General features: G+C 38.3%; 2 protein-coding genes, 4 long non-coding RNA genes, 1 other non-coding gene and 3 pseudogenes across 11 annotated transcripts, besides 13 other annotated features; 3 read left to right on the plus strand and 7 right to left on the minus strand.

Annotated features, from left to right (window-relative positions):
* TMC1 (transmembrane channel like 1) lies at positions 3,767-320,456 on the plus strand. 2 transcript variants are annotated; one of them, NM_138691.3, is made up of 24 exons: positions 3,767-4,072; positions 60,061-60,182; positions 98,527-98,636; positions 110,080-110,222; positions 130,756-130,823; positions 170,868-170,915; positions 176,702-176,873; positions 182,677-182,802; positions 222,278-222,368; positions 224,603-224,684; positions 234,009-234,115; positions 236,945-237,043; positions 254,572-254,714; positions 270,498-270,642; positions 271,282-271,476; positions 274,045-274,224; positions 274,350-274,511; positions 287,541-287,669; positions 298,302-298,369; positions 303,001-303,240; positions 309,028-309,153; positions 312,610-312,688; positions 312,790-312,841; positions 318,110-320,456. In NM_138691.3, exons 5-24 carry the CDS (start codon positions 130,808-130,810, stop codon positions 318,130-318,132), a joined length of 2,283 nt encoding a protein of 760 aa, NP_619636.2. In that variant the 5' UTR covers positions 3,767-4,072; positions 60,061-60,182; positions 98,527-98,636; positions 110,080-110,222; positions 130,756-130,807; the 3' UTR covers positions 318,133-320,456. The 2 variants fall into 2 exon arrangements, with proteins under 2 accessions (NP_619636.2, XP_016869745.1); XM_017014256.2 differs by lacking the exons at positions 3,767-4,072; positions 60,061-60,182; positions 110,080-110,222; positions 130,756-130,823 and adding an exon at positions 89,916-90,084.
* Positions 5,577-9,824, minus strand: LOC101927234 (uncharacterized). The gene is made up of 3 exons (XR_001746721.3): positions 9,726-9,824; positions 7,422-7,528; positions 5,577-5,976 (listed from the first exon to the last, which is right to left on the minus strand). It is a non-coding gene; the product is annotated as an uncharacterized LOC101927234 (long non-coding RNA).
* Positions 6,910-7,471: an enhancer, noted in NCBI's record as "H3K27ac hESC enhancer chr9:75139667-75140228 (GRCh37/hg19 assembly coordinates)". NCBI's record gives its function as "activates a minimal SCP1, AML or CMV promoter by ChIP-STARR-seq in naive H9 embryonic stem cells {active_cell/tissue: H9 hESC(naive)}" and the evidence as "EXISTENCE:reporter gene assay evidence [ECO:0000049][PMID:30033119]".
* Positions 7,472-8,033: an enhancer, noted in NCBI's record as "H3K27ac hESC enhancer chr9:75140229-75140790 (GRCh37/hg19 assembly coordinates)". NCBI's record gives its function as "activates a minimal SCP1, AML or CMV promoter by ChIP-STARR-seq in naive H9 embryonic stem cells {active_cell/tissue: H9 hESC(naive)}" and the evidence as "EXISTENCE:reporter gene assay evidence [ECO:0000049][PMID:30033119]".
* Positions 9,024-9,073: an enhancer, noted in NCBI's record as "active region_28460". NCBI's record gives its function as "activates an Ori minimal core promoter by ATAC-STARR-seq in GM12878 lymphoblastoid cells {active_cell/tissue: GM12878}" and the evidence as "EXISTENCE:reporter gene assay evidence [ECO:0000049][PMID:35858748]".
* LOC124902347 (small nucleolar RNA U13) lies at positions 9,395-9,498 on the plus strand. The gene has a single exon (XR_007061923.1). It is a non-coding gene; the product is annotated as a small nucleolar RNA U13 (small nucleolar RNA).
* Positions 9,414-9,583: an enhancer, noted in NCBI's record as "active region_28461". NCBI's record gives its function as "activates an Ori minimal core promoter by ATAC-STARR-seq in GM12878 lymphoblastoid cells {active_cell/tissue: GM12878}" and the evidence as "EXISTENCE:reporter gene assay evidence [ECO:0000049][PMID:35858748]".
* Positions 33,829-34,329: an enhancer, noted in NCBI's record as "H3K27ac hESC enhancer chr9:75166586-75167086 (GRCh37/hg19 assembly coordinates)". NCBI's record gives its function as "activates a minimal SCP1, AML or CMV promoter by ChIP-STARR-seq in primed H9 embryonic stem cells {active_cell/tissue: H9 hESC(primed)}" and the evidence as "EXISTENCE:reporter gene assay evidence [ECO:0000049][PMID:30033119]".
* Positions 39,481-40,680: an enhancer, noted in NCBI's record as "P300/CBP strongly-dependent group 1 enhancer chr9:75172238-75173437 (GRCh37/hg19 assembly coordinates)". NCBI's record gives its function as "activates an origin of replication core promoter dependent on BRD2, BRD4, P300/CBP, MED14 and CDK7 cofactors, with strong dependence on P300/CBP, by STARR-seq in HCT116 cells {active_cell/tissue: HCT116}" and the evidence as "EXISTENCE:reporter gene assay evidence [ECO:0000049][PMID:35650434]".
* LOC101927191 (uncharacterized) lies at positions 39,781-59,688 on the minus strand. Of its 2 annotated transcripts, XR_242619.5 has the most exons (5): positions 59,577-59,688; positions 59,265-59,400; positions 50,768-50,981; positions 49,433-49,530; positions 39,781-39,984 (listed from the first exon to the last, which is right to left on the minus strand). It is a non-coding gene; the product is annotated as an uncharacterized LOC101927191 (long non-coding RNA). The 2 variants fall into 2 exon arrangements; XR_007061577.1 differs by lacking the exons at positions 39,781-39,984; positions 59,577-59,688 and having other exon boundaries at positions 46,627-49,530; positions 59,265-59,416.
* Positions 74,821-74,880: an enhancer, noted in NCBI's record as "active region_28462". NCBI's record gives its function as "activates an Ori minimal core promoter by ATAC-STARR-seq in GM12878 lymphoblastoid cells {active_cell/tissue: GM12878}" and the evidence as "EXISTENCE:reporter gene assay evidence [ECO:0000049][PMID:35858748]".
* RPS20P24 (ribosomal protein S20 pseudogene 24) lies at positions 137,959-138,469 on the minus strand (annotated as a pseudogene).
* Positions 162,654-163,429: an enhancer, noted in NCBI's record as "OCT4-NANOG-H3K27ac hESC enhancer chr9:75295411-75296186 (GRCh37/hg19 assembly coordinates)". NCBI's record gives its function as "activates a minimal SCP1, AML or CMV promoter by ChIP-STARR-seq in naive and primed H9 embryonic stem cells {active_cell/tissue: H9 hESC(naive and primed)}" and the evidence as "EXISTENCE:reporter gene assay evidence [ECO:0000049][PMID:30033119]".
* Positions 167,178-167,391: a silencer, noted in NCBI's record as "fragment chr9:75299935-75300148 (GRCh37/hg19 assembly coordinates)". NCBI's record gives its function as "represses an EF-1alpha promoter that drives an FKBP-Casp9 reporter gene in an ReSE screen in K562 erythroleukemia cells {active_cell/tissue: K562}" and the evidence as "EXISTENCE:reporter gene assay evidence [ECO:0000049][PMID:32094911]".
* Positions 185,934-186,053: an enhancer, noted in NCBI's record as "active region_28463". NCBI's record gives its function as "activates an Ori minimal core promoter by ATAC-STARR-seq in GM12878 lymphoblastoid cells {active_cell/tissue: GM12878}" and the evidence as "EXISTENCE:reporter gene assay evidence [ECO:0000049][PMID:35858748]".
* Positions 223,279-223,814, minus strand: RPS27AP15 (RPS27A pseudogene 15; annotated as a pseudogene).
* Positions 339,611-347,009, minus strand: LOC124902181 (uncharacterized). Its single transcript, XR_007061578.1, has 2 exons — positions 345,384-347,009; positions 339,611-344,795 (listed from the first exon to the last, which is right to left on the minus strand). It is a non-coding gene; the product is annotated as an uncharacterized LOC124902181 (long non-coding RNA).
* Positions 340,195-341,394: an enhancer, noted in NCBI's record as "MED14-independent group 3 enhancer chr9:75472952-75474151 (GRCh37/hg19 assembly coordinates)". NCBI's record gives its function as "activates an origin of replication core promoter dependent on BRD2, BRD4, P300/CBP and CDK7 cofactors, and independent of MED14, by STARR-seq in HCT116 cells {active_cell/tissue: HCT116}" and the evidence as "EXISTENCE:reporter gene assay evidence [ECO:0000049][PMID:35650434]".
* Positions 344,447-345,646: an enhancer, noted in NCBI's record as "BRD4-independent group 4 enhancer chr9:75477204-75478403 (GRCh37/hg19 assembly coordinates)". NCBI's record gives its function as "activates an origin of replication core promoter dependent on BRD2, P300/CBP, MED14 and CDK7 cofactors, and independent of BRD4, by STARR-seq in HCT116 cells {active_cell/tissue: HCT116}" and the evidence as "EXISTENCE:reporter gene assay evidence [ECO:0000049][PMID:35650434]".
* A 6,877-nt stretch (positions 347,010-353,886) lies between the features above and the next one.
* On the minus strand, positions 353,887-356,268 carry LINC01474 (long intergenic non-protein coding RNA 1474). Of its 3 annotated transcripts, none has more exons than NR_121181.1 (4): positions 356,227-356,268; positions 355,186-355,314; positions 354,268-354,390; positions 353,887-354,175 (listed from the first exon to the last, which is right to left on the minus strand). It is a non-coding gene; the product is annotated as a long intergenic non-protein coding RNA 1474 (long non-coding RNA). The 3 variants fall into 3 exon arrangements; NR_121180.1 differs by having other exon boundaries at positions 356,175-356,268; NR_121120.1 differs by having other exon boundaries at positions 353,887-354,179; positions 356,175-356,268.
* ALDH1A1 (aldehyde dehydrogenase 1 family member A1) lies at positions 382,830-435,212 on the minus strand. Its single transcript, NM_000689.5, has 13 exons — positions 435,094-435,212; positions 422,307-422,411; positions 413,038-413,178; positions 411,051-411,180; positions 409,275-409,336; positions 407,643-407,771; positions 406,178-406,291; positions 400,879-400,981; positions 399,079-399,263; positions 394,117-394,281; positions 391,761-391,918; positions 388,117-388,191; positions 382,830-383,439 (listed from the first exon to the last, which is right to left on the minus strand). The coding sequence occupies exons 1-13, from the start codon at positions 435,157-435,159 to the stop codon at positions 383,367-383,369; spliced, it is 1,506 nt and encodes a 501-aa protein (NP_000680.2). The 5' UTR covers positions 435,160-435,212; the 3' UTR covers positions 382,830-383,366.
* CYP1D1P (cytochrome P450 family 1 subfamily D member 1, pseudogene) lies at positions 524,796-538,756 on the plus strand (annotated as a pseudogene).
* Positions 548,341-549,540: an enhancer, noted in NCBI's record as "MED14-independent group 3 enhancer chr9:75681098-75682297 (GRCh37/hg19 assembly coordinates)". NCBI's record gives its function as "activates an origin of replication core promoter dependent on BRD2, BRD4, P300/CBP and CDK7 cofactors, and independent of MED14, by STARR-seq in HCT116 cells {active_cell/tissue: HCT116}" and the evidence as "EXISTENCE:reporter gene assay evidence [ECO:0000049][PMID:35650434]".

A 570,641-nucleotide genomic window follows, 5' to 3' on the forward strand; every position in this document is an offset into this window, starting at 1 on the left:
TTCTTAACAAACTTTTCACAAATGCTGTTCATGTCCATAATTAGACCCCCTTAGTGCTTCTAGATCTTATTTGATCTCACATTTAGTTCCACAGACATTTACCTAGAACCTATGGCACTGGTTTTATTGTTCTGATGTGTGGGTTTCAGTTGCTTAACATGTGTGTCCAGTTTTCCATTATTTCAGGGCAGAGCTCATGTTTTTCTTATCCTCCTCCTTCCTTTTATCCTTTTGTCTCTGTACCATCTTTTGACAGATTATAGGATATGGAATTCCAATTCCATATCAGCAAATTGCAGGTCACTTTTATTGAGAACACTTGGAAAAAAAGAAGTAAGGAGAATGGTGGCCCAGCTTGGTGCCTAAGGGCTCTGGCTCGGGTGTCAAAAGTGGGTTCCAATCCTCCCCTGATCACTCATTAATTGTGCAACCTTGGGCAAGGTACTAAACTTCTACAAACCTCCATTTCCTCATACATAAAATGAGGATGGCACTAATAACTAGCTCATAAGGTAGTTTTAACATAGGCCAGGTGCAGTGGCTCACGCCTGTAATCCCAGCATTTTGGGAGGCCGAGGCGCGCGGATCACAAGGTCAGGTGTTTGAGACCACCCTGACCAACATGGTGAAACCCCGTCTCTACAAAAAATACAAAAATTAGCCAGGTGTGGTGGTGTGCCCCTGTAATCCCAGCTACTCAGGAGGCAGAGGCAGGAGAATCGCTTGAACCCTGGAGGTGGAGGTTGCAGTGAGCTGAGATCACGCCACTGCACTCCAAGCTAGGTGGCAGAGCGAGACTCCATCTCAAAATAAATAAATAAATAAATAAATAAATGGAATAATGCTTACAAAACCTAGCACATGGTTATCACCAGATAGATGTCATGATTGGTATATAAATATAAATAAATGAGGAGGTTTTTCCAGTAAAACATTGGAGGAGGTAAAGACAGCTGAGAAAGCAACTACTGCCTTGGTACTACATTCTTTTCTTTATTAGAATGAGAACTCAGATGTGCTTCCGATGTCCTTTAGCCAGAATAACTTCTGGAAAGAGCCCAAGATATATTAACATGTATACTACAGAAAAGATTTGAACAATAGCCCCTCAGTTGTGCAAAGTAGGCCAGCATTCCAGAGAGCCTTCCGGACATTCGCTTTTAAATTTCTGTGTCCCTAAAACTATGGTGTAAACTGAAATGACAGGACTTACAGCTCTAAGTTATAAAAATCAGAAAGGACCAGACACATTTAAACAATGCCTCAGCATGCAAGCCATTTGTGATAAAGCAAATTAATTTCTAATTTTCTTATTGTAACTTAGGGGAAGTGGTCTTTTGAAAAATTCATATTAAGCAGGGGATGAAAACAGGAAATGGATTTTGCAGTCTTCAGTCTTAATTTAAGATGCCAAATGGCACTGACAATTGCATGTGCTGCCTTTGTTTTAGTGACGGTAAAAAGAAAAAACAGGTTGGGCGCGGTGGCTCACGCCTGTAATCCCAGCACTTTGGGAGGCTGAGGTGGGTGGCTCACTTGAGGTCAGGAGTTCAAGACCAGTCTGGCTAACATGGTGAAACCCCATCTCTAATAAAAATACAAAAATTAGCTGGGCGGTAGTGGTGTGTACTTGTAATCCCAGCTACTCGTGAGACTGAGGCAGGAGAATCGCTTGAACCCAGGAGGCGGAGGTTGCGGTGAGCTGAGATCACACCACTGCACTCCAATCTGAGTGACAGAGTGAGACCCTGTCCCCCAAAAAATAAAAAATGAAATTAAAATTAAAAAATAAAAAAACAGCTGGGAGTCTGAGGCAGGCAGATCACGTGAGGTCAGGAGTTGAAGACCAGCCTGGTCAACATGGTGAAACCCCGTCTCTACAAAAATACAAAAATTAGCTGGGCATGATGGCAGGTGCCTGTAATCCCAGCTACTCAGGAGGCTGGGGCAGGAGAATCACTTGAACCTGGGAGGCAAAGACTGCAGTGACCCACGACAGTGCTACTGCATTCTGGCCTGGGTGACAGAGCGAGACTCTGCCTCAAAAAATAAAAATAAAATAAAAAATAAAAATAAAAAACAAATGAAAACCAACCAAACAACAACAACAAAAGCCAAAAATAAAAATGCCTGTGAGAGATTTCTTAGAGTCACTCATTATTAGTTCATGCTCCCAGTAGAGATATTTCTTCAATCAAGTCCCAGTTTCCTCCTCTTTTATTGCATTCTTTCGTGAAGAAAGCTTAAAGAAATGAATTCTTGTCCTTGGAAATGAGGGAGGACTATACTATGCTTTCTCTAGAAGGCACTACTGTGTGTTTGAGCATGTTTTTCAAATAATTAGTAGGTGTGAGTGGTTCTGCCAATAGACATACTACATTTATTTTCAGTGATCACTTGAAAAACACACCTATAAGCTTATAATTGCTGACATTAACAAACAACAGGTATGAAGATGCTGTTCACAAAAAGTGCATGTAGTTCCATGTGTTTTATTTAGTCTGTTTGAAATGAAGTTTAGCATATCTATAGCACACAGCATGAAACATGTCAGTCATTTTGAATTTAACATTGTGCATAATGTATTCATAAGAATTATATTTATTTATTAGCATTTATCTTCAAATCAAAGGTTAAAAGTTTCAAGATGCACAAAAATGGTTAACTTTCTGTGAGAAGTCTGAGAAATCACTGAAGACATGAAAATGACAGGCTGGAGGAAGAAGTAAAGAACCTAGAAGGCCAAAATGGAATTCTAAGATAACATGAATATAGAACATAGAAAAGAGAAAGGATTGATTGAAAAAAGGAAAGGGGAAAAAAAAGGAATTATTAAATGGAAACATTAGATTCAAGTAAACCCAAAACAATCATCAAAGTAGATGTTAACAGCATTTTGAGTACATGTTGTGAGTATGAGAAGTGCAATTCTAAATGTTAGGCCCTTATGTTTTAACATATCAGCAAATACAATATTTTGTTTCTAATTTAACAAATTTTTAAGACTTATGTTAGTTGTGACATATTTCCAATAAATAATTATGTTTCCCAAGGACACTGGGTACAATAAAGTGGGTCTGACAATTAACTTACCTTTGAAACCTGAGCCCTTCATTAGTTACAGGAATAGACTGGAACATGATTTTTCCTCTCCTGCTTGGAGAACCCACAAGTTGTGTTTTCTTTATGAATATTGGAAATTCTTTCTTTTAGCCAAATGAAGGGTGTGCATTTCTTCGGCCAGGAGTTACCAGGCTGATAATCCTGATGCAGCGGTTCTCAAAGTCTCCTCAGAAGGCCCGCAGTAGCACCAGCAGCACCAAAGGACTTGTTGGAAACACCAGTTTTCTAGGCCGGGCACAGTGGCTCATGCCTGTAATCCCAGCACTTTCGGAGGCCGAACTCCTGAGGTCAGGAGTTTTGAGACCAGCCTGGCCAACATGGCAAAACCCCGCCTCTACTAAAAATACAAAAATTAGCCGGGTGTAGTGGCGGGCACCTGAAATCACAGTTACTTGGGAGGCTGAGGCAGGAGAATCACTTGAACCTGGGAGGCAGAAGTTGCAGTGAGACAAGATCACACCATTGCACTCCAGCCTGGGCGACAAGAGCAAAACCTCTGATTAGAAAAAAAAAAACAAACAGGCGCCGTGGCTCACGCCTATAACCCCAGCACTTCAGGAGGTTGAGGTGGGCGGATCACCTGAGGTCAGGAGTTCAAGATCAGCCTGGCCAATAGAGTGAAACCCCGCCTCTACAAAAACATGATGGCGCGCGACTGTTTCCCATCTACTCAGAGGCTGAGGCGGGAGAATCGCTTGAACCCGGAAGGCGGAGGTTGCAGTGAGCTGAAATCACGCCATTGCGCTCCAGCCTGGGTGACAGAGCAAGACTCCGTCACAAAAAAAAAAAGAAAAAAGAAACACCAGTTTTCTGATTTCACCGAAGACCTACTGCCTCAGAAACTATGAGGGCAGAACCCAGCAATCTGTGCTTTCTTTCACAAGCCCTCCAGGAGTTGCTGAAATTTAGGAATCATTGCCCCAAAAAGTGGCCCTCATAATGATGCCAGGTAAGGAAAGACAACATTATTACCTATGTGTGGTGTGTTAACATTCTTTATGAAACATGTGTGAAGACCTAAATCGAAGACTTTCTCCATGAGATATTCCCTAATCACATTAGTGAAATAAAACTATATTTCCTCTACTTTTCTACTGCTACAGAAATCTCCCCCAGTTAGGATAGTCCCAGTTTCCTATTTATCTTTGTTTTTCTTGCAGTGCACAGCATGTCACCCAGTAATTGATAAGTTTTTTTTTTTTTGAGACGGAGTCTTGCTCTGTCTCCCAGGCTGGAGTGCAGTGGCGCGATCTCGGCTCCCCAAGTAGCTGGGACTACAGGCGCCCGCCATCACGCCCGGCTAATTTTTTGTATTTTTAGTAGAGACGGGGTTTCGCCGTGTTAGCCAGGATGGTCTCGATTTCCTGACCTCGTGATCCGCCCGCCTCAGCCTCCCAAAGTGCTGGGATTACAGGCGTGAGCCACCGCACCTGGCCTAATTGATATGTTTAAATGTTAAAATTAAATGCAATGATTTCCTAAAATAAACAAATGTGGGACAATTTATTGCACTCTGTTCAAATTCCCATTTTGAAGTGGAATTCAAACAAACATGACAGTAAAGGGGGACAGTGAGCACAGGGACAAGAGAAAAGGAGAAAGGGAAGAAATACAGAGAACTAGATAGGAGGAAGTGTCAAAGACTGATGGGTGTAAGCCACCTTTACCTCTGGATATTGGTTTTCCTTTGAATTGTGGTATGTGGTCATATTGCTTATTAGTTATAACATACAGCTGTCAGAAGAGTTTTTCAATTAAAATTTCAAATGTAATATTAAAACTGTTTGGATTCCTTCCTACTGGGCACTGGACACTGTCTGTGGAGCTGCTGGAACAGCGCTGAATAGGGTCATATTTTAAAGGAACTCAGCCTAGTGCAGTTTCTCAACCTTAGCACTATTGGCCTTTGGGGCCTGATAATCCTTTTTTGTGAGGGGCTGTCCTGTGCACTGTAGGATGTTTAGCAGCATCCTTGGCTTCTACTCAGTAGATGACAGTATCAACCCCCTTCCCCAGAAGTGACAATTAAAAATGTCTCCAGACTTTTCCAAATGTCCCCTGAGGAGCAAAATTGTCTCCAGTTGAAAACCACTGGGTTAGTGGGAGAAACAGATAAGACAGAAGTTCTCCATACACCATGATAATGCCATGATGCCATAGGGCTGGCAGGAGTGAAGGGAAGAGCATCTCACAAAGACTCGGGGGGATGCAGGGAGGAGGAAAAATTAGGAAATGAAGTGGGCTGAGTTGCAGTTAGCCTGTGGGGAAAATGAAGGAGAAGGGATAAGGAAGAAGAGGAGGAAGGAGGGAGGAAGAGTGAGGAGTAATAGGGAATTATAGTTGACCTTGAACAACTTGGGGTTTAGGGATGCCGACCCTTGCGTAGTCAAAAATCTGAGCTTAACTTTTGACTACCCTCACACTTTCCTAACAGCCTACTGTTGACCAGATGCTTTACCAATAACATAAACAGTTTATTAACACATATTTTGTATGTTTTATGTATTATACACTGTATTCTTACAATAAGGTAAGCTAGAGAAAAGAAAATGCTATTAAGAAAATTGTAAGGAAGAAAAAATATATTTACTGTTCATTAAGGGGAAGTAGATCATCATAAAGCTCTTCATCCTTGTCATCTTCAAGTTGAATAGGCTGAAGGAGGAGGGGGAGAGAGAAGAGACTGGCCTTGCTGTCTTAGGGGTGGCAGGGATGGTAGAGGTGCAGGAGGTGGAAGGGGAGGCAGGAAAGGCAGGCACACTCGGGGTAGCTTTCGTTGAAAGAAATCTTCATATGAGTGGACCCATGCAGTTCAAACCTGACTTGTTCAGAGTCAACTGTACTTGTTCCAGGCTAAGAACAGAGAATAAAAAAAAAATGTATAGAGGCCTGAAACAGCATATTATATTAAAAGAACTCAAAGCCGGTAAATGCTTTGCTACTGAAGCATAAAGTGAGAAAGGGGCATCATGGGCTCTGAAATTGCAGCCACAAGTCTACAGAACACATTTTTCATAGCCCAAGGTCAGTCTTCTATTACCCTTTGCAGTGAGGTTATCATCATCCATTTTCACTCGTCAGTGCTGGGGAGCCCATTAAATACTTGCCACTATACTTGGTCCCAACAGTTAATAGACTGTAGCATCTTTTATTTCTTCACCTAGCCTGAAATCAGTTGAGCTTTTGCAGAATCTTAGATATGTCGTTTTTTTCTTCAGGTTTAGAATGGGGCACTTAAAAAGATGCATAGTACTTGAAAATAGAGAAAGAAAATAGCATGTAGAAATTTGTGCCTTTATTCTGCCCAAACGTCTCAAAAAGGAAAAAAATAATTTTAAGGGTAAATATTGTCATCAATTTATCTGAGCTCTTTTGACTTCCTTTGAGCCTGAAAAACAGGATCAGTGTCTTTTTAGTATTTACCATAGTGCCTGATATGTAGAAGGTGTTTGACCAATGTTTATTAGATAAATGTTCACTTTTATTACTAGTAATATTAACCACATTTTAATAGAGACTAATAATACATGATAAACTTCTCAAGGATGCGATCTCATTTGATCACTATAACAACCCAATGAGGTAAGCGAGGAATAGTTGTTAACTCTAATACATGTTATATCTTATCCTTGACCCAGTATTACCCCAGTCATGCCTTCCTTTCCCTGCAATGAAAGAAAACCGATAAACACAAAATGTTGTATCCCATATAAGCATTCATTCTTATGGTAGATAAGTAAATGGAAAAGATAGGTATGCATTCTCAATTTTTTTAAGTCCTAGAATTATAAAACAGTAAAGAAGTGAGAAGAGAGAGAAATCTTAAGGGACCAACCTCTTGATTTTACAGGTGAGAAAACTGAGGCCACATAGCCATTTAGTGCAGAGCCAGGATTATAAACCAGATGTTTGGAATCCTATGTGGTGGTGGACACGAGGATATACTAATTAGCGTCGTTACCGGAAAATTCCACATATCTCTAAGGAGCAGATCACCACACACCTGCACAGCCCAAGCCTGGATTGTGGAGGTTTTTCTTGTAGAGTTTGTCTTTGATAGAAAGATACGGTCCAGAAGGCCGGCTTCAAGGACATAAGAAAGGGCATATTCAAAACAAATACATGTATGCCTATTCTTTTAAACCGGTACTTAACAATAGTATCCAGGTGTCCAAATATAATAGCTTATCTGTTTTATTTTTTCCAGAAAAGGAAACAAGGTCTTAGAGAGGTTACATTTTGCATAGGATTTTGTTAGCCAAGTCAGCATCTGTTTGCATCTTAAAAATGAGTCATACCTATTCCTTGTAAGTAGGACAGGAGGGCAGCTGGAATTTCCCAGCTCACTCCTTGTCACTGCTTCCTGCCTCTGCTGCTCTTTGTCCTCCACAGCACGCTTCATTGGCTAAAAAGTGAACCAGATACTACATTACCTCAGGGCAGTTGTAAGTACTGAGTCAGATGCCTTAGGCTTGTGTGATGGGAAGTTTAGGGCGAGACCAATGTCTTGCTTTAACAACAGTGTGAATAAGTTAATTTCTTTTGAGATTTTATTACTCAATATTCCACCCAGAAAGAAACACAGATGACACTCAGCCAATCAAAGGCCATCTGGGACTGACAAACGCAGAGCTTGTTGTAGATGACAAGGCTCAGTGGATGGATCATCACTGAAAGAAAGGGAAACAGTTTGAACTGTTGTATCTCTCTCCTTGCTCACATGAAAAACAAAAAAATCCTTGGCCAGTTGCGGTGGCTCACGCCTGTAATCCCAGCACTTTGGGAGGCCCAGGCGGGCAGATCACTTGAGGTCAGAAGTTCTGGACCAGCCTGGCCAACATGGCAAAACCCCGTCTCTACTAAAAATACAAAAATTAGCCGGGCGTGGTGGCACACACCTGTATTCCCAGCTACTTGGGAGGCTGAGGCATGAGAATTGCTTGAACCTGGGAGGTGGAGGTTGCAGTGAGCCAAGGTCGTGCCACTGCACTCCAGCCTGGATGACAGAGTGAGACTCCGTCTCAAAAAAAAAAAAAAATTCCTTAACCACAGACTAAGTAAGCATTATTGCACAGAGTGTCATTCGCTAATCTTGCTTGTGCCTGAACTTTGAAAGCACCAGCCCCTTGCTTTGGGGGCTGGGGGCGTGGGGTGTAAGTGTGTGTGTCCTCTAGAAGAAGACAACACTGAGAACAGAAGGAGAGGATCTTGGAGATTTGTTAATTTCCTATTGCAGTTAGCCTTGTCTGGGGCTCTCACTTTAGCACTTAAAATAACATACTCCTTTGCACAGATGTTATTTTTTTCTCTTCATGTGTACAACTTGAATTATCCAATGGCCTTGCTTTGAGGATATTCATCCTATCTTATTGATCCTGTCACTGTGTAGGACAATGGAGAACACAGTAAAAAACCCTCAATGGATACTACTTACACTAAATTAACTCTATGAATTCAAAATTTGAAGATGCTACTTAATCATGTAAGCCTGGTTCTCCAAAACTTCATCTGCCATGGGAAAAATCAAAGCTTGTAAAATGATTAAACTTGTAAAGGAATTAAACTCTAGGATTCACTCATTTTATAATTGGTATTTTCACCCTAAGAGCTTTCTTTTTCCTCTCTGGTGTTTAAAAACAAAGTAAAACCAGACAAAACAAGATTAACTAAATTAAAACCCCTGTGACTTTAAAAAATGTAGCCAAGAATAATGTGCAAGTGTCTAGTTAGGCCAATAGATATCCTTAACATACGTGAGCTGGGAACACAAATGAGCATGAAGGGCAAGGAAGAGCACCACCCCCTGCTTCTTTTCCTGCTCCTGTTCTTGCAGAGGGTCAGGCTTGGAGACCACATATGGTCAGCTCAACACTCAAGTCCACCAAGCAGCCCATGAGGAACTCTTCCTTCCAGAGTTGTGCACACCATGCAGTGTGGTCCACCTGCAGAAGCACACAACAGGCGCTGCCTGGGCCAGAGGTCCATTCAGGCCATGGAATTGGTCTCAATGCCATTTAGGCATGAATCCAGGGTCCTGGGTACCAGACGCATGGTCTAGGTAGGGGGTGTCATGTACTAGGTGAGCATGGGGTTCCGCTGGGCATGTTCCCTTGTCTTGTAGGATGTTAGCTCTGAGGGGCGTGGCTGGAAGAAGGCTAGCCTTGAGCCCTCTAAAAGGCAGGGCTCAGGGCAAAGCTCCCAGTTGCTCAGGCCTGTGGGTAATACTGCTTAAAAATCCCCTTGAGAACTTCTTTAAAATGCAAATATCTCGATTCTTTTGTAGTTCAAAAGCATGATGATTGGGTGTTCACAGGCATGTGTAAGACGTGACACCCTCTGAACCTCCTTATGACCCGGTACATTACCTGTCTGACCTGAAAAAAAAATGCAAATTTCTGGATTCTACCCGCCTCCCCGCACTCCGACATTACGATGTAGCAGCTCTGTGGTAGGATCCAGGAATCTGCCTGTGTAATCACAGGTTGATATTCTGGTGTTTCCTGGTTTTGCTCTGCTGATTTGGGGGATGTTTACCAGCAGGAGAGCAGCCTCTTTCCTCTGCCCTCCTCCCTTGCTGCCCTCCCCAGACCCCAGTGACTCACGCTCCTCCTGCTCCTCCTGTTGCTGGCCTCTCTGTTGTGGTTGCCAGCGCTACTTTGCAGACGCTGCCTGCTCCCTGCACGCCAACACAGATTCTGTTTCCCTGCGACCGCTGCTGCTGTTGTTTGTTCCGTCCCTGGTTTATTGTAGGAGAGCTGATTGTTCTGTTGCCACTGCTACCAAGCTGCAAACACCAGGCTCACGGTGCAAGGGGAAGGGGCTTCTCCTCTGGGTGTTCTGCCTCTATCGCCTAGGCTCTCAGGCTTTGTTGCCAATGGCACTGCGAGACCCTAAACTATGGCCTTGTGATTCCCACATCTCCATTTAGTTCTTTCTTTTGTTCTCTAAGATCTGAGAAGGAGCCCATGTCTTTCAGTGTTCCTGTTTTCTTGCGATACTTCCCCCCTCCCCGACTCCAGAATTTAGGGCAACCTTCTGCTGTGGTCTGAATGTTTATTTCTCTCCACCCCGCCAAACTTATATGTTGAAATCTTAACCCCTAAGGTGGTGGTATTAGAAACTGAAGCCTCTGGGAGGTAATTAAGTTATAAGGACAAAGCCCTCATGAATGGGATTACTGTTCTTATAAAAAAAAGGCCCCAGAGAGCTAGCTAGCTCCTTCCACCATGTGAGGACACAACGTGAAGGTGCTGTCTATGAGGAAGGGTCCCTCACCAGACACCAATCATCTGGCACATTGATCTTGAACTTCCTATCCTCCAGAACTGTAAACAAATAAATTTCTCTTGCTTATAAACCATAAGTTCATGATTTTTTTTTTTTTTTTGAGACGGAGTTTCGCTCTTGTTGCCCAGGCTGGAGTGCAATGGTGTGATCTCGGCTCACAACAAACTCCGCCTCCCGGGTTCAAGCGATTCTCCTGCCTCAGCTTCCCAAGTAGCTGGGATTATAGGCATGCGCCACCATGCCTGGCGAATTTTGTATTTTTGGTAGAGACAGGGTTTCTCCATGTTGGTCAGGCTGGTCTCGAACTCCTGACCTCAGGTGATCCACCCGCCTCGGCCTCCCAAAGTGCTAGGGTTACAGATGTGAGCCACTGCACCTGGCCAAGTTCATGATTTTTGTAATTAGCATCCAAAATGGACTAAAACCCCCATCCTCCTGAAGGTTCTGAATCTGAGGACCCAAGACTTGGCTCTCAGCCTTAATGTCCTGCTCCCACTATTTTCAGGGGGCCCAATATAAATTTCCTGAGTTTTTGAGGTGGTTGGGCTTGCAGACTGACCTTTAGTATGCCCTTTGTTACATTTACAAAATAGATTGCTTACAGGGTTAGACAAATACAGTTGACCCTCTGTATCCCTGCCTTCCATATCCATGGGTCAAAATTATTTGGAAAAAAAAATGTGTCTGTATTGAACATGTATAGATTTTTTTTTTGTATATTTCCTAAACTATATCGTATAATAACTACTTACAGAGCATTCATATTGTATTAGGCATTATAAGTAGTGTAGTTATGATTTAAAGTATGTGAGAGAATGTGCACAGGTTATACAGAAATACTACACCATTTTTTTTTTTTTAATCAGGGACTGAAGCATCTTTTCAGCTATGACTTTGGTATCCGGTGGCGGGTGGGGCGGTGGGTGGGTCCTGGAACCATTCCTCCATGAATACCAAGGGATAACTCTAATTGCTAAATCGTTTCCTATTTTTGTGAACTGGTAAAGGACTGCATGAGAAAGGCCAAAAATTAAAGAATAATATGCTTATTCAAGCCCGGTGTGGTGGCGGGCACTTGTAGTCCTAGCTACTTGGAAGGCCGAGATGGGCCCAGGAGTTTGAGGCTATAGAGGGCTATGGTTGCACCTGTGAATAGTCACTGCACACTAGCTCGGGCAACATAGCTAGACCCTGTCTCTAAAAAAGAAAAATTCTGCTGTAATAAACCTGCACGCATAAAATGATGTCTATGTGTCTATATAGTGTGTATATACATATGTGTTTAGGAAATGTGTATATATGTGTGTGTGTTTGTGTGTGTGGATACTGTATTAGTTAAGACAAAAAAATCTGGCTTCATATGTTATAAAATAATGTCTGGAGCTATCCACTCAAGTGTGCTTTCTTGTTTCTCTGTTTTTTTTTTTTTCCTATTTCATTCAGTGGTTTTCACTGCCTTTGGGAAAAAGTGACACAGCAAAACACTTAGAAGAATCAAATGTTTATCCTTTGAGAATGTGGTCTGTACATAAGAGAAAACATTTAGAATCAAATTATGAGACTAAACCAGTTTCCCTCACCTGCAGCTAGATAAAAATTTCTAAGAGGAAGGAGAGAATCAGGAAAGATTGAAGACTTGACTCCCTGATAAGGGTTCTGCCCGAGTTCTGAGAATGGAGAATAAAAGACACCCTCCCCCTCTCTAATAGATTTTGTCAGTGAAGGTCAGAGAGGCCCACGAAATCAGGTCTGGGGAGCAAGGTAAAACCCAGAATTTCTACATGATCATGTTAAAGAGGGAATAAAGGAATATCATTATAGTGTATCTGGGCAGGTGGGCATGAGACAGCCTGATTGAGTTCCTGAAATCCCAGGTCGGTGTGGGAGCAGCAGAATATTTTAGGTGGCTGAGAGCTCCATAGTTTCTTTCTTTCTTTCTTTCTTTGAGATGGAGTCTCACTCTGTTGCCCAGGCTGGAGTGTAGTGACGCGATCTCTACTCACTGCAACCTGTCTCCCTGGTTCAAGTAATTATGTCTCAGCTTCCTGAGTAGCTGGGATTACAGATGTGTGCCACCACACCTGGCTAATTTTTTTTTATTTTTAGTAGAGATGGGATTTTATCATGTTGCCCAGGCTGGTCTCAAACTCCTGACCTCAAGTGATCCACCTGCCTCAGCCTCACAAAGTGCTGGGATTACAGGTGTGAGCCACCAGCAGTCCCAGCTACTCAGGAGGCTGAGGCAGAAGAATCGCTTGAACCCGGGAGGTGGAGGTTGCAGTGGACCGAGATTGTGCCACTGCACTCCAGCCTGGTGACAGAGCAAGACTCCATCTTAAAAAAAAAAAAACCTTCTCAAGGTATTTTCTGTGCTTCTTGTTTTCTCTTTTGTATTTTTCATCTTTATATCTTTGTGTTTCATTCTGGATAACTTTTAGTGACCTGTCTCCTAGTTCACTAATTCTCTTTTTAGCTATGTCTAGTATTATAATTTGTTTATTGAATTATTAAGTTTAGGTATCAAATTTTCAGCTTTAGGATATCTAATTTGCCACTTGTTTTCTGCCATGATTTTTTTTTTTTTTTTGAGGTGGAGTCTTACTCTGTCACCCAGGCTGGAGTGCACTGGTGTGATCTTGACTCACTGCAAGATCTGCATCCCGAGTTCACATCATTCTCCTGCCTCAGCCTCTCAAGTAGCTGGGACTACAGGCGCCTGCCACCACGCCCAGCTAATTATTATTATTATTATTATTATTTGTATTTTTAGTAGAGACAGGGTTTCACCATGTTAGCCAGGATGGTCTCCATCTCCTGACCCCATGATCCACCCACCTTGGCCTTCCAAAGTGCTGGGATTACTGGCATGAGCCACTGCACCTGGCTTCTGCCATAATTTTTAACCTTGAGTTTTACCTACTTAAACATAGCAAACACAGTTGTTTATATATTTATCTAATAATTCCAGTATCAGGAGCCTCTGGAGTCTACTTTTGTCTACTTTCATTGTTTTTTGTTTTTTAAATTTACATTAACAGTGTCTAGTCTGTATTTATGCCTGGTTACTTTTGATTGTGTGCTAGACATTGTTTTTGGCAAATAATTTTTTAAACACAATATGTACAAATCATATGAAGCCTAGACTGGTGTTTTGTTCACCAAAAAAGATTTTAAATTACTTCAGTTACGTTCCTAGGGACACTATTAACTCAGGATGATGTTAATTGAAGTTTCAGATTTGATATTTTCCAGGTCAACTGGACCAACTGTCCCTGCTATATGATTTATTTCCTAAAGCAATATCAAGTTCAGCTCTGCACCTCTCTTATATACTATGGAGCTCTCAGTCACATAAAATATTCTGCTGCTCTCACACTGCCCTGTAGTTCATAAGAGGAACAGTTTACTGTTAATCCGTATTACTCTTACATCTAGGGTGTAGCTCTTTGAGCTACCAGTCCAAAGTGAAGAATAATTTACTGAATTCCTACTTTGTCTGGCTCTAGGCACTGATTTTTTTTACCCTCTTGGCCACCTATCTTCAATTGGAAAATGCCCTCAATTCAAAAATGCTCCAAGTGCCAAGCTTTCCTATCTGAATTCCCATTTTTTCCTGTATCTGGCTGGCAATTCATTAGAATCCTGCTAGCCCTCTGATGCTTCTAAGATTTTCATCTTTTATTTTTATTTATTTATTCGAGATGGAGTCTTGCTCTGCTGCCCAGGCTGGAGTGCAGTGGTGTGATCTTGGCTCACTGCAACCTCCATCTCCTAGGGTTAAGTGATTCTCCTGCCTCAGCCTCCCAAGCAGCTGGGACTACAGGCATCCACCAGCATGCCCGGCTAATTTTGTATTTTTAGTAGAGATGGAGTTTCACCATGTTGGCCAGGCTGATCTTGAACTCCTAACCTCAGGTTATCTGCCTGCCTTGGCCTTCCAAAGTGTTGGGTTTATAGGCATTAGCCACCATACCCAGCCTGAAGTTTTGATTAAAAATGCTTTACTGGGCTGGGCATGGCAGCTCACGCCTGTAATCCCAGCACTTTGGGAGGTTGAGGCGGGCAGATCACTTGAGGTCAGGAGTTCGAGACCAGCCTGACCAACATGGTGAAACCCCATCTCTACTAAAAATACAAAAATTAGCCAGGTATGGTGGTGCATGCCTGCAATCCCAGCTACTCAGGAGGCTGAGGCAGGAGAATCGCTTGAATCTGGGAGGCAGAGGTTGCAGTGAGCCGAGATCGTGCCACTGTACTCCAGCCTGGACAACAAGAGCGAGACTCCGTCTCAAAAAAAAAAAAAAAAAAAAAAAAAAAAAAAAAAAAAAAAAAAAAACTTTACCGGAATTAAAGCCCAGTCATCTTGAAGCCATGATCATGACGCTGTGGAAGAACCGGTGAGGTAGGATGAGACATATTCTCAGATGCTATGCTGATTTGGGGCTGTGATGATTTTGGACCATAGACTATGATGAGGCTTCAAAAAGAGTGCAATAGTGTATTTTAATTTCTTTGGTTAGATTCAAATTAATCTTCAGAAAGACAAAATGCAGATGTAGTCTTGTTAGAGCTTGCTGATGAGACTAAATTTTCCAAGTGTTTGAGGAATGCCTAACAGGGGAAAGGCAAAGCAAACTATTTTTAATGACCTTATGGCTCTGAATTGCTAAAAGGGAGTCAGTCCACCAGGCTCAGGCTACTTGGAGTAGAGGATCCTGTTTCAGTGACAAACTGGCTCATCCCTTAATCTGCCATAAAATGATGGCTTAGCATACATGTAGGAGCTGGGGCTAAGGGAGAAGGAGGTGCTGTGTTTTGCAGAAGAAGCTACATTCTGTAGTAAGGCCTGACTCTTCCCTGGCCTTGGAGGGGAAATACTTGTGAGACAGTGGCCAGGATCAGCTGAAGTGCCCTCTCTTCTTGCTTTGCCTATGGGACACTGAGCCCCTTTTTGTGGAATATATTCATCCAGAGAACCCTCACACCTTATAATGCATAAAGTGATAAAGGCTTGGAGATCTGGAGAAACCCAAGGTGCGATCCCTGGCTCTAGAAGAAACTCTGGGCAGCCAGCATGATTTACTTTTCTCTGCTCCAAAGACTGGAGGATAAATTAAAGGAAAAGAGGGTATGACCCAGCAATCCACTGGTGCGAGTTGTTGCTTTAAGCAAAGACTACTGCTTCTCTTCCTGATTTTCCCCTGACCATACTCTCCCAGAGGTGTCTCCCAGCAACCACCAGAGTTGTGGTTAAGTACACCTAGCCAATCCAATAAATCTAAAGGAGATGCAGTCCACACAACCTTGCATGACTTGTCATGTGAGTTACTGTTCTGGAGAGACAAACTCAGGCTGGAAACTTATTTGAGATAGCTTATGAAAACAAAGATAATTTATGATAAGGATACAGGCACTCTCATACAATCTAAGGTAGAAAAACAGCTAAGCATCAGAACAAACTGGACCAAAGACTTAAACACTTCTGCTCCTTTGTGTAATTGGTTTCATGCGTTTCTCTCTCTCCCTTCCTCTCTCTCTTTTCTCTCTGTGGACTAGGTTTTTCTACTTTTCATATACAAATTTTAAAAATACAATTTCTGGCCAGGTGCAGTGACTCACGCTTGTAATCCCAGCACTTTGGGAGGCCGAGGGAGGTGGATCACTTGAGGCCAGGACTTTAAGACCAGCCTGGCCATCATGGTGAAACTCCATCTCTATTGCAAATACAAAAATTAGCCGGGTGTGATGGTGCACGCCTGTAATCTCAGCTACTTGGGAGGCTGAGGCAGGAGAATCGCTTAAACCTGGGAGGCAGAGGTTGCAGTGAGCTGAGATTGTGTCACTGCACTCCAGCCTGGGTAACAGAGTGAGAATCTGTCTCGAAATAAATGAATAAATAAGTAAAATAAACAATAAAAATAAATAAAGACAATTTTAAAAATTTCCCAACATTAAGTGTCAGCAATTTGGAGAGGGACAGCTGTCTCTTGTTCTCTCTCTTCTCCAATTCTCAATTCCTAGGTCTGATGCTTTCCCTGGCTCAACTGACTATGGTTGTGGGGTAGGGCCATGAAACAGAAATATCACATTAGGATCCAACCTTTAATTATGTAGATGGACAGCAGTTTACAGAAAAAGTGGTGGGGAGGTGGAGGGAGGTGCTGAACAGACATTCTAAAAGGGCTCCACCAAAGAAAGCTATTTGTTATATTTATGAACATTCTGGAAAATTCTTTCAATTGTGTTCATGAATAAATTATGATTGGTTAAAAGCTAACACACATGTAGATTATATAACTTCTAAAATTTGTATTTGGTATCTGAATCTATATATTATTTTGGCATGTATAGAAAAATCCCAGATATTTCAAAGGCTATCATTAGAAAAACGTTAATGAAAAGGTTAATGGAATTCTATATATTTAGTTCCTGTGAGAATGTCCAGTTTAACTTTCTTAATCAACTGATGAAGAAACAGAACTGAAATCACAAGATTATAAAGATATTTTAACGATGCATTTAGGTTTTCATTCTAAATGCTGAAAAAAGGTATCCCTGCAAATACTGGTTAAGAAATTAAGAAGTCCAAAACCCAATAATGTAGTTGGCAGCCTGTTATAAAGATTTAGAGTATTCAAAGATAAAGGCAAATAAAAAGACTACTTTTTATACCAGAGTAGAAACAGTTTATTTTCATGATCACTACTCTTACTTCAAATATATCTATTATCTAAGTTGATGCTTGCAAAAAGTCCTGATTCTTACACAAAGGCAGTCGATTCATGGATCTCTTAGAGAGAGAGAAAAAAAAAAAGCTAGTTGGGTGTGTTACAGTTATATGAATCATGTAGGATGCTGCTTAACGCTATATTTATCATGGATGAAGGCATGTTTTCAGGGGAAACTATGAGTCTACCTAAAGTTACCCAGTTCACCTCTGTTCCAAGGGACTCATCTTTTCAGCATTTTGTTTAGCATGTTACAAAGTACCCCGATGTCTTCTAAACTATTAGGATTGCAGGAGGAAACTCTCCCAGAGCTGCTAGAAGTCATCCTTGAAAGTTTGGATTTCTCCCGAAAACTTGTATTTCTATCATTGTTTTAACTATCTTCTTGAATCCTCTTGATCCTGACCTACATGTCCTCTTCCCTTGATTGCATTTAAATTTAGCTGCATATAACCTTGCTCTTTTCCTTCTAATCCAACCTATAAACCATATCAGGGGAGGATATGTGATTTGTCAATTTTGTTGCCTCACTTCCTCCTCAAGAACTTTCAGTGGCTCCATTTTACCTCTGAGATTAAATTGCAGCCACTCATCCTGAGTTTTGGTGTTCCACAATCTGACATATCTAGTCAGCTTTGTGTTCTAGTGTGTTTGTGTTGCTATAAAGGAAGACTGAGACTAGATAGTTTAATAAGAAAAGAGGTTGATTTGGCTCACAATTCTGCTTGCTGGAAGATTGGGCATTTGGTAAAAGCCTTAGGCTGCTTCTATTCATGGCAGAAGAGTAAGCGGAGCCTTCATGTGTGGAAATCATAGGGCAAGGGAGGCAGCAAGGGAGGTGTGGAGAGGTGCCAGGCTCTTTTTAACAACCACTTCTCATGGGAACTAATACAGTGAGAACTCACTGACTCTTTCTACAGGGAGGGCATTAATTTATTCGTGAATGATTCTCCCCCATGACCAAAATACCTCTCATTAGGCCCCACCTCCAACATTGGGATAAAATTTCAACATGAGGTTTGAAGGGGGGACAAACATCCAAACTATAGCATTCTGCTTTGGCCCCCTAAAACTTATGTCCTTCTCACATTCAAATACAATCATTTCTTCCTAATAGTCCCTAAAAGTCTTAACTTGTTCCAGCATAAACTCAAAAGTCCAAAGTCCAAAGTATCACCTGCGACTCAAGGCAACTTCTTTACAGCTGTGAGCTTGCAAAAATAAAAAATGAATTATATTCTTCCATGATACAATGGTTGTACAGGCATTGAGTAAACATTCCCATTTCCCTAAGGGAGAAACTGGCCAAAAGAAAGTGGTAACAGGTCCCATCCAAGTCTGAAACCCAGTGCGGCAGACATTCTTTTTTTTGAGGCAGAGTCTCGCTCCGTCACCCAGGCTGGAGTGCAGTGGTGCGATCTCGGCTCACTGCAAGCTCTGCCTCCTGGGATCACGCCATTCTCCTGCCTCAGCCTCCTGAGTAGCTGGGACTACAGGCAGCTGCCACCATGCCTGGCTAATTTTTTGTATTTTTAGTAGAGACGGGGTTTCACTGTGTTAGCCAGGATGGTCTTGATCTCCTGACCTCGTGATCCGCCTGCCTCAGCCTCCCAAAGTGCTGGGATTACAGACGTGAGCCACCGCGCCTGGCCAGACATTAATTCTTAAAACTCCAAAATAATTTCCTTTGATTCCATATACCACATCCTGGGCATAGTAGTGTGAGGGGTGGGTCCTAAGGCCTTAGGCAGCCCCACTCTTTGGCTTTGCTGGGTGCAGCCCACGTGACTGCTCTCACAGATTGAAGCCCAATGCCTGTGCCTTTTTCAGGCTGCAGTTGTATGTTGCTGGTGGCTCTATAATTCTGGGGTCTGGAGGGTGGTAGCCCTGCTCCCACACCTCCAATAGATAATGCCCAAGTAGAGGCTGTGTGTGGTTGATCTGACCCTATGGCAGACTTCTGCCTGCCTTCCCAGGTGTTCCAATAAATCCTCTGAAATCTAGGTGGAAGCTGCCAAGCCTCCAACATTCTTGCATTATGGGCACCTGCAGATTTCACACCATGAAGCCACCAAGGCTTACCACTTACACCCACCTAAGCAGTGGCTCAAACAGTACCTGGGGCCATTGGAGCCATGGATGGAGCCAGAGTGGCCAGGATGCAGACAGCAGCATCCTGAGGCAGCACAGGGCAGTGGTACCCCAGGCTTGTCCTGCAAAATTATTTTGTCCTCCTAGGCCTCTAGGCTTGTGATGGGAGGAGCAGCCTCAAAGGTTTCTGAAATGCCTTTGGGGCCTTTTTTTTCCAAAGTCTTGGCTATTAGAACCTAGCTCCCACTTAGTCATGCTAATATCTCTCTAGCAAGTGTTTGGCTGCATCCTTGAATTCCTCTCCTGAAAACACTCTTTCTTCATCTACCACAGGGCCAGGCTGTAAATCTTCCAAATTTTTATGCTTTACTTGGTTTTTAGTTACAATTTACAACTTTAGGTCACTCATTTGCTGCCATATCTAGTTTACAATCATATTTACAATTAAAAGCAGTGTAAACCAAAAAGTATCTGAGACAGGTCTCAATCAATGTAAGGGTTTATTTTGCGATGGTTAAGGACCATGGCCCATGACACAGCCTCAGGAAGTCCTGAGAACATGTGCCCAAGGTAGTTTTGTGTAGCTTGGTTTTATACATTTTAGGGAGACAGAAGTTACAGACAAAAACATAAATCAATACATGCAAGGTATACATTGGTTTGGCCCAGAAAGGCAAGACATCTACAAGTGGGGGCTTCCAGGTCATAGGTATATTCAAAAATTTCCTGATTGGCAATGGTTGAATGAGTTAAGCTCTGCCTGAACAGTTGAAGTCAGCTTGAGTTAAGATAAAGAGGTTGGCTGGGCACTGTGGCTCATGCCTGTAATCCTAGCACTTTTAGGAGGCTGAGGTGGTCAGATTGCCACCTGGGCAATCTGTTTGAGATCAGCCTGGGCAACATGATGAGACCCTGTCTTTCCAAAAAATAAAAAAATTAGATGGGCATGGTGGAGCACACCTGTAGTCCTTGCTACTCGAGAGACTGGGGCAGGAGGATTACTTGAGCCCAGGAGGCAGAGGTTGCAGTGAGCTGAGATTGCACCATTGCATTCCAGCCTGGGTGACAGAGCCAGACCCTGTCTGAAAAAAAAAAAAAAAAAAGTGAAAGTCAAGGTTCTTGTCATGTGGATGAAGCCTCCAGGTAGCAGGCTTCAGAGTGAATAGATGATGAATGTCTCTTATTAGAACTTAAAAGGTGTCAGACTCTCTGGAAAAAACTTGGTAAGGGAGAGATTCTCTACAGAACACTAACTTCCTCCACAAGAGACAACATTGCAGGGCCTTTTCAAAATGTCAAATAAATATATTTTGGGATAAAATACTTGTATTGTATTGTATTGTATTGTATTGTATTGTATTGTATTGTATTGTATCGTATTTTTGAGACAGAGCCTTGCTCTGTCATCCAGGCTGGAGTGCAGTGGCACGATCTCGGCTCACTGTAACCTCCGTCTCCCCAGCTCAAGCGATTCTCCTGCATCAGCCTCCTATGTAGCTGGGATTACAGGTGTCCACCACCATGCCTGGCTAATTTTTTTGTATTTTTAGTAGAGATGGGGTTTCACCATGTTGGCCAGGCTGGTCTTGAACTCTTGACCTCAAGTGATCTGCCTGCCTTGGCCTCCCAAAGTGCTGGGATTACTGGGATTACAGGCATGAGCCACCACACCTGGACAATAAAATACTTTTATTTCCTTTAGGTCTTGCTATGTCATGTGATGCTATATCAGAGTCGGGTTCAAATTTGGTATCTTATTGCTACAAAGAGTCTGTCTTGTCAGTCATATGATCTCTGTTTTAATGTTAATGCTGGTCATTTGTGTCTAAACTCCAAAGGGGGAGGGTGTAATAAGGCATGTTGGGTACCCTCTCATCTTGCTATGGCATGAGCTAGTTTTTCAGGTTTCTTTGGGATCTCCTTGACCAAGGGGTCCATTCAGTTGATTGGGGGAGTTTGAATTTTAATTTTGATTTCCAGCAGCCACGCCACTTCTTGAATGCTGTGTTGCTTAGAAATTTCTTCTGCTGCTGGGCATGGTGACTCATGCCTGTGAGAGGCAGGCACTTTGGAAGGCTGAGGTGGGCAGATCAATTGGGCTCAGGAGTTTGAGACCAGCCTGGGCAACATGGCAAAACCCCATCTCTACAAAAAATACAAAAAAAAAACAACAACAAAAAAACAAATCAGCCAGGTGTGGTGGCATGTGCTTGTAGTCCCAGTTACTCGGGAGGCTGAGGTGGGAGAATGACCTCAGCCTAGGAGATGGAGGTTTCAATGATCCTAGATCGTGCCACTGCATTCCAGCCTGAGTGACAGAGCAAGATCCTGTCTCAAAAACAAAACAAAACAAAACAAAATTTCCGCCAGATATCCTAGGTCATCACTCTTAACTGCAGCCTTCCACAAATCCATAGGGCATGGACACAACACAGCCAAGTTTTTTTTTCTAAAGCATAACATGGAACCCTTTGCTCTAGTTCCCAGTAAGTTTCTCATTTCCTTCTGAGACCTGCTCAGCCTTGCCTTTACTATCTATATTTCTATCAGCATTTTGGTCAAAACCACTTAACTAATCTCTAAGAAGTTCCAAACTTTCCCTCATCTGCCTGTCTTCTTCTGAGCCCTCCAGGTTCTTCCAACCTCTGTCCAATGCCCTGTTCCAAAGTTGCTTCCACATTTTCAGTTGTCTTTACAGCAACATTTCACTACTTGGTACCAGTATTCTGACTTTGTCCATTTTGCATTGCTTTAAACGAATACCGGAGGATGGGTCATTTACAAAGAAAGGGGTTTATTTGGCTCACAGTTCTGCAAGCCTGTACAAGAAGCATGGTGCCAGGATTTGCTTTTGGTGAAGGCAAGGAAGCTTCCATTCATGGCAGAAAGTGAAGGGGAGCCTCCATGTGCAGAGATCACATGGCGAGAGAGGAAGAGCGTGAGAGGAGGGGAAGGTACCATGGTCTTTTTAACAGAGGTACAGGCTTTTGAGGGAACTAACAGATTGAGAACTCGCTCACTCCCACCCCTGCCAGGGAGGTCATTAATCTATTCATGAGGGATCCACCCACATAACACACACATCTCACTAGGCCCCACCTCCAACATTGGGATCAAATTTCAACATGAAGTTTGGGAGGGCGAACATCCAAAGTACAGCACCTTGTTTCTTGTTGTTTTCTAATATTTGTTCTTTATCCCAGGAAATGGGGGGTAGGAAGGTGAGTTCTTGGTGTACTCTAAGCAGTCATGCTCAGCCTGTACTATCAAATTTTATTCCATTTATTCTTCTGTTGAGGCTTGCATGACTTCCCTAAGGTACAATGGCAGAGATAGCCACATGGGTAGTAAAATCAGGGGCAGACAGACCAGCTTTCTGCCAGGAATTTACCTCAGGGAAATTCCTCATCTTTGACTTTCCTCGTTCTGACTTTTTTTTCTTTTAATTCCACCTCCTCTCCAAACCTGGCACTATTCCTTTCCGATCTTTATCCTTGTCCTTACTGTTTTGAAGTTGGCTCTTATGCCTGTTTGTCTTTGCAATCTGTCTCTGCGTCGCGTGTTGGTAGTCATTTATTTTTGTCCCTAGTCATGATTCCCAGAACCTTGCTGTGGTCATTTTGATGCCCCACCCTTTGACTATTACAAACCAGGAGAGCTCATGCAAGTGGCCACATGCTGTAGTGGTTAAGAGCACAGGCCCCGTAGCTGAACTTGAAACTCAGCATGACAACATGCTGGCTGTGTGACTAAGGCAAATTAAATGACCACTCTGTGTCCTTATTTTCTTATACATAAAATGGAGCTACAATAGTACCTCCTCATAGGGATGTTGTGAAGCTTCAGTGAGTTAATACAGATATAATGATTAGTTATCTGCCTCCATTAAATCCAATCATCAATACTACCCAGCTTTATTAAAACTTCTGACTTTTGTTTTGGATGTGGCCAGGTCCTGAACTGAATTGTTTTTTCCAGGTCAAATTTAAATCTACCCTCCTTTCCTTTTTCTCAATGCCAAATTGTTCTTCAGTTTCCATCTCTAGCCCCATAATCTTTGATTTCTCTTGCCCACATGGATGGTTACCTTTTCTGAAATGTCATAGCTCTTACAGTGCTAGCCACCTATTTTGATGCCAAATCTTTACACCAACCAGTGTTATCACTTAATCAATTCTTACATCTATGTCTTAACTTCTCCAACCAAACTTAAGACTTGTTGGTGCCAAGAATCAAATCTCATACTTTTGAGTTATTCAAACCATACAGAACAGTAGATACTGAATAAGTATTTGTCTGAATGAATTGTTTGAATAACTTAAAGAGCCTAGAAGCGGCTGGGTGCGATGGCTCATGCCTATAATCCGAGCACTTTGGGAGGCTGAGGCGGGCCGATCACCTGAGGTCAGGAGTTCGAGACCAGCCTGACAAATATGATGAAACCCCGTCTGTACTAAAAATACAAAAATTAGCCGGGCATGGTGGCATGCACCTGTAATCCCAGCTACTCAGGAGGCTGAGACAGGAGAATCTCTTGAACCCAGGAGGTGGAGGTTGCAGTGAGCCAAGATCACACCATTGCACTCCAGCCTGGGCAATAAAAGCAAAACTCCATCTCAAAAAAAAAAAAAGAGCCTAGAAGCTTTCCAGGGTGGTCTTGGGGGTATTGGCTTTAGAAGAGGAAGCTTGATAGATGAAAATTTCCAGATCAACGGCATTTTATGTACTTCTCAGAAACAAGGTATGACTAGACTGAAAGATCTGAAGTCAGGAAGAAACTTCTTGGTATCAGTCTGTGCCCTTAGGAAGAAGTGAGGTCATAAGCTCTATTAGCACACATAGCTGAAAAACTGAAAGAGGATGTAAGAGAAAGGATTGTTAAAAAACAAAAACAAAAAAACACAAAAAACCAAAAATAAAAAATCTGGGTGAGGTATTTGCAATACTAGAGCCAAAGAATTTGACCTAAGAGGCCGGGCGTGGTGGTTCACATCTGTAATCCCAGTACTTTGGGAGGCCGAGGTGGGTGGATCACTTGAGGCCAGAAGTTTGAAACTAACCTGGCCAACTTGTTGAAACCCCATGTCTACTAAATACACACAAAAAAGGGCCCGGCGCGGTGGCTCGTGCCTGTAATTCCAGTACTTTGGGAGGCTGAGGTGGGAGGATCACCTGAGGTCAGGAGATGGAGACCATCCTGGCTAACATGGTGAAACCCCGTCTCTGCTAAAAATACACAAATTAGCCGGGTGTGGTGGCATGTGCCTGAAGTCCCAGCTACTTGGAGGGTGAGGCAGGAGAATCACTTCAACCTAGGAGGTGGAGGTTGCAGTGAGCTGAGGTAGCGCCACTGCACTCCAGCCTGGGCGACAGAGCAAGACTCTGTCTCAAAATAAACAATTAACTGGGTGTGGTGGCACACACCTGTAATCTCAGCTGCTCCTGAGCCTGAGGTGGGAGAATCACTTGAACCCGGGAGGCAGAGGTTGCAGTGAGCTGACATTGTGCCACTGCGCTCCAGCCTAGGGGGGAGAAAAAGAAAAAAAAGAATTCTGATCCAGGCACTGACTCATTGAGCAAGTCATCTTTACTGTTCAGGCCTCAGCTTTCTTCCTTTGTTTTTTTTTGAGACAGAGTCTCATTCTATTGCCCAGGCTGGAGTGCAATGGCATGATTTCAGCTCACTGCAACCTCTGCCGCCCGGGTTCAAGCAATTCTTCTGCCTCAGCCTCCCGAGTAGGTGGGATTACAGGTGCCTGCCACCGCGCCCAGCTAATTTTTGTACTTTTAGTAGAGATGGGGGTTTCACTATCTTGGCCAGGCTGGTCTCGAACTCCTGACCTCATGATCCACCCACCTTGGCCTCCCAAAGTGCTGGGATTACAGATATGAGCCACCGCACCCAGCTAGGCCTCAGTTTTCTAATGTGTAAAATGAAAATATGCACTAGACCTTCACTTGTTTTTTTCTATGTGATAATTTTTTTTAAAAAAAGAAGGTGTCATGTTACATTTTATCTTTATGTTTACATTTCATCTTGTAAGGTTGCCTTTGAGCCTTGACACAGTGATTTTTCTCATTCAACTAGTTTCTCTCCCATCTCAACTAGTGACCTCACCATCCACTAATTGTTTAAGCCAGAAATTGGGAACTTTTCCTTGGTTCCTCTTCCTTGTTTACTTCTTCCATCTACCCCATGAGCAAATCCTATCTGTTCTTCCTTAAATTTAGTTCCCAGATCTATCTCCTGCATCTCAGGTCTATGTACTTCTTCCCATCTCCCCTGCTACTAGTCTGTCCAGAGCTACAACCACTTCCCTTATAGATTATTGGAATAACCTTCTTATTGGTCTTCATATTTTCACTCTGACTCCCCTCTGATCAATTTTCTGCAATGCAGCCAGAATTATCTTTTAAAAATGTAAGTTTGAGCCAGGCACAGTGGCTCACGCCTGTAATCCCAGCACTTTGGGAGGCCAAGGTGGGAGGATCACCTGAGGTCAGGAGTTTGAGATCAGCCTGGCCAACATGGTGAAACTCTGTCTCTACTAAAAATACAAAAATTAGCTGGGCATGGTGGTGGGTGCCTGTAATCCCAGCTACTTGGGAGGCTGAGGCAGAACTGCTTGAACCTGGGAGGCCATATATATATAAAGTTTGATCACACCACTGTCCTGCTTAATCTTTTTTTATTTTTTAACTTTTAAATTTTTTAAGAGAAGGGTCTCTCTGTGTTGCCCAGACTGGTCTCTAATTCGTGGGCTCAAGAGATCCTCTCATCTTAGCCTCCCAAGTAGCTGGGAATACAGGCATGTGCCACCACACCCAGTGACTTTCCTTCCTAAAATGCTTCAATAGTTTCTTTTTCTTTTTCTTTCTTTCTTTTTTTTTTTTTTTTTGAGATGGAGTCTCGTTCTTTCACCCAGGCTGGAGTGCAGTGGCGTGATCTTGGCTCACTGCAACCTCTGCCTCCCGGGTTAAAGTGATTCTTCTGCCTCAGTCTTCCAAGTAGCTGGGACTACAGCATGTGCCACCACACCTCAATAATTTTTTGTATTTTTAGTAGAAATGGGTTTCACCATGTTGGTCAGGCTGGTCTCGAACAGCTGAGCTTGTGATCCACCCGCCTCGGCCTCCCAAAGTGCTGGGATTACAGGTGTGAGCCACTGCACCCAGCCACTTCAATAGTTTCTTTTTGTGCTTAACATAAAGTTTAAATTCATGTCCAGAGCCTATAAGGTGTCATATGACCAGGCCCCTCAAGGTATATCCACTTCACTCAAGCCATGTTTGTCTCATCTTAATTCTTCAAACACCCCACATTCTTTCCTAACTCAAGGTCTTTGAGCTTGCTGCTTCTTCCAGGTGGACTGATCTTAGCCCTTCCCTTTGTTGTTGATTTTTTAACTTTTTTTTTTTTTTTTTTGTGAGAAAGTCTTGCTCTTGTTTTCCAGGCTGGAGTGCAGTGGTGCAATCTCGGCTCACTGCAACCTCCACCTCCTGGGTTCAAGTGAGTCTCCTGACTCAGCGTCCTGAGTAACTGGGATTACAGGCACCTGCCACCACACCCGGCTAATTTTTGTATTTTTAGTAGAAATGGGGTTTTGCCGTGTTGGCCAGGCTGATCTTGAACTCCTGACCTCAGGTGATCCTCCCACCTCGGCCTCCCAAAGTGCTGGGATTACAGGCATGAGCCAGCGCTCCCAGCCTTTTTACCTTTTTTTTTTTTAATTTCAATAGGTTTTTGGGGAACAGGTAGTTTTTGGTTACGTGAAAAGTTCTTTAGTTGTGATTTCTGAGATTTTAGCACACCCATCACCTGAGCAGCGTACACTCTACCCAATGTGTAGCTTTTTATCCTTCACCCCCCCAAGTCTTTCCCTGAGTTCCCAAAGTTCATTGTATCATTCTTATGCCTTTGCATTCTCGTAGCTTAGCTCCCACTTACGAGTGAGAACATACAATATTTGGTTTTCCATTCCTGAGTCTCCAATTCCACCCAGGTTGCTGTGAATGCCATTAATATGTTCCTTTTTATGGCTGAGTAGTATTTCATGATATATATATACACACACACACACACACACACACATATATACACACACACATTTATATGTGTATATATACACATATATATATATGTCACATTTCTTTATCCACTCATTGATTGATGGGCATTTGTAGCCCTGCCCTTTGAATGGCTGACTTCTTCTTATGCTTCAGAATTAATACTTTGTAATTACATTAATATGTTTTTTTTAAAAAAAAACCTTTTACATATATATTGGTCTGTCACAATAATGTATAACAATATTATAGTTTCTGTTTTAATGACTTAACTTTGGCAAACTGGTCAATGATTTCATTAAAACTGATCTTTTTAAAAATAATCAGCTTCAATAGACAGTTTAACCAGATTTGTCAACTTTTTGTTTTTGGCACAGTCTCACTCTGTTGCCCAGGATGGAGTGCAGTGGTGCCATCTTGGCTCACTGCAACCTCTGCCTCCTGGGTTCAAGTGATTCTCATGCCTCAGCCTCCCGAGTAGCTGGGATTAGAGGCACCTGCCACCATGCCCAGCTAAGTTTTGAATTTTTAGTAGAGATAGGGTTTCACCATGTTCGCCAGGCTGGTCTCGAATGCCTGACCTCAAGTGATCTGGCTCCCTCGAACTCCCAGAGTGCTGGGATTACAGGCGTGAGCCACCACACCCGGTCTCCATAAAAAAATCTTAAACAAAAGGATATGGTTGGTGAAATACAAATCCTATTGCGCAGTAATTTTCACAAATTTTAAAATTGACAATACCTTCGCTTCTTTCAGATCAATTATAGTGGCTTTCAAATGTCATCGCTCAAAAAAGTTCAAATGTCATCGCTCAAAAAAAAAACAAACCTTCACTAGAAAATTAATCATAAATTGATGGTACAGACTGGGTGCAGTGGCTCACAACTGTAATCCCACCACTTTGGGAGGCCGAGGTGGATGGATCACCTGAGGTCAGGAGTTCAAGACCAGCATGGCCAACATGGTGACACCCCAGCTCTACTAAAAAAAAAAAAAAATGAAAAAATTAGCCCGGCGTGGTGGTGCATGTCTGTAATCCCAGCTACTTGAGAGGCTGAGACAGGAGAATCGCTTGAATGCAGAAGGCGGAGGTTGCAGTGAGTCGAGATCATAACACTGTAATCCAGCCTGGGCAACAGAGGGAGACTCCTCAAAAAATATAAAAATAAATAAATTGATGTTACATTTGGAAAAACTGCTGAAATTTTCTTCTTCTGCAAAAAGTTAGAAAAAACCACTGAATGATTGAAAACATTGACATTATTTAATTCTTTGCTTTAGAGCAAGTACTCAGTTCTTGATTGAAGTGATTGAGGGATTCAAACATTGTCCTTTTGTTTTCTTCCGGTAACGTCAGACCAGCATATTTTGTTATTGCTGCTGGCTGTTTTCTTCAAAATTTGCTTTGAAAAAGATGTAAATGGCCATTTCCTTATACTTGTGATTAAATATTTGTTGGCCTTTCCACCAGTTCTCTGCACTGATCTTCAAGAAAAAATTTTAAAACCTGCACACAAAATTTTAAAGACTGAACACAGAATTTTAAAGCATGCACATTTTTCAAAGCTGTTTCTATCTCTTTGGAAGTTTGTGTCTGATTAAGTTCATCTAAGACTTCACTCCAGGAAAAAAGTTAACCCAGAAAAGATAAATAGCCTCAGCAGAGAGAAAAATCTACTGATTTTCTTGTGTCTACATTTTGTTTTAGATAGCATAATACTTCAAAAGTTGGTACTCATTTCTTAAACTTTACTGTGTGCATAGCTTCAAAATGAATACTTTGTTGTGTGTGGGAAAGCCTTTTCATTGTTATACTTACAATCTTCAGCATGGTCCATCCGTGAATCTTTTTTAAAATTGATAAAAAGGCCAGGCGCGATGGCTCATGCCCGTAATCCCAGCACCTTGGGAGGCCAAGGCAAGTGGATCACCTGAGGTCAGGAGTTTGAGACCAGCCTGGCCAACATGGTGAAACCTCGTCTCTACTGAAAATACAAAAATCAGCTGGGTGCGTTGGCGTGCGCCTGTAATCCCAGCTACTCAGGAGGATGAGGCAGGAGAGTGGTTTAAACCTGGGAGGCGGAGGTTGCAGTGAGCCGAGATTGTGTCACTGCACTCCAGCCTGGGCAACAGAGCGAGACTCCTTCTCAAAAAAAAAAAAAAAAATGGTTAAAAAGATGAAATAAAAATTTTCCAAGTTCCCCTCAACCCCCCTAAAAAAAAATCATACATGAAGAAACATTTCCAAAACAGTGGAGTTTGGAGATTGATTTGCACAAGCACAAATGAGGATTTAGGATAAATTTCTTTGACTTTTACCTGAACACTACAGTCAGTCTTGGCCATAGTTTCAGCATTGCCATGTCCTTGGTCATGATAGAGGTTCATGTCCAGCATATCACAATTCAGTCATATGGTGACTATTATGTGAGTTCAGGAGTGTTTATCCTAGAAATAGAAAGACACCCAGGAATGACTCCTTTCTTTCAAATTTGCTGTTCTCAAAATGAACATACTTAAGGACTTTACATTTGATCAGGGTATAAACCACTGGGAAGACTAAGTGCTCAGAAAAAGAACCAAAGACTTGGAGATAGGAACAGAGCCTGAAATGAACAGAAACTATTCTATACCCCCCATGAACCTAGAAACAAATGTGTATAGCTAAGCGTATTAGTCCACTCGGGATGCTTTAACAGAATATCAATAAACTGGAATGCTTCACAGTAAACATTTATTTCTCACAGTTCTGGAGGCTGGGAAGTCCAAGATCTGGTATCTGCTGAGGTTCCTCTTACTGGTTTGCAGATGGCCGTCTTCTTGTTCTATCCTCACATGGCAGAGAGCAGAGAACAGACCATCTCTTGTGTCTGTTCTTAGAAGAACATTAATCCTATTTATGAGCACTCTACCTTCGCAACCAAAAGGCTTCATCTCCAAATACCATCACTTGGAGATTTAGCCTTCAACACAGGAATTTTGGGGGTACACAAACATTCAATCCATAGCACTGAGTCTGTATGTGTTGGGAACTGATTGATAAATTGGAATTCTTCAAATTAACTTACATGTAGAATACAGTATTTATTAAAGGATAAGTAAAAAGAAATGTGTTAATTTATAGTGTATTTATTATTATTAAAAGTCTATAGGGCTGGGCACAGTGGCTCATGCCTGTAATCCCAGCACTTTGGGAGGCCAAGGTGGGGTGGATCACGAGGCCAGGAGTTTCAAGATCAGCCTGGCCAAGATGGTAAAATTCCATCTCTACTAAAAATACAAAAATTAATTGGGCATGGTCAGGCGCACGCCTGTAATCCCAGCTACTTGGGAGGCTGAGGCAGGAGAACTGCTTCAATGAACCCGGGAGGTTCATTCAAGATCACGCCACTGCACTTCAGCCTGGGTGACAGAGTGAGACTCTGTCTTAAAAAAAAAAAAAAAAAAGTCTACAGTAACTGCAATTGTTTAGAATTTAAGCCAACAAGATATGTTTTCTTTTCCGGGAGTTGTATTTTTTATCACTGATTGTCTACAATTGACAGTGCATGTCAAAAAGCAGACTTGTCGTGCTGCAGTGGCTCACGCCTGTAATCCCAGAACTTTGAGAGGGCGAGGCAGGAGGATTGCTTGAGCCCAGGAGTTGGAGACCAACCTGGGCAACATAGTGAGATCCCATCTCTAAAAAAATAAAAATAAAACCACTCATTTTTGTCAATTTTATTACTGCTTTTAATTTTTCTAAAGACGATGTGCTGCTCCAGCTCTGGGTACACACATGCCCACGAGAGCAAGCTCATGAGAGAAGAAACTACATCCCCTCTATCCACCTATATTTCTAACGCCTTGCACAGTAGCTGGCACATAGTGGACATGAAATAAATATTTGTGGAATAAATAAGTGAAGAAGAATTTTAGAATACTTTATAAGAAACAATAAATCTTCAGAGATCAACATTTCAAATTAGTAACTTTATTTACAAACCTCTCTTCTGGGTTTTATTATTTACTACAAGTGCTTGCAAGACCTGTTATTGTACACTCATGTATTCCTATCAAAGGTAATCATCAGACATTATATTTCATTAAATAATTTAATGGTGCTTTCTGTTCTTTATTCATTAATTTTTTTGTGTGTGTGTGAGAATGGAGTTTCACTATGTTGCCCAGGCTGGCCTTGAACTCCAGGGTTCAAGTGGATCCTCCTGCCTTGGCCTCCCAAAGTGCTGGGATTACAGGCATGAACCACCATGTCCAACAATGTTTTCTGCTCTTTAGTAAGTCTAGCCATATTAAATTTTATGTGTTTTTTTTTTCTTTTTTGAGACTGAGTCTCACTCTGTCACCCAGGCTGGAGTGCATTGGCGCGATCTCCACTCAGTGCAACCTCCGCCTCCCAGTTTCAAGCAATTCTCTTACTTCAGCCTCCTGAGTAGCTAGGATTACAGGCACGTACCACCACATCTGGCTATTTTTTTTTTTTTTTTTTTTGAGACGAAGTCTCACTCTGTTGCCCGAGCTGGATTGCAGTGGCATGATCTTGGCTCACTGCAACCTCCACCTCCTGGGTTCAAGTGATTCTCCTGCCTCAGCCTCCTGAGTAGCTGGGACTACAGGCATGTGCCACCATGCCCGGCTGATTTTTGTATATTTTTTAACAGAGATGGGGTTTCATTATGTTGGCCAGGTTGGTCTCGAACTCCTGACCTCGTGATCCACCCACCTTGGCCTCCCGAAGTGCTGGGATTACAGATGTGAGCCACCGAGCCCGGCCTAATTTTTGTGTTTTTGGTGGAGATGGGGTTTTACCATGTTGGCCAGGCTGGTCTCGAGCTCCGGACCTCAGGCCATCCACCTACCTCGGCTTCCCAAAGTGCTAGGATTACAGGCGTGAGCCACTGTGCCCAGCTCATATTACATTTTAAATGGAGGTAGAATATCAACCTGAATTCACTAAGAGAATGCAGGACAAATTGCCCTGATATCCTGACACAAAGGTGAAGCAGGACTTTTTTGTAATTTGAGGATTTAAAAGCATGGTTGCTCCAGGCCAGGCGTGGTGGCTCCTGCCTGTAATCCCAGCACTTTGGGAAGCCGAGGCAGGCGGATCATTTGAGGTCAGGAGTTGGAGACCAGCCTGGCCAAAATGGTGAAACCCTGTCTCTACTAAAAATACAAAAATTAGCTGGGCGTGGTCAGGCGCCTGTAATCCCAGCTACTTGGGAGGCTGAGGCAGGAGAATTGCTTCAAGGAACCCAGGAAGCAGAGGTTGCAGAGCCCATATCGTGCCACTGCACTCTAGCCTAGGTGACAGAGCGAGACCAGCCTGGCCAACATGGTAAAACCCCGTTTCTACTAAAAATACAAAAAATTAGCAGGGCAAGCTGGCGGGCGCCTGTAATCCCAGCTACACGGGAGGCTGAGGCAGGAGAATGGCGTGAACCCAGGAGGCGGAGCTTGCAGTGAGCTGAGATGGCGCCACTGCACTCCAGCCTGGGCGACAGAGGGAGACTCCATCTCAAAAAAAAAAAAAAAAAAAAAAGTATGGTTGTTCCAGTCCTGGGAAATTGAAATAGGGGGTAAAAAGGCTGGTGGGTGTGGTAGGCAGAATAATTACTTCTTCCCTCTCCCAAGATGTTCAGGTCCTATTCCCCATCCTATTCCCTGGAACCTATAGCTAGATTGCCTTATGGGGCAAAAGGAATTTTTCAAGTGTGACTAAATTTAGAATCATGAGTTAGAGAGATTATCCTGGATTATCTGTGTGGGTTTAATGTAATCACAGGGGTCCCTAGAAAGAAAAGAGGGAAGCAGAAAAGCCAAAGGAGATGGAATGATGGGAGTTGAGATCAGTCAGATTTACAGATGCAATATTGTTTCCTATAAATTCTGTGGTGAAAGAAATGCTATATTGTTGCTGGCTTTGAAGATGGAGGAAGGGGCTGAGAGTGAAGGAATGCAAGTGACCTTAAATTGGAAAAGACAAGAAAATAATTGGCCCTGTAGAGGTTATAAAAGAAGGGTGGTCCTTCTGACACACTGATTTTAGTCCGATGAGATTGATTTTGAACTTCTGACTTCCAAAAACTGTAAGACAATACATTAGTGTTATTGTAAACCACTACATTTTTGGTAATTTGTTACAGCAATAGGAAACTTATATAGTGGGCCCTGGGATCCATCTGCCCTAGCCGTTTATCTAAAACAAAAGATCTTATAGGGAAAGCAAACAAACAAACAAAAAATACAGAAACAAAGCAAAACAAAGCACCCCTATGCTCTGAGCTTGGGCCTGGTAAGGGCACTATGAGCCCATGATTTAGCATGTTGCTGGGAAATCTCCTTCCCCCTGTTGAGTTGCCAGAATCGTGGAAGCAGATGGTGTGGGGGATTCAGGCTCCTCCACTGCTTTTCTCAGCCAGACCTTTGAGGAGAGCTTGGCTGAAGTCTTCCAAGCTTTATCCCCTTGTAGCCATTGTTTTGAGCCATCTCAAACATTAAGTAGCTCTTGAGGGTTGAATTGAGTCCTTCCTAAAGACAGACTAAAGTCCTAGTCTCCAGGACCTGTAAATGTTCCCTTATTTGTAATTAGGATGTTTACAGATGTAATCAAATTAAAATGAGGTCATACCGGACTAGGGTGGGCTCTGATCCAATATGGCCGGCATCCTCATAAGAAGAGGAGAAGAGACATAGACACATAGGGAAAAGACCGTGTGATGATGGCAGAGATTAGAGTGATGTGTTTACAAGCCAAGGAATGTCAAATATTGCCGGCAATATCAGAAACTAAGAAAAAGGCATGGCACAGATTGTCTCTGAGAGCCTCTCAGAGAGTATGGCCCTGCTGACACCTTAGTTTCAGAGGTCTAGCATCCAGAACTCTGAGAGAACAGATTTGTGTTGTTTTAAGACACCCACCATGTGGTAATTTATTACAGTAGCCCTTAAACTAACACAGTGACCTTGTGTCTTCTGCCAGAGGGATTTGATCACACTGGTGAGGAAGGGTCCTGGTCCATAATAACCCAAATTTCTGCCAGGGAAGAGGAGATTGAAAGGTCCCAGTGATCTTGGCCTATTTACTTGGGAGCTCTTCCACAGAACAAATGAACTCCTGAAGATGAGCTGCTACAAGGATTCTGTGCTTTGGACAGAATTGCACTTGTCTCTTCCCCCTGCTGTCACTCCCTGACTAGGAAAGGTCCAAGCTGTGAAGGAATCCCCCCCAGAAGAGACTTGTAAGCATTAAAGACCTGTGGAAAACTAAGAGGGAGGGTGGATAGAGGAGTCTGGAGACCGACTAACCTTCTGAGCTGCTTATTGCCTGAAGTGGGGGTGGAGTGGGCTGCAAACACTGTTGTATTTGGGGGACACATCACAGATGCTTATTTGCACCTTGGACTTTGTCAGGACACTCTGGTTACAGCACAACTTTGTGAACATGGATCACAAGATACTTGGAAAAGCAGTGTTTGCATTAATCAGATTAGGATTAGCTAAAATTTTAATTAAAGAACCAGAGAGTACTTCAGAGGCAAGGAGATGATAGTTACCTGGGATTACTTGCTATTTGTGAAACCAACCAGCTGACCACTTGTGTTGTTTGTCCCAAGGTATAATAATAACTAGATGTTTGCATATTGTGATTGTTTCTGTTCGGATTTAATGGCTGATCTATTTATCATATTAAAAGAGGGATCAAGTTCAAAGATTTCAATGCTCTTTATCTTCTTTCTATATATGATATTTATTTTTAAATGTCCATATTAAATATACATATATACACACGATTCTCAGAATTACGAAGAATGTGCTGTGTAGCATTCAATTATATATATAATTTTTTTTTTGAGATGGAGTTTCCCTCTTGTTGCCCAGGCTGGAGTGCAACGGCATGATCTCGGGTCACAGCAACCTCTGCCTCCCAGGTTCAAGTGATTCTCCTACCTCAGCCTCCTGAGTAGCTGGGATTACAGGCATGTGCCACCATGCTGGGCTAATTTTGTATTTTTAGTAGAGACGGGGTTTCTCCATGTTGGTCAGGCTGGTCTCGAACTCCCAACCTCAGGTGATCCACCGGCCTCTGCTTCACAAAGTGCTGGGATTATAGGCGTGAGTCACCAAGCCTGGCTCCAATTCTGTATATTTTTAAATGTAAGTATAAAGATCAAAGATACAAAGTATATTCACATATCAGTTTCCATGTTGTTATTATTATTATTATTTGCCATTTTAACCATCTCCAGATGAAGAAAACTGAATGTAAAGTTAAATATCTCCTTAACTTTTACTCTATTTAAAAAGAGACTGAATTATTTGTGAGGTAACCCAGTTGTAGCTGTTCTACTCTTCTCTACTGCTAGATTTTGGAAGAACCAAAAAGGAATAAAGCAAAGCATGACACAGAAGAGAAAGCAGAATTATACTGTAGTAGTATGCTCATATTTTATCAGAGTTTGCCTGTACTTTTGCTGATTTTTTTTTCTCCTAGCTTGGACATTTTAAAGGCTTATTTTAAATTTATCTCTTCTGTATTAACAGGTGAGAAGTGGACAAATCAATGTATAAAAACTACTATGGCTATCATCATTTAGAATTTTGTCTTAAAAGTAATTGGATTTCTGGGGTCCTAGACACATAATGATTAGAGATCATGCCACCAGTTCTATATGGAGCCATCTCAATTCATCCTTTCTCAATTTATCCTTTCCAGGCATTTTTCTTGAAACTGCCTAAGTACTGGCGTCTCCCTACGACTATTATATCTGAAAACACATTCAGTTTTCAAACCAGCTGAATTTTATGCCTGACTATTCCTTTTAACTTATACCAATGAAAATCCTTTAATAAATTCACTCACAATTGCTCCACTTTCTCAAACAGAGCACAAAGCATCTAACAATATTTCTTCATGATTGATAGCATACACACTCTTGACTTCATATTCTTCAAAATCTTGGTATTTTTATAAGCATTAGTGCCTTTTTTTTCCCCAGTCAGAAGCACTGACGGATTTATTCTATTGGGTGTTGTCTTCTGTTTGGTCTTTAGCTTTTCTTAGCTGTGATCGTTTATTGCTGAATAATTAAGGGCAATTCTTTCCCACTGAAATACTTTTCAAGTTAAACATTTTTTCCTTAAATTTTTGCCCCAGGCTACTTCTAGATCCAGCGTTGTTCCAGCTTACTGAGCATTCCAGAGGGCTAAGGTCCAAGTTAGCCAAGGTTTTAAAATGTTGACCATGTGGACCTGAATTCTTTCCAGTTACATATTTGCATACTTTTAACAGGAGTGGTTATTTCTCGTCAAAAGACAGAACGCTGGAAATACCAGGGCAAAACTATGTGTTTTTTTCTTGGTGATATCTTGATCTTAGCATTTTACTCTCTCTTCCTGGTTTCTAGCTTGACCTTTGTATTTTAGAGGAGAGTAATAGAGTAACAGTGCACTGAGAAGCAATGGGACATGACAGAATAGTTTCAGCAGTGAAAGTCAGGGAAGCTGGTTTCAACCATTCATTCACAAGCTTAAAGGACTTTGGTATCTGACTTTGTGGATGCCACTTTCTCATCTGTAAAATAAGGGGGTTGGATCGTGTGATTTATAAGGGGCTTTCTTACTTTCTAACATTCCATATTCTATAAAGACAGTTAAAGTCTCCAGAGAGTAAAGAATGTAGAAAATTCCTGAAATTTACTCAGCTCCTTTATTCCTAAATATTTTTGAATTCTGAAATTATTATTATTATTATTTTTTGAGATGGAGTCTCACTCTGCTGCCCAGGCCAAAGTGCGATGGCACAATCTCAGCTCACTGCAATCTCTGCTGCCCAGGTTCAAGTGATTCTCCTGCCTCAGTCTTCTGAGTAGCTGGGATTACAGGCATGTGCCACCATGCCTGGCTAACTTTTGTATTTTCAGTAGAGAAGGGGTTTCACCATGTTGGACAGGGTAGTATCAAATTTCTGACCTCAAGTGATCCACCCGCCTCGGCCTCCCAAAGTGCTGGAGTTACAGCCAAAGCACCTGACCTGAATTCTGAGTTTTGATTCTGTTTTTTTTTTTTTTTTTTTGAGACAGAGTTTTGCTCTTGTCACCCAGGCTGGAGTGCAATTGCACGTTCTCCGCTCACAGCAACCTCCATCTCCCGGGTTCAAGTGATTCTCCTGCCTCAGCCTCCCAAGTAGATGGGACTACCACCGTGCCTAGCTAATAATTTTGTGTATTTTAGTAGAGATGGGATTTCACTGTGTTAGCCAGGATGGTCTTGATCTCTTGACCTCGTGACCCTCCCTCCTTGGCCTCCCAAAGTGCTGGGATTACAGGCGTGAGATACTGCGCCCGGCCCATACTCACAGATTTCTTTGTGATATTATCTCATTTGTTTTCACCACACCCAGATGATGTGGATGGTAGGAGAAATCCCATGCGAATAAGTGGAATATGTTAGTAACTGCTTCCTTGGGTCCTTTTGCCTCTGGACTTAACTCTTTTTTTTTGAGACGGAGTCTTGCTCTGTCACCCATGCTGGAGTGCAGTGGCGCAATCTTGGCTCACTGCAACCTCTGCCTCCCAGATTCAAGCAATTCTCCTGCCTCAGCCTCCCGAGTAGCTGGGATTACAGGCATGTGCTGCCACGCCTGGCTAATTTTTTTGTATTTTTAGTAGAGATGGGGTTTCACCATATTCCCCAGGCTGGTCTCAAACTCCTGACCTTGTGATCCACCCACCTTGACCACCCAAAGTGCTGGGATTAGAGGCATGAGCCACTGCACCTGGCCTGGACTTAACTCTTAAATGATGTTACCCAGGAAAACCAATCTATGACTAAGGCAAAAAAAAAAAAAAAAAAAAAAAAAAAAAAAGTTGCACAGAGAAGAGTGGAAATATCAGTAAATCAGAAGCTAGGCAGGCCTAATCCCTAATCCACTTGGTGACCTTCTGCAAAACACCTTTCTGTTAGCCTTTTCACCCGTGAATTTTTTTTTTTTTTTGAGACGGAGTTTCGCTTTGGTTAGCCAGACTGGAGTACAATGGTGCGATCTCAGCTCACTGCAACCTTCGCCTTCTGGGTTCAAGGGATTCTCCTGCCTCAGCCTCCTGAGTAGCTGGGATTACAGGAACCTGCCATCACACCCAGATAATTTTTGTATTTTTAGTAGAGATGGGGTTTCACCGTGTTGGCCAGGCTGGTCTTGAACTCCTGACCTCAGGTGATCCACCTTCCTCGGCTGCCCAAAGTGCTGGGATTACAGGCGTGAGTCACTGTGCCTGGCTTACTTGTGAAATTAAAGCTTCAACTTTTACTCCTTAGGAACGTCTCACAAATTTCCACACATAAATCTAAAGTAGACACTCCTGCTTGCCAAAAGCATACTCTCTAAAACATTGGTTCTCAGACGGACATAGTGGCTCATGCCTGTAATCCCAGCACTTTGGGAGGCCGAGACGGGTGGATCACTTGAGATCAGGAGTTTGAAACCAGCATGGCCAACATCGTGAAACCCCATTTCTACTGAAAATACAAAAAAAATTAGCCAGGTATGGTGGTGCGTGCCTGTAATCCCAGCTACTCGGGAGGCCGAAGCAGGAGAATCACTTGAACCTGGGAGGCGGAGGTTGCAGTGAGCCAGATCCCGCCACTGCACTCTAGCCTGGGAGATAGAGCGAGACTCTGTCTTGGAAACAAACAAACAAACAAACAAACAAAAAAATTGGTTCTTGAGCAGGGCAATTTCACCTCCAAGGGGACATTTGACAATGGCTGGGGACATTTTTGGTTGTCACATCTGGGGTTGGGGAGTGAAGTGCTATTGGCATCTAATACGTAGAGGCCAGGGATGCTGCTGAACATCCTGCAGTGCACAGGACAGCCCCTGACAGCATTAAACAGTCCAAAATGTCAATTGTTTTTTGAGGTTGAGAAACGCTGGTCTAAAAGAAATGACAGGACAGGTGGCTTGGCTCATGCCTATCATCCCAGCACTTTGGGAGGCTGAGGCGAGTGGATCACCTGAGGCCAGTAGCTTGAGACCAGCCTGGCCAACATGGTGAAACCTCTTCTCTACTAAAAATACAAACAATAGCCGGGCGTGGTGGCCCACACCTGTAATCCCAGCTATTCAGAAGGCCAAGGCAGGAGAATCGCTTGAACCCGGGGGGCAAAGATTGCAGTGAGCTAAGATCATGCCACTGCACTCCAGCCTGGGTGACAGAGTGAGACTCTCAAAAAAACAAACAAACAAAAAAACAGAAATGACTCAAATGTTTACAGTGATTACTTCTGGATGGGATTATGATAATTGTTTCTCTACTGTTCTAAAAAACTTTCTGTTCTTTCCAAATGTTTAATATTGAGCACTTATTTTACAATCATTAAACAAAGAAATGACAACAACTGTTAAAAAAAAATTCTTAAGAACTGAAAGGCAAACACCACCACCACTAAAGCCATGTCCCCCAGATCTAGGTTGTGAGTCACATGATACCGACTTCAGAGGCAGCATGTCTCAAGGCCTCTCCAATGTGTGTCAGGGACAGCAGTGGGAGTAGGGCCCTCTGAGTCAGCCTCTTTGACCTGGGATGCTGCAGGAGATCTTAGCAAACATTCAAGATTTTCACTGAGTCATTTGCCTGTGGCATTGATCTGCTCACTCAAGTCTTCCGGTGTTTTGGTGTGAGGGAGGCTAAAGAGGAAAAACAGCTGTTTAGTTTCTCATTGATTTGTATTGTCATTGAGCAATACCTGGAGCCCAAGTGGATGTCTTTTATTCTGTGGCCTCCACAGCTGGGTCAGTGTGGAAGGCTTCAGACCATGAGAAATTGTTCCTGGGAGTCAATTATTTTAATAAGTGAGATATCAGAGTATATTCACAGAAAGAGGCTTCCCTGGCACTGTAAGGGCAGCCAGGAATAAAATAAAAATGCTTCTTCAGTGAAGATAATTGTCCAAATTGAAGACATAGGAAATATTTCTAATTTGCCTGTGTATTTGGTGAACATTTCTCTCTCTCTCTCTCTTTCTCTCTTTCTCTCTCTCTCTCTCTTTCTGTCTCCATAAATGAAGACATGGGAAAATCTATTAAAAATTAAATTAAAATGCAACACTTTTACATAAACAAAATTCCCAATCACTCTCCTTACTTTACCTCAGCCCAACCAAATGTGAGTTAAATCTCTTCCCTTTCCCATGGGACACTAGCATCTTGGTGGCCCAGCTCAGTAGCTAAGCATAGAGTAATGAGTTTGTTAAATAATTTCAATTACATTGTTTTTGAGATTCCAGGGTCACAGGGAAATTCTGACCTGAATTATCTGGATGAACTCTCACAATTGTGCACTGCCTTGTTCAAATTTGGGAAGTGCTGAGAAGCACTCATCCAAGGGGTAGATCTGGACTTCAGCTCATGCAGCATAATAGAATTTCAGGCTCAGTGATTTCTAATCTGTTACCACTTGCCATTTTCTACTTGAAGAGGGCAGACACCTTCACTGATCTCTGTTTCTATTTCATCTTTTGAAAAATCGGGATGATAATGGTTATCTGGTTTACATGCTTTTACATGCTTGTCAGGAGTTATTTTAAAGCACTTTACAAATATAAAAATGTACAATAAAATTGCAGAGTCGGATGCAGCAACCCCTGTATCCTTTGAGGAATCTATCACAATTCATACCCCTCCCAAGCCAACTTTTCTGGTACTACTCTGGAAAATTGTGCTTATACAGTTAAAATTTTTATTTTCAAAAAGTTGTGTAATTCCCTTTTTCAACCATTTTTTTTTGTTATAAGAAATGCAATTAAAAACATACTTTTCTTTCCAAATAGAAGAGCCTATTCTGCCTTATAAGAATTGTTTGAAAGATTGAAGGACAAATGAAGTCATACAACTTCTCTGATACCATATTGAACTCAAATGAACACATTTTGAGGTAAGAAATGAGCCTGGAAGATTTTTCTTTTTTTTTTTTTTGAGATGGAGTCTTGCTTCGTCGCCCAGGCTGGAGTGCAATGGCGCAATCTTGGCTCACTGCAACCTCCGCCTCCTGGGTTCAAGTGATTCTCCTGCCTCAGCCTCCTGAGTAGCTGGGATTACAGGAGTGCTCCACCAGGCCTCACTAATTTTTTGTATTTTTAGTACAGATGGGTTTTCACCATGTTGGCCAGGTTGGTCTCAGACTCCTGACCTCATGATCCACCCGCCTTGGCTTCCCAAAGTGCTGGGATTACAGGCGTGAGCCACTGTGCCTGGCAAGAGATAGAATTTTTCACAAAAATAACTCATACCAGAAACTTTGTAGGCCCCCACCGATGCCCATAATCTTTAGGAAACAAACTCTAGTGTCACCTATTTCCTGATACCTTCTGTAACGACCAGGTCATATTCTGAGTTCCTACAGCACTCAGTGTTTCTCATCGGAGCTGTAGCAATGGAGTAATAAATGGCACTGCTCAGGAAGAGAGAATTCAGAAAGAAAAGAGCAGGGCCTAGAAAAGGAACAAACTTATCGGATGTGTAGAGAAAGAATCTGCAAAGCAAGTAATAAAATCCAGAAAAACGTGGTATCATGGTGGTCACAAAAAAAAGAGTGGTTAAATTTTCGAAAATGGAGACAAACCACTCACCATGATCGTGCCATCTGAATAGAAACACAGAAATGATGACAAAAAAATGGCTAAAGAAAGAAGGTCAACAACCATGTCCAATGCTTTGGATATTAAGAAGTGTTCAGATGGATTTAGCAAGTAGAAAGTCACTGACACTTGGTGCACAACCAGACCTCAATGTATTTAGGAGGAAACTGTTATTTTGGAACAATTGAAAGCTTTCATTTGGCTGAGAAATATCAACTCATTCTTAAATAGGTATGTTAGAAGGAGCCTCTGGGCCTGATATCTCCTTGATTACAAGGAAAATGAATAATAGTTGCGTCTGATAACCATGACATATCACCCCTATGTTTGCTTGTAGCTTTCAGCAGCTCAGAACATTGTTGAAAACACTCATTATCCCAATATCCCCAACAGGGAAGTGTTAAAACCTGCCTTGTGCAACTGTCAATCTCTGATGATTAGATAAAAACAATTATGTCATGAGTTGTAGCTATTGTTATTTACTTCCCAAGAGCCAGATTACACAGGTATCTGATTGCTGAAGCAATGTCTGGATGTACCACGAAATTCCACATGCATGTACAGTATAAACACCTCTGGCTATCACCTTATCTAATTTTGATCAGATACAGGTTAATCCCCTCCTGTATCTTTATATGTCCTGAATTTGCCTCATCCACCTGAACTTTGCCATAATTTACTCTCAATTTGTATGTGTCTGTGATGGAGTTGTTGTCATTTTCCTTTTCTTTTTCTTTTTTTTGAGGCCAAGTCTCTTTCTGTCACCCAGACTGGAGTGCAATGACGCGATCTCAGCTCACTGCAACCTCTGCCTCCCGGGTTCAAGTAATTCCCCTGCCTCAGCCTCCTAAATAGCTGGGACTACAGGTGCATGCCACCATGCCTGGCTAACTTTTTGTATTTTTAGTAGAGACGGGGTTTTACCGTGTTAGCCAGGATGGTCTCTTGATCCGCCCGCCTCCGCCTCCCAAAGTGCTGGGATTACAGGCATGAGCCACCGCGCCCGGCCTCATTTTCTCTATCTGTCTGCTTAATCAGGTTTTGCAAGTTTCACATTTCCTCAACTAAACTTCATTTTACCACCCAAGCAAACTTCATTATAATTATTTTATTTTTCTGATGACATCAGATTTCTGTAGGGGTACCTATTAGCTAGAGATACTTAGATTTTATTTTCCCAGCATGTGACTATTTCCCATTCTATACAACACAATGGCAAGAGCAGGAGTATGTTTTTGGACAATTAAAGAGAGAAAAGGCCGGGCGCGGTGGCCCATGCCTGTAATCCCAGCACTTTGGGAGGCTGAGGTGGGCAGATCATGAGGTCAGGAGATCAGGAGATTGAGACCATCCTGGCTAACACGGTGAAACCCCATCTCTACTAAAAATGCAAAAAATTAGCCGGGCGTGGTGGTGGGCACCTGTAGTCCCAGCTACTCTGGAGGGTGAGGCAGAATGGCGTGAACCCGGGAGGCACAGCTTGCAGTGAGCCGAGATCGTGCCACTGCACTCCAGCCTGGGCGGCAGAGCGAGACTCCGTCTCAAAAAAAAAAAAAAAAAAAAAAAGAGAGAGAGAAAATAACTCAGCTTCATTTAGATTTCTATTATTCTTCTCTGATCCATATAGTGGATGTTCACAGAAGTGTAGGAACCAAAACTATGCAAGTTAAACTGTTAATTTTAGAAGTTTATAGCAGTGATGTGGAAGGCTGACCAAAGTTGGCGCTTTGGTCTCACTATAAGCCATAGTAATAAATACATTAACAATGTCCACAAACAACAGTAGACACCATTTAGTAAGGGCTTGCTCCAAGCCAGGCACTGTTTTCAGCTTAAGTCTCACAGCCTTGTGAAGTAGATTCTGTCCCATCTTAGAGCAAGTTGGTCTGAGGATCCTCAAGGGTAAGGTCTCTTGCCAAAGGTCAGCAGAGGTAGTGAGTTCAGAACTGGGATTTAAATCCAGGCTGTTCTATTTCTATTCCACAATTCTGCCTCAACTGCTTCTCTACATTTTAGGCACACGTTTGAATACTGAAAATTTGGGTCACAGAGTTGGAGATGTTTCTTCTTCTAGGCCCCAAACCGGAGCGGGGTGCAGTGGCTCAAGCCTGTAATCCGCACTACTTGGGAAGCTGAGGCGGGAGGATCGCTTGAGCTCAGGAGTTTGAAGATACAGTCAGCTATGATCCTGCCACTGCACTCTAGCCTGGGCAACAGAACAAGATCCTATCTCTAAAAAAAAAAAAAAATTAAAATTTTAACACAAGGGCCCAAACAAGTCAACAGTAATTACAACATGATCTTTACTACTGTCTAATAACATCTCACAGTGCTTTAAACATACGTAGTTACCATTCTGTCCACTTGGTTGCCTGTAATATTAACTCAGTAAGTAGGAATACTTCCTGCCCTGACTAATATACTCATAAATATATGCTCTAAGTCAAGGGTCTTGCAGGTTCTGATTTAAAAAACACAATTTTTTTGAGGGTCACTGGCTTTACATTATCTCATTCTTTTCAAGTTCCTTTGTACGTAAAACATCCTATGCTCAGTTATATGATCTGTTCAACCTCCTGCTTGACAGATATGAAAACAGTGCTCTCATGTAATTTATGTAATTTACATTTTTACATATTTAGCAGTACACCTTTGTGCTATGTTATATTGTTTGAGAACTAATCTGTTTTTCTGATGGCTGGAAGTCTAAGTGAAAAGATTATACATGAAAATAATTCATGTTTATTATCACTAGGAGAAAGTAAGACAATTTAGTTTGATTCACAAGCATTTGAATCCCTATTGTGTCAGACATTGTATTGGAAACTGGGGATACAAGGAAGATATAACCTCATCTCTCAGAGTTCCCTAGTTATCCCATACATATATACAATTATTATTTGTCAATTAAATTTTTTTTAAAAATTTAGAAAGGAGTTTCCAAGTAAGAAAAATCATAGCGAAATGGTATAATTGGTATAATAACAGTTAATTAGCTATAGTATGAAAATACAGAGGAAGATCTAACTAAGTTGGGGATTATTAAAGAAAATTTAAATTAGCTGGGTGTGGCGGCAGACGCCTGTAACCCCAGCTACTTGGGAGGCTGAGGCAGGAGAATTGCTTGAACTCAGGTGGTGGAGGTTGCAGTGAGATGAGATCACTGGGTAACAGAACAAGACTCCGTCTCAAATAAAATAAAATAAAAAATAAAGAAAATTGGACAGAGATGTGGCATTTGAACTGTCTTTCAGATTAAGAAGAAAGTTACTAGTTAGCCAATTCAAATATAAGATTTACAAACATAGAGTACAGCATGAGCAAAGGTGTGGAGGTACAAAAAGAATAATGTTTTTGAGGGGAGAATAGCAAGTACTCTGGGGGTGGCCAAAGTTTGAGTTGTGTGGTTTTGGTGGTGGATGGAGATGCAGGAAGATTAGGAAGTAGATTGAGATCAGATTGAGAAAGGTCTTCCAGACCAGATGAAAAATTTTGCCATATTTAGGCAATAGGGAGCCCCAGAAATTGTTCAACCATCATCAGCTTTACATTTCACTATGGTAATTTGGCTTCATAAGAAGCATGGGTTGGAGATTGATAAGAGCAGACTCCAAGGGGCCAATTCATTAAACTCAACTGCCAATAATGCAAGAGACAATGAAAGCCAGAATGAACACAGTGACCATGGATGCCAGAGGCATTTCTAGGATTTTTGTAGAGGACTTAAGAGACCATTTGGGAGGGGAGGAAGGCAGAAGATAAGGGGAAAGAAGGAGTTGATATCTTTGATGACTGATGGCACTTTTGCTAAGATGAAGAATAAATGGTAGCAAGAATAAATTGACTGGGCGCAGTGGCTCATGCCTGTAATCCAACCATTTTGGGAGGCTGAGATGGGTGGATCACCTGAGGCCAGGAGCTCGAGACCAGCCTGGCCAACATGGTGAAACCCCATCTCTACTAAAAATAAAAAAAATTAGCTGGGCATGGTGGCGGGTGCCTGTAATCCCAGCTATTCGGGAGGCTGAGGCAGGAGAATCGCTTGAACCTCGAAGGTGGAGGCTGCAGTGAACGAGATCAAGTTATTGCATTCCAGCCTGGACAACAGGAGCAAAACTCTGGCTCAAAAAAAAAAAAAAAAAAAAAAAAGTATAAATTGGGGGAGGGGAGGAGATATAGGATTCCTATTGGAATGTATTGAGTTTGAGATTCCAGCCTGGACATATGGCACTCTTGAATTGTTTCCTAGGCGATCATATCACTGTCTTGATGATATCTTTAATCACACATATCACTTGTGGGGAAAGAAGAAACTTCAAGAGTTTTACACACCAATCCTTTACTTTGCCATCTAGACAAATTATATTTTTACCAATGCCATTTTTTGTTGTTATTTTGTGGGTTCTGCTTAAAACTTCCCCTATATTTTTCTAATTATGGTAACCTAGGGAAAACATCAAATTATGTTGATAAAATTGGCTACAATCTGGCTCTAATGATAATAGCTTAGAATCATGAAGCAGCAATATTTTATCCTGAGAGCAAACAAACTTTATCCTGAACACATGTGTTCTTTTGCCTTATTCATCTAATATTACTTGAAACTTTTATTTTTCCACTTTGAATAGTAGATTCTGCCAAGTGTTTTAAAAGCTTTTCTCTTTTTAGGGGAGGAGGGGAACAGCTTTTCTCCCTTTTGTCTGATAACTGAGGAGTGAAGATTTAATTGGTGAGAAAAATATACACACTATAAACCTCAGAATGTTCCCACTGCTTTTAATGTTTGATGTGCCTGACAGATTACCCTTTCAAAACAGATAATAGGATAGGTGGTGCTGGAAAAAAACTTTTCCATCCAAGACAAAACCACATGGACATTGAAAAGAACTGGCATTTGCCTAGACATTTAGTGGGGGACATGTCCTTAGGGCACAGATTCCATAGTGAAAGGCTCTTCTCCCCCTTCCACACACTCCAGCTCTCTCTAGAAGGTATAATGGAAAGAACTCTGAGCAAGAATCAGGAAGTTGGCCTTTGTTCCTGACTGTGCCACTTTGTGGAACTGGGCAGAACTTACCTCATTCTGTGCTTTAGCAGCTTCATTTGCAAAAATTAATGATTACCTCAAATGATTTCTGATTTTAGCCAAAATTAAATACAGTAGTTTTAAAACAACTGCTACATATTAACTACTTACGTATGTAATTTTGCACTCAAAATAAATTATATTATGGAAAAGAAACTCAACCTATGTTAACCATCCCTGTACTGATGAGGAAACTAAGACTTAGGAAAAAGAAGTGATTTACTCAGTATTGGGCAGTTAGTGAGCATTTTTGAGCCAAGGTCTTACTTTAACCAGAGACCTTTGCATAATATTGTACTGTTACTAAACACTTTCTATTATTTGACTAGAGGAACACAACATATTGATGCATTTGAAACAATAAAATAATAAATATTTTTCCTTACCCTCGGCAGAAACAGGATGATGAGAAACATTGACTAAAAATTTAATCAAGCCTTAAGGACAAATAGTATCACAGTTTTGAATAGGAGATTGGGTACCTTGGAAGTAATTATGAAGAGGTGTTTTAACTCAGCAGTAGGCTCTTTCTTATTCCTGCTAGGAATGAAGAAGCACAAATTGAAAGTGAAGAAGGAGGAAATAAAACACTGACTCTATGTGTAAGAAAGGTGACTTGCAAATTATGAGGCAGTTAGGAAAATGTTTATTTTTTCTTATTTTATAGGCTGTATATATTTGAGAATTAATAATTGTCCTTTGGAGGGTGTGTGTGTATGTGTATGTTGGAGCTTTGTGTGTGTTTTAGTCCATTTTCCTACTGCTATGTGAAGAAATGCCCGAGACGGTAATTTATAAAGAAAAAGAGGTTTAACGGACTCACCGTTCCACATGGCTGTGGAGGCCTCACAATCATGGTGGAAGGTGAAGGAGGAGCAAAGGCACATCTTACATGGTGGCAGGCAAGAGCGTGTGTGCAGGGGAATTGCCCTTTATAAAACCATCGGATCTCACGAGACTTATTCACTATCACAAGGACAGCATGGGAAAAACTTATCCCCATGATTCAATTACCTCCCACCAGCTCCCCTCAAGACACATGGGGATTATGGGAGCTACAATTCAAGATGAGATTTGGGTGGGGACACAGCCAAACTGTATCAGTATGCCTGTGTGTATGCATGTGCACGTATATAAATTTTTTCACTAGTGACTGATGGACCATCTATAAAATAAACAAAAGAGAAGAGACAGGGTCTCACTTTGCCTCCTAGGCTGGAATACAATGGCATGACCATAGCTCATTGCAGCCTCTAATTCCTGGGCTCAAGTGATCCTCCCTTCTGAGTAGCTGGGATTACAGGCACGTGCCATTATGCCCAACTAATGTTTTGTTTGTTTGTTGTGGAGATGGGAGATGGGAGTACTGCTATGTTACTCAGGCTGGTCTTGAACTCACTCCTGGCCTTAAGTGATCCTCTGGCTTTAGCATCCTAAACCACTACAATCTTAAAAAGGACCAGTTTCCTGGATTACCTCTCTCCCTCCATCATCCACTATCTGCCGTCAACTCTATAGAGTCAAGGGCTATCCCTGCCTTTTCAATAGAAGCCCTCAAGAAGTCACTCCATAGGGACTATCTTGGGCTTTGGGAAGTGTACAGGGTTGGGGTGGGTGGGAAGGTGAGGAGGAAAGGCCACTGTTTCAGGTGGGGTTGGAGGGAGATGGAAAATGGACCACAGAGGTTCAGAGAACAGGCCCTTTGTGGAAAGGGGGAGACCAAATAATGCTGCGTTGTGAAAGGTGAAACAGGCTGCAAACAGAAGGAGCCCACAGGAAGCCCTGCTCTGAGCAGCTGAACATTCTGGGGTCCTCAGACTCCGATAAAAAAGCACATTTAGCCTACAGCTTTATGCCCTTCCTCCTACCCTTGTGGACTCTGCCACAGACATGCCCTCCAGATTGATTCTATCCACTTGTCTCTAGTCTACTGCTACTATTTTAGTCTAAGGCCTTCTCCCCGCTTTCCTGGGTTATGGTCACAGACTCCTATCTGAGTTCCCAGCACCAGGTGCCCAGTTGTTTTCATCTCTTAACACATTCCACATATTATAGCAAGAGAGATCTTTCTCAAATGCAAATCAGACCTTGTTGCATCCCAATCTCAACCCCTTTAGTTGCTCTTCTCTTTGCCCTCATGGTCAAGTTCAAGCTCTCTAGTGTGGGGGCAGATGTTCCTTTATAATTTTTCTGCTTATGTCTCCTGCCTCAGGCCTCACAATTCTCCACCTCACAGATGATGTCTCAGCCATGATGAGTTCCTCTCAAATCCTTTAGGTTTCAGAGATGTCATTTCCCCTGGGAACATTTTCCTGACTCCTCGTTCCAAGCATATGTCTGTCTTTATGTTCCCATAGCACCTGATCATTGGATCATGGTAGGGTTTATCACGGTCTCGTATTTGTCTGCTTACTTGTCTGTATTCTTCACTTCTCAAATATGTCTTCTTTGTTCATCACTGTAACTCCTTTCCCCAGAATGTTCTCAGATATTTACACCCATCTTCCCCCTCTGTGAAGGGAATAAATGGATATATAACACTGTATTAGTCCATTCTCATGCCACTATGAAGAAATATCCAAGACTGGGTAATTTATAAAGAAAAGAGGTTTAAATGATTACAGTTCTGCATGGTTGGGGAGAACTCAGGAAACTTACAATTATGGCAGAGGCACCTCTTCACGGGGTGGCGGGAGAGAGAATAAGTGCAAGTAGGAGAAATGCCAGATGCTTCTAAAACTATCAGATCTCATGAGACTCACTCACTATCACAAGAACAGCACGGGGGAAACCGCCCCCCATGATCCGATTGCCTCTACCTGGTTCCACCCTAGACATGGTGATTATGGGAATTAAAATCCAAGGTGAAATTTTGGTGGGGATACAGAGCCAAACCATATTAAGCACCATCCTCAAAATAGCCTTCCAGCTGAAGACAGCTAAGGCACTCATGTAGTCTTATTTTGTCTCAGACAAATAATTTTACCTTTGAATCATTGTTCATTAATCTAGATTTTAACCTGAGGCCCTAAAAATTGTTTATCATCTTCTGGGAGATCTTACTCCTAGATGGTGTTTTATTCCACAGGTTAAATTTAAACTTGGGCCAAATCTCCATCCTTGTGGCCTGTGAGTACTGAATTTGGGACTGAAAGCCTGGGACTAACTGGAAGTGTGGAAAAGGAGGAGGGTGTGGCGCTGCCCTCAATGATTTTTTTTTTTTTTTAGGATTTCTGGTGGAAAAGGAGAGACACTCAGGAATCCCCAGATAAACATGGTTTAGCTTTTGTAGTCAGATCCTTTCCCCAAATTTACTGCTTCTTTCTCCACCACTTCTCAACCCCCCAAACTGAACTTGCCTCTTCAACACACTCCCTTGTGCCCTATAGACAGTCACAAGCTTGACCTATAGAGAGCATGTATTTCTTGAGGCAACGAAGGTAGGAAACCCTATTCTAAAATGTTTCTTACACTTTTGGCTCTGTCTAAATTCTCCATTTTTCAATTAAAATGGAAACGAGATTAGAATTCTATTCTAGTTATGAATATAATCAGAACACAATAAAGCAGAAAGATTGCTTCAGGCTCTTCTGTTAACGTTACATTTATTCAACAACTCTTTATGGGGACTTGCTATGAGTGAGGCACCAGGCTAGGCACCGCAGCTACAAAGGTGAAGAGAACATAGGCTCTTCTTCAAAGAAACTTACACTGTAAGCTTTATAGTTATGAAATCATGATTGCTTACCTTAAATGTTCTTGACCTACATTCTTAGATATTTTGAGTCTTGAGAAATTTGTTTATTTTTTTCATTATTATACAATGTCAATTAGCTCAGTGGAATCCAAGATGTTCGGCTAGCCTTCTGATCCAAGATAGTGGACCAAACATTTGTATTTACTCATTGTGCCCCTCCATACTTCTCTGAAATAAAAGTGTAGATCTTCAAAATTAAACATATCTATAAAGCAAAGGGAACAGAAGGGGACATTATCAGCAGATTAGACATTCCAAAAATTTTTTAGAAAATAAAAGCTAAATTGAATAGTAAGACACGGAATTATTAGATGTGTTTGGAAAACCAACAGCATGAACAAGATAATCCAAGAAAAACAAGTTGTCCCTTGGTGAAAATGGAAGGAATTTGAGAAATATAGAAGTGAACTAAACAATAAATACAGTCATCCCTTGGTATCTGTTGGGGACTGATTCCAGGACCTCCCTCAGATACCAAAATTTGGATGCCCAAGTCTCTGATATAAAATGGTACAGTATTTGCATACAGCCTATGCACATCCTACTGTATACTTTAAATCATCTTTAGATTACTTATAATACCTAATACAATGTAAATGCTTTGTAAATACTTGTTATATTGTATTGTTTAGGGAATAATGAGAGGAAAAAAAGTCTGTTCATGTTCAGTACAGATGCAACTTTTTTTTTTTCCAGAATCTTTTTAACCTATGGTTGGTTGGAATCCACAAATGTAGAACCCGGCTACAGAGAGCTGACTGTAATTAAAACCAACAGCTTCTATTTGGTATACTGAAAGAGAATTGGGAAATCATTAAATCCATAAAATAAGAACAGGATGGAGTGAAAAAAGCTGGACTCTGTGACGAAATGGACATATGTATGGATAAGAATCAGGAAAGTTTTCATAAAGGAAGTGCCAAACTGAGCTAGTTGGCCAAATGAACTATTCTCCAGGTGGATGGGGCAGGGCATTTAGGCAGAGGAAGCAACAAAGCACAGAGTGAAGCCCAGGAAACTACAGGTAGCTGCAGGGAGATGACGGGGCTACAGTGTGCATGGAGAGAGGCCAACATGGTGAGGTAGGCAGGAGGAGCTCCTGAAGGGCTCCAACCTGGGAAGCCAGGCTAAAGAGATGGCATTCTATCTTGTCAGTAATAAGAAGCATTGACATTTTGTAGAGATGATGAATTGAGGAAGGGATTTATGTGGTCATTTGTGGTTCTGGCTGATCCCCCTGAGTGCTGTCTGCTAGAAGGATTCCAAGGGTTAAGTCCTGAGGCGTGAAGAAGAACCGATCTGTAAGATAGCTTAACTAAGGTGGTAGCATTGGGATAAGGGTGTGGGGTGTGTGTGTGAGGGGGATACAAAGTTATTAAGGTGGTAGAATTGATGGCAACATTCATCTTGACAGAGAATACAGGATGAGGAGCAGATTTCAGAGGAATATAATGAGCCCTTTTTTAGATCTTTGTGAATGTTCAGAAATGGCAGCTGGTGTTGCATAATTGCAAAATTAGGGCTTAGTTAGTTATTGGCTTCTGAGAACGTAACTGCAGTTTTTTTCTTTCCCTCTGCCCCACTCTTTGAAAGGGGGTGGGGCTCAAAGAGTAGTGTGTGTGTGTGTGTGTGTGTGTGTGTGTGTGTGGTAAATACTTATATACAAATTTCTTTAGATTTTTCTTTATCTCCTTCACTCCTTTTCAACATTTTGGCTGGTTGTTCTGATATTACCAAGGTAATCCACAATTATGGCAAATATTCAAACAAAACAAATTATAGAAAGTCCAGAAAAAAAAACTCTGAAATACCTTTTCCAGAGACCACCATCATGAACAGTTTGGTCTACAGAATTACAAATCTTTTGAAGTATATAGTATATTCTTTTATGTGGCCATTCATTATATTTTATGGGATCTTAGTATTATTGCTTTTAAATTCATTTCTTATATTTTAAATTTGAAATACTTCAAAATATGCAGAAAAGTAGAGAAAATAACATTAACACCATATACTTACCATGTAGATTTAAGAGAAATCTACACTTTGCCAAATTTCCTTTTTTTTTTTTTTTTTTTTTTTTTTTTTTGAGACAGAGTCTTGCTCTGTCACCCAGGCTGGAGTGCAGTGGTGCGATCTCGGCTTACTGCAACCTCTGCCTCTTGGGTTCAAGCAATTCTCCTGCCTCAGCCTCCTGAGTAGCTGGGATTACAGGTACTCACCACCATGCTTGGCTAATTTTTGTATTTTTAGTAGAGATGGGGTTTTGCCATGTTGGCCAGGCTGGTCTCGAACTCCTGACCTCAAATGATCCACCTGCCTCGGCCTCCCAAAGTGCTGGGATTACAGGCATGAGCCACCGCACCCGACCAAATCTCCATTTTTGTAAATAATTTTTCAGATATAGAAAACTACCCAATTATGGCTGGGCATGGTGGCTCATGGCTATAATCCCAGCACATTGGGAGGCCAAGGCAGGCGGATCATTTGAGGTCAGGAGTTCGAGACCAGCCTGGCCAACATGGTGAAATCCCGCCTCTACAAAAAATATAAAAATTAGCCGGGCATGGTGGCAGGTGCCTGTAGTCCCAGCTACTTGGGAGGCTGAGGGAGGAAAATCACTTGAACCTGGGAGGCGGAGGTTGCAGTGAGCTGAGATAGCACCATTGCACTCCAGACTGGGTGACAGAACAAGACTCTGTCTCAAAAAAAAGAAAAGAAAAGTAAGAAAACTACCTGATTACTATTACTTCTCTCTTTCTCTCTCTCTCTCTGTGTTCTAGAGGTTTGCAGTATCCTGAAGCTGGTGTGAATCAACCTCACGCTTTTTTTTTTTTTCTTTTTTTTTGAGGTGGAGTCTCGCTCTGTCGCCCAGGCTGGAGTGCAATGGTGCAATCTTGGCTCACTGCACCTCCACCTCCTGGGTTCAAGTGATTCTCCTGCCTCAGCCTCCCGAGTGGCTGTGATTACAGGCATACACCGCCATGCCCAGCTAATTTTTTGTATTTTTAGTAAAGATGGGGTTTCACCATGTTGGCCAGGCTGGTCTACAAATGTATCTATCCATAAGCAATACCGTATATAGTAATATTTTTATTATTCTATTATTTCTATTGAATGTTTATATTCATAGTATCACACTGTACACATCCTTTTGCAATTTGCTTTCTTTAGAAGCAACAATATATTTTTGAGATTTATCATGTTGCTTTGTGTAGATTGCTTACTTTTTTTTTTTGATGGAGTTTCCCTCTTGTTGCTTAGGCTGGAGTGCAATGGCGTAATCTCGGCTCACCGCAACCTCTGCCTCCTGGATTCAAGAGATCCTCCTGCCTCAGCCTCTTGAGTAGCTGGGATTACAGGCATGTACTACCACACTCGGCTAATTTTGTATTTTTAGTAGAGATGGGCTTTCTCCATGTTGGTCAAGCTGGTCTCGAACTCCCAACCTCAGGTGATCTGCCCGCCTGGGCCTCCCAAAGTGCTGGGATTACAGGTGTGAGCCACTGTGCTTGGCCAATTATTTACTTTTTAATTTATTTTATGATACACAATTTGTCTCTTTATCTCACTTTATTTTTTGATTTTTTTTTTTTTAAACCAGGATCTCACTTGGTCACCCAGGCTGGAGTGCAGTGGCGTGATCTCGGCTCACTGCATCCCCTGCCTCCCAGGTGCAAGCAATTCTCCTGCCTTGGCCTCCTGAGTAGCTAGGACTATAGGGTGTACCACCACATCTGGTTAATTTTTGTATTTTAGTAGAGATGGTATTTTGTCATATTGGCCAGGCTGGTCTTGAACTGCTGGCTTCGAGCAATTTGCCCGCCTTGGCCTCCAAACTCTCTTTATTTTTTAGATATTGTTAACGGTACTATGGGCAGTATCCTTGAACATCTCTCTTTGTATAAATGTGAAAGACATTCATAGACATGGGACTAAAGGAGGTGCCCATAGTCAACCATGCTAGGCATTGACAAATGGCTTCCTAAAGGGGTAATACCTGTGTACATTGCCACTAGCAATTTGTACACTTTCTTGATTCCTTTCACTCTTGTCAAAACTTACTCTTTTTTAAATTTAAAATTATTGGCCAGGCCATGGTGGTTCATGACTGTAATCTCCCAGCACTTTGGGAGGCTGAGGCAGGTGGATCACCTGAAATCAGGAGTTTGAGACCAGCCTGGCCAAACATGGTGAAACCCTGTCTCTACTAAAAGTAGAAAAATTAACTGGGCATGGTGGTGGGTGCTTGTAATACCAGATACTCGGGAGGCTGAGGCAGGAGAATCGTTTGAACCTGGGAGGTGGAGGCTGTGGTAAGCCAAGATCACACCATTGCACTCCAACACAGGGGACAGAGTGAGACTCTGTCTCAAAAATAAAATAAAATAAAATAATTGTCAATATTGTTGGTTATGAAATGCTATCTCATTATTGTTTAAAGAGGCATTTCCCTTGATAACTAGTGAGGTTGAATTTTGTTTTCCAGATGTGCATGAGCCATTGGTTTTTTTCTGTTATGCATTTTCTATTCATATACTTTGACCACATGATATGTGCCTGGTCATAACCCATCAAACTCTTCTTTCTCTCAGATACTTCACTTTATGGAAATCTTTTTCACGTTTATCCCTCAAACCCAGAATTTTGAGTGTCATACCTGTTCTAACATAAATTTGAGGAAAATGAAGGCTAATTCAGAATAAAGAACTATATAAGCAGATGGACAGTGTGTTCTCCTCTAAATAGGGGTGCTAGGATAAGAGGCGGTAGGATAAATGCACAGCCTCAAAATCCACCACCCACTAAAGACCTCACAGTACATGATGACATTAGCATGCTGTGCCAGCATTTCTACCTACCACGATGACCTGGAATGAAGGACAAAAGGGGCAATTGTTAAGTCCTGTGCGTAAACTTTGGAAGAGAACATACCTTGCTTTAAACCATTAAGGGGGCAGGCAATAGATTCCTGTACAGGGTGGCTTAGCCAAAAGTGGCTGGTCTTGTTCTCATTTATATGGTTTATAATGATTCTAAATCATTCTCGGAGAAAAACAGACTCATTTCATCTCCCTTTAATTAGGATTTCTGTTACTGCAATATTTTAGTGGCATTTATGTCAAATGTTTTCTTTTGAGAACTTCTCCCTTTTACTGTCTTTTTTCTTTTATTTTAAACTTTTATTTTAGGTTAGGGGGTACATGTGAAAATTGGTTACATAGGTAAACTCATGTCAAGAGGGTTTGTTGTACGGATGATTCATCACCCAGGGATTAAGCTCAGTACTCAATAGTTATCTTTTCTGCTCCTCTCCCTCCTCCTACTTTCCACCCTCAAGTAGACCCCAGAGTCTGTTGTTTTCTTCTTTGTGTTCATAAGTTCTCATAATTTAGCTCCCACTTATATGTGAGAACACGCAGTATATGATTTTCTGTTCCTGCGTTAGTTTGCTGATGATAATAGCCTCCAGCTCCATCCATGTTCCTGCAAAAGCCATGATCTTGTTCCTTTTAATTTACTTTTTGCTATTCTGATTAGAGAGTGGCCATGCTCCATGCTCCATATGGATATTCTTTGGAAACAAAGCATTTTTGAAATGGTAGGATTGGGGCTAGTAAAAGAGAACAGAAAGAATTGTGAACAGGGTCTCCTCCAGTACAGATGGTTAAAGAACACAAATAGGGAAGTGTGATGAGTGACCTCCATTTAATTGGGCGCCCAAGCTCTTGGCTGCTCCAGCATGGGTTGCCATCCTGACTGATCCCTTGGCTCAGAAACAGATATGGTGCTATCAGGAAAGCAAGGCCAATATCTGAATATTGCAGCAGAGACTGCTCCCATTTCAGAAAGCAACCCAGATTAAAGTTGATGATTCAGTTTCAATAAATGCTTCCTTTTTTATAAAAGGCATTTAACATCACTCTTTCCCCTGGTAATATGGAATTAGCTTTTGGGATCAACTGGAAAATGTCAGAGGGCGATTGTAAAAGGCCACCTGCTAACCACAGGAAGCTGGGCTGATACAGAATGCCAGGTTAACTTAAGGTCGATAATGGTTACTTCCTTGTCACTTTTTACATGCATCCTTGCTCTGCAGTGGGGGTCATAAGAAGTAAGATGCATGCAAGGTGAATTTCTAGAAGTCAGCTTCTCTGAGAAGTATTCTCTGACCATACATTCCTACTAGTCCCCACATACGCTGCTGATCTCCCCATCTTCACCCCCATTGTTGAAATTGCTCCCTCATTGTAACTGTTCACTCATCTGTCTCCACCATAAAGCTTAGGCTCCTAGAAAGTCAGGACCAGAGCTAGTACAGTGCCCCATGTTCTTATGGAATGATTTTAGTGCCTTGAGTTTGGTGTGGTGACCAGAGCTGGTGGCCAACTGTCGTGAGGCCCCAGTCCTTCTTTTTGTCATGCTTTCCCTCCCAGCCCCTCCTTGACCACTCTTTCACCTCCATCTTTCTACTTATATAGAGACAAATAATAAGATGCTTGTACAAAGGGTGTACTTGTATTATCCCATTTGTGTTGATATTCCACAACAGCAAATTAGGTTTTTTTGTTTGTTTGTTTTTTGATGGAGTCTTGCTCTGTTGCCCAGGCTGGAGTGCAATGCGTGATCTCGGCTCACTGCAACCTCTGCCTCCCGGGTTCAAGTGATTCTCCTGCCTCAGCCTCCCGAGTAGCTAGGACTACAGGCACCCACCACCAAGCCCGGCTAATTTTTGTATTTTTAGTACTGACGGGGTTTCACCATATTGGCCAGGCTGGTCTTGAACTCCTGACCTCAGGTGATCTGCCCGCCTCGGCCTCCCAAAGTGCTGGGATTACACGTGTGAGCCACTGTGCCTGGCCTGATAAGGTTTAAAGATTAAATACCATGTCGTTAAATTTGCAAATCTCTCGAATAGGAAAATCAGGAACAATGACAACATTCGGAGCTTCCCAGAAGGTAACAACTATGGGGAGTTTTGTGGGCATCTGAGAGAAGCACACACACAGATGGTTTGCCTTTCATTGGTCCATTCTTGCCCAGAAGGCGACACTAACTGAAACAAAGAAGCCTCATATGAGAAGGACATGGGGTCACAGCAGCTTTTGGGGTGGCCCTGGGTCCTTGATCTGGTCTTTCTCTGGCTCATTTTGTATTGCTCACTTTGTTACTTCACAATCCAGGGCTTGTGACATTTTTCTTCTCTGGAGTGGAAATGACAGAGCTGCAGAACACAAGTTTCTGATTGGTTCCTATGAGTCAGGAAAGAGGGCCAGTTGAAACTGGGCTCACACACACACACACACACAAACTAGGCTCACATGTGTTTTCCCATCAGCTAAACAAGTTTTCAGAAGTACAGAAATAACTCGTTGGGGAAGGGGACCCAGGACAATGACAATGTTTTTGATGGTAATGTCTGCAGAAGTAAGGCAGGTTTCCTCTGTGCCTGAAAAGATGGCACCATTTGAGGAGATGGCATACTCGTGGTGGAATCTTCATTAAGATGTCAAACTAAGCTGTAGGAAATCAACTCTAGAAAACAGCTCTAATGTGAGAAAACATATATCCAGTTTTATAGAGCAAGAGCTGTGATCATGGTGACATTTAACAACTGTATTAGTTGGCCAAGAGGGTAAAAATATACTTGACCTCTTAGAGCACCATAAATACTCTCAGCTTGTGGGCCAACTGTGTCATGGTCTTTTTTCTAGCCCCTCCTCTTTCTCCCTTCCTTCTTGTCTCTCTCCTCCTCTCTCTTCCCTCCCCTTTCTCCTTTCTGACCCTCTTTTCTCTTCTCTATCTTCTCGAACCTTCCCTTCCTCCTCTCCTTTAGGTGCTCAGCACCTCTTTGATTCAATAAACATTTACGGAGCTCCTTCTTGTGCCAACGACTGTACACAGAGCTGGGATGTCAAGATGAATCAGTTACATTTCCTGCCCAATGCCAAGGGATGGCTTGATGGGTTTTGACCAGCCCCTCCCTGGACTCCCAATTTCTTTTTTTTTTTTTTCTTTTTTTTTTTTAGACGGAGTCTTGCTCTGTTGCCAGGCTGGAGTGCAGTGGCACGATCTCGGCTCACTGCAGTCTCTGTCTCCCTCCCAACTTCAAGCGATTCTCCTGCTCAGCCTCTCGAGTATCTGGGATTGCAGGCATGCGCCACCACACCCAGCTAATTTTTTTGTATTTTTAGTAGAGACAGGGTTTCACCATGTTGGCCAGGGTGGTCTGGATCTCCTGACCTCGTGATCCACCCGCCTTGGCTTCCCAAAGTGCTGGGAATACAGTCATGAGCCACCGCGCCCGGTGCCCTGGACTCCCAATTTCTACCTCCTGGAACGTGCTTTACTCACCAGCCTTGGTGTTATTCTGCAATATGGCCAACTGGGATTTTTTTCAATCTTACAGAAATTATTCTCGGAAATGTTTGCTATTTTTTTTTAATGAAGCTACAGCATACAATTTAAGGATAAATAATGTACTTACTCTGCAGCTATTGTTTCAAGTCAAATCCGCTGATTACTCCTCCAAAATTCTTTTCTTAATAAAATCTCTGACCCTTTCCTCTTCCTGTTAGAACTTCTGGAGCTACCATTGTTCCTCCTCTTGGGCTGCTCATAACCTAGGGGAGTCACAGTGAAATTACTTGCTTTAAAATTCTTTAATCACTCTGCGAGTTGTTAGGAAAAGCTGACACATCTGATTTGGAAACTCCCACTCCAGTGGACTGTTGTGCCTCAGCACACAGGGACGGGTGGAGCAAAGGAACAAGAAGCCAAAAACTCTCAGGGCACTTACTATGATTGTGTAAAAGAGAGACTCATCAATTAACACAGGTACTGGCAAGTGCACTTCATAATGCCTCCATTTCTAGACAGATCAAAAACAGTGTGCCCTGTCAATAAATGCTGAGTTTCTGTAGCAGCCTGATTGAGATCAGCTAACCTTTAGGCCAAAAGCGGGATTCTTCCTTGCTGAAGCTTTTGGCAAAGCATATTGAGCTTCATGCCAGGGATTAGATTAACTCTTGCAAAACTGGTTCACCAGGAACAATGACTCAGTGTTTTTTTTTTAGTATCCGGCATATTGTGTGGAGCAGCTATAAATATATTTACAAGCTGGAGTTTCAAGGGAGGGGAGTAATAGCTTGCTGAAAAACATGCCAACTGAGTTATGGGTCTTCACGCAGCCAGCATGCTGTGTTTTGGGCTCTGCCTCTTGTAATTTTTAGAAATTAATTAGTTTATTCTTTATTTATATTTATTTATTTATTTATTTTCAGATGGGATCTTACTCTGTTGCCCAGGCTGGAGTGCAGTGGTGCGATCTCGGCTCTCTGCAACCTCCGCCTCCCAGGTTCAAGTGATTCTCCTGCCTCGGCCTCCTGAGTAGCTGGGATTTCAGGTATGCCTCACCATGCCTGGCTGATTTTTGTATTTTTAGTAGAGGCAGGGTTTCACCATGTTGGTCAGGCTGGACTTGAACTCCTGACCTCAAGTGATCCACCTAAGGGTACTGGGATTACAGGCATGAACCACTGCACCCGGCCTGTTGGTTGTAATTTTATTTTCCTCCTCAAGGACTTTGAGCACATTATCTTCTCTTTAATAACTTGTTTCCACCCTCCTTTGTGCACGCGCGCACGCGTGTGTGTGTGTGTGTGTGTGTGTGTGTGTGTGTGTGTGTATTTTCTGATCTCCCTACGGGGGCAGAGAGTCTCAAGCAGGTATGTCCATGTTATTAACATACTGTCTGCTTATTAACTAACTGCACCAATGATGAAAGCCAACTGACAAACAAGTGATGCTCTTATCCCTCCTTCGCAAGCAATGAATCTGAAAGCCAAGAGAAGTTTTCCTTTCAACAGGAAGTGTTTTGGAGTCCGAACAACTCTGCATTTAGACAGTGCAGCTTTTAGTTACAGATCTTGGCAATGGGGCAGGCAGAGGGAGCGGCAACTACAGACTTTGCCGTAGGACTGTTTTCTATGGAGTGTGTGTGCTCTGACGAGCTAGTGACAGGAGGGAGGTTACAAAAGCATTTACTGAAATAAGGATTTCTAATAGAGGAGCTTTTTAAAAGTATTAAATATGCTAATGTGCCTAGGGCATAGTCAACAAAGAGTTATAATACATGTCATTTTTCATATTTATCAAGGAAACCATGTCACCCGCAGCCTTTCTCAATTTCTGGCATTCTGAGAAACACACTGTAGTGGTGCCTGAGGGTCTGGGGAAAGAAGAATAGAATGAATGGGGCATCTCAGAATCGTAAACTCCCCCAGTTGTAGTTCCTTTCGATGTTGGTCGTTGGATGAATTTCCAGTTTCTACTATTGTGGTTGGATTGGGGAGAGTAGCTCAAATTGGGAATTGCTTTTTGAGGATCTAGGGCTTCTGGAATTCTCCCAGTTTCTTTTTACCTCTTTATGCTATCTTGTCTACTTTGAAAAATCAGTAGCATCCATTTGATTGCAGAGCTGAATCTTTCTATACAGTGAGGAGTTGTAATCACATTACTTATAACCTGCTTATTTAACTTTTTAAAGGTGCAAGTCATTGTAACCTAAGTATTTACTCACACTGATCCTTAATATACTCCCCTTTCTTATCTGCAAGCTTCTTTCTCTGGTTTCTCCTAACTCTGTTACTGCTCATGAGTTTAAAACTTTGTCTTCTCAGTTCCTGGCTTCACCTGTTTGGTCTCTGCTCTCCAGGACTCTGCCTTGGAAATCTGACTCACACTTCTATATGTCCCTGGGGCTCAACTTCGGGCCTGGCGCCAGAATCACCCAGGCTCCAAGCAAGCCTTGTAGACTCCACTCAGTCCTTTGACTCAAGGAAATCTCCACTTCTAAATGGCTCTCCGGTTGATTCTGATGCCAGTCCAGGGTTGAGAACCACCGCTTTAGCTTCTAGACACACAGCCCCCTCCCCTTTTTCCTGGAGCCCCTCTTGGGTCATGATTCTATTTTCCCTATTTCTGTACTCAGAAGGGATAAAAATGGAAGTGTATGTGAAGTTGCTACTACGTCCCAGGTGCTTTAAATATGTTATTTTATTCAATCTTCACAACAGTCTTATGCAGTCTCTATTTTTATTTTAAGAATGAGGAAAACAATACTTGGGTGCAGTGGCTTATGTTTGTAATCCCAGCACTTTGGGAGGCCAAGGTGGGTAGATCACTTGAGCCCAGGAGTTCAAGACCAGCCTGGGCAACATGGCATAACCCTGTCTCTACCAACAATACGAAAATTAGCCAGTCTCATAACCTGGTCTATAAATAAATAAATAGATAAAAATTTAAAAATAAAATAATTTAAAAAGAAAAGAATGAGGAAAACAAGATTCAGAGAGCCTTGGTCATCTTCCCAAAGGTGCACAATTAAGAAATGGCTAAGCAGGGGTTCTGACTCAGATCTGTCAGCATCTACAGCTTTGCTATTTAAAAGAGCGTGGTCCGTGGACTAGCAGAATCAGTGTCACCTGGGATCTTGGTAGAAACACAAATACTTGAGTGCCATCTCAGACGTACTGAATCAGTTTCTTCAGGGGTAGGGTCCAGGAATATGCATTTTATGAAGGCCTCTAAATGTTTCTCAAAGTTTAAGAAGCATGGGGAACTATATCTTTTCCTACTATATAGTCTTATCTCTTTCCTTGTTTCTTTACTCCAAAGTATTGCCTTATTTCTTTCCCAGAAACCTCACTATCAGCTCACTGTGCAGCCTTACTCATATCTTCCTCAACCAGCAGTTTTATTACACACACCCTTCTCATTTCCTCACATTGCTCATGGTATCTGACTGAGTACAGGGATCCAACCTGGCTTTGGGTTTTGCACTGTCTTGCCTCAGTCTCTTAATTTCTTCCTATGTACATTTTAAGATATTGAAGACACTAACTTCCAAACCTCTTCTCTAAATCTGACAGTGAAGCAGTGTGTGTGTGTGTGTGTGTGTGTGCATGCCAGTGCATACACCACACATACAAGCACATACACAGAGTTAAGTTTGGTCACATTTACTTCATTAATTGATATATACCACAACTGAGAAAAACTTACTGGCATTCTGCTCCAAGCTTGAATTCCCAGACGAAAAACAAACAAGCAAACAAACAACTCCTCCTTACACAAAAATATCTAGTGGCCTTGGAAAATTCCATTTAACATTAAATTGTGTCTCTTCAAAGTGAAGCAGGGTGGGCAGATTTTTGAACATGAATCTACTGATAACACAACACCTCTTCAAAACTAGAATCTCATTCAGGGTTAAATGATGTCCAAGTCAAACCTGAGATGCTAGCATGATGCCCCATCCTCAGTCAGAGGTTTCAGGGTGGCAAACAACTTTTGCTCACTCTCCTCTGCCTCTCTCTATATTTGCAGAAAGTCCAGCTTTCACTGCAAAAGTTCGATAACTCTGTAAAACAGTTTGATCCTAACTTCAAAAGAATTTTTATGCTATTTGGAATACATAAAAAATGAATTTATTCCAATACTTTAGCCCCATAAATAATGCATAATGATTGGTGAAAGATTAGCATTTTGGAGTTCAAGTACTTAAAGCTTTCTTGGATGGATAATGCATCACCCTTAACTAGCATAAGGGGAAATAGAAGGTTGACAAGGAAAACTTAATTTAGGGTTCTTTATTTATTTTTCTCTAGTTATGTTTACCTTCCCAGGTTGTTTTATTAATGCCACTTTTCACAAGGATATTTCATGAATAAATATCAGGTTGTATCTCTGGCCATCTGTGATGATCACGTTTTTATTTTTAATGAGTTGCTCATGGATTATATCCTAACTGGAATTGCAGTCAGTATATTGAGATGCATTGACTCCATTTCTGTCTTTCATTCTTCTTTCTCAATGTATTCTCACTGGATTAGCACTCTTAGCCCTGAGGACTCTTGGGCCAGTTTTATTACTAAAAGAAGAATTACAGTTTTGCTACACAGTGACCTTGCAAGAAGTATCAGCACAGCTCAATTTCAAATTCTCCTCAAATATCAAATATGTTCTTGGTATATTTTGCTTAGCAGTTTATTGCCTTCTCATCTCCACTGTTTTTCCTGAGTAACAGCTCAGAAATCTATAAATAAAACTTAATAATGGGGAGTGACTCAAAAGTCTGGTTATTTTTATTAGTAAACTATTTTAGGGGTGAACACTTCACATTTTACATTCTCATGCTCCACAGTGCTGAAAATAGTCTGAATTTTTTTTGTGTGTTAGGTTGATGAGAATATTTTTGAGATGACTAGCAGAAAACAGAATCATTAAAACAGTGCTATCAGTTTTCATGTTGAATAACTTTACAGGAAATGATAGCATCTTTTTTTCTTTTTTTGAGACGGAGTTTCGCTCTTGTTGCTCAGGATGAAGTGCAATGGCGCGATCTCGGCTCACCGCAACCTCCGCCTCCTGGGTTCAAGCGATTCTTCTGCTTCAGCCTCCCGAGTAGCTGGGATTACAGGCATGCGCCACCATGCCTGGCTAATTTTGTACTTTTAGTGGAGATGGGGTTTCTCCATCTTGGTCAGGCTGGTCTCTAATTCCCGACCTCAGGTGATCCACCCGCCTCAGTCTCCCAAAGTGCTGGGATTACAGGCGTGAGCCACTGTGCTCAGCCGATAGCATCTTAACAATAAACATGCAAAGATTTGTAAATGTTGGCAAACAGCAAGAAAAACATATTTAGAAAATTGTGCTATGCTTTAATGTCCTGTCTGTACGATAATTTACTTAGCTCCCTACCTTCCCCCCAGCCCACCAGAATGTTTAAACTGAAATTTAAAGCACAGTTGATCTTGGCTTGGATAGGCAGCCTGCATATTAACTGAGGATTTAGTTAGTATCCAGGAGCAGATCTACTTCTCAAAGTGAGATTCACATAGCCCCCTTGGAAGCTTTCAAATAGATTGACTAGCCTTTTAAAATTCCTCTTCTCCCCTTTCTTATTGCCCCCGCCTTGTCTAGCTGTATGCTAACTTGCTGCATAGAATCCTGAATTTCTGGATTTCTACATTTCTAGCTCAATGAATGGGGTAAATCAAAACTTAATAACACTCTTGATTTTGAAAAGCTTCAGTGCTTCATGTAAGACTTTTTGAGAAAAGATCATTTTCATTTATTTCTGTTTTATTTCTAGCTTAATGATTAAATGTAAGCTGTTCAATACCTTTTTCAATATCCCACTTGTTAAACCCACACTAAACCTCAGAAATATTGAGTCAGTGATCTAAATTTCCATTCAAAATTTCCACAAAGCAGAAGCATAAATGTTTTCATTGTCATTACAAATAAACAGACAGGGCTGGGCGCAGTGGTTCATGCCTGTAATCCCAGCAGTTTGGGAAGCTGAGGTAGGCGGATCACTTGAGGTCAGGAGTTTGAGACCAGCCTGGCCAACATGGTGAAACACTGTCTCTACTAAAAATACAAAAAAATTAGCTGGATTGGTGGTGTGTGCCTGTGATCCCAGCTACTCAGGAGGCTGAGGTAGGAGAATCACTTGAACCTGGGAGGCGGAGGTTGCAATGAGCTGAGATTGTGCCACTGCACTCCAGCCTGGGTGACAGAGTGAGACTTCATCTCAAAAAACAAAAACAAAAACAAAAACAACCCCTTCCCCTCCACGAAAGAAAACCCCAAATAAACAGACAAATGAAAGCAATGAAAACAGGAAAATAATTTTGACACCTACTTCTGGGATGTTATGTTATGCTTTGCATTGGTTCTATTTATTAGACATGTTCCCATCTTTATTATTTAAGAGCAGATAAAATAACCTCACTACATTAATCTCTTTTGCTCTGCCTCTTTCCATATGATTCTTCACTAGCAGTTCCCAAAACAAAAAAATTGTGCACCAAAATCCCAACTGAGACTCAATTGTTTGCTGACTCAACAACTCTAATGAGAAATCTTATACAAGAGCTTTTGTTTCAAAAGGAAGTGCCAGGAAAATTTTGCTTCCCTCAAGCAATGGCATGTTTTCTTTTTCTGGACAGTGAGAACCATGTAATTAAACATATTTTCCTTTGTGCTTTGGCTGTCAGGAAACTCAGAGCCAAACTTGTAGCCCAAGTTTTATGGCTATGTAAGACATTATGGCCCATATATCTGGACTCTTCCTTTCTCCTTGGTATTGATCTTCAGTCTTGGCTTTAGTTTACAAAATATGCCATTATAAAAAATAACAGTATCTGTAGGCTGTCTGAAATTATTATGGAAAAAGTAGTGTACAAATAAATGAATAAGTCAATTGTTTGAAAAACAATGCATTTGTATCAGAAATAACTTTGTGAGTGGTCTTCAGGTTCCTAGTCTATTTCATTTTGATATATATTTCTTGTGGGTTTACCACGTGCCAGACAAAGATGTTCCTGGCAGGGGGGTTAATAATGTTAACAGTACTCAGTCTTTCTAGTGCCTTACAGGCTATAGAAGGAGAAAGAAATACAAAACAAACTAAAATAGGTATTCAATTGCAACAAAAGCAACTTGATGTAGGGGTACAGGGGAAGGAATAATTCATTCTACAGGCCTTTAAAAGATAAAGAGGTATTTCAAAGGCAAACAATGGAGAGAAGATCATTCTAAGCTAAGGAGGTTGCATGAAGAAAGCATAATGTCACTACTTTTTTTTTTTTTTTTGAGACAGGGTCTGGCTCTGTTACCCAGGCTGTAGTGCAGTGATGAGATCACAGGTCACTGCAACCTCCACCTTCAGGGCTCAAACCATCCTTCCACATCAACCTCCCAAGTAGCTGGGACTACAGCTGCATGCCACCATACCCAGATAATTTCTTTTATTTTTTGTGGAAACAGGGTTTTGCCATGTTGCTCAGGCTGGTCTTGAACTCCTGAGCTCAAGTGATCTGCCCACCTTGGCCTCCCAAGGTGTTGAGATTACAGGCATGAGCCACCGCACCCAGCATAATGTCATCAAATTGAAGTGAGAAATGGGAATGTCACTACCAACCATAAGTAATAAACAATAGATTATCATTAACTTTGCTCCTAGAGAAAGACAAGTTTATTTAGAGGTGAGGCGAGTAGAATTTTTTTAAGGGAACTTCTGGGTAATTTAACACCATGATCCTTCTCGAATGCCTTACAACGTAAAAATGTAGTTCTCCTTTTTCTTTTCTTTTCTTTTTTTTTTTTTTTTTTGAGACAGGGTCTCGCTTCGTTGCCCAGGCTGGAGTGCAGTGACACAATCTTGGCTCACTGCATCCTCCGCCGCCTGGGTTCAAGTGATTCTCCTACGTCAGCCTCCTGAGTAGCTGGGATTACAGGCGTGCACTACCACGCCTGGCTAATTTTTGAATTTTTAGTAGAGATGAGGTTTTGCCATGTTGGCCAGGCTGGTCTTAAACTCCTGACCTCAAGTGATCTGCACACCTCGACCTCCCAAAGTGCTGGGATTACAGGTGTAAGCCACCATGCCTGGCCATTTTTCTTGATAAAGGGGTGTCATTGGGGCTTCTCTTACTCCTGTCACTCATCATGGGTGCCATGTCTTTTTTTTTTTTTTTTGAGATGGAGTCTTGCTCTGTCGCCCAGGCTGGAGTGCAGTGGCGCGATCTTGGCTCACTGCAAGCTCCACCTCCTGGGTTCACGCCATTCTCCGGCCGCAGCCTCCTGAGTAGCTGGGACCACAGGTGCCTGCCACCACGCCCTGCTAATTTTTTGTACTTTTAGTAGAGACGGGGTTTCAGCGTGTTAGCCAGGATGGTCTCAATCTCCTGACCTCGTGATCTGCCCGCCTCAGCCTCCCAAAGTGCTGGGATTACAGGCGGGAGCCACTGCGCCTGGCCTGGGTGCCATGTCTTAATTGACAACCACAATGAAGAGAGGAAGGAAAGAGGAAAGAATAAGACAATACAAGAAGAAAAGGGAAGGAAAAGCCAATGACAGACATTAACTGGATTTTCCCACAAAGAGAGGTCATGAGGATCAAGAGCATACAGAAGTTTGCAAAATAAAGAGTTTCTCTGGCTTGGAGTTGACCAAAATAAGAGAAAGGTGAAGCGAGTATAATGTACGGAGACTTCTCCTGGGAGAAGTTGTCAGTGGAGAAGTTATTGGGTCATATAGTGATGGTGTGCAGATAGGACCTGGTGGTGAGTTGACGAGGAGCCATTGCCATTCAGCCATCAAGAATCATGATGTGTGTTGTGTAGGAATGGAGAGGTGAGTGTGGAGTGGATGGGGCGTAGATGGAGAAGCAGGAGGATTCGTCATGCACCCTGAGGCTTGCCAGTATTGATGTCAGACTTCCTCCGACCGTGTTGCCACCCTGGACTGTTTGACTTTGGTAGCTATTTTAAAACAGCAAGAAGAGCTGCTTGAGAAGAACCTGGGGGAGATTTCACAACCAGCAGCTGCATCGAATCTCCCTGGATGTGTGCTTTTGGAAACAATTTACACAAGGGCTGATTTCAACATGCACTAATATATACAGTTTAGCTGGCATTTTATATGGAAACTTTAATAAAATGGTTCTAATTAGTGCTTAATTTACATAGATTAGAGAGTTCTACAGGCCCACACAGTAGGGCTTGGGGATTTTATGTCATTTGATGGAGATGCCAGTTTGATTCAGATAAAGAACCAATTTTAGGGAATACTGCTGAAGTTTGCCCGACACAAATGAAGGAGTTGTAGCTTGCATTTCTTTTACCCACTCTTGTTCAGTGGCTTGAACTAGCTTTCTGTCTCTTCCACAAGATTTAGGACAAGATGGATTTCTGTGTCAGCATGTAGTAGGAGAGCTTTGATTTTCTAGTTCTGTCCTGTGTGGATCTGTATGTAGCTCAGATTCCCCCACAATCTAGGTCAGAGAAGCTGCTAGCCTTGGTGCAAAGTTTTCAAAAAGGCTTCTATTCAGAGAGATGAATAAGGAAAAACTCACACCCTACGTGCGAAGGTTGCTTAATGAGAGGTGTGAGATGGAGCTCAGTTGCCACTTATCTCTGTAGTTGGGTACCGTTGTGCAGTCTGTGCACTGCCCAGCCATTTGCAGTGACCCCAAAGAGGATCATCTGGTCATCTTGCGGGGAGAGACTGTGAGTTCCTGCCATGTCACTTGGTATAACATGAGAAAACTCAAAACTCTAGGCAGATCTTTGCACCTGCCCTACTTTTCTACCTGCTCTCACAATCTTCTTGAGGGTGACCAGAGTCCAAGTAACTAAGTGTAATTCAATGTGGTGAATGATATGATTGCTACACAGGAGTATCTATTAAGGCTTTCAAAATGTAAAGAGGAAGTGACTCATTCTTCCTGGTGGTGGTGGTTGCATCAATTGGTGTAGTCTATTGCCTCTCTCCCATCAACAAGGGACATTTGGCAAAGTCTGGAGTGTGTCAACTGTGGGGTGGTGGTACTACCGGCATCTAGTGGATAGAGGTCAGGGATGCTGCTGAACATTTTACAATGCCCAGGACAGCCCTCCCACAATAAATTATCTGGCCCAAAATATCAGTAGTGCTGCCATTGAGAAATCTGGTTATGTAACAGATAACTTTTTTTTTTTTTTTGACATGGAGTTTCACTCTTGTTGCCCAGGCTGGAGTGCAATGGCTTGATCTCGACTCACTGCAACCTCTGCCTCCTGGGTTCAAGTGATTCTCCTGCCTCAGCCTCCTGAGTAGCTGGGATTACAGGCATGCGCCACCACGCCCAGCTAATTTTGTATTTTTAATAGAGACGAGGTTTTACCATGTTGGCCGGGCTGGTCTTGAACTCCTGACCTCAGATGATCCACCCACCTCGGTCTCCCAAAGTGCTGGGATTACAGGCATGAGCCACTGTGCCCAGCCAACAGATAACTTTTTAAATTCTCAGCTGTTTAACCCAACAAATAATTATTTTCTTCCTCAAGCTGTATGTCCAGCATGGGTTGGCAACATAGCCCTGTTTTTCCTAGTCCCTTCAAGAAGTCTATTGATGGAAGATGCATTTTTATGTGGGCTTCTACCACCACTATGAGAGGGGGAAGGAAATTTGTTGGATTGTACCCTGAATTTTAAAAAGCTTCTGCCCAGAATTGACATATATTCTTTCCAATTGCATTTTATTGGCCACAATCCATCATATGACCATGCCTGAATTCAGAGGGAGTAGGTGGAGAATACATTTTTAATTTTTAATTTTTTTTTTTTTTTTGAGACAGAGCCTCACTGTCTTGCCCAGGCTGGAGTGCAGTGGCGCCATCTCGGCTCACTGCAACCTTTGCTTCCCAGGTTTAAGTGATTCTCCTGCCTCAGCCTCACAAATAGCCGGAATTACAGGCATGCACCCCCATGCCTGGCTAAGGTTTTTCATATTTTTAGTAGAAATGGGGTGTCACCATGTTGGCCAGGCTGGTCTCAAACTCCTGGCCTCAAGTGACCCATCCTCCTCAGCCTTCCAAAGTGCTGGGATTACAGGTGTGAGCCATTGTGCCCAGAGAGAGTGCATTTTTGTCTTGTACCCAGAAAGAGGAGAGAGTGAGAATAATCATGAACTACCCTAATGACTATCATGCTGATGGTAATGGTGGTTGTAGGATGGTGTGAGAATTTAAAGACGGCTTCACTCCTGTCACTTTGCTTACTTACTGCTGTATAACAAACTGCCCCAAACTTCAGGGATGAAGCTAACAAAAAAATCATTTAATTTGCTCATGAAGTTGCAATTTGGATAGGGCTGTGTAGAACAGCTCCTCTCTATACCATGGGGCATCAGTTAGGACAGCTCAAAACCTGGGAGTAACTCAAAGGCTGGGGGCTATAATCATCTGAATGCTTGCTCACTCCTGTGCTCTCATGTCAGGCAGTGGATGCTGGCTGTAGACAGAGACCTCAGCTGTGGCTGTCAGCTTGACCACCTACTCCCAGCCTCTACATGTGGCTGTTTGGCTCCCTTACAGTATGGTGGCTGGGTTCCAAGGCAGAAAGTAAATGCTGCCAGTTTCTTAAAGTCTGTCTGCAAATTGGCACAGCATTCTTTCTACCATATTCTATTCATCAAGGAGTTGTAGAGGCCAATTTTAAGGGGAAGAAAAATAGACCCTATGTTTCAATAGCAGGAAGGTCAAAGAATGTGGAGGCCCCAGAAAACTGCTTCCCAGGTAAGTGACAGGATAGAAAAACAAGATTTTTTTTTTTTTTTTTGAGACAGGGTTTTGCTCTTGTTGCCCAGGCTGGAGTGCAATGGCGTGATCTCGGCTCACCACGACCTCTGCCTCCTGGGTTCAAGTGATTCTCCTGCCTCAGCCTCCCGAGTAGCTGGGATTACAGGCATGCGCCACCCAGTTAATTTTGTACTTTTAGTAGAGACAGGGTTTCTCCATGTTGGTCAGGCTGGTCTTGAACTCCCAACCTCAGGTGATCCGCCTGCCTTGGCTTCCCAAAGTGCTGGGATTACAGGTGTGAGCCACCATGCCAGGCCAGAAAAACAAGACTTCTTTAGGTGGAGTTTGGGGAATGAGCTTTCTGGACAAGTAAACGGCATGCATCAAGGCACAGAAACATCAGAGCTGCATTTGAATAAATTCTCCTAGCTGGTCTTACCTCCTAGCTACTTACTTCTACTGTTGACATCAACCTTATAAACTTGCTAGAGGCTCAGTGTGGGGAAACAAACAAACAAAGCCTCATGAAACGTTTTGATCCAATTAGAAAATGTCTATTAAATACATTGTGTTTCACAAATGTGAACTATTAATACAATCTGGGTTTGTTCCGATTTAATTGTCTAAAATTATACATAATTCATCTTGCCAACAAATGAAATTATTGAAAAATTAAAAATATCACCACCAATTTTTTCTATTAAATGTATATTTTTGTAATGATAGCTTAAGTTTCATCTCAGTTTGAGATTTAGTACACTGTGGCATTCACTCTGGTTGGGGTTCATTTGGCTCTGAGCTTCAAGGTTCAATTTAGACTTCAAAGCATGTCGGACTTGACCTGAGGCACGTTTTTAACAATCAGGTGCAGTTTGTAAGGTTATGGGTTGAGGAATAGCATAAATGGGCCATCCTTTTTCTGATTTTGAGAAGAGAATGACTACTAATACCCAGGTGTGTTCTTGTCTTTCTTGAGTCAATTCTAACAGCATTGGCTGTGGGTTATAAAACCATAAAATTTTACAGCCAAAAACAACTTTAAAGGTCGTTTAGATGGAACTTCTTCATTTTGCAGATGAGGAAACTGAGAATCAGAGACAAAGTGACCTCAGGGCATTACAACTTACTATTACTATATTGAAAGAGGAAGGGAAGCTGGTGCAAGTTGAGGGACCCACTGATGAACTGCAGGGTATCCAATGTTGCCCCTGTGTTTGGGCTGAGGGAGAAGCAGCTTCTTAGCTTCTGCTATGCTGACTTATCTTGTGATCTCTGTCCCAGCCCTTGGCTGCCTCTCCTCCTTGTCCCCAGGCCTGCACCATTCCATCTGCCTCCTGATTATTCACTGACAGCTGCCTTTTCCCTCACCCTTTGTTCTCAGTTTTTAAAAATCCAATGGGGAGAAGCTTGGATTCAAATGATAGCATTTTCAGCTCATGAAAAATTCTATAACAAGTGTATTTGACCGTTTGATCTCTGGCTTCTCCCACACACTTGCCCTTTATACTCTGACAGCCATAAGCTTCATTTCCTTGAAGCAGATTGCAATTTCAATGGAAAGGAAATAATTGTGTAGCTTTCAAGCTGAGTTCAGTTCTAAAAAGGACTGAGCAAAGCTCAATCCTGGGCTATTGTAGAATCTTAGTCACTGAATCAGGCAGTGAAAGAGCTCTCTCCAAGCTTCATGGTTATGATCTTGAAAAACACCAGAGCTAGGTTCAAATTCCAGCCATACCATTTCCTAACTGTGTGATTTTGGCAAATCACACAAATACTTAAAATTCTTTCGACTCGGTTTCCTCTTCTGTAAAATGGGAACACTAATTAATGCTCACCTCAAAAGGTTGTTCATTCATTCAACACATATTCGTTGGGTGCCTCCTGTGTGTCAAACTGTTTCAGTCCAGTGAGGAAGATGGACATGAATCCAAGAGTCACCAAAAAAATGTAAAGTGGCACCTGTGATGAGTCACAAAGGGGAGGTATATGAGAAAGTGTGTGACAGTATCTAACAGGTGAGGGCATTATATAATTTATTGTTGCAAACAGGACATTTTTGAGCATGTAAGAGGGTGTGTTAATTGTCCTGGAACAACAGGCATAAATCAGGACTTTCTGGGCAAACTCAGGCCCTACCCCACTCTTACCTACCCTTAGTATAAGAGGGAAGGTTGGGAAAGGCTTTCCTGGGGAAGGGAAGAAGAAACTGAGATCCGCGGAATAAGTGAGGATTCCTAGGCAAAAAGAGGAAGACAGAGTGGTTTAGGCCAAGAGAGCAAACAGTGGTGCAAGACTCTAAGGCAGGACAAAGCATGGAGCCTGCAGAGAACAGACAGAAGGTCAGTGTGATGAAGATGGGAGGGGTGCGTGGCTTTAAACACAGGCCCCTTGCTTGTTGGTTTGCCCTGTAGGTGTTAAGAAATGAGGCTATATCAAGGTGAATTTTAAGTAGAGGTGGCACCTCTACTTAAGACCAGACTTGCAGCTTTAAACATCAGTCTGGCTGCAAGGCAGAATGGATTAGCATTGAGTAGTAGTTCTGGCCTTGGCTTTCCAGAGGAAACTTCTAAACAATATCAAAGCCTTGGTGTCACCCACAGAGATCCTGATTTAATTAGTTTAGGTTGGCTCCCAGTAGGTTATAAAGTGTGTCAGGATTGAGATTCACTGTAGAAGGAAGTGTGAATATGGAGAAGAATAATTACAAGGCTATTGCAGTAGCCCGGGTAAGAAGTGATGGAATAGGTTCATGGCAGTGGGTTTCTGAAGCAGTGGTTCTCAAACTGTAGTGGATTTGAGTATCACCTGGAAGTCTTATTTATTTATTAGAGATGGTCTCACACTGTTGCGTAGGCTAGAGTGCAGTGGTATAATCATAGCTCACTGCAACCTTGATCAGCCTTCATCTCCTAGGCTCAAGCAATCCTGCCACTTCAGCTTCCTGAGTAGCTGGGACTACAGGCATGGACCACCATGGCTATTTGTTTGTTTGTTTTTAATAGAGACAGGGTCTCACTCTGTTGCCCAGGCTGGTCTCAAATTCCTGGGCTAAAGCAAGCCTCTCTCCTTGGCCTCCCAAAGTGCTGGGATTATAGCCACTGCACCTTGGCACGGAAACCTTGTTAAAATGCAGATATCTGGGTATCATTGATTTAGTAGGTCGTGGATGGGGCCTGAGAATTTGCATTTCTGACAAATTACCTGGAGGCGCTAGTTGCTAGTTTAGAGATCACACTTAGCATCTAGTGGGTAGTGGTCAGGGATGCTGGTGAATATCATACAATACACAGAACAGCCCTTTTGCTGATCACTGATCGAGCAAAAAAACCATCTGATGTGGTAGATAACATCAACAGGATTTGATCAGCAGGGTAAAGGACAACTCCAGGACTCTTACAGTTTTCTGAATTTCACAACTAAATGACGAGTTTCACTATTCATTGACATTCAGGAGACAGCCCTACAGACCTGAGAAGATGGTGAAGTCAAAGCTACACATATATTTGAGGGTTACCTTTGAAACAGCTAAGAGGATACATCAAGCAGGAACATATATGTGGAACCTGGAAGGGAAGATCATTACAGATATAAACTTGGGGATCATTAAAGCCAGGAACTTATCAATGGCATCAGTCAGTTCTCTTTTCTTTTACTCTTATCATTGGTGTCAAAGCTCTGGCCTCTTTTTGTTGGTTCCACTCAGGTGCCGTGATCCTCCAGCCTCAGCACCTTGCTGTGAGCTCTCCTTGGGAGGCTGCCTCTCCCTCCTCCTTCAGAATTTACCCCCTACTTCTCCTTTGGGTCCCACCTCTCAGGCTTGGTCATGTGTGGCATTAGCAAGCAGGTGTGCGTGTTTCCTTCTGAAGCACAAATCAAAGCCATGGTTATGTATCTGTGGGATTATTTGCTAAATGGCCACCTCTCCTGCTAGATTCTAAGTTGCCTGCAGTGACTGGAGAACATCCCTAGGTATCAGATGCTCAATGTCTTACACTTATGGAACCGTCAAAGACAGCTGTTAAATGTCCAATGGGTCAGTTAGGGAGATGGTGGTTGTTAAAACTGTGATGAGTTCTCAGGAAGAGGGAGAAGCAGTTACCTTTGTGAAGCAGTTGTTGGTATTTACTTAGTAATGAGATTAAATTTCCTAGGACAGTGGGTGTGTGAACCAGCAATAGCGCCATCTGCTGGAAGTAAGTGATACAACAACTATTATCTTGACTAGGCTCAGGGCTGTTAAAACAGTATTGCTCTGGGAGAAAAGAATCATTTTTTTTAAGGTTAAAAATGTGAGTAAAATTCTTTAGAGTGAAGATAGAATTTCTTTTGAAATGGTTGGAAAAATTGGATAATTATTGAAAATAGTGTTCAGTTTTCAAAGAGGAGAGAAACCTTCAAGTCACTGTAATTAAGAGAAGTTTTATTGAAAGAACACATGGAATAAGGAAGTTAGATATCTCCACCCAAAACCAGCATTTCAGAAAACAGAAACAGGCAAAAATCTGGCGGAGTGTGGTGGCTCATGCCTGCAATCCCAGCCCTTTGGGAGGCCATGGTGGAAGGATCGCTTGAAGCCAGGAGTTTAAGAATAGCCTGGGCAACATAGTAAGATCCCCATTTTCTTTTTTCTTTTCTTTTCTTTTCTTTTTTTCTTTTCTTTTCTGAGACAGAGTGTTGCTCCTTTTGCCCAGGCTGGAGCGCAATGGCATGATCTCAGCTCACCACAACCTCCCGGGTTCAAGAAATTCTCCTGCCTTGGCCTCCTGAGTAGCTGGGATTACAGGCATGCACCACCACACCTGGCTAATTTCGTATTTTTAGTAGAGACGTGGTTTCTCCATGTTGGTCAGGCTGGTCTTGAACGCCCGATCTCAGGTGATCTGCCCACCTCGGCCTCCCAAAGTGCTGGGATTACAGGCATGAGCCCCCGTGCCCAGCCCCAAGACCCCCATTTCTATTTTAAAAAAAAAAAAGAAGAAGAAGAAGGAAAAGAAAAGAAAAATGGAAACAGGCGAAAACCTAGGCTTCTCAAAGACTGAAGGGTATTTTGGAACTGACTGGATATTGCTCATCTCTGGCTGGTTGTGTTGCAGCCTCGTTGGTGGCAAGTGCAGACCCTCAGTCAGTGACCTCCTTTGTTGCTCTTCCATCAAAGGGCCCCCTTCTCCTGCCCAGGCATGGTGTTACTAATATGGCGATGGTAGGGGCAGGGGCTGCATCTATGACGGGGAGAGGTATGAGAGTATACTCATCATTCTGCTGTTGTCTTTGTTAGTTTGTTTCTAATTTCTATTGTTGGGGAGAAAGATAAATTCTTCCCTAACCTCTTGGGATCTTCACCTGGGTCTAAGAATTAAATCACTGTAAGACAGGTTAACAGGAGAAAAATATATGAGTTTTATTGATTTTTACATGTACGCGGAGACCCTCATGAGACAGCAGAAGACCTGAAGAAATGGACAAAGCAGAAAGCTCTAATACCTTTTAGACAGAGAAACCATAAATTCATGAAGAGCTGACAAGACAAAGGGGTTTGGGCCAGTGGCAGTAAATTGTGGGAATTCACTAGGGAGGTGTAAAGATAGAGGAAGATAAGGGATAGTTTAGAAAGTTTATTTGTACAGCTCCATTGCAGCATCAACTCCCAGTCAATGGTGATAAGAGTTATTTTCTTATTCTGGTACAGGGAGGGCAACTTTCTTAAATAAATCTTTTTGGCTTACGACAGGTAGAAGAGGGCAGATCACATAGCCCTTTCCGGCATCTGCTGTTTCTCAGGTGACTTTAGCTCAAAATAATCAACATGCCACATCAGCAAATTTTGGGGTGACATGGCCTGTTTCGCTATGATAATGGGAAAGAAATCAGACTTTTTAACTTTGAATTAGAAAACACAAACTTTGACTATGTCCCACAATTTATGTGACTGATTTCATATTCTATCACATCTATTTTATATTCTCTCATATTCTCCTCATGAATTTTCCCCTAGAATGTTGGGGGAATTTTGAAATGACTTGGGGGGCATGCTACAATTCGAAAAGGAGAGAGACATACTCTCCAATTCTCTCCCTGCCTGCCTCACAATGTGCAGCTCTCCTCTGCTTCTTCTTCTTCTTTTTTTTTTTTTTGAGACAGCGTCTCACTCTGTCACCCAGGCTTGAGTGCAGTGGCGCAATCTTGGCTCACTGCAAGCTCCGCCTCCCAGGTTCAAGTGATTCTTCTGCCTCAGCCTTCCGAGTAGGTGGTACTAGAGGTGTGTGCCACCACGCCCAGCTAATTTTTGTATTTTTAGTAGAGACGGGGTTTCTTTATGTTGACCAGGCTAGTCTCGAACTCCTGACCTCAGGTGATCTGCCCACCTCAGCCTCCCAAAATGCTGGAATTACAGGTGTGAGCCAACATGCCTGGCCTCCTCTGCTTCTGATTCAACTGCTGCTACCGATAGACTTACTGAAGGATTTGAAGCCAAATGGTATTAATTTTGGTCAGTTACTTCCCTGTATCTGGTGTCCTCACTAGACAGAACTTCTGTGTATGGCTACTTCATAGACCCCGACCAGCCTACATATTGTTTGCTCTAAGGTCTAGTGCCCTCTCTTATTTCACTAAGATACAGCCACTGTTGGTGGGGGAGTCACATAACATGGAACATAATCACTGTATCAGTTCAGGTGCTCTTGATTCAAGTGGATTTAATTATGAGGGAATTTATTCCTTACATAATTACTAAGTCTAGCATTAGAGTGGCCTGCAGATGAGGGTTGATCCAGTGGCTCAGTGATGGCCAGAACGCTGTTTACTTTTTCCATTCTGCTATCTATGGGGTTGGCTTCATCCTGAGGTTGTTTTCCTTTCTGTCACAGGTTTTACATCAATGGGGTAAACTAGTTTACATTGTGGTAACAAGCAACTCTCAACTTTTTTTTTTTTTTTTTTTTTTAGACTGAATCTTGCTCTGTTGCCCAGGCTGGAGTGCAGTGGTACAGTCTTGGCTCACTGCAACTTCCGCCTCCTGGGCTCAAGTGATTCTCCTGCTTGAGCTTCCTGAGTAGCTGGGATTACAGGCATGCACCACCACGCTGGCTAATTTTCGTATTTTTAGTAGAGATGGGGTTTCTTTTTTTTTTTTTTTTCTTTTTGAGACAGAATCTTGCTCTGTCGCCCAGGCTGGAGTGCAGTGGCGTGATCTCGGCTCACTGCAACCTCTGCCTCCTGGGTTCAAGCGATTCTTCCGCCTCAGCCTCCCAAGTAGCTGGGACTACAGGCGCATGCCACCACGCCCGGCTAATTTTTGTATTTTTAGTAAAGACAGGGTTTCACCATATTGACCAGGCTGGTCTTGAACTCCTGACCTCGTGATTTGCCCGCCTCAGCCTCCCAAAGTGCTGGGATTACAGGCGTGAGCCACCGCGCCCAGCCAACTCTCAACTCTAGTAGCTTAAGACAACAAAGATTTATTTCTTGCTCTTACTGTCTGCCCATCTGTATCACCTTCTCTGCAGGACCCAGTTTAATGGAGCACACACAGAAAAAGGTGCTGGTCACTAGGGCCAAGGGAACAATGGCTCTGGAAGGTTTTTCTTGAACAATTCAGTGTTCCAGTCTTGGAGCAATACATCTTATTTCTACTGTTAAATCCATGGCCAGAACTAATCATGTTGTCCCACTCACCACAAAGCCATATGCAGCCCCACCATGTGCTCAGGAAAGAGGAATGGGAAGCATTTGATGAACAGAAATAATGACTTCAACAATTGGGACTATCAGTTCACAGTTTCAATTGTAAAAAAAAAAAAAAAAAAAAAAGACAGAAATAGAAAAAGAACAATTGAAAGTACTTGCTTTCTCATCCACGAAAAAAGTTGGTCAAAGCCTCTTAGTGTAAGTCTATAGCAGATGATGCCTGATAAGGAATTGTACATACCGTTCTTCGTGAAAACCAAGAGTACCATGTATGTAACATAGTTGCTTTGGGCTTCTTATAGCAGTTAAGAGTGTATCAGCAGGCCTCCATGGTATTTGAATGTTAAAAGCTTTCATTCCCCCTGGAAGAAAACACATAGCTAACTAAAGAAAGAAAAAAGAAGGGAAAAAGAACAAAGAAAAAGAACCACTAGAGTCTCTGAAAAGAGCTTATGAGATACCTGACTGTCTGCGCCTTCTAAGTATGTACCATGAAACCTTAGATTCCTACCTCATTTTGTGATGGTGTAGAAGGCACATTGGCCACCAGCAACCCTTGTAAATATTTGCGGATTTGAATTTCACAAATTGAAACCCAGACTGCTGAGGGCTTTGCTGCTAACGTCAAAGAGCTGGGGCAACTACCACAAAACCACATGTGGGAGACTTTTTAGATGAGGAGATAGGAAATTCCTAATAAGAAAAGTTTTTTTGTAAAATACTTTCTAATGCTGGCTCTTTAGAGAAGCACATTTTACATGTGCAATGGTGCAAAGTCCTAGCACTAAGATTTCTTCACTCACAGAAAGAAAGAATGATGCAGGTGCTGTTCACATGCGGCCGGAACCATGCCCTTGCCAAGCAGGTCAGCGGGGCACAGGGACTGCGCTCCTCATGATAGTGCAGATTGGCTCGGAAGTACTCAATTCTGTGGAGTCACAGCGCCCTCTGACAGATTTCAGTTTCTGGAAAAGGAAGGGCCCCCTTCAGGGTACCTGCTGTTCACCTTCCATTAGATTAAGGTTGAAGAGCGAGTGGCCATTTGTAGGTACTGGTATGAGATGTTCCTAGCTACCCGCATGTCAGCCCCGGGAAACGGCAACATTTCCCACCCTTCTTACCCTGGGTCCTGAGTAGGAATAAAAGTTAGTGATTCTTAGGGGCATATTGAGAGCTGGCAATGATACCTCTCACAAATCCATCCCCCAGAGATAAGGGGTCCCCCATGCCTTTGATGTATTTGGGAGCTGTGCTGTATGTGTTCTCTTTGGCTCCCCAGTGGAGAATAATAACAATAACAACCGCGTACTAATACAACCCAGATGTCAGCACAGACCCTCTGTTCTCTGTCTTCCCTGAGATATCTGTATCTTCTCAGGGATTACTGTCGGTTCAGGCCTGGCTCCTGCTTTCAGCTTGTGGGAAAACTCACTCCATCTTCATTCCATAACCTCACATCTCCTATGCCAGTTCCCTTCTCTGTGCTCCATGCTGAACCAAATGCCACACTCATCCCCTTTGCTTTGAATTATATGAAAAAAAGAAAAAACCCTCATGGGGACTTTATGTGTAACAGTCTTCACTGCACATTTGATAACACAGATGGGGGTTTATATCCTAGCAGAGCAGATATTGTCAATGGAAAATGGAAACAAAACAAAACACAAAAGACAATCTTCAGCCATCACTATGTAGCTTGGCTATCATCTTTTGCTTTCTCCTTTACTTCTGGAGTCCCCCCACATACCCTCAGAAATGGAGATAGACTCTACATCAATCTCTGCTCTGGGAAATCTACTCACATATCCAAAGGCAAACTAACAAGCTCTTGCTCCGACAACCCATCGACTTGGGGTCTCATCCCTCCCTGCCTACCAGTCTCTGTGACTGAAAGGGGCCCATACAGAGACTTATTTTCCCAGGAACGTGAATGATATCCTTCTCCTGTTCCTTGACCTTGGGAGGCAGATTTGATTATGGTCAGCTTTGATTCAAAGTAAGTTTTTTTTTTTTTCTCCCTTAGGAGAATGTTGTGAGGTGCTGATTGTTCTCTGCTTCATAATCGTATCACTTATTACTGATAATCTTTTTCTGCCCCCAGAGGTTGCTGAAGAATGTAGCATATACAGTGGACACAGAGCCCTGATAATACAATTACTAAATTCTCCAAGGTTGAGGGCCTGGTCTTAGGTCATGAGATTACTGATCCTTGCCTTCTGCCTGCTAGGAAGGCCCAACTAATTTCACAGTCTTTATCAGTGAACCATAGTAAAGGGGGACCAGAAGAGAAAAAGGTTATGTCTTTTGGGAAAATGCCAAAATCATATTGTGAAAATCCTTCCTACTGTTCTTCTCATGGGAGGGGGAGGACTTTGGACTTGTTTCTCTCCTTTTCCTGTACATTTGGGGATGTCAGAACCGTCTGTTTCCTCATCTACACGTGGTTAGATGCCGACAACAATCTCTTCTCTTAAAATTGCTTACTATTAGACCAGCAGAGTGTTTGGTATTAATTGAGCAAGGAGGAATTTGTAGGAAAGGCTTGGCTTAACTAGGAGAGGGAATGCCAGGGAGAAATCTGTATTTCCCACTATTTTTTTTTCTTTTTTTGAGGCACAGTTTCACTCTGTCGCCCAGGCTGGAGTACAGTGGTGCAATCTCAGCTCACTGCAACCTCCGCCTCCTGGGTTCAAGCGATTCTCATGCCTCAGTCTCCCGAGTAGCTGGGATTACAGGCGTGTGCCAGCACACCCAGCTAATTTTTGTATTATTAGTATAGATGGGGTTTTATCATGTTGGCCAGGCCGGTCTCAAACTCCTGGCCTCAGGTGATCTGCCCACCTTGGCTTCCCAAAGTGCTGGGATTACAGGCATGAACCACCACACCTGGCCATTTCCCACTATTTTGTTGATAAAGACATTTGGATTTCCCTGCATTAGGCAGATGTGGAAGAAGATGGAAGCGATGAAAACCTTCTTGCCAAAATCTCCCAAAAGACCTGGCCAGTGGGTGAGCAGATCTCAGTTACAAAAAGCCTATAGGTTGAATTTTCTAAGAAAAGGCCTGGGGAGGAGGTACCAGGAGTCCAAATTGAAGTTCGATTTTCATTATCACAGATTTTCATATCTCTCTATCTCCCTTTTTTTGTTTTTGGTGAGACAGAGTTCAAGACCAGCCTGGTCAACATGGTGAAACCCCGTCTTTACTAAAAATACAAAAAATTAGCCAGCCGTAGAGGCGGGTGCCTGTCATCCCAGCTACTCGGGAGGCTGAGGCAGGAAAGTCACTTGAACCCAGGAGATGGAGGTTGCAGTGAGCCGAGATCATGCCATTGCACTCCAGCCTGGGCGACAAGAGCCAAACTCCATTTCAAAAAAAAAAAGAAAGAAAAAGAAAAAAGAAAAAAAGAAAATGCACTTTTTGCTGTCAGTAAAAGTTAAGCAAAAGTCTTGCTGAGAGACTGATATTTAAATAACTATTATAATGCAATGTAAAATTACTGCAAGAGATATGAACACAGTGCTCAGGAAGCTTAGAGGAAGGAGAAACCAAGTCCTTAGTGATGGAAGGTGGGCTGTCAAGGAAGGCTTTGTGGAGGTTGTGTAATTGTAGGATGAGGGCCATGTAGTAGGTCGACGGGGCCCTCGTGTGCCAGGTGGAAGGAAGCCATTTAAGTCTTTTAAGCTGAGTGGTGGCATGATTACAAGTGCACTTTAGAAAAATCTCTATGGCAGCAATGTGGAGGATGAAGTAACAAAAATATACACTTTGGTTCATTTTGTTCTAAATGGCAACTTTACCTTTAACTGTGTACAGAGCTTACTGACTATACTCAAGCAACAAAATGCACACTTGGAAATCCTGTGTCACGTGCCTATACTAGCTTTGTCGCTGATTCAGCATATACACATCCTCCAGTGTGACAGGATTGTGTATGGAAACAGGTAAGACTGGTGAATACTAGGCTGTGTTCAAGTGTAGAGTCTCATGATTATCACCAATACTGTGGGCTCTCCCTCTTTTAGATGAGTTTTTCTACCATATCTTTGGCTTTACAAAATATATTAACACAGTTTCATAATAGATCTCTTGGAATATGGTCGTTTGGTGTTAAGCATTCTATCTGGCAAAATGAAAAATAAGATGGTAAGAGTTATCCTACAAAAATCCTAATGTTCTCAAGCTACTGCTGAAATTCTTTTTCTAGTAATTTACAAAAAAGTCCCCATTTTCTTGTAGAAATAAGCCAATTAAAAAAAGAAAAAAATTAAAATAAAAAATTAAAGTTCTTAATGATAAATTATATTAAAATTTATTTCCTGTTTTACCCTATATCCTATGAGCGTGGTTCTCAAACTTCGTTCAGTGCATACCAGAATCATCATGTGCGCTTGTTAAACAGAGGTCTGGGTTCCACCCCCAGAGCTTCTGATTCACTTCATGGAATCTGAGAACTGGCATTTCTGACAAGTTCCCAGGGGATGCTGAGGCTGCTGGTCCAGGGACCACACACTGAGAAATATTGTTCTGAAATAATAACAGCTAATTTTTGTTAGGCAGTTTCTGTGTTCCAAATACAGGTTGAATATCCCTTATCCAAAATGCTTGGGGCAAGCTGGGTGCAGAGGCTTATTCCTGTAATGTCAGCACTCTGGGAGGCTGAGGCAGGAGGATTGCTTGAGACCAGGAGATTAGGACCAACCTAGGCAACATAGCAAGACACTGTTTCTACACACACACACACACACACACACAGACACACACACACACACACACACACAAATTGCCAGGCATGGTGGCATATCCCTATAGTCCCAGCTACTTGGGAGGCTGAGGGAGGAGGATCACTTGAAACAAGGAGTTTGAGACTATCCTGGGCCACATAGTGAGACCCTGTCTCTACAAAAAATATTTGAAAAATTGGCCAGGTGCGGTGGCTCATGCCTATAGTCCCAGCACTTTGGGAGGCTGAGGCAGGTGGATCATTTGAAGTCAGGAGTTCAAGACCAGCCTGGCCAACATGGTGAAACCCCGTCTCTACTAAAAACACAAAAATTAGCTGGGCAGTAGTGGTGGGCGCTTGTAATCCCAGCTACTCAGGAGGCTGAGGCCAGAGAATCGCTTGAACCCAAGAGGTGGAGGTTGTAGTGAGCTGAGATCGTGCTCCTGCACTCCAGTCTGGGTGACAGAGTGAGACCCTGTCTCGAACAAAACAAAACAAAACAAAACCAAAAAAACCAAAACAAAAAACATATTAGCTTGGCATGGTGGTGCATTCCTGTAGTTTCATATACTTGGGAGGCTGAGGCAGAAGAATTGCTCACGCCTGGGCCTTCAAGGTTAGAATGAGCTGTGATCTCACTACTGCACTCCAATGTGGGTCACAGAGCAGGACTCAAATGAAAACAAAACCAAAACCAAAATTCTTGGGACCAGAAGTATTTCAGATTTCAGATTATTTTGGATTTTGAAATATTGGCATGTATCTAATGAGACATCTCAGGGATGGGACCCAAGCCTAAACACAAAATTCATTTATTTTTCATATACACCTTGTATACATAGCCTGAAGGTAATTTTATATAATATTTTAAATAATTTTGTGCACCTGTCACGTGAGGTCAGGTGTGGAATTTTCTACTGTGGTGTCAAGTCAATGCTCAAAAAATTGCAGATTTTGGAGAATTTCAGATTTCAGATGTTTGGATTAAATGTGCTTAGCCTGGACCTTACTTGTTGTAGCTCGTTTAATCCTCATGGCAATGCTAGGACACAGGTGGTTTTAGTATAATATTATTACAAATGAAGAGCCTGAGACTTGAGAAAGTAAGACAACACACTCCAGGTCACTCAGCCAATTAGTGGTGAGCAAGAATTGAACCCAGATTTGATATGCGAATGACTTGCTGTGATTCTCCTATTGGTGATTTTTTTTTTTTTTTTTTTTTTTTTTGAGACAGGGTCTTGCTCTGTCACCCAGGCTGGAGTGCAGTGGCATGATCTCAGCTCACTGCAGCCTCTGCCTCCCAGGTTCAAGCGATTCTCCTGCCTCAGCCTCCTGAGCAACTGGGACTACAGGCATGTGCTACCATGCTTGGCTAATTTTTGTATTTTTAGTAGAGATGGGGTTTCACCATGTTGGCCATGTGGATCTCGAGCTCCTGACCTCAAGTGATCCATCCGCCTCGGCCTCCCAAAATGTTGGGATTATAGGCGTGAGCCACTGCACCCGGCCCCTTATTGGTGTATTTTTATTTCCCAAGTATGACACCTGTTCAGAGACTTTGGAACCCTGAGAACATTTTGTTGGTGTGTTTTGTGACTAATATTGCCTTTTTCTGAGATGAATGCTGTTCTTTGAAAAAACATTTGTATTTTTAGATAGAAATGTACTTCATCCCCAGTGAATATTTCTGACTTTAGAGAAATTGCCAAACCTGCTGACTCATAACAAAAATAAAGAGCATCTACTATTCAGTTTATGGCTTTTAGTTTTGGGAGGTGGTAGGAGGAAGGATAGATTACCACCCACTATAGATCATTTTATTTTCATTTTATTTTAATGCCATTTACCAGTATTGTGTATATGGAGGTGGTCTTGAGAGCTTTGTGGAGATTATTTTTTCAATAGTACAGATGGCTCTGATAAATATTTAAGGCATCTTGGGAAACAAGAATACCATCCTGACTCAGGAGAAATTGGTCACGTAAATCACTTTGTTTCAAGTGCTTTGGCCTCTGAGCATCTCAAATGGACACATACTTCATTGGCTTATTAACTCATTGCCGGAGTCACTGAAGGCCCAAACTACAACTTCATGCCTGACCACACACCAAGGCTTTTTTATTGCTTAGTTTTCTGGCTCTTTGCCTATTCTGCTCTCCCTACCCATAACCATGTGAGTATCATGTCCAGCAAACTAACTTACTCCTTCTCTCTCCCCACTACACACACACACACACACACACACACACACACACACCACACTCCACACGCACACATACACAGAGCATTTTTCATGGGTATGTTGTCAGACAGATTTCTCTGTTCTGAAGGCTCATCTCCTTAGAGAACCTTACCGTGTCAATGTTGCATTTAGTTTAGTTTAGTGTTGTTGTTGTTGTTGTTGTTGTTGCTGTTTTTAAATCTTGCTCTGTTGCCCACAGTGGCGCGATTTCAGCTCACTGCAACCTCTGCCTTTTGGGTTCAAGCAATTCTCCTGCCGCAGCCTGCTGAGTAGCTGGGATTACAGGCCCCCGCCACCATGTCCAGCTAGTTTTTGTATTTTTAGTAGAGACGGGGTTTCACCATGTTGGCTGGTCAAGTCTTGACTTCCTGACCTCGTGATCCACCTGGCTTGGCTTCCCAAAGTGTTGGGATTACAGGTGTGAGCCACTGCGACCGGCTGTTTTTTTTTTTTTTTTTTTTTTTTTTTTCTTTTTTGAGACGGAATTTCGCTCTTGTTGCCCAGGCTGGAGTGCAATGGTACAATCTTGGCTCATTGCAACTTCTGCCTCCTGGGTTCAAGCAATTCTCCTGCTTCAGCCTCCCAGGTAGCTGAGATTGCAGGTGCCCACCACCATGCCTGGCTAATTTTTGTATTTTAGTAGAGATGGGATTTCACCATGTTGGTGTTGTATTTAGTTTTAACACTGTTATCTTCTCAGATTGTAATGAGAGAACAGGCTATCATCACTTGGTGATAAAATTTCCTGTAATTATAATCTCATTCTCAAAGATAAAACATTGATACCTAATGTGCTTTTAACTTTAATGCCAATTTATCACAATGGAAGACATTTCAAATAAATACTGTTTTTTTGTTCATAAGGTCTTAAAAATCTTGAATATAACTGCAAAAAAGCATTACATGTTAAAAGAAATCACAAAATTAGTTAAGAAAGGAGCCAAACTGAAAGAAGATTATATTTCTATGCCCTTGAATCTTTACAAAATTTAGTAAAAACTATTAATATAGAATTATTTACAAGAGACTTCTCTATTTACCAGCCCAATATCTTCACATTTCTACAATCTAAGGGGAGGTGATTGTGGCCAGAAAAGTTTCTGGGCTCTGGTATTGCAGTTTTCCTGCACTTACCACCATCCGGCATGTTATATATTTTACTTATTTTTCTTGCTTATTGCTGTCTCTTTCCACAAGTTCCATGAGCAGAGACAGTTTATCTGTGTTTTTTACGGCTATTCTCAATGTCTGTAACAGTGTCTAACGTACTATAGTCATTAAAGAAATGCTGGTTGGGTGAATTCAGAAATAAATTAGTAAATAGGTGAAGCATGTTGGTTTAATATTCATCATCAGAACTTAAAAACAGTTTAAAGAACCTCAACTGAGTTTTGTACAATAAGTAGTGACAAGGTGGGACAGAGGTAATTTCTTTGTATCTCTGAGGCTTTCCATTTCATGAGGAACATAGAATAATATGTGTTTCCAAATGCAGTGTTCAATATCTGAAGAGTATATATCATCAGTATAGAAAATAGACAACACATGTTAAAGGGAATGTAAAAATTCTAGATGATTTTTAAGGTATGTATGGTTTAATCAATTGTTTATATGCTATTCTCTTCTCTTAAAATGAAATAATGCGAATGAAAAAATAAACCTTACAGGTAGTTTCTGGGAAATTCAGACAACAAAATTGTCTAACATACGCCAAAAACAATATAGCATTTAATGATGACATGGATTCCGAAAGACAAATCACTGCTCATCATATTACAAGGAATCCAAACAACTGAGGGGTTATCATTTATCTATAGTTGCATAACAAATTACCCTAAAATTTAGCAGCTTAAAACAACAATTTATTATTTCATAAATTTCTGGGGATGAGGAATCCAGAAGCAGATTCACTGGGTGGTTCTGGCTCAAAGTATCTTATTTGTTTGCTAGGGCTGCTGTCACAGAACACAACAGCACAGGTGCCTTAAATAACAGAAACATGCATTCTGGAGGCCAGAAGTCCAAGACCAAGGTTTCCTCTGAGGTCTCCGTCCTTGGATTGCAGATGCTTGTCCTCTTGCTCCCTCTTCACATGGTTGTCCCTCTGTGCACATGCACTTCTGTGTCTCTTTTTGAGTGAAAATTTATAAGCATTCCAGTCAGATTAATTTTTTTTTTTTTTTTTTGAGATGGAGTCTCACTCTGACACCCAGGCTGGAGTGCAGTGGTGCAATCTTGGCTCACTGCAGCCTCCACCTCCCTGGCTCAAGTTCTTCTCCTGCCTCAGCCTCCCAAGTAGCTGGGATTACAGGCATACACCACCACGCCTGGCTAATTTTTGTATTTTTAGTAGAGACGTGGTTTTGTCATGTTGCCCAGGCTGGTCTCGAACTCCTGGCCTCAAGTTATCCACCTGCCTTGTCCTCCCAAAATGTTGGGATTACAGGTGTAAGCCATTGCACCCTGCCCCAGTCAGATAAAATTTTAATCTCACTTTAACTTAATCACTTCTTTGAAGGCCCTGTCTCCAAATATAGTCACATGAATTAGGGCCAAGCTGTATGGCTTCATTTAACCTTAATTACTTCTTTAGAGGCTCTATCTGCAAATGCCTCCACATTCTGAGGTGGTGGGGGGGTTAGGATGTCAACATATGAATTTGAGGGGGCACAATTTAGCCCATAGACACCTGTCATGAGGTTGTAGTCAGCTGTCAGTTGGGGCTGCAATCTCATCTGATGGATTAACTGGGGAAAGATGGGCTTCCCAGCTCACTGGTGTAGTTGTTGGCAGGCCTCAGTTTCTTCTCGCTGGAGACTTCAGTTCTTGCCATCGGCTTCTCCACAGGTTGTCCAGATTACCTAATGACATAGCAGCTGGCTTCCCCAAAAGCATGGAATGGGGGTTGGGGATGGGATAAGAGAGAGAGAATCCAAGACAGAATGCACAGTCTTCTTATAACTTAGGTTTAGAAATAATATATCAGTACCTCTGCCACATTCTGTTGGTCACACACACTAACCCTGGTAAAACATGGGAGTGAACCATACAGGGGGAACTGGGGTCATTGGTGGTCATCTTTGAGGCTGGCTATGGTAATTAGGTAAAAATAAAAATTCAGTCTGCAGAAACGTATGTACTTATGTTACTTAAAATATTTTAACCAATTAGTGAAAAATGACTTTGAAGTATTTTTAGCTGCTATAATAATTGAGTAGGAATTATTTTTTCTTGGATTGAGTTATATTTACTATAAAAATACTTACTTTTTTTGTCAAACACATTTATAAGTGCTGCAAATATTAGTGACCAATGGTCTATTGCTCTAAATAAAAAGCACCAGGAGTTAGTATAGTAGTTGACTCCAGCCTCTGGTGCTAGACTGCCTGGGTTTGAATATTTACTTTTGCACTTACAACTTGTAACAACTTGAACAATTTATTCAATCTCTCTGTTCCCTAGTTTTCTCATATGTCAAATGGGAGAAACAAATAACATCTGCTTCATATGGCTGTTATGAAGGCTAAGTAGGTTTATATATATGTATGTATGTATGTATGTATGTGTGTGTGTGCATATATATATATATATATATAGAGAGAGAGAGAGAGAGAGAGAGAAAGAGAACTTAGAATAGGGCCTGGCACAGAGAATATGATAAAAGAATATTATTTGTTTCCTCTTTTTATCATCCAGAACATGGTGTAATGCCCAATACATTGTAGATACTCAATAAATGTTTTTGTATGATCCCTAAACATTGTCTGTAAGGAATTTACAATGGAGTTTACAGTAAAAGGTGGTACATGGTAGGTACCATGGAAGCATTACAAACAGATGACCATGTGAATCTGAAAGAAGCACAGATTGATTTCTTCGTCATAAAACATGGTTGTATTTGAGCTAAAGCTTAGAACTAATGAAGATTATTGCCAGGCGTGGTGGCTCACGCCTGTAATCCCAGCACTTTGGGAGGCCGAGGTGGGAGGATCACAAGGTCAGAAGATCGAGACCATCCTGGCTAACATGGTGAAACCCCGTCTCTACTAAAAATACAAAAAATTAGCTGGGTGTGGTGGCGGGCGCCTGTAGTCCCAGCTACTCAGGAGGCTGAGGCAGAATGGTGTGAACCCAGGAGGTGGAGCTTGCAGTGAGCCGAGATCGCGCCACTGCACTTCAGCCTGGGCGAGAATGCAAGAGTCTGCCTCAAAAAAAAAAAAAAAAAAAGAGTATCAATGTATCAAAATCATTATTTTAGGCTGGGCATGGTGGCTCACATGTGTAATCCCAGCACTTTGGGAGGCTGAGGTGAGAGATCACTTGAGCCCAGGAGTTCAAGGCCAGCCTGGGCAAAATGGTGAGACCCTGTCTCTACAAAGAAAAAAAAAAGATTATTATTCCCCAAATAGGAAATAACATAAGCAAACGTCCCCTATTTCCCCCACGATGGAGCTGGAGCATGGTGTATGAGAAGGAGAGTCAGAGGGAGCAAGAATGAAGGGGTCAGGTTGGTACCAGGTAATGAAATCATTTTAACATAAGACTACATGATTTGGACTTCATTGTGTGGTCACTTCGGAGCATTTTAGCAACAAAATAATGTCTTAGGAAGATTAATCTGGTCCAATTGTAAAGTAAATTGAGATTCAGGCTTCAGGCTTGGCTTGATCCAGGATTCAAATAAAATCACCAAGAATCTGTATTTCAGATCTGCTTTTTTTGTGTGGCTCTGCCTGTGGCTCCATAAGAAGCACAGAAAAAAGAGAAATGGTCTGTTAAACAGAAAAAGTGAAAAAGCTTCACTCCCAGAAAATATCTTCTTGCATCTCATCGGCCTGAGTTCACTCATGTTCGTATTCTTCAACAAATTATCATGTCCAGGATATGAAACGGCTGCTTGGATCCAGGCACACTGATAACGCTGATACCACACCTAGAAAAAGAAATGAATTTCATTCAAATTCCATTCTACTATTTTAAGGTTTCATGTCTAGATGGCTGGAGATTAAGTGTTGCAGTCCAGGCGTGGTGGCCCACGCCTGTAATCCCAGCACTTTGGGAGGCCGAGGTGGACAGCTCACTTGAGGACAGGAGTTTGAGACCAGCCTGGCCAACATGATGAAACCCCATCTCTACTAAAAATACAAAAAATAGCCAGGCTTGGTGGTGCGTGCCTGTAATTCCAGCTACTCGGGAGGCTGAGGCAGGAGAATCACTTGAATCCAGGAAGTGGAGGTTGCGGTGAGCCAAGATGGCACTACTGCAGTCCAGTCTGGGTGACAGAGACTTCATCTCAAAAAAAAAAAAAAAAAGTAAGTTTTGCAATTAGGAGACATGCCTATAATGTTTATTTAGTGGTGATACGTATGGTTTAGTCCTTTAATTATAGTGTGGTTTAAATGCAAATTTAAAGTAACTCAAATACAGCTATTTTTTCTCACATCATAGGGAGACTATAAAGTCCCTCAGTAATCATTCTTCAAATAGATATTTTTCTTCTTTCATCTACTGCCTTCACGACTGCAGTCACTTTCTCCAACAGTCTTTTCTCCAAATAAAAACAAAAACACCACTACCACCACTACCAAAAATCTCAAGTACCTGCTATCTCTGATCTTTCTCATCTGCTAATATTCTCTTCCTCCCTTACTCCCCTCCTCTTTTCTTCCTTTCCTCCTTCCCCATCTCTCCATCTCACACCTCCCTCTCTTCCTACCTCCCTTTCTTTCAACCTTTTCCCCTTCTATTCTTCCTTCCCTCGCTTCCTCCTTCCCTTCCTTCCTTCCTTCCTTCCTTCCTTCCTTCCTTCCTTCCTTCCTTCCTTTTTGCTATTAAAAATTCCTCAAACTGGCTGGGTGTGGTGGCTCATGCCTGTAATCCTAGCACTTTGGGATGCCGAGGTGGGTGGATCACTTGAGGTCAGGAGTTTGATACCAGCCTGGCCAACATGGTGAAAACCCGTCTCTACTAAAAATACAAAAATTAGTAGTGTATGGTGGCACCGCACCTGTAGTCCCAGCTACTCAGAAGGGTGAGGTGGGCGAATCACTTGAACCCAGGAGGCAGAGGTTGTAGTGAGCCGAGATCGTTCCACTGCATTCCGGCCTGGGTGACAGAGTGAGTGAGACTGTCTCAAAATAACAACAACAACAAAAACAAACTGGCAATGCAGGACTTCCTTGAAAGACAGAGGAAAGGAAAAGATTAAGAGAAGTTATACCAAAACTCTTTTTAATAGGTAGGCAGGGAAAAAATTGGGAACCTTTATACATCAATAATTTTATTCTCATAATACTTGGAAATCATGACTAGCTGTTGCTCTTCTTCAACATCTAACTATTATCATTTCCACATCTGATTCAAGCACTTCCTTTTTACATGTCTTTTTTTTTTCTTTGCCTGAAATATTATTTCCTTCCATCAAATTAACCTTTCTGCCCACCTGGCAACCCTCTCTTCTTCAAGCCTTACTCATCAAGAAGCCTTCCCTAGCAACAGGGAAGGCTCTGCTACCAATCCCACCTTTATGCTCTCTGGACTACCACTTTGTCTTGTACATTTCTATTAAATTGTAACTTTTCATTTTTGTTACACATCTATTGACTCTACTGCTCAGTGAACTATTTGAGACCAGGACACCATTTTGCATACCTAGCACAATACCTACCACATAGTAGACATTTCATAAATCCTTATTGATTGAATAAATCAATGATGAATAACATTTTTATAAATTTCATTTTGTATTTGAGTTGAAGCTCCAAGTATTACACCCTGTTAGAGATTTTAAACTTGATTTTTAAAATATTGGACTAGAGCTTAAAAGAAGATTATATTAGTCAGGGGTCTCAAGAGAAACAGAATCAATAAAGTATACATTTATTATATAATTCATTATAAGAAATTGGCTCACATGATTGTGGAGGCTGACAAGTCTCAATACCTACAGTCGGCAAGCTAGAGACCCAGGAGAACCTATGGTGTAGTCCAGGCTCATTCCAAAGGCCTAAGAACCAAGCGAGCCAATGATGTAGTTCTAGTGTGAAAACCTGCAGGCTCTAGACACAGGAAGAAGCCAATGTTTCAGTTAAAGTCCAAGGGCAGGAAACACCAAGGTCCCAGCTCAAACATAGTGAGACAGAAGGAATTCTCTCTTACTCAGCCTTTTGTTCTATTCAGGCTTTCAACAGATTGGATGAGGCCCACCCACAATCTGCTTTACCCAGTCTACTGATTTAGATGTTAATCTCATCCAGAAACACCCTCACAGACACACCTAGAATAATGTTTGACCAAATGTCTGGGCACCCTGTTACCCAGTCAAGTGGATGCATAAAATTAAACACCATAAAGACTAAAGCCTGTAGATGAATATCTGGTAACACCTCACAGAGGAGAGACCTAAAGCTGTGATAACGTCTCTGAAGCCAAGAGAGAAAGGCTAGAAAAAGCAAGATCTGGGATATTTCCTTAGAATCCTTGCCTGAAGGCCAAGAAGATGAGGAAGTTAATTTTCTCATCCAGAGTGGTGGTATCGAGCTAGAAAATTGTGAAGATCTTTCTAGTTCTAAAACATCTGTTACCTCCTTACCTTGGGGTTTCAAGACTGGGTAAATGGAAATACTAAGATAATTGGATGATGTAAGAAGATTTTGGATGGGAACAATATCTTGTTATGCACCAGTTGTATGGAAACTACTTATTTATAAGATTTAAAATTCTACGTATATTCCTTCAGGAAATGTTGTCGGCTTTCTACAAGATGCAGCTTTAATTGTATTATTGGGAACCATCATTGATTATTAGGTTCTTTGGAGAAATTTCTTTCCTTCAATTAGAAGCACCCATGAAGGATATGAAGAAGAGTTGGTCAAAGAACTATAAGAAGATCATAGAATGTACTGCACTATAGAAGCCAAAGGAAGAGGTAAATCAAGAGGCAAGAAATGATGGAAAGGTATTTTGCTATAGAGAGGTAAAGGTTGATAAGACTTGGGAAAAAGGCCATCGGATTTTACGATTAGGATATTAAGGACAAGTTTCAGCCAAGTCATGAGAAACTGAGCATCAGTTAGGTCCCTGTTGTTTGATATTATGACAATGTGGTGGATTTAGTAATTAGAGTCTTTCAAAATTGTCTGTTAGTGCTTTGCAGCTTGGGGGCATGAGCAGAGAAGGTAGGGGGCAGGAGGAATGGGGAGCATGTCTGTGGCTGAGAGTTGAAGGCTTGAATGGTAAGAGTAGGCTTGAGGATTGTGGCTTGTTAGAAAAGACAGCATTAAAATATCTGAACATGGGACTTTGTTTTTAGAAAGGATACAAATGAAGTTAAAAGCCAGAAGAAGGTCTTGGGTGGGATTTTCAAGCTGCATTCCTTGGAGTCTTGAATCGTGGATTAGAGAAAAGACCACCCTGTGTTGATCTCAGTAGCTTCTCCTGTTAAACATCACAGCACATGTGCTTTGACCAGTTTTGTATATTAAGGCTCTATGTGGCTATCTTCTGTCCCGCTCTGTCCCCCACGGCCATTCTCTTTCCTTCACCATGCTGCTCTATGACCCGGGAGGCTGACCTATATGGACCATATCAGTGGGCTGCTTTGCCCTCCTGCTTCTGTTTGGATTTTGCCCTTGGGGAGCACTTGCATGAGCTTGCAGGGAGGGAGAATGAGAGGCAAGGTATAATCTGCTGTGACCTACAGGGTCATCAGGATCCTTTCCCCTTCAGGCCTAGAGTTGGTAATAATGCCCAGCTTTCTTAGGCCCTTGAAATTTCTCTATACCCTGCTATATCTGTTCAATTGCCTACATAACTTAACCAGTGTATGCTTACTACTCACTGCAGCCTTGATCTCCCTGGCTTAGGTGATCCTTCCACCTCAGCCTCTTGAGTAGCTGGGACTACAGGTGTGCACCACCATGCCTGGTTAATTTTTTGTATTTTTTTTGTAGAGACAGGGTCTCACCATTTTGCCCAGGCTGGTCTTGAACTCCTGGGCTCAAGCAATCCTCCCACCTTGGCCCCCCAAAATGCTGAGATTACAGACAAGAGCCACCACTCCCGGCCCAAACATTTTTTTTTTTTGTAAAAAGCCAGGCAGTAAATATTTTTGATCTGTGAGTTATACAATCTGTGTTACCACCACTTAACTCTGCTATCTCAGTGAGAAAACAGCCATAGATGTTAAGTAAGTGAATGAATGTAGCTGTGTTTCAATAAAACTTTATTTACAAAAACAGGCAGTGAGCTTTGCTTTTGGCCCATAGGCTATAATTGAAAGACCCATGATCTAGGACAAGAAGTTTTCCATCTACTCTATGAGAGTGGTTCTCAATCTGGGATAATTTAGCTCCCTAAGGGACATTTGTTAATTTAAGACATTTTTGGTTGTCACAACTGGAGGAGTAGTGCTACTGGCATCTAGTGGATAAAATCCAGGGATACTGCTAAACATACTGCAATGCACAAGACAGCCCCCACAACAAAAATTACCCTGCCCAAAATATCAATAGTGCTGAGGTTGAGAAATGCTGGTCTTGAAGATGTTAAAAAGATTGTCAGTTTGTTCATCATATCGCTGTGGCTTGGCGAAAAGAATCACAGAGTTAATTTTATAACTATGAAGGATTGTTAGGAGCTGAGTTTTTTTCTAGTTCTTATTTTTTAATTATTTTATGATACTTTTCATAAAAAGTGGTGTAAGTTGTGTTTATTCAGAAATGTGATTTTTTTTTTTTTTTTTTGATGGAGTTTCGCTCTTGTTTCCGAGGCTGGAGTGCAATGGCGGGATCTTGGCTCACTGCAACCTCCGCCTCCCGGGTTCAAGCGATTCTCCTGCCTCAGCCTCCTGAGTAGCTGGGACTACTGGCCACCATGCCTGGCTAATTTCTGTATTTTTAGTAGAGATGGGGTTTCACCATGTTGGCCAGGCTGGTCTTCAACTCCCGAACTCAGATGATCCACCTGCCTCGGCCTTCCAAAGTGCTGGGATTACAGGTGTGAGTCACTGCTCCCAGCCCAGAAATTGATGGTTTCTTTAGCAATTTTGTCACCCATCAAGTCGTTAGTCATATTAATCCTCCATAACTTAGTCTTTTTGCCCCCTGATTATCTTTTGGGTGGGCAGTGAAAGTATTCATACCTCTTTTAGCAAAACCTATCTCTTCTTGGATTTCCTTTGCTTGCTGATTAAGAGGAAGGACTATCTGTGAAAGACTCAGATGTGGCTCAATGGAATGAATGTGAGAATGGTATGAGTGTGGGTGGTGGGTGCTGTGGGGGTCGGAGATGAGTGGCTGAACCATCCAAAAATAAGAATACTGACAAGCGTGTTTTCTTGTGTGTGTGTGCGTGTTGTGGGAGGAGTGTAACTGATGTGGCTAGACAGGATTAACGAAAGTCTCAGGAGTTGAGAGAGACTGGGGACATTTTACCAATGGCGAGAAGGAGGAAGGATGACAGCTGGGAAAATTAGTGATTGGAAAAGGTAGGCTGGGCAGTGTGGCCATGAGCTAGTCCTTTTCATTATATTCTTCTGGGGCTCTATGTTTAAAACTAGATACTTTAACATTTCAGAATGAGAAAGAGAGGAAAGGATGGTAACTGATATGGGCTATTATACTGTGAATTTTAAAGGAGCCTATATATTATCCTAAAACTATTGAACCTGAGCAGAACTGCAACGTTGGTATTCTTGAACTGAACTGATATTTCCTTTGACTAATGTCCTTGTTCAATGACCAGAGACCATGACACTCCCCACCTTCACCCCCACACATTGTTTGTTTGTGTCCAGTTTGAAGAACAATGACACATGGAGGTCAGTGTTTGGATGATGTCATAATTTTGATCAGCTGGAAAGCCTGGAGTGGCCTTGAAGAGATGCTTAACTTTTGGAAATCACTTCTTTATTGCAACCAAAGCTATTAAGTTTAAAGGTCCATAAAGATGAGATAAACAGTCATAAAGGCCTTTTGAAATTCATACTTAGTGTGTTAAATGGATTTAATTGCTGTTAGTTAAATGTGGTGATGTTAAAGCAATGTCTATACACTGGCAAAAATCAGATCATCAACTGCTTAATGAGGGACACGTCTTGAGAAAAACAGTGGAAGAAATGCTGCTTATATGTAATTTGTGATTAATTTTTGCAAGGTTTTCAAGGGAATAACTTGGCCTTAAAATATTACAGTGAAAAACAGCTTTATACTTGGGTCCAATCTTCTTAAAATTAGAGTTCATTTTTGCTATTAGACACCTTTTATTACAGGATAACTTTTTCTTCCCCCTTGGAGACAGAGTCTTGCTCTGTTGCCCAGGCCAGAATGCAGTGGCGTGATCTCGGTTCACTGTAACCACCGCCTCCCAGGTTCAAGTGATTCTTGTGTCTCAGCCTCCTGAGTAGCTGGGATTACAGTGCCTGCCACCATACCTGGCTAATTTTTTGTATTTTAGTAGAGACAGGGTTTCATCATGTTGCTCAGGCTGGTCTGAAACTCCTGAGCTCAGGCAATCCACCCGCCTTGGCTTCCCAATGTGCTAGGATTACAGATGTGAGCCACTGAGCCCAGCCAGTTATAGGATAGCTTCTAAACTTACAATCCTTGAAATATCATTTTAGGATAATTCTGATCCTGCATACCAGTGAAATAAGTATAATTGAAATATTAAACCAAATTTGGCTTCAACATTAAACCAAAATTAAACCAAATTAAGCCAGTATGTTAAATACATAGTTTAATCTTAATTCTAGTTAATATTTTTCATTTCCTATGTGTCAGGCAATATACTAAACAACTTACATGTATTACTATTTTAATTCTCCTGGTAAACTGGAGGGGTGTGCAATTATTGTCATCTCCATTTTATAGATGAAGAAAACTGAGTCATAAAGAGGTTATGTACTTGGCTGAAAGTCACACAGTCAGTGATACTGTTGGAATTTGCACCCAGACAATTTAATTTTAGAGCCTATTTTCAACCACTCTCTGAGACTGCTTTCCTTTTCTGTACTTTTGATGATAAATGTGAAAAGATAATTTTGAGGGCATTATGGTGTATTGGATCTTAAAAACCCAGGTAATAAGTCCCATCTATAGTACAAATAAGCTGCGTGATCTTAGGGAAATCACATAACTGCTTCTGTAAAATGAGAGATTACATTAAGTTATTTCCAAAATGTCTTTTCGACTTCAATGTGGTGATTCCATAGTAATGTATAGGTTTTTAAAAAACCATATCCTTCAATCAAATGGTCATCCTTTAGCATTAAGTTGTTTGGAATAGATACTCCCCAAATTCACAGAATAATTTTCCAGCCTCTCTTTTTGCTTTGACACCTTTCTTATTTTTTTTTTTTTTCTTCGAGATAGGGTCTCACTCAGTCGCTCGGGCTGGAGTTCAATGGCACGATCTTGGCTCACTGCAACCTCTGCCTCCCGGGTTTAAGCAATTCTTGTGCCTTAGCCTCCTGAGTAGCTGGGCTACAGGCGTCCGTCACCACACTCAGCTAATTTTTTTTAATAGAGATGGGGTTTCACCATGTTGGTCAGGCTGGTCTCGAACTCTTGACCTCAGGTGATTCCTCGGCCCTAGCCTCCCAAAATGCTGGGATTACAGGCGTGAGCCACCGTGCCCGCTATTGACCCCATTTGTTGATGCTTAGGGATGAAAGTGGAAACTCCACTGCTAAAACAGAGAATATTACTTGAGTCATTCCTCTGTCATATATGGGATGTTTGCCAGCATGGAACATTCACAGAAATTATAACTGTAAAGGCCCTAGCAATGATTTAATGCCGTCTCTTCACATTATAGTTGGGGAAGCTCAAACTGTGACAGGGTCAGGGACAGGTAAAATTCACAAAGTTGGTTTACAGCAGAACTGTGCTACAGTTATCTGGATTCAGATCCAAGTCCCCTCCAAATGAATCACAACCACTTCTACCTTTATAATTCCAGGCCATGAAAGATCACTGTTTTAGTCTGCGTGGTGCAGTGGAACAGATAGACCTCGGTTTGAATCTCAGCTCTACTGTTTACTAGACATGAAATGGGGAAATCTAAAATGAGTAAGTATACACAGAAACACACATTACATACATATATGTAATGTTCAGGATCATTACACTGAACTTTAGGGCTTAGTACTAATGTACAATCAAGGTTGTGTTAGTACTGAGCAGTATATCTTTTATTGTTGAAGTCCAATAAGAACAGAGCAGATATCAACCTAATTTGTAAGTGATGCATTTTCCTAAACTAAATGCCCAATAATGGAATGGGCTAGAATATTGCAGGACAGGGCTGTGAATGGAGGAAAGCAGTTGGAAAATCAATCCTTTTAAAGGCACAAAAGGATGAATGAACCACATTCCCAAGAACCTGCTCCCACCCACTGCTGTTCCCACCCCCGCTGTAGTTGGTAGCATGTTCACAAGGAAGGAGCTGGCTAGCTTTCATGGGAGCCACATCATCCATCAAATCACATTAGTGTTGTTGATTTGAATGTTGTTTCCTTTGTAGGTCTGCTTGCTTTGACTTTGTAAAATTGTTTAGTCTTGCCATTATTATATAAGGACTATAATCATAAGGCATTTATATTTCATTTTGTATTATGTATTTAAGCAAAATTAAGTTAAAAATTAGACAGAGATATATAGGATGATTTTTCCTTCAAGAGTTATTCATTTATTTCCTTTTGGATATGAAAAACGCTTATGCAGTCCTGTATGTGGTCTCTCTCTCTTTTTATTTTTATTTATTTATTTTTTGAGATGGAGTCTTGCTCTGTTGCGCAGGCTGGAGTGCAGGGGTGCTATCTCGGCTCACTGAAACCTCTGCCTCCTGGGTTTAAATGATTCTCCTGCTTCAGCCTCCTGAGTAGCTTGGATTACAGGTGCCAGCCACCATGTCCGGCTAATTTTTTTGTATTTTTAGTAGAGACGGGGTTTCACCATGTTGGCCAGGCTGGTCTTGATCCTGACCTCAAGTGATCCGCTTGCCTCAGCCTCCCAAAATGCTGGGATTACAGGCATGAGCCATTGTGCCTGGCCTGTGGTCTCTTTTTAAATGTTTGAGATTTTCTCTGACCATCACATGATGGCAGCCGCAAGTTGTAAATATATTAAATGAGATAATACCAAATGGCATAAGACCACTGTGAATTCAGTGATGTTCCAAAATAACTTGTATTTTATTCATCACACAGGCATTTATATAAATTAAAAAATAATAGCACCTGAAAACATGAAAATAATTGTATTCAAGGTTATTTACTGCAGCATGATTTTTAAGAGAAAAGACTGGAAACAACCCAAATGTCCACTAATCGAGACTGTGTGAACCCAAGATGTTATAGCTGCATCACACAGCTGAGAGAAGGAATAAGATCTATTTCTACTCACTGCCAGTGGTAATCTCCAGGAAGCGCTGTTAAGTGAAAGAGCAAACTAGAGAAAATGTGAATAGTGGTTACCATTTACCCAAGAAGTCTATGTGTGGTGTGTGTGTGTGTGTGTGTGTGTGTGTGTGTGTGTGTGTGTATGTGTGATTTCTAGAGGGACAGAGGAAAAAGGTGAAGACAAGGATAGGAGCGAGACTTCTCTGGGTACATCTTTTTTTTTTTTTTTTTTTTTTTTGAGACAAAGTCTCATTTTGTTACCCAGGCTGGAGTGCAGTCGCTTGATCTCAGCTTACTGCAACCTCTGCCTCCGGGGTTCAAGTGACTCTCTTGCCTCAGCCTCTCGAGTTGCTGGGATTACAGGTGCCCACCACCACGCCCGGCTAATTTTTGTATTTTTAGTGGAGACTGGGTTTCACCATGTTGGCCAGGCTGGTCTCCTGACCTTAAGTGATCCACCTACCATGGCCTCCCAAAGTGCTGGGATTATAGGTGTGAACTACCATGCCTGCCTGTCTGGATCTCTTTTTAGTACATTTGACTTTGAAGCCAAGTTAGTATTTTCCATAATTAAGAAAAAAATAGAATAAAAAAGGAACAATTTCTAAAAAGGAAGTCAAAAGAAACACATTAAACTAACTGTAAGTTGAGTTGGTAGCATAACCACACAGACAGAAATTATTTCAAGTGACTTTAACACATACTGATGTGACTGTGCATCCCTATCGAGATAGAAATAAAGGTAAATATAAATAAAGGTAAAAATAAGCAAGATATAAATAAAGTTAAAATGAACTGCAACAATCCTGAATAGTTTTCAATAATTATATCATAAATAGTAATTTTGGTATTGTTATTTTAAAACAGTTATATTTATAATACATATGTTAATGTAATCATGTTTATGCTTATCATAACATATGGATGCACAGCTATTAGGATAATGTATAAACATGATTATGTTAATGCCATTAGGGACCAAGATTTCAGAGAAAAACAAAGAAAAATATAAAATTAAAGAAGCCAGTAAAAATGTTATCTTAAATTTAAACTGGAAACCTCAGTATAAACTCATAATGTGTTTTCTTTTAAAAAATTATTTTCAAATTCAGTCTCCTGAATAGAACTCGCAACAATTACCAAGCCAGTAGCAACGACAATAAACAGCCCTAGTGCCCAGATGGTGCTCTCCAAATGCCATTTTCCACTAAAAGGAATGAGGGCTCCTTGGAGAATTGGATGTTTTCAGATACAGAGCAGAACACATACAAAAAGTTCCTGGAACATTTGTCATACTGAAAAGCAGATACACTATGAAAGACTATAGTAATTGTATCAAAAGAACTCAGGAGCCACCATGAAGAGGCCCCCAGTGTCCAGAAATGGAATAATGTGAACATTAAGAATAATAAATCTTAATTTGTCAAGATACAAATTTAATCATATCGTAGATACTCATAGCAGCATTATTTAAAATAATGAAATATTAGACACAACTTAAATATTCAAAACTAGCAGTGTGCCCTTATATATAGAAATGTCATTTAAACCTTGTAGAAGAGAAGTTTATGATTTAGGAAGATGTTTACAATATGCTGTAAAACACACACAACAAGTCATAAAATATTATGCATGCAGTATATTCCAGTTTATTTTAAATGATCTAGGTATAAATATCCATAAAAAGAAAACTGAATGAATAAATGGTGAAATGTGAATAGTTGCTATATCTGTGTGGCAGGATTACAGGTGGTTGTATTCTAGTTTCTCTTTATGTTCCAATCTTCTACAGTTAGCATGTATAATTTTATATTTTTTTAATACAAAATATGTTATTTAACTAGTATTTACTAAACAAAAAATTAAAAATTAATATATTTTATAAAAACAAAAGCATATGAATAGAAAAGTACATTATTTTTTAGGTTATAGACAATGCTTGTACCTGTGTTTAGGGATTTGATCCTCCAGGTAGGAAACTACAGATCTAATTTAACTTATTTAATTAATTAATTAATTAATTAATTTATTTATTTATTTACTTTGAGACAGAGTCTCGCTCTGTCACCAGGCTGGAGTGCAGTGGTGTGATCTCGGCTCACTGCAACCTCCACCTCCTGGGTTCAAGTGATTCTCCTGCCTCAGCCTCCTGAGCAGCTGGGACTACAGGCATGTGCCACCATGCCCAGCTAATGTTTGTATTTTTAGTAGAGACGGGGTTTCACCACGTTGGCCAGGATAGTCTCAATCTCTTGACCTTGGAATCCACCCACCTCACCCTCCCAAAGTGCTAGGATTACAGGCGGGAGCCACTGTGCCTGGCCTAATTTAAAAAATTTTTAAGTCACCAAAAAGCAAAGTGACATGCTCAAGTCCATTATTGCCAAGCAAAGAAAAAAATGTCAAAAGTACAAAATGTGGTTATGTTTTAAAAATTAGATTATTATTATTAAGATAGGATCTGGCTCTGTTGCCCAGACGGGAGTGCAGTGGTGTACTCATGGCTCACTGAAGCCTTGACTTCTTGGGCTCAAATGATCCTTTCACCTCAGCCTCCTGAGTAGCCGGGACTATAAGGCAGGCACCACCATGCCTGGCTAATTAAAAAAAGAATTTTTTTTTTGTAGCAATGAGGTCTCACTATGTTGTCCAGGCTGATCTTGAATGCCTGGACTCAAGTGATCCTCCTACCTCAGCCTCTCAAAGTGCTGGCATTACAGTCCTGAACCACCATACCTAGCCAGATTTCTATTACTTTGACATGGTCCTGGATACTTCATCTATGTGTGCAAAATTTCGTACTTATCTCTTAAATCTGGAGAAAAATGGCCAAATTTGGTATAGTTGAATTTATCATGGGGTGATTAATAAGTGACTAAAGATTGACCTTCAAGGATCTGAAGATCTGACCAGTGTAGATTTATAGTAATTATAGTAATTACATGGTACCTCCAGGTATTTTCTATACATTGCCGTAGTTAGCTATGAAAGGATGTAAAGAATAAAGGCAATTGACTATTTTAAAGAAATTAACCTCAGAAGGAGATTCTTCACCTAAATGTCCCTGCAAATATTATTGCTTTATGCTCTGAGTTAGCTGAAAATGAGTTTACTATGCCTGGTGTAAACACTTGCACCACCCACCTGTGTCAAAGAACTTTTCACTAACTGCATCATGACTGATTGACGTCAGTCTACTTGGCAACCAAGTGAGCCACTTAGAAGAAGGCTCCCCTTATGAGGTTAATTTCTTTAAAATGGTGAATTGCCCTTATTCCTTATGTCTTTTCATAACTGATTACACAAATGTATAGAAAATACCTCTTGAGATACAATACAATCTGTAACTAGTCATCAGAGAATAACACGTTATTGTAACACAGATTTAGCTTGGCCATAAAGGGCATATTTACATACACATTGAAAACAACTTTAATAAAATGAAAAACATATATCCTTGGATTCTTAGCAATTTAACAGCAATGCTCTCAGGGGATCAAGCTACTATTTATTGACTCCCCCTGTGTGCCTTACACGTAATTACTGACCCTCACAACATCCCTGGGAGTTAGTGTCTTACAGGAGACCTTTGACATTTGTGAGAGGACATCGTGAATATTTTCCAAGTCCTCAATCCAAAAGTGTGGACATAGCTGTTGGTTTTCCTGAATTGTATTTCTTTCAAGAATCAAATGTTGCTTGTGAATATTCTCATGTAAGATTAAAAAAAATCTTTTCCTGACTCTTAGAACTTTAGTTTTATCTCTGCTTTGAGAGCCACTTTAATAAGCAAACTAAAATCACTCTACAGAAAGGCTGTACAGCAAATGAGTAGAGAACAAAAGCTGGCTAAACTGGGCAGTCAGCTAAGATCACTCAGTGTCTGAGAATTTGTTCTAGAAAATCACCCTCCGAGAATCATGCAGATTGTGCTTAGGCTTCCTTCATATATTCATACTCTCCTCGGGTGAACATAAATTGGCACATTTATAAGGAAATTTTATTATTATATACTCAAATATTTTTAAACATATAAATAGTTTGTCTTGTTAATTCTACCTCTTGGAATCTATCCTAAGGAAAATAATCATAAGATATCTGCAAAGAATTATTTGAATGTTGATAATAATTTTATCTATAACAATAAAAATTTGCAAGGTGGCAGATATCAGTTTATGTCTCTGAGCTCCAAATCCACCCTTGTTTATCTTGCTTTGTGTGAATGGAGCTGGACCCTGTGGATCTTTCTCTTTTGCAAATTTGGGGGATATTCAACTTTGTCAATTGAGGGCACTGGAGAGACCCTGCAATGGAATAGAGGCTCCAGGTGCACCTACAGGCCATCTTTCCCTACCAGCAGCGATTTCAGAGTAACTTCAGCCTGTCCATACCCTCCAGCAATGGTGGGTCACTTCTATAGATGAACTCTGGCCCACCCGCAGCACCAAGCAAAGGAAGGTCACTCCTGTACACCAGCTTCCAACCACTCTCATCCACCAGTGATGATAGATTGCTTTTATGGATCAATGCCAGCCTTTGCACTCAGTCGTTTCTTTGTTCCTGCAGGCTGCCTGTGGTAGTTACTATCTCTCTGAAGAGGTCTGAATCTCAGCCTTGGGGCAAGGAGGGCTTGTCCTCATCCTTAGTGCCTTTACTGTTCTTCTTCCTCAGCCTAGAAATAATAGCTCCTTTTAAAATTCTTGATGCCTGGGCCTCTTAGAGTCCTCCTTTATATATCTTTTAGTAGGTAATTTTTGGAACATTAAATTTTCCCTGTTCAAATAATTATCATAGTTTTTGTCTTCCACTTGGACCTTGAATGATACAAAAGTTAAAGGCTCAACAATACCAGACTTGTTAAATAAGTAGGGAGCTATCCACACACTGGCATAAAATTGTTTTGATTATCTATTATTCCCTTGGTGAGGTGACCCAGACCCTTGTTTGAAAGCGTTTTATTGGCTGGGTGTGGTGGTTCATGCCTGTAATCCCAGCACTTTGGGAGGCTGAGGTGGGCAGATCACCTGAGGTCAGGAGTTTAAGACCAGCCTGGCCAATGTGGTGAAACCCCATCTCTACTCAAAAGTACAAAAATTAGCTGGGTGTGGTGGCGGGTGCCTGTAATCCCAGCTACTCGGGAGGCTGAGGCAGGAGAATCACTTGAACCCGGGTGTCGGAGGTTGCAGGGAGCCGAGATTGTGCCACTGCACTCCAGCCTGGGTGACAGAGCGAGACTCCATCTCAAAAAAAAAAACAAACAAAAGAAAAACAACAACAACAACAAAAGAAAAAACAAAAATGAAAGAAAGGGTTTTATTTGTCTTCTCTCTCTCTCCCTGTTTTTTTTTTTTTTCTTTTTTTTTTTTTTGTCTCATCTTTGCTGTAATTGCTCATTTGCTAGGGTCATTGGACACAGAGATACCAAGATGTCTTCAGAAATCATGAATATTCCCCAAGTCCTCTATCAAAAAGTGTGGACAGAGCTGTCGGTTTTCCTGGGGTTTAGACATGTTCTTTCTTGCTTCTGTTGTGTAGTAACCCTAGCTCCTCAAGGAAATCGTGGTCTATGGGCTCTGCCAAACAGTAATTCCTTTCTTTGCTTGCTGGCTCACTGGCTTGAGGAACTCAAAGTAATCCTTTGGTAATTTCAGCTTCCAGGTCAGTGGGGACATTAATGTGTTTCTTGGTAGAAATGTCACTCTACTCCAAGAAATAAGATCTTTAATCCAGAAAACCTGAGTTTTCAGGGACAGAATGCACAAACTTTTATGGTCATTCACTGGGAGTTCTAATGAGCAGGTTCGATCATATTTCTATTCTTTAGTTCCTCGACCCATGCATTTTAGCTACTGGGCGGCGAACCATGTATCAGCTGTTAGTGCTGTGTGTATTCCATATCATGAAGGTAATTTCCCAGGCCCACAACGTTTTCTTCCCAAGCTGGTGCCGTAACTGAGCCTTTACCAGGCTATTCCATCATTTTAGGTGTTTCTAGGGTATAGAGTAAATGATAAGACCAGTGACTCCCATGATAAATGTGCACCATGGTGAACTTCCTTTGCTGTAAAATGTCATCTTGGTCCTAGTCTATATCGTAAGGGGCACCATACTGATAGACCAGGTACTGGTGAGCCCTTGGATGGTGGTACTGGTAGAGGAACTGCAGGAAGAAAAGGTAAATCCATACTCAGAATATGTGTTGATTCTGGTAAGGACACGTTGCTTTTCCCTCCAAGACAGATGGTTCCGATAGATGGTTGTGTAGCTACCCTCCCTGAGGAACGGTACTATGTCAAGGTCTTGGCATCAGATTCCGTGGCTGACAGGTTGGAAATTTAGCATTGACAGTAGCTGAATTATCTTTTGTAAGTGGGAGCTCAAATATGACCATGCATAGCACCATAGTGATTGCAGCACTAGAGACACTATTTATGGGCTTTCCTGCACAAGAACTGGGGTGGCTAAAGACGGCCCGGCTAAAAGGCAGGATGGATCATCCTGAGCACATGGTTGTTGAGAGTCTTCTTTGCAGTCGGGCGGTAGTGTGAGATCTGCTTTGTGTTTATTTCCGTAGGGTTGTCCACATACATTTTTTTCCCCACACCTTTTCTCTGAGCTTCAAATCTTTTTTTCTTGTCCTGTCGAAATGGCCAAGCCATTCACTACTGCTTAGAAGCCAGTGCATACTTAAGGATCTGGTCTTTTCTTCCATATGAAATGAATAACTAAGTGTGTTGCTCATAGTTTTCCCCACTGGGAGGATTTCCCTTTACCTCTCTTCTTTGGGGCCACCTCAAGTGAGGATGAAATGCAACAGCAGACTATCTCTGGCTAGAGGCAATAAATCACACTAGCCCAATTATGCACCAGGCCTGAGCTGTTTCCTCCACTACTGATTGTTTGTAGGTAGCAGTTGTGGGAGCTTCTGTGGAACAGATTCAGGTGGTACAGCTGCTCAAACTCATAACTCACCTGCAATGTGTTCTGAAAATGTGTGGCTTAACTGCATCTACCCTAAAAGAACAAGTTGGTGAGTGATGAGATGAGTGGGAAGTAGTGAGGATGACCTGGATTTTCCATTGAGGAAGTGGCCAAGTCCTGCGGACAAATTGTACCTAGGAAAAGGTACAAAAACAGGAGAATGGATCATGCGTTCAGTATTGGAACTGATGACTATTAAGTTGCTGTGGGCATCTGAATATAGATGTTGTGATGGTTTTAAAACATGTCTGAAAATTCTTTGACACTGTTTCCATCAAGAGGTGATGTCTTTGTCTCCTCCCCTTGAATCTAAATGGGCCTTTGTGACAGATCTGATGAATAGAATGCAGGAATGTGATGTCCAAGGCTAGTTTAGAAAAGACCATGTTTGTTTCTCTGGAGACACTTGCTCTGGGAGCTATTAGTGTCCTTCCACCAAAGCCCCCCAGGAACACCCCTGCAGCTAAACAAATTGGATTTATTGCTTATTGTAGCAAGACAGAACATTCACCAGGGGGAACCATAGGTTATCTCAGTAAGAGGGTTTTAGAAAGAACCTATTATAAGATTTGGGCTTTGGTTGGGTGATTTGGGGGAAGGTTTAAGGAATCAGGGGTGGCCAGGCACGGTGGCTCACGCCTGTAATCCCAGCACTTTGGGAGGCCGAGGCAGGTGGATCACGAGATCAGGAGATCTAGACCATCCTGACTAACACGGTGAAACCCCGTCTCTACTAAAAATTCAAAAAATTAGCCGGGCGTGGTGGCGGGTGCCTATAGTCCCAGCTACTCAGGAGGCTGAGGCAGGAGAATGGCGTGAACCCAGGAGGCGGAGCTTGCAGTGAGCTGAGATCGCGCCACTGTGCTCCAGCCTGGGTGACAGAGCGAGACTCTGTCTCAAAAAAAAAAAAAAGAAAAAAAAAAAGGAATCAGGGGTTTGGTCTAGATTGAATGCTCTCAGAAAATGGGAGTAATTCTAGGGTTGTATATTTTATAGGTGGCATAGTGACCTTGTTTTGTCTGTCCTTACACAAATGATGAAGTAGGCTGATTTTGTTTCATTTTATCTTGGTCGCAGAGTAACTTTGTCTGAGGTTGGTGTTCTATAAGATTGTATATGTCCAACAAGAGAATGACATGGCTTAGCTGTGAATGTCAGATCAGTTCTGGATATGAGAGGCTGATATTTTCTTTTTGAGCTTTCAGTTGTCATGTAAGGAGTGTGGCTACCATGAGGCCACTGCATAGAGTGATTGTATACCTATATATAAGAGAGATGGTTTGGAGTTCAAGCCCCCAGCTAGTCAAGTCTTCCCAGCCCAGGAGACAGATGTTCGAATGAAGGAGACTTAGGTAATTTCAGCCCCAGTCACTGTCTGACCACAACTGCATGAGAGACCCTGAGGGAGAACTGCTTTGCTGAACCCAGTCAACCTCCAGATTTGTAAGTAAAATAAATGGTTATCATTGATTGAAGTCACTGTTCTAGGGTGGTTTTTCCTACAGTAATGTCATTGATACAGGTGTCTGGCAGGCAGTTGGCTCTAGAGGTCTGGAGCTAAGGAGAAAGATCTGGCTTGGAGATGTGGATCAGGAAGTCCTTTTACAAGGAGAAAAGTGCTTGAAGTCATTTGAGTGGATGACATCACCTGAAAGATAATATACATTGAGAAAGAAAAAAATAAAAAGCCAACAATAGCACCTTTAGTAACAACACTGAAGAGAGCAGGAAGAAATAAAGAAACATTTGCAAGGAGACAGAGAAGGAGTGAATAAGGTGATCAAATGGCATCCATCCAAGAGATGATGTCCAGGAAGCCAAGAATGAGAGTATTTCAGAAAGAAGAGTGTTGTCCACAGAGTTAAATGCTATGGAGAGAGATGGAGTAAGACAAGATTGATTAGCACCAATGAGCTTTCATTGTTGACAAATGCAGTTTGAGGGAAACTGGGGGCTAGGGAGTGATGGGGCAGAGACCAGAATGCAGTGGGGTAAGGAGGGGTAAGAAGATGAGAAGAATGCCAAATCTGTGCTGTTTGCCACATCATGGGCCCTCTCTCCATACTATTTATGTGTGTATAATTTTTTTCTACAATTTAATAATGCATTAAACCATCACATCACATCACATCACAAACCCAACAATTCCACAATAGCATGGGTAGATCATACCCTGGTGTATTTTTAATGTTATACTTTAACCGGTAGTTTTGAGTCATAAATGTACTACTATGTTGTTGGTTTTTTTTTTTTTTTTGGGTCTGTCATTATAGTAATAACTTTAAATCTCTTATTGTTTATTTCTCTTGCAATTAAAATAGTTCATCATTTAAAATAGTACCCAGTGTTCAGTGTCCATTGGTGCCTTGTAATTACTTCAGAAAAACAGTCTCAGTTTAAAAGTTATAAACTCTTAATGCCTCTCTGCAGGAGGAATAGCTTCCTTCTGCCAGAGCGGTCTGGGGAGCATTATTCTAGTCATACCCTGCTAATTCATTGGCTTGATTGTCAGGGGTCCTGATCTAGTTCACCCTCCTGGGAGGCTGGTGTGGGACCCTGCTTATCCCAGTGGGGGTCAAGGCCTCCTTGACAACAGTGAATGGGTTGCTAGGAGGCTGCGGAAAGAAATTTCTCTAGTTCCATCCACAAGTAGATCCCACTGCAGTGGCCTCATTTGGCTCCTCTAATCCTCTCTTTCCCACCTTCTTTCAGGGCAAGTCTCACCCTATTTTCTTCATTACTTGCTTGTGGTTTCCTTGCCGGAGATGCTTGGAGGCAAGCATTATGACAAGGATGGGCGCGGGTGGGAGTAAGGCCTTTAAACGAAGAGCTACATTTCAAAGAACTTCAAATGTGTATTTCAAATGTCACTTCCAAATGAGGTTGTACACACAGACAGAAACGCAATTAACAGATTTGGAAGAGGCCACGTAGCATGCATTTGAAACTCCTGTTGCATTCCTTGGCTATTCTTGTCTGTGGCATCTTTTTAACAAATCCTGTAGTTACCTTGTAAATACCATCATAGAATATATTGTATTTAAAAAACATTCTTTACTCAGATATGAAAGTTGAAAAGGTACTATTATTTTTAAAAATCTGTATTGGATTTTTTTTTTTTCATATTTTAGGATGCCAGAAGCCTCAAAAATGGAAAACCCCCTGTGCTTCACATCTGAAAATCTCTGCTGGGGGCAGCAACTTTGAGCCTGTGGGGAAGGAACTGTCCACGTGGAGTGGTCTGGTGAATGCTTAAGGAGCTGCAGAAGGGAAGGTAGTGAGGAGACAGTTAAATATTGAGCACGTTTTGGTGCCTAGCATTGTACTGGCCTTTCACATGCTATGTTTAATCACGCAGGATTGTATGGAATGGGATTGTACAGAATGAGGCCTGGGTTTGCTAAATCCTGGGGGAGATTGTCTAAGCTGTCACTTGAAGGGAAAACTGTAGCATGTGGGACTTAAAAACAGCTTGGGATGGAGTTTGAGGTAGGGCGAGAGGGAAAAAGATCTTGGCAGATACATTCTGAACAAATACTTGTGTCATCCTCAACTGTATAGTTTTTATGACTTTTCCTGTGTTCATCTGGTTGGCAGATGAATGCAAAATGCCTTTTAGCTTCATGGAAGGCACACATGAATCATGGCTATGTGATAAACAGAAGAAGCCACGTTTCGGAGGGTTTCTGGTGTGTGTACGTGTGCACTTGCATGTGTGTGGGCACACCCTTGTGCCAAATGGACCACCAGTTTAAATCGATTTTCAACAGGGCAGATTTCATATGCTTCTTTAGTGTGGCCCAAGTCAATCTATTTTTAGAAGGGGAAAGTAGAGCATGTTCTGAAAGTTCTTTTCTTCTGCCATCAGGGATTGTAGTACTTTTTATTTATAGTAATTTCAGGTCTCTAAATACTTCAAGCAAAATTAATGAGGCAAACAAAAAAAATTAGGTACCAGATAATTGGATCATGTGTTATTTTATAGAGAGCTTTATTTATCTTGCCTTTGGAAAGTATAATTTGTATTTTTCAAAATTATGATTAGATCTAATTCTTTTTCAAGATTTACTTAAAATAAATATTTCTGCCTAGGCACAAGACTGTGTATAGCACAACTGGCCTTGTATTATTGACTTGATGATGCAAAGAAAAATATATAAGAATCAGTTTTTTTTAAATGTGTTAATATTTATCATAATGGAAATAGTCTTACTAATTAGCAATAACTAGAAAAATGTCTACTATTTATTGAGCCACTACTATATGCCATATTCTTTACCTATGTTCATTTTCTCTTCTATATTCAAAATAATCCTATAAGGTGTGCTTTATGATCACCATTTGTTCCAATAGGGTCTCAAGGACGTTAGGTAATTATTCCTATGACATTGAGCCTATGAATGGCAGAGCTGGGAGTTTGAACCTAAGTCTGATGACTCTGAAGCTTATAGTCTTTCTATAAGCTTCTTCAGTCTGAAGCTGCCCCTCAAAGTCATGGCAATAACTGAGAATAGCATTCAGTTTTACAGCTAGGAAGGTAGTTGTAGTTGTGTTTATTATTCAATACTGTCCATATTCAAAGAACCATTCATTGAGCTTCTATTTTACTCCAGTCACGGTGATAAATAATGCAGAATCTAGAGATCAAAGATAAAATGGCCTTGCCCTCAAGGAACCCATGAGCTAGTTGGGAAAACTAATAGGAATATTAATGATTATAATGCAGAATGTTAGGTGCAATGAGAGAGGTAACAAGGTACTACTGGGGCCTGACAAAGGCCACCGTTTCTGTGTGTGTGTGTGTTTATGTGTGTTTGGGAAAAGGCAAAAGACACTTGAGATAAAGGGAACAACATAGACAAAATCAAAGGCTTGAGAGCATATAACTTATATGAGACATAGCAAATTGTTTGCTTTAACTAGAAAATAGTGGTTATGTGTGGCAGACTATGAGAAATGAGAATGTAAGTCCTTGAGAATGATAACTTTAGAAATTCTACATTTGGGATGATCATAACCTTTTAAAATTGTCTCAATATGATAGATATTTTCCTTCTGTTTTGGGGTATCTGTCTTTTTATTTTTTATTTTTTTGAGGTGGAGTCTCACTCTGTCACCTAGGCTGGAGTGCAATGGCGTGATCTTGGCTCACTGCAACCTTCACCTCCTGGGTTCAAGCAATTCTCCTGCCTCAGCCTCCTGAGTAGCTGGGATTACAGGCGCCTGCCACCATGCCTGGCTATTTTTTGTATTTTTAATAGAGATGGGGTTTCTCCATCTTGGCCAGGCTGGTCTCGAACTCCTGACCTCAGATGATCCACCTGCCTCAGCCTCCCAAAGTGCTGAGATTACAGGCATGAGCTACCACGCCTGGCCTGGGGTGTCCATCTTTTAAAGACACACTGTAAGAATCATAATATTTTCCCAAAGAAGAAATGTAATTAGTACACAATTACATGTTAAAACTAGGTGTTATTGGTAATTAAAATTTAAAAAAATTAACCCAACCAAATAATAAAACTAATGAAAATATTTAATATTGGTAAGAACAAGATGCGATAAGCATATTTGTGTTTTGCTGATTGGTCTATAAAGTGGTTCAAAACTTTTGTAAACTATATATAAGCTATTTTAAATGTTTATGCCCTTTGATTCAATAGCACTAGGTTTGGTACTTTATAATAGGAAAGTTATTAGAAATATTTACTGCAGGGTTTCTTCAATGATGAGTTGTAAGAATCAGCCTAAGTAGCTATGGTACATCACTTTGATGCAACTTAATGTGTCATTAAAAATCATGTTTATGAATAACATTCCAGATGCATTTAATACAATTCTAGCTGAAAAAAAGATACTGAAACATTTTGTGTTTATATATGTCTGCATATGTATCTATATATATCCCTCTCCCTGTCAATCTATAAATTAAAAACTATACATTAAAAACTGCAAATTAAAACTATATACTAAAGAAAGAAACTGGAAAGAAATCCACAGAATGTTAATAATCATGGTCATTGTGTTGAGTGGTAGGACTATGGGTAATTTTTTCTTTCTATTTTTATACATTTTTCACTTTTTTTTTTTTTTTCAATTTGAGGCAGAGTCTCACTCTGTCACCCAGGCTGGAGTGCAGTGGAACGATCTTGGCTTACTGCAGCCTCTGCCTCCGGGTTCAATCAATTATTCTACCTCAGCCTCCAGAGTAGCTGGAATTACAGGTGCACACCATCACGCCCGGCTAATTTTTGTATTTTTGGTAGAGACAGGGTTTCACTATGTTGGTCAGGCTAGTCTCAAAGTCCTCCCAAAGTGCTGGGCCTCCAAAAGTGCTGGGATTTGGCCTCCCAAAATGCTGGGATTACAGGTGTGAGCACCACACCCGGCCCATTTTTCACATTTTTAATGATGTTTTTAACTTTAAAAGTAAAAATTTGTAATTTAAAATTTGTTTAACTTTTACAAATAAAAATTACAAATGCAAATTAAAATTGCTATATATTTTTGTTACTGGACAAGAAAAGATGCATTATAGAGTCTCGTTTTATTTTGTTTTCTGATAAATCTATTGCTGGGGAGCATGTGCGTAATTCGTTTTAAAAATTCTCAGTGTTAACTAGATTTCTTTTGGGATAGCTCTGCTGAACTGGAATGAGATCTTCTTCCCCAGAGCCACTTGCTAGTTTGATTTTCTAGAAAGAGAGAAATTATAGAAAGCTACAATCTACAAATTGCTATGTACTACAGTCTACTAAATAGTATAATACTTTATTTTGCAAACTATATCTCTCAGAGTACAAGGCTCCACAGCTAGTCTTGCACCAAATATATGAGGTTCTTGAATAGTCATTTTCTCAAAGTTCTCATCTCTTTACAAAGCAAGTTGAGGGGGGAAGCAGAGAGAGCACTCTGGTGCTTCCAAAAGCATCAGCCATCCACACTCTGCCTATTGAAAACACCAAATCTGAGCATGTGTGTCATTGTCCAGGAATAAACAATCACAAAAAGGCATCAATGAGGCCTATAAAAACAAGAGCGCATGCAAGAAGATGGGATTGTTATGAAACAGGAGCACAAGGCTACTAAAAGAGGGCAAGCCTAAAGGAAAAGTCACCAGGGTGAGATGGAAATAGATATAGGAAGAATAGTGAACGGTGGCAAGGAAGTAAAGGAATACAAAAGTAATAAAATATCCATTGCATTAGTCCGTCCTTGCATTGCTGTAAAGAAATACCTGAGACTGGATAATTTATAAAGAAAAGGGTTTATTTGGTTTATGGTTCTGCAGGCTGTATGAGAAGCATGGTGCCAGCATCTGCTCCTGGTGAGGCCTCAGGAAGCTTCTATTCATGGAGGAAGGTGAAGGGGGAGCTAGCATATCACATGGTGAGAGATGGAGTGAGAGAGAGAGAGAAAGAGAGAGAGGAGATGCCAGTCTTTTAAATAACCAGATCTTATGTGAACTCAGAGTAAGAACTCACTTATCATGAGGACAGCATCAAGACATTCATGAGGAATCTGACCCCATGACCCAAACACCTCCCACTAGGCCCACCTCCAACATGGGCAGTCACATTTCAACATAAGACTTGGAGAGGACAGAACATCCAAACCATATCACCCACATTGAGGGAGCAAGGAGCAGACTCCATACTGCAGAACACACATGGGAAACAAACTTGAGAAGTTTCCCCAGGGCATAGGGTAAGAGGACGAGGGGCTGGAAAAAGAAAGGTAATGGATATAGAGGACAGAGAATGGAGTTCGAAGATACATCTAAGAACTTTACATATTCCTAAGGAACCCACAAAGATAAAACAAACAGAGCAAGTATGAAAGATGTAATAGAAGCAAATGACCCTGCATTGAAAATGATCAAAGTATGCAGATTGGAAAGGCTCACAAATTCCAATAAAAAGAATTGAAAACAAAAAAAAATGCTGCAATAACATTCTTTAAACTATATTAATTGTAAGGTTTTTACAAAAATAAGTACTCAGGCAGTAGTAAAAAGTTTGCGAATAAAGAAACCAAAATTAAACTCTAACTTTTCTTATGTAATACCAAATTCCAGAACTTGGAAACATATCTGCATGCTTTACCAGGGACCAGATTATGAGGCAGTTATTTAAGATTAGAAAAGTTCTCTTTCATTGGTAAAGGCAACAGAAAGATATATTTTAGAGGTAGAAGCTCTCTAACATAGACACTATTCTGCCAAAAAAAAAAAATAAGATAAATGTAACAAAATAAAATGAGCTTCAAGGTGTATTTTGGTCACTGAGAGATGATTCAAAAGAAGACTTTGAACAATGAGAATGTTAACATTTAAAAGAATAGGTGGAATTTTTCCTTACTCAGTTTGTTCAATAAAATCATGGGTCCACTGTAACCTGATATATCTTGTTGCTTAAAGGGAAAGCTTGGCCCTACCTTTTCTGCTTTCTTCTGTGTTCATGGTGTAGAAAATGTATTTTTGTTAACCAATTATTTACTTCACACTTGAGGTAGACTTTGTTGCCATGTTGGATGGCTATTTTGTTAGGTCAAACAGTTTTCTGCCACATGCCTATGTGATTTTAAATAATGTAGCCCTCACCCTGAGCTTCTGCTATAGGGACCACATGCTTTGTGGTAACCAGGTGCTGCCAAAATTGGATGATAGCAGGCTCCTGACCCATGCCTGTCAAGTCATAGGTGGTTAAGGTCATGGGAGTTGGAGTCAGACTGTCTGGTTCCAAATCCAAGGTCTACCAGTTGATTTTGACCTTAATTTTCTTATTCTGTAAAATGAGTTTATTGATTGTTCCCACTCAGTTCGTTTGAGGTGAGGATTAAATGAGTTAATACCTGTAACTTTTTGACTGGCACAAGACACAATCCTATTACATGTTCTGAAAAAAAATTCTCTACATGAACCAAAGGAATGAATTCTATTTCCTCCACTGCTACTACAACTCAACACTTCTAATCACCAAATGTGTGGAGGTTTTTCTACATCAGTTTGTCAGACACCTACTATGTGTCCTATAATTCAGTTCAGTTCTGACACCATCTACATGGAAACAACATCCGATCCCATGGACTAAAAGCTCAGTCTCATAAGACTGTCTATAATGGCTCAAGTGGGTTCTTCTTGCCTGCTGCACAGAAAAACCAATACATCAAGGCAGTGGTGTTGCAGTAGAGAAAGCATTTGATAATCACAAGGCCAGCCAAGTGGAAGCATGGGAGATAATTCTTAAATCTGCCTCCCCAAGAGCTCAGGGGCTAGGGTTTTTAAGGATAATTTGGCAGACAGGGGACTAGGGAACGAGTGCTGCTGATGAGTTGTGGATGAAATCATAGGAGTATCCAAACTGTCTTCGCATGCTGAGTCAGTTTCTGGGTGGAAGTTTCTGCGTGGGAGTCAATTTCTTGGCATGAGTCACAGGTCCGGGTGGAGTCAGTTAGTTGCCAGAATGCGAAAGTTTAAAAATATCTCAGAGACCAATCTTAGATTTTGACAATAGTGATTTTATCTATAGGAGCAAGAGGGGAAGTTAAAAATCTTGTGACCTCTGGCTACATGATTCTTGAGCAGTAACTATTATAGAAAGGTAAGCTAGGGAACAATGTCTGGTTATCATTTAATTACACCTACATCTTAGCAGAATTTAAGTTCTTCTCATAAGCCCAACCTTGTGGACTTTCATTAGTCTTACAAAGGCAGTTTCAGTCCCCCACCAAGGAGGGCATTAGTTTCAGGTAGGGACTGTTATCATCTTTGTTTTAAAGTTAAAAAAGGCAGTTAGCTTGTGATGTTAGAAGAAAGATGTCAGATTTCTCTCACTGTCATAATTTTTGCAAAGGTGGTTTCATGGCCCCACTTGAAATGAGAATGGGAAGTCCAGGTTTTCACCTGTGCTTTAGACTGGGTGGAGATAAATTAAAGGTTCACAGGACCTCCTCCTCAGATTTGACCATTTGCTAGAATGGTTCACGGAACTCAGAAAAACAGTTTACTTATTTGATTACCAGTTTACTTTAAAAGGAAATTACAACTCAGGAAGAGCCAGATGGAAGAGAGGCATAGGGCAAGGTATGTGGGAAGGAGCATGAAGCTTCCGTGCATTCTTGGGCTCATCACCCTCTCAGCACCTCCATGTGTTCAGCAACCTGGAAGCTCTTCGAAAAATGTTCTTAAGCCAGGTGTGGTGGCTCACACCTGTAATCCCCGCACATTGGGAGGCTGAGGTGGGTGGATCATCTGAGGTCAGCAGTTTAAGACCAGCCTGGCCAATGTGGCGAAACCCCGTCTTTACTAAAAAGAGATTAGCCAGGTGTGGTGGCACATGCCTGTAATCCTAGCTACTTGGGAGACTGAGGCAGGAGAATTGCTTGAACTCAGGAGGCAGAGGTTGCAGTAAGCCAAGATTGTGTCACTGTACTCTGGCCTAGGTGACAGAGCAGGACTCCGTCTCCAAAAAAAAAAAAAGAAAGAAAAGAAAAAGAAAAATGTTCCTTCAGATTTTTATGAGGGCTTCATTGCATATACATGCCCCTCCCTGGAGGTTGGTCTGGAGGTTGGGCTGAAAGTTCCAACTCTAACCACATGGTTGATTTCCATGGCAACAGCCCTGCTTATCATTAGGGACTTCCCAAAAGTCACCTCATTAACACAAACTCTGGTGTGACTGAATAACAAAAGATGCTCCTGTTACCTTTATTGCTCTTAGAAAATTCCAAGGGCTTTAGGGGCTTTGTGCCAAAAACAAACACTATATATATCTTATTATAAATCACACTATCTCACATTATTATTATTTAAAATGATAAGTCAGTCAAGCTCTCTTTTCTTGAGAATTTGATTTGGGAAACTTCGAGAATGAGGCAAGGAGCAGTGGGAATAGGAGTTTAAAGTAAGCATAGAAAGCATAGAAAGAAGCTAGGGAATAGATTAAGGTTGCAAGGAGGGATAACAAATGGAGATTAGGAAATAGTGGAGACTGTGATTAAGCAGAGCCTGTCATTAGGCATTTCTGATATAAACCCAGATGCTGTCATATCACCTCACTGAATGCTTGCCCTGAAACACTTGTTTTAGTGCAGATAAATTCATCACCTAAGGATGGCTTATCCTTTCTATGGCCATTGAACTTAAGAGCTCCACTAAATAGGATAACTCCCTTTATGCTGGGAAATCTACCAAAATTACCTGTGTCAGAAGGGTAAGAAAAGAGAATCCAGGATCCAGAATGGGATTGAAGTGATCTCCCATTCTTTTTGTGATATTTAGACTGCCTTCTGCCTCTCCAATCGACAGAATAAAGACCAAACTTCTACCCGGGTGGGTAGGGCTTATCCTGAGGATGGAGACTTTCTAAGTATAGATGGTCAAGAAACTGGTGCACATTTAAGTTAGACGCATCTCTAAATTGTCTGGGCTTAGACTATTCTAAGAATGAATAATTATGAAAATTGAGGCAGCTCAGAGACTCATTTTCTAAGATTTCAATATATGATTAGCAAAGTGCTATAGAAAAAAATAAAATGGCACAGTTTGGCAGTTGGCATCTTGTATCTTTCTGTCCCAGGTCTTTCTTGTGCTTGTAATTCTTTCATTGATAAAGAACTCAGCTATCTATCCAGGCGTGATGGCTCATGCCTGTTATCTCAGCACTTTGGGAGGCTGAGGCGGGAGGATCACTTGAGGTCAGGAGTTCGAGACCAGCCTGGCCACCATGGTGAAACCCACATGGTGAAACATCTGTACTAAAAATACAAAAGTTAGCTGGGTGTGGTGGTGGGAGCCTGCAGTCTGAGCTACTCAGGAGGCTGAGGCAGGAGAATTCCTCGAACCTGGGACTTGGAGGTTGCAGAGAGCCAAGATTGCGCCACTGCACTCCAGCCTGGGTGACAGAGCAAGACTCCATCTCAAAAAAAAAAAAAAAAAGGATTCAGCAATGTGTGGTTCTTTTGAATCTATGGTATGTATTAGCACATCACAGCAGAGCAGAGGTTCTCAACAATTGATTTTATTCCCCAGGGGACATTTGGCAATGTCTGGAGACAATTTTGGAACTTAGAGGCTGATGCTATTTTGGAACTTAGAGGCTTAGATGCTATTGGTGTTGTGGGCAGATGACAAGAGAGATTGCAAACGTTCTCCAATTCAGAAGGCAGCCTCCACAAAAAGAATTATTCAGTCCAAAGTGTTAATAGTGCTGTTATTGAGAAACCATGCCCTAGAGAAGCAGCCTAGAACTTTGAGTTTTTCCTTTTTTTTTTTTCAATCAACTAATGAGAATAAATGTGGAGGAGACGGGCAAAAATGTCAGCAGCCCCGTATGGTTTTCAAAATCATTTCAGATATTTGCTATTCACCAGTGTCAGCCAATGTGTTTATTTTTGAAAGGTCAGAAATTTCATAGGGCCAGATTACTAAAATGGTTATTATTATTTTTTTGTTTTCAAGAGCTTATGTTAGTTATCTAGTATAGAGAAGTCTACCATAGAGATCCCTTTGTTCTGAGTACTGGACTTTTTCACTTACCAAAACTCTCCTACTCTATACGTTCTTCACCGTGATAATCCAAGAAGTCTGAATCCTCCCCATGGCTCTCCCCTGTTTCCATCCCCAGTCGGTGGGTTTCCCACAGGTCTCCAGTGTGCTTTGGAAGTAGGAACTCCTAACAGATTCACAGTTTGAACATGGTAGTCCTCTGAGCTGTTCAGTATTTTAAATCTCTCTGCAGTTAGTTATAATCATTCAACTCTTTTAGTCATTCTTCTAATGTCAGTATAGATAACTAAAAGATTGTAATATTAGAAGACCTATTTCCCAGAGACCACAAAGACAATCTCATGGAAGTCCCACTGTAGTAAATAGAGTCTATTTTCTACCCAGCATCTGGTAGAGTAATTCAGACATGTGTTTTGACAGTTTGCCTGAAAGTAACTTGACAAATAATTTTACTAAAGAATCCTAGAAAGTCAATGGCAACATTTTGTTCATTCTAAGTTGTTCAAGCCACGTCCTTAGATGTGGTTGATTCAAATTTCTTCAGAACTGGAAAAGCACAAGAGAATTAGTATTCCAGTAATAAGGAATCATGGATTGTGGCAGTCTTTTTAAAACATAAACTAGTTTAGCACATAAGTGGTGGCCTAGTACATTTTAAAGTGGAGTCCAAGGGAAGTTTCTTGAATTGCTGTAGTTCTTATGGTGTTCTGCTGAAGCCGTGTAGATCTTATGGTGTTCTGCTGAAGCCGTGTAGATATTGATCATGCTGCCTCCCACCACCACCCCCTTCATTCCAGATCTGCTCAAAGACAACTTAGAAGGTCCTATCCTGGTCTCCTGTCTGAAACATATACTTTCTCTCCTCCCGCCCCCAGCCTGCCCATACTATTCCAATCCTTCTCTACCTATTATTCCTTTGTTTTGTTTTCAATATAAAAATCTTATCTATTTCTTTATACGTTAATCATCTATCACTCCCCACACACTACAATGTGTGCATTCATTCCCTGAGTAACTGAAACCTAGAGGCCCGGGAGTCATTTTTGAAACTTCCTTTCCTTGGCTTTCTCCTCTAACTGCTCTTCCAATTCATCGGCTGGATTTGACTATTCTAATTCCAAATCTGTCTGGAACTCGTGTACCTCTCGCAGTGTCCACTGCTGTTGTTCTGGTCTGGGGCACAATCGACACTCATGCTCACCGAACTGCAGCAGCCCCCTTCCTGCTGCTTATTTTGACCACACCTCTTTTTGAACCTATTCTGTACAAAGGAGCTGGAAAGAGTCAGTAAAAATACAGAGCATAGTGTTCATTGCCTTGCTTGGACAGGACCTGCCATATGTGTCTTCTCTATAGTATTGGCTGAATGCATAAACAGCGAGAAATAAATGTGTAGAGAGTAAATTGATAGAAAGCTGCCCTCAGTCATCTCCCATGGAGAGGGCTAGTGATGACTGGCGAAGGTCACAGAGCTACTATGTGTTAGATTTTGGACTAAAATCCAGTTTTTCTGAGAACGGTCAAGAGTTTATTTATAGAAAACATGCTGCTTTATCTCTTAATTCCTTCTCACTCCCTGCAAATTAGTGGCATTTTAGTTTACTTAAATGCACAATTATTTTTAATTTTGATTGAAAAATTAATACTCATTTACTTCTGAAAACTATTTCTTTACCGAAGAGCATAGAGAAATAAGGGAGTAATTTATCAACCTACCATAGGTGGAATTTTTACTTTCATCTTTATACTTTCTTCTTCATTATTGTTTTTTTTAAAAAACGTAAGTATGCATTTATTTTTATAATCAGGAAATATGTGAAGTTATATAAATGTGTAATGAATTTCATTACTGGGAACTAACTGCTGGTGATATTTTACACTTGATTTTAGCCAAAAGGCCGAGAAGCGATGCTGGTGATATTCTAATGTACTATAACTTATTCTAATATTTCATGGGATTTATTTGCAATTAGTGTGATATAAATTTCCATAATGTATGGAAAGATATATTAGAAGATGCTAACCATGGGCTTAAGAAAGTAGATTTCATAATTTGAAACACGGCCCACACAATTAATAAATATAAGACATTTGGCACTCTACTTCTAATCTCTTGATTTTTTTTATAGCAACTGTCTTTAAGAACCCCAGCATATTCATGGATTTTTTAGAAACCTAATTATTTCCTAGAAAAATCCTTTGAAAAAGGAAAATTATATTTGACAGTTTTCTAAAGATTTTCTGTGCAGAAGTTGTATCTGGATATACATATAAAGCCCTGAAGTAATCTATACATTTTATCGCTGGTCTTCAGATATGTTGGCAGAGTCGCTCGTGAAATATATGCTTGAAATTAATGTAATTACTCTGACATTTGTTATTTTAATAAGCATTCTTAGCTAATACATAGAGGAATACATTAAAGGAACTCTAACACCAAAATTATCCTTTCTTAATTAAATAAGAAGGACTGCAATTATTTAAAAAGTGTATGTCAAATCTAAGTTGCCTTCAAATGTAATTTAATTTTCTGTTACTTACATTTTAAAATGGCCATAGCTTTTTTCGTTGTTCATCTTTCTTAATTCTTTAGGCACTACTTACCCCCCAACTCCAGCAACCAAAATTAATCCTAATTTGCATCACAATAATTTAAAATAGATCAAAGAACCAATTTCATAGCCTAATTCAAAAGCATCATGCGACCAATATGTAGTATTAATAAAACATATTTCTGGTTTTGCCAATCCAATTTTTTTTTTAATTAAGTGCTTAACACAGTGCCCAGCACAGAAAAAGCACTTGATACATGTTTGGTAATGTCTTTGTGACTGTCATTTTTACTAATGTTGTATATTGGTACTACTAAAGTCTAATGGGATGCTTGTATTATGGTGTGATAATATAGTTAGGATGACCACTTGTCATGGCTGGCCTGTGAGAATCCTGTTTAATATCTATTGTTCCAGTTTTCTCCAACTTAACATTTTAGCACTCAAAAGTATGTGATGTGGAGGATAAATTTTATGGTCGCCAATCCTTTATTGTAAAGAATCGTGATGCAAAGGCTCCAGTGTAGTCATCACTCATCTCTTGATTTAGGCATCTAAGCTATCCAGGCATCATCATGGGGGTGAGCAGCCTGAATGACAGTAAGCTTTCCAAGTATGGGGACATGCACTTAAGATAGGTATAGTTATTCCAGTGCCAATCTCCTCTTACCTGCTGTATGTCAAGAATCAGGCAACATTTAGGAAATGAAACCACAAGTCTTTGTCTCTTTTTTTACCCTTTATCTCAAAATGGTTTTTACTTGGGATTTGTTTTTTTGTTTTTTGTTTTTTGTTTTTTTTTTTGAGACGGAGTGCCGCTCTGTCGCCCAGGCTGGAGTGCAGTGGCGCGACCTCGGCTCACTGCAAGCTCTGCCTCCCAGGTTCACACCATTCTCCTGCCTCACCTCCCGGGTAGCTGGGACTACAGGCGCCCGCCACTACGCCTGGCTAATTTTTTGTATTTTTAGTAGAGACAGGGTTTCACTGTGTTAGCCAGGATGATCTCAATCTCCTGACCTCATGATCCACCCGCCTCGGCCTCCCAAAGTGCTGGGATTACAGGTGTGAGCCACGGTGCCTGGCCTTTAGTTGAGATTTGATTATGAATGAAAATGTAAAGAAATTTGCTAGATGTGTCCATCTTTTCATGTGGCAGACAATATGGACTAGATATATGGTGGTCAAAATTATGTTTGTGGGTATAGCCTAATAGCCTAAACCAATGACACTTATGTGGCAGTTTTATTTATTTATTTTTTCTTTTTAAGACAGGGCCTCACTCTGTTGCCCAGTCTGGAATGCAGTGGTGCAATCTCAGCTCACTGAAACCTCCGCCTCCTGGGTTCAAATGATCCTCCTGCCTAAACCTCCTGAGTAGCTGAGATTACAGGCATGAGCCACCATGCCCAACTAATTTTTGTATTTTTAGTAGAGATGGTGCTTTACCATGTTGGCTAGGCTTGTTTTAACTCCTGACCTCAAGTGATCCACCTGCCTTGGCCTCCCAAAATGCTGGGATAGCAGGCGTGAGCCACTACGCCCAGCCTCACCCTGGACTTTATGACAATGCCAAATATATGCACTGTGTCAAAAACAGTCCTCTTCACTGTCCTCCAGTAGAAAAAGCTCAATAATGGGTCTACAAACTCCTGGATTTAGTCCAGGCTATGTAATTTGTGGAACTTAGTGCCAAAAGTAGGGTCCTTTGTTCAAAAATTATTAAGAATTTCCAGATGGCAACAGTGGAACAGTCAATGAAGCACAGGATCCTTCTGTCCCCAAGGTCCTGAACAACTGCAGAAACCTTGTGCCCGTGCATTCATCCCTCCTTCTTGGATCCTTTACCTGTTGATCTCCTTCGTTTTCTTTCCAGACAACAATTATGGACAACTTATTATTAATATATGTGAGCCACTGTGTTCACTATCGGAAATAAAAATATGCTTATAAGGTAGTCCCAAATCTTTTTTTTTTTTTTTTTTTTTTTTTGAGAGACAGTCTCGCTCTATTGCCCAGGCTGGAGTGCAGTGGTGCGATCTCGGCTCACTGCACTCTCCACCTCCCGGGTTCAAGTGATTCTCCTCCCGCAGCCTCCTGAGTAGCTAGGATTACAGGCGTGAGCCACCACTCCCGGCTAATTTTTTGTATTTTTAGTAGAGACAGGGTTTCATGATAGTGGCCAGGCTGGTTTCGAACTCCTGACCTCATGATCCGCCTGCCTTGGCCTCCCAAGGTGCTGGGATTACAGGAGTGAGCCACTGTGCCTGGCCCCAGATCTTAGATTTTGGTGATTAAGGACTTCACGAAGTAGATGAAATAACACCCAGAATTTGGCTGGTTTATTTTCTCCTTAAGATGCTCAGCTGTGATTTTCTGTATATTAGTCTCAAGCTGCAAATTCTCTATTCCAGGATCTTATGATCTGTGTCCTAACTACATATTATAGGGCCCCAGTGGTCCCTATGCCTCTGGTTCTATTGTCATCACACACTTCCTGTTTCATTCCTATAGACAGATTTATTCATGACTAGGGAACAGATTATGCTAGTAAAGGTGTTGGTTAACATGAGTTTAAGGCAAGAACTTAAACGTAAATATCTCTAGGGATTGGACAGGCAATATGCCTTAAATAGTAAAGCTATCAGGTAGGGATTGACTGCATGCCTGCAGAGGAAACTGCTGCCTATTTAGCCACAGAAGATTATTGCCATGTAAAAATGTGAGTATGGTTTGTCACATATTTTTAAAGAAAAGTCAGAAATCCAAAAATTTGTATGAAATTTTTAAACATTTTATATTGTCAATTCAATTTTTAAAAAGACTCAATATAGGCAGAGAAAAATAACTACAGCCCAAGGTTAAGCCAAGAAGTATTGTTTTTCTACTTTTTCTTCGTAGTCAGATTTGTTCAGATATAATTCAGATGTAATAAATAAACCCTTTAAGTTCTATGAGTTTTAACAAACACCTACATTAGTGTGACAATCACTGTAGACAAGATATAGAATAATTCTCTCGTCTCCCCTCCAAAATTCTCTCAAGCCTCTTTGTGGTTAATTCTCCTAGCTCCTGACAATCGCTAATAAATTTCCTGTCTATAGTTTTGCCTTTTCAAGAGTGTCAAATAAATGGAACACTACTGTATGTAGCCTTTTGAGACAGGCTTCTTTCACTGAGCACAAATAATTTGACTTATTCACGTTGTTATATGTATTTAGATTGTTTCTATCTAATTTTCAAAGGTTTTTTCCTTCCTTTCTTCTCCTTTCCTCCCTCCTTCCTTCCTTTCTTTTTTTCTTCTTCCTCCTTTTATTCTGCCTTTTTTCTCTCCTTCCAACTTTCCCGCTTTTTTAGATATCACATGTACAGAAGTAGATTAATCTTGATGTTTATTTCATAACATACTCTCATTTGGGCCCATGCATGGCTTGTATTTCAATAGCTCTATTGAGATAAAACTCATATACATTCACATGGAGAAACAGCCCTGTGGAGGGAAAGAAATTGATATGCAGTAAACTACACATACTCATTTACAACTTGAAAAGTTTGCCATATGTATACACAATGAAACCATCAACACTTTCAAGGTAATAACATATCTCAGTTTCCTTGTGTCTTTATGTTATTCTTCCCTCCTTCCATCTGATCTGCTTTGTGTCACTGCATTTTCTAGAATTTTATGTAAATTAAATCATATAGCATGTGCTCTTTTTTTTGTCTGGCTTCTTTCATGCAGCACAATTATTTTGCCATTCATATCAGTTTTTGTGTGTATCAATAGTTCATTCTGTATTATTACAAATTAGCATTCAATTACATGAATACATTGCAATTTATTCATTTGTGAATGGACATTGCATTATTTCCAGTTTTGGCTGTGACAAAGATTCATGTGGAAGTCTGTATAGGGACATATGCTTTCATTTCTCTTGGGTAAATGTCTTAGAGTAGAATGCCTAAGTCATATGGTAGATGTATGTTTAACTTTTAAAGAAATTGCCAAATTGTTGTCCAAAGTGTGTACCATTTTACATTCCTGGCAGCAGTGTATGAGAGTTCTAGTTCTTCACCATCCCCCTTCCAACACTTGCTATAGTCAGTCTTGCAATTTTAGCCATTTTAATAAATGTGTAGTGATATCTCACTGTTGTTTTAATTTGCATTTCCCTAGTGTCTAGTTATGTTGTGTCTTTACTTTTGTTTATTTGCTATCATTATCTTCCTTGGTCAAATATCTGTTTAATAATTGATACATTTTTTATTGGACTGTTTGTTTTCTTATTAGTAACTTTGGAGAGTGCTATATATATTCTGGATACAAATCCTTTAACAAATGTATGATTTGCAAATATTTTCTCCCAGTCTGTGATTGTCTTTTCATTCTCCTAGCAGTCTTTTGAAGAGCAGATGCTCTTAATTTTATAAAGTTCACTTTATGTTTTTTTTTATTTTGTGGATTGGACATTTGGTGTTATATCTAAAAAAAAATCTGCCTAACCCATAGCCTTATGTGTTTTCTTCTAGAAGTTTTATAGTTTTAGGTTTTACATTTGGGTCTATGGTCCATTTTGAGTTAATTTTTGTATATGGTATAAGATGCAGATTGAAGATTTTTTTTTAATATGTGGAAAACTGATTGTTCCAGCACTATTTATTGAAAAGACTAATTTCTCCATTAAATTGTCTTTGTACCTTTGTTGTGAATCATTTGCCTATATATGTGTGAGTCTATTTCTGAATTCTCTTTTCTGTTTCAGTGATTCATCTATGTTGATGCCAATGCTACACTGTCCTGATAACTGTAGTTAATAAAGTCTTAAAGTTAGGTAGTAAAAGTCTGCTATTTTCTTCCTTTTCAAGGTTGCATTTTCCTATTCCAAGTAATTTGCATTAATCAAAAAGTACATGGAAAATGTGTATTATAACAAAAGGTATGGAATTTTAAAATTTTCAAAATTCTTTTGCATCAAAGTAAATGTGTACTAACTTGTTATAATATGTGTGAACAGGAGCTAGTTTGAGGCACTAAAAAGGATAAATCATCAATTTAAAAACAGCCCCTATCAGAGCAACATGAATTCTGATAAAATTGAAGCAAGAACAAATATCAAATTTATCGTGAAGCGTGGGTGAAAAAAGGGTGAAATCATTGATGCTTTATGAAAAATTTATGGGGAAAATGTCACATTATCAAACAGATAACTCATTTTAAGAACAGATGATATGATGTTGAAGTCGAAGCCCACAGCAGCAGACCATCCACATTAATTGATAGGAAAAAAATTCATCTTGTTTGTGTCTTAATTGAAGAGCACTGATGATTAACAGCACAAGTAATAGCCACAACCATATACACCTCAACTGGCTCAGCTTACACAATTCTGACTGAAAAATTAAAATTGGCCAAAGTTTCCACTCTATGGGTGCCAAAACCATTGTGCCCAGATCAGCTGCAGGCAAGAGTAGAGCTTTTGACGGAAATTTTAAACAAGTGGGATCAAGGTCCAGAAAGATTTCTTAAAAGAACATTAATAGGAGATGAAACATGGATTATCAGTATGACCCTGAAGCCAAAGCACAATCAAAACAATGGCTACCAAGAGGTGGAAGTGGCCCAGTCAAAATAAGAGCAGACCAGTCAAGAGCAAAGATCATGGCAACAGTTTTTTGGATGTTCAAGGCACTTTTCTTGACTTTCTGGAGGGTCAAAGAACAATAATATCTCTCATTATGGGAGTGTTTTGAGAAAGTCAAAGCGTTAGCAGAAAAACGTCTGGCAAAGCCTCACCACAGAGTCCTTCTCCACCATGACAATGTTCCTGTTCATTGTCACGAAACAAGCTCTCACGAAATAAAGCTCTAATTTTGCAAGAATTTCAATGGGAAATCATTAGGCAGCCACCTTACAGTCTTGATTTGGTTTCTTCTGACTTTTTGTTTTCTAATCTTAAAATAATCTTTAAGGGGCACCCATTTTTCCTTAGTTAATAATGTAAAAAAGACTGCATTGACATAATTCAATTCCCAGGGTCTTCATTTCTTAAGGAATGGACTATTTGGCCGGTATCATTGCTTACAAAAGTGTCTTAAACTTGATGGAGCTTATATTGAGAAATAAAGTTTATATTTTTCATTTTAATCTTTTAATTATATTTTTCCACAAAATTTTTGAAGTCCTCTCACATATATAAATTTTTGGAATCAGCTTATCAAGTCATGTACATTTACTGCTATATCACACTCTGTTTTGTGAATATTCCAAAATTATAGTCTATGATTTATATTGTTGTGACTATTGCATAATTTACATATCAATGTACTGATGATCATATTTTGCAATATTTTTGTTATTGTTATTCTATTATGAACAGTGCTACTAATATAAATAGTATTTGCCACCTCATACACAGGTGCAAGTTTATTGTAATAGTCTTAGTATTAAATTTTCTGAGTCATAGTTTAGCAAAAGCTCAACTTTTCACAGGATATTGCTGGATTGTTCTCCAAAGTAGCTAAGTTATACTCCTATTAGCCGTATATGAGAGATTCTAATCATCTTCATTCTTCAACATTTACTATTTTCAGACTTACTAATTTTGCCAGAAAAAATACATGACAATTCATACCCGTACCTGTAGTGGTCTTGATTTCCATTTACTCAGAAGACATTGGACTTTTCTTCTTATGTTTATGGGCTATATTTTCCCTTCTTTTATGATATTACTGTTCATGTTTTTGCTCATCTTATTGGGTTATGGGCCATTTTATTTTATTTTTATTTTTTATTTATTTATTTTTTTTTGAGATGGAGTCTCGCCCCGTCCTGCAGACTGGAGTGCAGTGGCACTATCTCGACTCACTGCAACCTCCAATGGGCCATTTTATATCCTAACATATGAAGTATCTGTTCAAATCTTTTACCATTTTTTTCCTGTAGGTGTGCTTGTCCTTTTCTTGTTATAATAAAACAGTTCTTTATTTTTGATACTAATCTTTTAGAAAGTGTTCTGTTGGGCTGGGCATGGTGGTTCATGCCTGTAATCCCACTCTGGGAGGCTGAGGTGGGTGGATTACCTGAGGTCAGGAGTTCGAGACCAACCTGGCCAACATGGTGAAACTCCATCTCTACTGAAAATACAAAAATTAGCCCGGTGTGGTGGCGGGTGCCTGTAATCCCAGCTACTCGGGAGGCTGAGGCAGGAAAATTGCTTGAACCCAGGAGGTGGAGGTTGCAGTGAGCTGAGAGCATGCCACTGCACTCTAGCCTGGGTGACAGAGTGAGACTCCATCTCAAAAAAAAAAAAAAAAAAGAGAGAGAAAAGAAAATGCTCTGTCAGTGGCAAATATCTCTTACTTTTTTTTTAGTTTTCTTTGAAACCTCTTTTAATGAATAGAAATTTTTTTATTTTAATGTAGTTTAATTCATCTATTTTTCTTTTTTAATTGTCTTCAGTTTCTTTAGTCTTGTTTTCATAATCTTCTGGATATGAGTCTTGCAAAACATCTTTTGTTAATTTTCTCATGGTTTTTGTTATAATAGTATTTAGAGTTATTTTATATATTTATGGTTAATATAAATCAAATTGCATGTTGTTCTTGCTCTAAATTACAGATTCAATAATTTGCAACAAAACCTTATCTCTTTGTAAGTCCTTAAGTTAATTAAGTACTCTGGATATCTTCACATATAAATACTTGTATCAGCTGTCTTCTCTCTTACTACTCCAATTAAAATCCAGTATCTAGAATAGGGAAAAACCAGGTGAACATCACCCTTACAGAGATTTATTTTAAGACATAATTTAGGGTGTGCTCCATACTGCCTTGGCTATGTACTAGTCTATATATTCTAGAAGGGTCATATATGTGCACAAATTGATTTGTGTAGCCAAAAGCTGCTCCAGTATAAATGTGCCACCAGGATCCATTTCAAAACATTGCTTCCTCTTGCCAAGGTTAGTGCAGCTATGCTTGCTATCACTCAAGTAACCAGAGAATGCCAGCGTCCGTACTCTCAAAAAGACAGCCTTTTCTGCACCATTACAATTGGTGTCTTTTGTCCCTTTCTTTTCACTGATGGAAATCTTTTTTATCATTCCAATCAAAGATCACTACCTTCCTAGGAGAAGTTTCAATAGAAAGAAAAAAATGTTATACTTCCTCAGAAAAATAGCACTTTCTTCATATAGCAAGTTTTACTTTCAGAAAAGTTGAGAAAATAAATACTATGCCCCCAGGTTTCCCGTTATTGGAGATTGATTGCTATGTTGAATGTGCTATAGCTTTGCTGCTTAAACCCAAACGCCAAGTGCAGGAGTATCTTCTTTACTAACGCATTTAATTTACCAAGCACACTTAGTGGCTGGTATTTCTTACCTTTCTAAGGGTGCACTCACTTACACTGCCCTCAATATATGTAATTAGGATAAAACCATAGAATGGAAGGCATTAAAAATGAGGCAGGAAAGCACAGGCAGAGTGGGATGAAGCCAGCTTTGCTCTGAATAGGACTTATATGATCAGTTTAGTTTTATTCCAAACATGAACCCCAAATTCAACCCCTTTGACCTGAGTACTCCGTCCCTTAAATGGCAAACTAAACATTCGTGAAAATTTAATGGTGAGGAAATGAGTACCTTCTTAAGTTTCAGATGGTGAAATGGCACCAGGGGAGCACTTTCAGTGGCAGGCAGAAGTGTGTGGATGTGCTAGATCAAACCTGAAATATTTGTTCCTTCATCCTGCAGTCCCTCTCCAAACTAGCCAGCCACTGAGACCTTCTGACAGGACACCCCCAGGATGTCACCCAAAAAAGGTATTTACAAAATCAAGACTGTCTGTAGGACACTATGTCTTTCTGAGAGGTATAAAGGTATTTGAAAACTTTGGAAAGTTTGTTTTACAATTTTTGTTCCCTCTTTTGGGGCTTTCCCTTTTTCATTTTTTTCTGTGGGTAGTTTCCCTTTGTTTCCTGAGAAATTGAGAAGGGTTTAATATCTCTCCACCTTCTTCTCTTTTATGGATGAATGATTTCACCAACTGGTAAGTGCTAAAACTGACCTCGCTTTCACTCAGAAAGACAATGGAGGAAAGGAAAATGCACTGAGATTTCAGCATAGCAACTCAAATGCGGGCTTTATTCCACAGCAGTGACCTATTGTCAGATTGGTGTGTGAGACAGTTTTTGAAAGGGGATGTGTTCTGCTTCCGTTTATGAGTTAAGCAAAGTTCTAAATTAAGTTGAGAAGAGGAAGCAGGTAAAGTCAGGGATAGCAGAGAAAGGAGACATCAAACCCTATTGTTGTAGGATATTTATGTGAAGGAATGAGCAACGTGATAAAACACATTTTTGCTTGCTGTGACTTGCCATAGGGTGCATTTTCAGTACTGTGTGGATAATGTGTGGCATGTTCATTCATCAGTCATTCTGTGACATTTATGTAGCTTACACTTGGATCTATTTTCAACAACATTTCAGTTCCCTAAAGACAAACTGGCAGAATTTTCAAATAGGAAAAACCTGGACACACACATTTGCTTTTCTGTATAGACTGTCTAGTCCAGATAATCTTGCTATCAGTCATTTTGTTAGCTTACTCATTTAATCTTAGAATGGAAAGTGGAAACAGAGACCTCATTTAGAGATAATCTAGTAAAGCCATCCAGCTTCAGGCTCATATCTTGGGAATCTGAGCAGTACCCTATTTAATATGCTCATTTTATTAACTTTAAACACCTGGAGAACATCATTATTGAGAAGGTCATTGCTTTTGAAAAAACAAAAACAAAACAACCACTTCTTATGAGGCTCTACACATCTTTCCAAAGAAGCTATTGGAAATGGCCCAAACTTTCATATTAACTCTTAACAGGGTGGCGTGGTTTTTCATTAGTAAGAACAGGATTCAAATCTTATGGAAGATGGTAGATTTCAACACCTTAGCATTTTTCTCAACCCTGGGATCTTCAAGTTCCTCAGGCTATTTAGGTAGTTATAGTGCTGGCAAACTTTTTAAGTGCCCAGTAGTTTTTACAAAAACTTGTAATAAATCTGCTCAGGCTATCTTAATTGCCAACCATCTCATTAAGCAAGTCAAATTAGAATGGATTATTCCTGCTGTTTATTAGTGCTGCATATTATTTATCATTTATTAACCTTATTGTGCTCACATAGCAGGTATTTTAAAGTTTAACAGCTTTATTTTAATTATGAATGTAATATATGCTGTTGCAGAAAATATGTAAACTTTAGAGAAAATGTACTAAATGATGCACTGATGAAAATACAGAATCCCACCACAAAAATATTATTATCAACATTTGGGTATTCTCTTCCAAACTTTTTATATGAGAGTTATGTTTGGTTTATACATAATAAAATGGGTAAAAATCAATAAATAGAAAGCAAATGTTTTTAAGGCAGTACTTGGGCTTCATAAGAATGGAAAAAAATGATAGACTTGCCTGGTGTGGTTTGCATAATGTCACAGAATCATAACAATAGCTCCATTATTGAGTGTCTATTATGTGCCAGGTTCTGTACAATGTTCAGTGATGCGTCACTGTGATGACTAGAGGTAAAGGAAAGATAAGTGATGCCTTACTATGATGACTTCCAACAAGCTATGAAGGGACAGAACAAGCCTTTTTTTTTAACTTTTATTTTAGGCTTGGGAGTACGTATGAAAGTTTGTTACATAGGTAAACATGTGTCACAGGGGTTTGTTGTGCATATTATTTCACACCCAGGTACCTATGTCCAGAACCCAATAGTTTAGTTTTCTTTTCTCCTCCCCTCCCTCATTCTATCCTCCCCCCTCACATAGACCCCAGGGTCTGTTGTTTCCTTCTTTGTTTTCATAAGTTCTTATCATTATCATACTTATAAATGAGAACGTGGTATTTGGTTGTCTGTTTCTGCATTAGTTGGCTAAGGATAATGTCTTCCAGCTCCATCCACGTTCCCACATAAGATATAATCTCGTTCTTTTTTTATGGCTGCATGGTATTTCATGGTGTATTTTATATATATAGATATATAGATATATATATAAATATATATAGATATATATATAAATATATATAGGTATATATATGTCACATATATATATCACATATACAAGGATATGTCCTCTAGCTCCATCCATGTTCCCACATAAGACATAATCTCGTTCTTGTTTTATGGCTGCGTGGTATTTCATGGTGTATTTTATATATATATATCTATATAAAAATATATAGATATATATATCACATATATATAGCACATGTATCTATATCACATATATATATATATCACATTTTCTTTATCCAGTTGGGACAGAACAAGTCAACTGGCAAGTCCATTGCTCAGCTTGTTGAAATACTCTGCACAGAATGCAAGGAAAAACTGTTTTCATGAGGTAGCCCATGAAGCGATGAAGCAAGGCAAATTTATCTGCCTGGATAACCTCCTGTATGCTGTTTTCACTCCATGGAGAGTCAACACAACAGACTTCTGAGTTGTATTATCGAGCTCCTTCAACAGGGCATTGCTGTAAGATCCTAGATCCCACACTCCATGGTGTGATGTTTTAGCCAAGTCTGGAAGTAGCACAGGCCCTAAAATCTCATGATTGCAGGTTGTCAACTCTGCTGTAGGCTTGCCACTTCAAGGGCAAGTGGTTGGTTGGGGCTGGGATTTGGGCAGAGCCATAGAAAGAAAGGGAACATTCAAGGGAATTTGATGATGTGCATGATGTCTCTGTCTGATACAAAAAGAAAAAAAAACTCTAAAAACATTTGATACATAGAAATACTAGTATTTGGTGAGATTGAATGTGGGAAGATGAGGGATAAGAAGGTATTAAGAATGACTCCCAAGTTTCTGACTTGGTCAGTTGAGTAGAAGGGAAATTTTTATTTTTATTTTTATTTTTAAAATTTCAGTAAGTTTTTAGGGAACAGGTGGTGTTTGGTTACATGAATAAGTTCTTTAGTGGTGATTTCTGAGATTTTGGTGCACCTATCACCTAAGCAGGGTACACTATGCCCAATGTGTAGTCTCTTATCCCTCACCCCCCATCCTTTCCCTTGACTCCCCAAAGTCCATTGTAACATTCTTATGCCTTTGTGTCCTCATAATTTAGCTCCCAATTGTGAGTGAGAACATATGATGTTTGGTTTTCCACTCCCGAGTTGCTTCACTTACAATAATAGTCTCCAATTCATGCCAACATCTATTATTTTTTGATTTTTTGATCATGACCATTGTTGTAGGAGGGAGGTGGTATCCCATTATGGTTTTGATTTGTATTTCCCTGATAATTAGTGATGCTGAACATCTTTCCATATACTTGTTGGCCATTTGTATATCTGAGTAGAAGGTAATTCTAATAAATAAAACAGGAAGGCAGCAGAAAGAGGTTTGTTTGGGATATGGCTTGATTATTTGCAAGATATTTGCTGTAGCTTAGGAGAAAGGTGGATGTTGGTGATACTGATTTTGTCATTATCTGTGAGTTAAAGTTTCTAAAATCACGTGGCTTCCTAGGGAAAGCATATAGAATGACAAGGGAAGATGGCTAGATGGCTAGTAATGGCACCCTGAACAACTTCAGCATTTAGAGGTGGGTGGAGGAGGATAAGCCCATGGAAGAAACAGAAAGGATGGGCCAGCGAGATGAGAGGAGAAGCTAAGGGAGTAGACAGTTACCAGAGGGAAGGTGGGATCAGTTAAGAACCTTAGTATGTTGCAAAGAAATAACCTGCAATGCGGACCAACCCGGGGAACGTCTGTAAAAATGATGACAATTCTTAATTGTAATTTAAAATGTAATTGTATTGAGAGCTCTCTCTGTCTTTGTCTCATCATAATTTGAAGCAGATTAACTACATATTAGCTAGAAAAAGCCCTTTGAAATTTTCCTTCAATGTATCAATAGATTCTATGACTTTTTGTAAGTAGAAACTGCCTATTGGTAAAATAGCACTTAATTGAGATAATGCTTGTGAAAGCCATTTCTAAACTTTGAATTGACATACAAAATAAAGGTGGCAATCATCACCATGTTGCTATACTGTCTTTGGCCATATAAAATTTTTTTCAACAATACAAAGATAAGCCTTGTACAAATTCTTCAAAATTCTAAATTTGTGGTACTTGAATAATGTTTTACTATATATAAAGATGAATAGATAGCATTTCCTACAATAAATAAATAATTTATATATCAATGTGTTGGGATTATAAATTCTCATAGAAATTCACTTTATTAATTCATTCATTCATCTGATCACAGTTCATTCAGCAAATAATTTGTTTTGTTCTTTTTAAGTGCTCTGGGAAGAAGGTATTGTGACAGAGTCCCTTCTCTCAAAGCGTTTATAGATTCATGTGTTTGGGGAAAGTACAGAACAATTATTGAAATAAAACCAGAGTCAGGCACATTGCTATGCCAGCTATAAAGAGCCTATGAAAATTAGGAACATTGACACATTTGTTCCTAACCTGGTTTGTGCTTTCAGGATTCCTCTGAAGTGGCAGCACTCCTTGGGTTTGAAATGTTCGTCAGTAATGACTGATGGACATCAACAGGTGAATAGACACACAAAAAACCTATGAAACTTACATACCATAGGTTACTATTCAACAATAAAAAGAAAAACTGTTGATACATCTAACAATGTAGATGAATCTCAAAAGCATTATGCTATTCCTTTGGCTGATAAAATGGTGACACTCCTTTATTTCTCTTTCTTTCATCCCACTTTTAAAATCAGCCTTAGTATACTTTAGGCACAATATACTATATACATTTAAAATGACAATTTGACAAGTTTTGACAAATGTATATACATTATAAAAATCATGATAAAGATTTCCGCCGCCTCAAAATGTTTCCTCATGCCTTCTTGGAATAAATCCACACATTCCTTCCTTCTCTACACCCCACCACCCATATACTCTACCTCTAGACCCAAGCAATTGCTAGTCTGCTTTTTGTCAGCGTAAATTAGTTTGCATTTTCTAGAATTTCATATTAATGGAAATGTACAGTAAGTACTCTTTTGTGCCTGACTTCTTACATTTAGTATAGTGCTTTTAAGATTTATCCAAATTGTTGGGTGTATCAATAATTTGTTTCTTTTTATTGCTGAGTAGTATTCTATTGTATACGTGGTTCACAGTTTATCCATTCACCAGTTAATGGACATTCCAGTTGTTTTATATTTGGGGCTGTTATGAATAAAGCTGATGTGAACATTTGAATAGAAGTCTGTTGTGAATGTTTGGATTGGAATTGCTGGGTTGTACAGTAAGTGTTTGATTAACTTCATAAGAAACTGCCAAATGATTTTCCAAAGTGGCTACATATAATTTTGCATTTTCACCAGCAGTGTATGAGATTTCCAGTTGATCCTCATCCTCATTCAAAACCTGGAATTAAGAGTGAATCTTTTAAATTTTAGCCTTTTGAGAAAATGTGTAGTGGTACTTCATTGTAGTTTTAGTTCGCACTTCTCTAATGACTAATGATGTTTAACATGCTTTTATATCTTCTTTTGTCTCCATCTATTCTTTGTTCTTCATTCTCTTTTCTTCCTTTAGAGTAAGTATTTTTTATTTTATTCCATTTTCACTATTGGTATATTATCTATAAATTCTTTGTTGTTGTTCCATTTTAGTGGGTTTACAATATAAATCTTTAACTTATCACAGTCTGTCATCAAATAATGGTATACCCCTTACATATGTTTTAGGAACCTTACAGTGGTAAAAATATCAGTTCCCCATCCTGTACTTGTTGCTATTGTTTTCATGCATTTTATTCTGTATATATTATAAACTCTACAATCTATCATTATTACTTTTTGTTTAAATATTAAATTCTTTAAAAGAGATTTTTAAAAATAAGAAAATAGTCTTTCATATTTTCTCATGTATTTGCCATTTTTATTGTTTTTTTTTTCTTCCATATTTGAGATCCAAATTTCTATCTGGTATACTTTTCCTTCTGCCTGAATAACTACCTTTAGTATTTTTTTGTAGTACAGATCTGTTGGCAATGATTATCTGAACTTCTGTATGTCTGAAAAAGCCTTTAGCTAATTTTTGAAAGTTTTTTGATGGACATATGATATGGTTTGGCCCTGTGTCTCCATCTAAATCTTATCTTGAATTGTAATCCCCATGATCCCCATGTGTCAAGGGTGGGACCAGGTGGAGGTAATTGGATCATGAGGGCCGTTCGCCCCATGCTGTTCTCCTAATAATGAGTGAGTCTCATGAGATCCGATGGTTTTATAAGTGTCTGACATTTCCCCTGCTTGCACTTCTCCTTTCTGCCACCTTGTGAAGCAGGTGCCTGTTTCCCCTTCACCTTCTGCCATGATTGTAAGTTTCATGAGGTCTCCCCAGCCTTGCTGAACTGTTAGTCAATTAAACCTCTTTCCTTTATAAATTACCCAGTCTCAGGTATTTCTTCATAGCAGCATGAGAATGGACTAACACGGTACATACAATTACAGGTTGCTAGTCCCTTTTTTCCCTTCAGTGCTTTAAGGATTTCACTCTTCCATAGTTTCTGATGAGTAGTCTGACCATTCCTAACTTTGTGCCATTATTTTCTCATTTTTTTCTGACTCTCCCTTCTGGGACTCCAATTACAAATATCCCAGACTTCCTAACTTTGGCAGGTCAAGAGATCGAGACCATCCTGGTCAACATGGTGAAACCCAGTCTCTACTAAATATACAAAAAATTAGCCAGGCATGGTGGTGGGCGCCTGTAGTCCCAGCTACTTGTAAGGCTGAGGCAGGAGAATGGCTTGAACCCGGGAGGGGGAGCCTGCAGTGAGCTGAGATCGCGCCACTGCACTCCAGCCCGGGCGACAGACCGAGAATCCGTATCAAAAAAAAAAAATCATTCAAAAGATTACTGATGCTTGTTTCATTTTTTTTTAATTTTTCAACTGGTAATTAATTTATTAAAATAGTTGACTTATACGTCTACAATGGTGACTTCCATCTCAACTCCTGGCTCAATACTGATGGAAGTAATCTGCTTAACAATCTCAGAAGGACTGAGCAAGTCAATGAGTCGCTTGTGGATTCTCATCTGGAAATGATCCCATGGCTTAGAACCTTCACCACATGGAGTTTTTTCTTGTAGTGATTCTCAAAGTCTTAGTAGGCATTTGAACTGGTCTTTTCACTTTGAGATTCTTTTCCTTTGCTCCTCTGATCAAGTCAGCACACACCTTCGCCAGGGATTTTACATTGCAGCTTGTTAGAGTGATTCGAATTCGGTGAATTGCCATCTTCGGCTCCGTGGGTGTTTTTCCGGTATCCTTAAAAGCCATCACTGCTGCGCGGCTTCCTGACCTACTTGTTCCGGCAAGAGTGAACAGTGGTGAGTCAGGAGCAGGTGCGGGCGGATCAGAGCTCCACAACACCTACGACCACCTCTTCTTCAAAGAGGTGTTTCATGTTTTAAAATCTTAATTTCCTTCTGTTTCATTTTGGATAAAATCTGTCTTCAAGTTTGGTGCCTTTTTTTTTGGGCCAATATCTAATCTAAAGTTCATCCTATCCAGTATGTTTCTCATTTCAAATATTGTATTTTCTATCTGCAGAGTTTGATTTGTATTTGAAAACGTTTTTTAATCTTTCTCATTGTCTTAAACATTTGGAGTATACTTATAATAATTGTTTTACTGTTGTTATCTGTTACTTCTATCATCTATGAAATTACTATATCTGTTTCTATTGATTGATTTGATTACTATTCTGGTTGGGAGGCAATATTTTCCCTACTTCTTTGCTTACTTGGTAATTTTTTTATCAATGAAAATTTATAAAAGTGAACTTCATTTACAATTGGATATAATGAATTTTACATTTTTGTGTCCTGGATTTTTCTGTATTCCTTTAAATATTGTTGGATTTCTTTTTTTTCCCCCCTCCGGGATGCAGATAAGTTTCTTGGAATTAGCTGGATGCTTTTGAGATTTGCTTTTAAGATTTGTTAGGGTGAATTCAGAGCAGGGCTACTTTGATCTAGGAAATAGCCCTCTGAAGGGTCTCATGTTCTGTGAGATAGGAGGTCTTTCTCCTCTGACTGGTTGGTAGCCTAAGCTATTCCTGATTCTTGTAAGGTCTGGACACTGTTCTGCATACTCTTTTCTGATAGTTCTTTCCCTGGCCTTAGTAGTTACCACACATCTATGCACATAGCGGTATTCAGCCAAAGTTTGAAAGGATTCAAAGATCTCCAGAGCTCTCTCTGTATCACTGTTTCTGTTATTCTATCCCACAAATTCTAAGTGTGTGAAACTCCCTGAAATCAGAACTATGTCTCCTCAACTCAGTGAGACCACAAGCCACTGTTTGGGTTTCCCCTGCCCATGTTGCAGCCTAGAAACTCTCCTCAGGCAAAAAGATCAGGCAACATCGGGGTCATCTCATTTCCTTCCCTTTCAGAGATCACTGTAATTGCCTATTGAACAATGCCTGAAGAAAGATGTTTCATATATTTTGTCTGGCTTTCTAGTTGCTTAAGGTAAGAAGGTAAATGCATTCCTAGTTACTGCATTGTGGCTGGGAGCAGAATTCCAATACTGTTTTTTTTATAATATGCTTTTACTTAATTATTTGAGGATTCCCTTTAGTTATCATAATTTTACATGATGTAAACAGGTAAATGAGAATATCTTCAAAATATATTTTTCAGTTTTGGGGTGGTTCTCTCAGTTCTGGTTTTTGCCAAATATAATAGATTTTTAGTATCTGAGTTCCATATGACAAAATTTATAAATCTTGGGTGTATCCATATGGTATGTTATAATCGGAAAAGATAGATGAAATTCCGCTTTTGTCTAATGTCTTTATAGGTCTTGGAGAAACTTGAAGAAGGGTTGTAAAGTCCATAACTTTACAATGAGACAAAATTAAAAGAATCCAAGCCAAAATTGTCCTAGACAATGAAAAGTATCGCTATGCAGAAGCCAAATCTCTTAAGCTCCTCCACCATATCAGTCATGACACAGTCTATAGTTTAACAATTGTTTCAATTTGGAAATTAATTTTTAGTACTAATTTAAATATTTCATATTAGTATATGAGAATTCTTCCTTCTGTTCAGGCTGTGGTATGGGGAAAAGTCAGTTCCCATCAATGCAGATTCATATCTACCAGCACAGTGATTAAATTATCCTCATATCCTCTTGTGTTTGAACAAGCTGTGTACTTTTAATTTTAATGGATTTAACTCAATATTCAATATATGTTGATTACTGAATACAACAAAAAGTGTAATAGACACTCCTTGAGAAGCTCATAATCTATTTGGGCAGATGGAACAAATACTTAGAAAAATTGAAAGGTAGTTTAGGACCACAGTAAAAAAAAATTGGGGGTGCAGGATATAAAGTATCAATTGAATTGTAGAAGCAATATATACTGTGTATTTTTTCACCTGGGTGAGAGGGTGAGACTCCGTCTAAAAAAAAAAAAAAAACTATGGTTGTTCACCATAACTAAACATTTAATCTCTTTCAGTCTATCTTACTCATCTACAAAATGGAGATAATACCTGTTTTGCAGTGCAGGCCCTGACATACGGGTAGAGTTCCATAAATCCTAGCTTCTATTCCTTAACTCTTTTAACTCTTTTCTTCCTTCCTTCTTTCTAGCTAATTTTTAACTCTCTATCCTAGACAACTTTTGCTAAACGTGTATAACATGTAGTACCTACGCATAGGAATATGTTTTATAGAACAGAATTATTGAAAACAGCTTCTTACATTTCTGTTATTTTTTCAAAAGCAAGAATTCATGTATTCCTTCTGAGCCAAGTACATGCAATAAAAAGTAAGAGAGATTCAGAAATTCTGATGATTATTCTCCCAAGAAGAGTGCTTGCTAGAGTGAGGGTCTTGCAGACACAGAAGGAGCTGATGGGGTGAACTGCTGGGGTGTTACAAAAGGCCTTCGGGAAAATACGTAATCTAAGTCAATAAATCATAGAGTGAAGATTCCCTCAGGGAAAAAGGGAGTGGTTCTGAAGAACTTACAAATTTTTCCAGGCAATAGCCACAGATGCTAGCACAAGGGCATTATGGCCACATAGTGTGAGCAAAAGTGCTTAACTTTTTGCCCTTCTTCTAATATTTACTCTATTAGCCCAGACAACATGAGATCCAGAAGCCTCATGATGAGTGGAGAGGAAATATAAATCAGAAGAAATGGTCAAAAAGATGCCTATATTCACTTCCGCACTTAGGTCTCCAAGCCTCAGTTCCTGGCATGAGTAGGTAGAGGAGAGGAGCTTGGAATAGGATGTGAGATTACAGTTTTAATATAGACTGGACTGGATATTTGAATACCTGAAAATGAATCTGAATTCTCAAAATGAGGTGGTTCCTGCAACTGAAAATAACAAGAAAGCTACAGGATCTTCTGCCATGTTATCCAGGGGTGGAAAAGTGAAATTCAGTGGAGCCAGGTTAAAGATGGAGTTTGGGCCGGGAGTGGTGGTTCATGCCTATAATCCCAGAACTTTGAGAGGCCAAGGTGGGCAGATTACTTGAGGCCAGGATATCAAGACCAGCCTGGCCAACATGGTGAAACCCCATCTCTACTAAAAATAAAAAATTAGCCAGGTGTGGTGGCATGTGCCTGTAGTCCCAGCTACTGGGGTGGGTGAGGCATGAGAATCACTTGAACCTGGAAGGGGGAGCCTGTGGTGAGTCAAGATTGCACCACTGCACTCCCGCCTGGGCAACAGAGCAAGACCCTGTGTGACCTTGTGTCCAAAAACAGACAAACAAACAAATACCATGTGGAGTTTGTTTACTCTTTAAACAAATATCCTTCATGTGTTGAACTGAACTATAATTATAGTTAGTAGGGCACATAGCAGGTTTTAATAAGATATCTAGTTCTTCCTCTTAAGGTAACTCGTTAGAACTTTTATGAGAAAGAACTAAAGAATTTCTAATGGGGCAGCTAATCCACTCTTTTGTGCACTCTGTTCTGCTGATGATCTGATGTTAGTCGGGGTTTCTGTTTGAGATTCCTGAGCCTTAACTGCTGATGACAGAGTTCAAAATCATTGCTTTCTAACTTTGAGAATGACTGCCTAATATGACATCATTTTCTACCCCTGAGTGCTAATAGTCTACCTTATTCCTCCTGCCTGTCCTTCTCCTTGAGGAGGAGGATCATCAATGCACTGTGTGGATTGAAGTGGCTTCATACCCTTTTGATGTTAATGTTCTCCTTTGCTTAAAGTGTGAACTGAATATGGATCCCTCATTTATGAAGCACCATGACACTTCCTGGGTAATGAACAATTAAACAGACTTCTCAGCAATAGTGACTATTTTTCTGATTTTTCACTTCATGGACAATATTGTATGCAAGTTAAATTTGCAACTAGCTTGAGGCTTCACACATGGTGAGTTTGAGAAATTGAATTCTCTACCTCAAATGTATTTCCTTTTCCTTGAACTCTACATTCAGGTCAGCTGTCCAGTTCTTAAACAACAGGTTTTGGAGAGGCAATGAGTAATAAAATAGCATTTTCTCCTTCAATTCTATCTGCATTTGAAAAAAATAACCTTTTATTTTTGATTCAAAGAAGAGAGGAGTTTTCTTGTCTTTCTACATCTGTTCCAACTCCTCCAAATGCACAAAAATTTTTTCAGAGCATTCCAGAGTTTCTCAGACTGCACATAGAAGATTTTGCATATAGATACATCTTGGCCATAATAACCTTCTACTGAATTAGTAGAAAATAGATGTATTCTAGGTTTTCATATCTTTATGGCAATATGAATAGACAAGGCTCTTCTTGCAAAAATATCTCCTGAACTGTGCGGGAGATGCTTGGAAGACCCAGTCAAAATTACGAAGTATCCCAAGTTTGTATCCTCCTGTGGCTTCCCCGTATTACAATAATGTCATTCTGATCCAGGTTCCAGTACTCTCAAGCCCTTGTCCTTCCCTTTTCATTTTAGCTTGCATTCATCCAAGTATTTGGATGGAAATTATCAATACCTTATACGAGAACGTATGGGAGGCTGAGGCGGGCGGATCACGAGGTCAGGAGATCGAGACCATCCTGGCTAACACAGTTAAACCCTGTCTCTACCAGAAAAATACAAAAAATTAGCCATGCATGGTGGCACGCGCCTGTAGTCCCAGCTACTTGGGAGGCTGAGGCAGGAGAATCGCTTGAACCTGGGAGGCAGAGGTTGCAGTGAGCCAAGATCACGCCACCGCACTCCAGCCTGGGTGACAGAGCGAGACTCATCTCAAAAACAAACAAACAAAAAGAATGTAAATGATTGGGAGTTAAAATTATGCTTTTCAGTTTTCAGCCATGGATCATGTTTTCTTGCCTTGCCTGATTCCTAGAGTCTCACTCCATGATGTTTCCTCTTTATTATAAAGATTAGATGGCTTTGCATTGCTGCCATGTGGCATTTATACTTCTCAAGCAGCTGTGTCATCTTATTCTACCGTTTAAACTTAGTTTTACTTTAAGTCCACATCTAAACTGTTTGCCTGCATGCCCAGCACTTTTTCCACCCTCTACATTTTATTTGACTGGAGCAATCACCTTAGCCTCTCTAGGTCTTTGCTTATCATCACTCTGCTCATTCTTCAAGCCTCACTTGATTACTGCCTCCTCTGTGTTGCTTTCCTGGATTTCCTCAGTAAGACATAGTTTCTCCCTTTCATACTTCTGTGGTATTAAGTATGCACCAGTTACATGTGACTCATCTCCAAGTGCTTTGGCATGGAGATATTATTTATGTTCCTTATATGACTACTGACCACTTTTTTCTAGACTAAATATTGAAACACTTGGCCAGATAATTTTGCTTAATTTTGAGTTTCCTTTTATACTTTTTAAAACAAATTTTTGAAATTAAATTACATTTTGTTAGGTTGCAAATCTGAAAAAGTCCAAGGATGAGGTGAGTTTGTTGTGGTCAGTTGGGTAGTTGCTAAACTCATAGCTGGTTTGTGTCTGCTGACCAGCACATTGTTAGCCTAGAGAAAGTCTACATGGGGAACCAGATTATGATGCAAGCGTTGCTTGGAGAGCCCTTGATCAAGAGCAAAACAGGTTGGTAGACTCGAGGGATAGTTCAGCTAGGTCTGATGGAACATTCCAGTTTTGCCAACAGAAGGAAAAACATTGGAAGGGCTTATCTTCCCCAGGATCTGGATCTGTTCCACTGGGTAACATTTAATAAGCACTAACATGGTCTCTTCTTTCACTTGCCATTTCCTGTGCTTCTTTTTCCAACTACTACATCTCCTTTGACACATTTTCTTTTTCTTTTTCTTTTTTTTTTTTTGAGATAGAGTCTTGCTCTGTCACCCAGGCTGGAGTACAGTGGTACGATCTTAGCTCACCGCAACCTCCACCTCCCCGGTCCAAGCGATTCTCCTGCCTCAGCCTCCTGAATTGCTGGGATCACAGATGTGCGCCACCACACTCAGCAATTTTTTTTTTTTTTTTGTATTTTTAGTAGAGGCAGGGTTTCACCATGTTGGCCAGGCTGGTCTCGAACTCCTGACCTCAGGTAATCCACTGGCCTCGGCGTCCTAGAGTGCTGGCATTACAGGTGTGAGCCACTGTGCCTGGCCTCTTTTTAAGTGTATCAATACCATCATTTTGGCTGCTTATTCTGCCCTGGGAGCCATTCTGTCTCTTTAGGAAGTTTTTGCGTGTATCAGATCTCATCTTTTATATTTTGATGTTTAATAGCATTTAAAGGATTTTGTTTTGTGTTTTTTAAATGATTTGAAAACAAGTGTGCTCACTAATTAATAAACAGCAGATTCAAACTTTTGTTGCTTTTTCAAGAAAAAAATGAAAAATTCTGTAACAATATATCTTAGCCATAAAACACTTGTAATCAGCACTCCTCCAGAAATTTCAGGATGTAAGTTATCTTAATGATTATACTAGAAAATCTTGGAAAGCAGGGATATGGCTAACTTTTTATAACATGTATCCCTACTGTCACAACAAGAGTTAAGACTTAATAAATACAGTCATGTGTTGCTTAACAACTGGGATATATTCTTGTAACCACCCAAGGGGTTCATTTTGCCTGCTACCTGGATACAGCCAATTTATCAAGAACCAGGAATTGCAGTAGAGAAAGGGTTTAATTCATACAGAGCCAGCTGAATGGGACACTAGAGTTCTATTACTGAAGTCAGTCTCCCTGAAAATTCAGAGGGTAGGGTTTTTCAAGGATAGTTTGAAGGGCCAGGGAATGGTGCTGCTGATTGGTTGGAGATACAATCATAGGGATGTGGAAAATGGTCCTCATGCATTTCTCAAGTCCACTCCTTTTCTTAGTTCCTGCTTAGCGGAGGTGTTAGAATTTGCTTCTTGGTGGGGCCACAGGACTGGTTGGTGGGTCCAGGTGGGGCCACCAGTTGTCAGAAATGCAAAAACCTGAAAAGACATCTCAAAAGACCAATCTTAGGTTCTGTAATAGTGATGTTATTTGCAGGAGTAATTGGGGAAGTTGCAAATCTTGTGGCTAATTTGTTAGTCCTACAAAGGCAGCCTAGTCCCCAGGAAAGAAGGGGGTTTATTTAAGGAAAGGGCTGTTATCATCTTTGTTTCAAAGTTAAACTATAAACTAAGTTCCTCCCAAAGTTAGTTGGACCTGTCCCCAGGAATGGACAAGGGCAGCTTGGAGGTTAGAAACAAGATGGAATCTGTTAGTTTAGATCTCTTTCACTGTCATAATTTTGTCACTGTTAACGTTTGCAAAGGTGGTTTCACTGTAGACTTTATAAACACCATATACTTAGACTATACTAAGTTTATTAAAAATATTTTTCTTTCTTTAGTAACAAATTAACCTTAGCTTACTATAAGTTTTTTACTTTTTGAAGTTTTTAATTTTTTTGAACTTTTGACTCTTGTAATAACAGCATAAAACACACTTTGTACAACTGTACAAACATATTTTCTTTATATACTTATTCTATAAGTGCTTTCTATTTTCATTTTTTCCCTTTAAACTTTTTAATTTAAATGAAGACAGAAACACAATACCCTAGGTCTACACAGGTTCTGGATCATCAATATCATTATCCACCACCTCCACATCTTGTCCCACTGGAAGATCTTCATGGACAATAACACGAAGCTCTCGTCTCCTGTGTTAACAATGCCTTCTTCTGGAATACCTCCTGAAAGACCTGCCTGAGGCTGTTTTATAGTTAATTTCCTTTTTTACAAGTAGAAGGAGTACACTCTAAAATAACGATTAAGAGTATTGTACAGTAAATAAATACAGCAGTAACAGAGTCGGTTATTATCATTATCAAGTATTATGTACTATACCTAATTGTGCTACATTTTTGTATGCCTGGCAGTGCAGTAGGTGTGTTTCACCAGGATCACCACAAACATATGAGTAATGTGTTGATCTATGACATTACCAGAGCTACCATGTTGATATAAACAGGAGACAGGGAAATACTGGGTAGAAGAGGGCAGTTCCCTGGCAAAAGCCTTACTCCCAAGCCTGGAAACCTGCAGTCCTAAATGGGAATAGGCATTCCTGTTTGTGCATCCAAATGTTGCCTTTTGGCCTGCCATGCCCCTCTGTCCTGTATCCATATAAACCCCAAATCCCAGGCTTGATGAGCAGATGAGCAGACAAACAGAAGAGCAGAGGAGCAGAAGAGTGGTGCTGCAGAGAAAGAGAGAAGAGAAGGAGCATCTGAATGTCAAGAGGAGTTTGGATGGGGATGGTCAGAGAGGAGATCAGCTGCAGGACAGCCAAACTCCAGGGGAAGATCATCTCTCACTCCATCCCCTTTCCAGCTCCCCACCCATCCTGCTGAGAGCCACCTCCATCACCCAGTAAAATCCTCACATTCACCATCCTTCAAGTTCATGTGTGACTTGATTCTTCCTGGACACTGGACAAGAACCTGGGTACCAAGAGGGCACTGAGCTGGTTAACACTTAAGCCATCTGCGGATGGCGGAGCTAAAAGAGCACTGTAGCACACCCACTGGGGCTTTGAGAGTCACAGGCACACACCCCTAGATGCCACCGTGGGATGGGAACCCAAAAGTGCTCGCCCTGGCTCCTGCACCTATCTGTCTACATGCTCCCTCTCCTATAACAGGCTTGCACAGCAGTGACTGCGCAACAGATGAGCCACACCCCTTCCACATGTCTGCAAGGGGTATCAGGGAACTCTCCCCTTTCAATGTCAGTAGGTAATAGGAATTTTTTAGCTCCTTTATAATCTTATGATACCACCTTTGTGTATGTGGTCTGTCATTGACTGAAGTGTCGTTATGTGGTACGTGACTGTATTTATTGAGTGGATGGTCAATTGTATGAGGTACTTGAATAATGAGTGGTGTGAACCTTGGTTTTATGACATCTTCTGAGAGCTGCTTTCAGGTGGGTATAAGAAGAGATATTTCTAGTCTAGGTCCCCACTCCTTTTCTTAGTTCCTGCTTAGTGGAGGTGTTAGAAAAAAAGGTTGGACTCTGGCACTATTTTCCTCCATTGGTTATATGGACTCAAAGCCATAACTTAAGGAAGAATGTCTATTTTTAGATTTGGTGACTGATTTAGATAGGTTGCTACAGAAAGTGGTACAAAGATATTTCACACATAGAATATCAAATCCAGGGTGCTTTAGCACTGCATTCCAATGGCCTGGGATGGATGGGTGGAAGCCCTGGCAAGCTGAAATAAACCAGGGCAAGCTCCTCTTTGGAATTCACAAGTCTGACAACTGGTGACTCAGGCTCTAGTCAGGAGACCTGAATGTTACGTCTGGCATCACGATACCTTAGTTTACAGAGATTAATCTAACAGGCCTTCAGTTAGTTTGCTTTATTTTAAAATTCTGCTTAGCTTTTTGTTGCCTACTAAATTTCTCCTGATGTATATTTAGATGTAGGTGAAGGCTGTAGATGTATGCACTACCAACACCAGCTTCTGGGAGGGAACATTTTCCCACTCACAAGCAAGTGAACTTTGCTTTCTCCATGAAGAAGAATGACCTGCATGATGGCTTTCAGAAGTGGAGAACATGGCTCACAGTTCCCTCCACAGTTCCTCCATGGCCTTTGGTTGCATCTTCTCTGAATGGAGGAGCTTGGGTTATGTGAAAAGCAGAGCTACCAGACTACATAAATGTTTTAGTGAGAAGGCAGCAAATTAAAATATCAGAAATTTTGAAAGGAAAGGTTTATAATAGTTAGATTTAAAACATACTTTGAGGCCAGGCAGCGTGGCTTACGCCAGTAATCCCAGCACTTTGGGAGGCCAAGGCGGGAGGATTGCTTGAGGGCAGGTGTTCGAGACTAGCCTGCACTACATAACAAGACCTTGTCCTGTCTCTATTAAAAAAAAAAAAAGGAAGGAAAGGGAAGAAAAAGTGCTTTAATATTCAGAGGCATGAGAGATGCAATGAGTAATATAGGACCTTCTCTAAGGACACTGGGGGAGCACTCTACAGAGGTGGTTCTAATCTAGCCTGGCAAATCTCTGTTCCCTTCATGCCTTGTACTTCCTTCTTCTTTGTGACTTTGCTAATGTTATTCCTTCCTCTTGGACAAATTTCCTATACTAACCAAAAGGCCCCAAGACACAGGGGGAAATGTGGTAAATCTGAGACTGGAAGGAAATTACCATCTAATGTCACTCTTGTACAGTATAACTATTGTTAATATTATTGCTGGGGTCACTCATTTATTCATATCACAAACACTGACTGAGTGCCTATTATTTGCCAAGCATGGGCAATAAAGAGTTGAAGACCAACAAAGCCCCTGCCTTCCCAGAAGCTTATTTGCTTGTGGGGAAAATAAACAGTGGATCAATTAACAAATAAGTAGATAACATAATGTCACGGCCAGGCGTGGTGGCCTCATGCTGGTAATCCCAGCACTTTGGAAGACTGAGGTGGGAGGATCACTTAGGCCCAGGAGTTTGAGACCAGCCTGGGCAGCATAGGGAAATCCCATCTCTACCAAAACAAAACAAAACAAAACAAAACAAAACAAAACAAACAATAAACGAAACACATGGTGGCGTGTGCCTGTAGTCCCAGCTACTCAGGAGGCTGAGGTGGGAGGATCACTTGAGCCCAGGACACAGAGGTTGCAGTGAGCCAACATCTCCCCACTGCACTCCAGCCCGGGTGACAGGGTGAGACCCTGTCTCAAAACAAACAAACAAACAAAACAACCAAAAACCAAAAAAAGTAATGTCAGATGGTGACTGTTTTGAGGAAAATAAAGCAGGGTAGGGGAACTAGTGATAACTGGTAGATTTGGGTTTCTCCATCTCTGGCTGCTTTTGCATCCTCAGTAAGGTGAGAGTGGCAAAGGAAATTCCAGGTTGACTTTCGGGTTCAGTGAATTTTCTACCCCGTGTCTCTTCACTGCCCTTTCCCTCCCCAGAACCTCTAAAATCTGATCCTTAGATTCTGCAATGTAAGTCAGCTTCCTTCTTCCTGGTTGCCAGCTCACTACATTCTTATTCCTGGATAAACCAAAAATCTCTTCCTTGTTTTCATATTTTCAAAAAGATGTAGAAATCTCTCACCTGCTCATGTTCCTTCCTTTTTGTCTTGTTGGTATATATACCTTTTACAATTCTTTCACTACCAAATGTAGTTGGATATTGGGATGTAGTCACAACAAACACATAAATACAATTCACCATTTTTAAATGGACTTATTCATTTAGTCTGCTTAAAATTGAGATAATAACACACGCACCAGTTGGGTTTCTCTGAGAACTCTGGGCATTTTTAATCCTGGCAATTTTTAAATTGCTTAGCAGTAAAACAGTCAGACAACAGCACCTATTGTTATAAATCCCTGCCTCTTCTTACCTCAATGAGGCTATCCTTTCTCTCTATCAATTCTGTCAGCAGAATTAAGAAGAGCCATTGATTTCCAGTTTGTTCAGCGTTTTTCTTCTTAGGATGGGAGTGATGACTTCTAACCTCTTTACATCTAGAGACTCAATTTAAGTCTACTTCTTTCATTCAGCCTTCTCTCTTCATTTTCAGCTGCCTGGAATGTCTTCTTTCTCTCAGTTCCTATCTTTGACATTAAAAATCACAGTACTTAGTTATATTCTACCTCACACCAATCATTTTACTTGTTAATATCTTTTTTCCTAGTTAGATTGTGACATTTTGGAATAAAAGAAAAATATCCTTTTTTACTTTATAGCTCTCCAGATTTCATTAGATTAGTATAGATTCGAGTGCCTTTTATATATCAGGCAATGCCTAGTGTATAATATTTTTACTTATGGGTTTTAGCATTTAACTTATTTAATGATCACAACATTCCTATGATGTTATTTGTTTTCATAATTTGTTGAAATGAAAGCTGATGGTCAGAAAGGTTAAAAAGTTGTCTGGTCATAATTTTTGAGGAGGCAGAGCTAGGTTTTGAACGCAGGTCTGTCTGATTCTGAGAATAATCCTGTGCTCCTTCAGCTGAACCACACAGCCCCTCTTAGTGCTTTGTCTCCATAGACACTAAGTGTATTCTTGTTGATTGAGTGAATTAACGAGTGAATTATCTGGAGCTCTTTCTGCTTCTGTTTTCTTCTCTGTACAATGAGGATCATCACATGAACCTGATCTAAGAATAGAATAGTCCAACTGAGTTCCCTTAATTTGGTAACCAAGAGAGAGTAGAGTTAATTAACTAGAACCCTTTGCCATCACTTCTCTCTAAACTTTTCATCATTTTCCTCTAAAAGTCCGGTCCTGAGCTCTATTACAAGATAGAACATTTTAGCCTCTATCGAAGAGAGCACTATTAATATTTTATGGCATTGGCTCCTTTTTTCCTAATACTGTGGGATTAAAATAATGTTTACTAAATTCTGGATGTTCGATTCCTGTTTTTTCATGATATTTTATAATCCAGGCCTTCTTCATAGAGACACAGGGCTATGTTTTATAACTGCCAGGGTCAAGCAAAGAACAGCTTGTGTGAGATACTTAAAGAAATAGCTAAGCAGTAACTTCAGACCTTCTGTATATTTTCCTCAAAATTTTCTCTCAGTTTTTGTCTCCCTACAACTCATTTTTAGAAAACAAAAACATAACACAATTTTGCCCTTTTAAAAGATAATACAGCTGGGTGCAGTGGCTCACGCTTGTAATCCCAGCACTTTGGGAGGCTGAGGTGGGGCAGATCACCTGAGGTCAGGAGTTCAAGACCAGCCTGGCCAATATGGTGAAACCCTGTCTCTACTAAAAATACAAAAATTAGCTGGGTGAGGTGGCGGCAGGCGCCTGTAATCCCAGATACCCGGGAAGCTGAGGCAGGAGGATCGCTTGAACCTGGGAGGCGGAGGTAGCAGTGAGCTGGAATTGCACCACTGCACTCCAGCCTGGGCGAAAGAGTAAGACTCTATCTAAAGAAAAAAAAATGTACTATAATAATTTACAAAGTACAGAAAATATCTAAAGGAAAAGAAATAACATCTCACAACCTCATCATCTAGATATGACTGCAAAAATTTTGGCATATTTCATTTCAGCTTTTAATTAATTTATTTTTGCAGAAGACATTTATTTCAGATATTCTAACTTTATAATCTGTAGAATTTTAATGATATTTTTGTATGACATCTATCATAAACATTTCTGCATGTCATTGAAATATTTATAAATGTTATTTTTATTTAAACAATGCATAATTGATATAACCCTTCTCTTAAAATTGGTGATTTCACATACCTGGGGATGAGCCGATGTGAAACAAAAGAGAAAGGGTAAGAGATAGCTAGTCTCTTGACTCATTTTTTTTTTTCCATATGACTTGAAAAAAAGAACTTATCTTAGAGACCTCTAGAATAGTTAGCACAAATAGATTTCTCAATGTGGTTAAGATGAAATACAGATACTGAATTTACTCTTTTATGTGAAATAAATAAAAACTGGATAAGATATATATAGCAACAGTTTTCAAGACATTATACCTCAGACAACAAAGGATAATGACCTCTGAGAGAGGGAAAACAAATTAGGTGAGCCTGTGATTGCCCCAGTTTACTGCCTGGAGAGAGATTCCAGGCCAGGGTGCAGAGAGAAGGGTTGCGAATGGAAACTATTGCTCTTTCTGAGTTAAGGAGAGAGACCTGAAAGTCTGCAGGTACAAAGATAGCTGCAATTCATGAGAAAGAGTTCCAGAGAAAAGAAAACTGAACAGAGAGTGAGCTCTGGATTTCTGTAGTGTTCCTGCTGACTCTTCTGCTGAATCATGATCAGTGCATGTGTGTGGCTGGAGAAAGAACCTCTGAAAAGGTTTAGAGGGACAAATCCTTAGAATCACATAGGCCTGGGAATAGCTCCTCTTTCCACCAGAAAGAGTATAAAAACCATGAAATTCATGGGACATTAGGTAGAGTACTTAGAAGGGTTTTGCTTCAGCAGTGAGAAAAAATTAGTCCTAGACCAAATGTTGCTCTGATCCTAACAAAACTTAAAAAATGAGACCCTAAAGGATAAAACTGTTTCCAGGTAACTTAAATATATACCAGAACAAAGCCGAAGACTATAGGAATATGAAAATATCTAGCAGTCAGTAAGGTAAAATTCATAATGTCTAATATGCAACCAAATATTACCATGAATATAAAGAAGCATGAAAATAAATACCCATAATTCCAAGAAAAATCAATTATACATAATTGCCCCATCAATGACACAGATGATGTAATTAGTAAACAAAGAGCTAATTATAACTGCCAACTCTAGCCATTACACATGTTCAAGTGGCTAGAGGAAAGATCAAATCACGACACAGAAGAAATAAAAAGACAATAAAATATGTACAGATGAAAATTACAATATCTGAGATGAAGCATAAGCGAGATGGGATTCGCAGCAGATTAGATATAGAAGAAGGATTAATGAACATCAAAACATGTATGACAACAGTAGTATAAAGTCTGTAAGAAAAGAAATGGAAACATACTGGTATAAGGTTTTACACTATGTATGAAATGGTGTAGTATCACTTGAAGAGAGACTGTGACTAAAGACCACTGTAACCTCTTAGGGAAAGAAAAATATCTTTTTCTACCCATCCTGGGTTCACAGCTGAGGCCACTATAACAAAAAACAGATTAATAACACAGAAGCATACACATTTACTTAATATAAGTGTTATGTGACACAGTAGCCATCATAAGGAAAGAAGACTCAAAGAAACAGATCTGAGTATTTTTATAGTAGGTTTGATGAAGAATGGATAGTCATGGAGAAATATAATGGGGCATATAATACAATGGGGTTATGATCTAATGGTAGTAAACTGGGGGAAATTTAGCTGGGTTTGCTTGTTCAGATTTTTCTCCTTGACCTTTTGTCGTGAGAGACAAGGATGTTTCTTTTCTCTGGGTATAGGGAGGGCACCTCTCACATGAGGGACTTATGATCTGCTTCAGAGAAGTGCCAGGGAAGAACAGAGTGACCGTCCTGCTTCTGCAGTTTTCTCAAATTCATACAGCTTAAAATATTTAACATGCTAAGGTGTTACATTTTGGGGTAGTATATCTTGATACCCATCACCTGAAACCAACCACTTTATAATAGTAACACAAAGAGTTGTACATAATATACCATAAAGGTGGTAAAATGGAATCATTGGAAAAGTCAATTCATCCAAAAGAAGGCTGAAAGAGGAAAGCAAAAACAAAGAAGAGATGGGAGAAATAAAAATTAAATGGTAGGGACATGAGCATCCATTAATTTTGGTATACAGGAGGGGCTTGAGGGGTGTCCTGGAATCAATCCCCCTCAGATACCAAAGGATGACTGTATATTTTTTAAATTAAGAGACTTTCATTCTTTAAATATTCTTGACTTACAGTTTTTTAAAAAGAAAAAAAATCAAAGCATAGTATAGTTGTTAAATCATTTTAATAGTATATTCAGTGGCTGAAATGACAGGGAGTATCAATCATTATTTATTCAATATAAAGTTATCCTTACTGAAAAAATAAGATATAACTGGGAAATATGCTTGGATCCCTCACACATCCACTTAATTTCTTAAAGGAAGAAAGATGAAACACATGTAAGAACAGAAACAAATAAACCATTTACTGTAACATTCCAGGAATTGTGGGATCCTTTTCTTCCCAAGTTTATTTATTTGCTTATCTTTATCTCCTAGTGGTAGTTTGTTTCCTTTGGTAGAATATATGGCAGTCCCACATTGGTGACACCTGGTGCTCCCTTCATCCAACTGGATCACTTTGAGATTCAGTTTTACACCTTTTTAGCATTTTCTTTGTGTTCATATATCAGTTATGATGAGCCACTGATAATATTTTGTTCTAAAACGAAACATATTACTTAGTACTTTTTTTATTGTCTCGCTGACTTTTAAAATTTGAGTGATGTACAGACTTTGTTTTTTTAATGAAATATAAATATTTTCTCATGGTTTCTAAATTCCTTATAAAATTAAATTAATTCAATCTGCAAAAATATTAAATGGTAAGAGAATAAACTCATCACTTAGATGTTCATATTAAATGTAAATGGCCTAAATACCCCAATTAAAAGTTAAAAATGGTCTAATTGAATAAAATACCCATATCCAACTATATCTTGCCTATAAGAAAATATTGCCACTTGCAGTATAAAAATACAAATAGGTAAAAGATAAAAGGATGGAAAAAGACATACTATTTTAAACTAATAAAATATTAATTAATTAATTAGTCAGATTTCAGGACCTTTTTCTGAATAATTGATAGAATAAACAGACAAAAATATCAGTAAGGATACAGAAAACCTCCAAAATATTATCAATCACCTTGAATTAATTAATATTTATGGGGCCAGGCTTGGGGCTCATGCCTGTAATTCCAGCACTTTGGCAGGCCTTGAGCTCAGGAATTCGAGACAAGCCTGGGCAACACACACACACACACACACACACACACACACACACACACGTGTATATATATATGCACACACACACATCAGCTAAAAGCAGCAGAATACACATTTTCTTCAAGAGAACACAGAATATTTAGCATGATATGCTATATTCTAGGCCATAAATAAATCTCAACAGACTTAAAATAATTCAGCTAATACAAAGTATATTCTGTAACTACAGTGGAATTAAGTTTGAAATTAATAGCAAAAGATATCTGGCAAATCCCCAAATATTTGGTAACTAATATCATACTTCTAAATGACCCAGGGTCAAATAAGAAATCAAAATAGAAATTTGAAAGTGTTTGAACTAAATTAAACACACATTTCAAAACTTTTGAGATGCAACAACAGCAGTATTTAGAGGAAAATTTATAATAGTATAGACCTATATTAGAAAAGAAGATCTCAAGCCAGTGATCTCAGTTTCTACCTGAAGAAACTAGAAAAACAAAACAAATAAATCCAAAATAAGCAGAAGAAAGTAAGTATTAAAGACCAGAGCTGAAATCAATAAAGTAGAAAACAGAAAAACAAAACAAAACAAAATTTAATAACACCCAAAACTTGTTATTATACAGATCAGTAAGATTGATAAACCACTGGTCAAGACTGATTAGGAATTTATCAAGAAGAAACGATTTCCTTTTTTTCATACTGTATATGTAGCACCCAAAAATAAATAACTTTAGTATAACATTTATTCATCTAATACAGAAGACAGAAATGAGAAAAGTGGCATCATTACAAATTCTACAGATAGTAAAAGAACAATAAGATAATATGATAAAAAACTCAGGCCAATAAATTTGACAACTTAGATAAATTGCACAAATTACTTATATGACACAATCTACCAAAGTTCATTCAGGAAGAAATTGATAATCTTAGTAGCTGTATATCTATTAAAGAAATTAAGTTGATAGTTAAAAATTATCCTACAAAACGTATTCCAAGCTCTGACTGTTTCCCTAGAGAATTGTACCCAATATTTAAGGAGAAAGTAATTCTAATTCTGCGTAAACTTTTCTAGGAAATTGAAGAGGAGGAAATATTTCCCAACTCTCCCTGAGGCCAGTGCTACTCTATCCAAAACCAGAAAAAGACATTCCAAGAAAACAAAACTACAGACCACTGTATGCAAGAAGCAATCGGAAATTAAAAATTGTAAAATATCATTTAAAATATCAGAAAAAGTAATTATGAAGTACTTAGGAACAAACCTGACAAAAGTGGCTCAAGATTTGAACACTGAAAACTATAAAACATTGCTGTAAGAAATTAAAGAGGGCAGAAATAAATGGAAACCTCATTTGTGAATTAGATAAATTTAACACTGTGAAGATATTAATTTTCCTTAAATTGGTCTATAATTCAACAGAATCTCAATCAATACCTCAATAGGCTTTTAAAAATGCTTGCAAAATTTGACAAGCTAATCCTAAAATTTATATGAAAATGCAAAGGACCTACAAGAGGCAAACTATCTTTGAAAAAGAAGAGTAAGTTTGGAAGACATATACTTGCCCTCAGAGCTCATTATAAAGCTACAGTAATCAAGACAGTGTGAGACTGAAATAAAGATAGACAAAGAAAGACAATTTCTAGGTCATGAGAGTTATGTTTCCTAAAGGAAGGCAGCAGATGCTTATTAACTTTCCCCGTGCCCTCAGGATGCCTTAAACAGTGGTTGCCAACCACTAGCAGCTTTAGCACCACTTGGAAGCTTTTTAGAAAAGCTAATTACTGGGCCCATCCCAGACCTACTGAACCAGAATCTCTGTGGGCAAAGCCCAGGAATCTGTGTTTTCACAAGCTCTCCAGGTGATAATGATGTCCATTAAAGTTTGAGATCCATTGCCTTGGCCTTTCCCTGCTAGAAATCCTCCAGGATTTGGGAGACAGGGGAAGAGGTCTGGAGAGAGTGGCAGAATTCAACACCACAGAATGAAGAGGAAAATTGATGGTCTTTGTCCATGGAATCCATTAAAATATACTCTCATTGCTGCCAGGCTGAGCTGATGAATAAAAAATAAGCTAATCTCAAATCAAGCCATCAGGCTATTGATGATAATTGTGTTTTAGGGTGAGCAAACAGCTTTACCAAGCTCACACAGTTGAGACAATTTGTTGTTTGGAACTATCTTACTGTAAGATCCTTAAGAAGAATGCAGAAGTATGAAAATAAATCCAGGACTCAGAAATCTTTCAACTAAATCTTTAAAATTCTCTCTCTCATGCACACACACACATATGCACACATACACATATAGTAAGATTTCATGACACATGAGACAGGATGTGAAGCTGAACAGTTCGATGAATGCCTGAGTGGTAAGATCACCTTGAAGAACCAGAAGTGAGGGTCTATTCTAGCTGGGTATGAGCTACAAACTCATTTCTTGGGGAACACATGAACACATCGGGGAGGCTAAGTAGCTTCTGAGGCTACTAATAGAATTTCAGTCATTTCTCCTGTCATCTGAAAAATATATGATATTGAATTTCTAAAAATGGGTTTAGTGTAGTCTAGTCTTACTGTCTAAAACTAAGATGTGGCTTATTCCAATAACCAAAGTGATTCCATCCCATGTGAGGGAAAAAAAGGATAATGGTGAATTAAAAGCACCTGCGTGTATTTGTTGCTCCTTTAGAGGAGTCTCTCTTCATCAACGTTAACTTTCTTTCCTACTTTTGATCTGGCTGCTAAAAGTCTAGGTTTAGATCTCAAACCATTGTCCTTCTCTGCATGATGTAATAGTTACAATTACAGTCTCAACCCTCTGGCATTTAATGAAGATGAAATTGATTTCTTTAGACTGAAAACAAAAAAATCACTTACAATCAGGATACTGAATATGGTAGCAAGTACAAGGTCCCAGCTTCTAGTAGACTTGGCAGACTGTCAAGCTCTTACTAAGTGACCCCACCCCATGCCTTTTTGTCTTTTCTGTTGCCACACAATTACAATAATTTGTTCTCTGAATGCCAGAGTACTGACAAGGAAAGGAATTCTGAAGCTGGCTGAGAGAAGTCGTGTAAATCTCCCAATCTAGGCTCCATTGACTCTTGTCTCTTTCTTTGTATGGAACTGATTTTATAATTTCTGTGGCAATGAAAGACTAGTACCCAAAATGACTGCTGGTCCTTTGTTTATTGATCAATCTGAGCATGGACTAGAATTCATCCTCCAATTGGTAACAAGAAAAAATTGGATGGGGAAGCATACCATTGGCTAAGGCAGCACAGCAAGTTTGAATTTGGCTGCCTCTTCTTTCAATATTGGTTGACATCATCAAGAGCAGACATTGGCGTTGGAGTTAAGAGTATCAAGAGAGTTAATAAATACCAATTTAGGGTAATATTTTATGCCTAGTCTTTATCTTTTGGTGAAGTGGTTTCTAATATCATCTCAGACTAAATCTTATGGGATATTTCTACTTGTAGATGCTAAGGTATTAAGAAAAAGCTCAAAGTAGTTGTGTTTTCCTTATCTTCCTAAAAGTTTAGATTAAAGATGCCAAAAATTTGTGTGTTGGTATGTGTCAAAGCATTTGAATGCCCTTGTAGACTATTAAAACCTTTGTTCTGTACCAGGCACTGTATTGAGTATATTGCATGTATTTATTATTATATTTAGTTCTCACAGCAACCGTACACAATAATTACAATTCCTTCCTTTCACTAAGGCATAGGGAGTTTAAATAAATTAGCCACAGTACAGGATGGCATAAAACTGTAGCAGAGCCAAAACTCAAACATGTCTCTGTCTGACTCAAAAACATAGGCTCATTCTCCTAGAGCCAGGCAACAACCTGAAAGCTCTTGAGTTGACTTTTCTAGTTCTGTGGATGAATGCAATCATCTCAGGACCCAGATAAACAGAAGTCCTTCTTTCTTATTCGTATTTCTCAGTACTAGGCCAGTCAGGACAAACTCTGTTCTCCATGGCCGTGATCTTGAAGAAATTGAGATTTCATCCAAAGGAAATCAGGTATTGAAACGTGTGTTTATGTGTATTGATTAATCTTCTGCCTGTTTCTGGAAACATTTGAAGAAATATAACAAAAAGCAAATATCCTGAAACTGCCTAATGAACCTGATCTCTCTCTCTGTCTTTCCCTTTCTCTCTCATAGGTCTTTTGCCTGTATTTCTCTGGTGGAATTTACTAAATAATTATATCAGGTGTCTTCTTATTGTACTTGACTGCTTTCATCAAGGTAATCTTGAGGACAGAGACTTCCTTTGTTAGCCAGGGCACTCTAGGGGAACAGAAATTACACACACACACACACACACACACACACACACACAGGAACTGGTTCATGGAGGCTAAAAAGTCTCAAAATCTGCAGGCCAAAGGCTTGAGAACCCGGAGTCCTCATTGTGTAAGTTCCACTCAGAGTCTGAAGAGGGGAGAAGACAGATGTCCCAGCTCAGAGACCTTTAGGCAGAGAGAGAAAATTCTGTCTTGCTCAGCCTTTGGTTCTTTTCAGGCCTCCAGTGGATTAGATGAGGCTCACCCACATAGGGGAAGGAGTCTGATTTCCTCAGTCTACCAATGCAAAGGTTAATCTCATTCAGCAACATCCTCACAGACACACCCAGAATAATCTTTCACCAAATATCTAGGCACTTTGGCCCAGCCAAATAGACACATAAAATTCACTTCCACACTTTCTTACTAATCCGTGCATTCTCTCCAATACAGGGCACCCGGCCTGGCAAGGAGTAAGTGCTCCATATATATTTACTAAATGACAAGAGATGAGATTATCCTTAGACTATGACTCAGATATAGACAATCAATTATTAATACCCTATCATTTTTCCCCACTCTGACAACCCAAACTGAAAAATGTTGGGATTGCCTTTTTTGACAATATGATTTTCTCTGAATGCAGACTCATGTTTTGACCTTCCCTGTCTGTTCCTGTTTAGTATTCATGCTGGCTTAACTCATTGATTGATCAAGTAACCATTGAGCATCTGCCGTGTTAACACTCTGAACAAGATCCTGTAATATGAATGGTGTTTAGCCTGATGAATAAAGTGTGGTGTCTGTGCATTCATTTTTATATATTTATTGTTTTTAACCAAACTTTACCCATGTAAAGAATAACATTGATGGCAGGAACTTGAATTTGGATCTACGTACATGTTCCATTTCAGACTCACCATGAAATGAGGTGCTTGCATTTTTCATTGCTGATTTTACAATACACTTTCACACCTTTTGGGTAAAATTTTGCAATCAATGTAACTGAGGCAGCATGGTATGAAAGCAACCCTGGAGGTGGAAATAGAAGACTAGAATTTAAATCTTGGTTATGCCACTTATTGGTTGTATGATTTTTGTCAAGTCATTTGACCCGTGTCTATTCAGAGTTTCTTTGCTAGAATGAAGGAGTTAACTAGAATTTATTGATCTCAGTAGTCAGTCTCCTCAGGCACAGATAAATCTTGGATATGTATCCTGAGATAGCTTTCCCATTTCCACATTGAAGACAACATTCTATTTTAGAGCAAAAATGAATTATATTATTTAAGAATATGAGTTTCAGAATTCAGACTCATGCTTACGGGTTTGAATTCTAGTTCTGCCACTTTCTTACTATGCAGACTTTAGCAAGTCAGTTAATGTTTGTGAGCCTCAGGTTTCTCACCAGTAAAGCAGTGTGAGTAATAACTATCATATTATATTATTACAAGCATAAAATGAAATAAGAGTACTTGGCACAAAGAAGGATCTTAATTTTTAGCTTTTTAAAAAAGCTGTATTTGTTTATATGCAGTATGTATATATATATTCTCAATTCTATTATTATAGACTATATTTATTATGTTTTTCATAAAGTCATTAGTTTCACTCAGGAATTAGTTGACCCTTGTGAGATACATGGTTTGACCACTTTTCACTTTGATGTTCTTCAGAAAATAAGACAATTAGAAATCTCTGATTGTAATCTTCATGTAAAATATTTTACAGTCATGGCTAAAATGATCCCAGGAGTGGAATCATACACATAAATTCTTTTCTTTATTCTAATAATGTTACCTTTAGTGTCTATGCCAAGCAAGTATGTTATGTGTTGAGATAAAAATTCTTAGTATGTTTGTATGTGACATTCCCAACTCCCATCCCACTGAAGTCTATATTTACCTAGTTTCTTTCTTTTGTTTTCCTCTAACATTCATGCTATTTTAATCAATGTTCTTTCATTTTGAAGCCCCCAATAAGTTTGACCCCAAAGACTTTCAGTTTGCCCCTGCTATTCATAAGCATACTTATGACAATGCATGTCTCCCATTCTTTTCTCATATTTACACCGATCTTTTTATTGGGACAAATGGGTTTGTTTTTTCATGCTTGTGTTTAATATCTCACTGAGTTCAGCATAAGTTATTAAACATAATTTTCTGTTTTCTCTTTCTCCCTCAAGACTTTCTTTTTCTCTAGACCTTTATTTCCTAACTCCAGAGTATTTGCCCAGGTCTATAGGCCCCTCTCTCTTTTGCTTTCTTACCAACCCATCCACCTTCTTCTGTTTCCTATTGCCCAACTGGCTTCACTTAAACAAGAGCATTTGTTATTTGTACAGAGTGCAACATATAATTGTCCTACTCTGTTTGGTTGCTATAACAAAATATCATAGACTAGGCAGCTTATAAACAACAGATATTTATTTCTCATAGTTCTGGAGGCTGGAAAATCCAATATCCAGGCACTACTGGCAGATTTGGTGTCTGGTGAGAGCCTACACTCTGGTTCATAGACAGCCATCCATTTGCTGTGTCTCCATATGGTAGAAAGAATGAATAAAGTTTCTGGAGTCTTCTTTACAATGGCACTAATCCATTCATGAAGGTTTCATCCCATGACCTAACAATACCATTGTATTGGGGGTTATCTTGCAACATATGAATTTTGGGGAACATAAGCTTTCAATCTATAGTAATGAAGTAGGAAATTTTCCCTGATCCTTTCATGGGCAGGAACTGGAGTATGCCTATTTCACAGAGGTCTTATCAGATAAAAAAATTCTCCATTAAATGGCAAAACAAGTAACCATTTGGGATTCCTGGGTGTACAGTGCCTACTATTCCAAAATGAGATTATTGAGGCTAACATGACCCTTTGTATACAAAGACGGGGGCAGAAATAATATTTCTAGCAAATCCACACATCTCAATCACATTTAATTTCACAAAATTTACTTCTAATAAGCATTGTTCCAACTAACAAACCATCTGGTGCTAGTCTAAGATAGAGATGGCTGAAGTGCTCCTGATTCCAGTATTTTAGGTGTTAAATCTCCATTCTAACATTGTCAATCCTTAACTGGAGTACTCAAATATTAACTAACTTCCTCTAGGATATAAATTAATATGTATACCACATTCTATGTGAATTATTTTAATTATATTACATGCCATATACAAATTATATATAGGTTTAGTCTTCCTGAATATTGCAAGTTGAGTCTGTGAGAGAAAAAATTAGGATGAATTGAGAATAACTAGAATTCAGAATTCTTTTTCATTAAGTGTTGACTGTGTTAACTCATATTCCCGGTTAGGTAGCAAGTCCTATGAAGTGTGATTTTCTCCTAACAGCTAAAAAGCAGAAAAAAAATGGATTTATTCTAGTTAATGACTTGCTTTTTCTATTTTTATAGAAAAAATGAAGTAAATTATTTCACTTTTCTTGATGCTATTACTATTTTGTCAGGAAGATAGATCTTCTAAATTTTAGGAAACTATGAATCTAAGTTCTATATTGCTCTCATTTCCTTTTTCTCTTTGTCTCTCTTCTGTTGTAGCCCCTCCCTCACCGCTAAGCCTTCACCCTGACTCTACCCTGCCCCCACTGCCTTTTGTTCTTTGGAAGACACTCATTAACATTTGCTAATGTATGCTAATGAGCAATAATTAGCATCTCTAATGTGAACAAAAGCAGTGCTACAAAGGAAGGGTAAAGATGTGTACAGAGTTCAGCCAGCCTTTTATGCTTCTTTATGCCTTAGGAACAATCCTCTTCTTTCAGTTCTTTCACAATTCTTTAGTGTTTTTTGTTTGTTTCATTTTGTTTGCTTATCCATGAACCCTGAAAACCATTCTTCTTCTTGAGTTAGAATATTGCAAAAATGCTACGGAGGACAGAAAGATTCCTTTTTGTCCTAAATAACCCAAGGATATAAGCACAGCTGCTAAGAGGTTATAATGCACATTTGTATTTTCATCTGGTTGTTATTTTGGTATCCTATTACTAGAAAAGGTTTTAACCAGAAAACCTCACACAAGATAATGTATTTCATTTTACCACACTTATTTACAGTGGTTGCCCTTTATGGTGGTAATTGCAATGTGAAAGCATACACTCTGAATATATATTATGACAGCATGGTTAAATAAGAAATGTTCCCTCCCTCAAACAATCTAAATGCAAAGAAAATGCAAGACTCACCACTTACTTTTTCATAACCACAGAGGGCTCTAAATGTCTTTGTAAATAGCTATTTATTTATTGAATATGTATAGTTTTTTTTTTGAAAAAGCCAGCCCTCCAAACCACATAGAGTAAGAGCTGTTTTTGTTCTTTCTGTAGACTGATGGTGTCGTGAAATACCTAATTGCAGTTTCTCACAAATACTCCAGCATGTAATTTGCCATTTGCAGAACCAGGCTTCACATTTCATATTTGCTCTTCCAGCTCAGGGGTGGTAGAATTTGGAAACATACCAGCAACCCACTTCACTCAGCCTGTGTTTAATTATAATTTCACGTACAATAAAAGCAGAAGGAAAACGTGCAAAAAAATTGGTGTGCATCCCTTTCCCCTCCTTCTTACGTATATAAAAAAGATTTATTTCCATTGTAAAAGGATAGAATGGGGATCTTTATTTTGAGTAGATTTTCTATTTTTGTTCTTTCTGTTTGCCTCAGAGTTAGTGTCCTCTCTCTGTGACCTCAGAGTAAAATGTGTTTCTCCATAGGCTTCATCCTGTTCTATTTATCAACTATATTATATTTATCAATTATTTTATATTGTGTTTTTAATAAAGCAGACATCAGCAGCTATTTATTTTCTACTTCTGAGGGCCTAAAGAGTCTCAGAAAATGAGTGTAATCTAGAAGGGAAAACATTGAAGAGTGACAGCTATTATAACAGTTGTGATTTTTGCCTGCCTCCCTCTTTTGGATTGGTGAGTCCTACCAAAAACCAAAACTATTATTCTCCTTGTAATTTTGAAACCACAGAGATTGAAAATAACTATTTAGTATCTCCAAGATATTATAATGTTTGAAAATATGACCAGTTTTGGGGGCATTTATTACAAAAGTTTCCAGTAGGGTGTTTTTGAATGTCTGTGCCCTCTGGTTTTCACAAAACTGGTCTTAAGGAAGATAAGATACTGGTACACACAGAAGAAATATCAGCCTACGTCTGTCTCATTAAATCTTATCCCCAGATACTTTGATGATATTTAAGTGTAATGATCTCATTCTGTGTTTCTCACTCCTGATAATTTTTTAAATGTCTTATAGCTTACAGGTTTATTAAGGTATTTGATTTATTTAAGAACTACATAATTATTCTCTTCATTCAATGGCTTCTGAAATATTATGTTTAATTCTATCATTTGAAGGACTTGGGATTGTTATAAACAAATGGCACGAGCTTCTTTTTGTCCTGACCTAGAAGTAGCAAAGATAAAGGGAGCTGCTTAGTTAACCTGAGTGAGATTTAATAATCTTGGGTATATTTTATTCTAGAGTAAGAAGAATTGCACCCTATTACTTTTATTCAGTTTTGTATGCAGTAGCTTCTGTTGTCTACTTCACAACCACCAATAGTGTTATCATAAATTCAGAGTGTTGGGCTGTATTAGCCCATTCTTGCACTGCTATAAAGAACTACCTGAGACAGGGTAACCTGTAAAGAAAATAGGTTTAATTGGCTCATGGTTCTGCAGGCTGTACAGAAAGCATGGCTGCTTTCTGCTCTCCAGCCTCCTCATGGAGGCCTCAGGAAACTTACAATCATGGCAGAAGGCAAAGTTGAGGAAGGAGGTACCTCCTACATGGCCGGAGCAGGAGGAAGAGAGAGAAGGGGAAGGTGCTACACACTTTTAAACAAGATCTTGTGAGAACTCACTATTCCAGGAACAGCAAAGGGAAAGTCTGCGCCCATGATCCAGTCACCTCCCACCAGGCACCTCTTCCAACACTGGGGATTACAATTAGACATGAGATTTTGGCACAAATTTGAACCATATCCTGGGCCATTCTCTATATGGAGATGATGCCTGAATATGATTTGGTGACTCAGTCTAGCATCCAAGTGGCTCATTGTTGGGCAATTCTTCTTTAGTCTTCTTTAGGGCTAATTTTACTCATTCCTTTTGAAAATTGGATTGATTTACTTTTTGTTTGGTTTTAAGAAAGCAAAATATCTAAATGCTGTTCTTGGCATAGCTTATATACATATACATGCATACACATGTGTAATTTTCTTCAGATCAAAATATGCATCCCCATCATTCGTATTGCTATAATCAGAAATTAGTAATTTGAGGGGCAACTGAATGACCTTATACCTAGAGTTTTCAGAGTATAATATTACACAGTGTGTATTCATAAGAATGCTGCCTTTTAAAGAGGTTTTTTTTTAAAAAAATCATAGCTTATTTTTTATAGTTTCACTGGTCTGTCCTCCCTTTTCTCTCTTTTTTTCCCCCTTGAGAAGAGAGATTTCACATTTTTGTTAAGGGGCTCATAATTTCCTTATGAAATATGACAAATTTCACTTTATCTTAAAAGCAAAATATTAATAGTACAGACAGCTGAAGGTGGTCTGAGTTAACCTGAGTTACACATTTTATATATATATATATATATATATATATATATATATATATATGTTAAAAATATTTATTTGTCATATGTAGCAAGACTAAAATGCAAAATTTTGCTTTATGCTTATTCTTTTCCAGTATCATTTACTGTAATTCTCACCCCATATTTATTTTTTTACTTCTCTTTCTGTTTCTCTCCTTTCTCCTCTCATTCTTTTTCTTTCTTTTCTTCTCCCTACCCCATCTTTTAGTTCCATACTTTTGAATTGCTATAGTGGACTCAAATCTAAGCAAGAGGTATATTAGTAAGTTGTTCAGTCTTTTAACAAAGTATCAGTCAGAGAAGCACAGCCCAGGGATAAACCAAAAGCAGAAATAAAACTGAGGAATTAATAATCTAATTCGTGTTGTTTTCTTTACATTATAGGTGGTTCATTTCATAGCCTACATCTTCAATTTCTCAATTCTCATTAGATCTTTCTTAACAGCATATAAGACCATTCTAAATAGCAAAAATAGCTGTATCCTTTTACTCACTGCCCATCAGTTCATAAAGCCACTTGAATTCAGCTTTTTGCCCACACAACTGCACTAAACATATGCCTGCCAAGATCATCAATATCTCTACATTGTCAAATCCAGTGGTCAATTTTCAGTCCACATTGTACTTAGCAACTTATGATACGTCTCTGATGCACATCTTCTGCCATCCACAATCTCTGACTTTCCTTCTACTTAAGAGCTGATTGTTCATTTTTGATTTCTTCAGTTTGTTCTTCTCCTGTTCCTCACCATTTTGAGTCTCCTTTTTCTGTTTTGTTTACCCTCATTTTCTTTGTTATCTCATCTGGTCTTATGGCTTTAAATACAATGTTTTTGCTGATAATTCCCTAATTCATATTTCCAGTCCAGACCTTTCTTCTGAACTCCAGGCTCAAATATTCAACTGCCTACTTAATGTCATGCTTGGATGTCTAGACAGCACCTGAAATCCAACGGATCTGATTAAAGTCCTGATCTTTAACAGCTCCTACCTAAGCTATTCTCCCTACAGTCTTCCATCTTCTTTTCCTGTAATTCCATTCTTCAGGTGCTCAAGCAAAGAACCTGTTGCTATCCTTGATTTCTCTATTTCTCTCACATCCTACAGGGATGACATGGGTTCATTTATGCCTGTCATGCCACTGATTAACATCCCTATCAAGAAAGTTTAGTCTGAGGTAAAAACATCCAATTTGTATGAGAAGGGCCAACATTGACATTCTTCGTACACAAAAAAGAATCCTGAGAAGAAACACAAAAGAGCTAAATAATACATTGCTGTTGCAGCTTAGGTAGGCTGGAGAAGAAACCCATACATAATCTCAAACCTTACTGTTATAAAGTCATTCTTTTTTTTTTTTTTTTTTTTTTTTGAGACGGAGTCTTGCTCTTTCGCCCAGGCCAGAGTGCAGTGGCGCTATCTCAGCTCACTGCAAGCTCCGCCTCCCGGGTTCATACCATTCTCCTGTTTCAGCCTCCCGAGTAGCTGGGACTACAGGCGCCCACCACCACACCCGGATAATTTTTTATATTTTTAGTAGAGACGGGGTTTCACTGTGTTAGCCAGGATGGTCTCGATCTCCTGACCTCATGATCCACCCGCCTTGGCCATTTTTTTTTTTTTTTTTTTAAGAGGGAGTCTTATTCTGTGGCCCAGGCTGGAGAGCAGTGGCACAATCTCGGCTCACTGCAACCTCTGCCTCCCGGGTTCAGGTGATTCTCCTGACTCAGCCTCCTGAGTAGCTGGGATTACAGGCGCCTGCCACCAAGCCCAGCTAATTTTTGTGTTTGTAGTAGAGGCGGGGTTTCACCTTGCTGTCCAGGCTGGTCTTAAACTCCTGACCTCAAGTGATTCATCCACCTCAGCCTCCCAAAGTGCTGGGATTACAGGCGTGAGCCACTGCGCCTGGCCTATAAAGTCATTCTTTTGCATCAAATAGTAAGACTCATTAAAGGCAGTGGTATTTTCTTTTACTGTCTACAAACCCTTATCCAAGAGCATTTTCTCTATATTCCTTTGTGAGCACACAATAAATGGTAATTCAATAAGTGAATTTTCAGTTTCCAAAATAATAACCTGGAGCTATAAACATTGCTTCAAGAAGTAAATGTGGGTCAGAGAAAAAGGCAATACCATTCAACTCTTCTGGCCACTTGGTCACTGTGTTATCCTGAAGAAGCATAAACTACTTTCAGCATTATAGATTTAAAAAGAAGCCCCAGAACAACATCCACTTTTCTGAACGACTCCTATGCCTCTGAAATGTGACATTTTGCTGTTGTTTCTTTTTACTGTTTTTAATTACTGAGTCTATCTGCATGAAATGAGGATCTGGGTTGCCTAGGAGTTCATCTGCTCCTATTGCATATTCCTCTTTTAACTACACATACTTCAATGCAGTTTTGCTTGCTGCCTCCAACATTTTGACAGACTTCCCCTCCTCTTCCTTCACTATCCTCCCATCACTCTCCAGGAGACAAGGTTATTTTTAAAGTGCATGATCAATGGGCATTGGGGAGCAGCTGAGGCATGAAGAGATCATACGATTGGGAATAAGGTACTAGGGACTGCTGAGAGAAGGAATGGCAACATGCCATCTCAGACATTGTCTGAGAAAGGAAAGGGTTTGTAGCTCCCATTCAAGTATTCTGAGCTATCTCTTCACACAGGTTTTTGTCTTGGAGGGAGTTCTTAACATAGTTCTTTAGCATTGCTTTAAGTTGAAGGAGATATAGGCCAGTGCTGATAGTTACTTTTCAGGCCAAATAATGTTCCATTAAAATCGAGCTTGCTCTGAGGATCTTGGTAGTGTCTTAAATCTCCTGGTCATAGTGCTGCTATTTGGTTCTTGATGCTTATGACACCTTTGCTGAGGGTTTGAATCAAGAACAAAACAAGTATTATCACAATGACTATAAAACATGACTGTTCCACGATCAGACAAAGGAATGCTGTTAAGCAAAGAAGGCACCTAAGGAGAATGTGGAGATGACCATGCACAGACCAGAATCACTATTGGAAAACCAACTCAAGAGGAGGGACTGGGTCATTTCTGCAGCAGTCTTCATTGCATCACTGAGAAATTGCAGCTCTGTTTTAGTTCTCTACTTGCCACCACAGGGAATATCTTCCCTTATGGACTTTTAGGTTTTATTTAATGGTTATTTATAAACTATTCCTTCTGTGCCGGAGAAGATGATTCATGACTCTAGCCCTGCTTTTTCTCTCCCGTGGTTATTAGAGGAAACTGAGTTGTTGCTTATCTCTTTAGCTTGGGATACCTTATTCTGCTCTTTTTATTTAATATATAATCTTTCCTAAAGATTTCCTTATATTTTTGTTCATTTAGTAGGTTTTTCTGTTTTATTTAATTAACTTTATATTATCACATTCTAGTGAAATAATCATCACAAATCATCCTAATACATCGTGCAAATGTTTTAAAAATGTGCTTTGGTTGTGCATATCGCAAAGTAGGCTGTGGGTCAGCATTTGCTATTTGTCCTCAGCTGTTTCTTCTTTATATATAACTGATAACACCCTGCTCCAATGTTAATCTTATATCATTAAAATTCTTTCCTAGAGAATCCTTCTTTGACTGAAGAAGCTTAGTGGTGACATTAATTGCAAATAAAAGACCATGACCTATTGTAGAATGTGGAATATCTCCTTAGAAGTGTCTGCCTTCATTATTGCAAACTTTCAGTAGTGACATAAAGATCTTTGTCCTGTGTAGTTTCAGTTGCAGCCAGCAACAGAAGGCATATGTTCACTTTGAACAAAAGAACATTTATTTTCACATTCTGTGGCTGATGTTGAGTGATAACATTTTTGCATATCCTAAAATTTTTTACCCAGATGCTGTTTAAAGGCAAAAAGTGCTTTTACAATAATATTCTTTGTGAATGGAATTTACACTCTTGGCATGTGTTGCCTTTTCAATATGCCCATCAAGTTCTGAATAATAACCTTTGACAGTGAGTGAACAGAAACAAAACCAGAGGTTGTTTCATCTGTTCACAGCAACACTGTTTGTCATCTTTGCTTTTTTGGAAAAATGTCATTCCACCTTAAATAAAAATATGATAAAATTCATGTTTTATAAGCAAGTTAATAGACTTCGATTATTAAGAAATATTTTAATTTTTCCAAGGCAAGAAACCTGTGATGAATGAACATTAAGTTGACAAAAGAAAAAAATATGCCAATAAATATATTTTTTCATATTACTGTAGTGTCAAAAATTTTATAAAACTTTTATATGCCTTTATAAAAATGAAGCAAAGCTAAGAAGAAGATGCTGTATGTGTTATGGGGTGAGGAATAAACAGAAAAAGTGTCCTTTGTCTTGGAAAGAACTGTAAAATCACCTATCTCCATGTTGCCAAAGGGAATCACATATTGGGAAATTTAGGCTATATTAATATAATACGTATAAAAATAATTGAAATAGAAAAGATCTGGCTTTAAGCATTTTTCTAAAGACTTTTTCATGCTTGGTAAAAGTGTTTGGAATAAATTATTCTCTATTTTTAAGTAGTTAATTTGGTTATTAACCTAATTGGTATGGGCATGTGGATATAGCTTTATTAACAATTCAATTTCTCATGAAATAAAATAACCCGACAAACCCCAAGTCTACTTATTGCAATACAGAATTTATTTTGGTTGAAGTTATTTTGAATTGAGCTGATAGCTTATAACTTTGAATTGGGCTTATAACTGTTATGTTTTGCAAATCCCTGAAGATTATGAAATAGAAAAATCTTTGCATGGCATTGTATAAGATGCTGTAGCTGTATATCTTTAATAAATCGTGCTCATTTTGGCAAGTTTATGGAAAAATTGTATTAACTGCACAAAAACATTATGATAAAAACAATAAAAGTAAAAACCACTTACTAACAATTGTACAGGCATTTAAATAATTGCTGTACTGTTTTCTTTCCTCAACAGTACAAATCAAAGTGGAGGAAAAAGAAGACGAGACTGAGGAAAGCTCAAGTAAGTGGTGATGGGCCACTTGGGATACATTTCCTATGGAATACCAGTAAACTCAAAGAATTTATCCTCTTGTGGACTTGAGCTACCATATGTAAGCAGAAGTGTGTGTGGATAACTTTTCATGGTCTCACAGGAGGAATCAAGTTCAGCAAACAGAATCCCCACTCTAGAGTCTATCCAGTTGGCACTATAAGGGCCAAGACTGTGTTCCCTTGATTGCTTGCTGAAAAATCAACAAGCAAAAGACATGTTAATAGGAGAAAAGGCATATAATTTCATAGAACTTGTATTCATTAAAGCCTTAGGATGAAGACCCAAAGATAGAGAAAATTGTCCATTTTTATGCTTAGGTTCAACAAAGTGTGGATAGCAGTGTAGAAATATGATTGGACGAAAAGGGTATAATCTAATGTTTACATAGAGTGGGGAAACACAACAAGGCCTGTCTGCCTAGATTCTTCTTGGCCTCTCTAAGCATGCATTTCTTTCTTCTGGGTATGGGGCAGGGACCCTCTTTGGAATGAGGGTCTTATGATCTACACTCAAACAAGGTAGGTCGGATGATTTCTTGATGACCAGTTTTTACACAGACAGGGCAGAGGGAATGTTAGAGTAGTATTTTTAGGTTTCATGCATTTGAGAAGAATGTTTATTCTGTTGTTATTGGGTAGAATGTTCTGTATATGTCTGCTAGGTCTGTTTGATCTATAATGTTGTTCATGACTGCTGTTTCCTTATTGATTTTCTGTCTAGATGTTCTATCCATTATGGAATGTAATGTAGGGTATTGAAGTTTCCTACTATAATTATATTGCTGTATATTTTCTCTCTTGAGTTTGGTTAATGTTTATATTTAGGTGCTCTGATGTTGGATGCATATATACTTATAATTGTGATATCTTCCTGGTAAATTGACCCTTTTATTACTATTTAATGCCCTTATTTGTTGCTTATGACAGTTTTATACTAAAAGCATATTTTGTCCGATGTAAGTATAGCCACCCCTGTTCTTTTTTAGCTACCATTTGCATGGCCTATCATTTTCCGTTCCTTCACTTTCACCCTATGTGTGTCCTTAAATCTAAAGTGAATCTTTTATAGTTAGCATACAGTTGTTTCTTTTCTTTGGTTTCTTTTTTAATTCATTCAGCCACTTTATGTCTTTTGATTGAGAAGTTCAATCCACTTAAATTTAAAGTTATTATTGATAGAGCAAGACTAACTTTTGCCATTTTGTTCATTGTTTTCTGTCTTAAAGCTCTTTTGTCCCTTTTTTATCTCATGTTATTCTCCTTCATATTTTATTGATTTTTATTATAGTGATATACTTTGATTCCTTTCTCTTTTCTTTTGTGTGTCTTCTATAGAAATTTTATTGTGGTTACCATGGGACTCATGTTCAACATCTTATAATTATAAAAGTCCTATTTTAAGTAGAAAACAATTTAACCTCAATTGCATACTAAAACTCTACACTTCTACTTTCCTTGACACTTAATATTATTGACATCTTGAGTTACATATTTTTATATTATGCATCCATTAACGTATTTTTATAGTTACTGTTAATACTTTTTTACTTTTATAATACAATTAAAAGTTACCAATATACTGTCATTAAAGTATTATAGTATCCTGTATTTGTCTACATATTTACCTTTACCAGACAGTTTTATATTTTCATGTGATTTTGTGTTGCTCTTTAGTGTCCTCTCTTTTCAACTTGAAGAACTTCCTTTAGCATTACTTGTAAGAAAAGTCTAGGGGTGATTAACTTAGGTTTTGTTTGTCTGAGAGTCTTTATTTCTCTGTCATTTATAAAGGACAAACTTGCTGAGCATAGCTTTCTTGGTTGGCAGGTTTCTTCTTTCCAACACTTTTAAAATATCATCCTACTTTCTTCTGGCCTGCATAATTTCTGCTAAGAAATGATAGTCTTATGAAGGTTTCCTTGTACATGACAAGTTGCTTTTCTGTTTCTTTCAAAATTCTGTCTTTGTCTTTGACTTCTGGCAATTTAAGTATAATATGTATTGGTGTGGATTTATTTGGGTTCACATAATTTAGGGTCTGTGGGCTTCCTGAATCTGAGGGTCCATTTTCTTTCCCAGATTTGGGAAGATTTTGGTTATTATTTTCTTTGAATAGTCTTTCTGGCCTTTTCTTTCTTTTATTCTCCTTCAGAACTCCCATAGTGTATATATTGGTCTGCTTGTTGATCCCTCATAAAACTTTCTTGACTTTTTCTTATTCTTTTTATGGTTTTGCTCTTCTAACTATAATTTCAAACATCCTATTTTTCAATTTGGTAATTCTTTCTTTTGCTTGATCGAGTCTGCTGTTAGACCTCTGTAGTGAATTTCTGTTACTCTATTCTTCAGTTATTGTGTTCAGTTATTGTCTTGTACTCTTCAATATTTATCTCTGGTTATTTTTATATTTTTATTTCTGTTGAAACTCATACTTTGTTCATGCATTTTTCTTCTGAATTTGTTGAGCATCTTTATGAGTTATTTTTAATAGTCTGTTAAGTAATTCATATATCTCCATTATATTAGGGCTGGTTTCTGGAGCTTTATCTTCTGTTGTTTGGGGTATGTTTTCCTGTTTCTTTATTTTTCTTGATTTTGTTTGTTTGTTTTGGTATCCATATATTAGAAAAAACAGATTCCTTTCCCAGCCTTCAGGAGAAGGATTAGCCTTGTACAGGAGAAGAGTTTCACCAATGAGGCAGGCCAGAGATTCTTGGGCCTCTCAAACATTTCCTGTGTATGCATCGTCTCTGGACTTGTGTGTGTAAATTCTCAATAAGAGGGATTTTTCAGTTGACTTTTTCTTTTTAAGAATTCATAATCTCTTGTTCCCTCCAGTGTCCTTCTGTCATAACATGTGTCTTCTGAGGAAGCAGCATGTCCTGAGTTCTTTTTTTTGTTTCCAGTAGTCCCCAGGCATCAACAGTATGCTGGGTCCTGTCCATGCCCTGAGACTGGTCATTCCCTTAGGCAGCCTCCTGAGAAGTCTGAACACAGGGTATATATTTCAGTCTTTTATTTCCCATTTCAGGGGCAAGTCAAGGGCTGGAATTCTTGCCAACTGTGTCATGCTGAACTGGGGGAAGGGGCTCTGGTGAATGAGTACAAACTAATTCAAAACTTCACCTTTGTTCTCCATGGCCCTGGGCCATTTAGAATATGCTGGGTCCTATTAGTGCTCTAGGAGACAAGTGGGACAGAAGCCAGTCCAGTCATTTTTTAGAAAAGTTGGAGTGTTAGATGCACTATCCAACTGTTTTTCTCCCCAGAGAGGTGCAGATTTGGTGTTTATCATCTGGTTATTCTGTGCTAAATTGGGGGAGTGGCTATTTGAGTGAGGCATACTATTCAAACGGCTATCTTTGCTCTCATTGGTTCCTAACCAGAGGTCTTTTCCTGTCAGTGCTCAGATTCTGGCAAGACAGAAACCAGTCCTTTGGGAACCTCCAGAAAAATCAGAATGTTGAACACATGGTTCAGTTGTTTTCTCCCCTCCCCAGGGAGAGACTGGGAGATGATGGTTTTCTCCCAGTTGTATGGTATTGTGTTAGCAGAGAGGGATTATGGTGTGAGGGTGTGTCAGATTTTTCTACCAGCTACCTAGCTGATTTTGTGTTCATCTAGGGTTCAGGCACCTTTCAACTAGTTTCCGAATTTCTCACGAAGGGAGCTTATCTCCACATTGTAGTTGAACTTTTATGTCCATGGAGGGAAGGCGGGTCCAGGGCTTCCTATTTTGTCATCTTGTTGATGTCATCCCAGTAGTTTAGTTTTAATACAAAAAATACTAAAATTCAGAGTACCAAGTAGCTGCTTGGGTTTGTGAGTTATTAGTGGGTAAATTGTTTCTTGCCTCCTGTCAAGTTTTTGTCCTTTCTTTAATTAGTGACTAATGTGGCTAATAAAAGCAGGGTAAATATTCAGAATGCCATGATGGGGTTCAAATAACATACATTTGCCACAATATTAAACAAACAGAAACTCGTTCTTGATTTGGATGACAGAATATATATACAGTTTTCCAAGCCCAGTTAGAAAAGTTATTATGGGCCGGGTGCGATACCTCACACCTGTAATCCCAGCACTTTGGGAGGCCAAGGCAGGTGAATCACTTGAGGCCAGGAGTTCACGACCAGCCTGGCCAACATGGTGAAACCCCATCTCTACTAAAAATACAAAAAATTAGCTGGGTATGATGGCGCACACCTGTATTCTCAACTACTCAGGAGGCTGAGACAAGAGAATCGTTTGAACTCTGGAGCTGGAGGTTGCAGTGAGCCGAGACTGTGCTATTGTACTCCAGCTTGGGTGATAGAACAAAATTGTGTCTCAAAAAAAAAAAAAAAGTGAAGTTATTCTGTTTTTTACTCTCTGCTACCTGACATTTAGTAATATATGTAATATTTAGATCTTATACCTGAAATATCAATAAAAAAGTTTTAACAAGTGGTAATTAAAGATAATTTTGAAAAAATAAAATGATGACTCACACGTATGTGAAAAGAACATATTTAACTAATAAAACAACTTGTGAGATGCTATAATCAGTTCAAAGGAACGTCCAAAGAATAGATACATTTATAGATAATAAATATTGAAATGATTGTACAAATGAAGGCAAAGTTGTTTTTGAAAGGGGGCTTGTCTCTCCTTTGGAAAGAGTTCATTTGGATGTCTACAGATAAAAAGTGTTTTGTATTGCTATATATGGTTATGTATAATTTTCAAAGTTGTCATATAGTTCTCATAAAATCAGAATCAGATAACACAGAAAGGTATGCTGCAGATAATTCATAGTTTTCCATTGAAATATAATTTTTTCTCTGGGGTAGCCTCTATTTAAGAGAGTAATGATAACTGTAATATTTAATTTTTTACAGTAGTTTATGCTAAATGTTAGAAGTTAGGAGCAATAGAAATGAAACTGGAATAGTAATGTTATGTTATAAACTTTGTGAAGGAAATTTTATCTTAATTATCTTAATTTATCTTAATTATCTCTCTATTCTTTACCTGGAAGCATCCTAAAAAGTTATGAACACATGAGGCATTCATTGTTGTTGATGATGAAACAAAATAATGCTGTCATTATTCTCAATTTTACATTAAATTTATGTTACCTATTTCTATTCATAAGAAATAAATGATCAAGCAAATGTGTATACTACTTTTTTTTTTAAAGAAAAGAACAAAAATATTGAGGAAAAAGGAGAAAAATATTTAGAATCAAGAATGAAGAAAATTTAAATTGAGAGGAACCTCAAGGGTTGAATGAATTTCTCCAAAATTATTCTAGTTTGTAGCACCTCTTTAACGTTCCTCTTCTTTGTTCTAAGATAGAAGTAGTAATAAATATGAAGTGGTTAATCACTCAACAATTATGTAATGGAATGGTAATCTCTAAACTTGGACTTATTTGAATGGTCTTAGAGGTCATGGTATGATATTAACCACCAAGCTATTTAGTTACTCAAGTAAATGAAGACCAGAACTTCTTCAAAAACTTATTAAAATTTGGGAATCCACATTCACCTATTTGAGTCGGTGAACCACAATGGAAATGGAAATCTAGATACATTTATTTAAATGATGGGCTATGAAATATGTATTCCATGATGCATCCCATCACGATGTGGAGAATTGCTAGACTGTGCTGTCAGATGTGTAATAATAGTTATTAAAAACTAAGAATAAGCTTGGTAGTGGGAGGAAGCACTTTCTGACATTACTCATTGAATCAAGTGCTATGTTTAGGTGAAGAGGAAGAGGAGGTGGAAGATAAGCTACCTCGAAGAGAGAGCTTGAGACCAAAGAGGAAACGGACCAGAGATGTTATCAATGAGGATGACCCAGAACCTGAACCAGAGGATGAAGAAACAAGGAAGGCAAGAGAAAAAGAGAGGAGGAGGAGGCTAAAGAGAGGAGCGTAAGTTAGTTCTGATATTCTTTCAAAAGTTCCAATGCTGAAGAAGATCACTCCTTTCAGATACTCTTTGACCTTAAAATTGGTAATTAAAGCTACTTTTAGAAAGAGAGCCTTAATCTGATGATGCTATTTTATTCTACTTAATTAAATGTATTTTAATGGTTAAAATAGAATTTTAAAATGAATATATATTAAAAATGGACCATGAGAAATTCTCTTATGAAGGATCTGAATTATCATAGGTCGTTGACATATTACAGTTAATTTAAAGATTTTAAAATTTCCCCACTAATTGTATGCATTGTTATCTAGGTTAAGTAGAAACTCCTAAATAGTGAGCAAACATCACTTTATCTTACAGAGCAGGGGTTGGAAAATTATGGCTAAATCCAGCCCAAGAGGTAAGAATGGTTTTTACAGCTTCAAAGGGTCATTAATAAAAAGCAACAAATATGGGACAGAGTTGTACATCTCACTCAAAGCTTAAAATATTAACTATTTGGCCCTTTATAGAAAGAAAGTGTGCTAGCCCTTGTTACAGAGGATTTGGGTTGTCATTTTCTTTTTAATACAACTCAATATCTTTTAGTTCCACCAGGAAAACATTTTAGTAAACGCTGACTTTGTGTAGAATAATGCATTAAATGCTGTTTAGGAAAAATCCAAGAAAATACTTTTCTTCTTTTTGCTTTTTGGAAATTTGCAGATAGCAGGCAGGTAGGAAAAATGTACGTGTAAAACACCTCTAATTAAAGAGAAAACCTAGACCCCTTGGAAAGAATGCAAGAGAACAGCCAACCTGTTCCACAACTCACAGGTAATAGGGCCATGCGAGTCGCCATCAGGTGGTGGAATCTCCTCCAAACACTCCTAGGACTTTGAAGCATGAGGAACTTTCTAAGATGTCCTCCCAAGATGACACACTTCTATACTCAATAGCTCTAACTATTGTGTTATTCCTTATAAATGATTGTCATTAAAAACAACTGAATGAAAAATTTGTCAAGTAGAGAAGCTTAGCATTAACAAAAAATGGTTTCTTTTAGAATAAGAATAACACCATCTACTTCATGTCTAAGTTTTCCTCCTCCTCTTCCCCAGCTTTTCCTTTCTCCCTTTTGAATACCAAGACAAAACTTGCTTTTAAATTTTGACTCTAGTATTTTTTATTTATATCTGCTTTTAAAGTTTCTTTATGCTTTATTCCTTTCAAAAATAAAATGCAACACATTTTATGTCCCATGTATTACTATGATTGTTAGTTCCATTATTATGTAGTAATAGTTCCTATTTAGCAAAGCTTATGCTTTCCAACAGTGGTATTTCATTGAGAAAACATCTCCAATTGATGTATGCATGATATAGGTTGTGTTCCAAAATTTGCTTTTCCTCTCTATTTATGCCGCAAAAAAATCCTTTTAAAAAGATGAGTTGGACAGGAATTCCTCTGCTCTCTTCGTCTGCTGATGGCCCTCATGGCAACTGCTCAACTTCTAGGAAATGGGGCCATGTGAAGCAACTGGATCCTGTGGCTATGACAGTGTCTCTTCCTAGCTGGCCTCACTTTCATTTTGATCTTGAGAATCAAGATCCCTTACCTCCCACTCTTCCACATAACCCAACTCTCTCCATAGGTTTTGCAAATTGTATTTTTGCTGCGACAATTTGTGCATCTATTATAAATAGTATCAGAAATTAGTTGTGATTATTGATAGTTCTGTTCTCTATTTTAGAGTCTATTTTCTATTGTTCATTTTGAAGATAAACATCTTTTTTTTAAAAGAAAATCTTAGATAATATTTTTGAGAAAGATTAGTAGCCAAATCAGGGCACATTTATGTAGGTTAATTAATTCAGGGTATTTTTTATTTAACTATTCAAGTAATGCCTCAGGGAATTTCCCTTGCATTGACACAACATTTGAAACCAACTAAAACCAAGGTTGTAATGCTAACTATCTTTGGAGGCAGTTAAAAAAACACTGCCTTGTTAGACATTTTGGAGTATTTCCAGTAATATTACAGGCTTTTCCTGACCCAGTTTTAAGTGGATAAGTAATATATTCATAGCAGTGAGAAATTCAGCATATTATGCCTTCTTCTTCCTAACAACTGTTGTTTAAATATATCAAACTTAAGATAGAAAACCATTCTTGCACAGATTAGCCTGAAAATTTAGATGAGGCATGCCTATGCCTTTTAATATGATTAGCCCTTTCTTTGAGTGATTCTAGAAAAGCAGGTTTCCTGTAATGCTGATTAGAAAAGTATTTTAATTACCTTCATATTTGAGGGTAACTTATGTGTCAACAACTGTACCCTGTAACACAGCCTGATCCTCCTGGTGAAATAAACAATTAACAACAGAGACTTAAAAGATATACCAATCTGGGGTCATTTAGTACAGGAATAAACGTCTTTCCATACCATAATAATCTCAGAGGTAGTTGTTATATTTTAGTGTACTTTGAGCACTGGGTTTATGATGATAACCCTGAGCAATCCAGAAAAGTTTTGTATACATATGTTCATTCAATAAGTTATTTACCCAGCTCTACTTTTGTGCAACCTAATTTGCTTATATCTTTGGGATACTTGGATATGAACATGTAATTGCCCACAATCTTGCAATCTTCAAAAGTCCATAATATAGTAAGGGATAGGCCACTTAGATACAAATTATTATGACATAAGAAAGTATATGTGTCCCAGAGAAATACAAACAAAGTAGCTTGGAGTCTCAGAGAAGTGAAAACTGTTCTCACAGGGATAGTTAGAAAAGGGATTCTTAAAGACATTTCATATGATTTTTAAAGGACTTGAAATTTGGACAAGCTGAACTTATAAACTATTTAATTAGTATTAGAATTGTTTCTATTAAAGGGTCTCTGAAAGTTGGCCTGTAGGTTTAGTTACCTGGCAAATCCACACATCAAATAGATAATTCTTTCATTCTTTGGTGATGTTGGATTAGAGATGCTGTTTTACATGTGATTCTTAATGGAAGTTCAGTAGTGTAAAGCTTTAAGGTAATTATATGTAAATATCATGAATTATTTTGAAATGGTTGGCAAGTTAAAGGCTTAACATATCAAGCAATTAAATTATTAATCATAAAGATTTTTTCTAATTGACTTTATTACTGATAATTTCTTGCCATCTGTTTTATTTTATTTTTGCTAGTTTCTGAAAATATTTCAATAAAACTGCTATCTATGTAATTTAAAGTTATTCCTATGTTTGCATGGAAACAATTGTGATCATTTTAATTAAAACACATCTTTACCTCCTAAGACAAACTAACCCACATATCATTCTAATTGGCAAATTAAAAAAAAAAATTGTGGATATAGATAGAGTAAAAAAAATCCTGAAATATTTTATGCCATGGCTACACAGCATCATAGGCTTTTATATGATAAACACCAAATAATGAAAATAGAAACAACCCAATGGCTATCAGAGATGTATCTTAGAAGAGTGTACTTCCCTGGTTCTCTTGAACCAAAATGATTATTCTAAGCAAAATGTTTGAATTGTCCAAAAAACAAACTGTCAATAGGAAGTGTTATTTTAAAGGGTTAATATGAATTTTTGTTTCAGTAATCATAGCATGATTAAAAACTATAAATTGGTGGCAAATAAAGGAGATTGAAAGTCATTTTGTAAGGTGAACTATAAAACTGTGGATATGTCCTTTTCCTCAACTAGAACTTTAAAAAGCAGCTTTTGCCTTATTTCTACTGTATCTAGTCATAAATTATTTTTCTGAGTAATACTGAATTGGATTACAATTTTTGTTATTGGTCAATATCTAGTGAGGGGAGAAACTTCAACAGTTAATTGAACAGAGAGAATTTAATAAGTGAATTGTTAGGAGGTATAAATGTTAATTAGACTGCAGAAAAGGTAAAAAGAGAACACTAAAGTATCATAGTGACGGTAACTACTGGAAGCAGCTACCATCCCAAGGGCTGGAGGAACAATGGAAAGGGTTGAAACGAAAACACTGTAGCGTAGAGGAAAGACCCTAGGAGCTAAAACTCAGGCCTCTGCAGAGGGGCTGATGCTCTGTGGTGCTGGTTTCTGTGGGAGAGGTGATGAAGCTGGTTCTGCTAGTGTTGGTAATATTGGTGATAAGGATTCACTTGCAGTATGGCAAGGACGCTCAGCTCCAGGAGTGAAGAAGAGATGCTAAGGAGGAAGTGTCACCCCACAAAGCAAATATGAAGCAGAGAGGAAGCCACAGGAAAGACGGAGACCCTCTTCAGTATCCCCTATTGTCAGAGTATATATTGACCCAGCTAACAAAGCAGAAATATGACTCACAAAATACCAGCCCCAGCACCACAATATTAAAGTGTAGGAGGGTGTGTTTGAAGTTGGGACAATAGCTTAAAAACTGAAATAATCTATTACCAAAAAGCTGATCTCTACAATGTGGTATTGCATGCCTCGATTTAAAATTATGTTGCTCTTGTTTAGATTTTGTTTCCTTTGAGTTCTGGACCGCATAGTGTTTTCGTAATACTAGGAACACAGAAAAGAAAAGCTACATCTCATGCTCAGTAGGAACTAAATTCCTTTGAAGATCTCTTCAAAGGATTCACTTCCACCAAATATATTTCAAGGTGAATTTTACCAAATGAAGTTATAAGTTTAATTAACAGATAACATTAAGTTACCTTTGAGAAATAGATTTTTATTTTTCCCGATTTCAATTTTTCTTTCTTTCTTTCTCTTGAGACAGGGCTAACAAAATTTTTAAGGGCAAAGACATCTTCACCCCTAATTTATTATCCTTATTGAGAAATAAAATATTTAAACGAAATGTAGAATTGAGGGAAGGTATTCAAGGGAACAAAGAAGAGAGGGAAATATCTTGATATATCTGTAATTATTCTTTCCACAGATTTTCTGGTTCAGAGAGTTTGAGGCTCTAGACATAAAAGAATTGCTTAGGGCGGGTGCGGTGGCTCACACCTGTAATCCCAGCACATTGGGAGGCCGGGGAGGGTGGATCACCTGAGGTCAGAAGTTCAAGACCAGCCTGGCCAACGTGGTGAAACTCTGTCTCTAATAAAAATACAAAAATTAGCCGGGCAAGATGGCAGATGCCTGTAATCCCAGCTACTGGGGAGCCTGAGGCAGGAGAATTGCTTGAACCTGAGAGGTGGAGGTTGCAGTGAGCCGAGATTGTCCCACTGCACTCCAGCCTGGGCAACAGAACGAGACTCTGTCTCAAAAAAAAAAAAAAAAAAAAAAAAGCCCGGCTTATGCCTGTAATCCCAGCACTTTGGGAGGCCGAGGTGGGCAGATCACCTGAGGTCAGGAGTTCGAGACCAGCCTGGCCAAGATGGTGAAACCCCCATCTCTATTAAAAATATAAAAATTAGCTGGGCTAGGTGGTGGGCGCCTGTAATCCCAGCTACTCGGGAGGCTGAGGTAGATTGCTTGAACCTGGGAGGCAGAGGTTGCAGTGAGCCAAGATCGCACCATTGCACTACAGCCTGGGTGACAAGAGCAAAACTCCATCTCAAAAAAAAAAAAAGAAAAGAAAAGAAAAAAACAGAATGGCTTAGATTCAGATTCAGGAAGGCAAACACTACTGCTTAAAGTTATAATAGTTCCAGTAATCCTGCATCAGTGTTCAGATTTGAGTTCTCATGCTTATGGGTCCTAATGTTGACTGCATATGGTTACATTTAAAAAAAATGAGCTAAATATCTGATACCTGCCTTCCTTAAGTTCCAAAGTCAAGCAAAGCTTAACTTTATTAAGGTGTTTCTTTTTTACTTTTAAAGAGAAGAAGAAGAAATTGATGAAGAGGAATTGGAAAGATTGAAGGCAGAGTTAGATGAGAAAAGACAAATAATTGCTACTGTCAAATGCAAACCATGGAAGATGGAGAAGAAAATTGAAGTTCTCAAGTATGGTGCCACTTTTTATAAGTAGAAACACTTTCCCTGATATTGATTTTCTAAATCCTCTGAATATTCCATATATATATATATATATATATATATATATACACACACACACACACATACACACACACACACACACATACACTGTATATATAGTATATGTAATACTATATATATCATTTATATATGACTCATTATATATAATGGTCACAGTCATAAACATGTATATCATATTTCTGCATATATACCCAAATATATGTATATTTACATATATCTGTTTCTTATCACTAGAGAGACTGGGCTAATGATTATAAATTGGAAGCAACTCTGAGAAATTATTTAGAGTCTTTTAAATTCTTTGGTCATCTTTAATCATTTGTTCCTTAAACTGGAGTTTCCTTAGCTTAATACATTTGTTACCATCTCTTTGAAAGAGATAATATATTTGAATTTTACAAGTTTGTGTGGATTGTGCACTCTTGTTTCTCTTCAGGGCCCTGGTCTCAAATGAACTTTTCATGTGACAGCTTACATTAAAGCACAGAGAAGATGCTAGGCCAACAGAATAGTAAATAGGATTCCAATTAAAGGTTATGCTAATAGCTATTCCCCGAACATGTCAGTGACCCAATTTCAGTCTTATGTTGATGCTAATGTGGACGCGAACGCAGTCAGAGCACACAGATTTATAAACTCTTCATATGAAAAGTCAAATGATTATCCTATTCTGGGGGATGGGAAGATTCACCCCTGAGGATCACACTATATTTCCCTGCCCTGGTGGTTGGGAGAGGAGGAAAGGGCAGGGAAAAGGGAAACTGTTTGTGATAACAGCCATGTTTGCATCTCCTAGTTTTGCCAAAGATTGCATTCTTCCATAAATCATTTTTATAAATAGTAGTAAGTTTTAAAAACTATCCCTTCACAAGCCTATTTAACTAGTAATGCTGTAAAAATGATAGTATAGTATTATTGTCTCTGATGATGAAAACAAGAACTGAAATAGCTATCAGGATAATTCACTTCTAGTCTTGGTTCTGCAAGAGCTTGTGTGCTATTTAAAGGTATCGCTTAATCTCCTGAAGCCTTAGTTACCTCATATCCAAAATAAAGAAAGATATTCTATATCTTCTCTGTGCGCTTGAAGCGTAGCCATCATTTATAGTATTTTTGTTTTGTTTTGTAGAGTAAGGTTTTCCAAGTTCTAAACAATGGTTTTCCCAGAAAACTTTTGCAACACCACAAAATTGCAGTCTGGGAACTCCCTTTGCATGCTCATGTACACATCCATCATAAATGAAGGCAAAGGCAAGCAGCATCCTACGTTCCACAGAGCTACAAATTTTGTGTATGCATGCTCATGTGTCTGTACATTAAAATAATTTTCATTTAGCGAAGTGATAATGATGCTAAATTATAGGTTTTAAAAATATTCTTACCTGGCAAAATAGAAGTTTGGCAACCCTATGTGGGCCTCTCAAATATATTTGAAATATTAATGACCCATAAAGTCCCCAAACTTGGGAACTTCAGATAACTATATATAGAAAGTTTAAAATTGGAGCAATATTGTGAACTTCCAAAATATATGATTGAATAAAAATTCCAAGGACTACCTTTCCTTTCCAACTGCATGGAGGTGTAGAAATACCCCCCTGGTCTTTGCCCGTATCTCTCGTGCAGGATCGTGGAGGAGACAGCAGCTTCAGATTTGAGTTAGGATCTCAGATCTTCCATTTAATAGCTGTGCACATTTGATCGAGTTGTGTAGTCTCTCTACACAACTCAGGTTCCTTATGAAATTGTACCTTATTGACAGAGTTTTTGGAATTATAAAATGAGATAATTTATGTAAAACATGTTGCCAGAACTTGGCACATAGCTGGGAAACCTAAGTTGTAGTTATTACTTCATCTCAGAACAGACTTGATGCCCAATTCCTGAAGGGTGACAAGAGAGATGGAGAGAATTTGGGACCTGGCAAGTCTAGGTGGGAGCAGACCTAGTCACAATCAGACCCCAGAAGCCTTGTGGGATGGTGACACATTGGTACCAGTTTGGATAAACAATAAGATTTTGAGGATGCAACAGAAGGAAGTAAGGCATTTGACAATTTAGCAAAATCCAGGACCAGACCGTTCTCAGATCTTCTAAAACATAGCCATAGTTCTGTGGCAGATTTCAAGGTCTCAGGCCTTGGTCTGGAGTCCAAGAGTTAAGCAAATTTTAGCAATGGGGAGAGATAGGCATTAGCATTGGAAAGAAGGACAATACGAGCCCTTAGTACGAAAGCAGACACTGACAATAAGGAGACCGCACCTGACTCTAATCTAGACATAGGTTTTTTTATTTGGCCCACATGTGTTTTGTTTCTTTTTCTTTTATTTTTTTTAACCGTGGCAATATATACAATACAAAATTCACCATTTTAACCATGAAATCGATTTTCTTTATCATAATTTTTTTCAATATTTTTAAAAATTTAAATTACTTTTTTTTTCTCGAGACAGGGTCTTAACTCTGTTGCCCATGCTGGAGTGCAGTGGTGCTATCTTAGCTCACTGCAGCCTCAATCTCCTGGGAGCAAGGGATCCTTCTGCCTCAGTCTACCACGTACCTGGGACTATATGTGCACACTACCATGTTTGGCTAATTTTTTCTTTTTGTGTAGGGATGGGGTCTTACTATGTCGCCCAGGCTGATCTCGAACTCCTGGCCTCAAGCCATCTTCCTACCTCAGCCTCCCAAAGTGCTGAGATTATAGGCATGAGCCACTGCACCCAGCCTCAATCTTTTAAAAGTGGGAGTAAAATATTCAGATGTTCAGCTTTTCATGAACAAGTGGAAGATTTGGTCCTACATTCTTCCATCACAGTAACAGCTAGGACTAAGCACCTGGCCTCTATTAATGGGGCATTCCTTTTTCAATTTGCACCATTCTCAAACAATCCATATTACTTGTTTATGCTGCTTGGCTGGACCCTGTAGACATTCAGATTTGCTGCCTCCTACCAGTGCAGCTGGGGAACAAGCTAGGCATGTTACCAAGACGGTGATTCAGATCTTCAAAGCCAAAGTCAGCTCACAGAATGGAAGCACAAATTTAGTCCCAGAAAAGAAACAACTGTGGCTTCTCACATGTCAGCAAGGCTCACAGTCTGGTGATGATTTTCCATGGCCAGAAGTGGTTTCTGCCTTGTGGCCGCACCTATGGGTTCCAGCTGGTGCCATGGCCGGGGCCAGCCTAATTCTTTTGGTTTCAGTCTCCGTGATGAAGTTGTTGGTACTTAAGTGCCTGACTTATCTCTCTTTGAATGCTCTATTGAGCTTTTTTTGAATGTTCTATTGAGCTTCTCCCCACCAGATTCCAACTACATTATTAGAACAAGTGGTCAGTACTTCACAGAACGTGCAGGTAAATGTTTCTCTACCCCAATGCCACCAATGCTTGGGAGTGAGGCAGCTTTCCCTCTACCCTTTATTTCTTTCAGAGACATCTAACTTTGAGAGCGTGTTTCTAAGGATTATGTTATTAATATTCCCCAAATTAGCCTGCATCATCGCTCCTGGCTAAGTCTGTGAAACCCAAGATACTAAGCTCAGTGTAACTGAAAGAGATGTTTTGATCACAGCTTTGAATCTGTGCCTGGGTTCGAAGCCTTCTTGTTCTGGACTTGGAGAAAGTTTTGAAACTTCTAAAAGATATTTTAGACAGTGTCAGGGTTTTAAGATATATTTTAGAGTAAGCCTCAGGAATGGCAACTTATGGTTCTGAGGGTGTTATGGGAGACTCAGAGATAGTTCCCACATTTTTAAAGAGCATCTACCATTAGGAACCCGAGCACACTCAGGGCTTAGGATCAAAAGATGGTTAATATAAGTGGTTGCTACATAGGCAGGCAGCTCTAGGAATTGGTTGTGAATCCATATTAATCCTCAAACATGGCTCAGGAGCTAGAGTTCAGCATTTTCAAGATAGCAGAATTGGCTCTATACAGCTGAAAGGAAGCCATCTCCTTTTCATCATCACTGTGGAAATTGTGATTTTCATTCTATGTTTTATTGTATATCAATACAATTTCACACATTCCTGTAGCCTTAAACCTACTGAATGATAATCTCTTGGTGGAAAGGCAGGTGTGTCTGGCCCAGACCAGAAATGTATATTTTTATTTTTTGATCTAAAAATTACTGATATATAGTCAGAATGAAAGCTGCTGTTTTCAATTCTGAGAGACAGAAAGCTCCACTAAACAGAATACTCAGCTCTACAGATGATTTATACAATGAGGAAGAGTGTGTGTAGGGAGTTGGAGGGGGGTAAGGGAAACAGTGTCATATTTTCCAATTATTTGAAAGTCAATTTCTATATTTTATTAATCACATCATTTAAAAATATCCATTAATGAGAATACTAAGTATAATCTGTTTTTAAGCTGTTCATGGGTTTAATTCAGAGGCTGTATGACTAGATCTTTCCTACCTATAAGAGGTCGCAGCACTTACCTGATAGCAGCCACCACAAGTGAAATAAAATACCCAGGTAGAAAGTAACAGGTCTACTTATTACTTGTCTTGAAACCTAAGACTTTTAACTGTATCAGAACATTATATGTGGTAGATTGAAAGTGCTCATGACTAAACCTAAATAAGCAACCACCTTATTTTGTTACAGTAGAATAGGTTTTAGACTGAAAATTGAGACTTGGACTTTGAGCTAAGTGCTTCCTATAACTTCTCTTTGAACCTCCATTTATTCATTTATAAAACAGATAAATTGGATTGTGGACCATGGTCTTCAAACTGCTATCCTCCAAAGTCAAGCAGTTTGGTGAAATCAAATCAGGGCAAAGGAGGCAGAGGTCGCAGGGAGAGCTACTGGGCCACAATGCCGGCTTCAAAAACAGACCTATGGTTTCTCTCTTCTACACAGTGTACTTCCATATAAAGCATTGATTGGAAGAAAGAATGCTTCTGTGGCTATTAAAATAAAAAACAGTTTTAAAAACCCACTTAGCTGGATATTTAAAGAAACTTATTTTGGAGAAGGGACAGTTCTAACATTTCATGAGTCTACAAATTAGGATACAGAAACACTCCAAGTATACTTTTGCAGGGAATTGGCTTTTGGATAGACACCATTTTAAAATGATTTATTTTGATAACAAAAATGTTTATTTAGCTATTATACTGACTACTTTAATTTCTGAGCTTTGTAGTACCCTGACCTATTGTTTCTGGGAGTTGTCCATTGGCTGGCTAGGCCTGGTGATTTATTAATGAGACACCCAGTAAAGCCAGGAAAGTTATCCTCAGATTTCATTCACACTTAAACAGGTGCTTCAAACTGTCAGCTGGCCATTAAGGTAACATTCCTCCTTACTCAATCTCCCTTGATCTTTTCACACTTCTTTTCATTTGTTTGTTTGTTTTTTATTTTGTTTTATTTTTTAGTTGGGAGAATGAATACATTTTTAGGAAAGTGAAAACAGACCATGGTTGATTTCCTCTAATGGAGCTGTTGGGAAAACTTTGGGAAAACTATTTATTTGGCTTCCATTCTCACCCTTTCTCTCCTGTTTTCTTGTAGCTTAAGATTTTCACAGGCAAGAATCATGGTTTATACTTTAGTTTTTCTCTCATCTGTCATTGTGAAGGAATAAAAGATGCTATACAAGAGGACATTTAAGCGTGTGAACACACCCACCAACATACCCTCAAACCATTCTGGATTATTTTCTTTTTTAAATTTTATATTTCCATAAGTTTTTGGGGAACAGGTGGTATTTGGTTAAATGAGTAAGTTCTTGGGGAACAGGTGGTATTTGGTTACATGAGTAAGTTCTTCTGTGATGATTTATTAGATTTTGGTGCACCCATCACCTGAGCAGTATACACTGAACCCAATTTGTAGTCTTTTATCCCTCATCCCAATCCCACCCTTTCCCCAGAGTCCCCAAAGACCACTGTATCATTCTTATGCATTTCCGTCCTCATAGCTTAGCTTCCACTTACGAATGAGAACATATGATATTTGGTTTTCCATTCCTGAATTACTTCACTTAGAATAATAGTCTCCAGTTGTATCCAGGTTGCTGTGAATGCCAATATTTCTTTCTTTTTCTTTTTCTTTCTTTCTTTTTTTTTTTTTTGAGATGGGATCTTGCTCTGTCACCCAGGCTGTAGTGCAGTGGCGTGATCTCGGCTCACTGCAACCTTTACCTGCCAGGTTCAAGCGATTTTCCTGCCTCAGCCTCCTGAGTAGCTGGGATTACAGGCATGTGCCACAACACCCAGCTAATTTTTGTATTTTTAGTAGAGATGGGGTTTTGCCATGTTGGCCAGGCTGGTCTTGAACTCCTGACTTCGGGTGATCTGCCCACCTTGGCCTCCCAAAGTGCTGGGATTACAGGCGTAAGCCACCATGCCAGGCCCAAATGCCAATATTTCACTCCTTTTTATGGCTGAGTAGTATTCCATCATGTATATATACCACAATTTCTTTATCCATTCATTGACTGATGGACATTTGGTCTGGATTCATATTTCTGCAATTGTGAATTCTGCTGCTATAAACATGCATGTGTAAGTATCCTTTTTGTTTAATGACTTCTTTTCCTCTGGGTAGATACCCTGTAGTGGGATTGCTGGGTCAAATGGTAGTTCTACTTTTAGTTCTTTAAGGAATCTCCACCCTGTTTTCCATATTGGTTGTACTAGTTTACATTCCCACCAGCAGTGTAGAAGTGTTCCCTTTTCACCACATCCATGCCAACATCTATTATTTTTTGATGTTTTGATTATGGCCATTCTTGCAGGTGTAAGGTGGTATTACATTGTGGTTTTGATTTCCATTTTCCTGATCATTAGTGATGTTGAGCATTTTTTCATAAGTTTTTTGGTCGTTTGTATATCTTCTTTTGAAAATTGTCTATTCATGACCTTAGCCCACTTTTTGATAGGACTGTTTGTATTTTTCTTGCTAATTTGTTTGAGTTCTTTGTAGATTCTGGATATTAGTCTTTGTCAGATGTAGAGATTGTGAAGACCTTCTCCCTCTCTGTGGGTTGTCTGTTTACTCTGCTGACTGTTCCCTTTGCTGTGCAGAAGCTCTTTAGTTTAATTAAGTCCCACTTATTTATCTTTGTTTTTGTTGCATTTGCTTTGGGGTTCTTGGTCATGAAGTCTTTGCCTAAGCCAATGTCTAGAAGGTTTTTTCTGATGTTATCTTCCAGAATTTTTATAGTTTCAAGTCTTAGATTTAAGTCCTTGATCCATTTTGAGTTGATTTTTGTATAAGGTGAGAGATGAAGATCCAGTTTTATTCTCCTGCATGTGGCTAGCCAATTATCCCAGCAACATTTGTTGAATGAATAGGGTGTCTTTTCCCCACATTATGTTTTTGTTTGCTTTGTCAAAGATCAGTTGGCTGTAAGTATTTGGATTTATTTCTGGGTTCTCTATTCTATTCCATTGGTCTATGTGCCTATTTTTATACCAGTAGCCTGCTGTTTTGGTGACCATAGCCTTATAGTATAGTTTGAAGGAAGGTAATTGGATGCTTCCAGATTTGTTCTTTTTGCTTAGTCTTGATTTGGCTATGTGGCCTCTTTTTTGGCTCCATATGAATTTTAGAATTTTTTTTCTAGTTCTATGAAGAATGATGGTGGTATTTTGATGAGAATTGCATTGAATTTGTAGATTACTTTAGGTAGTATGGTCATTTTCACAATAGTGATTCTACCCAACCACATTAGCATGGATGTATTTCCATTTGTTTGTGTCATCTGTGATTTATTTCAGCCATGTTTTGTAGTTTTCCTTGTAGAAGTATTTCACCTCCTTGGTTAGGTATAATCCCAAGTACTTTTTTTTTTTTCCTGTGGCTATTGTAAAAGGGGTTGAATAGTTGATTTGATTCTCAGCTTGGTCACTGTTGGTAAACAGCAGAGCTACTGATTTGTGTACATTAATTTTGTATCCTGAAACTTTGCTGAATTCATTTATTAGTTCCAGGAGCTTTTTGGAGGAGTCTTCAGGGTTTTCTGGGTATATGATCACATCATCAGCAAACAGTGACAGTTTCACCTCTTTACCAATCTGGATGCCCTTTATTTCTTTCTCGTGTCTGATTGGTCTGGCTAGTACTATGTTGAATAGTAGTGAGAGTGGGCATCCTCGTCTTGTTCCAGTTCTCAGAGGGAATGCTTTCAACTATTCCCTGTTCAGTATTATGTTGGCTGTATGTTTGTCATAGATGGCTTTTATTACATTGAGGTACGTCCCTTGTATGCCGATTTTGCTGAGGGTTTTAATCAAAATGGGATGCTGGTTTTTGTCAAATGCTTTTTCTGTGTCTATTTTTTTTTCGGGGGGGTGGGTGTTTAAGAGCAGAAAGTTTAATAGGCAAAAGAAAGAAGAGAAAACCACCCCCATGCAGAGGGAGGGGGATCCTCTCTTGCTGCATCTATTGAGATGATCATGTCATTTCTGTTTTAATTCTGTTTATGTGTTGTGTCACATTTATTTACAAGTGTATGTCAAACTATCCCTGCATCCATGGTATGAAATTCACTTGATCATAGTGGATTATCTTTTTGATATGGTGTTGGATTTGGTTAGCTAGTATTTTGTTAAGGATTTTTGCATCTATGTTCATCAGGGATATTGGTCTGTGGTTTTCTTTTTTTGTTTTGTTCTTTCCTGGTTTTGGTATTAGGGTGATACTGGTTTCATAGAATGATTTAGGGAGTACTCCCTCTTTCTCTTTCTTGTGGAATAGTGTCAATAGGATTGAATGTCTGATAGAATTCAGCTGTGAATCTGTCTGGTCCTGGACTTTTTTTTGTTGGTAATTTTTAAATTACTATTTCAATTTCATTGCTTGTTATTGGTCTGTTCAGGGTTTCTAATTCTGATTCTAGCTAAATCCTCCTGATTTAAGCTAGGAGGATTGTATCTTTGCAGGAATTTATTCATCTCTTCTAGGTTTTCTAGTTTATGTGCATAAAGGTGTTCATAGTAGCCTTGAGTGATCTTTTGTATTTCTGTGGTGTTGGCTGTAATATCTCCTATTTCATGTCTAATAGAGCTTATTTGGATCTTCTCTCTTCTTTGCTTCATTAATCTTGCTAATCGTCTATCAATTTTATTTATCTTTTCGAAGAACCAGCTTTTTGTTCAATTTATCTTTTGTATTTTTGTTGTTGTTTCAATTTCATTTAGTTCTGCTCTGATCTTTGTTATTTCTTTTCTTCTACTATTTGGGTTTGGTTTGTTTTTCTAGTTCCTTGAGGTGTTACCTTAGGTTGTCTATTTGTGCTCTTTCAGACTTTTTGGTGTAGGCATTTAATGCTATGAACTTTTAGCACCACCTTTGATGTATCCCAGCAGTTTTGATAGGTTGTGTCACTATTATTGTTCAGTTCAAAGAATTTTTTCATTTCCATCTTGATTTCATTGTTGACCCAACAATCATTCAGGAGCATGTACTTTAATTTCCATGTATTTGCATGGATTGGAGGATTTCTTTTGATTTCCAATTTTATTCCACTGTGGTCTAAGAGAGTACTTGATACAATTTCAGTTTTCTTAAATTTATTGAAACTTGTTTTCTGGCCTGTCATATGGTTTATCTTGGAGAAAGTTCCATGCACTGATGAATGGAATGTATACTCTGTGGTTGTTGGGTAGAATATTCTGTAAATATCTGTTGGGTCCATTTGTTCTAGGTATAGTTTTAATCCATTGTTTCTTTGTTGACTTTCTGTCTTGATGACCTGTCTAGTGCTGTCAGTGGAGTATTGAAGTCCCCCACTATTATTGTGTTGCTGTCTATCTCATTTCTGAGGTCTAGTAGTAATTGTTTTATAAATTTGGGAGCTCCAGTGTTAGGTGCATATTTATTTAGGATTATGTTTTCCTGTTGAACAAAGCCTTTTATCATGATTTAGTGTCCCTCTTTGTATTTTTTAACTGCTGTTGCTTTAAAGTTTGTTTTGTCTGATATAAGAATAGCTACTCCTGGTCACTTTTGGTGTCCATTTGCATGGAATGTAATTTTCCACCCTTTTACCTCAACTTTATGTGAGTCCTTATGTGTTAGTTGAGTCTCTTGAAGACAGCAGATACTTAGTTGGTGAATACTTTTTTTTTAAATTATACTTTACATTCTGGGGTACATGTGTGGAATGTGCAGGTTTGTTACATAGGTATACACATGCCATGGTGGTTTGCTGCACCTGTCAACCCGTCATCCACATTGGGTATTTCTCCTAATGCTGTCCCTCCCTTAGCTCCGCATCCCCAAACAGGCCACAGTGTGTGTACATGTGTTCTCATTGTTCAACTCCCACTTATGAGTGAGAACATGTGGTGTTTAGTTTTCTGTTCTTGTGTTAGTTTGCTGAGAATGATGGTTTTCAGCTTCATCCGTGTCCCTGCAAAAGACATTAACTCATCCTTTTTTATGGCTGCATAGTATTCCATGGTGTATATGTGCCACATTTTCTTTATCTAGTCTATCATTGATGGGCATTTGGGTTGGTTCCAAGTCTTTGCTATTATGAATAGTGCTGCAGTAAACATACGTGTGCATGTGTCTTTACAGTAAAATGATTTATAATCCTTTGGGTATATACCCAGTAATGGGATGGCTGGGTCAAATGGTATTTCTAGTTTCAGATCCTTGAGGAATTGCCACACTGTCTTCCACAATGGTTGAACTGCTTTAGACTCCCACCAACAGTGTAAAAGCATTCCTATTTCTCCACATCCTCTCCAGCACCTGTTGTTTCCTGACTTTTTAATGATCACCATTCTAACTGGCGTGAGATGGTATCTCATTGTGGTTTTGATTTGCATTTCTCTAATAACCAGTGATGATGAGCCTTTTTTTCATATGTTGGTTGGCTGAATAAATGTCTTCTTTTGAGAAATGTCTGTTCATGTCCTTTGCCCACTTTTTGATGGGGTTGTTTGATATTTCTTGTAAATTTGTTTAAGTTCTTTGTAGATTCTGGATATTAGCCCTTTGTCAGATGGATAGATTGCAAATATTTTCTCCCATTCTGTAGATTGCCTGTCCAATCTGATAATAGTTTCTTTTCCTGTGCAGAAGCTCTTCAGTGTAATTAGATCCCATTTGTAAATTTTGGCTTTTGTTGCCATTGCTTTTGGTGTTTTAGTCATGAAGTCTTTGCCCATGCCTATGTCCTGAATGGTATTGCCTAGGTTTTCTTCTAGGGTTTTTACGGTTTTAGGTTTTAGGTTTAAGTCTTTAATACATCTTGAGTTAATTTTTGTATAAGGTGTAAGGAAGGAATCCAGTTTCAGCTTTCTGCATATGGCTAGCCAGTTTTCCCAACACCATTTATTGAATAGGGAATCCTTTCCCCATTGTTTGTTTTTGTCAGGTTTGTCAAAGATCAGATGGTTGTAGATGTATGGCGTTATTTCTGAGGCCTCTGTTCTGTTCCATTGGCCTATATATCTGTTTTGGTACCAGTACCATGCTGTTTTTGCTACTGTAGCCTTGTAGTATAAGTTTGAATCAGGTAGTGTGATGCCTCCAGCTTTGTTCTTTATGCTTAGGATTGTCTTGGCTATGCAGGATATTTTTTGGTTCCATATGAAATGTAAAGTAGTTTTTTTCAAGTCTGTGAAGAAAGTCAATGGTAGTTTGATGGGGATAGCATTGAACCTACAAATTACTTTGGGCAGTATAGCCATTTTCACGATATTGATTCTTCCTATCCATGAACATGGAATGTTTTTCCATGTTTGTGTCCTCTCTTATTTCCTTGAGCAGTGGTTTGTAGTTCTCCTTGAAGAGGTCCTTCACATCCCTTGTAAGTTAGATTCCTAGGTATTTTATTCACTTTGTAGCAATTGTGAATGGGAGTTCACTCATGATTTGGCTCTCTGTTTATCTGTTTTTGATGTATAGGAATACTTGTGATTTTTGTACATTGATTTTGTATCCTGAGACTTTGTTGAAGTTGCTAATCAGCTTAAGGAGATTTTGGGCTGAGACAATGGGGTTTTCTAAATATATAATCATGTCATCTGCAAACAGAGACAATGTGACTTCCTCTTTTCCTAACTGAATACCCTTTATTCCTTTCTCTTGCCTGATTGCCCTGGCCAGAACTTCCAATACTATGTTGAATAGGAGTGGTGAGAGAAGACATCCTTGTCTTATGCTGGTTTTCAAAGGGAATGCTTATGCTTCCAGTTTTTGCCCATTCAGTATGATATTGGCTGTGGATTTGTCATAAATAGCTCTTATTATTTTGAGATACATTCCTTCAATACCTAGTTTATTGAGAGTTTTTAGCATGAAGGGCTGTTGAATTTTGTTGAAGGCCTTTTCTGCATCTATTGAGATAATCATGTGGTTTTTGTGATTGGTTCTGTTTATGTGATGGATTACATTTATTGATTCGCATATGTTGAACCAGCCTTGCATCCCCAGGATGAAGCCAGCTTGATCATGTTGGATAAGCTTTTTGATATGCTACTGGATTCAGTTTGCCAGTATTTTATTGAAGATCTTTGCATTGATGTTCATCAGGGATATTGGCCTGAAATTTTCTTTTTTTGTTGTGTCTCTGCCAGGTTTTGCTATTAGGATGATGCTGGCCTCATAAAATAAGTTAAGGAGGATTCCCTCTTTTTATATTGTTTGGAATAGTTTCAGAAGGAATGATACCAGATCCTTTTAGTACTTCTGGTGGAATTCATCTGTGAATTTGTCTGGTCCTGGACTTTTTGGTTGGTAGGCTATTAATTGCTGCCTCAATTTCAGAACTTGTTATTGGTCTAGTCAGGGATTCAACTTCTTCCTGGTTCAGTTTTAGGAGGGTGTATGTGGCTAGAAACTTATCCATTTCTTCTAGATTTTCTAGTTTATTTGCATAGAGGTATTTATAGTATTCTCTGATGGTAGTTTGTATTTCTGTGGGATCGGCGGTGATATACCCTTTATCATTTTTTATTGCATCTACTTGATTTTTCTCTCTTTTCTTCTTTATTAGTCTGGCTAGTTGTTGATCTTTCAAAAAAGCCAGCTCCTGGATTCATTGATTTTTTTTTTTTTTGAAGGGCTTTTTGTATCTCTGTCTCCTTCAGTTCTGCTCTGCTCTTAGTTACTTCTTGCCTTCTGTTAGCTTTTAAATTTTTTTGCTCTTGCTTCTCTAGTTCTTTTAATTGTGATTTTAGGGTGTCGATTTTAGATCTTTCTTTCTTTCTCTTGTGGGCTTTTAGTGCTATAAATTTCCCTCAACATACTGCTTTCAATGTGTCCCAGAGATTCTGGTACATTGTTTCTTTGTTCTCATTGGCTTCAAAGAACATCTTTATTTGTGCCTTAATTTCATTATTTACCCAGTAGTCATTTAGGAACAGGTTGTTCAGTTTCGATGTAGTTGTGAAGTTTTGAGTGAGTTTCTTAATCCTGAGTTCTAATTTGATTGCACTGTGGTCTGAGAGACTGTTATGATTTCCATTCTTTTGCATTTGCTGAGGAGTGTTTTACTTCCAATTACGTGGTCAATTTTAGAATAAGTGCGATGTGGTGCTGAGAAGAGTGTATATTCTGTTTATTTCGGGTGGAGAGTTCTTTAGATATCCATTAGGTCTGCTTGGCCCAGAGCTAAGTTTAAGTCCTGGATATCCTTGTTAATTTTCTGTCTCGTTGATCTGTCTAATATTGACAGTGGGGTGTTAAAGTCTCATGCTATTATTGTGTGAGGGTCTAAGCCTCTTTGTAGGTCTCTAAGGACTTGCTTTATGAATCTGGGTGCTCCTGTATTGGGTGCATATATATTTAGGATAGTTAGCTCTTCTTGTTGCATTGATCCCTTTACCATTATGTAATGCTCTTCTTTGTCTTTTTTTGATGTTTGTTGGTTTAAAGTCTGTTTTGTCGGAGACTAGGATTGGAACCTCTGCTTTTTTTTGCTGTCCATTTGCTTGGTAAATATTCCTCCATCCCTTTATTTTGAGCCTATGTGTGTCTTTGCACGTCAGATGGGTCTCCTGAATACAGCACACCAATGGGTCTTGACTCTTAATCCAATTTGCCAGTCTGTGTCTTTTAATTGGGGCATTTGGCCCATTTACATTTAAGGTTAATATTGTTATGTGTGATTTGATCCTGCCATTATGATGCTGGATGGTTATTTTGCTCATTAGTTGATGCGATTTCTTCATAGCGTTGATGGTCTTTACAATTTAGTATGTTTTTGCAGCGGCTGGTACTAGTTGTTCCTTTCCATGTTTAGTGCTTCCTTCATGAGCTCTTGTAAGGCAGGCCTGGTGGTGACAAAATCTCTCAGCATTTCCTTGTCTGTAAAGGATTTTATTTCTCCTTCACTTATGAAGCTTAGTTTGGCTGGATATGAAATTCTGGGTTGAAAATTATTTTCTTTAAGAATGTTGAATATTGGCACTGTCTTCTGGCTTGTAGGGTTTCTGCAGAGAGATCTACTGTTAGTCTGATGGGCTTCCCTTTGTGGGTAACCCAACCTTTCTCTCTGGCTGCCCTTAATATTTTTTCTTTCATTTCAACCTTGGTAAATCTGATGATTACATGTATTGGGGTTGCTCTTCTTGAGCAGTATCTTTGTGGTGTTCTCTGTATTTCCTGAATTTGAATGTTGGCTTGCCTTGCTAGCTTGGGGAAGTTCTCCTGGATAATATCCTGAAGAATGTTTTCCAACTTGGTTCCATTCTCCCCATCACTTTCAGGTACACCAATCAAACATAGATTTGGTCTTTTCACATGATCCCATATTTCCTGGAGGTTTTGTTCATTTCTTTTCACTGTTTTTTATCTAATCTTGTCTTCTTGCTTTATATCATTGAATTGATCTCCAATCTCTGATAGCCTTTCTTCTGCTTGATCGATTCGGCTATTCATACTCGTGTATGTTTCATGAAGTTCTCGTGCTGTGTTTTTCAGCTCCATCAGGTCATTTATGTCCTCTAAACTGGTTATTTCAGTTAGCAATTTGTCTAACCTTTTTTCAAGGTTCTTAGCTTCTTTTCATTGGGTTAGAACATGGTCCTTTAGCTCGGAGGAGTTTGTTATTACCCACCTTCTAAAGCCTACTTCTGTCAATTCGTCAAACTCATTCTCCATCCAGTTTTGTTCGCTTGCTGGCAAGGAGTTGTGATCCTTTGGAGGAGAAGAGGCATTCTGGTTTTTGGAATGTTCAGCCTTTTCGCACTGGTTTCTCCCCATCTTCGTGGATTTATCTACCTTTGGTCTTTGAAGTTGGTGACCTTCGGCTGGGGTCTCTGAGTGGTCCTTTTTGTTGATGTTGATACTATTCCTTTCTGTTTGTTAGTTTTCCTTCTAACCATCAGGCCCCTCTGCTGCAGGTCTGCTGGAGTTTGCTGGAGGTCCACTCCAGACCCTGTTCACTTGGGTATCACCGGCAGAGGCTGCAGAACAGCAAAGATTGCTACCTGTTCCTTCCTCTGAAAGCTTTGTCCCAGAGGGACATCCACCAGATACCAGCCAGAGCTCTCCTGTATGAGGTGTCTGTCAGCCCCTACTGGGAGGTGTTTCCCAGTCAGTATACCTGGGGGTGAGGGACTCACTTGAGGAGTCACTGTGTCCCTTATCAGAGCTGGAACCCAGTGTTGGGAAATCTGCTGCTCTCTTCAGAGCTGCCACACAGGGCTGTTTAAGTCTGCTGAGGTTGCACCCACAAACTCCCCTTCCCCCAGGTGCTCTGTCCCAGGAAGGTGGGGGTTTTACCTATGAGTCCCTGACTGGGGCTGCTGGCTTTTTTTCAGAGATGCCCTGGCCACAGAGGAGGGAATCTAGAGAGGCAGTTTGGGTGCAGTGTCCTTACTGAGCTGTGGTGAGCTTCGTCCAGTTTGAACTTCCTGGCAACTTTGTGTACACTGTGAGGGTAAAACCCCCTACTCAAGCCTCAGCAATGGCAGACGTCCCTCCCCCCACCAAGCTCGAGCATGCCAGATCGAGCTCAGATTGCTGTGCTGGCAGCGAGAATTTCAAGCCAGTGGATCTTAGCTTGCTGGGCTCCGTGGGAGTGGGACCCACTGAGCCAGACCACTTGGCTCCCTGGCTTCAGCCCCCTTTCCAGGGGCGTGAATGGTTCTGTCTCACTGACATTCCAGGCACCACTGGGGTATGAAAAAACAACTCCTGCGGCTAGCTCTGTGTCTGCCCAAACGGCAGCCCAGTTTTGTGTTGGAAACCCAGCACCAGGGCCCTGGTGGCGTGGGAACTGGAGGGAATCTCCTGGTCTGCAGGTTGTGAAGACCATGGGAAAAGTGCAGTATCTGGGCCGGTGTATGTGGTACAGTCCATAGTGGCTTCCCTTGGCTAGGAGAGGGAGTTCCCTGATCCCTTGCACTTCCTGGGTGAGGCAACGCCCCACCCTACTTTGGCTTGCCCTCCTTGGGCTGCATCCACTGTCCAACCAGTCCCAATGAAATGAACTGGGTACCTCAGTTGGAAATGCAGAAATCACCCACCTTCTGCATCGATCTTGCTGAGAGCTGCAGACTGGAGCTGTTCTTGTTTTGCCATCTTGCCAGCAAATCGGTGAATTGTTATGTATTCTGCAATTCTATATCTTTTAAGTGGAGCATTTAGGCCATCTGCATTCAATGTTAGTATTGAGATGTGAGGTACTATTCTATTCATCATACTATCTGTTGCCTGAATACCTTGGTTTTTTATTTATTTACTTATTTATTGTATTTTTGTTTTAATGGGTCTTGTGAGACTCATGATTTAGAGATTCTGTTTTGATGTGTTTCCATGGTTCGTTTCAATATTTAGAGCTCCTTTCAGCAGTTCTTATAGTGCTGGCTTGGTAGTGGCAAATTCTCTTGGCCTTTGTCTGAAAAAGACTGTATCTTTCCTTCATTTATGAAGCTTAGGATACAAAACTGTTGGCTGATAATTGTTTTGTTTAAGGAGGATAAAAATAGGACCCCAGTCCCCTCTAGCCTGTAGGGTTTCTGCTGAGAAATCTGCTGTTACTCTGATAGATTTTCCTTTATAGGCTACCTGGTGCTTTTGCCTCACAGCTCTTAAGATTTTTCCCTCTGTCTTGACTTTAGATAACCTGATAACTATAGGTTTAGGCAATGATCTTTTTGCAATGAATTTCCCAGGTGTTCGTTGAACTTCTTGTATTTGGATGTCTACATCTCCAGCAAGGCTGAGGAAGTTTTCCTCTATTATTCCCCCAAATATGTTTTCCAAACTTAGATTTCTCTTCTTCCTTAGGGACTCCACTTATTCTTAGGTTTGGTCATTTAACATAATCCCAAACTTCTTGGAGGCTTTATTCATTTTTTAAAATTCTTTTACTTTCCAGTACATTTTGCATTTCTCTGTGTTCTTTACTTCCTGAAGTAGTGATTGTTTTATATTTATGCTATCTATTTCACTGAAGATTTCTCCCCTCATATCTTGTATCATATTTTTTTATTTCCTTAAGTTGGACTTCACCTTTTTCTGGTGCCTCCTTGATTAGCTTACTACTCGACCTTCTGAATTTTTTTTTCTGGCAATTCAGGGATTTCATATTGGTTTGGATCCATTGCTGGTGAGCTATTGTGATTTTTTGATGATGTTAAAGAACATTATTTTGTCATATTACCAGAACTGTGTTTCTGGCTCCTTCTTATTTGGGTAGGCTATTTCAGAGGAAAGATCTGAAGCTCAAGGCTGCTGTTCAGATTCTTTTGTCCCATGGGGTGTTCCCTTGATGTAGTACTCTCCCCCTTTTCTTAGGAATGTGGCTTCCTGAGAGCCAAACTGTAGTGATTGTTATTTGTCTTTTGGATCTAGCCACCCAGTGGAGCTACTGGTCTCTGGGCTGGCACTGGGGGATGTCTGCACAGAGTCCTGTGATGTGAACCATCTTTAGGTCTCTCAGCTGTGGATACCAGCATCTGGTCCAGTGGAGGTGGCAGAGGAGTAAAACAGACTCTGTGAGGTGCCTTAGTTGTAGTTGTTTAATGCACTAGTTTTGTGCTAGTTGGCCTCCTGCCAGGAGGTGGCGCTTTCAAGAGTACGTCAGCTGTGGTAGTATAGGGGAGGATCAGGTGGTGGGTGGGGGCCCTAGAACTCCCAAGAAAATATGAACTTTGTCTTTAGCTACCAGGGTGGGTAGGGAAGGACCATCAGGTGGGAGCAGGGTTAGGTACGAATGACCTCAGACTCTCCTTGTGTGGGGCTTGCTGTGGCTGCTGTGGGGATAGGGGTGTGGTTCTCAGGTCAATGGAGTTATGTTCCCAGGAGGATTATGGCTGCCTCTGCTGTGTCATGCAGGTTGTCAGGAAAGTGGAGAAAGCTGATAGCCTCACCCAGCTCCCATGCAACCCAAAAGGCTGGTCTCATTCCCACTGTGCCCCCTCCAACAGCACTGAGATTGTTTTCAGGCAGTGGGCAAGTAGGGCTGAGAACTTGCCCCAGGTTACCAGCCTCCTGGTTGAGAAAGCAAGCGGGGCTTTTGTGCCACCTCCCTGCCTGTCACCGGATTCACATCCTCCCCCAAGTTCTGGCCAGGAAACTTCACATTTGGTTGGAATCGTTACAGAGTTCAGCTGGAGGTTTCCTTCTCCCTGTGGTCTTTTCCCAGTTCCTCTGGCAGCCCTCCTCAAGGACTCCTGTGAGACAAGTCAGAAATTGCTTCTCTGGGGACCCGGAGAACCCACATGGCTTTTCCTGTGGCTTCTTCTACCCTTGTGTTTCACTCAGCTCTCTAAATTGTCTCAGCTCCAGGTAAGGTCAAATCTTTCTCTTGTGATCTGGACCTTTAGGTTCCCCAGTGAGTGTGTATATTCGGGGCAGGGGATGATCTCCCTTTCCCACTTTTGCAGTTTGGGCACTCACAGTATTTGGGCTGTCTCCCAAGTCCTGCAGGAGCAACCTGTTTCCTTCAAATGGTCTGTGGATTCTCTTGACTTTCCCAGTATATTTCTGCAGCAGTTCTTGGAACAAAAGTTCACAATGCAAGTCTCCACATTCTATTCTATCCATCCAAGTGGGGGCTGCAATTTAGTCCTGACTCCTATCTGCCATTTTTTCCTAGCAGTTCATTCTGGATTATTTTTAACCAATAACTCAACCAAAGCACAGGCCTTCAGTTCTTGTACTTTACAGGTATCTTGAGTATAGCAATTTTTCATCTGCAGAATGGAGAGTATATAGGCAATTAATGCATCTAGATTTTGTCCATCAAAAGGTAACATTGACATCCCATTTTTCTGCTATTTTATAAGTTCATACCAGGTGTCAAGCATTATGCTGTGGGCAAGTTTCTTAGTCTCTACATCCTTGAGTCTCCTTACTATGAATGGAGATAAAAGTACTACTGCATAAAGTTATTGAGATAATTAAATAAGCTCATAGATACAAGCATGTAACATGGTACCTAGCATAATAATTTTCTTTATCCCTCTTAACCCTCCTTCAAGGTAGGTTTTACTATTTTGACTTTACATATAAGGAAACTGAAACTCTGAGAGGATAAATAATTGTCAGACAATTAATAAGTGATAGATCCACAATTTAAGCTTGTTGTGTGGAAACTTACCTTGGTATGATGGAGGTCTCTAAGTACACTACCAAGCAAGCTCTCCCAGAAGTCACAAACCTGAAGTTCACATACCAAATTAAAATGCTCAAATCACATGGCTTAGTAAGCTTATTTAAAGCACAGTGAGAAGTAAGGGGAAAGAGATGGGTTATGGTAAGACATGGGATAAAGTAGCAATATCGTGAGATCATGGGCAACAGGACCACACTTCTGTATCCTGTGTTCTGCAGTGTTCGTGTGCCCTGTCTCTCTCATCCTGCTGATAGTGTGGCTAAGGGGACTGAGGTCCCAATGGGGGCCACATAATAAAGATTACTTGGGCCAATGATAGGTACAAGCTCCATTGGAATGAATGACACAGGACAAGTACGCCTGATCATAGCAGTAGCTTGTGATTAGCCTGCTGAAATTGCAGGAGTTGTGTCTGCATTTCTTGGACAGAGCAGATGCAAGAGGAACAAACTGGATGACACCAATGGCTGGTCAAGTTAGCAGTGACAGGTATCTCAGTCCCAAAGTGTCAGGATAATGATTTGGTCTTTTCATCTCTTTCTAACTGTAATGTTCTTGTTTGTTCATCATATATATTTTTAAAAATTTATTTTCTGTCTTTCTTTGGCAGATATTACAGGTTACTAATTTACCTGCTATCTGTAGTGAACACATCAAACATGCCTATGCATCATATGTACATGTTTACTTATTAGCTATATTTAACATATCCTATGTGCAGGACCAGCTACATAATTTGCATGATGTAATGTAAAATGCAAATGGGGGGCCCCTTGTTAAAAAATACTTAAGAATTTCTATTATTAAGAATTTTAAGATGATGAAAGAAACCAGAATATGCCAGCTCTAAATATGCCTCATTGACGTAAATATTTTTGAGCTGAAGGGAATTAAGAAGCACATGCAGAAAAGCTCTCTGCCTCTTCTATTTGCCTAAAAGCAGGACAGAGAATTACAAAAACAAAAGGTCTTTTATGTTCCTCCTCCCCTTTCCTGCCTAAAGACAAGATGTAAATTCTCCTTTACAACCTTTACCAGCTGAGAGCCTGCTTCAGAAAAATCTGGGAACAGACTTGACTCTTTCCCACAGTTCTCTGGCCTTTGGAAGCTTAGGGCTGTTTTCCTCTTTGTCCTGTCACTTCTCTACAATGTATTGATCTTGTTGAATACTTTGTATTAGCTGGGATTCTAAGCCACACTGCCTTGAGTTACTTTTCACCTGCGTGATGTTCATGTATTAATAGACTTGTTTGTTTTTCTCTTGTTAATCTGTCATTTGTTACAGGAGACTGTCTCAATTAAAAACTTACGAGGGTTCAGAAAAATTATAATTTCTTCCCAACAATGACAATAGCAGAGCATAAAACTAAGCACAGGGCCCATGTGAGTATGGGGTCCTGTAACAGTGCAGGTCACAGGCCTATGAAATTGCCCCTGCCTATGAATTTCACCTGACTATTCCAAGCCAAGAGCTACTTATTATCTATGCTGAACATTTCTAATGATTTCCATCTTTTCCAATAGCAGAATTCAGTGGTCTCAAATAATTCAGCCAACTCACATTATAGAACTCAAGTCTATGTAACTCCAAGTCACTGTTCATGCACTATAGTCATGGAGTTCTTTTTAAATACCTGTCATCCCCATGTTCAAACCCTTCAATGTCTCCCTAGTAATTAACAAAATTTAGTCAATTTTGCCTAAAAAATATCGGTGAGCTCCACAACCTGAATTCCAACTTACTTTCCAAAGCAAACTCTCATTAATTACTGATGATGACCATGAGGTTTTGGAGAGGGACAAAACCATCTCCAAATGTTTTTGAGTGTCTCCTGTGTATCGTGTCCTGTACTAGATGTTTTACACATCAACTCATTTAATCCTTATGAGAACATTGAAAACAAAGTTATCCCCATTTTACAGATGAGAAAATTGAGATTGATAGAGGTAAGGTCACCTTACACAGTTATTAACTGTGAGGGTGGATTAAAATCCAGATTTCTCTGTCTCTAAAACCTCAGGCTTTTTCTACTGTGCCATACTACTTCTAATTTGAACTGTATTTTCCAGTGAAATGAGATTAATCTTCCCTATAGACATGCCAGGTACCTGTTATCACTTTATTCTGGTATCCGCTCCATTTTTTGGCATCCTATGCTTCTTCCATGCCTGACTTTATCTCCCGTTTGAGCCTCTTTCTCTGCCAACGCCCATAGAAATAAAATTCAAATGAATTCTCTTGATTATTCATTTGGCTCTTCTGTTAGGCAGCATTGTGTTGCATTTTTAAAAATTATATGTAAATCTCCATTTCAGAAGAGATTTTGAGCTCCTCAGGGCACGAAACGTATCACATAGCTCTTTATTGTCTCAAGTACTAGCATAGTGCTTTGTATGCAATATTTAATTAATATTTTCTGTGTGGGTGAAAATGTTAATGTCTTTTTTGTTGGACATTCATTTCCAAAGCAGAACAATTAACATGACTGGATGTTTAAAGGGTCTGGATGAATAGGTGAGTGAAGGACAGAAATGTGCTGGTAAAAAGCCCTGATCTATAGTGCTTGCCAATTTCCGTGGTGTAAATACTTCCACTATAGCCAATTTTAAGCTACCAACAGTTAGAGCCAACTCACAAAATTCTTGAAAATTTCATAATCAGTGGTTTTGTGTGAGCCAGCATAAGTCAGCTTCGGTATCTCTTTGAGGGATTTAATAATGAACTCAACTAAGGTAAAACTGATCTGGAACAACTGAAAGCAGAGGTTAAAGTAAAATAACTCTGTTATTTAATCTATAATCAACTATGAAATGCTTGAATTAGAGCTGCCTGTGAGAAGGAAAAACAATGATTCCATAATGTGAAGGCTCCAGACAAAGGCCAAAAGTGCATCAATGACTTCTTATCCCAGTTTTTTAAACTAAAAAAACTGCTAGCTAAATGATTTTTGTTTTATATGACTTTTGTTTTATATGACTTTTGTTTATATGACTTTCCTCCCAAATCTGTTAGCATGCATAGAGTTTCAGTTTTTCTTTCATCTTCTCCTCTTCTGCTCATTTCTCTCTTTTTAAATTTTATCATAAAGTGGAACACTTTTTATTCAAGAGAAATCAATTCTTGATTGAGATCAGAAATCTCTTGCCATTCACATTAGAGTTGATCTACCACAATTGCCTGCTTCATCATTTTCATTCTATTGGAATAAGTATTTACAGCTATAAACTATCCTGCATCTTACATATTTCTATTAAACAAGAACAATGTCCGTGACAGTTTTCTGTCTCAGGATTTATCTTATTAATATTTATTGTATTGTTATGAGTGCTTAGCAAATTATTGTGGTTAACTTTACCAATGCCTTTCAAATAATATTTTGAAATTTTCCCTGAAAGGATATTGAGAAAAGCCAAATGTAAAAATTATTGTTTTTTTTCCTTGGGATTTGCATGTTTTGAAAACGTTCTCAATTGTTAGGGAAGTCAGCTGTAAAACACAGGCTAAATATACTTTTGTCTACCAAGAATTCCCTTTACTTGTCTGTTTCGTGATTTGTTTAATCTTTCTTAGTTATGCATGTACCATTTTACCATAGTTACCTGGAGATATTCTTGTCTCTGCCTTAGTTTGGCAGGCTTTTCAAGTGGCTCACTGAGCTACTGTTTCTATTTCTTTTAGAAAGTTGTGGAGGCATTTATTACTCTCATAACTGCCTCAAAATCTCAAGCACATGGCCTAGTTAAATCATCTTGAGGTTCTGCCCATATGGTTGCAGAAGGATATTAGTCATTGGAAAAAATGGGTCTAAAATGATAATATTCAAAGATGTTTTCCAATATTCTTGGCAATCTTATTCACTAATTTCCACGGACATTTAATTAGCAAGAATTTAAAGAACCTTGTTTTAGTTTCCTGCTGCTGTAATAGAATATCACAGACTGGATAATATATAAAGAAAGGAAATTTATTGGGCTTATGGTTCTGGAGGCTGGGAAGTCCAAGAGGCATGACACTGGCACCTGGCAAGGGTCATCCAATGGTGGAAGGCATCACATGGTGAGCAAGGACGAGAGACAGGGAGAAATGGGGCTGTATTTATCTTTTTATCAGGAGCCTACTCTGTGATACTAGCCCACTCTCATGGTAACCACATTAATACATTCATGAGGATAGAGCCCTCATGGCCGAATTATCTCTTAAAGGTCCCATCTCTTACTACTGTTACAATGGCAATTAAGTTTCCAATACATAAACTTTAGGAGACATAGTCAAACCATAGAAATCTTAAACTTCAAATAAACAGGGATTTTTTTTAGTAGCACAGTATAAAATGATAATAATAAATATCAGATATAAAAAATTTCTGAAGTTCTTTTTAGATAGATAAATCATGGTTACTATTATCTTCTTAGTTACATTTCATTGCACCCTATTTTCTGTGGTATTATCAGTCAACATATTATATATAGTAAGACACATTAAATTTTCTGAGCTTGCCAGGGCATCCTGTCCCCTAACAGTTTTTGATAATGATTTATCAAATGTGTACTCTTTAGAATTTTAGCTGTCAGTAACAGTTGATTTTCACAACTTTTATTAGACTATCCATGATGTTTTTTGGAAAGGTAGTTAAAAGGATAAATACATTAATTATCATAAAATTATCTAGGAATGCTTTTAAATACATTTGACATAATACATTAACACTAAAAGGAAAGCAAATATGCACCTAATAAGCACAAAATAAGATTAATCAGAGAAATGTGTCCTTGCTGTTTTGGGGAAGAGTTATCCAGATCTCAGGTAAGGTACTTTTTGTGGAGATAACCTTCTGTTTTATGAAGCTTGTAACAAGATAACAATCAAGGCATTTTTGTGGCCATGTTTATGTATATGAGCAAGCAATGGCAAGTGAGATACTAGTTTGGGGGCTTAAATAAGATAAAAGTAGTTAAACTTTATTAAAATGCACATATTAAAATAAATTTTGAAATACATTGTATTCAAATATTGTATTAGGGTTCTCTTAGACAACTCATAGGATACCCCCACACACACATTTTATGTGTGTATGTATATATATATATATATATATATATATATATATATATATATATGTATATACACACACACATGCGTACATATATATACAGGAGTTTATTAAGTATTAACTTACATGATCACAAGGTTCCACAACGGCTGTCTGCAAGCTGAGGAGCAAGGAGAGCCAGTCCCAAAATCAAAACTGAAGAACTTGGAGTCCGATATTCGAGGGCATGAAGCATCCAGCACAGGAGAAAGATGTTGTCGGGGAGGCTAGGCCAGTCTCTCATTTTCAGATTTTTCTGCTTGGTTTATAGTCACTGGCAGCTGATTAGATTGTGCCCACCAGATTAAGGGTGCATCTGCCTTCCCCAGCCCACTGACTCAAATGTTAATCTCTCTCTCTTTTTTTTTGAGACGGAGTCTGGCTCTGTCGCCCAGGCTGGAGTGCAGTGGCACGATCTCGGCTAACTGCAAGCTCTGCCTCCCGGGTTCAAGCCATTCTCCTGCCTCAGCCTCCCGAGTACCTGGGACTACAGGTGGCCGCCACCATGCCCGGCTAATTTTTTGTATTTTTAGTAGAGACAGGGTTTCACTGTGTTAGCCAGGATGGTCTCGATCTCCTGACCTCGTGATCCACCCGCCTCAGCCTCCCAAAGTGCTGGGATTACAGGCGTGAGCCACCACGCCCGGCCTCAAATGTTAATCTCTTTTGGCAGTACCCACACAGACATGCCTAGGATTAATTCTTTGTACCCCTCAATCCAATCAAGTTGACACTCAGTATTAACCATCACAAATATCATAACAAATCGTGTGAAAGGAGGAAAGGGGAATAGTTTTACATTTCAAATATAAGGGGTCCAAGATTCCCTTTTATAGTTATAAAAATTAGAAATTTTTAAATGGTATGAATCACTTATTTCAAATAGTTGTATTTATGATGCTTTTGTAATATATATGCATAAGTTTACCTATATATTTATATATGTGTGCATGTACATATAATGTATAAATACACAAAGGCACTCATATCTACATAATGATACATGATTCTTTGGATGAATTAACTTTTACATTTTATGCATACACTCTTATTGTGTTTCTTGACCAGTGCTTGGTCACAGGGATCAGGACAAGTTAGAAGGGAGGCTATGGGAGGACACTGTAAAATATTAACACAACTTAATTCTGCAGAAAGGCCAGTTCACATAGGAAGATGGTGTCCTCTGAGGGTGCACTTACCCAAGCTGTGTTCCCCAATTGCTTAGGACAGTCTTCCATGTCTAAGTTTGTCATGTGGCAAACAATCAAATTTACCTGGTAGTCCTAGTGATTTGCAGAGCTCACTGAAATGCCATCGTTTAAAAGCATCATTTTAAATTTATTGTCCACTGATAGATCAAAAGATAGAATACCCTATTCCAAGAGAAAAACTAAAGACTTCTATTAGAAAAATTTAGGTTTAGCACTTCTAAATATCACTATACAACATTTTGAAAAATGTTTTGAAAAAACAGTTATAATGCTTAGAAACATTTAGAAGAATATAAGCACACAGGTATTGTGTTGAAACACATTACCTACACTTTCAATGCAGGATGCTTCTTCTCACTATGGGGCAGCACTTTGTGAATTTTTCTGTTTCACAGTATTCAGAATTCATTAGAACATGTTTGATTAGAATGCACATGAGGCAAGCAAAATTAGCACAGTCTGTCTATCAAGCCACGTAGATGGCCTTGCAAAGAGCTGAATGCTAGTATATCTAAGAATATGAGATTATATGTATGATTCATGGTGGAAATGTCTCCTTTGTTAGATAAATTCCTGCAAACCAATGCCTGGAATGCCCTCTCTGCCTACTCGAATTCTATTAGCTCTTTAACATCCATTTGAATTCTTATCTCATCTACAATATCTTCAGCAACTCTGAAGCCTCCATTGTCCTCTCCCTTTTCACTTCAAGGCTGTCTTGCATTGTTATGTAACTATTTCATGGGCCTAGATCTCATTTTTCTTAATAAAGTTTAAGCTGTAGAAAGGAATTCATATATTTCCTTGATTTCTTTTAAACACTTAACACATTAAGAACATAAAACATACCCAGTAATTACTTAAAGAAAAAAAAGACTAAGTAAAAGGGACAATGAAAGAATAATAGAAATAAAATGAATTTGTTTATCAGCCAGAATTTTGGGTGGGTCCTCCTCATAGCTATGTATAGCAATCTATAATTTCAGTGCTATTTCTACCTACTTCTAATAAAAATATTCCCACAGTAAAGGGGCAAGGGGAAATTCCACCATTTTGCAACATTTTGGTGATTAGAATTGTTGAGATATGGTTTTAGACAGAGTTTCCTTCTTATTCTTGGGCTGGTGATTTTAAGATTCATTTGTGTGTTTTAGGTCACATTCTCCCCAAATCTCATTTTTGCTCAACACAAGAACAGTAAGAGTAAGCTGGGATGCCTTAGTGATATGGCCTGGAACTCTGCAGCCTACATAATACTATCCCTACCTTCAGGTATTAGTGTTGCTAATAACATGCTCAACTGATTCATTAAAACAAAGGACAAAAAAATAAACAAACATAAAATCATTTTCATAGAGCTTAAAGAGACTATCCAGAGAGACATTTATAAAGTTACCATTATAAAATGCTTCACACTAAAAAAGAATTCTTTACAATAATTTGGTTGTAAATTGTGTAAAATTCTTTTTCCCTCCATCAATTTTAGATTTATTGGTTGGAGCCTTGTAAGTCAGACTGACAAAAGACAGATTAACAAGAGAAAAACAAGCAGAAGTTTATTACCATGTATATCCCTCTTATTCATGGGAGATGAGTAACTGAAAGAGGAGGTTAGAACTTGAGCTCACATAGCATCTTAACAAAAGAACAGTACATTTTTAAAGAAGTGACAAGACAAAGGAAAAGGACTTTGAGTTTCTAGGATGGCAAATGATGGGAAAGCAAATATATGGGGGAACTAATGGAAAATAAGGACTATTTAGTAAAGCTTGTCATGCAGATTCCTCTGGTGCCCTCTCTTGACTGATAAGTCTGGAATAGTCTTCAGTGATTAACTTCTGTCCTTCCAGGTAAGAGGGGAATGAAAATAATACCTTTATATATTTATCTCCTGCTTTTAGGCAAAGGGGGAGAGCAGAGAGCTTTTCTTGTATCTGCTGCTTCTTGATTGCTTTCATCTTGAAATAATCTTTATACCATATTTTTGGCACATTTTGGCATAATATGGCACATAATCCTGACATGGCATATTTTGGGGTGCCATATTCTGCTACCCTCCAAATTGTCTCTACCCTTCTATTATCTTAGCAGATAATAGTACAACCTCCCAAATTTTGGTTTCCTTCTGTGAGGAAAACACAGTTTGTGCTGTGACCAGTATTGTAGCTCCTGGGGAAACCTGTGTGGTCTCCTCTCTCTTCTCCCTGCTACTGTAATACTAACAAAAAGAATGTTTAAACCATAAATTGAATCTTAAAGCAATCAAGTACAAATCAGAGTTAGGAAAAGTTTTAATCAGCAGGTAGAAAAAGGATCTAGTGTGCTTTTATTTTTAAATTTTTCATTAATCCACTAAAGCCCAGCTTGTTATTTTTACCTTGTTTCATCTAAAATTACCCTAAGATGCTGGCATGACCTCTAGGGTGTGACTAAAATGTGTTTGAGTCTTTATTTGACATTTAAGCCAGCCATGAAAATTAGCATTGGTTTAGAGCTCCAGGGAGCAAAGAAGTCATCCTGAGTCTGAAGAATTTCTGTGGCTGTAACTTGGAATTTCATACAAATTTGACCTGTCCAAGACTTGCTTTAATTATTCACTAACACCAGCATCTGGCTTTAACACATCTTCATGAGTATCATCAGAACTAGAGAAAAAAAATTCCCTTAAGAAATTTTTGTACATAGGTCACTCTCATGTTTGTTGCTAATAAAAATTTTAGAGGTCTTAGTAATCTAAAAAATATATATTTTACCTGTAAAGTGGTACTATCCAAAAGGAACTATACCAAAATACGTCAGACATAAAAGTTAAGAGGTTATGAAAATGTACATGCAATTCTCTTTTTGCTTGTTCTTAGTTTATTTACTGCTTGTTTTCAGATAGTCAGGTAGTTACTCTTTAGAGATGTAAAATAAAGTATGGACATGAAAAGTAGTTATTTACCAAAGGCAATTATCAAGTATCAAAACATGCAGAGTACTTACTGCCAGTTCAGGGAGACAACAAAACAATTATATATAATATAGTAGCTTTTTAGCCCAATCTTCCAATAATTGCTAGGCCAACATGCTAAATTTAAGAGTTCTTTACCTCTTAAATTTAGTAGTCTCAGTAAATAAAATTTGTTTAGTTCTGCAGGGGCAGAAAGATGTGATACTTTGTCCCTATCATAAGGTCAAGGACAACACTTCTCTAATGAAAGAGGGTTCACAAGAGAAAAACATAACACATTTCTTTAACCAAAGTTTTATATGACATGGAAGCCTTCAGAATGAAGATTTGAAGACCCAAGGAAAAACTGTCCATTTTTATGCTTAGATTCAATAAAGTGTGAACAGCCATGTAGAAGTGTTATTAGACAAACAGGGAATTATCTAATAGTAATGAACTGAGTGGGGAAACCCAGCAATACCTGTCCAGATTCTTCTTGGCCTCACTGTTGTAACATCTCTTCACCCTCCTGGCTTATTTGGTATAGTTCCTTTTAGACAGTACTACTTCATAGATAAAATATATATATTTTGATTACAAAGACTACAATTTTTGTCAGCAACAAACATGAGAGTGTTTCTTCCTCCCTTGACCTACTGTTGACCAAGACTAGGTCATAGAATTTCTTTATGGCCACCTTCTAGACAGAAAGGTAGAGAAGGTTAGAGTAATAATTCTTGTTTTTATGGCCGGCTTTGGGGAAAAGGGGGTTTTAGTTTCTACGGCCTGCCCTGGGGAAGGGGAATTCTGAATTCTATGGCTGGTTTTGGGGAAGAACAAGGGGTGAGAGGTAGGAGAGCAGGAGAAGGTCAGAGAGACCTTGGCTCTGATGCTGCTACTGAGGCCTTCCAGTGTCCTTTAGTTCAAGGTGCTCGGCATGCCAAAGCAGCACATTCAGGATATCATTTTCTGAGCCCAACAGTTCCATATTCTGCCCCCAACTTGTTGCACATTGGAATTGTTCATGGACTTACAAAAATATTGATGCCATATCCCAGCCCTAGAGATTGTGACTTAATTTAGCTGTCCCCAACCTTTCTGATACCAGGGACCAGTGTCATGGATGACAATTTTTCCATATACTGGGGCTGGGTGAGGAGATGGTTTCAGGATGATTCAAGTGCATTACATTTATTCTGCACATTGTAATATATAATGAAATAATTATACAACTCACCATAATGTGGAATCAGTGGGAGCCCTGAGCTTGTTTTCCTGCAACTATACGATCCCATCTGGGGGTGATGGGACACAGTGACAGATCATCAGGAATTAGATTCTCATAAGGAGTTCACAACCTAGATCTCTCGCATGTGCAGTTCACAATAGGGTTTGCACCCCTATGAAAATCTAATGTGACTGCTGATCTGACAGCAGGAGGAGCTCAGGTGGTAATATGAGTTAGCAATGGGTAGTGGCTGTAAATACAGATGAAGCTTCACTCACTCGCCCACCACTTGCCTGCTGTGTGGCCTGGTTCCTGACAATCATCTGGTCTTCTCACTGGTATTCATTTGTTCAATTAGCATTTGTTGAAATTCACATCTATGCCAGGTGCTAAACCCATATCTGTGCCAGTGGCCACGACCTGACAGTCATCTGGTCTTCTCACTGATGTCCATTCATTCAATTAGCATATGTTGAAATTCACATCTATGCCAGGTGCTATATTAAGTACTGGGAAATTAGTACAAAAAATATAGACCTTGGAGATTCCAGTGCAATGGTAAAAATGGACTAGAAAGCAACACACTGGGATAACTACTGCAGAAAGGTCAGAGGTTAAGTCACACTACCTAGGGGGTGGAGGAGATTGTTGGAAAGAAAGAAAGGATCAGGAAAGGTTTTGTGGAGAAGCTGTAGTGTTGGCCTAACTCTAGAACTGAAGATAAAGAAAAGGAAGAAAATAGGTGTAGGAGAAGAGAAAGGGTATCTTAGAGAAATGAAACAGCATATGTAAAAGCCTGGATGCATTAGAAATCAACTTGCAGCCAGCCTCTCATCTTATGTTTTCTCTAACTTATCTTGTATATCATTGTTGAAACATTTTTCTCACAGCACTGTATTACACCCATCAATTTCCTGCTCAAAAATACTCTGGATCCTTACTAATAACAGAATGAATTCTGCACTGCAGACGTGACATTAGGGCATGCCAGATCCTCCTCTAAAGCATTTAAACTGTCCTCTTCATTGTCTATCTGAAGACCCCAGGTATGTTTTCATCTCTTCATTTTTGCTTATATCATTCCCCTGCACCAGAATGTCCCTCCTACTCCTTTGACCATGTAACTGAATCCTCCCTTTGTTCAGGGTTCCTTGATACCACTCCATCTCTCATCTCAATCTTTTAGCATTTATGTTTACTTTTACTATTCTTGTTTGTTGGTAATTAGATGGTGCCCTAAATATTTATCTATATCTTTACTTTTTAATGAAATTGTAAATTCCTTACAGAAAAGCATAGGACCACATTCCTTTATCTCTCTTTCTGCATATGGTACAATGCCTTAAAATAAACAAAATTTATTTTTATTACTGATAACAAAACTGAATGACAATAATATAATGAGTTTGGAAAATGGAGAAACCAAGCATTTGCATAATTGCCTAGTCTTTGATCATTGATGCACACTACTTTTACATAATTATAATGAGAGTATACAAATTGTTCTGTATTCTGAAATTTTACTTGACATTGTATCATCAACATTTGCTATGAAAAATAATAAATATCAGCTGGGCAAGGTGGCTGACACCTATAATCCCAGCACTTTGAGAGGCCAAGGTGGGCGGATCACTTGAGGTCAGGAGTTCGAAAACAGCCTGGCCAAAAGGGTGAAACCCTGTTTCTACTAAAAATACACAAAAACTAGCTGGGTGTAGTGGCACAAGCCTGTAGTCTTAGCTACTTGGGAGGCTGAGACATGAGAATCTCTTGAACCCAGGAGGCAGAGGTTGATTTGAGCCAAGATTGCACCACTGCACTCCAGCCTGGGCAGACAGAGTGAGTCTCTGTCTCAAAAAAAAAAAAAAAAAGATAAATATCTTTGGATAATAACTAAAAGCATCATTTACCTGGTGTGCCAGGTACTGCTTTGCTTACACTGTTTCAACTTTTGTATGTATGTCCTTATTCCAATTCCATGAGGTAACACTGGTGTTATCCTGGGGAAACTGGGAGCACTGAGCTCAAAAAGAGTAGAGCTGTGCTACTTACTAGGTGACCTTGGATACTTATTTTACTTAGCGAATCCTCAGTTTCCTTATCTCTGAGATGGGGATAATAATGGTTCCCACCTTTCAAGATTTTGAGGGGATGAAGTGAGATGATGGACACGAATAGTGCCTGGCAGATGGCCAACACTCAGTGTGCTTTAGCTCTTGCTGCCGTCACTGTTGCTGGTCCCATTTTACAAGTCAGGAAACTGGATCAAAGGCATTTAATAACTCTCCCCAAATCACACACCTGGTGTGTGACAGAGCCAGGATTCAAACCCCTGTCCCAATTATGACATGAGATAGGGATCACAGAATTTAATACGATGTTGTCCAAGTGTAACATTTTACAATTTAGTGCTACAGAGAACATGTGCAGAGTTTTGAGAGAAAACACAGTTGGATATCTACAGATTATCTTCTGCTTGGAGAGAAAGAGAAATTGAGAGAGATAGAGAGAGAGAGATTCCCAGGGGCCCGAGCTCTCTACAGCAGCACAGCATGGCTGGGTCAGGGCTCAGGATAGAATTCCTGACTGCCTCCTCCCAGGCGGTGTCATAACTGGGGCTTCTGAAGCCCAACACCTGGGCCCTCTCCTTGGGTCTCAAATGGAGGGTTGAATCCTCTCATGCTCACTTACTAACAAGAACAATTCCCACTTTCAATGGGGTAACAGTCTGAGGGGAAATGGGCTAGGGTTTTGCCTGGAAGTACCTAGTTATTTCTTAACTTTGTAGTTTGGAGATTCAGCATAAAAACTGAAGTCAGCCCTGTTAGTAGTATTGCTGCTTATACAGCCGTCCACCCTTATCAGAGGGGAATACCTTCCAAGGCTCCCCGTGGATTCCTAAAACCAAGGATACTACTGAACCTGATTGCTGTCAATCAGAACATATTCCTGTTTATGTCTTCCACCACACATTTAATGCCTTTTCTATCTTAACTAACCACTTATCACACACTGTGGCCATAACTTTTGCAGTTTGAAGTACAACAGAAAAACTAGCAAGAATTTCTTTTCCCTTCTTCACAATTTCAGGAAGAGAAGACGTCTTACCATAGATCTTAGCAACCTCAGCATACTTTTTTTTTTCTGCCCTCATTAGGTTGAGAACTTTCCCTTATTCACTTAAAGGAGGCACTTTGTGGCTTCTCTTTGGCATATCCAAATTGCCAGCATCACTAAACTTATGCTTTGGGGGCATTATTAAGTAGAATAAGGGTTACTGGAACATAAGCATTGTGATACTGTGACAGTCAATCTGAGAACCCAGAGGGCTACTAACAGGAGGAGAGTGCAGACTGTGTGGATTTGCTGAACAAAGGGAAGATTCACTTCCCAGGCTGGACAGCACAGGATGGCATGAGATTTCATCATGCTACTCAGGACAGCACACAATTTAAAACTTATGAATTGTTTATTTCTGGAATTTTCCATTAAATATTTTTGGACTGCAGTTGACTACTTGTAACAAACTGTGGAAGGCAAAACTGCAGATAAGGGGGAACTACTGTAATAGTTACTGCTTATACTGCTCTTGCTATTTGCCATGGACTAAGCTAAACACATTACATACATTATTTTCTATAATGGATGTGACAATCCTACAGAGTAGCTACTATTATCTCCATTTTACAGATGAAGCAACTGGGCATCTTAACCATTCCAGCTACTGCCATCAGCATTTGCCTTAGGAAAAAAATGTGTTTTGAATAATCACTTCCAGTATTTGGGATGATTTTCAATAATTCTACCAGCCTAACTATGAAGTTATATTATCTAGGAGGCCTCTAGTTCTTATTTTTAATCTTTGTACCTTCGAGTAGCTTCTTACCTCTGTAACTCACTCCCACAGTAATATTTCATGAGAAGCCAGATTCTCTGGACTATTGGTTAAATTCTTTTAGATGGCAGTGTTTGTTATGAAAAGACTTTTCATTCTTCTGGTCCCTTCACTGGAAACAGCTAGAAAGTACAAGTTTTGATTACAGTTGCCTAAACACCAGTTTTGAAATGTCTTTCATTTGCTTGAGCAATAAATTTGTTGCTCAATCATACTATCAAATTGAAAACAAGAGGAAAGGAAAGTCAACCTAACCTAACCCAAAAGGGGAACATGTTTCCTGGGATGAGAATGTGTCAAAGGCAGCATAGCATGACCTAACACTTCTGTGTAATCGTGGTTGTATCATGTGTTATGGGTAAATTATCTATTCTGTAAGTTAGTCCAGTGTGTGCTTCTTCAACTAACTGTGAAAGCATTCTTGAAAGACCATGAAACCTTATTATTCTAATTACCAACACAACGGATTGATAAATGAATGATGAGGCCAGGTATTATTGTCATTAAATAGACCTCGCTCAATTATTTATCAATGAGTCTGGGGTTACAGCTCAGAGAGCTGTGCATATTGTAGCACGGTTTGCTTCAGCTCTGAGACCTGAAGACCAGATTACAGTCTTGGCAGGTGGCTTTTGTTGAATGCAATTCAAGGGGGTGGTACACATTTGTTTCAGTCAGACATTTGGATGGTTTGAGGCCAACAGATATTCAAAGTTTATCCACAAAAGCCTATTTCATTTTAACCATGTAGAAAAATCTCTTTAATTTATTCAGATAAATACAAATGAGTAGGAGAATGGATTAGCTGTAGAAAATCATACATGTAAAGATGTTTTCTTGCATCTTAGTGTTCTAAAGACTGTTCTTTATTTTCTTAGATTCTGCTATCTGTCATGGACACTTCACTGTTCTGTATTGATCAATGTTTATCTTCATATGAGATTTGTTTTTGTATCTTCTTTCTAATTGTACAATGAAATATGTTTTCTGGTTAAGAAATACGTTATCAAGGAGGATAGAATTGGGTGATACTAGTTTTTTTCCATCCTGAAATCATGCCAGCTCATTGCAAAGGTCAGCCCTCAAAATAGTATTAAGGCATGCCCTCTCCTTGAGTCTCTGATACCTTGCAGCCCAATGTCCCTTCTTGAAGGCCTGTCACCTGCAAGAGTACTTTCTTACATCCTATGAGCATCAGATATGGGGGAATGAAGAATCTCTTCTTGCTAAACAAATATTCTTGGTCCACCTTCTGCCCCCTGGCTTTATTTTAAACCCATCCCCAACATATCTGATGAGTTGAGTCTAGTAATTCTGTCTTCAGTGGGCTATGGGGAGCAGGGATTAGCTAAAATGGCTGTTCAGGGACCTCTTTGGTATAAAACTTGGTGGGGGTGCTGGCAGGGATCTCTCAGAGAATGAAGGAGGGGATAGAGCATTAGAGAAGAAAAGAAATTCATACCTGAGATTATGTAATAGATAATAGAGTCTGGACTTTGTTTAAAAACCAGAATCTAAGATATATATGTTGAGGCTAGGGCGGGGTAGTAATTGAAAGAGAAATATGAAACTATACCTAGCGTCAAGGAAAACTAACAGTAATTGAAGAGACAAAAATAAAACTTGTTTATATTGTTCAAAGGAAAATGATATTTATAACATCTGACAAAAACTTTATTAATGCCATGTAGACAGGGTTTTATATTATTAACTGAGTTTATAATTAATTTTGTACTGATTTTAATTTGACTGTTACCTTGGCTTCCTTCTCTGTTTCTTAAGTTTTGCTAGTTTAATGTTCACGAGCTCACAAAATTAAAAATCTTGGTAGAAATATGGAGTAGCTATTTCTTTACATCCTTTTTAGAACAAAGTTGTGCTTTCGAATTGACCACTTATCTAGAAAGTGATATAAATCTAATAAGCAAAACTGGATGTCTTTTAAATTATCTGTTAAATAACTAGAGCAGTGGAGATGTCCTGAAAGTGAGCACTTTATTACATATGAAAAACAAATTTTAATTTTACTACTAAGAAGAATTTCCATTTCTCTATTTATATGTGTTCATTATTCTAGAGATTAATATGATAACTCCTATGTATACTTAGTTTTGTGAATTTCAAAATTCTTGATGCCAAATAACTGAAGTATAGTAAATTCTGCCGTAACATGATGTATGGGTTCCTAAAAATCCCGACACTATGCAAAATTGGGCAATAAAAACACATTTTACTAAAAAAATGGGGATAGGCACACAATACCTAGAAATATCACTAGTGGCACATTACAAAAAATATGGGAATTTAGTAACAATGACAGCAATATTTTACACATGTTAATGGTTAAGAAATTTACAATAAATATGGCAGTTTACTTTGAAAAAGACCTAACGTTCCCTGTGGAAGTTGGCCTTCAAAAGGGTGCAGCTTGTGAGTTTTTGAGAAGTGTTGGGAGGAGAGTCGTTGTTGTCCCAGTTGTGAGCAGGTGGGGCTTTTCTACCTGTGTGGGGAAGTGTGGTAGCTGATGGATATGGTATGTGGATTTTGTGTATTCCTACGCTGCTTGGTTTAGCTGGGTGCAGTTTTCTGCATTTACCTGGCGTTTCTTGTGGATAGAATCACATATAAGCAAATCCCAGACTTGTGTTGTGATCAAATTGTTCCGTAATATATCAATCATGTTAGAACAAGGTCACGGTTTCAAAACCGGCATTGCCGTAGAATTGACTGTGTAATAATCCCTTCAACACGTTCACATCTATGATCCCACCTTGTTCTTGCCACCATCTTAGCAAGCAGGGGTGCGATTGCCTGACCATTTGTTTGTTTTCTGGGAAATCTTGACCTATTAAAAGCCACACAGTTACTGAGGAAACCTGTGTCAGACCTTGCCTAGGTCTGTGTGAGTCTGAGTCAGGTTTGCTTTCCTCTGAAAAATCAGACACTCATGTATGTGGGACAAAGAGCATCAGAAACATGGGCAAGGTCATAGAGACAGATCCCAGAGACTGGATTAGAACCCAACTTGCTTGATTTTCTGCTTAGAGGCTTCAGTTCACCATTTTAGAAAGTGCCTGCTGGCTGCCACCCTCCCTCCTGTCTTATCACCTCTAAAAGACATTGTTAATGCTTAGACAGGATGTGTTTTCTTCATTGCATGGATCTAAAAACCCAGCCATGAGAACTTAGTTTTTAATTTTTGCCATTGCTTTATTGGATATTTTAGAATGTGCAAAAGGTTTTAGAAATTGTTTTTCAACTAATTTTACCAGCACAGAGGTCATGTCAAATGTCAGGGTGTTTGACAACAAGGCCAATCTAGTCTATCAATTGAGTTTCAGAGAAGATTAATGATAAAGGGTGCAATCCCAAAGTCTGGGAATGACTTTGCTTTCAAGCATTAATTATTGTGGAAAATAAAATTATTAGATACTCCCTTGTCTACATCTACCCCAAACTATGTCAATCAGCTCTATTTCTAGAAGGTTTACATTTATTAAACACTCCCTGTGGTCAATGCAATGGTCAATGCTATGGAAGTTACAACAAGACAAGATATTGTGTCCGCTATCAGGAAACTGATTTGGGAGTTCTGTTTGATGACCGAAGAGAGTCTTTACCACTGTGCCTATATTTTTATGCCAGAATATGGGTGGGTGCACATGTACAGGTGAGTAATGAGGCCCCACTCCCTAGTATTAGTTAAGTTAGCAGGTGTGTGCTGTTTTTTTGGTCACTGTGTATTGCAAAATTCTGAGTTTGGCACTGATACTAAGGAACATCTTACAGAAAAAATTCCCCACTGACCCTTCTTTTTTTTTTCTTTTTGAAACAGAATCTCACTCTGTTGCCCCAGGCTAGAATGCAGTGGCACAATCACAGCTCACTGCAACCTCCGCCTCCCAGGTTCAAGTGATCCTCCTGCCTCAGCTTCCCCAGTAGCTGGGACTACAGGTACACACCACCACGCCTGGTCGATTTTTGTATTTTTAGTAGAGGCAGGGTTTCACCATGTTGGCCAGGGTGGTCTCGAACTCCTGACCTCAAGTGATCCACCCACCTTGGCTTCCCAAAGTGCTGGGATTACAGGTATGAGCCACTGTGCCTAGCCAGACCCTTCATTTTTAAAAGTTGACTTTATATGTTAATAGGAGTTTAATTATAGTCATATGTTGAAGGGTCTTTTCTGTAAAACCACATATTCCAGGAGCCATCCAACTGAGGACAGCATTGCACTTGTGGAACCACAATCCAGGCTTGGGTTATCTGTTTCTATCATGACAGAGGCTACTCCATCACTTAAACTATATGTTCTGCAGCCCCCGAGAGCTGAAGACAAGCCTGGATTGCCTCTATTTGTAATTTTCTTTTTTGTAAATTTTTTTTTGGTAAATTGTTTTTCAAACAAACAACAAAAATGACTGTCCCAGTCAGTTCAAGCTGATAGAACAAATGGCCATAGACCGGGTGGCTTAAACAACAGCCATTTATTTCTCACAGTGCTAGAGGCTGAAAGTCTAAAATCGAAGTGCCAGCATGGTCGGGCTCTGGCAAGGGCCTTCTCCCAGGTTGCAGATGGCTGGCTCCTTGTGTCTTCATGTAGTGGAAGCAGGGCTAGCTAGCTCTCTGGCCACTACTTACAAGGGCACTAATTCCATTCATGAGGGTTCTACCCCCATGGCCAATTACCTCCTAAATACCCCACCTCCAAATACCATCATGTTGGAGATTAGATTTCAACATACAGATTTTGATAGGGACAAAAACATTCAGTCTATAACAATGATCAAATAAGGTTACAAAAATTATAGTGTATGTAGCATGCTTGCATTATGTTTTGATGAATTAATGTTTTTTATTATGCATACCAAAGAAACTAATGCAACTGCTGTAAATGTATAAATATTTGGGAGTAATGTTAAAGTTTACATTTAAAGCCCTTTCTAAATGTGAGGCCGAAAGTATTCCTTTTCTCTCTCTTTCTCTTCTCAACCCCATTTACTTTACAGAATGATTTTTCTGTTTTAAGTCATAATTGCTTTTTTTTTACAGGATTAAGTACCAGGTCATTAAGTGTGTTCTATGTCAGTTTGACCTAACCTCTCTGCCCTTTTCTTTTTTCTAAAGGAATTCTTTAAAAAGAAGAAGAGGAAGTATTTTAAAATAAACATTTGACTGCCAGAATGTGATGTAAACTTCAGGTTCAATTCTACACTTGATAGAAATGAAAAGAACTAGTGTTCTCTATTTTGACATTTAGCATCAATTCCCTTTCAGTGATTCCAGCTGATTAGTAAGTGAGACTAAAATATCTTACTCTTCCTGGTCAGCATTTAAAAATTTAAACATGGATTGAAAATTTCTAGGTTATGAAATACAGTCTAGGTTCACCTGTGAAGGATCTAGAAGAAATAAGACTGCAGACCTGGTAAATTCAAATGTCCACTACTTCTGTATTCTAGTCATTGCAACTCACCTCCTTTTATCCCTTATGTTATTTTTATTTTCTCAGGGAGGCAAAAAAATTTGTGAGTGAAAATGAAGGGGCTCTTGGGAAAGGAAAAGGAAAACGGTGGTTTGCATTTAAGATGATGATGGCCAAGGTAGGTATTTTTATAGTTGTCTGGTTTATGGCATATTGCCTCTAAGAAGAACACTGGTTCTTTTCTAAAGGGGTGAAAAAAATCTTACATTTTGTATATATAAAACACAAATACTCATACAGTATATACACAGTATATCTGTGGTATTGAAATTTACAGGGGAGATTTAAAAAATTGTTCTTAGAAGAGTTAAAATGAAAAATAAGTCAAGAAATACAGATTTATGGCAAAAGACTTACTTGTGTGACTTTAGCACTTCCAAATATAAAAGATTGCATCCTTTTTCATTTTCATTCTCTGGAAGTGAAGGGGTTCTGGTCAAGTTGTTTTTCTCAAAGTATCTGTATAGTTTTTTTCTACCAGGAACATCAACTATACATTGGACAGAAAATAAGAAAACAATAAATGATATACTGATACAAATATAGATTTTGGGGAAAGACAGAAAAGCAACTAACATTTATTTAACACTTACTATGTGCCAAGCACTGAATTGAATTCTTTTATAAAGTTATATTTAATTCTTACAGTAAAGTAGGAACATAGATATTATTATCTCCTCTTTACAAATGTTATACCAACTGTAAGCTAAATGTATTCCCATAAAGTTTTGTGAATAAAGTTCATATATCCTAACTTTCATATATATATATACTCACATACAATAGATTAATTTTGTCTGTTTCTACAGTTTAAATAAATTGAATCATATAGTATCTATGCATTTGTTTCTGGCTTCTTTGATGCAATGTTATGTTCACAAGATATATCCACGTTGTTGTGGGAGTTATACTTCATTTTTATTCATGTGTTGTAGTCTATTGTATAAAGATGCTGTGACAATGTATTTACCCATTCTATTGTAGATGGACATTTGGGCTGTTTCTAGTTATGAGTAATCTTTTTTTTTTTTGTTCATTTTTAAAATTAACTCATACACAATTACTTGTCTTCTGGTTTGTTGAAACAATAATGCAGACATTTGCTACAACAATGACTGTTAAAATGGCTGGCCACAAAATCTCCAGCAATACATTAATCTGAAGGGCATTCTTGATGAAGTTGACTAATTTTGCCATTTTCATCCACCTTATAGTATTTCAGGACAGCCAGCTTAACCTTCCTTTTCTTATGCTTATTCTTCTTTGGAGTGGTGTAAGACTTCTTCCTTTTCTTAGCACCACCATGAAGTCTCAACACAAGATGAAGAGTAGACTCCTTTTGAATGTTGTACCCAGACAAAGCACATCCATCTTCCAGTTTCTTGCCAACAAAGATCAGTCTTTGCTGATCAGTAGAAATTCCTGTCTTATCCTAGATCTTGGACTTCGCATTTTCTATTGTATCCAAGGGTTCAAACTCCAGAGTGATGGTCTTTCCCATAAGGGTTTTTAAAGAAAATCTGTGTTTTGGTGGTGGTTCCACTGCAGAAGGCAGATGGGAAAAAAAGCGTGGGTGATCTTTTGAACTTCAGACTTGTCTCATGCTATTATTTAGACAATAGTGCCTGTCCAGCTCCCACTTCATCCCAGCATTTGCATACATGCAAAATTCTCTGCCACATTCTCATTCTTCCTGGTGGTCCTCTTGACTATGGATGACCCAACATTGGAGTTAAATAGAAAGAAGGCCTTTTGCAAAATGATTTTATGACTTGTTGTCTTCTCTTTCAATTAAGCTGACCAATCTGCCTCTACCAGAATGCAGTGTCTCATGTCATACAACTTACCATCTTGTATTGAACTCACCTATTTGTACACAGACTATCCTGGTAGATCAGAAGGCTTTCAAGACAGGACCTGGAAATAAAAGACAGAAAATAAAATTTATTTTGTTTATTATTTTTATTATTTATTTTATTTAATTATTCATATTGAGTCCTTCATACAATGAAAACTAATTAAACACATACTCTGTTCCAATCACCCTATTATGTGCTAATCCCCTGCTTTCTTATTGTGTTATATAATAAATAGCTGTTTCTGAGAGGCCAGCATATTTTCCATAAAACAGGGGATCGATAAACATTTTTTTGTTGAATTAAATTGGTCTGGGGTTAGTGGAGAACAGGGAAACAAGTGAAACCTACTGTTTCCCCCTTTGACTAGAAAGTAGTATTTGCTGCCAGAGAGACATTTCCAAGCTTACTGCATTGTAATGTTTTGAGGTGGGGGATAAACATCTTGACAAATCAAGAGGTTGGACTTTACTTTTGTATTTGACTTTCTTTTCAGAAATGGGCAAAATTCCTCCGTGATTTTGAGAACTTCAAAGCTGCGTGTGTCCCATGGGAAAATAAAATCAAGGCTATTGAAAGTAAGTCCTTATCAGATCTCAGGTGGAGAAGGTTGTCTTAGAGAAGTATCTCATAAGCTTATCAGATGCCTTTGTCAGTTTCTGGACTTTTGGGAAGACTAGAAACAAACAAACAAACAAACAAAAACCAAATCAACAAAAACTTTGTTTATGCCTGCTTTCGTCACTGTGAAGATTTGCTAGCACTTACCAAGGACAATACTGGGGACCCCACTCTCGTGTTCTACCTTAGTCCAAAACATTACCATTCTAACCTGGTTTTCTCTCCTATACAGGGAAGTCACTATTGTGCACAATGACATTGAATCATCTTACTTGGAAGGCAGAGATTTTATTTTGGCAATGAACATGACATTGAGAATATATACTCTCATGAATGTTAGACAGTAATCAAAATGAACAATGTTTTAACAAGTGAAGAAGTCTTAGTCTGGGCGCAGTGGTTCACGCCTGTAATCCCAGCACTTTGGGAGGTTGAGGTGTGCAGATCACTTGAGGTCAGGAGTTCGAGACCAGCCTGGCCAGCGTGGTGAATCCCCGTCTCTACTAAAAGTACAAAAGGCCGGGCGCGGTGGCTCACGCCTGTAATCCCAGCACTTTGGGAGGCCGAGGCGGGCGGATCACGAGGTCAGGAGATCGAGACCATCCCGGCTAAAACGGTGAAACCCCGTCTCTACTAAAAATACAAAAAATTAGCCGGGCGTAGTGGCGGGCGCCTGTAGTCCCAGCTACTTGGGAGGCTGAGGCAGGAGAATGGCGTGAACCCAGGAGGCGGAGCTTGCAGTGAGCCGAGATCCCGCCACTGCACTCCAGCCTGGGCGACAGAGCGAGACTCCGTCTCACAAAAAAAAAAAAATAAAAAAAATAAAAAATAAAAATAAAAGTACAAAAAATTAGCCAGGCCTGGTGCAAAAGCCTGTAGTCCCAGCTACTCAGGAAGCTGAAGCAAGAGAATCACTTGAACCCGAGAGGCGGAGGTTGCAGTGAGCCGAGATCACACTACTGCACTCCAACCTGGGTGACACAGCCAGACTCTGTTTCAAAAAAAAAAAAAAAGAAAGAAAGAAAGAAAAAAAACGAAGTCTTAAAACCTCATTTTCAAATCTCTGAAGTAGAATAAGCAATAGTCATCCAGGAGCTTGCTATCTGAATATTCACATTGTGCCTTTATTTTGTAGAATATTCATAGGAAGGAAGGAAGGAAGGAAGGAAGGAGAATATAGCCAATCAAAAACCTATTTAGTTTAGTGCTTTAGGCTTAGAATAAGGCAAGTAAACATTTTAAAATATTGTAAATAAAAATAGTAAATTGTTTTTTAAAATAATAATCTAAAAAAAGGGATAACATTTGAAACAATTTTGAGCACAATCTTTCCATATTCTGGTTTCTAACGGTTTCAACTAGGATCTGATTTCCATCCATTCCTCTCTAGATTGGAGGCAGGTTTTCCTGCTGGTTAAGTGTGGCGTTGTATAATTAAAATGGAGGCTCCATAGGGAGATAACACAGCTGATGGATAGCTTGCTGACATGATTGGGCATGTTTTAGGAGTGGCTAACCCTCGGTTCCCTGTCTCTCAATATCAGATGGGAATTATTAAGTGGCAATGAATTAAAATACATCAGCTCATTAATTGTATCCCCTTCCACACATTCCCAGTGCCATTTCTCTCTTGCTTTAATTTCCTCCTTAACACTTACCGCTATCTAAAATGCTATATCTTTAATTTAATTTTTTGATGTAATCTTAATTCATTTTATGTTCATTTCTCCCAATAGATGGGAAATTTAGTTTTGTTCACTCCTGCATTCCACTTGGCACTTAATAAATATGTATTGAATAAAATTACAGACAAACTCGCTAAATGTCTACCAATCTAGGAAAAAAAGAAAGGAATTTAGATACATCAAAAAAGAGAAGACATCATGGATTTCTTAGGTTTCAACTGTACAGCTCAAATGTGGTAGGTTGAGAGGCACTGAAAAACAAAAGGCCATTTGGAGCATTACGGTCCTGATACAATATATATAGTAAGAACTCTGAATTTGGTCTTTGCTTTGCTGCAGATTAGCTGTTTGACTTCTAGCCAGTCATTTAACTCCTCTGGACCTCAGTCTACTAATTTATAAAATTGTAGGGCTGAGTCTTGATCAGTTGTTAGATAAATCCCAAGAAATTTGTAATTAATGATAGGTAAATATATACATTTGAAAATTATTTTTAAAGCACACTAGAGCAGGTTCCAGCCTATCCTAATAGTAATATCATGCTCATTTGTGTTCCAATAGGCTATAGCCAGTGAAACAAAAACAGACAGAATTATTTTTATTGCCAGAAATTGCATGCAGCAAGAGTTACACATATGACCACCATCCATCATGAGTGTCACAGTAGAAAAGACAGATTGAGAGCTATCCAATAATAACCTTCAGTTATCTCCTCTCTTCTTCTCTTCTTCTAGTAAATTTGGAAAGCCACGCTGGAAAATTGAGGCAAATGTAGATTATTTTTCTTTCCATATATAATTTATGATTTGATTAGTTTGTCATGACTTCTTCACTGTTAATGGTGCTTTGTCTCAACTGTGAAGAACTGAGCTTTATTTTTTATTTTATCAATATTCACCACACCACCATTTATTGAGTACCACCATGAGTCAGATGCTCTACAAACATTGTTTCATTTAATCTTCAGTGTTCCTGCAATGTGCACATTAACCTTCCTATTTTATAGTTGTGATTAAATAACTGTCCCAGAATTAGTAGCAGAGCTGAAATATAAGGCAAAATCTGTCTGGGTTCAAAACGTATGCTTTTCCATGTGTTAGGCTGCTTTCTCCTTTAGGGAAGGTTTTACATACTTTTTCTTTTTAAATATGTTTTGCACCAGTTCATAAAAAGTATTCTACGAGGCCGATGGCAGGATGAGTAGTTATAGATTTTCTTGATCGTTATCAAGGAATTATTTTTCATTTTCTCATGTATTTACTTTTTAGTGAGTGATTTATTTAATTATATGTTTTGTATTCTATAGGATGCTTAATGTACTGATTTTAATGATAACCATGAGGCTTTGGGCTATAGTATTAGTTGAAAAAATATGAAACCTATGTAAGAATATATTATTAGAGCACTGGATTGGACTATCTTATAAAAAGTACCCTACTAAATATAGGTAAAGCATGTATCTGTGATCACCTTTGAAACTGAACTTAATGCAAAATGGGAAGAAATAGGACATGCAATGGATTTTCTGAGTTGAGGACTTTTTGACCCCTACCACCTCTGTAGTTTGGACAATCTGTTGAAATCTCTGGTTCTGTTTCCACATTTGGGGCTACTACAATATCTACAACATCTTGGGTTTAACTAGTCACTATACAAGATCATTTCCAGCTCAACATTCTATGATGTGTAAGTTACAGTCAGTTTTACATGTATATGTAGGCATGTGAAATTCATTAATCATACTTTTGATTGATAAATCCTCAAAAATTTGAATGCAAAACAGATTTATACTAAGAGGGGACTATATAATTGCCTTCTCAAATTCTTTTTGAAATAAAGTTGGTTAAGTGTGTACCCTACTTATAGAATACATATTTAATTATAAAACGGATATAAATGCTTTTCTCTTAAATAAATGGCCATTTAATCTTACAAAAGGTTCAGAAGTATCATTGTATTCCATTTCGACATCAGAATCATCTAATATATATCTTATTTAATCCTCAGAATAAGCCTGACATTATTGATTAACTGAGCAAATAGTGGATGCCTAACATGTTTCTAGGCACTATTGCTACTGCCAAAGACAGCAGAGACTCTACCCTCATTGATCTTACATCCAAATGTGTTAATGTATGTATGCTTGGATGGGGAAGACAGAATATAATATAAGCAAATAAATAATGACGGTAATTGTGGATTGTAGTAAGTGGCATGGTCAAAAGAGGAGCTGTTGCCTTCCATTCCCAACAGCCTTTCTAATCCACTTTTCCCCACTCTCTGCTCAGTATCTAGATAATACCAAATAAGTATTTTTAAAATGTGGCTAAAGGAGTCCAAAATTAACAGCCTTTACTGAGTTTTCCCAAAGCTCTGTCCAATAATTTGCAGAATCAAGAGCGGGACCCAAATTAGAGTCTAAAATTCATACTGTTTCCATCTTGATTCCAGTAAGACCTAGATCTCTTTATTAGTGTGAAGCGGATTCTCACCTGATGACTCCCAACTCTGTTTCACTTAAAAAATAGATTTGATAATTCCTGCCACAGAGGATACTGTGACGTTATGCATCACTTGGGAATACTGTGGGGTTTTACTGTCACGTCAGCCTTAAGGGGATCATGCCTAAAACTCGATGGTTGCTCCTGTGGACACATCTTATTCATCTCATTGAACTGTGTATTTTTCTGAAGCAACTGCATGTTTGTACCCCCAGGAAATATAATCTATACCCATTGTGATGCCAACATTATTATTAAGACCATAAATTAAATAATTGAATGTATTTCTAGCTGGGGATTACAAATTTTTCTCAGGATCAAAATCTACTTTTTCCTAATAGTAGATTGCATCATCAAAATTATAGTTTCAGAAACCTATTTTTTTTCAGACAGGAAATAGCTTTGGATAGGCAAGCCAAAGCACAGGGCTTAAACCTTATGTTTCCTTGCTGCCCTAAGGATTCTAGAAAATACAAATCAAATTTGTCACATTTAATTCCCTACCCCTAAATAGTTCGAAAAAATTGTGCTTCACATTCTAGCCTAACATGATGGTATTTATATTGTAGTCACACAGCAGGTCATTTAATTGGTCTTTTCCCATTTAGAAATACTCATATTTATCTGCTTGTCTTATTACCCATCTATTCAAGAGGAAATGATGTGTTATGACAGACTACAAATTACTTTGCCTTAATAATAAACAACCAGAAAGAGAGTTGAAATTTTAACTTTAATTTGAAAGAAACAAGAATATTCAGGAACAAGAATATGCTTAAGCATAAAGCCTCAGTTTAATACGTATCAGAGACTCTGTTTTTTGGTTGTTGTTGTTGTTTGTTTGTTTGTTTGTTTTTTGAGACAGAGTCTTGCTCTGTTGCCCAGGCTGGAGTGCAGTGGCGCAATCTCGGCTCACTGCAAACCTCTGCCTCCTGGGTTCAAGTGATTCTCCTGACTCAGCCTCCTGAGTAGGTGGGATTACAGGCTCCTGCCACTATGCCCAGCTAATTTTTGTATTTTTAGTAGAGACGGGGTTTCAACATGTTGACCAGGCAGGTCTTGAACTCCTGACCTCGTGATCCACCTGGCTCAGCCTCCCAAAGTGCTGGGATTACAGGAGTGAGCCACCGTGCCTGGCTGAGACTCTGTTTTTATACATTAATAATTTACTATGGAAGCAGCATTTATCAGTCTGATTAAAGAAATAAGAATTGGTCATTATGGGCATCAAATTTGTGAATCTGACTGGCTTTAGCTGATTGATGGATATTATCTATACCTATTGTTTCAGAAACACATATTCATTGCATGTTTATTGTATATATCATAGTCTTAAGAAAATTAATTGAACTATGTTTTACTTAAAGGGCCATATAGCAGTGTGGTTAAGAGAGATCTAGATTTGGAGTCAAACACCTGTAGCTCAAGACTGCCTGGTTTAGAAGCCTGGCTTCCTTGTTTACTAGCTATGTAGCCTATAGATCTAAGTCTCTGTAAAATGGGAAAACAATAGTTCCCATTTCGTAGGGATTTGATGATCATTAAATAAGTTAATACATATAGATCAAATTGGTGTTTGAAACAGTGATTCACTAAATGTTACCTATTATTAATCAACTTTTGATTCAGTCAACAACTGTGTTAAAGTTTTTGTTTCCTGATTCATAGTGGGACTAATAATACTTAACCTCATTAAGTTCTAGTGGCAGCATAATGAGTTGATGCTGATAAAGTTCTTGGAACACATAACTGACCATCAAGATATACTAGCTATTATTATTATTATTACTCATTTTGCTTCCTTACACTGAGAGATTAAGTATGTTAAAATTGCTATTCTTTTCATTTATGCTCTTTTAGTCACACTAATCAGGCATTTCTTTTTAGTGAACATCAGTTTTAGTTAACAACATCCGGTAGGATAGAACCACTAGATAAAAGGGATAAAGAGGGAAGATTTCTTCTTTTTTGTTTTTGTGTTGAGACAGGAAAAACTGGAGTTTTATGACAACTTGTTGTTTCATTTTCTCTACTTTAAGATCTTCATTTGTTTTGTTACTGTGTTTTCTCCTCTGCTATTGATAGGTCTAGTGTGGAAGAAACTTTGTCTTCTGGATTTCTTAGTCTCTTCCACCTGTGTCTGGGTCTTTCCTATAATCGTTCTAGTTTTAATGAAATCTATTGGCCTGCAATTCATTTTCTTTACACTTAAGATTCTGTAAAGACTCAACCTCCAAATAAAATAGTTGTGAAGCCACTCTCAAATCTGAGAACTGGAGTTTGGAAGTTTTGGACTCTAAAGTATATTTCATTATGATGCTTAAGCATGTTGGAGGAGGGGATACTTTCTGAAACATCTTAATTCACTTCTGTCTTTTGCATTTAAGTATATTTGTACCCTACACGCAAGAAATTCATTTGTCAGGGATTGTGTGTAGGTGCTGAGAGGATGGGCCGTGGCAATAATTAGAAAAACAAAAGCATAAAAAGTGAGGAAGGAAGAAAGGAATGGTGGGTTAGTATCCTATATGCGGGATTTCATACTGGAAGATCTTACATGCGATTCCAGGGAAAAACTTACATTGATACCTAGTGACCAAGGCTTTCCTCCAGTAAATGAGTAACTGTAATGAGTAACAAACTGTAAGTCCACTGCCTTCAATAAAACATGATGAGTGAACCTGGCTGAGCAGCCCTCAGGTAGTCGTTACCAGAGAATGTAGATAACGGCCATGAAATGGTATGAAGTCACTGGGAGCCAAGTGGGTGATCAGATGTCCTAGGAGAAGCAGACCAGTGCACCTGGTGACAGTGCTGGGCTGGGCTGAGGTAGGGTGGGGTGGGGTTGTGTATCAAAACCACACACCCTTAGAAACCTTATAGAACTCTGCACCCCTCGGCAATGTGAAATCAATCCAAATTCTCTTGTGAGCATAAAGAAAAATATTGACTTCAAAATCATTGATTTTTTCCAAAATATCCATTTAAAGATTGACTTCTTAAGTTTCTAAAAAAAAACCTGCCACTGTTTTACAGGAATAAGAAAGATGGTAGGTAAAGAATAGACAAAGGGGCCAGGTGCAGTGGCTCACTCCTGTAATCCCAGCACTTTGGGAGGCTGAGGCGGGTGGATCACGAGGTCAGGAGTTGAAGACTAGCCTGGCCAACATGGTGAAACCCTGTTTCCACTAAAATTACAAAAATTAGCCAGGTGTGGTGGTGGGTGCCTGTAATCCCAGCTACTCAGGAGGCTGAGGCAGGAGAATTGCTTGAAACTGTAAAGCAGAGGTTACAGTGAGCCAAGATTGCGCCACTGCACTCCAACCTGGGTGACAAGGGCAAAACTCCATCTCAAAACAAAACAAAAAAAGAATAGACAAAGGTCCAGAAATAGAGGTGTTACTGTCCTGTGAGGCCGGCCTCATCTAAGTAAGTAGAGGCTGGAATTTGCTACCCATGAACCTTCCTTTTCCATTGATAATGCTTCCCCACTGATAATGTTTCAAAGCCAGAAGGCTCCAGAAAATCATTGGTCAATAGAGATGTTTAGCTGAATGTTAGCTGAATGGGACAGAACACATGGGCTGATGCAGCCAGGGACTGAAGGTGTTTGTTGTTTTTTCTTGGGCAACTGACAATGATAATTTGGAAGATTGGGAAAGCTAGCAACTTGGTGCTGAATCTTAAATGACCGTCAAAGAAACTTTTGCTTTTGTAAATCTATGAAATCTGAACCTAAGACTTAACCTCTTCATTTTTCTTCTTCCACTCTCTGCTTTAAGAGGGTGCTTTTTTTTTCTCTCTCTCCCAATGAGAATTAACCAATCACTTTACTTTTCACTTCTGGGGGCAGGGGTGAGTTGACTGAACATTCTTGCCTATTGCCTATTCATTCCCCAAAGCTGAAGTGGTTTTTTAAAAGTCATGCTCATCACCCCTTCCTCTGGCCCTAATGCTTAACACCTGTCAATGACTTCTCCTTACATTTTAAATAAAATTCTCACTCTTTACCATGGGTTGAGAGGCCCCACACACTGTGGTTTGGCCTCTCCATCCTTATCTGTCACCACTTTCCCTCATTCATGTACTCCAACTGCACAGGCCTGAGTTTTATTCCTCAGTAGTCCCAAGCCCTTGCCCCTTAGGATCTTTGTTCTGGCTTTTTCCTCTGCTTGAGCTGCTCTTCCCCAGCTCAGCATGTTGCTGTCTTTTCTTCAAACTTCAGATCTCTGCTTAGATGACATCTCTGATGTTCTTTCCTTGACAAAACTTTCTAAAGCTACCCCTTTCAATACTTTCCCTTCCCTCCTGTAGGACCTGCTATTATCTCTATCTCTATCTCCTGTCATCTACATCTATAGCTAATGTCTATGTCTGTATCTCTATCTCTGTATCTTTCTATGTATCTTACATATTTGTTGTATCCATACCTCACTAAAATGTAAGTTCTATTATAGCAGCACCCGTATCTATGACATTGTGCTTCACATCTAAGATAATTTCTGGCATAAGATGTGTGGAGTGAATGAATGAATTTCAGCTTTTATACCATCCCTGTAAAATTCCAGTAATGGGGGAAACAGCACAGAACTGCTTGTAAGATAACTATCCGTAAAGGATGTGGTAAACTCTTTTTGAGAAGAACATTGTTTGCCTGAGAAAAGGAAGAGAAAATAGCAGTAATTATAATTATAGTGATAGCTAATTACTAGCTAGGCACTGTAGTTACCTTTACATATATTTGCTCAGTTATCAGTATTAACTCAAGAAATAAAATGCACTCTGCAGGTGGCAATCATGGCTGCTCAGCAAAAGGCAGCTTTCCCTTGGATGGACTATGATGGGGTAGGTCACATGCAGTCTGCATAACTGCATTCTACGTACCTTCTACATTCCACATGACAGGGAATGCTTCCATCATGATTAACATTTTCTCTTCCTGAATAGAGAGAAAAGAATGCTATAGCCTATAAATATAAAAAGGACCAATGCCTCACAATTAATGGATTCATTTTGAAGGCAACCAAGACAAAGCTCTTTTTGTTTGTTTGTTTGCTTTGATCTCTCTTCAAACTTTTTATTTTCTTTGTAATAGGTCAGTTTGGCTCCTCAGTGGCCTCATACTTCCTCTTCTTGAGATGGATGTATGGAGTCAATATGGTTCTCTTTATCCTGACATTTAGCCTCATCATGTTGCCAGAGGTGAGATCTGACTTCCAGTTTACAAAACATGCTGAAAAATGTTTCTCCTAGAAAAGTATTTATCTCTTCTTTAAAGTAGAATAATTAACTGGCTATTTTCACGTCTTAGAGTCATAGGATTTGTAATGAGATTAACCTTCAAAATGGTGCCCATGGGCCAAAGCTCCCAATCCTTGCACTAAAGGGGGTGTAAGCCTCTTGAAATTATATAACTTATGTATAATTTCACATGTATGTTTAAATGTGTATTTTTATGTGGAAAGTTTCATGGCTTCTTTCAGTTTCCCAAGGGGGTCCCTGTTCCTAAATGTTAAAAACTATTGTTCAAGAGGAAGACTTTGACACCTTGTGAGTTGTATTTCTTTATTTTGCCAAGTTAGCTTTGAAAGAAATGCTTCCTTAATGCAACTCAAAGCCTCCAGATTTTCTATACTGAAGAAACACAAAATGAACATTTTCCCCCTAAGATACAAAGTAAGATAATGCCCACAACACACACACACACACACACACACACAAATAGTGGGATGGGATGAGAGTGGGATGGGATGATGAGGTCCAAAGTCAGAAACTAAAACACATAGAGGGTCCAAATCAAAGAAGACAAAGCCCTGAGCTAATGTGGGGAAAGGGTCAGCTGAGGCCAAAAAGCTAGACTGAGGTCAGAGCCTTCACTCATATGAAGTTAAATGATTCTGACACCTTTGAATGCTTACCTTACAGAAGTTGGATTAGGTTTTAGTTAACCTACAAAGGACCTTTTAGGACCAGTATTTCAAAGCAAATTTGGTCCATACAGCATTGACAGTGGCCAAAATTTGGTGGTTTTGGGTGACTTTTTATCCCGATAGCTTCAAATCAGTGCCAGTTTCTATACTAAGACTCCTATTAACATAATAATAATAATAATGCTTTACATTCATAAAGAGATTTGAGCTTTTAATAGTACAAAGCACTTTCACTTCTTTTACTTACTGTGCGTCACAACAAATTTATGATGTAGACTGTAGAAGACATTTTCTTCACCCATTTAAAACATGTAAATGGAGTCACATAATGCTGATGTGACTTAGCTAACATCTTGGAATATATTTTTTTATTAAGCTGATCTAGGACTAGAACCCATGATTCAATCCCTTTCTCTAAGATTTTGCACTTTAATCCACTAGTTTTATAATCCTTGAGATAATTCCAGAGCTTCTAAAGTTGTCTGGCTCGTAGAAGACAGTGACCAAAGATCAGAGGTCCTGTGTAGTTTATTTCCCAAGTGCACACTTTCAGGTAATGAAGCTGAATGTGTGTATTTTATCTATTTCAAATTAACCCCAGCTTTTTTTTTTTTTTTTTTTTTTGCTTACCTTTCTAAGGAAATCTGAAACTCCTCCATTCCATCACTGGCTACTATGACGTTACTTAGTGTCAGATGCAGGTATAAATGGAGTTTTATCAGCAGCATTTATTCTTTCCCCCACACCATGCTGCCTCCATGTGGAGAAAATGAAAGGCTGTTGCTGATTTATTTGAATAATACGAAATTACAGAATGTCTGCTATGTAGTGGATGGAGTGCCTACGTGTTAGGTTGGATGTATTCCAAGAGCTAGGAAGCATTCTGTCTTTGGATACCCTTTTATAGGTTGTATTAGGTGCTGAGGGGCATCCTGTTTTCTGGGCAATGATTACCAACTCCAGCAAAAGAACAAGAGAATGGACACCCTGCATGCTGACTTTGCAGAACCACCAGAGGCCAGGGCAGTCATCTCCTGGCAGCAACGCTGTATTTTTCAGCTGCCTCTACCCGACGGGCTCACTCAGTATTCCTCCAAGGCAAATGCCCTTTTGCCCCAAGGTCCTGTGTCCCTGGGCAAGCCTGAGACCTTGATCTCCTTTGTCCTCTGTGCCCCCGAACTTTGGGGCGAGACAGTGTGTCTGGAACCCACCTTCTATTCTGTTCGGACCAGGAAGCCAGATGGGCCAAAGGCCTACTTTGGGAGGTTGTGCAGCTTGTGCACAGGGAGTGAGCAGAGATTGATGTCCAGCCCTTGTTCAGTCAAGCTCTGCACCCAGGCTTCAAGCCATATTCATCTTCTGTTCCCAGCTTTAGGAGGGAAGTTTCCATCTCACAGAAGAAGCAACATCTGCTTGGTAAGCTATGGGGGCTAGAAAGGTGCTCTTTCCAGTTCTCACCAAGGCACCTTCCTATGACCCTATTCTTGCCCTCTCACTGGCCCACTCTTCCCAGTACTATTCTCCCTACCGTTTTTCTCTTCCAATCTGGTAGCATGAATTTGAGGCAGCAGTCCTGAATTAGTGATGAAGCAGACACCATAATCAGGGTGCAAGTGTTCTCACGTTGCAGACACCCACAAATTACATGATTGGATTTCCTTGAGTTCTCTCTCTTGACATGAAGGACAGAATCTCCCTCCACCCTCACTCCTAAGGGGTATTCTCTTATGAAAGTGTGGGTAAGATTGTTTTGTTGAGTCCTATGTGACTCAAAAGGCTACCTCTCTCCTTTCCAGACTTCCAAGTCAGAACAGTTTGGTGGTGGTGGTGGCAATGGGGTCCTCAGAAAGCCCTCTGGGGAATGTGGTTGACCTGACTGCTGGTGGTCCCCTGAACTTGGAATGCAGGGTCCTTTGCACTCCCTTTGTTCTTACCTCTGGATTTAGTAGTCGATTCCCAGAAAATGGGACCCCACATGGAGACCCAAAGAGTCCCCATAAAAATGTTTCAGAAGGGCTTTTAAACAAAACCATTTGTGATCACATGTGTGGCTCAGACTTTGTTTCTAATTGTTCACTGCTTTCTTTGCTTCTTCATACAGTACCTCTGGGGTTTGCCATATGGCAGTTTACCTAGGAAAACCGTTCCCAGAGCCGAAGAGGCATCGGCAGCAAACTTTGGTGTGTTGTACGACTTCAATGTAAGTGTCTCCACACAAGTGTATTGGTGGGAGGATGGATTTTTATTTAGTTTATTTTATTCTGAAACCCACGGCCTCCTCTCCTGGGTCAGGCTGAATGTCTTAAGAAAGACGTCCCTGCTCCCTTTAAGAAAGAAAGGAAAGAAAGAAAGAAAGAGAGAGAGAGAGAGGGAGGGAGGGAGGGAGGGAGAGAGAGAGAGAGAGAGAGAGAGAAAGAAAGAAAGAAAGAGAAAGAAAGAAAGAAAGAAAGAAACATGTCCCTTTATATAAATGTGACTATGATTTAGGACAATGGTAATATGATTATATGGGAATATAGACTACTGGATAAAGGTGAGCTCAGAGTTCAAAGACTTGAAGCAAATATTCTTATCACTGACTTTGGAAAAGAATAAAGGAAGAGTTTGCAAATGTGCTTTTTGGAAAATCTTGTTGGATTCCTAGGGAATTAAAACTTTTACACTTCCTATTAACCTCTTTACTTCCTAAACAAGCCTCCTATTTAGTATTACTCAATAGTTAGTACTAAATAAAGCTAAATATTGAAAACTAAGAAATACTAAATTCTAACTTTTAAATAATACTAAAATTAGTATTATTCCATTGTAGTATTCAAATGAGCATTACTCCTTGAGCTCCCTTAGGTAGAGATTATTACTATGGAAAGGAGTTATTTCTGTCCATTGAAAAACCATTTTGGACTATATGATTCAAGTCTTCGACAACAATGTAATTCCACATATTCTTTTTTTAAGTAGTGACTAGACTAGAAATGTCTGGAAGCATATGCGTGGGAAAGTAGCCAGGTTGAAATTGAGGAATTGATAATTCAAGTAATTTTTGGAGGCTAGACAATGAGAATAAAATTTTATACAGATTGCAGAATGAAGGAGGGAAAAGCAGACTGCCTGTTTATAGTGTTAATATGTATATCTCACAAACATTTTGATTTCTACTTTTAACCTCCTTAAATTGTGAGTTTCCCAAAGAAGAGATCAGGTCTGCTACATCTTTTCAGCCCGTAATCTAGTCCTCATCCACTACAGGCTAAATGAATCTCATTGACTGAAAATCCTGAGTGAGGGGGATGATTCATAGAGCCTTGAAGTAAGAACCACAGGACCAGTTTATGTGAGGAGTACCAGAACATGCAAACCTTAAGAAAAGTTTCCCATCTCCGAATGAACAAAGCAAGCTATTGAGTTAGCATGAGGCACAATGATAGCAACAAATATGTGGCATTTGTAATCTTCAATCACCCCTGTCAGTTGGACTTTCCATTTCAATTCAGCATTTTTTAAACTGAATTATAAACTTGCATAGGTTTTACAAAGATGAATGTGACATGATTCTTGACTTCAGGGTACTCGTGATATTAGAAGGAAGACACGTAAGCAACCAGTATACAAGATGCTGTGCACAAAGTTAGCAAAATTTAAAAAAAGGAAAAAAGATCCTGGGGAACTGAGCAAGTGGTTCTTATTTCTTCTTAGGCGGGTCTGGGTTTTACAGAAGAGATGGCCTCTGAGTTGGATTTTACCTCTCTTTTCTATCACTTCTAGATTTTATTTCTCTTTTCTACCACTTCTAACTTCTTCCACCTCTTCCTCCTCCCCTCCCTTTATCCCTCCCTTTATTTATCTCTCTCACTTTCAAATTTCAAATAATGCATTACTATGTCCCTTTACCACTGTTTTAATTTCTCATTCTCTTCCTCTGATTAGCAAAATGACAAACTTCCAGTCTGCTTAATAAGAACAAGGACGAAGATCACTGACTTTTTCTGTTTTTTAAGGCATAGCAGAGAAAGGAAGGACTAAAAATATGAACAAAAGGTCTTTTGATTTTTATATATAGATTTCTGAAGTTTAAATACTTCTGAATTTCCCAATGCACTGAAATGGAAAATTTTGGGCAAAAATGTCCATTTGAGATTTGAAAGTTAGTGACTCAGTTGAGGAAGACAAACAGAAAAGTTGCTGTAAGAGAGTTACTAATGAGTGGACAAGAGGGTCTGAGAGGCAAATTCAGGGGAAAGTAGAGGGAAAGGGTTTGGATGATGAGTGTGCTTCCCAAGATTGTATCACTGCCCTTGACAGCTCTCTCACATCCAGTTTGGTGAAATATGATTTGTCGGTCAGCAGGGGATACAGAAACCAGAGTGTTCTATGATAGTTATTTCAAGGCCTGCCTGAAAACAATACTAAGGCAATGAGAGAAATTTTAAAGGTCAAGAAAATATAAGAAAGCCATTACACTGATTTTATTCACTTACAGGCTTGCTGCATGCTGGTATCAGTCATTAATTTGGTATGCATCATTGCTGGGGTTAGTAGTGATTTTAATAGCTGTATTTCTCCAATGTCTGCATCATGCAGTGAACTGTGATTGGTAAGTAAGGTCCCTCACTTCACAACCCACTTCATGGTGGGTATTTATATCTGAGACTAAGCTCGAGTGTTCTTATATGTGAAATGGAGAAAATAATAGTATCTACCTCAAAAAGCATCAAGTGAGATAATGCATGAAATAGCAGATAGCTCAGAGTATGTAGCACACAGTACAGGCTGAGTATTCCTTATCCAAAATGCTTGAGACCAGAAGTGTTTCATATTTCAAATTTTTTCAGATTTTGGCATATTTCCGTATACATAATGAGATATCTTGAAGATGACATTGAAGTCTAAACACAACATTCATTTAGTTTCATATACACCTGTACATATAGCCTGAAAGTGATTTTATCCAATATTTTAAGTAGCCTTGTTCATGAAACAAAGATTTGATGGTGTTTTGACTGTGACCTGTCACGTGAGGTGAGGTGTGGAATTTTTCACTTGTGGCATCATATCGGTGCTCGAAACATTTCATATCTTGGAGCATTTAAGAGTTTAGATTTTTTTTTATTAGGAATGCTCAATTTCTAAATATTCCTTATTACAAGAACCATAACTTGACCAAAGGCAAACAGCTATTAGGAAACCGAATTGGGATGCAGGGCTGGTGGTATTACACACGGTAATGTATGTGGATAGTGGCAAGCTAGTAAAAGGACTTTTATTATAACAAAGAAGTAAATACATAAGTAAATAAAAGTATTCTGACCTTAATGAGGAGTTCTTGAAAGATTCAAGGAAAGGAAGCAATAGGATTATATAGTCATTATCAAATTGTTCATTGAATAACATTATTATTTAAAAGAAAATAATACTGCTTTAAGGAATTTTATATGATATACAAGTTTTCATGACTTTTGAAGTTTGAAAGATTTGTCTTTTGTTTTGGCAATGATTATATTCTAAATTCAGCAGGAAAGATAGGTTGATTCATATTAAGGGACACTTTGCTTTTACATTTTTGTAAGAAAAAGGAATTCAGCCCATCCTACAATAAGCTAATAATTGAGCACATTCTCTATACTAGGGTCAAAATAATTTCACAAGTACATCAATAAGAGAGAGGGAAGGACCTTTAATTATTAAACTGAAGATAACAACAAGAAAAAAATGTACAAAGCTTAATTTAAAATATAGGAGATTTGGTTTCACAGTAAAAATCCAAAAGAATAAAGCCAAGTAGTCACTGGTAATAAGACATTATAGATTCAAATGAGATGCTGTCTTGGTCAGGACGTGGTGTCCTCCACGGCAGAAGGGAAGAGGCTGCCTGAGCACAGATTGTCTTGAGTATCGTGCATAGATGGTAGAGATCAGACGCCACAGACAGCCGTGGGCTGTCCCTTTAAGAACTCCCATAGAATGGGCAGAGATGTCCTAGAATTGGACAATAAGGAAAGAGTACAAGGAAGGAAAAATAAAATCTAGCCAAGCTCAAGGACCTGTATGTGTTACCTCAGGTTAACCAGACGTTTCTCAGAAGACAGAATCTAAATTTCTACTTACATTGCTTTTGTTTTTATTATCATTTTTGTGAATAATACCAAAATTAATGTAGACTAAGTACTTATATGGGCAGGCACTGTGCTTAGTGCTATGATATTTCTATTTATTTATGAATATTATACTCATATATTTATAGTGATTTATACTACTTGTTTCAGTATGCATCAAGAAATGGAAGGCACAGATATCTTGACAGAGATAATTTAATATAAGAAATTAAACAGGTATTGGGTGACTAAAAAGGCAAAAGGGGACATTGAGGTAACATAGAAATGGTAACAGGTAACACAGACCAGTTTTTACCCCTACTGTTGGGAGAACAAAAGAGGAAGTGGGGTTATTAGAATCTAGGGGCTTGGAGGAAGGGCGCTGCATGGCCCCAAGAGGTGTGATGAGATTGGTTTTGAGTGTGCTCGAACAGACTGGAAATGGAACCAAATACCGTTACCAGAGTGAAGAGGCATTGCTGGAGCCATGCATTCAGGAGAGAGCAAATCCCTTCTCCTGACTTTTTGTCTAAGTGCCTCCTATAGGAAAAATCTGCAAGGAATCCGATCTCAAAGGAAAAAAGTAGCTCCCCAAGTCCCGTCTCCAGCATCACAAAGCAGCATATACAAGGATGGGTCTGAAGCTGAAACAGCTTACTAACTGGCACATTATTCTATTTATATTATGACCTATTCCTCTTCCTAGTCCAGTAAGGTAGATATGACTATTCCTAATTTACAGATGGAGAGACTGAGTTTTAGTAGGATTTGGTATTTTCCTCCAAGTTCCGTGGATGGCAAGTGGAGAGGCTGGGATGCTCATCTGGTCTGCCTGACATCTCTGTCTGACTCTGAAGCCTAGGACAAGCTGCCTCTACATAGGCTACTAGGAGCCACTGAGATGGCTACAGGTTTATACTGGAAATTCACAAAAATAAGAGAATTTTAGAAATAGAGGTGCTCTTCGATATCTTCCATCCTATATCTTACCTTATAAAGTTACAGAAATTTTGAGTTACTGAAGCATGTTCAGGGTCTTATAGTTGTTAAGAGGCTCCTAATCTAGTGTTCTCTTCATGTCCTGTATTCCGCCCGTAATTTTCCTGTTGTAATTTCCAGCAACATTCTCACTGACTGCTCCTGGAACATTTACTGACTCTGTTTCATGATATATCTATTTCACAAGGGGAAATGGAGTTGAAGCATTTGGGCCCCATTTTAATCTTTCATAATAATCTTGTAATTCCCAAATCAGCTTCTCAAATAGAATGAGAGCTTTCATGTTTTTTTTTCCTAAATTCTTTTTGTATCATTTAAATATTATGCTTTATTAAAATATTCATAATGGAAAATCATACTTTGAAAATTGTTATTATTAATTTTGCTTTGGTTGGTTAGCAAAGTTCTATCTTTAGTTTTTAAAATTAATTTATTTTTGAAATAGACAATAAAAATCGTATATTTGCATGAGTTCTTTGCTTGATCCTCTGAACAATGACTTCATAGAGGTGCTCACTCTGTATTGTCAGATGATCTAAGTATACAACCCAGTATACAACCCAGTATTCCATCTATCATGGCACCATGGAGGAAATCATTGACAAAATGTTTTTAAACTCCTTAAAAATTCATAATCCTGACTTTTGCAAAGCCCAGGGGTGCCAAAGCAGGCATCCCTGGGCTTTTGAAAAATGCCATTATTTAAGCTAGAGCCGTTATCTAGGCTATCATTATCTAGGTAGAGTTTGGGGTGTGTGTGACCTCAATATGAAAACATTTGGATCCACTCTCTTGGATCCAAAGAGATGGCATCTGGAGGCTGTCTCTCAAAGGAGATCTGAGCAGCACACCCAGCAACAGGATCAGCTGACCTTGGACAGACTATATAGAGGTAAGTTATTCCACATAGAGGCAGGTGAACAGAAGCAGAATAGATTTAAGATCTGCACTTACAGAATAATGTAAGATAAACACAAGCATGATCTCTTATGGTACAGGAGCCTATTGGATGGGAAGGATCAGAAAATCTTTGGGGTAAGGTAGGGGAGGTTGTGAGGAACTACCAATCTGTAGAGCTTCATCTGGGAACCTTGGAACCTCCTCTCCATACCCATGAAAGCGCAGTGCTCTGTGACTTAGATGTATATATCACAACTCATCCAAATTCTCTTCAGTTAATAGTAGACAAACACCATACACAACATGCATGATCAGCTAGTCTCAGGGCTTTTCAAAGTCAGAATTTACCATTTATGAAACACTGTATTTTTAAAATATTCTTATTGAGTGCATAATGATACATCTTACTGATGGTGCTGGAAATCTGTTTTATTAAAATAGTAAGAAACAGAGAGATTATTATGTATGCAATGAATCAAATAAGCAGAAATTGTATCATGTAAATTAATAGAAGCAGAAGAATGAGTTTAAGTCAGTAGGAAGAGGATGTCTTTGTTGGCAAGATACCTGGAGAGACAAGGGTGATATAGAAATGATAAAGAAGAAAAGGCTACACAGTTTTAATATTCTTGTGAGGAGAAAGAAGGAGGAACTAAAGTGGAATTTGGAAGGAGCTTCAGCTGATATCAGACAGTGAGATCATATGGGTAAAGGTTTAAGTTGTGAGTAAAGGGAAATGCATTCTGCTTTTCACCTTGAGAGCATCTTGTACATTGCTGATGGATAAATGGTATGTCTACTTTGCCTCCCCTTTTCTGCTGATTATCATAGATGTGGGAGATAGAAGATATCCTACAATGGGCAGGAGAGGAGACTTAACACCTATTATGTGTTAAGTAGGTACATACATTAAATTTTATCCTCATAACAACTGTTTAAGATGGAATATATCATCCCAGATTATTCCTTCTGCCCTGCCTGCCTCACATCCCATCTTGGAGGTTTGTCCTTAAAGGAGACAGGTTAGACACATATAGAATGTTAATAAAAAGGAGATAAGTTCTTTAATCAACATCAACAACTCTTTTCAGTAATAATGTTCCAAAGTAAAGGTGTCTTCTCTCAAACATATCTCAGTTCTCTTAAGTTCCTTCATCTCTTATTGCACTGGACACAGGTAGAGGAGATATTTTGTGATTCACACGTGGAATAACACATCTTTTGTTTTAGAACTATTTCAGTGGTTCGAATGCATCTTTATTTGAAAAGGTGAATCATTTTAGGTTTCCTGAGGTGTAGACATCAAAATTATGTTACATGCAGGAGATATTGGGGGAGGGAGGCGTGTGAAGGATAAAGGAGAGAGTGAACAAGAGTAGACAGGAAGAGCTTTTAGATGGTAATGCAGGCCCTATACCTGTGAAAGGAGAGAGAAAAGGAAGGATTTAGGAAGAGTCTCAGATTGTACTACAGTTTTGAAAGAGTCTTGGCCAGGCTAACGGTGAGTCTCTAAACAAAGTATGTCCATTAGATAAATTCCATATTGGTTAGCAATAACCCAGCTCCAGTATTTCCCATCATGCTCAGTCATTATCTAGGTAGTGGTTGGGGTTTGTGTGACCTCAATGTGAAAACAGTTTGGTCCACTCTGGTGGGTCCAAGGAGGTGGCATCTGGAGGCTCTCTCTCAAAGGAGAGCTGAGCAGCACGCCCAGCTGCTACCTTGAAAATGTGACTGGGCTCCTCCACTTTAGATCATAGCTGTTCATATTGCTGTTGTTGCTGTTATTTAGTTTCAACAGGTTTCAAATGCAGCCAGAATGACCTGTTTCCCACATCCATCGTCTGGGCCTACCTCCGTGCTGGGTCAGCAGAGGCTGAACTTCTAGATCATGAATAATTCTTCGGTGGCATGACCCCAAGCGAGACTGCTAAGCCTCTTGTGGACAAATTTAGAGTTATAAATTTTCAAATCCACCTAGAGATACGTCTCTTTCCCTAGTAGCAGAGATCATAACTTTGGAGGGGGTGAGGACCCTCTCATCTGTGGATGTAGTGAGATTCCTCCAATGGCTTTGCTGAGCAGGGTGGGCTGCTGCTCAGGCATGTAACGCTGGGACTGGCAGTATCAAAGGGCTCTGTCCCTTATTTACTTCACTTCCTCAATGTCCAGTGTGGGTCTCTTTGGTTCAACAGGCTTATTAAGTTTGATTAAAAGAAGATGCATTTCATGTTCTATTCTAGGTCCTAGATCACTTCTTTTGCTTTGTAAGCTTCTTAATTTGCTACTCCTGAGTGACTTTATGACACAGCTCTAGCTTGTGACGAGAGAGATTCCTGGGTCTGCTTTTAGCTTCCTTGGTATTTTAAACTTGGGGAACTGATTTCTTAAGGTCTGAAGTCCTAGCGATGCCTTTTTTTTTTTTTTTTTTTTTTGCTTTAGTAACACATTTTAGTTTTCATCACCTCCCTCAGGCTACACTTGGCCAAACCAAAAGTGAGCTTTTCTTTTGCAAATATTAGGGATGCATATGATCCTAATGCTATACTTACAATATGAAAACAGCATTCCTTCTTTGGAAGTGACCATAGAAATGAGTCTTCTTTTCATTAACATAGTAAACATTTGTTGGGCATTTGCCAGGTGCCAGGCATTAAGCAAAGATGAGAAAACCCAAGGTCTCTGTCCTCAGGAACATAAAGTCCGAGGGAGTAGTCAAATAATCACAAAAATAAATCCAACTGTAATTGTGCCAAGTGCTATGAAGGAAAGCTATATAGTGTTAAGAGAACTTATAGAAGACAACCTGATGTGGTTTAGGAGCTAAAGGAAGGAGACAGATAAAAGAAAATATTTTTCTCTGAGAAAGTAATGTTCAAATTGGGCTCTAAGGAGTCAGGACAACCTCTGAATTTGAAAGAAGGGAGAGATATTCTCAGCAGTAAGAACATCAATTACAGAGAACGTGTGATGATAAGAGGTGGCCTTATTCAGGGGACTGAGTAAAACGAGAGAGCTCAGAATGTGAAGGGACATCAGAACACAAGGCATTGGAGAGACAGAAGGGAACCAAAGCACGTGGGATCCTCTAAAATCTAGACTGCACTAATTATTTTTTTTTTTTCTCAGAGCAATTAAAAGTAACTTAAGTGGGGGGTAGGTGGGTAGTAACATATCAGACTTGGATTTTGAGGTAATCAACAGACTGTAGACGGGCAAGATGGCTGTGAGGAGATCAAGGAAGAATCTTTCGATATGACTAGGTTAGAGACTAAGGTTGGAAGAGCTAAATTTACCTGGCAGGAATTTTCTATATCTAAATATTGGCTGCCAAACTAATAGATTAAAGGATGAGCCATTGAGTTAGGTTAGAACTTCACAATGCATTAAATTATAGTCAATAATTTAAACACATAGCACCAAATCATAAATCTAATACATCTGTGGTGACAAGTAGATTATGTAAATCTACATTCATTTTTTTCCAAGTAGCTGCAATATATTCTTTACATTTTAAATTATTTTATTTGTTCAAAAACTCCTTTTTAAATACATAATACCAAGGCATCTCCCAGTATAGGCTGTGTCCAGATGACCACACACGTCTCGTTTCATGTATGAATTCACAAAGCTTCACTCTGAATATTTTAAAGAACCAGCAGCAAATTTATAACTCCAGAAGTCAACCAGCCAACAAAACCCTCTAATATGCTTTTAATCTCCTCCTTGCGAAATGAAAGAAGACAACTTTTTTTTCTTTGTGGAAAGAAATTATACATAAAAGCTCATTTTATAGCACTGAGACTGTCTCATTTTGTTAAGAGTTTTATGCAATTAGACAGTAGGAAAAATTAAAGAGTTTTTCCAGTTTCAGTGTCTCTCAGACACTTCTTTGGTGTTTTGATTCATTAAATCCCAACATAAGATTATTATTGCCACGTTACTGTCTTGGATGATTTACTCTATTTTATTAAAATGGGTAGCAGAGAGCAGAAGAATAAAAAAAGTTGGTGTACATGACAATTTAAAGGAGCTTATTCTAACTGAGGATTGCTAATGATTACCAGAAGCAATTTTTTTTTGTTCATTCAATCACTCCACAAATATAAATTGAAGTCAGATGTTGGGAATACAAAGACAACTAACATATATTCCCTGCCCACAGGGACATTATGATCTAATTGGATATGCAAACAAACAATTGCCATGCAAAATGACAATCTGAGGCTGATGTACATATGTCTTAGGCACTTGGGAACATAATGGAATAAGGGTTCAGTGTCCGGGTTAACTGGCATTCAGATACTGGACTCTTGAGAGAGCCCAGTAAAGAGAACCTCTATTTCCCATGTGAGTTCTGAATAATTTGTTTAAAAAGAAGAGGCAGATGGGCAAAAAATTTTTCCACATTCATTATTAATGGAAATCGAATTGGAGGAACAATCCGGAATTCTTAGCCAAATGGTCTTGCTGATTTAGAACCCCAAATTAGCCATTTTACCTCTAGGGCAACTTATTTCCTAGAAGAAGAAAGATATGTTTGGGCTGGGCCAGCCCAGTTAATTCTTTCCCAGTTTACCAACAGAAATCACTATGCCTTTCCTGGTGTGCAGTGAGTATAGGGACAGAGAAAAGCTGAGGCATATTGCATCAAGTGAAGCTCCGTGCCTCTGAAGGAAATGCTGAGAGAAAGGAAGGGGCATTCATTACCCCTATCACAACTGGCTGTGGTTGAGAGGTCAACAAAGGCTTTACAAGTATCTTGAACCAGCTTTAAAGAAAGAGTAGGAATAGAGCAGGCTCTAGAATGGGGCAGGCAATTGGGAAGCGAATTCCAAGCAGAGAGATCGGCATGCACAAAGGCATGGAGGCATGAGATAGTGCTATGCTCTCAACACCCAAGAGTGATTCAGCAAAGTTCATATTTAGGGAGAAAGGAGGGCAGCAAGAGGTGAGCCTGTCATACTAAAAAAAAAAAAAAAAATTCAAAAAAGAGCCTGATCAGGGAGAGAATTTCATTATGCTCAAGTCAGACTTTATCCTATAGGCAGCGGAGCGCACCTGAGATAGGAGGAAGGAGCAGGTTTGGGGAATTTTCTTGAATGTGCTATGTTCATGCTTCCTATGAGACATGCAAGTGGAGTGAGATGTGTAATGGCATTGGGCATAGGGTCTAGAATTCCCACTGTTAGTGTCAGTCGTGGGCCATGGCACAAAAGGCAAATGGAAGTACTTTCTATAGAAGCCAGAAGAGTTAAAAATGCAGTGTAGCATAATGACAAAAACTAGGCATGAGATTCCAACAAACCTGGGTTTGAATCCTGCCACATACGACCTATGAGATATTAGACAATCATCCTGAACCTTGTAGTTGCCATGTATAAAACAGCAGTATTAATACCTAGCTACCAGGCTTGTATAAAAAATACATGAGATTATGTGTGTAAAGTATTAGCACATCTCGGCTGGGCGTGGTGGCTCACACCTGTAATCCCAGCACTTTGGGAGGCCGAGGTGGGTGGATCACAAGGTCAGGAGATCGAGACCATCCTGGCTAACATGGTGAAACCCCGTCTCTACTAAAAATACAAAAAATTAGCTGGGCGTGGTGGCGGGTGCCTGTAGTCCCAGCTACTCGGGAGGCTGAGTCAGAAGAATGGCATGAACCCAGGAGGCGGAGCTTGCAGTGAGCCGAAATTGCGCCACTGCACTCCAGCCTGGGTGACACGGTGAGACTCTGTCTCAAAAAAAAAAAAAAAAAAGTATTAGCATGGCTCTGGCACATAGTAGATTCTTCTTTAAATGCCTCTTCAGGATACTTAGCTCATGAAAATTCCCATTTGTTGGAGGGACAAGGAAACAGAAGGAAGGAACTTGTAGCCAGAGCAAGAAAGTGGAAGTGGGGCAGCAGCCATGTCCCCTGTGTAGGCAGGAGGCAGGGGGACAAGAGTACCAATGCAAGGATGGAGGGATGGATACCCAAAGGAACTGCCTCATTCACAGCTGCTTGAGGGGCAGAGATCACTGTCTACAGTCCTTAACACAACTTGATTCCCTCTGCTGAAAATTAGATCTGCCTAGGCTCAGCTCAGCTTCCTCTTTGTACTCCACACTGTCTCTGTTAAGAACCATAGAGCACCTGTTTCATGTCTATGAATCTGGGTTGGAGCAAAAGGAAAATAAAATAAAAAAAACTCAGAGATGAGCAAAGTATTAGGCAGAAGCCTAATGGGTCTGGCTGGAGAGGAGGAGTGTGGCCATGCGCTGCTGTCAGCATGCAGCTCACAAGGCCCGGGCTGGCTGCTGTTCTTGTGACGTTAGTTGAGGTTTATTCTGGGCATAATTAGCCTTTTCACTCCTTGTTTCTTTCCTGTGTTGCGTCCTACTCCATGAAATGTTGAGTGCCAGTCCTTGTCTTTCATCCACACTTGAAACCTTCGTTCATGCTAAGGTGTAAATAACCAGCAACAACTCAGAGAAAAGTAGAAATACACCCAGACTTGAATCTTGCAGTGTCACCTCCCCTCACATACCCTCAGCAGATATGCTTAAAAAATTATATCTTCCTTTCCTACCAGTTTTACTTTATACATTCTTTCAAAATAATGGTCTGGCAGCTATTACAAATTAAAAAGAGTTACTAAGAATGAAGAAATTCAATGATCATCCTGGGGATAGAGTGTTATCTTTCATGGTGAACATTTCTTGGTAATCATGAGAAACACCAAAGGGATGCAGTTTTAATATAATTTCAGGCAACAAATAATTATGAAGGAGATGTTTTGCATGCAGAGCCTTTTGGGGACCTCTGAAATCCTGTCTCCTAATCCATCTATGTATATTGGGCAAATAGTAAGTTCTCAATAAGTGTTAGTTAGAAAAGTAAATGCATGAATTGAGTCCTGGTAACCATAATAAAAACAGTCTTTCTTGTGGAAATGTGTTGGTGATTATGGACTGGACCAGCTGCAGCAATCAAACAGAAATTAGAGTCTTAATAGACAACACACGAGCATGGCACCCCAGAGTTGGACAGAAATTTTCTGTGCTCACTGGGAACTTGGCTCTGACTCTGGTTTCTCTGTCACAGATTTTGGGGTGGGAGAGTGCTCCCATGGGGAAAGCAGCACGTGCTGATATCGAAATTGAATAGAACCTTGGCTGGGCTAGGAGTCATTGCTATTTTAGTCACTTCCAGATGTCTGCTGCTGTAGTTTTAAGGGACAGGGAAAGATGAGTGGAGTGTGGCATGCCACTGGGTAAAAGATGAGGAGCGTTCTCCTTCTAAGCCCTTCAAGTTGTATTTAAAGCCATCCCTCAATATGCTACAAAGATGGATTGGATAAAGCCTTTAAAAACTGTGTTCTTCTATTCACAATAGCAAAGACTTGGAACCAACCCAAATGCCCATCAATGATAGACTGGATAAAGAAAATGTGGCACATATACACCATGGCATACTATGTAGCCATAAAAAAGGATGGGTTCATGTCCTTTGCAGGGACATGGATGAAGCTGGAAACCATCATTCTCAGCAAACTAACACAGGAACAGAAAACCAAACACCACATGTTCTCACTCATAAGTGGGAGTTGAACAATGAGAACGCATGGACACAAGGAAGGGAACATCACACACTGGGGCCTGTTGGGGGGTTGGGGGCTAGGGGAGGGATAGCATTAGAAGGAATACCTAATGTAGTGACAGGTTGATGGGTGCAGCAAACCACCATGGCATATGTATACCTATGTAACAAACCTGCACATTCTGCACATGTACCCCAGAACTTAAAGTATAATAAAAAGTTAATTAATTAAAAATAAATAAACAAAAACTGTGCTTTTTAACATTCATTTATAGATTTGACTTCATATATATCAAATAGGCAAACTGCAGAAACCTTTGTGAACTAATCATGACTCTGCCTGCCCCAACTAGAAAAACAAAACAACACAAAACAAAACAAAACCAGAACCATTCTTGGGCTTTGGTTATGATCTAGTATTTATGAAGTGCCAGCCATTAAACATATGTTGAATGGTACCTATGCCAGATGAGCTGGCTGCCCCCAGTAGCTATTGTGCTAACCTAACAAGCTCACCAGATGCTTGTTCTATATCTGCTTTCTCCTTTTATGATATTTTCGGTGTGTCTTTTAATCCCAAAATTGTCATTATGAATTAGATAAAAGATATCAGGTGGGGGGTGACCCCCTCTGAAATATTCTCAAAAGGGATGCCTGGGGTTCTTTCCAAGAGGCCCTGTCACCACCAGGGACCAGTCTAGGGTATAGATCAAAGTCTGTGATGGGTTCATAGAGTTTCTTGTTTCTTTCCTTTCTTTCACTGAGAAGGTATGGCACTAGCATGATATAACTCTTGCTGGATAAAGAAAGCACAGGAGAAGCAGTATAGTGCAGTGGTTAAGCATATAGGATTTGGATTAGACTCAGGTCAAGTTCAGACACTGTCACTCATTAGTCATGTGAACTTGGACAAATTACTTAACCTCTCTAAGGCTCAGTTTCTTCATCTGTAAAATAGGTATAGTGATAGCAGCTATTGAATTTTTGTGTGTGCAGGAGAGGGGAAAATTATGGTAAATAATAATTCCTCCCTTGTCCAACAAGATTGTGAGCTCACCGGAAATATAACAAAGGGTAAGACCAGTGAAGGTCAACATGCCGCCTTTATTATTGTTAAAGCTGACATAAAAGAATGTAGTGTCTTTATGGACAAGTGAACTTCACAGCCAGACCTCTCTGCCAGGACAGGCCTCTCCTTGCAGGAGCAGAGCACAGCATGTTCCCTCTCAAGAGAAGGAAGAGATGTCCGCATGTCTCCATCCATGCTCTACTGTCAAATCAGTCACTTTTCCCCGAGGCTAGAGTGAGGCAGTGGAGGGTGGCTGGGAGTGTTATGTTAATGGGTCTTCACTTGGAAGGGAACGTCAAGAGTTGGAGATACGATTACCCTAGTAGCAGCAACTTCATAGTGTTCTCCTGAGGATTCTGTGAGATAAAATAAGGTGTTTGGCAAGTGCTAAATGTTCACGAAATGTATACGGTGATGTTACTTGTCACAGCAACCATTATCACTGAGTGTCACATCTGTGGCAAGGAAATAGGGCAATGAAAAACAGAGACATTTGGAAGTTGTGGTGTTGTCCCATGAGGGTTAAATAAAGAGTTCAGGATATAATCTTTAAACCAAACAAGAGATTAAGTGTCTATACTTAGCATGTTCTGTTATTGTCACCCTGGGACAGAGGAACAAGCATGAAGGTTTAAGACATGATAGAAGGAGATTGGATTTAACACAAGTGGGAAGAAGCAGAGATCTTAACTAGATAAATGTGAAACAAGAAGATGTCATGCACCTGGGAGCTGGGAGATCCTCCCAAGCATATTCTCCTGGGATGAAGATTTCTGGGTCTTGGGGAGTTGGTCAATCCATGTCTTATCTTAGACATGAGATTAGCTCACCCACTCCCTCTGCTTGAGGTTTCTACTAGCTGTTTATCCCCAAATGTTCTGTTGGATGGCATCCTAGTCAGGGTTCTCCAGAGAAATATAACCAGTAGAAGATATGTATACACACATACACACATATACATATATATATATATAAAATTTATTATATCAATCTAGTATTTATATAATAAATTTATTTTGATTTATCATTATTATTACTTAAATTTATTATATAAATCTTTATATATATATATATGCATATAAAATTTGTTGGGTTTTTTTTTTTTTTTTTGAGACGGGGTCTCACTTTGTCACCTAGGCTGCAGTGCAATGGTGTGATCTTGGGACACTGCAACCTCCACCTCCTGGGTTCTAGCAATTCTCCTGCCTCAGCCTCCCAAAGTGCTAGAATTACAGGTGTGAGTCACCATGTCTGGCTGATATATATAATTTATAAGTTAATATAAATAATAGATTTACTACAGATATAAAAGGAGATTCATTTTGAGGAATAGGCTCACACAACCATGGAGGCTGAGAAATCTTCTAACCTGACATCTGCAAGCTGGAGATCCAGAGAAACCAGTGCTGTAATTCAGTCTGAATCTGAAGGCCTGAGAACCAGGGGAGCCAATGGTGTGAATCCCACTCTGAGGGCAGGAGGAGATGAGATGTCCCAGCTCAAGCAGTGAGTGAGGCAGGAGAAAAAGGAGCAAATCCCTCCTTCTTCCTTTTGTTCTTCCTCTTTTTGTCCTCAGTGGATTAAATGATGTCCAGCCATGCTGGGGAGGGCAATCTACTTTACTGAGTCCACCTATTTAACTGCTCATCTTATCCAGGGACACCCTCCCGGGCATACCCAGAAACAGTGTTTGATATGGACACCCCATGGCCCACTCAAGTTGGCACATACAATTAAACATCACAAGTTGGCTTTATTTTTTCTTAAACTGAAAAATGCAGATACAGGCCTGTGTGGCCCAGGGAAACCCAGACCTTTGGTATTTACCTGTGATTCATTCCGTGCAGTCCCGAGTTAAGCACACAAGTTCCTCTGAGATTATTTGGAGATTTTATTTTGTTCTAGTTCTTAAAGAGTACAATATTTAAGAAAATTTGCCCCATATTTTGAAAGCAATAGTTTTTCAGATCTCTGTTGGCCTCTGATTTGAGTTAGGCATGATGTTTGTTTAAGGCAATTTTCTAAATTACTTCTCTTAATTCTTCCTCTAGGAATTAGCATCTACGACATTTCTACTTTCTTTTCCACACCTCCACTCTCCCCCACTTCACTTCCCTTCTTCAGCTGTGAGTGTCAAAGTCCCTGGGTTCGTATAAATGATGTCAAAGGCAACCAATTGGGTTTTCTAAGATTCAGGGTTGACTCACCTGATCTCAAGAGGAAGCCCCATATTGACAAGTGATTATCTTCTCATTTCACAAAACATAGTTATTGTCAGAGAGAAGTAAGAGGGGAGCTGGGGAGTGGATAGCTGTAGTGATACAGTAACAGTGCTTCAATGCTGAAAGTGAAAAACACAGTGAATGTGAGGAAGAGAAAAGGTGCATATTATAAAGGAAGCAGCATCAGAATATGCCAATGTTCTGAGAATAAAGAGGGAGTTATTCAGGTGGCTTTGAGAGAGGGTGATTTCAACCCTGGCAGATAATTTTTAGGAACGAGAATCTAATGCACAAGTAAACATGCTTGTTATATGGGAATGCTGTGATAGTCTTGATGAATGGGAAGTGTGCAGATGAGTTCCAATGTCATCCCACCTGCTCTTTGATATTTGTGAAGTGAGAGCTGAGACATAACCTCTGTGGTTTAAGAAGAACTGATCTAATTATGGTCAGGTGATTGGAAATGGAAATCTGCCACAGCACTTTGAGGAAGCATTTTTCAGATCCCCATCCCCTAGTATTAAGCAAACTCTTAAAATCGTAAATCTAATGATACCACGAAATGTGTTTTGATGTTTAAATCAAAGGGCATTTCACGGTAATGGCTCCACAGCTGAGCAAGCCTGTATTTGCTTAAAAATTTTATCTATTTAGAAGTCACTGATTTTCAAATAAACTGAAAAGCTGCCAATCAACATGGCAGCTGAAACATTCACTTTATGGAGCAAAACAATAGGGCTCATGTCAGAGCTGTGACCCAAGTTTGAAAATTAATGTCATTTTGTTATTTCTCTTAAGAGTTGATCTTTTCCTTTGAGTTGCTCTTCACGACAACTGCTAAGTGGCTTTGTTGTTGGATTTCAGGGTTTGGCACAATATTCCGTTCTCTTTTATGGCTATTATGACAATAAACGAACAATTGGATGGATGAATTTCAGGTTGCCGCTCTCCTATTTTCTAGTGGGGATTATGTGCATTGGATACAGCTTTCTGGTTGTCCTCAAAGCGTAAGTTTCATTTGTCTTTTGGGAAGCAAATAATGATTTCTGGAATCAAATGGAGGGATTAATTTGGGGATTGGATATAATTTTGTTGCTATTTTATGTCTAAAGGAAACAGAGTCTGTAAGAGATGAAATGTAGTTTTAATACCAACACTAATGTTAGACTATTACATCTTCAAAAGAACTGAACATAAACACAGGCCTTTGAGTCATCTCATGGGGTCAGACCAATGCTTGCATGCCTATCTTGTGTTTAAACATATTTTTTAAATGTGTATTTTTGTACTTGAAGGTGTGAATTAATGTTGCCAGCAAGACAGGAAAACAGCTGCTGGTCTCTCTTTTGCGTGCAGAGAGGTTTGTAACTTGCAGAATCAGCTCAATAGGCAGAATCTATTGTTCTCTGCTCATTTTTTAAAAAAACCAGAATAATCACTCATTCAAAAAATTTTAGCTGTGTAAGACAGCAAAAATGAATGGTCCCCAATGAAACCATCACAATCAACTGTATAATCATGGTTTGTCTTGGGAAAAGATTTATTGGAGTATGGGGAAGAATTTCACTGGAGAACTGATATTACTGCAGTTCATTTTTCTCCCTGCCTAAAATTATTTATAATACTCCACTTAAAGACTGCAGAAGCCTAGCAGAGTTATTTGGGTTTATATATTAAAAAAATGACCCTTTAGCCAATTTTTTTTGAACTAGTTTACGAGAAGAGTTGAAACATCTCAAGTAAGGTTGCCATTCTTTTATTTGACTATGTGCAAGTTGAATGAGCTTTTCCCCTCATTGTAGGAGGTCCCTCAGCCTGAGGGTCTAAGAGGGGAAAAGTGCAAAGTCACCCTAAGCAGGAGCTCTCTGAAGCAGTCTGTGACACACTTTGTGTCCTAAACCTGCCTCACTTACTTGTTCCTCCAGAGAAAACTGCCATATTTCATTTTTAAGCTCTTTTAGGACTTAAAACCTTATAGGAAATCCTATATCTAAGATATTTATCAACCTGCTAAAGTGTAATCAGAGACCTCAAATATAAGAGACTGTCCATCAGATAAACTACTATCACATTCCAAAAATCGAAGATATTTTCTAGTCTTTTGACTATATTGCTCTGGTTGGGCTGAAGTCAGAGGTATCATTTACATTACTGAGGCCTCATGAGTATCATTTCTGTGTTGCTCCTTTAGTTTCTGTGGTCAGTGGAGAAGAATAGTTTCTCATGTCTGATGACTCAGCTTTTATTCCGGTAACTGTGCAGGCTGTGTACCCCACAGCCATTCTGCCTAGGTTCAAATCCCAGCTCTACCATGTATGTATTTATACAATCATTAACAGATGGCTCAACTGCTTTGTTCTCCTGTTTCCCCTTGGTAATAGAGGTGTAATGGATGTGAGGACTAAATGAATTAATACAAACAAAGCACTTAGAATATGCCTGGATGAGAAAATTATTCAACAAATGTTAACAATTTTATTAGGCTATATTTTATTAGGCTATATTATATTTTATTAGCCTATAATTCATAGGCTTATTTAAGAAAAAAAGCCAGCATGGTAGGAGTTGAGGCCACATTATAGATCCCCAAAACAAGGCAGTCATGTATGGTTATGCAGTTGTACATCAGTAGATTTGTATATTTAATAAATGATTTTCTGGCAGATGAATTTAAAGTATCTAGAGCAGCATTGTGCCAGGCAAGCCACATATATAAGTTTAAAACTTCTAGTAGTCATTAAATAAATAGACAGGTACATTTAATTTTAATAATAAATATATTTGCTTTAACTCAATATATCAAAAGTATTATCATTTTAACGAACAATCAATATAAAATTATTATTGAGATATTCTCTGCCTTTCGAAAGGTATCAAGTCTTTGAAATCTGGTGTGTATTTTATACCAGTCGCATTTCAATTGTTCAGTAGCCAGATGTTGCTGGTGGAACACTCTGTTGGGTAGAGTGGCTCTAGAGGAAGTAGTGGCTTTTTCAAAGTTGCTCGAAGATGCCATTTGGGATAGCTGCAGGGCATCAAATCCACATTTTCCCCCTCAAAGTCATTCATGTTATATCATCCAAACCAGTGTGGCCTTGAACCTTCCCTCTGGCATGGACCTTTGGCTGCTCCTTACCTGGTTAACAAGTAGTTCAAACTCATTGCCCAAACAGCAAGACAACTCAAAAACAATACACCACTCTCACTCCACCACCAGCCCATGGGAGAATATTCAGTAGAAAAAGAATTGATGAGATATAAATCTTTGTACAGAATCATTAATCATCTCTTCCTACTCCTATCCCAGTCAAATATTCTCTTGGAATAAGTTTGAGCGGATTTATGACATACATTACTCAAATGGAATAGAAGGTAACCTAAGTTCTAAAATCGACTAGGCTACATCAAGATTTTTTCACTGTACTCATTCTGTTAGCGTCTGCATACTCATCCACAAAATGGGAGCAAATATCTATTTTTAGTTACTTAATAGCAAAATCAGAAAATAAAAAGATAGAAATCCAAGAAAATAGTTTGAAATTTTAAGATAAGATGACTAACTTTGTTGGCCCAGGATTCTCCTGGTTTTAGAACTGAAAGTCTTGCATTTGAGAACCTTTCAGTCCCCAACAAACATGGATGGTTGGTCACCTTGGTTTTAAGTCCTTCCCTTTTCTTCTTCCTCCCTTCATTCATTTCTTTTATCCTTTTTTTTTTTCCTTTTCTTTCCAGGTCAGTGTACATTTTCAACCACATCATATGCTTAGAAATCTTCATGATAAATATAGTTACATAAGTATTAAAAGCAAATTAAAACAGTATAACATAAAGTTACACAACATGGAAACCATCAGCTCATTTAAATATTGTCCTCATTAGTTTGAAGTTTTATATCATAAAATAAAGGTGGCTTGACATCAGAACCCAACTGTTCCCGTTAAAAACAATTCTCTAAGCTAAAAATTTGGGGTTTTACTGGTCTATTTTACAGCAGCTAAACTACTGGAAGCAGTTGAATCATTTTGAGAATGCATGTCTTAATAAGAAACTCATAGCTATTTTATCCTTGTAGGCTTTTTCAAGACTTTTTCCTGTTTGTAGGATGTTTTAGTCCATTTCGTGTTGCTATAAAGGAATACCTGAGGCTTGGTAATTTGTAAAGAAAAGAGGTTTATTTGGCTCACAGTCTACAGACTGTACAAGAAGCATGGAGTCAGCTTCTGCATCAAGTGAGTGATTCAGCTGTTTCCACTCCTGGTGGAAGGCAAAGGGGAACCAGCATGTGCAGAGATCACGATGGTGAGATAGGAAGCAAAAGAGAGATGGGGAGGTGCTGGGCTCTTTTAAACAGCCAGCTCTCGTGGGAGCTAATAGAATAAGAACTCACTTACTATCCCCTGCAAAAGAAGGCATTAATCTGTTCATAAAGAATCTTCCCCTATGACCCAAACACCTTTCATTAGGCTCTACCTCCAACATTGAGATCAAATCTCTACATGACATTTGGGGAGACAAACAGCGAAAACTCAGCACAGGGCTCCCTGGGATTAGATATAATTTTTCTGTTTATGATCCTGGCTATAATAATACTCATAGAATGGACTAACAAATATTCTTGGATACTTAAATCATGTGCTATACGTAACCCTTAAATGGTGTCAAAATTTTTGTCTACATAGACTATAATATAGATTATATATATATGAGATATATATTATAAACTACATATATCACAAACCAACCTCAACACATGCAGATAAATATTTTTAAATTTGGCAAAATGACAGTATGTTCATCCATATTTCTGGAGCTGCAACAATAATTATAAATTATACTTGAAATAATAATAATTAACATCTGTTGAGCATCTCTCATGAATCAGTTTAAATTACATTACTTCTAATCCCTAAACATTGCAAAGTAGCTATTAGTTTTATAATTTTACAGATAATGAAATAAAACTCAGAGATCCTAAATGAACTGCACAAGGTCATTTGACTATAAGACCTCTTTGAATTTAGAGTTTTCTAGTTCAAAAGATATCTTCTACCCCTTACACCTTGCCACCTCTCTGTACTGTGCTTCTCCTTACGTAGGCCAAGGTGTTCCTCCCACCAATCTTATATACTGTGTTGAGTACCCATTAGTTATTCCTATTGGATGGATGGAGAAATTAAGGCTCAGCAGAGTTTGAGGATTTCACTAAGTTCAAATGCCCAGTAATTTGCATAACTGAACTTTGAACACCTTGCTTTAATTTCAGCACTTAGCTTTTCTAATTTCTGATGTGGATTCATCTATATTGATGATAACAATCATCAATATAGACTGATGTCTCTGTCTCGTCCTGGGTAGCCTTTTTATTTTTAAAAATTCTGTATTAAAATAGTTTCTTGTCTGTTGTTAAATTCCCTTAGAGTTTTATGGCCTTGATGTGACTCATGTGACCAAACGTTTTGTTAAAAAAAAAATTAAACTTATCAAAACCAAGTCCTTGTTCTACAAGACTCTTGCATATTCCAAGATAAATCATGGCCAGCTTCACACACACCATTTCTAAATCAACGAGACTTTATTTTCTTCCTTCTACTTAGATGTCAGTGCCTTTGTCCATTTTCTTTTCACTTCTTTGGTACATGTTTACCCAGACAGTTATGACCTACCTGATACTCTGCCTAAATATCTTCCATGTCTCTTGACATCCTTAATTTCTTAACATTGAAATTGTTTCTTTTTCCTCCCCATTTTCCCACCCCCAATTAATTTTTTTCTTTGTCGAAGGAATTTCTCCTTATCTATTTAGTAGAAAGCAGTCAGAGTGCCTCATAGACCCCAGTCTAATATTTTACTTCTCAGAGATATTTTCATTGGAGATCATAATGTTTGATGTATGTAATGATGAATTTCAGACCCTAGAGAAAGTTATGGAAGGGTAAGTGGACCTGGCCTACAGGGCATGATATTCTGGCAAATCCCACAAAACATATGGTTATCTCATCTTCCTCAAACTATAGTTGACCTTATTTCAAAAATGCTTGGAGCAGAAAAGCAACGAGGTATGAAAGACATGAAGTCACCACCTTCCATTTTATATTACTACTCTATGAATTGCATCTAGATTTTAAAACTCAACATAAAAAACTGTCTTCTTGCAAGCATGGACTAATAAGGATAGTAGTAGTTCACAAAGAATGGCAGCTATTTACAAAGTGAGGTGATATTGTCAAAACCTATCATAATGACAAAGACAGAACTAAACAGTGATAGAATAACAAGCATATGTGGTATGCATTTATTATATGTATTGTGCCATGCAAAAAAGCAATTTATGCTGTATGTATTTACTTGGTGAGGCTCTTTCCAGTGCTAAGTTTACTTCTAGAATGACAATTCATGTATTCATTCATTTGATTACTATTTGTGGAACACCTAGAATGGGTAATCTAAGAGAACTATCCAGTACCTGGGTATTTCATGGTGAGCAAAATAAAGTCCTTGCCTCTGTGGTGCTCAGTTGGGGAAATATTGTAAACAAAGAAATGACCAGTGGTTTTGGCCAATGTAGTATAATTTTATGTTGTTGTTATCCTCTGCAGTCAAATATTTGCTACAGCTTCTTCATCCTCAAGAATTTTAAATAGTTGAGAAGAGCCAAGATGGCTAACAAGATGCAGCCAGGAAGAGCTTCTCCCAATGAGAAACCAGGGTATTAAGAAGATTGGCACACTCCAAGTAGATCTTCAGAAGGGAGGCATTGAGAGTGGATGGAGGAAGGATGTAGACTCTGTGCTGAAGTTAGAGGAAGCTTGGAATGCTATGCTCAGGAATGAGTTCTAGGACTCATTCCTGGCTCCGAGTGTCTCCTAAGGAAGGGAGAGTTAAATAGGCGTGGAGTAGCCCACTCTCACCATGGACCTCCATAATTCTAGCTGCAGGAGTCTCAATGACCCCCATGGATATTTGAACTGATAGGGGGAGCTGCTTGAAGAGTTGACAGGGACAGGACTGCAGACTGTGTGGAGTTCAGAGGATTTGGCAAAGGAAGGACTGCAGTAGAGCACAGCCAAGGACACCCATCCCTGAAGACTCACCATGCCCCTGTAGGCTTTGGCCTTTGTTGACTGTCAGACCAATACAGAGCAGGGCTGTCTTGCCCATGGAATGAGGCCATTCTGATCTGAGTGCCTCCCTTGTCTGCCAGCCTTTCCTGAGGTTCATGCCAGGCTGTGCCCACTTGCAGCACAGGCTTGGATGTCCAACTGGGGCACTTCCTAAAGGCCATCATCATAGCTTCTTTGTTGGCAGACCCCACCCAACTGTTGGAGAGCTTCTGAAGACAAGCCTCCACCCGCACACAACCACCTGCAGCCTCCCCCCTCTGCTTTGCCAACACGCAGGTATGCATGGACCCTGCTGCTCTGCTGCCACCAACACATGAGCACAGACCCCACTGCCACTGCCCCGACAAAGCACTGTTGCCAGCAACCCTCATGGAGCATTGTTGTTAACAGACTGGAAACACCTCAGCTCCTTCAGCACAGCAGGTGTTTAACCTTGAGAGGCCAGAGAACAAAGCTGTGTGCCTGGTCCTATACCACTGGGTTACAGCACACAGTCCAGGAGTGCTGAGCTGAGCCCAGGTCCCCTGAAATCAGCCAGAAATGAAGCCAGTTGACTAGACCTAACTTATATCACAGTCAAAACCTCAAAGGCATCAAAGAATTGCAACTTTAAAGATTAAAGAAACATCAGCTCACACAGATGAGAAAAAACCAGCAAAAGAACTGGGGCAACTCAAAAAGCCGGAGTGTGTTCTCACTTCCAAATGACCATGCTAGCTCCCCAGCAATGGTTCTTAATCAGACTGAGATGGCTGAAATGACAGACATAGAATTCAGAGTCTGGATGGCAATGAAGATTGTTGAGATTTAGTAGGAAGTTAAAACCCAATACGATGAACCTAAGAATCCAGTAAAACAATACAAGAGCTGAAAGACAAAATAGTCATTTTAAGAACCAAGCTGATCTGATAGAGCTGAAAACCCCATTACAATAATTTCATAATACAATTGGAAGTATCAGGAGCAGAACAGCCCAAGCTGAGGAAAGAATCTCAGAGCTCAAAAGTGGTTCTTCAAATTGACTCAGTCAGACAAGAATAAAAAAGAAAGAATAAAAAGGAATGAACAAAGCCTCCAAGAAATACAGAATTATGTAAAAAGACCAATCCTATGACTCACTGACATCCCTGAAAGAGAGGGGGAGAGAGAAAGCAAGTTAGACAACATATTTGAGGGTACTGCCTATGAAAATTTCCCCATCCTCACTAGAGAGGTCAACATTCAGATTCAGAAAATTCAGAGAACCCCTGCAAGATCCTATAAAAGATGACCATCCCCAAGACACATAGCCCACAGATTCTTTAAGGTCAATGCAAAAGAAAAAATATTAAAGGCAGCTGGAGAGAAGGGAAAGACATCTATAAAAAGAACCCATCACACTAATGGCAGACCTTTCAGCAGAAGCAGTACAACCAAGAAGAGATTAGGGCCTATATTCACCATCCTAAAAGAAAAGAAATTTCAACTAAGAATTTCATATCGAGCCTAACTAAGCTTCATAAGCAAAGGAGAAATAAAATCCTTTTCAGACATGCAAATGCTAAAGGAATTCATTACTATCACACTTGCCTTACAAGAGGTCCTTAAGGAAGTGCTAACATGGAAATAAAAAACTGTTACCAACTACCACAAAAACACACATAAGTACATAGACCACTGACACTATAAAGCAACTACACAATCAAGTCCACATAACAACCAACTAACAACACTATGACAGGATCAAATCTTCACATATGAATATTAACCTTAAATGTAAACGGGCTAAATGCCACATTCAAAAGGCACAGAATGGCAAGTTGGATCAAGAAGCAAGAACCAACTGTATGTTGTCTTCAAGGGACCCATCTCACATGCAGTGACACCCACAGGCTCAAAATAAAGAGATTGATAAAAATCCATCAAGCCATAAAGAGATTGATAAAAATCTATCAAGCCATAAAGAAATTGATAAAAATCTATCAAGCAAACAGAAAACAAAAAGAGAAGAGCCTGTTATTTTTATTTTAAACCAAACAGACTTTAACCTAACAATAATCAAAAAGGGACAAAGAAGAGGATTACATAAAGATAAAAGATTCAATTCAGCAAGAAGACTTAACTGTCCTAAATGTATATGTACCCAACACTGGAACACCCAGGTTCATAAAATAAGTTCTTGACCCACAAAAAGACTTAGATAACTACACAATAATAGCAAGAGAGTTCTGCACCTTACTGACAGTATTAGACAGATTATTGAGGCAGAAAACTAACAAAGGTATTTGGGACCTGAACTCAACACATGACCAAATGGACCTAACAGACATCTACAGAACACTCCACCCAACAACAACAGAATATACATTCTTCTTATCTGCAAATGACACAAACTATAAAATCAACCACATGCTCACTCATAAAGCAATTCTCAGCAAATTAAGAAAAACTGAAGTCACACCAACAACATTCTTGGATCACAGTGCAATAAAAATAGAAATCAATACCAAGAGGATCTCTAAAAATCACATGATTACATGGAAATTAAATAGCCTGCTCCTGAATGACTTTTGGGTAAACAATGAAATTAAGGCAAAAATTAAGAAATTATTTGAAACTAGTGAGAACAAAGACATGACATACCAGAATCTTTGGGACCCAGTTAAAGCAGTTTAAAAGGGAAGTTATAGCACTAAACACCCACATCAAAAAGTTAGAAAGATCTCAAATTAACAACTTAACATCACATGTAGAGAAACCAGAGAAACAAGAGCACACCAACCCCAAAGCTAGCAGAAGATAAGAAATAACCAAAATCAGACCTGAACTGAATGAAATTGAGACACAAAAAGCCATACAAAAGGTACATAAATCCAAGAGTTGTCTATTTGAAAGTATAAATAAGATTGATAGACCACTAGCTAGATTAATAAAGAAAAAAGAAGATTCAAATAAACACAATCAGAAATGACAAAAGGGACATTACCAACAACTCAAAAGAAACACAAAAAACCCTCAGAGATTATTACAAACACCTCTATGCACACAAACTAGAACACTTAGAAGAAATGGATAAATTCCTGAAAACATATAACCTCCCAAGATTGAACCAGGAAGAAATTGAAACCCTGAACAGACCAATAACAAATTCTAGAATTGAATCAGTAATAAAAAGCCTATCAACCAGAAAAAGTCCTGGACCAGACAAATTCACAGCCAAATTCTACCAGATGTATAAAGAAGAGTTGGTGCCAATCCTACTGAAACTATTTCAAAAACTTGAGGAGGAGGGATGCCTCTTTAACTCATTCCATGAGACCAGCATCATTCTGATACCAAATCCTGGCAGAGACACAATGAGAAAATAAAACTTCAGGCCAATATCCTTGATAAACATACATGCAAAAATCCTCAACAAAATAATAGCAAACCAAATCCACCAGCACTCCCAAAAGTAATTTACCATGATCAAGTAGGCTTTATTCCTGGGATGCAAGGTTGGTTCAACATACACAAATAAATAAATGTGATTTATCACATAAACAGAATGAAAAACAGAAACTACGTGATCATCTCAATAGACGCAGAAAAGGCTTTGGATAAAATTCAACATCCTTTCATGTTAAAAACTCTGAACAAACTAGGCATTGAAGGAACATACCTCAAAATAATGAGCCATCTATGTTAAACTCACAGCCAACATCATACTGAACAGGCAAAAGCTGGAAGCATTATCCTTGAGAACTGGAACAAGACAAGGATACCCACCCTCACTATTCTTATTCAACATAGTACGGGAAGTCCTAGCCAGAGCAATTAGGCAAGAGAAAGAAATAAAAGGCACGCAAATAGGAAGAGAGGAAGTCAAACTATCTCTCTTTGTGGACAATATAATTCTAAACCTAGAAAACCACATAGTCTCTGCCCAAAGGTTCCTAGATCTGATAAATAACTTCTGCAAAGTTTCAGAATAAAAAACCAATGTACATTTCTATACAGCAATATTGTCCAAGCCAAACCAGGAATGCAATTTCATTCATAATAGCCACAAAAAGAATATAATATCTAGGAATATAGCTAACCAGGGAGGTGAAAGATCTCTACAATGAGAATTACAGAACATAGCTTAAAGAAATCAGAAATGACACAAACAAATGGAAAAATTCCATGCTCATAGATGGGAAGAATTAATATTGTTAAAATGGCCATATTACCCAAAACACTTTACAGATTCAATGCTATTCCTATCAAAATACAAATAACAGTTTTTAGAGTTAGAAGAAACTATTTAACATTCATATGGAACCCAAACACCCTGAATATCCAAAGCTATCACAAGCTAAAAATTAAAAAAAATTTAAAAAGCTGGAGGCATCAGAATCACACTACCTGACTTCAGACTATGCTACAAGGCTACAGTAACTAAAATCTCATGATACTGATAGAAAAACAGGCACATAGACCGTATTAGTCAGGGCTCTCTAGAGAGACAGAACTAATAGGAGATATATATATATATATGGGAGCTTATTAGGGAGAAAGGCTCACATGATCACAAGGTGAAGTTTCGTGTTAGGCCGTCTGCAAGCTGAGGAAGGAAGAAGCCAAGAGTGGCTCAGTCTGAGTCCAAAAGCCTCTAAAACAGGGAAACCGACAGTGTAGCCTTCAATCTGTGGCTGAAGGCCTGAGAGCCCCTGGCAAACCACTGGTGTAAGTCCCAGAGTCCAGATGCTGAAGAACCTGGAGTCTGATATCCAAGAGCAGGAGGATGAAAGGAAGCATCTAGTACAGCAAAAAGATGAAAGCCAGAAGACTCAGCAAGCCAGCTTACCCCACTTTCTTCCACCTCCTTTGTTTTAGCCACTGTGGCAGCTGATTAGATGATGCCCACCCACATTAAGGGTGGGTCTTCCCCTCCCAGTCCACTGACTCAACTGTCAGTCTCCTCTGGCAACACCTTCACAGACACACCAAGAAACAATATTTTACCAGCTATCTAGGCATCCTTCAATCCAATCAAGTTGACACCTAATATTAACCACCACATAGACCAATGGAATAAGTTAGAGAATCTAGAAATAAAGCTGCACATGTACAAGAACCTGATTTTTGACAAAGTTAACAAAAACAAGCAATGGGGAAAGGACTCCCTGGGTCATACACAGCATTGGAATAACTGGATAGCCCTATCCAGAAGATCAAAGCTGGACTCTTTCCTTTCACCAGATACAAAAATCAACTCAAGGTGGGTTAAAGACTTAAATGTAAAATCGAAAACTATAAATTTTTAGTTTTTAAAACTAATCTATAAAAACTCTTGAAGAAATCCTAGGAAATACTATTCTGGATATCGGCCCTGGCAAATCCTTCATTAAGAAGACTCCAAAAGCAATTGCAATAAAAACCAAAATTGATAGGTGGGACCTAATTAAACTAAAGAACTTCTGCACAGCAAAAGAATTTATCAACAGACTAAACAGACAACCAACAGAATGAGAAAAATATTTGCAAACTATGCATCCAAGAAAAGTCTAATATCCAGAATCTATAAGGAACTTAAACTAACCAGCAAAAACAAAACAAAACAAAACCCTAAAAAACCATTAAAATGGGCAAAAGACATGAACAGACACTTCTCAAAAGAAGGCACACACGGCCATTAAGCATATAAAGAATTACTCAACATTACTAATCATTAGAGAAATGCAAAGTAAAGCCACAATGAGATACTATCTCACACCAGTCAAAATGACTATTGTTAAAAACAAACAAACAAACAAACAAACAAAAAACAGATGCTGGCATGACTGTGGAGAAAAGGGAACACTTAGATGCTGTTGGTGGGAATGTAAATTAGTTCAGCCACTGTGGCAAGCAATTTGAAAATTTCTCAAAGAACTCAAAACAGAACTACCATTTAGCCAAGCAATCCAATTACTGGGTAAATATCAAAGGAGTAGAAATCATTGTACTATAAAGACACATGTACTCATATGTTCACCACAGCACTATTCAAAACAGCAAAAACATGGCATCAACCTAGATGTCCGTCAACAGTGTACTGGATGAAGAAAATGTAGTATATATACACCATGCAATGCTATGCAGCCATAAAAAAGAATTAAATTATGTCTTTGCAGCAACATTGATGAAGCTGGAGGCCATTATCCTAAGTGAATTAATGCAGGAACAGAAAACCAAATAACCTCATATTCTCACTTGTAAATGGAAGCTAAACATTGAGTACACATGGATGCAAAGAAGAGAACAATAGACACCAGGGCCTATGTGAGGGTGGAGAGTGGGAGCAAGGTGAGGATTGAAAAACTACCTATTGGTTACTACGCTCATCATCTGAGTAATGAAATAATTGATACACCAAACCCCCACAACATGCAATTTACCCATGTAAGCAACCTGCACATGCATTCCCTGAACCTAAAATAAAAATTAGAAAGAAAAAAATAATAATTAAAAAAATTATCTGGGGGAAAAATAATTTACATTAGTAGCACCCTCTTGTCTTCAGGGGATATGTTCTAAGACCCCCAGTGGATGCCTAAAACTAAGGATAGCAAATTCTATTGCTGTCAGTTGGAACATGTTTCTTTTCATGTCTTCAGTCCACATATTTAATGACTTTTCCACTTTAACTAAATTTTAATCACACACTGTGACCATCACTTTTACAGTTTGAGGTACAACAGCAAAACTATCATTAATTTCTTTTTTCTTCTTCACAATTTCATGGATAGAAGATTTGTTCTTACTGTAGATCTTAGCAACCTCAGTGTATGATTTTCTTTTCCTTCCTTATTAGGTCAAAAACTTTTGCCTTTTCACTTAAAGGAAGCACTTTAAGTCTTATCTGTGGCATATCTGAATTGCCAGCATCACTGCTCTTGCACTTTGAGAGTATTACATGAAATAAGGGTTACTTGAACCCAAGCATTGCCTTACTGTAATAGTAAGTCTGATAACTGAGAGGACTATTAACAACATGGGTATACTATTGTATCCACAGGATGCATCCACACTAAACAAAGGGAGAATTCACATCCTGGGCAGGGTGAAGTGGGAAGGTGAGGAATTTCATCACAGTACTCGAAACATCATAAAACTTAAAACATGAATTGTTTATTTCTAGAATTTTCCATTTAATATTTTTGGAACCATGAATTGATCACAAGTAACTAAAACCATGGAAAAGAGAGAACTAGTCCACATGTTGTTTAGTATCGCTATTACAGTAATTTTCTTTTTCTTGTGTGGTCTTATCCTGTGGGCTTCTAGAAAATTGTTTCCTACCTGCCTCTCAATCCCCTTCCTCTTCTCAACTTTCATTTTAGCAGAGGCTACATTATAGTGACCCTGTTGGTTTAGGATTTAAAGAGGCATTTATTTGATTTGTTAAAAACCTCCACATGCACCCATGAAATAACCAAATGACCTCAGGGTATAAATGGAGCTGCAAACTTGTCCAAGTCAAGAAATTCAGTATAAAAACCTTAGGCAGGCCAGGCGCGGTGGCTCACGCCTGTAATCCTAGCACTTTGGGAGGCCGAGGTGGGTGGATCACGAGGCAGAATATCGAGACAATCCTGGCTAACATGGTGAAACCTCGTCTCTACTAAAAATACAAAAAATTAGCCAGGCATGGTGGCGGGCGCCTGTAGTCCCAGCTACTCAGGAGGCTGAGGCAGGAGAATGGCGTGATCCCGGGAGGCGGAGCTTGCATTGAGCCGAGATCGCGCCACTGCACTCTAGCCTGGGCGACAGAGAAGACTCCTCCTCAAACAAAAACAAAACAAAAACAAAAACAAAACAAACAAAAAGAAACACCTTAGGCAACAACATATATGCTAGAATTGCCTTTGCTAACTCCCCTGGCAAAGCAAATGATGTATTGAGATTGCTTCTCAGATAAGGTGGTTGAAAATGATAGCAATCTTAAAAAATGAGCAGTTTTCATAAATTTGTATACATTTTGCTCTATAGACAAAGAGTAGAGCTTATAGCTATCATGGCCATATCTCAATAAAAATGTGTTGCAAGCAGGTTTGCCTTGGGCATCTTTCCTTATTCCTTTCAGTATTCCACTTCTTTTCACACCCTTTCCCACATGTTAGATGTTCCCAGTCTGCTCATTCAGTTCGGGCTCCCTTCCCTGGGAGGCTGTCTTCAGCTCAAAACTTTGCCAGTGATAAAACTCCATTCAAAACTTATCTGCCAAGTGGCCATTTTTACTTGAAGCCCTGCCCTTGGTCAATGACAGTGCAAAAACTGGATAGTGGCATATTAATCAAATAAGTCATTTTCTCCCTAGGTTAAACCATAGGGAATATCTGCTTTCAACCCTTTTGGCCTCCAAAAAAAAAAAAAAAAGCATTTTGTATGGCTTTTCATACCTCATGGTGTCCTAGCTTGAGCACTGGAGCAAAGTCAGAAAATCTGAGCCCTTGACTTATCTCTGTGGTTCACTGCTGGATAATGTCCAGAAAATTATTTCATGCCTTTGAGCTTCAGCTTCCTTATCTGTAAAAAGGAGAGTAACTACCTTGACTTCTTGCTGAGATTTTAAAGAGAACAAATGTGAAAGCACACACAATCACCATTTGCAAAGGGTAAAGTGGTAGATGGATGAAAGGAATAATGATCTGTAATTTTTCCTTACATGCTAGCCTATTTAAAATGTATGAGCCTCCATGATAAGTGTGGCTAATAGTGGGGGAATGTAGATGATCTAGAGATACCGGTCAACCTACAATGTCAGCTTTATGTCATTGTGCCCCTTTCTTCTTTGGGGTTTATATGACTATAATATTTTAAAAACCAAAACCTTATGGGACCATTTTATAATTTGTGTCATATGAAATTTTAATTTTGCTATTTATAGTGAAAGGGAAAAAAGGAAGTGGAGTATATAGGATATAGATCTCTAACCACTAAAATAAACCTGTGAGTAAATGCATTTTAAGCTCTTCATGCAAATACATATATATATATATATACACACATATATATACACACACACACATATAATTACTGATTAAAAATATATATAAAATCACATATATATACATATAAAACCACTTGGCATTCAGGTTGTATAAAAATGTTGATTTTTATTCAAGAATTGTAGAGTAGATGGAAATTTAATGTACTCAATGTAATCTCTATTTGGGATGAGATTCTAGGGGGAATTAAAATTTACATAGGAGTTTCTTTGCCTGGTTTAGTCCATCCAGAGGCTTCAGATGGTCTGGGAACCAACTAAAGTTGTGTGGAGCAATGTAAAAGTCAGTATATATGTTTCTTTTCCCCTGGGGAGGGATTCAATAGATTTCATCGTATTCTTAAAGAAATTCTTGTCCTACCAAAGGTTAAGAACTAATTATCTCAGTTAAACAAAACACATAAAAATATGTTTTTATATACATGTTGAATTATTCAAATCTTCAGTGCTTAGTAGTTTATTAATCTTGAAGGCCTAGAAAGTGAATAATTTCAACAACTGAACAAAAATAAAATTTAAAAAGAAACTATTTTCTGGTCATTAGAACAAACTTGTTATAAAATATATGTCTTTTTGCTATTGCTTCTCCACTTCAACACTCATGATCATGTTTTGTTGCTATTTCCCCTATCTCATTTTTTCTGGCTGCTGGGTTAAACTTCCTGTTTTTGCAGAATGACCAAAAACATTGGTGATGATGGAGGTGGAGATGACAACACTTTCAATTTCAGCTGGAAGGTCTTTACCAGCTGGGACTACCTGATCGGCAATCCTGAAACAGCAGACAACAAATTTAATTCTATCACAATGAACTTTAAGGTAGAGGCACCAACTTCAAAAACCTGCTGTTTGTATTTCTAAGAGTAAAATTGGAGGCATTCCATCTGGTCCAGTAGTGCAGTATCTTGACAATTTACATGAAAGATTAACTCATGGTTTCTGCCTACCAAGATCTTGCCATGGTTCTGATTATAACTGGAAAATCTTCCATGACCCACAACAGCACTATTATTCCTTAAACACTTCTCTTCTCTAAATCTGGTAATAAAATAATGTTACTGGATTGAAATAGGACCATGAGTAATCAGAATAAGATATTTTAAAAACTAGAACAATGTTCACTAATTATTTACAGGAATAAGCATAATATTGAAGTGACCCTAAAACATTATTTTGTAGTTTTTTTTTTAATTCACTGGAATGAAGATTTTTAGAGTGAAGACTATCCTAATATCAGAGCAATCACAGTTTGTTTGCAAGAATTCTTCCTTCTGTCTTACTTGCCATCGTTTGTTGGCAATATTCACCTGGTTTGTGGAATCTCAGATTTAGTTTACATTGTCATTCCTCACATTCTGATGATTGTAAAAATAACTTTTGAGGTTTTGATACTTTTAAAATGTAGCTAAGATATTCTATTTTGGGTTTTTGTTTGTTTGTTTGTTTTCATGGATACAGGAAGCTATCACAGAAGAAAAAGCAGCCCAAGTAGAAGAAAACGTCCACTTGATCAGATTCCTGAGGTTTCTGGCTAACTTCTTCGTGTTTCTAACACTTGGAGGGAGTGGATACCTCATCTTTTGGGCTGTGAAGCGATCCCAGGAATTTGCACAGCAAGATCCTGACACCCTTGGGTGGTGGGAAAAAAATGAAGTTCGTCTCTGCATGCTTTTTATGTGCTTAGAACCTGACATTTGTTTCTTTTGTGGGTTATGTTTCTTTGATGGAACATTTAAAAAGGCCACCCTTTACCTATCCCCTATCCTGCCCTTACAGTTAACCAACCCTGTTGCTCATTTTCCATTCTATTCTAGTCTTATTTCTAAATCTGGACTGTCTGTTTTTCATTTTGTGACATGATGGAAAGTTAGAGTCAGAAAAGATATTAAAAAACACATAGTCTAATCATTATGTTTTACAGATGGGAATGATAAATCTCAAGAGATTGCATTATATGTTTATGGTCACAGAGTTAGGAGAAGAGTCAGGGTGAGAACCTAGGAATCTTGACTTCGAGTCCAAGGCTCTTGCTGCTTTCTCTGCAAATCCTTCATCTGTCATTAAAAGATCAAATTGTTGCCTGAACTTTTTGAAGCAGCCATGATAAAGCCACTGATTCCTATGTTGATCTCACTGGAAACACTCAGATTGCTTCTCCACCTTTGGGCATGTCTGGGCTTCCCTCTGTTTTCATTAGAAGCCTAACTGCAGCATCTCCATCTCCATTTCCTCCTGTCCTGTACCTTACTTTCTCTCCCTCTAAATGCTATTCAAATGAAGAAGGCCAGCTCTTTTCCAGGAATTAAACATTATGACCGTAATTTGCCTTTAGAGTATCTGCCCATTTAGTGAATCAGAGAAAGGAGGTTAGACATAGATCATTTAGAATCAGAAAATCATTGGTCATGAGTTGTTGCTAGAGTCTGTTCCCGTTCATAAAATGCTTATGTGTATGATGTGACGTCATTTTGAGCTTGGGCATTTTCAAAGTATGTGCAGATTTAGGCTGTGGGAAGTGTAGACTTCCCACACTGAAACTTTTGCAGAACAGTATAGATCAAAAGAATTAAAATATGTCTTTATAAGCATAGAATTTTCTAAAAAATCTTGGACAGCAAATGATATAATCTACTTACAGAAAAAGGTTCCAAATAACATTCTGAGTATTTCAGAAGTGGTACCAATAGAGACGGGACTAGATATTTTAAAGACTTTAATATACAGTCATGTCATAAAAACTTGTAAAATATAAGTAATTTAGCAGAGGGCTTTTATTTATTTAAAATGAAAAATGTAGGAACACCTCAAAGCATTTACTAAGTTTGCTTTCAAAATGGTCTCATAATTGTAATAGTACATAGAGGTAACATTATCATGCAGCTTTGGTCCATTATTTATATTGGTTATGTTTTTGTATAAATAAACCATATTAAAGGATGGGTAGTTGATTATCAATAAAATAACTATTCTTTGTAAGAACCTCTTTAACATATATTTTAGGGACCCTCTGAGTCCTAGGGGCCAATGAAGGTAATAATGGAGATTCATGAGTAACTTTACAAATTTGATAAAACCAAATTTAAATTTGCCTTGCATAAGTTTGCACAGGATAAGCCAAATTTTCTTTACATTAGTCTAAAATTATAGCATGCTGATTTTGTATTATGTCATGCTGAGATTTGGATCCTGTTGGTCATACTTATATAATGTTTTAATAAAAATGACAAAAATCTAATAGCAATTGTTTTCTAAATATAGTCTGGTAGTTATTATAATTATTCACACCACGAAGTCCACAGGAGAAAATAGGAAATGTTTAGTGGTGACAGTTTGAGCCGGGTATTTGGGAAAGGAGATAGTCACCAGAGTTACCTAAAATCGGTATTTCCCTATTAGAAAATTAGTACATGTTTTGGATTCTTTTTATTGACTTCCTTTAGCCAAATAATATCATCATAAGGTTGCCAAACATCCAGGAAATAAAAAGCACATGTTTCCTACTTTTCATGTTTCTATTCCTTCTTCTTTCTCTCTCCCCCCTCTCCCCACCCCTGCATTATTCTCTTGTCTCTGAAATTATAGCCCATTCTTTCACTTTTGAAACTTTTCTACGTTGGCTTCCATAACATTATGTCATGTGTTCTCCATTTGTTTCTCTGAGTTCCTTCTGTTTCCTTTAATAAAACTCATTGTATGTGTTTATGTTTTCGGCCTTAAAAGTTTACATTTGCCAAAATTCAATATTTAGGCCTAGGCCCATCTCAGGGAATTCATCCATTCTAACTGATTAAACTAGCCCATATGCTGATGATTGTCAGATTAGAATTTTCAGTTTGAACCTCCTCCTCAAGCAGATTATTTTCCATTTCTTTTGGAAATCTTGTTGTGAAGTGCATCACCATATCAGAATCAGTTACCACATAGAACAATATGTGTTCTCTGTGTAGAGACTGATGTAAATTGCCACCTTCACTATACCAGGAAACAGACTGTTACTACTGGCACATACACACACTCAGTCACATGCCTCTCTTGAGAATGTGAATTGAATATTTTCCCTGTCATTTTATTGAGATCAAATTCTAAACGTGCATAAAATAGTCATTTTTAGTCTTAAAAAAGATCAAAGAAGCCTAGCTCAGAATCTTCCAAAATTCTGGCAAAAAGCAATAATAACTTTAAACACCATTAACCTAGTTTCTCCCTTGTGCCTCCTTGTAGATGAACATGGTTATGTCCCTCCTAGGGATGTTCTGTCCAACATTGTTTGACTTATTTGCTGAATTAGAAGACTACCATCCTCTCATCGCTTTGAAATGGCTACTGGGACGCATTTTTGCTCTTCTTTTAGGCAATTTATACGTATTTATTCTTGCATTAATGGATGAGATTAACAACAAGGTAAGCCTTGTTTCTGGATTGTCCTTGCCATAAGAGTGTTGTTCAATTCCCAGTCTCAAGTTTGCCAGAAATGCCTTTGAAATCTCTGTTGTCTTCATTTTAGTTTCTATCTCTTTGCTTTCTAGATTGAAGAGGAGAAGCTAGTAAAGGCCAATATTACCCTTTGGGAAGCCAATATGATCAAGGCCTACAATGCATCATTCTCTGAAAATAGCACTGGACCACCCTTTTTTGTTCACCCTGCAGATGTACCTCGAGGACCTTGCTGGGAAACAATGGTGGGACAGGTAATGCCACCAACAGAAGTGTATGGCAATTAGTAGATTAAAAAAAGAGAGTCAATATCTCTTCCATAAGATTGGCTTTTAAAAAATTGCTTATTAGTAAAAATAGCTAAGATTTGTTGAATGTTGACTGTGTGCTGGCTCTGAATTTCATGTATATTATCTCACACTGTTTGCAAATCTATCCCTTGAGGTAAATACTATTTGTATGTCCCCTTTACAGTTGCATATAAAGGAAGGATAGTTGAAAATGGTGCAAAGAGATGTTTACTATCTGTATTATAATAAAGCACTCGATTTAGATACAGGCCAAAGCAAATATTTAAATGGAACTCTATTTAGTGTTACTTGTTTGCTGTAAAACAAAACAAAACAAAACAAACAAACAAACAAAAACAGAGTCTTGGGGGTGGCCAAGACAGCCAACTAGAGGCAGCTAGTGTGCATGGCTCTCATGGAGAGAAATAGAGGGGTTGAGTAAATATAGCACCTTCAACCGAAACATCCAGGTACATGCATTGGATCTAATCAAGGAAACAACTTGACCCATGGAGAGCAGAGAAAAGCAAGGCAGGGTGACAGCCCACCTGGTAGTGACATGAAGCCAAGGGATCCTTCTATGCCCAGGGAAGTGGTGAGTGAATGCACGACCTTGGGAACCCATACTTCTCCCGTGGATCTTTGGAACCCTTGTGTCAGGAGATATCCTCATGAACCCACTCCACCTGGGCCTTCAGTCCGACACACAGAGCTATGTGGAGTCTCAGCAGAGCAGCCACTTAAGCACATGCAGAGACCCGGGAGCCTTAGATACCTGGGCTTTTCTTTTTGGGCTTCCTGTCAAAAGTAGCTATACCTCTGGCAAAGCAGGAGGTTAGACCCCCAACCACACCCCTTAGAAAAGGGGCTGAATCCAGTGACAGTCTGCAGGCCCCACTTCACAGCACCTCACAGAATGAAACCCACTGGCTTGGAACTCCAGCCAGTTACCGGTAGAAATGTTGCACCTCCCTGAGACAGAGCTCCTGGGGGAAAGTGTGGGCCATCATCTTTGCTGTTTGGTTGACTTGGCCATTCCATCATTCAGGCTTCAGAGAGTCCAAGCCAACCAGCGGCTGAAGCAGACCCTGAGCACAGCATAGCTGTTCTATGAAAATGTGGCTAGACTACTTTTTCAAATGGGTCTCCTATCCCTTTCCTCCTCACTGGGTAGGACCTCCTAACTGGGGTCTCCAACCACCTCCTACAGGTGCGTTTGGGCCAGCAACGGGTCTGTACATTTCTGGGATGGAGCTTCCAGAGGTGGGGGCAGGCTGCCATCTTTGCTGTTTCACAGCCTTCACTGTTGCTACCTCCAGATAATAAAACATCTGAGGTGACCAGGGACGGATGTGGGGTCCCAATATACTGCAGCAGCCCTATGAAAAAGTGACCAGACTTTTACATGGGTGCCCATCCCCATATCGGCTCACCAGACACATCCTCCAGGCCTAGGCCTCCAGCTACCCTCTGCTAGAATTATCGATCAAGTAGCAGCTCTGTAACTCCCTGGACAGGATCCCCAGGGGCAACTGAAAGTTCCTCTGCCACTACCTCTGCAGTAGAACTGCCCTTGCTACCCTTGGACTAACAAAGGAACAAAGACCCTAAGCGCCTCATCCATACCTCCAATAAGCTGCAGTTGACTCCAGGAGAGAAGGCCAGTCTGTCTCTCACAGGTCCTACCTACCCCCACCCCCCTCCTTGTCACCAGACAGGGAACCCCCAGCTCGGACCCACAACATAGAACATCCATCCTGGGCTAATTGCAAGGAGTAATTGCTGACCTGCATCTCAATGGGGTGGAGCCCCCAGGAGATAAGCAAAAGACCCTTGGCCATAACCATGCCAAGGTATCTTCCTCTGCTGCTGCCAAGTTGGAGAAGAAACATAACGCTGAGATTGCCCCAGAGCTGAAGGGGCAGCCCAGGAGTGCCAAGCCGTAATCTACAGCCAGCTCTCAAGGGGGAAAGAAATCTACACTTTCAGAGCATTGAGAGGGAACATGGCTGCAACTGTGCGGCAACACAGGGGAGCCTCACAACCAAGCAAGAGTCTACCAACTGACCAATATGCCGAAGTGCCACCTACTGGATCACATTCCCCAAAGCATCAACACCAAAAATATCTCACTAACATACCCCCCTCTGAAACCAAAGACAAGTACTCAGCTTCAAATAAAGACCCTGTGCAAAGCCTTGGCCCAATGAAAACTTCCAGGAAAGATGCCTATTGACTGTATTCAATCTACATTGCAGTTAAAGGAACACCTACACACTGAGATGAGAAAGAACCAATGCAAGAACTCTGGTAACTCAAATGACCAGAGTATTGTATGTCCTCCAAACAACCACACCAGTTCTCCAACAAGAGTTCTTAACGAGGCTGAGCTAGCTGAAATGACTGAAATAGAATTCAGACTGTGGAGAGGAATGAAGATCATTGAGATTCAGAAGAATGGCAAAACCCAATCCAAGGAAAATAAGAATCACAATAACACGACACTGGAGCTGAAGGACAAAGTAGCTGTTATAAAAAAGAAGCTAATAGGTCTCATAAGGCTGAATAACACAATACAGGAATTTCACAATGCAATCACAAGCATTAACAGTAGAATAAACCAAGCTGAGGAAAGAATCTTAGAACTTGAAGACTGGCTCTCTGAAATAAGACAGTCAGATAAAAATAAAGGAAAAAGAATAAAACGGGAAGAACAAAACCTCCAAGAAGTATGGGATTATGTAAATGCCAAAGCTATGAATCACTGGCATCCCTGAAAGGGATGGGGAAAAAGCAAACAACTTGGAAAACATATTTTAGGATATTATCCATGAAAACTTCCCCAACCTTACTAGAGAGGCAAATTTGCTGCCAGTCTTTGCTAACAGTCAAATTTAGGAAATACAGAGAATTCCTGCAAGATTCTACACAGGAAGATCATCCCCAAAACACACAATTGTCAGGTTTTCTCAGGTCAAAATGAAAAAATGTTAAAGACAGCCAGAGAGAAAGGGCAGGTCACCTACAGAGAGAACACCATTAGGCTAACAGCAGATGTCTCAGCTGAAACCCTACAAGCCAGAAGCAGTCAGGGTCCTATATTCAACATTCTTAAAGAAAAAAAATCTTCAACCAAGAATTTCATATCAGGCCAAACTAAGCTTCCTAAGCAAAGGAGAAATAAGATAATTTTTGGGCAAGCAAATGTTGAGGGAGTTTGTTACCACCAGACCTGCTTTACAAGACATCTTGAAAGGAGCACTAAATGGAGTAAGGAAAGACTATTTGCAGCTAATACAAAAGCATACTTAAATACACAGACCAGTGACACTGTAAAGCAACCATACAAACAAGCCAGCATAATAATCAGTGAACAACACAATGACAGGATTAAATCCATACATATTAATACTAATCTTGAATGTAAATGGGCTAAATGCTCCATTTAAAAGGCACAGAGTAGCAAGCTGTATTAAAAAAAAAGCAAGACCCAATGGTATGCTGTCTTCAAGAGACCCATCTCATGCTTAATAACACCCACACGCTAAAAATAAAGGGATGGAAGAAAATCTACCAACCAAGAGAAAACAGAAAAAAACATGGGTTATTGAAATTAAAATTCCCAATTTCAAAAAAAAAATGCAAAAAACAAAACACACACATGCACACACAAATACACTTCAAACCAACAAAGATAAAAAAAAGGCAAAGAAGGGCATTACATAATGGTAAAGGGTTCAATGCAACAAGAAGACCTAACTATCCTAAATATATATGCACTCAATACAAGAGTACCCAGATTCATAAAGCAAGTTCTTAGAGACCTACAAAGAGACATAGGCTACCACCACCCAATAATAGCCCAGGCCCTGATGAATTCACAGCTGAATTCTACCAGATGTACAAAGAAGAACTGGTAACATTCCTACTGAAGCTATTTCACGAAATTGAGGAGGAGGAGGAACTTCTTCCCAGCTCATCCTATGAGGCCAGTATCATTCTGCTACCAAAACCTGGCAGAGACACAACAAAAAAAGAAATCTTCAGGCCAATATCATGAGGCCCATCAATTCAAAAATCTTCAACAAAATACTTGCAAACCGAATTCAGCAGCACATCAAATGGCTAATCCACCACAATCAAGTAGGCGTCATCCTTGGGATGGAAGGTTAGTTCAACATATGCAAAACAATAAATGTGATTCATCATGTAAAAAGAAATAAAGAGAAAAACCACATGATTATCTCCATAGATGCAGAAAAAGCTTTCAATAAAATTCAACACCCGTTCATGTTAAAAACTCTCAATAAACTAGGTATTGAAGGAACATACCTCAAAATAATAAGAGCCTTCTATGACAAACCCACAGCCAAAATCATAATGAACGGACAAAAGCTGAAAGCATTCCCCTTGAAAACCAGCACGAGACAAGGATGCCCTCTCTCACCACTCCTATTCAACATAGTATTTGAAGTTCTGGCCAGGGCAATCAGGCAAGAGAAAGAAATGAAGGGTATCAAAATAGGAAAAGAGGGAGTCAAATTATCTTTGTTTGCAGATGACATGATCCTATATCTAGAAAACCCCATTACCCCGGCCCAAAAGCTTCTTAAGCGGATAAGCAACTTCAGCAGTCTCAGGATATATCAATGTGCAAAATTGCTCGCATTCTTATACACCAACAACAGGCAAGCAGAGAGCCAAATCATGAATGAACTCACATCTACAATTGCTACAAAGATAATAAAATACTTAAGAATGCAGCTAACAAGGGAAGTGAAGGACCTCTTCATGGAGAACTACAAACTACTGCTCAAGGAAATCAGAGAGGACACACACAAATGGGAAAACATTCAATGCTCATACATGGGAAGAATCAATTTTGTTAAAATGGCCATACTGCCCAAAGTAATTTATAGATTCAATGCTATTCCCATTAAACCACAACTGAAATTCTTCACAGAATTAGAAAAAAACTATTTTAAAATTCCTATGGAACCAAAAAAGAGCTCGTATAGCCAAGACAATCCAAAGAAAAAAGAATAAAGCTGGAGGAATCACACTACCTGACTTCAAACTATACTACAGGGCCACAGTACTCAAAACAGCATGGTACTGGTGCAAGAACAGACACATAGACCAATGGAACAGAATAGATAACTTAGAAATAAAACCACACAACTACAACCATCTGATCTTTGACAAACCTGACAAAAACAAGCAATGGGGAAAATATTTCCTATTTAATAAATGTTACTGGGAGAACTGGTAGCCATATGCAGAAAATTGAAACTGGACCTCTTCTTTACACCATGTATAAAAATTAACTCAAGATGGATTAAAGGCTTAAATGTAAAACCCAAAACTATGAAAACTCTAGGAGAAAATCTAGGCAATATCATTCAGGACATAGGCACAAGCAAAGATTTCATGACAAAAATGCCAGAAGCGATTGCAGTGAAAGCAAAAATTAACAAATGGGATCTAACTAAACTAAAGAGCTCCAGCACAGCAAAAGAAACTATCATCAGAGTGAACAGACAACCTACAGAATGGGAGAACATTTTTGCAATCTATCCATCTGACAAAGGTCTAATATGCAGAGTCTACAAGGAAATTAAACAAATTTACAAGAAAAAAACTGGATCCCATTAAAAAGTGGGCAAAGGACATGAACAGACACTTCTCAAAAGAAGACATACATGCGGCAAACAAGCATGTGAAATAAAACTTCATATCACTGATCATTAGAGAAATGCAAATCAAAACCACAATGGGATACCAGCTCTCACCAGTCAGAGTGATTAGTAGTAAAAAGTGAAAAAATAATATGCTGGCAAGGTCGCAGAGAAAAAGGAACATTTATACACTGTTAGTGGGAATGTAAAATAGTTCAACCATTGTGGAAAGCAGTATGGCGATTCCTCAAAGAGCTAAAAGCAGAACTATCATTCAACCCAGTCATCCCATTACTGGGTATATACCCAGAGGTATATAAATCATAAAGACACAGGCATGTGAATGTTCATTGCAGCACTATTCACAATAGCAAATACACGGAATCAACCTAAATGTCCATCAATGACAGATTGGATAGGGAAAATGTGATATACCATGGAATATTATGCAGCCATAAAAAAGAATGAGATCATGTCTGTTGCAGAAAAATGGATCTATTATCCTTAGCAAACTCATGTAGGAACACCAAATACTGCATGTTCTTACTTATATGGGAGCTAAATTATGATAACTCATGAACGCAAAGAAGGAAACAACAGACACTGGGGTCTACTTGAGGGTGGAGGGTGAGAGGAGGGAGAAGAGCAGAAAAGATAACTATTGGGTACTGGGTTTAATACCTGGGTGATAAAATAATCTGTACAACAAACTCCCATGACACAAATTTACCTATGTAACAAAGCTTCACATGTACTACTAAACCTAAAATAAAAGTTTTTTTTTAATGGATAATTTGGGGAGCACACACTAAGAAATTTTAATAATGTCAATTTTTGTTAAATAATTTTCCCTTAAAAGAAAAAAAATACTATTTTAAGTTATTTGTTTTCATGATGATTTTGTAAATAACCCCAGCCCAAGACTAGCCATACCTTACCAGAGAAAAGAAATAATGTTTCATATGGCTTTCTATCCCTTAAGGGAAACCAAGACAAATAAAACCAAACAAAACCCAAGAAAAATCTACTTCAGATCTCGTATTTTTATACAAATCCAATTTATATTTTGAAAAGCTTTTATGATTTCATTTAGTTAGAATTGATATTCCTAACGTGCAGTCCATAAATTGATTTTGGGGCTTCAGATTATCATTGAGAACAGCTTTTGTCATAAAGCTTCTGTATGTTAGACAACAGTTGAGTTTAGCACTGAATGTAGTGTTTGTGAAATTATTTGAACAATTTTTTACTGCATTATTTGGTAAGATAACATAAAAATTGAAGGACTAGCATTAGTCTTATAAAATTCATATAATTTAAACAAATATGTAAAAATATATCTTAGGCTTCAATCAGATGCTCATCAAACTTAAGCCAATCAAGATTTCAACTGTGAAAGAAAAAAATAAGATAAATGTGTAAAATGCTAGACATGTATCATTAATGATTGAGTACAAAAATTATGGTATAATTGAAAATTCTATTTTATTTTATTTGTTAAGCTTTCGGGAACCAGATAAATCCCCCCTTTGATGATATATGCTATTAATTTGATTTTCAGACATGCACATTTCATACAACTTACAGGAACATATTACATATGAAATAATAAAATCAAAGTCATCTGCACTTAATACAGGAGTGCTTGTGATTCAGGATGTGGTAGACAGAATAATGGCCCTCTATAACAGTACACATTCTAATCTCTGGAACGATAAATATGTTACATGGCAAAATGGACTTTGCAGATGAAATTAAGTTAAAGATCTCAGCTTGAAAGAATTATTGTGGATTATGTGAGCAGGCTTAATGAAATCATAAGGATCTTTATAAGCAGGAGATAAAGGGAAAAAGTCAGAAAATTGAGATGTAACAGCAGAAGCAGAGGTTGGAATGATGTGCTTTAAAGATGGAGGAAGGAGATTAAGAGCCAAGGAATGCAGGTGGCCTCAGAAACTGAAAAAGAAAGGAAACATATTCTCTTCCCAAGTCTGCACTTTGAATTTAGACTTCTGACTTCCAGAACTGTAAGAAGATAAATTTGCATTGTTTTAAACCACTACATTTATGGCAATTTGTTACAGCAACAATAGGAAATGAGTACATCATGGTACTTGGGTCTCCCTGTTCCATGGCTTTTTGAAGTGAAGTCTGGTTGTGGTGCTTAACACGAGTCTGTTTTATCACAACTAAGCCGCTCCCTAAATCTTCAGCATACGATTCAAGAAAGGAAAATATAGGAAGTACAGTTTTAGAAACTGAAGGAATTTGAGACGTTCTCTTCTGCACATCCTAGAACACAGGTTGGCCTGAAAGCTAAGAAACCTGCACTTTAACAAGCAAAAACATCTACTGAATGGGATTAATAGAATTAGCTGTAAAGAGTAGGATCTGGGCTGGCCACTTCTGGAGTGAAGGAATGGATTAATTAGATAGGAATGCGAATGCAATCTAGGAGAATATTCATGTTTCAGATGCAGATGGTTCTGCGATAGTCCCACACATACTGACTTAAAAGAGAAGAAATACCATTTAGTTAATCCTCCACCTTGGAAGCCCGTGGATTATGCTGCTTGTCTTTTTTTTTTTTTAAACCTGTCTGTAGTGATTTTCCTTGCTTCATCATATTTTCTTACTGCCATTTTAGTTGGATTTCCCCCTTATCTTTCACCTTCCTTTCTCCAAGGAAGCATTAAGCTCTAGTGGGAAAGTCTGCAGAAGCGGGCCAAGGGAAAAGGGGTTGTGGTTCTGACTGGAATGTTGATTAGGCAGATGGAATCTCTGGGAACAAAAAGAACATATAGGACATAACAAATCTGAGTGCTGGCAAGGTCTGGCCTTTAAGAGATCAATATCTGTATCCATGCATCTAAAATTTCTATTCTTTAATTGCTTAAAAAATATGCCTCCAAAAATAGTAAAGGCAGCTGCTCTGTATGTAATGTTAGATATGCACCCTCATTCATTGTTCTATGAGAGCATTACAGATGTTTCCTCTTCTCCTCCATGGATACCCTCTGCTTTGATTTTCTCCAAGGATGCTATGAGACTCAAAGCACTTATTGTTTTGAATATAGGATAATGTGATTGCTCCTTTACTTCTGCAGATTCCCAAGCAATCATTTAGTTTCATCCCCAATGGATTTGATAGGTGGGCAGCAGAGCCATTCCTCTTTGAAGCTATATCCTGAGGTCTTCACTTTGGGGAAGGGGAGAAAGCAACAGCTGAAGATAAAATGGCTAATGTGCCAAGTATTTCCTCCTCAAATTTTTACGTTTCATTCTGAGATACGTTATATTATTATTTCCGTTTTATAGATGAGAAGACTGAGACTTAGGTAATTTGCTCAAGATCTCTGAGAAAGTCAATGACAGGAGCCCCAGTTCAGCCTACATAGTCTGCTTACAGAGTTTGTGTCTTTGTTCACAGTGCTAAATTGTCCCCCAGTTAGCATCAACACACACTCCCCAAACTCCTGCCTGCAATGTCTATATTTGGTGGCCTTTTATGATGTTCCTTGCCTATTGTTTTCCCTTCACCTATTAATAAATTATTTCTTTAGCTTTATTGATCAAAGCTGCCCAGGCATTTTAACTAACATCACGTGTGCAAAGTTTTTAGGTGTGGAGTGTGGGGTTTAGCAGGAGGCCTGTGTGGGGGCTGTGCTCCCCATCCTGACAAGCACACAAGGAACTAGGATGATATCCTTGAGATTGGCTGGGCTACCATTGTTTGGATTCTCTTTCTTTTAAAATATATTTTTCCTATGGTATATGAATAAACATTTAAAATTTTTAATACAATGTTTGAATCTTCTTCAGATATTTTATGTGAAAGTTAGGTCACTGCTTGGGAAGGAATAGAATTTCAACCTTTGGGATGAGGATGCTTAAGAGGATGTGGAGGACTTCCAAACCACTCTGAAATGTTTTCTTACCTGAGGAAGTCTTCTAGACCTGGCAGTAGAAACCTAAAAATATCCCTCATAGCCTTCCTCTAATTGATGCTAGTTATTAGAATCTGAGCTCAACATTGCCTGGAAAGGGTGGGCATGGAGGCATGTGTCTGTAGTCCCAGCTACTCAGGTGGCTGAGACAGGAGGATTGCTTGAGTCCAGGAGTTCCAGGTCAGCCTGGGCAACATAGCAAGACCCCTGTCTCTACATACATACATACATACATACATATATACATACATACATACATACATACATACATACAAAGAACTGCCTTAGGAAAGGAAAGGAGACAAAGAGTAGGAAGGAGAAAAATTATGTCCAAAAATAACCACAGGAATACTATCATTCATTCATTTTTTATTTATGAGTGTACAGAAATTGCTGGGCATTGTGTGATTATATAATTGGAAGTAAAACACTTCTCAGCAAATGCAAAATAACTGAAATCATAACAAACAGTATCTCAGACAACAGAACAATTAGATTAGAAATCAAAATTAAGAAACTCACTCAAAACCACACAACTACATGGAAATTGAACAATTTGCTCCTGAACGACTCCTGAGTAAATAATGGAATGAAGGCAGAAATCAAGATGTTCCTTGAAACTAATGAGAATAAAGAGACCATGTACCAGAATCTCTGGGACATACTTGAAGGAACTCTTCAAGGAGAACTACAAACCACTGCTCAGTGAAATCAGAGAGGACACAAACATATGTGAAAACATTCCATGCTCATGGATAGGAAAAATCAATATTGTGAAAACGGCCATACTGCCCAAAATAATTTATAGATTCAATGCTATTTCCATTAAACCACCATTGACATTCTTCACAGAATTAGAAAAAAAACATTTTTAAATTCATATGGAACCAAAAAAGAGTCCTTATAACTGAGAAAATCCAAAGCAAATAGAACAAAACAGGAGGTGTCACACTACCTGACTTCAAACCATACTACAAGGCTATAGTAATCAAAACAGCATAGTACTGGTGCAAAAACAGGCAGACAGACCAGTGGAACAGAATAGGGAACACAGAAATAAGATCACAGACCTACAGTCATCTGATCTTTGACAAACTTGACAAAAACAAGCAATGGGGAAAGGATTCGCTATTTAATAAATGATGCTAAGAAAACTGGCTAGCCTATGCAGAAAATTGAAATGGGACCCCGTCTATACACCTTATACAAAAATTAACTTAGGATGGATTAAATGCTTATATATAAAAGCCAAAACTATAAAAACCATAGAAGAAAATCTAGGCAATACCATTTAGGACATAGGCATGGGCAAAGATTTCAAGACGAAAACATCAAAAGCAATTGCAACAAAAACAAAAATTGACAAATGGGAACTAATTAAACTAAAGAGCTTCTGTACAGCAAAAGAAACTCTCATCAGAGTGAACAGACAACCTACAGAATGGGAGAAAATTTTTGCAATCTATCCATTTGACAAAGATCTAATATCCAGAATCTACAAAGAACTTAAACAAATTTACGAGAAAAAAACATACAACCCCATTAAAAAGTGGGTGAAGGACATGAACAGACACTTCTCAAAGAAGAGATTCACGTGGCCAACAACCATATGAAAAAACACTCAACATCACTGATGATTAGAGAAATGCAAATCAAAACCACAATGAGATACCATCTCACACCAGTCAGAATGGTGATTATTAAAAAGTCAGGAAACAACAGATGCTGGTGAGGCTGCAGAGAGATAGGAAGGCTTTTACACAGTTAGTGGGAATGTAAATTAATTCAAACATTGTGGAAGACAGTGTGGCAATTCCTTAAAGACCTAGAACCAGAAATACCATTTGACCCAGCAATCCCATTACTGGGTACATACCCAAAGGAAAATAAATCATTCTGTTACAAAGATACATGCCCACGTATATTCATTGCAGCACTATTCACAATAGCAGAGACATGGAATCAATCCAAATGCCTATCAATGATAGACTGGATAAAGAAAATGTGCTATATGTACACCATAGAATACTACGCAGCAATAAAAAGGAATGAGATCATGTCCTTTGCAGAGACATGGATGGAGCTGAAAGCCATTATCCTCAGCACACTAACACAGGAACAGAAAACCAAACACCATATGTTCTCACTCATAAGTGAGAGCTGAACAGTGAGAAAACATGGACACAGGGAGGGGAACAACACACACTGGAGCCTGGTCGGGGGTAAGGGAGAAATGAGAACATCAGGAAAAATAGCTAATGATTGCAGGACTTAATAATTAGGTGATGGATTGATAGGTGCAGCAAACCACCATGGCATGTGTTTACCTATGTAATAAAACTGCACGTGTACCCCAGAACTTAAAATAAAAAAAGAAGACATAAAAAATTTAAAAAAATACACAATTCAATGGTTTCTAATATATTCACATAGTTATGCATCCAGCATCACGATAGCATTTTGTTTTAGGGGCTTACAATATACCATTGTGCAGACATTTAATTTGTTTTATTTAATTAGTCTCCCAAGCATATTCAAATTTTTCCGTTTTTAATCTGGAAGAAGCAGTACTTTCATGATTGTATGTATAGATTTGTGCACATGTGCAAATATTGCTGTCATAGGCATTTCTAAAAGTGGATTTTCTTGATCAAGCTCCAAACACTTTAAAATGTGATGGATCTTAACAAATTTCTTCCCAACGTTGTGCCCGGTTTAACTTCCCCATCAGTTTATGCTCATGCTAGTTCACCACACTCACCAATATGAAGAAGCATGGATTTTACATTTGTCATTCGTGAGGCAACAACTCATTGTTTTCATTTGTATTTTTATTATGTGGGGTTTCGGTATTTTTCAATTTTAACGGACCGTTTGTATATGTTCTTCTGTGAATTTTTAATTTGTGACTTTTGCTGGTTTCTTTCTTTATTGGATTGCCAATCTATATTCATACTGATTTGTAAAATCTTTTAATGTGTTAGCAATACTCACCCTCTATCATATACGTTGCAAGCACTTTTTCCACATTTGTCTTTCAAGTCTGTAAATAGTGCTATTCACCACATAAAATTTTAAACTGCTGTGTGGCCAATATTTTCCTGTTTTTGGCTCTCGTATCATGTTTATGAAATTTCTCAGTAAGAAGAAAACTTTTGATTTAGTAAACGGGAAATAATTATTTTTTAAGTAATAAAGTCAGGGTGAAATATTTTTTATTTACTTGATATGACTAGTTGTTTTCTTCTTTTGCCATTAATTGCAGTCTTCAAGCCAATACTTCTTTAGAAATATGACAGATTTAATACCAACACTAGGACCATTTGAAGACAGAACTGTGTGTTTTAATAGAGATAATATCTCAACAGGAGTTTGTGAGGCTGACAGTCTCTGATGTTCTGACCACCTACGTCACAATCCTCATTGGGGACTTTCTAAGGGCATGTTTTGTGAGGTTTTGCAATTATTGCTGGTGCTGGGACTTGGAGTATGGATATGTAAGTATGATGTTAATTTTGCTTTTTTTTTTTTTTAAATTTATTTATTTTTTATTGATAATTCTTGGGTGTTTCTCACAGAGGGGGATTTGGCAGGGTCATAGGACAATAGTGGAGGGAAGGTCAGCAGATAAACAAGTGAACAAAGGTCTCTGGTTTTCCTAGGCAGAGGACCCTGCGGCCTTCCGCAGTGTTTGTGTCCCTGGGTACTTGAGATTAGGGAGTGGTGATGACTCTTAAGGAGCATGCTGCCTTCAAGCATCTGTTTAACAAAGCACATCTTGCACCACCCTTAATCCATTTAACCCTGAGTGGACACAGCACATGTTTCAGAGAGCACAGGGTTGGGGGCAAGGTCACAGATCAACAGGATCCCACGGCAGAAGAAGTTTTCTTAGTACAGAACAAAATGAAAAGTCTCCCATGTCTACTTCTTTCTACACAGACACGGCAACCATCCGATTTCTCAATCTTTTCCCCACCTTTCCCGCCTTTCTATTCCACAAAGCCGCCATTGTCATCCGGGCCCATTCTCAATGAGCTGTTGGGCACACCTCCCAGACGGGGTGGTGGCCGGGCAGAGGGGCTCCTCACTTCCCAGTAGGGGCGGCCGGGCAGAGGCGCCCCTCACCTCCCGGGCGGGGCGGCTGGCCGGGCGGGGGGCTGACCCCCCACCTCCCCTCCCGGACGGGGCGGCTGGCCGGGCAGGGGGCTGACCACCCCACCTCCCTCCCGGATGGGGCGGCTGGCCGGGCAGAGGGGCTCCTCACTTCCCAGTAGGGGCAGCCGGGCAGAGGCGCCCCTCACCTCCTGGACGGGGCGGCTGGCCGGGTGGGGGGCTGACCCCCCCACCTCCCTCCCGGACGGGGCGGCTGGCCGGGCGGGGGGCTGACGCCCCCACCTCCCTCCCGGACGGGGTGGCTGCCGGGCGGAGACGCTCCTCAGTTCCCAGACTGGGTGGCTGCCGGGCGGAGAGGCTCCTCATTTCTCAGACGGGGCGGCTGCCGGGCGGAGGGGCTCCTCACTTCTCAGACGGGGCAGTTGCCGGGCAGAGGGTCTCCTCACTTCTCAGATGGGGCGGCCGGGCAGAGATGCTCCTCACCTCCCAGACGGGGTCGCAGCCGGGCAGAGGTGCTCCTCACATCCCAGATGATGGGCGGCCGGGCAGAGGCGCTCCTCACTTCCTAGATGTGATGGTGGCCGGGAAGAGGTGCTCCTCACTTCCTAGGTGGGATGGCGGCCGGGCGGAGACGCTCCTCACTTTCCAGACTGGGCAGCCAGGCAGAGGGGCTCCTCACATCCCAGACGATGGGCGGCCAGGCAGAGACGCTCCTCACTTCCCAGACGGGGTGGCAGCCGAGCAGAGGCTGCAATCTCGGCACTTTGGGAGGCCAAGGCAGGCGGCTGGGAGGTGGAGGTTGTAGCGAGCCGAGATCACGCCACTGCACTCCAGCCTGGGCACCATTGAGCACTGAGTGAACGAGACTCCGTCTGCAATCCCGGCACCTCGGGAGGCTGAGGCTGGCGGATCACTTGCGGTTTGGGGCTGGAGACTGGCCTGGCCAACACAGCGAAACCCCGTCTCCACCAAAACCAGTCAGGCGTGTCGGCGCGAGCCTGCAATCGCAGGCACTCGGCATGCTCAGTCAGGAGAATCAGGCAGGGAGGTTGCAGTGAGCCGAGATGGCAGCAGTACAGTCCAGCTTCGGCTCAGCATGAGAGGGAGACCGTGGAAAGAGAGGGAGAGGGAGACCATGGGGAGAGGGAGAGGGAGTAATTTTGCGCTTATAAGGTTTTTCCTTTGTAATTCGTCATTTACACACACTATATAAGAGAAAGGCATCATAGAGTTTAGTGGATGGGATCACCGTTTTAGGTGCAATAAATGAAGACCAATGAGTACATTTATAATGCAGAGAAGTTCAGACTCGAGTATCATGGTTTACAATATTCTAGTAAAATTAGCACAAGATAGCAAAAGCAATGGACCTCAACTTGTCAGCTGAAATGTTGAACTCAGTAAATCTTGGCCCTGTAGCCCACCTTCTCCCTATAAGTTTACTAGCATTTCTAGAAGCAGGGAAAGATGGCTAATATCAACTGCATATTCTATTTATGCCTTTGAATTCTACTAAACTCCTGGATACTATCATATGCCAGTCACTGTGCAGTAGATGGGGTGGATAAAAGGATTTGATAAATATGGTACTTGCTTCACAAAGTTCACAGTCTAATAAGAGCTCGAAAGAGACACACACAAGAGGCTGCAGAAGGTTCAAGGAAGGCCTAGTTTGCTGTCATGCATCTGGCAAGTGGTGGAGCTGAATTCTGGCAGGGGCGGCTTCTTTTCCTGAAACAATGGCTCAGGTCTCTCAGAACCACACTGGTGCTGACTCCATCACCAGCTTTCCTTCTATGGTCATCCTCAGGTCCCCCAACAAAGTCTGAGGGCAACAGCACACTCATCACCCTGTGATTAGCACATTGCCTGGTTTCCACTGTCCTCCTTTGAGTCAAACTGGTCTCAGTCATCCTGGAAAATATGACCTGGGGGGTTGGTAGTACTCATTTGCTTAAAATCTTCCAGTGGCTTCTCAAGTACTTAGAATGATTTCCAAATCCCTTTCTAGGCCTTCAGTACCCTGGATGATCTGCTCCTTTTCTTTCTCTCTCAAGTCATTTGCTACCTCTTTTGCTCTTGCTTTGTAAAGTTCACATGGGCTTCTTTTTATGCTCAAACATGGGCTGCTTTTTATGCTCAAACACAAGATGGTCCTTGCATTTGTAATTGCTGTTTCTCCCGCAAGGGGTGCTGTTGCCCTAGAGCTAGGAATGGCTGGTTTCTTCTTGTCATTAAAGACTCAGCTATTATGTTACCTCCTTAGTGCTCTTCTCTGACCACCTATTCTAATGTAGCCAATCAGGCACTGTTTATATCAACACACTGTTCTGTTTTCTTCATAAGATGTGCATCTATTTGACATTACTCTTGTAAAATGTACTCATGGTCTATCTCCCTCTGTTAGAAAGAATACTCTATGAAAATAGAGGCCCTGACCTCTCTTATTTGAACTGTGTGAGTCACGTAGCAGGCAGCATGTGTTGGCTGGCTGTTTGAATGTTGAACCTTCTCATTTTTGCACCATCAAGGCAGCACTGTCTATTGCCAGAACTCTGCCTCCTTCGAAGCATGTGCCCATGGAGTCTCAGTGTTTGTAATGTTTTTGAGTTATTGAGCCAGTAATGCTTCTCTCCTCACCAGTGAGGGAATATCCTTTATAGCTGATCTTCTATCTCTTTTATCTCCTGCCCTCTAGTCTCTGGATGAGTCCAACAGTTAGGACTGTTTTCAAGATTTCAGGCTAGATCTGTCTGGCTGTCTGACTTTGAGATGGTACCTTTTATAAGGTCGTCTCCATCACCCTCATTGAAAGTGCCTCCTCGGACTGGCCAAAAGCAGTTAGGTAATGCTCTTCGGTGAACGACAGTGAGGTAATGGCTACAGATACAGGATGCTCTTGTGTTGCTTTCCCATTCTTTGCTATGAGGTATTCAGCTGGCTTGGTTTCATTTCTATTTTCCTTACCTGATTCAGCTCCTCTGAGGCAGACATAAAAATTGCCATTTCTTCCTTAGACCATTGCTTGGCTTGTACTTACCTTTTATCCCTTGGCTGCCTTCTTCTTAAGTGGCAGAAAATCTGAGTGCAAATATGAAGTCAATATTACATGACCTGGATGCATAAAAGCTGTAATTAAATGACTGTAATTTATTATTTATTGACTGCTGACAGTGTTCCTGGGTTAGTAGAAAGTACAGGAAAAAAGACAAGTTCCTGTTTTAGGTCACAGAGAAGGAATTTTCTCCCACGTTACCTTTGGAAGGCTCAAAAAAGCTCTGTCAGAATCAAAACAAGTTTTAAAACATTAATGATGGATGACGAATCTTTGATGTAGATCCCATTGTCATTGACTTACCAAATGGATAGCTTACACGGGTGAGGGCCTACTAGGTGCAAGCCATTATGAACAAACTCTGTGCTAGGTGATAAAGGAATACAGGGATGTAGAAGATGTAGACTTACGTAGAGGTTGCAAATTTGGCCTGCAGGGTAGATTCAGCTAATGGATATTTTTGTTTGGTATGCCCAGTGGTGGTGTTTGTTTTTGTTTCATTTTTTATGAGCTAATATTTTAAAATGAGAGCTCTTACATAAAAACACATGGATTTATTGTTTTTCTTGAAAGGCTGGCAACATTAAATCTGTATTCCCACTAGGGAGAAATTGGCTGGAGTTGAGAAACCACTGCCATCTGCAGTTGGGATATTCATTCTCCAGTTCCTCATACTCTTCACCACTCTTTTCTCTTACAAGCTCCCGATATAAATAGAGAAATCAATTGTATGGCCCTTGAAGAGAAAGTGTGTGTGTGTTTGTGTGTGTGTGTGAGAGAGAGAGAGACAGGCGTGCATCAGTAGAAATGCAGACACAGAGGAGGAGACATTTGAACTAAGTCTTGAAGAATGATCAGGATTTCAAGAGATGAAAGAAAGAATTCCCGGTGGAGGGACAAGTGTAAGACAGAGCACCAGAGATAGATAGTGTGGGCAATCCAGGCATAGATTAAAAAAAAAAAAAAAAAAAACTAAAATGAGGCTGTTTTAGAGCAGAAAAGGCTAATAAGAATGTTTCTCTGCTATTCTCCTAGACCTGCTAATCAATAATATGGTTTCAGAAAGTACCTGTCATGAAGGGAAGGACAACCTGAGATAGGCAGAGGACATACTTGAGAATTCTGTCAGAAATAAAAGATAAAATCATGGTCCTTTCTACTGTATGCATGCATGTGCATGTATACACACACACAAAGCACATGATTTTTTTCTTCTGAATTCCAAAAATAATGCCAGTTTATTGTAGAAAATTTGGAAAATATAACAAAGCTAATATGAAAGTAAAAATCATAGGTAATCTCTGCCACTAATGAGATTAATTATTTGGATTGTTGAATCAAATAGTGTTAGATAACAAGTGCTACATATTTATATATAGTAACAGATTTTTATAAATATACACATATATACTTTTGTATACGTATATATGTGTGTAAACAGGTAGTAGAGTAGACTGGTTACTTGCTTTTATTTGTTTTACCTAACACTGATCATTTCCCAATGCTATTAACTGTTGTTTTGTAACATACCTTTTAAATGGTTGTATAATATTCTGTATGCAAATGTAGTATAATTAATCTAATTAGTTTTTAATTTGCTTTAAGTTGAACTGTCTAATTATTCTTATGATAATAAGTGTTGTGATGACATTTAATTATATCCATGTACATAAGTATCTTCATAGATAAATCATAGTGGATGTACAAATTATTTTCTTATGATAAATTTCTCTGAGTTGAATTGCTCAGTCACAGTAGAGGGCTTTAAAAAAGTCTATTCACTTTTATTACAACAGCCTCTGTAGAGACTCTGCAGATTTCAGCATTAGATTCAGAGATCTATAGAATGCTAAAGTTAGGTGGATTTTGACACAACCAGTTGTAATGCATGTATTTAACATATGAAAAATTGCATCTGTGAATTGAAATGAGGTTCCTAAGTTTATGTAGCCAGAGAATAATAAGGACAATGAAGTACACTTCTGGACGAAAATGTTATGTTAAATGTATTGATTTCTGTACTGGCTCTATCTGAGTAAGCTGGGTTAAAAGGGATTGTGAATATTTTTCAAGACACAAATTTATGGTCATAATGTTATCACAACAAACCTATGAAGATTAACTAAGGTGGAAAAATTACTGGCTTGGAGCAGATTACCAGACCAATGTAAGTTAATGTAATGTAAGTTAATGTCTCCAAAGGCTTCTCTGAGCACAGTTCTCAGTGTTTCAGAAGAGTTCATGAGGAGTAGAATAGTTTGTCCCTAGGAAGGATTTTAACTGCTCTAATTTAATACAAAGTGTGCCCTCTTGTAAACTTTGGGTTTTCTTTGGCAGTTCAATGCAGAATATCTTTATCTTCACTTCAGTTTTCATTGACACCATTCTTACTATTTACCAGCAAAGCAAGTAAAGAATATTCAAGAAGAAATAGAATTAGATTCAGGGCATGATGGGGTAAGGGAATGTTCAATAAACTCAGCATGGTGTTCACAGTTGTATTTTTAAGGTGATCATTGCTCACTCGTAAGTGAGAGCCGAACAGCGATGGGAGACTTCTTTAAAGTCTGATGAAGGATGCTCAGGATTATCCATAAATAAGAGGCATATAATTGACTGACTACCTTAGTGGATTCCCAATCATATTATATTGTATTATGTCACATCTCAATGTACTGCTTATTTTGTATCAGAAACTCTACAAAATACTTTACATGTATTATTCCATGTGATCGTACCAGCAATGCTGTGAGGTGGTATTATTGTTCCTACTTTACAGTAAACTGAGGCTTAGAGGATGTTAAATAATTGCTCAAAGACACATTAATGGTTAGTGGTAGAGTTAGGCCTGAAACTCGAGTCTCATCACCTTCAAAGCCATCAACCAAATTTCCATCATGTTGAATTTACACCGTAATGCTTGACTCTAGAAATTTTAAAAATTCTGCCAAAACTTGAATAATTCATACACTAAACCTATGGCTTTTGGAACTCAAAGTGCTCATAGGCTTAGGCAGGCTACCTGTGGTAGAATGGAGTTAGCAAATGAACTGGGATACAGAATTAGAAGATCAACTGTTCTCTAGCTGGGAACGTGGAGATATTATATATCAGTTCGGGAAGGTAGAATGATAAAGAATCAGGAAGAAATCATCAGCATCCCATAAGGGGTTGAGAACATGGGAACAGGGACAATGCAGACTGTATTTTAAGTGTTCCTTGAATATGTGGACAGGATCTGTCTGCAGTTAACAGGATCCTATTCTCAACTAGGGTTGAAGTACAAAGCCTCAAGTGCTCAATCATCCTAGCAGACGAGGCTAGAGTTTGTCCTAGATCAGTGCTTCTGGAATTTGAGCATACATCAGAATCCCCTGAGGACCTGTGAAAACAGCATTTCTGATTCAGTAGATCTGAGGCCAGGCCCGAGAATGTGCTTTTCTGACAAGTTCCCAGGTGATGCTGCTGACTCTCGTCTGAGGACCACACTCAAAAGCCACTGCTCTGGAGCCACAGCCCAGACTAGCTTGCAGCTCTAAGCAGAGTGATTCCAGCTGTGAGAAATGGGATTTATGTGCAGAAGGTCAGGCAACTCATTCCACAACAGAATTAATTCTCTCTGAGATCCTGAATTGCATTTCATATTATCCACAGGTTGGCAATCTGCCTCAAATAATGAAACTTGCAGAGAGAGAAGAGATCTTCCCAGGCTTTTTCTTTGTCAAGTGAGCACCATATGTCTTCCCTCTGGGTGGATGACTGACTTAGCACATCACAAGCAAAGGTCCAAAAATTAAACAACATCATTTCCAATCCCTCAACTATGATGGACTTTAGCCCAAATCCACATGGGCTTTTCTGATGCTGGCCCCCAACAGTCTTACCAGGAATGAGCAGTCATTAGTGAGTTTATTACACTTAGCTCATTCAAATAATTTTATGATCTCAAAGTTCAAGAGAATCTGTTTTTTTTTCTTTTTCCCTAACCGTTTTTTACCTTTGAGCTTTTTCTATTTTAGAGACAAACAAAATATATTGCAAATTGATTTATATTTATTAAAGTATTGCTTTAAAAATTTAAAATATAATATAACCTAATGTTTATAAAAGCCTACCTCTAAAACAATGAGCACTGACTTTTATACTACATATGTGTAGTTTTTCTGCCTTCTCTTTTGTTTTAGTTTTAAAGTGAGAGCTTCTGTGTTTATTGCATAAGTTAAATTCCATTTCTAAGGTGTTTACAGAGAAGCAATTCTTTCATAACTGGTTCTAATTTTCAACCAATAACGTATTTTTAGACTAGAAAGGGATCTTAGAAATGAACTAGTTCAGAGGTTGGCAAACTTTTGCTGTAAAGGGCTAGATAGTAAGTATTTTAGCTTTTGCAAGCCATGGTGTCTCTATTATAACTGCTAAATGCTGTTGTTTTAGTACCAGTCATAGATAATATATAAATGAATGAATATAGCTGTATTCCAATAAAATTTATTTGTTAAAACAGGTGGCAGTCCAGATTTGGCACATGGGCCATAGTATGCTGACCTTTGGTCTAGTTCATTTTTGATTTATGTGTCAGGAAACTAAGCCTAATGAGATAAGTGACCTGCCCAGCTTACCTAGCTAAGAAATGGTAGAGTGAAGTCTAAAATGCAGGTTTGAATCCCAGTCAAATGTCTGTTCTACAAATCCACTTGGTCCAGTATGGCCACCCTGTATCCTTTCTGTGCATCAGGCCAATTTATAGATCAAGGGGGTTGTTCCTCCAGCTGTCCCTGCTGCAAACACAGCAGGAAGCTAGGGACCCTAGGGTGTCCTTTATGCTTTTCTAGTCAACTAGTTATAAAATGTCTCATCTCTAATGACCCTCAGGAGCTCTATGTGCTTGTGAGAGAGTGAAGAAAACAGGCATTTAAAACGTTGAGTTTTCTCCACGTTCAGTAGTTTGGTGGGCCACCTCATGATACCATTCTAAGGAGGCGAAGGCTTAAGATTTGATTTTTAAACAGAGACAGAGAAAGGCTGTTCCAAGGCAACAGATGGGTACGGGCCAACCGAGTAAGCATTTTTCAGATGTGTTCTGTGATCACACAGGGCTCCAGGGGAAAAGTGCTGAAGATCATCCAGAGCAGGGCACTCCCCCAGAAGGAAAAAGACTCAGAGTTAATGTTCTCCAGATAAGAAGCAGTTCATTTTTCTCCATGAAGGACACATTTTTTTTCCATTGATGATTTCAGCACAAAAACTGTCAACCAAACCTTTTTGCCTCTTGTGAACATTGCCCTTCTAGAAAGTCGGCAAACTAACGAAACACTTTGTAGCTGTCCTTCAACAGTATCTAGAGTGATACTGCAGTTATCCAGGTCATCTTTGTTCTGTTTAATACACAGGACTCTTTATTATTTCATTATGTATCATCCTATCATTTTACCTTGAGGGTTAACCATTCCTGTTATGCCATACTTGCTCTTCTTTCCCTGAATCTGTTACAAGGGAGATTGTCCCTATGTTTCAGTTGAATAGGAGAGTAATACTGCCTTTTAGGAAAGTGATGAAGTTGAGGCCTGGATTCATGAGACTCTTGAGGCCAAGCATTTGAAAATTGAGAATGGTTTTGTTGGAGTTCCAAATCAGGAACCAATTCTATCTTTTTACAAATATATTTTTGAGTTCTTGGGTTTGGGAGGAACAGAGGCTCTCTTGGATCATCTTTGTGTGTGTGTGTGTGTGTGTGTGTGTGTGTGTGTGTGTGTGTGTGTGTGTTGGGGAGGGAGCTGTTATGGGGATATGTGTGGTCTGAAGCACACCTGGAGATAATAAGATCTGAGCAGTGCTAGGAACCTGCCAATGTCTTGGTGTCTTTTTCGTGGTCTTCTTGGCCCTCTCATTTCGTATTTACTGCATTCTTATTCCCTTATTACCAGTTGGTCAGTCTCCTCTGATTCTCTATCCCAAATTAAATAAGAGCCAGTTTTATTGCCCTTGCTAATTAGCATTTACTCCATTGTTAGAATCTCCTGTTAGGATGCCTAATGCATCACCAGGAAGCCTTTAGATGGGCCACCCTATCACAGTTAACCACTTCCATTCTATTGGTTTTTTGTGGCTCCTCTGTACAAAAAACAGCCTAGTGTTGCTGCCCTGAGCATGAAGGTTAATATCCAAGACATGGAGACTGGACATTGAATTGAGTAACTTCTTAAGCTTTTTTTATATTTCTTTTGCTGTATTTACTTTATGTTAAAGTTAATTCACATTTTCATTGAAAAAATTTTTAATATGCAAAACTTGAAAAAGAAAAGGAAAACTATAGTTCATCACCCGCATATAAAGTATGACTATCTTGCTGATTATTTTCCAGTCTTTGTGCATAGTTTCATATAGTTGATTAATGTGTGGCTTTATATTTTTTGTTTAACATTAGAGCACAGTTTTCCTCATGTACATAAATATTCTTTCAAAATGATTGTAATTCATTGCAATATATCATAGTATAAATATACTGTATATACATAACTAATGTTCAACACTTAGATGGTTTCATCATTGCTTGTTAAAGTTTATCATCACATCAGATAATTTTATTAAGACAGATTCTAGAAGTTTTCTTACAGAATCAAAAAGAATAAGATTTTTAAAGCTTTTAATATGTACTGTCAAATTGTTTTTCTGAAAGGTTGCTACAGTTTTTACTGTCACCAGCAGTGTATAAGGGAGCCTGTCTTGCTGTACTTTCATAGCATTGGATGACAGCATTTAAAAATGAGTCTCACTGTGTTTAAAAAAAAAAAGGTGCTTTCTTTGTTTTATTTATATCTGGTTACTTATCCTAGTGATTATTCTGCTATTGTTGCTGAAGGGAAGTAATTGAAACCCTAGCCATGCCTATGCAGAACAATTTGCCTTTCAGTTTTGACCATGTGAGACGCTAATCCAATGAACATTGTGTCTCCTCTAGCCTTCATACACCGAATTCGACATCAGTGGCAACGTCCTCGCTCTGATCTTCAACCAAGGCATGATCTGGTAGGCCAGCTGTTGGACAGCTTATCACTTACAGAAAAGCCTCCCAGGTTATTTTTGCATACAGCATTGAATCCTGGTGTTAGAGGAGAATACAATCGGTGTCTAACTCCATATTTACTTTTGCAAAGTGGATGCCTGTATATAGTTTCCTTTTCTTTCATATCTTAAATGTCAGTCATCAAAGGTGTCTCTCTGTTTTGCAAAGCACTTCTTCATCAAATAATGGGAGTCTGTGTTCTGGTTAGCAGATTTATTTGAGGACTATATTTTTATATTTTGTGACGCCAGGATCTAATATTAAAACATTAATAATTACATTACCACATGATAAGTATGAAATAAATTAACATAAGGCCTTTCCGAGAGACCGAGTTTATTTTGTTGTCACTACTAAATATATTTAAAATGTAACTTATAGCTACTTTTAAAAATAATACCTTATCAAATCCAATAGTTTATCGAGATGAAACGCATGTTTTAGGAAGGTCGAGTTAAAATATGATCTTCATTTTGTAACTTGTTTTATAGGGCCATGGCACATCAGAATTATTTTTTTTGATGTGTGAAGGGTTGTCATATCTTTTATCAAATTAGAGCATTCTCACTGTAAACTTGACAGGTTAAGATGAGTCGATACAGTAGAAATCGTTTTTGAGTTTAAAAACTGAATCACGACATCCGATTCATCTGGGGACCATGTGTCTTGGAAATCTGTCACTTCAGATTTCCAGCCTACAAGCAGTTACAATAAGGCTACTTTATCCTGGGGACATGTGCCTAAGACAATATTATGCTGCCAACCATACCATTGTCCTATTCACAAGTGCCGGTATAGACTCAGTTTTTGAACAAGTTTCATATATTGTACCAATAGATCTGTCCTGAATTATTAAACCTTTGGGTGCTGACAGACACCGGACCCCTCTGCAAATGCTAAAACCGTCTTGCTTCTGTCACACAAAGACAACTCTCCAGGGCTCCATCGTCCTGCCATGGGATGACTGTTAAATTCCTGTGCCTGACTAGGTGAATCAATATGGAAAAGATATTATAAAAATATTGTTTCCTCCTTTGTCAGGTAGGTTTAAAAATCTAATTTTTATTCCCTTCCTTTCTAAATTTTCCAAGTATGACTCACATGTCCAGACTCACTAAGGAAGGAAATGCATCCTACATTTTCCAAGCAGGGAGGAAAGTCAAGGTGGCCCGAGGAACGTCTACTGACACAGAAGTAAAGGGAGCAGCTTCTGTGGGTTCTGAGCTTTCATTTCCTGGAGTTCAATTTGCTGTTATGGCAGAAAATGGCTAACACGGCTATGGGAGTAATGAGAAACCACTGTTCTATCAGTGGCTTTTACACAAAGTGTCATAAATCCTTCAGGCCTCATGGGTACCATTCACGCAGACATATGCTGCACGTCGATTGTGTTCTTTCAGAGTTAAGACAACAGATTGGTCTAGAAATTTGTTTTTATTGTCAGAAAAGCTGTTATAATGGCTGTCCTGCTTGGTTTCACTACTGATTTTGCAACTATGTTAGTCCACTATTGTTCATATTGAAATTCTTAAATATCTAACATGTTTTTCCAGTTCTCTCGTGGGCAGATCCATTATCAAAATCTCTGCACTGTCTTTTTCTGTTTATTAATTCTTCAGACAGTGGTCAAGCTTGCTTCTGGCTAATTTGAAGAGAATATTGAGTTTTTTGAGCATACAAAGATATTCACACACTTTCCAAAGTTCCAGAAGCAAACTGACCATTATTCTATTATTCACCTTCACGTCAATGCTTGGCACAAATATTCTTTTCCTAACCCTAGGAGGCTGATGAGGGAGGGGGATGTCATGTAGAGGGAGGTGTGGGGCAGGTGTAATGTAAAATTAGTAGGCTGACTCTGCACAAAGGTCCTCACACACAATCGTTCCATTATTTTATGAAGCATGAGGATATAATGCCTGAGCTTAACCATTTTCTACAGAAACAATTAAAAATGTACGGGGATGTTTTATTCAATTCCATTGGCTTGTGACTGGAGATATTGAATTACTCCTTTAGGAATCGCTGAGTAGTGGAGGTTATTTACGCAGATGTTGTTAACATCAACATTTATAGATAAAATCCATTTTGCTATGATTTGGTTGAATGATTAGTAACCTTTATTTACGCACTTATTTTTTGAAATACACATGATAGTTTCTGTGCTAATATTTTTAAATGATGAAAGCACAGAATATCTTTATCATAGCAGGATATTGAGAAATGGCAGAGAACACACAGTGAGAGAGAAAATGAGTTTTGGACATTGCTCCAACACTGCTTCACTGGGTACTCTCCCGCCAGGTTTATCACCTTTTTTTCTTCACTTTCTCAGTTGATCAGATGTGAATAATTTACCTGACATGTACATGTCGCTGATGTAATAAGGAGAGTTAAATAAAAGAAGCTTTCATTTTCTTTGATCTTCCAGGAAGAAAAGAATTTTATAAGGCTAAAGTGTTACAATGATTTTTACTGACAGATGATGGGATCATGCCTGGGTAAGGGACTTAGTGAGCCGAGCTGATTAGTAATGCATGAGTAAAGATAGGATGAGCATTAACATTCGGATATTATTATGCCAGGACTTATTTTTCTAGCTTATGGCTCTTGAGTTATTTGTTTAAAATGTCTTTGTGATACTTATTTTGAAATTTTGAAATTTATTTATAGATGTATACACAAATAATAAGCATATACATACAAACAATGTGCACGTATATAGGTACAAATATATGTGGTTTTAGGCAAGTCTCGATTTTGAATTACGTGCAAAATTATATTTTAGAATTGATCAGGTTATGCAGCAATGAAACAACCTCAAAATCGTAGCAGCTCATAAAAGGAACATGTTCAATGTGGGGTGGAAGAAGAGCTTTGCTCTTAGAACTTACCTTCACTTTAGAGACCCAGACTGATGGAATAGGATCCATCTGAAACATTGCTATCACACTAGCAGAGAATGAAGAGAAGGAAAACCACACAGGACTTTTAAAGTTTCTACCCAGCAGTAAGGACCTAATTTCTATTCATACTTTATTGGCCAAAACAAGTGATGTCACCACCTGATTTTTAGGAAGACTCAAAGTGTATTACATCAACATGTATTGGTATTGGGGAGTATAATCTAGTGCTTTGCAATTCTAACCCATTAGCTGGGACTATCACTTGCTTACTTGCTCACTTTTTTGGCGTTCCCTCTCTCTTGCTGTCCTGTAACAAAAGTATACTGTATTGTTTTAAAATCTGTCTTCTCATTAGAAAAAAATAGTTTAACTTCCTACAAAGTCTTTGTTCAATTCATTATGGTAAAATATCATTCGTATCTATTGTCCGAAATCTTGTCAACAAGACAGCCCAAATTGTGACAATATTCCACTTTTCAAATAAATGAGTTAACTTTGGGTTGGCAAAAGTTCAATTATAGTGGAAACTAATTTCTTCATCTAAATTAAAAATGTCTCTATAATGAACCAAATTTACGTTGGATTGGCTAAACAACTATTCAGGGAGTACAAAATGCTAAACCTAGCTATAAATGTTGAGGGCTTCATTATAGATAGGACAGTTTAAAAGACAGGGCTCCCCTTACATTTTTAAAATAAGTGCACATATATCTTCTTTTTGATTTTGAAATAATAAATTGCTATTTATATTGATTTATGGTGCTAATGAATTTTCTCATCCAAGAAGAGTGAAACTTATTTTGTTGAAATAATCAACTAAGCCATCAAGTAAAAGTGACCACACCTAAGTTGTTCCCACCTAAAAGTAGTATTTTAAAATGCTTATAAAAACTCAGATGCACAAAGCAGAGAATTCCCAAGACAAGCTAAAGTAAGAAAGTAAACAGATAAACTAAATTTAAATAAATGTGTGGAATTTTCATCTCAAAAACCTATAAGCTAGTTATAAATTTTCAATAAAACCCTATTTTAGGAGGCACAAACACATCATTGCAATTGGCTTTAAAACACCATATCACCTACAAAGAGAAAATGATCAACATCAGAAAGAGAAAATTTATTTTAATTTTTTTCTTTCATTAAGCAAAAAACTTTTTTCATTTGTACAGTCGTGGCCCACTGCAACCTTGACCTCCTGTCATTAAGCAAAAACTAATTATTCATGACAGAAGTGATTAATGCAAATGTACAGTTTTTTTGAGTAGAAGAAGTGACTTTAAGGGTTAATTATTTTTAACAAGTTATATTTATAGGTGTATTAGTCAATGATATAAGTGTTGGGGAAAGTTTATTTTAGAATTAGAAGAAAGAAGTAAAACAATTGTAAATATTGTTTACTCTGTTGTAGTTTAAATTCACTAATGATAGTAGGTATAGTTAGTTACAGCATCCTTTCTATGAAATAATTATGATATGCAATTCCTACAATAATGGGGAAAGTGGCAAAATGTGTTTAGAAGTTGGAAATAGATAAGTGCAGTTTCTTTATGAAAAGGGTTTGTCTGGTTGAAAGTGGCAGTGTATTTTCTGCCTTTGGAAAAGAAGCATGATGTCAAATAAACAGGTGCAGTGTGACTTTGTTATGGAGTAAAGACTCAAAACTGAGCAGAGTTCTGTTTTCTTTCTAGGATGGGCTCCTTCTTTGCTCCCAGCCTCCCAGGCATCAATATCCTTCGACTCCATACATCCATGTACTTCCAGTGCTGGGCCGTTATGTGCTGCAATGTTCCTGAGGCCAGGGTCTTCAAAGCTTCCAGATCAAATAACTTCTACCTGGGCATGCTACTGCTCATCCTCTTCCTGTCCACAATGCCTGTCTTGTACATGATCGTGTCCCTCCCACCATCTTTTGATTGTGGTCCATTCAGGTCTCTTGCTTTTGAAATTTGACTCAGGCATCGTGTTCTTTCGGGGGTGGAGGTGGGAATGGTCATTCATTGTATAAGCTATTTTTTCCCCCCAAACAATGACATTTTTGGTTGGTGGAAATGAGATCCCGGCTGGGCGCAGTGGCTCATGCCTGTAATCCCAGCACTTTGGGAGGCTGAGGCAGGCAGATTACCTGAGGTCAGGAGTTCGAGACAAGCCTGGCCAACACGGTGAAACCTCGTCTCTACTAAAAATACAAAGAAAAAAAAATTAGTCGCGTGTGGTGGTGGGTGCCTGTAATCCCTGCTACTTGAGAGGCTGAGGCAGGAGAATCACTTGAGCTCAGGAGGCGGAGGTTGCAGTGAGCTGAGATGGTGCCATTGCACTCCAGCCTGGAGGACAAGAGCAAAACTCTGTCTCAAAAAAAAAAAAAAAGAAAGAAATGAGATCCTTTGGGTATTCAGGTTCAATAGGTGACATGGAGATTCTTAGGCAAGTTCTGTCTATTTCCTCATTTGGGAATCATAAAAGAGAAAATACTTTATACTTTTCCAGGCTCTGCCTGGGTAAAATATGTATGGTGAATCTGAGCTGTTTCCATGTTAGAGGATAGCTAAGAGCAAGGTCTGATGACAGTGGTCTGGATGTGAGTTTGCCTGACTCTGGGCCGTCACATCCAGACGTGGTCAGCTATCACTACTTCTCTTGTGCATTACTACCTTAAAAAGAGAGAGAGAGAGACAGACAGAGAGAGAGAGAATACCCCACACTTTACCTAGGAAAGAGAATTATTACTAAATACTAATGAGCATAAGGAGGGCCACCCAATTTGTTATCCAAAATATCACATGCTAGTGAAAAAAATTAAGGCTGTTCCACATATATATTCTCTCCTAATTATCATTCAAGTCAGGAATCGAGAGTCACAACGGCTCCTTGATCCAATTTAGAGATACACATTTCTACAGTTCTCTATGACAGAGCTCTCTTCTCTCTATGACACATATCAGAAACCTAAGTCCCTGGGATCTGGAGGATGAAGTTTCTTTCCCTAAAGGGCCTTAGAAATGAATCTACTACAAGTTCTCCCAAGAATCTCTGCATGTTGATTCACTGGCCAGCATGCACTTGAGCTGTTTCTCCTTTTCAGTGAAGGAAATGAGACTGTAAAAAGCCATGTGAATGATATGCATGATGCTGTAATGCCCACATATAATTCCTCCATTATGTTGTCAGACCCAAGTTATTTAATTAAAGTCAAAAGGTTCATTGCTGACAGACTAAGTATATAAGAGACATTTTCACTCTTAACAGTAGTCTGAGTTATTGCTTTGCTGGAAAACAAGAAAATGTTAAGCCAGCTGATCGAGTTAAACTAGCTGGACCTCTGTCTACTCAGAGAACTGATGTTGAGAAGCTCTGTTAATTCCGTTGTGTGTGTGTGTGTGTGTGTGTGTGTGTGTGTGTGTGTGTGTGTGTTTCCAAGTGGGCTGAAATAAATAATGCAGACAGTGACATCTGGAGACTAAATATGAAATTACAGTCTTGATGAGACATTCGTCTCAATAAATTCCGAACCAATCTCAGAGTACAAAGTTCAAGGAATATGCCATTCAAAGGCTTTAGTTAATTGCAAATTATTCACACTACTTATTATCCAGGATAAGTTTAGGTGTGCATTAAGCTATTAATTGGAAGTTGATCCTTCTCAGTAAAACATAGCAAAGGACCCTAGCTGCCTGTAAGGGAAACCACACAATGTAAACATGGATCTCCACAGATGCATTCAGATTTACAATACGTCTTAGACATGAACAATAGTTGCACAATTTCAGCTTCTTAAGCCCTAACTCTTCTGGCTTTCCTAATTGGCAAACTTAGGCAAAATTATGGCATGTAAATCACTATTTTGAAATCAGGGAAATTTATTTTTTATTTTTAAAATTATTTATTTGTTTTTTAATTTCCATAGGTTATTGGGGAACAAGTAGTGTTTGGTTACTTGAGTCAGTTCTTTAGGGTGATTTGTGAGAAATCAGGGAATTTTAAATATTTTCAATGGAGTACTGGGAAGGGTTATCTCTATGCTATTTAGATTTTTTTTTTCATGTCAGTTTCCTCACTTTAGAGCCAAAGGATGTTTGCATTGTTTATTTGTCTGGACTTAAAAGTTTGAAAGGATTGTCCTGCTCTAGAAATGAGGTGAGAATGCTTGTATGCTTGTACTAGTGGGTGCCTCATAGCTTGTCATCTTTATGAACCCCAAGTTTTAGGTGATTTGCTTAACCTTCCTGGTGAAGGTTGTCTGACTCTATCTAGATCCTGGGCAAGCAGGAATTTAGGAAATATAAATTTGAACTAGGTTACTGGAGGTATCACAGTGATGGCTAGTTGCTCTCCAGTGTAGGGAAGTTTTCAGGTAAGATGGCTATAGTATATTTATCCATTCAGTAAAGCAATTTGATGAGATATTCTAGCTTGTCTGGTTTTATAAGACCTGGCTAGAGAGGGTAAATTTTCCAAGAAATTATTCCAATAGGCTAGTAAGTGGATTTATCGTAAATAGTTGACAATTTAAAGATGTCCAGATGAAGGCAATTCTAATTGTTCTATAGCATTTCCTGACACCTGATGTTTCCTCCCATCTATGTCAATAATTCTGAACAATTTATAGTTCTCTAGGTTTTTATATACATCCCTGCTTACATTATGACAATTTTATTTTTCATATATTTTCATCTTACTGCAAAGATAATATGTGTTTATGCTAGAAAACCTAAACATTGTAGAAATATTTTTACATGAAAAGAAACATGGCCCATAATCTTGAAAACCTGAAATAACAACTTTTTAGCATTTTATATTCTGTTTTGCCTTTCATGCATGATTTTTCATAACTGAGCTTGTACTGACACAGGATGTTTCTCAGCCTCTTCACTGGACTCACAGAGGGGCACCCTGTCTACTCGGCCTGCTGTGCTTAACCCCTTGTGGGAGGAAGCACGTGGGCAAGTGAGTGCGGGATCTGGCGAGACACACTGGGCACTGACACAGGAGCAAGCTCCATGTGGGGCCCGTGGCCAGACCAGGTGTGTCACCTTGAGGAGAATGCAATGGTGCCCAAGTGCCTATGACCCTAAAGCCCCAGAGGGGGTGTTACAATGCTTCCTGAGTTCCACCATCCTCAGCCTGATGGATGGCAGTGTCTTAGCAGCTCAGTTGGCCCCTTGCCTCATCATGTGGGGCAGCTGCCCTCCACTGGAGAGGGCAAAGGGCCAGTGTGACAGTCTTTCCTGGGTTCCCACAATCGGTGGGTCCCAAGCTCTTGTCCAGCATCCAAGAAGAATGAGGTCACATGGATTATTGAAGGATGGTGAAGGAGGAGAATTTTATTGAGTAATGAAATTGGCTCTCAGCAGAGAGGGCAGTTGGAGAGGGGCCAGGAAGGGCAGGTCATCTTCCCCAAAGTCAGGTTGTCTCTTCTCCAAAGTCAGGCCGACTCTTCCCCAAAGTCAGGCCGTCTCTCCCCTCTACCAACTGAGTCTGTGGTCTTTATAGGCACAGGATGGAAGTGTGTGCTGACTGGTTTGTGAGTATGCAAAAAAGGCTAAAGTGAAGGTGTCACTCAAAGGTAGACACGACAGTATAGAAACCCAACTAGGAAAGGGTAGGTATATGTAAAATAGGTGAAGGGTGGGGATGAATCAGAGGAAAGTGCGCCAAACAGGAAGACAAGTTCTCAATCCGGTCTGAGGATTTAACTTGGACCTTGGCTTTCAGGCTTTAAACTGTCTTTGGCTTGGAGGTGGCATTTCACCAGGTACCTGCCCCTATCTGCCTAGGCATTTGGCTGCCTCCTGTTGCTATCAGTATACTAGGTGCAGGTTTTTTAGTATTAAAAGTTAAAATTATATTGTGAGACTGCTATTATATTGGTCATTTGCAATCATGCTTTATGCATCTATTTTTCTTAATAGTTTAGCTGACTTCTAGAGATTGGGGATAGAGAAGTTTCCTCTCTGTGGATCTAGGACACAGTAAAGTGCTGGTCAATAATTTGAATGAATGAATGAATAATGACTGCTTATTGTGCACTAAGCACTAGAAGAGACACAGGGTTAAGTCCATGCATTAAGCATTGATTCTGGTCCTGTGGCACTTATCACCCAGCTGGGAAGACAGGCCTCCTCATAAACTGTTCTAATCTAGAGTGGCGCTATGCCTACAGCAGGACTATGGATAGACACAGACAACTGGAAAACAATTCTGAGAATATTGTATGATAGCATACTTTGGCTAACCTGGCAGGAGAAGGCATTGCCAGGGACATGTAGATGCGTCCATAATTTGTACGTAATTAAGATATCTGGACTCCTTTCTTTGGTAAAAGACCTGACCTGAAAAAGGTACACAGGAATCCCCAGGGACTTAGCAACTTTGCTTTGGGTCACACTGGATGCTGAGAAGGCCTTTGTGTGTAGGGATAATTTCATAAAATTTGAATGCCCCCACTCTAACTACGTTCATCAGCTATGACCTGAGGTGCTGGAGAAGGGAGGATAGATGGTCTTATCTTTTTTGGTACTTTTAATTTATCTGCTTATCCTGTATTCCATCTGGCTGGGGCTGCATTGGGGGGTATGAACAATTTGGAATGGTGAAAAATAAAACATATTGGAATAGGGAGTTATAATCTTATATTGCTTGTAAGCTTCATTCCCTCTTATGTATCATAAGTCTTGAAAATTAGAGTGTAGATCTTTAATTTGTGAAGCAAAACTTGTACCTCTGTAGTCCAATGACTACTGACAAAATATATGGAGTCACTATGTCTGCTGGAAGATAGTATTGGTTAGACCAGGAGAAAAAAACCATAATCTGGGACTTGCGTGTCATTGTTATTTAGTAGTTGAAAATGCTTAAAGATTAAAATACAAAAGCAAAACTAAACATTGTATTAAATGTTGCACCAACATTTATTCTGATGATGCATACAATTTGGTGAAACCCAACCCAAATCTCTTCTGAAAATTACATCTTTTCGTAGTACAATCAGTATGCATATACAGAGAAAATAATGATGTAATGAATATTTTGAATATTATGGTACAATTCTAGCTATTCCTTAGTAAGTCAAGACATCCTGTTCTCAGTTTTCTAGTTTATAGGAGCTGATACTTGCCTTCATGGAGCTTAGCAGTGGAGCTAAGCTGGTATTCATTAGGGCCTGTCCAGGAGAAGAAACTGAGAGGGAAAAAACCCATGATTCGGTGTGGTTACCTTACCTATTAACATATCTGATGAAGGAAGTCTGGTGGAAAATGAGGTGGAAGCTATTGCGTGGAAAGAGATATTGGATTATATGTGGATTTTATTCCACTGGGCTATTCCTTGCTCTCATTTCCAAGGCTAATTAAAAATACTTAGCTCAAAGAGAGTGTTCTCCTACAAGAGCAGCTGACTGAGAGGCAGACTTATGAGCTATTTACAAAATATATTTCAATCAAAATCTTAGAAATACAGTTTTTAAAAATCTTCTCCTAAATATGTGGTTAATTTTCTAACTGCTTTGACTATATGTTTATACTGGGATCATATTTCTCGTATCTTACCCATATATTGACTACATGAGGTCAAAGTGTCAGCAAGTTGTAGCTAAACATCAGATTCCTACCCTGAAAGAGGACCTAAGCAGTAATTGAGAAAGATTTCCAGTTTTCTTGCTTTAACCATGGTTTTTCCATATGTTCTTAATAAACTTATCTCCCCCTTTTTAATTCCCCCAGTGGCAAAAATAGAATGTTTGAAGTCATTGGAGAGACCCTGGAGCACGATTTCCCAAGCTGGATGGCGAAGATCTTGAGACAGCTTTCAAACCCTGGGCTGGTCATTGCTGTCATTTTGGTGATGGTGTATGTGCTTTTCCTCCTCATAGAAAGAGCCTCTGTGATGTTCTTCCTGGCTGTTTTTACATTTCAGCTTTTTCAGCTCTCTCACTCTCCCTAAGGGTTCTGCTGTAACCTATCCAAATTCAACACTGATTACATGGTGGTGAGAGGCTAAAATTCATGAGCCATATTCTGATCCTATTGGATGTAATTCACAGGCATCTGCATCTGTCTTTGCTTCCCCAGGATTATAAGATTTGTTCCCAAGTAACCACAATAATTATCCATAAACAGCTAAAGCAAGGGAAACATAAATGCTAAATGCTAAATCTAATCAGTACATTGAGCTTCCCCCCAACAACCCGGCCTCCACCTCTCGTTCCATAAAGCAGATGGCAATGAATATACAGAAATAATGATCCTCTAAGTTAATATTCCCCTTGGGGGCCCTATAGACTATATTTTAGGGGCAAGGGCTTCAAGGGTCTTAAAAATTTCACTGTCCTTGTTGTTAGAGGGCCGCCAATAACTGTGTGTTCACGATAATAGAATCAGAGGACCAGAGGATCTTGGGAAGTTCCTGTAGTCTGTCCCTTCAAAGTCAGAAGTGATTTCCAAAGGGGAACTTGTCAGATGACTTTTGTTTTCACATAACTTTCATTGGCTTCTGACTCTTGGCCATCACAGATAAACTTAGATTCTAAGTAAAAGTACAGATTTGCTGTGGAAGAGCCAAAAGCAGCGTCCATCTCTTCCTTTCAGTCCCTGAGTGCCTCCTACATAGAATGTCTGGAGCTGCCACGACTCTCAGTCAGTGGGTAAATATTAAACAGCCCCAGGGACACTTTAAGAACAAAGTTGATGCAAAGGATTTGGTTCATTTAAATAAAGGTAAAACAAGGAAATCTCAGGGAGAAAACTCCCAGTGGTTTGCAGTAAATGAGCAGGGATTGTGACCCAGTTATTGTCGTGATCACAAGCCACATAAAGTAGTGAGGGCAGGTTTATCTTCTTCAATTTTATAACCTAAGAAATTGATTTACACAAAGAAAGTGATTTTCCCTAGACAAGAGAGAGAGTAAAATGGTCATAGAAGGACCTGAAGCAGATCCTTTCACAGTAAATCCAGTGCTCACTTCTTTATACTGCGAGGCTTTCTGTGAGGGAGAGCTAATAACCTGTAGGGATAATTAAACAGTAAATCAGATTACCATTATATATTACATAACCTTGATAATGGGGTGCTATTAAGAATCTGATAGTAAATCTCTGGCACAGATGCATTAGAAAATGACCTACTGAATGCAGCATGTTTCACCAGATGGCCTTTGAAACAATTTTCTTTCTCTACATGTCCATGATACAGTGGCTTCTGAGAGCATGTTAATCAGTATCCTGTGGCCTTTGAGAGTCAAGGCCCTTTAGTGGTATGAATGAGGTGTTGTTTAAAACACACACACACACACACACACAATGTAAATGTCAGATTTCGTTACCATATTCTTACTTGATTAGGAGACATGTTTATTTTTAAGTGAAGGAGTGGCATTGTTCAAATGCCTTAATCCAAAGATTTAGTAATCAGTCCTAAGAGGGTTTAAAAGGAATTCACACTGCCTTTGTTTCAGGTACTATTTACACACTGACTCATTTAATTCCCATAACAGCTTTGAGAAGCTGGCTTCATTAATCATACTATCAATAACACATTGAAATTCTGCCCCAAGTCAAGTGACTAAGTGGAACTGAAACTCATGTCTTCTCCTTATTTCCTACACTCACTTGCAGCACCAAACAGGGATCAGAATCAGTGGGAATTTCAGATGGGCTGAAAGCCACTTGTCCGAGGTGGTATAGACCCAGGGTCAGCACACTTTTCCTAATTCGAGGGCCAGAGGCAAATTAGGCCAAGAGGCAAAATTGAGGCTCTTAATTAAGTAATTACTAATAATAACCGTTTAAAAGACAGAAAAACCATTCTTAATTCATGGGCCATACAAAACAGTCTGGCAGTCATCTTCATCCTGCAGGACCTAGTTTGCTTTGATCTGGACAGCCTGGAGGAAAGCTGGCCCCATGCAAATGTCAAATAGATGTACTGAAAGGTTGATTGTGGCTCTGAGGTTCTGATTTAAAACCCAGATTTTAGCTTATTACTGAGTATATTTTTTCAAATTCTGAGATCTCATCTTCTATTTTTGGGGCCCATACAATTGGCTTAGCTTTTTATTACCTTTAATTAGAGAATTGTACTAGTATGTTGAATTTCCCCCAATGGATTATATTAAATCAACCTGGATGGCTTTCGGGTATCTAAGCAGAGTTCAGGTTAGTTCTCTGCAGGCAGTTTCATTCCTTTGGAGACTAGAAAAAGATTTGTGAGGAATACTTATTTAACGTGCATTACAAGGTAGAAAATCATGGTGGATAAATAGAGAATTCCAGAACTTGAAAGGACTTGTGAAATCTTTGAGTTCATCTTCCAAATCCAGGAACTTTTCTAAGAAAATCCTTATAATACACACCACACACAAACACACACACACACAAACATTTATTGAGCACCTATTTCATGCCAGATATTGCCCTGCATGCATTTATGTATGTAATTTTAGTAAAACTCCCATCACTCATGTAAGAGATAAACAAACTCAGCCAAACCGTATCAATAATTGTGTTGCTAGCACCAGATGGTTCATAAAGGATACTGTCTTTCATTTTGGGGAGTAGAGGAAATGTGTTCAATATCCAGTTATTTGCAGCAAAGAGTAATATAAGTTACCTTTTTTACTGCATTTCTTCTTTGTTTGTTTGTTCGTTTTGCCTTAAGTGAAGATAAGCATATTTATTTTTACAGAATTGTCTGGCTAGAATTTGCCCTTTCTAGAATGTAAATGTCATTTAAAATCCAATAATATTCCTTTATACAACGTTTTCTTTTTGAGGGAGAAAGAAATGCAAACAATACATTCTACGGAAAAAATTCCATGTTCATTATCTATGCCTATGAGGATTACATTCTTAGCTGCAAAGGCCAAAGGACGAAATTTAAGGCAGAAAGTCGTTTTCCTTTTTGTTCGGCATGTTCCCTAAGCTGCAGTAGGTTTTCCATTCTCTGGGATGCCATTGCCATCCATTTAAAATGCTACTTTCAATTATAATTTAAACTTATGTGAATACATTTCCAGGAAAAAGCTAATATTAGGCAGTGTGAAATAGCAGACAGAACAGGCTGTGGATCAGGAGCCTTGGGCCCCAACTTTCCAACTTCACCCCAGCTTCATCCCTATGTCATCCTGAATGTATCTCTTTACCTCTCTGGACCTCAGCTTTTATCTATAAGACAAGAGATTTAGAGTAGAAGATAGCTTAATGTTCATTCCCATGCTGATATTTCATAATTTACTTAATGTAAATTTAAGAAGTATCTTGGGGAACTGAAATATACCTTACACTGTATTTTTTTTCTTTTTAATTTAGTTTGGCCATCTATTATCTCAATGCTACTGCCAAGGGCCAGAAGGCAGCGAATCTGGATCTCAAAAAGAAGATGAAAATGGTATGATACAATTTATTTCATAGAAATATTATCTTTATTAATGTCAAGCAGTAGAAAACACTGAGAAATCTACTTTTTTCCCCTTATTTTTTATTGTGTAGCAAGCTTTGGAGAACAAAATGCGAAACAAGAAAATGGCAGCTGCACGAGCAGGTTGGAGATACGTTTATGTTTGTAATGTTTGTAATTTTTCTTTTTCTTTTTCTTTCTTTTTTTTTTTTTTTTGCTTTTTCTCCATTGGATGGTGAGTGGCATTATTGCTGTGAGCGAGTCATTCCACAATCCTTACCTTCCACCTTTTTAGCCCTTCTCAGGCATCACATCCAGGGTATTTGGTTGTTTTCTAGTGGGAGGAAAAAAAGAGAAATGAAAATGTGGGCATATAAACTTGGCAGTAGTGATTTTTAAAAGTGACCTTGAAAATGCGCAGAAAATGAAGAAATCCCCCATATAGTCGTCTACAAACAGCAGATACAAATGCAGATGCTCTCCTGCCCATGTTGACTATTTTCATACATGGAAGGATATGGCAAGAAGATCCCAAGAGGGTCCTCTGGGCTTTCCACCACTGATTGCCAGAAGCCCTTTCTAATCCATTAAACTTTCTTTTTTTAAAAACCTCTTTATTTTTTAAAGTATTAGAGTAAAGCCAACTTCTAGTTGCCAAAATTAATAATATGCTTTGAGTTCCCCACGGAAAGGTGATACCTAAGACCTTTAGTGAAAATCTTTTCCAACTTTGTCCTTACTCCTAACTTTAAAACTCTTTACATTAGTAGGACTGTTTCCCCACTGTAAGTAATAAAACACTCAAATTGGTTTAATTGAGAAAGAGTAATTTATTCGACCACACAAATGCAGGGAAATGGTATGTATGGCTTCAGGCCACTTTCTTTTTTCTATATATATATATATTTTTTAATTATACTTTAAGTTCTAGGGTACATGTGCACAACGTGCAGGTTAGTTACATATGTATACATGTGCCATGTTGGTGTGCTGCACCCATTAACTCATCATTTACATTAGGTATATGTCCTAATGCTAGCCCTCCCTGCTCCCCCCACCGCACGACAGGCCCCGGTATGTGATGTTCCCCTTCCTGTGTCCAAGTGTTCTCATTGTTCAATTTCCACCTATGAGTAAGAACATGCGGTGTTTGGTTTTTTGTCCTTGCGATAGTTTGCTGAGAATGATGGTTTCCAGCTTCATCTATGTCCCTACAAAGGACATGAACTCATCATTTTTTATGGCTGCATAGTATTCCATGGTGTATATGTGCCACATTTTCTTAATCCAGTCTATCATTGTTGGACATTTGGGTTGGTTCCAAGTCTTTGCTATTGTGAATAGTGCCGCAATAAACATACGTGTGCATGTGTCTTTATAGCAGCATGATTTATAATCCTTTGGGTATATACCCAAAGGATTTTTTTTCTTTTTTGAGACCTGGTCTGGCTCTGTGGCCCAGGCTGGAGGGCAGTGGTATGATCTCGGCTCACTGCAGCTCCAACTTCCCAGGCTGAAGTGATCCTTCCTCCTCAGCCTCCTGAGTAGTGGGGACAGCGCACACCACCATGCCTGGATAATTTTTAATTTTTTTTTTGAAGTGAGGTCTTGCTAAGTTGCCCAGGCTGCTCTCAAAGTCTTGGGCTCAGGTGATCTTCTCTTTTTGGCCTCCCAAAGTGTTGGGATTAAAAGCATGAACCACTGTGCCCAGCATTCAGGGCACTTTTTATCCTAAGTTTAGAACAGAGTCAGGTCTGAGCCCACCTCTCTGTGAATCTCTGAAGCTAAACTCCTTTCACATTGGCTGACCTTTATGGCAGCAGGAATGGATGCAGCAACTTCCAATGCCATGTCCTTAGACTGTAAAACTTCTTTCCTAGAAATTCCTCAACCTCTCCTCCTTTCAGATTGGCCCCATATGGGTCATGTATCCATCCTTGTGCCAGTCACTGTGTCTGAGTATGGTAAGTTACTGAAGTCAGTCAGGACCCATCCTTGAAGCTGGGATTGGTCTGTTTTCCTGACACATGTGAAATGCACTGGGGAGGTCACACCTACCTAAGAGAAGGAGAAAAGGATGCTGGGTGTCCCCAAACAACAAATGTTCAAGACTTGGTTTTGTTGCCTTCTTTATGCTTAGCCTTTTTTCTTTTCCCTCTCTCTATCTAGCATGCATAAATGTAAAGTTGAATGCTGGGTGCTGAATTAGATGATTACAGTGATGTACAGTTATCAGACTAGTTTTTAATGAAATTTTTAATTTTTTAAATCAATACTACATGTGTGCATAATTTAGAGTTCCATTTAGAATTTCATAATTCTATAAGGCTTATCATGAAAAACAGCATCTTCTTCTGCCTCCTACACCAGTTTTGCTCTCTTCTCCTCCCCTGCACTCAAATACCCTAAGACAAACACTTTCAATTTGTTAGTTGATTTTTAGATATTTATCTCCAAATTACCTAATTTTGTTGTAATTTCTTGACTTTTTAGTTTTAAGTATTATCTCTTAAAATTATTAACTACAATGGATATAATAATTTTAATAGATAATATTTAAACGATTTTTATACTCTTGCCCCAGTCTTTCTATGCATTCTACCTATGTAGTTATATTATTATTTTGGTTAGGCCAGTATACATTATTATGGACACACAGTCTTCACAGCTAAGCCAAGTAGTAAACTATGATACTTGTGCATACTTTAAAATTTTCTCAGGATTCATAATTCATAATTTCTCTTTTTAAACATTTTCTTATTTTTATATATGTTTCAGTGATGCATTTAATTTCCAAATCTCTGCTATTTATTGAGTTATACTCTCAATATATTCAGACATATTGGGTTATCTGTCCATTTCATTTCCTTAGAGAAATCTTTCCCAGAATCTTCTGCACTTCTCCAATTTCAACTAGTGTGTGTCTGGGATACAGCTGTCATCCTTTCATTTTTCTTCACTGTCATTCAACAGGATCTCTGTCACTTTATCCTGTTTTGGATACTGTGTTTTCCATTTTCCCCAACTTCCTCTCTTTTGGTCTGCTCACATTTTGCCAGTAAGAAAGGGTATGTGAGAGGCAAATTTTCTGAGACCATGCCTATCTGAAATTGTTCTTCTCTTACTCTCCCTTTTGACTGATAGTTTGGGGGTCAAAAATACTCATCTAATTATATTAGAAATAATATCCCTTCAAAATAGTATTTTTTCAGAGGTTTCCCATGCCTTTTAGATTCCACAATTGCTCTTGAGTAGTTTAAAGCCATTGTGATTCTTAGTCTTTCTTGAGCAACTTGTATTTTTGATTATCTGTTTGGTTTTCCAATCTGGAAAGTTCTAGGGTCTCCTTATCTGCATGTTCAGAATTTCATGATGGTGTATCTTGCATGGATCTATTTTTATTCCTTGTGTACTCATCAATGGACTTTTGCTCTTTGGTTGAAGGGAATTTTCTTGAATTGTTTACAAATTCTTTCCATCCATTTTCTGTTTTTTTTTTTTTCATGTAGAATTTCTAATTTATTTTTCATCCTTAAATTCCCTTTGTCTCTTTGCTTTACCTATGAACATTTCCTTATCTTTAAATTTTAACATTTCTCTTGGCCTTTTCACTTTTGCTATCATAATTTTAGTTTCTGCAAGCTGTTTTGTTCTTTAATTCTTCTTTTTTAAACAGCATGCTGTTTTTGTTTAATGGCTGCAATGGCTTGTTTTGTCTTTATGAGAATATTAATAACTCTTTTTGATGTTTCTTTGCCTTTGATAGTCTGTTTTCTCTAAGCTGTTTTGTTCTTCTTTCTCCCCTGCTTGGTAATTCCCCTGCTTTGTGACCCTCAGCTCATATTTCAGGGTAGGATGCAAAGGTGGGTTTCGAAGCTTTAAGCACATGGATGGGGCTTGTGGGCAGATCCTCATTGGGGGACTCTGCCTGGGCTGCCGCTGAACCCCCATGTCAGTATTTTTAGGCTTCTCCTCTTAAGCTGATCAGATTCCTCAGAAAAATTACTTCCGAACTCCTGCCCAGAGAGTAAAGATTTGCCTGGCAAATCTGTAGCACCTGAGTGGGAAAAACAACACGGGTGGGGCTCAGCTTTCAACCTACAAATGCTCACTTAGCCCCCTCTTTTTACTGCGGCACTCCTTGTGGTCTTCTAACCCAGAAGCATCTCTGTTTTACTCTTTTTAGAAAAAATTATTCCAGTCTTCTGCCAGATTAAAGGTAGTGGGGGTTGGGGAGCAATTATTCATTTGTACCAAGTGAAGCCGATCTCAGACTCTAACTGCTGCTGTTTCGTTTTTTAATAACCCCCACCCCTTTGCCCCACCAAGCTTGACTGCTTCTTAACAGCTAAAACATCCTCTTTGTATTGGTTCCTTACTTCCAGAGGTACCTGTTGCTGCAAATTACTGAACGTTTCAGAGATTTTATGTGTAAATTATGTTGCTTACTGTCTTTTTCCTCCCCTGGCTTAGCTTTTCAGTTTGTTAGAATTGATAAGTCATTATCATTAATCTGTCTGCTTTCCAGCTTCTAAAATTTTGTCATTGATGTCTCTTCCCCTATTCTCCCCCTCCTTGCAGGTTTATGCAACCTTCTCCATCTTCCTCCCCAACCCCCTCAAAATTTCTTGACTGTCATGTTTGTGAAAGGGTGAAAGTTCAATTCAATGTATTTACCTCCGCAGTTTAGGCAAACCTTTGTATTTCCTACACTAGGAGAACAATGGTTTTATGTCCATCTTCACTCTGTTCATCCCACAGTGCTTACCTGAGGTATTATTTTGAAATAGAGTCTGGGATGGAGTCTACCTTAGTGAGAATTTATTAGAATTGTTTAGTCTCTGCAGAAGATGAGGTGGTTGAAGCACATACATCACATATACTAGCAGTGCTTTTGTATAATTTAATATTATCAAATTAGTACTTAAGAATGGAAAATTCTGACTTATAAGATCTAAATTCTAATTAAGGCTTATTGTTATCTTTATTGTTTTAAATGATAATATAATGCTATAGCATGCTATTCATCTGATATTTTTTCCATAATGTGTATGGCCACCCAGTAAACACCTACTGAATATCTACTGAAAAATGAGGAACTCTTTTGTTGGAAAAATATAAAATATTCATCACATAAGCAATAATGTATAAATGTTACAAAAAAGTAGTACATTCATTCTGCCTTGTTTAGAATATGTGAAGCCTTTGCAAACTAAGAAACATGGAAATATTTTGAACATTAAAATGGTAAATATTATGGGAAAGTAGAGCACATTTGGACAATACAGATTTCTGGCCACCTCATTCAGAACCATTAAGCACACTGAAAGCTACGTTTTTATTTGCCTCCTGTTCATCTTCTCTCTCTCTCTCCTTGTTTTTTTTTTTTTTTTTTTTCTGTTTTGTGAACAGCTGCAGCTGCTGGTCGCCAGTAATAAGTATCCTGAGAGCCCAGAAAAGGTACACTTTGCCTTGCTGTTTAAAAGTAATGCAATATGTGAACGCCCAGAGAACAAGCACTGTGGAACTGCTATTTTCCTGTTCTACCCTTGATGGATTTTCAAGGTCATGCTGGCCAATTAAGGCATCATCAGTCCTACCTGAGCAACAAGAATCTAAACTTTATTCCAAGTCAGAAACTGTTTCTGCAGAGCCACTCTCTCCCCTGCTCCATTTCGTGACTTTTTTTTTTTTTTTAACAAATTGAGTTTAGAAGTGAGTGTAATCCAGCAATACAGTTTACTGGTTTAGTTGGTGGGTTAATTAAAAAAAATTTGCTCATATGAACTTTCATTTTATATGTTTCTTTTGCCTGAGTTTCCTTAAACTGAGAGCAGAAATATTTCACCCTTTTTCCTCTAAGTTCAGAAATATTTGCAAAAAGTACTCATTGTAATCATTCATTAACTCACTTTTTGAAACCAATACCTTATTTTCTCTTTTTTTCTACCTGTCTCCCCAACCACGCGCCCCACAAATATATTCCTAAAACCTTTGTATTTGGTGCTGGATTCAGTATGAAAAGAAATAGGGTTTTTAGAAGAAAAAAAAATCCTATATGAATTGGGGCCTGGATAGCACTGAGTTGAAGATCTTGAAGATCTCTTACTTTGAGAAGGTACATGAGTCTTACACAACCTAGCTTTTTATGAGATAAAATTAAAAAAAAAAGGAAAGACATCATAAATGACTGTTGTTCTCTCACAGTCTGCTCATTTGTCTTCCAATGATCATGTTATCAGTGGTGAATCCATACAGGTCTGCATCAAACTCGATACAATTCTTGCCTCCTTGGAGGGAAGAATTCAGCTGAGGGGCAGAAGTAGGTTTATGGCAGAGGGAGAGAATGAGGCAAGTTTTAGAGCAGGAGTGTAGGTTTATTAAAAAGTTTTACAGCAGGAACAAAAGGAAATAAAATATACTTGGAAGAGAGCCAAGTGGGCAAATTGAGAGTTCCAAGTGCCCTGTTCAGCTTTGACCTGGGTTTCTATACACTGGCATGGTTCTGGAGTTTGCATCTCTCCCCGCTTGATTTTTTTGGCGGATGGGCTGTCCGTGTGGATGGTGGCCTGCCGGCAGTTGGAAGGAGCTATGTGTACAATGTGTTACTGAAGTTGTGTGCCTGCTCACTTGTGACGTTTTCCCTTACCATCCAGCGTTCCTGGAGGAAGGTCATATACTAGTTAAACTCTGCCATTTTGCTTAGTGGGCATGCTTGAGCCCACTTGCCCAACTCCTAAGATCTCCGGCTCAGGTGTTTTCTATCTATTGGGAGACTGTCTTTCCCTAGCACTGGTTGCCACTAATTATTATTTTAGAGAGATAGTTTAACCACCACCTGACCATCACCAAATGGTCACCTGACATTCCTGTGGGATGGGTGGTGGGGGGCCTCTCTTGCCCTGCTTATGTTTTTATGTTTGCCTAACTACCTACTCTAACAATCATATCCTGTAAGCTTGGATTCTAATGTTCTATAATTTTTTTCTTTGCTTTTTTTGTTAAGGTCAGGAAAACACACTTCTGTTGGGGGCCTTAATTTATAGATATGTTTAAGCATTATTATGGATTTACAGTTTGAATTGACTTTAAGTAGTAACACTCAGTGCCCTCACTAGCCTTGTTGTGCGACTTTAATTGCATAGCTTAACTCAGTGTGCCTTTCCAAAACTAAGCCAATTTGCTTGCCATTCCCTGCAGTTGACTTACTGATTTCTATTATCCTGTCTCTGAGTTTCTCATTCTTTTTGATCACCAAAAGGCAGCCATAGAATAATCGCACTGTTTCCCTGCCAGTTCTAAACTTTATTCCTCTGGTTGTCTTTTTCAGATTGACTTCCATTCTCAATCTTATCACTCCCTTTTTAGGATTCCTTGGGCTCTTATGTCTGTAATTCAGAGTCTATTATTTATATTGATTTTCATGTGACTTGTAATGGTTCCTTATTATTTTTTGATGCATGGATTATCTTTCTTGTCCTTATTGTAAATTCTCTGTGAGCAGGGGTTGTATCTTCTAACTCTTTTGTATGCCTAGTATAGTGCTGTGCACAAGTAGGCGCTGAATAAATGCTTGCTAATTAAATTGAATCAATTTAACTTACAGCAATTGTGTTATGAGACAAAAACTTCTGTTACCTGCATGAAAACATTTTACTATGATGTAAGAAATGGATTATCTGTTGATAGGCTGAGTTTATTGTTTAATTAGATTATAATGCAGATGAGTAAATAAAGCTAGTGTTTATTTCTACTTGGATCATTTTTGCACTGTGTAGTAGTAAGATTAGCAAATTGATTTATTGTTTTGCCACATTTACAATGTGGATTGCACTTCCTTCTCTTGATCTATGTCACAAAGATGATGAAAGATGACAAACTGTTCCCCAAAGACATTCATCTCCTAAAGGCAATGTACTTTTAGGACGAATGTTCATGTTATAGACATTCAGACATGATATGCCGAGTTTCAATATTTCCATAAATTAAAAAATATGTTGGATTTTTATAGCACCTAAATAGTCACCTGATTTAAGTTAAGCAGCTTTTGACATTTTAACCCTTTCGGTCTCCAGAGAATTGTTGAAAATATTTTCATATTACTATATGGACAAGAATCTGAAACATGAAGACCAGTTCCAAAGCTGTTTTATGGCTATTCAGAGAATAGCCTTCCACTAGGATGATCTGATTGCTATTATTTATTTCTGTATCTTCATTTCCATATATAATAATCAAAGCTATTGGAGAAATTTAGAAGGTAAAGAAGCAAACAAAAATCTAGACTTCGCCTTTTATTCCTTCTGAGAACAATAAAAAAGCTCCGAGAAATATGTGCAAAAACTAGATTTACTTATCTAAAGAGCTTTGCCGTTCACTTGAAAAACAAAGAACTGCATTTCAACACATTCTTTGAATTATTTATTTAGGCTTCTCAGAGGAACACATAGTTTAAGCTTTATCAAGGGGTTTATATTAACAAAATTTTGACCTGAGCTATGTTTTCCTATCTTGATGGATCTCTACAAGTATGAGAGCCAGAAATATAACCAAAAGAATAAGTAAGCAGGATTTCAAAAACAAGAGACTCAAGAATGAGATTTGCATGTGTTCGCAGCTCTCAGTGCACATATGCACTCGCATTCTTGGAGGAGACTTTGAGACCTAACGTTGATGTTAAAAAAAAAAAAAACCCACAAAACTGTAGTCATAGCCTTCATTCCCATATAACTCCTGTAAGAAGGAAATGCCATTACATGATGGCATCAGGAATTCTTAAGCCCCTTCATGAGCTATCTTTTTCTTGAAGTTCTTTTGTAACAGATCACTTTGGCTATTTGGCCTCAAATGGTCTGGTTGCCTTTTCCAGGACTGATTTTGATGACTCAGCAGTTATGAATAATGAAAAAATGTGTACATAAAATGCTTGTCCTCTTCTGACAAGTTAGATGTTGTATTACACACATTTTCTTCATATATACCACAAAGAAGTTTCCATACAAATCCTATGGTTATTTAAAAATTTATAAAATGGTATATATATATATTTTTTTTTTTTTAATTTATTTTTTTATTGATAATTCTTGGGTGTTTCTCACAGAGGGGGATTTGGCAGGGTCATGGGACAATAGTGGAGGGAAGGTCAGCAGATAAACAAGTGAACAAAGGTCTCTGGTTTTCCTAGGCAGAGGACCCTGCGGCCTTCCGCAGTGTTTGTGTCCCTGATTACTTGAGATTAGGGAGTGGTGATGACTCTTAAGGAGCATGCTGCCTTCAAGCATCTGTTTAACAAAGCACATCTTGCACCGCCCTTAATCCATTTAACCCTGAGTGGACACAGCACAGGTTTCAGAGAGCACAGGGTTGGGGGTAAGGTCACAGATCAACAGGATCCCAAGGCAGAAGAATTTTTCTTAGTGCAGAACAAAATGAAAAGTCTCCCATGTCTACTTCTTTCTACACAGACACGGCAACCATCCGATTTCTCAATCTTTTCCCCACCTTTCCCGCCTTTCTATTCCACAAAGCTGCCATTGTCATCCTGGCCCGTTCTCAATGAGCTGTTGGGCACACCTCCCAGACGGGGTGGTGGCCGGGCAGAGGGGCTCCTCACTTCCCAGTAGGGGCGGCCGGGCAGAGGCACCCCTCACCTCCCGGACCGGGCGGCTGGCCGGGCGGGGGGCTGACCCCCCCACCTCCCTCCCGGACGGGGCGGCTGGCCGGGCAGAGGGGCTCCTCACTTCCCAGTAGGGGCGGCCGGGCAGAGGCGCCCCTCACCTCCCGGACGGGGCGGCTGACCGGGCGGGGGGGGCTGACCCCCCCCACCTCCCTCCCGGACGGGGCGGCTGGCCAGGCAGAGGGGCTCCTCACTTCCCAGTAGGGGCGGCCAGGCAGAGGCACCCCTCACCTCCCGGATGGGGCGGCTGGCCGGGCAGGGGGCTGACCCCCCCCCCCACCTCCCTCCCGGACGGGGCGGCTGGCCGGGCAGAGGGGCTCCTCACTTCCCAGTAGGGGCGGCCGGGCAGAGGCGCCCCTCACCTCCCGGACGGGGCGGCTGGCCAGGCGGGGGGCTGACCCCCCCACCTCCCTCCCGGACGGGGCGGCTGGCCGGGCGGGGGGCTGACCTCCCCACCTCCCTCCCGGACCGGGCGGCTGGCCGGGCAGAGGGGCTCCTCACTTCCCAGTAGGGGCGGCCGGGCAGAGGCGCCCCTCACCTCCCAGATGGGGCGGCTGGCCGGGCGGAGGGCTGACCCCCCCACCTCCCTCCCGGACAGGGCGGCTGGCCGGGCGGGGGGCTGACCCCCCCACCTCCCTCCCGGACGGGGCGGCTGGCCGGGCGGGGGGCTGACCCCCCCACCTCCCTCCCGGATGGGGCGGCTGGCCGGGCGGGGGGGCTGACCCCCCCACCTCCCTCCCGGACGGGGCGGCTGGCCGGGCAGAGGGGCTCCTCACTTCCCAGTAGGGGCGGCCGGGCAGAGGCGCCCCTCACCTCCCGGACGGGGCGGCTGGCCGGGCGGGGGGCTGACCCCCCCACCTCCCTCCTGGACGGGGCGGCTGGCTGGGCAGGGGGCTGACCCCCCACCTCCCTCCCGGACCGGGCGGCTGGCCGGGCAGAGGAGCTCCTCACTTCCCAGTAGGGGCGGCCGGGCAGAGGCGCCCCTCACCTCCCAGACGGGGCGGCTGGCCGGGCGGAGGGCTGACCCCCCACCTCCCTCCCGGATGGGGCGGCTGGCCAGGCGGGGGGCTGACCCCCCCACCTCCCTCCCGGACGGGGCGGCTGGCCGGGTGTGGGGGCTGACCCCCCCATCTCCCTCCCGGACGGGGTGGCTGGCCAGGCTGAGGGGCTCCTCACTTCCCAGTAGGGGCGGCCGGGCAGAGGCACCCCTCACCTCCCGGACGGGGCGGCTGGCCGGGCGGGGGGCTGACCCCCCAACCTCCCTCCCGGATGGCACGGCTGGCCGGGCGGGGGGGCTGACCCCCCCACCTCCCTCCCGGACGGGGTGGCTGCCGGGCGGAGACGTTCCTCACTTCCCAGATGGGGTGGCTGCCGGGCGGAGAGGCTCCTCACTTCTCAGACGGGGCAGCTGCCGGGCGGAGGGTCTCCTCACTTCTCAGACGGGGCGGCCGGGCAGAGACGCTCCTCACCTCCCAGACGGGGTCTCGGCCGGGCAGAGGCGCTCCTCACATCCCAGATGGGGCGGCGGGGCAGAGGCGCTCCCCACATCTCAGACGGTGGGCGGCCGGGCAGAGACGCTCCTCACTTCCTAGATGTGATGGCGGCTGGGAAGAGGCGCTCCTCACTTCCTAGATGGGATGGCGGCCGGGCGCAGACGCTCCTCACTTTCCAGACTGGGCAGCCAGGCAGAGGGGCTCCTCACATCCCAGACGATGGGCGGCCAGGCAGAGACACTCCTCACTTCCCAGACGGGGTGGCGGCCGGGCAGAGGCTGCAATCTCGGCACTTTGGGAGGCCAAGGCAGGCGGCTGGGAGGTGTAGGTTGTAGTGAGCCGAGATCACGCCACTGCACTCCTGCCTGGGCACCATTGAGCACCGAGTGAACGAGACTCCGTCTGCAATCCCGGCACCTCGGGAGGCCAAGGCTGGCGGATCACTCGCGGCTAGGGGCTGGAGACCGGCCCGGCCAACACAGCAAAACCCCGTCTCCACCAAAACCAGTCAGGCGTGGCGGCGCGTGCCTGCAATCGCAGGCACTCGGCAGGCTGAGGCAGGAGAATCAGGCAGGGAGGTTGCAGTGAGCCGAGATGGCAGCAGTACAGTCCAGCTTCGGCTCCACATGAGAGGGAGACCGTGGGGAGAGGGAGAGGGAGAGGGAGACGGAGAGGGAGAGGGAGAGGGAGAGGGAGAGGGAGAGGGAGAGGGAGAGGGAGAGGGACGGCTTCTCAGATTTTTAAATTTTTTTATTTTTCCTCATTGTTGCAAGATGGCTGCTACAGCACCAACAGTCACATTCACATTCCTAAAATGGTATATATTAATGACAGCACATTTGGAAAATGTTAATAAAATAAAAATGTAGAAGTCCCACATTTCCACCACTCAAAATAACGTCTGTTAACATTTTGTTTTAGATTTGCAATTATATATGCACAGACTCAATAAAAAAGTGTGGACCATAAGATATATCTAGTTTTATCCCACTTTTTAATTAAACATTTTCCTATGTCACAAAAATTACTTCAGGAAATCTTAATAGGTATCAAATATTCCTCTACATTAATATAGCATAATTATTTTAATTATTCTACTTTGTACACTTAATTTAAAGATTAAATTGCAAAGATTAACTTTACATTAAAATAGAAGGATTAACTTTAAATTTGACTCCTTTTAGAACACATTTTTGTGTCAAGGCATTGATGGTCAATATAGACTTTCAAATCAATATATACACATTTTAACGCAGCTTGATCAACATATGGATCAATTATATTACTTACTACCACTTAATATGTTTCCTATTTCATAGCAATGAGCCTTAGAAGTCACTAAATTTTTCTCTTTATACTATTTTATTTGTGGTTACATAAACTCTCTATAGGAATTATCTCTGTTTCTTTTAAAGACATTTTAAGGTTAAGGAAAATATTTAAAACCATTATTTGGAAGCCAAATCTCACATGATGCATAAAATCAAGTGTCATCTACATCTGATAACCAATCCAAAGTGCCACGTGTGAAATTAACTTTTTTCTGTTTGATTTAGAAATCTTTGGTATTAGTTATATTTATGTTTTGATTTTATTAAAAATAACTGGTCCAAAATTATTCTCTCACTCAATGAAAACAGATAGTGTCACTGATATTTTATTATGATTTGAATTTTTGTATTGTCACTTTCATGAAGGTCATGTTTTTCAGGTTATTATCATGGTTCAGACATAAAGCCCATGGGACAATAGGGGAAAATGCCAGATAGGAGGCACGACTAACTTGCAGCTCCCACTCAGACAAACAGAACAGCGTGTGGAGATTCACATTGTGAACTTTTGCTCCAAGAAATACTGCAGGAACATACCAGGAAAGCCAAGAAAATCCACACACTCTTTGGAGGAAGCAGCTTCCCTCTGCAGGCTCTGCGAGACAGCCAAAAAACTGTGAGTGCGCAAAGTGTGAGGTGTAACATCCGCCCCCAAACACACATACTGGAGAACCTGAAGGTCCAGATCACGGGAGAAGGATTAGCCTTACTTGGAGATGAGATAAATTTAGAAATCAAGTGAAATACAGGGGGTAGAGGAAGCAGTGGGAAGAGCCCTGTGGGCACTCTTGGTCCCACGGGAAGCCATTTCTGACTTTGTCTTGCAGGGGCTCCTGGGGAGGACTGCCAGTAAAATTGAGGAAAGACCACAGGGAAAAGGAAATTCCCAGCTGCACTTTGTAACAATTTTGACTGAACACAAAGTTCCTCGGACATAATCTGGGGGAGGGGGTGAACTGGGAGTGCAGATACTAGTAAAGTTGCAGCAAGCAGGGAGGTGTGAAACCTGAAAGTCCTGCTTGCATTCTCACCAGGGAGGCTTGTATCCTAGGGCAAATTCTCAGCCTTGCTCACCAGCTACCTCAAAATAAACTCAGTGCTATTGGTGGGGTACAGTGGGAGAGAGACTGGCCACTCAAACTGCATGAGATCTGGGTGAGACCTATCACTGCTGTCTTTCCTCCACTTCCCTGGTGACCCATATGATACAGCAGAGGGAGCTATAATCCCCCTGAAAACATAACTTCAGTGGCCTGGGAACCACACCTCCATCCCCTACAGCAGCCGCAGCAAGCCTCACCCAAGGAGAGTCTGAGCTCAGACATACCTAATCCTGTCCCCACCTGAGGGTCTTTCTCTAATCCCGCTGGTAGCCAAAGACAAAGGATATCATCTCTTGGGAGCTCTATGGTCCCGCCCACAGCCTGAGAAACCCAAATACTTATCTAGGCCACCTTAGGGCAAACTTGTTTTCTCCCTATACTACCACAGCTGTTGCTCTCTTGAAAATGCCACCTCCTGGCCAGAGGCCAACTAACACAAAACCAGCACACTAAACAAAACCACAACTAAGGACCTCCACAGAGTCCACTTCACTCCCCTGCTACCTCCACCACAGCAGGTGCTGATATCCATGGCTAAGAAACCTGAAGATGAATCACATCACAGGACTCTTTGCAGACACCCTCCAGTACCAGCCTAGAGCCCAGTAGCTCTGCTGGGTGGCTAGACCCAGAAGAGAAATAACAATCACTGCAGTTTGGCTCTCAGTAAGCCCATCCCTAGGGAAAGTGGGAGAGCACCACATCAAGGGAGCACCCTGTGGGACAAAAGAATCAGATCAGCAGCCCAAGAGCCCCAGATCTTCCCTCTGACATAATCTCAAATGAGAAAGAACAAGAAAAACAATTTTGATAATATGACAAAACAAGGTTCTTTAACATCCCCCAAAGAGCACTCTAGCTCATCAGCAGTGGATCCAAACCAAGAAGAAATCTCCGAATTGCCAGAAAAAGAATTCAAAAGGTCTGTTATTAAGCTAATTAAGGAGGCACCAGGGAAAGGTGAAGTCCAACTTAAAGAAATTAAAAAAAAATACAGGATATGAATGGAAAAATCTCCAGTGAAATAGATAGCATAAATAAAAAACAATCACAACTTCTGGAAATGAAAAACACACTTATAGAAATGCAAAATGCACTGGAAAGTCTCAGCAATAGAATTGAGCAAGTAGAAGAAAGAACTTCAGAGCTCAAAGATCGGCTTTTTAATTAACCCAATGTGACAAAAGACGAAGAAAAAGGATTAAAAATGACAAAGCCTCCAAGAAGTTTGGGATTATGTTAAATGACTAAACCTAAGAATAAGTGGTGTTCCCGATGAAGAAGAGAAATCTAAAACTTTGGAAAACATATTTGAGAAAATAATTGAGGAAAATTCCCTGGCCTTGCTAGAGATCTAGATATCCAAATACAAGAAGCTCATAAAACACCCAGGAAATTCCTTGCATAAAGATTATTGCCTAGGCACATAGTCATCAGGTTTCTACAGTCAAGATGAAGGAAACAATCTTAAGAGCTGTGTGGCAAAAGCATCAGTTAACCTATAAAGGAAAACCTGTTGGATTAGCAGCAGATTTCTCAGCAGAAACCCTGCAAGCGAGAAGGATTCCTACAAGCTACAAGAAGGGATCACCTACAAGCTAGATGGGGTCTCATCTTTAGCCTCCTTAAATAAAACATTTACCATACAAGAATTTTGTGTCCAGCAAAACTAAGATTCATAAATGAAGAAAAGATACAGTGTTTTCCAGATAAATGAATGCTGACAGAATTCACCATTACCAAGCCAATACTACAAGAACTGCTAAAAGAAGCTCTAAATCTTGAAACAAATCCTAGAAATACACCAAAACAGGACTTTCTTAAAGGATAAGTCTCACAGGATCTATAAAACAATAACACAATAATAATAAAAAAAAACCCAAGGTATTTAGGCAACAACTAGCATGACGAATAGAATAATACCTCACATCTCAATATTAACATTGAATATAAATGGCCTAAATGCTCCACTTAAAAGATACAGAATGGCAGAAGAGGTAAGAATTTACCAACCAAGTATTTGCTGTCTTCAAGAGACTCACGTAACACAGGACTCACATAAACTTAAGGTAAAGGGGTAGGAAAAGATATTCCATGCAATTGAACATCAAAGGTGAGCAGGAGTAGCTATTTTTATATCAAACAAAACAGACTTTAAAGTAACAACAGTTAAAAAAGACAAAGACGGACATTATGCAATGATAAAAGGCTAGTCAAACAGGAAAATGACACAATCCTAAATATATGTGCACCTAACACTGGAACTCCCAAATTTATAAAACAATTACTACTAGACCTAAGAAATGAGATAGACAGCAACTCAATAATTGTGGGGGACTTTAATACTCCACTGACAGCACTAGACGTCATCAAGACAGAGAATCAACAAAGTAACAATGGATTTAAAACTATACCCTAGAACAAATAGACTTAACAGACATATACGGAACGTTCTATCCAACAACTGCAGAATATACATTCTACTCCTCACCATGTGGAGCATTTTCTAAGATAGACCGTATGATAAGCCACAAAACAAGCTTCAATAAATTTAAGAAAATCAAAATTATACCAAGTATTCTCTCAGGCCACAGTGGAATAAAATTGGAAATCAACTCCAGAAGGAACCTTCAAAACCATGCAAATACATGGGAATTATACAACATGCTCCTGACTGATTGTTGGGTCAAGAATAAAATCAAGATGGAAATGAAAAAATTCTTTAAACTGAACAATAATAGTGACACAACCTATCAAAACCTCTGGGATACAGCAAAAGTAGTGCTAAGAGGAAAGTTCATAGCATTAAATGCCTACATCAAAAAGTCTAAAAGAGCATAAATAGATATTCTAAGGTCATACCTCAAGGAACTAGAGAAACAAGAACAAACCAAATCCAAATCCTGCAAAAGAGAAGAAATAACAAAGATCAGAGCAAACTAAAGGAATCTAAAACAAAAAATACAAAACATAAATAAAACAAAAAGCTGGTCCTTTGAAGAGATAAACAAAATTGATAGACTATTAGCAAGATTAACCAAGAAAAGAAGAGAGAAGATACAAACAAGCTCAATTAGAAATGAAACAGGAGACACTACAACCAATACCACAGAAATACAAAAGATTATTCAAGGTTACTGTGAATACTTTTATGCACACCAACTAGAAAACCTAAAGGAGATGGATAAATTCCTGGAAATATAGAACCCTCCTAGATTAAACCATGAAGAAATAGAAACTCTGAACAGACCAATAATAGGCAGTGAGATTGAAATGTTATTTTAAAAAATTACAACAAAACAGAGTCCGGGACCAGAGGGATTCGCAGTTGAATTCTATCAGACATTCAAAGAAGAATTGGTACCAATCCTATTGACACTATTTCACAAGATAGAGAAAGAGAATCCTCTCTGAATCATTCTGTGAAGCCATTATCACCCTAGTATCAAAACCAGGAAAGGGTATCACAAAAAAGAAAACTACAGACCAATATCCTTGATGAACATAGATGTAAAAATCTTCAACAAAATACTAACTAACAGAGTCCAACAGCATATCAAAAAGATAATCCATCATGATCAAGGTGGTTTCATACCAGGGATGCAGGGATGGTTTAGTAATGTAAGTCAATAAATGTGATCCACCACATAAACAGAATTAAAAACAAAAGTCACATGATCATCTCAATAGATGCAGAAAAGCATTTGTCAAAATCCAGCATCCCTTTATGATTAAAACACTCAGCAAATTCAGCATAGAAGGGACATACCTTAAAGTAATAAAAGCCATCTACAACAAACCCAAAGCCAACATATACTGAGTGGGGAAAAATTGAAAGCATTCCCCTTGAGAACTGGAACAAGAAAAGGATGTCCATTTTCATCACTTTTTTTTTTTTTTTTTTTTTTTGAGATGGAGTCTCACTCTGTCACCCAGGCTGGAGTGCAGTGGCATGATCTCGGCTCACTGTAAGCTCTGCCTCCCAGGTTCATGCCATTCTCCTGCCTCAGCCTTCTGAGTAGCTGGGACTACAGGTGCCTGCCACCATGCCCAGCTAATTTTTTGTATTTTTAGTAGAGACGGGGTTTCACTGTGTTAGCTAGGATGGTCTCGATCTTCTGACCTCGTGATCTGCCCACCTCAGCCTCCCAAAGTGCTGGGATTACAGGTGTGAGCCACTGCGGCTGGCCCACTTTTATCACTTTTATTCAACATAGTACTAGAAGTCCTAGCCAGAGCAATCAGATAAGAGAAAGAAATAAAGGGCATTCAGATTGATAAAGAAGAAGTCAAACTGTTGCAAAGTTTCAGGATACAAAATTAATGTACACAAATCAGTAGTACTGCCATATATCAACAGAAACCAAGCTGAGATTTAAATCAATAACTCAAACTCTTTTACAATAGCCACAAAAAACATAAAATACTTAGGAATATACCAAACCAAGGAGATGAAATACCTCTACAAGGAAAACTCCAAAATGCTACTGAAAGAAATAATAGACAACACTCCAACAAATGAAAACACATCCCATGGTCATCGATGGGTAGAATCAATATTGTGAAAATGACCATATTGCCAAAAGCAATCTACCAATTTAGTGCAATTCCCATCAAAATACCACTATCATTTTTCAGAGAACAGCAACAACAACAACAAATCCAAAATTGCATATGGAACTAAAAAAGGGCCTGCATAGCCAAGGGAAGACTAAGCAAAACAAACAAACAAACAAACAAAAAATCAAAAGCAAAAACCACATCTGGAGGAATCACATTCCTCCACTTCTAAGAATACCAGAAGGCTATAGTCACCAAAACAACATAGCACTAGTATAAAAATAGGCACATAAACCAATGGAACAGAATAGAGAACCCAGAAATAAGTCCAAACACTTATAGCCAACTGATCTTCAACAAAGCAAACAAAAACATAAAATGGGGAAAGGACATCTTATTCAGCAAATAGTGCTGGAATAATTGACAAGCCACATGTAGAAGAATGAAACTGGATCCACGTCTCTCACCTTATACAAAAATCAACTCAAGATAGATGAAAAACTTAAATCTAAGACTCAAAACAATAAAAATTCTAGAGGATAACATTGGGAAAACCTTTCTGGAAATTGGCTTAGGCAAAGAATTCATGACCAAGAACCCAAAAGCAAATTCAACAAAACAAGGATAAATTGTTTTTAAGGTGGGACTTAATTAAACTAAAAAGCTTCTGCACAGCAAGGAAATAATCAGCAGAATAAACAGACAACCCACACAGTGGGAGAAAATCTTCACAAAATATGCATCTGACAAAGGACTAATATCCAGAATCTATGGGAAACTCAAACAAATCAGCGAGAAAAAAAAAAAACAAAAGAACCAAAAAAAAAAACAATAAAAACAATCCCATCAAAAAGTGGGCTAAGGATGTGAACAGGCAGTTCTCAAAAGAAAATATACAAATGGCCAACAAACATATGAAAAGATGTTCAACATCACTATCAGGGAAATGCAAATCAAAACGACAATCGATACCACCTTACTCCTGAAAGAATGGCCTAAATAAAAATAAAAATAAAAATAAAAAAATAATAGATGTTGGCAGGGATGTGGTGAAAGGGGAACACTTCTACACTGCTGGTGGGAATGTAAACTAGCACAACCACTATGGAAAACAGTGTGGAGATTCCTTAAAGAACTGCAAGTAGATCTACCATTTGATACAGCAATTTCACTAGTGGGTATCTACCCAGAAGAAAAGAAGTCATACAAAAAAGATACCTGCGCATGCATGCCTATAGCAGCACAATTTGCAACTGCAAAATTATGGAACCAGCACAAATGCCCATCAATCAACCAGTGGATAAAGAAAATTAGGTGTACATACACCATGGAATACTATTCAGCCATAAAAAGAAATGACATATGGGATGGAATTGGAGACCAATAATGGTTATATTCTAACACCATTATTCTAACTCAGGAATGGAAAATCAAACATCGTATATTCTCACTCATAAGGGGAAGCTAAGTTACGAAGACACAAAGTAATAAAAATGATACAATGGACTTTGGGGACTCAGGGGAAAGGGTGGGAGGGGGTTGAGGGATAAAGGACTACACATTGGGTACAGTGTACACTGCTTGAGTGATAGGTGCACCAAAATCTCAGAAATCACCGCTAAAGAACTTATCCTTGTAACTAAACTCCACCTGTGCCTCAAAACCTATTGAAATAAAAAAGAATAATATATATATATATTTTTAATTTTATTTTATTATTATTATTATTATTATTATTTTAATTGATCATTCTTGGGTATTTCTCGCAGAGGGGGATTTGGCAGGGACACAGGACAATAGTGGAGGGAAGGTCAGCAGATAAACAAGTGAACAAAGGTCTCTGGTTTTCCTAGGCAGAGGACCCTGCGGCCTTCCGCAGTGTTTGTGTCCCTGGGTACTTGAGATTAGGGAGTGGTGATGACTCTTAAGGAGCATGCTGCCTTCAAGCATCTGTTTAACAAAGCACATCTTGCACCGCCCTTAATCCATTCAACCCTGAGTGGATACAGCACATGTTTCAGAGAGCACAGGGTTGGGGGTAAGGTCACCGATTAACAGGATCCCACGGCAGAAGAATTTTTCTTAGTACAGAACAAAATGAAAAGTCTCCCATGTCTACTTCTTTCTACACAGACACGGCAACCATCCGATTTCTCAATCTTTTCCCCACCTTTCCCGCCTTTCTATTCTACAAAACCGCCATTGTCATCATGGCCCGTTCTCAATGAGCTGTTGGGTACACCTCCCATACGGGGTGGTGGCCGGGCAGAGGGGCACCTCACTTCCCAGTAGGGGCGGCCGGGCAGAGGCGCCCCTCACCTCCCGGACAGGGCGGCTGGCCGGGCGGGGGGCTGAGCCCCCCACCTCCCTCCCTCCCGGACGGGGCGGCTGGCCGGGCGGGGGGCTGACCCCCCCACCTCCCTCCCGGACAGGCGGCTGGCCGGGCAGAGGGGCTCCTCACTTCCCAGTAGGGGCGGCCGGGCAGAGGTGCCCCTCACCTCCCAGACGGGGCGGCTGGCCAGGCGGGGGGCTGACCCCCCCACCTCCCTCCCGGACAGGCGGCTGGCCGGGCAGAGGGGCTCCTCACTTCCCAGTAGGGGCGGCCGGGCAGAGGTGCCCCTCACCTCCCGGACGGGGCGGCTGGCCAGGCGGGGGGCTGATCCCCCCACCTCCCTCCCGGACGGGGCGGCTGGCCGGGCGGGGGGCTGACCCCCCCACCTCCCTCCCGGACAAGGTGGCTGCCGGGCGGAGACGCTCCTCACTTCCCAGACGGGGTGGCTGCTGGGCGGAGGGGCTCCTCACTTCCCAGACGGGGCGGCTGCCGGGCGGAGGGGCTCCTCACTTCTCAGACGGGGCGGTTGCCAGGCAGAGGGTCTCCTCACTTCTCAGACGGGGCATCCGGGCAGAGACGCTCCTCACATCCCGGACGGGGCGGCAGGGCAGAGGTGCTCCCCACATCTCAGACGATGGGCGGCCGGGCAGAGACACTCCTCACTTCCCAGATGTGATGGCGGCCGGGAAGAGGCGCTCCTCACTTCCTAGATGGGATGGCCGCCGGGCAGAGACGCTCCTCACTTTCCAGACTGGGCAGCCAGGCAGAGGGGCTCCTCACATCCCAGACGATGGGTGGCCAGGCGGAGACGCTCCTCACTTCCCAGACGGGGTGGCATGACCTTGGCATCTTTTCTATCACTGGTAAGATTCCAGTCAATTCTTTTCTGGATCATTCACTTTGCATCATATATAAACTAATAGAAACCTAAATTCAAATACAGCCATAGAATCATCCATAATGTATCAAATTAGTAATTGATAATGTCAAGTGGATCATGACATATTCAATGTATCCAGCTTGAATTCACAGGGTGATTTAGCTGCTGAAAGCCTTAACTGGCCATCTTCAGATTTTGCCAACATTAAGGGAATTTTAAGGGAAAAATACCGTCACGAAAGCAGATTAGAATATCCATGTTCCCTGAAAACTCTAAAATTGTGACTCTTCATAAATCATCCGAGAATAACTGATCAGGTTCAATTATTTCCTTATCACCAAAACCATCACTGAGGGAATATTTAAGAGTAGTGAATGAAAAGGTATAGACAGTATAAGACCACATTATTATAGTCCATCTTCTGAGTTGACTTTCCTTTAGTTACACCAAAATATTCTGTAACAGCCAACACATTATATCTAAGGAGTGATGACGATAAACTGGAAGGAGAATTAAGAGATTGTTTAGTGCTCCAGACAGGAAAAACACTTTCTCCAATTTGCCAAATAATTATTGGTAGCTATTTTAGATGCATTATCTTTAAAGACAAAGCAAGTTCTAAATTTATGATCTCCATTAAGATAGAATATAATTATGCTTATTTTATATAGAAAGAAATGGAAGCAGGCACAAATTAGTTGACCTTCCCATTGCTGCAGGCGGAAAAACCATGGATGAGAATTTGGAAGATCCTAGAGTTACTTTTCAGCTCAGAACCTGGAGAGGAGGATAACATTGTACTCAACAGAACACTAGGTCAAAAGTTAGAGCTTCCTAGCTTTATTATCTGTGTGGTATTGTTTCTACTGAAAGTAGGAACAAAATATTTGCAACTAAAAAAGAAATTGTCCAATACAACTGCTGGGGTCTCTGAAAACCTTTGGGCCTTTTGGAGCTAGATGCTGTATAAACTTATCCGGCTCATTCTCATTTAGCATAGGTTTATAGCAACATATCTGATTGGCTCAGCTGGGCTTGGGGCTCAGTGCTAGCCTGCAATATTAGTGGACAATGTGTTCAAATGGAGCTGCAGAAGTTATCTATTGTTTTCTTCAATATTGCAGCTTAGAAGTTGCCAGAATATTATTCATTTTGTTATTTGTTTCCTCTTTCTTGTATTGAGTATGCCTGGATTTTTTGTATGCTTGGATTTTTTGGTTTATATATTAGCCAATCACACGTCCTCCAAAATGGGAATGTTCATGATCATTTAAAGCAGGCAAAAACTGACATGTGACTTTAAGAAAATTACTCAACCTTTCAAAATCTTGTGTTTCTTGCCTCTAAACATGGGGATAATAACAGTCCTACCTCATAAAGTTTTCATTTGGGATTAAATGAGATAATGCATGCAAAGTACATAGCACTATGCCTGGCACATAGTGCTCAATAATAGTTAAAGTTGTCATCCTTGTTTTTATGGAGTTCTAAATATTTGCATTGTGATGTAATTAATTTCTCTGCTTGGTCATACATATAAACTCTGTGAAGCACTTGAAAATACCATTGAAATGAGAATCAGGCAAAGCCTGATCATGACTTTTACAGGACTGAACACTGCAAATATCATGGTACTCTCCAACATCTAATTTAAAACAAAGTATATTAGCAAGCTGGGTGCAGTGGCTCATGCCTCTAATCCCAGCTCTTTGGGAGGCCAAGGTGTGAAGATCACTTGAGGCCAGGAGTTTGAGACCAGTGTGGTCAATAAAGCAAGACCCCATTTCTATTTTTTTTTAAAAGCCTAACAACACTAAACATACATGCATACTGAAGTCAGATGTTTCTTTCCGGAAAAAAAAAAAAAACTGCTTTGCTGATTCTCTAAACAACTGCTTACTTATTCTATTATGTAATCCAGCCATGGAATTAGCAATTTGTAATGATTATATTTTCATAATTAGAGTGTAGGGTTCTATAGCCATGGTTAGTATCTTGCAGTAATTATATACATGGGCTAAATGCATAAGAACTGTGAGTCAACAGTGTCATTGAACTGAATGCTAAAATCCTAAATCTTTTTTTTTTCTTTTGGAATCAAACCTTTTTTCCAGTATTGATATAGGTCAGATTTAATGGCAGAAGTAAATGGGGAAAATTAATTTGGTACAAATTTTTAGGAATAAATCTATGTGTTAAGGCGGTCAAACTGTATAACATTCATGAAGAAAAATTTGATGTGATGTCACATTGCTGTGCATGGTGTGAGGATAACCCTGAAAAATAGAGTAACAGGTCTGAAGGGCAAGGTGGCCGTGGAATTAATAAATACATTTGTAGTGGAATTCAATATTGCATAAATGACCATGGAATAGCCCCTCAGCAGATGACAAATGAGCCTACTGCAAAAGGAACCATGGGCTGGAATTACAACTGGTCTTGACAAAATATGCAATGAGTTGATTCCATGGGCGATGTTTGTCGCTAGTGGAATAACAGATAATACTGAGTGAAAATACTCAGCCTATTGCATTTGCGTCACAGAAAATGCTCCATATACCTCAGCTTAATAGACTACAAGGTAATTGTGGTGGCTAAGTGGTGGGGGAAGGAGCATTGGCTTGAGAGTCACAGCCAAGGTACGAGTATGGGTTCTGTTCCTGACTGCAAGTGTCACTTGCTAGCCATGTGATGTTTGTATTACAACTATTATCCTTTTGACATGGGCTAATTGCACTCACCAAGCTTCATTGACCTCATCTTTAAAATGGACTATAATCATCTCCACTGCAGTTTCTGAAGGGATTACATGAGATGATGCTGAAAACCACTGAGCAGTGCATTTAGCACGTATTTAAAGGCTAGATACACATTACCCACAATTCCACTTTTCTGTCAATCAAATATTTTTATTTAAAAAAATTTAGTCACACTGTAGTTAAACATTTAGAATTATTTTAATTGATCTGGCCAGGCGCCGTGGCTCACACATGTAATCCCAGCATTTTGGGAGGCCAAGGCGGGCGGATCATCTGAGGTCAGGAGTTCAAGACCAGCCTGGCCAACATGGTGAAACCTCATCTCTACTAAAACTACCAAAAAAAAGTAGCCAGGCATGGTGGTGGGTGCCTATAGTCCCAGCTACTTGGGGGGCTGAGGCAGAAGAATTGCTTGAACCCGGGAGACGAAGGTTGCAGTGAGCTCAGATCGTGCCACTATACCACTACACTCCAGCCTGGGTGACAAAACAAGACTCTGTCTCCAAAAAAAAAAAAAAAAAAAAAAAAGAATTACTTTAATTGATCTAATTCAGAAAGTTATTAATGAAAAATTATTTTAATTATTTTTAAAGAAGGTTTCCCCCAACTGGAAAAACCTAATCATTTATATATCCAATAAAAACAACTCTTTGGATTATTTTGGTACATTCTTAGTTGTTTCTAGATGGTAATGTCTTAATAGTAGACTGGCTTCACAAATTTAAGATAAGCAGGATTAAATGAATAGAAATGCATGTGATTGAGCATTAATGGCCCAGTGTTTCAGGCCTGTCTCTGCTACTGATTAGTTGTTTGACCTGTTGGAAATTATGTAACCTCTCCAAGTCTCAATTATTTGTAAGACAAGGAGGTTGCATAACATGATTCTAAAATTTCTTCCTGTGCTGTAAACCTGAGCTGTCCAATATGGCAGCCACTAGCCATATGTGACTATTGAGCACATGCAACATGGCTGGAAATGGAGATGTAAAATATACGCTGGATTTGGAAGACTCCATAGGAAAAAGCTAATGTAAAATGTATCATTAATATCTTTTCATTGTGCTTACATGTTAAAAAAATACTATTTTGAATATATTTGGCTAAGTAAAATATATTACTAATACTAATTGACCTGTTTCTTTTTTAATGTGGTCACTAGGAAAGTTAAGATGCCATGTGGCTTGCATTTGTCGTGTGCATTTCATCTCTATTGGGCAGTGTTGTTCTAAGAATTCTCTGAGTTTATGAAATAAGTTTTAGTGAGAGTTCCAATTAAATCATACCCAGATCTAGAATTCAGATCTTCTGGGAAATTTCTGATAAGTAGATAGTGTTGGTGGCTCCCCCTCCATCTGACTGCAGCAGTTGATTTGCATGGCTATGCAGAGATGTAGCCTTTGAGGAAGTAGGAGAAGGGAAGGGGAATGGATGAGATTAGAGTACAGTGGGGACAGATAGAGACTGCAGCCAGAATCCAGTGGAGCTGTTCATGGAGTGGGGATTCTGAGACGGTGGAGTACATGTAGCGCACTTTTGGTTCTCGGGAAATAAAGCCCTGCAAGTCCACCTGCGAATGGGGTAGAAAAACACTGTGATACTACCATCAGCTGTCTGTTTGGGGAGCACTGGTGATAGCCCACTTCAAAGGAGTCTGCTAAACTCATGACAGGCACAGCAGGCACTTCTCAGGTATTGGCTTGAAGGAGTGAAATAAGAGAACAGAGCAGGCCACACAGTGAGACAGCCTGAATAGATCAATTCATAAACTATGGACTCTCAGACATAATCAGATGAGATTTTGCATAGTACCAATGTCTAGGACTCAAAATGTGGGTGCGATAACATTTGGGATCTTAATGTTGATAAGGCCAGTGAGATCAAGGAAAGTTTTTATTTTACTTTTTTAGCAAAGCAACATAAAGGTCTTTAAAAATAAAAGTTGTTTGAGAGCAATGACACACCAGGTTTTCTGTGTTGTTTCAAACAGCAGGCAGTGTGCTCATGGTGTCTTGCCTAGGTCGTCTGGGTGAGGTTATGGGGTACAGTGAAGATGGAGAAGTATTGACAGATATGCACGTTGCCACTTCTGTGTTGCCTCCTCTGTCGGTTTATAGCCAATAAAATGTAGACAACATTCACTATCTTTAGGGGGCATCCAATGCTCAGTTCTAGCTAATTATTGCAGACGCAGGGCTCCCAGATCTTCTGGTGTCTAAAGAGAAGCTGGAAACCTTGATTTTTATGTCACATACTATAATATTTAAATGTTAGTAATTAGCACAAATTAATACGCGCGCGCGCACATACACACACACACACACACACACACACACACCATCTGTTGGCAGGATGCTGTCCCAGGGCCATCAGTGTACACTGTGATATTTCTAATATTAGAAACCCTATAAATAAGCAGCCCTTATTTGCACATTCTGGAACAATTTTTCAAAGCTTTCCTAGTCTTCTTCTTCTTTAAATAATGCAGGGTTTTTTTGCGGGCTCACTAAGACATGCTTTTCCTGCACAAAGAACCTGAGACATGAGCTTGGCTCAGATATGCTACCACAAGGTGGAGCTCAAACGTTTTTCTTTTTTGTCGAGTTTTACATGAAGTTAATGCTGATTAATGCAATAACTGAAACTATGATTCTATGACAGCTTAGTTTATCTCCTGCTGAGATTGCTTATGTGCTTTGGTTTTGTTCAGAATTATTAGCTGTAAAAACAAACAGCAAACAAACACCGCACACCCTGAAAACATAACAGCCTACCCGTCTAATTTTTATTTTATTTTTATTGTATAGATTTAGGTTAATTTACATTTTACCATGACATATGCTGAAGGCAGAGTTAAAGGAGTAAGAAAAATATAGAGTTTGGAACTCTTGGGATCCTATAGGCTTACAATTCAAATTTTAAATTTAAAATAGAAAATAAACCGAAAAGAAAACATAATTCTCTAAGACAAGAAACATGTTTCCGTTTAGGTAAAAGGAAAACCGATGATTTGTCCCTATGGGCTGAGGTACTTAAAGAATCTCTCTCTGCCTTAGGGCCTAGTCCTTCCTTAGGTTTCCAGCTTTATTTCCTGCCATTCACTTGGAATTTCCCTGAACCTCACTTTCCAAGTACATGAGTCCATACAACATGCCCTGTTCTGAGATGTGGCTTTGCCTTGTTTGTTTGTTGTTTCATTTCCCAGCTGCTTCTGTTGTCTGGAAGGTGCTTTGTTGGCTGCATCCAGACTATTGGAGTTTTTCCTTTTTGTTTCTGTTTTAAAATAACAACTCTTGTTTCAAGGCTCAGCTGAAATCTAAAGCCCTTCAAGAAGTCTTTCCAGTTCTTCTAAGTCAGCTTCAATAATCTACTCTTCCATGATCATGATAGTACTGACTTAGGCTTTCTGGGCTACAGGACTGCTCTGAATACCTGACATGCCCATTCTCTGAGTTCCCACGAAGAGCATTCTTGTTTTACAGCTAAGACCCCTGAAGAGCAGAGAGACTGATGCAGCTGAGCCTCTGCAGCTGGCACTGGAGTGAGACTCATCTCAGTCCTGAGTCTGTGCTCTTATCTGCTAAGCTATGGCATCTCCCTGAATTGTTACACCACATGCTTCATGGTCTTATCTTGCCATTTTTAACTTTTTATTATTATTATTATCATCACAGTGGCTTATTTATCTATTTACTCCATTAGAGTTTGAGCTGTTCAAGGCCAGAGGGTAAGTCTTGTCACTGTGACTCAGCAGTGCCGGCTCTGGGGCTGTCCAGGCAGGAGGGGAGGGGTTATGGTTCAATGACTCTGAAGGCCAACGTCCAAGTTGACCTAGCTTTGCCATGTGTTAGCCATGGGGCCTGGAAAAAATGCATGTCCCTGATACTTAGTGTCCTCCCCTGTAAAATATGGAAGGTAATTGCACTTCTTCCACAAAAAACAAGGTTTTGTGAAAAGTGGTTGAGTTAAAATCTCTGAAGAGCTTGAGATGCAGAGTCTGGCTCATAGAACTCCCTATGTGCTAGGAATTATTATAGCAGACATTTGGCACTTTGAATCGACAGTCCTGGCATTCAAACTGATCTATCACAGTTTTCAAGGCAGGTTTTAAAGCTTTAAACACGTTGTCCAGCTAACTTGTTGATGTTTTACTCCCAATTATTTTTAGAATAAAAAAAGTTTAAGGATTAGTTGGTGACCAGAAGTGATAAGGCAGGCCTTGACTTAGATGTGTGATCTACACTTGTAAACCTGGTAAATACTCTGCTGAGTAATACACACAAAACACACTGATTTTGAATAACTGGATCCCAATTTTATACACAGTAAGATGAGCAGGCAACTTTACAATGAGAAAATAAGACTATTAACTTCAATTTGTTTTTCTTATATTTAAATTCTAGGAGGTATTCTTATGCTTCTGAGTCTCCTATTGACTTCTGCTGAGATTATTCTCACGATATTGCTGAAGAAATTTGAAATTTCCCATTAAAGCAGATGCTTCACTCTCCAATTCATTGAAGCTAAAAAAAGACACAATCTTTTAAAATTTTACAGAGGTTGTATGGATTTCAAGGTTATGATAAAGAATCTAAAATTCAATCACAATATTTTCTTTATGGAAAATTTGATTGGATTTGCATAATTTTGACTTACAGGAAACTGGCCAGTCCCAAGTAAAAGGATTCTCTGTTCCTCTGTGAATTGCATTATCCAGTAATTAGTTTAACACATTGTATTAGTCCTTCTTGCATTGCTATAAAGAAATACCTGACACTGGGTAATTTATAAAGAAAAGAGGTTTAATTGGTTCATGGATCTGCAGGCTGTACAAGAGGCATGGTTCTGGCATCTGCTCCATTTCCGGGGAGGCCTCAGGAAACATACAATAACAGTGAAAGGTGAAGGGGAAGCTGGCACATATTACATGGCCAGGGCAGATGCCAGAGAGAGAGAGGGAGGTGCTACACACTTTTAAACAATCAGTTCTCATGAAAACTCTACCATGAGAACAGCACCAAAGGCAGAAATCTGTCCCCATGATCCAACCACCTTCCACCAGACCCACCTCCAACATTGGGGATTACAATTCGACAAGAAATTTGGGCAGGGACTCAGATCAACCCATATCACACATGTTTTCTGAGTGCCTGCTACATACCACTCACTGTTCTAGTGACTGGCATGCTTTCCTCTTTGAAAATAACATGGCTATAATACTTATATTTTCTTGGTGACCAATCAAAGTCAAGTGAAAAGCTGAATCTTTGAAATAGGTAAATTCAAGCAGTTGAAAATTTAACTGCCTTAATAGTTTACAAGGAAACTAAGGAGGATTAACCAAAGTGGGCCCGAGTGTGGGTCTTCCCACGTTCTCTTCTTGTCCTTTCTCTAATTGAAGGTCTCATCCTCACTGCTGCTCCCTTCGACTACCCCAGGCACTGCCGCCTGGCCAGGATAGGAAGGTGCCACACAAGAGTGACCCTTCCATCTCTTCCTTTGGGCTCCATCTGCCTCCTGGTTTTCACTGTCGCTGGGTTTAGATTATTATAGGGTTTCCAAATTCCCAGCAGATAGTAATCTTTGAAATTTCAGAACAAATAATCAGAATTCCTGAAATGGTATTATTCTCTATTTTTAAGAATACATATTTACATATTTTTAATTAGTAACAAGTGACCATAATATTAAACTATGAATCATTTTTCTACTATAAGATTTTACAGAAAGTTGATTTAAAATTATTATTATAAATCAATATATTGGGACAAAATGATATGTTTTAAAATGATATGTTAAAATGATCTTTAACTGACATTGACATTTTATAGTAGAAAACATTGAAAGAAGGGGTGTTAAAACAAAACAATTGCTGAATAAAAATAATTTTAAAATGTAAACTTTATATTATGTATATTTAATGTTTAGAAGTTAACTTTTTTATTTTTAAAAATTTTAATAGTTTTGGGGGTACAGGTGGTTTTTGGTTACATGGATGAGTTCTTTAGTGGTGAATTCTGAGATTTTAGTGCACCTGTCACTAAAGCAGTGTACACTGTACCCACTCAATATGTAATCTTTTATCCCTCACCCCACTCCCAGCTCCCCACCCTGCAGTCATCAAAGTCCATTATATCACTTTGTATGTGTTTGTGTCCTCACAGCTTAGCTCCCACTGATAAGTGAGAACATGCGGCATTTGGTTTTTTATTCCTGGGTTACCTCATTTAGAATAATGGCCTCCAGCTCCATCCAAGTTGCTGCAAAAGAAATTATTTCGTTCTTTTTTATGGCCTAGTAGTATTCCATGTTGTATATATACACATTTTCTTTATCCACTCATTGGTTGATGGGCATTTAGGCCGGTTCCATATCTTTGCAACTGTGAATTGTGCTGCTATAAACATGCGTGTACATGTGTCTTTTTCATGTAATGACTTCTTTTCCTTTGGGTAGATACCCAGTAGTGGGATTGCTGGATCAAATGGTAGATCTACTTTCAGTTCTTTAAGGAATCACCATACTGTTTTTCATAGAGGTTGTACTAATTTACATTCACACCAGCAGTGTGTAAGTGTTCCCTTTTCATCACATCCACACCAACATCTATGGTTTTAACTTTTGAATTATAGCCATTCTTGCAGGAGTTACGTGGTATCTCATCGTGGTTTTAATTTGTATTTCACTGATGTTGAACATTTCTCATTCATTTGTTGGCTGTTTGTATATCTTCTTTTGAAAAATGGCTGTTCATGTCTTTTGCCCACTTTTTGATGGAATTGTCATTTTCTTGCTGATTTGTTTGAGTTTCTTGTAGATTCTGGATACTAGTCCTTTGTCAGATGCATACTTTGTGAATATTTTCTTCCACTCTGTGGGTTTTCTCTTTAATGTGCTGATTATTTCTTTTGCTCTGCAGAAGCTTTTCAGTTTAATTAGCTCTAATTTATTCAATTTATTTATTTTTGTCTTTGTTGCATTTGCTTTTGGGGTCTTTGTCATGAATTTGCCTAAGCCAATGTCCAGAAGAGTTTTTCCAATGTTATCTTTTCAAGGCTGGGCGTTGTGGCGCATGCCTATAATCCCAGCACTTGAGGTCAGGAGTACAAAACTAGCCTGGCCAACATGGTCAAACCCCATCTCTACTAAAAGTACAAAAATTAGCTGGGCGTGGTGGCAGACGCCTGTAATCCCAGCTAATCAGGAGGCTGAGGCAGGAGAATCGCTTGAACGCAGGAGGTAGAGGTTGCAGTGATCCTTGTTCGCTCCATTGCACTCCAGCTTGGGGCGACAGCGCAAACTCCCTTTCCAAAAAAAAGAAAAAGAAAAAGAAAAAAAAAAACAGAAGAAGAAAAAAGGGAAAAAACAATGTTATCTTTTAGAATTTCTTATAGTTTCAGCTCTTAGATTTACGTCTTTGATCCATCTTGAGTTGATTTTTGTATAAGGTGAGAGATGAGGATCTAGTTTCATTCTTCTACATGTGGCTTGCCAGCTTTTCCAGCACCATTTGTTGAATAGGGTATCCTTTCCCCAATTTATGTTCTTGTATGCTTTGTCAAAGATTAGCTGGCTGTAAGTATTTGGCTTTATTTCTGAATTTTCTACTGAATTTTAAAACACAAAGCACTAGCCATCTTATCCAACAGTCTCGATCTTTGTTTTGTGACAAAAACTGCTGCTTTTATTTCACATTGATGTTTTCTCATTTATTAAGAATGCATCCAAAACTATATTCAAGCCAGGCATTAGGATACATGTAGCTTCATATAAGCTCATTTCCTTTTTTAATAATTTTAGTTTTTTTCTATTGAAATCAATATTGCTTTTACTAATTCAGATTTTAGAACAGTTTTTTGATTTCCCAAGGGAGACCACTTCGATAATATTCACATCTTCTTCTTCTTTCATTTCCTCTCTTCACGTATTTGCAAAGAACCGTAACCTACAGCAAATAATCAGACCTGAAAAACACCAGAAAATATTCCTGGGTAATATTCAAATATTGTAATTCCACCCTGTATGGTGGCTCATGCCTGTAATCCCAGCACTTTGGGAGGCTGAGGTGGGCAGAGCACTTGAGGTCAGGAGTTTGAGATCACCCTGGCCAACATGGTGAAACCCTGTCTCTACTAAAAATACAAAAAAATTAGCCAGACGTGGTGGTGGGCGCCTGTAATCCCAGCTACTCAGGAGGCTGAGGCAGGAGAATCGCTTGAACCTGGGAAATGGAGGTTCCAGTGAGCCGAGATCGCACCACTGCACTTTAGCCTGGGGGGAAATATCTATCTATCTATCTATCTATCTATCTATCTATCTATCTATCTATCTATCTACCTATCCATCTATCTATCTATCTATCGATTGATCAAAATAGTAGAATTGGCTAGCAAGGTTAACAATACTGCACAGAATCACCGTTTGAAGTTGTTAATTAAAGGACTTATTTTGCTTTCCAAAACTTGTTATTTCTGGGCACATCAGTCATAGGATTTGTTTAAAGTACACTATACAAATGAACTTGTTAGTATTTATTTGCAAAAACAACTTACCAGTAGCAGCAGACAGGGCCATGAGCAACTGTTCATAACAAGACAACAGTTATAGCAAGACTGACTGATGAGATGGTTCTTGCTTTTCTCCTCTATGTCTTGTTTAGGTTCCTGGAAATGTTGGCCTTAACCTCCAGCCACCAAATGTCTTGCTTTCAACTAGACATCAGTGAACTCCTTCTAACCAGTAATGCCTCCACGTTGATTGTTAGTCTTTAATAATTATGGGAGAAGTAAACAGTTTTTCTTTTTTTCTTAGTTTCTCAACTTGGTTTCTTGATTTTTCTTAAGATCCTGAAAAACATAAATTTCCCAAGAAAGACCAGGCAAGAATTTTCACATTGAAATACTCATGTAGAAAACCCTTGTGGCTGCTCCCACCTTCTCTGCTGGAACTTTCTCACACTTATCTTGAGCTATGAGTTTCCTCATAAATCCAATCTGTTGGCCTCTTGTGTTTCCAGTATTTCTCACAGTTTCTTATCTAAGTTCTCCTTTTTAATCTTTCAGCATGGCTGAATATCTCTTAAAATATGTTTTCTGTTATTGTTAGGGTTTTGGTATGAGAGGAAAAAATCATGTCCTTTCTGCTATCTTGAAATGAAAGTTTAGCATTTCCATTTTAAAACTCCATTACTGCAATAACGAGATAAGAAGAAGCCCTTTATCAATACAGTGTTGAGAAGAAGGAGCCGCAGGATTCTCACCTGCTTTAGAGATAAACGGTGTTATATTGAGCTGTTTCTTTAGTCCGTGCCAGGGGGGTAAGTAATTTGATAAGAAATGGTTTGGTTTTTCATTTTTTTAATCTGTATATAAATGAACCATTCTTATTGCAATAATGGCTTTAATATATTAATCAGTGCTTTCTGATTAAATGCTACATTTCATTATACTGTGCTATTGAAATGACAGTCTGTATGATTAGAGACAAATGTCCTATGATGAGCAAATCTTACTTCAAATCTGTTAACTGCTTATACCTGCCTCCCTCCTGATCTGGACTCCTCCAATTAACAGGTAATTGTTAGAATATTCAACTTAAGCTTCAATCCTAATGCTCTTATGATACTTACTTCTTTGTTATTATGTTTGTATTTGTGCAATGAAGGCTTTGCAGGAAAAGGAACAGAATTAGTGAGAAAGAAGAATCTCCCTCCACGCCCCTCCTCCACCCCCAATAGCAGTTTCCATTAGTCTTGGTTTACAGCAGCTATAAATTAACTTCCCCATGAGAAAGGGGAGGGGACACCAGAAGTCCTTGACTTTAGTATATTCACACTGGAATTTGTTAATGGAAAAACCAAACCCTGTAAAATATATAAAGAGGTTTATACTGAGCCAATTATGAGTAACCATGGCCCTGGGGAACAGTCTCTAGAAGTCCTGAGAAAGTTTGCCTGAGGCAGTCAGGCTACATTTTGGTTTTACACATTTTTAGAGAGGCAGGAATTTTAGGTAAAATCATAAATCAACACATGGAAGATGTACATTGGTTCAGACTAAAGAGGTGAGATGTCTTGAAGCAGAGGGCTTAGCAGGTCATAGCTGTTTTCAAAGATTTTCTGGTGGCTCTTGCCTGTAATCCCAGCACTTAGGGAGGCCAAGGTGGGAGAATTGCTTGAGCCTGGGAGTTCGAGACCAGCCTGGGCAACATGGAAAAACCCTGTCTATACTAAAAATACAAAAATTAGCCAGGCATGGCAGTGCACGCCTTTAATCCCAGCTACTTGGGAGGCTGAGGCAGAAGAATTGCTTGAATCTGGAAGGTGGTTGCAATGAGCAGAGATTGCACCACTGTACTCCAGCCTGGGTGACAGAGCAAGACCCTGTTTCAAAGAAAAAGAAAGAAAGAAGGAAAGAAAGAAAGAAGGAAAGAAAGAAAGAAAGAAGGAAGGAAGGAAGGAAGGAAAGAAAGAAGGAAGGAAGGAAGGAAGGAAGGAAGGAAGGAAGGAAGGAAGGAAAAATAAAAAAAATACGCTGATGGTAATAAGCAAGAAAATATTTCTTAAGAAAAATACAAGAACAAATATTGATAAAACTGACTACATTTAAAGATTTCTGATATCAGAAGATATTTAGAACAAAGTTAAAAGACAAGCTAACAATGAGAGATGTATGCAAGTTACATACTCATCAAGTATTACTTTCCAGAATTTATAAGCATTTCTGTAAATTACATCACTGAAAAATATATTTATCTTTTCTTATTCCAGTGGCAGAAAAATTTTACATAGAAACTTATTAGCAATAATATAAAAAGTTACAGTAATAAGTTGATCACTTCACTGATCCTTTCAAGAAAAATTTTTATTGTGGTAAAATATACATAAAAAAATTTACCATTTTAACTATTTTCAAGTGTCTTCAAGGTTCAACCATTTTGTAGGATGTGTCAGAATGTCTTTCCTTTTCAAGGCTAAATAATATTATATATATATTTGTTTGTTTGTTTGTTTATCTACTCATCCATGAAGGGACACAGATCACAGATTGCTTTCACATTTTGGCTATTGCGAATAATGCTGCTACGAAAATGAGTATACAAATGTATACTACAGTCTCTGCTTTCAGTTCTTTTGGGTATATACCCAGGAGTGGAGTTGCTAGATCATATGGTACTTTTATGTTTAATTTTTGAAGAATCACCATACAGTTTTTCCCTAGTGACTGCACCATTTTACATTTCCAAAGCAGCACACATGGTGGAAATTTCTCTGTATCTCCACAGACCATTATTTTCTATTTCATTTTTGTCTTTTTAAATAGTAGCTATACTAATGGGTGAGAAGTGGTTTCTCATTGTGGGTTTGATTTTCATTTCTCTAATGATTAGTAATGTTGAACATTATTAATCATATGCTTTTCAGAAATTTTTATCTCTTTTTTTGGAGAAATATCTATTCAAGTGCTTTGACTATTAATCAGGTTGTTCTTTTGTTTGTGGTTGAGTGTAGGAGTTCTTTGTATATTCTGAGTATTATATGCTTATCAGATATATGGTTTGTGATATTTTCTCCCATTTTGTGGGAGAAAATTTTCATTCTGTTAGTAGTGTCTCTTGATGCACAGTAGTTTTTAATGTTGACGTTGTCCAACTTATTTTTTTTTGTTATCTGAGCTTTTGATGTGATACCCAATAAATCATTGTCAAATCTAATCTTAGATTAACCAAGATTAATGTAATCTTAGATGAGATTTCCCTATATTTCTTTCTAAAAGTTTTATCATTTTGGCTCTTACATTTAGGTTTTTGGTCCATTTTGTATTGATATGTAATATGTATACGTATTTATGTGTTACCTGTGATATTTTATTACCTGCATAGATTGTGTAATGATCAAGTCCAGGTATTTAGGGTATCCATCACCACAAGTATTTATCATTTCTATGTATTGAGAACATTTCAAGTCCTGTCTATTAGCTATTTTGAAATACACAATACATTGCTGTTAACTAGTCCATTCTGAGTTAACTTTTGTATATGGTAGAAGATGAGGATCCAAATCCATTCATTTGCATGTGAATAACCATCTTCCCAAAAGTATTTTGTTTAAAAAGCCCATCTTTTTCTCACTGAATGGTCTTGGCACCCTTGTTGAAATTCATTTGACCATATGTGTGATGGTTTATGTCTTGACTCTCTATTCTATTCCACTGCTCTGTATGTCTTTCTTTATGCCAGTACTATACAGTTTTGGTTACTGTAGCTTTGTAGTAAGTTTTAAAATAAAAAAGGATCTTCAAGTTTGTTCTTCTTTTTCAGGACTGTTTTGGCTTTTCTGGGGTCCCTTTAGATCCCATATAAGTTTTAGGATTGATTCTTCTATTTCTGCAAAAATCGTCATTGGGATTTTGATAGGGATTGCATTAAATCTGTAAATTGATTTTGGTAGTATTAATATCTTAACAATATTAAGTGTTCTGATCCATGAACATGGGACATATTTCTACTTATTTGCTCCTTATTTAGTTTCTTTTGGCAATATTGTGTAGTTTTCAGGGCATATTTTTTCCCTCCTTGACTAAATTAGTTTCTAACTATTTTATTCTTTTTGATGCTATGGTAAATGGAATTGTTTTCTTAATTTTCTTTTTGGATTATTAATTGCTAGTGTATAGAAATACAGCTGATATTTGCATGTTGATTTTGCATGCTGCAACTTTGCTGAATTTATTAATTAATTCTAATGGGGTTTTTTTTGGTGGAATCTTCAGGTTTTCTACATACAAGATCAAGTAGTCTGAACAGAGATAATTTCACTTCTTCCTTTCCAATTTTGATGCCTTTTATTTCTTCCTCTTCCTTTGATATAAGTTGGCTCTGTGTCCCCACCCAAATCTCTTATTGAATTATGATTCTCAGTGTTGGAGGAGAGGCCTGGTGGGAGGTGATTGGATCATGGGGGTGGATTTTCCCCTTGCTGTTCTTATGATATATTAAGTGATTTATCATGAGATATAGTTGTTTAAAAGTGTGTAGCGGCCGGGCGTGGTGGCTCACGCCTGTAATCCCAGCACTTTGGGAGGCCGAAGTGGGCAGATCACGAGGTCAGGAGATTGAGACCATCCAGGCTAACATGGTGAAACCCCGTCTCTACTAAAAATACAAAAAATTAGCTGGACGAGGTGGCGGGGCCTGTAGTCCTAGCTACTCTGGAGGCTGAGGCAGGAGAATGGCTTGAACCCAGGAGGCGGAGCTTGCAGTGAGCCGAGATCTTGCCACTGCACTCCAGCCTGGGCAATAGGGCAAGACTCTGTCTCAAAAAAAAAGAAAAATGTGTAGCACTTCCCCCTTCATGCTCTCTCCTGCTCTACCATGTGAAGGTCTTCCTTCCCCTTCAGCCTTCTGCCATGATTGTAAGCTTTCTGAGGCCTCCCAACCTTGCTTCCTGTACAGCCTGTGGAACTGTGAGTTAAACATTTTTTTTTTTTTTTTTTGTAAATTACCCAGTCTCAGGTAGTTCTTCATAGCACTGTGAGAACGGACTAATCCTTTCTCCCCCCTTCCCCTTCCCCATACTCTTCCCCTTCCTCTTTCCTTTTCCTTTCCCTTTTCCTTTTCCTTTCCTTTCGTTTTTTTCTTTTCTCTCCCCAGATTGCTTTGGCTAGAACTTCTACTACTGTGTCAAAAGCAGGAGGCATTTTTGCCTTGTTCCTGAGCATAGAGAAAGACTTTCAGTTTGTTATCATTGAGTATGATGTTAGCTGTGGATTTTTCATATATGGCCTTTATTATGTTGAGGTAGTTTCCTTTTATTCCTAATTTGTTTAGTACTTTTATAATGAAAAGAAATTTAATTTTGTCAAGCGCTTTTTCTGCACCAATTAAGAAAATCATGTTTTTTTTCTCATTCATTCTGTTAATGTGGTGTCTTGCATTAATTGATTTTTATACGTTGACCCATCCTTGCATTTCATTAATAAATTCCACTTGGCATGGTATATGATGCATTTAACATGCTGTTGGAGTTAGTTTGCTAGTATTTTGTTCAAGATTTTTGCATCAATATTCATCAGTGATACTGGTCTGCTTTTTTTTTTTCTTGTAGTGTTTTTGTCTGATTTTGGTATTGGGTAATGTTGCCTTTACAGAATGATTTAAAAATGTTTCTTCCTCTTAATTTTTTTTGAAAGAGTTTGAGGAGGATTGGTGTTAATTTTTCTTTAAATGTCTGATAGAATTCACCAGTGAAGCCATCAAGTTCTGGGCTTTCATCTTGGGGTTTTTTGACTACTGATTCAGTTACTAGTTACAATTCTATTCAAAATTTATATTTCTTACTGATTCGGTCTTGGCAGATTCTGTGTTTCTAGAAATGTGTCCATTTTGTCTATGTTATTCAATTTGCTGGAGTACAATTGTTCCGCTCTTATAATCCTTTTATTTATGTAAATAGGTAGTAATGTCACACTTCTGATTTTAGTTATTTGAGACTTTTCTCTCCTTTTATCAATCTAGTTAAAGATTTGTCATTTAAAAATATTTTCAATGAATCCATTTTTGTTTTCATTAATTTTCTCTATTTTTTATTCTCTATTTTGTTTATTTAGAATATTGTTTTATTTCTAAAGGATTTGCCATAATTTCCTTCATTTTTAAAAAAGTTTTTATTTTATAATTTCAACTTTTATTTTAGATTCAAGGGGTAAATGTGTAGCTTTGTTACCTGCATATATTGTGTGACAGTGAGATTTAGGGATTCAAAAGATCCCATCATCCAGGTAGTGAGCATAGTACCAAATAGGTAGTTTTTCAGCTCTAACCCCCACCCTCTCTCCTCTTTCTAGTAGTCCCCAGTGTTTACTCTTCCCACCTCTATGTCCATATGTACTTACTGTTTAGCTCCCACTTATAAGTGAGAATATGCGGTATTTGGTTTTCTATTCCTGTGTTAACTCACTTAGGATAATGGCCTTCAGCTTCATCCGTGTTGCTGCAAAGGACATGATTAGAATATTGTTTTTAAAATTGCTATAACTGGCCAGGCGCAGTGGCTCACGCCTGTAATACCAGCACTTTGGGAGGCCGAGGTGGGCGGATCATTTGAGGTCAGAAGTTCAATACCAGCCTGGCCAACATGGTGAAACCCTGTCTCTACTAAAAATACAGAAAAAAAAAAATGAGCTGAATGTGAAGGTGCATGCCTGTAATCCCAGCTACTTTGGAGGCTGAGGCATGAGAATTGCTTGAACCCAGGAAGCGGAGGTTGCAGTGAGCCAAGATCATGCCACTGCACTCCAGCCTGTGTGACAGAGTGAAACCCTGTCTCAAAAAAAGAAAAAAAAATGCTATAATTGTATAAGAACAAAATTGTCAGAAAAGTGTCCCTGGAAGAAGAAATTAAGCTGCATCCAAGAGAGTAAAGAGTTAGCAGACACCTCACTGTCCTTTTAATATGTATTTCTGTGGATAATTATAAATTAATTAGTTTAAAAAATCTCTTTGTTGACTGATAATTCAAAGAGCATAGTGACAGCATTTAATTTGCTCCTTAGAAATGTAACTTTGACAATATGCAGAAAAGATTTGGAAAAAAAAGAGACAATCAAAGCAGAGAGAGCAGTTTGGAGGGTTTTGCTATAATGCAATTGATAAATGCTCAAACTAAGACGATGACTACCAATATTTTTCCAGTCTGAAATTTTCTGTTGTATTGGTACCCTTTTTTCTTTAAAGATTTTACAAAGGCTTCAATATTCATGTAGGTAAACTTGTCACTCTTTTACCATAATTTATTATAACTTATAAAGTTAAAAGAATGTGTGTGTGTGTGTGTGTGTGTGTGTGACTTCCAGTTGCTTTTTTGTCTCCTATGGTTTTCTAAAAACTATTTAATCTTTTTTATTCACTAAGTTTTTTTTTCCATTTTCTGAAATTCATCTGAATCAGAATATTCAGGCCTTGAGACAGAAGTGGGTCAGAAATCACTCAAGGTTTTTCAAACAAGTGAATATAATACAGGAATTTGGTTACACTTAGGTAACTATGCTAAATGGCTGCTGGGAACAGCGACAGTCCTTCTGGCTGAAGGCGTACGTGGAGGTGATGGAATCACCAGAGTCCAGAATCATGGAGAAGAGAACTACCTGGGCCAGTCCTGAGACCACAAATGAAACACCACCTAAAATAGATGCTAGGATTACTGAAGGGCTGCTACTAAGCAGGTGAAAGGACTCCTTGCTGTGGGTGCTGGAAATGCTAAAAGATGATGATGAAATGCCCATTGTTCCTTGCTGCTGGAAAATGCCAATAGAAACTAAAATAAAAAAGGTCCCATCTCTCCACTCCTACCTTTCAAACTTCTACCAGTAATTCTTATTGATAGAAACTAACCAGAAGCCAATAGGAAAGTATCTTAGTCCATTTTCAGTTCCTTATAACAGAATACTTGAAACTGGGCAAGTTACAAAGAAATTTATTTCTTACAGTTATGGAAGCTGAGAAGCCCAAGGTCAAGGGGCCACATCTGGTAAGTGGCTTCTTGCTGATGAGACTCTGCAGAGTCCCATGGTGGCACAGGACCTCACATGGTGAAGAGGGTGAGTGTGCTAGCTCAGGTCTCTCTTCCTCTTATTATAAAGGCACCAGTCCCACTCCTATGATAACTCATTAATCCATTAGTCCATTATTCCATTAATCCATGAATGGATTAATCCACTCATGAGAACAGAGCTCTCATGACCCAATCACCTCTGAAAAGCCCCACCTCTCAATACTGCCACATTTGGGATTAAATTTCAACATGAGTTTTGGAGGGGGACAAATATTCAAACCTTAGCAAGTAACTAGGAAAATAGAATATGCAGGGCCCCTGGACAGTCAAAATGCCTGACACAACCTAGAAAGGCAGAAATGAAGGCTGAGAGCAACAGTCAAATGATCAACTCAAACTATTTTTTCTTTGGGGCTTCTGAGTGCCTATAACACATCCGAGAAGGTCATCTATTTGAATTTCGGGATATGTGTTTTTTCTTTGAGACATGAAAGAGAGCTGATGACTTTAAAATCTTCATTTGGATTGGTTTATTTTCATAGATTTATGTATCTCCACCAGGTGGAGTCAGAGGCCAGTTTATTAAAGGGTTAAACTTCGGAAATAAATTTGGTTAAGGATTTTAGTTTCAGAATAGATGAAGGAAAGATAAACAACACTGCTTCTTTCTTCAGATGTTCTTGCTGGAATGGTACCTTGTTATTATCATATCCGCTTTATGTTTTGTCAATGTGCCCCCGTCCTCTGGCTATAACTTAGGACACTTCTGTTGCAAGGAATGGAGACTCATTCCAGCTGGCTCAAGAAAAAAGAATGTTATTATAAATACACAACAAGGAATATCACAGACTTTTTTGGAAAAGGAACAAAATACAGCCAGAGCTTACCAGGAACAGGAGCTGCTCTTTGCTTCTCTTAAGGAACATATGGTCACTCTTATTTCTCTTGCTGATGTATTCATTATTCCTTCATTAAGTATACATACTGAGTCTCTACTATGGTGGTAGGGCCTGGATATACAGGGGTAGAAAAGATATTAAATGAGAAGACAGGCATTAAAGAAATAAGCACACACATAAAATTATAAATTGCTATAAATGCTTGGAATAAAATGTGCAAATTTGAAGAGGGAATGTATATGGGGACTTAATTACAATTAAGAGGTTAGGGAATAAACCATTATCAAAGTGACATTTAAGTATAAACCTAAAAAGATGAGTAGGAGATGGCCAGATTGACAATGGGGTAGGATGTTTGATTGCTTATAAAGGATTTGAGCCAGAAAGAATTGAACCATTTTCTATGCATACAGGAACACAAGGCTTGTTATTTAAATAGCTTATTATTTTAATATAGGGCAAACATATTTGTGGTGAATGGGGGACATTCTGTCAGAATTAGTGGAAACAGTTGTGGAAATATGTGAAATATCTATAGTGTGATTACATTCAGGTTGGTTCTTTACTTCATATTTGCTTCATGTAGTAATTGAAGATATCAATTGTAAATTTTTTATCAGCCCAATGTTTCCCAACACTTATTCATAATGTAATTTACAAGTGCATGAAAATAACTTGCCTTGCATTTTAAGTTGGCCAGTCTCCCTTCTTCTTGTGGGAGGTTTATTACACTAACTAGCAGATCTGGCTCTCCTTTGTTTCCGCTTAAATGGTTACAAGGGCAAACTTGAGCCAGGCATATAAACAGTGTCCAACCTACAAGTGATTCTTCCTTCAAACCAAGTCATTGAGACCACAGCACACCACCTGACATCATCTGGCGTGGCTGTGTACACTGATACATACCTGTCAGAGGTCAGACATACAGTCCTGTTCTTTTTGATCCTTCATATGTACCAGGCTAATTATGAATTAGTATTTTGGCCTCTCTCAGTCTGAATGTTGCTGGTAGCTTTTTTCTCTCCCAGGTCCTGACTTCACAGATAACAATCCACAATTAAACTCATTTATTTAATAAAGCTTCAGTGACAGTAAAGCTTCCTATGTTGATGTTTACTTATAGATTTGGGTAATAAACCAACAGATGGTAGATACAAAAAACTGAGTCACAACAAGCATATCCTAATAGTCTGCTAAAGTAAAAGATTGAATATAAAATAATAACTATTCTATCCAAGCTATCTAAGCCTAGATAATGAAATATTTAAAAACCTTGCCTAGAAAGCAAATATTCCCTTTAGAATTTTTTGAAAAATACCTAGAAAAGTTATTTGAGGGCAGTTTACTTGCATTCCTCAAATTGTACAATTGGCAATTTAAACGAAAACTTTCTACTGACCTTTGAAGTCTCTTGAAGTTTTTTTTGCTTGTTTATTTTGTTTTGTTTTTAATTTAAGAAAGAAGAGGCATCCAGCTCTGCCTTTTTCCCTCATTAAGACATACCAACAGAAATAACTGGCTGCATTTGGTCTTAGCCAATATCATATGATTATTTTTAGGGATTTTTTTGGCCCCCACACAGTGCATGGTTGAACTGCCAAAATATAAATCAAGATATGAAACTTACTACATTCTTCAGAATTAATAAATATTTTCCCTGGTTAAAGCAAGACTCCCATAAGCAAATCATCCAAAATAAACTAGATTAATTAGGTCCAGAATGGATAAGATAGAATATTCACAAAGGATAACACTGTATACAATTATAAATATTCATTCCTTTGTGTTGCTAATTTTAGATTAGGTCAGCCTGTGGATGTATTAGTCTGTTCTCACACTGATATAAAGAACTACCTGAGACTGGGTAATTTGTGAAGAAAAGGGGTTTGACTCACAGTTCCACAGGCTGTACAGGAGGCATGGCTGGGGAAGCCTCAGGAAACTTACAATCATGGCAGAAGGGTGAAGGGGAAGCACGCATATCTTCACATGGTGGCCGGAGAGAGAGAGAGAGTGAAGGGAGGAAGTGCCACACACTTTTAAACCATTGGATCTCATGAGAACTCACTCACTATCACGAGAACAGTAGGAGGGAAATCCACCTCCATGATCCAATCACTTCCCACCAGGTCCCTCCTCCAACATGTGGGGATTGCATTTCGACATGAGATTTCGGTGGGGACACAGAGTCAAACCATATCAGTGGACATGTAATGAAAATGAAAGAGCCTAGCACACTTTAAAAATGCTCTTCATATCTCGGTGCACTGACTAAGATGGCAGGGCAGGCTTCAAATGCCTGCTCTATCGGTCACTACTGTGCAGCTAGGCATCCACTAAACTCTTTGTGCCTCAGTGCCCTAACCTATAAAATAGGCATCATTCCAGCTTGTACACACCATAAGGTTTTGATGAGGATGGGATGAGATCAGGTTTCTAAGGTACTTGGTGTGTAAATAAGCTCTTAATTGAAAATCATATAGTATTATTAATGGCCAGTGATTTTGTTTCATTGCTTAACTCTGCCAGGATGTAACTGTGGGGCAGTGATTCTCACTCCCCCAACCTCAGGAGACATTTGGCAATGTCCAGAGACATTTTTGGTTGTGGGGGGGCTACTGGTATCTACTGAGTAGAATTCAGAGATGCTGCTAATACCCCACAATGCACAGGCAGCCCCCACAGCAAGACTCAGACAGCCCCAAATGCAATAGTGCCAGGTTGAGAAACCCTGCTCTAGTGGGCCTCCTTTTTACTGAGTGTATGTTATACAAGAGTGTGACTTTGTGTTTTGTGCTCTCTAGTTTACTTTCTGCTCCTCTCCCCAATGCTCCCAGACTGTGAACTCCTTGGGGGCAAGTTCTGAGTCATCGTTACTGTGGCCATGCCTGCAATGTCCAGCCCAAGTCCTGGCCTAGACGAGGCCTCAGTAAATGCTTGCTGAAGGGTATTTTAAAACTGCTTTTCAGAAACTCTATTGTAAAACACTAAATCTACCAATGGGGACTATGCATCGATTATTACAGTTCTGAAACTATGGTAGTTTCAGTACATTTGTTCTGACAAGGTACGAGAAAGTTTATGGCACGGTCATCACAGCACATGTTTTGGAGTTGGAAAGACCTCAGTTTGAATTCTACCCTCAATTTACCACTTAGCCTTTTGTAAGTTATAAAAATGTTGACAATAATGCATTTATTCCAGGGATGCTGTGAGAGACTTTATAAGATGGTCAGTGTGAAGAGCCTAGCTCAGAAAATAGTTCCTAGCAGCTAGGATGTGCTATGACTTCAGGCAAGTTCTCAACCCCTACCTCCCCAGCCACAGCCTTCTCTGTAAAGGGGAGATAATAACTTCCTTGTATGATGCTAAAAGGATTGAATCAGGCCATGATGTGCTTAGCAGAGTTTAATAAATGGTGACTATTATTATTATAATCTTTTCATTTCAGTGGCAAAAAAACTGAAAAAAAATAAATAGTTCTCTGTCTTGTGTTTTTCACTTATCCCATCTCTTTTATTAATACTCCCCAAGAGCAGCAGGAAGGAAACAAAACAAAACAAGAGAGGCCAAGAAATGCATTTTAAAATATTTTTCTCATATTCCAAAATAGTGCCATGAATTTAAAGCTTTCTTCAAAAGAAGCATTGGACTCCCTTGTTCTTGTAGCTTCACTGGCTGGAAGAGGCATTGATAGCCATTACTTGTGTTTCTGGGTCACCCTTCAAAGTATTAAATTATTTCACAAAGATTTGTTTCTTTTCATGTGACAAGAAAAAATAAATTGTGATGATTACTGTCACCTCCTGCCCCTTCTTTTTTTATTAAAAAAAAATCACAGGTGAAGCTGCCAAAATATTGAAAAGTTGTATATATCAAACATGTACCAGTGCAAGGGAGAGGAAACAGGAAATAGTATGGGGGCTTTGGAGCCTGTACTTCCATATATATATATATATGAATACAGGCCGGGTGCGGTGGCTCACGCCTGTAATCCCATCACTTTAGGAGGCCAAGGCGGGCAAATCATGAGGTCAGGAGTTTGAGACCAGCCTGGCCAACATGGGGAAACCCTGTCTCTACTAAAAAAACAAAAAATTAGCTGGGTGTGGTGGCGGGCATCTGTAATCCCAGCTGCTCGGGAAACTGAGGCAGGAGAATCTCTTGAATCTGGGAGGCAGAGGTTGCAGTGAGCTGAGATCGTGCCACTACACTCTAGCCCAGGCAACAGTGTGGGCTCTGTCTCAAAAAATATATATATATATGTATAAATATAAAATATATATTATACAAAATAAATATATATTACAAATGTAAACTATATTTTTATAATATATAAGTATATAATATACTTATACATTATACATATTATATATGTATAATAATGTATATTACATAAAATTAAAATATATAAAATAAGAGAATATTTCCTATTTGAGTGTGTCTGTGCAGGTGGGGAGGGAGGAGAATTAGTCAGGATCTTTTGGTGTGTGTGAGGGTCAGAGACACAGATGCAAACTTTATTGGCTCACTGAATCATGCCTTAGGATGGACTCTATGCTGGAATGAATTCTGTGTCCAAACCTAGGAAAAACATTGAGTAAGAAGGATGGGCAATTGTTCTTCTCCAAGCAAGAGACTGGAGTTCACCTTTGTGTCCAGAGAGTTGTATACTATCATTACAGGCCCCACTGGAAGAAGTTCCCCCAAATCATACCCTTCTTAATTTTTATTTTTCTTTCTTCTGCAATCATCTGATGGGTTCTTCCTGTGTACTGCACAGACAAAATCAATTCACTGAGAATTGAATTGGTTCAATTTCAGTGGTATTGCAGTAAAGAAAGAGTGTAATAGATATGAGGCCGGCCTTATAGGAGATGGAGTTATTACTCAAATCAATCTCCCCAAAGGCTCAGAAGCTAGGACTTTTCAAGGATAGTTTGATGGACAGGGGGATAGGGAATGGGGAATGATTATTGGTTGGGGATGCAACCTTAGGGGTGTGGAAAATGTTCACTGAGTCAGCCTCTGGGCCACAGGACTGGTTAAGTCATGAGTTGTGGGTTTGGGTGGAGTTAGCCAGTCCTCAGAAATGAAAAAGTCTGAAAAGACACCTCAAAAAGTGAATCTCTGGTTCTACAATAGTGATGTTATCTACAGGAGTCACTGGGGAAGTTATAAATCTTGTGACCTCCAGAACAATGGCTGGTTATCATTTAATGACACAAACATCTTAGCAGAATTCAGGCCCCTCTCATAATCCTAACCCTGTGGGATAAGTCTGCGTTAGGCACCCCTCCTCCATGGTTTGTACTGCCCTCTTTCATAGAACTTACTGCTTTGTGTTATAATTACAGAACTACAATAGTCAGTTTACCCATCTGTTGTGGATTAAATTGTGTGTCCCCTATTTCACAAGATAGAGAAAGAAGGAACCCTCCCTAACTCATTCTATGAAGCCAACATCACCCTAATACCAAAACCAGGAAAAGACACAACCAAGAAAGAAAACTATAGACCGATATCCTTGATGAACATAGATGTTAAAATCGTTTACAAAATACTAGCTAACAGAATCCAACAACATATCAAAAAGATAATCCACCAAGATCAAGTGGGTTTCATACCAGGGATGCAGGGATGGTTTAACATACACAAGTCAACAAATGTGAGACACCACATAAACAGGATTAAGAACAAAAATCACATGATCATCTCAATAGATACAAGAAAAGTGTTCGACCAAATCCTGCATACTTCATAATTAAAACCCTCAGCAAAATCGGCATACAAGGGACATATTTTAATGTAATAAAAGCCATCTATGACAAACCCACAGCCAACATACTACTGAATGGGGAAAAGTTGAAAGCATTCCCTCTGAGAACGGGAACAAGACAAGCATGCCCACACTCACCACTCCTCTTCAACATAGTACTGAAAGTCCTAGCCAGAGCAATTGACAAGATAAAGAAATAAAGGGCATTTGAATTGGTAAAGAGGAAGTCAAACTGTCCCTATTTGCTGATGATATGATTGTTTACCTTGAAAACCCTAAGGAAGCTCCTAGAACTGGTAAAAGAATTCAGCAAAATTTCCAGGTACAAGGTTATTGTACACAAACTTAGTAGCTCTTCTATACACCAACAGCAACCAAGCGGAGAATCAAATAAAGAACTCAACTCCTTTTACAATTGCTGCAAAAAAAAAAAGAAAAAAAAAACCTCAAGAATATACCTAATCAAAGAGTCAAAAGACCTCTACAAGGAAAATTACAAAACACTGCTGAAAGAAATCATAGATGACACAAACAAATGGAAACACATCCCATGCTCATAGATGGGTAGAATCAATATTGTGAAAATGACCGTACTCCCAAAAGCAATTTACAAATTCATCACAATCCTCATCAAAATACTACCATAATTCTTCACAGAGTTAGAAAAAACAATTCTAAAACTCATATGGAACCAAGAAAGAGCCTTCATAGCCAACACAAGACTAAGCAAAAAGAATAAATCTGGAGACATCACACTATCTGATTTCAAACTATACTATAAGGCAATAGTCACCAAAACAGCATGGTACTGGTATAAAATAGGCATAATGGAACAGAAAGAGCACCCAGAAATAAACCCAAATACTTACAGCCGACTGATCTTCAACAAAGCAAACAAAAACACAAAGTGGGGAAAGGACATCCTTTTCAACACATGGTGCTGGGAATAATTGGCTAGACACATGTAGGAGAATGAAATTTGATCCTCAACTCTTACCTTATACAAAAATCAACTCAAGATGGATTAAGGACTTAAACCTAAGACCTGAAACTATAAAAATTCTAGAAGATAGCATTGGAAAAACCCTTCTGGACATTGGCTTAGGCAAGGATTTCATGACCAACAACCCAAAAGCAAATGCAATAAAAACAAAGATAAATAGCTGGGACCTAATTAAACTAAAGAGCTGTTTCACGGCAAAAGAAACAGTCAGCAGAGTAAACAGACAACCCATAGAGTGGGAGAAAATCTTCACAATCTATACACTGACAAAGGACTAATATCCAGAATCTACAACAAACTCAAGTCATTAAGAAAAAAACAAACAATCACATCAAAAAGTGGGCTAAGGACATGAATAGAAAAATTCCCAAAAGAAAATATACAAATGGCCAACAAAAATGAAAAAATGCTCAGCATCACCAATGATCAGGGAAATGCAAATTAAAATCACAATGTGATACCACCTTACTTCTGCAAGAATGGCCATAATAAAAAAATAAAAAAATGGTAGATGTTGTCGTGGATGCGGTGATCAGGGAATACTTCTACACCGCTGATGGGAATGTAAACTAGTACAGCCACTATGGAAAACAGTATGGAGAATCCTTAAAGAACTAAAAGTAGAACTACTATTTGATCCAGCAATCTCACTACTGGGTATCTACCTAGAGGAAAAGAAGTCATTAGTCGAAAAAGACACTTGCACATGCATGTTTATAGCAACACAATTCACAATTGCAAAATTGTGGAACCAACCCAAAGGCCCCTCAATCAACGAGTGGATAAAGAAACTGTGATATATATGTATACACAATGGACTGCTACTCATCTATGAAAAGGAATGAATTAACAGCATTTGTAGTGACCTGGATGAGATTAGAGACTATTATTCTAATTGAAGTAACTCAGGAATGGAAAACAAACCATCATATGTTCTCATTGATATGTGAGAGCTAAGCTATGAGGATGCAAAGGCATAAGAACGATACAATGGACTTTGAGGGCTTGAGGGGAAGAGTGAGAGGGGGTGACTGATGAAAGACTACAAATATGGTACAGTGTATACTGCTTGGGTGATGGGTGCACCAAATCTCATAATCACCACTAAAGAACTTACTCGTGTAACCAAATACCACCTATACCCCAATAACTTATGGAAAAATAAAATAAAATTAAAAATTAAGCATAAATAAATAAATTGTGCATCCCCTTCCAAAATCATATGCTGAATTCTTATACCCTAGCACCTCAGAACGTGACCATATTTGGAAACAGGACCGTTGCAGATGATATTAGTTAAGTTTAGATGAGGTTGTTAGGGTAGGCCCCAATCCAATATGACTGTGGCCTTAGAAGAAGGTAAAGATTGGGATGATGCTTCCACAAGCCAAGGAACACAAAAGCTTGCCAGTGAACCACCAGAAGCTAGGAGGGGTCCTGGAACCAATTCTCCCTCACAGCCCTCTGGAGGATCTAACCCTGATCTTGAACTTCCAGCCTCCAGGACTGAGAGCCTCCAGGACTGTCTCTAAAAAATTTCTGTTTGAGCCACCCAATTTGTGGCAATTTGTTACTGCAGCCATAGCAAACTAATACAGCATCTATTTGCCTTAAGCTTCTTAAGATCAGGAAACTCATCATCTGGATCTCTATAGTCCCATCTCTGAGTACTTTTTCTCATACATAGCAGGCATAAGAAAAAGGTTAAAGGCATATAAAAAGGTTTTAGAATAAATGACTATGTAAAATATTTGACATTCAATGGAGATAATAATGATTATAATACTAACATTAATCATTTTAAAGTTCTATGAAATCCAGTGAAAGGAACAATGGCTTGTTCTGGCTGAGATTCTTTATGAAAGCTTTCATGAGCAAAGTCAAATTTATGCATGCAGAGGGTGAACAACTTGGTAATTCAAGTCAAACTTGACAGCACATGGCCATAGAAACCACCTTTCAGGCTTCTTTCCTTTAGAGCAAGGTTTCTTAACTTTCACACTAGTGAAATTTTGGGCCAAATAAGTCTTTGTTGTTTGGGACAGTCCTGTGCTTTAGAGGATGTTTTTGCAACATCCCTGGCCTTGACCCACTAAATGACAATAGCATTCCTCATCCAGTTGTGGCCACGAAAAATGTCTCCAGACATTGCCAATTGTTTAACCTTCTCCCCAATCCCTGGATAATTGAGAACCACTGCCAAAATCAGGGTGACTTGAAGGTAGAGGAGACTGTGGTATATTGAGGGCTCATTAACGTTGCTGGCAGCTGGGTGTAGTGGCTCACACCAGTAATCCTGGCATGCTGGGGGGTCAAGACATAAGAATCGCTGGAGTATAGGAGTCTGAGACCAGCCTGGACAACATAGTGAGGCCCCATCTCTACAAATAGATACAAAAGTTAGCCTAGTGTGGTGGTATGTGCCTGCAGTCCGAGCTACTCAGGAGGCTGAGGTGCGAGAATGACTTGAGCCCAAGAATTTGAGGCTGCATTGAGCCACGGTCATGCCACTGCACTCCAGCCTGGGTGACAGAGTGAAAACCTATCTCTAAAAAAAACCAGGAAATCACTGGCATTTACCTGTATTGAGGGAATGGGTGGGCAGAAATCAGGAAAAGGTCATGTGCTTATTAATTTTATTAAGCTATTGCTCTGCATACCCTCTGTTTTTTTTTGTAATTTTAGTGGAGTATGAAACTGAGCTTATTATCTCTTCTATGGGGCCTATCCTTCTTTGAGAGAAATGGGAAATTTAAAAATGTGATAATCTATTGGTGAATGGGGAAAACATCTGCTTAGTGTTACATTTACTAAATGACATGACCAAGTTGTTTTTCGTAACCCTGAGGGTTTTTCAGAGTCTAACTTATACAGCGAGGCTGCCTCAGGGATTTCTGGGCTGCCAAGGCAGATATGAGACCCATAAAGACTCCTGGAAGATACTTTTTACAGGATCTGGGAGGTCTAAATCTGGCACCTGCAATCCAGGATTAAGACATTCACGCAACATAAGGCGGATCTATATTACTTAGTCTTGTTTGGAGAAGGTTTCAAGGTGTCCTGTTATGCTTAGATTCACCTCGATGGAATCTATTCTTAGTAATCATCTTTTGAATAAAGGAAGATGGGGTGAAGCCAAATTCATGGTCTCCAGTTTGAGAAACAAGGTTGGTAGGCAAAGGCTTCCCCAAAGCACCAAATCATACCACTCTGAAACTTTTAGGCCTATTTAATAGGGCAGTCAGTTCAGGCCAGAAGTAGTCAACCTTTTTTATAACCCCCTTTCAACTGAAAACCTGTTTTGAAGCACAATATATAAACAGATAAAGAAGGATTGGGATGGAGGGAGGAAGAGGGGGCTCCCCTCAGCCGGTCTGCTCACACCTTGCCTTGCCTCACGAATGCTCCCTACCCTGCTCTGTTCAGAGGGCTATGTGGGGGCAGTTTGCAAAACAAGAACCAGCAGTTGTTACTTTAAACATGGAGGCTTCTATCTTGTTAAGTCAAAGAATGAGAATCTCTCAGAAGTCAGCATATCAAGATTGAGCTTAAAAAGCCATCACATAAATAGAAAGAGTAGTTCCATGTGAAGCTCTCACTTCAGTGGGGCCTAAATTAAGCAGGGTGTTGGCTGGGCAGATCACAGCCATGGAGAAGAGGGCAAGCAGCCAAGCATAAGCACTGAGCAGTTGTGTGGGCAAAAGCCCAAGCTGGCTATCATGACCCAGCAATGACAAACTTGGGAAAGTCACTTTCTCCAGTAGCATGAAAGGATGGTCCTCTGAATATCCTAGCTCAGGATTGTTGCCGCACGTAGCCTCAGACTTAGAAGGATGAGAATAACGCGTGAGGACATGAAGGCTTCAAGCCCTTGAGCCCTCAAGCTCTTTCCATCATGAATGTAGCCTGGGTTTTGCAAGCTAATAAATTTGGATGAAAGAGTGAGTTTGGTCCAAAATTTGTCAAACAAAAAATATCCAGCCAGAAAGATTCAGGGATTTTTGGTAAGTCTTGTTCATACAGGAAAAAAGAGAGCAAGGAGCAATTTATAAACTTTTACTTCATCTTATGGTAGAGATGCTGAATGTCTCTTCTCTACAAGGAGACTATCAGTTTTAGGGGATACACGGCAAGACCCAACTTTCCAAATCAGTTTGGAGCAGGCGTATTGGCAATCACTCTATGTTCCTCACTCTATGTCCCTCAGGGGTTCAGGACAGGCTACCCTAACTTACGGCACCTTGGCATATTGAATATTTTAGGCTGAAGGAAATTGAGAAACAGCATGTGCAAGAAGGTCTCTCTGACCTTTCCCCTTCTTTCTCCCCCAAAGCAGGTCCTAAGACCCTCATATGAGAAATGCCCTTCTTATGCCTGGAGGAAAGGAATATCCTTGTCTCCAAGATGAGGGACACCAAGAGGAATCTGAATGAACAGGTCTTGCTTTTCCCCCAGCTTATTACTCTTAGTTCATACTGTTTATTTTCCTTCTCTCATATTTTTCTACAACTCTCCATTCTTCATCCACCTCACTACAAAACATTCAGGTTTAACTAATTGAACTTCACTTCCTAATGAAGGCCCCCTTGCTACATAAAACTTTAAGTAAGTATGCATGCTTTTCTCTTTGTAATCTGTCTTTTGTTACAGGGGTGCCAGCCAATGAACCCAAGATGGGCAGAAGAAAAAGATAAGTTTTCTCCCCTACATTCCCTCAAGAGTAACCCAATCGCTACTCTTGACATTATTCTGCTTTGTGTATCTTCACCTCCTCCTCTCACTGGAGCCTAACAGTGACTGATATGTGTCTTGTCATGTGTTCTAAGTATTTTACATGATCCTGTAGAACCCTCTTTTAACCTATGGGCTGGGTACCATCTTTATCCTCCCATTACAAGTGACAGCCTTGTATTTAAACAACTTGCTCAAGATGCCACAATGAGACTTGGTGGAACCAGGATTTGAACTCAGAGCTTTCTAGCTTTAGAGTCTTCAGGAGTTCAAGCCTACTTCTTCCCTTTGCAAAATTGCCATTGAAATAGAACCGATCTGTTGATGAGACGATTTTTTTTCATGTGTTTTATTGTCAGTTGGTTTTGCCTTATGGTCCTGTGATAAAACTAGTAGTTGTCACAGTAAGTGGAGAACTGGGTGTGGTTGGGTGGGTCTCATTACTCAGAGAACTGGGAAGGAATCCTCTTTTGAATATAGTCCCTCTGGGTGTGGAGGTTTGTCTAAGGAAGGAGCAAACATCAGAGCATTCAGAAATAGGGCCAACAATAAAAGAAAAAAAAAGTTGAGTTAATAAATTAACAAACAAACCCACCAAAGGTTAAATGAATGAATTAGTTGGTGAAGTGAAAGCACGCAAGAACACGGAGAGTACATTGTGTGATCCTTGGTAACCTGGCTGGATTGTTATTCAAGACTCTAACAAAGAGACAAAAAAAGCCTCAAGGTTCCTGTCTCCCCATTCTCCTTAGTTATTTCTACCATATATTGACTGTTCCAAATGGAGCAGAGTCAGATGTGTCTATTTGAAATGCTTTTAGAAGAGTTGCAGGAGGTCTTGTGCACTCCTTTTGAATATGGTGAAGTTAACTTCCTTTGAGGTGATCCCAAACAGGGTTTGAATGTTAGCTTCACAACTTAATAGGTTTATGAAGAAATAACTTAACTTAAACTTAACTTTCCTTCACTGAATCTTCAAAAGGAGATTCTTCAAGCTGAGGACATCTACCATGTTACTAGGACACTTAGAAATTGTTTAGAATACATAACCCCCACACACACACATACACACCCTAATTCCATGCCTATTGCTCAATAAATATAGCTGTCATTTACTAGGGTTGGGAAGAAAAAAAACAAAAGGCAGGAGGATAAAAATCCCAATCGAATTGTCATGATTAATATAGGCATACCATTTCCAGAGTAGCAGCTTGTCTTTCTCTCCTGCTTATATTTGGGCAAGGCAGTTTTCCAAATCAGGTATTTTCTTATTGAAGGATAGGATCATTTGATCACTTCCATAGTTTGTTTTTACCTTTGGGCTTTTTGTAATATCTTTTTGTGGTTGCTGTCCAGGTATATCATTACAGAGGTTTAACTTTTTCTCAAATTTCTTTGGTGGATTTATAGAATCTTGTTATTTTGATGTGTAGATGCTGGACGTGGGGATGGTTATTCACAGATTTAGGTCTCACTTGGCATTAAGGTGGCAGAAGCACACAAGTGACTCTTGGGTTCATTGCAGATGTTATACCTCACCAGAAGCCAAATATTCACAAGAAGAAGAAGGGAATATCCAATGTGCCCAAATTAGAATCACCAAAAACTTTCCTTTTCTCACACCGCTGATAACAATTCTGTCTGTAGGTCGTGAGATGTGGGTTGCTATGGAGAAGAAAAGACTGAAAAATATTATATAGAAAAAAATGGCTGAGCTTATATAATATTTAGGAAAATATATTTCTTTGAGCTGGCATTGAAATAGAATGCACCGTCCTGTAATGGTAGCAAGAGTTATAAAGTTGATAAAATTTCCTAAGGTTCCGTAAGCCAAATTGTATGTATAATGTATTACTTCTGGGCTGAGGCAGGTAAAAGCTAGTGTGCTTCTTCCATTTCTCTCCCCTTCACTTGAAACATCTACTTTTAAGTCCACACATTCCAGATGGCATAGCTATAAGATGCAGGAAAGTCACAGTCCCCACATGAGACTTTATGTGAAAGAGTAATAAACCTTCATTGTGCAAAGCCACTGAAATTTGGAGGTTTATCTTCTGTTACTGCACATGATATACAGCCTATCCTGACTAAATCAAGGAGATTAGGAATATGCTCATAAGATAAAGCCCACAGGCAATGAGATGTCATCCTTAAGAGATTGACCCGAGTTTTAGTCCAGGTCTGCCACAGACTGTGAAGTAGGCTTCACACAATATGACTAAACTTGTTTCCTCATCTGTAAAATGGGAATACAAATATGTACTTCATATTTTTATTGTTGTTTACTTCCGGTGTACTTCAGAAGATTGTGGTAAGAACAAATGAGATCATTTATGCAAAATCAAAGTGCTTGGCGTAGTTCCTGGTGCAAAATAAGCACTTAATAAAATGTTTAATAACATCTTAAATTTAAACATATAAAATAATACAAAAATATGAAGTGATTAAAAAAATACTGAATAATCTTGCCTTGCTCAAGATATCAGTCAAAGCCAATTTAGGGGTCTACAAAAGAGAAGTTCTTAACTTGTAAGACCCACAGATGGATTTTAGAGGATAGTAAGCCTCATGCAATTGTATGCAAAATTACGTGTATAAACAAATGTGCATTTGTCTAAATTTATTGAATACCAGGTAAGAGTTACTGAGAGCCTCACTTGGGATAACAGACTGTAATAGAATGGAAAATCACATTTAGAAATAAAATATATTACAAAAGCAGAACATAAAAGTTTGGAAAATTTGCAGTCTGACAATGCAATAGAAAAAAAATCCCATTTTCTGAGGAGAAATTCAACCTGGCTGCAGAAATTTGCATAAGTAACAAGGAACCCAATGTTAATCCTCAAGACAATGGGGAAAATGTCTCCAGGGCATGTTAGAGACCTTTGTGGCAGCCCCTCCCATCACAGGCCTGGAGGCCTTGGAGGAAAAAGTGGTTTAATGGGCCAGGCTCAAGGTGCCCATGCTGTATGCAGCCTAGGGACTTGGTTCCCTGAATCCCAGCTGCTCTAGCCATGACTAAAAGGGGCCAAGGCACAGCTCAGGCTGTTGCTACAGAAGGTGCAAGCCCCAAGCCTTGGCACCTTTCATGTGGTGTTGAGCCTGTTGGTGCATGGAAATCAATAATTGAGGTTTGGGAACCTCCGCCTAGATCTCAGAGGATATATGGAAACACCTGGATGCCCTGGGAGAAGTTTGCTGCAGGGGCAGGGCCCTCATGGAGAACCTCTGCTGGGGCAGTGCAGAAGGTAAGTGTGGAGTTAGAGCCTCCAAACAGAGTCCCTGCTGAGGCACAACCTAGTTGACCTGTTAGAAGAGGACCACCGTCCTCCAGACCCCAGAATGGTAGATCCACTGATAGTTTGTGCAGTGCCCCTGGAAAAGCTGCAGACACTCAATGCCAGCCCATGAAAGGAGCCAGGAGGGGAGCTATACCCTGCAGAGCCACAGGGGCAGAGCTGCCTGACACTGTGGGAGCCTACCTCTTGCATCAGTGTGACCTGGATGTGAGACATGGAGTTAAAGGAGATCATTTTGGAGCTTTAAGGTTGAATGATTGTCCAATTAGATTTCGGACTTGCACTGGGCCTGTGGTTCCTTTGTTTTGGCCAATTTCTCCCATTTGGAATGGGTGTATTTACCCAATGCCTGTTGTATCCCCACTGTATATAGAAAGAAACTAACTTGCTTTTGATTTTACAGACTCACAGGTGGAAGGGACTTGCCTTGTCTCAGATCAGACTTTGGACTTGGACTTTTGAATTAATGCTGGAATGAGTTAAAACTTTGGGGAACTTTTGGAAGGGCATGATTGTGTTTTAAATTGTAAGGACATGAGATTTGGGAGGGGCCAGGGATAGAATGATATGGTTTGGCTGTGTCCCCACCTAAATAGCACCTTAAATTGTAGTTCCCGTAATCTCCATGTGTCATGAGAGGGACCAGGTGGAGATAATTGAATCATGAGGCTGGTTTCCCCCATCCTGTTCTCATGATAGTGAGTGAGTTCTCATGAGATCTAATGGTTTTATGAGGGGCTTCTGCCTTTGCTGGGCACTCATTCTTTTCCTTCCTGCTGTCATATGAAGAAGGACATGTTTGCTTCCCCTTCTGCCATGATTGTAAGTTTCCTGAGGCCTCCCCAGGCATGCTGAACTGTGAGTCAATTAAACTTCTTTCCTTTACAAACCCAGTCTTGAGTATGTCTTTATTAGCAGTGTGAGAGGCTGTGTTATGGGCCATGGTCTTCACATTTGGCTGAGAATAAATTTCTTCAAATATTTTACAGAATTTGGCTTTTTTTTTTTTGTCAACAAAGGTATAAAGAACTTTTTATTTTCCTAGAGTGAAAAAAAATTTGTAGGTCTGTGGGAATTTTCATGCAGGGTCAGAAGAACTTCTCCCACTAAATATATTTTCATGGGACAGCAGGAGATAAAAATAAAGCTGTATATTAACTAGAACCCTTGGGTCTCATTTGTTCTATATGCCTGATGTATTAGCAATCATTCTTGCTAGTTCCAGTAATAGTCTTGAATAGTGTGTTCTGACTAGCTGAGCTGTGGTTATGTGCCCAACCCTATACCAGCCTCGATCCCAGAGAGATAACAACTCCGATTTGCCAGATATGAATCATTTGCCCTGAAGTTAGAGAAGGATTCTGACTTTCCCAAACCATATGGAGTGAGAATGGTAAAAAACTAATCCTCCAAACACATGCTAAGCTGACAAAATAAAACAACTATCAGTAATATGTGTATTGGAAACTCTTGGGTCATTTCCAATCTGAAGATGCAAATATTTTAAAAGTGACAAGTAGCATGATCTTGGGAAAAGTCTGATTCTAAAAATCAGCAATCCTGAATTCTAATCATGACATTGCCTCTAAGGAGCTATGTGACAGGAGCCGTACCACTTAACCCCTTGGGGTCTCACTATTCATATATTTATACGTCCAGGCTAAAATGTATACTAGATCCTTTTCAATTTAGAACCCTATGGCAGGCATAGAAAGGTTTTGTCTGTCTCTAGAGGGAGGAGTTTGACTTTGCAGTCATTTATTCTGACTTTCTCCTTAAATCTATGGCAAAAAACCTGCCACAACCAAATGCCCTGGGAAGTTCATTGAAATGTAGGTGATCTACAGAAATGTAATTTCAGTGCCTCTCTTTTACCTGCTGGGTACAATCATGGCATAACTGCCTATATTTCTTTGCTTCTAAGAAACTTATGGATCAGGGGAAGTTCAGATGGAATTTTCATAAGCCCCACAAAACCCACCTTTTTCTTTAAATTGTACCATCTGCCTTGTGGGAAAATCTTACCTGGTTTATTTTCTTCCGGAATGTGACTCAAAAAGATTGGAGGGAAAAAAAAGTGATATTGCAACTTTGGGTAAAATGTTCTGCAATCCCTTAATATCCCCTGCACAGAAAGTCATTTTCTGCCTATTCTTGCAGTTTGAGATCACAGGATTCTTGACAACCTAATAGCACTTCATGCCAATAAAGTCAGGACTGTCTTTTTGTTTGATGTTGTTTGGAACATGCAATTATCTCAAAGACAGGTTGTAGCTAAGCATTTTCATCTGTCCCCAGCCCTTTCCGCCTGGGGGTAGGATATGACATACCTCTCAGTTTCAGTTATATGCAAAGGTGCCTAGATTGGCAAGGTTCAGAGCTTTTACCTTTCAGAATGTCCAGTGCTACAAATCTTGCTCTAGGGAAGTTATCTGGCCCTTTCATAATGATCCTTTTACTTCCAATATTTGTTTGCATGAAAGCTTCAGAAATTTCTATAGTGTCCCACCTCCATCACCATTCAGATATTATTTCGAAGCTTTTGTCCATCTGTTAGATATAGAGTTGGGATCAGATTCTCAGGCCCCAAGCAGGGAGCATTCTGAGTGATGTGCAAGTGTACTCTCCAACCTACTCCTTCCATTTTTGCACTGTCTCTACCCATCCTGTTCTATGCTCAACTGAGTATTAAAAATTGTAAAGGAACAAATAAGCATTAAAAGGTCAAACCATGGATTTTTGAACGGAAAACAGATCATATGAAAAGAGAGCATCCTTTTGGGATTGATGTTACTCAGTCTTCATTCCGGTATCAGTAAGCGCAGTATTCCTTATCTGCATTTCTTCCCTCTGCAACCTTCCTTTGAAATCGAGGGGCAATATGAAAGAGAAATGTCACCCTCCCTCTGTACCACCTTCCTTCTTACTTTTCTGCAGCCTCCTCTTCTCCACCACTGAACTGCTGTTCTTTGCCATAGCTGCTTCCCTGGTATGCTTTGACTTGAAAAGCACAGTGAGAGCTGTGAGGGCACTGGCTAGCAGCCTGGAGTAAAAAAATCAGAAGATTTCAGCACAATCTTTGTACCATCACTTCTTTTCTGGGTGAACTTAAACAAGTCAGTAAATCTTTTAGAACTTAAAATTTCTCATATATCCAGGGTGATAACATGACCTTCCCAGCTCAACCCATGAGATGGTTACAAGAATCAAATACAATAATGTGTGTGAAAGTGCCATGTACTATGCAGCAATGTTACTATAATGAATGATCTAGCAGCTAACTTTTATGGGTCATACTATGTGCCAAGTTAGTTATATGCTTTTAAGTTAGTTGTAAGTTAGTTACATCAATTAAATACTTGCATAGATTAATTCTCACAACCCTCTGAAGTTGTCACTATTGTATCCCTATTTCACTGACAAGATGAAGAAAGTGAAACCTAGAATTGCAATTTTACCCAAAGTAGCACAGCTATTCACATCAGAGTAAGAGCTGGTTCTTTGAAGCAAATCTGTGTGATGCTAAAGTTAGCTCTTCTTTGCAATGTCTCTGTAGTATTTCTTTTATGTGCGATGATGAGAAAAATGACACCAAGATATTCAGTGGATCTGGCTCCTTCTTAGCCTCCACTCCCTGATCATTGATATCCATATAGTTTCATTATCTCTAGATGTAAAAGTTTGAGAAGAACAAATGGCAAAAATTAGAGTCACAGAACATCCAACATATATACTTTACATATAAAGTATTTTTTGGATGTGTAACCAAGAATTTTCAAAAGACCAGGATGCCAAAGTATAAATCCACTCTATAAGTTAGAGTATATTAGAACTGCTAATAAGGTCAGGCTTAGTGGCTCATACCTGTTATCCTATCGCTTTGGGAGGCTGAGGAGGGGGGAACGCTTGAGCTCAGGAGCTCAAGACCAGCCTGGGCAACACAGTGAGACCTCATCTCTATAAGTTAAATAAAATAAAGGAAAGAACTGCTAACAAGTACTAAACTCTGTGCCGAATCTAGGAGTATAAAATAAAAGTGTAGCCTCAGGTCTTGGGTTGTCATTTCTCAGTTCTAGTGTGTGAAGCAGGCAGATAAACAGAGAGTTACAGCTGAGAGCAGTAAGTTCGAGGTGAGAGATGAACTGAGTGTGCTACAGGACATGTGGGAGCACCAAGTGACTAGAAGTATAGAAAAAAGAGGGCAGGAGGAAAGGCTTCTGGGTGGAGATCTTCACTAACTCAAATGTTAAAGCAGCACCTGTGTTACCACTATAATAAAATACAGTGCTTCCTCCCACTGTAGTATCTGTGCCTTCAAATCTTATGCCTTCATTCCTTATTTCCCCCAAACCCTACCCTGACTTTTCACTTAGTCATAGTTTGAGTATAAGAAAATTCTTGAATCTGAGGACTTCTTTCTCCATATTTTTCCTCAAGACTTGAAATGCCTAAAAACTGGCACTTTCTTCGTTTTTGGAGGAGGTAAGTCCTAATAAAATCCTTCAACCCTTGAAAATTAACTGAGAGTAGCTTAAAAGTCTTGAAATGTTATAGAGGCCCCACAGTCACTTCACGTGGCCTAAGACCTTGGGCACTAGAGTTGTGGAGGCCACTGTTTTCATTGCAGAGGAACACTTGGGTACATTTTTGGCTGGTAGGGCCAATGTGTAAGAGAGATGACAATTTCCTTCATGTGTTCCTTTGTGAAAATGGGCAATAAAGAGACATGAAAGGATTTCTCCAACAGTTTTGTTTTCAGAGGATTACCTTCCATCGAGTCCACTGCCTATGGATCTTTTTGCCAACAGAGATTATCTGAGAGATCTAGATTTAAATATTAAAAAGAGGAGAAAAATAGAATATATTTGAAATCTGAAAATCCTCAACGACTTTTTATGAAACATGAATGCAAAAGAACAAAATGTTCTTATGACTCAAACTATGAATGCAAAAGAACAAAATTAAGTTTTGCTAGTGATATTCTATAATTTGCAATTGCTTGACTGGGCCTGACATTCAGTTATTACAGTTTAATGTCTAAGAATGAGGGCGATTATGTAGTTAGACTGCCTGGCTTTGAATTCCCAAGCTTTTAATTACTAGCCCTGTAACTTTGTCAAGTTGGTTAAATTTTCTGAGCCTCAGTTTCCTCACCTGTAAAATGGAGAATGTACTGCTGGTCTTACATGGTTGTTGAGAGGAGAAAATGAGGTAATGCTTGAGTGCACTTAGAATAATGCCTGGAGCTTACTCACATGCAGTAAGGGATGCAGCTCTTCTGGATTGTTCCATGACCTTTCATTCAGCAGGAAGGGGCCTGGAGTGCTGCTGAGGGCTGGGGTAGTCTTAGCCCAAGTCAGCAGCTGGGGGAGTAAAGACAGAGCCAAGTTCATATAGGGACAATATAACTTCTTTTGGATGAGGGGGATGTTGGTGGGGATCATGTTTGGCGGGGTGGGGACTAATATGTCCAAAAGTCCTAAGGGAAAAGCCACATGTTTTGTGCCTCAGGCTTTCAGAGGAGGATTCATGAATGAAGACTCGTGGGGTTGACCTGACCCGTTTGTGCCTGTCTAAGAACATGAGGCACATTCTCTCACATGGGGGCCCTACTTAATACCTTTCAAGGCTTCGTTTCGTTTTTAACAAGAAAGTTGCAAGAACTGTCCCTTCTGTTTTCTCAAATATAACTCAGAACTTCAGAGGAGATTCAGTGACACCTACAAAACTAGGGAAGTAGAATATTCCATGTCAACAGATTCTTCTCCCACTAACCCACCTTTCCATTGCCATTCTGTTTACATACTTGACTAGGGCATGGTAAGACACTTCAGCTACTCCCAGATGTTATTAAAGAAGAAAAGAAATAAACCTGACTCCAAAGATATCTGTCTTAGGACCTGTCAAAACAATTCCCATTGCAAGTGGAAAAATGCAATCAATTATGTGTGGGTCTTTGTTATGATTCAATATGTGCAACAACTTGGGTGAATCTGCAGAGAATTATACTTAGTGGAGGAAAAAAAGCCAATCACAAAAAATTACATACTATATGATTCTCGAAATGACAAAATTCTAGAAATAGAGAACAGATTGCCAGAAGTTAAGGAAGGGGTAAGAGTGGGAGGGATATGATTATGGTAATAAAAGGGCAACATGAGGGGTCCATGTGATGATGGAAATGTTTTGTATCTTGGCTGTAATCGTGTTAGTGTTCTAGTTGTGATATTGTGTTAGAGTTTTGCAAGGTGTTACCATTGTGGGAAACTGGGTAAAGGGTACATGAAGTCTCTTTCTATTATATCTAACAATTATGTGAATCTACAATTATTTAAAAGTAAAAATTTAATGAAAAATTCAACCCCATTGAATTTACCATTCATTTTAAAGTTCCTCCTTGTCTGATTTTTTGTGGCTTGACTTGGAATTCAAGGTTTCCTCTGTTTTGACAACAGAGGTTATCTGAGAGATCTAGACTTAAGTATTACTTCATTTTCTCCTCTCAATAACCATGTGAGACCAGTAGTACTTTCTCCATTTTACAGGTAAAAGTCTTGAAATGCTGTCCAGCCTGATCTTCCAATGAAACAGAAACTATGTCATATAAACCTGGATTTTTTCCACTTATAGATTCATTTTCAGGCCAGAATGTCCCTTCTGCCTGCACACATTCTGCAAATGTTCTGGTCCTTCTCCATGTCAGAGGCTAGGCCAAATGCTGCCTAGTCCATCGAAGTCACTGCAGGGAGAAGCCATTTTTCTCCCTCCAAACAATTGCAGATTTTTGTTGCTGTCAATCTTATAACACTCTGTGCATTCTGTCTTTTATTTCCATGATTGTGTGTGTGTTTCTCATTTCCTCTATTAGATTTAATCATTGCAAGAGCAGGATCTTTCATTTTTATATGAAGCAAATGACTTCTGTGCAGGACTCAGAACTGTGCTCGCAGAGAACAAGAACATAATGCCCATTATTCCTTTTGCAGTTCTCGGTATTTTTTCCACAGTATTTTGACTCTGCAATGACTGTTAAATAAATATATTTTTATTTTTATATATCTAAATTAGCAATTTTACCTTTGTAGCTAAATTATTAATACACTGTTTTTACAGATGAATGAAACTAATTTGCATTGAGGATTTATAAAAGCTATCATTTAGAGCTTTTCCTTTTTAGACAAAAGGGATACATTTCAATACATATAATACATACAAATGAAATGAAACATGGTTGTTATATAACTTTTTCTTTTTTAGACAAAAGAAATAAAATATAGTAAATAAGATATATACAAATAAGATGCAACAATGGATGTTACATATTTAATCAAATATCAGTTAAATGTTCGCAGTGCCACATGGAATAAAGGCAATAGTACAGAAGTAGGAGTTAGAAGACAGCGTATTAACTAAACTCTGCCACTGATAATTTAATAGCCTTTCAAGTGTCGCTTGATTTCTTTATGCCTCTGTGAGATGAAGTTATTGGGCTAGAAGAACACTAGGTTCTTTCCTAGTTCTGACATTTTGTGGTTATAAGAATGTTGGATGACTGAGCATTGGGCACAAATGCTAAGCCATGTGCTTTTCCGTCCACTAATCCTTCCCATTGAATTCATGCGGGCTGAGTCTTTGAATCAGTCATCGGATGACCAACATCATTGTGGGTTCCTATGCTGCATTTGAAACCAGCCTCATCTGTTTGTTGTTCCTTTAGTCCCCCTGTCCCTGACTATTAGCGTAAAGATTAGCCATGATGACTGGTAACTATGGAGTGAAAGGCAGTTGAGTTCATTTAATTAGAACTAGCCCTGCTTTGGTATTAGATGTATTTAAATTTCTAACCTCAACTCTAAGCCGGGTTTTTGGCTCACATTCTTTTCCACCCTGTTATTTCTTTGATGGAGAATTTTAGCCTTTATCTGAAGGGAATGATTAAACAACAGCAAAAAAAAAAAAAAAAAAAAAAGAATGGATGGAATGGGCAAAGCATCACAATTATGAAGTAGTAACTGAGATTGGTCTAACAACTAGGACAAAGGAAGACTGAGAGAAAGAGGATGTAGAAGGAAGATTCAAAGTCAAGGTCAAGAGGGAGACCTTGGTGTGTACAGGAAACATATTATTTTTGTTGAAATAATCGTCAGTGCCTAGACATCCATTTAGTAGATAAGTAACATGTATTGGGCACTTGTTGTGTCTTAGGAAGCCTGCTAGGCATTTTACAAATATTATTTCATTTAATAGAATATCCCAATTAAATAGATATCATTATTAATTCTTTTTACATAAAGGAAACTGGAATTTAGGAAGATTGGATAATTTTTTCCAAATCCCAAGACCACTGAGTGCAGAATACGAATTGGAAACCAAATTGCTGGGCTCCAAGTTCCCATGTGATTATGCATAACCAATGTTCTAAATAACATTGTATTGCTTCACAAATATTAGTAGCCACTCTGATCTGCTGAATGACTACTATATGAGAAAGGTTTAATAAGTGACCTAAGACCATACCACTAGTACATGGCGGAATCAGAATGCAGCATCTATTTAAATCTAAAAATCAAGATCTTTCTACTGTAATTGGACTTTTAAAGGAAAGTAATTTAAAATGTTTTATGTGACTAAGGGATTTGTAACTAATTGATATGTAGGTATCTACCCAGATGACATCAGAACATAGGCAACCTGTTATTAAGGAAAAATGTTCAAATAAGCTAGGAAATCAACTAACAAAGGGCAATATTGTAATAACACACACCAAGAGCAGAGACCAAGATCCTCAAGGGAACATTCAACTTTTCTTTACAATTGTCCAAGAAAGAAGGATCATTTTCCAGCCTGCATACATACTCTTATCTGGTTTATCATGGAGAATGGTAATTAATAATCATATATTGAACTATTTACTCTCTAAAACCATCCACCTGCTTTTGGCTGATTCTTGTTAACTCATCCCTTACATTTCCCTCCCAAGCCAAGACAGTATTAGCAACCTGATTGAATATTAGGTGTGCTTACAAGTTGTATTGTCATTATTAAGGAAAAGTAAGAGGAAAGGAAACCATAATAACTAAATATAACACATGATTCAGAATTAATTTTTAGATAATGAGGGAAAACGCCATAAAAGACATTAGTAGGCCGGGTGCAGTGGCTCACACTTGTAATCCCAGCACTTTGGGAGGCCGAGGTGGGTGGATCACTTGAGGTCAGGAGTTTGTGACCAGTCTGGCCAACATGGTGAAACCGTGTCTCTACACGGAGGCTGAGGCAGGAGAATCTCATGAACCTGGGAGGTGGAGGCTGCAGTGAACTGAGATCACACCACTGCACTCCAGCCTGGGCAACAGAGGGAGACTACATTTAAAAAAAAAAAGGATATTAGAACAATTTGAGAAAAATTTTAAATAGTTTTAAATAGATCATGTATTAGATAATGGTATTTTGTCAATATTAAATTTCCTGAATGAGATAATTGTGCTGTGGTTTTGTGAAAGAATGACCCAATTGAAGGATTTGGGGTAAAAGGGCATGATGTCTAAAAATTATTCTCAAGTTTGTCTCAAAAAAAAGAATGAAAATGATAATGTCAAGAAAGAATAATATTTAAAAATAAGGAACAAAGGCTATACGGGAGTTCTTGGCACTGCTGTAGCAGCTCCTCTAAATGTTTGAAATTGTTTTAAAATAAAAAGTTAAAGGAAAATCAGTTGCCTACCTAGGTCAATTTTGTGTTTTCATATTTAGTGTATTTTTCTAACCCTGATGAATCTTTACATAAGTGACTTGACAAAAAGCAAACAAAATCCTAAAACTCTGGTGAAACACTTCAGCATAGCACTATGGCAGCCTCCTATGAACATGTCTGTAAAACTCAGAGATGTCCATTTTTTAAAAACTAAATTCTTGTGAAACTATTCAGCACATGGCACTAAAGTATTTTATTTTTCTTTTCTTTTCTTCTTCTTCTTTTTTTTTTTTTTTTTTTGAGACAGTCTGGAGTATAGTGGCGCCATCACCACTCACTGCAGCCTCAACCTCCCAGGCTCAGGTGATCTTCCCACCTCAGCCTCCTGAGTAGCTGGGACTACAGGTGCCTGCCACCACACGTGGCTAATTTTTTGTATTTTTTTGTAGAGAGGGATTTTCACCATGTTGCCCAGGCTGGTCTCAAACTCCTGGACTTAAATGATCCAGCTACCTCAGCCTCCCAAAGTGCTGGGATTACATGTATGAGCCACTGCGCCCAGCAACACTAAATGTCCAAAAAGCATTGTTATTCCTTTGGTATTTCTTTACGTGATAAACTTGACTTGCTAGGGAATTGGGAATTAACCTAGATGTTTATGGATGAGACTGTTTTTCTCTGGGATAAACCCACCACCCAGAATCAAAGGGCCAATTAAGAGACATGATCTTGACTTGTCTCAAGCACCCACAGATAATTTTGTGGTTTGGTCTTCAGAGAGACACCACCTCTGCTCTTCCACAGAATGTCAGAATGGTAAGTGAACTCTTTTCCCTCCCTTGTGTCTTGACTCAGGATATTCTCCAGGATGCTACAGTCCTTGTGTCCTACAACAGAAAGCTTTCCTGCATTCCTGGCAGTCACTAAATTCTGGTATCTAGAAAATTTAGTTCTCATTGCCAATTTCCCTTTCAATATATTCTTTCACCACCAGACTGGAAAAGCTCAAACACGTCTCCAGAGAACATTAAAAAATCCCAAGGCATTCTGTTCTTGTGTTAGTTTGCTGAAGATAATGGCTTTCAGCTCCATCCATGTCCATGCAAAGGACACGATCTCATTCTTTTTATGGCTGCATAGTATCCTATGGTGTACATGTAGCACATTTTTTTTTATCTAGTCTATCATTGATGAGCAGTTGGGTTGATTTCATGTCTTTGTTATTGTGAATAGTGTTGCAGTGAACATACATGTGCATGTATCTTTATAAAAGAACGATTTATACTCCTTTAGGTGTATACCCAGTAATGGGATTTCTGGGTCAAATGGTATTTCACATCCTGCACATGTATCCTGGAACTTAAAATAAAATAAAATTTTAAAAAATCCCAGGATAAATCAGTAAATGAAACTCTAATAGCAAATGTGTTTCATGTGAAAATGTAACCTGGTCATGTAGTATACTCTGAAAAAGCCAGGAGAACTAATTTGCAGAATTGCATTTCTAAGTGTTCAAGTGAAATTAGACACTCAAAACATTACACACATTGCCCAGACAAAAGATCTTTTGAGTTCATTGCTCCCTCCTGAATTATGTGAAGAAATGGCTAAAATTCTCTGAGTTGGTTCTATTTGAGTTGGTCACAAGAATTTAAGAAAAACGTTTAACCTGCCTTCCATTTCTTGTTGGCTGTTTCAAAATAAAGCCAGAGGTATGTATTCAATAAAGCCAGAAGTATGTATCCTTAGAAGATAACAACAACAAAAAGACAAAACAACAACAACAACCACAACAACAAAAGAGAAAAAAGAAAAAGAAGAAAACCGAACTAGATTAGACATTTGTGAATGAGTATCTGATACCTGATGTTGTCTCTGCCTAAAAAAGTGAATTCCAACCTCTGTCACTTAGTTTGGTATTCCTGGAGATAAAAATACTTTACCATTTGTACACTGAGGACAATGAGATCATAGTTATGACCGCAAAACTGAATTTTTCAAGATGAAATTTCTTACTGGAATTCCTCTAGCACATGAGCTAATAAGATACTTTTTAACTTTTCAAGGTTTTAAGAATTACTACCTGTATGGCTTTAATATAAATAATGAAATATAATACAAATAATGTCTAGAGACTCAGAACGAGCCAATATAAAACAGATATTTTCTGTTTAATCCTGTAATGTCTTATTTATACAATGAAAATTTTCTAATATTTAAACTTGCTTCTGGCTTTTGTCTTGTTCTGTCCTCTGCTTTCTTTGTTACACATTTTAAAATGTTCTGGTTGCATGCCATTACAATATTAACTTGTCTACCTATTAATTTATTTACACGTGGCTTTAAACACATCTTTTAAAATGTAGACACTGTCTGGCTTTAGGAAAACACAACTCCCTCTGTGTTTGGACACTTTTCCTTCTCATTGTCCAAAGACCTTTCAGTTCTCCCCAAGGCTTTGGTTTCTTCAGTTTTCAAAAGGGTAAACATGTCCCAAATCTTACGAGGTAGTCCAAATTGCAAAGTTTATAGGCCAACATAAGTTTGAAAAACTCTCGAAATGGGAGTTAAATTATTTCCTGTAAAAGAAGCCAATGAACTTCATTTGTTCTTACATTGTTACACTTGACTGCAGCAGCTAGTAGTGTCCTAATAATAGAGGCACTGAAGTGTCTGTTAATGTAAAATGATAAACTTATATAAAATCTGAAAAAAATGTTATCCTAAGTTGCCAAACTAAAAAAATTTTAGAATGTGTATAGTTATACACAAATGTTCATTTCATTTGGGCCTAAATCACTTTGTATATGGAAGCACAACAGAAGAATGAAAACACAAGCAGCAATTCTGTTATGAGGGGGTAAATGTGTAAGCTTGGTGTAGTTTCATGTGGAGGACATTTTTTTCAGCTGCTCTCTTTTGATTCCCAGATCTCTCCTTAGAACTCTAAGGGTTCCCTCATTGCATAGGACAGCAAGGGTTTTTATTTTTATTTTTATTTTTGAAACAGGGTCCCACTCTGTCACCCAGGCTAGAGTGCAGTAGTATGATCATGGCTCACTGCAGCCTCGACCTCCCAGGTTCAAGCCATCCTCCTGCCTCAGCCTCTCATGTAGATGGGACCACAGGTTTGTGCCCCTATGCCTGGCTAATTTTTTTTTTTAAATAAAGGTGGGATTTTGCCCATTGCCCAGGCTGGTCTCAAACTCCTGGGCTCAACAGATCCACCTGCTGTGGCCTCCCAAAGTGCTAGGATTACAGGAGTGAGCCACTGTATTCAGCCCAGCATGGGTTTCTTAATGTTAATTGGTGGTAACTGAGGAGGTGAGGGAGAGGAGACAAAGTCTCTGCTAATTTGGAAAAAAAAAGGGGGGGCTCTATTAAAACTAAGAAGGTTGCAGGACTTCTCGAAACCTATAATATGCTGCCGATGTGCAATCTGAAATTCCAAGAGAGGAAAATATATTGTATAGAATTTTTCCGAATGTTTTTTCAATGGAACATGTCCTGATAAATTTTGTAGAACCTCTTTCCCCTTTATTCATTGCAAATTTGCCCATTATTAAGGTTTATATTCAGTCAAATTTCCTACCTGAGGCCATTCCTGATTCCCTCAGTTAGCCTTCATCATGACCACTTCTGCAAGTCACTACAAGTTTCTAAAATCCTCATTTTTTTTATGACCCCTCCTTTCTGTGGTGCAGGGATTGTGTCTTTATTAACCACTAAATTAAAGATCTTCAGATAATGGACCATTCATTATTCACCTCTTTTCTACAACACTTAACACATACCCAAAACTTTGTAGGAACTCAATAATTGCTTACTGAAGGACTGAGGCCATCTATTTCAGATAAAATCCACTGATTTTGAGAATTCTTTTGGAAAATACAGCATGTTTCTTTACCTATTTGAGAATAGGTGGATTAGACTTTTACTTTTAAATGTACCTTTATGCTCAGTTTAACACTGTTTTTAAGTGACAAGAAGAAATCACTGTAACCAAAACTTGTACTTAAAAAAATTCAAAAGTAACAAGAATCATGCAAGGTTGTTTTTATTAAGCTTTATATTCAGTTTACAGCTAAATATTACAGGGATTATTTCTTTTGACAAGCAGACATGACATCCTAGGAAACTTTTCAAAACAGTCCAAGGACTTTATAACTACTGGGAACAGAGCAATTTACTCTGCAGTTAACGTGTATGTTAAGTACTTCAAGAGTCACTAAGGGAAAGAAGCTAAATGCAACTGTTCCTTTTCTATAAAATTATTATCCTGCAAAAGTAGCTACAAAGGAAAATCACATAACTATGACAAAGCTAGAGAGATCATACATCCGAATTTGTCTTTTTTTATTTAGGATAGGACTTGGGGGTCACATTTCAGAAGGCAAATAATTCTTTCAGAAGAAGCTACATGTCAAGTTTTCTATGGGTAGTATTAATACTAATATGATTTAGCTTATGTTTAAAAAAATCAAGAAAAGAAAAATTTTGTCTTTAAAATCTACTATATTAGTGACTGTAAGGAGATGCTTAGCTATTGAAGAGCTTCTCTCCACTCTTGTATTTTCTTTATGAGTTCTTCTGAGAGATTTTCACTGTGACTGTTTTGACCTCTGTATATTCATGGAAACCGTACTCTCCCCTAGAGAGAAGAAAAACATACCCACAAACACCATTTAGCACAGCAGTATAAATATACTGTAGTTCATGTTTGGTACGAGTTTGTTCTTGTTTTACTGGCTAGGGACAATAGAAAATATTTCTTGTGTACAGAGCATTTTATATAGTAGCTAGCCAATCATAAGATTTCTGGTCTTACACAGATTCCCTTGTGGGGAAAATTTTCTTTAAAACTTTCATTTTAAATAATCATGTACTGTCAGTTGATTTCTCACATAAATTGTCCCCTTTTGACATTATTCTACTTGATTTTAAAAACTCGAACTGCAGATGCAACAAGATCATCTTGGAGAAATGAAAACAAAAAGCTCTAAAACTACTCAAAAGACAATTCGACCCAACAAGAATTTTGTCATTTCTAGTTTAGATTGAAATAAGATGGACATAGGACAAGAGGAGAAGTAGTAATATATGATCACTACAAGGTCTACTCTAGTTCTACAGTTTTATTGTAGTACTAGAGCAGAGCTTGTATTTACCATGTGTGATTGTCATAGAAGTGGTAAGGGGATAGAAATTGATCATGGTTTCATTTTTAGTCTGAGGTGCCCTAAGATGGCTTGAAACAAAATATTTTGCAGCAGTAGTTTCAGCAAAATCTTTTGATTCTTGGCAAAACAAAAACATGACCTTTATTTTTTATTTAAAACTTTTAAATTGTTTTCTTTTTAAGAGGAGGAAGATGATAGATTGGTCTAAATTCAGGCTCTTGGGCTTTTTGCAGTTGTTGTTTTTTCCCCTTTATACAACCTCCTCGTCCCCTACCATTTTCTTGTATAACTCTTAAGTTCAACCCAAATGATCAGGAATTAACTCAGTCAATCAGTTTGGATTTTGGGATCTTGTTATCAGGTTTATGGAGACCTCCCACCAGTTTTAGAAACTGACTGATTTACCCCTTGTTGAAGAGATGACTAAAAAGATTGGGCTCAGTTATTCTCTATATTGTTTTGATAAGAGGATCAAATTACATGTATATAAGAGTAGTCTCAAAATCATAACACTCATGCACATGTAGGCTTACAGAAGAATAAGATCTTGATCCTTTTTTACCCCTCCCTTCTTGTGATGTAGACAGGTATGTAGAAGACATCATTTTCTGCTGGGTAACCTAATACTCTTACACTGATTATTTTCTTGGGCAATTAAGCTTTTGAAAATACCTTTTAAAAGCTTCAGTGAGCATGGTCCTTAAAGTAATTAAAGGGCTTAGCCTCAGTTGTCTGAAACCCATTAAAAGATAATATTTTAATAAGTATTTTATCTCAGGGTTAGATCAATCAACCCATGACTTTCGCCAATAGGCTTTCCATTGTATTTTGGGTCATATAGGCACTTGAAGCTCTCAGGAGAGTAATAAGTGGGATTTTTGTCATATTCAGGCTGAAATATGTCCTGCTCCTTAGGATTCCTATGCCTATACTATATCTACGACATAGCCCCAAACATCTGTTTGGATTTCTCTTCATCTTACTATGTCTGTGAGTTACTGTTTGTATACTTCTAAAATCTTCAATGTACAAATCACCTGGGACCTTATTCAAATACTGATTCTGAATTAGCAGGTCTCGAGTGAAGCCTGAGTTGGCATTGGTAATAAACTTGCAAGTGATATCAACCTATGCTTCTTGTCCAGGGTCCACACTGTAAAAAAAAAAAAGGCACTAGTACCACATTACATCTGATTTCCTCTCTGTACCCAGGATTAAGACTGGCACTAATTAAGTAGGCACAGAAGAACTGTTTGCTGAACACACTTGGTAAATATCAAGAAAAAAAATTCATTTGTGTTCTCACTATACGACCATTAGTTTACACTTCCTTGCTCCCTTTTCTATGGGACAGGAGGAAAAAAATATGGTGGGAGGGGCTAAGAGCCAATCAAGTTTAAAATGGCATACTAGCAAAGTCTTAAAGGACCTACGTTAACCTAAGTGAAACAGTACAGTTACACAAAGGGAGGAATTTCTGTCTTTTAACTAATCCCAGAGCCAACACTATGATCAGAGATGCAAAATCAAGATTTGCATACTCTGTATCACCTTCAAACACACTGGGGTCTGCATAACACCATTTTTCGCTCTTTGAGGACTCTGTTCTCAACTGATCAATTCTCTCTATTGTTGAGGAAAATTTATAATTTAACTCTTGGGAGTCATTTGAGGTTATCGCCTGAGTAATAACTTGTAACTCTTGGAACATCTTGCAGCAAATGACTTGGTTATTAAATTCACCAAATTTGGTTTCAGGTACACTTTAACTGTAGCATTCTCTAGTTGAATTTTTGAAGTAAAAAAAAAAAAACCCACAACTTTTTCCTTTGTATTTGAAAGAAATTATCTATACTCATGTTCTAGATTTTTAGGAAATTACTGATGGTTGATTCCTGTTTTCAGTCCTTCTCTTATTTGATTTCTTTATGCCTTCACCTTAAAGTCTGACCAAATTATGTTCAACGAAATTGACATGTTTGGTCTACTTTAGTCTTGCATTCCTTTTGATTATTTTATCTTTAATGTTCTCAGTGAAATGTGTTGTTAGATAACCAGGCCAGAAACGAACCAACTGCCCTTCAGAGTAATCTAACCTTTGTTCTTACTTTTTGTACAAAGTAATTAGTTTTGCCAAGAGATTCTCCAGTAATAGAAAGAGAAGAAACTAGGGAAGGAAGAAACCCATTTGTTGAATTTACACTTTGTGACAGTTATGTGGCTAGGGATTTAATATTCAGTATGTCATTTAACTCCCACAAGAACTCTCATTCCATCTTAAGAGGAATGTGAACATCTCCACCAAATATGAGAAAGTAGAGGCTCAGAAGTTAGGTAGCTTGAACTGGGGTGCATGGCTAGCAAGTGGCAGAATTAGGAATCAAATTCAGCTGGTCAGACTCCAGTAATGTTTTCTCAGCTACGCCATGCATTTTTGATGGGCTAACTTTTTGTTCTACTTCAGCAACATCCTAAATATATCCATGGCTTTTCACTACTCCACTAATAAAATCTAAGTCAAATTTCTTAAATGCAGGACTTCTTAATCTGTATCATATGTTACTCTGAAATCATATTTTTCATCCCCATAAATCCACACCAATCAACAAAATTCACTAGCCCCTCAACATACCACATGTAATGTTCCATGCAAGAAAGCCCTCTTCTCTACTAACTGATATCCTACACTTGCTTTCTGCCCTAGAGGAAGTTTCATCTCTTCTGTTAGGAGAAGTTTTCTTCTCTATAAACTGCCATTAAGTTTTCAACCACTGGATTTCCAGTGGGGTCAGAACTATAGAATCTTAAGCATGGAATAGAGGTTAAAAGATCTATTTTCTTCTTCCACTCTTATCCACACTCACAATCCTTGGCCTTGTCTGACAGATGAAAATAGTGATGGTTAGAGAGATGCCATCCTGACTCTTATACTCTGGTAGTGTCTAGGTTTTCTTCAATACTTTGCTCGGTACTTTAATTGCTTCTCTACCTCCATAGGATATGGAATCCCAGTGTATTACTACTTATTTCATAGTGTATGTAGGTTATTTTGCATGTCCTGCCACCACAGCTATGTAGAGCATGGAACATGGTGTCATGTCTCTGGGGTTCCTAGGACCTTACACATAGCAAGTGCTTAATAAATGAAAGCATATTGAGAAAGTAGACTGGTCATTTTATAATTCTCCCATTTCACTGACTCTTCAGAGATATTTGTTTCCTTGTAATTTTGCTGATTTGTTAGAGTACGGTACTCAACCATTTAATACATTTAGAGATTGAGAAAGGCACATTTTCACTTCCTAATTACAAAATGAGCAAGTTTACGATCTGTGTTTGATACTATAAGGTTTCTATTTCTTTTTTCTTCATAAATGTTTACATTAATACATGTAAAAAAGTTTTAAGAAATAAAATGACTAAACTTGCCTAAACAAAATCAACTAAGCATATTGCCACTACTTTCTGTATTTACATATATATGTGCATACTTAAAAAGTCTATATACCCTAGTTTCAAAAGCAATTGAAATTTCATAAATGCATTTATATATAAATATTCTTAATCTAGTCACTACTATAAAACATGTTTTCCTCAAATTTCCTTTTAGGTTTAAGTTTTAATACTAAAAATAACTTCTTATGGTAATAAAAAATGTTAAAGTCTACATCAATAATATCTCAACAAATGGGAATCATTCCTCTTACACTGAAATTTCCTTTACATAAGTCACCTAATTTACTTATTTAAATGGTTTATTCAAATAACTAGAGTGTTTACATTTGCACCTTTCTTGCAATCACCAATGCATAGTTTCCACCTCTTTTCTGGAAATGTTTCCCAAATGGATTACATTCATATATATAGCAAGCAATTCTAAAAGCAAGCAGTATTACAATCACCAATGTAAGTTGCTTAATATAGTCCCTAAAATATAGTAGGAATTTAGTAAATTATGTTGCTGTTCTGCAATCACCTTTTGCACTTATGGAGTACATCCCACATTTAATAAGCTATTTGGTGCTATGAATCTCCAGGAAAGAACAGAGGCAGGTTTTATGTAAGGTGAAAACTATGAGTTAATTCCCTGGGAATGAAAATCATTTTCATAAAAATAAATATTTATCTTAATAGAACGTTAATCTTACAGTTCTCTTCCATTTCCAGACATCTTGAATCCACCAAAGGGGCACTGGGCACTTACCACGCCATAGCAATTCACCCTGAAGGAAAAGAAAAGTGCATTATAGACAATACTTAAGGTGTGAAAAAAAAATCCTTTTTGGCAGTTTTAGAAATTTGGAAAGCTCCTTACAAACTCCATTAATTTCATTATAACATACTCATCTTGATAAAAAAAAGTAGCACTATAAATTAGAATGCAGACATATATGGATACACACTACCTAGAAACAAATAGAATAGTGCAACTATATATATGGATAGCCATTTTGGTCGTACATTGTGTCCCTGAGAAGTGGTAGTCTGAATTTATAAAAGATAGAATAGTCACTATGCTGTAGGGGGAAAGATATGGTTTGCTAGAAGCTAGAATTTGTTGGATCAGTATTCATTACTGCTTATATATGGATCAGCTTGTAATTCTCTTGATGTTTCTGTACTTAACAGGCTAGAATCAATTTTCTTTTGCAATTGTAATATGTATCATATTACTCAGTTAATTTTTTTTCCCATTAATTGGTTAAATAAATTGCTTAAACAGAGGCCTTGGCAGGAGTTGGGTTTAATTATAATTTATTCCCTGTCATATTTCATAAAGTGTTTAAAGATGCTTATATAAACAAACATAATTACATGAATAGTAGTAATTAGAATCCAACAAAAAATTACAATAGAAGATCTAGATGGGGAAAATTAGAATGCAGTTTTGCAGACCATAAACAATTTGTTTAGCTTTAAATTTGCTGGTGGCCAAAAGTTAGCAAAATCTAATTATTTACCTGATTCTCATTATACGCAAGAGAAAAACACTTTTTAAAGGAGATTTATGTTTATACTTTTCTCTCCCTTCATGCTATTTTAATAAGTGGACAAAAATGTGGCTTCCAGAGCCTGGGTTAGTAGCTGGAGACTGAGGCAGGAGGATCACTTGAGCCCAAGAGTTTGAGACCAGCCTGGGCAACATAGCAAACCCTTGCCTCTACAAAACAAATTTAGAAAACCAACCAAACAAACAAACAAAAAACCAGGGTGGCTTCCAGATAAATTGTATTATACTTTGAAGGTTTGGTCATTACTTTTATCCTGAGATAATATTCAGATGTTTTCTTTGTTAAAACACTATCCCAGTTCCCGAAGTTCCACATTCTCACTGGACCATAAAGTTCTTAACTATGTCTCTCATCCTGGAGGGATAATTCCTTTAATAAATTTACACTTACAAAAGGCAGTATTGTCTCAGCTTTGTTTAATTGCCCTTTAAATTGCAAAATCAAATACTACTTTGAAATTATGAGTAAACTTCCTGCAACTCTGGAGTTCAATAATTTTCCTGAAAACACCAAGCAGCTATTAGGTCTGGGACAATGCCAGAAAATTATTATCTTCTAGGATATGTAGTAACAAGATGGTCCCCTCTGTTTTTCATAATAGAGGAAATTCCTGATCAGGGATTCCCAAGACCCTCAGTGGGGTGATGTCATAACAAGCTTCATCAAACAAGCATGGAACATTCTGCTAGTCGAAAATACAAAACTGAAATTTGTCTTTGTTAAAAAGTGCAGAGAGTAAATTTGCTCATTTTACTGTCAACTAGAAATGAAACTATTTTACTGTGAATTAACAGGGAACTGAGAAATGTTCACTTGGCAAAAACTTTGAGTTCAAAATGTTATCTGTCTTCTGCAAGCGTTTCCTCATGTGTAAAGTGGGGATGATAATATTTAATAGGATTGTTTCAAGGTATGCGTAAGATTGCGTGAATAGTATTCTTGTTGTAGTACTTGGTATAAATATCTTCAGTAAGTGGCGATAATATACATACACACAGTAACTATGCTGAATTTTATTAATGCTTTTATCATAGGCAAATTCTATATTCATCACTAGCTATACCGACTATTCAAGAAGAACTTGCTGAATTTTATTTAAGAGTCTCCCATTAGGCCCACTTCCTATTGCTGTTACAATGGCATTTAAATTGCCACATGGGCTTTGGAGGAGAAATTTAAACTATACACTGATATAATTTGTGTTAATGTATACCCTCCCCTGCCCCAAATCAGTTTATACATTTTTAAAGCCCCCGAGATGATTCTAATGAACAGCCAGGGCTGAGAACCACAGCCTTAGAATATTGTATAGGTCCAGGCCAGCATGGTGGCTCAGGCCTGTAATCCCAGCACCTTGGGAGGCCAAGGCGGATGGATCACTTGAGGTCAGGAGTTCGAGACCAGTCCGGCCAACATGGTGAAACCCTGTCTCTACTAAAAAAAGAAAAAAACAAAATACAAAGATTAGCTGGGCTTGGTGGTACATGCCTGTAGTCCCAGCTAGTTGGGAGGCTGAGGCAGGAGAATCACTTGAACCCAGGAGGCAGAGGTTGCAGTGATCCAAGATCGCACCATTGCACTCCAGCCTGGGTGACAGAGTGAGACTCCAGCTCAAAAAAAAAAAAAAAAAAAAAAAAAAGAAGAAAGAAAAGAAAAGAGAGAAAGAGAAAGAGAGAGAGAGAGACGAAAGAAAGAAAGAAAGAAAGAAAGAAAGAAAGAAAGAAAAGAAAGAAGAAAGAAAGAAAGAAAGAAAGAAAGAAAGAAAGAAAGAAAGAAAGAAAGAAAGAAAGAAAGAAAGAAAGAAAGAGAATATTGCATAGGTCTGATCTAGGTGTGACTTAGTGTTGGGAAGGAAAATAATCTTGTGCTTTTTCCAGGACTGAGGGGCCAAAATTAGGCTAATGGGACCAAAGTGACCAAAGACATAGTCTAGAGACTGACAGCTGAGTACAGAATGCAACAGTTTGAGAGGCACAGACTTCATGTTTATATCCTCTTGATTAAAGTATAAAAATAAGAGATATAAACTAGGTCAAAAATGGGAGAGGGAGGGTATCTTCAAAATTCAATCTTTCAAAAATAACTTCAATTATCTCTAATAATCCTAGAGTAAGAAGGCCGATATAAGAATATCTGCATACACAAGGGTACCAAGTAAATATTGTTCTTACTCTTTTACCTCCCTGTATACAGCATAGTACCACGTGCTCAGAAATTACTTGGCAATTCTTATATTGTATTAATCAAACATCAATACAATATTTTTGGTAAGCAATTTCAAGAAGCTAGATAAAGTTAAAGAAAATATCCTCCCTAAAGTTCTTCCAATACAGCTTTTTTTTTTTTTTTTTTTTTTTGAGACGGAGTTTTGCTCTTGTTGCTGAGGCTAGAGTGCAATGGCATGATCTCGGCTCACTGCAACCTCCGCCTCCCAGGCTCAAGCAATTCTCCTGCCTCATCCTCCATGTAGCTGGGATTACAGGCATCACACCCATCTAATTTTTGTATTTTTAGTAGACATGGCGTTTCACCATGTTGGCCAGGCTGGTCTCAAACTCCTGACCTCAGTCAGCTGATCCACCCACCTCAGCCTCCCAAAGTGCTGGGATTACAGGCATGAGCCACCGCACCCAGCCTTTTGTTTGTTTTTCAAGGCAGCAACTGCTTTTCTAGAAGGATAGGTAATTCCAAATGAAAAATCCAAGTCTGAAAAAGTTCAAGGTAGTAATCTGTTAATGTGGTTATTACTGAAAAGGCTACATTCCTTAGGTTGGACTTACCACACTGTTCCTGCCTGCAGAGCAGAGGAGATTGTTATGGCTTTATCAATGTCTTTGGTAAACACTCCTGCTGATAAGCCATAGAAAGTATTGTTTGCTCTTTTGATCACGTCATCTAAAGATTTAAACTTCATGATTTGCTGCACTGGTCCAAAAATCTATACCACAAGAAATAAATAAGTAAAAATAATAGGTTAAAATGAAATATTTTAAATGATATCGTAGATTTTTTTTCCTACACGCTATCCTAAATTGATTAAGATTTTGCTTCTCATCTCAAACCTATGTGTGAGAATCCAAATAGGTAACTGCAAAAATGGTAGGTGAAAACAGATAATGGTCAGGTGTTAAATTTCCTTTGGAAGAAGAAAGGGTACAAATAATTAAGGCAATATTAAGTTTCTAGATGTTGGAATTAAGCTTTCAAGAACTTATGATTGTGCAACAAATCATTAACTTCAGAATTTCTTTTTCACTTGGGAATATTTTAAATTCACTCTCTAGTTTTTCTTATCTTCCAAGTCACTACACATAGTAACAAGTCCCAGAAAGCAATCTACTGGATAAATGAATAGGCAATGATAATCTGCTGGATAAATGAATAGGCAATGATTGATAATAATAATGCTTTAAATACCTGTATGCCATTGGTAAAATATTAACTATTCTACTGTACTCAGTAGAATAGTTACTAATTACTTTTCATAATTAGCCAAGTTAGGTAAACATCACGAACTTTTAGTCTACTCTGTAGCAAAATCTTAGGCAACTTAAATATATCAAACAGAATTGTTCCTTACTGCAAGAGCTTATACATTCTAAACCATCCTATTCTAATCAAAGCATGAGTTCATTGGTAATGGCTATAATTGCAGGACAGAAAACAAAAATCACAATTTGCTTATTCTAACGTAAAGTACTCTTTTGCTTTCACTAAGTTCCTGGTTACTGCAGCCCAAACTCAATTCACCCTGTATCTCAGCCTCAGGTAAAAGAAAGACAACTGGATTTTCTCTTTAAAATTAAGCTCCTGCATTTCAATAAAATATTTATTAAGATCAGATAAAGATTCCTGAAATTACCAGAATTTTCTGGGAAATCTGAATGAAGGAAGACAAAAATCAGAAATGACAAAGAGTTTTCTGGTGTTCACCACTGATTTAAATGTTAGAAGGGAGGGGCTGCTGTTCAATAGAGGTTGAGTGTGAATCTTAACGTTATAAATCTAATCCTATTTGAACATAGGAACCATATACACAGCAGCTACTCTAATAAATGTGTTCATATTTTACATAATTTTAATTGAACACAGCACATAGCTCCAGGCTCCTACTTTGAAGTAGCAAGCTAGCTGTTCTACTGTATATTAATATATTATAGGAACACAATAAATGTTTCCTTAATTGAAGATTTTTTTCCACGTCTTATCTGGTATTAATCAAGATATGCAAGAATGACAGCTCATTTTTTTTCTAATTTTGTATATTGTAGTTAAATACTTGGTGAGCATATATATAATGTATATACACATTATATATGTATACAGACACACATATATACACTCACCAAACACTTAACTGCAATATACAAAATCAGGAAGTCTAACAGCTGAAACAAATAGGACTAAGAGCACATAGAAGGTAGGGAGTGATAGAGGGGATGAATGCTGTTTTCAAATACATGGATGGCTGTTATATAGAAAGAGTCTATAGGGCAAAGGTGGAACCAGAAAGTAGAACCTATATATTTATCTCTTTTGTGGTGAGAACACTTAAAATTGACTCTCTTAGCAATATTCAAGTATACAATACATTGTTATTAATTACAGTCAGGATATTTACGATAGCTCTCTTGAACTTACTCCTCCTAATTGAAAGTTTGAATCCTTTGACCAACATTTCCCAACCCTCATCCTCCACTCCCCCAAGCCCCTGGTAACCACCATTCCAATCTCTGCTTCTATGAGTTCTACTCTTTGAGATCCCACATAAAAGTGAGACCCTGCGGTATTTGTCTTTTTATGCCTGTCATATTTCATGGAGCATAAATTTTCCAGGTTGTTGCTGCAAATGACAGGATTCTTTTCCATTGTTTTAAAGCTGTGAAGGCAGCACCTGAAAATTGTTAAGCATCCAGATCTGTGTTGGCTGAACATTTGTGGCTGGCCCCATGGATCCCTTACTACTTTTTAGTATCTATCACAAATAACTTAAACCTCTATCAAGAACAGAATAAAGAGTAAGGTTTAGAGGGAAAGATGTTCCAAAGAGCTGGGAATTTTAAAGTGACACTTTGTATACACACAAACAGACAAAACATGGCAACAAAAAGAACAGAACAGAATGAAGCCATTTACCTCCTCTTTGGCAATGCGCATCTCATCTGTAACATTAGAGAACACTGTGGGCTGGACAAAGTAGCCTTTATTCCCCCACGGGCCTCCTCCACATTCCAGTTTGGCCCCTTCTTTCTTCCCACTCTCAATGAGGTCAAGTATTTTATCATATTGTTCCTTGTCAATCTATTTGAAAAATATCACATGAAAAGAAAAAAAGTAGTCACTTGTAAAGATAACACATTGCTGGGCCTGTTAACAAGGGCTTCAAAATGCTAAAATATTGCAATTAAACCAAATATTGAATCGAAACAGCTAACAGAGGTTCAGATTCATTCTTTGGATATATTTTCTTCTCATGACTTTTAGGGGAAAATCTCTTGAAGACAGATATTTGTATTTAACATTTGTTTTATAGTTATATAGGAAAGCATTCAGCACTGCAAACACATAAAAAACACATAAATGACAATCATCATTTATTCACTCTGGAAGAAATGCCTGTTAATCTAAATACATTTACCTGGAAACTATTGTCCCGGCTGAAATGAAAGGAGGGAAAAGAGAAAAACAGAACTTTGATACTGAGTTTAATTAGATCTGTTGGGAAGCAGATGCTTTAAGACTGTTCTTAGAAGACTCCCGAGCCTCTGTTTGATCTCCCCATTTCTGAATCACCCACTCTGACCTGTCCGATGCCCTTGGATATCCCATTCTGACCATAGTCTGCGCACCCTTCCCAGTTCTGGTCCCACTGGGGCAGTCAGTAAATCTGCTTCCAATTTCTGGCCTGTCCTGAATGTCACCATCCTGCTTCATTAAATGAGCCACATCTAACTATGTGCCAAGTATTACAGAACTTAAATCGTCTTTATTTAAACACTATTTTTATAAGGAAAATAAATGAGTTTGGAGTTCTGGTTGTGAACACCAGGAACACGTACCTCTTCAAGCACTGAAATCTGGGGCTAATTTTTGTCTCAATTTCTATTTTGTGACATTGAATAACTGGGTGACTCTTGGATTCCAAGTAACCGGTGAGGGCTGCCTATCTCAGGTGTAGCAGGGGTTAAGGATTAAAGGAAAAACAGGAGATCTAGGAGCTAAGATGGGTTGGAGGGTGGAAGCTCTTGTAGGTTTAACTTCCCACTACTTGAAAAGTTTTATGTTTCACTTTCTCTTACTCTTCTCTGACTCTGCAAATCTTCTTTATCTTCCAAAGCCAAGAAAAAGCTTCCATAAAGTTATTTCTAACTGAATACAGCTCAGCCCCCATATCTAACTAGATTAAGCACTATTTGAAACTAGAAACTATTTTCTAAAATTTGGCACAATATTTGGTACAATGTTGCTCAACAGTCTTTAGTGCAATATTTAATATAATATCCCAGAAGGAAAATATTCCTTCATTTCCAGCAGATTAAGAAAAAAATAGTGTTAAGAAGAAATATTTAAATTACTACATAGGTTGAATAGTAGCAGACTAAGGGGTGGGGTGAGATAAATTCTGCCTGGGTAAGGTATTCTAGTTTCTCAATAAATAGTCAAGGGTCCATGTCACTCCACATAAAGCTTTCTGTCTTATTGGAACATATTAATCTGACTATGCCCTCAACATCATGATATCTGGTTTTTATTTCAAGATGTATTTCCCAAGTCATGTTTTCCTGTCTGTGACCACGTTGAATAACCAGTGCCAATCAAATCCCTGCATACATACTGGAGAAAAGGGCTGAAAAGCCTTATTTGTTGGAAAACTTAGATGGTCGCTAACTTATAAAACTACAGGCCTTTGTATTTCAGTGCCTTGCTACCGACAATGTGGTCCTACAACCAGCAGTTGTGGCATCACTTGGTAGCCAAATGTGCTTCTTTGACCCCACCTCAGATCTACTGAATCCCCGGGCACAGGAAAGATTGAGGAACACTGTGGTGGAGCTTGGGACTACAAACAAAAAATTAGGCTCTACTTAGAGACTGGTCAGTTTTGTCTGGCTAATTTTGATTCACCACAAATACAGACCTTCTTCAGAAGGCATCAGGCTGACCATATATAAACTTGACCTTCTTTCTGGACACCTGGGACTGTCCAATAATGCTAGGATGTAGCTGGGGCTCTTTCATGTGATGGGCCATTGGCCTATGGGCTAGTCTATGAAATGTATTAGGTAGGTCATGATATGGTAACAGTCTCAAAGGAAACATTTTAAGGTGTTTGAATGGGTAAATTCTTTGATTCCTTAGGCTTAATGGGTTAAAGAAGATGAATTGGGAAAAAGCACTTACATGTTCTCAAATTATTCAGAAACCATGTATCAACAAAAGCAATGAATAGATATAGAAGTAATTGATCTGTATGATAATTGTCACCATGGGTATAAATGGAAGCATGTAATTTTTATTTATTTACTAGACATTTGAGCATGTGGACCAAGCACTCTGATGGATACATTTTATAGATTATCCAATTGCACTGCAGAATTATTCTTCAAGATTGAGGTTTCTATGCACATTCTACACATAAGACAATAGTTTCAGGGAGGCTGGATTTTAAATCCAGTTTAAATCCTATATAACTGTAACTCCAAAGTCCATCTTTCCACACTATTATAAGGTGCTACTCTGTGATAATTTTAGTATCGTTTATGTGGCTATCACAATTTCTGTTTCAAATGAAAATACTAATTTTTCCAAGTTTAAGACAATATATATTTTTTCTATAAAGTCAAATAGGAAAATCACTTGAAATATGAAAAAGATACACACATGAATCCACAGATATAATACAAATATGCAAAGTATATATATATATTTTGTAATTGCTCTAACCCCCAAATAATTTGTAATGTTCAAATTTTTTTAAACTTTAATTTTTTCCCCTAAAACAAATCGTTTTGACCATTATTTTTTCTATAACCTTTTTGATGTTATATTTAATGAGGAAGATTCCATCATTGTATTTAAAAGCCTCAGTTCACTCAACCACCCCTGGATGAGGCAATAGGCTAAAGCTTAGTGAGTGAGTATCCCCTTTGCGTAAGTTTTTTCTCCTAACAATAGATGAATATTTAATGGTAAAGGAGCCCAGGGCTTTTTAGTCTTTTGTTTCTCCAAATTCTAACATACCTACTTATCCTACTGACTCAATGGAACTTGTGATAAAAATCTATTCACTTATAGAAACTAAATTCTTATATTAATCAGATCACTGGATTCTATTCATTTATAGAAACTAAATTCTAGATCACTGGATTATTTACTTTAGAATCTTACAAATAGGAATTTTTAAGTCTATTTTAACTTCCTTATCTTAAAATCAATGAGGTATTCCAGCTCAATTTTTGAGTCTTTGGTTGAATTGTGAAGATGTCCTAATGGAGGAAAGTACTGCCCAACAATTAGGCATTAGGTATCTTAGGTATTCTCTCCTCTCTTCAGATCTATCAATCAATCATCCATCAATCCATCAACAAAATAAGAAAAGTGCTTCACTTTTAGTTAGATAGATAAATAATCACAACAAAAAACATAGAATTCCATTCTTTTTTGAAATGGGAGACCAAGTCAAAACTGATTTGAATATATCTCTTGGCATCCATATACCAAATATGAAAAAAAGGGCAACTACTTTTAAGTACTCATTAAACTCAAAGACAAATACAAAATATAATGGGATTAAGATAAAACAAAGTATTACCTCACTTGCCGCTTATTTTAGGGCCTTTAGATTTCAATATGTTACACTGCCTAAGTCCTAAGATTTTCCTACTTGGATGTCTTGAGATGAACAGGAAAATCCAAGACTGTCCAACTTACTTGGACTGTAAACTCCATGAGGTCCGGGATCAAGTCCTCTTTGTTCTTTTTGGCATTGCCAGGTACCCATCTCAAGTTTTAGCTGATAGCAACGTTCACTAACTTTTAGTTAATTGAATTTACTTTTGGCTTAGTGAATGAGTCAAGAATAGCGTTTGGTTTCAAATTGACAGCACGCATCAGTGTAAAACCTTTATTGTGAAAGAACAGAGCCTCTAAGCTTAATGTCTAGACTCCAGAGCAGGATTTCTCGGCAGTTGTCCTGTTGGCATTTTGGGCCAGATAATTCTTTGTCATGGGGCTGTCCTGGTCACTGCAAGATGTTTAGCAGCATCTCTGGCCTCTACTCACTAGATGCCTGTAGAGCCACCGCTTCTCACCAAGGTAGTGACAACTTAAAATATCCCTAGACATTGCCAAATGTCCCCGGGGTGAGGGGAGCAAAATTGCCCCAGTTTAGAATCACTGCTCTAGAACAAGACCCAAAGGGCAGGAAGAAATTCACAACCAAAGATCCAGAAGCTTAAACAAACAATGAACAGAGAACTATGCAAGGAAGAGGGAAAGATGATCTTTGGATAAGAGAGAGAGAGACCTTTACTGATAATAAAGTCTACAAAGAAAACTGAGTGCCTAGGGGAATAATTGGGCTTTAACAACTGAAATACGAAGTTTGCCGCAAAGGAAACTCAGGACATTTTAGGACCCCATGCTACGATTAGGGGGTCAGAGTAACCGATGACTTGCAGAGGATTTAGGGGAGTGCTGGTTATAACTGTGGGATGGCTGTGGAGATGAAGGATTCAGGAGGAAAAAATGGTAGGAATGTATAAGAATTTCAAAGTGGACAGAGAACTGTATATAGGAATCAAGAGGTGTGCAGATTGAGGAAAGCCAAAAATGTAGAACATTTGTTATTTTTCCTCATGTCTTTAATTCTCAGCATGGCCGGTAAACTGTTTCTAGACATGAAAACTGGGCAACACAAAAACAGGATGATTTCATTCTCACTGGGAGTTAGATTGCTTTTAAACACCAAACTGGCACAGCATTGTCACCTAGGAAGGTGTGCAGATGGGAAGTAATCTTACTCAATAAAATCTAGGTCTAAAGAGGATACTTTATTCCTGTGCCCTGAAAATGCTATCCTTTCTATTTTATACTTACCTGAGGGCCTTGAGTGACTCCTGGGGTCAGAGGATTTCCAAGGATATACTTCTTAGCCCGCTCAACACTCCTTCGAACAAACTCATCATAAATTGATTCTTCCACAAAAATCCTGGATGCGGCTATACAACACTGGCCCTGGTGGTAGAATACCCCATGGTGTGCAAATTCAACAGCATTGTCCACTGCGAAGAAGACATTCACATTAAAGATATATTTTATAAAAATTATATATTTTATATGTTTCTCAGAGGCAACATGGAGATAAAGAAAAATTATGAGTTGTGTAGTCAGACATGGGCTCAGTATAGTTTACCTCCTACCAGCCAGGTGGCAAATTAATCTTTCTGATCCTGCATTTACCATGGAAAAAATAGAAACATACAGAATCTGAAAAAATAGTGGTTACTATTACAACTTTAATATGGACATCACCAAGAATGTAGATTTGATCATGAGACCAAATCTCTTTGGAAATGATTTATATAAATATCTCCAATTATATAATTAGATGATTGTGATTATTTCTTTCAGGCCCCAGATTTTAAACAGATAATAAAAAAAACCTGACATGTCTATCGAATTAAATAATTTCAAAAGATTCTTAAATACTCTACTCAACAGGAAATGTGATCTTTGTGGGAAAGAAAAACAAAATAAAACAAAAACAACTAAAAAGTAACAAAAAACACTAATACTCAGAATCACTCACTCACCTTATGATTTTATTCCATCAAAGACATTTTCAAAATCTATCTAAAGTATACCGTATTATTTCATATGTGCCTATAAACTCTTATTTATTTTAGGCGATAAAATGTGCATTAAAAGGAAGAAATAGGTTGCTTCCTTAGTAGACTCTAAACAAGAATAAAATTTTCTTTGCATTTTAATTTTCTAAATGCTGAAGATTCAATTCAATGTTATAGCAACTGGGTATGATTATTATTTATTTTGTGAACTAATTACATCTGCTTAAGTTGTAGCAGAAGCAGTTTATAGACAGTCTTAGTAAAATTAGAAATCTTTCATGTTTATAGAATATTTCATAAGGTAGTGTGTTCTAAAATACTTCAATTAAGATCAAAACAGCAACATAGGCTAATTCCATGAACCATTTGTATTTACAGCCTCTAACAGATAATGCAGTTGTGAAAGAAAAAAGAATGTTTGACCATGCATTTCTGCTAATTAACTTCTATTTAGGAAATAATTGGGAAATTCTACTTGGTAATATAATCAGAATGAACCTAAAATATTATATAGTGGGGTTATATCAAATTTGTAGGTTTAATGTACATAAACTCCACTATACTTGCTAGGAAAAAATATTTAAATATTAGGTATAATTTTCTTCTGATCATTTCATTTAATGAGTGTATGACCCAGAGTGAAGGGAGAGGGCAAATGTGAAACTGCTGTCTCCTCAGTTGGTCTCAATCCAAGTCCCATTCTGGAGTATCTCATTAGCTCAATGAAATGCTAATAATCACAGATATGGAATTTAAAAAATACACCATGGCATTTAAATGCAAAATGTTTACATCATCTAGGGTTCAGCTGAGGAAATAGCAATCTATTCTAAACGAGGAAGAAATTGTGTCTATTATCTATGTGTTATAACTTTAGGATGATTTAAGAGATTTTCAAGAGTAATTTTGGACTCTTTACACTTTGATGTTAGAAGCAAATGCTTTTTTTTTTTTTTTTTTTTTTTTGTAAAGTTCAAGTTCACTTTTGGCATTATCAGACACCAAAAACGATGAAGGACGAAAAGTTAACAAAGTGGTTTCTACTCACAGTCGGCATCAGCTAACACAATGCAAGGGCTCTTTCCTCCAAGCTCCAGGGTCACCCTCTTCAGATTGCTTTTCCCGGCAGCTTCTTTGATCAACTTGCCAACCTGAAAGGGAGCATTACAAAGGAGGAGGCTTACCCTGCTCTCATGAACACAGGTTGCTTTAGCATTCTAAATTTATGTGATGTTTGTGCCACAGTAAAATTTCATTTGGGAGAAACACCAAATGGCTTTTTTTTTTGAGACGAAGTCTCACACTGTCGACTGGGCTGGAGTGCAGTGGCGCAATCTCGGCTCACTGCAACCTCCGCCTCCCGGGTTCAAGTGATTCTCTGGCAAATGGCATTTTTAAAGATCTGGCACTTTTAGATATGTAAAGCTCCCTCATCCAAGCATACAGACATAAAAGGAATCAGAAAAATGCTGATTTTTCATCAGCAAGAAAGCAGAGATATAGAACACGGATAAGTGATATTGATGGCTACGGAGGTTATTTTTAATTTTAATCAGAATATCATCTTTCTACAGATTGATCAGACTTATCATGACCCAGTCGCAACTTAGCTATTTCATTTTTTATCCCTCTTCTGGCATCCAGATAACTCTATCCAGTCAAACTGACATATTCACTACCTCTTGAATCTCATCCTTCTTCTCATTATTTGTCCACCCCAACCTGGACTGCCTTCAAGTTCTATTTTTCTTAGGGGTCCAGCTCATATCTTAGCTTCTCCTTAAATCCTTCTCTGATGACACTAGGTCAGATGCTAGAAGAAATGACAGGACCATTTCTTTTTCTAGTCTCCCAAAAAACCTCATGAAGTCTCCTTCAGAGTCTGATCCAGATTGTATTATTTGTATAGAAATACATTTCCCAAATAGATTGTTAACTCTGTGGTAGCAGTAACAATAACGTATCACTGCATACCTCTCCTCATTAGTATCTATGACAGAAGGCTCATTTAATTGCGGATTGACAGTCGTCTCTCTATCTCTTTCTTTCTCTGTCTTCCCACCCAACACACACACCTTTGAACAGTGGAACTGGATGAAAGAAATGGGATCTGTGCAGCTACTTCAGTTAGCTGGAATCCTACAGTTCTGGTTTCTTCTTTAATGCTAGTTTTCCCTTTTCAGAGGAAGACTTTGTTTTCAATTATTTTTTCCTTTGTGGATCACTTCCCATCAAGATTATTTACTATAGTTGTTTCTGGTTTTTCTATCTCTAAAAACTTGGCTGGTTCTACAATTATTTCTTTTTTATTATTTGTATGGCAGCCTTAATCCACCAACATGTTCTTTGCCTTTCTTTTTTAAAGGCAATTCACTATTTTGCTTCTTTTATTTTCTAGGTTTCTTTTTTTTACTCTGCATGTCAGATTTTAATAAAAAGTTTCTATCCCAACTGAACAAGAGAGAAATAGATGTTTCGTGAGTGTATGTTTAGATTTTATGTGGTTACTGAACTAACTGCTACTGTGAATTACAGAATAGGGCATTAATATGCTAATGTTTTCCTCCTATTTAAATATTTTATGTTTCTAAATCAAACCCCTAAAAGATTAATAAAAAATAAATTAAAAGGAGATTTGCACTAGGGAAATCCTGTCTGAAATTTCTCTTATATGCCATTCTATAACACACTTCTTATGACCACTTTCAGAAACTGAATTTTCATTTAAGATGTTAAGGAGTTTTTAATTTTGTAGATAAAAAATTTACTTACCTGTCACCCTTTGATTTCTCTAAATTCTTTCTGAATTTTTTTTATTTGTTTAATTTAGGTTTACGGAAGTAACTCCATTAAAGTAGATAACTTTTGCCTTGGAGAAGGTAATAAAATCAAATATATTTTTGTAAAAGCTACAAACGTCAAAAGAACTAGGATGAAGAATGGTTAGAAGTATGAATGAGAAAGAAAGTCTACACTTTTGCTTAGCACAAGTTTAGATGGCAAATAAAAGGCTTGAGTTTTCCCAAAAGTCTAGCTAAAGTCAAAACAAAGAGACATTAATTTTTGTCTCATGATTTCATTCCCTTATTTGGAGAAAAGTAAACGTTTATCATTTTTCTCAAAGGAGTATGCAATGAAGAAAAGATAAGAACTATTAAGACTATGGCTAAACAGTGTATTCCATGATACTGTGGCATTGCCATGTGGAGCAGAAGTAGCAAATGCCCATGAAAATGGTCTAGCTTATTATGTCTTGCATAATGTGGGTAGAGTTCTATTTTATATGAATCTAATGGGATATTGCGGTGGCTCACGCCTGTAATCCCAGCACTCTGGGAGGCTGAGGCGGGCAGATCATGAGGTCAAGAGATCGAGACCATCCTGGCTAACACGGTGAAACCCCAACTCTACTAAAAGTACAAAAAATTAGCTGGGCGTGGTGGTGGGCGCCTGTAGTCCCAGCTACTCGGGAGGCTGAGGCAGGAGAATGGCATGAACCACGGAGGTGGAGCTTGAGCCAAGATCACGCCACTGCACTCCAGCCTGGGTGACAGTGCACGACTCCTCTCAAAAAAAAAAAAAAAAAAAAATTCTTACCTTGCCTAAAGTGTTGTTAGAATGGAGGGTCTTTGCTACAATGAACACAAAGGATACAGTCTATTGTTTGCCTCTTTCATGACATTTATCAAGTTCCTTAATATCTGCCAAGCAACAAATGTGAAGCTAAAAGAAAATCCAGAAAGAAGTTCCAGGGAGTATGGAACTAAGTTTCAGGAGTTGAAAGTAGGATGGGTTTTGTGGCTCCTAAAATCGTGTTATTCACATTTAATTCTTTTTTTTTTTTTTTTTCATTTTTTTTTTTTTAATTATACTCTAAGTTTTAGGGTACATGTGCACATTGTGCAGGTTAGTTACATATGTATACATGTGCCATGCTGGTGCGCTGCACCCACTAATGTGTCATCTAGCATTAGGTATATCTCCCAATGCTATCCCTCCCCCCTCCCCCGACCCCACCACAGTCCCCAGAGTGTGATATCACATTTAATTCTTTAATACTTATTTAGAATTTCTTACTGTGATGGTTTCTGGAGATAACAATGAATAAGACTGTCTTTGAGGATAATCAGCAAGAGAGAGAGACACATAAGGCAATAGGCATGCACTGTTATTATATGTGGTGGACAATGGGAACTCAGATGGGGTGTTTTAAAATTTAGGCTGCTCTGCTCCTGGGACTGTAGAGGCAAGGAGAAAGCCAGAGAGGGAACGTGTGGGAGCAAGTTTAGAGTAGGTTATGGCCAAGGATGAACTAAAAGCCTGGGGGAATGAAAAGATACATGGAATAATCAGGAAGAGATGGGGCAGAGTGGCAGAGATGGAGAAAAAGAAATATTGGGACAGGAAGCTTTTTTCTCACATTGTGTAAACTAGTGTGCGAAATTAAAAAGTATGGGAGGAAAGAGGAAATATGGCATGTACTGAGCGCTCAGTAGGGTGATAAATGTTTTACTACTCATTAGCTCATTTAATTGTATTCTGTACAACTCAGTAAATTTGATCTCATCTCCATTTTACAAATGAAGAAACTCAAATTTAGTAAGGCTACTTAACTTTTTAAAGACACACTGCTAGGAGGGGTAGAGTCAGAATTTAAACCAAGATATTTTCTAGACTTTTAATCTCCAGGGATTTTTTTAAGTAGGTAAAGTGCTCCCCCAATGTTATAGGGGATCATGGATGAGCGAAGACAAACTGATGCTGAAGATGAGATCAGCAAACAGTAGCTCCTGGTCCAGATGACCTGGAGAAGGAGTAGGCATAGGATCTAGACCAGGGTTGTTCAATCTTTTGGCTTCCCTGGGCTACATGGGAAGAAGAATTGTCTTGGGCCACACAAAAAATACACTAACAGTAAAGATAGCTGATGAGAATGAAAAAAAAATGTGTCGGGCTACATTCAAAGCCATCCCTGGCCATGGGTTGGACAGACCTCAACAGGCACATGGATTCCCTATTGGGGAGGGTCTAGAATTCTAGGCTGAGGAATTTTCACCTTTATTCCTCTGGTATGATTTCAACCTGTGGTGTCACCATTTTTAAATGTATTGCCATATCTTGAACATTCCCACTTGTTCTGTCTACAATAAATCTTGACTGTGGGGTTTGCTTTTCCCTATCTCAATTAGGGAGTTGCAGAATGCAAACTTTTTTTACTCTACGTCTGTGAAAAACAAAGAAGACATATATATATTTATTTACTTCATTTTAAAAAGACCAAGAAAAATAAAGTTTGATTTTCCACCATTTCTTTTTGCTATGTAAATTTGCCTTTATTCTGGAGTAAATAATTAAGATTATAAAATAATCAAATTATGCTCACCACACTATCTGGAATGTCTTTTTTGCTTCTCAACTTCCAGGAAGTTAAAAAAGTAACAATTCCTCAAAACCCAGAGCTAGTTCTAGTACCCATTTGGACATCATCATTCCTTCTTGTGAACCTTTTTTACAGCATTTTGTACATGCCTTAGTACCTTATCACACCCTGCCTGGTCTCTTGTTGTCAGCAGCTTTCTAAGATGGAGTGAAGCTCACTCTTCACTGTCTATACTGTGTACCAATGAATAACATTTTTGCACTGAGCATCTAACAAAGTCACGTAATTTAATAGAATGACTCAATAATTTTTTTTGCATGGTACAGTATGCTTCCACCACTTTCTTTTGCTTAGGATAGAACATCATCAATAAATGGGGATCTATTTTCCCAAACTTCACCTTCTAGTCTGCTCTCCCTCCTGCCCGCCACTTCTCCTTTGTGGTTGGGGTCTTTTTCTTTAACCTTTAGGATGGTCAAGTTCAAGCCAGAGAGGCAGAAAAGTTAGTCTAGGTACCACTGAGGGAAGCTGAGTTTCTGGCTCTCTTTCACAGTGTCCAGGAGAAAGACAACCCCAAATAAGGTGCAAAGGGTGAGACTCTACTATTTAATTTTCATAACCTATAGGATAAAATCATATTCATTCATACAAATCACTATGGCCTAATTTTCTATTATAAATCTTCCTAATAATATGACAAGGTCTCAGCAGCCATATTTCTCGTCAGAGAAAGTAATGAACATACTAAAAATAGTTTACTCTCATTCTGATTTAAAATAGGTGCATCATGTCATTCAAACTACATCTGCTTATATTCTATCCATATGTTTGAAGGCTAAAATAAGTAACAAATCATTAAAAAGAGTTTTTGTTTTAAAATTGTTGGCTCAAAAATAGTTACATAAAACATACTTCATAGCTGGCAATGCAGACATTCTTAACTTTTGCCCTGAGTAAATAATATTACCTCTGTTGATCCTGTGAAGGCTACTTTGTCTATATCCATGTGAGAAGAAATGGCTGCCCCTGCTGTAGGCCCATAACCAGGAACAATATTCACTACTCCAGGAGGAAACCCTGCCTAAAAGATAAAAAGTTTAAAAGTTACAGTATAAGAATTTAATTCAAAAAGGAGGAGAGTAGGGGATTGAGATTGTCTCTTAATGCCAACCTTATGAGATGCTCTAGAAAAAAATAATTCACCCAACTGGCTCTATTCTTTAGTCTTATTATGTCATTTCTAAGCACACATAAGAGAATAACTTCAAGGGTTGCATTATTAAAGGACAATTTCTTGTCAGGGTAAGTCCATACTCTATGAATCATTGCTCCAGTGATGGCTCTTTCAAATTTCATAATGCTAACTCAAAAAGATTGTATGTAAAAAAGTGTTTGGTAAGTTACTTATGTAGAAAGTAAGTAACATGTTTATTATTCCCATCAGCAAAAATAAGAAGCTGAAGGGATCTAACATTTTTTAGTTCCTAGCTGTTGTTGATTGTTGAGGGCATAACTGCTGAGTTGCAAATTCCCATTGGCATTACTTAGTAAATTGTTAAGTAAATACTGTCATCCCATTCATGATTCAACATCACAGGTTGATTTCAATCTTCATTAAAGAATTCAGGTGAAGGCATGGGAACTGAGTTGGGCACATTACAATTTCATGTTATTTGCATCGAAATGTTTCATTTTGACATCTCTTTTCCCTGTTTTTAATTTCAATAAATAATATCTTTAAAAGATAAGTTCAGTTTTGTAACTTTAAGTTTCTAGTGATTAACATTTATTTTTTAAGATTTGGTAAGATGAAGAAAAAAGGACAATGAATTGTTTGCAAGTATATTAACACAATCTAGATAGCTGATGAAAATGTTTTACATGTTCTTTTACTGTTTTTGAACAGGAAGATAAATGCAGAGGAACTCATAATAGAAAACTGAATATAAACATATCCACTCATGAGTAGATTGAAAAGTGTTTGGAAATAATGTGGCCCAATATTACAAACAAGCATATTGGCATAGAGGCCCTTTCAACCTTACATAGATTAGTTTACACAATTTTGCAGAAAACACTAGGCCATCAGTGGCAGGTACAAACCAACTTAATGTTTCAACATTTGAAAGAATGCTACATTAATTTCAACATGAATTTATGTTCATGAGAGTTGGACAAAGAAGCAAAAATGTGATCCCAAGTTGACTGTTTGACACCAAACCTTTGTGTTTGGCTTCCTGTCTGCATTTGGGCAGAGATGAATTTGGGGTGACTGCCAGAAATTGCAGCCAGCCGTCATGCTAAATGTATTCCCCCCACTGGACAGGAGCCATCTGTAAATAATGTACTTTATAGTAGCAACAAATGAGGTCTTCCTATTGTAATTTAGGATTCTTGAGTTCTTGAGCATATTTTGATTTCGGGAGACTTACCTCTTTTATTAAAGATGCCACGTGGAGAGCAGTGAGAGGAGTTTGCTCTGCTGGTTTGACAACCACTGTGTTTCCACAGCTCAGTGCAGGCCCTATCTTCCAAATGAGCATAACCAACGGGAAATTCCACTAGAAAGCAATATGTAACAATAGATTCTTTGTATTGCAAAAGGCATATTTGCTAATCCAACTTCCATATTATACACCCCCTGTAGATGTTATGTAATAATTGCGTAGTTTTGTGAAATCATCTGGCATATTATACTTCATTGCTAAAAGCAACTAGTAAATGCTAAAACGCTCTGAATAAACCAGATATGAGATATGAGAAGGAAATAGGAGAGAACCTCAAAATTTAATCAAGTACTGTTGAGTTCTTTTTCTACCAGGAAAAAAAAAATCACTGCATGGTTTGGCTTATTATGGAGCACACTGTAAGTTATCTAAAAATGTTTAAAAAGGATGATTACTCTCCTTCTCCATAAGTCATTTATTGTAATTATTTACCCAATAATATTATTTAGTAGCTTTTATTTCCAGGAAAAATACCTTGCTAAAGACAAAGATGTCCAGGGTCCAGAGGCCAAGTACTTGGGTTCAAATCTCAGCTCAATCACTGACCAGCCATGTGAACTCACACAGGTTACGTGCTCTCTGTATCTGATTTCATAATCTGTGAGTGCTGATAATAGTCCTCTCTGCCTCAGAAGGCTGTCTTGAGCATTAACCAAGAAAGAGGGCCAGGGGCTCAACACAATGACTGGTCTAGCATAGACAAGTAGTACATATCAGCTATTATCAGTGTTCATAATTATATAGTTTTTATCGATTTATTGGGACTTTTGAATTAATAAGCAATTTCACTAAAATATTGATATGAATATATTTCAATCTCATTGGAGCCAAAGATAAGTCTTGACCATTTCTTCACATAAGGACTTCGCTACCATTTTTTTGTTTGGCCTTTTAAAGCATGTCAGTTAAAATAAAATCATTTAGATAGTGTCCTGTTTGTTGGGCTTAAAAAATCTTCACAATCCTCTTAAAAAGGCTACTTTCCTCTAAGAGTAATATGGAGGATCTGAGCCTCTTATCTAAAGGTAAAATATATTCCATGCAGTGCTTCAAATGCCTCTGGTATTCTTTTTTCCATTTTGATTAAAAAATGTGTGTCATGAGTTGAACACTCTGGGAGCTACTGTTCTGCATGATGAGATGTCTCAATGAGAAAGTGCGTTGGAGAATAGTAGGCCCCACTACATTCCACCAAAATGCTATCCTGCAGATGTGCAGTGGAGAGCACCTTGCCATATACATGTAAAGCTTGGCTCTTATAAAGAGTACATAATACAACTTTTAATAAAACAACCCATAGAGTAAAGGGTTAACATTTATGGATGATGTAGTATTAAAACATTCTCAAGAGATATGCCAGAATATAGATAGGTTTTCGGACTACCTAATTCATATGCAAGAAGTTTAGTCACAGGGAGACCAAGTTCAACAAATCTTACATTTACTCCACATTTAACAAATACATAAGCATCCATCTGTTTTAGAGAAAGCTTCATCATTAGATAGAATAAGAACTCTTCTTTTTAAAATTGAGAATTATATAGGAGAAAAGCTTACAGGAATGATTTGGCCACATACACCAATAGGTTCATGTCTTGTATATGTAAAAAAATTTCCATCTGAAAAATAAAACACACACAATCATATATAAACAAATGTATTTGACATTCACAAAATGGTGGTTGGTGATGTGAGAGAAAGGTGTAGACAATAATTTTAAAAACATATATCTGGCCAGGTGTGGTGGCTCACGCCTGTAATCCCAGCACTTTGGGAGGCCGAGGCAGGCAGATCACGAGGTCAAGAGATCGAGACCATCTATATCTCCAACTATTCCCAAAATGGTAAGTGAAGCCCTAAAATAGTAATTCGAAATGATAGGAACCATAAAATTGAGTTAGGTGAAATCAAAGAGGCAAAATTGGCAAAAATCTGAAAGATAATTAATTCCACCTTTCATCTTCTAGGAGGCCTGATTTGAAAATTATCTTTATTCTCTAAGTGTTATAAAAAAGGGACGAGAAAGGAAGTAGGAGGTCTCTGGCGAAGAGAAGAACCACATTCCAATTTGTTTCTGGTAGCTCAAAGTTCTACCAATAAGAGAATTCTTTTTAAAAGTTATAATATAATTTTTAGAAATAGTAAAATTAAAAACAGTAGAATTAAAAAGAAAATCTCCCTATGAGTAATAAGCCTTTCCTACTGACTTGTTCTAAAATGTATTTTATTTGCCTACCAAACAATAATAGCAAATTCTCTAAATACATGAAGAAAATGACAGGAGTATAAGACATTTATTTTCAATCTAAATTTGACCAATTTATGTGCCCCGAAGTTTAATGTGGTCATCCAGAGAGATACATTATGCTTTACATTCAATTCTGTTCTAGTTCCCACAGAAGCTTCCTGGTTTCAGCAAGGACTCTCTTCATCAAGATCTATTTGTGTTTTAAGTGACTTCTCCCATTTTGTCCCGGAGTAAAGTAGGACAGTTCTAAAGTAGCCACATTTCTTAGTACCACCGAGGTCTTACTCTCCTCTCAACTTTCTGCTATCACTTCTGACCTCCTGCATGCTCCAATTGGATTGGAAGTGCACATCAGGGCCAGTCCTGGAGGGTATTGTATTCCTAAAGTTCATAGGTTTGCCTGAATTAAATTCCACCCATACTGTTTCCTAAATGTGTGTGTTTTCATGTTTCACATGAAATATCTTTAGTATTTCTACTCCATTATGTGCATACCCCACTAAAATAACACATACGTACAGATTCACACACACAAACCCTTAACTTAGGCTGCAAACACAGTCCCATCTTGCTTTGAAGATATTTGAAACGAGTCCGTGTGAACTGGCTTGTTTGATTAGTCTGGTCTAACTACACTGAGTTTGACCAGGCACAGATGACCATAACTGACTTATACTGGAACATGTAAAGAGGCTTAAATAATTACATTACAGAAAGGATATAAATGTCAGTATTGGAATAAAACCCAAATAAATAATTTCAGAGGTCAGCTTTAAAAAGTTTGGGACCTTAGAGAGGCAATTGCCTCAGATCAGTAATTACTGCCAAAGGAATGTTCTTACTTTGACATTTTCTAAAATATCTATAATGTTATCTTCATGATTATGCTGAAACAACTTTAAAAGACCTTTTATGAATTTTAATAGAACTTCTAAGTTGAAAACTGTGTTGTCTCAAAGTCAAGAGGAAAATAATTTTGCCTTATTTGGTTGACATCTTTAAAAGGGAGAGTTTGAAATTATTCAGCTCTATAGTAAACTCCTCGCTCCTATCCTCACCATTAGTGGTTTCTCAAAGATACTTACCAATTGGTATTGTACGGCCCTGGATCTTGTCAGCCCAACCTGCACAGTAGCGCAATGTTTTGATGCAGCCTGCTAAATCATTCAGATATGCATTGGAATAGAGTTTTCCACCATTCATTGACTCCATTGTCTGAAAAACATGTCAAACACCAAATCTAAAATTCCATAAGTTTTAGATTAAAAATATGTAGTAAATATTTTCAGCAATCATGTGCTAGGGAATTTTTGAAATAGAAGAAATCTTGTCATCTTGTCTAACCTCCACTTTTTAAGAGTTAAAATGACTTCCTTTAGGTCAAATAGCAAGATCTGGGCACAAAGGGTAGTGAGATTCTGATTTCTAAACCCCAGTGCTCTTTCTATCTCATTTTGATGTTCTCCTGCTAACCAGCTTTCTAGGAATCGGTCACAATTTGATATACACATAACATCTGAGAATGAAACCTAGTCTTCTAAGTCCTATCAGAATTCCAACAAGGTTTCTCTTATTTTGTAATCAACTGTGGGTGACAACTTAGTGTCAGTGACTATTAATGATGGCTCAGTAATCATTTTTAATTTTTACATTCCATCTGGATATACACAGTCTACTCACACAAACTTAAGTAATGCCTGGATTTTTCATCCATGAATTTCCTTCAGCAGAATTTTAATTAGGAAACTACCAGTGTTGCCATTATTGTCATAATTGCCGTTTTAATGGTCAGGTAAAGTTAAACATTTTCTAGTCATGTGCCCTAACCATTATAAGATGACCTATCTCCCCTTTGGCTTCTCTTCTTAAGCAGGACCTTAAGCTCTTTGAGATCTAATATTCTGCTGGGGTGGTTACCTGGCAGAAATGCACAGGTGATGAACTGTTAAAGCTATTTGTTTCTGTACTACACTCTCTATCATGTCAAAATTTAACCAAATGTGACTTTTGTATGCCTGTACTTTTCTCTCTATAGGATCTTATGCTGACAGGCAGTCAACAAATCAGATAATTGAGAAAAGCCAAGTTTTAGCATTTTCTGCTTTCTTCCTACAGGTCATTTTTATTACTATAGTTTTATTGCACATAGCTGCTCGTTCTGAATTTTTGTGTATTTCAAATTATGTTGAATATTTGAGTAATAAATGGTCCTTTGATTAACCATACTTGCTATTAACCATACATGCTAATGTTGATTTTTTAAAAATGTAGACTTCTTTGTTACTGCCACTTTCAGATTCTAAAGATGAAATTTGCTTGAAACCTGATCTTGGTATTTGTTTATGTTAAATTGGCTTCATCATAATGCCCAATTGAGACAACAGAAACAAGGAAATACCCTCCCCCAACTATATTATGCTCTGACTCATCTAACTGCTAAAACATAAACAAACAAAAATAGTATTCATAAAAACATGATTTTGATAAACCACATTAATAATTGGATTTTTTTTATTTTTTGCCTCTTTCATCTGTAAAAAGAACATCATTTAATTATGACCCTTGTGAACAGACACATTTCAGGAAGAAAAAAAGTAGCCATTTATTAAATATCTTAGCGAGCTAGACTAATGAGAAATAAGATTTATTTTAGAGAAATATTTTGGGCACCCTTAACAAACTTGAGTTTTTCCATCAAAAGAGCTCAGTGGTCAAATGCTTGAATAAACCTAATATATCATTCTAGGAGACTCAAACTTCATGTGATCTTATTGAAACCTCTGAGAAGTTTTAAGGTAAAGAAATTTCTAAAATTTGGTTTAACTTGGGTTTGCTAAAGTTTAGACCGTAGAATCTATTATGGGAGCAGAAATTAACATCATCCAGAATTGAAATGCAGATTACTATTTGAGAATAGTTCAATGTTAAGGGGCCTATTCATTGGGACAAAAAATGTTTTCATTTTGTTTGTAGAGAGCATATAGTGATCCCTAAAATCAAAACAACTTGCCATTTCAAACGCTGAATGCTTTTGAGAGCTCTAGCTACCCATCCAGCTTGGATAATACTCACCGCCAGCAGCAGACGATCTCTTTCGATTAAATCAGCCAACTTGTATAATAGTCGCCCCCTCTCGGAAGCATCCATAGTACGCCACGGGGATCCAATCTGAAAAGCCTGTCTTGCGGCCTTCACTGCCTTGTCAACATCCTCCTGTAAGTCAACAGGAATTCAATTCAGTAAGCTAAACATATTAGGCAAGCAAATTTAATGCCAATAACCCTGTAAAATAGACTGTAGTGCCTCATAAGCAGGCACTGTGTCTCCATTATCCCAAAGTCTAACACATTGCGCACATTCAACTACTGTATGTTGGAATTACTCCTGCTGAATAATCTTTACATGATGAGCTCCACGTACCTAGCACATGCTGGATTTCCTAGAATATAAGTGTTTTATGATTTTAATAGTTGCTATCATCTGAGTGCTTGCCCTGTTTCAAGTAATGTTCTGATGACTTTATACCTATTAGCTCATTTAATTCTCATTAATTTTATGGCACAAATATGTTCCCTGTTTTACAGATGAAGAAACTAAAGCAAAGAGAGACGGGAGCTTTGCTCAAGGTTAATAACTAAAAGTGGCTGAACTGAGTTTTAAAGGGAGCCCATCTGATTGTAGAATCTTTGCTGTTTACCACACATTATACTTTCTTAGTGACTGGGTTACAGGAATTCCAGGTCAAGCTCAAGATCCAAAATAATGAATATCTTCCTTGGTCTCTGGTGACTCAACAGCCTGTCCACTTTCATGAAGAGCCTATTGAAGGGTGAATAAGAACTTTGCTTTGCTGTTGAAGAATAAACCTTAGAAACATGTGCTCATTCCTCTTGTGCAGAGGGAACAGGGCATGGAAATAGTGGAACTAATAGAGTAGGATGTGCATGTGACAACCTCTCATTTCCCAACTGGGTACAAAGAGATCCTTTTAAATCCCTAATCCGATAAAGAAGTCAGTTTCTTATTAAAGATGCATGGCTTAAAACTACATTAATTCAAGTAAAAGTCAAAGAGTAAAGTGACTCCACATTCAGTGTAGCCTCCTGTCCTTCACTCTCATAGTGCCTTCACTCAATTTCTTTCTCTGTTGTGTTTTTCTACACCAGATATATTCTCTGGTTCTTTTGCAATTCACCTCAGTTACAAATATTGCCCTGACCACTCCACTCCCCTGCAGATCCCTGTTCAGACCTCTTCTGAGCTCTTACAGAACATACCTACTACTACTGCAAACACCATAAAGGAATATATCATTCCAGTGTTCTTTTGTACATAGAACTGGCCACTACATGGAATTGTATAGCTCCACAAATAGTGGCTATATCACAGGCCAGTAGGTTGCAATATTTTGCAGGAGACACAATTCCCTTTAAGAATTGGGGGAGAGAAAAAGTAATGACCCTAGATTTTTTTAAAAAATTGTACACAATTAAGCTAAATCCCATCTAAGGAGATATCTTCCCCTCAAATGGACCTCAAATTAACATCCTCCTCCTTAGGCTATATTCAATCAAGAAGACCCACACTTACAAGTCTGTGAATTAAAATACAAAAAAACTATTCTTCTAGTATTTATCACCAAAATAATATGATCTGGGGCAAGAGAGATATTTTAGAAGCACAATCTGGTCTGATTAAGTAATAATATTTACTGACTACAAGCAAAGATTCTTTCAGTGTAATACATCACACACTGATATATCTCACTGTCTAACTTTTCAGAGAATGATGATATATACAAAATATATGTATTTATTGCCTGCCTTTCCTGAGAAATACATATACAGTGCATATTTGCGGCATTCAGTTAATCACATTGATTGCTTATATTTAGACATTGTTTCATGCCACACGTTCTAACTTTTTCCTAAATTTACAGAGCACTGTTTGAAAAAAAGAAAAAGCAAACCACAAAAATCTGAGATTGTCAGCATGATCTGTGGATACCAGAGCTTATAAAATACATGCTGGTCTGTGTTTAAACAGATCTGTATGACACAGCTTTCATTTGGATCTTTCTGTTCAGTGTCCTGCTATTGGTCTTAGCCAAATATGGGCTATCATAGGGATCTTGGCCTCCCAAAGGGATACGGAGAACTGGCTTCAAGATAAGTAACTCTCCCATATGGAAAGCACATCCCTAAAGAATGCTGCTATAAATAAAGATGTTCTTATGATTATGTCCTTTGGATCATGCGCCCCCTTTTCTCACATCTTATATGTAATCTTGCAGATGCAGAAATACAGTAATGTTAGTTAATATATAGTTTGATATGAAAACAACCCAGATTTGAATTCTGATTCCTCTTCATTAGCTGTGTAAACCTTGAGGCATCTAACCATTCATCCCTCTAGCTAAAGGTTTGATAAATATTCGACTCTGCAGCATTCTCATCATCCCTCCGCTAAAGACAGCAGAGTGAAGTAAGAAGATTGTCCTTTTGGAATATTCAATCAAATGGGAGAGACATACAATCAAATCACTATCCCAAAACATTATTATAAACCATGAAATATGTTGTGGCATGACTTCTCTAAGGTTCAGCTTTCTTTTCTTTAAAATCAAGGTATGTTGCTTGGTGTGGTGGCGTGTGCCTGTAGTCCCAGCTACCCAGGAGGCTGAAGTGGGAGGATCGTTTGAACCTGAGAGGTGCAGGTTGCAGTGAGCTGAGATTGCACCACTGCACTCCAGCCTGGGTGATAGAGTAAGACCCTCATCTCAAAACAAAAAAAAAAAAAAAAAAAAAGAAAAAGCAAGACAAAAGAAAAAAGAAATTGGGGTATGTTACCTCACAGGGTTGTAATGAAGATTAATAAGATAACATTTAAACATTTTCTATGTTAGAACATTATGTATTATTCAATGGTGGCAATTGTTACTGTTGTCCTAGCAGTTAAAACTTTAAATTTTAATATAACTCTCAGCAATTTCTCCCTCTCTCAATAGAGGGAGATTCACTCTGTTGCCTAGGCTGGTGTGCAGTGGCACAAACATGGCTCACCAAAGCCTAGACCTCCTGACGAGCCTCAGGTGATCCTCCCACCTCAGCCTCTGGAGTAGCTGGGACTACAGGAGTGCATCACCATGCCCATCTAATTGTTTATTTTTAGTAAAGATGAGGTCTTGCTATGTTGTCCAGGCTGGTCTCAAACCCCTGGGCTCAAGTGATCCTCTCACCTTGACCTTCCGAAGTGCTATGATTGCAGGCATGAGCCACCGTCTGCCTAATTTTTTTGTAGAGATGGGGTTTTGCCATGTTGTCAAAGCTGGTCTAAAATTCCTGGGTTCAAGCAACCTGGCTGCCTTTGCCTTCCAACGTGGTGGGATTACAGGCACACAGGGATTATAGGTGTGTATTGCTGCACCTAGCAAGTTCTAATGTATTTTAATCCTTCCTTTCAGTTTTCACTGCTCTGAACAATTTTAGGCCCTATTATTTCATATTGTCAATGCTGTCTCAAGTTCATTCTCTTCTCTCCTCAAACTATCTTGGCTACTATCACCAGGCTAATCTTCTGCAAATAATTTTATCTTATCACTTTGTCTTTCAAATGTTTACACCTGTTCCCTTTCATCTACAATCTCAAGGTCAAAGTCCTCCCTGGTTTTCAAGGCCCAGGATTTTCAGACCACATCTCACCTATCCAAACTTAGTGTTTACATTTTTTCTACTCTATCTGACCCAACTCCTTCTTACTTTTGTGTCTGTAGTTCTCCTTGCCTAGAATATTATACCAGTATACTCCCTTACTTTCTAAATCCTATATATACTTTAAGACCCAGCTCAAATATCAATCTACCTAAAACCTTGCCAGACTAGTCCAGCTTGATGATGGCTACTAGCTAAGAGCCTACTAAGCTCCAGGCACTAAGGAAAGTTCTTTAAAGCCCCATAGTTACTATTACTATTAAGTATCATGAGCCTTGGTTTATAAATGAATAGACTATGGCTCATGGATATGAAATCTAGCAGACAGTAGAATCAACCTTTGATCCCACATCTGACTACAAAATCTAGTTCTTACATCTCTGTAAGGCTGCCCTAATAATGACCTCCTTTGCAACAAATATATACTGCTATTTGTTTTGTAAACTGTAATATTTCTTACAATTCTGGGTCTACAATGGGCAATAAATAAATTTTGAATAATTTGGTTACCTGTTTTATAAACTCATCATGTTGTACTGATTTTATATAAGGGGTGCCTTACATAATTAATTTAACTACATTGGCATTTACATAATAAATCATATTTTAATAGATTCCATGATACAACAAAACTTATACATTATTCAAAAACTGTTAGACATAACAGTTATTGTTTTCTTAATTCCAGGACTAGCATTTTTTAAATTTTTATTTCAGAACTGGAATTTTCAGGGATATAATTTTTTAATTAAACAGAAAACAATTTGGTACATTAACTCAGATTTGCCACCATCAATAACAATTTTGCTTATAGCACTGAAAATGCTCCTTTTTTTGAAGTAAGGGCCACAAGCTGAATGTAAAAAGACAGTTCAAATGATGATGAGATATCAAATGCCTCCTAAAGCACAGTTAAGGAAGGACTGAACTCTTCCATCACTCCCAGATGGTACATTTCCATATTAAATTCATTCAGAGATGGAGAAAATAGTTATCAGACCAGTTTTACTTTTACACATGTCAAAGGCACTTACTTTAACGGACATTTACTTTTATCCCCACCAATTATTTGTTAGGTCATGCCTTAGTATTAAAAGCAGTTTTCAGGATTAGTCAATATAGCCTAAAAGAACCACTGAAGTGAAAAGAAAACAGTTCCCACCCACATCTGTACTTTGCTTTGTAACCTCCATTTGTTCTTGCCCTTCCTCTTTTCTTTATAATACCGTTGAAAGGCGGTATGTAGCCCATTGTTAGCCCCATTCTACTTACAAATTAAATCCCTAAAACCTCTTGGCTCATTATCTACAGAGTCAGATACAGCATATTAGGTTTACTGTGACTATGTAATTTACTAGATTTGTACCTTTCACTAAGCAATGTCGGAGTTTACTATACATTTGTCGGCAAAATTGTGGGAAGAGCAATAATTATTTAAAAATATGTTTTAAAATAATTCAAAAAAGAATGTGATGATAAGAGTGCTAGATGTTCAAACTGGTTTACCATGAACAGTTTATACCATCAACATTTTAGTTTTAGTAACCAGTTGACCAGCCAACTCAGTTGGCATTGTGACCTGATTTGAAGCTTGGGTAGATGTTAATGAGCATCCTTGATCTCTTGGGTAAGCAATAGTAATTGTCAAGAAGCACAGAGCAAATCAGTGGCAAACATTTCTAAGTCTTCCAGTATGATCATTAGCTTTCCCTTACTATACTTTAGGAAGGAGGTAAATCCCACAAACTTCACTAAGAAAAGTCCTCAGACTGCCTGACAAGGTTTCAACTGGAACTTTGGGCATAGAGATTTGTTTTCCTAATAAAATTAATCCCAGTGGCAAAGGTCGATGTTCAAGGCTCCAGAACTAAAACATCAATAATATTTTTCTGTTTGTTAGTTGCAAACTGCAAACAGATCTGGCCTTCCTCTTGAATGGAGAGAGAAAGTATGTAGCTCTCAAGGGCTCACTCTGTCCTTGCCCTTTATTGCTTTTCTCACCTTCCCAGGCCTGCTAGAGCCACTCAAGCAACTAGAGGAACATTTGAGGTGGTGGTGTGTGGATCTCCTGAAGTCTCTGATAAAAGGCGTTCATTCTTCTTTGAAAGGTGAAGAATAAATTTCTCTCTTATTTCTGGGAATGGCTTATAGGGCACAGGCTTCTGGGGCTCCTATAGACCTTGCCAGGGATGATCAGTATTTCTATGCCCAATTTTGGTTTGGTAGCATTTCAGAGAGGTGCAGAGTGATCACCACAGTACAGTTTTCAATCACTAACTTTCTTAGGTGTCAAAACTCTTTGACCCCTGTTAAATGTTAACGCTTGAGAGGAGATACAACTTAACAGCTTAACACTTTAGTTCGGTGGTTCAAGATGCATTCCCTCACCTCCTTCCCAACCAACAACATCAGCATTACCAAAGAATTGATAAAAAATGAAAATTTTCAGGTCCCATTCTAAGATTATTGCAGTGAAACCTAGGGGAAGGTGGGGCTCAGCTATCTGTGTTTTAACAAGCCTTCCTGGACATTCTGAGACAGGCTAAATTTTGAGAATGTCTGCCATAGCCAATAGTCAGGTTAGTACTAAATTCCTAAGGTGAGGAATGTGGAATGTATGGAAATTCAACACTTGATGAAAAAGAAGACTACTTCATAGATTTATAGAATATACTATATCTATAGTATAGTATATCTATCGAATATAGTATAGCATACTTATAGGATATACTATATCCAGAAACCAAGGATATAAATGAGAGATGCAGTGTTGATCTCTGCAAGAAGCATATTGTCTCAGACAAATTAACCTATAGCTGTATAATACAAAGGTTATAATACAGGCAAATACAATGTCCTATAACCACACAGAAGAGAGTAAGTCTGCTTGAGAAGGTTAGAGAAGGCTTTAAATAAGTATAAAACCCGGGCATGACTGAAGGTTTAGGATATGCCTGGCACCGTTGAAGAGCTCTATATATTTAACTCCTCAAGCATTTTCTATCTCCTCATTTTACATGAAAAAGAACAGAATCTCAAAGAAGGTTAAGTACAAACATTGAAAATCTACGCTCTTACTATAGATGGTGACTTGAACTAGGTCCTGAGGACTACACTGTGGACATGTACAGAGGCAGTGACTAGCAAGCAATTGTTGGGGATGGACACTGGGCATGACGAAGTTGAAAGTCTTAAGTTAATGCGGTGGCCTGGGAAAGAGGCCATAAACAAAGGTTGAGTAATATTATAAAGGACCTTTGTTTGTGCACTTTTTCCCACAGACAGTGAGAAGCAGAATGGAGAATTTATGCTTTGGTGAACTCTTCAGTATAAAGAGTAAATCTGAATCTGAAAGCCAGTGACATTTGTCATCATTTTATTTTGTTTCTACTTCTCAAATTGTTAACCCCTATGGTTGAACTCCGTACTCCTGTGGCTTGAGACTTCGGTCTTACTTGTTTTCATCATACTGAAATCTGAACCAAGGGCCTCTCCTAAATCTAAAAGGGCCCCCTCAGGTCTGTCACTATCTTGGAATAAGTATCTGCATGGCCCAGTACGTTGAGATTTGTGATCTCATTTACTGGGGCTAAAGTAATGGAAAAGACTGGGCAGGAGACTGGCAGGAACATGTGATCGCTATAATTAACTAAAACACATTGTCATGAATAATATTATCCTTGGGTGTTGCTGACTTTAATTTCCCAGTAGTCTTTTCCTGCAGCAATAATAATAATAATAAAATAAAATAAAACATTACTTCTTTACAGAAATTTAAAACTTGGCAACCCCTGGGCAACTAAAGAGCAGAAAAATCATTTCAAATTAGACTTAGAAACACTTACGTGTTCAGAAAAATATTCTGAAGTTTTTTACTCTCCTCACCCAGGAGGAGAATAAAAAGTTTATTTAATATTATGCTATCTAATTTTTTATTTTTTATTTTTTGAGACGGAGTTTCGCTCTTGTCACCCAGCTGGACTGCAATGATGCGATCTCGGCTCACTGCAAGCTCTGCCTCCCGGGTTCAAGTGATTCTCCTACCTCAGCCTCCCGAGTAGCTGAAATTACAGGCATGCGCCACCATGCCCAGCTAATTTTTGTATTTTCAGTAGAGACGAGGTTTCACCATGTTGGCCAGAATGGTCTCAATCTCTTGACCTTGTGATCTGCCCGCCTCAGCCTCCCAAAGTGCTGGGATATCTTACTTTCATAATAAGAAAGACTATTTAATTTTTTTTTTTTAATGGAGCTTCACTCTTGTTGCCCAGGCTGGAGTGCAATGGCACTATCTTGGCTCACTGCAACCTCTGACCCCCGGGTTCAAGCAATTATCCTGCGTCAGCCTCCCCAGTAGCTGGGATTACAGGAACCCACCACCATGCCCAGCTAATTTTTGTATTTTTAGTAGAGGTGGGGTTTCACCATGTTGGTCAGGTTGGTCTCAAACTCCTGACCTCAGATCATCTGCCCGCCTCGGCCTCCCAAAGTGCTGGGATTACAGGTGAGAGCCACTGCGCCCGGCCAACCCTATCTTACTTTCATAATAATCACAAAGTGAAGCAGTAGCCCTACTAGGCACAGGTTATAGTGTCAGAGGAACAGCATTTTAATGTTGAGGTTATTACTTATTAGCAATGTCACCTTGAGTAAATTACTCAGCCTTTCTACTCTGCCATCTCATCATTATTTGTAAAAATGACTCAAAATAGTACCTGCCCTATAGGGTTGCTTTAAGTTTTAAATGAAGATAGCATTTAGAACTTGAGAACAATTTTCACTAAATAAAAACTGGTTTTTGTTGTTTCTATTATTAGCTGGAAAATAACAACGCTTGTAATTTGTTAGTCAATTTAAGTTATTCTATAATATAATTTTTACAGGTGTTGAATAATAATATTAATGCAGTGATTTTTAATAAAATAACTTAGTAATATATTGTTCTAAAAGTTCTATAATAACTTTTAGTTTTATCTAGCAACATAAAAAGAACAATTTCATATGAATAAAGCATTTCTCTCCTTTTTCCTTTTCTTTTTTTTTTTGGCTGGAGTGCAGTGGTATGATCTCGGCTCACTGCAACCTCTGCCTCACGGGCTAAAGCAATTCTCCTGCCTCAGCCTCCTGAGTAGCTGGGATTAGAGGCATGTGCCACCATGCCTGGCTAATTTTTGTATTTTTAGTAGAGACGGTGTTTCCCCATGTTGGCCAGGCTGGTCTCGAACTCGTGACCTCAAGTGATCCAACTGCCTTGGTCTCACAAAGTGCTGGGATTACAGGTGTGAGCCACAGCGCCCAGCTGAAGATTTCTCTACTTTATAACCTATGATCAATCCCTTCTTATATAGTCTGTAAAATAAATCTATATACTATTTCAATTGAAAATAAAGGAAAATGATGTGAAAAAAAATCACCATGACACCCAGAAGCACAGGTTTATCATTATTACATAACTACAGAGCATTTTTTTTTTTTTTGGTAACAAGGACAACTTAGACAATTTTCCTAAGCTGCCCCAGAAACCATATTTTCATGGCATGTCTTTTGGAGCTTGCAATGGGGTTCAGGAGCTCAGAATGGCAAAAAACCAAGAAACCTGGCATAAAATGAAACTAGTGTTCAGAAACTCACCTTATCTCCTTCTTCTACCTGGCAGAGCTCCTCCTCAGTTGCAGGATTAAAGACAGGAAATTTCTTGCCACTCACTGAATCATGCCATTCATTGTTTATGAAGATCTGTAGAGATGAAGAGAAAATACATACAAGGCGCTTAAATATGCAGAAAATTTTGGAAGTTTTCATAAACTTAAACTAAAGCATTTCACCATGCCTAAATGATGCACATCTCTTCACCTCTCAAAACTTTCTGGCTGTTTGAGACATTTTGTGTTCACATGCATAGACATGTACTAAAATGAAGTACATAATGCTTTTAAGTTTAAGGTATGCAATCAGTTCAACACTAGAAAATACATACTGGAGAAAACAATCTAGAAAACAATGCTTTTACCTGAAATGGCCATGAATTTGAGGCAAAGCAAAGGCTTTTGTGGGCTTGGTCTTTATTAATGATTGCTTCTATTTTCCACTTTAAATTCTGAACATCCTCATTTTCGGCTACTGGTGATTTGGAATCATAAGAGACTATTTTCTAATCCTTTAATGTTTTAAAGTTAAAAAAAGAATTTTGCTAAAGGATTCTAAAAGGAGTTCACTTAGAGAAAATTAGCTAGTCACATTGTTTCATTGGCTTTTTAAAAGCATATGGTTTTATTCTCCTTTTCAAAAGATTACCTGGTAATTTCGTTGTCTTCAGACAAAATCAGGAACAAGATTTCTTAATGGTAACTATGAGAAATAGACATGCAACTAAAGAAACAGTAAGCACTAAAAAATATGAAATTTTGTCTGTGTGTACTATAAAATAGAAATACTTAAAAGCATCAGTATGTCATTTAAAACATCTCAGTTTCAACTTTCATGTCACTGAATTTGTCTTTTCTTGAGGAGCCAGCTTTCACATTTCTAATTATTTGAAATATGAAAACAATCATAAATACAGTCTTGGATAGTATATAACTTTCTGTTAGACTTATGACAAGATGGACTAGTTTATTCTATTTTGAATCAGAGGTAGCTAACACAGGGAGTAAAGGAAGGTGACATATGTGCTGGATTATAACATATATCCTAATTCAGACATCCCTTCTTACTGGATATCTAAAGATAAGTTATTAATAGTTCAACCCCGAGGGAGAATGTAATGAAACACTCCTCCAAGGTTTAAATTAGCTACTATGCTAAATGCAAATTACTTATTTATTAAAAATTCCCCGGTGATCACTAGCATAGCTTAAAATTCTATCAGAGTAATAAAATGTATATTACTATATATCCCTAAATGCCTGAATATAATTCATTCTATATTCTGTGATTTATTATTTAGACAAAATATACTTCCCTGGTCTCCTCTATACTTCCATTGGACAATTTGTCACTTTTTAAATAGTCATTTTTAAGTGTCTGCCTTCCATCAAGGGCTGTGTATGGTTTTCCAGTCTATCTTCAGTGTCCAACAGCCCTCAAGCAATTTTAGCCTCAGTAAAAAATTCTTGAATAACTAACTTAATTGAATCAAAGATCTATAATCCATCAGCTACTCATGGATAAGATCTATAACGTTCTGCAAATGAATACTCTATGACACTTGTGATTTCCTACAAAATGGGGAAGAGGATAAGCCGTCTTGTTTGCCCATTCATGCCAATATAATTTTCCATACAAGAAAACAGCATTATTTCCATACAAGAAAATTATCCTGTATAGTTAGAAGCATTCAAAGGAATTGTAGTACTAGCCTGAAATTGATGGTAAAACACATGGGCATGCCTAAATAAAGGGAAAAGGGGCCCAAAGCTGTTCAGATGAAGAGACTAGATGTGCAAAAATACATATATGGGGAAATGAGAAAGATGGAAGAAGTATCAAGAAACCCTATCAGATTACAGAAACAAGATTAACTGAATACAGATGAAGACCATAAAATTCATTGTATTATCTTTTGGGAAAAAACACTAGGCTCTTAGATCAACTTGAGGAAAAATAAATTCAGACGAAAGTGCTGATTTGCCCAATGTCTCTTAGAGTGAATCAACACTCTAGCTATCAGAAATACATTTTACAGAATCCCATAATTATTCTTAGAGTGTTTCCATTTATGCCCTTACAGCTTAGTATTTTTCTTCTCAAGGGATGGCTGGGAAAGAACTTAATCAACTTGTCCCGAACTCAGCTCACTGTCATCTCTAGCTTTATGCTGCTCTCACCCCAAAGTTCTGAAGCTTGCTCATGCACACTGTCCCCCAGCCCTATCTCTCACACACTTTCCTTCTTCTGTTAATGACACAAATAATCCCTAGGTACCCTTTTGTATCACTTTGTTCTATACAAGTATAAAAAAGCTTTCCCTGTTCTCTTTGCCCCCTACCTCTGCCTAATTAAAATTTAATTTTCACCTTGTCATCATAATCTTCCTCAGATTCTGTCTACAGCCCTCCTCAGAATACTTTAGTGATCCTCTATTGTCAGACTGCTTAACATGGCACTGGAGGTGGTTCACGATCTTGCTCCAACATGCTTTTCCAGTCTTTTGCTCTACCATTCCCTCAGTTTACCCTTTGTTCCAGCCTCATTCTACTGCCTCAAACACCATGCTGTTTTTTGCAGCATGCTTTTATTCACACTGTTCTTTAGACTAGAGTTCCACTATTTTCTTCTATTTTTACTTCAAATTCTAGCTTACTGCGTCATCTCCTCATGAAGATTTGACTAGTTGCTCCAATTGAATTTAATCTCTTTTTTCTTCTTTCCAACATAACATGTTAGTATCCTACTGATAAATTACTTATGTTCTGCTTTGTGTTAATGTTAGATATCTACATATCAGCCCATAAAATTCCAAACAAAAAACTAAAGATATTGCGATACCTGCCGTAGACTTTTAAATCAGTCTTTCAAAACCTGCATCAGATTTATTCACTTGGGAATTCTGCCTTCTCTCTGCCTAAAGATTGTATTACCACCTTAGATTTTGTACCTGTAAACTAAGGGAACACAGATTTCATTTTGGCAGAGATCCAGAATTTCACCCTTCTACAATGTAATTTCATTAAAAATAAAATAAAACAACATACAGAATCAATTACATTTTGCTAGGCCTGTGGTCGGACTTTCTAGTTCTCGCCCGAGTCCTCTTATCCTTAGGTCTGTGATAATCTGTGGTTTCAAGTTCTCAATAATATGCTCTCAATATATTATAGCTTATTTTACTCTCTTTACACACTTTTTTGTAAAAGAATTATTACAGTATGTATGTACCATCTAGTTCCATGATCAGAATTTGCATCTAAGCTGTACATAAAACTGCCACTTTAGATTAAAGCCAGTGAATGTTTTGTAAATGAGCATTAACCTGAAGTAATAACACATGTTTATCTGGCAGCCTGCAGGCAACTGAAGAGATCAGCTGTAGAGGACCCCAAATTACCAGCACTGTTCTGCATTATTCAGTTTTAACCTTTAAGACAGGAGGACACTGTGAGCCCAACTTGTGTTTGAACTTGTGTTGACATTTATATAATCATGATTAGTAACTTTTGCTTTATCAGAAAAGTGTTTGTCCAATAATGAGTAAATACTTGAGACATAGTCTGGCAGTTATTGTGGAAAAATGAGAGATGAGTTAGCCATGGCCTCTGCTCTCAGGGGCTTATAATCTAAGAGGAGAATGTATTCATATCAAGAGCCGCCAGTACAGAATTAAAGACTGTGGAGCAAAATGGCCAAAGCAGCGGTGTTGTCAATAAATGGTGTAGAGGGGCATAGGCTGAAAGAATGCTTCTTTGAAGGATGGAACTGGATTGGTGGAAAGAAGGAAAAAAAAAGAGTAAAGGGAGGGACAAATCTTTGGAGGTTTGTAACACAGTAAACAGAGCAGCTCCCAACAGAATGGAGTTGCAGTGGACATAAGTCACAGATAAGGCCTGACATTGAAAATAAAGTCAATTTGTGGCAGATCCTGATCCCCAGAGAAAGAAGTTTAGGCTCTATTCTGGATATAAAAAGGGAGAGAGACCAGATCAAATGGATGTTTAGGAATACTGATTTTAAAGTATCCCAAGTAGATTTGAAGTAGACCAACCAGAGTCCAAGAAATTAGCCTTGAGACTAATTTCATAATCCTATCATAAGGTCACAGGCTTTTGAAGGAGAGTGATGTAACAGTGCAGTCTACAAATTATGAATTATGCCATTCTCCCACAAACAGAGGCGTTTCAGCATGAAAAGGGAATTTGGCATAGGTAATGTGATGACCTAGATGGTTAGAAGGCCAGGTATTGCCCAGTCTTTTTCTTCCCCTTAGCTACAGATAATTTATTCATAGGGCCTACCTCAAATACATTTTTTTTCTGTTTTAATTATAGGAGCTTTACATTGGGCATTTGCCTTCCAGCTAACTGTGTGACCAAACGTTTTTGTATAATCACTGTTCCTATAGTTATATTAATGGTTATATGGAGAAGTCTAGGCTAATGAATGTTTGTTATAATAATTATAAAATTTACATTAGGCTTGTTTAATGTTCTATAATGGTGACAATATTATTTTCCATTTGTTTTTTGCCTTTAGCCAGCTTAGAGGAAAAGAGATGATACTATAAAAGTAAAATATTCTTGGGTTCTATGTAACCATTATATATTAACTCAATTCTAATTATGAATTTTGGACTTAGGTGACTTTTGAATAATATATATGTAAAGTAGACATCAACCTTCTGTTTGAAATATTGATTGGAAATTATAAATGCCTATGCATACTCTTGGACTTCAAGTACTTTCTATATGGGGAAGCAATCAATAGAAATGTTGAGGCAACTTAGAAATGGATTTTTACACTTCAGATTTTAGATATGCCACATTTTAAGAAATGCATCATTTTACCTTTGATAAACAAGTAGCCATTTCCTGGATTCAACTGGTGTCCAAGAATTAGTCATAATTGTGAAAAAAATTGCCTTTCCAGAGTAAAAGTTATTATGTCTTAATGTATTGTGTATAAATCTACAGTTCTAAATAAATAAGCATAATTTTCTCAAAATATTTCTGGCTTGGATAAAGCTAGTTTTGACTAGTGGCAAAATAAAGCCCTATTTGCCTTATCTGCTGATATGAGATTTTGGAGTCTGTGGGCTAAAGTGGGGAGCCCCTGACTCCTTGCAAAAGATACTCAGAGTGCCTTAAATTAATATTATCTCGGCAGGGCAGCAACTGGGCCAGCAGCCCTAGAGTCTGTAAAGGAAGGCAATACTTTCTTGGTGGGAGAGAGATTTTAAGAGATCACATTTTCAATGCACAAAGAATTTCTTTTAAGATTTTCCAAACGAGAGGGAGGGTGATGAGAGTCCCCATTTAATGTCATCCATGTGAATTTTCAAACTTGAGAACTGAGTCACAGCATAGGCTGCATGGGTGGTGGTGTGAACCTGTGGAGACTGGTGTGTGCTGTAAATGTGTCAACCTTTTCTCAGCTTAGGAACCTACCAAAGTACTAAAGGCCGCTGGGAGTCAGGGAGTATGAGATCGGAGATGAATAATGAGGAGGAGAGACTGAACAAAAGTCAGGTGGGGTGTTAAACATTTAAAAGAATCAAAGCTGGATCTCTGGCAACTGCTTTGCACCCTAACCCTGAGGCAGGAAAGCAAAATGTTGAGACTCAAAGTTAGAAAATGTAAAAGGAAATTAAGGAGGAAATAACAAAGGGAAAGAAAATTTTTAACTGTCATCAAATGAATGAAAACAAAATGACAGAATGACGAAAACAAAAAATAGGAGAAATAAAATTTTCCTTTCATTTGTTTTAAATGATAGTCTGACTTTAGTAACGTGAGTATATACTCTTTTTTCTTGTTGTTTGCAAAACCCCATCAGCCTTTTCAATTGTGTCAGGGAAAGAGAAAAGATGCCACAGCATTTGTTTTGAGCCACTCCATCACTGTGTCCTAGAGATGATAACAAAACTTGTCAGCAACTTCTGTACATCATATATTTTCTGTATCAGAGTTAAGATGTAGAAGCGATAGAAAGTTCTGCCCATTTTTAGCAGTATCAAGACCTAGTAATAGAATTGCTCGCATGTAAGCCCTCTTCCTTCTAAAAGAATGCCAAATATAAAGCATAATTCAGTAGTTATTTGTATTCCTTTGACATCTAAAAAAGTATCGATAGAGCAGTGGAAATAGTCAGTGGAAATGGGACCAGGGTTGGGGGAGGGAACGGTTCAGGCAAAGTTTTTAGAGATGTGAGATTTGTGCAAATTCCCCAGTGAACAAATTTCCATTAGTAAGTCAAACGTTACAATGAATCAGGTAGAGATAATATCAGAAAACCCAATATTAGCAACACTTCACATCCTTCTCAAGCAATGCTTCTAAGTTTGTGGATACTTTTGCTATATACATCTATACACCCAAAACATGTCAGCGTCAGGAAAACCAGTATTACACAGATTTACTTTTCTGATTTATTGGATTCTAAGTAAGGGTTTGTGAAGCAATCCTTGCTCAAATTCTTTTGAACATGGTTCTATGTTGTCACTTACACTTTGTAAACATATAATATATCCCCTGGCTATAGTTATAATAGCATCATGATAAATCAAACCAAAGTGCACCCCCCCACACCACCATCCCAAGCCAGATAATTGCTATTTTCAGATATCTCTGTTTGATGTCTGTATTTCTGTGAGATTTATTTTATGCTGATTTGCAACATATCATCCTATAGATTATCCATGCCATTTCAGAGTCATTACCTTTACTTTGGGTTGGTCTTCAAATGAGTTATTTTTCATATTCTCTAAGAGTGTTTCCCTCATTCTGGCAAGTATGTAGTGACAAATTCAATAGGTTAAAGTCCCTGTTACAAAGTTATATAAAGAGTTGTACTGAGAGCCCTTATGAAATGGGGACAATACCCTCTCTTAGGACATGTGTTCTTTACTTTAGAATTGTTAATTCCATTTTCTTACAGTCAGGCAGGTGCCAGAAAACAAAACAACTTGCCAAGACAGCAGTCCTCAGAGATGAGCATTCTAAATATTAGTAAATGATTATCTCCCACTATTAAAATCAATGATTGGTTCTGTCACTGGTTTGTAGCCATCATCATGTTTCTGCTTAGCTCTGGCACTTTCTGAAAGGAAAGTTTCTGATGTGGCTGAGTGCTAGTTTCTGGAAGAAACTGGAAGCTCTATTGTGAAGTAACTGGAAGGTGGTTGCTGCATTGAAGTTATAAGGCTCACTCACCTAAAACTTTTAGACCCTTGCTGCTGGTCAACAGACATTTTGGTAGCATCAGCAAAAGCTGAAAGACTGTTAAGAACACAGAATCTCAGACTTCAGCCTAGATCTATTCTTTCAACCACAGTAAGGAATGAATGATAAAAATGCAGTAATAGGTGTGAAAACAGTTGTTAGAGCTAATTGGGAAAGGGGGATAATACCCTCTTCTCTTAGGATATGTGTTATTTACTTCAGATTTTTTTCTTGATTAGGTTTTCTTGAGTGAGATTCTAGTACTACTGGTTTTGATATTTAAGGAAAAAAGGATATCATGTGGGAAAGCATCAGATCCAAGATAAAAAGATTTAGAATCCAGTTTATTCTACTTTTGCATTTTAAGAGCTATGTGACCTTAAGTCAGTCATGATCTCTGAGCTCGGGCTCCTCAGCTTTGAAATGGGACTCTGCTAACATCTTTTCTAGCTCCTCTCAGTGGTTAATGATGCACCTCAAATGAGAGAAATATATGAAATCAGTTTTGAGCTGTGATAAGCAATATAAATATAACTTACATTGAGAACAGAATGATCATATAATTCTAGGAGTCATCTTGGGAAAGAGAATCAAGGAGAGAAAGGACTAAGTAGTTAATAAGTGCCAGCCACATTCCACAAATTACCTCACTTAATTCTCACAGCCACTTTCCAAGGTAGTCATTCTCATTCCCAATTCACAGACAGAGGAACTGAAGCTCCAGGGGATGAGAAGCTTGGCCAAGGTCATATAATTAAATACATAGAATAGCTGGAAATTGAAGCCAGGTTTAGCTTGTTCAGTCACTGCACCTTGCAGCCAGTCAGCTATTTTTTTCACCTGCTTCCAAGCCCAAAGCAAACAAAATATTGCTTCAGTTGGAAGGAAGTTAAAAACATTTCCCAAGTGAAAGCAGCATCACAGCACAATCAGCTTTGCGTTGAACATAAGTCCTTTCCTGTTTTAAGCACCTCTCAGTGATCTTCCTCAAAATCCGCCAGCCGATCTGGCCCCAGCCTGTACTTCAGTTTCATCTCATCCATTCTCTCCCTTATTCACTTTACTCCAGCCAGATTAGCCTTTGGATAGTTCTTTGAGCATAACATGCTCTTGTCCTCGGGGTCTTTGCATGTGGTAAGACCTCTGGATCTTTGTTCTTCCCTACTCTTGGCCACCTTATTCTCTACATCCCTCAGGCTTACCTTTAAAGCACCTTCCCAAAAATCCTCATCAAAAGCTCTTCTACTCATATCCTCTCAGCTTTCAGTTATTTTGCTTTAAACATTTATCCTAATTTCTGATTAAAGCATTCTCTTATTTTCTGCCCCACACTATTCCACACACCTTCCAGGAACAGAGGCTGCATGAGACGTGAATCATATTAGCCCTCTTATATCATGAGAACTAGCATAGGGCACTCATTCAAGGCCTTGTTAAATAAGAGGAAGGGAAATATGGGAGAAACGAAAAGCAAAAGGGAGAAACAAGCAAAGGGGACAAAGGAGGTATTTGGAAGTTCATGTAGCTGAATTTGTTTGTTGTAAGAATTTAAAGAGATAATCATGGGGGAAAAGAAGCACTTCAAATCGTGCCTGGGACGTATTATTCAATGATTCATAACTCTTCTCCATTGAAAATATCTCTTTAACCCAGAAGGGTTAAACAAAACCAGAAATCTAGGAAAGCAATCTCCTACTCTAACCAAAATCGATTCCATAGGAGTTGAAGAAATGTAGTTCACACAGACATTTCACATCCATGTCAAAGTCCTCTGCCTCATAGCCTCTCCTAGCCCAAACGTCACATTTTCAGTCAAAGCAGAAAACCTATTTCCTTTCAATTTCCCTATTGTTCTCTTTTTCTAAGTTGGCTGCAAACTTTCTCTTATTGGCCTGGGAACAGCTGAGCAGCAGCTGGAAAGACCATGGTAATCAGCAATGGGCAAATGAAAGTCAGGATGAAGAAGGATACAAGAGGATTCTGGCAAGTCAGTGTCCCAGAGTAGTGGAATTGACCTTAGACAAGTCTCTTGCTAGTGTGTTAGCTCAAACTGCCAGCATTGGCAGTGTAGCTTTGTCACTTACTTGCTGTGTAACTTTAGTAAGTTACATAGCCGCTCTGTTCCTCAGTTCCCTGAACTGTGAAACAGGAATAGTAACCTCCTCATAGGGTTATTATGAGGAGTAAATAAAATCATTGTCAAGAACTTAAACAGTCATGGCAGAGTAAGCACAATAAATTTTACCTATAATTATTTATTGTGTGTGTGTGTGTGCGTGTGTGTGTGTGTGTGTGTATGTATGAGTAAAATGTCATTAGCTGATGAAGGTCTTTTGTAGCATGAACAAACCATGGTTTAATAAGTGAAGCTTACTAATTAAGTTAAACATTTTGGCGTTTGAATTCTGTCTGAGAATGCTTGTCTTCTTGAATTTCCTATTTCCCTTTTATAAAAAAAAAAAAAGAAAAAAGAAAAGGTAAAACAACAGTATTGTGAAGAGAGAATGGCAAACAAAGTTACCGAATCCTGTAGGAGAAAATTTTTGATCCCTGAAATCTTGGAAGACCCTTGGAACTTCACTCTGATGCAATCTTTGTCAGATGGGACATGACTGTACAAAAAAGAGTGACAGAAAAGCTAGGAGAAGACGTGAGGCATACTTGTAGGAAACAGGTCTAGGAAAGGTTGGGTAAAAGGGAATATTCTGGAAAAACTGGAAAGGATTCAGAAAAATAGGACTAGGATCACTAACGTTAAATCATTTCCCATGTCCAGGCATTATTTCAAGGGCTTTGTACGCATTAAGTTCGTTTAATACTTTCATCGACCTTAGAAAATACGTGCCTTTATCATCCCCATTTTAAACATAAGAAAACCGAGGCAGAGAGAAGTAATGTAGCTTGCCCAATGATCACATAACTTTCAAAGAATCTCTTCATTTAAAGGCTCAATAAAATGGAAAATGTGGGGTTCATTTAGAGTTGGAAAGAGGAGTAATGAGGATAAGGATGGGATATGAGTTCATATTAGTGAATTTATAGCGATGTTTTTGAGGTTTTAAATTCCAAAAGCTTTTGTATAATTTTAGAAAGCATTTCTTAAACTCTGATCTCTCTTTAATCTACCCCAACAAAGAAATAATCAGACTGTACTAGAAAATAAGTCATAAAAACATATGCATCAATAAATTCTTTTGTTTGGGTGAAAAGCAGTCCCAAGCTTGAGAGTATGTAGCTTTTCTATCGTAGTTGTAATATTTTTTTTTTTACTCAACCCTGTCTGTTCTCTCCAACTTGTCCTAACAACCAATATACTTCTAGCTATAATAATAATAAAAAAGGACATTAGAATAGTAACAGAAAAATAACACAAGACTTTAGGGGCTGGTAATAGAAGATAATTCCTCAGACACTATAAACTCCTTGCTTACTTGGTTTGTAACCAGGGAACTTTTTATAGTTAATAACCATCATTTTTTTTTTTAACTCCTCTTGCAAGAGCAAATTCAATCCAATTCTTCACTGGGACATAGTAAACAAAAAATGCGAAGGCATTTGAAAAAGTTCACCCATTTAGATTTAATTACATACATAACTGGCGTCCTCCCAAGTGTGAAAACGCTGTAACCAATAAATTAAACAATAAAATGCTATCTGAGCAGAACAGATTTATATAGAAGATGCACGAGAAATCAAAATTCACTGACTTGTTTGGAGTATTTTTACCCAGAAAAGTTCTTAAACACAGAGCAAAACGCCTGCTCTTTGAGTCTTGCCTTCTTTTGGACACTTAGGTCAGTCACTTTCCCTAGAGGGGAGTTGTTGCACAGTGACTTCGAAGTGAATAGGTTTCAATCTCAAAATCATCTCTCTGTGTTAAGGGTTCATTAGGTCTGTGCTTGTATGTTAGATTTTTAGGACCATCTCATTTGTCTAGTACCGCTTCTTACATGCTTAGTTAATGACTACTAAGTGAAGCTTAATTTAGCAGGAAGGTTATTTACATTAGAGCTTCCTTGAAATACACACACAAGGAAGACTTTGCAAACTTCTGCAAAGCCAAAGGAGTGGGGAGACAGGGGCATCCAGACTACCAAAATATCTTCCTAGGTAGTATTATTAAAAAAAAAATCCCATTAATAATAGTAATACAATAATCTGAGCATTGTCGACAATTTTGAGCTTCATGAAATGTATTTTTAAATGTACCCACTTTCAATTGAAATTTCTTGTGAATGACAAACTTGGAATAAGAAAATGAGGGAGACTGGACTCTTGCAACCTTTTGGACATACCTTTGCCAAATGTAAATTGTTTGACGGTATGGATTTACTGCATTTTTCATGCTACCATTTGTAGTAAAACTAAATGGAAAAAATCTTTCCTCTTTAACAAAACCTCGTGATAACAATACCTTAAAATACACTTCATAGCTGCTGGTCAACCATGTTAAAGGCACAATCTGATCTCTGCTGCTACTTTCCTGAGGAAAAGAGCCAATCAGCTGAGCAACTTCCTCATTTGTTGTGCTTTATGAAAATGAAAATGCAACAGACCTTGGGATTTCAAAGCCATCCATGGTTACAAGTGAGGAAATAAATATATAACAGTGGGGACTTTTACTTTATCATTAAATTATAATGCCCTTTGTTTTTCTGTTGGCTAATTCAGACAGCAAAATGGCTCTCTCTTGATTTGCAAGAGTTAATTTCTTACCATACTTTCTGCATCACACCATAAAGATAACTTCAAGTAATTTTGGTTAGATTGTGTTTTATTCATTTGTTTGTTTTGGAGTTCTAGGATCTGACAGGAAAGCAGTGTGAAACAGGCAAAGTTCAGAGTTACTCTCAGAACGACTCAAGCAGGATCCATTTCCTAGTTCCCCCCAGCTGCGGATTTTAAAGTCTGGATCTAGCTCCTGCTCTTGTTTCTCTAAATATTTATCAGTTAACAATTACACATCTGCTCCAATGGCAACAAACTTGGCTGAAGAAATAATGCTTTTCTTCCTCCCACCAAAATATGCAAAATAATGCAAGTCCATCTGAAGATTTTCGAATCCAATTATCAGACTTAAGTCCCCCTATTTTAACACTCATTTTATTAAACATATTGGAAAGTTATGTTATTTCAGTATGCTCTCTTTCTCCTTGTTTGCTTTCTATTGTTCCTACTCGTTTGGTTCTTTCCAGTAAGCTTCTCTAGTGAGTATTTTGCTCTCTTATCATACATGCCGGCTATAGTGAAGTTAATAGAAGTGCTTAGTAAAGTCCTCTGAATCCTGGTATAAGAATCCTTTCACACAGAAGAGAATTCCTTTCGCTTGGAAATATTTTAAGAAATAAATTTATGAAAGATTGTCTGATATGATTTAGATCATATTTGATCAGGACACTAAACTGAGACCTGCATTTTGCATGCCTTTTATTTTTATATTTGCAAAGGGCTCTTTACACAAGTTTACTTAAATTGACCTTTAATGCTTTACATAAATGCAGTTTTTGCAAACCCGAGTCAAAGCAGAAAATAGAAGTTTTACTCACCTTAGTATATTGAATCTTCAAATCGGTGAGTAGGACAGGTAAGTCTGGCGTGCCTGAGGATGACATTTCTGATTCGGCTCCTGGAACACAGGTGACTGGCTCAGCAATTTGGTTCTGATAGAGCACTTGGCTTTATTTGTTCCTTTTTTATCTGCACGGGCTAAAGTTTATTTGCATACTCGGATACGATTGGATGAACAAACTCAGAGCAAAAAAAGAAAACGACACTACTTATTTGTAACACCTAGGGCAGGAAGCCTTTGACTTTAAACTTAAATCCTTAAGAAACCAGTGCTCCAGCATCGAATTTGTACCTGGAGACAGTGCACTATTTGCAGATGAATTAATTTACAAAGCCGAAACCTGTGATAAGTGTATGCAGCAGCTGCTCTGGCCACTAAGGCCAGTTATTATTTTTTTGACTTCTCATGCTTTTTAATGCTACTATGTAACTTTCTGTTCTCTGACAGACTTGGAATCAGAGAATTTGAGGATTGAAAAGAGTCTAAAAGGGCACTTGTTCTCAGTAGAAGCTGGCCAGGTGTCTTCAGGACAAGGCTTTCAGGAAATCAGTCCATCTCCCAGAAAATCAAGGTGCTGTTTGGGGAAGAAAGGCCCTTTATCTACACCCTACCCTAAGTTAGTTTTAAAATATCGTATCAGTCTTGTGTATTTTCAGTGCTGGGTAAGTAGACCTACTGTGATCTCAGAAGCCCTAAATTATCTTTATTTTCTATATGTGAACAGAAAAGCCAGCAGGACTTTTAGGGAATTCGGAACACACTGTCACACACAATCACCACAATTAGAAATATGGCAATATCATCTATTAATACTCATTTAAAATGAAAGTAATCCTGGTTTTGGAAGTTGTCTGTATTTATCAACATAGGCAGTGTACAAAGACTAAATTTAAGCAGGGCTTCCAAACAATTCAAGTTCTTAAATTAATATTTAGCTGAAGGACAATTTTTTAAACAGTGTTACTCCCATTTTAAGTACAATACTTTATTGTATTGTAGCTCTAGCAAACGTTACAATAGGAACAAGATAAAATACTCTGGATGCTCTGATTGTGGAGAATCAACCAATTTTTTTTTTTCTAGTGAAACTTGCCAATTCCCCTGAATATGGGACTTACATAGGGAAACTAAAAATTTCTGAATTGTTTGCCCAAATCAGGTGCAGCACTTGTTTCCCTTTCTACCCTCATTTCATATCCCCATTTTAGAGACATACAGAGGGTGAGTAGCTTACTTATGGTCACAGATCTATTAGTGCAGGACCAGAATTTCATTTCAGGCCAGTCTGACTCCCAAACCTGGACTCTTATTTCTGTTTACTATTTCTACCCTATTCTCCACAAGAGAACTCCTACATGGGTTCAAGCATCAACTGCTTTGGTTTTCTCAGTGAATAGTCACCCTTACAGGCATTTAAACATAACTTTTTATTCATCTAAGACAAGAATTTGCAAAACTTTTTCTGTAAATATTTTCAGCCTCTGGGCTGGATGGTTTCTGATATAATTTACTTGACTCTATTTAAAAGAAACTGTAGATGATAGGTAAATTAATGGGTGTAGTTGTTTTCCTATAGAACTTTATTTAAAAAGACAGAAGGCAGGCCAGATTTGGTGCACGGGCCAACTCCCTAGATTCTAAGGCAATATCATTCCCAATGCCTTTGACTCCCCCGTGTCTTATGTTTGATGACCAGATAGAAACTTCTGTGTTCTTTCAACATTTCTCTGTTTCTTTCTTTTTGGAAAGTCTAATTGTTTTCTCTCTCAAAAATGTGTTTTGAGTTAAATGCACAATTACACAACAGCTGTTACATAACTTGAGAGTGGCGCTCTGGCCATGCCCAAACAGCTGTGTTTTGCTGCTTTCTTCTCCCAGAGTCACAGTTGTTTGTGGATTCAAATACTGGTTTATTTGATGTCCAGGCGATGAAAGCTCAAGGCTTCATAACATACTTGGCTTGTCATCTCACTTCTTATATGATCATTCTCAATTGTATTTTATTGGATAATTATGTAAGAACAGTCCCTTTATACCAGGCATTCCTGAATGTAGGCAAAAGGAGTTGCTTTGGAGACAGGTTACCACACCTGCCCATTTAATTTCAGCAAATATTTACTAAGTATCATTTATGCATCCATAATTCTTTAGCCCTAACCTCACTTAAGCAGATCTTTTCTGCCTAGAAACCACAGGGCCTGAGACCTATATTTTTGAGGTAAACATCATCCTGCCCTGAGAGCTTATTTTGTAGAATAGCATATTTCTGGGAATTGCTGCATATGAGGAAAAGATTTCATCAGACTACTTCTATTCCTTACAGAGGAAATAATGGCTTTTGTGAGAACCTAGGGACCAAGGTTGCACATTTTAGAACTGGACCCAGGATTGTACGTTTTTATGGTATGCCAGGACTATGCAGCAGAGGAGGAGCTGTCCCTTTAACTTGAGAGTAATCGACAAATGATGTTTCATCTTCTTTTTCCTCCTTATGAACAAACTAAATCACACACACACACACACACAGGCACACACACATATGGAGAGAGAAGCAAGAAACATAAGAGGATAGTTTATTCATCTCTTGAATTTGACTTCTCCAGCCATTTGTGAAAGCTTTCATTATACCAAGAAACATATAGATTATGACTTCAACCATTCTTGAAACTACTCTTTCATTTTACAACAAACATCTCCAGAACTCCGTCCAATCCTCAGTTCCTGAAAAGATAAAAGGAACCTAATCTGCCACCCAGGACTTAAAATTTTTAAAAAAATGTTGAAAAAAGTCATATGATGAATTAAAAATAGCTTCTGCAATGGACTGAATTTTTTTTGTCCAGTCACAATGGATATGTTGAAATCCTAACCCCCCATGTGATGGTATTAGGAGATGGAGCCTTTGGGAGGTGTATTAGTCCATTCCCATGCTACTAATAAAGACATACTTGAGACTGGGTAATTTATAAAGGAAAGAGGTTTAATTGACTCACAGTTCAGCATGGCTGGGGAGGCCTTAGGAAACTTACAATCACAGTGGAAGGGGAAGCAAACACGTCCTTCTTCACATGGTGGCAGCAAGGAGAAGTGCTCAGCAAAAGGGGGAAAACCCCCTTATAAAACCATCAGATCTCATGAGAATTCACTTATTATCATGAGAACAGGATGACGGTAACCCCCCTCCATGATTAAAGTACATCCCACCGGATCCCTCCCATGACATGTGGGGATTATGGGAACTACAATTCAAGGTGAGATTTGGGTGGGAACACAGAGCCAAATCATATTAGGAGGTAATGAGGTTATGAGGGTAGGACCCTCATGAATGGATCAGTGCTTTTATAAAAGGGACTCCAGAGAGATCTCTCGCTGTTTCTGCCATGTGTGGATGCAATGAGACATTGGCAATCTGTAACCCAAAAGAGGGCTCTCACCAGAACCCAACTATGTTGGCACCCTAATTTCAGACTTCAAGCTTCCAGAACTGTGAGAAATTAATTTTTGTTATAGCAGCCTGAATGAACTAAGACAGTTTCTTTTCATATTTCCTGATTTCAAGATGCTGGAACCATTTATTGAAGATGAACCTCTCCTACTCCAGTTACATGACCACTCCCCTAACTATTCTCTGTTGCCTTAGCATGTCTGCCTGTTGGTAAACCTAGCAAGAAATCTATCCCTATGCTTTTGATTACTACATTTTTATCAGATACCACATTGCTCTTATGCTTATTTGAGTTTTAATAATTTGGGAAAAGTGGATCTTGTATGTAGTGAGAGAGTCTGTACTTAGTTGACAAGTTGATGTTAAAAATGGAAGTGGAAGGCAGAATTCAAGTATATGAACATATGTATTTGTTGACTAATTTCTGTTCACATGCCATTCTTCTTCAATTGGAAAAATTTCCTCACCTCTGATTTCTCCTGCTCTTTACATATCTTTTCATTGTTCTTCTCTTTGGCTTGTGTTACTGAGATAGGATAGATGCCCCTCTAATCTGGTCTAACCAGGACACTAACTGATTAGTAAGGTCACTAAAAGAAACAGTACATTAAAGCCTCTGTAAGATAATTATTTGAGTTTAAATAGGTTTTTGCTAAACCTTATGGGTTGAGGCCATTTCTTGGAACTGGATTTGCTGCTTGGAATTTGAAATAATCTTGCATAAATAGTACTCATAGTGTTTTGTCTAGTTTCCAGTTTGCTTCCTTAATGTGTAGAAAGAAAGACATGAAAGACATCAATGAGTCAATCAAAATGTAGACTACTTTGAGATTTCCACAATTTTTTCTTTTTTTTTTTTTTATAATTCTCATGCAGATTATCCAACAATGTGTTTAGAAATTTGATGATATTGTTTGTAATATATTCAGTTTAATTTTCATATAAACAACTTTTCTTACCACCCCTGCCCTGGCAATGAATCAATATTTTGAAGCTATTGAAGGGGACCAGAAGACAAATAATTAAAGAATAAAGCTCTATAAACTGGAAAACATAAGACAATGGATTCTTTCCTAGAATCTCTGGAGAGAGCCTGACCTGTCCACTCCTTTGATATTGGCCAGTGAAACTGATTTCAGATCTCTGGCTTCTAAAAGTGTTGTTTTAAACCGCCAAGTTTATAACTGTTACAGCAGCCATTGGAAACTAATGCACTAATCAATAAAAGTTCAAGTTCATAGGTGTCAAAATGTATATGTTGTCATTGATCATGCACCCGTCATTCTTTGTGTCATTCAGGTTTATTGTTACTATCTAAATATTCTAATTTAAATAAAGGTAAGCTTTCTATCTGTACCTTACAATGAAAAACTCATCAGGTGTTTTATATATTTTATATACATATATATTTATGTATATATATGTATGTGTATATATAGAGAGAGTAAAGATGAGAAAGAGGTTTATTTGGCTCATGTTTCTGTAGGCTGTACAAGCATGGCACCAGCATCTGCTCAGCTTCTGGTGAAGCCTCCGGAAGCTTTTACTCATGGCAGAAGGCAAAGGGGGAGCATATATGTCACATGGAGAGAGAGGGAGCAAGAGAGAGGGGGAAATGTGTCAGGCTCTTCTTATAACCAGCTCTCCTGTAAATTTATTACCGTGGGGAGAGCACCAAGTCATTCATGAGAGATCCACCTGCATGACACAAACACCTCCCACTAGACCCCACCTTCAGCACTGGAGATTACATTTCAACATAAGATTTGTGGGGGAAAAACATCCAAAATATATTATTCTGCCCCAGTTCCCCCAAATCTCATGTTCTTCTCACATGGCAAAATACATCATTCCTTTTCAATAGTCCTCCAGAATCCTAGCTTGTTCCAGCATCAACTCAAAAGTTCGAAGTCTCAAGCCTCATCTGAGACTCAAGGCAAGTTTCTTTTACCTGTGAGTCTGTAAAATAATAAACAAGTTGTTTACTTCCAATATACAATGGTAGTACAGGCACTTGGTAAACATTCCCATTCCAAAAGGGAGAAATTGGCCAAAAGAAAGGGGCAATGGGACCTACACAAGTTCAAAATCCATCAGGGTAGTTGTTAAACCTTAAAGCTCCAGCGTAATCCTTGACTCCATGCTCAGCATTCTGGTGTGAGAAATGTGGTCCTGAGGCCTCTGGTAGCCCTGTCCCCATGGCTTTGCTGGGCACAACCCACATGGCTGTTTGCAAGGGCTGGAGTGAATGCCTGCAGCATTTCCAGGCTCAGAGTACAGGCTGCTGGCGGCGCTCCCATTCTGGGCCTAGAGGGCAGTGGCCCCATTCCTACAGCTCCACTAGGCAATGCCCTGGTGAGGACTCTGTTTGGGGCTCTAACCCCATTTCCACTTAGCACTTCTCTAGTAGAAGTCCTATGTGGGAGCTCTGCCCCTGCATCAGGTTCCTGCCTGGGCACCAGTCTGAATACCTGCAGACTTAACATTGCATGGAAGCTGCCAAGCCTTATGGTTTCATCCTCTGAAGCAGTGGCCAGAGCAGTGTCTAAAGCCTTTTGAGCCAAGGCTAGAGCCAGAGAGGCCTGGTATGGGGAGCAATGTCCCAAGGTAGTGTAGGGCAGCAGGGCTCTGAATCTGACCCCGAGAACCACTCTTCCTTCCTAAGCCTCTGGGTCTGTGGTGGGAGGGCTTTGAAATGGCTTTGAGGCCTTTCTCTCCTTGTCTTGAATATTAGCACTTGGCTCCCTTTTAGTTATGCAAATCTCTCTAGCAAGTGGTTTTTCCTCCAGCTGGTGGATTCTTCTCCCGAAAATGCTCTTTCCTTCTCTACCACATGTTCAGGCTGAAAATTTTCTGAATTTTTACACTCTGCTTTGCTTTTAATTATAAGTTACAACTTTAAGTTTTTCCTTTGCTCCTAAATCTGATCATAGGTTGTTAGAAGCAGCCATGCCACATCTTCAGTGCTTTGCTGCTTAGAAATTTTTTCCTGCCAGATTCTAAGTCATTACACTTAAGTTTAAACTTCCATAAATCCCTACAGCATGGACACAATGCAGCCAGGTTCTTTGCTAGGGCATAACAAAGGTAACCTTTGCTCCAGTTTCCAATAAATTCCTTATTTCCATCTGAGACCTCATCAGCCTGGTCTTCACTGTCCATATTTCTATCAGCGTTTTGGTCACAATCACTTAACCAGTTTCCAAGAGGTTCCAAACTTTCTCTCATCTTTCTGTCCTCTTCCGAGTACCCCCTCCCCAACAAACTCTTCGAATGTCTTCCTGTTACCCAGTTCCAAAGCTGCTCACATTTTCAAGTATCTTTATAGAAATGCCTCACTCCTTGGTACTAATTTTTGATGTTAATGCATTTTATGTTGCTTTAAAGAAATACCTGAGACTAGATAAGTTATAATTTTCTTTTAAAGAGGTTTATTTGGCTGACAATTCTGCAGGCTGAACAAGCATGGCACCAGCGTCTGCTCTGCTTCTGTTGAAGCCTCAGAAAGCTTTTACTCATCGCAGAAGCAAAGGAGCAAGTATGTTATATGGTGAGAGAGGAAGAAAGAGTTACATTTTAAAAACCTTCCAGTTTTGGTTGCATTATAAATCTTTATTATATTGCAAACGTATTATGCAATAAATAACGATTTCTGTGAAAGCTTTTGCTTTTTAAAGTAATTATTATATTTGGAGAATATAAAACTTTTGGTTTGCATTTGCTTGCTTGAATTTGTTTTCACATTTTAAAGTTATACATACATATCCAGATCTATGACCACAATCCAAATTTATCTTCCAGGCCCTGGCTTTGCATTTCAACTGCTGGTCAGATAACTAAGCTAAATGCCACACCTCATCATGTTGCTGGGTTTGCAAACCTGAGAGCCAGCATATTTGTTTTATGTGGACTGTGCAATACTGTACAAATTAGAAACATTTTAAACCCCAGATTTTAACTTCTTAAACTGTCAGAAGACCTGAAGAATAGTTTTAGCCTCTCTGCTACACATTAAAATCACCTGGGGAATTCAAAACAAACAAACAAAAAATAAAAGATTCTGACTCTGTAGGAGTAGTTTGAGCCCAAGTGCGTTTAAAGTGCCTTAGGTAATTCTAATGTGTGGTCAGCTGTCAGAATCATTGGAGCAGCTCTGGGTTCCATTTCCTCATAATGCAACCATGAAGCTGAGTAGTAAAGGTTCTCAAAGTTGGAGCAACAACTACATCCACTGGCAATCTTTTAGAAATGCAGTGTCTGACCCCATCTTAGACCTACTGAATCAGAAACTCTCGGGTGGGGCTCAGCAATTTGTGGTGTAACAAGCCCTCCAGGTGATTCTGATTCATGCTCAACTTTGAGAATAACTGCACTCCAACATAGACCTCGATCTATCTCTATTATTTATTCTAGTCGCCTTTCACTTAGGTTACTACCTAGTCCTTTATTTTATATTTTAAGACCACTAAAGGAACACATTATCATTTTTGCAACATAATCTTTTTCTTGAATTTCCTGTCTCTGATTAGGACAAAACAACACCAACCGAACTTCAGGCATTGGCAGTTTCTTGACTTTTTTTTTTTCTGTTAAAATATTAATTTTATTTAATGAAACAAATTAACACTTTCAAATTTCCAGTGTCCTTATATTTTAGATTTAGGTTTTAAAGAGCATACAGCTGGACTGCTTTTTATCCAACCTGTCTTTATTTAACGTTTATGTTTAATATGTATTTAATGTGTATATATATTTACTCCTTTATTTATATCTATTGTAATTACTGATGTACTTGTGCTTTCTCTTTGTCTTTAGATCAGTTAGGATTAAATTTGGCTGCCTCTGATGCAAAACCCAAAATAAATATTCAAGATGGAAATGGATTCTTCTCTCACATAAACAGATTGTAAGCAGGTTGTCCATGGCAGCCATGGTGTCAGAATGGAAAGACAGAGGCTGCTTCCAGCTCACTGCTCTAACATCCCTAAGGTATGGCTCTTTGCCTCCTGATAAGAGAAGACTGCTAGAACTCCAACCATTACATTTAAATTCCAGGACTCAGAGGAAAGTGACAAAGCTCTAGGGTCCATCTACATTTTGAGGAGGTTTCCCTGAAGCTTGGAGCTCATTGACCTTAGCTTAGTCTCATGTCCATACCTAGCTATAAGGGTAAATAAAGATTGTAAGCTTTCTCTAGGTAGCCTGGTTCATAGTTAAAAATCAGTGCTTGTAAGGGTTAATATCCAGAATCTACAAAGAACTTAAATTTACCTGAACAACCCCATCAAAAAGTGGGAGAAGAATATGAACAGACACTTCTCCAAAGAAGACATTTATGTGGCCAAGAAACATATGAAAGAAAGCTCATCATCACTGGTCATTAGAGAAATGCAAATCAAAACCACAATCAGATATCATCTCATGCCAATTAGAATGCAGATCATTAAAAAGTCAGGAAACAACAGATGCTGGAGAGGATGTGGAGAAACAGGAATGCTTTTACACTGTTGGTGGGAGCGTAAATTAGTTCAACCATTGTGGAAGACAGTGTGGCAATTCCTCGAGGATCTAGAACTAGAAATACCATTTGGCCCAGCCATCCCATTGCTGGGTATATACCCAAAGGATTATAAATCATGCTGCTATAAAGACACATTCACACGTATGTTTATTGCAGCACTATTCACAATAGCAAAGACTTAGAACCAATCCAAATGCCAATCAGTGATAGACTGGATAAAGAAAACGTGGCATGTATACACCATGGAATACTATGCAGCCATAAAAAAGGATGAGTTTGTGTCCTTTGCAGGGACAGGGATGAAGCTGGAAACCATCATTCTCAGCACTCTAACACAGGAACAGAAAACCAAACACTGCATGTTCTCACTCATAAGTGGGAGTTGAACAATGAGAACACATGGACACAGGGAGGGGAACATCACACTCGGGGGCCTGTTGGGGGGTGGGGGGGGTTAGGGGAGAGATAGCATTAGGAGAAATACCTAATGTAGATAATGGGTTGATGGGTGCGGCAAACCACCATGACACGTGTATACCTATGTAACAAACCTGCATGTTCTACACATGCATCCCAGAACTTAAAGTTTACACATAAAAAAGAAAGGAGTGCTTGTTGTATTAAAAATGGGGAGAATGACTATTGCAGAGGTAACTAGCAGTTTCTGCTCCACACTCTTCTTCTTGCCTATCTTCTGTTTTACTGATTATAATTTATTTATTCCTGGCCGGGTATGGTGGCTCACGCCTGTAATCCCAGCACTTTGGGAGGCCAAGGTGGGCAGATCACTTGAGGTCAGGGGTTTGAGACCAGACTGGCCAACATGGTGAAACTCCATCTCTATTAAAAATACAAAAATTAGCCAGACGTGGGGGCATGTGCCTGTAGTCCCAACTACTCAGGAGGCTGAGGCAGGAGAATCGCTTGAACCTGGGAGGCAGAGGTTGCAGTGAGGTGAGATTGTGCCACTACACTCCAGCCTGGGCGACAGAGGAAGACTCCATCTCAAATAATAATAATATTAATAATAATAATACTAGTAATTTATTTATTCCTACTTTTTCACTTCTGTTCTTGTTTGGAAGAAATGCTTTTTGTTAACCTAAAAATTTTAACAAACTTACATGTAAATATAATTACTATTTTTTTCTTACAAAGAATTCAGGGATTTTTGAACACTCTCATTGTCCTATTCTACATATTATCGTTGTCTGTTATAAATTTTTGTTCCACCTTGATTTATAGCACCCAAATGAGTCATAATTATATCATTATTATTTTATTCACTCAATTCCTATTTTACTTTACCTGTTTATTAAATTTTCTTCACTTATTATTCATTATTTAATCTCAGTATTTCCTTCTTGGCTTAATTTCACTATTTGAGAGTCTGTAGAGGTTCACATTCTTGACCAGTCTTGTCAGGAGATTGTGAACTTTGCTAGTTTTTCTTTTTTTCTTTTTTTTTTTTTTGAGACAGAGTCTCGCTCTGTCGCCAGGCTGGAGTGCAGTGGCTGGATCTCAGCTCACTGCAAGCTCTGCCTTCTGGGTTCAAGCGATTCTTCTGCCTCAGCCTCCCAGGTAGCTGGGACTACAGGTGCGTGCCACAACACCGGGCTAATTTTTGTATTTTTAGTAGAGATGTGGTTTCACCATGTTGGCCAGGATGGTCTCCATCTCCTGACCTCGAGATCCACCCACCTTGGCCTCCCAAAGTTGCTGGGATTACAGGCATGAGCCACTGCGCCTGGACTAGTTTTTCAAAGAATTTTGGACTTTGTTGATCCTCTCTATGTTTGTTTGTTTTTATTAATTTCTGTTCTTATTGTTTCCTTCATTCTATTTTCTTTAGGTTGTTTTGATGTTCCTTCTCTAACTTCTTGATACTTAGATATTTAATTTTCCAGCTTTTCTTTTTTTTTCATTTAAAGCCCTAAATTTCCCCCTAAGCATGTCTTTAGCAGCATCCATAAGTTTCTGTATAGCATTTTCTCGTTTGCTCAATTCAAAATACTTTTTAACTCCCATTATGATCTTTTCCTTGATTCATGGGTTATTTTGATGTGCACTTTAAAATTTCTCTATTGGTTAGTAATAAACAACCGCAAAATCTTTGTGGCTTACAAGAGTAAGGCTGTTTTTTATGTGCTTACAAGTTTAGAATAAGTAAATACACACACACACAAATATGACATATATATCCCATTTATTTCTTCTTTAATTTTTCACAGTCATTTTTTGGTATTTTTTATATTTAGTATAAGTGATAAACGACTTGGATCTTTCTAAGTTTTTCCAGACTTACTGAGGTATACTTGACAAATAAAAATTTTATATATTAAAGGTATACAGCTTTATAATTTGATATATGTATACATTGTAAAATGATTACTAGTGCAAACTACCATATCAATCATCTCTCATAGTTATGATTAGAATTCCTTGTTGTATTAGGTTGGAATTATATATTATTTTTACTCTTCTTTTTGTGGTTATTCTAGAAATTGCATGTATTTTTTAATTTATCAAAGACTAAAATTAATTAGTACTTTTACTCTTTTCCTCAGTGAATCCAAACACAATAGAACATTTTAAATTCTATTTACATCTCTCCCAACATATATCATTGCAACATCATTGTTCTGGATATTTACTTCAATGTTTAATGCATATTAATATTACTGGATATTCTATTTTTTACTCCAGATTTATTTCACCTTTTTTTTTTATGGTGAGAACACTTCAAATCCACTCTCAGCAAATTTCAAGTATGCAGTACAGTATTATCAACTATATTCACCATGCCGTACATTAGATTTCCAGAACTTACTCATCCATATAACTGAATATCTATACCTTTTGACCAACATATTCCCATTGCCCCCACTTCCTTCACCTGGTAACCAACATTTTTCTCTTTGCTTTTATGAGTTCCACTTTTTTAGATTCTGCATATAAGTCAGATCATGCGTGTCGTTCTGTGTCTGGCTTATTTTACTTAGTGTAATGTCTTTGAGATTCATTTGTGTTATTGCAAATGGCAGGATTTCCTTCCTCATAAAGGCTGAATAATATTCTACTGTATATGGATCCCACATTGTCTTTATTCATTCATCTATCCATGGATACTTAGGTTGTTCCATATCTTGGCTGTTGTGAATAATGCTGCAATAAACATGAGGGTGCAGATATCTCTTAATGATACAGATTTCAATTCCTTTAGATAAATAGTAAGTCCTCACTTAATGTCATTGATAGGTTCTTGAAACAGCAATTTTAGGAGGAATGGCATGTAACAAAACCAATTTTACCATAGGCGAATTGATATGAAGAATAGTTAAATTCCTATGGCATGTTTCTGGTCACAAAAACATCAACAAACTTCTGAGTAAGGACCAAAACACTTCTAATATTAAATGTTGAAATAAATGTGAGCTATACATACATTTAAGAAAGATTAGTACAAACAAGATGATTATTTACCTGCTGATTCCATTTCAGGGTTGTGGGTTGCCAAGCCTATCAAGCAGCTCAGGGCACCAGGAGGTAACTAGTCTTGACCAGGATGCCATCCCATTGCAGGGCAAACTCACACAAGCACACCTATACTCACGCAGGCTGGGACCACGTAGGCATGCCTGTTCACCTAACCTAACATGCACAGATTTGAGACGTGAGAAGAAACCAGAGCGCCCGGAGAAAGCCCACAAGGACATGGGGAGAATCTGCAAACTCCTTATACAGACAGTGGCCCAGCTGGAAATCGATTTTTTTCCCTCAGCAATGTTATAATGAAAAGATGTTGAACAAAGCAATGTTATTGGAGGACCTGCTCTATACCCAGAAGTGAGATTGCTGAATTATATGCTAACTCTCAGTAACGTTTTATGGTTTTTACTGTGCAGGTCTTGTACCTGATCTTTTGTCACATCTATTCCTAAGTATTTCAGTTTGCTATGCTCTTGTAAATTGCATTTTAAATTTCAATTTTCTATAGTTTGTTGTTAGTCTGTAAAATGCAATTGTTTTTTGTATATTGATCTTATATCCTGAAACCTTGCCAAACCCACTTGTTAGTCTTATTATCTTTTGTCTTCCTGGTAGATTTATTTAGATTTTCTACATACGTTAACATGTCATCTGCAAATAAAGACTATTTTACTTCTTCCTTTTCAATCCGAGCGCCATTTTATTTATTTTTCTTGCCAGATCATGTTGTATAGGATCTGCAGTAAAATGTTGAATAGAAGTAGTGAGAGGCAAATATCCATCTTCTTTCTTATCATGGGAAAATGTCTTAAACCTTTATTATAATGTTAGCTGTTGATCATTCTTAGAGACCCTTTACCAGGTAGAAGATGTTCCTATTCTTAGTTTGCTGAGAGTTCTTTCATTTAAATCAGGAATGGATGGTGAATTTGCCAAATGCTTTTCCTTCATATATTGAGACAATCAAATGGTGACTTGCACTTACTGCTTTTTTTTTTTTTTTTGATGGAATCTTGCTCTGCTGGAGTACAGTGGCCTGATCTCTGCTCACTGCAACCTCCACCTCCCAGGTTCAAGCGATTCTCCTGCCTCAGCCACCTGAGTAGCTGGGATTATAGGTGCCCACCACTGCGTCGGGCTAATTTTTGTATTTTTACTAGAGATGGGGTTTCACCATGTTGGCCGTGGTTGGCCAGGCTGGTCTCGAACTCCTGACCTCAAGTGATCTGCTTGCCTCAGCCTCCCAAAGTGCTGAGATTATAGGCCTGAGCTAAGCGCCCGGCCATTGACTGCTTTTTAAAAGTTAAACCAATGTTCCATTCCTGGGATAATTCTTACTTGGTTGTGAAGTAGTAACTTTGTATATACCTTTTGGGTTTGATTGCTGAAATTTTAAGAATTTTTGCATCTCTGTTTCAGAAGGATATTATCTACAATTTTTTAAAACGTTTTTGTCCAGTTTTGTTATCAGGATAATCTGGACTTCATAGAATGAGTTCAAAATATTTCTTTTTGTTTGATTTTTTGGAAGAGTTTTTGTAAATTTTGTTGTTACAGGTTTGAAGGCAAATGCAGTCTTTTTAATTTCATCTTGGCTGGGAGAAGAAATCTGTTCTTTTAATTTCTTTTAAATGTTTTAAAAATCATTTATACATATACATAGCATAAAAATTCAAGTAGATCTTAATCAGGTATTTTAAATACAACCAGACATTATATTTATATTGTTTTATACATTTATTGAGATACGTTTGTTTAGATATATTGACATATTTTTCCTTTCTATTGTTCTTTATTTCTGCATCTCCAGACTCATACCTAGAATAATTTTATCTCCACCTGAAAAATGCCCTTTAGTGATTCATTTTATTTCTTTTAGTGAAAGTTTGCTGGTGATGAATTCTATCAGATTTTTTTTTCTGGTCTGAAGAAATCTTTGTTTTACCTTCATTCTTGGAGTATATTGTGGCTGGAAAAGACATTCTAAGTTGGCGGTTATGTTAGCACTTTGAAGATACCATTCTAATGCCATCTATTTCCTTTGTGTTGTTCCATCAGCTGTCAACCTAATGGTTGTTCCTTTGAAGAAAATTTGTCTTTTTGGTTGTTCTTGTTGATAAAAGTGTTTTCTTCTTTTTATCTTTTTCTTTTTCTTCAGCTTCACTGAGATGTTCCTGTGACTGGATTTCTTTTGATTTTCTTTTATTCTTCCTTTTAAAAAATAAAATAGATGGGGTCTTTCTATGTTGTCCAGGCTGGCCTTGAAATCCTGGGCTCCACAAATCCTCCTGCCTCAGCCTGGATTTCTTTGTATTTGTCCTGCTTCGTAGGGCTTCTTGAATCTGAGTCTTTTTTTTAAAAAAATAAATTTTTATTTTAGATTTAGGGGGTACATATGCAGGTTTGTTACATGGGTATATTATGTGAGGCTGAGGTTTGGGGTATAAATGATTCTGTCACTCAGGTACTGAGCACAGTACCCAATAGGTAGTTTTTCAGCCCTTATCCCTCATCCACTCTCTAGTAGTCTCCAGTGTCTACTGTTCCCATCTTTATGTCCATGTGTAACCAATGCTTAGCTCCCACTTATAAGTGAGAACATGTATTTATTTTTCTGTTTCTGCATTAATTTGCCTAGAATAATGGCTTTCAGCTGCATCCATGTTGCTGCAAAGGACATAATTTTCTTCTTTTTTATGTCTGGATAGTATTCCATGGTGTATATGTACCACATTTTCTTTATCCAATACACCATTGTCAGGCACCCAAGTTGATTCCATGTATTTGCTATTGAGAATAGTGCTGCAATAAATGTACAAGTGCATATGTCTTTTTGGTAGAATTATTTATTTTTCTGTGGGTGTATACCAAGTAATAGGATTGCTGGGTTAAATGACAGTTCTAAGTTCTTTAAGAAATCTCCAAAACTGCTTTCCACAGTGGCTGAACTAATTTACATTTCCACCAACAATGTATAAGTCTTCCCTTTTCTCTGCAGCCTCACCAGTATCTGTTGTTTTTCACTTTTTAATGATAGCCATTTTGATATGTGTAAGATAGTATCTCATTGTGGTCTTAATTTGCATTTTCTGATGATTAGTGATGTGGAGCATTTTTTCGTTTGTTTGTTGGCTGCTCGTATGTCTTCATTTGAGAAGTATCTGCTCATGTCTTTTGCCCACTTTTTAATGGGGTTATTTTTCACTTGTTGAATTGGTTAAGTTCCTTATAGATTCTGGAAATTAGACCTTTGTCAGATGCATGGTTTGCAGATGTTTTTTCCCATTCTTTAGGTTGTTCATTTACTCTGTTGATAGTTTCTTTTGCCCTGCAGAAGCTCTTTAGTTTAATTAGGTCCTACCTGTCAACTTTCATTTTTGTTGCAATTGCTTTTGAGGACGTAGTCATAAACTTCTTCCCAAGGCTAATGTCCAGAATGGAATTTCCTAGGTTTTCTTCGAGGATTCTTATAGTTTGAGGTCTTACATTTAAATCTTTAATCCATCTTAATTTAATTTTTCTATGTGGTGAAAGGTAGGGGTCCAGTTTTATTCTTCGTATGGCTAGGCCACTATCTCTGCGTCATTATACTGACTAGGGAGTCCTTTTCCCATTGCTTATTTTTGTCAACTTATCAAAGATCAGACAGCTGTAGGTGTGTGGCTCTATTTCTGAGTTCTCTATTCTGTTCCACTGGTCTATGTGTCTGTTTTTGTACCAGTACCATGCTGTTTTGATTACTGCAGCCTTACAGTATAGTTTGAAGTTGGGTAGTATGATGCTTCCAGTTTTGTTCTTTTTGCTTAGGATCACTTTGGGTATATGAGCTCTTTTTTGGTTTCATGTAAATTTTAAAATACTTTTTTCTAGTTCTGTGTAAAATGATGTTGGTAGTTTGATTGGAATAGTATTGAATCTGTACAGTGCTTTGGGCAGTACGGCCATTTTAACAATATTGATTCTTCCAGTCCATGAGATGGAATGTTTTTCTATGTGTTTGTGTCATCTATGATTGAATCTGAGTCTTTATGACATTCATAAGTTTGGGAAAGTTCTGAGATATAGCTTGTGTTCTATTCTTCTCCTCTTCTTTAAGAACTCAAGTTATGCTTTATTAGATATGTCATTGCATCCTTTAGTCATTCATCCTCTCTTCTCTATTTTTTATTATTGTATCTCTTTGTGATGCATTATTGGAATTTTCTTACACCCTAACCAATTTATTAATTCTTCCTTCAACTATGTCCAATTACTATTCAACAGTTCATCCAGTGAATTCTTGATATAGGTCTTTGTTAGTTTAATAATTATTTTGTTATTTTTTTTTGGTTTCCAAGCCTCTTCTGAAATTTTCAGTTTTATCTTTTAAACACAGATATTTTAAAGTCTATATTGGATAAATCCAATATACGAAACCTCTCCATTTCTCTTCATATCGTCTGTTGTTTCCTCAGAATTTTGTTCAAGATTTCTTTTTTTTTTATAATCCTGCTAGACATTATGTCCTAGGCATTGAATTTAAAATTTTGTGTATAGAAATAATCACAGACCTATGACAATATTACCTTCTTTCAAAGAATATGTGTATTTGCTACTGTTAAACTCCTGGTGTCTCTAGTTCTTCCAAAATAACACCGGACTCTAGTATTCTGGCATCAAAGTAAGTGGCTTTCATCAGGACAATTCCCACCACTTCTCTGCAGGCTCTGCACTAAGTACCATGAAGTTGACAATTGTGTACCACAGCCTCTCAGATATTCAGGTATACCTTCTGCACCCAGAAAATGCCCCCAAAGTAAAGGTAACCCAAACACTGGGATTCCTTTCCAGGACCTCCATCTTGCCCTAGAATCTAGCCCAATAGTGTGTCACCATCTGGTTAGCAATTTTATATGTTTAAGAGATTTGTTTATATAAGTACCTTGTCCAGATATTACAGTTGTTCTTCACGAAAGGCTTCAGTCCAAATTATTTGTTTTGCCATTACCATAATCAGAAGTTGGGAAACTTTCCTTTTTTTCTGACATTTTCTTCATTAAAAATTTGGATTAAATAATATTTCTATGTTATCAGCTTATTTTTTTCTGTCAGTCACTTATACATGTCATCTTCTCTCTTCCTTTTCCATGATATTGTTTTTACTATGATATGTCTAAATGTTTATTCTTTTGTGGATTCAGTCTGATACCTTAATCTGGGTTTCATTGTTTTCATTAGTTTTGAAGATTTCTTAGTCTTTATTTTTATTAGACATACATTGGACCTTCTCACTCTAACCTCTGTATTTTTAAATCTATTTCAGAATTCCTATATCTTGATTTCCTCTGCTGCATCCTAGATAAATTTCTTATATCTATACTCTAGTCTACTTAATCTCTATTCAGCTATTTTTAAATTTGCTGTTTGTTTTACACATTGAGTTTTTAATTTCAATGACTTTATTTTGTAGAGTTTAATTTGATCTTTTAAAAAACTTTGTGCTCTTTTTGGTATTGTCTTGTGTTGACTTTGATTAAAAAATAGCCTCAAATCATTGTTTAACTAAATAATTCAACAGAATTATAAGATGGATTATGTCTTTATGCATAAATGAAAGAAGAAATTCTAAAGTTCTTCTTCTGGACTTACCATAAATATCTCAAAGTAATTTACCAATTTAAATAGTATTACTTAGGCAAAACACATACAAGAACATTTGGAAGATACATTGCATAAAACACAGCAGTAATCTTCAAAGTTTGAATGTCTTAAAAGGCTTGTTTGTTTAAATAACACTTCCAAGGGTGTGTTATGGAATAGAATAGGATTATACACTTATACAAATCTTTATATGGGAAAGAAGAATCATATTGAGATGATTTTGTAAATGTTCTCAATTTACCACATAATCAGAACTAAATGCAAGACATAAAATTATATCTGTTCCTTTGTTACCTCGGAGGACGAAGGAACATTTTATTCTTTCTTTCTGATATTCCTTTGATAGACATTTGGGAGGGGCTGCAGTTTTAAGTCTAAGTGCTGAAACACTGACAATGAGTATGGAAGGAATAACTTTTTTTCCCCACCCACACTACAGCCCAGGTTAAGAGCTATGATCATGTTGACTTCCCATCTAGGCATTCAGAGAACATATTTTTCTATTATATTCTTTCGTGACTGTAAGCTATTCAAAGATGTGGCCTCTCAGTTCCTGCTTCCTCTTCATGCAACCCTGACTGCTCCCCTTACTTGGCTATTAAGCTATTTGGCTATTAAAGCTGAAAATTCTCAAGGGCAGGAATAATTTGTTTACCGCCCAATTCTTAGTTTCCTCTTTGTTCTTTTGACTTCCTGAGATTTTCTTCCTTTCTTATCTAGCAAAGTATGCATTTGATGGCTACTTATTATATTTGTATCTTGCATATTTAGCTGTGTTTTAGAAGAAGAATTTTCACATTCTCTAGCTTGCTATACTGAATGAAATGGAATTTTTTTTCAATCAGAAGAGAAAAACAGTCACAGTCATTTAAAGAAAAAACCCATTGAGCTATAAATCTGCTAGATTTTTATGGGTCTCCATTTTGAGTTTGTATTTATTTTGTGAAACTTTTTCTTATGAATAGCAATTGATATTAGAAGATGTTCTTAGTTTCTTACATTATAGTTTTATTTTTGCTTAACTGTTATGTAGATACATAAACGCATGTGTGTTGGAAGATCTTTCCTAATTTGAATCTGTTCTTTCACCTTTTCCCTTTTACAGACACTCTTGGTTAATTTACTGTTAAACATTACAAAATTATCTCAGTTTGTTATTTTTCCAATATAAAGTTTTATATTTGTATTTAGATAGAGTTCCACATTGAACCTAAATTCAAGCTAAAATCCACTTCCATTGAGACATTTTTGGGTGTGTCTGGAATAATTACACATGGCCTATCAGGAGCATCTTTAAAGGATGGGATAAGATCTTCTTGGAAATAACACTCTCTAAATGAAGATAGCAGCAGATAAGTAAATTTGGGTCTGTAATATGCTTTGGTTGTCAGACATGAGAGTTGAATCTGATCATAACTGGTCGTTTGCTATTGAAATTTGCTTTCTGACCCAGCACCCTCTCTCCCAAAGATGGTCTCTAATTATAATGGTAGAAACAAAGTAGGCTGAAATTAATTAATAAAAAAGTGCTTAATTAATGAAAAATCATCCTCCATCATAGGCAGAGAAATTACAGGGGTGAGTGATTCATTTCTATTACCCACATGATAAAGAAAAATGCAAAAGGGAAGAGAGACATATTCTACCCACAGTGGCTTAGGGGCATTAATGGATCCAGAAAATACATTATCACTGGCATTTTTGAAGACTCCTGTATATTGCTCATGGCAGCAAAAATTCCCAGGAGATAGGGTAACCAGGGAGATTTGATAGCAGCCAGGCTGCAGGGGGATATTGCAGCTTAGTAACCACCAAGAGTGAGATTGTACCCTTGGCTCTAGTATCAGCTTTCTTACGTTGTAAATGATGGCAGCGAGGTACTGTCAGATGACTTTATGGAAGCAAAAACCATGGTAAGAACCCTTGCTAAAAAGAATGAATCAAGAAAGGAGAAGCAGATGAGACATCACATAGATTGGCAATTGCCAGGGGCTGCAGAGAGCGGAATAGAGAGAAACTGCTTAATAGGTTAGGGGTTTTACTTTGGAGTGATAGAAATGTTTTGGAACTAGATAAGGGTAGTGGCTGTAACACTTTGAGAATGTACTAAATGCCACTCAGCTGCTCACTTTAACATGGTTAGTTTTATGTTATCTGAATTTCACTTCAATAAATTATTTTGAAAATGAGAAGCAGAGAGATACTCTTTCAAGTGTAACAACCCAAGACCTACCCCAAATAATGGATGATTTTTTGATAGGTGATAGAGACTTTCCAACATCAGAGATATTAAAAGCCCAAGAAATACAGTTTTTATTATTTTGAAACTGACTCAGCAATGGATGCACTGGGGAAATGTAAATTTCATACCATTTAAAATATTTTGTTCCCATGTTATATTGGTTCAATTGCAATTCTTAGATATTGTGATGATATAAATAATGATTAGCATGCATTGGATAGATCTTCAGGAATATTCTAAAAGGGTAAATTTTGTGTATATTTTTCATTATTTCTGATCATTTTCTGAAAAACTAAAGATGATTTATCTTATGTTCTCCCTCATTTAAAGACGAAAACAAAAGTAGCTATTAATTTATAATATTAATAAGTCATCCTCATTAGTTTTGGGAAGGGCCTGGACAAGATCCTGATAATTAGAAACTCATTTCTCTCTGAAATCAGATTACTAGAGCTTTAAAGAAAGGAATATCAATGTAGAATATGGGATTTAAACATTTAAAAAACAAATGGTATATGAACATAGGAAATAGTTTCCCTCAGGCGATAGTATCATGATCTGTCCTGGACCCAGATTTCAAAGCCTCCCTCTAAACCATTGGGAGATATTTATCCTATGATCTAACTTTCCTAGCCAAAAAAGTAATGGAACATTTCTTTCCCATATAGTCCGATATGAAGACTGATTTCTTAAATAGATGGGTCATAAACTCCATAAACACGTATTATCTCCTAAAATTATCTGCAGGCACTCCGAACTATATCTTCAAGAAAATGAATGTCAACAGTTCAAATTCTTGGAAAGGCTATGGTTCATTTAGGTTCACTTAGCATTAACAAGTTTATTTTCCATTTCCAAATAAGAAATTAGGTATTGAATCCAATCCCTCCAAACTGCAAAATTCTAAGAAGCACCCAACTAATGCCAAAAATACTGTTTTGTTGTTGTCGTTGTTTGGATTTTAAGAAGCATCCATGTTCATAGATTCTACTTCGCTCTACAGAATTGCAAATTATTCATTCCTTACCACTTGACTCAAGTAGACTTCTCAGGGGAATTGAAATTGACATTATGTAACTATCCTTAATTCAATTACCATTTGAGGTCATCTGATGACTGACCCCTTAGAAATGTTTTTTATGTTTCTTCATATGTGAGCTGTCATTGATATGTGCATGGAAAAATTATTTTACCGTAGTCAACATATGGAAAGTGGCTGGTGGAGTTCTCCCTCAAAAGTGTAAAATGGTAAATTCATAAAATTGTGTTAATAAAATAATTCTTTCTAAATACAAACCAAGGACAGAAAAACCTTGGTGCCTCAGTCTGTTGTAGGCATCTGGCATAGAAAAGGCATTTCACTCAATAACTCCATACTAAGTCCTGTGGCATTCTGGATTCATACCAATGAAATATCCAGCAGCTGATGATTCTATTCCATGTGCCTGGCATCCTACACTCCAGTGTTTTCAATTGTTGGAATCCTGTTCATCATCCCAAATCAAACTTTCAAAGAACTATGTTAACTAAAACACAAAGAGCAACAATGACAACTGGCAATTATTTCTAGCTATTGTGAACATGATTCTGCTCTAAGTGCTTTATAAGTCTATGTCCAAAGTATTATTATTTCTTCCATTGTACAGATGAGAACACTAACGTTTGAAGAGGTCAATAATACCCCCAGAGTTCTACTGCCCTCCTAACCATTCCAAGTCAATTTAGTCCCTACCTCCTCTGACTGGCCACCCACTACAGAAATTTGATAATCTTATCTTGATGTATCTCTTCATCTAGCTCCCATAAATACTCTGGCTCATCATTCTAGCACCATGTAAACTGAGAGAACAGCCTGCGTCACTCAGCTTTGTACCAAAAGTGGTGCAGAGGGAAGTGCTTTGCATATGATAGAATCTTTCATAATTATTTTCCCATTTTGAAAATTATTGACATTGATGTTAAAGAAAAGTACCTAGATTTGGGTATAGACCACCCAGTATCTATTCAATGAATAGCTAATGATTTATTAGTTCTAAGTTTCCTGAGCAATAGTTCAACCTGAGTTGGCAGAGATAGAATACTCATATTATAGTTTAGAAGCAAGACTCCCAACCAGCATACTTGGTCCAAAGCATGAAAGTCATTAGAAAAAGTCATTTAGAAAGTCATTAATATCAAATTTTCATTTACAAAACTATGCATGAGCTGCTTAACAAAACAAGAGACCTGGTGAGGGGCTTTTTTTTTTTTTGGTTAATATACAAGGCTATTTCCACAAAACTTTATATTTATTTGCCTTGTGAGATAAAGAGACCATGACTATATCACCTTGCCAGTGTTCTTAATTTGTGACAATTTTGTATCACTAGTTGTTTTTTTTTCCCTCTTAGTTTGAGGTTAATTTATTCTGTGATCACATTGTTATTCTGCCAACTTTGTTCTCATGGAATAAGTAAATATGTAGATGTTTTGGTGACTAGAAAAAGGTCATATTTCCTTCTCTCATCTCTAGTGAAAGAGACAGAAATTATGAGAATCGTTCATAATTCAGTTTGAAAGTAGAAAGCCCCAAAGAATTTTTACAGACTTTTCTTCCAAGAAAATATCATTGATATGTTATTTGATCATCTCCACATTTGGAAGCATATTCTTTACATCTCCGTTTAGTGTGGATTGGGCTGGTGTTCTTCTGCTAGGTAGACAATTGTTACTCCCTCTGAGGGAGAGGCTGCTACTTTCCCACCAAAATCGATGACCCTCATCTTCCATAGCAATAATACCGAGGCTGCCACATTACTGCACAGCACATTTCCAGAAGTTTAGCATGCCACTGCTTGGTCTGTGATTTCTGACATTGACTGTACCTCCTCCATGTTCTCTCGCTTTCCCACCAGCAAGAAGCTAGATGAGGTGGAAATTCAGGTCTGATCATATAAATAGTGACAGTGCCAAGTATATAGAAGGAATTTGGTCTATGAATGATCTCAAAGAATAAGGTTTTCCTGAAAACCTGGAGTGAACTCATATGGACCTTTATGGGAGAAAGACATGGGCTGCTCTGATCAATAGGTCACTGGATTTTGGACATCATTTACAGTAGCTTAGTCTTGTCCTGACAAATACACCTAGTCTGTGAGTGGATATCCCCATACTACAGGGATTATAACACTAACACAAGAACAGAAAACCAAACACCGCATGTTCTCACTCATAATTGGGAGTTGAATAATGAGAACACATGGACACAGGGAGGGGAACAACATACATCGGAGCCTGTCAGGCGGTTGGGGGCTAGGGAAGGGAGAGTATTAGGAGAAATACATAATGGAAATGATGGGTTGATGGGTGCAGCAAACCACCATGGCACATGTATACCTATGTAACAAACCTGCACGTTCTGCACATGTATCCCAGAACTTAAAATATAATTAAATAAATAAATAAATATTTATCAGTTTCTTCTTTTCCCTATGAGTTTTTTATTTGCCCGGAATCGATTTTGTCTTTATGTTGTCCTAACACAATTTATTAAATGGTTCCTCTTCTGTCCCTCTTTCATTCTGTCATAAATTAATTTTTAATACATATATTACTTTGTTTCTGTTTTCTTTATTTGTTTGAACTCAATCTTTGCCCAAATATATATATTTAGTTTACATAATATGCATACAATTTTGTATACTGTTTATTTCAAAAGTTACAAAACCACTTTCCATATTTCCACATTGTTTTATAACTATAATATTTATGCCTACATACATTTTTACAACATGTGTTTTATTCATTTGCTTACTCTTGGTCAGTTAAGCTTTTCTCAATATATTTGATATTATGGAGAATGCTAAATGATTATTTCATGCGTATATCTTTTTCCTCTGCTGAGTAATATCCTTAGGTTATAATCGTAGGGATAGAAATATTGGGCAAGATTAAAGATATTTTATGGTTTTGAATATTATAAATTAAATATTGCCATACTCCATTCCAAATGATGATTTCACTTTAATATTTTAAAAAGTCCCTGATTCCAAGTTATTAGTAATGAAATGATACATTAGCTGAATTTTAATTTAAATTTATTTCATTGCGTATAAAGCTAAGCAAGTTTCCACGAGTCTCTTTATTGTGCCTGTCTCTTCATGAGTGGGCCTCCCGCTCATTCTCGTTATACTGAAGTCTTAATATTCACATGCAGATTTGAATGAGCTCTCTATAGGTTATAGGTTTATATTAGATAATATATAATTCGATTTTTTAAGGACCAAATTTATTTTAAGCTCCTACCTAGCTTTTCTTTTTTTTTTTTTTTTCATTTCATCATAAGGAACACATCACTCAAGATTAATCTTGAATTTTTGAATAGTGGCAATGGATGCTTTTTTCAGCTGCATTTTGGCACAGACATGGCATCATCTCTCTGAAACCACTGTCACTTACACCTCTGGGAACTGGAGATTGAATTACTGCTCTGCTTGGAGTTACCCGCAAAGACTGGCTTCAAAGATGAGGGTTTAAGTTTTATCCCATTCACAGCAGTGGCAGGCATGGAAGCAGAGCACAGTGAGTCATCCTCATCCCTTTGTGGGCACCCAGCTTAGCTGGTACTTCACATCTGACAGTGCTCAGCTTTTAGGTGAAGGAACATCAAGTGCTATGTTAGTTAATTACACCAAGCTTAGAATGTGACTCCTGTAGTATCTGGGAGGAGATGCACACACAACCTTTACTTCTTCACATTGGCTATTCACCAGCGTGCAATAAACCACAAAGATTTCCTTGGACTGAACCCTAAGAAGAACTAAAAGATCTCATGCTTCTTTCACTCATTTTAGCTAAGAATGTACCCTTTCACCTGTCTAGGTTTCATGATGAAAAGTGTTTTACAGATAACATCATAGCCCCTCATTCTCCCTCTCCCCACCCTCACACAGCTAGTGAGTCTTGCTCATTCAGGATTCACACATTTTGGATATATCCGCTTTTCTTTAGTTATATTGTTATCACTCATCTGGATTATTTTAATTCCTCAGTACAGCTCTCTGCTTCCGTTTTTCCTGACTTTTGCTTTTGATATTAGTGAGAACATTTTAAACTACAAGTACAGAAACTCAAACAATGCTAACAAAACAAAATTAAACCAACAGAACTTATCGAACCAAAGAATTGTAGTAAGAGAGTTGGCTGCAAATATAACTGGATACAGGGGATCAGATGATGCCATCAGGGTTCTCTTTCTCCATCCTCAGCTCTACTTTCTGACACTCTTGCTTATAATCTTAATCATACTGTTTTATAATTATGATTATATATCTTTTCTCTCCTAGATTTAAGGCAGAAATCATTTTGTCTACTTTCTCTGCCAAACACTGTACTGTAACTCCTAGCTAATGCCTGAACAAATACATGTTGATTAACTGAATGCATACATGAAATAAGATCCTAGATTTTTGTGTTAAAAGGTTATTGAAGGCCTGATGTTTCCAACCAAATGAATCTAGTTGCTCAAAAAGTAATTTGTGCTGAGGGACCTCATCTAATAATGTGGCTCAACAGGGTGGCAGAAACATGTTGGCACAGTAATTTATTTGCAATGCTGAAGACATTCTGCGGTTTGGAAGCATTTCCAGATAGTGGAGTGAAACATTATATAACAATCCAAGAGATTAAAGGCCTGAATAATGCAGTATATTAAAAGTATTTCCTTCTGGGACTTGAATCCCCTGGCTCCCAACCAGTACTCTGCATTTCTAACTACTTATATGTGAACAGTTGCTTTAAGCCTCACACATTTTAGATAAGCCAGGGCATAGTATGTGTTCATGAAATATATGTTTGAATAAATTTTAATTTCTTGTATGTTTCCATCTCATGAATATCCACAAAATGGTTATTAAAGAACAGAAGACAACCATTTTAGCAAGACTTGAACTATTATGATCAAGCACGCCCTGAAACTTTTTACTGTGTAGCCTCTTTCTCAGAGCAACTGTAGATTACTGCTTTCTTTTCTACTGACTCCCTCAAGTCCTTACCAAAGAAATGATTATTTTCACTAAGACCAGGGCACAAGAATCACAGAATTGTGGGAGACACTATTCACATATAAAACAATGTAGTCACATCAAATTCACTTGTGTTTACTAGGTTCTGATATCTGTAAGTCAAGCTAGAAGTAGAACTGTGGTGCAAACAGCAACACCGACCACAAAAATGCTCTTATGGGTACCACCACACCAAATATAAACAAGACTTCAGGTGTATACACAAGGAGTATGCCCTGTTGCAAAAGACCATACATAAGGGCCTTTTGTGTTGTAATGAGGTGCAAAGTTATGCAAATGCCATGGGAAAAGATAAAGGTGTAGATTTTCTTTTTGTGGGTTATATAACAGTGATATGAAAATTAGTTTATTATCTTTATCAGCAAATAATGCTGACTCACTGTGCAAGAAATGAAAGGTCAAACTCTAATATATAGATTAAATCCAAAGAAAAGTGCACTTTCCTCAGATGCAAGACATGGTCTTTGTCAAAAGATGCTGTATGAAGTCATATGCCCATTAGTGATTTTTATTTAATATATTAAAATATCATCATTAATATATTAAATTAATATTTAATATATTAAATTTATTTAATATATTAAATTATAAAGTAACATTCAGAACCCTATGAGATGCACCTAGTGGTGCCATCTATCAGAGATGTCACAGTTCAGGTGTGCTCTTTATTAACAGAATCATTCTTTTACATATACACACACATTAATAAATAATATATATTCTAGACAAGTAGGTTTATCTTACCCCAGGGTATTAGGGTATAAGGACTTAAGACTAGGAACTGCCTTAGAGATCATCTAGTTTCACTGTTTCATTTTTCAAGTTAGAGGAGTAATAAAGAAATATTCATTAGGTATTACAAACTACCTATAAAATACTGGATACCAATTATTTAGGCCAAGTGGGAGCCTGTTAATGATTTGCCAATGAATCCAGTCCCCCTGCAGTGATAATTTACCGTAATTATTGAGCAGTTTTCCAAAATGCCTTGTTTCTCATTTAGCGTTTTACATTTTCTATAGTGGTTTCATAATTTTCAGAAATGTGAGACAAATAGTTGGCAATTTAGTGGTGGTGGGGGCAGTGATAAAATTGTCTACAGGTATCCAAATAGACACAACACTTTAGGGCCCCACATTTCAGTGGTCCACTTTGAACTGTAGATTATTGTTTTCTTTTTTTTTTTTCTTTTTCACTTCACTGGAAAGATATTTTGTCCATTTTATTCTGCTTCGTATCCTGAGTTAATCTGAAAGAAGATTCTGATCTACATTTTTGGCTCTTTAACGAGTAGATTTCTTGATATAGTCTCAAGTGTTAGTTCTTTGATCTTCTACCGAAGCCTGCTACTCACAGAGGGAGTTATTGTGTATGCTGGGCTTTGGGGGAAAGTGTGCTTTGAATAACCCTACCTCTGTTCTATGTTACTGCTCAGATCTTTATCTCACGTCCCTTAGTATTTTGTAAACCCTTTTCAGCTGTTGCCAGCATTACTCGCTGATAGCTTAACTACATTAAGGGAGATGTGTTTATGAACAATGGAGAGTGTCTTTCATTCATCTTTGGGCTTTTCATGATAAACAACTGATTTTCTTAATAGTTAACCTAACATGTTTTGAAAAGACTTATAAAAAGACTATGCTGAAGGATTAAGGAAATGCTGACTCTCTCAAACAAAATCCAGAACCGCGAAAGATTTATCACTGGAAGCAGAGTTCCCCACGGGGACGTCCATTTTGAACGAAGCGACTCCAAACTTGTTCTCTCGAGTTTCCACTTTCCCATGGGTGCTGGTGGTAGGCGAGAAAGTTCTTTCTACATTTTATGTTATTTTTTTCCTAACTTTAGGCATTCCTTTCAGTACAACTAAGCCAGGCTAGATTTTCAGAGACTTTTATATACAAGGAACAAAAAGGAAATAAATGCGGAAAATACATGATGGACTTTCTTTTAGTGAAAGTTGTGTAGATCTCCTTCAGGGCCAGGAATTAGCCTTATTTCTCTAAATCTCTGACACTTAGGACAAATTTTGACACACAACAACTGTTTTATATATTGAATTAATGAATACTCCAGTGACTAAAATATGTGAGTAATTTGGATAACAGAGTACACATGGCTAGTGTGCAAGTAGGTTCTTTAAGTTTCTAAACCGCTGCCCCAAAAGACTGGACTAATTTTTAACCCCCTTGCTTTGCTTTCTTGTTTCCTAGATCTGGCCTCTGGAGAAATGGAGATCACCATCTTAAAACCCTCGCCCTTCAGTTGCCTCCTGGACAAGCAGGCAAAGCCATAGTGAGGAGAGGCGGATCCTATTCTGCTGCTCAAGGAGGCTCCAGGCTGTTGAACAGACAGATGACACCCAGAACGTCTCCATCTCCACCAACCCATGCCCTATGGTGCAGGCAGAATAGTCTTTCAAAATACCGAAAGGATCACTCCATTCCTTTGCTTAAAACTCTTCAAAAATTTACTCTTACTTGTAGGCTAAAGCATAAAATTCTTGACAAGGCTTACAACTATTTTTTAAATGGCATAAATATATATATATATATATATATTTTTTAATATGGCTTAAACAGTATTTTTCAACTGACAAATCAGAAAATCAGTCAAATTAATTGTCAAACTAAAATGTAATATCAATTCAGTAAGTTGAGACCAGCATTTACAAAAATAAAATGCAGTGGAATATGTTAGTGTGTACTGCATGTAGAAGGAGTCAGTATTATTCATGAACTTTAAAAAAAATGACGCTTATGTGACCATATGTAATATAAGTATATCCTATATAAAATATGACATACAAATATCATATCACATTGTACATTACCTCAATATTTGCTGGAAATGATGAAAGTTCCTGAATGTACTATTTCTGAGAAATATCTGTGTCATGGGGATAGGGAACCTAAGCAGATTTTTGAAAGTGAGGCAGCATGACTCATTCAAAGGAACACAGTTCTAAGGAGGAATCTAGGCTTCGTTATCAGCAGGACATCTGCCCAGATATCTTTTCAAATCTGGCCATCATAGCCAAAGTTGGACAATGATCCGTTGGGTCCACAAATCTTACAGTGAGAGCACTCAATGCAGAGAATTCTTATCGGGATTAAAGTTTCTTAGGAGTAGTCCCAAGTTCGGAATCTCAAACTCTCTTCAATTCTTTACCCCCACCTGCTTCATGATGATGGCATAGAGGACATACCTTTGTAAATCATCTTCCTAGGCTCCTCTGTGGTATTTGAAAAATCTACAGTTTGCTCTATGTTTTAGGAGACTGTGAAACATAAACTATTTTTCGTAAGCCTATTGTAAATCAAGCCAGTCTGTTAAAAAAATGCTTTGAAAGAAAAAAATAAATCTAATTTAGATGTCTTCTGTGGTTACAAAATGGCTTAACAGACAACTTTTGATGAATACATCACAGGAGTTACCAGAAATCAGATAATGTGCCTGGAAATGTTAGTCAATTATTAAGAATTATCCTCAAAACTGTTCCAAAAGAGTTTATTTGATTTTATGTACCTACTAAGGAATACAACGCTATGTATAAAGTTTGCCTGCATTCATGAAATTTAAGCTAAATACTGGCAATGGGAAGCAAAAAGCGGAATAACTAACTAAAATATCCCCCGTAGAGACCAATCATTGAGATAAGTATAAAAATAGGTGCCAAAATACAAAGATCATCCTTTTAAATGATTTTTCACAATCTATTAACAGCTCCAATTTGGAAAATTCTCACAAAAAAATTAAAATACTGGATCAAGTGGAAAGGATCCTGATTCCAGTCAAGAGTCAGTGTCTCAGTTCCAGCCATCTGAAAGTCAACAATGTAGGCCTGGACAAAGAGAAGTGCCAGGCTCTGAAGACCTCTGTGTTCCTAACTGGAACACAGTGCTTTAGAGCAGATGGGCCTGCCTTTCAAGCTCTGTGCTACATGATTCCATGTGCACATTCTCTCAGGCTGCTCATTAAGGTACTTATTTGCCATGGAAGATAATAATCTGATTCAAATTATGTATCTAGACAGAACAAATTCAACAATAACATGAAGTTTTCCTACCTTAAAATTAAACTATTTTGCATGTAAATATTTAAGGAACAGCTGACTTAAGTTTTCTCTATTAAATATAATATAAATAGAAAAAATATCCTCATCCCCACATCAGGCTGCAGATAAAGTTGTTAATCATCAACTTGCACTGTTAAAAGCAATTGCGGTTGAACAGCTTTCAGCTTTCCCTGCAGCAATCTGTTTCAAGTCAAGATTCAGATAGCCTCTTGATTTTTACATGTTGGACATGTGGGCAGTAAATCTATAGATAAATATTTTTGCAGTTAGGCATCACACTGATGACACTGCATTTTGAGAGAAGTGGAGAGGAGAACTGACTACATAAATGTAGTTACATCATAACAAGAAATAATTGTTTAATGGTGAAAACTTTTGCCTATATATCATTTAAAAAGGCCATATCCAAAGTGCTAAGTCATTCTATTACAACCGGGGTTAAATTAGTTTGATGGTAAAGTTCATAGATAAGAGAAAAGTTACTCTTTAAACCATCCCCTCACCCGCCTGAATGCTTGGTGATAGGATGTCATCGTTAATGATTTGAGTTCCCTAAAGAAAGCTCTGTAGCCTTTGGAGAAAGCTAACGATGTGTAATAGAAATTTACTAGAAGGATTCATGGTTTTTCTACACTTATACTAGACTGTATAGTACAAGAGGAAATTATTTTAGATAATACTTCATCTGATATTTATTGAGCATCTGAAACATTCCTGGCATTGTGCTTTACATATAAGGGAAAGAAAATGTTGAATAGATTCCTAAATATTCTGCCAATCTTGGCCCTTCTAATGTTTTCTCCACAGAGGCAGACCATTCCTTGTGAAACACAAATCTAGTCGTCATGTCACTGCTAATGCACAAGCCTGTTCAGTGGCTCCCTGTTGTACTCTAGCTGATAAAATTCAAACTCCTTAGTGTGCCATGTTAAATTTCCTTCATGTTGTAGTCCTAGCTTACCACCTCTAACAGCCTCACCTCTCTACTTCCTTGCCCATAAATTGAGCTTCCTCATGTTACTTTACCACCCTGAATAGAACTCCCTCTTTGGCTTATGGGAATTAGAATATGATATTTTCTCTATCTCTATCTTTTCCTCTCTCTCTCTCTTTTTTTCTTCTTGGCCATCTTTCCTCTCTCTCTCTCTTCATTTGGTTAATTACTATTTCAGGTCTCAACCATGATACCTTATTCTAGGAAACCCTTCCCTGGCCCCTTAGGAGTGGGGTCAGTGTCCTTCCTTCATGTGATCTAATAGATGCTTGATCCAAAGCATCTAACGACTTCCAGTCATGGAACTTATCAGACTATGGTGTCTATGAATCTGTCATATGCACTCAGCTATTACAGGACTGTGTCTTGCTAGCACTGTATCCCCAGAAACTAATATAGCACATGACTTAAAGTAAGTCTGTTCAATACATAATTATCAAATATAAGAGTAACACATATCATGGTCCTGGGGGAGATGCAGGAAAACATTTTCTTTGTGTACCAGGTTCATAACAGATTTTTACAAAAATTGTTCTGAAGATGAAGTACACTAAATTGTTAATCACCATGATTCCAAAGCCTAAGGTTTGTTCCAAGAGAGCTGTGGGCAGCAAAATATGGAATTATTTAGAGACTCTCTGTCAGTAACATTGGAATTGTGAGGAGATTGTTTAATATAACTACGTAGAGTAAGTGCCTGGGAGGAGCATGCCTATAAAAAGTAACTGTGCTTCCATTTTTAGGCATCTTTGTTCAGCACGGTGCCAGGTACATGCCGTCTCCTGCTTGGCAGCCCAGCATAGAGTTACACCCTCTGCATTGCATTTAATTCCCTTTATAATTTACATAATCCTTCTGCCTGTGCCTATCATTTTACAGAGCAAAAGGAATCCCATCATGAGTACACTAAGCCATATACTTGGCTGCATCACACAGATGTTTCACCTGGACTATGTCTGGCAGTGCAAGACCCCAAGTGATGATAATTTCATTGTACTTAACACAATGTCTCCCTAGAGACAGTGGGAGCCAGGGGAGGGGATACCTGAGGTATAGAGAAATCAAGCCTGCTAAGCATAATCACCCTTGATAACTTGTCTCCTTTCAACAACTTGTGCTTTTAGACATGCATTCTCATTTAGGGTATTTAAAACTTACCTATTTCAATAAAATGGTTCCAGTGTCAGCCCCCTTTGAAAACTTTATACTCATGCCAAACTATCACTGTGATCACTTGTGAAATACTGGCTTTGAGAGGAAAGATGGTTCAATTTTTTTTTTTCTGAAATGATGGTGCTTATTAGATCTCTACATATTTTTAAAGATAAGACAGGCCACCATGTTAACTTTAAAAAAAATGTATCAATGAAAAGACATAGAAATTACCAGAAGTAAGCAGAAAGAAGTAGCGCTCTGAGTAAAGGGATACACAGTAAATCTTGGCTGCAAACAATAAAACAATTATGATGGTGTTCATAGTACGTTTATGTTTGCACAAATTTACAGGCTAATAAAAACAGAGCACTAATGCATTCAAATATCTGAAAGTGCCAAAAGAACTGAGTGCCATTTCACAGGTGTACTTTAGATACATTTTTTGATAACAAGATGAAGGGAAGTAAGAATGGTATTTGAGTACATCAGTGTGGTTTAGTTCACCAATGTCCTACAAGAGACATTTTACTTCTCAAACAGAAGCGCTAAAGCTAACTTCACAAAGAATTTGTTGATCACTCTTTGGCATTCAGATATACCCATTTGTAGGATCCTACAATCAGAGGGCCAATAATTTCTATATAATCCTTAAAGGCAAAAAATATTTAATGAAAATTATTCATTCCTCATATTCTCATTTTTTGCATTATTAAAATATGACTATGCTGTCATTAATTTCTTCAAGTTAATAAAGTCCTGGAGAAGTTCTGTTTCAAGTATTACCCAAATACCCTTTAATACAGGTGTAAGAGGAGCTTGATGATCACACAAATGTAGGGTCTTGGGTGATTAGAGCTAAGCTGAGTCTAGGCACATGCATTCTAGGCTGATTCTACCTTTGACTATAGGACTTTGGGCAATTCTGTTTTGCCTTTCACTATGTCAGTGGTTCTCAAACTCGTAATCACCTGGAGAACTTGTTAAAATACGAATTGATGTCTCCCATCCCCAGAGTTTCTAATTTAGAAGATTGGAGTGGCGTCCAAGAATTTGGATTTCCTAATAAATTCCCAAATAATTACTAATGCTTCTGCTATGGGACATATTTTGAAAACCAGGGCAATAAACACATCTCACAACCTGCTCTTCTTTACAAGAGGGCAGCAGAGGGGTCACAGATGTAGCAATGTAGAGTGGTCTTTCGATGACAATGTGGGAGTAGCGTGCTTTCATGGGAATGGAGTCAGGAAAGGAGGGAGCAAGAAACTTTGGATCTAACTCCCAATATTCTCAGTTTATTTTAGCAAAAAAAAAAAAAGATGGGAAATGAATTGCAACCATGTTCAAAAACCCAGAGTAGACTAGAGAAGAGTGAAGAATGTGTCAGAACATTCTAAGTACATTTGCTAGCTCTGTCCTTGCCCATACTTATATCCGGGAGCTTAAAAATCCAAAATGATACATGAATGTAAAGGGGCAAAGCCAACAAACAGTTATCCTGCTGGGGGGAATAAAAGGTCTTTCCATACATACAAAGTGACAACTCTCATCAGCTTTGTATTTAAAGAAGAACAACAAGGTTGGATGCATTTTTTAAACAGAATGTGAAGAATTACTGTGTTTTAACTAGACTATGTTTAAATTTAAACAAGAGTAGACATGTTCTTCATGATACATATAAATACATATTCACTTTTATGTGGCTAAATATGGCATTATAAATTTATAAAAAACATATTTTCTAGTAGGAACACCACAATAAGAAAAGATTTAGTTGGTTCATAAGCTTGTAAGTGATATCAAGATGGAGCTCCCTTTTTATATTCTGGAGTGTAAATCCCTCTGTTATTATTATAATTAAATAAATGTCTGTGAAACAATGTTTTTTCTACACTTTAACAGGTGTATTACTTATTACAAGGAGCATTAAACACAATAAAATGCTAGTATAAAAATTGTCTGCAATGGGATTTTTTTTTTTTTTTAAACAGAGTCTCTCTCTGACGCCCAGGCTGGATTGCAGTGGTGCCATCTCGTCTCACTGCAAACTCCGCCTACTGGGTTCAAGCGATTCTCCTGCCTCAGCCTCCCAAGTAGCTAGGATTACAAGCATATACCACCATGCCCAGCTAATTTTTGTATTTTTAGGAGAGATGAGGTTTCGCCATGTTGGCCAGCCTGGTCTCAAACTCCTGACCTCAAGTGATCCACTTGCCTTGGCCTCTCAAAGTGCTGGGATTACAGGCATGAGCCATGGCGCCTGGCCTGGATTTGTCTTATAAAAGCTATTGTCTCTTCAAAGATGAGGCTGCATGCTTTTCTTATTTGCACATCATTTTCTGCATAGAATTCTCCTTTGTCACTGAAATTCACTGACTCCTCATGGAATTACCAGACGGTTCAACATATTTATAGTGCCATGAATTACATTACTGAAATAAGTATTACAATGCCACCCTATTCGGTGGACGTCATAAACAGAAACATAACAAGACATCTGCTTCCTCTGGAGGAAATTGCATGAACTCTCTGTGTAATTTTCAATGAGAAAGAGAACACTTTGATAACCTAGAACCGGTTTGTGTAATTTACCCATAAAAGTCATTCAAGTTCATACCAACTCAAGTCCAGACACGAAGTTGTCTGTATAGTTGTCTGTACAGATTTTGCAAACTCAAAAGATTCAGTAAGAGAAAGACTTGCAATTTTAAAATAATTAATTGGCCTTCAGTACTTTAGACACTTTTTTACTGACTGGCCTTGGGTAGAAAAATTTATATAAAGCACTAGACAAGAAAAGCTTATAGTATGATCTTTTCAGTACATACTTATAAAACAACATAATTTGTAAGGAAAACAATTTTACATGATTTTCTGTTATAAAAATTTGGTCTTTTTCACCTCATCAATGTGTCAGACAAAAGGAAGTTAGTGTTTAAGATATATATTTTAAAGGTATAAATAATTTGAATAAATAAAATTATAAATAATGAAAATATTTAATTTCTGAAATAGGTACACAGATTTGACAGATATTTTTACATATTAAATTAATGCAAACTTTATGTTTAAAAATTTAAGTTCAATTAAGTAAAAGTACATCAAGAATTTTAATAATATATATCCATTTACTTGGAGAGGAAAGATTATTATATTTGATTTTGCTTCTCACATAATGGTGACAATAATAGTATAATAATAGAATAAATTTTCAAGACTTTTTCTTCCATAAAAATAATACATCTTGTCTCTACAAGGTGAACAGTCTTCAGAACATATAGAAGGAATATAAAAGTAGAAAAATTGTATAATATAATTTGTAATAAACATTGATATTTTTTTAAAAAGTTTGGTATACTTTTGCAATTCCTCTATTGTGTCAGGGGCTAGCAGAGTGAGTGGTGAAGAATGAATATTCTAAATTGTGTTCATAATTTTATTTTTCAAGTTGCAACTTTAAAAACATATATAGAGCATCAAACTTTTCTTGTCTCTTTCCTCTACATCAAAAAACCACTCTTATTAACAAAGAAATAAGCTGAGTTTTTCACTTTTTTCTTGAAAGTAAAAACAGACAAAGTTTGATCATGTTAGAAGATTTGAAAATACTTTTTTGTTACTGAGGCAACATCTGAGTTATTCATATTTTAAACAGACAATTATGAATGTAACTGTTATAAAAGTCACTTTTTGACAAAAAGATGACAGTTGCAAAGTTAATACGCAAATACAGGGAAACTAATATTTTAATAAGATTGACTTTTATTACTCTACAAAATCTTTTATATAAACCTCATATATTTTATTGAAATTATTACTTTTTTTGTATTTGATTAATAACTTAATTTTTTTAAACATAAAGAGAGTCTTGCTATGTTGCTCAGGCTTAGAACTCCTGGCCTGAAACAATCCTCCTGCGTCAGTCTCTCAAGTAGCTGAAATTTGATTAATAACTTCTTTATGTGAATATCACTTAAAAATTGTTTGCCATATAGTCAGATACCATATCTTTAGAAAATCTAAAAGCATATCTGATGATTACTAAATTAATATTTGAAAAATTTTATAGTAGCTATATAAACTAACTGCACCATCCTACACAGTAGTCATGGGCCCCATGTAAGTGCTGAGCACATGAAACATGGAAAGTATGACTGAAGAACTGATTTTTAAATTTTACTTCAAAAAAAATGTTAAGGCTGGGCACAGTGGCTGATACCTGTAGTCCCAACACCTTTGGAGGCCGAGGTGGGCAGATCCCTTGAGCCCAGGAGTTTGAGACCAGCCTGAGCAACAGGGAGAAACCTCATCTCTACAAAAAAATACAAAAATTAGCCGGGTGTAGTTGTGCATGCCTGTAGTCCCAGCTGCTCAGGAGGCTGAGATGGGAGAATCACTTGACCTGGGAGAGCAAGGCTGCGGTGAGCCGTGATCGCGCCACTGCACTCCAGCCTGGGTGACAGAGTGAGATCCTTTCCCAAGAAAAGAAAAAAGTTAAATATACCTGGAATAAGTTTCTCAATCATAAATTTTATAAAATGTAAATACAGATAAAATACATCTGATGAAAATTTAGCCTTTGGATTGAAATTTGCTTTAAGTGTAAGACACAATTATGAAAAACAAAGAAAGGGAAACAGGTATCGGTTTTTAATATTGTTTATGAGTTGGATTAATAATATTTTGGATATGTGGGATTAAATAAAATATATTATTGAAATTCCTTAAAATTCACCTATTTTAATTTTTTTAAAAAATGGCTCCTAGAAAAATTTAAATTACATAGATGGATTATATTCTATTTTCAACTGGACAACATTGATCTACATTGTAGATAGAAATTAAAATTCACCAGTCTTTGCAGTTTATAAAATCTGTGGCCAATTATCATTACATGTATTTTTGAGCATATCTATTAAAACTGACTAAAGATCAGAATTTCATAATAGTCACAGCTGATCTAATCACACAGGGCAAAGATTTCTCCTTAACTTGTGGGACCATTTCAATTGCTAGTAAAGTGTTCAGAGCCCCATATTAGGTTAGTTTTTTGTTTTTTAGTAAAAACCTGAGTTTATAATATCCAAGCATCTTTGCAGGGTCACAGTGTACAGTATGAAAGGTTATTTATGACACAGGACTGCTGACTAAAAGACCCAGCTTGTAGTATGCTCATGAAACCTTGGCCCTGGCAAAAACCTGCATTTGTCTGGTGTAAGGAGCTTCTCTCCAAATTGGCAGAAAGACAGCATACAGGCTAGCTAACTCTGCATGTTTTCATCAACATGCAATATCGCAACATGCAATATTATAAAAAACATTCTCAGATGATTTCTTTCTGCCCAAATCATCCAGGTGGAGTGTATTACTGTAAGTAATATGCAGTGAAAATTCTGGGGCCACCTTACATTTGCCAAAGGTTTTACTATTCCCCCAACTATCACATACATTTTATCAATGTTCTCATAGTAATACAAGGAGATGTTAAGCAGGTATTATCCTCATTTTACAGCCAAGAAACTGGAATTAAAATGTCTCTTTGGATTGGTATAGAATTCAGAATAATCACATTTGCCCTTTGCAAATAAAATTATAGCTCCTATAGCTTGTGAAGCAGTCTCATAGACATAAACATTGCAACTAAAATTGAATATAACATTTATAGGCTAAGAACAGACCCAACCATATGTCTCATTGAGTTTTGGTTTCCAATAAAAGCATATAATCATATTTTATTATTTAATTTATGTGTTTTAAGAGACCCAAAGAGTATATATACTATCTCCCAAAATTTAACATATTTTTATAATTATTACTTCTATACAACTTATCTACATGAATCCATGAATAAAAGTGTTCTCCCTTGAAAATGTTCCTGAAAATAACAGCTACCTTTAAGAAACAACTTTGCATTATAGTCAATTAAAACCTATTTATTTTTAACATTGTTAAAAATAAACAATGTTTTCATGCTATATATTTTATTTAAAGATAAGGGAAACAACTTGGCTGGTGCTTTTATGAATCTAGAGGGCTCTGAAGAGAATATCTTTAGGATAATTCCTTAATATCCCTTTTGGAAGAGTATTAGTAGTTTCTTATTCAATGTAGATTTCTTAAGTAGCTGACATTTATTTTATTTCCTACCACCTGATCTTGGTACCTTAAAATCTGTTTTTTATTTGTTTTACATTTATTCATGTTCTAATGGCTCCTAGTGATTTTCAATTAGAATTTTCTTAAGGAATGAGTTTTAAGATCTTTCTCCCTATACAATGAGTATTGTTGGTACCTATATATTTAAAAAAAATAAAATCTGTATTTTCTAAACATTGATGACTCATTGATTATACTCTTAATAGTTACTAATTTTAAACCACTGAATTGGAAGCTTATAGTTACTTGAATGCGGTAAATGGCAAGTATATTTAATTATATCAAATATTATGCCTCTTTTGGGTTTTTTATAGATATATTTGTACACTGAAATTCACACCTGGCCTACATCACATAGATTTTGAAGAATGTTTTACCTTTATAACAAAAGTTGGTCTCCCAAATCTATACTCCTAAGCGAAGTTTCCTTTCGGGGTGTCAAATCACACCACAGCTGCCAGGTTTTCAATATAATGTAACCACTAATATTTTATGTTTATTTCATTCTCATGTTTATCAAACCCTCGTGGTCATCAAAAGAGATTATTCAGGCGTATACTTCATCCACATTGATTTGAAGGGGAATTTTAATAAAACATGACAAAATGGAAATTTATTTTAAATGTAAAAATGTGAATTCACACACAACTATCACACACACTACTCATTCGGTAAATCATATAATGGACATTGTCATTTTGACATGTAGAACATTTCTCTTCCTCCATCACCTTTGAATTAATCGGATTGTAAGGGCGGGTAAAGGAAAAAGGGGTGGAATTTGGAATTCCCAATGGCTCCCATTGCTATTTATATCATTGAACCATTTTGAAGTCAGGTAGATGTTAACCTAATAAGGGAAGCCCCACTGGCTTTCTGTCTCCTCCAGACAATACAATGGCATAATTGTGTCTGTGCTTCTCTTTTCAATTGTTCTACTGTAACACAGATTGAGAACTAACCACAGATTCTAATTAACTCAAATTAGACTAATGAGAGAGATGATAAGTACTACAACATGAAGATTAAGAAATTAAACCTAATTTGAAACCTCAAAGATGTTGGGTACAAAGGAAATAAATGTTAAAAGGACAAATTGGGCCACAGCTTCATAAATGTTGAAAGCAAGACTAACCAATCAATGGCTGTAGCCCATCTGAATAAATGTTCCTGACTTTCTAGAAGGAAGAATTTCAGCACCTACAGAAGAGCAGCCCAAGTTTCATAATGACATTAAGACTTTTCTTACATTTAATTCTCTATTTATCATTAGCTTGGAGATGGGAGGAGTAGAGGTGGCAGGAATAGAAAAATAACTTATTGATATAAAAATCTGTGCTCAGCAAGTTTTTTCCAAGTATAGAAAATTTAGAAAAAACTAAAGTATTACAATATATTTTAAAAGACATTATGTAAAAGTATAATGAGAACTTTTAATTTTATTGTTTGAGGAAACCTTTAATTATAAATGTGCATTAAGGAAATTTCTTATTTGAAATGTTCACACTTTCTATTTTCCCATGATTTACAACTCATTAAAATGTATTTCTTTTACAATGAGTGCTCAACTTTTATACTGCTGCTTCTAATGTTCACTCATTTCTCTGAATTTTCAATTATTTACTATGAAAATAAACTGGTAGAGAAGAGGTAATCTTACTTAGTGTTACAGAATTCTATAGCAGTCTTGTTTGAAATCCACTTTATATATAAGTTTATTTGTAAGTATATGTTTGTATTTTGAATCCTTGTGGTTCTACAAAGGATATAAGGCAGCCAAACTTAAATACAAATTAAGTATTATATAAAATATAGAGCAATATTATCAGAATTAAAAATAAAGGCCACATAAGGGAAGAAAACGAAAATGAAAGCTGTTTGGATGATATTAGGGGACACATAATTGAACATCAAATGTAACACAGAATTTTCTGGAAGCCAAAGTAAAAAAGGAGATAAGGTAGGCTACACGACTCAAGATTTATAAAAGTGGAATCTCATTAATTCCTCAATGCTTTCAAGAAATATTTGAAGTCTTTCAAATAGGAACTCATATGTAGGACACTAATCATTTCTTCAACACCTGCAGTTCATAGTAGATGCTTGGCACATTTGTAAGAAAAATTTGGATTGATATTCCCAATAATACTAAAAAGATAATTTTGGTAAAGTGCATTTAGGCAGTTTTTCCATTCACCATTTTTAGGCTCTTTCAGTTGATTTTCTAGTACCCTCGCTTCTCTCCCTCTTTCCCCACATTAGAAGTAGCTATAAGCTCTATTTTCTCTCTCTCTAACATACCAGGTGGGATGTTACAGGAAAGCCAGTTTCTGACAAAATCCAGCATACGACAGATTTATTGTCAAGTAGGTACAAAAACATTCAAATAATCAGTTCTTTAAAGTAAGTGAAATTCCATCTCTCTGCCCTTCAAGCACTGACCAGTACTTTGCACAAAATATTCTCTGGAAGCCAAGTGACAATAGTCTTGAGGAAAAATTTGCTAGTCATCTAGGTGTAATTAGGTGAATCCTTTATTACAACAGTGGCCCACAGACAAGAACAGGAGTCCTAAGACTAGGACACAGCTTTTAAGGATGTTAGGACCCTGGCTCCTCAGGTTCTCAAAATGGAAAAATGTGTTTCAAAGAGCTCTTCTGTTCAAATGCAGATGGAGGTAGTGATATTGGAGTCATTGTGATGTGAAGTCATTGCACTTGGAATAACCTAAGTTATGAAATAATGACTGTGATCTTTCTTTCATTTTTGTTTGTTTGTTTGTTTGTTTTTGAGACAGTCTTGCTCTGTCCCCCAGGCTGGAGTGCAATGCTGCCGTCTCGGCTCACTGCAACCTCTGCCTCCCGGGTTCAAGTGATTCTCCTGCCTCAGCCTCCTGAGTAGCTGGGACTAGAGGGGCATGCCACCAGACCCGGCTAATTTTTGTATTTTTTGGTAGAGACAGGGTTTCACTGTGTTGGCCAGGCTGGTTTCGAACTCCTGACCTCGTGATCTGCCCGTCTCAGCCTCCCAAAGTGCTGGGATTACAGCCGTGAGCCACAGCGCCCGGCCACGATCTTTCAAATGCTCTAACCATTCCTGGAGAGTAGATCTCTAATTATAATATTTCGAATGTTAACAATTCACTCTAGCAAGTAGAGTACAGTTAACTTATTCACTCATCTATGGCATATTTTGTTTTATTGCACTTCACTTCATTGTATGTCACAGATACTGCATTTTTTACAAATTGAAGGTTTGTGACAACTTCGCCTCAAGCAAGTCTATGGGCACCACTTTTCGAACAGCATGTGCTCACTTCATGTCTCCATGTCACATTTTGGTAATTCTTGCAATATTTCAAACTTTTTTATTATTTCATAGCTGTTATGAAGATCTGTGATCAGTGATCTTTGATGTTTCTACTGTAATTATTTTGGAGTGCTATGAGCCATGCCAGTGTAACTGGGTGAACTTAATTGATAAATGTTGTGTGTGTTCTGCTCCACCAAATAGCCATTCCCCCATCTCTCTCCTTCTCCTCAAGCTTCCCTATTCTCTGAGACACGACAATATTGAAATTAGGTCAATGTATAAACCTACAATGGGCTTTAAGTGTTCAAGTGAAACTAAGTGTTGCACATTTCTCACTTTAAATGAGAAGCTAGAATGATTAAGCTTAGTGAGGAAGGTGTGTCAGAAGTCAAGATAGGCCAACGGCTAGGCCTCTTGGGCCAAACAGTTAGCCAAGCTGTGAATGCAAAGAAAATGTCCTTGAAGGAAATTGAAAGTGCTACTCCAGTGAACACATGAATGATAAGAAAGCAAACAGCCTATTGCTGATATGGAGAAAGTTTTAGTGTTTTGGAAAGAAGATCAAACTGGCCACAATGTTCCCTTAAACCAAAGCCCAATGCAGAGAAAAGTCCTAACTTTTTTCATTGAAAAGAGTTGTTTTTTTTTTTAAGTAATAAAGCATTTTTAATTAAGGTATGTATAATTCTTTGGTAGACATAATGCTAGCCCACACTTAATAGACTACCGTAAAGGGTAAACATAACTTTTATATGCACTAGAAAATAAAAAATTTGCGTGACTCACTTTATTGTGGTGATCTGGAACCAAACCCACAGTATCTCCAGGGTATGCCTGTATCATACAATCTATGATGAAGTATTTAAAATGAATTGCAGGTAACGTAACAGGAGTTATTATAATCTACCCATAAGAAAACATTAAGTTTTATTGAGATGTCTACATCAAATCTTTCCCTCAAATGTCTACTAATAATCGCATCATTCTTCATTAATTCCACAACATATTTAATGTATAATAATAAATGCAAACATTCTTCTTTTTAGTACTTCATTATGCATAGTATTTTGTGTTTCAAATTATATCCCATACATCATTTAATTTAGTGACTGAAACACTGTAAATTGGAATACAATTGTGACCAGTACCTATGACATACAAGAGAAGACAGAAGGACTCACTCTGGTAAAGTGAAGTGTCCAGAGCCACACAGCAAATCTTGATAGACCTGGCATGATCTATTGAGACAGACCATGGTTTTCCAATGAGTAATCTTTCTTAGTGATCTTTCGTAAAGTTTTTTCAACTGTTTTTCCAGGAAAGACTACAAGAGGAAAGCATTGACATTCTTTTATATGTTTCACTTCCTCTCATTATTCAATAAAATGACTTTAAAAAGTACTCTGGCTGGGTAGAATTTCTTTAATGCTTCCTGAAAAAAAAATTCTTCGGGATGAAATTTAACTATAAATCGAGCACCATTTTTATTTGGCAAAAAATGTGAAGCCTGTGCTTCATAAAACTCAAAACCTTCACCATATAATAAGCCTTATTTAAAATATGAGTGGGAAATCTTGTCCATTTTTGTTATCTGGGAGATAATTAGGTTGAAATTATCTGTTTATAATTTATCTCTTCTCTACCTTCAATGCTTTCTTTGAAACAGAATTAGCTCCTCCTAGGAAAATACTCTTGATTCATGAAAACACACTAAGTCATATGGAATGAGTTTTTGTCTCATTTGTGCCAGTTATTTGCTAATTGACTGCCTCATTCTTATAACTGCCTTAAACCTAGACTGAATCTGAAAAGAGGCAGTCATATGAATTAGAATGTTTTAGGGTTCATGGGAGTACTAAATAGGGGCACAATATGTTAGGGTCTTGTATTTGTTTTCCTGGCAAAGTCTTATTTCTTCAGATTCCAACTCAGCATCACCTCCTCTGAGCATCTATCTTACCCACTTTACTGGGTACACTCTTCTCTGCTTTTTGCTTATATCTGTAATAGCATTTTGTGCAGAATTTACCCAATTCTTTGCTTCTCTTGTAAGACTAGCAGTCCATAGAGAGTAAGAACATGTTAGTCTGTAGTTCCACTCCAAGTGCAGTGCTAGATACAGAGCAGATTCTCAAAGAAGTTTGTTAAATGAATGAATGGATAACAAATGAATGAAATCCAATGGAATGTGGGAAATATTTACCCATCTATCTTGCAGGATTGTTGTGAAGCTCAAAACTGATAATGTGTGATAAGTTAAATTAAACCTTGTAAACCGAAGTGCCATGGACAGGTTCCCTTAACTTGCATAACTTTAGTAAAAGGCTGGGGATTTGAAATAAACCAAACTAAAACCCAACCATACTCAGTTTGTAAATGCTGACCTTGTGCAGACTGAATGTTACAGCCCTTGAGTGAAGTCGTCTACCCCAGCAATTCATCCTCCTTGGCATGGCCCTTGCTGAGGTTAATAGGAACTGTGGATATCTCAGACTGCCAAAACATAAGGAGATATGACAGGAAACCAAACGGGAAACTGCTGGCTGCCTTGGGCTCACTGAGATCTGTGTCTAACAAGGCAGACTTGTCGCTGGGCTCTTTGGAGGTGAAATGAAGCGATGGACTAATGCTGGGCACGGGAGGCGCCAGGTCCTGACAGGCTAAGGTGTGACCTGCTGAATCCTAACCATCCCAGACATCTTTGGAAGAACAGTGAGCTGGGCGATGGCCAGGGGCAGGCAAGGTTGCAGGGGAAGGAGGTGTATGCAGAGCCCACAGAGAGTAGAAAAAGAAAGGGCAAGTGAGATTACTGGTCATCTGGTGTCTTAGATCACACGCAAAACAAACGTCAAGCACAACAGCAAACACAACCTTTGAGCATTACTGTCTCCAAAGAGTATTTACCAAGTGCTGTCTGGCTTGATCTCCCAGACTTGGTTAAATATGCATTCTGTTAATGTTGTGTTTCTGACTTTCTTTCCTTTCCTTTTTTGTTATTGTTATTATTTCTATTTTTAAAAATGTAAGACTTTACTTGCTTTGACACTGAGGAAGGGAAGGTGTAAGAGTGAGAAGAGAGGGGAAAATTCCACAAAGCATTTTTTAAAAAGCTTTTCCAATAGAAATATAAAATGTAATTAGGTATGTATAATTATATTCTTAAATATAATTTATTATTAAGCATATTATTAAATATAATATATAGATGATTCTTTATATTATTAAATATAACATATACATATAATTCTACAAGTTATTCTTCATTTTAAAATAATAATATTTAGAAGTGAACTAAAAATTCATTTAACTTGTCATTTTTATAAGCTACCTTTCTTAGAAAAAATATCAGTAGTAACATTAAAATACATTTTACTTGATGACTGAAGGCATACAAATGCATGAAAACATTTAAATATTTTTTATATTAAGTATAATTGAAAAATGAGAATGCATAAACGAGGTGAACATTTTTATATACCTGCATTGTGGCAATTTCATCACTTTTTTTACAGTTCTTTGTTTACGTGAATATTGTTCCAAATGAATCCAAGATCTAGGGAAATACAAACGATATCTTGCTCATCCTCGAATTTTCAACATCTAGCAAAATTTGGGGGAATAATAGGTTCTTAATTAAGGATATACAATAAATTTTAACATCATAGCAAAATTGAGTGGAAAGTGTAGAGAACTCCCATACACCCTCTTTCTCCACAGAGGCACAACTGCCAGCTATTTGACTTCCCACACCAGAAGGGTGCATTGGTTACAATTGATGAACCTGCACTGACACATCATTATCACCCCAAGTCCGTAGTTCACACTAGGGTTCGCTCTTGGTGTTCTGCATTCTGCGGGTTTGGGCAAATGTATAATGACATGGCTCCATCATTGCACTATCATACAGAACAGTTTCACTGCCCTAAAAGTCCTCTGTGCTGTGACTATTCTTCTCTCCTCCTGCAAACCCTGGCAACCACTAATCATTTTACCGCAAAATTTAGCCTTTTCCAGACTTCCCTGTAGTTGTAGTCATACAGTATGTAGCGTTTTCAGACTGATATTTTTCACTTAATGATATGCATTTAAGCTTTCTCTATGTCTTTTTATGGCTTGATAACTCATTTCTTTTCAGCACTGAGTAATATTCCATTGTCCGAATGTACCACATGTACTATTTACCTACCAAAGAACATCTTGGTTGCTTCCAGGTGTTGGCAATTATAAGTAAATCTGCTGTAAACATCCATATGCAGATTTTTGTGTGAACTTGTTTTCAATTCTTTTGGGTAAATACCAAGGAGTGTGATTACTGGATCGTATGGTAAAAGTATGTTTTATAAGCAATTGCTAAACTATCTTCCAAAGTGTCGGTACCATGTCGCATTCCCACTAGCAATAAACAAGAGCCCTTCTTCTTCCACACCTTTGCCAGCATTTGGTATTATCAGTGTTTTGAATTTTGGACATTCTAATAGGTATGTCGTTGTATCTCATTGTTGTTTTAATTCTCAATTTTCTACTGACATAGAATGTTGAACACTTTTTCCTCTGTTTATTACCATCTGTAAATTTTATTTGGTGAGTTGTCTGTTCAGGACTTCTGTCCAGATTTTAATCAACTTGTCTGTTGTCTTATTGTTGAGTTTTAAAAGTTTTTTGGTATATTTTGGATAATAATCCTTCATCAGATGTATCTTTTGCAAATATTTTCTTCAGTCTGTGGCTTGCCATTTCATTGTTAAAAACATTTTCTTTTGCAGACCAGAAGTTTTTAATTTTAATAAAGTTCAGCTTATTATTTATTTATTTCATGGGTCATGCCTTTAAGGGTGTATCTAAAAAGTCAGTGTTATACCCAAGATCATCTAGGTTTTCTCCTATGTTACCTTCTAGGAGTTTTACAGTTTTGCCTTCTTACATTTAGATCTGTGGTCCACATTGAGCTATTTTTTTGTGAAGGCTGTAAGGCATATACCTAGACTTATTTTTTGGCATGCGGACTTCCATTTGTCCCAGCACTGTTTGTTGAAAAGACTATCTTTGCTTCCTTGTATTGCCTTTGTTCCTTTGTCAAGGATTAGTTGACTCTATGTATGTGGGTCTATTTCTGGGCTCTCTATTGTGTTCCATTAATGTATTTATCTATCGTTTTGCCAGTGCCATACTGTCTTGATTACTGAAGCTTTACTGTAGTCTTGAAGTCTAGTAGTGCAGGCCCTCCCATTTTGTTTCTCTTCTTCAACATAAAATTGGCTCTTCTGGGTCTTCTGCCCCTCCATGTAAACATTAGAAACAGTTTGTCAAAATCCACAAGATAACTTGCTGGAATTTTGTTTGTAATTTTATTCACTCTATAAATCAATTTGTGAGAATTTATATCTTGATAATATTGAGTCTTTCTAGCTATAAAAGTGAAATATCTCTTCATTTGTTTAATTCTTTTTGTTATCTTTCATAAGTGTTGTGCAGTTTTCCTCATATAGATCTTGTACATATTTTGTTTACATTTAAAGTATTCCATTTTTTATGGAGTGCTAATGTAAATGCTAACAAGTTTTTAGTTTGAAATTCCACTTGTTCATCGCTAGTATATAAGAATGCAATTGACTTTTGCATATTAACCTCATATCCTGCAACCTTGCTATAATCACTAGTTCTAAAATTTGTTTTTGATTATTATAATGTCTTTTTCTGGTTTTGATACTGAGATAATGCTGGCCTCATTAAATGAGGTATGAAGTATTCTCTCTGCTTCTAGCTTCTGGAAGAGATGTAGAAAATTGATACAATTTCTTCCTTAAATGTTTGACAGAATTCACTGGGGAACCAACTTAGGGTGTTGTGTTTTAGAAGGTTATTAATTATTGATTCAATTTCTTTATTACATATAAGCCTATTCATATTGTCTATTTATTCTTGTGTACATTTTGGCACATTGTGTCTTTCAAGAAATTGGTAGAATTTTGGGGTATAGAGCTGTTCATAATATTCCTTTATTTTCTTTAATGTTCATAGGTTCTACATTGATGTCCCATCTTTAATTTTAATTTTATATATTTACTTATTTGTTTGTTTTTTTGAGACAGTAACTCACTCTGTTACCCAGGCTGGAGCGCAGTGGCACAATCATGTCTCACTGCAGCCTCAACCTCCTGGGCTCAATCCTCCTGCCTCAGCCTCCTCAGTAGCTGGGACCACAGGCATAGACCACCATCCTTGATTATTTAAAAATATATATTTGTAGAGATGGGGTCTTGCTATGTTGCCCAGGCTAGTTTTGAACTCTTGGGCTCAAGTGATCCTCCCACCTCAGCCTCCCAAAGTTCTGGGATTACAGATATGAGTCCCATCTTTAATTTTTCATGTAAGTAATGTCTGTCTTTTTTTTTTTTTTTTTTTTTTTTTTTTTTTTTTAGCTAGCCTGGCAAGAACCAATTTTTGGTTTTATTGATTTTCTCCATTGATTTCATGTTTTCAATTTCATTACTTTTTTCTCTAATTTGTTTTTTTTTCTTCTGCTACTTTGGGTTTAATTTGTTTTTCTAGTTTTCTAAGGTGAAACTTTAGATGATCAATTTTAGATCTTTCTTTTTTTCTAATATATGCATTCAATCTATGTATCTTTCTCTAAGCACTGCTTAAATGCTTTTCACATATTTTGATAAGTTGAATTTTCAATTTGTTTTAGTTCAAATATTGTTAAATTACTCGGGATTTATTTTTGGACACGTGTTATTTTGAAAGGTATGGCTTAATCTTTAAGTATTTTGGAACTTTCTAGCTATTGTGTAGACATGTTTTCAGTTCATTTAGGTAAAAAGGAGTGGGAGTTTTATTAAACTTGTTCAGTTATGTTTTATGGTCAAAAATGTGGCCTATCATGGTGAATGTTCCATGTTAGCTTGAGAATAATATGTATTCTGCTATTGTTAGATGTAGTCTTTAGATGTCAGTTTTATTCAGTTGATTGACGGTGCTGTTGAATTCAATTATATCCTCACTGATTTTCTGCCTGCTAAATCTATCCGACTTATAGCTCTGACAGATGGGTGTTAAAGTCTCCAAACATATTAGTTGATTCATCTATTTCTCAATAAAGTTGTATTAGCTTTTGCCTCATATATTTGGACACTTGGCTGTTAGGTACATACGCATTAACAATCATTATGTGCTCTTGGAGTTTTGATTCCTTTACCATTATATAATGCCTCTCTTTACCTCTGATAACTTTTTTGCTCTAAAATGTGATCTGTCTGAAAATAATGTAGCCACTCCCACTTTCTTTTGATTACTGTTAGCATGATATATTTTTCTCCATTAATATTTACTTTACTTTTAATCTATATTTGTCTTTATATTTAAAGTAGTTTTTTTTTGTAGATAATATATATTTAGGTCTTGTTTTTTTTTATTCATTCAGACAATCTCTGTTTTTTAACTGGTATATTTAGATGATTGACATTTAAAGTGATATAGTTGAATTAGTATCTACTATATTTTTTACTGTATTCTGTTACCCTTGTTTTCTGTTTCTATTTTGGTCTTCCACACCTTTTCCACCTTTTGTGGTTTTAGTTAAATCTTTTATATGATTTCGTTTCTCTCCTTTCTTATCATATTAATTATACTTTTTTTAACCTTTTTTAGTGGTTGCTATACATTTACAACCAATCTAAATCTATTTTCAAATAACACTGTACTGCTTCATGGGTAGTGCAAATATTTTATAATAATGAAATGTTCCTAATTCCTTACTCCTGTACCTTGTATAATTACTGTCATTCATTTCATTTATACATAAGAACATATATATACACACACACATACATTTATATGCATATATAATCAAATATATTGCTGCCGTTATTATTTTCAGCAAACTGTTAACTATTTGATCAATTAATAATAGAAAATTTTTTGCTTTCAATTATGCTCTGATGTTCTTCATTTTTTATGAATATCTGAGTTTTTGACCTATATTGTTTTCCTTCTCTCAGAAGAACTTCTCTTAAATTTCTTATAAGACAGGTCTACTGGCAACAAGTTTCCTCAATTTTTTTTTGTATGAGAAACTTTTTATTTCTCCTTCCTTTTTTTTTTTTTTTTTTTGACAGAGTTTCATTCTTGTAGCCCAGGCTGGAGTGCAATGGCGTGATCTTGGCTCACTGCAACCTCTGCCTCCCGGTTTCAAGCGATTCTCCTGCCTCAGCCTCCTGAATAGCTGGGATTACAAACCCCCACCACCACGCCCGTCTAATTTTTTTGTAGTTTTAGTAGAGACTGGGTTTCACCATGTTGGCCAGGCTAGTCTTGAACTCCTGACCTCAGGTGATCTGCCCACCTCAGCCTCCCAAAGTGCTGGGATTATGGGGGTGGGCCACCGTGCCTGGCCTCTCCTTCACTTTTGAAGGATTATTTATTTACCTTTCAAGGGTATATATTAATTATTTACCCTTCAAGGGTATATGTTAATTATATATGCTTCACTTTTGAAGGGTATATAATTCTAAGTTGGTGGATTTATTTTCTCTCAACACTTTGAATATTTTACTCCATTTTCTTCTTGCTTGCATGGTTCATTCAATCATGATTTGTTGAGGTCTGATTGTGGCAGGTAATCTAATAGAAGCCCTGTCCCTACACCCAGAGAGAAGGAATCCCTGCATTAGTAAGTCAAGGGGCAAGTTGTCCTTGGGACTAAGGAAAATGTTTTTCCCTCCTAGACCACGATCTGGGTAGCAGAAGCCTGAATTCCCTGTCCAAATAGCTCTGAGCCCCTTTCCAGTGCTTAAAGAGTTGACTTAGTCAAATGTAATTCTCTTTGTTCCTCTATAGGTAAGGTGTTCTTTCCATCTGGCTTCTTTCAAGATTTTTCCCTTGCCTTTGATTTTGTTGTTTGAATATGGTATATCTAGGTGTAGGGTTTTGGGAATTTATTCTGCTCGTTATTCCCCGAGTTTCCTAGATCTTTGGTTTGGTTTGGTGTCTGAGATTAATTTGGGGAAATTTTCAGTCATTATTGTTTCAAATATTTTTTCTTCTTTCAGTTTTTTTCCATTATGTATATGTTATACCTTCTGAACTGTCCCACAGTTCTTCGATATTCTGTTCTGTGTTTTTCAATCTTTCTTCTGTTTGCTTTTCAGTTTGGAAGTTTCTATTGTTATATCCAGAAGCTCAGTGATTCTTTCTTCAGCTGTGTCCAATCTACTAATAAGCCCATCAAAGGAATTCATTTGTTTCATTGTTCTTGATCTAAGGCATATCTTTTTGATGCTTTCTTAGAATTTGCATCTTTCTGCTTACATTATCTATCTGTTTTTGAAGCTTGTTCATTGTTTCTTTCTTTTTTTTTTTTTTTGAGACAGAGTCTGGTTCTGTCGCCCAGGCTGGAGTGCAGTGGTGCCATCTTGGCTCACTGCAAGCTCCGCCTCCCGGGTTCACACCATTCTCCTGCTTCAGCCTCCCGAGTAGCTGGGACTACAGGCGCCCGCCACCACGCCTGGCTAATTTTTTGTATTTTTTGTAGAGACGGGGTTTCACCGTGTTAGCCAGGATGGTCTCGATCTCCTGACCTCGTGATCCGCCTGCCTCGGCCTCCCAAAGTGCTGGGATTACAGGCGTGAGCCACCGCGCCCGGCCGGTTGTACATTGTTTCTATTAAGTCTCTGCCCTATTTTGAATGTTCCCTCCAAAACTCATGTTGAAACATAATCCCCAATGTGGCAGTATTGAAAGGTGGGACCTTTAAGAGGTGATTGGATCATGAGTGCATTAATCCACTCATGGATTAATGCATTAATGAGTTAATGGATTAATGGTTTGTCCTCGGAGGGTAACTGTTGGCTTTATAAGAACAGGAAGAGAGACCTGTGCTAGCATGTTGGCATGCTTAGCCCCCTCACCACATGATGTTCTGAACTACCTCAGGGTGCTGCAGTGTCCCCACTAAAAAGAATGGTCTCACCAGATGCAATCCCTGAGCAAATTGTTAACTATTCAATAATTTAAGAATAGGAAAGCTTTTTTTTTTCTATAAGAAAGAAATTCCCTTTCTTTATAAATTACCCAATTTTAGATATTCTGTTATAAGCAAAATAATGTATATAAATTGCATTCTGAAACTTATTGCAAGTCAAATTAAATCACTTTTGTTAAAAGTCTAAAGGATCTAGCAAATTGTGTGTTTCAAAAGGAAAAATAAACGTTCTTCTTACTGCTTTATGTATTCTAAATATATGTTCTAAATACCACATAAAGATAAAATTCCAGCTGGGTGCGGTGGCTTATGCCTGTAATCCCAGCACTTTAGGAGGCCAAGGTGGGTGGATCACCTGAGGTCAGGAGTTCGAGACCAGCCTGACCAAATATGGTGAAACCCGTCTCTACTAAAATTACAAAAATTAGCCAGGAGTGGTGGCGTGCACCTGTAGTCCCAGCTACTCAGGAGGCTGAGGCAGGAGAATCGTTTGAACCTGGGAGGCGGAGGTTGGAGTGAGCAGAGATGGCACCACTCCACTCCAGCCTGGGTGACAGAGCAAGATTCCATCTCAAAAATAGAATAAAATAAAATAATAATACAAAAAGACAAATGTTTATTATGGGATTTAGAGAAAGTGCCTTATAACCTTCAGTTTATTATAGTATATTCATATAGTAAGTATCTTCTCTTATTTTCTAATTTTCATAGAGCTGAAAATATAATGTGATCAATTAAATATTCATTGCCAATAATAAACCCATTGGAAAATCTACCTGCTCAGACTTCTGGTTTCTGGTTCAGCATGCAAGGAGCTTACCATGCTCATGTTTGCCTGTCTGAGTGTGTGTGTGGTAATATTCTATTGTTACATTCATTTGTTTACATTCTGTTAGTGAAGTTGAGCATCTTATTAATGTTGTTAGCCATCCATAATTCCTCTTCTGTGAAATGCACCACCTCCTCTTCTTTTCAGTCCAGGATCAAAGCTACTTTTCTTTTCAAGGTCGGAGATCAACATAGCAGTAGCATGTTGTTACTACTTTATTGTAACAACAAGTAACAAGCTGGACAAACTTAAAAATCAACTCTTCCAAATCCATTAGAGAGGTGAGGTCATAGGAAAAACTGCTACTCCAAAATTTTAGAGACAGGCAGATATAGAGAATTACAACTTACTGTACCAGAAACCTGCATGGGAATCAATTCCAGGCTAGGAAAATCTAAGTTGTAATTAACAAATTGTTGGAGTCTCAATGCGAACAAGTCTGAGAGCTAAAAAATGCAGGGGTACTAAGTCATAGGGGGAGGCCCACACTCCATTGATTGTATGATTATATAAACAATGCATAATCTTTGTAAAACTTCAAAGAATACACCAAATTATAGGGAAGGATGAAAAAAGTCCTTCGAAATCCTGCTACTCTTACATATACTGATTTGTAGTATTTTGGTTAAATTCATTTATGTATTTTTATGTAATATCACACTTATGTATAAAACAGCATAAATGGAAAAATATCTTACATACTGGGACACATATTTAATAAATACAGTTGTTTTTTGTGAACTGACATATCTTCTCCCTGTACTCCATCCTACCCTCCCCACCTGGTCCCCCACTCACCGATTATGCAACCAAAAGTTAACTATCTGGTATATGTGTTTCTGTAACTTTCTCCATTATTTTAGATTCATATACACATACATACAAATATGCGTGGTACATATGAAACACATTTTGCCACTTTGTTTTACATAAATAGAATATTGTATTTATTTCTCCGTACTTGCTTTTTTCCTTTGGTGTTTATCAAGAACATATTTCCAGGGAAATATATATAGATCTGGGTCATTCTTTTTAATGACTAGGTAATAATGTATGAAATTACCCCAGTATATTAAATTATGCCTCATTGTGTAGACCTTTAATTTGTTTCCAAAATTGTCAAATATCTCTTTGTCACTATATCCTTATGCATTGAAACTTTTATTTTTATGGTATAGAAAACTAAGAGTGGGGTTACTGAATACGAGGCTATGTGGATTATTAATTTTAACACATAGCACCAGAATGTTTTTCTAAAAGGCTATATCTGTTTGTACTTCCACCAGTGATAGATGAGAGTTTCCTTCCTCTCTTGTTACCATGCTCATGTTTGCCTGTCTGAGTGTGTGTGTGGTGATATTCTATTGTTACATTCATTTGTTTACATTCTGTTAGTGAAGTTGAGCATCTTATTAATGTTGTTAGCCATCCATAATTCCTTTTGCGTGAAATGCACCACTTTCTCTTCTTTTCAGTCCTGGATCAAAGCTACTTTTCAAGGTCTGAGATCAACATAGCAATAGCATGGAAAATTACAGTGCTCTCTGTGTGGCAGCATTTTGAGGAAAATACAAGCACTATACGTAAAATAGTGGTTTACTCACAAAACTCCAGGACCATTCTCTGAATTGATTTGAAGCTGGTTAACAAATGTAAAATAACCATTTTCCTGGAGTGAAAACTAAGGAGTTAATCACTTTAAGCCCCTGACAAACACTAATCAATTTTCTGTGTCTGTATACTTGCCTATTCGGAACATTTCATATATAAAGGAAATCATACAACATGTTACTTTTTGTGTTTGGTTTCTTCCACATGATAATTTCAAGATTCGTCCATTTTTTAGCATGTATAAATTCTTCACTTTTTTGTTGCTGAATTATATTTCCTTGTATGGCTATACCACATTTGTTTATTTGGTTGCTTTTGGGTTTATTTAGTTGGTAGGCTTTTGGGTCAATCTAATGTGTGTTCAAATCCAAGTTTTAACATTCCTTTATGAAGATGGGTATGTTAAAAGAAAAAAGTTTAAATTCAATTTTATCAGCCTCAATACACTGAATTTTATATATATATATATATGATTGAATATTATATATCCAATATACTGGAATACACACACACACACACAAGACCTCACAGGGTTTGTGAAGATTAAGTAAAACAATATATGTAAAATACAGTATCTGGCCCTTGTAATAAGTACTCATATCAGTCAGGAAATCAGAAACCACAATAATTATAACAGAAAGAAGTTAGTATGATGAATAGCTAAAGTAGTAAAAAAGGAACATGAAGGGAACAGAGAAATTAACTGCAGGAAGTAGCTTTGCCAGTAGGCTGAGGGAAACAAGAAGGTGTTGGGATGGGTTATCAGAGCCCAGATGCTGGGAGGGGGTCCCAAGAGCTGAGATCCACACAGCTCAGGGGAAGAATCTGCTTGTCTTACTCTGTTGTCTTTTAAGATGTTTTTGCTGCTGCTAGGGAAAAGGATCTGAGTAGGGAAATGCTGAAGGAACAGTAAGCAAGTAGGGTGGAGTCTGCTTTCTTCCCTTCTGCCTTCCGTTCTCCCGCCAGTGCATTCTACTAACAGAACCTAGAAAGACACAATCTGGCAAGGGAGAAAAGTAGATAGCAGAGTCTCCGCTGAGCATAGAATGAAGAGTTTGGAACTGAGAAAAGCTAGTTTAATAAACTGGCATAGTCTACCCCTTTGACCATTCTACATCTATACACCTTTCTATGAATTTTTGAATTTCCATAAAGCAAAAGCTATGCTATTGTCTAGAAAGATGAAGGAACTATCCATCCTTTGCTCTCTCCTCTCTCTAAAAGAGAAAGCCATGAAGTCCCAACCATAGTAACAATTTCCAGAAAGAGTCACGGTATCAATTTCTGACTGATGTTGATTGCTCCTCAAATTCTGTCACAGTCCCACCTGGAAATTGGTAATATAAAGTCTGAAGTGTAAAACACCATGATCCAATAAGCTCTATGTAAAATAAGGAGAGAAAAAGAGAAAGAAAATAAATATAAATTAGCTAATATGCATTACTATGAATATACCTATAAGTAACAAGAAAGGAAGAAAGCTTATATCACTGCTCTTGTCCTCATTTCTGAAACTAATCACGAGAGCATGGTTAACGTTTCTAACTTTTGTCTTTTCATGTCTATTCCATGTCCCCCTTGTCCTCAGCTAACTAGATTTCTGTACTAGTGGGCTTATCTGAATTTTTGTTTCTGAAGGATGTGAATCCTCAGTAATGGGCCTTTGTGTAGTTGCTTAGTATTCTAAGTGCAGTGGCATGATCTTGGCTCACTGCAGCCTCGACCTCCAGGGCTCAAGCAATCCTCTCACCTCAGCCTCGAGTAGTTGGGACTACAGGTGCATGCCACTATGCCCAGCTAAGTTTTGTGTTTTTGTTGTTGTTGTTGTTTTGTTTTTGGTAGAAGCAGGGTTTCGCCATGTTGTTAAGACTGGTCTTGAACTCCTGAGCTCAAGTGATACACTCACCTTGGCCTCCCAAAGTGCTGGGATTACAGGTGTGAGTCACTGTGCCTGGCCTGGACATAAAGTGTTAATAGGTGCTCAGAGAATCCAGTCATTGTGCTCTCTGCCTCCCTCACTGTTTGGAAGCTGCTCAGGTTCCCTTTGGTAATGAACATCAATTGCTCTTCTCCATACAACAACCTCCTTCAAGTGTTGGCTCAATGGCATGAGCCCCAGGTGTCCAGGCTACAGTTTTAACTTCCAGTTTAATGGAGTTTTTGGTGTCTATGTGTACATTCCTCCCTTGGGATCTAACCATCTGTAAACTAAGTTCAAGGTTTTCTTTCTCAGTTATAAGGAATTCCCTTGGATTGAGTGAGAGAAGACAATGAAGATGGAGTAGGTCTCAAAGGACGTGAAGGACAAATTGAGGCATTGAACCACCTTCTCATGTACATCTCTTAAAAGCATGTCCACTTGATGATTAATTGCTTGCTAAACTTATGGCTTGGTGGACCATATAACACCCAGTTTATGAGGGGCAGTTCAGATTGCACAGTTATTTTGATGTTCCTTGGTCAAGCTTTCAGGCTCTACAAAGATCAAAAGCATTCCAGTAACTGTTTCTCAAAAAAAGAAGCAAATATGTTGAAGACATAGATTTGCTCCCAAACCCCCCTAGAGGTCTGCATTGTAATCCTCCTATCAGGGCTTGCCAGAGACTCCATGTGGTGCCTCTGTATACCACAGACACTTAAGATCTTAGGAACAGCTGCTGATCTTCAAGGGGAAGTGTAGCTCACACTACAGTCTGGACTTGCTGCAGAGCCTTCGCTTGCTCTGGTCTCCACTCAAATTTGGCAGTTTTAGATGTGACTCAATAAATGGAAATGGTAGCTGGGAATCAGATCTCTGAAGAAAGGGTACTTGCCTGCTTCATGCTAGTACTACCAATGGGGTATGGGAAGGCTTGCTCTGGGAGTGCTGAAGGAAGCCGGGGCACTGCTGGGACAAAACCTACAGAAACAACAAGCAAATAGGAAGACCATGTTCCTTCTCTTATTTCTGCCTTTAAATTTCCGTTAGCTCCTTCATTGGTAGGCTTTAACAGGAAAGCAGCTAGGAGGGGGTAAGATTATTTGCAGAGTTGCAACCTCAGTATCAGAAAACTAAGCCAGAAGGGTAAGATAGGACATGACACGGAGTAGCTTAATAATCAGCACAGAATGAAACTAATCATCGATTTACTCTACTGCACAACATTTATAAAAGAATCTTAAACTGGCTTATTTTTAATATTACAGAAGTTGTGTGTATTTATTGTGGAAAATTTATAAAAAAGAATAAAATAAAATTATTCATGATCACAGTATTTATAAATTTTGCTTCTACTGCCCTTGTTATACATACACTGACACATTTGAAATGTTTTAAATGTTTTCAATAACTTGCATTAATAAATAATACTGTGCTAAATACTTTTGTTGAAAATTGTTTGCAGTTATTGTTATGCCAAATTGTGAAGAAATGTCCACTCTACCCTTATTATATTGTGTTTGAATCTTAGACATATTTACTCTCTATATAAATTATTTTAAGAGAAGTATTGGCCACATTAAAAAAATCAATTTCTTGAATAAAAGTTTGGATGCAAACTTCCTCTTTCTCTCTCCCTTCCTGTCTGTTTCCCTCCCTTCCTTCTTGTCTTTCTCCTCCCTCCCTTCCTTCTTTCCTTTATTCCTTCCTTCTTTTATCATGTTATGGTGTGAATATGAAGACATTACTCGGATTATTGCACATTCCTTTCTGGAGAAGAAATTATAACTAAAAATGCATATGAAGAGAGAGTTTTTGAATGTGGGTAGTGATGAGAACAGCTGGGATGTAGACTGGAGGAAATGGCAAGGACATTCAACATAGATATAAATGGAATTGCTTAGCAGAAAAACTTGGAATTTCTTATGCTGGAGCATAAATTTGAATCAAATATATATATACACACATATATTCTTTCTTATAAATATAAAATGCTAAATCTTAAAGCCATCTGTGCTCTTTCTGCAAGTTTGAAACTTGAATTTAGGTAAGTCAAATTGAAAAAGTCTAGGGATGCTGTTGTGTTGCCAAGCAACATTACTAATCTAAGATCTCATAATCACGTGCCATGAAAAATTTGGACACAATAAATGTGTTCCCAGAGCAAGTGAGTCAGCATCAGCTATTTCAGGAAGAATTTGTAGGGAGCCCAAAAAGTCTCTCATGAGGATGAAATTATCTTCAGGCTATTTTGCCTTTCTTTTGCAATGCAAACACTTACACCTCAACTCAGTGGTCCCCAAATCAGACACAGTGAAGGAGATAAAACGTATCCTACTCCATCCTATGAAGGTCCACACATTGAAATGAGAGGATCCCCTCCATATGCAGAGACTAGAAACCCATGCCCTTATTCAGAGGATGGAAGCCCATGGCTAGAATCAACTAACTGGGAAGTGGGTGTCCCATCTGGATCACCATATCAGACTGAAGAGCAAGAAGAGGATGAGAAAGTATGCTTGTGCTCTTGTTCCTGGAAATGTTCCATTTAAATTCCAATATTTCTTTCCTTTCTTGTCCAAATATCAGTTCCACTTGTTGATATTTTTTCTTTTATCTTGTTTTCCCCGCCCCAAAAGAACTGTCCTAAAATGAAATTTGTTAAAGATAGAAATTTGTCATTCTCTTTAATGAGTCTGGCCAAAGTGGAACTTCTGAGAATTGTAAGGAAATGATTCAAAATTGCTAGTTGGGCCTCCTCCCCACCTATGAAGACATATGTTTATTTAAAAGCCAAAGAACTTTAAGCCTTGAATTCCTATGGAGTTAAGAAGGAGAATTGACGGAGACAACCCAGAAGAAAGCACTTCTCCTCTCTGACAAGAATAAGAAGCCTAGAATGGATAATGATATTAACTTCTACAAATTGCTTTATATCTTTAAATTTCTTTTTTTTGGAATGCATACACCTTTCCTGGCTGTTCTTGAATGAAGATGTCAGCATCTGTTAATCGTTGGCCTAGAAAGTTGTGATTGGATTTAACCCAGTAGGGAAGGTCTGTTATCTACCAAAATAATTTAATTAAACATGGAAAATACTTTTCGGTTTTAGTTTTTGAGAAGGTAGGACCCTTTACTTTTTATTATTCTTCTCCCATTCAGACATATATAGTTATTTTCCATAAGGCTAAGTTATGTTACTTGGACTAGTTATTATAAATTTGTGTGTACATTGCTTATATATGATAGGGCAATATTGTTAACCTGTTATTGCTAGTTATTATGTCAAATTATAGAAATGATATGATATTCCTGTATTCCTTTAGTGTGCCATTGTAGAACATTATTTGATGTAATTTTCTGAATTTTATAAAAGTGTTTCAATACAGGTACTATGAATTTATTATTTATGTTACTGGGGTGCTGAAACTTATTTAATGCCAAACCAAATACTAAACTTGGAATTATACGGGTTATAGTTTTCAGGTCATTTAGGAGATGTTTGCTACTTCAAATTGCTAATCTTCTCAAATAAATAATTATTTATCTGATTTTTTTGTAGCAGAATTTTGTAACACTGTGTAATGTTTTAAACGTTATACCAGCTGATACTAGAAATTAAGGAAACATTAGAAACACTTAAGAGAAAAAAGTTATTCTGCATTTGTAGCATTCAAAGATGTAAATGGTTAATTTCCTTCTAGTTTTTAACTATCTTTAACCCTTTTGATCATTACAAAATATCTTTCTTTTTCTCTAGTAACAATTTTTTATATTCTCCTATGTTATACTCTATGATTTTTATATATTTCTATGTGAAAACTATATATAAAATATGTAAAATGCTATTGATCTGAAATACTACATGTATCCTATGTGTATATAAATACTATTATAATACTAAATATGCAATATATATGTAGATAAGAAAATAATCTTTTCATTTAATTTTAAAGAGTAGTACTAGTTTCTTATGTGAGTCCAATGCCATATTAATAGATCTATTTGTGGTGATCTAGTAAGTCACAAACAATGAAATATGTATTTTGGTGGCTATAATGTATTTTTGCCCCATTATACATGTGCTTGATTCAACAGTAGTGTGTAATTGTGGTTATTGTTTTTAAACACTTGCTTCTGTTTCTTTGGAAAACATTTTTTGTTGTTGTTGTCTCTTAATATAGTTGTGGTCAGGAATATGGGCAAAATTACAAGTTTTGCCTTGATGAGATTTGCACTTAATCATCTCTTATTTTCTTTTTTTGAATTATGAAATTAATATTCTGTAGGAAATAAAAGAAATTGGTAGTGGTTTAAACAATAATACTTCTGAAGAGGAATCATAATGTTGTTTAGTAAAATAGCTATATCTAATTTGGGATGTTTATTTTGGCAAGTATGCTTTCAAAATATTAATGTTTCCAAATTTGTGGTCATTTTTAGTAATATCCTGCCTACATTGTATCTAGAGAAGAGTGGTTAAAGAACAATATCGAATAAGTGCAAAGCATTGCTGTGATTCTCAAAAATAATCTAAATTTGACCTTACTTAAATGATCGATGTTATCTAAAGATAAACCATAGTCTCTGAAACCTGTAAATGTTTGTAAATGTACTTCCTAATGCACCTAGTATGATTCACTAACACCTCAGATTTGTTTTTATGTGGCTTATCTAAAAGTATAAATCTGAGACTTGGATAGATAAGCATGTGGAGAAATCATGCCTAGAATCTTATAAACCTGTAATGAAATACATATCACTGGAGTCTCTAATCAGTCACAAGCACTCAGTGAGTAGTACAGCATAATGATTTAAAGCACTGACCTTGGACCAGATTGGCTAGCTTCAAATTCTGCTTTTGCCATTTACAAGCTGTGTAACCTCAGGAAAGTTATTGAATCTCTTTGTGCTTTAACTTATCATGTGTAAAATGGGAAAAATAATAGTACCTGCTCTTGCAAGAATTAAATGAGCTAATATATTTAAAGCAGTAAGTCTGGCATATAGTAAGTATCATGAAAATATAAGCTACTTTTCTGGTTACTATTAACTTAGCACCCTTCTATGCTCTATGAGGACTTTAAAAGTGCCTGCTTTCAAGAAAGCTTAAAATATAATACAGGAGATAAGAATCATAAATAAGATATAATAATAAAAAAAGTATTAGTGTAGTAGTAATCTTCTACTTTTAAGATGACGTTATTTCTGACATTTCTCATCTTCAATATGGTTATAGCCTTTATACCTTCTAATATCAACAAATCTACCAGCTCTGCGACTTTGGAAAAGTTACTTAACCACTCTGTGACTCAGTTATTGTGAGGATTAATGAGTTAATAAATGTGTAGGGCTTAGAGCAGTGCCTTGCATACAGTAAATTCTCCATGAGTATTAGCTATCATTATCGTAATAATATTTTACATTTTACATAAGGCTATAGTCTTCACAGTTTCAACTTAGCGGTAACAAATCCTTACTGAGTGCCTAAAATGAGTGAGGCACTACTAGGAAAAGTATGCTGAAAGAAATTTAAAAAGTAGCTTCAATTAACAGTCATAATATTTATTAACTATCTTCTGTTACCCAATGTGTACTGTTGCAAGCTCTAATTATACCATGAAGAAAGAGTCAGAGCAAGAGTGAGTGAGAAAGAGAGAGAGAGAGAGAAGTTCTGATAAGAAGAAATTTATAGTAGAAAGGAACCAAAAATTTTTCTTTTCTTTTTTTTTTTTTTGAGACGGAATCTCATACTATCACTCAGGCCAAAGTGCAGTGGCACGATCTCTGCTCACTGCAACCTCCACCTCCCAGGTTCAAGCAATTCTCCTGCCTCAGTCTTCCTAGTAGCTGGAATTACATTCCCACCACCACGCCCGGCTAAGTTTTTGTATTTTCAGTAGAGACGGGGTTTCACTATGTTGGCCAGGCTGGTCTTGAACTCCTGACCTCATGATCCGCCTGCCTTGACCTCCCAAAGTGCTGGGATTATAGGCGTAAGCCACCTCGTCCAGCCAGAACCAATAAATTATTAAATCAATAACCAATGAGGTAACTTCAGATACTTATTATAATATGAGAAAACATAAAAGGAATAAATGATTGAGAGTCATGGCATAGAATGTCCCAGCTAGGTTAGAGAAGTCCTTTTTTGGAAATGTGACCTAAAGACAAAAAAATAAAAAGCTTCAAAACATAAAGAAAAGAAAGAAAATGAAAATCTTCCAAAATACCAGAACTGCCAAAAATGAGCAAAAAAAACATATCATATATATGTTTATAGTCAATATAATATAAAATGGTAGAATCCAGTTAAAATATATGTTATAGCAATATGTAAATGGCTTGTTTTTAACTTACTAAATGCAAATATTTAGATTGGTTCACAAAACAGAAACAAAACTCCACATTGTAATGTGAAGTATGGCTTTAAAAAAGTAATACAGAAAGTTTAAAATGAAAGTATGGACAATATGTTTCCAGGAAAATATATTAAAAAGTCACATTGTTGATAACACTACTAGATTGATAACACTGCAAGGTATAATTCCACCTAAAAATAATTTAACAAGATTAAGAAGAAAACACTATAATGCTAAGAAGTCTACAATTTATATTAAAGATAAGATAGGTACCTCAATAATAACAAATATATCTGATTTTTAAGTATTTATGAAAACATTCACCCAAATTGGTCTTCTATTAGATCACATAAAAGACCTCATTACATTCCAAAGAATAGACAATGCAAATAATATTCCCTGAACACAGTTCAACTAATTAGAAAGGATCAATTAATTTCCACTTGGAAATAAGCATTTCCATCAAATAATTATTGAGTCAAAAGGGAAGTACAAACAAAATTTCAGCATTGCTAAAAACAATAATAATTAAGACATTATATGCCAGAATTTATAAGATGCAGCAAAAACAATGCTTACAGGAAAATTTCACCAACCTTAATGAAAAGAAAATACTAGTGGTATTTAAATAGCTTCAGAGCATAGAAAAGAAATAAAAATGTCCAAATTTGTTTTATGAAAAAAGATTAATGATGATTTTTAAAATTAATAATTGAAAAAATAAATTATAGGATAATAACACATTAATATTGATGTCAACATCTTAAATAAAATATTAGCTAATAGAATCTTACACCATTAATATATCCCAATGAGATTTGGTTTACTCTCGGAATGCAAAAGTGCTTCATTATTGGGATAAATATTAATAAATGTAAGAAGATAAATTATATAATCATCTCTAAAGGCATCTGACAAAATTAAACATCCATATAGATACCCTCTATTATATATATACACATATTTGTGTTATATACTTTATACCAAAAGTCAGCATAATACTGCTCATATTATTTTGTAGCACTCAAATGATTAATTTATAATCCATCTAGCCTTTAGCTGTAGCTTCTTGTTTACAATATGTTAATAGAGGTAGGAGGAAGAGAAATTCTAGGCAGACAGGGGTGGCTGTCCAGTGAAATCCTAGCTTTAAACCAAAAAAAAAACAAACACAAAAAAAACTGGCCAAAAGTTAGAACTTCTATTCCTATTTGCTCGCCCTCTCCTGATTGATTTTTTCTGAATAATGTCCTTTTACCAACTGAATGTTGCCTTTTCCAAAACTACCTATGGCCCACCCCACCCCCATCCTGTGCCTATAAAGAGCCCAGACTCAGTAAATAAAGGGGGAGATGCCTGGACTTCAAGGAGACAACTGGAATTTGGGGAAGAGATGGCCAAACTTCAGGGAAGAGGCAGTGGACTATGGAAGAGATGACCTGACTTCGGGGGAAGATGACCTGCCCATCCTGTCCCCTCTCCAGCTCTCCTCTCTGCTAAGAGCCATTTTCATTGTTTAATAAAACCTATTTGTTTGCCTATTGCCTCTGGATGCTTTTTTGTTATGATAGCTGTGTTGAACAGTTGCAACAGAGACCATAAGGCTCACCACAACCTAATATATTTATCGTTTTTAGAGAAAGTTTGTTGATCCCTGTTACAGGTTGTGCTAGGAGTTTTGTCTTTGTGAAAAAGTAATAGAATGCCATCATTTGTGTGGAAATGATGCCTCTTGTTATAATGTGGTGAACTCATTGAACAATTAGTAGATTGATTATGAAGCAATGAGGCAGTAGTTCAGATGAGAGATGAAGATGTATTAGGTGGTATCTCACTGTGGTTTTGATTTGCATTGCACTAATGATTAGTGATGTTGAGCATTTTCATATGTTTATTGGCCACTTGTGTATCTTCTTTGAATAAATGTCTTCAGTTCCTCTGCTCATTTTTTAATTGGGTTTTTTTTTATGTTGAGGTGTACGAGTACTTTGTGTATTTTTGATATTTACCACTTGTCAGATATATGATTTGCAAATATTTTCTCTCATTCTGTAGGTTACTTTTTCACTCTGTTGACAGTGCCCTTTGACACGCAGAAGTTAAGAATAACATAGTACAATTTATCAATTTTTTCTTTTGTACCCTGAAATTTTCATGTCATACACAAGAAATCATTAACAAATCCAATCTCATAAAGTTTTCCACTATGCTTCCTTTTAAGAATTTTATGTTTTTAACTCTCCCATTTAGGTCCTTTGATCCATTTTGAATTTTGACATATGATATAATGTAAGGATCCAAGTTCATTCTTTTGCATGTGAATATTCCAACACCATTTGCTGAAAAGACTGTCCTTTCCTCATTGAATTGTCCTGGCATGCTGGTCTAAAATCATTTGACTATATATTCAACAGTTTATTTCTGGACTCTCTATTTGATTCCATTGGCTTATATATCTGTCTTATGCTAAATAGTACCATACTGTTTTGATTACTATAGCTTTGTAATAAGTTGTGAAAGCAAGAAGTGTGAGATCTTCAACCTTTTTCTTTTCAATATTGCTTTGTCTATTTAGGTCCCTTCAATCTCAAATGAATTTCAGGATGGATTTTCCTATGTATGCAAATAATACCATTGGGATTTTGATAGAGATTACACTAAACCTATGGATGACTTTTGGTAGTATTGACATCTTAAATATCAAATATTCCAATCCATGAACATGAGCTGTCTTTCCATTTATTTGTGTCCTCTTTAACTTCTTTTCAGCAACATTTTGTGGCTTTCGGCATACAAGTCAAGTCTTTCACCTCGTTGTTAGGTTTTGTCCTAAGTATTTCTTTTTTTTTTTTTTTTGATGCTATTGTAAACGGAATTTTTAAAATTTCCTTTTCAGGTTGTTCTTTGTTAGTGTATAGAAACACAACTAATTTTTGCATGTTGATTTTGTATCCTGCCACTGAGCTGATTTCATTCATTAGTTCTAACAGTTTCTTTTTGGTGGAATCTTTAGGGTTTTCTACAGCAAAATCATATCAGTGAACAGAGATAACTTTACTTTTTCCTTTCCAGTTGGTTGCCTTTGATTTCTTTTTCTTGCTTAATTGCTCTGGCTAGGCCTTCCAGCACTATGTTAAACAGAAGTGGCAAAGTGGGCATTCTTGTCTTCTTTCTGATCTTGGAGGAAAAATCTTCAGTCTTCCACCAGTAAGTATAACACTGGCTATAGGCTTTTTATATATGAATTTTATTATGTTGAGGTAGTTTGCTTTTATTCCTAGTTTATTGCATAGTTTTTTATTTTTAATAAAATCTTGTTGAATCTTGTCAAGTACATTTTCTATAGGAATTGAGATGATCAGTAAATTTTTGTCTGTCATTCCATTCATGTGGTGGATTGCATTGTTTGATTTTTATATATTGAAATATTGTTCCATTCCAGGGATAAATTCTAATTGGTCATGGTATATCTCTTAGTCCATTTGTGTTGCTATAAAGGGATATTTAAGGCTAGGTAATTTATAAACAAAATTTGGCTCAGGGTTTGGTAGGCTGTGTAAGAAGCATAGTGCCAGCATCTGTTTCTGATGAGGGGTTCAGGCTGCTTTCACTCATAGAAAAAGGTGAAGGGAAGCCAGCATGTGCAGAGCTCACATGGCCAGAAAGGAGGCAAGAGAGAGAGAGAGGAGAAAGAGTTATCAGGCTCTTCTTAGCAACCAGCTCTTGTGGGAACTAGCAGAGCAAGAATTCACTCATTACCACAAAGACGGCATTAAGCCATTCATGAAGAATCCAGCCCCATGACCCAAAGACCTCCCAACTAGGATTCACCTCCAACATTGGGGCTTAAATTTCAACCTGAGATTTGGAGGGGACAAACAAACCAAATCATTGCAGTGCACGATCCTTTACCTACACAATTGAATTCAGTTTGCTAACATTATGTTGAGGATTTCTGCACCAATGTTCATCAGGGATATTAATCTGTAGTTTTCTTATAGTGTCTTTGTGTGGCTTTGTTATTTGGATAATGCTAGCCTCATATAATGACTTTGAAGTGTTCCCTCCTCTTCAATTTCTGGAAACATTTGAAGAGAACTGGTGTTAATTATTCTTTAAATGTATGGTAGAATGCACCAGTGAAGACATCTAGTGCTAGGCTTTTCTTTGTGGGGAGAATTCTGATTATTGATTCAATCTCTTTACTAGTCATAGGTCTGTTCAAATTTTCTTTTTCTTCATGATACAGGCTTAATTGCTTGTACGTTTCTAGGAATTTATTTATTTAATTTAGATTATCTAATATTTTGGCATACAAATAATTCATATCCTTTTGTAATTCTTTTAACCTCCAATTTGTAATCTTTGTTCAATTTATGAGTCCTTAATTGTCCAGTTTCATGTTGTGTATCATGGCTGGGCCAATGACTCTTTCCCTGCATGGCCCCATGGGTTTCACCCCAGCCAGGGAGTCACACCCACACTCCTAAGAGCCAGACCACCATTAGAGCTACTATGGCCACTGTCATGAAGGTGTTTTAGAATAAGGTGTTGTGGTAGTGATGGAGAAATGTGGCTGGCTTGAGGTTTGTTTAAGAGGAAAAATAAAACATTTAGTGATTAATTGGATATGTGAAATGAAGGAGAAAAGAGGTCAGAGAAGACTTGTGATTTCTGGCTCATGCAACCAGAGAGAAAGCAATATCATCCACTGAGTTAGGGGATGGTTGAAGGAGGACCAGTGTATTGCTTATTGATTTTCACTCTGGGGAGGAGATTATGAGTTAAATTTGGATGTACCAATTTTGAAGTTACTTTTAAATATCCAAGAGAAGATATATATTAGAAAGTTGGATATACAATTCTGGCATTTAAAGAATTCTAATTACATATACATCTTCTCCTGCGGGTTATTAAAAAATTTAGAACCAACCCTAAGAGATAAATAAAGATGAAAGTCCAGGATCAGAATTATTCTGAAAACATTAGATATGAAGACTTCTTCTCTTTGGGATTCGATCTCCCCCAACATAAAGCAGAGAAACTAGAGAAAGGCAGGAGTGCTCTACAGGCAGGTATCAGATGGACACAGAAGAGCTGGAGGAGGAAAACATATTCCACTGATGATGGACCACTCCAAGAGAAAAAGAAATAGACAAGATTCAGGGCTATTCATGAACAAGAACTTCAACACCAATTATCTCCCCCAATATAGGAAGCTATCACCAGTGAATGCCAGATTCTCACTGAATTTACCAAACAGGCAAGCTATTTCTCTATCCAAGGGAGAAACGGCAAGGCAGAGGGAGGAGCCAGAAGTGTTTGTTCTGATACTGTTCTGTGTTAGGGAATGGAGACTGAAATACCATTTCCTTTACGGCAATGTGAGGCATTGTGGTAGGGGAAATTGAGTGGCTAAAGGTTTCCCTTTAATAAAATAAACCGAAATCATATAAAGAACAAAGAATAGGTATTTGAGTTCAAAATTATTTTGTTACATTCTAATTTTAGAAAGGAGAAACTATGGAGTTCAGTTTATATAAAAGAAAATAATTAATATAATTACATTTTTAATAAGCAAAGATGATGGTATATTAATGGACATAAAAATATTATAAGAAATCTATACATGGCTGCCTAGAAGTAGCATTCCAGGGCTTGGCCATTGTCATGAGCCAAGTGTTCGTGGAAAGAGAAAACCTCCACAGCCTGAACTTAACCAACAATAATAAAGCCTAAATACCTTTATCTCTTGAGAATATTCACTGTGGTGAATAGCAGGTATAATGTAATTGATCTACTAGGAAATATCTTATAAGACTTTTTTAAGTACGGCTGCAAAACAGTTCCACTCTTACTTAGCTATTATTCCATTACAGAGCTACTATAGAGCTGAATTTTGAGCTCTTACTACTGTGCTGGTTAATCACTGATTGACTATATTTTCAGTGGGAAAATAATAGATATCTTGTTATAAAGTTAAACAGCCTTTTATATAAGTAATATCTTTTGTTAGTAATGCTAATGGGGAATTTTCTTTTATAATTTTGATTTTTGCCTTCTAGTTGTTCATAAACTCAAAATGTATGCATATTTGTTGTTAAAACTCAAACATTATGAAGGTAGACACAGCATCAGAATACTGTGTGGTATTCAGAACTTAGTACCAGCCACTTCTCTCCATCTCCATCAATACCTTATTCTAAAACATCTTCATGACAGTGGCCGTATAGTAGCTCAGACAGTGGTCTAGCTTCTGGGAGTGTTGATGTGACCCACTGACTGGAGTGAATCCCATGGGGCCAATTTTTGCACCTTCTAGAAGGCATTTCACCTTCTCCCTCTCTCTCTCCAGAGTATCATAATTCACAGTTCCCACCGTATAGCTTTACAGAACTTTATTCATGCATTTACACATTTATATAGCTTTTTTAACATAAGGAAAATCATACTATGTGGTACTAATATTTTCAATATTTCTCTTGCTACTATTTTTATTTAACTTGTTTTTTTTCACCCCACCTAAGCCTCCAAATTGGCACATACAGAACTGCTTGGTTAACTGTAACAATTGCAAGGTAATATTTAGCACTGTGTGAGCACAAGATGTTTTGTAGTATTCAGAACCCAAAACAACATTTTTATAAAAATCCTTAGCATAATATTGGCAGACCTTTGGAAATAACTATTTTAGCTGTATGTTGAAACTACAGGCCGGTTTCTATAATTAATATCACAAGAGAGACAGTGGAACTTAATAGAAAGACCATTGGAACAGAATGAGCCCTTGAACTAACTTAGTCATTTGACCTTCTGGGACTTACTGTCCTTATTTGTAAACTAGAAGACGTTGGTCCAGATTTTTTCTAATAGTCCTGCTAGCTCTAGAATGGTATATATATATACAGTATTGGAATTCCTAGTTTTCATTAAGAACATTTCCTATTTGGCAAGTGTTAAATACCTACCTTCACTCAACACTATGGGCAAGCTGAGTAACAAAAATATATGTTATCTGTTGTGCATGTCAGATATTCATTGGTAAATTACTTGTTCTGATATCTTCTTCAATGATTGCCTCCAACAATAAATATTTCCCAAAAAGTACTGGCGCCATTTTAGATATTGAGCTCAATTTAAAATAAAGAAATTAAGAACCGGAGTAGAAATTCAAGTATAAGTGGTTAGAGGGATAAAATCAAGTGAACTAAAATAAAAATTTATGTTTAAAGTGAAGAGGGACTGTCCCTTTAGTTGTGGTAAATACATGCAGGAGAAAAAAACACAAAGATGTATGGAAATCATATGGGGGAGAATTAAATGTTTGGGTAATTGCTGGGGAATGAAACTATGGCGTCATTCCGCTTCCTGGAAAAGAACTGCTGCTCCCCCTTGCGGCAAGTGTGAAAAGCTGGCATCCTGTTAAAAAAAGTATTTCATTCTAACGCAGTGATACAAGATCTGTTTGAGTTATAGTGACACGCTGCTTTGAAGCGGGAAATAAATGGCATACGTAGGCAACTCAAGTAATGATTCTATCCCAGATATAGGCTTAATGTCACCAAAAGAAAAGGATAGAGGATGTTAGGTTGTGGCTAGAGAGACCACAAAGGCTGACTGTGGTCAACACATGTAATTGGTTAGTCAACACCTACTTAACAAATATGTGTTAAGTTAATGTCAACAATTTTGTAAGTTTGAGAAGAGTCAGTACTGAGAATAGTACAAGGTAATATCAAACAGTCATTTTTCAAAAGTGTGTCACTCAGCTGGAAAGATAAAATATGAAATAGCCACAAGGAGACAGTTAATTACAAGTAGATTCCGTACCATACTGAATGACTTAGAACAGAGAGATTATTATTGTTAGAGAAGAATCGCCAGAGGAGAGAGGCTTTTAATGAATCATGTAGAAAAGCATAATAAGCAGGAAAATAGTCAATATTGTTAGAGTTTTATCTGTATAAACTAAAAGCAAGAAAGAGTACCTAGGGCCAGATTAAACAACCTTGCACTAAGTGCTTTGGATTTTATCCCATTTATTTTATAGATGAATGATTGTATAGATGAATAGAGAAGTGGCATATGGCCAAATGTTTCAGGAAGTTTAATCTGGGAAAATGTATGCTATAAATTTCTCTTAAGTACATGTAAATTTAAATGTTTAAAAGAGGTGTTATTATTAAAAAGTAAAGTTGTACCTCTCTAGTCCATCATTCCCTATTCCCTTACTCTGCTTTTTTCATATAATTTATTACTACCTGACATTATATTATTATATATGTGTTTTCTGTTTGCTTGTATCACTAACTGGCTGTAAGTTTCATGAGGGTAGGGGCTCTGTTGCTTGTGTTTACTGTTGTATCCCTAACTTCTAAGATAGGATATTTGATAAATAAATGGTGGGCATTTGATAAATATTTGTTAATATTATAAATAAATCTGTATTGAAAAACAAGAGGCTTGAGGCAGGAAGAACAATTGTCTGTTTATCAAGATGGTAAAACTTGCTCTTGGAGAGAGGAAGGAAATGAGGATAAAAAAGAGACATTCAATATTTTGAAGAATGAATAAACTAGACTTGATAACTCACTGAATGTGGCTGATGAGGAAGAAAGAAGAATCTCAAATTGCTGAGGCTTCAAGATTATATGCATGGGAGGACGGTGACAGTGGTGAAAAACATTGGGGCAGCCTGGTGTGGTGACATCACGCCTGTAATCCTAGCAATTTGGGAGGCCAAGGCAGGAGGATCATTTGAGGTCAGGAGTTCAAAACCAGCCTGGCCAACATGTGGAAACGTTGTTTGTACTAAAAATACAAAAAAAAAAAAAAAAAATTAGCCGGGCATGGTGGCTGGCCCCTGTAATCCCAGCTATTCGGGAGGCTGAGACAGGAGAATTGCTTGAATCTGGGAGGCAGAGGTTGCAGTGAGCTGAGATCGCGCCACTACATTCTAGCCTAGGCCACAGAGTGGGACTCTGCCTCAAAACAATATACGTACATATATGCCCCTATATCTATATAGGGGCAGTCAGTTGGGAAGCATGTTTTGGTGAGATAACAGATTAAACTTTTGACTCAGAAAGTCTGAGTTGAGGGACAGTTAGAGATATCTGATTAGAGTCCGGGTGACAGGGCAGAGTTGGAGATTTTGCCTTATGGTAGGGATGATAGTTAAAGTCATGAGTTTAGATAAGATTTCTGTGGGACAAACTCTAGATGCAGCGAGAAAGAAGACAGAAAAATAAACCCTATGCCTATTTAAGCCATCTTGAAAACTGTCCTGAAAACCGAATTCTGGCCCATTCATTATTTATGCATTCATCCCACACATATATCTTGAGTTCTGCATAATAAAAATGATATGAGGATTATAAGGAACTCACAACTTAGTAGTAGAGACAAACAAAAAGGGAAGATTCACACACGTTTTTTCTAAATAAATCAGCCACCCTGTCTCCAGCCAACTGTGGACCTACTGTCAGACCTTAGGATCTTTCAAAACAAGCCGAATTTTATGAGACAATTTCTAATACCAAAATATAGGATATTAATTAAAATGTGTGGGCCAAAACAAAACATGTTTGTTAGCCAGATTTAACGTGCAGCCCATCCTAACATATTTGCAATCAGGAAGACAGCCTTTTCTCTACCTTACCTCTTAAATTAGACAATCTAAGGGGAGAATGCTTTTAGTCCCGTGAGAATCAGATTTAACATTTAACAATTTAGTAGCAAGGGACATTTTAGGAAAGTCTGGTATACTGGTAGGTAGGATCATTCTTATTAGTACGTCTTTACTCATTTATTTATTTAACAAATACAGCCTATACTACCTGGTAGGAACTCAGTATATAATGGTGATCAAATTAGAAACATCGATGTTTTGTTCAGGGAAATTTCATCAGATAGGAAAAGATTTAGGGCCATTACCAATGGAAGGAAGAACTCTAAGAGCTGAAATAAATAACTACTATGTTGGCTGAAACTGCTTTAATATTAATGAGAAAGTTGGGCATAGGGAAGACCATTCCTAGTGAAGCATTTTTCTATCTGTGTGTATTGCCTGGGGTGGGAGGATGGTGAAAATGGCCCTAAAAATACATAATATGGATAGAAAAGAGAGACAATGAATGAATAATAAAATATATCACATTTGTTTCTTGTAGGAAATAGCTGCAAAGAATCAGTTTGAAATGAAAACTTATTAAACCAGTGGCTTTCAATTTCTCTGGATTATGTCATAGTAAAAAAAATTATTTTCCCTTTCCATAGTGTACACAAGAGCAGACACACACTTAGGTGTATACACACACACTAAAACCAAATTTTACGTTAATATTTACATTTACTATATATGACACCTTGAGATATTTTCCATTGTTTTATTTTGGTTTTTAAAGGCACTTATCATGACCTTATAATGAGTCAAACCCTCCTCTTTGAAAACAGTGGACTAAATAAAACGGACACATGTCACTGTATATCAGTCCTTACTTCTTCTCAATGGGCACCATGGATTTTCCAGGATGAGGTCCAGAAAGTGTACAGTAGGATCTGAGATACAGTATGATTCTTATACTATGAAGTTATAGTCAGAATTGGATAATTTCCTTATTTATTCTTTTTGATGCAATACCACTTTATATCAAGATGCTGTGCTTATTTTCAGGAACTTCTTACTTTTACCAGTCAAGTCAATCATAATATTTTAAGAATACACAAACTGAAATTTTATGATGGAGGATATCCGGTGTAAATTTATGTTTCTATTTGTAGAACATGTTTGCATTTAAAGATATGCATGGCTGCATGTGGTGGCTCGCGGCCGTAACCCCAGCACTTCGGGGAGGCTGAGGCAGGAGTATCACTTGAAGCCAGGAATTTGAGACTCAGCCTGGGCAGCAAAGTGAGATTCCATCTCTACAAAAAAATAAAAATTAAAAAAAAAAAGCTGGATGTAGTGGTGCACACCTGTAGTCCTAGCTACTCAGAAGGCTGAGTTGGGAAGATTGCATGAGCCCAGGAGTTCAAAGCTGCAGTGAGCTATGATCGCACCACTGCACTCCAGCCTGTGTGACAAAATGAAATCCTGTCTCAAGTAAAGAAAAAAAAAGAAAAAAGAAAAAAAGGAAAAGGATACTCATGACCAAAACATCAAAAATAATTTACAGTATTAAGTGATTATTGCTTTAAGTTTCAATTTGCATGGTAATGGTGACATTAGAAAAAGTAGCCCAAGGCACATAGAATTTGAAAATACACAGGTCTCTCTTTAGGGCTCTTATGATTAATGTTGGCTCATGCTACTATTTTTTAAATCTACTTAGCTAACCTGTTGAATTTTGAAATAATTAGGAAAGCAGGGTATTATATAGAAATTGCCACCTATGCACAAAGCTTTCAGGAGTTGAATTTCTGGAATTTGATTCGGTTTATATTATGTTCTTTAGAAAATGTAAATTGAAATACTATAGAGTAAAACTGATATTTTCATATTATGTAACAAGTCTTTAAGACAGAAACCAAGACAGAAGCCAAATAAGCAAGTGAGGGACCATATAATTGGTGACACAAGACATACAAAATAGATTTAGATAAAGTTTTCCATCAGTCCAAATTTTTGAATTGCATTTCCCACGTAATAGATAATAAACATGTGGATTCTATAATGGGTTTACACTATGATGTCATTTGATTTCCCTGCTCTTACATTCTATCATGTGGCAGAGGCTAGAGCAAACCTTCAGTGATATTTACAGAAACCATTAACTTTGTTAAAGATACCTTAGGAGAAATTAGTAATTGTTTGTGATGTTATGAGTGGAGGTTGAGAATGTAGTCTTGGGATTCCTGCTGAAATTCAAATCCTGGCCCCAACTTTAATTGGCTGTGCAACTGTGTAGAGCTACCTACTTCCATTTGGTTTTTCTGACAAAAATGCACAACCTGAACCTAGTCATGAAGAAACAACAGACAAAGCCATATTTAACGACAGCCTAACAAAGAATTAGCCTGTACTCTTCTGAAGTGTGAAGGTTATGAGAGACAAAGGCTAACTTGCAAAACTATTCTAGATTGAAGGAGTTTATAGAAACACGACGACTAAATGCAACGTGCTTCTGCTATAAAGAATATTATTAGGCAAATTAAAGAAAACAATATTATTTTATCAATGTTAATTTTCTGATTTTAATAATTATACTATGGTTATATAAGAGAATTTTTTCATTTTTTGGAAATATACTCTGAAATAGAGGTAACAGGGTGGCATGTCTGTTACTTACCTGTAAAAATTTAGAGAAAGAAAATGATAAAGCTAAGGTGAAATGAAATGTTACCATTTGGGGAAAACGTTTGATGAATATATTCTTGCAAATATACCATTGGACCACAGTCAACTGTTCTTTAAAAAAATGGCCTACTCGGGAGGCTGAGGCAGAAGAATTGCTTGAACCCGGGAGGCAGAGTTTGCAGTGAGCCGAGATTGCGCCACTGCACTTCAGCCTGGGAGACAGAGTGAGACTCTATCTCATTAAAAAAAAAAAAAAAAAAAAAGGCATAATTATACTGAACATAAAAAGCTCTTACTAAGGATTAAATGAGATAATGTATGCAATGCTGAGAATTCTAAAGTTTTGTGAAAAGGTGCACTGAAGGGCTTATTGGTGGTAGGGGTGGGGAAACACGGCAAGAGGCAGGCCGTTAAAAACATACTCTTCTTTGTAAGCAGAGTACTAACATAAAAAATCTAAAATTCCAATAAAAATTTCAATAAAAATTTCAACACAGTTAAACCTCCAGTGGCAGTTTCACCCTTTGCAGCCTTTTACCATGGGCTTATAGTTTCTCCTCCAAATGTAACTCAAAGAGGTCCTTCATTTTTAATGGAACAATTTCTTCAAAATAAAAAAATAGACTTCTTAATCACCACTTTAAAATTTTTAACACAAGAGTAACTGTCTTTGGAGAGTCTTCATGTGCACTCTTAGTTTCACCAAATAGCTAACTAGGTGGACAGCAGGCTATTGGAGGATTTTCAGGATTTAAGCTTTCCCCCCTCCTTTACATTTTCATGTACTGATAATGATTCTCTTTAACTGAGAAAAAGTTTACCCCTGCTTACTTCAAAACATTAATATGTTAGTGGAAATCACAAATTTAGTGAACCTACTTCTTCTTTACAAAAAAACACGATTCCTCTAGCAGATATAAGCAAATTTCGTTTATGGAAACATGTTTTATGTTAACAGACTGTATTATTTCCTAAGTAGGAAGAATAAAAAGCATAAATTTTATTAAGAGCACATGGTTAAACATGGGCAATTTGAAACTGGAATAGTATTATTAAGAAGTAGAATAGGCTCTAATTAGAGTCTTAGAAAAAATAAAATCATAATGGACCATCTTTTCCTAAAATGAGTGAGTCCTTCTTAGAACAGACGAATTAGATGTGTTCTTCAGTTTGTTTCCAGCCTTCTAAACCAATTCACTGTATTTTCAAGTAAAATCCAGACTTATTAGTGTAGTAACAGTAAGCACTCCTCAGGTCAAGTATTCTTTAAAATTGTCTTTATAAAAGAAGAGCGACTTTTATATTCATTTAAGAAAATTTCAAATATTCTAATGCTGCCATTTTAAAATAAAGGATTAAAAAAGAGTCTTGGTTTACTCAGCTCTAAAATGTTTAGCAGTAATACATGAATAAAGGATTAAGCTAAAAAGAAATGTTTTTGCAATCAACAAGAGGAGATGCTTGGAAAAGAAGTTTAACCACATGCCCAGTTTCTCTAGTTATTCCACAGCAACAGCTGAATGAGAAACATATAATATGTAACATGGAACTGTATTATGATGTTATAAACTGGAAAGGAAGCCCAATGTGTGCAGAATTTTTTTCAGTTGAGAGTTTCAGTCATTTTCAAATTCTGGTAATGTATACTTAACATAAAATGTGCCATTTTAATATTTTTTAAGTATACAGGGCAGTGGCATTAAAGTGGCATGAAGTACACTCACATTGTTATATAGGCATCACCACCCATCTCCAGAACTTTTTTCATTTTCTCAAACTGAAGCTCTGTACCCATTAAACAATAATTTCCCATTTGCCCCCGCACCCAGCTTCTGGCAACTATCATTCTACTTTTTGTCTCCATGAATTTGACTACTCTAGAGACCTTATATAAGCAGAATCATACAATATTGGTCCTGTGATTGGCTTTTTCACTTAGCATAGGATTTTGAAGTTTCATTTATGTTGTAGCATGTGTCAGAATTTTCTTCCTTTTGAAGATCGAATAATGTTTCATGGCTTACGGATACCATATTTTGTTTATCCATTTATCCTTCAGTAGGCATTCAGATTGGCTGAACATGGGTGTACAAATTATCTGTTCAAATCCTGTTTTCAATTCTTTAAGATACATGCCCAGAAGTAAAATTGTTGGATCATGTTAAAGAAAAAAATCGTTCTGAAACTTATGAAAATGGTAAAGAAAACTTTGGACTGTTGCGATAGGTGGCAAGACTATCGCCTTAGGGGAGAGAGAATACAGCAAGGACAGCTGGGTGTCCAGAGACAATCAGCAGAGTGACTGAGTCAGTGGACAGAAAATTACTAAGAGGACACATGAAGGTAAGGTGGTTCTTTCTCACCTGACTTAACAGAATTCTTGCTGAAGCCAGACTGTGGTGATCTGATATCAAATGTGGGGGATGAAGAACTTGATCAGATCCCAAGGGTGATCAGATATCAAGGGTGGGGGATTGTCTCTAAAGAGACTTAGCAGGACTCTTGCTGTAGTTGGACTAGGCAGGCCTAATACAGGGCCCCAAAGATGAGAGCTAGTTAAAAAGAGGGCTGAAGAGAGACTAACTAAAGTTAGGTCAGAGAGAGTCTAGTCAATTATATGTAATTCAATGTTTTAGTTTTTGAGGAACCACCATACTGTTTTCCACAGCAGCTGCATTGTTTTACGTCCCATCAGGAATGAACAAAAGTTCCAGTTTCTCCGTGTCCTTGCCAACATCATTTATTTCCTGTCTTGTTTTTCTTTTGCTTTGATTTTTAATAGCAATCTTAATGGGTATGAAGCAATATCTCATTGTTGCAATTTTGATTTGCGTTTCCCTGATGATTAGTGTTGTTGAGCATTTCTTTCCATGGGCCTATTAACGATTTGTATACCTTCTTTGAAGAAATGCTTATTCGGTCTTCATCTGTTTTTAAACCAAGTTTTTATTGTTATTGTTGAGTTGTTAGGAGTTCTTTTTATATTCTGGATGTGAATTTCTTATCAGATATATTATTTGCAAATATTTTCTCCCATTATGTGGGTTGCCTTTTTACTCTGTTGAGAGTGTCCTTTAATACAAAAAAGTTTGTGAATATTGGCAAAGGAGAAATTGGTCTATTTTTTTTTTCTTTGTTCCCTGTGCTGTTGGTGTCACATCCAAAAATTCATTGCTAAACCCACTGTCATGAAAATTTTCACCTATGTTTTCTTATAGAAGTTTTATCGTTTTAGCTGTTATGTTTAAGTTTTAATTTTTGTACATGGTGTAAGGGTCCAAATTTATTCTTTTGTATGTGGATAGCCAGTTTTCTCAGCACCATTTTCTAAAAAGACTGTCTTTTCCCCATTGAATAATCTTGGCATTCTTGTCAAAAATCATTTGATAATATATGTGAGAGTTTATTTCAAGACTCTGTCTTCTATTCCATTGGTCTACACATTCTTTATGCCAGTACCACACTGTTTTGACTAGTGTAGGTTTGTGTACTTTTTGAAAAGAGGAAGTGTGAGACTTCGAACTTTGTGCTTCTGTTTCAAGTGTTTTAGCTCTTCAGGGTCCCTTGTGATTTCACATGAATTTCAGGATGGATTTTTCTATTTCTGCAAAAACACCATTGGGATTTTGATCCATGAACATGAGATGTCTTGCCATTTATTTGTTTCTTATTTAATTTCTTTTAGCAATGTTTTACAGTTCTCGATGTGAAAGTTCTTCACCTGCTTAGTTATGTTTATTCCTAAGCATTTTCTTCTTTCCAATGCTATTGTAAAATAGAATAGAATTGTTCTCTTTGCTATGGTCCTATGTATTAGATACAGAGCATATGAAGCTAATAAACCGCATCACAAACCAACACATGTGATTATGATTTACTTGACAAGCCTGAACACACATACATGAAAAATTAAAGAGGAATTTATTAGTACTGCCTTCACTTCTTAAAAATCACGTCATGCATGTTGTTTATTATTTAAAATGTAAATGAACATTCAGTGAACTCCCTTTTGTTATTGTTTTCGTCTTCACTTTCGATGTGTGCAATGTTCATTGGTAATTTTTCACATTACTAATGTGAAATTTACCAAAATAAAAAATATTTATAAAAATTATATTATAAAAAATAAAAAATGGTTGAAAGAAAATGTTTGTGGTTTGTAGAAATTGAGACAGAGTAAAAAGTTTAGCACAGTAGAGCATATGCCACGAATCAAGTGTTGTTTATCTGAAGGCAAACTTATTTGTGTGATTTCTGCAATGGAAAAATTGGAGTCGCCAAGGAATGAACTAGGGGGTGTTAAATTAAAATTTATATTTCGTCATAGATAAGTGACATAAAAGAACTCTTGAGCTGAATCCTTATAACTTAAAAAGTAAAAATTTGGTAATATTTTATATTTTTAAGAAAAGTGGCTGGGTGTGGTTGCTCACGCCTGTAATCCCAGCACTTTGGGTGTCCAAGGCAGATGGATCACTTGAGGTCAGGAGTTCGAGACCAGCCTGGGCAACATGGTAAAATGCCATCTCTATTAAAATTAGCTGGGCGTGGTGGTACACACCTGTAGTCCCAACTACTTGGGAGGCTGAAGCAGGAGAATTGCTTGAGCCCAGGAGGTGGAGGTTGCAATGAGCTGAGGTTGTGCCACTGCAGTCCAGCCTGGGCAAAAGAGCGAGACACCATCTCAAAAAAAAAAAAAGAGAAGAAAAATGAGAATTTCCTGTGTTGTAGAATAAGAATACTTTTTTTCCTTACATGAATTATCTATTTCAAATGAGTACATCGATAAAACTTATCATGTGATTTTCAATATTACGTTTCCCAATATAGCAGCAGCAACAATATTAATAAAAATAGCAATCATAACTTCATTAATTGAGACCCTCTTATAAGTCAACATTTGACATATACTTTTCTAGTCATCACAGCAAACTGCAAATGAGAAAAATGAAGAGATTCACAAAAGATAGATGAGTTTCCCAAAGACAATCGGCTAGGACCATGCTATCTTTCCTCTTCTATATACTTTGGCATTAGTAATCCCCTATTTCCTTTTGATACCACCATGTCTATCATACAAGCATGACAAGACAGGCTTGTTGGTCCCATTTGTATTTTCCCATTGGTTTGAAAGCTAGTGTACAGGGACCACACTTTCCTCTTATTATAGAGGCTGGTCATGTCAGAATCCATTGTGTGTCAGTAGCATTTCCTGGGAATCTATGTGTGTCAGTATCATTTCCTGGGAAGGTTTGCATACTACTGACTTTGTATCTTCAAATAATGTTAAGAGTTTTAGCACTGAACTATGAGAACTACACAAGCAATATTACAATAAGGAAAAATAAGTGAACCGTTGTAAGGACAGAAATGGACATACTGATAAAAACTTTGATTTATAGAAGCATGACTTAAAAATCAAAGTAGATCAACATTTTATTAACAGAATAATATATGCTCACTGTAAAAAAAAATCAACACAAGCAAAGTATGAAGAGAAGGTAAATATCTTCCCAAATCTCTTCATGAACACACGAGAACATGCCTCCAGATATCATCTCTTTACAGATATATGTGTATGTGTTTGGGTGCATGTATAATTTTATATAGATAATTCCTTCCTACGCATGTGGTGTGGTGTCTACTTTTTTACTCAGCAAAGTGGCAGGGACATCTTCATGGTTATAAATATTGAGATAGTGCTATCATTTTTAATGGATGCAAAGTGTTCTTTATGTAAAATGCTATATTGAAAGAAACATAGGTGGTTTTGAAATTTCACTGTCATAATCAATGCCACGAGTAGCTTTTGTGTGCATGCATTTTAATTCCCTTGGCTAATGATCTCTTCAAGATAAATTCCAAGATGTTGGATATTTGGGTCCAAGGGTAGAAGCATGATGTTACAGTATAAACCTGTAAGCTACTCAGTTAGAAAAGTAGAAACATGTTGTTTAGCTACTTGTATAGATTTGCCAACCTGTATATACAAATACCTGTAACATGTAAGGAAGAAGTCCATTTTTATTTTTCTATAAGATATTACTGAATAATTATTGAGTTTTTCTGAACAGAATAATGTTCTCTCAAGGCTTTGTGATCCTGTTTCGTTATTGACATTGTTGTCTAACACAGGCACGAAGTATAACAGGCACAATTACTACCTGTTCTCAGAAGTTCCTGATAGAAGTCATAGTAATCCACCAACAAACTGTAAATTCCATTCTTCCTCAATTCAGACATATCAGACACCAACAGAATGGCAGGCCAAAAAAGTTATTCATGGACTCATTAGTTCCTGATCCCAGATGTAGACAGCCAGATTACTTCCAGAGGAGGTTTTTGTTGACAAACATTCTTGGCACATTCTTCCAAAAAGGTATCATTCTGAGGAATCTAGCCTGAACACCAAAACAGTAGCATAAAACTCATATTTTATTGCTTTCTTTTCCTATATTTCAGCCCCCAAATAGTTATCATGAGGCTTAGCTTTCATCATTCCACATCCTAATTAAAAAATGGTTGGATCGCAGCAGAGGCAAAGAAACAAAGGCAGCTAATATCTGCCATACTTCATTCACGTATGATTACCTTTAAGTTCTTGCATCAAACTCTATTTCAGTTATCAGAATTGCAGCAAATGGGTTTTTTTCTGTATGCATAACGAGCAAGAGGGATTAAAGCTGCTTTTCTAAAAGGAGCCAATACGGGTGGTCTATATTTGAGACTTTATGAGTATCTCCTACTCACTGTCAAGAACACTGCTGTGTGTATATGTGGGAGGTATTTATGTGTGTTGTGATAGAGGAGTGGACTTGGACATATGTGCATGTGATCAGGATGGAGGGGCAATGTTAATAAGTAATGCAAGTCTTCTGTATACAGAAATTTGATACATTCAGATACAGACATTTGTGTCTGTAGAGTTGTGGCTTTTATGATTGCCATTTTGATAAGACAAAAGGAGAAATATTAAAGTTTCTATTTTGTGGGGAGAGGTAGTGGCAAGTCTTCCTAACAGCATCTTCTCTAGAAAATCTTTCTTCCTATTTTAAATGCAAGATGTATAAAATCCTTCTAGTATCGTGAGAGTCCAGACTTCCATAGCAGAGCTGACTGCAGGGGGCAGTCAGTTTACAAATATGCCAAATATCATTATATGGGCAGCATTGCCCAAAAGAATATATTTAGTTTGGCACAAATGCCTAGAGAGCTGTTTTTATTGGGTTTTCTGGAAATATATCCAGAATGGAAATTTTTGTGTCAAAATTTCATTGAGAACTCTCAAAAGATACACTTTCGAGGAAATAGAGAAAGACAATTTGGGCAGAAGGTGAACACAATCCACAAGGTATATGTGGGTGCAACCAAAGTCTTAATCCATTTTCTAAGGAGCTGTGGAGCTGGAATGAGGCTTCACAGCTTCCTTGGACTGAATCAAAACATCAGGGCCTTGTGTCTCTACATTCATCATTGCTGACTGTAGGCCACCCGGAAAGAAGGAACATCTTGAGGGAGGGAGTGTTCTAAAACCAAGAGCAAAATTTCCTGAGATGCAGTTAAGAACCATCAGCAGCAGAAATTCCCAACAGCTGCCTGGATATATATGTTGACCCTGAAGAGAAGATCTCGGCAAGACACCACAGTATCCACTCCAACAGCCAAGGAAGGAAAAAGGGAGAAAGCAGGGCTAGGTTTCATAGAATCAAGTGTGTCTCGAAGACTGGTGTTTTCAAGTTGACAATGTAGAGTGTAAGGACATCCTAGGCAAAGGGAACATTGAACACTACAGCATAAGGACTGGTAAAACTTAAAAATGTGGACAAAATTCTAGACCCGTACTGACTAAGAGGAAGGAGAGAGAATCAAAGCAGATAGTACAAGATGAAAGTGACCCAATAGCAAAAGATGACACTGGAAAGGCAGGTAAGAGTCAGTCACAGATGATAATGAATGAAATTCAAAGCACTGTGCTTGCTAGAGGAAGTGAATAAGCAATGTGATCAGATTTGTTCATTTGAAAACTGATTAGACCAGCAGAATGGAGTATGACTGGGGAGAGACTAGCAGCAAACCCACTAGATCTGAAGCACGGCAGGCATGTTAGTTACTCCCAATATCCAGCCTACCTGCCTTCCTTACTAATTGCCCTTTCTTTTCTTTGCAGTGGCAGTATTGCAAGCCAAATACTTTATCATCCTATCTGACATGATAAAACTTAAGCAGAAGTCTACTGGTGGTTTTGGGGAAAGCTCAAGTGTCTTAAGTGATAGAATGATACAGATGGGGCTGACATGGACTTTTCTCCCTTCTTTTGTTTGGAACACAGATAATGATGGCTAGAACTGCAGCAGCCATATGGCAGCCAAAGGGAAAGGCCTAAAGAGTGGCAGAGATATCACCCCAAGTGTCATGAAGGTACTGAACCAAAGGAAGCAGTCACCCACATGTAGGCATTTTGTCATGTAAGAAAGATAAATTCTATTCATTTAAGCCATTTGTTCTTACTGGCTGCTGAATGTAATATACAAAGCTATTAAAATAGTCCAGAAAATATTTGATGGGGACCAGATCTAGGTAACAACAATTGGGAATAGAAATGCCAGGACAATGAGAAACATGTAGATGGCTGAATCCACAAGACCAAGTCACTAGCTGTGGGCTACAAGGGAGACTGAAGACTCAGGAATCACTGAGATTCTGATTTAAGAATATTTTTTTTCCATGTTCACCTCCTGCCATCTTTTATCTCACCTTATTTCTTAACCATATTTAGTTCTTTTGAACCTCTCTTCCTTTTAAAATGTTCTTCTCTGCTAGATTGCTTCATTCCAACTTCACCTAGTAAGCTCCCCTTTATACTTTAAATTTACTTCAAATATCACCTCCTCCTTAAAGTACCGCCCACTTAATCCCTAAAAGTACAATATTCCTCTTCTGTGGACAAAAACTACTATTTTTGAATGATTATCATGTGCCAGTTATTAAGTGCTTTACAGAGATCAAGTAATTTTTATTCTTTTAACTACTCTCTGAGGCAGGTACTGCTAGATGTATCTTATATGACAGTTTCTTATAGGAGGTCACATCAGTAAGGATGGTTATTGTTTACAGTAGAAGCTTCAGGTTTCAGCTGAAGAATTCTCCACTAGAAGGTGGCACAATCAAAGGCAAAGGGCACAGATATTAAAATATTTGGTTTTAAATCTTTTTTTCCGCCACTTACACACTGTTAGCCTGAACAGATTTTGTAACTTCCCTGGGCCTCAGAATTCATCATATGTAAAACAGAGAAAAAAATAGCAATCCTTCAAAGGTTGGCTACGAGAAATAACTGAAATACAAATGACTTTAAAATGCCTAATGCTTGTAAGCACACAATAAACATTAGCTGTAACGATTATTATCGTGGTATGGATTTTCCTCTTAACCAATGGGAATGCAAGGCAATTTTCATTACCCTCTCCTATGAACCCTTTTAAATAACACACTATTAGTCAGCTATTCTCAATGTCTATAATATGGGTACTTGCATAAATAATTTGATAGAGCTACCTAATGTTTATACATTAATCCAATGTGCGGTTAATTACATTAGAGGAGAGACTTCATGAAAAAACATTAGGAGTAAAACTTTTTTTTTTTTAGCAGTAGCTAAGTATGACATGATTAAATGTCAATTAGCATAACGTCTGCCAGTGGGTCAGAAAATTCCTGTGGTTTGTCGGCTCTTGTCAGATTTTTTTGGTTGTGTGACTTTTGAAGTCTAGCTATTTAGAAACCCATGATATTTTTTTGAACCTGACACCAAGTAACACAGTAGGTCATGGCCTGAAAGTTACCATGGAGGGAACATATTAGGTTGAGCACTCCCCTTGGGGGCTGGCTTTCTCCCCTCTGTGAGAAAGTACTGACTACCATTGATTATTCTTGGGCACTCTTATTAAATCTGACCTTGAAACTCAGAATATTTAGGAAGCCAAAAACTTCAATGCTAAAAACAAACAAACAAAAAAGTCTATTATGTAATAATTTGCAGACACCCTGACAAGAAGGTGGTCCAAAACCACAGGTCATTTACCCAGTTACACAGAAAACCTTGCATTATGTAGAAAAACTGGCATTTATCCAGATTGGGCAAAAATGCCTTGGCGCAGATGGGAATATTTACTCAAACCAAAGCTACCAATATTGCACTCAGAAGTTAACTGTTCTAGTTGTGGAAATGCAGGTCTGTCTGGTTGGTGAAGACTCCTGATGAATCTACCAAACTCATCTGAGAAAGTGGACCTATGTTCCCTTTATTTTGTGTTTCATCGATCCTCCTGCCCCTGAACTTGCTGACCACTCAGAGAGCTGCACACATTTTCCTGGTGCCAAAGTCCAGTTTGGAGAAAAGGAATTCAAAATTCACATCACAGCAACGTCTCTGTATCGCTCCTCCCTGTTTCTCCTTCCCTGCTCCTTGTTATACATCTTTGTATCCTACCTTCGTTTGTTACCAGCAATTTTAAAATGATTTCATCTTTCCATCTCCCTTCTTCTGTCTTGCTTTCTTCAAAGATCAATTTCCATCCTACTCCCTCTTACAGAAGCCTTTGCTCCAAATGCCTTCCCTCTGACTCCACTCACAGTGAAATCTCCGAGCTTCCCAGACCCGATCCTGGCCACAAAAGCCTCTCTACCCCTCTTTCCTGCTCCCAGTGCCCTTGATCAGGCTCCAAACTCCTTCCCACACAGGTCAAAGGTCCACCCCTCCTCCCCTGTCTTCTAGGAAGGGGTGTTCTCACCAGGCCTTTCCCTCCAGGCAAAATTCTGCCCCTGCCTGCTGCTGCTGCTATGGAAGAGACTGTTTGTGTTTCTTAGGACACACACAGCTTTGCCAAAATCCTTCTCTGTCTTTTGGTTCCTGCACCAGATTCCTCACACTGACCCACAAGATTTCTGGGCACAGGTGAGCCTTCCAAGCTGTAACTGGACTGAGTGGGTTTGCTGAGACTGTTGGATGATTATCCTGTCAAGTAGTTTTCCCCTAAAAAAGTCCTCAACTGGAAATGCCCCATAGTCACATTGAAAAGCTTTTGAAAAATGCATCCATCTCTAGAGATTTTGATGTAATTGGTCCATGTGGATACTGCTATTGTTTAACACCTCCTGAGGGAAGTCTAATGTGTGTGTCTAGACTTCAGATCACTACAGAAACCTTCAACCTATGTATGTCTTTCTCACCAGGCTTTTAAAAAAATTGCTTAAAATTCTCTTTGAATCCTTGGTGGTATAGCAGCCCACCCTTAGGGAGCCTCACATCCCCTGTCCTCTGCCTGAGTTTATCCTCAAAACACCAGGAACAGAATGTGCTTCAGTGCTTTCCAAGAATGTTGCTGAGAAAGTTGGCAAAGCATCTGAGCCTGGTAAATCGCCAAAAAGAATTTAGTAAAAGAAATGAGAAGAGCCCAGGCTGAGGAAAAAAATAAAATACAATCCAGGGTGATCACACAGTTACTTACATTTGTTGATGAACTGCTAACTGTTCCAGAGACTCTGGAAAAATAGTATTGTTGGGCAGTTAACAATGTACATCACACTTGGCTTCTGCCCTTTTTTTCCTTTTAGCTTTCATTATTGAAGTCTGGAGCTGGCCTTAGACATCTTCTACTCTGACGTGACCATTTTACAGATGAGGAAACTGAGGCCAACAGAGATTGTAATTTAACAGAAATTCCAGGGCTAAATAGAGGACAAGAGAGGCTGGAAACACAGTCATCTTTCTGAGTCCAGTGCTTTTCCAGCCACACATACCTCCCACCTACTCACTACTCAGCTTTGGAAATGCAACTGATTATTGTCAATGTAGAAACTGGCAGTTTTTTGTGTATGCTCAAGAGAAATTGAATTTTCTCCTGGGCAAGCACTAGATGTAAATAAGTGGTAATTTGTTATTAAGCTCAAAGTGGGAAATAAATGGGAAAAAATGACTTTATCTCTCCAAGTCTCCCCATAGGAGGATGATTTATTACCTCCCAGAGATGTGAGTTTTGAAAGACAGTGCAGACTTTGTTTACTGCTATATCTGCCACATGGTAAGATTGCAGTTAATGGCAGTTTTTCAAATTGTGGATGTTACATTGATTAGGTACTCAGCTTATTTTTTCTAAGTTTAAATGCGTATTCAGGGTTTTTTGTTTCCCATAAAAAAATTTATCTCTCAATTTTAACTCCAAAGATTATCCCTTAAAAAACAATGCCAAGCAAATTACTGTACTTAGCCACATTTTATCCATGAAGCTTAGAAAGATTAAATAAGGCCGGGCGTGGTGGCTCACGCCTGTAATCCCAGCACTTTGGAAGGCAAAGACCGGTGGATCAACTGAGGTCAGGAGTTCGAGACCAGCCTGGCCAACATGGTGAAACTCCATCTCTACTAAAAAAACATAAATTAGCCAGGAGTGGTGGTGTACGCCTGTAATCCCAGCTACTTGGGAGGCTGAGGCAGGAGAATCGCTTGAACCTAGGAGATGGAGGTTGCAGTGAGTGGAGGTTGTAGTGAGCCGAGATTGCGCCATTGTACTCCAGCCTGGGTGACAAGAGCAAAACTCCATCTCCAAAAAAAAAAAAAAAAAAAAAAAGAAAAGAAAAAGAAAAAGAAAGGTGAAATAATTAGATAAGACACATTAATGACAATGTGTTTACTTGAATATTAATAGTGGGAGCTATTTATGCTGTGTAAGGTCTTTAAGATAAATATGCCTTTGATCCTAGGTTCTTTTTCTAGGAGAACAAATTGGAATAGTTTTTACCACCCTGTCACTTTCATCTGAACTGGAAGACAAATTCATTGCTATTTGCAAAATAATCTTTCAGTTTATTAAAATTTATTATTTTTAAAGCTTAGAAGAAACGAAGTGTTGGTCTTCTCAAAAATCAAAGAGAGCTGGACATTTACACTAGCCAATGAGTATATCTATCAGTGCTATTTGTCTCTGTAAGTAATTTGAGAAGTGTGAACAGTTTAGTTGTGTTTTCTTTTAAGAGAGAGGAAATACTAAATTTTCCTTTCTAAGTCACTAGGCTGCTTTCTCCATTGACTTTCCTCTTCTTCTGTCTATAGTTACCATAAAATGCAATAGTTAATAAAAATATTCTGCATGTATATAAAGCATTACTATTATTATTATTTTGGTTAGGATCCTCTTGGTCACAAGTAGCAGAAACCAGTTCTAGCTAGTTTAAGTGGGAAATAATTCAACCTAGAGACAAGAGTGTACCTAGGTCTCCTGAAGGTAGAAGTGGTGAATGTAAGATCATGAGGCCTCTCTTTATCTTTTATTTCTTTCCTTTCTACTTCATTTATTTTTCCAACATGCTTTCTTAGGTCAACCTGATGGGTGAAAGACCACCAAATCATATCTTTGGAACTTAGATGTTATAGATCTAGCTGCCCAGAGAAAGGATGATCTTTCACAGTCCCCTTCCCTATTCCTAAGGAGGATTTATCTTGGGCTAGTGGCCCATTCTTGGATTAACCACCCATGGTCATAGAGCAGAAAGAATTGAGAAAGTCACCCTAATAAACAGCCTGGGAAGTCCAAGGACAGAGGGAGTAGGCAAACAACCAATTAGATATCCGTTAAATGGCTGGTAATTCACAAAGTACTGTTTTGTTTTGTTTTTCTTTTGAGACAGAGTTTCGCTCTGTCGCCGAGGCTGGAGTGCAATGGTGTGATCTTGGCTCACTGCAACCTCTGCCTCCCAGGTTCAAGTGACTCTCCTGCCTTGGCCTCATGAGTAGCTGGGATTACAGGCACACATCACCACGCCCGGCTAATTTTTGTATTTTTAGGAGAGACTAGGTTTCACCATGTTGGCCAGGCTGGTCTCGAACTCGTGACCTCAAGTGATCCACCCGCTTTGGCCTCCTAAAGTGCAGGGATTACAGATGTGAGCCACTGCACCTGTCCCCAAGTACTTTTTAAAAAATAATAATCTGATTTGATCCACAGACAATGACAAACTACTCTGCACCCAATTCCCTTATAGCACTTTCCACTTTCTAATCTTATTTTTATTTACCTGGTTTCCTCCTTAGTCTGTGAATTTTTGTTTTATATTCTTAGTGCTTGATATTAGGGGGTGTGGAAAACATTTACTGAAAGAATGTGACTAAATCTGTGAGGTAGGATAGTTAGAGGAGAAAACTGGGATTCACTGAGGTTAAGTGGAGGCACTGAGGTCCCCCGAATGAGTATAAAGTCAGCTGCTGGAGCCTTAATCCTTTTCCAAGTCACCAGACTGCTTTCTCCACTGACTTTCATCTTCTTCTGTCTATGGTCAGTGACTCATCTTGCAGGATTTTGGTCTGGTGATTAGAACTGTGAAAAGAATCAAATTAGGATAAAGATGCCATTCATTTTGCAAGAATTTGATTTTGCTCTTTCAGTGCATCAGGTAAGAAGGGCTTTCAACTAATCTCAAAGAGTCTGTACTTTCCCCCTAAATGTTCAAAGGGAGAGAGGCTACTTAGTATATGTCTAAAACTACAAAAATAAGATAGACATTTTTCTGTTTTAGGTGTTATATTCCCGAAAATGATTCTCGACCTGGCAGTCACTCCTGGAGAGGTGACCACTTCTCTCATCATTTTGGTGATGGTTTTTGTTTTTGTAAGAGCTCTCAGGAGCAAGGGCAGAAAGCAGGTGTCTCCTCCTGGCCCTTAGTCCTTCCCCATCATAGAGAATCTTCTCCAGCTTGGAGATCATCCTTACCTTACATTAATGGAGATGAGGAAGAAATATGGAGATGTCTTTCTCCTCAAACTTGGCATGGTGCCTGTCTTGGTGGTAAATGGAATGGAAATGGTGAAACAAGTACTACATAAGGATGGGGAGCATTTTGCAGGCAGACCTAACATGCACACATTTTCTTTCCTGGCAGAAGGAAAGAGTCTTTCATTTTCAGTGAATTATGGAGAGAGTTGGAAACTTCATAAAAAAATTGCCTCTAAAGCCTTATGAACTTTTTCTAATGCAGAAGCGAAATCCTCCACTTGCTCTTGCTCACTTGAGGAGCATGTCACTGAAGAAATTTCTGAACTGGTGACAGTCTTTGTAGAGTTGACTTCCAAGAATGGCAGCTTTGACCCCAGAAATGCGATCACCTGTGTGGTGGCCAACATTGTCTGTGCCCTTTGCTTTGGCAAGAGATAGGACCACAGTGATGAGGAATTTCTTAGGATAGTTAAAACAAATGACGACTTACTCAAGGCCTCCAGTGCAGCTAACCCTGCCGATTTCATACCATGTCTCCACTACCTTCCACTGAAGATTATAAATGCTCCTCTGGAGTTTTACCAGGCCCTGAATGGGTTTATTGCACTACACGTACAAGATCATCTTGCTACCTATGGTAAGGTAAGGATTTGATCTTATACCAGGACAAGGGTTTTGGTGAGAAACAAAAGATAATGGTGAAATGCTTCGAATATCATTGGTTCTTTTCACTACAGTTTTGTCACAATGACCTGTACCCAAGCTATTAGTAAATTTGAGGTCCAAACAGTGAGACTGCATGACAGCATTACTCAGTTCTCATATAAAACCCTAAGAAAAGTTCTGAATTCTTTAATCCATAAAATTTTCCCCAGAAACATAAATTTTCCCTGGGTGTGGATAGGGCATATACTTGTATTATGAACGTAAATGTAATTGTTATTTAATCTAAATCTGTTTCTAACTGTTTTTCATGAAGGCTTATACTTTTAAAATCCAGCTATGGTTGTCTGGTGTATTTCTAACTTGCTGCTTCTAAAAGTTGTTTAATATTTCACGACGTGACCCCCTTGCCCCATACATTTCACCCATCTCATATGGATACCCTGATTGTTTGCAACTCCTGGCTTGCACAGAAAGTGCAGATATTGAATATTGTGATTAAGTAATTGCCTTATAAATGATGAAGAATAAGTGAGTTCCTTGAAGAAACAAAGCAATAATTTCATCTCTCCCATTTCATATCTGGCACCATGATCTCAGACTTACAGGTATCACAAATATTAGCATATTTTTATCAGATAGTATTTTTGAATAATTATAAAGGATATTCTATAGGAAGCTTTCAAATTACCTTCATTTTCTTCTTGAGTTTCTTTGTTATACAGACATGAATTTTAAGATGAAAACACATGTATTAAGTTTCTGCAGGTGGCAGAGTGGACCTTTCTTGTGAGGCTATTAAATTATTTGGGGCTCACTTCGATGGTCAGCAGAATAAATTTCTGTCTTGAAATACATATGTACCAGGAAGAATCCTAGTTCACAAGGGCAATTTGCTGGGATGAAGTCATCAAGAAAAAAATAAAACATCCAGAGGTGGGATCATTAAGCAAATGAAGAGGTGTAAGTAGTTAAGTTCCTTCCAGTGAAAAAGAAGAGGCAGAAGACAATCTGTTTCAAGGCACCAGATGGGAAGATGGGAATTCTAGATCAGGTATAGTAAGTATCAGCATTTGTAAGGTGTATAAACTTTTATTCCCATTCTCTCAAATACCCCAGCCCTCTCTCTTTCTCCATGGTGCCTGAAGTGAACACAAAATCCTTCCAATAGATTTAAAAACCTTTTATTGGCAAGGTGCGGTGTCTCACACCTGTAATCCCAGCACTTTGAGAGACCGAGGTGGGCAGATCAGTCCCGGAGTTTGAAACCGGCCTGGCCAACATGGTGAAACCCCGTCTCTACTAAAAATACAAAAATTAGCCACGTGTAGTTTTGCGTGCCTATAATCCCAGCTACTCGGGAGGCTGAAGCAGGAGGATCACTTGAACCCAGGAGGTGGAGGTTGCAGTGACTGGAGATCACGCCACTGCACTCCAGCCTGGGCAACAGAATGAGACTGTGTGTCAAAAATAAAAATAAATAAATAAATAAATAAATAAATAAATAAATAAACTTTTTAAACATTGCCAAGCAATTTCTCTGTAATAAGTTATAGAGAATGCTGATATTTTCAAGTTGTGCTTATAGATACAGGAACTCTTTTTTATTAATTGAAAGAAGTTCTGAGGAGAAAATTGAGTTTGGTAACTTGGTTTTCTATTCCACACTATCAAGATTAAGCATTACAAATTTTAAGCAAAAATGGTTGCAAGGTTTAAGATGATCTATTTACATTCCTTATATTCCAAGACTCAATGGGTTCCCTTCAAGTTATATGGTAATATGGCTCTTCCTGCATGGGATTTAAATTGATATACAACATAGACAGGGATGAAAAGTCATGCTAAGATTTGTCTCCTCAGGATCATATCCGAGACATTACTGATGCTCTGATTAATGTATGCCACAACAAATATGCTGCTACCAAAACAGACACCTTGAATGACAGTGAAATCATAAGCACCGTGAGCGACCTCTTTGGAGCTGGTATGTGAGAGAATTTAGCAACATGTAAGACCAATAAAAATTAGTTGCAATTTGTTCTTATCCATTGTTCACAGTTTAGAGGACTTTGCTCTTCCCATATCGGCCATTTTATCTAGTTGATCTCACATCGTATAAATTTGTTATCTATCTTCTTACGTCATTCAGAAAACTTCATTTTGATCTCAGGAGTAGAGACTTGAGTTAATAATAGCCCGCAGTTAATAGTGCCTTCACATTATTGTCCATGAAATGATTGTCCTTGTTTATCACTTTCACTTCCAGTCCCTTCACCCAATCCATTGACATTTATTCTGAAACTAAAGTGTTATTGTTTTTGTTTTTTGTATTCTTATAAAACAGGCTTGTTGTATTATCATGTACTTTACGTAAATATAATTGTTATTCACATCTAAAACTGTTTCTAGCTTTTTTTCATGAATCTCTGTACTCTTACAATCCAACCATGATTGTCAGGCATATTTCCAATTGGCTGCTTCTAAAGTTCACGTAATATTAGACGTCTGGCACCCCCCATATTTATTTTACCCACCTCATGTGGATACCCTGATTGTTTGCACCTCCTGGCTTGCACAGAAAATGCAGATATTGAATGTTGTGCTAAAGCTAAGATGACCACTCTTGTACATGAATTTTGCCTCCTTTTGAAATACAACCTTATGCTAAGAAGCAGAATTTCTGGGTCAACTAATGAAAGAATTATTGAGTTTTGATGCACATTGCTAAATTCATTTTCACAAAGACTGTGCCAATTCGTACTGCTACCACATTACTCTCATTCTTAAATTTTATAGTTTTCTTTAAAAGTCATTTTTTATCTGTCACATTTATTAGAGTTCCTCTAAGATACTAGACTGCAGGAAGCCAATTCTCAGTATAAGAAAATATAAAATATCATAAGCGTTTTAGCAGTTTCATTTTATGTGGAATACTCCTCAAATGTATTTATTTTTCTTCTTTATATTATATTTATTGGTAATTGGGTTCATTTGTTTCTAGGATCTATGCATTTGTGATCATGAATTCTCTCTGCAAACAGAGGCATTTGTTTTGATTTGTATTATTTTTCCTCATGCAAATGCACGAGCCCCCACATATGTGTGTGTGTATTTATTATTTTAATCATGACTTCAATTTGATGGATTATTTCATCTGATTATTTATCATAAAAATGTGACCAGGCTGTACTTTGTATTTCTTCTGACGACTTAAATAATGCTATGTACAAATATGAGTATTTGTCAGAACATTTTTAAATGCCTGAACATTAGTGAGTACTAAAGACTGGGTATGTGTGGGTGTGATAAATACATCAAGTGAGTTTTATTTTTTATTTGTTTATTTTTAAATTGGCACATAAAATTGTATGTATTTATAATATGCAACATGATGTTTTAAAGTATGTATACATTGTGAAATGGCTAAATCTAGATGCATTACCTCACATAGTCATCATTTTTGTGGTGAGAACACTTAAAATCCACTCTCAGCATTTTTTAAGAACACAATATATAATCGTTAACTATAGTCATCAGACTGCAATAGATCTCTTGAACTTATTCCTCCTGTTTTACTATAATTTATTTTGATCTTGATTCAATGAGATAATATCAATATATTTCAGATATATGTAATACTTCCAAGATTATCAAGTAATTAGCAAATATAAAATTATGGCAGATGACAAAAATGACTAGGATGGAGAATAAAACCATATGACATGTACAACACAGCTAAAAAAAGGTTTGAGTAAAATGTGCACAAAACAGTATTCAGTATAATGGATTACTATATAAAACATTTATTTGCTAAATAAACATATCTGATAGAGTTTATATTTTAATGTAAATAGAGGAATAATGAAAATTAATAAAACCATAAACTTCCACATGTACCTGCTACCTCACTAGTGAGATGTAATAAAATATATTATTAGAATAAATCAGTGAGCTCTAAACCATATATTTTAGTAGATAAAATTTGCAAGCACTCTGTTCCATCAGATCTACTATATTATTAACATTTATATTTCCATATTTAACTTTTAAAATTGATTGTAGAAATAATTTAGTTTCTTCTTTGGGTATAGTGAGGTTTTCCCAAAATCATTGATTTTACCCTCAATGTTTCAATAATCTACCAAGATAGATAACTGCTGGTTGCTTAAGCCTTGATATAAAAAGCAAAATTTATGATAATCAAAATATAGATCCTGATATTCACACAGATAGTTATAGCTCTTGGATATAAGGTTCATGGCTCTACCGTGAGTGAAAGCAGTGTTTTGCATGCACTATTCATGGCATGTTCTTTATTCTAGAGAATAAAGTTCCTTACGCTAGAGAATAGAGTTGATATATTCCACACAGAAGTCCAGATTTTCACACTACACTGTGCTCTGCTATAGACATCATGGTCAGTAACTGTATTTGAACAGCTTACCTTTACAATAACTTATTGCAGTATGAAGTCATATTAGAAATTTTCTGAGTTAAGAACCGAAGAAGCCACTGGCTCACTATGAGAGATTGCCATGTTCAACAGATGTGAAAACAGGCTTACGAAGTGAAGTTTGGAAAGGAGCTAACTCTGTTCTGCAGCTGCATCTGGGTATATTTACTGTGCATATTGTGATGCAAGTTATTTAGAAAACAACTACCTTTGTCTCTTGTGTGACCCATGTAAAATACTTTACCATTTCTATGATGCAAGTTTCTCATTTTTAATGTGAGGATAATTGTGGCCCCCATCTCAGATGACAATGTATTTAAGTGGTCAATGTTTGGTAAACATATTCATCATTACCCGTGTTGTTATCATCATCAGGAAAATCTAGAAATTAAATATATTGATTTAAAAACTCATTTTTTGCTACTGGTTTTATAAGATTTGAGTAGGAAACACAAATAATATTACTTTTGACATTAGGTCATCATAGAGGTGAATTTACAATTAAAACAGTCTAGAAGAGCTTTTTAATGTGGCATTTCTGAGTTTTAGGTTTTCAAGAATTGATTGAGTACATTCTTCGATGTAGTAATCATAAAATAGCCCTTGAAAAAAGATGAAGTTTGGCATACGGAGTTCTTTGCTTTTATTTTCAGTAATGAAACCATTTGGCTGATGTATGGATAATCTCAAAAATAAAGATACTCTGTTTAAAGAGTGAAATCGAAACTATAAAATATACATTAAAACTTATTCAAATAAATTGAATCTGGTCAACCCTTCATTATGTGCTCATATAATGTTCAAATTTAAGTATTGGCTCTTCCTTTTATGAGTTCATTCACCTTGAGCAAAACCCATAATGTCTTTGAGGTTCAGTAAAATTAACATAGTTAGTTATACATTTCCTATCTATATTATGATTTATAAAATATATATATTATAAGTATGTCAATGTATCATATATATGTTATATATTGTGTGTATATATACACACACACACATACACAGAGAGAGAGAGAGAGAGAGCACACTCCTGGATCAGAGTAACTACTTAATAACTTCTTATTTTTATTACAAATAATAGCCATTATTATTATCTACATCAATGGTGTTTATTATGTAATACAATGCTTCCTATGTTTTCACTAGTCTTATAAATAGTACCTATATATTTTTAAAATTTTATTTTATTTTTAATTATGTTTACAAATATACAACATTTTAAAGTGATATAGTTCAGTACTATTGAGTATATTCACATGGTTGTGCAACAGATCTCTAGAACTTCTTCATCTTGCAAAACTGAAATCCTGTGCCCATTAAACACTAATTTTCCCTATCCTTCCTTGCCCTTGGCAATTTCCCTTATGCTTTGTTTCTATGATTTTGACTACTTTGGAAACCTCTTATGAGTGAAGTCATATAGTATTTGTCCTTTTGTGATTACCTTATTTCACTGAGCCTAATGTCCTCAAGGTTTTTTCATGTGGTGGCATGTGACAGAATCTACTTTCTTAAGACTACATAATATTCCACTGTATGTATACATCACAGTTTCTTTATCTATTCATCCATCAATGGACATTTGGGTTGTCTCTACCTCTTAGCTATTGTGTATAATGCTGCAATGACCATGAATGTGCAAATGTATCTCAAATATCTTGCTTTAAATTTTTTTGGGATATATAACCCAGAAGTAGGATTGCTAGATAATATATAAATACTATTTTTAATCTTTTAGGAACTTCCATACTACTTTCTATAGTAGCTACACCATTTTGCACTACCCTAATGGGTGAGAAGTTCAGCAAAAGCACATATAGTTTGGAAATGACCTTAATAATAATTTTATTATGATTCTATTATTTTTTGGCTAGATTTCCTTCTGCTAATTCTTTTTCTTAATCTAACTTCTAAATTCTTAATCTAATTTCTTTAGATTTCTTTCTGCTAATTCTTAGCAGTAAAATAGGAAATAAAATGAGCAAACTGATTTAACTATGCTTTTTTTCATGACACTCGGTCTCTTGGTTCTATTTTAGGGTTTGAAACAGTATCAACATGTCTATGTTGGAGCTTTCTTTATTTGATACACTATCCAGAAATTCAAGCCAGAATTCAAGAAGAAATTGGTAATATGCTTTCAGATGAAAAATGTAATTCTTACGATTATCATTTTTCTTATTAAATCAAAAAATAATTTCTTTAAAGATGGAAACATTGGGCTGAGACCACCCAGATTTGAAGACAGGAAAATTTTACCATACACAGAAGCTTTCGTAAGTGAAGTATTCAGACATGCCTCTTTTCTTCCATTTACTATTCCACATTGGCAAGCATGTAATTCTCCTTTAAAACAGCCACTAGTGGTGGGGTGGAGGCATTGAAGAATCTTAGACATTGGAATACCTTAAGTTCTTTAAAATGTACATTGTATTATGGTTTTAATATTACTTTAAATCTTATTTTATTTTTAAACACTGTAATAAAATTTTTGTGGTCAGTGAAAGCACATTTCATGAGCATTTTTCATTACTAAACTATGTTGTCATTAACTTTTATTTTATGTGTACTAATCACAGGGTCAGAAAGTTATGGAATGTCCAAGCAACAGATAATCCAACCGTAATATGTATTTGGCTATGAAAAGTCATGCAAGCTTGCTTAATTTAAGCTAAGGAGCCGACTTAGCTTCCTTCTTATATGGATTTGTTTTTAGTAGCCTAGAATTTTGCTAAACAGTAAACTAAGGAAGCTAATGTTGTCACAATGAGATTAAACAGAGTATTCATTTGCAGATACTTGAAACTTTACTGAATCTTACTCCAGAATCTCTAGCACGCAAATGCATGCCAGCATAAATTAGGTAGATAGCTTCATTAAATGCATCTGTGGGGAACCAAAGTTCTAGTAGTTTGTTCTGTTTTTATTCCACACAATTAAAAATTATTAAAAAAAAAAAACCACCTGGAATTCTCAGTGTTCGTTCTTCCCCCTCCCTTTAAATAGTGAAGGAGTGGGAATATCTCTCTTCCCAGGAAACTGATGTAATCATTTAGTAATTGGTGTGACAGCATGCAGTGTCCTTAGGTAAGTGTCCCAAAGGGCAAGACCGCCAGCTGAGCAGAGGCAAGGCCAGACAGCAAGTGACATAGTTCCCTGTATTTTGCCCTTTGTTTGCTCTCTTTATTCACACACAGTGGCTATTTTTTTCACAGCGATCCATTTTTTTTTTCTAGCTGCTATGTCAGATCCTCTCTCAGTTAAAGCAAATTTCGTTTTATTGTAAGTTTTAAAAAAATTAAAAAGTTCTACCTATTTAAAAGCAACTCTTCTGTCCCAATAACTTTTAAAGGTGACTTTGGGTGCTTCATACGAGTATTATCTACACTTTTGCTAAGTACCCAGGAACAGAGAGGCTCTGCCAAGTTTATAGGCATCATTTGGAACGAAAGTGATCATCTAATTAGGGCCCTGTAAACTCATCTGAGGGTCTAAGTGATAGGGAGAAATATGTATTAGGACATAGATATTCATTGTATTATTAAAAGTAACGGAATACATTAAAATGGAAAATTGAAAGAACTACTGCATTGGCTAATGAAAGCAGCATGATATGAACCAGGAATTTTGTGCACACAAAAGAGCTATCTTACTTATATTATTTAGGACTGATTTATTCTATTACACTTGGAAGTTTATTGTTTTTCATTTAAAATGAAAATAAATCAAAAGGCACAAAATATGATAAAATAAATTTAAACAAACTAAATGAAATAAACTTAAGTAAAAGCAGCAAAAGTTTGCTATTACATATAACATATATACACACATATAAAACACACAGGAAAGACCAAACCATATCCTAATAAATATTTATTGCATATGCATTTCTTAAAAGTTGTGTGGAAAGCCACATATACACATGAAATTTAAGGAACATAAAAGGAGATAGAGAAACGTTACAATTCACTCTTATATTTTAATACCAGTGAAATAAAATTTTACATACCAGGTTTCTGTAAAATAGAAGCATATAACTTCTATGAGTAGAATCTGAGCAGCTGAATCCACAGAGGCAGTGTGGACAGGGATGTGTTGAGAAAGTCAAGTGGCTATGCATGAGAAAAGGTAACCTTCCAAAAAGCGAGTCTATGGCTTGTTTTGTTCCCCTTTGTTGGGTTTTGAGAAACTCAATAAATAACATTGATATTATTTGCCAAAGCTCAGTACTAGCCACAAAATAGACACAGGTAAAATAGAAATTATATTATTAGCTTTTTAAATAATCAGAGCTAGTTTTCACCATGTGGCTTAGAGCTAGATCAAGTAGACCTCGAAATTAACATACTTCTCTACTCAGTCTCCAGCTAGGTTGAACACTTTCAGGTCTCCTGTGGAAAGACAAAATCTGACCCTCTAAGCTCAGCCTATTTCTGATTGTAGATAAGATGTACCTTCATTACAAATTGGCTAATCTGAAGAGAAAACCCAGAAGTAGTGAGACAATGCCTTCTCTCAAACTAATCAAATTGAAATGTTTCTGCTTCTCTTGGGGAAGTGAGTGTGAGAGTAGGTTAGCGAGGTAGGGAGTGCCACAGGGAAACATAAAACGATTGAATCCAATCCATGAATAATTATAGAGGTATAAAGGGGAAAGGCAAACAGGTTTCAGGAAGGAGTTTGAGTATCAGACTAGAAAAATAGAATATTTGCTTTAGAGGCAACTTACAGACCATCCAACACAACCAACACCTTCGTTTCATAGCTAGGAAGTGGAGTCGCAGAATAGATAATTTGCCCAATATCCCACTGAGGGCAGCATCCAAAGTTCAGATTTCCTTGTTCCAATTCCATTGTTCCTTCTACCCAGTACTAAAAGGTGTGACATTTTGTCTTTCTAATTTATTAATAATAGACACAAACACATTGAGCACACAGAAGTACTTAATAATTCTCTTCATCGTTTCCTGATGTAATTTGATCTGCCTGCTTATGGTCAACTCTGTCATAGAAATATTGAGATAATTTTCTATGGAAATGTTTAGCTCATAGAAGTGCTTTGAATATACTAAGTGCACAATATGCTTAATATATGCAAGAAAAATAAATTATTAATTTGACAAGAAGTGGAAATTGTTTTAATTAATGAAAGAATGAAGATGTATAAAGATATATTATTACAGTAAAAAAAGACATAAATAAAAATAGTCTGTGAGTTGCTGGTGACAGTTTAGAGATGGGTAATTTGAATTGACAGGAAGTGCTGTAATGCTGTTTTTTGCTGTCTTAGTACTACAGCAGACACCACTCTGAATGGCTATTTCATTCCCAGGAAAACTTGCACCTTTATCAACATGTATCAAGTAAATCATGATGAGTAAGTTACCAAAATTAATCTTTGGATAAATTTGCTTGCCTGCTTGGTTGTTTACTGTTTATTAATCTGGAAAAGATTTACAGTCTTCTTAGCCAACCTTCACTCCTGTTTCTCTTGAAAGATATTGGAAAGAAGTTCAGTTTCTCTCCTCATCTATAATGCAAACAGTGATATATTGACACAAATTGAGGAAAAATCCAATATAGGGCAAATCCAATTTCAAAAGTGAGCTCATTGGGAGAGATTTGGGCCGAGGACTTCATGGGCTCACCCTTTGCATGGCCATGGCTAATACATTGAAATGGAGTCTGAAATCCCCCACTGGAATGTAAGCCACCAAGCAGGGATTTTTTTTTCTTTTGTTGTTTGCTTACTTGTTCCTCTACCCCAGCACCTGGATCACTGCCTCACACATAGTTGGCACACAATAAATATTTGTTGAATAAAATAAAGTTAGAAGTTCACCCACATCAGCTATGAAAGAAAGGGCTGAGATGAGAGTACCTAATGCAGTGAAAGTGAGGATAATGACAGTGGTGGTGGTGAGAATGATGATTACAGCTAATATTTATAGACTCCTACTGTGGGCAAGGCACAAAATCTTGCAGTATCTTTCCTGAGCCTCAATAGTAACACGATTGGTGCTATCATGATCCCCATTTAACAGATAAAGAAACCTTCAGCCAGGTTAAACACATTGCCTAAAGTCGCATGTTCAGAAGGTGGCAGAGGTAGGACTCAAATCCAAATGTGTAAATTTTATGTAATGGAAACCATGTGCTTCCTGTAGTGGTCAGGGCTTGATGTCTCCAGTGACTGGCAGAGACTGCATTCTTATGCACTCAGCAGACAGTAAATATGTTATACAGTCTTTTCTCTTCACCCAAGATCTCATCTGACTGATGTTTCAGGCTGCAAGCTGTAAGAGAGGGAAGTGATTATCCTGTGTACCTAATGGCAGCTTCACAATCTCTGTAAACAGAAAGATGGTAGAAGACTATGCATATGCTGTCCCACTGCAACACTTACTGTCACAGAGATTGACACTTCCATTCTCCACACCTAGGCATTTTGAAACCACTATAAGAAGAAATACAGCAAGTGTATATTTAATAACATTTATTCTTACTTAGTATAATCCTAAGTATTCTATTAATAATATCCTAAGAACTGGTGATTATAATGAATATTGAGTAATGTGCAAACAAACTGAGTTAACATGGGTGCTCCTAAAGAAATACCATTTGTATGGAGGCACTTGTTTAAGCTGAACGAGTATGTAACTTAAGACTTGATATTGGAGATCGAGACCATGCCGGCTAAAACGGTGAAACCCCGTCTCTACTAAAAATACAAAAAATTAGCCGGGCGTAGTGGCGGGCGCCTGTAGTCCCAGCTATTTGGGAGGCTGAGGCAGGAGAATGGCGTGAACCCGGGAGGCGGAGCTTGCAGTGAGCCGAGATCCCGCCACTGCACTCCAGCCTGGGCGACAGAGCGAGACTCCGTCTCAAAAAAAAAAAAAAAAAAAAAAAAAAAAAAAAAAAAAAAAAAAAAAAAAAAAAAAAAAGACTTGATATTATGGGAAAATTCTTCATATTTAATTAATCTAAAGCATAGGTCACAAACTCAAGCACCTATTGAGCAATGAAAAATACGAAAAATAAGTGAATTGCACTTGGTGAAGCACTGTGAGGAGGGGAGGTCATCTGCCGCACCTAACTCGGCTCAGTAAACCGTTGGCAAGCAGGACAATGTCCCAATGTTGTCAGCTTTTACAATTATAAAAGAGAACCTGGAAATGCATATTTTCATGTGAAATCTGATTTTTAAATGTTAGCAATAGTGAATTATTTTTAAAAGATTATGAGAGCAAACCAAAATGTATTGGAGGACTGTGTACAGAACTAATCCTCTAGGTCTGTGGTCTCTGGTACAGACAGAAACCAGTTTCTCCTTCTAGAGAGATGATGACATCTACGCACAAACAGGGCCAGTTCTATGTGAAGCCAGGTGGGTTCCAGATATTAGGACCTACAGAAAACATGCTAGCACTGGTTGTCATAAACAAGCCAAATATGGTGCCTGTAACAAAAGATAGAGATAGAAGAAAGAATCAGGTACACAGTGATTTGAGAACTGTGGGCAATCCCCCAATTAGAGCTGCTTTCTGGAGACCCAGATCCTCTCTGTATTGTTGTACAAAGGCCATTTCCTAAACATGTTTTTTACCAGAGTGAGAGATGTGGCCCAGTCTCATCATTCTTATTCATTCTGCTAAAGCAAAAGATATTGAATATTTATTACCTTTTATTTATGTCACCATTTTGGAATATTCTTATGACAATTTTATGGAATTCTTCATTTAAAATAATTAAATTCATGGCTAACCCATACCTTGAAGTTAGCTTGCAGGAGAGCCGAGCTAGAACTGGCTCCTGTATAGGGTTGGCCATGAAGCCAAAACCATCTCAACTCCAAGCAGAACTTCACATCTCAGGTAGTTCATATGCTTAGATTCTCAGACTGAGTGGAGGGTTTCTTATTTAGTTCAGAAAAATTGATGAAATAGATTTTCAAGTATTTTATTCACTAATGAATTGGTAGTCATTTCAGTGAAAATTAAGTGTAATTGTACTAAATCTTTATCATAACTAGATTTGTCAAACATTAAAGGAAAAAGTGACATGTATTCATAATTATATATAATCATACATCTCCATAAGTACTTATACATATATGTGTATATATACTTCATTTATGTATACCTCCTTTCTCTATACATAATTTCTAAGGAATATTCTAAACTTAAAGTAGTTCATGAAAAACAAAATTATTGTGGAAAATTTGCCAACAATAGCAAAAATGAGAAAATAATTTCTTTTTAAAGTGTTGTTTTTATCTATTTTATGCAGAACTATTTGGGATAATCATAGTTTATTTAGACCTGACAGATTTCTAAACGAAAACAGAGAACTGAATAAAAGTCTTGTTGAGAAAGTTTTGATATTTGGAATGGGCATCCGGAAGTGTCTGGGAGAAGATGTTGCACGCAATGAGATATTCATTTTCATCACTACCGTTCTGCAGCAGTTCAAGCTGAAAAAATGACCAAGAGCCAAGCTAGACCTGACTCCTACATACGGGTTAGTCATGAGGCCAAAACTATACCAACTCCAAGCAGAACTCCACCCCTCAGGCAGTTCATCTGCTTAGATTCTCAGACTGAGTGGAGGGTTTCTTACTCAATTCAGAAAAATAGATGATTTGAGTTTATTTAACTAGCAATGTGTAGTTTATTCCCCTGAGCTATGCTATGAATTCAACTCTGTGACATGTTTTATCAAGTATGTGGCATGGCTTTAGTGCCAATATGAGACTTACTGTAGTGTGAGGATACTTTAAGATAATAATAAAGTGTGATGTAAATCAGGGGGTTTAAATCCAGATCTCACACAGTGGTGTCCTGGGTGTCATGTGGGTATGAGTGGAAGGGAAAAGTGAGTGACAGATTGACCAGGCAGGCAAGGGGACTCTGTCTACCTTCCCTTTATGCTAGCTTCAAATAAACAAGCATACTCATCTTTGCTTTAAATATGGGGTTCAGAATAAGAAAAAGTTCTGATCTTAAATATTTTCAGTGATCTAGAGCATAGATGCTCAGGAGGGCCAGAGAAGGGAGCTAGAGTAGCCTAGCAGAGAGCATTGCATGGTCACAGTAGATGAGCTGGGCTAGAGTTAGAGAAGTAGAGAAAAGGAGATGACAGGGATTGCCTCAAGCCAATTTTTGTATCAGATTATGTATTTTTGTGTATTAAATTTTTAATTGTAAGGCAAATTGGTGTTTTCACAACGTTACCAACTTCTTTTGGTACATATTTTATATATATATATATAATTAATAGCTTACCAGGACTGCAAAATAACAGAATACCAGAGGCTAGGTAGCATAAACAACAGAAATTTACTTTCTCACGGTTCTCGAGGTAGAAAGTGCAAGATCAAGGTGCCAGCTGACTTGGTTTCTCCTGAGGCCTCCCTCCTTGGCTTGCAGATGGCTGCCTTTTCACTGTGTCCTCACAGGGCCTTTTCTTTTTGTGCACACATCCCTGGGGTCTCTCCCTCTTTATATAAGAACAATAGTCATAATGTATTAAGGCCCCACCCTAAGAGTCTCATTTTAACTTCATTATTCCTTTTTAAAATTTTTTTATTTTTATTTATTGATTTATTTTATTTTTTTTGAGAGGGAGTCTCACTCTGTTGCCCAGGCTGGAGTGCAATGGCACGATCTCGGCTCACTGCAACCTCCGCCTCCCGGATTCAAGTGATTCTCCTGCCTCAGCCTCCTGAGTAGCTGGGACTACAGGCGTGTGCCACCACACCTGGCTAATTTTTGTATTTTTAGTAGAGATGGTGTTTCACCATGTTGGTCAGGCTAGTCTTGAACTCCTGACCTCGTGATCCACCCGCCTCGGCCTCCCAAAGTGCTGGGATTACAGGCATGAGCCACTTCACCTGGCCAAGTTCATTATTCTTTAAAGACCTTATCTCCAAATACAGTCACATTCTGAAGTACTAAAAGTTGGGATGTCAACCCATCAATTTCAGAGTCGGGGGGGTGGGGGACAAAATTGAGCCCATAATAGCAAGTTACGAGAATAAAACTGGCTGCTGATTTTTAAAAATGCTTTTAAATGTAAGATTCAGCACTAAGTATATGCTTTATTAATTGAATTTGTTAACGAGCTAAGGCATGTAAGTGAACTTAAAATGGGCAGTGAAAGAACTAGTATTTCAGATTGAGGGTTTGAGGTGGAGTTGCATTATAAAGGATGTGCAATACAAGCTGGGAGGTAAGAGAACATCTGGGGTCTAATTCAACTGGGGAGAACAGTGAGAGAGATGTGGCTCTCTAGATAATGATGATCTTGGCCAAGATGTGACAATGGAAGTAGAGAACTTTTAAGCAATTCACAGACATTGAAAATTAAAGTCAGTGCCAGGTGCGGTGGCTCACGCCTGTAATCCCAGCACTTTGGGAGGCTGAGGTGGGTGGATCACGAGGTCAAGAGATCGAGACCATCTTGGCCAACACAGTGAAACCCTGTCTCTACTAAAAATACAACAATTAGCTGGGCTTGGTGGTGCATGCCTGTAGTCCCAGCTACTTGGGAGGCTGAGGCAGAAGAATCCCTTGAACCTGGGAGGCGGAGGTTGCAGTGAGCCGAGATCGCGCCATTGCACCCCAGCCTGGTGACAGAATGAGACTCCATCTCAAAAAAAAAAAAAGGAAAGAAAATTAAAGTCAATACTTAGTCTTTTTTTCAAATATAAATAAATTCAACATTCTCCTTGTGAACAGACAATTGAATTGCTTGTGCTTCTCTAAGAGCTTTTGAAATTATTTATATTACCCTCATGGCGTTGTGTCAAAATGAAACTATTCTTATATTTTTACCATAAGAAACTTGTCAAATTTTCTGTATACTCAAGAAAAATGGGAATGATTAGAAACTGTGAAAAGCTTGGTATCTATTTATCTGATATTTTCTTGAAAGAATTGCATTTTTCTAACCACTTTATTAAAAAAATAAGCAAAGCTTATACTTTCAACACCTTGTATTATAAAATGCTATTTTGCACTCTTCCTCTGCTCCTAAGGCATAATTAAATAGTATACTATTGGGCTTTTTGTATAATTTATGTTTGTATTTTATGTATCTTTAGAAACAAGGATGAGAATAAAACTGGGGAAAGAAAGTGTGAAAGCAAAATAAGAATAGCTTTTCTTTGTCATTTAATATGTAATGATAAGTTCATTTTAATTATGTGTATTTGCTTATCCTAAAGCAATAATTTGTTTCATGAAATATGTAATCAGAAACAACATAGTATAACTCTCTATCTATCTATCTATCTATATATATATAAACTTGTACTAACAAAGACACATTGAATAATAATCTGGAAACTACTCACAGAAATCATTATGACTATAGAGAAGTTGATAATATATGGATATATGCATCCACTGGGAATTCAAGATGAGTGAGGTCTTAGAGGCAACATGTATGAAGTACAAAAGCAGAGTTATAGGAATTAAATACCCTGCTTCATACAAGTATATGCAGACACTTACATCTCCCAGGCCTCCTTGTAGCCACAGTCCCTGGGGGTTCTTGGTAACGTTATAAAGACAAAGATCAGTCTGGAAACATTATCCACTCCATGATGCAAATGAGTGCAGGATGTGCCTGGTCTCAAGTCTTTTACAGAAGAAAACTTGCACCCAAAATTTAAAAGAACAGGATCGCCTGCTACATTGTAATTCTCTAATTTATTCCCAGTTAAACCTATAATTCAGATGAAATATCAACCCATAATAACACAAGAAGAAATCTGAACTATTTTAAAGAAAGGCAGAAGGGGTCTTTGGGGATTTTACTATCTACATAATTATTAATTAGGCTGTGAAATCTGTCCTGGTTTGCAGATGGTTCCAGGACTCTGGAAGTGTAGATACACAATTTGATATTTCAGATTCACATGGGACCTCCTCACAAAATTCAAGTCATGCTTTAAATAAACAAATACAAAAATCCTATGCTACATGCACTTTAAATCAGAAATAGCTAAAGGGAGTTGTTTTTACGGCTTAACAAGCTATAAAAAGAAATTCCCTGTGAGGAATACCTCCATTGCATTTCTCTTTAGATAAACAAAAAAATGCAGGATGCAGTCAACATATTTTCTATTGTTAACACTGGAAGAGCCAAAATACATAAAAAAATAAAAGTTTATAGGTCTTTTATCCTTCAAGGTGTTTCCAGAGAATAGTGTACTTCCATTCAGTTTTACTATCAGGCCCCACAAACTGTAAATTCTGCACACAAAAGTGTTGTTTTTATCTGCTCTCCCTGTGTACTGATGCATGGTGCATGAATACATTTCCCAGCATAGTGAGATGATCAACTTACAAAACATTCATTTTAACGGCTTTTAAAAGTCTTTCTGAGTTTCTGATGTTTTAAGATTCCTTTATTAAACATAATTTTCTCTTTTCCAGATATTATAGTGTCATTCATTTCTATATGGTACTGCGCTGGGGTGTAATCATTTGATGATCTCTTGATTACATCCTCCATCCCTGCCCCAATACCTGGTTCCATTCATTATTTTAAGGCTGATCTCTACCACCTGGCAAGCTCCCCAAATGCAGGGGCCAAGTCTGTTTTGCTTCCTATTGTATCCCCAGTGTCTAGCACTATTTGAAGTATGTAATACACATTTAATTGGATTGAACTGGCTACAAGGAGGCCGAACATTCAATCCATTCACATTGGTTTGAATGTTCAGTGAATGATGGAATTAATTAATGATTAAGTGAGTGGATCTAGTGAGAGAACAGGAAGAGCTTTAGCAAAAAGGAAGTGTCTAAGAATATCTGGTAAAGATAGTATTTCTGATATCTCTGCTCACATTTTAATTTCTACTGTGTTGCTTACAACTCCTCGGCTTAAAAATCTGTTCAGTCTTCTCACACTTTTTTAATCTACAAGGTCCAAGGTCCAAGTCTCATCAAAGAAGCTCTTAATTTTTTAAAAATGTTTTTTGTTATTATTATTTTAGAGATGGGATCTCACTTTGTCACCTCGGCTGGAGTGCTGTGGCACAATTATAGCTCACTGCAGCCTCACAGTCTTGGACTTAAGTGATCCTACTGCCTCAGCCTCCCAAGGAGCTGAGACTACAGGTGTGTGCCACTACACCCAGCTATTTTATTTTTATTTTTTGTAGAGGCAGTGTCTCGCTATGTTGCCCAAGCTGATCTCAAGCTCCTGGCCTCAAGTGATGCCCTCACCTCAGCCTCCTGGGGATTACAAGTGCACGCTACTGCTCCGGGCTCTCTCTCTCTTCCTTTCATTTTTATGGCACATTTTAATGGAAATTAGCCCCCATGTGTCTTTCCAGAACCATAATCAAAGTATGTCCTTGGTATTTAGGAAGCTTTCCAAAGCCAACATCTCAAGTGCATTCCAAAATGTCACTGAACTTTTTCCTCTCTTCCCATTGCATCTTGCCAACACAAATGCATGGGTAGCTGACAGTGTCATCGGCTCCACCAGAAACATTGTTGTCTGATGGCATCTGCCATGTCTTCTGTCCATTCTGATGAAGAGAAGGATCCCTGTTCTCTCCCTGGACTGTTTGTATATAAGCATGTGTATTGGGATTTACCCATTTTTCAAGACTGTAACTGAGATTTAGCTGTGATTTTGAAGAAAATTTACTTGAAGGTTTGGGGCTATTGGAAAGGATGACTCCAGAAAAATTAAAAAGTTCTATAGCCTACTGCTTAAGCACAGACTCTTCCCAGACTGCATCCTGGAACAGTTCCTTGCATTCTTTTCTCCCTGTGGATAGGTCCCCCCACCCACTCCCTACCCTGACCAATCCAATCTGCATTAGAGCTGTTCACTCCAACTTATGAACACCTTGAGGCTGGTAAAATAAAGAAGCAAAGGAGCCTTCTCTCAGCCCCAGAGAACTGTCTCTTCTGGCCCTTGTCCTGGGCAGAACTCTGAATCTTCACTTCCTAACCTAGGATTATCTAGGACTCATAGAGGGAAAGTCTGATCCTATAATCTCAACAGACATTCATATTATTAGTTTCCAAAATGTGAGATATTCATTTTTATTTATCATCATCTTGTTGTGCCAAAATTAGATAAGCAAGCATTCGTCTTGATTTGTTCTGGTTCTCTCAAGCTATTGCTATTTCCTTTCACTGCCAGAGATCGAGTCCCTAACAGCATACTCTGTGTGTCAGGCAATATAGTAGATATTTCTGAATTATTAATTTTGACACAAACCATGAAACAGGCATTAGTACTAATCTTTTTTTTTGAGATAGAGTCTCATTCTGTCATCTAGGCTGAAGTACAGCGGCACCATCTCAGCTCATGGCAACCTCTGCCTCCCAGGTTCAAGCGTTTCTCCTGCCTCAGCCTCCTGAGTAGCTGGAACTACAGGCATGTGCCACCACACCTGGGTAATTTTTGTGTTTTTAGTAGAGATGGGGTTTCACCATGTTGGCCAGGCTGGTCTCGAACTCCTGAGCTCAAGTGATCCACCCGCCTCAGGCTCCCAAGATGCTGGGATTATAGGCATGAGCCACCACGCCCGGCCTAGTATAAACTTTTTGCAGAAAAAGAGGCTCAGAAAGATGAATATGCCCAAGATACTCTTCAGGTAAGGCTTACTGCAGCGTTAAAATCTACATCAAACTCAACTCAAAACTTATGTAGTTTCCATAATGGCAATGGTTTCAACAGTATATGCCTTAATTTAAAAGAAATTCTGGCAGCATCTCAAAATATAAAGTTGTGTTTGTAGTATGTTCCAAAGTTATTCCATTCAGAAAATCAATTTCAGGTAGGTTAAAGACCTCCATAAGAAAAGTCAAACCTTAGATATTTAGAAGAATAAAGAAAAATTTCTTAAACAAGATACTGAAAATGCAATCCATAAGAAAACAATTCATTTTCTACATTGAAATGGTAAATTTCCGCTAAAAAAGGCATAATAGACAAAAGCTAAAGAAGCCATAGAGTGAAAAACGACATTTGGAACACATAGAGTAGACAGAGGAGTAGTATCCAGAATTAAGAAGACTTTATTCAACTTAATAAGGAAAAAGTCACCGATCTCCATCCCAATAAATGGGAAAGGCTTATAAATAGGTGAAAATATGAAGGGCCAACAAGCATAAAAAGGTACCTACCTCAGTAATAATCAGTGACATACATATTAAAGCAACCTAAAATATTGTTTTGCACATAGTAGGTTGGCGAACAATCTACAATTTACAAATAGGTCAATACAAATAGTGCTAAGTATTTGGAGAAATGAGAACTTACATTCACTCTGATTGGGTATGTAAATATGAAGAAATATTTGAAAAAGTTTAATAAACTTGAAGATTACTTGCTTGAGATTTAGCAATTCCATTAGAGAAATCCTCACACATATGCAGAAGAAGGCATGCATTATCCATTCCAGCTTTTTTTAAAAGTGAAAAACTAGAAACAACCCAATGCTCATAAATAAGATGCTAGATATACATAATTATGTTGTAGTCATACAATAGAATTCAGTAGTATAAACAAGTATGCTAGTGTTACATAAATCAACATGAATACATTGCTGAAACATTCAGTAAAAAAGCAAATTGCAGAAGTACATATGGAGCAAGATATAATATTTATATATATATATTTTTTTTTGAGACAGAATCTTTCTCTTGTCGCTCAGGCTGGAGTGCAGTTGCACGATCTTGGCTCACTGCAACCTCTGCCTTCTGGGTTCAAGCGATTCTCCTCCCTCAGCCTCCTGAGTAGCTGGGATTACAAGTGCCCGCCACCACGCCCAGCTTTTTTGTACTTTTAGTAGAGACAGGGTTTTGCCATTTTGGCCAGGCTGGTCTCGAACTCCTGATCTCAGGCAATCCGCCCACCTCAGCCTCCCAAAGTGCTGGGATTACAGGCGTGAGTCACCGTGCCCGGCCTACATAAATTTTTTTAACACACGAAAAATCATGCTGTATTTTGTATGGACATATTCAAGTGTTTATACTATGGGAATAAATGCTTACATGAGGATGAGAAACACAAAATCCAGTATTCTGTGGAGAAAGGATTTAAGATAGGGAAGGTATCACAGAGTTTCAATGATATAATATATAATTTCATAGAACTTGATTATGAGTTGAAGGTTGTTCATCACGTTTTTTATTCTAGTTTTCTCTATGTTTGAAATATTCCAAACTAAAATTTAAAACTGAAGTGTGATACATGCATGCAGATGGTTAATATTTCCTGCTATTTAATGATTGTTGTGGAAGTTTACTTTTTGGAATGAAGGGATAATATATTACAAATAGCAAGTGTAAAATACTGCATGTATACTTTCATTGATTTTGTTAAAAATATAGGAAAAGAGAAAGATGTGGCAATGTGCTGTAAATAGAATGCTGACAAAACTATGAATTTTTCAAAAAACGTAATACTATAAGTACAGTACTGTATGTAGAGCATAAGCTTAATACAGAGCATATTGTGTTTATTTAAGATTATACATTCCCTTCACGTCTGTGAACTCATGTAAATGGTAAAGAAATGTTTAAGGGTGGCAAGTATCTGTCATAAAGCTGGTAGAGCTGGTCTAGAGGGAGAGTGAATCCTCAGACTCTCAGACTAGACAACCGAACTGTGAGTTGAAACTGCAGGATATAGAAGTTTTGCATTAATTAAATGAAAACAAAAGCTGGCAACTGAGAATACAGGAAGACAAAAAACTGTAAGTATAAAACCTTAGATGTCTGAGATTATTCATTGATTCATCAAGAAACTCTGCATACATACAAAACACTTTTATTTCATGTTAATGAGTGTTTTCAGGGCCCTAGTCTAAGCCAGGCACTTTAGGTGCCAAGCATAAAAAAAAATGACTCAAATATTATCCCTAAGTTGCAAAACTCCTTAGAGTAGACATATATAATGATAATACAATTATATATATATATATATATGCATTTATATACACAGATACCTGTACATAATGTGTATATATAGTCATAAAGTTACATACACATATTTTAGTTGTTCTAAGACTGGTCATAAATATTCAAGCTTCCTCCTACCCTCCTTACACATAAAAATGGGGTATGCATCTGAAAATTGCTTTGCAATAACCTCTTTTTGTAAAACAGACCCTGACATTGATACAGTAGGGCTGGGCTCCTGCCTGAACCCCACCCTTAAGCCTGGAACCTCGGCCCTAAGTGAAAACAACTGACCCCATTTTTCCACCCAAATGTTGCCTTTTTGGCCTGCCCCACCCCTATCCTGTGCCCATAAAAGACTTCAGCTGGCAGAGCAACACAAGCAACTGAGCATCAAGGATACAAGCAGCTGAGTGGCGAGCAGAGAAGCAACTGAGCATCAGAGACAACAGATAAACGTGGCTAACTTCAGGCAGTGCAGCTTCGGAGATGGGCCCAGCCGGAGATGGCTGGGTTTAAGGGAAAGATCACCTTCCCATTCCCTTTCCAGCCTTCCTTTCCACTGAAAGCCACCCACCGCTCAATAAAGTCTTCTGCATTAATCACCTTTCAGTTTGTGTGACCTGATTCTTCCTGGATGCCGGACAAGAACCTGGGCGCCAAGAAGACGGAGGCTGCCACTGTGACCTTCCACTGAGCTGGTTGACACTTGGCAGTCCCCAGACTGCAGAGCTGAAAGAGCATTGGTTGTAACATGGTTTGACACCGTTGTGGGGCCCACACAGAGCCTGCCCCCTCCAGAGAGGAGTGACTAGCCAGTTCTAGAGTTCATTCACTCTGGTTCCCTCATTCCCTTGCTCGCATGCTTCCTCCTGCAAGGAGTGGCCAGTGGCAGCCTGAGTGAAATGAGCCACTTCAGTTCCTGCTGGTGAAGGGGTTCAAGGGAATTATACCATCTCAACATGATGGATGCTTTTTCTTTGATAAGCATATTTGTATAGCTCTACCAATTTACCTCTTTGCACAGAAGGTCACTTTTCTAGAGTCTTCATTCCTTGACTCCTCCATGCCAACTTCACCTAGCTTACACTATGTCCTAGCATTCCATACTTGCAGTCCTCACTGGGCCTCAGTGTGCCTCTTACTGTTCTGCCCAGCATTTTGACTTTCATCTATATGTTTAGCATTGCTAAAGGCTTTTGCCATCTGAATCGGTGAAAACAGGGTAGTTTAGAAATCCAGCAGATTAGGAAGAGAGTTTAACACATTTGAAAGGCAGAATGTCACCTATTGTCCTAGCAGTACTTAGTTAAGTGACTTAAATGTAAAGTCATTGAACATGTACTGGATAATTCATGACCATTTAAAATATTTATTGATTGGCAATCTACTTCACTAGGCCTTTGTGGGTCATAGAATAGTATTGCTTGTAAAGACTTTCGAAAGGTAAAATTGCTATGGGCAGTGAAGTGATTTAGAAGATGATATCTCTTGATTTAACAATCGATATGGTTTGAATGTGTGTCTCCTCCAAATCTCATGTTGAAACGTAATCCTCAGTGTTGGAGGTGGAGCCTGGTGGGAGGTGTTTGTGTCACCTCTCATGAGGTGATCTCTCATGAATAGCTTGGTGCCATTTACTTGGTGATGATGAGAGCTGGTTGTTGAAAGGAGCTTGCAAGAGAGGGGATTAAGACGGTGGATAGGAGGCAGGACTAGCTTGCAGCTCCCTCTCAGATGGACACACCGGTGTGTGGAGACTCATATCATGGACTTTTGCTCCAAAAACTACTGCAGGAACATAGCAGCAAAGCTAAGAGAATCCACAGACCTTCTGAAGGAACTGGATCACTGCTGGAGGCTGCGTGAGACACTGAAAAACTGTGAGTCGGCTTGCTTTCTCAACAGGGAGGCGGTGGTCTGGAGCAAGTTCTCAGCTCTGGTAACTGGCTGCCTGGAAATAGACTCAGTGCTGTTGGGGGGCACAGTGGGAGTGAGACTGGCCTTTAGGACTGTGGGCTGTGTCGGAACAGAGTGAGACCTGTGACTACCGGCTTTTTCCGACTTCCTTGGTGACATACATGACTCAGCAGAGGCAGCCATAATTCCCATGGGAATATAACTCCATTGGCCTGGGAATCACACCCCCATTCCCCACAGCAGCCACAGCAAGCCCTGCCCAAGGAAAGGCTGAGCTCAGACACACCTATCTCTTCCCCTACCTGGTAGTCTTTCTCTAGCCACCCTGGTAGCTGAAGACAAAAGTCATAATCTGGAGCTCTATGGCTCTGCCCACTGCCTGAGAAACCTGAATACTTAACCAGGTGTTCCTAGGGCAAGTCTGCATCCTCCCTGTAGGACCACAGCTGATACACTCTTGAAAGCGCCACCTCCTGGCTGGAGGCTAACCAACACAAAACCAGTGCACTAAACAAAAACACGACACAAACTCAGAGTCCACTTCACTCCCCTGCTACCTCCATCAGAGCAGGTACTGGTATCCAGGGCTGCAACACCTGAAGACACATCACATCACAGGACTCTTTGCAGATACTCTCCAGTAACAGCCTGGAGCCCAGTAGCTCAACTGGTTGGCTAGAACCAGAAGAGCAAAAAGAATCACTGTAGTTTGGCTCCTAGGAAGCCACATCCCTTGAGGAAGGGGGAGAACACCACATAGAGGGAGCATACTGTGGGACAAAAGAATCTGAACAGCAGCCCTTGAATCCCAGATCTTCCCTCTGACATATCCTATCCCAGACTATGAGAAGGAACCAGAAAAACAATTCTGGTAATATGACAAAACAAGTTTCTTTAATACACCCCCAAGAGATCATACCAGCTCACCAGCAATGGATCCCAACCAAGATGAAATCTCTGAATTGTCAAAGAAAGAATCAAGGAAGCACCAGAGAAAGGCAAAGTCGAACTTAAAGAAATAAAAAGCATGATACAGGATATGAAAGGAAAAGTCTTCACTGAAATAGTATAAATAAAAGCAACCATAACTTCTGGTCAAGGAGACACTTAGAGAAATGTAAAATGCACTGGAAAACCTCAGAAATAGAACCAAACAAGCAGAAGAACCTCAGAGCTCGAACATAAGGCTTTTGAATTAACCCAATCCATCAAAGACAAAGAAAAAAGAATTTTAAAAAATGAACAAAGCCTCCAGGAATTTTGGGACTATGTTAAATGTCCAAACCTAAGAATAATTGGTGTTCCTGAGGAAGATGAGATGTCTAAAAGTCTGGAAAACATATTTAAGGGGATAACCAAGGAAAACTTTCCCAGCCTTGCTAGAGATCTAAACATCCAAATACAAGAAGCTCCAAGAACACCTGGGAAACTAATCACAAAAAGATCATTGCTTAGGCACATAGTCATCAGGATATCTAAAGTCAAGATAAAGGAAAGAATCTTAAGAGCTGTGAGGCGAAAGTATCAGGTAACCTAAAAAGAAAAATCTATCAGATTAACAGCAGATTTCTCAGCAGAAACCCTAAAAGATAGAAGGGACTGTGGTCCTCTTTTTAGCCTCCTTAAACAAAACAATTATCAGCCACGAATTTTGTATACAGTGAAACTAAACGTCGTAAATGAAGGAAAGATACAGTCTTTTTCTAGAAAAACAAATACTGAGAAAATGTGCCACTACAAGAACTGTTAAAAGGAGCTCTAAATCTTGAAACAAATCCTCAAAATACATCAAAATAGAACCTCCTCAAGGCATAAATCTCATAGGACCTATATAACAATGATGCAGTCAAAAAAACCAAGGTATTCTGGCAGCAAATAATATGATGAATAGAATAGTACTTCACATCTCAATACCAACTCTGAATGTAAATGGCCTAAATGCTCCACTTAAAAGATACAGAACCGCAGAATGGATAAGAATTCACCAATTAAGTTTCTGCTGTCTTCAGAAGACTCACCTAACACATAAAGGGCTCACATAAACTTAAGGTAAACGGGTGGAAAGAGATATTCCATGCAAATGGACAGCAAAAGTGAGCAGGAGTAGCTATTCTTAGACAAAACAAACTTTAAAGCAACAGCAGTTAAAAAGACAAAGAGGGACATTATATAATGATAAAAGGACTAGTCCAACAGAAAAATATCACAATTCTAAATATATACGCACTTAATACAGGAGCTCCCAAATTTATACAACAATTACTACTAGACCTAAGAGATGAAATAGATGGCAACACAATAGTAGTGGGGGACTTCAATACTCCACTGACAGCACTAGACAGGTCATTAAGATAGAAAGTCAACAAAGAAACAATGGAATTAAACTATATCCTAGAGCAAATGGACTTAACAGATACTTATAGAACATTCTACCCAACAACTGCAGAATATACATTCTATTCACCAGCACATGGAACATTCTGTAAGATAAACCATATGGTAGGCCACAAAACCAGTCTCAGTAAATTTAAGAAGATCAAAATTATATCAAGTATTCTCTTAGACCACAGTAAAATAAAATTGGAAATCAATTCCAAAAGGAATCCTCAATGCCATACAAGTATATGGAAATTAAATAACCTGCTCCTAAATGACCATTGGGTCAACAAGAAAATCAAGATGGAAATTAAAAAATTGTTTGAACTGAATGATGGTAGTGACACCACCTATCAAAACCTCCGTGATACAGCAAAAGCGGTGTTAACAGGAAAGTTCATAGCATTAAATGCCTACATCAGAAAGTCTGAAAAAGCACAAATAGACAATCTAAGGTCACACCTCACAGAACTGGAGAAAGAAGAACAATCCAAACCCAAACCCACAAGAAGAAAAGAAACAACAAAGATCAGAGCAGGACTAAATTAAATTGAAACAACAACAAAATAAAATACAAAAGACAAACAAAACAAAAAGCTGGTTCTTTGAAAAGATAAATAAAATTGATTTACCATTAGCAAGATTAACCAAGAAAAGAAGAGAGATGATCCAAATAAGCTCAATTAGAAAGGAAATGGGAGATATTACAACTAATACCACAGAAATACAAAAGATTATTCAAGACTACTATGAACACCTTTATGCACATAAACTAGAAAACTTAGAGGAGATGAAAAGTTCCTGGAAATATACAACCCTCCTAGATTAAACCAGGAAGATATAGAATCTCCGAGCAGACCAATAACAAGCATTAAGATTGGAATGGTAATAAAAAAATTGCCAACAAAAAAAGTCCAAGACCAGATGGATTCACAGCTGAATTCTATCAGACACTCAAAGAGGAATTGGTACAAATCCTATTGATACTATTCCAGAAGACAGACAAAAAGGGAATCCTTCCTAAATCATTCTATGAAACCAGTATCATCCTCATACCAAAACCAGGAAAGGACATAACAAAATAAGAAAACTACAGGCCAATATCCATGATTATAATAGATGCAAAAATCCTCAACAAAATGCTAACAAACTAAATCCAAAAGCATATCAAAAAGATAATCAACCATGATCAAATGGGTTTCATACCAGAGCTGCAGGGAAAATTTAACATAGGTAAATCAATAAATGAGATACACCACAGAAACCGAATTAAAAACAAAAATCACATGATCATCTCAATAGACACAAACAATCATTTGACAAAATCCAGCATCCCTTTATGACTAACACCCTCAGCAAAATTGGCATAGTAGTGACATATCTTGAGGTCATAAAAGTCGTCTATGACAAACCCACAGCCAACATTATACTGAATGGGGAAATGTTGAAAGCATTCCCCCTTAGAACTGGAACAAGACAAGGATGCCCATTGTCACCACTTCTATTCGACATAGTGCTGAGGTCCTAGCCAGAGCAATCAGACAAGAGAAAGAAAAAAACGGGCATCCAAATTGGTAAAGAGAAGTCAAACTGTTGCTGTTTGCTGATTATATGATCATATACCTATAAAGCCCTAAAGACTCATCTGAAAAGCTCCTAGAACTGGTAAATGAATTTAGCAAAGTTTCAGGATACAAAATTAGTGTACACAAATCAGTAGTTCTGCTATACACCAAGAGCAACCAAGCTGAGAGTCAAATCAAGAACTCAACCCCTTTCACAATAGCTGCACAAAAAATAAAATACTTAGGAATATACCCAACCAAGGATGTGAAAGACAGCTACAAGGAAAACTATGAAACACTACTGAAAGAAATCATAGACGACACAAACAAATGGAAACACATCTCATGCTCATGGATGGGTAGAATCGATATTGCAAAAATGACCATACTGCCAAAAGCAATCTACAGATTCAATACAATCCCTATCAAAATATCAATATCATTCCTCACAGAACTAGAAAAAAGCATCGTAAAATTCATATGGAACCAAAAAAGAGCCCGCATAGCCAAAGCAAGACTAAGCAAAAAGAACAAATCTGGAGACATCACATTACTCGACTTCAAACTACACTATAAGGCCATAGGCACCAAATAGCATAGTACTGGCGTAAAAATAGGCACACAGACCAATATAATAGAATAGAGAACCCAGAAATAAACCCAAATACTTATATTCAACAGGACTTCGACAAAGCAAACAAAAACATAAAGTGGGAAATGGACACCCTATTCAACAAATGCTGCTGGGATAATTGGCAAGCCACATGTAGAAGAATGAAACTGGATCCTCGTTTCTCACTCTATTCAAAAATCAAGATGGATCAAAGACTTATATCTAAGACCTGAAGCCATAATGATTCTAGAAGATGAGGTTGGAAAAAAAACCTTCTGGACATTGGCTTAGGCAAAGACTTCATGACCAAGAACCCAAAAGCAAATGCAACTAAAAGAAAAATAAATAGATGGGACTTAATTAAACTAAAAAGCTCTGTACAGCAAAAGAAATAATCAGCAGATTTAACAGACAACCCACAGAGTGAGAGAAAATCTTCACAATCTATACACCTGACAAAGGACTAATATCCAGAATCTACAAAGAACTCAAACCAATCAGCAAGAAAAAACAAACAATCCCATCAAAAAGTGGGCTAAAAAACATGAATAGACAATTCTCAAAAGAAGATATGGAAAAATGTTCAACATCACTAATTATCAGGGAAATGCAAATCAAAACCACAATGTAATACCACTTCACTCCTGCAAGAATGGCCATAATTAAAAAATCAAAAAATGATAGCTGTTAGTGGGGATGCAGTGAAAAGGGAACACTTTTATACTGTTGGTGGGAATGTAAACTAGTACAACCATCATGGAAAACGGTGTGGAGGTTCCTTAAATAACTAAAAGTAGATCTACCATTTGATCCAGCAATCCCACTACTGAGTATCTACCCAGAGGGAAGGAAGTAATTATATGAAAAAGATATTGCACACACATGTTTATAACAGCACAATTTGCAATTGCAAAAACATGGAACTAGCCCAAATGCCAATCTATCAATGAGCGGATAAAGAAAATGTGATACACAGACAGACACCACACACAAACACACACACACACACACACACACACACACCATGGAATACTACTCAGCCATAGAAAGGAATGAAATAATGACATTTGCAGCCACCTGGATGGAATTGGAAGCTTATTCTAAATGAAATAAATCAGGAATAGAAAATCAAACATCATATGTTCTCACTCATCTGTGGGAGCTAAGCTATGAGGAAGCAAAGGCATAAGAATGATACATTGGACTTTGGGGACTCAGGGGGAAAAGTTGGGGGTGGCGAGGGATAACAGACTACATGTTGGGTACAGTGTACGCTGCTCAGGTGATGAGTGCACCAAAATCTCAGAAATCACCACTAAAGAACTTATTCATGTAACCAAACACAACCTGTCCCCCCAAAACCTGTTGAGTTAGAAAATAAATAAATCAAAAATAAATAAATAAAAATACACATTAAAAAATAAAAAAAAAAGAGGAGCTTGCCACCTCCTCCTTGCTCTCTCTTGCTCTCTCTCGTCATGTGATGCACCAGCTTCCCTTTCACCTTCAGCCATGATTGTAAGCTTCCTGAGACCCTCACCAGGAGGAGAGGCAGATGCCATGCTTTCTGTACACCCTGCAGAACTGTGAGCAAATTAAATCTCTTTTATTTACAAATTAAATAAAAGAATTTTGTAGTCTTAGATATTCCTTTATAGCAATGCAAACAGACTAATACAGCAATATTCTTAGTTTACATAATGGAATCAAGTACATGAAAACTATTATTTGAAGCAGGTATAATATTAGCCTTTGGCTTTGAGATAAGAACCAAAGATGTTGTTTTTCCTAGGCTATTGGACAACATATATATGAAGTCCATTATCCTATAAATAGAAAGTTGCTGTTTGCATTTTAGTTATAAATTTTTATAAATGATTTCCTCTAAGGAAAATTAACTTGCTCACTTCTCCTACTTATTGCTTCCAGCTCTGTACTACACACACACACATCTGTGTTGGGAATCTTTTTATTAAAATATAACATACATACAGAAAAGCATACAAAACATAACTATATAGCTTGATGAATTTTTACAAGCTGAGAACTACCAGCATCCCAGAACCCCCTGTCCTCTGATTCCCCTTACAGTCTCTGGTTTCTGTGCTCCAAAGACAGCCATTATCCTGACCTCCAATGCCCATAGTTTAGCTTGTTTTTTAATTGTATATAAAGGGAAGTAAACAACACATGCTGTTTGTGCCTGACTTCTTTTGTGCCACACTGCATTTGAAGATTCGTCCATGTTGTGTTTGCAAGACCTGTTTCCATGTTGCATAGTTGCACTTCATTTATTCTCATTGTTGTAGAGTGTTCCGTTAGGTGAATATAGCAGTTTATGAGTTTGTTCTGCTACTAGTAATCACTTAGTTTCTAGTTTGGTTCTGTTATGAATAGTGCTGCTTGGGCATTCTTGTGCACATTTTTTGGTGAACATTCTTTGGTACACATTTCTGTTGACCATATAAACCTAAGACTGGAACCGCTGAGTCACGAACATTCATTTGTTTAATTTTTGAACTGCCAGCTAGTTTTTCAGCGTTGTTGTACCAATTTACACTCCTACCAGTGCCATAAAAGAGCTCTCTGGTTGTTCCACACCTTCTTCAACATGTGATATTTTCTGTCTTTCCCATTTTAGCCACTTTGATGGAAAACATATCCTTATTAAAGACACAGATCATGAAAAACATCCCTGACCTGATACCTTAAGTGAACTCAATTTTGGCAATGTTAGCTAGTTTATTCTTTCTTAATGACATGCATCTGGGACAGATTGAGTGCATTCATCCACTGAAGTCCTTCAAAAGTTAATGATCTCCCATTCTTCCCCACCTCCTACCAAATACAAATGATATTAGCTCACAGTTACCATGGCCCCCTGAGAAAGCTGTTATACCAGTACTTCTTTTTCATAGTTTCTTTCAGTAGAGATGCTATGGGATTTTCTCCATTAATCAGATCAAACCCTACATTTAAAATACATTTCAGTTATTACAATGTCTACATTTTGTTCATAATTTAAGAGTCATCTAAGAGTAGTGACTTATGTTTATCTTGTGGCATGCCACTTTTATGTTTTCCAGAATCCTATTTTTCATTGCCATGATTGGACTGAAAAACAGGATGTTTTTTTCTATCGACTCACATTTCTAAAATTCCTTCTTGGTCAAAAGTGCAAGTCTGTTGACCCTTTCAACTTTTGTTTGAAAGGGACATTTTTGAGTTCTTATTAATTATTTTTCATTGCCTTTGTGTTTCTTTTGCTCTGTTTTACTCTGTATCTTTTCGAATGAGTACCATTCTGCTTTTTATCTACTTATTTTTAAAATAAAGAATTGGAGTGATTTTTCATGCTTTTCTAGAAGTATCATTTCATTAGAAAGATAATTCTAGACAATAAAAGCTTGAGTGCTAATTGTAAAATAGTTTTATTGATAAAATTTGTAATTTCTCTTTCTGTTGCTTATACAGTTTGATAATCCTATGAATTCTACAGAAGGAATTCACATGTAATGATCCTTTAATAACTAGTGCCCGAGAAAAATAAACTTATTCTACAATTAATTTAATTTTCAACACTTTAAATATCTTTAAATTTGTTTCTTCGTTTTGTTTCTGGTATCTTTTGCCTTGCAGAAATATGTAACTTTAAAAGAGCCAAATATATCTAGCTTTTCCTTTATGGTTTCTGTGATTTCTGTCATACTTGGGAATATCTTTCCCATCTCAAATTTACACAAGTAAACTTCTAAATTTTCTTTCAATATTTTTCTTAGAGCAAGGATTCATTTTTCTTCTACATGGATAATCAAACATACAAGCATCGTTTATTAAATTAGACATTCTCACTAAGTTCAATTAAAATCCTATAACTACTAAATCTTTCTATGGATGCTCAGGCATATTTGACTAATGTGTTTACCTATTCCTGTGCTAAAATTATACACTTACCTTTGATTACAGTTACTCCATAGTTATTTTAGTATCTGGAAGTCTCCTACTTTGCCTTCTTGTTATTATTCAGTATTCATAAATTTCTTGACTATTTCTAGAGATATATTTTTTCACATACATTCTAGAATCACTTTATATTGTTCAACAGAAAAGCTTATTAAGATTGTAATTTAAGTTGCATAACATTTCTATAATAATATTAGAAGTAGTGACATTTCTATAATAGTAGTATCATTAGGAATATTTTATGTACTTCATTTGGATTTTATAAATTAACTTTTATATAAATCTTATGCTACTCTTGCTATATTTAAGTCTAAGAATTTTCACTTTTAGTCCCTATTATAGATGAATCTTTCTTTTTTTTCTTTTGCTTCAACCTTGCTATTGACAGAGAAAAAGTTACTGATTTTCTTAAGGTATACAAAGTTAATTCTAAGGCTTTTCAAGAGCTACTGGAAAGAGACGGAGACATCTTTATTCCTGGAAGAGAGATTTTGGCAAACATCCTGTCATGAGGAATCTGAGAATCACACAACATGAAGGAAAGTAGAATCTAAGGATGGAGATATGGCAGGTTCTGGAGCTATTATTTGAACTCCTAGAATAAGCCATATTTGAAACCATTACCAGTTATCCTTTACATTATTCCCTATGTTCATTTAATTTACGTAGGTTTAGGCCAGGAAGAGTGAGTGGCCCATGCTTGTAATCCCAGCACTTTGGGAGGCTGAGGTGGGCAGATCACCTGAGGTCAGGAGTTCAAGACTGGCCTGGCAAACATGGTGAAACCCCATCTCTACAAAAAAAAAAAAAATTAGCTGGGTGTGGCGGTATGTGCCTATAATACCAGCTACTCAGGAGGCTGAGGCAGGAGAATCACTTGAACCTGGAAGGCAGAGATTGCAGTGAGCCGAGATCGTACCATTGCACTCCAGCCTAGGCAACAAGAGCAAAACTCCATCTCAAAGAAAAAAAAAAATTAAGTTGGTTTAAATAGGTCTTATTCTTCATTGTTTACCAAATCAGATGGTGTGGAAATTTGAATTTGGCTTCCCCAGATAATTCTTATGCTAGTAATCTTCAGAAAAAATACCAGGATCAATACACTCTATTACTATCATGAAAATATAATGAAAAATAATTTAATGGTATAGAGTTGACCATAGGAGAGTTGCTTCAATGTTATCACAGATGTATAGGATAAAGCTGAAATTGCTTCATTAAAGAGCTGAATTTTAATAGTTACTGATATAATAAAAGTATAGGAGCCTCTAAATACAAAACTATAAAAATGAAATGAAGTAATTGTGTGAAAGGAAGATGAAGAACATTTATTCTATTGCTTGCGAAATATAAATATATCAAATTTATTTATATATCAAATTTACATAATATGGATTTGATATATTTATATTTCTCTTCAAATGGAGAACTTAGAAATTCACTAGGCAATCATTACTTTATTCAAGGCAATTTTATGAATTAAACAAGATGCTAATTATACTATCAATAGCATAACTGTGCTTTTTGACTCAAAGAAAATATAACTTGAACCCACAATGATGTGAAGTTTCTTCTATATAGATCTTTGTTTATCCTGCTGATTTGTTTCCTCATTATTGGCTTCTTAAGAAATCGTTGCTCAACTCTGATTTTGTGTTTCAGCTTTGAGTCACATTGAGACCAATGAACATCTTTCAAGTATTTGATTATATTTGTGATTATATGTAGGGAACTTCTTTTCTTCCTGTTGAAAAATGATTGGGACTCAAATAACAGTAGTACTGACCATGTATCACTCAGTGTGCCATAACATAAATTCTGCATCATTGGTCAATTCATTTATTCAATCTTTTATTTCACTCCACACCCATATGGGGTGACTATGATGCAGACATGTTTATATACACAGCAGAAACATCACTGGAAAAAAACAGACAAAAGTTCTTGCTCTCATGGAACTTAGATTCTGACAAAGAAAGATATCAAATAAACCTTAAACAAATATAAATACACTACAGATATATAAATTATGTAAAGTGGTGGTAAGTGCTGTGAAGTAATGTGTAGTAGAGTAGGGGGGATAGAGAATGATAGTGGAGAAGGGGAAGGATGCTCTTTCATATGAGAGTCAGGAAAATCTCTGATAAGGTGACATCTATTCATGGAGTTGTAGTGAAGGAGAAATCAAAATGGATATCTAAGGGAAACACCTTCCAGGCAAGTAAGACCCTGAGACAAGAATATTCTAAGTATATTCAAGGAATAGCAAGAAGGTCTAAAGGGCAGGATATGATATTCATTTTAAAAGTTTGCTCTGTTTGCATATGAGAATAGATTGTAGAAAGGCAAGTGTAAAAGGCTATTACACACTTGCAAGATGTTTACTGAGAGATGACATTCAGTTTAGTTTGCTGGCATGGATCAGGATTTAGAAAAGAGAATGAACCTGGAGGGACAATTTGAAGATATTCAGAATGACTCTGCAGATTTTTCTTGAGTAGCTAGAACTATATGAAGATCAGGTGTGTGTGTGTGGGTGTGGGTGTTTGCATGTGTGTGTGTGTGTGTGTGTGAGAGAGTGTGTGTTGAAAAGGGGTAGACTAAAATAAATCAAAGTCCAGTTTCAGATAGCAGAAATTTAAGATGGCAACTTGACAGTAGATGTAAGCCAAAAAATGTATAAGTCAGGTGTATCCAGGAGATGTTGGGACTGAAGATATAATTTTAGGAATTTTTTAAGCATATAGTTGGTATTTAAATACTTGGAATCAGATGAAGTCACCTACACAAGGAGTACTGGTGGAGAAGAGTTTATGAAAATAAAGAGAAATCAGCAAAGGGGACAGCAAATAATTTTTTTTCCAAAAAGAAAGGGAGTCATTAGCTATATCAAAAGCTGTTAATAACTGAAGCAAGATGATTATGGAGAAATGACACTGAATTTTTCAGTGTAGAAGTCATTAATGGCCTTGACAAGATCAGTGTATGAAAAAAATTTTGTGTTTCAGTGGGCAACTAAACATAGTCTGACAACTCTTTTAGGGTATCAAATTCTACCCCTGCTCATTGTCTTTGAGCTGTTTTGCAAATCTTTGTAAGTGGTAGGTAATTGATAAACAAATTCTGACTTGTCTGTTAGTGACATTAATTGACTTTCTGTGTCCAGTTTGGTAGTGATCTAAATGAATGTGGAAAAATCAGTTTTGTCTGCATTTCCAATTAATTTCAACATTCTGTGCTCTAGATAAATTAGCGCTGTTTGACTTTTCCTTTGAATCAGTTATAACATCTCCGTGGCTCCCTCATATTATGTAAGTAAAATTATTTAACACATGTTCATTTTCATATCTGAATGAGGGTTATGATTTCACCTTTTTCTGAAAATTATCTTTTTAGCATTAACGTTGGTGTGGTGATGTAGGCAAAAGACTGGCTCAGAGGTACTTGACAGAAAATGGAAAATGGGGTCAAAATGGTTGATTTGATATTCAGAAAAACCTTTTTTGGTAAAGCACATTGAAAAATCTCAACACAATTTAACAATTTTTTAAATTATGGTAGGAAAGTAAAAATAAGGGAATCTAGAAGCTTGATATAAGAAGGCAATCCAGGCCTGGCGTGGTGGCTCATGCCTGCAATCTCAGAACTTTGGGAGGCGGAGGTGGACGGATCACTTGAGGCTAGGAGTTTGAGATCAGCCTGGCCAACATGGCAAAACCCTGTCTCTACTAAAAATACAATTATTAGCCAGGTGTGGTGGTGCACGCCTATAATCTCAGCTACTTGGGAGGCTGAGGCACAAGAATCGCTTGAACCGGGAGGCGGAGGTTGCAGTGAGCAGAGATTGCACCACTGCATTCCAGCCTGGGCGATAGAGTGACACTCTTTCACAAAAATAAATAAATAAATAAATATAAAATAAGAAGGCAATCCAGAGGAGTGAGTGAGTACTGGATCTGCTAATGTGAGGGGTCATGAGCTCTTGGGACAGGAAACAAAGCTTGAGACTAGAGCTCTGGTAGGATCCACAGCATAATGCCGGGAGCAGCAAAATCTCAAGGGAAAAACCTGACTTTGCTTTAAAATGGAGATGTCTGAAATACTTGTCTGTCCTGAACTTAGCTCTAGATAAGCTAGAATAAAAGAACAATTATCTGCTGAGAATTTCTAACCACAAGGTGGCACACACCTTGTTTGTTGAAGAACTGAGGTACAGCAAGGTGTGGCTAGAACACTGAACCAAAGGAATTGTGGTATGACCTTAGTTAGGTCTTGGCTGTCATCTCCTTGTTACCCTAACATAAAAGGTTGTGAACAATAACTTCTCTATGTCACTGGATAATTCAGCCATGAGGCTCTCTCTTGATTCACATCATAAAAACCCAAACATTATTCTTTTGTTGCCATGCACACTTGCAGGTACAAGGATGTTAAAATCTACACACCCCTCCCTAATTCTTATATTGCAAAAATTTGCCTGTTACATAATAATGATAGTTCCTTGAGTTTTTATCAAGTATTATGTTTACCCAGAAAAGAACAGTATTTTAAAAAGGTATTCTTATACAATTCTCCCCACTTTTTGCATTTTGTATTTTCTTTGGGACAAAAATGTTATTTGCCTTTGTTGGCAGGGACAGTTAGTTACATTTTTAGGGGAAAATCTCAGAATGAGAAACTAAACTCGAACTAAAATAAATATAAGTCTTAGTAAAAAAATCTGAGAAATCAAATGTATTTATTTAAAGTAAGCTTAGATCTTTTTTTGAGCTCAAATCCCGTGATAATTCAATCTGAATTTATTTTGGTGCTCTCTCACTCACACCCATCTTATGAAAACCAAAGCATTTGGGGGTCTTTTACTCATCCGGTTACCACTGAGATGCCTTGTCTAAACTTACAAGGGCTACTGAAATCTGAGAACCTTGGGTTTTAGTGCCATCTGGAAGCCCAGTAAACTTTGCAAAGGCTGTGAAACTCAGCCTAAACTCCAGCCCCTCAGGCATACTAGGCAGCCACACCCCTCCCACCTAACCCAAAACTCCGCTCACCTCCTGCAATGCTGTGAAGGAGAAAGCTGTAGGTTCCCTGGGAGTCTGCAGATCTCTCTTCCCATCCTGGACTTCTGGGGCATGCCTCCCCTCCCACCTTCTCTTTTCCACAAGGCACATGTCTCCCTTTCCCCTATCTGGCATAATTCCCTCAAGGAGTGCCAGGAAGGCAGATCATCTGCTGGATAATTAGCCTTTCTGTCCTACAGCACAAACCTCCTGTGAGGTTAAAAGAATGAAGGAGCTGGCTGCCTTCTTTAAGTGGACATGAATGTAAAAAAGATCCATGAAGCACAAAACACAAATTCTGTCTCGATTAGCTATGTTGATTCACAGCTTGTAGCCTCTCCTCATAACCTGAAATACCTGATAAAGGACGGCACGCTCCATCAAAACATACTGTCCAATTTGTGAGTGGTTGAAGGAGTGCCCCAAACCTCCATCGGCGGTCTGGCCTTTATAATCTTACACGCACAGTGTTTTATTCCTGAAAACTAAAGCTGAAGGAGAAAACTTAAATTACAAATGTCATCACTCATTTACTTAAAAATTATCTCCTTCTGTATATGCAGATGCTTCTTATTCTCTTGCAATCTTTCCAAGCCCTTTGCACTAGCTGTATTCTTTAGCACATTAAAGAAATAAAATCATTTCTTGACTCTCATGGGAAGATAAGATGGAAATGGCAAGATACCGCTGGGAATAATAGGCAGAGGAATGTTGCTTTTGATAAGAAACCAATAGAACTATACCTACTTTCTTTTTCTTTTCTTTTTTTTCTTTTCTTTTCTTTTTTTTTTGAGACGGAGTCTCACTCTGTCGCCCAGGCTGGATGCAGTGGTGCGATCTCGGCTCACTGCAAGCTCCGCCTCCTGGGTTCACGGCATTCTCCCGCCTCAGCCTCCAGAGTAGCTGGGACTACAGGCGTGTGCCACCACGCCCGGCTAATTTTTTTTTTTTTTTTTTGTATTTTTAGTAGAGGCAGGGTTTCACCGTGTTAACAGGATGGTCTCGATTTCCCGACCTCGTGATCTGCCGGCCTCGGCCTCCCAAAGTGCTGGGATTACAGGCGTGAGCCACCGCGCTCGGCCGAGCTATACCTACATTTTATACATGTCTTCAATGACACATTTATGATTAAACTAAAGATGTTGGAATGAAAATGACAAGTGATCATTTCTCAACATACAAGAAAGTCTATCTCAGTGTATCCATGGGCCAGGAAGAGAATACACTTTAATAAATGTGTTTTTTTGGGGACTAGCCCAGGCTGAGAAAGGAAAAGTCTCTGGTAGTTCCATCAGGTCTTAGTTTCCTGGGTATACATAACTCTGTATTATTTGGCTGAGAAATTAAAGGATTTTCCTTCAGTGTATTCTTAAATCATATTATACTGACATTTTATTATTCTCATGTTTTCTTTCATTATGAAAAAATTGTTGGGGAGGTGAGCATTTGCAAACCTCTTTTTATATTGCGTTTATTATGTGGAACTGGGAATCTCTGAAACTCCTTTTACTTTGTACTAAGTGGCTATGGAAAACATCTTTCGAGAATGAAGGACAAATTCTCAGAGGAAAAATACTGAATAAAAGGTTTCAACTCTTGCTGGCATTACAGTATTTCCTCACAAGGGGAGTGCATTTCAAATAGTCTCTTTTTTTGTGTAATACAGAGGAAAGCATAATTTTTTCTAAAGTTGGCATCACTACAAAAAGTCAGTCAATGCTCAACTTCTGGTATTTGATTGGTTGTGAGGGGTTTTGCTTTGTTTTGTTTCTGTATGTGGAGAGGAAAGGGACCAAGCCAGCCTTTCTGGATTTTGGAGCTGATATACTCTAGCACCACCTACTGGGAAAGGGTTTATAGTGCCCCAAATTATAAGAAACCCAAACTCAAAATCCTCTGATGCCTTCTCTCAAAACTTTCATTTATTTTTCTTCTTTTCCTATTCTTTTATTTTCTGTTGATTTTCTATTCATTTTTGTTTGTTTCCCTTTCTCTGGTATAAATACTCCAGCTTTCTCAATGTAATTCTCATACACAACTCTAAAACAACTCCCTAGAACAACTGCTTTTATGGCACGTGGAAAGGTTGGAGATGAGAAAAAATCAAGTCTATTTCAGGTCATATGTCTTCACCGCAAATGATGATTTATGGATATTAAATTCATAATCCATTATCTTACCTGTTAAATATTAATACTTAATATTAATATTTAATATTCTCAAGGCCAGAATCCATTGAATCATAATTCTTCCACTAACTAGCTATGAGGCTGTATAACCTCCCTAAGTCCTTATTTGCTCACTTGATAAAAAAGCAATGCTAATAATACATGTTGGATAGGAATGCTTTGAGAATTAAATGATATGTGATGTATGCAAACTTCAGCAGAGCACCTTTCGTGCAATGCACAATAAAAGTTTTCCATTATAATTACTCTTCTGAGGACAAAGTTCATGTTTTCATTCATCTCTGTAGCTTCAGAGTGCATAATAGAGGGTTTACATATTTCCTTCTATGTCTTAATATATACTAGAAAATTAATTGTGTAGAGTACAGTAGAAGAAAAAAACATTATTGCCATGACTATGAGCTAGCTACTCTGCTAAGCACTTTGTAGGTGTCATTTCATTCACTAGATAGAGGATACAGAATCTTGATTTTTTCCATTCTCAGTGTATTAGTCTGTTTTCACAGTGCTATAAAGATACTACCTGAGACTGGGTAATTTTTAAAGAAAAGAGGTTTAATTGACCCACAGTTCCACATGGTTAGAGAGGCCTCAGGAAACTTACAATCATGGTATAAGGCAAAGGAGAAGCAAGTACCTTCTTCACAAGGTGGCAGGAGAGAGAGAGAGAGATCAGGGGAAAGTGCCTCTTTTAAACCATCTCACCAGATCTTGTGAGAACTCCCTTACTATCACAAGAAGAGCAGGGGGAAACTGCTCCCATGATATAATCACCTCCCACCAGGTCCCTCCCTCAACATGTGGGGATTATAATTCAAGATGAGATTTGGGTGGAGACGCAGGGCAAAAACATGTCACTCCATTTCATAACTAACTTTCTAGGTAAAATCTGAGCACTCCTCCCAAGGGCTTAGTTTTCTTCAGAAAGGAGTGGGCTATACCGTCTCTAAAATTTCTTTCAGCTCTATTATCTTTACTGTAATTTTGCCAGCCTTAAAATTAGATTTGGGTATAATTCAGCAATTATACTGGCTGGGATTCTGCTTCTTTCCATTTTAAAATGAAAGAAGCAAGAATTATGGGTAACTAGAACAAGAGGTATCAGAGGTCATCTAGCCAACCTCCATTCACAGATAAGCAAACAAAAAAACAAAAAACACACACAAAAAGGTGAAGTATTTTCTGCCCAATGTCCTAACACTAGATGTAGCAATATTAAGAGTTTAGTCCAGAAAATTTGGAAGAGGTGGCACACCTGGATTTTGTATGCTTTAGTTTCTCCAGGATAGAAACAAAGGAGAATGTAGTGTGGCAGTAAAAATATGAGTAAGTATATACATATCACAAATGACAACCTAAGGAAATCCACAATATTAGATTTGGTGTAGACTTCAGCAAATCCAAAAAGGCTAAGACCATCTAGCTTATAACATGTATCTTCAGAAATATTCTGAGGTATAGCATAATGGAGTGATTTTTGAAACAAGAATCCTCTTTCCTTTTTATTTAAGTCTAAATTTAAATTACATTGTAGAAAACTTGAAAGGAATATGAAAAAGTCACCCACAATTATATGACACTAAATGAATGCTTTGATAGTTAAAAATATTTCTTACTATGCATATATTTTTTCTATGCATATATATAGTAATTATAGTATGCATGAATTAGTTTTATTATTTGATTACAGTTTGGCATATTGTTACATGATCTCTGTAGGCATCAAATGCTTGCAACATTATCCAGCAAATGATCATATAATTTATCTTAACATCCACCTATATCATTGAGCATTAAATTTTTCCTCTTCTCCCCTTCCCACCCTCTCTCTTTCTCCCTTCTTTCCTTCTTTGCTTTCCCTCCCTCATTTCCTCCCTTCCTTCCTTCCTTCCTTCTTTCGTCTTTCAGCATTTTAAATAATGCATTGTATTTATGGCTTTCTCTGTGTTTTAGGGTTTTCTATCAAATAAACTATCAGAATGGTTGTCAAATTGCTTTGTCAAATTACTAACTGCTTTCTTCCAAAGTGTATAGTATTTAACAATGCCATTGGTAATATAACATTTTACATGTTTTTCTCTACTCTCAAATACAAGAGGAATGAACATGTCTATTTAATTTCTTTTCATTACTGACATATTTAGACTTATTTAAATCATTTTATTTTGTATTTGTCCCGCTTTGTTGATGTTTGTTCATTCTTCCCCTTCCCCTTTCTTTTAAATTAATGACTATTGTAATACTATATATTTTCTTTATTGGTTTGGAAATAATATACTGAATTTTTTGTTCCCTGAACTTAAATTAACGTATGTAACTTAAAATGTATACATGAATTAAACAAAAACCCAAGCATACTAACTCCGATCAGATGCCTCCTGACTGTAAGTCAATATTATCCAGTATTTTAATTCCATTATGATTCTTCAACTTTATTTATTAATTCATATTCAATGCTTACTTAAATTTACCCATAGATTTACTAATTGCTTTGGCTGACGTTACCTCTTGAATCTCAGTGTCTCCTTTGGGGTTGGATTTTTTTTTTTTTTCCTGTGGTTTATCCTTGAGAAGGTATGTTAGTGAGATTTTTCTGGGTACTCATTCAGTTTTCATTTTCCTGAGGTACCTTTAGCGTGTCTTTATTTATGACAATTGTACCATGTTCTTTTGGGTAATCTTTTTTTTTCAGAGAGATATTATCTTTGAAGTACTGTAGTTTGATTCTGATCTCGTTTTTATATAAGATACAATCTGCGAAATGCAATGTATGATATGTAATTTAGTGGTATACATAGATGAATTTATATATTTATGATCTATATGAAGCACTATAATTTATCTTTCAATACATATATTTTAATATTGTTTTAGATTTGGCTCACGTTTGGATCTAAAGATTTATATTTTTCATAAATTTTGGCAATTTTTGAGCCATTATATCTTCTTATAAGGTCCTTCATCTACTCTTTTTTCTTGGATATTTCTTGGACACTCCAATTTTATCATTCTGTTATTTTATTCTATTCTATTCTGTATTTTTATTAACTTCTCTTTTGTAGATCGTATCCCTCTATGTCTCTGTAATCTGAATAGCTTCTTCGGCTCTACCTCCAAGTACTCTCACTCTACTTATTGTGTAACCTGCTATTTAATCCACTCAATTAATTTGTATGACTAGAGACAATACTTTTCTATTTCTAGAAGTTCTACTTGGCTTTTCTTTACATATTCCTACACTCAACCTAAAGAGATGGGCAGCACTCTCGTTAGCTAGTGACACCCCCTAAAAAGAGGGAATACTGTGCCAGGAAAACTAGCTCCTGTCAGACCCTGCAAGAGAACATGGCTTTTCTCTCTCCCACTATCTTCATTAGCATATAAGATGATCATATTTTTTCTCCATTTTCTGAAGTTTATGAAATGTATTTATTTTTACAAAAATATAAGTTTAAAGTAATGCATGAGTTTTTAATAAAATTATAATTAGAGATATAAGAAATATGTTTATTCATTAAGAAAGAAATTAAAAGGGCATGAATATATCTATTTCTAAACTCTGAAAACATATTAAAAGCCAACATTTGACAATTCTTAGAATGTTTTCAATACAGTTCTAAGTTTATGCTTAAAAAATAAAATAGCTAAAATGTATGCACTGGTATGCAGTCTCAACCAGGTACTTTCCTAAGATCTTTCTATATATTATTATAAAACAACCCTGTAATGTAGGTTTCTTTTACCCTCATTTTAGAATGAGAATATTGTGACACAAAAGGATAAAACTCATTTGAAGTTACATAATTAGGAAGTGATGGAACTGGTTTTCAGATGCATAATTTGGATTCAGTTTACATGGGTTTTAATTCCTGTGGCATTATAATTTTTAGGTATTTGACAATTAGGAAAATTAAAATCAAATTTCAATCAACCATAGACATTCCTTTAGCAGTCCTTTAAGATCATGTCCATTCAGTCTGGATAATTCTGCTTTGATGTGGTGGTTCATTGTTTTTGTTTTATATTTGTTTTCTTTTGTTATTGATAGTCTCTGTTTGCCCATTGACTATTTTTCATGTAATAGGCAAAAGGAATAAAAATAAAAGTAAAAAAATTTATTTTTTTTCTTTGTCTCAACTTGTGCCAAATTTGCTAGGCACAGAAAGAATCTTTGTGATGATGTTTTGGAGCATAGGCGGGATGGGATGTATATGGGGTCATAAGGAGCAGATCTGTAAGATTGGGAAGCCAACATTCTTATCAGTCTGCCATAGTGAAATCTTTCATTCCTGGCTAAGTAATTTTGGTTACACTTTCAAAAGGTCAGACATATTAGTGGGCCTCCATTGTTGATTGGATCTTGGTAATTTTAAAACATTTTGCATTTCATTTTTCGGTCAATATTATACTGTAAATATGAAACAGATTCTAAAACACAAATGCTTTCTTTGTGAAATATTCTGTTGAATAATTTATACAACTTGTAAAATTAATGTAGATAATATAGAATTTTTTAGAAATGCATTAATTTGGATTTCTGACTTTATATTTTCTCCTTGAGGTACCACTTTCTTTGATGGAAAATTTTCATATTTTCCAATTGAAAATAAAAAGATTAGACATCTTTCCCCCTTTTGTGCATTGAAGGGGTGGGTTGCCCCTCCACACCTGTGGGTGTTTCTCGTTAGGTGGAACGAGAGACTTGGAAAAGAAAAAGACACAGAGACAAAGTATTGAGAAAGAAATAAGGGGACCCGGGGAACCAGCGTTCAGCATATGGAGGATCCCTCCAGCTTCTGAGTTCCCTTAGTATTTATTGATCATTTGTGGGTGTTTCTCCGAGAGGGGGATGTGTCAGGGTCACAAGACAATAGTAGGGAGAGGGTCAGCAGACAAACACGTGAACAAAGGTCTTTGCATCATAGACAAGGTAAAGAATCAAGTGCTGTGCTTTTAGATATGCATACACATAAACATCTCAATGCTTTACAAAGCAGTATTGCTGCCCGCATGTCCCACCTCCAGACTTAAGGCGGTTTTTCCCTATCTCAGTAGATGGAACGTACAATCGGGTTTTATACCGAGACATTCCATTGCCCAGGGACGGGCAGGAGACAGATGCCTTCCTCTTGTCTCAACTGCAAGAGGCATTCCTTCCTCTTATACTAATCCTCCTCAGCACAGACCCTTTACGGGTGTCGGGCTGGGGGACGGTCAGGTCTTTCCCTTCCCACGAGGCCATATTTCAGACTATCACATGGGGAGAAACCTTGGACAATACCTGGCTTTCCTAGGCAGAGGTCCCTGCGGCCTTCCGCAGTGTTTGTGTCCCTGGGTACTTGAGATTAGGGAGTGGTGATGACTCTTAAGGAGCATGCTGCCTTCAAGCATCTGTTTAACAGAGCACATCTTGCACAACCCTTAATCCATTTAACCCTGAGTTTGACACAGCACGTGTTTCAGAGAGCACGGGGTTGAGGGTAAGGTCATAGATTAACAGAATCTCAAGGTAGAAGAATTTTTCTTAGTACAGAACAAAATGGAGTCTCCTATGTCTACTTCTTTCTACACAGACACAGTAAATATCTGATCTCTCTTTCTTTTCCCCACGTGCATTTAGCACAGAAGATTATAAAATAGCATTTATTTCTATTTTGAAGAGTTCAGAACACTTAAGTTAAAAAAAAAAGGGTCTCTAAAACAATTCCTGGGCATTCGTTATGAAGTTAGGTCTTTCCATTCATAATTGTTTCGCATTTCTAACATTTTGTGGTAAAATGATTAGATCCTCTTTTCTTCCTTATACCCCATTCCTCACATACTCATCATTTCCCAATAGAAGTCAGTTTTCAGTATTATAGATCAGGTTATTTTTAATAATATAATATAAGAGTTATACCATGAAGAGGTTATTAATT

Source organism: Homo sapiens, chromosome 9 (genome assembly GCF_000001405.40).
Source record: "Homo sapiens chromosome 9, GRCh38.p14 Primary Assembly".
Taxonomy (NCBI): domain Eukaryota; kingdom Metazoa; phylum Chordata; class Mammalia; order Primates; family Hominidae; genus Homo; species Homo sapiens.

Coding starts and splice junctions, on each gene's coding strand:
- TMC1 (XM_017014256.2), top strand. Junction 270,643..271,281: donor CTATCACAATGAACTTTAAG/GTAGAGGCACCA, acceptor TCATGGATACAG/GAAGCTATCACAGAAGAAAA. Junction 312,689..312,789: donor TCAAAAAGAAGATGAAAATG/GTATGATACAAT, acceptor TTTATTGTGTAG/CAAGCTTTGGAGAACAAAAT.
- ALDH1A1 (NM_000689.5), bottom strand. CDS start 435,159: ATGTCATCCTCAGGCACGCCAGACTTACCTGTCCTACTCACCGATTTG. Junction 399,264..400,878: donor TGTGTTAGCTGATGCCGACT/GTGAGTAGAAAC, acceptor TCTTCTTCGCAG/TGGACAATGCTGTTGAATTT. Junction 383,440..388,116: donor TCTGGAAATGGAAGAGAACT/GTAAGATTAACG, acceptor TCTTCTCTCTAG/GGGAGAGTACGGTTTCCATG.